Source organism: Anopheles merus, chromosome 3R, assembly GCF_017562075.2.
Source record: "Anopheles merus strain MAF chromosome 3R, AmerM5.1, whole genome shotgun sequence".
Lineage (NCBI taxonomy): Eukaryota > Metazoa > Arthropoda > Insecta > Diptera > Culicidae > Anopheles > Anopheles merus.
In genome coordinates, this window is record NC_054084.1 from 10091613 (window position 1) to 10649252 (window position 557640).

Sequence of the window (557640 nt, forward strand, 5' to 3'; positions counted from 1 at the left end):
TTTTTTTTAAATTGTTGCATTATTTGCACTTCGCTCAGTGTAGCGCATAGCTCGCGCAATTTCCAACTGTCTTCCGCAGCAAAGCAGCAGACGCACGCGGCCATGCGGGTACGAGATTGAAGCATCCTCTCAGCATATGCTGCACCACACACCGCTTCGGCCACGCTTCGGGTCGGTCTGTCGGCGGCCGTACGGTGGTGCTCTGGCCCTCAAAGCAGCGGCCGCCGCGTTCGAACGAACGAGCGAACGAACGAGCGCAACCATTCCGTTTCCAACCTCTCGTCCGGGAAGTTGTGTTGTGTGTGCTGCGTTGCTCCCGGAGCCTCTGGAGGTCGGTTCCCGTCGAAACGGTTTCGTACCGGCACGGCTTCCGATAGACAGAGAAGTGCGTATATACATAATACAAACAATTTCCCACAAAACCAAAACGAAACGAAATAAGGGGAAATAAAAACGGAAAAACGATTGCTTTACAGTGCTTGCGCTGATATCGTGAGTGTGGTACGGACTGTTGTGTGCTTATCTGGGATGGAGTAAATTCGAATCGGTTAGTTGGATTATTATCGTTTAATTGCGTACCATCGTCACCATAGCAACAGGCGGTTGCTGCTGCGAGGTGTAGGCGAAAAAAGCGGAGCAGTGCTATTTTGTAGTGTTTTTGCTGCGAGTTCATTGCTTTTGTGAGTCCCCCGGTTTTTCGGTGTGTCTTTGAGTGAGTTGCGAAAAAAGAAAAAGAAAAACAAAGCCATCATTTCTGTACCAACCAGCAAGAAAAGCGGTGAAATACGCATGCAAGAAAAAACGTTTAATAATTCGACTGGTGCAATTTCGACGTCATCGTGCTCGGCCGAAGAGTGTGTTTATATATGAGTGTGTGTGTGCGTACATAGGCTTCTCGCACTGTTTACTTTGATCGCAACAATTGTCGCTCATTATTGGCCTTCTCGGGGGGGGGGGGGGGGGGGGGGGGTGCGTGCAAAATTTCACTGCCAGTGCCACCCTCCGCTCCCGCTTTCAACCCGCTTTCCTTTGCTCCCAGGACGGGCGGGACCGAAAAACGGTTGGCTAATGTCTTTTTTTTTGGGAAATGCGTTTTCCTACGGATTGGCAAAATTGCTGCTTTTCTCTTCCAACCATCACCCTCTTCGAATACAGAGCAACCGAAATGTGCATGTGCAGATTGAACAAGCAGAAAAAAACGCACATGCAAACAAAATCCAATTGATGTCGAGCGAAGAAAAAGTGAAAGAAAAGTGTTGGCATGCTGAATGGAAAATGGTTGTGTGTAGGCGAGCGTCATCTTCACCGGTGCTCCGGGTGTTTGATTTTTTTGCCTTCATTCGATCCAAGTGATCATCGATTTCGCGTCGGCGAAAAGTAATGGAGCCATTTTCCTGCTCATTGCGCACGCCGTGATTGCGCCCGGGCGGCCGGAAAAGTGGGTGCAATATTGACCAAAAATAGTGCCATATAAAAAAGTTTGTGTGTGTTTGTGTGTGCAGTAGTAGTACGAGTCAAGCAATCAAAGAAGATGAAAACAAAAACGCATAACAACATTGATGAAATACGTTTGAAATTACGCGCGTAATAAAGGGTTACACGCAGTGGCATTTGTTGAGTGTTTTGTAAATTTATTTCTTTTTTTTTTTTTCAAAGTGTAGTTTGTCTTTGAGTGTAAATAATAATTGCATTTTTGGTCGTTTTTTGTTGATTTCCCGCTTTCCTCCCACAGAGTGCAATCATCATCATCATCATCATCAATATCCTCAACTTGATCTTTGTGAATGTTAAACGATCGAAAACGGAGTGAAAAGTGATTTTGCCAATTTTGTGTGCTTGTCTATGTGTGTGTGTGTGTTTGTGTTTGTAAAACAGTGAATATTCGAGGTCGTCTTCCATTACCAAAAAAAAAAAAAAAAGAATAATTACCCACCCCAAGTTACGTCGGAAGTGAGTTTGCCAAGATTTTGCCAAGATTTTCCACTCGCTGCAGAAAAAAAGAGAAGAAAAAAAGTGAAACGCATTTTTTCGCGTCCGGTGTGTCATTGCACAGCAACAAAAAGTTCTTTCCCTTCTGCGACCCCTCGAGCTCTCTCTCTCTCTCTCTCTGGAGGTGATTAATTGAGCAGAGTGTTTTTGGAGGCAACGTGTAAAAAAGGTAAGGCTTCATTTGGCACATTAAACGCTATTTAACGGATCGGACCTTAGAGACGATACGTTTGGGTTGGATTGGAGATCGAGTTGGGAAGGAATGTGAATGTGGGAAGGTTTCTTTTTGCTTTTGAAGACTGATTTCTGGACCATTTTCCCTGGTTCCATGATGCTCTTTAAGGCTTTGGATTGTAATTTCAAAGTTTGTTACATTTGCGGGCCAATGTCCTAATGGCTTTCCACAGGTAACAGCTAAAAGGAGTCCTCTCTGGCAACACTTTAGAGATTGGACCCGTTTGGAAACTGCGGGTCCAGACGCGTACGTACTTTTTCTTAATCCTGGCTTTTGTTTTTGCTTGGGTACCTTTTGGGCTCGTTATTTATGGGATGGGATTGGTTTATTTCATCCTCATTTCACATCCTCCCACACTAGACACGCAGGGAGGCCTAGGCAGACGGCTAGGGGCATGGGAGAATTTTCCTCTTCCTTTTGGTTCGGTTGCATCTTCCTGCAATAGCTGCGTATGGTCCTCCCGGGTGCCTGAGGTACCTGCGGTGACCTTTTTTGGTCGTATGTCCAGCCATGGGAGTATTGGCTGTGGATTTCCCCGTTCGCTGCATCCATTGAACAACCATGTGGTGGCAAGATGTCAACCGATGTTTTTTTCCTCTTTCCTCTTCTGTACCCAGGACTCATAGAAGGATTTCAAAGGCAAAACTGCATCATCATTAGGATCGCTTTTCGGGTAAATTTTGGAAGTGCCCGTGCTGACTTGTGATTTTTGTTTGGAATTCGCTACGATTCTGATTTTGTAAGAGGACCTCGACACATTGTTGTCTGCAAAGCTTTGAAGTAGTTTTTGGAGTTTTATAAAGATATATCCTCTCAAGATGGCACCAATTGGTAGTATTTCTATTCGTAAATTTGTATTTTTAACTAATTCTACTTCTAAACTACCTAATCTTCATAAATTCATAAATTGATTACACAACAACGTGTAATCTTCCTAACCTAACTTCTAATCTTCATAAATTGATTACACAACAACGTTCATTAATAGATAAGAGTCGTGGTCCTACCTGCTGGTCCTATACGCCAACCACTAGGATCCATTGTACATTCAATTAAAAGCAATTACATTTAACATCTGTTTTAATCTCTGCTGCAAAAGCCACACAACAAACACACACACACACCTGCCAGGCACGTAATGAATGTCCGTTTATCAAAATGCAGCGATCACGCATGCCCGCTTGAATGCGCCGGTAGGCCACGTGCTAGGACGTTGTCCATCGAGGCAGGTAAGACAAAAAAAGGGGTTTGGTATTACAATTACCGGATTGCTCTCTACCGTCTGGTCTCGTTTTTATGTTTTATCATTTTCAATCACCCAATTGAACGTTTCCCGACCCGCCTGCAGTGCAGTGGCGTCGCCAAACGACGCCAAACTTTCCATGAATTGCATAATTTTGTATGGGTGCCCGCTCCACCTCAACCCCGCTGCTTAGAGCTTAGAGTTTTCTGCTTCCCCTGAGGCCACGCAGCTAGATTAACGCGACAGCGGCAGCGAAAACCCCGTACTCGCACGCACGCACGTACCAATGTCAACCGGGCGAGCGGGCGCAGCGCGATGTTTTTGTCCATGGCAACACCCTATCCAGATAGCAGTGCCCCTTGCTGGGCACAATCACGTCCCCTTGGTTTTTCCCTCCCCTTGTAACCGCGGAAAACCGGATCCACGTGCGTGTGTGTGTGTGTGTGTTTGTCGAACACACCTGAAGCCCTCTCGTGGTCGTCGTCGGTCCGTCCGTTTGCATGGTCGTCCTTTTTAAAGGTACAATTACTCAACGGTTGAGCTGGATGTTAAAAATAGGGTTTCTTGCAGACGAAAAAAACACACACACCGTTCTAATGCACTATAAATAAAGCGAGAGAGAGAGAGGGACAAAAATGGCAAGGATTGATCGATTTTCATTCGCACACATGTGAGAGGGGTTGTGCTATGTTTGTGTGTGTGAATATTGTATGGTTAAAAGCACGTGGCGCCCAGCAGGAAAACTCGCAGCTCGGAAGGAAATCATTGCAATTGTAAATCGTGTACTTTAGTGCAGTAACGGAACTGGCGTTTTTCTTCTCCCTCTCTCCCTCTCTCTCTCTCTCTCTCTCTCTCTCTCTCTCTCTCTCTCTCTCTCTCTCTTGGGGAAGATTCTCATCCACAGCGAAAATTGCAATTCAAAACGTATACAGTCAGACAGACGCCAGAGGGACGAGAGCGGTTATTAGCGAGCATATGTAACTTTTTCAAGCGAACAAGAGGATTTCTGCAACCCCTTTTCTGCCCAAGGACTCGTTCGTGTCGAGGGTTTGCGGACTGTGCGGACGAGAAACACATGTTGTTGGCTGAATGTTTTGGCCTGCTCCGTGCTTCCGTCTCGAATGCAACTGTGAATGATGATTGAAGTTGGTTCGCTTTCTTTCCCATGTGCCATCCATGCGTTCCGTGCTCGATCGTGGTGGTCCGGTGTTGCTTTCCCGCCCCAAGACCCGGCATCAGATCGTCGGAGGTTTCGGAGTTGAGAATATTGCATTTGCATGGCAAAGAGCATTCGCCGACGAAAAACGAACCAAATCGACCGGCAAATACACACCACCACCACCATCTGGGATGCAATTCTCAGGTTGGAAGAAAGTGCCCCGTTGCTGCATCCCGTGCCCATGCGACCTTGCGGTGAAAATTGCATTGCGCCCTATCTTTCGAGGGTGTCGGTTTGGTCCAACAAAAAAAGAGAGATACCCACAAGATCATCCTCTCCGCCTTGAAAGCAACATGCTCGAGGCATTTTAAGAAGAGTGCAACAAACGAAACAAAAAAAAAAAACAGCGCACATATAACAAATGTCTTTCGAGATGTTACACCGTGAAAGTGAAGTGGTGCAATTGCAACCAGAGAGAGGGAGAGAGAGAGAGAGGGAAACGAATGAATAGAGTGGGAAGGATGAAACGCATCATTTGCGAACGCGTGACGGTCCTCCTTTGCAGACTCTGTCGGGGTCGTTTTGTATGCTGCTCTTTGGCAGATTCGCCGCGTAATTACCATTTGAATGAGACGGATAAAAGCTGTACAAGAGTGATCGGTTACGGGTAATTGTAGGGGTTTTGGCGTGTTGCATTTTTTCGGTTTAGGATGTAGCGTGGATTTCCTGTGCAATGAATTTGAATGCACTTTTTTTTTTGGGCAGGAAAAAGGTACAATTGAACGATGGTGCCCGTCCGATGCAGGAAGTGTGATGGAAGGTTTAGTGTTTTTTTCTGACCTTAACAATTTCACTGACAAATCACACTCTTTGCTGGAGATCTTCTTCACAAAAAAGGGATATAGTTTGGAGAAATTGTTTTAATACACCGACTCTCAGCCAATGGAGCTTTATCTTTAATTTAATGAGATTTATTGCAACATGCCGTGAGGCTTGGACACTTTTATTGTCGTGTCAAAGGCTCCGGAAGTCGCCACCATCTGTCCAGCCGCAGTTTGTCGCAGTAACGCCACAGCCCGTGGGTTTAACGACCGGCGACAAAATCATCTCATTGCCTTTCGGCACGGCACCAACCACCACCACGGTGGACATCATTTAATGACGATGGAGAGTGAAAACGTGCAATGAAACATGCGCTTTCCCCCCTACCTAATACCACCTCCTTCTCATCACTCTGCGTACGCCAGTGGAAAGTGAAAACTTTTGCACCTCATCCTCACCGTCTCCGTTCCGTCACAAGCAGTGCAAACCCGATGCTCTTTCGTTGCTTTCATCTTCACGCACATATGAATCAACGGACGCCTGCCGGCCCAGACGCCTTGCCTTCCGATGCGGAGAGGAAAGAATGTCGCCAATGACACTGTCCGTGCGTATGGAATGGCGGATACCCTATACAATCACAAACCTAACAAAACAGCTACTTGGTTTTTGGTTTTGCGCAAAACAAACGCCGCACAAAAACACGCATAATGTCGCATAGAGCAAAGGCAACGCGGTGAGAAGCACGAGAGGAAGGGAATATTAAAACCCTCCCCTCTGAGCGTTTTGTCCCCTCTCCCACGTCTTGTCTTCTTCCGCAGCCTAACAGACGACATCGACCGAAATCCTGTTTCGGTTGGCACAAAAGTATCACGCGGCCACACGACTTCGGAACCATTTTTCGGGTAGACAAATGCCCAAAAGCTGGTTATGGGATTTTATCTCTGTGTGGAGAAGTGTTGAGACACTTCGCGTCTTTTGCTCAACTCGCGATCGTGTGTGTGTGTGTGAGAGTGTGTCTCAACGCGCGCATATTTTTGTAACTGTTTTGCTTGTCCAATTTATGATAAGAAAGTTGTTCCCCATCTGTTTTTTTTTCTGCGGGAAGAGACCACAACACTACGTCCCTCGCACATGCAAAATAGCTCCGGATCTGTCTTCTGCGGTTCCGGCTCATGCTCTTTTAGCTTCAAATTTGTTGCCCAAATAGTGCAAAAACATCCGAAACATCCTGCTTGCGTAAAGCAACCTTTCGATTGGCTTTCGGCTTTGGGCCTTTTTTGCATTAAAACTACTCTCGCCTGCATCGAAACCGATTCTGCGGAATATTTAGATTAATTCCTCTTAAGGCTGCGGTGGGGCGCGATCTTTAAAGCTCATTATTCTACCGTAACACAAACAAAAAAACACGATGACCTTGGTAAATGGATTAGCAAAAAAACGAGCCACAACTAATCGTCAAAATCCTTCAAACAAGCGCTGGTTAACAGAAATACCGATATCAAACTGGAACTGGTGGATTCTGGGTGGTTGCGGTTGATGCCGAAGCAAAAATAGAGCTCCACAAGATGTTTATCTTGCGTGGCGACGATCTCGTGCCAACTTCCAGGAAGGTTTGGCGGAAACACGATCACAGAGGAGTGAAAGTTGAATTTAAGTTTGATGTTTTGAGCTTTTCGATACAACACAAAACACGAGCCAAAGAGTTTTGCATTGTTTTTTTTTTTGCTCTATGAACTCCAGCATTTTTATTTGTTTATTTTTATACTATATCACTGTTATCAATTCCATTATACATCCAACGAATTCATTGTTCTTGTCTGATTTTGACATTTCTTCTTTAAAAAAAAGTATTTCAAGCTCTCGAGCGACCGTGACAGGACTCGAACCTGCAATCTTCGGATCCGAAGTCCGACGCCTTCTCCATTAGGCCACACGGTCGTTGTTGGGTGCCGAGCGCTCGCAAGCAAACAGGTTTGCTTGCGTTCGCGCTCGCCTCGACGATAAGATTGTTAGAAACCCTCCACAGCGCGCTCCACTGCTCTTCTCTTGTCTGTTATGTCGTTTTGGACTTCGAATGCGTCTTCGTCGTCGTTCTACTATCCCTCCCTTCCTGCCTGCTGTGCCGCATTTAACGGAACAGCCAGCGCGACAACGGCCAAGTGCCAAGGCGAGAACGTGATGTTGACGGTAGCAAGTAGCGAACAGATTAGAGAGCAAAACGGTCAAAACTTGTTACAAATGTGTACGGCTCTTTGCCCGTGCCCGCTGGTAGGAGAAGAAAAAAACATGTGGCCTTAACAATCCACACAGAAAAATAAGGCACTGGCAATGTTTACCGAAGAAATTATGTCGGAAACACACGCGGAAGTGGGTGTTTTGGGTTTTTGGACTGGGGTTTGCAGGGGGCCTAACGTACCGCCACTTGACATGACCGACCTTCATTTTGATGGTGGTGGTGCTGGTAGTTGGTAACGGGGTGGCGTCTACCTTTTTTTCCACAAGTCTAACACCAAACCAGGTTCTAAATTCCTCTCAAGAGTGAAAAGTTAAAAAACATACATCGAAATCCTCGCCGCTTTTTCTGAACGAACGCATCACGCGTACGTGAATGTTTATGTTGGTTTATGTTGGGCTCCGCTTCTTCATCCACCCGTCTCTCGCTGCAGTGATTCTGTTTGCCTGTTCGCATGTTTTGCGCTCCATCATGGCCACCGAGAGGCACCTGCCCGCAACTGGGTAAGGCCTGCCGCCAAGGCCTCTTCAGAGATTGAACCCGAAGCGCCTGGAGAAGATCGTACAACCAGTAGGCTCGAAGAAGCTTCCTAAAAACGCCTCTACCCGAGCGCTGCTTGAACGATCGTGGAAGGTGGTTCAGATTGGTTTGGAAATGGCTGGTGCTTTTTCTTTTGAAGTTTTCTCCTCGTTTCCCTCAAACCGCGCGATCAATTGCTCTGGCCTCTGGGTTGGATCGTAGAGTAGCCTTTTTAAAAAGGCTCTCTTAAGGCGATGGAATGCCAAAGGAAAACAAGTGCCTGCCTACACTTGATCGGGCTCGATCACTTGGCATTTTTCGGGGGGCCCTTCTCAGCCTCGAGAACTCTTTGCGCCCCGGGTGTTTGTGTTTGTGCTGCGTTGTCGGTGTTGGAGGCGGTGAAAGGCTTCAAGGGTAAAGGGGTTCCCGTAAAGATAGGATAGTACGTTAACCAGCGTACCAGCTGGCCCTCGGGTGAAGCAGTGAAAAAACAGGGACGAGGCTCACTTTAAAAATCTCGAAACAACACAAATAATGTCAACAATCTTGCGCTGGCGCTGGCATCAAGCAGGGCATCAGCCATGGAGCAGGGAAACGATGAAAAGATTTCCCTACAAACTACCAACACACAACACGCTCCAGTGTTCGACATACGAGATCGATCTCGGCTCTGACCGGTGCCGAAACCAGACTCGAATTACCAAACAGCCCTCACAGTGACAAACCCAGTCCACGAGGACGCGTCTACAGGCAAAACAAAAAGAATCTCTGTTCAGTGCCGTTGGCTTTGTGTGTCTGTGTGTCTGGGCTGCGGTGACAACAAACCAAACCAAGCCACTGGGAGCTCAAGAAAAGCCGCTCCGAGACGTCGACAAACGGGTAACGGTGGGTCCCCTTGTCACCGTCGGCTGTGTTCTCTCTGCTCTGTTCAATATTCAATTACCAATTTCCGAGCCGCTTGCTTTCGTTGTTCGGCACGAGATCTAATCATCTTGCCTTTGGGGAGGGTTTCTCGTGTTTGAACGGCCAGCGCCCGCTAAACATGACAGAGCAACCGGAGGGGGAGCCTCGGCTGTGGGAGGCTGCTGACGAAACCTGAGGGATCCTCCGGTTTTTTTGTTTTTATTTTCTCGCCACCATTTTGTCAGGCGTACCTCTGTCACTGTCACGTGATTTGACTGTACAAACAGTGCGCCGACGATGGGGGTCTTCCTCCGTGTATGTTGCGTGTTCGAGGTTGCAGTCATCTTCGCCGACAGACACACACACACGCAGAGTCCGTACCTTGAGGAGTTCCCGAAAAGTGCATAAGAATAGGGACAAAGAGAGATCGGGAAGAGAGATCACAACTTAGGCAATCTTCTGAGGACAGACTTTTGGAGCTTAGTTTAAGGTTTGTTGACATCGTTGGTGCATTCGGTGGAGTTCTCGAGTTCCAGTGCACGTTCTGATGTCTCCGGCAGATACGTACACAGGTGCATTGAGGAGTTGTTTGTCGATTTCAAAGAATTTTGGCGAGACATTGATCTCTGGAGTTCGAAGACATCGTAGAGCGCTGACCTAAGAATTGATGATGTTGGTTGAAGTTTCCAATCAACTTATAGGAACATCAATTTCCAAAAGTCTGCTCAGACGTTCGCCTTCTCCTAGCAAAAGCAGGAAATGATTATACATTTATAAAGAATTCATGATTAAAGCTCGTATCTGTAGCATCCTTTCGCTGTATTCAAACCACAGCACTCGCGCGATATTCACGCTCTAGCAAAAGAATGGCAATGGAAACTGTATACGCGCACCACCGACCACACTATCTCCGTTTTGGAACTCTCCCCGCTATGGTGGCTCGTGGTATCGTTTCCCGTCGAGAACAACGAACACCAAACAAAGGAAGGATTGCGATGTATTTCCGCAGCCTTCATTAGTGAAGCAATTCCTCCCGGGGACTATGGGTAAACGAGGATAAAGCGAAATATATGTGTATCAAACCATCCAGACACAGCAGCGTTCTGATGCTGCGCTTTCGTTTCTCCTGGTACTGAGGAATGGTTTATACTGCGCGCTGCTAGAGCAATTTATTTACAACTTCCGGGATTTAAGTGGACCTACAGATCGGCATCGCCCTACCAGAGCGATGTTCCTGCACGTACGGAGCCTGCTGTACGAGAAGAAAGATAGCCTGTCTGTGGTACGTCTGTTCTCTGGGTGGGAATACATGCGCGAACGGAAGCCGAGGATCAGACGCTTTGATCTCGGGATCGGTTCCTTGTTTCGAGCGAGCACATGCTCCTTCTGGACGCCGTGGACCTGGGCCTGGTGCTTGTCGAGCAATTAATAACGGTCAGTTTATAATCATTACTCTCTACAGTATTCTGGACGAAAGTTCAATTGTTGGTCAGCTCACCCTATCCCGCATATTCCACACGAGGTGTTTGGTAGTGCAGTAGAAATATGACGGTCATCGTGCCCATCGTTTGGCCGGTTCTGCCTTTGTAAACCGCAGAATCACATAAAATCCCAATGCACAACCCAATCAAGACACGAGGAATGATTACGTTAAATTTCACACCAGCATACAAAGTGGCTCCAACAACGATCATAAAGAGCTGCACCACGGTTGCCCTCATTGGCATAGAGAGTTGCTGATGCTTTCGATTTTCTGGTTCGCTTCTATCTTAGACTCATCATCGAAAACGATTAAAGGAAAATCGATATAGGCTCTAGAACTCTCGCTTCCAATTTCACCAGCCAGGGGAAGATTGAAAGGCGGTATACGGCTGAGATACACTGGTGAGCTGCGGTTCTTGCAGACATCGATCGGTGCGACTTAATTAGGGCCTTAATCCGTATGATTTAACGAGAGCGCGGGATCGCGCGCCTGGGAAACGAAACCTGCTCTGCCGGCGCACGAAAGCGCAAGTTCACTTTCCTCCACCGACGACGACCCGAAAAGCGAAAAGGTTCTAGTTTGTGTTGTTTCATTACGCCTGTACGCCGTTTACCTGCTTTTATGTTCCAGCGGCGCTGCATGCAGGGCATTGTGGTGCCCTCGGACGACCCTTAATGATGCTTTCGAATGCTGCGATGCTTCTGCTGCTTCTGGTTCTGGGCTCCGTTCGGTTCCACAATATCTCAGGGCCCCCATTTTCCAATTTCATTCGTTCCTCCTTTCTTTCTTTCTGCTGCTTTCGTATTGTTTGCGTAGCTTCTTTTTTTCGGGTCTCGGTGCTTCTCCCGGCTGCTTCTGCATGCTGCATTCGATTTACGCCGCTCTGCCGTGGAGTTCAAGTGGAAACCGACTGAGGTTGATTATGAGTTACGACCTTGGGAATCATTATCGTATACATGCATACACACGCGCACACACACACACACACTTGATCGAGCGTAAGGGCAAGGGTTCACAGGTGTTTCTTCTGCCGCAGTCGTCGGTTCATCTCAATCGTGGCCCGGCTTATTGCTTATGTTGTGTGCATGGTTTGCTCATCGGACGATCTCTTTTTCGTTCCGTTTCGTGACCTTATCTTCCACACTCAGCAACGATTACTGCTCACTGCGCGCATCGGTGGAAGCTCATGTTAGGAATTAAAGAAACGATCGCGAAGTACTTTTGTGGCTGTTGAGTTATTGCTGTTGAAGAGAAGGAAAAAAACGAACCCTTTTATGTAGCCAACTATCGCGATATGGTTCGATGAGCGCGATACTTGTATCATCTAGTTTAGATTGAGCGATAATCAAAGCATAAGTGAATCTTAATGGTGAGAAAAAGAAAAGATACTAAGAGCGTTTGTCTATTATTAAGCTCTTTACAGATATCGTTTGTAAACACTTCAATCCGGTTCGAAGGACCAAAACAAAGTAAAACGTGTAATGGTGAACTGAGATGATTTTCGGGCTTGCTTTTAGTTACAATTTTGCATTAAAGCATCCTGGTTCTGCACTGCTGGTCAGTCGTTTGCTTTATCTCAATGTTAATATTTCATTTCACAGGATCTCGCGGAGTTGGACCGTGGTTAACCTGGAAGATGACGGCCCGCCGGCTGAAAAATGTCTAATTTATTCACAGAATCCACCATTGCGTCACATTCCCATCACCGCACAGGCACGTAATCCCGTTAGTGTACATGTTGAAATCCACGGATGAACAACACAAGCCTGAGGGGGAAATATTTTGGCTCCAAAAATACCATTAAGCAGCTACCATGAGTCATGAGTGTCCCTTCGTTTCGTTCAGTTTGGAGGTTTTTTTTACATTTATTCTGAGGCGTGTGCCTGCGTTTCTGCCGTTCCATTTTCTGCTATTTGCAAATACTTTTACCACTCGCGGACACTCCCTTGCTCATTATGCTGGGAGTGTATAGCCAGCGCGTCCGGTTTGCGTTCCTTTCGACCTTGACTGCTCATGTCACCAAAACCCGCGTTCGCTGTTCGCTCGCTTAACGACGCGCAAGTCTTTCGTCTCGATGGTTTCAGCGAGCTGCTGCAGGGCCGCGCTTGTGAAGACGTATTTCTTCTTGGTTTTTTTTTTTATTTGCTTGCTCACCACCGACCAAACGATGGGGTTTCTCTTATCGTCACTGGCAAATGATTGCCTCGTTCGTCCTATTCCCGCCATTGCCACTCTTGCGCTCGCGTTTGCCATATTTTCTCAAACGTTTTAAAATCACAGCATAGCTATCATGATTGTGGTCAGTCCAAGTGTGTGTGTGTGTGTTTGAGTATTTTCTTCTTCTTCTTTTTTCGCAACCATACAACAACCGGTTTGCCATTGCCTCGACCTGGACCACAGTCACCCCGCAGCCTCGGGTTTGTTGTTACCTTCTCTCCCCCTGTTTTGGTGCTTTAAAGTGCCTCCGGATAGTAACGGCACGATCACCTCCGGGTGGATGGAACGTGGCAGGTTTTTTTTTCGTTGTTGCTGCTGTTGTTGCGCTAGCCGTGCCTCAACGATGAACCACGCAGCCTAACGCAGGTGCCAGTAGATCTTCCCCGTTCGCTGCTGCAATCAACCCTCTCTGGGCAAGCAACAACACTCCGTAGGGCTGGTGCCTGCTGGACGGGCGTAAAAATATCAATGTTTTATTGCTGTTGGCTACTGGCTGGTGGCTAGATAAAGCGGCAGGCAGATGATCGGTAGCTCTCGCCGGCACTCTGTAGGGCTGAACGGGTAGGACATCGATTGCATTCTGCCTCGCTGTACTGCCCCGTTGCTCAACAATGATGACGCTTGATGTCGCTTTTGTGTCGACGAACACACGGCACACGATCGCGGTTCGTCGCTTGGTACTGCGCTGATGTCTTTCGTTGGCGATCCGACGAACAATCCGAGCGGGTTTGAGTGATTCGATTCGGACGCGCGCCGTGTTGCCGTACGGATCAAGCGAAAGCAACGTGATAATCCAAACTCGATGGGGAGAAGGCGGCGTGTGAGTGAAGCAGGGGAGGATGGATTCGGTGCGAGATGCGAGAAGTCTGCGTCAATTTTATGCTTCAACGCGCGCGAACGCGAATGTCCGTTTGTGTATGTGTGCTTTTTTTTTTATCTACGTACGTTTGTCGAACATTGTGCGAGCTTGTTCGGCCGTTTCTCTTGCCGGCCGCGAGATCAAGCTCGCAGGTTGTATTTTTAGCAGTTTGTTTTCTTTTTGTTTTGCTTCACGACTGATGCTATCAGCACTCTGTGCAGAAGATGAAACCCCCTTCGGTATATTGCTCCGTTGCTACCAGGCGTTTGGTTGGGTTCGAATCGGTTAGTTCACCCTTGCGCACCCGGCTCAAGGACGTTCGCCTGTCGGTGGACCGCAGAGCGCTGGCAGAACGTAATGGAATTCCAGCGGAAAGCAAGTCTCTCCCATGTCAACGTGCCGAGCCGAGCCGGGCCCGACAACTGGCAATATTATTGACATCGCCAAGGATCTTTCCTTGCACGCCTTGCCACCGCCGTGTTCCTCCCTGCCTTTTTCGGCGAGCTAATGACGTTAAGCGATTTGTCATAGAGGAGCGCTCGCCCCGGAGTGGCAATCGCGAAACGTTTAGACCGTGTGCGTAAGGTGCTGAAAGCGATTACTTGAGTCGATCGTCACGAAAAAGGAGTCCTGTGTTTGTCGTGTCTGACGACGACAGGTTGGGCGATCGTTCCGTTGGCGATCGCTGATGTATCGCTACAATGTATGTCCCGTACAACTTTGTAGGCTGGTAAACTCTCGTCTATTCCGGAAAATTATTCCCTCGACAACTACAAAAACAATAGCAACATGTCATGTAGTGTCACCCATCCTCGGGAATCTCGAGACGTTCGACACAGGCTCTGGCGATGAACATGTCAGACCAGGCTGCGAGTTGATGGAGATAAACGATATTTGCCTTTACGATTTGTGGTCGTGATCTAGAAATGGATAATGACAACAAAAAACTTTATCAAACGCGATCACTATAAGTCCTGCTGGATGTGAGCCAGCGTTGACTATTAGTGCTTCTTTCCTGCATCATCTTTGTGTCAGCCAGGGGAAAACAAGTTCGTACCACATTCTTATGCGCTTGATGCTACCATGTTGTACCAGTGCTATGGTGCTGTCCCGTCCGCTTATTACATAACTATTCAAGGGTTTCTTTCCTGAACTGTGCAGTGAGTTATTCCCAGTTACCCGGCTACACGCGCTGCTCTGCTGTCTCATGCCCCTACTGCCTTTTCCACTGAGCTCTCATAAATTCTCTGCGTACGTGCAACAATGATGAAACTGCTACTGCTGCTGCTGATACGACTTGCTGCGGTGACGATCAGCAACTAAGATGACGACACTATTATGCTGCGCAGTGATTGCAGCCCGCTCCACCGTACAAGGTTCGTGCGATCTTGCGCCTGTGCAGCTTTCTGGGGTACGTGCGTTGTGTGTGTGTGTGTGTGTATCGTATATCGTCGTTACCTTGGCCCTGTACCGTCACCGCAAGATCTTCTAGGTCTTTATCGATCTCGATCGAATTGTGCGGCATCGGAGGAGCGGGTTCTGGTTTTTAACGGCCGAGACTGCCACGTACCACGTTCTAATGCAATGTAACAGCGTGTTTTTGTGTTGCTGTGGTGATCCTCTGCTTCACGCAGGAATGAAGCGTTTCTACACACACACACACACACACACTTACATCAGACGCACCAGGAATCGATCGAATCTGAACCGATCGCTGACAGCAACGGTACTCTCGGGCGGTTTTGTTTGGAAGCAAAAGGGACCCTCGTCCTCCCCGTCTCCCGCCGAGCAAACTGATCCCGATATCACGACGAAATAGAACGGGTAACCTACGCAATGGCACACTACTCGCGCTCACGCGGAGACTGGTGACAAGCAGATTCCATCGGTCGCCACGAACGAGTTTGAATCCGGAGGCCCGAGCTAACCGCAAGCTCAAACCTCGAGCCGACCCCGTTTCACAAACTTGATGTCTGGCCGTCGAATAATATTATGCGTCGGTTTTGCGGCGTTTGTGCCTTAGAACACGATCCATCGGCGGGCGGGCATTAGAACCGCTTCCCTTTGGAGGTTCGGGAAAGTGCTGCAAATGGAATTAAATTTCCCGTCCCCTAGCGTAGCTCATTTACCATTTCCGAAAAGAAACGCAGTGGAGCAGAGCATCCCAACAACGCCCACTGGCCACGAGATGGGTTGTGGCTGTCTAAACTTAGTCGTCCTTAAATGTCCCACCCCGAAACCGCAACCAACCGTTGCGTGGCTTGATTTATTTCTTCTGATCGATGCGTCCCTAGGCCCTAGCGGTCCTACGCTTCTACGCTAACGCTGTGTCTACTGTGGCGGGTCTAAATTTATGTCAACCACGTTTGAAGCTGAATATCTCATGCACCGTAAGCGTTCAGATATGCTCTCGCGGTGAAGTAATTGGTTGTGGCTCGGATCGTTACCGGATCTCGGCCCGTCCCTTTCGGGGAGGATGAGTTCAGGAAGTTTTCTCCATTTCCAGAACCTTTTGTGAGGAGGTCTTTCGATAAGGCTGGCCAACCGACTGTTCAGCTACGGGTGGTAGGTTGTCGTATTCCGTTTTTTTTGTTGAGAATGTTTCTATCGCTGCACTTGATTTATGGGAAGTAGCGAGCTCTTTATCACTTTTTATCAACAAAAAGGGTCTGACACACAAGATGAATAGAGTGTTGGTCGAGTCGGAGGTCATAACTCTAAAGGGTTTTTTGTTTGAGTAATTTGATACTATTTAGCTCAAATGTTCTTAAATCTTAATGTCTAAAAATTAGCATCTCAATGATATAAAGCTTCATGTAGCCGACTCTTCTGCAGACTCTTCCTACCAACTACCAGATGCATCGACAGCCTCCCACTTTCCCACTCGCAGCCAGTTGATCTTGTTTTAATGTTGTTTCATACGAACAGACATCATTTATCTCTGGCCCAGCCATCTTTCTAATGCATTTCTTGTTTTCACTCTTCTCGTTTGCAGGTCAGTCAGTCAGTCAGTCGTACCCGGCTCCTTCCATGCACCGAAGTGCTTCACCCGGCGGACACAACGCCCCGATTGACTTTCTCCGGCGCGAGCAATTTGGGCGTACTGGATTGTAGATCATACACGCCACACTGCCATAGACGCTGGTAGATTGTGTGATGTCTGGGCGAGAAAATTTCGGTATGACCTCGAAACCGGCAAAGCCCCCGCAGGAAAACTCATCCAATTTTTGTGCTTTTGGCTGGGGGTTTTGGTCTGGGAAATGAAACGATCGTCGAGCTAAAGACGACTCCAGCGATGGGGCGGTGAAATTGCATCATTAATTCATGCCTGATAGGGTTTGTGCACTCCAGAGAAGGACCTAATTCGATGAGAGTCTATCCACAGACCCCTAACATACATTGGAAGTTGCAAAAACACAAACCACATCTTGAAAGAATCGTTTCGAGGCGTGGAAGAAAACGTCTCTCACACCGCAAAAGGGAAATAAAACCCATGTTGACAAGAGATCTTCAGATTGTTCGAGTCAACTTCAATGCTTTTCACCGGTATTGTGTAGCCGGTGTGTAGACAGTTGGCAGTTACCAGGAAATGGAAAAATCGGAAAAGTAACCATTCAGACCCAGAAGTGTTTCGTACCTGGGTGGATCGTTTTCAATCCGATCTCGAAATGTAGGTTGAGTTGGTGTTGGTAGCTGTTTGGTAGGGTTCCTTTTCCAAGAGGAACTTCCAAAATGCTCACTTTTTTCCTTCAATGCACTTGAACGGCGTGTGATTTCCCATTTACTTTAACAGCACTTGAAGCAGCTGCTGCACTACGCCCCACCAAAGGTTTGTCCCAATTTCCGGGACAGTGCGCGCAAAAAAAAAAAACCGACAGACTGTTCAATCCGCCCATAGCCAATCGGAAGAGTCGGTGGAGTTGATGCTTTTTAGACGAAACAATTTATGCAATCAGTGTGCGCAGTTTTTTCCCGCCTCTCGGTGGCTTGTGGTTTCTTGTTTTTGTGGCCCCCTTTCCACCGATCCGGTGTTACGACGGGTAGAGATGTTAATAATTACTAAGCAGTTAATTTGAATGCAGTTTCATCTGTTAGCTATCGTGTTTCCTTTCTTGTCTCTCGTAACTATTAATGTTTAATTGCCCTTTTTCTGCTGTGTGCGGTGACAGTTTTCTACTTGGGCAGATTAATTATCGTCTCAATTGGAGCTGTTTTTCACCTAATTTACAGTGCGGCTAATGATGTTCGACGGTTTGTTATCTGCTTGCATAACCTGACGAGGTTTGTTGTGTATTTTTTGTTCAGTTTTGTACCTTATAATCGTGATCGTGGACCTGTAAAAAAGTGCAACGTGTGCAGCATTACGTTACGGAGCAAACAGCAACATCAGCGGAAACTATCTTTCTTGACATGTAACACCGTTTGACCCGTTTCTAACTTCCCAAACAAAAAAAATCCCTTAGCTAAGCGCAAGTTAAATGTGCTTTTCTGGAGATTTCTTTTTCTTTTAAGGAAAAAACAACATTTGTTAAATGACTGTTGGATTAATTTCCGCCGCACATTAGATGTGCTTGCGCGATCAATCTGTTGGCTGTAGATCTTTGTCACAGTTCTGGGTGATCGTCGTGACTTGTCATGCCGTAACACACGTTTCCTTTTTTGTTTTTGTTGTGGTTGAATATCTCCACTGAGGAAATTGACCATCAAAACAATTGCTTAAAATGCGCCATGTCTTTAGCATGAAATAATAATTGCAACCAAAAGCGTCTCTAGAATGATGTCATCCCACAGCAGCCACGTTTCACTCACATTAATCCGTGCGTACCCAAAACACTTAATTAGCACCGGAAAACGAGCGGAAAATTGAAAACTCTGCACCGTGACACATGTTGTGCAAAACATTGGCGACATTCTCCCTCCCCTCGGTGGCTGGAAAGTCGGCCAAACTTTTGCTGCCTGCCATTACCGAGTCAGCTTTTTTTTTGGGACAAATTGGCTAAATTGGGCGGCAGAGTGTTAATCCGTGAAGGTCTTTCTTGCTGCCTCGTCGCGGTGCTTTTTCGGGGGAAAGTATGCTATGCAATTGATGTACGGTAATTATATTATTTTGTAATTTAACATCACAGTGTAGCAGATTGCCCACTACTTGTAGCCTTGCGGTGACAAATTCCCTTATTTTCTTCTATTTTGTTTTGGTTTGTTTTCGTGTTTTGGAAATTTTTGGAATTTAAAAAGAAATAACTTCATGCTGGCACCAGTATGAGACGAATATTGATTCTGATTGTTAACATCAGTTATCTACCTAGCTACGCCACAAAATCAGCTCAAATGAAGCATAATTATAGCCGAGATGGTTCTTTTCTCCCCTCCATATTTCCCTATTCGGTCCCTTTTTTGACCCAAACCCTGATTTCGCTGTTTGCCGAGGGTCCGTTACTTCCGGCCGGATGATTCAGGAGGGCCCGTGTTTCGAGCCGGATCGAGCCGCATATGCAGCTAAATTTAAAACACATCCTTTCCATCTTCCGGGGTGCTTCCGATTGCGACACACACACGCACACACACAAAACAGTAATGCTTTCTTGCCCATGAGGGAAGGTTTAACTGTCGTTTACCTAAAAATAAACAAATAAATACCGGTGAGTGTGTGTCTGGGTCTCGGTTTCCCGATCGACCTTTTTTCTCATTCCTCCTGTGTCGTTCAATATCCGGTTCGATGAGCATTTGCTCAATCAATGCCCCTCGGTCGGAATGCATGAGGTAGATATAGGAAGATAGGGAGAAAAAACGGATTCTCTACAGACCGTTGACATACCTGGAACAACACTGTCAGCCAACAAGTAAGGTTTGATCACACTTTATTGCGTGCCCGTTGCACAATACGGGTAGGTGTGAGGATGATGTGTAGTTAATTTTGGCACTACCGTAAGGTAATAGGAAATTTGTTCCTATTCAGAGAGTTTGTCTCTGAGAATGTTCTTCTCCGACGCTGCGTGGGAAATGTTACGATCGCGCTGGTCTCCTACCCTGTCGGCACGCGTTTGAACCTTCCCCGACAGAATGTGAGGAATTTTAAAGTGAATTAATCCTATCAACGGAAAATCGAGCACCATACGGGTGAGATTATTGTCCACATGGTGTGAGACCGCCACAGGTTTGGAGGTATTTTTTCAATAATCCAACTAAAAATGTAATTTCAACTTTGTGTCCAAATGACGATCCACAACAACCAAACGGCTCCGATACGATTTCAACTTTCTAATGCAGCTGCACAAAAGGGTCTTTGCTGCTGCTGCTGCTGCTGCTCAGGAGTCGGGTGGGTCGTCAATTATTTTGGAATTAAAAGATCATTAAACAGCTTCCACCGCACGAAAACACGACCGATGTTCTTTGTTTTCGGGGGCTTTTTTCACGTTTTTATTCCTCAAACCCTGCCTGCCACATGGTTGGATGTTTTATAATAATCATAATTGATTGAATTAATTCATAATTATATTCTGGGATGATATTTTTTGCCATGTTAATGATACACAAAGTGAATGTTTTGGTGCTTTTCGTGTTTTTTTACGGACCATCGTGTTGCTTAAAACAATTTCAACGGTTTTTCGCGGGTATTTTTCGTCCATTCTCAACATTAAGAAAAGCCAAATTTGTTTTTTTGCCAAAGCCTTTGTTTGTAGAAAAACATTTCATCATACATAAGTTTAACTGCCTCAAACTTTTATTCTCTGTTCTGGTCTATGAGCTTTACGAGTTTTAGCCTAAACAAACGGACCTTAAATATGCCATTTTATTACGCACAATAAACTGGAAAAAACAAGAGATTGAGATAGCTTTTAATGTTTGCCCTTTTTACCTTACGTAATGAGCTCATTTCTACCTCATCTGTACCATCTTGCATATATTTTTTTATTTCGCTCCCCGTCGTGATCGCGACGTGTCTTTAGCTGCCACTATCTACATGCATTAACTCCCAAGCACAACATGGAACTGCACTGCAAATGGAACCTCAATACCTTAGCCACGAGCGGATTAATAATATTATTTCTTTAAACCCCTACTCATATCTGTACTTGTTGTAGCTTGTAATGAGTCTCCTCATCTTCTTCTGCAGCTCACCTTTTTGCGTGCGTGTAATAAGATGAGCCCCAGTTTCCTTTCCCGCATTACCGATATTATTGTTCGCATGAAAAGATTATTAGTACCGCTCATCAAAATCCGCACTGTAATACGACCCTTTCGACACCTTTTCATCACCACCACACAACACGCTCGAACGGGAATGGGGGATTTTCCACGTCCAGGTCCACGTTTGCATCTGCATCTCCCAGCAAGCGCGGCCGCAGTGGATGAAATAATGATGCAATGAAGCACATGATTGACCGTAATAATGATTGCTGCTGCTGCTGCTGCTGCTTCCAACGCCAGAGATCAACCGCGTCCATCTGTGTATATATGTGCAGCCCCCATATGTGTGTGTTGGTGTCTACATATGCAGCAGAGGCGTTTGCAGGAAAATCACATTTGCCGCGTGCTTGATACGCTAGATTACGGACAATTTCGCTTCCGTACTTCGATCCGCAGCACACAAAAAAACCCACTCTAGGGGGAGTGTTTCTGCAGAAGAAAAGAGGGAAAACAGGGAGAAAGAAGCACACAAAATTGAATCCATCGATCGATTGGATGGTACACCGTCGCTGAAGAACGTTGGAGAAGTCGGAGGAAAACTCCGGGAGTTGATTTAAGCTCTGGAGGGTTCGGTTGGCGCTCGCCCCATGAAGCTGCAGTGGCCTGGAACATGCGGTTTTCCACACCGTTGGTGTGGTTGGGATTTTTGTTTTGCTCACGGAGCTAACGGAGGGTTTGTTTCGTTGCAGTTTCATTTGCCACGGGCGCGCTAGTCAGAAGCTGTCGTGTTTCTTACGGTTAATTGATCGAAGCGATGAGATTTTAATTAGCATTTGTTTGTGTGTTTTTTTTACCATCGTTTAAACGTCTTAAGATCTTGACAGCAAGTTTCATGTAATATCTGAGAATTGAAAATGTGTTTTTGTACACGTTAAGGATGCACTACATTTCAAGGAAATTGTACTCCAAACAGGGCATTATTCTTCACCAGGTCTATTTGCTTTCCAATACCCACAAACGTGTCTATCTATTTTTTCTGATTTTTCTTACTATTTCAACCTCCCACCGCTCGAACCGTGTACCGTTAATCAACCCAACTATCCAGGGTGTAAACAGATTATGAGGTGTGTGCAAATGGACAAACATTCACCGCACCGCGCATAAGAAGACTCGCAGATAGCACATTCTTGCGCCCGAGCACTTCGACTACGAATTGCTCGTGTAGGCGTCCCGGTGACCCGGCACAAACAGACAAATCGCTGTTCGTTAGCACACGCTCATCTGTGCATAGCATGCATGCACCTTCACAAATCACTGATAAGAACGCCAAACCCCTTTCCTAAAAAATAAACCTACAATCCACAGAACCAGAGCAAACAGTTCTAGGGCAGACAAACAGTTGTCGTGCGTGCCGGGGTACTTGTAGGTGAGGTTTAGAGAGCGCTAGGAAATGGTCTCCAATTTGAGGGTTTTTTGAGCTGCAATGCGTTACACCATTTCCTCTTTTCCATCCGCCTGGGTGTGCGTTGGATGCATATTCTATCTGCACGTTGTTACAATTAATTTAGACCCGCTGCTGCGGGGACGGCATATCCCTTGACACAGCTGCTGCTGCGTATGCTGCCATAATCGCTTCTGCCTCCACGTCGCTCTTTCTCTGTAGCGGCATTTCACCACCTTCTCGCCTCGCCTATTCGACTGTAAAGCAAAGGCATTATCGCTGCACTGCACACTGTTGCCAGCCAATAATGAGCCATGTGCGGAACGGTAATGATTCAGCATAGGGGTTGTAATGACCAAGGCGTGAAGCGAAAAGAGCCGCCGAGTTGGCCGGCAGAGTCTCGGCCAAGAAAATCAACCGGCGATGCTGGGGATTGGTCTCCGGGCGTCATATCACACCCGGTGCAAACCGCTGTGGCACTCCTGAGGGGAAACGATCAGTAAATTATCATATTAACAAGAGCCGTACATTGCAGCGAACGATACGCCGTAGAGCGTGTGTGTGTTTGCTAATGGCTGCTACACTGCTTTCCTGGTTGAAGTTGTTGGAGAACGGTTTGTTGTACGCCTTTTGGGTCCAAGATTCTAGGCCATACGCCCATACGATCGTACGGGCCCCGTAGGTTGGGGAGTTTGGAATGCACTCACCAAGACTTCCTGCTGAGGGGTAGTGTGGTACAGATTTGGAGCATCGCTTTCGCCCGCCGACTAACGCCCTCTTGTGGTGAAAATTTTTTATTTGTTCATACACACCATAAACCCTGCTCTGGAAGACATGGAAATAAGGCGGAAAAAGGCAAACTCCCAGCGGTCACAAAACAAATGAGTACGGCACCGGAGGTGCTCTTTTAATAAGAATTCAACTCCAATGCCCAAGTGTGAGCAGGCGGGATTCCTTCGACCGAGCTCGTCGTCTCAAGGGGAAAATCTGTGCCCGGAACCAAGGGTCCCTTTTCAATGTAGGCTATTTATTTTTCGCCCTTTACACATCGTAGCGTGTAGGAGCAATTGATAGTATTCGTTCAGTCATTCGTTAGCACGATAGCGCGGCAATAGTAGGCGCGAGAACCTCCAGAACTCCTGAATGCTCCAGAAGAGACCGCTCCCTACAACAAAGCACGCTTTTATCTTGCATTCTATCACGGCTGGATGTCGGTTCGCGTATCGGGAGAGTTCCGCTTTGGATGGTTTATCGGGGCACATAAGTTCTTCCTGCTGCGTGAAGGCTTCCCTTGTTCGCAGAGCTTTGATTAGACATCGGAAAGAGCATTTAATAATGGCATGGCAGTTGGCGGACCTGTGTGTACTTTTAATCCACACACTTCAGTGAAGGGATCCGGGTTTCAATTTTCCAGCAAAAAATAGCGCAAACCCCAGCCCTATATAATCATCACCTACTCTGACACGATTAATCATCATCATCATCGTGCACTTTGGCGAGCGCTGCATTGTTGTGCAGAAGAAGCAACGAAAGATCCCGTTTCTTTCCTTTTTTTTGCAGGCCGGATATGAGCGCTCGATCGACATACAGCATACGTGCTGGTCGATAATCGCTGTCCAGGCAAAAATTTATATTCCACGTACGGGTTGGCAAGATGAAAGCATGTTCCCTTTTTGCATGGTGAAGGTGTCCAACCTGCTCCGCTCTGACACGTTCCACGGTTGCACCTTTTGCACCGCTGCATCCACTCACTCCCGGTCGTCGTCTTCGTCGTCGTCATCATCGTCGTCCCGGCTGAGCCGTTGTTAATTGAACATTATTGATTTGCATCGCTCGCCCGGATCGGTTGGACGCGTCACATCGCGCACGGTTCTGTTCAGCCGTAACTAATGGCCTACCCCGGAGCCTCCGGAATCGTGTAGCGAGAAGCTGATTCACCATCGTCATCCTCTATCTGACTGGCCTTGGCCGTGAATAGATTATTTTACACGTCTCCCTGCCCTTTTTTATTATTATTATTCTTCCCATCGTTCCATCCGTTCCATACGTACACGTTAGTCGACGAAAAGGCTCCCTTCGTGATCGGGAAAGAACATCGCACTATTTTTAGCTACCAAGTGAGAACTTCTCTGCTAGAGCCTCCAAGCGTGCTATTTAACATATTTCGTCTACGGAGAGATGATGGCAGATGGATGCATACCGAATCGCTGCATCCAATTCGATCGTTGCCCGGCGGATTCCACCGAGCTGCCCATCATCGTGGGATTACGATTGGAGTTCAGAATTTTTTAGCAGCGTCATCTCGCTTCAAACTATCTCTTGGGAGCCTCGATGCCAAAGTTGAGCAGGGGAACGAAATCGCTCCATGCTTTCGAGAAGCGAAACATTCTTACGCCTCCATGAAGCATTTAACGTTTTGTGAAGGCTGTTTTTTCCTAAGCATAATGATTGTTTCCCATATTCTTAGCATCACCAACTAGGCACTAACTAAGAGTTCACAAGTTGATTTGCAGCAACCTTCCCAGCCTCCCCAGGTTGTGCGAACACGGATGGAAAGGTGTCGCTTTTGGGGTTTGGGCTGGTGTTTTGGTGTCACCGTCACCCCACGAAAAAAACGGTGATCTGTACACGCCCGTTACACGCACTGTGGCGCGGTGGGAGCCACGCCGAGTTGTCATTTATGTGCGACTAAATGGATTAATGTATCTAGCGGCCTTCCAACCGGCCACTACTTCCTGGGTCGAGATAATTTCGGGCAGAACCAGCCACATACCTCTTTACTGTCGCATTATACTGCTGCACGAGCGCGGGTAACGAGCGAGTCCGACATCAAGATCTTGTGCTGGGGAGGGGGGACTTTGTGTCGCGGCCTAGTTGCGGTTTTTAGTCGGAAGTGTTATCAAGCACGCGTCTGGCACCGGCGGGGCGTCATCTTTATTGTTCGTCAACGGCTAGCAGTACTGGTTTGTAAAATTATGACCCTCTTTTTTGCGGAAAACCATGGGTTAATTAGATTCCTAGATGTTCTAGTTTATGGCTTACCAAGCTGCCGGTCCGTGCTGCAGTTCCCTTAAGTATCGTGTGGTGTGGAAGCGGTCCAGGTGATCGATCGAGCTCTGCCCACCTGAGCGATATCTTGGACAACGACAACCACCATGATAAAGCAGGTGACATTCCCCTCATTCCGGGGGCTTAAAGACTCACCTGTACCGTTGCCGGCCTCTCCTCATTTGCATACCAGCAGGGATGAAAGTCAATCTTGAAGAAAGTATCCACTTCAAGACCACTCAAGAAATGGATAGATTTGTTTATCGAAAACAGTTCGAAGAGATATATTCATGGTGCCGATGGTTTGTTTTCCTCGAACACAAAAACTCCCTTCTTTGAGGCCTCTTGTACAGGAACGGTGCTTCTGACAGGCATCGAGTGGGTTTTCAATCGGCCGTTACAGTTATTGATGTGTTGTGGGTTTAAATTTCATCGGAAAACTGCTTTACATAGGATTCATGTTAGGGGGCTGGAGATGAGCTTACCCGCGCGGGTGAGATTGATTTTGATGACGTTTACACTTCACACTAGATGCTGTAACGGGTTTGATTTAAATATAAATACTTCATTAGCACAACAAGTGGGCCCTTTCGCTCACCGTGTGTCTGTGTGTGTGTCGGTCAGCAGCTGCATCTCTTCCAATCGGAAGAGAGCTAATAAGCTCCTTAAGGTACAACATCACGAACGAGCGTTGGAATGACGTTTTGGGGGTAGGAATAAATTATAATCGGTAAATTGTTTTCTAATCCTCCCAAAAATAGGCAATCGTTTTGTTTTCCCAATATCCAAACATGCAGCATTTACATAATAATATAATGCTTTTCGTAAGACAGGGGTTAAAGCGAGATACCCAAACGGATGTGGCAGTAAACTATTCTATCGAAATAATCAAGCCAAATCACAAACTTCCTGTTTCTGAACATCTCCAACTCCAATTCCGAACATCGGTGCGGTGAATCCTCCAATTTTGATCAATTATTTATGTTGCTTGTTTGCTTGTTTTGATTGCCGTTGACCTCGCGTGCTGGACGGCCTAGACGGCCCTTCTTCTAGGCAATTAGTTCCACCTCACTAGGGGAAAATGATGAATGCATTGACAAAGGTCCTCTCCATAATTCCAGTCTGCAGACGTGCAGCAGGTGAAGTCACACCACACCACCATTCTGGAAATAATAAATACGAAATTATGATTGCCACAGCTCGATCGATCAATTATGGATGCAAAGGTTGACCAGGGTCCAGGGTTTTGATCGATCGCGGACACACAGCCATCGGATTCGATTTGGTCCGAATCGATCGTTATCGTGTATCTGATTTGGGGTGGGCGGACGGAGGGCTTTTATTGATAGACGAAATCAATGTCATCGGTGACGTGTACGGGGTGCAGTACACAGTAACAGTAAACTCCACGCTATCGACAGTTGGCACATCGTTGGAATGCATTCCGTTTATTGATGAGCTTTCGAACGGAGAATGGCGTGAATGTGTGTGTGTGTGTGTGCGTGTTAGATAAGTGCGAAGAGTTTGCTAAGCGGAAAGCCAAAACGGCAACTCATCGGCAAGGCGTACCTCAAAGTCAGTGTCTGGACCGATTTGGAGCAATTCACTAGTGTAACCACTAGCGCTAGTAAAAGAAAAACAATCTAAAGGTTGGAAAACGCAGCAAGGGGGTAAAACGCTCATAAGTGTAAAATGTAATAGCCGTTGAGTGTAAACCGATTGAGCAGAAACAGTTAGCTATCGACGGTGTTGGTCGTGATAGCGGGCCCGCGAAATTGTTCTCGCGGTTAGTACCAGCCGTTACCGTTTTAGCGTTCGTCGGCGGATGTAGGAAAACGCGCACACGCTTTCAATCAACAGCGCAGTGCGATAAAACCCGCAAACCACACACTTTAAGTGCACGATTAATAGCTTCGCGAGAAATAACCGCAAATGGAAGAAAAACAGGCTCTAAAATCGAGAAAATCTAACTAACTAACTGCATTATTCTGTACGCTAAAGTGTCTCATTCTGGTCCACCATAAAGGGGGCGGGGAGTATTACCACAGGGGAGCAAACAATGGAGGTGGCGAGATTTGACGCACCCCGACCGTAACAACAACCCAGGTGCCAGGTAGCTCTGGCTGCTCCCAAAATGCGCCCGTTAATTCGTTAATATGTGCTGTTTTTCTTTTCTTCACCTGCGTGATTTCTTTCAACAGCCCTGTCCGATAACCATCTGTGGTCGGTTTTTGGGAAACATTTAAGGGGTACAGTTATCTCTCCGCATCGCCCTGCTATGATCGATTGGTTTGCGATCGATCGGATTGCTTTGATAGGTGAGAGGCTTCAGAGATATACACACTACAACGCAGAGAGACGGGAAAAAACATGCCACACAAAACATGGCCACCGAGAGAACGGGGCTCTAATTGATTGCAGGCCCCATTGTGGGTAAGATGAATCGTGAGAAGAGACCGTGGCCACCGTAACAGATCAAAAAGTGACGGATTGCAATCGATTGTTTGGTGTGCTGGTTGGTATAGGTGTGTTTTGAAAATAGGTTGCGTCACGAGTGCACTAGTCTTGAGAGTTTTTGTTTGCAAAATACCTTGATGAAGTCTAAGAACACTCTTTTTCTGCGTTAGAGACTGCAGGCTGTCGCTGTAGGAAATAATTGTTTAATTCCTCCTGCTGTGTGGGATGGATTTATCCGATCGATGGTGACGATTCTATCTGTCCTTCTAGTTCTCGATCACGAATGCAAATCCCCATGGTGCTGGTGTGGTCTAAAAATGGTCTCATGCTCTTAGTGATGATGTACGATTTGACGCGTAATGAACTGCCAGGGGGGGTTTGATACGTTGGTGGTTCCAAATATCCCAATGGCGCCGACATTCACACTCCGATTGGCCGTCCAAGGAGCTGGAGAGATGAAATGTGTGATTTACGCGAGTGGGAATGGAGATTTAATCCGGTAGCAGGCTCTTACGACTTCATTTGCCCACCTTAAAGACTTCCATTTTTGTTGCCACAATTAAACGCCTGTCGCTACCACTGTTCACCTTGACACGAGGAATTAATTTGTACAGGGATTTACATTTTTAAGAAAACCGTTTACAGGCCTAGACAGCTTCTTTTTGCTATTTCAGATCACAGCTAGAAGATAACTGTCAGCTCGGCTACATTTTGTGCTGGAGGACGAAACGAAACGATCAATCTGGTGTGAAATTCGAAACACTTTGTTCGTGTCAAAAGGTCGTTTACTTACAAGGTGCTAACAAGATCGTCTACCCAGTGTCAGTTGTAGAATGATCGCTTCCTAGCAGCACATCTTCAGACGGTGCCATTTGCCGAAATGTAAAACAGTGCGCCACAAACCACTTCCGTACTCGATCTCGCGGCCTTCGAGATGATCCACTTCAATGGCACACGCTTGATCGCATTTCGGATGCCACTTTACTCCACTTTCGAAATTCGAACCCAATCATGGTCAAGGTGTGTTGCTGCCTTGGCGGCGGTGGTGGTGGTCCACAAATGCACAACACAACCACTAGGCAAACAGAAGAAATAAAAAAAAACGCTAACAACTGGCCAATGAACTGACGCGCGGGTGCTGGTGGGCGCCTTTACCCAACCATATCCGTTCGATATCTACTGAATACCGATGCGGGCGCGGGTTTATAGTGGCACCTTCTCGTAACTCAGTCAAGTTCAGCAACGATCATGCGCATCATCGCACACAGCGCCATAAAGAGCGCCTCCTCCCCCTGAAAGAATGGATCGGGGTGAGCTAGTTTTCGCCCAACTCACCCATCGTGGTTTGTTTGATTTGTTTGTTTAGGTACGATCAACTGATCTTCTCGATACTGGGCTGATCGCCCCATCCCAGCACCCCGATGTGTAGTGCACGCGGGTGTCGAATGAATTGGGTTAGGTTTAATGCTTAGTTAGTTTGGTTTCCGTTTCGTTTTCCGAAGTTGCGCTTCCGATTTGCTTCCAGCTGGATCTTGCACCTCCATTAGGTACGCAATGCATGAGAAGCAATCTATCTTTACCGCACGGGGAAATGAAGTTTGTTGTGTTGGGCGAAAGTTGAACGAATTGTGTGTAATTCACTGACACATTTGTTTGTCTATTGTGTGTACATTTCCCTCCTTCTGGGAAGTATGATGTTCTGTGTAGCGAATGAAGCGAGCGCGTTCGGTGATCGATCGGTAGCATTAATCCTGGTCACGGCACCAGACATTATTCGCTTCAATAACGACGTTCTCAAGCCATCAGCAAACAGCGCTTGATTCTCGATAATTAGTTAAGTACCTTCGAACGTACATGGTCGGCTTAAGGTCTCATCGGTTAGGCCACTTTCCAATAAACTCCCTCCCAGTCAGGTGCTACTGCTCACGCTGGGAGAAAACGTGTCTTTCACACCAATGATTCCCCGACTTGCGACTAATTTCAACGCACGCACTCACCTTCGTACAATGTTAGCTCATTGGCAGCTAAGTGGTCACCGTGAAGTTTGCTATGTATCTATTCTTTCACCCGAGCACTCACAACTTCCGCTCTTTCACCCGACACAGGAGAAGCGTTTGCTGGCGCGCATCATCTTTACTCCCCTCCGTTACCCACGACCTTACACTTGTCCGCATATCCGCATTTTGACGCCGTTCACATCCGCAATTGTACGCCCGATTGTACGCTAATGGAGAGCACTACAAGATGCACACACCGACTGTTGCGGCGCACGCTGCGAAAGTGGTAGTCTGTCATTGAGGCTCGGTCTCTTGCCGAGCGTACCCCTGCGAGTGGAAGCTCGCTCGCTCAATGGAGAAGAGCTGTGGTGCTCCGAAAACCAATTAATCTTTACCGTGATTGAGCTGGCGGTCGGATGCGGTCGTTTGGTGCGTGTTTTTGGGAGATTGAAGCGCAGTAGACGACGAACCCTTGCCCACTTAATGGTGCGCAATCTGCCTACGGATGACCCTCATTACGGGGATCCGTATGCATGGAAGTGTCCGCCGGAGAGCGGATGTGTTAATTGGACAGCCATAACCATTTGCTGGGCCAGTCTTATTTCATCCCCTCCGGTCCTATTCCTCTGAAAATAAAAGATGAGATTTGCCTCCGCGCGCAGGGAGTCCTTGATTGAAGTTTTCTCCTGAAAAGTAACGAAGGTTGCGTTTGTGTGTTCAAATGTCTGCTCATTTGGTTCATGTGTAATGTTGCTTAACTACACGTACCGTTGAGTTTTCAGAAATCATTACATGGCACAGGCACGTCGTGTTCTAGAATGCATGAAAAACGGTACCACTGCGTATGATCTGAAGCTAGACGATCTTTCCTTACCTGTCATTGTGGGCAGGGCCACTTGACTATTTTGAGCGGTGGTTCTTGTTAATGGACCCGCAGGCCACCGGCACTCCAGTGTCCAGATAAGCCCTAGATTGCGCAATCGACGCTCTTCCTCCGCGCTCCGAAAGAAAGCACACTCAATTCGGGCAATTAAGGAAGTGGACATAACTGTCCACTGGTCGTTTGTTTCCCCCCCCCCCCCCCCCGTTTTTCCGCCTTGTGTGACACGGCACGATGCAGGAAGCCCGCGCTACGTCGGTAGAAATTATGAGCCCCAAAATAATAATTATTCGCTATTACCTGGCACCGGAGAAATGGATGTCCCAGAGGCAGCGTCAACGCAAAACGTTTTATTTTTATTGCTAACGGTGGCTGGGGGTTTTTTTTCTCTCTTGTTGGGGTCTTGCTTTGGGCCTCATCATAGTTCTGTCAATGGTTTTTTGGGGGGAAATTTATTTGATTAAAGTCTACGTGTGCCCTTTTTTGTCTGTTGGAAGCAATCTGAGGTTTAAACATGACGTTCAAAGCAAGGTTCATCTCTATTTCTGGGTTTTTTTGTGGTTTGCCTGCTTGGCTACTCTAATGCGACGGGTGATGATTATTTCCGCCCGGTACCCTTCCCGTTACTTGGCTTAGGAGATTGATAATGATGGAGCGCTGGTGGTCGCGTTAAGTGGCATTTGTCCTCCGCGAAAGTTGCTGCAGTGATGTGACGATGTTCAGTATCTGCAAGACATTGCAGCAAGACGTGTTTCGTCCGCGCATCACCATCATCATCAGTGTTATGTGTAATGTGGTAAAAAATGACAAACATGAGTCTCATTGTCGTCCACTACTTTCGCTGGTTGCTTAGTCGCTACGTACTTAATGACTTAATCGATCGGGAGGGGTTTAATTGTGCGGTTTTTCGAGATGAGTTTTCGTTTCACACAGAATAGAAATTGTGTTACAAGATATGTACAACATCATTCAACTTTAGTACAAGGAAAATTCCACATGCCTTCACACGAACAGACATCATCTCTCTGACTTCCCCTGGCTAGCGTCTGCGGTATGTCAAACCATTTTATCGACCATCCCCCATGTTCCTAGTGCAAACGTTACACTTCACCGAGACAATCGAAAGTGACAGAGCTTTGTGCCTCGTAAACCAACCGCGCGCCATACAATCTTGCAACTGCGTACGATTTAGAGGCTATCAAATGGACGACTTCAAACGACACGAAGCGTACCCAACAATGTTTCATCGATTGATGATGTCCACGGCAAGACGCGGGCCGACTTATCGACGCTGCCATCCCCATCACGGGCTGCCACGGGGTTGGACGTAAACATGTCGTTTCTTTTCTGGGTTAATTCCACCGGTGTCCACAGATCAAGTTTCACCTTTTTCCGAGGGCGACACGTATGTGAGCGCTCCGCCAAAACGAAGGCGCCACCGGTAGGAACTTTCGTCTGAAGTCCAAGTGATAGACGTCGGTAACACAAGAAGGCTCTCTTTCTCTCTCTCTCTCTCTCTCTCTCTCTCTCGCTCTCTCTCTCTCGCTCTGTCTCTATTCTTGGAGAGGGCTTTTTCGGAAGCAGAAAAAGTGGATTATTCCTTAATTGGAGCAAGCCTAGTTGGTGACCTACTGTTGCTGGTTTTGCCGATTTTGTTGGTGGGTTGGTGGCAGTTTCAGCGCTTCTATGGGTCGCCCTTTTCGAGAGTAGCATAAGGTCGGCCAGCGTAGGATGTTCAGAGTTTTGCTGCACAGACGATTCTATTCTGTCCCCTTCTGTGGCTTGAACGTGACTGCATCCGTGGGTGCATAGGGCATAATCAAACAAGTTTGCGATGACGTGATGGCTGGCAGGCTTGATAGCTGACAGAGAGGTGATGTCAGAAGGTGGATATTTTAAGGAGTTTCATAACGTTCGCCGATATAATGACTTCCAAGATCACTCAATTCTTTCAACAGGATGAATGAATTCTTCTTTCCATCCTCGAAGAGACACCTCCAACGCACCGTGCAGAGGTACACATTCAATATTGACTTATTTGAATAACTGCTCGCAAAGTATATTGACAAGCCCTCTCTTTTGTCACGATTTGTATTTGAAATTGCAATAGAGAGGGGAAGAGAAAGAAAATACTAATATACTGCCGACCAATCATTAAGCCCATAAATATACATTCCACGATGCACGATGCTGCCATCTTCGCAAGAATCGCACATTGTTGCAATAACACAAATCATCGCCCCTCGACGATCTTCCCACAATCATTACTGTCCGCCAGTGGTGCTTCGCATCTTCCTTCCTTTTGCAGCACCAGCAGCGGCAGCAGCAGCAGCACTGCGTTTAATCACACCTTTCACCCAACCCGATCATTATCGTCTTGTTGTGCGTAAAGTTTTCACTTTCCGGAATCTACCACATCACTCCCGGCCCCCCGGTTGCGAATTGCCCATCCCCATTCCTCCCCCAACCCAACGGTTGTGTTCCGCAAATCAGCAGCACGGTCGGTGACGGAATTGGTTGATCGCCCAAATATCAGTCGCCCGAATGCCGCCACCCATTTTTCATAACCCATAAATTACCGGTACATAATTTCATCAAACTGAGCGCTCTTCACGGTGGGTGGGAGTGGGCAGGGAGGGGAGTTATTTATTCGTCATTTTGTGCAGCCAGGCTGTAGAAGGTGCGCAGTAAGGAGGTGGTGCTTACATTCCAACGAGCGTTTTGCGCGACGAAGCCAATCTCATGCAGGTTTATTGTTTTTTTTTCTTCTTCGCTTTTCTTTGCTTTTGCGATTCCCTCCGGTCGCTGTTGTTAACCCGATGATGTATGATTTTCTTCGCAGCGGCGGGTTCGTTGTTTTTGCTGTCGCTGAAGTCATCACGGCCCGGCGCTATATCGTCATTCAAGCGCGCGGTGTAGAGATGTCTCATTAGACCAGGCGACGGGACAGCATGCCGCATGCATGCCGAAAACCTGAAAGGCCCTAATGTCGAAGGCATCAGCATCATCTTTGTCTCATCTTTATTCAGGGCAGGAGAGGAGAGGGGGGGAAAAACGCACACACGAGCAGCAACAACCACCGCGTTCCTTCATAGTTAATGAATATCCCAACAGTCTCTTGCGCGCTCGGCCTCTCTCTCTCTCTAGAGACACACTACGCAAACAGTGTCGATGTGTGTTTGCCTTCTTCCCTTTTTATTAGCTACCACCTGGAGGAGTGCGAAAGGGTCGAACCCCGGTGCATGCCCGTGCTGTTTGCCTGTCGACGGCATTGATGAACACATTAGAAATGATTATGAAGTTATTCAAACGCGACCTGCACCGTGTGGACGTGTCGTGAATTGTGACGGGACGTCTGACGTCCGGCGGCACTTTGCAACTGGGTGGTGATGGGCCGTGGGTTTGTTTGTGCCGGGTTGAGTTGTTTTTCCCTTCGGCTGTGTTTACTTCCAATCCCAGGGAGTGTGTGTGTGTGTGTGTAGTGTCTTCCATTGAAATATTGTGAAAATATTTTGCAAGCAATGCGACGATTGAAGTGACCCAAGAGGGAGAGCTTGAGGATTTGGAAGGAAAGGGGACAAGATCAACGAAAGCATTGCCTTTTATGCCTCCCTGCTTGCCGTTTGCTCTCTGCCTGCTCGCCATGTCGACTTCCGATTGAAAAGCAATCACTCAAGGGAAAAAAGGTTCGAGACCACTTTCGCTTGAGCGGTTCGAGTCGCTGGCCGCTCCTCCTTAAGTGATATTACCGTGGGTTGCTTCATATTTACATAATCTCTACTAGCTCCAGAAGCATGATTGATCGAACCCGTGCCGTCGCACCGGAAGCAATATCTATTTGGTAGCCGCCCCGCGTGTTTGCTTTTGCGTGTTGCGTGAGCTTAAGATGAAGCCTGTTACACTCTGCCCACTGGAAAGGACCGGGAGGACCCGTTTAGCAATCAACGACACCGGACCACACCCGGTCAACGAGCTTATCGGAGAGCGAAATTATGATTTTCTTTACTCGCGCTGGCCACAACCACCTAGTCAGTGTAAGTTTGTTGCCGAGAGACCAGTCACGGTAGAAGGCACCCGGCTCGGCCAGTTCACCACAGCTAGGGCGGCTTTTTATTCTTTGAAGACCACCGGCGATGCTTGAAGAGTGACGTTTCATTACCGCTTCCGTGATCCAGCGCACCTGTTTATGCGGCCCCGGCCATCGGCGTCGTTCTCGCCACTAACGTTACATTTGCACAAAATTGCAAATGAAGGCGAGAAGAGCCGCCCCGACGCCGCCCTTTTAATCGTGCGGCAGGTCCGCCTCGAAACCGCGCCACCGCAGCTCGTGATGCTTTGCTGAAAACTTTGTTGTTCCCATTTGCTAATGTTTGTCGAACGTCGTCGGCGGCGGCGGCATTGTTAAAAGCAGATGCCCATTACATACCTTCGCTGCCCGCCTAGGCCGGTCTGCGATCACATTCTCCGTATCGGTTGCTGTACTGCGAAACTATGCTAAACGTGCACGATGCCGCGGGAGAACCATCTTCGCTGGAGTCACTTAAAAACAATAGAAACATCCCGGTGTTGGTGATGGTGAATGAACAAAAAAAAAAAGCTCTCACCATTTTGCCTGCACCATTTAATTCACCAACAACACCCGTCGGTGGTTCGATTTCCGCCCAACGCCAAACACCGGTGGCCAATATTTATGCTTATGTTTGGAGCTGGAGCTGTTTGCACTGGCTTGAGGCAACTCTATTCGGAGGGAAATTTTACCTACGCCCCATACGAAGTTTCAATTCCCATTGTTTGCTCACACGGAAGTACGCCGAACGGGTCTGTGTGTGCGAGGGTTCGTCGCTTGCCGATCGCACAAATCTTTCGTACCGATCGCGCTACATTTTTGCTGCCAGTGGGATCGTTTCGCGCTGCCGTCATCACTTTCGTTGAAGAAGACCCGGCGAAAGCGAGACATGAGACGCCGATCGTCACCACTAAGTGGACCGATCATGGCTAATGAAGAGGTGATTCCGAACGATTCCTCCTCAACGCTTTGCATCGCACGCTGCGAGACGGCCTGATGGCAGATGGCGTCACAGCCATCTCCGTGTGCCAAATTGTGCTTCGCTGGCGTACTTTTATTTTTAGGTCGGGATTTGTACCTGATTGATGCTGAGCGCAGCTGGCCCGCTGACGGTTAGAAAGTGAGCTTTGCTGTGTGAATTGTGTTGCGGTTTACTCCATACCTAAAAGGAGTGTGCCTTTTTTTGGGTCCACTTCATAAAGCTATCGTTTAAATAGGCTAAACACATTTACCTCTGCTCGCTCTGTGCTAATCAATCCGAAGCAAAGGTGAACGGTATTCGAGCACCTCTCGAGGAGAAGGTGGCTTTTACATAACGTCCAGAATCGATTTTACTGGCCAACCAGCGCGGTCAGCAATCGCTTTAACCTTAACCGGCTATCAATTGCAGTTGTAAGCGATGCATTTTACGACCGATGCCAGCGCGAGCACGATAGGAACATAAAGTTTCGCATCGAATCACATGCCGACAACTTACGGCAGTTGGATGAACCGCCTGCCGAGCTCCAAATTCCAACATGGGCTAATCTGCCGCCGCACACGAATTTCTGGGTCCTCGCGTATGCCCTACTGCCCCGTAGCCCCTGTGCGTTCCCATCGTTAATCATCCGATCCGAACGGCCGCGGCGGTGGTGAAGAACGTGGCCTCCGACCTGCTTAAGCGGCGTGTCGTTGTTCGGAGCAGCATCAGCAGCTTACGCAACGAAACCGTTCAAACGAAAGCGAAACACTAACCGCGGTGGTCAAGCTCGATTTGATTACGCCGTTGGCGTGCAAAGGGGGAGCAGCAGCCCAGGTTAGGAAACTGTGCACTCGCAGCCGCTGTAACGGATCTGCCAGCCGAACTGGTTCTGGCTTCCCTTTTACAGCGAGCGCTGCCTAAGCAAGCGTATGTGTAGGGCGAAACGTAACGCGTAAGTTCCTCTGGAACACTGGCTCGTTGCCAACTTGAGCCACTAAACCGGGCGTCTAATGAAAAGCGAATTCGTCTAGGTTGGCTGGTGACAGTGCGGCACGCAAAACAACACACTCACTGCGACCTGCAAAAGCCCTCGTTCGAGCATGTTTCTTGTAAGTGCAGCGCGTGCAAGAAAAACCTGGGCCACATGATTGCGCATAATGGGCAGTTTGTTTATCTGCGCGCGAGGTTGCTGCGGCGTGTCGCGTGCACTGTTGGCGGACCCGTGGTGGTTGCAGCATCAGGCGGTGGTTCATCTTCTCCAGCCTCCATCAACTTGTCACCGGCAAATTGTTGTACTAATTTAGTGTGCGTTTTTTTTTTTCTTTTCTCGCTTTAGGACACTGCAGTGATTGCATCACCGAACGCCGAACGAGGGACGAGTGACACCCAGCCGGAGCAGTCCGTGGTGAAGGCAAACAGCACCGCGCAGCGCATGTATGGAGCGACGCTTTTCGTGCGGATCCGGATAGTATGAATGTAAGTGGTAGTGTTTTGGAGCGATATTTTATTATTTTACTTCTAGCAGCGACTTCTAAGCGACTAACCTCGGAGCAGTCATCCATCTAAATCCTAAAATGCATTAAAAGAACCTCATGCAACTCACGTGCATCGCCTAAAATGGCCCCGTCAGCTTTGAAGTGACACCGCACGAGCATGACAGCTTAAACCACCCACCTACCCCATTACCCAGCGGGAAAGGGCTAGCTCGGCTGTCTGCCCGACAGGATAATTGAAATGTTTAGTAACAACAGAGATAGCGCTTTAATGGAAGGTGGCCGCGCACCGACGCCTACACCTTTGGCTTTGGCAAAAACGGCACCCTTCCCTGGCGGTCTTACGGCCGAAGTTGCAGGTAGCTGCAAGCAAGATACAAACGGGTCAAAGGCTCAAAATCCTTCATTAGACAGCTCCGTTTTCCTTGTTTTATAGTGTCTGCCGGTGGTCGAAGTTCGTCTCGGGCTCACCGGGGTGAGATAATCGGATCCTCGGGGCTCATGTCTAGGGTCTACCGGTGCGAGCGGCAAATAAATTGTCCATTAGGAAGTTACTTATCGGAATTGGAGGTACATTATCGAGGCGGACGGGCGTACAGTTTTCTTCCCTTTCAGATCACGTTCCCGTCTGCGACGTGCCCGACGATGTGTTAGAATTCCTCGAAGCGATAATGTACCCTCGAAACGAATATCCCTCAAAAGATATCCCTTGGGTTCTTGAGCGATCATTGGAATGTAGCACGAACGCACACTGATTGATCTTTTACTGTCTCAATTGTGTTCTACACATTTTCCACTCGTTGGAAACGGTTTTAAATACCACCGGGCGAAATATCTTGTCCGTAGAACATAACATCTGAGGCACGTTTTGTGCTGATGGCGAGAAGTGGTAAGTTTTCCGAAACACAAGGCGATTAATATTCATGCGAACAAACATAAGCCCTGCCAGCGGGCTTGTTTACAACACCACCGCAACCCCGACAATGCCGCACGATGTTTAACATACATTCCTCGATCATGCTTGCACACCACCACCCTGGCTAACTCCCAAAAGCACCCCACACTGGCACTGGCAAACACACACACACACACACAAAAGAGTGTATGTTTGTCTATTTAAGTTTGTCCCGTTTCGAAACACGCTGCACCGCACCAGAAAGGGGGTGGTAGAATGCTTGTGTCACCTTCCCCCGCGCTACGTACCGTCAGATGGTACGGTGCAGGCATGCACTCGGCTTTACGGTTGGAATTTAATCGCATTTTTTTCGAATGACAATATCTCAGCCCTAGCGCTGTGGTGAACAGTCTGTTTCCTTTTTCTGTAAGCCTTTGGGAAGAGGGCCTATAGAGCGAAAGACATTTCGGGTCCCGGCGTTCATTCTATGGCCTTTATGTTCTGATCTCATCAGGTGTCCGACCGGCCTGAACCGGTCTGCCTTGTGAAGGTGAACATTCGATGTCGATTAATAAAGGAACCAAGAATGCAATGCGCGGTCTGCAGTGTGCTGCTGCTACACGTGTGCGGTTCGAGCCACAAAAAATCAATCAATTTACCGTTCAGCGAGGAGAGCATTAGAACGTGTTGAAAGAGTTCAACTGTTCAGTATTCGAAAAAATGAATCAAAATTGAATTGATAATAAACAAAAAATCAATAAAAAAATTAATGATCTTTCCCCTTTTATACCGTTAAATGGGGTAGACATGAAGCATTTTCCTCATTTCAAACCGTCGTTATGGTTATGAAATGTGTGAGAATCTTTCCCTTCTTGTTCTGTTCTCGCTGTGCAAGAAATTGATCGTAAAGATTTGCTGCCTTTTTTACTACATGGATCAATAAAAGAATACTACCACTTCAATAGTAAAACAAAAACCTCTCAAAACAACAATGGAATACTATCATAACCGTGCACGTTTATCGCTTGTTAATGCATTATGCTTTGCATAATTATCAAACACCACCTTCTTCCACTTTCTTTCTCCACCATCTACACGTGCGCAAGACATGACAAGACAAGTGTCTACCCGGGACGCGTGCACCAACCGCGTGCTCGCTGCTTCGGTTGGAAATAATTTGGCATTTAATTTTTCATGAGCTCATGAATGATTCAACCTCCGATGGGGGGGTAGTACTCACTCCCACCGCACCGAGAGGTTTGCGCTTTTGCGTGAGTTTAATTTCTTTTTGCTCCTAAACGCTCATCGTTTAAAAGGCAGACTGATAGGGTGTGAGGGTGGTGATAGTCACATCATTTTTTAGGTGCTTTTTAAGGGTGGAGTTTACATCCCTTTAAACATCGCCCAATTAGGTTGCGAAAGGCAATGAACATTTATGTTATTTTTCTCTTAGTCTTACAGTACACTTTGAAGTAACGCACAAAACGATGTCACATTCGGGTGGATCGTTCAACACGCACTCTGTCTGTCATCGGTGTCTTCATGTTGTTTTTTTCGCAGTTTTCATTTTGGCTTCGTACCGTCATGCGACACTGCCCAACTGACCAAGTTTCCCACCGTTTACGTGCTCGGGCGAGTGTAACGCCCGGTGTAATGGGGCACCGAACGCCAAGGCAGTACCAGCGGCAAGAGAGAGAAAAAATCGGGGCCCACCAAAAAAGACAGTAAGGCCTTGGTGATGATTAAAAATGAAAAAAAAAATGATGGTGGACACGATGTGTGCGCATAAATCGTTTACTGCCTTGCGCTCATTGCGGCGACGCGGTCAGGTTCACAGAGCCACCGCTGTACATGCTTCCAGTAAAGCACACGCAAGTTAAAGGTCACCTGGGGGGACAATATATTTTGCAACCGCCCTAGGGCCCCCTTGTGATGAGCTGTGAGCTGGACTGTGATAAACATCTAATGTTGTTCTGTGTTTTTTTTTTTCTGGAGCAGATTGATTTGTTGCAACGCTGTACTTGTGGTGCAATTTATTCTTGTGAAATATTGACTACCTTCTGTGGGAAAGTTCGACCCATAAGAAATAAACATAGTAAACGGCTCCATACGACACTGTAGCGGGACTCATATTTGTGCTTCCAGCGACCAACGAAACCCGTAAAAACAAAAACCGGATGCTTTTAATGTGATGCTCCGAACATGATCCTACCTTAGCTGGGGAGAACTCGGAAGAGGATCCTCTCGCCGGTGCAACAACAGATGACAACCGTGGCTCAAGCAACAGACAGGCAAACAAAAAAACAAAAGTGAAATCAAAACAGATCCAATTTGAGGCGCACAAATAAAAAAATGGCCAAGTGGTGCAATTTTCTGCTTGTAAAAAAATATGATTCAACATCCTTTTCCTTGAAGTTCCCATGCTTTCGAGAGATTGGACATTGAGACAGGCCTGTATTTTTTTTATTGAAATCCTCATACAAGGATGCTTCCACGAGATTTTCTTGCCTGCTGACTTCAGCGGGGAAGCCAGATTGCTCTTTTTTTTGCTGTGTGTTCTGCACAGTGAAGCTGCCACCATTCACATATCGCACCATCTGGACCGGATGGAGGGTAGCCTGTTCGGGGATGTAAACCATGGCGACGGCCACTTTTGCGTCGACCCGTTTCGCAAACCGACGGAAGCGTAATAAGATGTGGATAATTAATAAAAGAAGCCAAACGGCCCAAAACGGTTGCTGGCCCGTTTTTGTGCTTCTCCTTTTTTTTTTTTGCGATTTAAACGGTTATGGATTGCTTATGGATCTGCCGCGCAAAGGGTGGTGTTTGCACCGTTTTCTTATGATTGAAATTGCACGCTCGGTTGGGCGGTGCTTCTGTTCCAGTTTTCCAGCACTCACCCAAACAAAACCATCCCATCGCGGGGTTTTATTTTTTTGTAGGACGGATTCTTCTCGCAAGAGAAACCCGCTCCCGCAAGCAAATAAAATAATAGACACTGGTTGGTGCAAACACAACCAAAACACACTAAAAAAACCGCTCGGAGGAAGTTTGCAAAACCGTTCCCTAAAAGCTCATAACGCACCCATTGCTTGCATGCGAGAGAGAGAGAGAGAGAGAGAGAGAGAGAGAGAGAGAGAGAGAGAGAGAGAGAGAGAGGGTAAACAGACCGGGTCTGTAGTGAAGAAAACAAAAAAAAAGACAGCAAAGACCCAAAAGTGCTTTGTTCCGCAAAACGAGAGTGAAATACAAGGGTGAGAAAACGGAAGCACTAATGGAGCACGTTAAGAGGGAGAGCACAACGTAAAAAAAAGACCGAAGAAAGGCTTTGGATTAAACCAACCGTGCAGAATTGGATCGTGCTTTTGTTGGTGAGTGTGCGATCAGTTTCCATCTTCAAAAGGGTTAGGGTAATTAGATCTCGTCTGGTAGGATAAGAAACGAGCCAGAGTGGACATAAAGGCTTAAGAAGTGGACCGAATGCGCCACGAACAGGATGACACATGTTGCTACACGATCTGTTGAGTGAGTCAGGTGTTTGGTTTCTTTGTTGGAGTTGCAAAATAGCTTTGACGTCAAATTACCAATAGATGAAATTTGTTCTTATTTAGCGTCGGACTTGAGGTCGACTCATATCTTCATGTATTTCTTGCTTTTTAAGGGTTTTTTATCTTAAAATTGCCAACGAGGCTCCAATGTTTGAAGTTCGCTCATGATGAAGTTCTTCAATATTGATTTCAAACAAATGTCCCGACCTCTTTTGGATGAAGTTGATTGAATAAAATTAATCAATTCTTGCAGGGAGTCTGAAATAGGTCATTGATTGTTAATTCTTCTATTTTCAAGTTCGACTGTAAGCACCCCGGTGTTGCCCAATTTTACATTCTATTACAACCCTCTGTGCCCTTGAGCACACCTAGGCCTGACTACACCCAGACCTAGCCTTAAAAGAGGTCTGGTCTTCGCTATTGATGCCCACAAAAGCATCACAAACCTCCATTACCTTTGGCCACAAGTGTAATGACAAAGCTAATATTGCGTTTCTCTCCCTCCCTGTGACACCAGTTTCAGCGCGCGTTTCGCACGCGGTTCTCTCCCTAAGCCTTCCTATTCGAGGCTATGAGCTACTTCGGCACCGAATACCATCGCCCCATGCATCCCAGCTTGCGGTCTGCCCGGCGAGGATGTTCCCCTAGAATGGGGTCGTTTTGGTACCAACTGAAACATTCCTTTTCCCCCCTGTGGGGACAAGTAATTGGATAGCAATTTGCCTCCATTTTCTAGCACAAGCATTGAGGAACTAGAAAAATTACACAAAAAAAGAAGATCTTAAAACTTCCTCCTTTCCAAGACTATTGCTGGTGCTAGTGATGTGATTACTTTTCTAATCTTTCAGTCTCATCTTCAATTTTCTCATTCGGCTTCATCGTACACACCATTTGAAGGGTGCATTGGAAGGCTTTTGTGTTGCTTCTCTTTGCTTCTTTGATTTCTTCAAAAAATGATCGCCCGCGTATTGAACAAAACCGTTTAATGGGTGCTTACGGCGATCATGAGCAGAACAGCCGAGCTCTTCCAAATTTCGTCGTGAAAGGCGCGCATCCAACCAACCCAAGCTTACCCGGGGCCAACAAATATGTAAACTATTACAACGCCGCCACCGCCGCCGCACTTATGATTGATGCATTTATGCTTCGGGTGAGGCTGCTGCTGCTGCTGCTGCCGTGCATGGAAATTCCACTGCCCATTGCCAGACGCAATAATTACCCTGGTACAAATCATGTGGAGATAAATCGTTCACAGTGGCCACTGTAGTGTGTGTGTGTGTGTGGATGTGTTTGAGAGTGCGTGGAGGGAAAGGTCAGCTACAATTATGGTGTGCATGGTGGGACGAAGATGCCACAACCAGCCGTCCCGAAACGAGGCGCGCATATGGTGTGAGCGGACTCAGATGCTTCGCGTGGCATTTCGTCAGCTTCTGCAGTTACTAAATCTGTTTTACTGCCTCCGATGCCCTTAGGTGCTCGATGGTCGATGGCCTTAATCGTACTTGGGCAGTCAATCCACGCCGAGTGGACATCGTTCAGCGGGGCAGCAGATAATCCTACAGTTAACAGGTTGAAGTTACCCTCGAGATGATACTTTGTTGTGTGGGCCAACTTTATTTGTGGGTTGCTTAGGGTAAGGTTTATCGGTATTTAGAAGCTCATAATCGCTAGCTAGACTAGACCACAGTAAAAAGACGCATTTTATTGAAGAATATGGCAGGTTTATAGGTCCGTTTGAATAACTCTATCAGCGTCAATGTCAAAGCAAGAATAAAATACTTCAACGTCTCTAATCCACTCTCAAGGATAATCTATTACACAATCAATGTACAACAACAGTGTTTTGTGTAAAATGTAGCCTCTCGTTACGACACCCCGGGCACAGTGCCAAAACAATTGAAACAGTCGTTCCTTTTCCCCCTCCGCCTTAATTGTTTTTTAATTCACTGCAACGCATGACGGAACACCGAACATCGCTCATTTTGATGAAAGGAAAAACGAGTGAACATAATACATTCATTAGACGCTTCACAATTTTCACGGGAACTTTATCATTGACCGTAACGACACGGCACACCGTCGCGAAGACGCACCTTTACTTTCATCGTTTTCTCCCGCTTGTTGTCTAATTCAATTTATGGGTGTTAATTGCGATGCTATTTTCCATCCTCGCACCAACCGTTTCAGTCGGTTGCGTATCAAGTGGGATCAAACACCACCAGCGCTGCGGAGATCATTATCAGCCAGACGCGTTTAGTGACGCTTTTCAGCCCTCTTCTTCCTTCACATGGATCTATTCTCAACGGTGGCCTGTGAATAACTACGTCAAAGCCGACCTAGAAGCTCGATTGGAATGTTCCACCATCAAGGGGGCATCGGGTAGCGCACGGCTCACGAAAACGTGCATCCCACGATCCGCTGCAAGCACGATGCAACACAGCCTGATGAGGACCAATTTTCAAATTACCAAACCGCACGCGCACCTTTCCTAATTCCCCGTTCAACCCAACATCAGACGCTGCCCATCAGATGTTGAGATGTGAGAACGGATCGTCGAGATTCATCGTCGAGCTGTTTCACCGGAGGCTGCCGAACACCGGTAGCAGTAACGACCTGGCTCTGGAGCTGTGTGTTCGGCTTTGCCGAAAGAATTCAACCGAAACCCACGGCTGGACGGCACTGGAAGGCATTTTGCTAAAACAATTATTGGCGCCCGCATCCAATCACGCTTTGGTCTCTTCTTTTACACGCTTCAAACACCTCGACAACGATGAAACATTGTCTACGACAGGTTCCTATGTGATGGTTCTCACCGTATAAGGAAATTCGCTGCTACAATGTTCTCTCGATCGTGTTGTAATATTCGAGCTTGCCTTTTCTTCTCGCGGAAAGACTGTTAAGGAAATTAACAGCTTTTATGTCCAAGAAGAATAAGCTTCCCAAAAACTGCTGGAACTGTTTTGTTCCCCAGTCTTTCTTAATAGCTTCATAATTGAAATATCAATTTGGAAGTAGCCACCGACAGTTTCGCTCAAACTAACTGCTTAACTTGACTTTCAGTTTTCCCATCAACTGCTTGAATTGGTTGAAAAAAATGCCCCAAAGAACCCATCTGCGTACAATTTTGCTTGATAAAGCGGGGACAACCAAATTGTTTGGCAATTTATGGTTGCTTAATCGAGACAGCAGGCTCCCGTTCTGCTCGATCGCTTATTCGCCAATTATCACTCCCAAACTGCCTGGTCACTATCTCTCTCTCTCTACCCCCATGGTCTCCCCAGACAGCAAGGGCCACCATCTGCATCGAGCTTCTTATTTCGGAGCACGGCCGATTAGCGCGGCCACAGTTCATCTGGCAGACGGCAGTCGACTCCCGTGCGATAAGCAAAAAGGCAATTAGACTCCGCGAATTATTGCAAACGATCGGCGGACAATTCTACTGTATTGCTACTGAATTGCTTGGCGTCGAATGCCGCATCGTCGCCGACATCTTCGAACTTTCCCCCAATTGGAAGTCAATTAACTTTACCACCATTAACCCTTCTTGCGATTACTGGGCTGGCCTTATCAGTGCTTGCTAAAGATCTGCCACTGAAGCTCTAATGGAGATCGCTTTACCGAATGGCGACACGATCAAGCTGAAGCGATCGTAAAATTGCAATGTTCATTACCGGCTGCTAATGGCCGGCTAGAGAACGGGGAGCGAGTGAGCGGACTCATGTACAATGCCAGTCAGGCCCATAAACACAAGCCGATGCCAATGAAGAAAATCTAGCTTTCCAAGCGTGTTCAAACGCCAACGAGATCCGATCGGTCGTTTCAATTTCCAATATGCCTCCCTCCCGTGGAGCCAATGGAGCGTAGAGATCTCGCCCAGAAATCCTTGGAATGTCTGGGAGGCGTGTGCTTTTTTTCTTTCTTTTTTTCTGCTGTCCATTTAATAAACTCCCCGTGGAGACTGCTGCTGCTGCTGCTGCTCGGTTGGCCATCTGGACCCCTGTCCGTTGGCCAGCTGGGGCAACCCCGGGGGCAAGGTGATTTCCAAAATCTGCAAACCAGCAATCGGTTCAGTGAACTTCTGGCACAGACGGTTGCACAACTTTGTGTGGCGTGCGCAACTTTGGCACGATAACTTCTCGTCGTTTCACGTCGCTTTGCATCTCTTGTCGTTGGTCAGTTTCTGTTTGCAGTGAAGTTGCTGCACAAAAGCGATTCAATCGCATAATGCCTGCCAATCTAAGCTATGATTGGGAGCGTTGGACCAACCTCTACCCACGGAGTTGGTGGGGGAACTTGCCAGGCTGTATTGCAACTTTGAAAATGGAACAGCAAGTATTGGTACTGTCTGGAGCGTTTTTTTTTTTTTACTTTTGTACCTTAATGTGTCTATCAGTGTTGTCAAACTCCTTTGTACTGCACCATACTTTTCTTTCCCAAAGCCGTTGACTTCTCTGACTTCTCCTACATAGAAACGTCCACGTACTTCAAACGATTAAAATGTTCCCTTCATCGTACGGAGTGTGTTGTGCTGCTGCTGCAGGGCTGATTGTAAATAATATCGCTTTCCACCCAGGCATTAGGCGGTGAAAGGCATTTACTTGAGGGACTTGCATCTATCTGCACCTCGCCACGGACCCAGGCAGCCGAAGGGACCTTATCCCGCAAAGGTGTTCCGTATCCCACGTGTCGGTGTCAAGTAAAGTTTACTTGTTTTCTCTTTCACCTTCTATGGGCCCGGGCTTGAACTGTACGGCAACTGGTAAAACGTGTTAAAATGTACCGCCAGCGTGCATTGTCCTTTCCGGATATGTTAAAAAGGTGGTCCATTGCTCCTGCCTCACTAAGGCCCTCCTCCATTATGCAATCTGTCCGTTATCCAACGGTAAGTCATCGAAGGAGAGAAAGAAAACAAACGTATCACACAAAGCAACCAGCTCGGAAACGTGTGTCAATCATCTTTTGGGCCGTTTTTTGTTAGAAAACATCCCACGGAATGTAGCAACAACTCCCCTAACAAATAGTGCATACAAATTGAAGCGTGTTTTTACTTTGAAAGATGGTTTATGTTCGTCCAAAAGACAACAAAACCCACGTGTGGTGGTTAGTTTTTATTGTCTTAATCTCATCCACTGCAGCAAAACTTTAAACATTCTCCACTATCGCTTCGCTGCCGGGCAATCGTTTCACTTTTAACGCAACTGACCGGTTGGAATGTGCCGAAAAGTACACAAAGTCAGTCCGCACAAGCCCCCCTAGGCTAAGGGTAAGCAAGTGAAAGATAAACCACGGCGTTGGGGAGAGGTTAGAGGCTAGAGAAAGCCATTGATGGTAACCCCATGGAAAAAAATGCCATCCAAAACAGTCCCTGTGATACGAGGGAGAGAGAGAAGGTGCGCCTTGTCTGTGGTCTCAAAGGTCTCAGGCACGAGTTTATCACTGTGCTGGTCGGAAAATGAAAGCTAACATTGCACGGGTCAACATTTTTCCTTGTTGATTTATCGTTCGTTTCGCTGCCGTTTGCCAGTATTGCGGTAAAGGCACGTTTTGGGCGGAAATGATTTAGCACGGGCTAATTAATTAATTGCTTAATAAGGCAACAGCCATTCCTTGCCGCTTCACGGAGAGTGGAGAGCCGGGTTGGGAGGCGGGGACCGTAAGCGTTGGTTTGATTTTGCAACAGACCCGTTAAACTGGAACGGTTAGATATTCAAGCAATTTTGCAATTTCACTGCTAATTGATGTGTTGGTGTTTGCAGGATGGTTGATAAATATTTTGAAGTTCTTTACACCTTGAAAGCCTATTTTCCTATTACACCCGCAGACTATCGATCTTGATTCACTTAACCAGATCCTAAATTATTACCCTTCTTAATGCCCTTCTTTCCCTCAAGCTCATCTTCAATTAGCCCACAACAACGATCGCGGCACGATTTATGGCGCTAGCGATATCGCCCCTAATGTGCAAACGCTTTTACTTTGCTAATAAGCAAAAAGGCTCAGCCCCTTTTTATCGCCCGGATGCATCTCGAATGCGCTTACGGGCGCTTCCTCCGCGACAGCTAAAAGGGGGCTTGCAGCCAGCTGCAAAGCGGATTACCTCGCCGAGCACCTCAGAACGATCGATCGATTACCATCCATCAATGCCCGCCCTACGCAATGTGGCACGCGTGTGGACCGGGCTGGCGCTCGCGGGCCGCCTTAGTCAAATCTGTTCAAAGCAAAGTGCATCTTCCACCAACGCGATCCAAGCTTTCCGGTTTCGTCACTCAGCCTCGCGGCAAGAGCAGGCTTCAGGTCACGTTCTAACGTGCCTAAACAAGTTTGCTGGCTTGAAAGGAGACGCTTACAGCGCGCCCAAGAAGTGTTTTCGAACAACCGTACGAGCCGTTAAGATCGCTTCTGATGTTTCGAGCTGCGTAATCCGAGTCATTTCCGGTGGATTTCTAACGTTCGAAGCCTCCTCGTACGGTGCTTGTTGATTCCTCCCAAAAAGCGCCTGCGTTGAAGATATTCGATGCTGTCTTCCTCTGCTAAATGAGGCTCAACGGCAATCAAATAAATTTTTAAAGCACGAAGGAAACATCCTGTGTGTGTGTGTGTGTGTGTGTGTGTGTGTGTGTGTGTGTGTGTGTGTGTGTGTGTGTGTGTGTGTGTGTGTGTGTGTGTGTTGCGAAAAACTTGTTCTGGCGCGTGTTAAACATTTACCTCGCCCGGCGCTCCGTTGACAGGCTCACTCGATCATCCTCAGCCTTTTTGCGGCTTGTCAACCGATGCAGCGCGGTCAACTACCGCGCCTCGCGATGAAGCCTTAATCCGTTTATTTTGGTGTCTCAGGTGTCGGACAATCCTCTTCGAACACAACACTCTCCGGACGGTGAAAGAACCCCACGGCCAAACCCTTTGCGCTTAATGCTGCTTTTAGCGCGCCGAGCCGAGCGGTGGTACAAGTGTCTACAGTATCTCCACTTGTGTATCAGTATACTGCCGATAGTTGGTGTAGCGATTATTTATGGGTACTATTTCAGCGGTTGATTAATAAACCGCATTACTTTATGGGTGTCTTTCCGTTGTTCTGCTTAACACTCTCATCCAGCTTTCGGTCACGGTCGATGGTGAATCATGCAAAAACAAAAGCAAATGTACACCCGCCATGTCCACGTTGCGGTGGATTCTTCATTAACATTCTTGCACCAGATCCCGGACGGTAGATAAAATGGCTGTTCTTTTGCGGCATTTCCCCAAGGGGCCGCGCGTTTTGCGCGTGGGCGACAGTGTGAAAGGACATTGCAACCACCACGGTGCAATAAATCTCGGCACCGTGGTGGCAAACAAACCCATTAGACCCCGAATACCTTCCCTTTGGAGCGTGGTGAAGGTCCAGGATGATCAGAATAATTGAAGCCACAGTTCGACGCCTGTCAGCAGCGAGAGATCGATGTGGTCAAGGCGTCCAGACACCGTCCGACGATCGCTCATCTTCCCGTACGCTGGTTAGCCAGATTGTTGGGTACGATATAAAACCGAAACGGTTTAATTGGCACGTACGGGAAGTGCTTTTCGGGTTGTTTTATGCTTTATCTTGATCGTGTTGGTGTAAGTTCAGAAAAAAAGACTTAAAAACACGAGTCAATATAGAGTAGAAAAGAGCCAATATAGAAAGTCAATGCAGTTGCACATTTTCGTTGAGGTTCTAGAGCTTTATATATTGTATGACATGTCTTTTAGGTCCATTTTACACAAGAACCATCGCGAATTCTTCAAGCCCATTTCAATACATTCCCGATCGTCTCAAACCTCTTTAGACGACCTTACAGAAACACGTATACGAAGATCCCAGCGATATCTTGCACCCGCCGTAGCCTTAACGACCTCTCATTAATTAACCTAAAGCCGTTACCGTACCATCTCAAGCTAATTGTACTAAATGGTGCAACTGCGTTTCGCACACCTTCCCGTCTAAATCCCCCGCCTCGTCATCCCGTTCTCCGAAATGACAGTTGCAACAATAAATCACCACCTGCTGCAACTTGATCAACCCCTTTGCTGACACTGATGACTGACCCGCCGCCCCGTCCAACGCGCACTAATTGCGCACCGTAAAGTGCGGCGCGCGATGTTTTATTACTGCACTGCGCCACCGCCAATTGCGTACCGAACGGCTAGAAATCCTCACCTACCAGCACCATTATGTTGACATTCGAGCTGGAACTGTAGAATTCCCGTGATGATTTCCCCCGTTTGTTGCACTGCTGTTGCAGAGACATAAATCCAACCCAAACGGATGGGCTCTCCCGGGTTCTTCGTTGCTGCAATGTCTCCGGTGCGCTCAGGTGCGCATCGTAGTTCACCGCGCCACGCCGCTTTTTGCGTTGGCTACTTCGATGTTTGGTCTTTGTTCTTTCTCATAACAGGAGCTCAAATGTGTACAAACATTCAGAATTGCTTAGTACGACACATTTTGCCTGCTTGTTGATGCGATTTGGCTTGAATGCGTCACACATTGGGGCGGTTGAGTTTGGAGCAACAAGAATAGCAGAAAGTCCATGCCCCGTGGAGTACGCGCGTGCGCTCTTTGGACATTGGAGCAACACAATTACTGGACGGATTCACCCTCAGGGCATTTCAAAGAGCTCCCCGCTCGAAGGATGCGTGTTTGCCTGTGTTCCGCGTGCCATTACCAGGTGCAGCTACCTGTTGAAGAGGGACAAGCAGGCAAGAAAGGATTTCTCCAGCAGCGCGCTCTGCGCAATGCAATGCCCATAGGATGCAAGTTATGTCGCAGTGTAATGATCCCTTAAAGATACACTTTTTATTGTGCCTATAAAGATGAATTCAATTAAGCTCGAGCGGGCAAAACGGCGAAACATTTTCATTTCCATCCTTCTGCTTCTCCTTGCACCCTTTTTTGTTTCTTCTAAACGTTCGTTTTCTTTCTCTTCCCTCTTCTTGTGCAGAGTTTATCGACCGGCCGCCGCCGCAACGCAAACGACAAACACTTAACCCCCCCCGGACCCGATGCGATAATTGGCCCGGCACCACGATGAGATGGTTTAAACGATCGACCGAGTCGCCGAAACTGCTCAGCCTGTCCCCGCTGCGACACTCCGAGTCCGGGAATGTGTACGGCGGTAATGAACCACCGTACGTCGGGCTGGCTGCACACGATCACGCCCGGACAACGATCCGGCGGCGCAGTGCGGGCGATGGCGGTGGACTGTTTGGGATGAATCCGGCCGGTGGTGGTGGTGGTGGTGGTGATGGTGAAGGACACGAGGAGCCACTGTCAGTGCCGGCGGGCCTGTCCAACTCTCCGTCCAGCTCGTCCACTACGTCCGGTTCGTCCAGTTCGAGCGTATCCTCACCGTCGTCCACCTCCAACTCGTCCAGCTCGTGCACCACGAGCAGTTCGCCGTTTTCCTACACCAGTGACAGCAAGGGTAGCAGCGTCAGCAGTACCGGTACGCACAAGATCCTACAGTCCGGAACCGCCACCATACCCAGGAAGTCCCGCATAGGTAAGTCTCCCGCTAACCTTTTAACCCTGCAAAAATCCTGCCCGGAAAGTGAGATTCAAACAGGAAGTGAACCATTTCGGAGGTGCCCAAAAAATCAGCCAGTTTGGTTCGTTGACAGCTTAACGATCGGAAACGGATCGCGTTTGCACTGGAGATCACACCGAAGTTGCGCTTTGAAGCGTGCTGCCCGTTTCGCACGCAAATGCTCGGGAATGCCTACAGGGTTTCGGGCAAGAGTGCACAGTGAATGGGTTGAAATCGTTCCAAAGCGTCCGGACCATCATTCAACAGCTGTGTTTGGTTTTGGGGATGTTCGTGTGCGGATTAAGAGCACGCCATCTCGGATCTCGGTGTCTTCTAAGCACACACGCCGTGCGCTGGATTGAGGAAGAACGCAATCTGGGTCTGCGTCCGGCGTCCGCGATCGTTTCGAAATTGGTTTCTTCCAGGGCAAGATCATTCCACTCACTTGAGGGGCTTTGTTTTTTGCTCAATTTAGCGCACTTTCAAACTTCTTCCGTGCAATTCGAACGCCTCGGGAGACTTTGTTATTTTGCACTCCGTTCGGTTTCTTTTTCTCAGGTTCTTGTTTTCATTAAACAACCGATGCTGCCCCCGTACAAACCCTAAAAATAGACCTGGCGGACCTTTCTGCTGGTCGCTAATTGTTACGTTATGCCGTGGTGCGGCTTATCGCCGTGTGGTCGCTCCCGTACAATTGCCCCGTTGCTCCCTGAAGAATGGCACCCATGATCATCCTAATGACCTCCCGCTGTGGATCGCCCGCGGCGGGAGTGTAGTAGCATCTGTAAAACGCCCCAGCCCCAGCAACATATTTCATCGTTAATCTTCTGCACAAGCGCGTGTGTCCACGTGTGACACATGACTTGGGTGCTGGATTCGCTTCCGAAACCGATGAACTTGTTCACTTAATTGCCTGCGCCTTGGCGATATTGATATGTGGCGTGTTGTGAGCGCGCGTTTGCCCGTGTATTGCCGTAGGAAGATCATCGGCGTTTTGTTGCAGAGAGAGGGAGAGAGAGGGGAACTCCAACTCCCGTGTGGGCTGCTTCGGAAGATGTTCTGCATAGTGATTTGGGCGAACGAGCCCAGAACGAGATATACCTCCCACGATTCGTTACCGTTGTCTAGGTGTGTCATCTCGATCGTTGTGCTGCGGTGTCGAATAAAAATCACATAAAATACTCATATTTATAATGAACCTGCGCAGCAAAGTGCTGGCTTCTTGAAGAACGCCAGTTATGAGTTATGAGACACCCCATTGAATGTTGACGCAATAGGGAAAGCTCGAACATCGCGTGGATGAGTGCGTGTTCCCTTTCGGTAGGGGCATCTCGATCAATATTGAAGATAATTGGTTTCCCGAAAAGTGTGCTCCAAATTAGTACCAGGTCACAGAATGTGTGAAATAGAGAAATCAAACTCCACACTTCCACGCTCCAAAGAAAAAGTGGAACAGGAACTGCAGCGAATCGGAGCACGGGCGGGAAGAATGATGAACTTCATAAATCACACCATGATGTGAATGCACCGACCGGGATCTTGGAACCCGAGGTGTGCTGTACTTGCAGGTGAAACTACACCGTACACCGTACGGGACAGAAAAAAGCCCCCCAAGCGCTGGTCATTGTCATTGTCATGCAAGATTGGACCCCGTTTTGGGTTTCACGGAGTGTGCATATTTTACCACCCAAACACGCACACATGGAAGGCAAGTGGTAGTACAGAAAGGAAAGGTACAAATGGTGGGGGAGAAAGAGAAGCGAATTCAAAACAAAGCCACCAACAATCGCCCTAGTTAATGGGTGTTTTTGTTTGCTTCTGTTCGGTGCGGTGACATGTCCCACCGGTCAGTGGGCCACATGTTTTTCGAGAAGAGCAGGCTACAGAGCAGAAAGTTGGTGTACGAATTTTTGGAGTGATTTTTTTGCGGTTTTCTGGGGTGTTTGAAGAGATGTTCTGAAATTGTGGACATCATTCAGTTGTGGATATAAAAGTGTCTTGAGAACAAGTGGGACACTCAGAGCACCCTGCAGACATGGCTGGAATTCCAGGAACAACTTCAATATTGCAACGAACATGAACACGGTAACACAAATGTTGCAGGTTTTTTTTCAAGACATGCAATTAATCCCATCTGTCATGTTGCACGCTTCCACAGTCCAGCACTCCGAGCAGTTCCGCAATGTCCGATTGATTTATTCCTCCAAAACCTGAACTGGATTTCTTTGGGGGACTATTAATATACATCCAGACTGCAACGGTACGGCTTTTCACCCTAAGCCGTCTGATGATGGTGATGATGATGATGTAATCCCATTCCGATGCTGCAACCAATAAGTCTTTGATAGGCGGCCCTTACTCAAGCACCTTCCGATAAGCTCATCCGAAATGCGGTGGAAATGGAAATGAGTTATTTAGTAATCGGTGGATGAATGGACGCCTTAAATTAAGGTTTTTTTTGTTCATGTTTCCCTCCCAATTTGGGGAAATGGTTTTGGAAATCTGTATCAGCAGGGAACACTTGACCCCACTTTGAGGATAGAGGCTGGCCGCAAATTATAGACCTTTTCTCTGTGGTGAGCAGAAGTGCACTGAAAATGGTTTAACCTTATTAATTCAATTTGCTCACCCACCCAATACAGTGCTGCAAACCTGTTGGGGGTGTGTGTGTGTATAGCACGATTCCACGACCGCCCATTAACCTACTGAACCGTGTCCGCTTGGATTGGAACAGCGAGCACAAGCCCAGACCAGCGTTTGCTCCAGCAATTCGACAGGAAAGTGTAAAATACTTCCTCCCCAAGTAGCTTCTACCTTCCACCCCAATCCAGAGACTGTGATAAGTGATTTTCATCCCGGCTGTAAGGAAGTACTTACCTTCCCTCTAACGCCCGTGATCTTTGCTCTCTTCCCTCCCGCCAGCTCGCTCACCAGCTGTGTGATCTCAATCCCGCTGAATGCACTCGGCGAAATTGATCGGTTGACCCCGCGCCAACAACGAAGAGGGGTGAAATCTTGCAACTTTGCGTGGAAAATTGGTTCCAATTCGAACGTTTTGCCAGATTTTTCCGACTCTTGTAACTTGAAACTATTGCTGCTGTAGTAATTGAAATTGCAGGAGGAACACGTACAAACCATCCAAACCCATCCGGCACGGTTCGGTGTCCATGTACACGGACGGACGTGCCTCACTGATTGGCACAGTCCAAGAAATCCGTTTGTTTTCCAAAAAACCCTCCCAACCAACGAAGGGTGTGGGCGCTGTAAAGCAACGGAAACGGAATGTTCGGTTCCTGTTGGAAGCATTCCCGAAGGGGACCATGGGTCGCTTTCTAGAAGGGCCCCGTTTTGAAAGAAAATAAGCCGCAGCGAATGTTTCTGTTGTAGGCAAAAGGGGTAAAAGGAAGTACTGCCGCCCCGAACTGGGTCAGACATAGGTCGTAATGACCCGATCAAACCGAGCCGAGATTTTGTGTAACTACTCTTTCCCTCTGTGGGTATGTAGGAGGAACGAGGCTGGTACATTCTTGTGCCACCGATTCGACTCGGAAGTACTCCTCCGGGTGAAGCGCGAGGAGAAAGAACGATCGCGTAATGATGATGATGACCGACCCTTAGATGTGTGTCCACAGCTCCAGGTAGGCACGTGTGGGGCTTGCTCCAAGTTCCGTTGCAGTTCCGTTGCAGCGGTCGTTTTGTTTTGCAGGTTAACATCCCGCTCCGGCCATGAAAGGGTTGTAACACGATAAGTGCTTTAATTAGAGAAGTCTAGGCACTAGGTAGCGGCCCGGTTGGTGTACCTCGATGTATAGCGCTCGATGAGCTTGACCCCATGGTTCATCTATTAATTCACCACCGGAGCTTGAATTGATCCGTTAACGAGCGATAATTGTGCGGTTAGGTGCGCGGTATCCAAAACTAATTCCATCCACGGTTCGTTTCTTAACCCGAGAGTGCAAGATCTCAATTCAGTTGTTAGGTTTTAGGTGTACAATTATGTTTCTCTCACAGCAAAAAAAAGACCCCATATTTCACACAGAACCGTCAAATTAGACAAGAGCGAAGTCCAAACGTTCAAGAACTGATCGTTACGCCGGTTCGCAAGCAAATCATCTCGGCGCTTTATTTCGCGATCGTTTTGTTCGGTTGCGCAAAAACTTGCGCCTGCCTCCTAAACCCATCGCGCACGGACGCCACGTTTGGGATGTTGAACGCGCTCATAATCCGTTGCTTCGTTTGCCTAATCGTACGTACGGCGTCGTACGTAAAAGGGTAATCATAATCATTAGTGCAGCAGCAAGACAGACCACCGCGAGCAAGGATGCACCGGCGTGATGAATTCCTGCACGTTTGCGGCTTGTTTGCCGGTGTCCAGTCACCTTGGCGCTGGAGGTGGCCGTACCCGGATCGTGCCGCTCATGTGCAGAATGCAAATTGGGTGGGAAGGAAGCTACAATTATGGTTGGCCGTTCGCTTGCCGCTGTGGTAGTGGGATGGCTAAAAAAGACGCTGCTTAATGCCATATGGCGATTAGTGTCCGCATGGATTGCAAAACATTGAAGTGATGCGGCGATTCCATACAAGAACGCGATCTCAATCAATCGGAGACATGGTATGGCTTCTATTCCAGTTCAGCTACATAAAAGCACATTTCCTGCAGCATAAGTGCAGCGACGCTACGATGGCGCCTCTTTGCTTGAGCCGGATGCTACTGGAATAAATATAAATATCCCCAGCAGTTGACATACCACACGATCGTAGCAGCAGTGCAGTTTCCCAGAACAGCCGCGGTGCAGTGGAATAAAAATAAAAACCCACCGCTTCATTTCCTGTCGTAATTCGTTTGCGTTTCCACACTACGCAGATGCTAATAACTCACGTGCTCGTCGCACGTCGATGACAGCGTCAGACTCGAGACGATCGCGTAAACCTACTTTACTGACGAGGATCGCAAGTTCTTGCTAAGACATTCTTTCCAGTGCTGTTGCTGCAAGACACATACGACGACAAGAGTAAAGGCCGATCGTTTGCGATCGTTATTTTATTAGAGACCGAGCGATTAGAGTTGATCTCATGGATTTTCCGGTTCGCCAGAGCTGGATGCGATGGACCTAAGGCATACAATGTTTTGATGTGCGATTTCAAGAGATGCTTCAATGACCGTACCCTGCCCGGGTGACACGATCGCGCATCTGTTGGGTATGCGCTGGACCGGTCCGGTAATTACGGCGATCGTTTCTAGCCGCTCGAAATATCAATTGCATTGCTCGACTGGTGATGACAGTTGTGGTGACTGCACCTGTTCTAGATCTGGTCGTGATCGTGGCGGCGGGAATAGGACGAGTGGTGCAAAAATCTGGTAATAATTTCTCTAATTGGAGCAATTTTGTTTCAGTAATCGGTTCGGATGTAGCTGGAATATCTGGAAGAATCCCGGTTTTGTTGTGGAATATCCAGGAGAGAGGTACTGATGGTGCAATGGTGGTTTTGTTCTTCAATTATAACTGTAGAAACTGCTGGAGGACGCTCTTTGAGGACATATCACACTAATTGCTTGACTTTACGCCATTATACCTCTACGAGGGCACAAGAAGACTTGTTCAATAGAGATCGAGAAGACTATGACACCTGGGATCATCTGGGTCTCAAGAAATCTTCATCATCCTGTTCTTCAGGTGTATCTTATCGACATGAATACGCTCTCTTATATGACACATCTGTTGCAGAGAAGCAGCAATAGCATTGTGTTATTATACTCCTTTCAATCTTATAATGCCCCTTTAAACTCATGCTCGATTTGGAGGTGTCCATATATTTAAAACATTAAAGCCACTCATATTCCCCCTCACCAAAACGACGTATAAAACCCGCTCAGACGGGCACATATTAACGCTTGATGGACAATAAAGCAAGGCAATAAATTATTTCATTCCTTCCGTCCGCAAACAAAAAGCACACGTTTGTTTGACGACCACGATGTTTGTACATTTCGCGTCATGCTTAGAAATGGTTCGGAAAAGACTTACCATGTCCACCTACACGCCGCTTACAACGGAAAGGAAAGAAAAACATAAATCCTACCCATTTGCAGCGAAATGCGATTCTTCGAGCTCTTTTACATGACAAAGCAGCACCTGGAGTGTTTGGAGGGATTTGTCTAGAATAACCAGTTGAATAATGTCCACTCCATGTCGGGGGTTTCGTGCTGACGAGATCCATCCACCTGTGTAACCTGTGTCGCATGTACAGTGGCTCAAGCTACTAAAACCTGACGGCCATTAATTAATCTTCACGACCAATAGCTTCACCCCGACAAGTGTCCGCAACGGAACGGGTTGGAACGATTCCCGGTGAGACAAATTTCGTGCCAAATCACACACACACAGACTTTTTGCTAATGTGTGCTCATTTGCCATTAATCATAACGCCTCGCCGTTGGTCGTGTACCGATCCCACCAGTGTCACTGACCGCGGGAAGACACCGTGCGCGCACGTGAATTAAATGTGTTACAAACTAGACGTGCGCTTCGGGCTCAAAATAGATCAAACCCGCCTGGCGGTGCGCAATCTTTATTCGTCATGCTTCCACTGCACATTGGACACGGAGCATATCCCCTCCCCCAAGTAAGCATACTAAACTGAGTGTACTGACTAATCACAACGCTCCAGTGAGATTTCGGCGAATTTGGTGCGGGATTCCCGTCCTCGATATCACGACACGGTTATCCCGGTTTCTTCGACTCTTTATCTCTCTTGCTCTCTCCCGAGCATCGCCATTACATAATGCGAGACACGATGACCTCTAAAAAATTCAGGCACAGATCGCCACAGCAGCAGCAGCAGCAGCCCAGCAGCAAAGGCATGCAAACACGGCCGAAAGTCGCACGATCGCACGAGATGCGCAAAAAGGGGAACGATGACGCTCGATGATCATCATGGTGATGCGAAAACAAGTTTTTATGCTGCGCCGGCGGGTCAATTTCTTCGGTGTAGGTCGGTCGGAGGCTGTTGAGGGTTCGGCCTGTTTTTTGTTGCTCCTTTTGTTGATCGTGTTTTTATGCTCCTTGCGTCACGTTTCACATTATCGCATCGCCTTAATCAGAGGGCGGCCAAAAAGGCGGCATGGCCGCGCGCATGTTCGGTGTGTTTTTCCCCTCTTCGCAAAATGGTTTTATTTCTTATTTTGTCTGATCATCAGGGAATGAAATAAGGGCTCGAAGGGAATTGGTTCCCGGTAGTATGGAAAGTGAAGGGTTCGGTTTTGAATGATTATGTTTTGTTGCTCAACAATATCTTGAACATTTTTATAAATTAAAATCCTCAAGAAAATGCTATAATAATTTAGAACACGATTTTATTTTATTCAAATGATAGAAAGTTTGAATATACAATTAAGTGACTCATCGTGTCTTTTTGCCCTTGCGAGAACCCCTGCACATCATGCTCTCTATCCCCGAGAAGCACGAAGTCAATTTCAATCATAATATTGCAAAAATATCGTTAGATTGCAGTTTCATCTCGATTCATCTTCGGCCTGTCCGGCGGGAAGTTGATTTTCCTTTCAATTGCAAATACCAACCGCACAGCACGGAACCTGTTTCATCAGCCCCTGTATCGCCCGGCATTACATCTGGCGGCTAGAGAGGGTTTCTCGTGTTAAGGAAGGAAGAAGCGAAAAAAAAACGCTGGCCACATGTCGGGCGTGGCATTTACTTTCGCTTTTAAATGTTAACCGCCAAGACAGGGCAAGACATTCGTGGTACGTCTGGTACGCTGAAGATGGTAAGCGGCCGTTGTGTCGTTCAAAAAGGGAGCACGAAGAATCGCCACAAGAATCGACCGCAGTCGAGTGACATAAAAATGAAATCGATATGCCCTCGAAGCAACTCCCACAGAGCACACAGCCACACGCAAAGAAGCTACGATGCTGGTGCAGTGAATCGAAGTGATCGAATTGTCTGTACTCCCCACGATCGATTAATCGGGCAGCCAGTACGTGATCTCGAGCGTGGGCGTCCTAGTACGTCCTTCCCCGAAGGCAATCTCCTGCCCGACCCGCGGCTGGAGGCAGCACGCGACGACGCATAGGTTCGTCGCTTGAGCCTCTCAATCCAACTACCCCGTTTATTGCACCTGGCTGCAGGGCAGTGGTTCCGATCTTCCCACCCCTTTTCTTCCCAAGCCATTTCAACAAAAAACTCAACACAACAACTTTTGATTTTATTTTGTTCACCGTCGTGTGTGACGCGATCGAGCCATTTCCCTTTCACCAAGCGGGGCTGATCGTGGTACGACCCACCCAACTGTGGCAGTGGCGGTGGCCTGCAATTGTGTAGGGATTTATACGGCTGCCGCCTTCTCCATTTCCTTTCTATCGCTGTTTATTGATTTAGATGGAAGCTCGAAGACCACCACCAGCCCCCCCCCAGGACACGCGATATTGCGAATGGGAGAGATAATTAATTTATTAAATGAATTGGCCCATGTTTCTTTTCTTTTCTTTTCTGTGCGGCCATTTTACTACCACCCACCCAGGCGTTGAAGTGGGGCTTTTCGGCATGACCTTGCATCTTTTTTAGCGACCAGTTCTGTTTTTTTTTTGGTCCTCTGTACGATTATGGCGCAGATTTGTTGTGATCTGTTTTATAACATAGCGAGTCACCGTTGTCGATGGGGATTGCAGTTGTTTGTGGCGAATTCGCGGTTCGCTGCCTGTGTACAACACGATGTTCCGTGTGAGCGAGGCGAAATTCACAAGGGGAGTACATTAATATTTATAATATTTTCACTTTCACCCAAACTTCGTAACACACTTGTGAGCGTGTGTGTTTGTTTGGTGGAATTTTTGCACATTTTTTCCAGTTCCAGTCAAAAGAAAGTGATCGATCTGAGGGCAGTTTCCGCTCAGTTTGTGGCACAGTGAAGCGTTGTTTGAGCATCAATTTCGATGAAGATGAAGATCAAAGCAAAAATATAACTCATTAACGCGTATTAGCGACACTATCATCAAAAGAAGCCATTAAAAAGAGTCTTTTTTGTCACTATCACTCTCACAATCATAGAAACATTACAGCCACAAAATCGAATGACCTTCTTGACCCGAATTTCCGGACGACACGCTCTCATTTCCAAAGTTTCTGGACCATCTGGACAGCACAGCACACACAAAAAAGGGCTCTTATCTCACGACCCAACACGTGCGCACCACCAGTTGCGCATCCGAGGAGGCCGTTTTGACAGAACTCTTTCTATGCCACTGCGCCAACATGTTCCCCGCCTCTGTGCTTGGTGTCAGCCATACAGTCTACACCGAGCACCGAGAAAGCCATATGTGTGTGTGTGTGTGTGTGCGTAATAAAGTGGTCACGTTCCACGTTCTTAACTGCCGTCCATTTCTGTTTGATTTCTAACGACACTCTAATCGGAAACGGTGTCACCCACGTGGGGCATGGCCGCTCAGTTCCATGGCTCTCTGCTACAGCAAACAGCAACGAACGAATCAACAAACGGCAGACAGGCAGCAGAAGAAGAAGAAAAAATCGCACGCCCTACAGTTGCGCACCTGTACTTGCACTTCACACTTGTTTGCCGGTGGCAAACGCGTCGATCAGATGGAGACTGGGGCCTGGCTTTCGAAACTTGCTGCGAACGATCGGTGTTTGTCAGTCAACTTGCAAAGTAGGCAAAATGTGTGTAAAAGTCACTGTCATTTCATTTCGTTTTTTTTTTTGGTCTTGTCGTCATATACCCTCCAGAGAGCGGCCTTAGCGCAAGCGAGAAGTGCGCAAGCGAACACGCGAGCCTGCAGCAGCTGTTAATTGATCGAGCCATGGATATTTATGTTAATTTATTGTTGTCGTTGACTCTCCAACCGTGGGCCTTTTTTTGCCTCTTTTCGGTCTTACCTGTCTGTGCGATGACTGTGGAATAGTAAACTACCTTCCACCTACCTTGGTTCCCTCCATGCGGGTCATGCGCGGGGAACTTCACGGTATTGACATGACGTTGCAGATCGATAGATCACCACCAAACAGGGGGCCCCGTGAAGAGACAAATATGATCACATTTACCTTTACCACTCGATGGGGAGAATATTAAACATGGCACCAGGAATGTGTTGTCTATTGCATCCGCTTCCTTTCGCACAATGGCTCCCATGTCAACGCGAGAGGATGACTCCCGCGTTTACGTCATTTTGAGGGGTTCGTCGCCGCGCAGCTGATTTGAGACACCCCACCCAGGGCAAGATCAATGTTTGGGGCCTCGGCCTGCGCTCTCTTTGCAGGCGAGTCACTTTCTCTGTCCCTCTCTCTCGCTCTCGTTCTCTTTTGCTTGCCCCGTCTCTCTCTCTCAGTGGCATTGGTTCTCTTTGCATTTTGCGGGCATTATCGCTCTATCGCGCTTTCTGTGTGTATGTGGAGCTCGAGGGAGGCCGCTGAGCAGGCCCGGTGGACAACGCCAGTTCAGTCTCTGTGCCATACGCACTCAGGGTGGTGTTTTTAGTGCAGCGCGCATGTCTGTGTAACGATCGTGAGTTTTTGTGTGAGGACCCCTCATCCGCTGGGAAGGATAACATAGCGAGGTAACGAAGGTGAGGAGTTGGAAAATGTGTCCCAAAAGGAGAAGATCCGACGTGGGTCCATAAATGTGTTTAGTAAGAACCTTCAACCGACCTCTCTCCCCTCAAACAACACTCGCCAAAGCCATGTATCGGGCATTTTTGACAAAACTTCCACGAAGGATGTGAAGACACCGTTCGGGTCGTCATCGCGACAGACGAGTCGTCCCATCGCGTGGCCGGCATGCAAACACCGAACTTCCTCCAGCCGATGTCTTCGTATGCACTTTTGCGAGCAACAGACATGAGTCCGTTTGGACAAACAATAAAACCCGAGCGGCGAAGAGGGCCTGCGAGCGTGTTCTGTTGCAAAGCCATATCCAGCTAATGGTCTTGGTCTTGGTACACATTTATGACTATTAATGTTTCACCTTTAGCCGGGACCGTGTGTTGTTCTTGGACCAGCGAATGATGGTGGTCGTGTTGGAGTAACGTTGCTGCAGTTTTAAGAACAAACTGTTCCAAGCAAGACTGAGCTGTTTTTTTGGTGCATTCTTCATTCTGAGAGCGTTTCTGAAGTCTTCGACGACTCGCTTCAATGCAAAAGTGTGAGGCTGTGTGTGATTTTTAGTGCTTCGAAGCTTTGCCCTTCTTAACACGAGAGGCATAATTTATTGTTCACGTTCGTTTTTTTGGTGAGATTTTCTCTTCTGCTCTTCTGCGCGAGTTGAGCCATTTCACTCCCGACAGTGGACCCGTTCGGACACTGGTTCACAGAAGTCTCCTTTCGAATTTCCTCTTTCTCCGAGCAGGCTTCGAAGCTTCCCGGCCACTATCGCGCAATTCCCTTGATGATTAATTAACCGCAAAAGTAAACACATACTTACCGCGTTCTCTTTCTCTCTTTGTTTCTCGTTTTGGCTCTTTAAACGCTGGTGCTTTTGCAAACAACGCCGCAGATCTATCACCCGTCAACTGGACCAAGCGCACCGGATCGTCCGGCATCAACTGCTACAGCATCGAGGAAGGGCGGGTTATCGAGCGACCGAAAGGTCGTTACGTTTCACCGGTACGCATCAAAAACAAGCAGCAAGCGATCGCGAACGCAGCAACAACTGGCAGCAGTGCAGTGCAAGCTACCACCAACTCCACCACTGCCGCTGGCAATTCACTATCGTCTGCCACCACGACCACACCCGTGACGCGGCGCATACTGCAACGAGCCGATAAGGGTGCGGATGTGTCCGTCAACGGCGGTATCGCATCGTCCGGCGGTGGTTCGTCGCTGTACAAGCAGCTAAGCCGCTCGATTGGCAATATTGTCGATACGATCGAGAGTCGCAGCCCGTCCCTGAGCCAGCGGTCGATACCGTACCGGGAGAAGAAGAATCCGCTCGGCAGCACCCGGCTGTCCTGCTATCAACCGATCAGTCTTGAAACGCGATCGACCGGGGAGAAAGAGGAAGACCAGGAGCAACCACCGCCCAATCGGAGGAAGTATGGTGGTGCCACGGCGGTCGACAGTGCAACACTGCGAGTGCAAAAAGTGCGCCATCCGCTCTACAAATCGGTGGACGATCTGATCTTTCTCGGCTCGACCGGTGACGTTATTGTGCCCGCAAGCAAACCGGCCGAACCGTCGCCAGCAGCAAGTCCACAGCAGCAAAGCACGCTGCATCGGCTAGCGGCGTCTGATACGAGGCGCAACCAACATCAGCTGCAGCGCGCTATCACGGTGGATGTGGAGAGCGAAAAAACCGCAACCGCAACCACCGATCGGCGCTTATCATTCCCTCAAGGCACGGAACGCGGAATAGTGGACCGTGACGCACTGCTCCCAGCGGCCAGCACAGCTAGCGAAGTACCAAAGAACGAAGGCGACGCCACGATGATGGATCCGGCCGATCACGACGAGACGTACGGGTTCGCCCAGATGCGCACCACGCTTGGACCGATCGAGACGGCCTACCGGTTACGGCTGGAAGCGTTTAAGCACGAGCCGGGGAATGGGGTTGATGCGGTGCCGGCACCATCATCCGCCGGGTCGTCCACGTTCAAGACGCCAAAGAGGAAGGACAACTTTACCAACAAAATTCGGGCAATGTCCGATCGTACCCAGAAGCTGTTCTCGCGCATCTACTCCACAAATAGTGCTGCTGGTGGTGGTGGTGGTACTACGAGCGGACAGAAGGGATACCATCTGTCGACTAGCAAGTCGCTGAAGAAGTCGACCGGGAAGTTGTCGGAGGCGAGCAGGAGGAGTGTGAGCTACGGTGCGTTGCCCGGGCTGGCGGATTTCCAGCAGGGTGTGGCCAAAGAGCGAGACGATACGTACGAAGATGTTGCAAAGGAGCCGGATGTTGTTCCTCAGGACAAACCACAACAGCACCAGATGGATGATCTCGATGCGGATCTTCTTGTGGGTGGTGGAACGGTCATTGCGATCAGTGGAAGTACTGGACACACGGACGCGGAGGATGGAGATTCGGGCATTCTGGTGAACGAATCTGGCGCCTCGTCCATACTCGAAACGGACGACGTGTTCCATGAACAACAGTTGATTGGTGGACCAAGAATTCCGAGCATACCTACTAAGGTACATCATCATGGCGGAGTGGCAGAGGCGACTGAGTTTAAGCTGGTCACGATCAGGTTGGACGAACCCCCGAGTGAGCTGGTGGATGTGCCGGGAGGTGAGGATGGCAGTGGACTCGGTATCATTATCGCACCGATTGCGACCACCGAGGGTGAGGTCAGCAATCGGTACAAGGTGGCCCACGTACTGCCCGGAGGACTTGTTTGCAGGTAAGGCGCCAGTTCGATCGATCTTCCAAAACTATTCGGAAGTAGAAAAACCGGTTCGGATAGGTGCACACTAAGAGCACATATTGGACATGTTGAACTCTAATCGTTTTAATATATCTCTCTCTCCTCTGCTTTTCGGGTCCCTCAGGGAAGGTTCGATAAAGCCGAACGATGAAATTGTCAACATCCTCGGGAAGCGACTGCGCGGTCTGTCGATGCGTGAGGTGCAGGAGTTGCTCAACAGTTGCGCCCGCCGTGGTACTGGCCGCACCAGCATCGATCTTGTCATTTGTCGCAGTAGGGCAAACGGCACCGATCATCACCAAGACGACGACGATCATCATCAACAGCAGCAGCATCAGCAGCAGCAAAGGCCACCGTCGGTAAATCGACGGCTGTTCCGCAATAGCCGCAAGATATCGCTCGACTCGTACCTGGAAGACGAACGACCGGATCACAGTGGAAGCGAGACGGGATCCGAGCAGGATACGACCAACTACACGTCGATTGCTATCAAGTGAGTGGAGTTGTCTAAATCTTTTGAATGGAATTTACTAAACATTTGCCTTCTTTTTCCCAGAATCGATGGTAACAAGTACAACACGCTCGGAACGCCCCGACGATCGAAGCAACCACTCTCAATGGTTTACAAACAGCAGCAGCAGCAGCAACACCAACAACAGTCACCACAATCTCAGCCTCCTTCGATAGGCACCATCGTTGCCTGCGACGGTATCCCCAGCACGGAGGTGGACTCTCAGCCACCCTCCCTCGACTGCGCCAAGCGTCGTTCGTTCACCAAAAATGTCACCACAACGCAACCCTCCAACACGTCCTCGAAAGTCGTGCGTCGCTCGCTTGTAGGCAAACAGTCCAACAGTTCCGCCCAAGCCTCGCCCCAGCTGGTGACGGCCGCCCGCAGCACCATGAACCTGTGCGACGACGAAAAGCTGGAACTGCACGCGTCCACCTCGGACGATGCGGAAACGAGCAGCGGGACGAGTTCGCTCGAGCTGGACAAATCGACCGCAAGCAACTTCTGCACACTGCCCCGGCGGCCCAAGTCGTCCGCCCTTTGCTCGTTCCACACGGTAACGTTCGAGAAGGGACCGGGCAAGAAGTCGCTCGGCTTTACGATCGTCGGCGGACGGGATAGTCCCCGCGGTGCGCTCGGGATCTTCATCAAGAGCATCCTGCCGACGGGCCAGGCGGCGGAAGATGGACGGTTGCGAGCGGGCGATGAGGTGCTGGCCGTGAATGGGCAGGTGTGTCACGATCTTACCCATCTCGAGGCGGTGAAGCTGTTCAAGAGCATCAAGACGGGCGAGATCGTGCTGCAGCTCTGTCGGCGCAACAAGTCCGCCCATCGGTCGATGGACATCGATGCGAATGCGTGTTGAGGGGGAGGATGGTGGGGATTTGTGTTTTTTTTTTCTCGTAGCAAGACTAATTAGCTGGTAAAGCAAGTAAGCGTGTGCGTGTGTGTAAAGGAAGGGATTAAGATCCTTCGTAGTAGGTTGGGTTAGGACAGATCAGGGTTCTACTTAGTAGACAGTGGAAATAGTTAATAGCGCTGGGTGTAAATATCGAGAGCACTGGTTCCACTCTCCAGAATCGCTTGAACGTTCACTGGAGTGTGTTGAGTAAGTGCTGTAGTAAGTTGTGTCGTAAGTAAAGATGTCTATATGTATGTGGTATTGCATATTATTAAAAACTATAAACAGAAATATCCTAATTAATCGTGTCGTTCTCCTATCCATAGAGAATCAATTGGATTATCAATGAAGATGCTCCAAGGATGATGATCTTGAAGATAATAATTCAAAAAAACCCGAAATTACTTTGTGAAGAACCTAAGATATGCAAGTAACTTCAAAAGATACAATGCACTGAAGAATTCGCTTGATGTTGTCCGAACTAAACGTGAATATGACAGGGAAGTTGATAGAAAGTTGAAGGTTTCAGGTAAGTATACTTACGGTAAAGCTTAAAGATATCACGAGGAGTTGACTAAAAAGACATAAAGATGACCCGTAGAATCAAAACCTCGGAACAGTCACTCAACTCCCTTTCTTTCTACTCTTTCACCACCATGAACTCCTCCAACACACACTCCATTCCTTAAGATCTAGAGTATTATGTTTATTGTTTGTTGCTTGCTGTTTCCATGTTTTGTTGCTTTTAAAATTCCCACAAAATGTTCATCGCCTTCGCCCTTGGACTGGAGTATGGACATTGCTCTGATCTACCCTCGTATTCGATTCTCTCTGCCTTGTTGTATGAAAGCAATAGCCAGCAATTGAGCCACTAAGAATAAATGTCGCATTCAGTGTTTGCATTGCATTGAATGGAGATGAGAGTTGTTGTGCACCTGCACGTAGGCGCATTGCAATATGCGTGGTAGTTATTATTGTTATAGTTAAGATGCGTGGTAATACAGTAGCAGGTTAAGCAGTCGGGAGGGTTTGTTTACGCGCGTGGAAAGGGGCCTGTGAAAGGTGAAGATGTCTGTGTATGTGTGTCTAGTTGGGTTTGGTTTGGTATCTTCTGCTTTAGTAGTAAGTTATAAATCATTTCACTGTTCTACCATCTTTGAGGAACATTCTTCTAAATTCAGTATCAATTCGATCCGGTGTGCCACCACCATCGCACCGTAGCTTTGAGACTGGTTTTGCCAGGTCCCCGGCACGTGCTACGCAAGTACTAAGAAGTTCTTTTCAACCAACGCTTTCTCCCCTGGCAGGAGGACGTGTCGTGTCTATTAGGAATGTATGTGTTCCATTCTCACTCAATCGCCTTCGCTTCGCCCTCTCTCGCCTCTATTCGCGCACTCCTCCACCACTTCAGTTCTTGATGTCACTGATCCGCCGGGACAGTGATCCAGCACCAGTGCCTGCGCCGTGTGCCTTCCTGCCCATCGTGGAGCTGAGCATTGTTGGGTACAGGTTCAGCGGGGCCATGTTGGGATTTTCGATGCGCGTCGGCGATGAGACCAGCGTGGCGGTACGGTTGGCAGCACTTCCTGCACGGTTCAGCGAACCCAGCACCTCCTGCGGTTCCTGATATCCCGAGTCCATATCGTCAAAGTGTGCGTACGATTCCATCAGCGGTGTCGGATCTTCATAATCGTAATCGACAAAGCCCGAGTTTTCGAACGAGTTCTTGCTCTTCACGATAGTGCCGTGGGTCGAGGGGATGTACTGCTCGTGCTTGCGCCCATAGTCAATCACTTCGTAATGGTCCTCCGGATTGCCGCCGTACGATTCCGTGATGAAGTGTTGCGTGCCGTGCGGTGTAAGGGCCGCCCAAAGGGTACGATTGTCCGGATGGGCGGGCTGCTGATGGTGGTGATGATGCAGATGGTTGGTTGGATAGAGAATCGTTCCACCGGGCATAAATACGGCCGCCTTGGCGGTGGACGGCTCATGACCCAGGGCGTGCAGTGGAGGTTGCTTCAGGTTGGTATCGTGATAGGAGTAGCTGAACGAGCTGCAGCGGAAGCAGAATCGACTGCAAAAGAAATGGGAAATATGGGTCATTATGAGGAAACGACCAATTTAAGGCTATGATTACATACTCGCGACATTTGAGCACTACCATGGCTAGAAGAGCGCCCAGCAGGATGACTCCAACACAGGACGAAATTAGTACCAACATCCAGGTATCGTCCATTCCTGCAACAACAAAAAAATACATTTTCAAACATGACCTTTCAACTCCTTCTCCAATCGTGGCCTACCGTTCCCGGGCAGCTCGACAAACTCCATCCCGGACTGTTCGTTCGCCTTCAGGGACGGTTCGCAGATGAAAGCAGCACTGCACAGTAGGCTGTTGTTGCTGTTGCCGTTCGGTTTGCTGGCGGCCAGTGCGTTTTTCGGCAGCAGAAACGAAGACAGCGGTGGCGGTGGCATCGACAGTATCATATCGGGCGGTGGCCCCAACTCGAGGCAATCCCCAAGGCAACTCATCCTGTGTTCCTCCTTGTGTTCCTTGTGCTGCGTCCTACTTTCACCTATTCCAACGTTACTGGGTGCTTCTGCAACGCATGAAACACACAAAGTATCACTTTTAGTATTTGAAAACACTATTTTGTTGTTTTTCAGTTGAAAAAAAAACACGAAACTTGTTGGATTATTATTGGAGTTCGCGAAAAACTCACTGCTTACCCTAGAAAGAAAATAGGCTTCTACGCGTTCGACGCGTTACTGGCACGACTATACTGGAATTTCTTTCGGTGGTCGAATTTTCAAGCAGCTCCGTTTGTAGTATTGGTGATGTTGGTGTGAAATAGGGAATCTTTTCCCTCGGCAGAAGGACGACAAAACGGCACCGCTTACACTGTGTGTGTGCGATGGAAAATTGGCGCACGCGCACCCCACACAAATCATAGGACAGAGCGTTGGAAAGGTGTTGATGGGTGTATGTTTTTATTGATTTCTGAATTATATGTTTGCACTGGCGCGCGGTACCCTCTTCGGTACAAGCGGGTGGTAGTGGGAAAGGGAAGCGATGAGTCAAAATAAACACAGAGTGTGTTTTCGTTCCGCTTCCGCTGGGACAAAATAAGGCGGCACGAGGAATGGAGGACCGGAAAGGGAAGAAATGAAATGAAAAAAAGGACTAAACAGGAAACGGGGTAGAAAAAGGGAGTAGTTGTACACCCTTCCGGAAACCGTGTTCGTCCTGTTTTTTTGCCCCGTTGCTAAGGAGCTCTATAGCATGCTGAGGTAGAAACGCAGCTTGTTTGCAACGGACGGGGGAAATGCGCAGAACACAAATAAGGACATTCTTTACACCTGTGTGTGTGCGCGCGTGTGTCTAGGTGGGTTCGGTTCGCTGGCAATCAGAAGCAGTGAAAGCGAAAATCCATGCTAATATGCTCATGGGACGGCGAAAAGCGCAATCCCGGCGGACACGGTCTAGTGGGAAGCTGACGAGCGCATTGAATGGGGGAAGAAAAATGCGCTAACAAAGAGCACAATGACCGGAGCACAAACGTTGTCTAATTGTGGCGTTTTTGGTGGGTTTTGTAGGGATTCGTGGAATGGCTTTTTAATTACGGAAGCGTTCACGAGGAATGCTACAGAAATGGCGGATTTGATTCTTCCCTTTAGTATTCCACATACATTTTTGAAATTTGTGGAAATAAGTCTACTTCTTCTTGAAATTTACGATAGTCCTTGTTTTGCGAAAATGCTCCGTGCAAGAATGGCAAAAGTCGACGAGTCTACCATTCGAATCTCCAATTGCCTTGAAGGTTATGTCTAATAGATTGCTTTTGTTCTCTTTGTAAGGATCTTCACTTATGTTTTATTCATATTTACAAAGCAACAAGTAAAATTCTGGAGTAGAATCAGATGAGGACGCTCTTGTAAGATAGTGAAGCCTCATATTCCTTTATAAGACTACGAACAAATCATAGAGGACCTAAAAACTGAGGTCTTCTAATGGACTTGTAACCTAGAAATTAAAAGTACACCTCATGAAATCCTATCACATCTCAATTCAAATTACTCTACTCGGGATTTGGAGCCCTAAGAATATCAGGATATAACACACTTTAAATAAATTGGGCAAGTTCCTGACAAAACCAGAATCCAAATATTGGGTATATGCACTTAACCGGGAACGGAGATAATCTCCAAAAGAAACTATACTACGCAGGTTGACAACAACGTAAACCACCGAATTCTCATCTCATCTCAGTTCATTGTACTGTATGTGTTATCTGCCGAAAAAAAGAAGAAATCCCTCCAAAGCTAACAAAGACAACACACCCGGAAGGTAAATATTGATTACCAAGCGTCATCAAGAACGCATCCCCGCCAGATAATCCTGCACGATAAAAATTCGTGGACAATGGTTAAGATTGACGATGACGCTTTGCCTCCAAAAACACAATACTTTACTGGAATGGGAAACTCTGGCTTTATTAAATTTATTTTACCTTATCATTTAAAGAGCTTATTTATAGTACTATTTACAACAACGAACTCAATAAGTGAGCTCCTGTATGAGTTTCGTGTTTGGCTGCGTCCTACACCCTATGCGTGGTTTACGCCTCAGCATCCAAGTAGACGTGGAATCTATCTATGTGGCTACCGTTCGCGCTATCTCTCCCTCTCTTTCTACACCTATTACAACACGATCAGCTGCTTGGTCTTAGGAACTAGATCCATCCTCAAACAGTGGCTGACATCTAATTCTCTAAAAAGGCGTTCTCCCGTTCCTTTGTGTTTGATACGCTTCGGGATCCTTCGGGAGGTGGGAGACAAATGATAACAGAAAGCCGTTCACGACGTGTGCATCATGCCTTGTATCCACAGCGTGTCTCAAATGGCGGAGAGGATTAGGCCTTTGTGTTGGGCATCAACACGATCTTCGCGCCCTGCTGACACGATAGAAACCTTCGCTGGACAACTCTCAGATTGGTAAAGAAAAAAGTAACGGCAGTTCTACTTATCTTCCCTTCCTCCAACTCCAATAGACCCTCCCTTCATGGAGCCTTGCCTGCTAAGTTAACACCGGACTGATATCCCACTGACGCTCACTCAGTAGCCACTTCCCGTATACACATACACGAGAGCATGATGGAGTCGTCGGATTTCGGGGGAAAGAGAGAGCGCGGGATCTTAAATCGCGATCAAGTGCTCAACGCATCAGCCCGGCGCAACACGGTTCGCGCTATCGCTGACATCTTTTAAAATAGCTCATTCACGCGTGGCACGGCCGCAGTCGGTTCCGCGCTAGTCCCCCGGGAAGGTTGCAGCAGCCGCGTGCGTTCACGGTGTGCCGACATGGTGCGTGTGTGTACATGGACCACTTTCTCCCACTGAAGGCGTCGGTTGCTCCAAGGTGCGCGTGTCGTAGTGCCGCTAAAAATACCTAATCGAGCGTAATTGAAGTATACGCCGGCTTCAACTTCCGTGTTTTGTGACGTGTTTGCGATCGTTAGGGCAGTGTGTGTGTGTATGCAAAGCTTCGTATGATTGCAGTGCATTCCCTGTTGCTAATTCGGAACGTAAACTCCAGTAAACGATGGATCCAACCGTTTCCTCCACAATGGAAGAAGCTACCGAAGCACCATTGGAGCAGCGACTGCTCTTCACTCCGATCGATTATGTCATCTTTTGCTCGATGCTGGGCATGTCGGCACTGATCGGTGTGTACTATGGATTCTTCGCTAAGCAGAAGCAAAACAACACGGCCGAGTATCTGCTGGGCAGCAAGCAGATGAAGGTGTTCCCGGTGGCCATGTCGCTAACGGCGACGTAAGTTGAATGTCCCCGCGTAGTGGGAAGTAACGGAATGGATTCGCTCTCAACCCTTGTTCGCACGACCATTTTTCAGCCACATCTCGGCCATCACGATGCTCGGTGTACCGGCGGAGATGTACAAGTACGGGATACAGTATTGGGCCTGCTCCATATCGGGGCTCATTGTGACGATCTTCATGGTGTACGTGTTTCTGCCGGTTTTTCACGAACTCCAGACCGTCTCCTGCTACAGCTACATCGAGCAGCGGTTCGATAAGCGCACCCGCACCTTAGCTAGTGGATTGTTCATGTTCTACTGCTTGCTCAACACGCCCGTTATCATCTACGCACCCGCCATTGCCTTCAGTCAAGGTAATCTTGGGGTGCAAGATCCCACGCGACATCACGTCACTCACGTTTCTCGCTTCATCTTCCCGCAGTCACCGGTATCAATGTGCACATTATCACGCCCATCATTTGCTGTATCTGCATATTCTACACAACATTCGGCGGCATACGGTATGGTAGATGGGATTCGAGATAAACAATTCGCCCTTGACCTCACAATGATGATGGGTTGTATAATCCATTTTTTTCCAGTGCGGTCATCTGGACGGATACGTTGCAATTTGGCGCGATGCTGTGTGCGCTGTTTGTTGTGATGACCCTAGGGACGTTGCAGCTTGGTGGAGTGGTGAACGTGTTCCGGTTAGCGGAAGCCGGAGGTCGTTTGATTTGGTTTAAGTGAGTTGAAGAAATGTTTTCTTGAATGCCCGGAGGACCTATTATTTTCTGCCTTTCCAATTCCACAGTATGGATCCTGATCCGTATCTTCGTACCTCGTTCTGGCTAGTCTCGGTCGGACTAACGTCCATGTGGATATCGAACATTGGAGTTACGCCTGAATGTATTCAACGCTTCCTAACCATTCCGGATATGTCCAGTGCCAAGAAGTAAGGCTTTATGCCTCTCCAAACACCTGTTTCACTGTTAACCTATCTCTTTCCTCGTGAATTCTGAATTTCAGGGCCGTTTGGATATTCGGCGTAGGTCACATTCTCGTGAAGCTTTTCTCCGTCTACAATGGGCTGCTAATCTTCGGCAAGTACCACGACTGTGACCCCATCCACGAGGGCACGGTGCAGAAGTACGATCAGATCTTTGCCTACTACGTGCTGGACGTTGCGAGGCACATCCCTGGGCTGCCGGGTCTGTTCGTGGTCGGCATCTTTTCCGCTGCCCTTTCGTCCATGTCCACCAGCATGAACACACTGTCGGGCACACTGTTCGAGGACTTTATACGGCCCCGGTTTGCGCTGAAGGACAAAACGGCCAGCACGGTAGTGAAGGTGATGGTGATGACGATCGGTGTGATCTGTCTGCTGCTGGTGTTTGTCGTCGAGCAGCTCGGTAGTATCTTCAGCTTGGCTATTTCTGTGTCGGGTGTTACCTCGGGTACGATGCTCGGTATCTTCTTTCTGGGGATGTTCTCGCCGCACATCAATGGAAAGGGTGCTTTCTGGGGCGCGATCGTATCGTTGATATCGCTCAGTGTGATTGCCGTCGGAGCGCAGCTGGAGATTCTGGGCGGGCATCTCAAGTACGAGAGCTTACCCTTCCGGTACGATGGTTGCAGTGACTTCAATGTAACAGGGTATATATTGCAATCAACGCACTCTTTAGACGTATTCTAACGTTCGCCTTTGGGGGGCGGGGCGCTTATGTCTTACAGCACGGAAAGCAGCACCTTCTACCGGGATGCAGCCGGCCACGACAACTCCGAAGTGCCGTGGGTCTTCCGGATCGGCTTCATGTACTACTCCCTGCTCGGCACGATCATCGTCATCGTCGTCGGAATTGTGGTGAGCTACGCAACCGGCGGCCAGAAGGAACGGGTGCCCCTGAACCTACTCACGCCCTGGGTTCGGCCACTGTACCGCTCACTCGACTACACGCCCGAAAAGGGCGAATACAAGCTTACGCGCAGCTGCGAGATGACCGAAATAGAGAAAATCGCCAAATGAGCTTTTTCGGTGTGTGTGTTCCTTCCGTTTCCCCTTCCCCTCTTCTATCCGATCGCTGGCCGGACGTAAACCCTGTTAGGCATCCGGCTCCCGATGTGCCGCAACCGTTCTTCGCGCAAGTTTTTCGCCAACAGTGTCGCCACCTGGTCGGCACTGTCCAAGTCCTGCTTTAGCGTTTCACTGTAACACTCGTGCAGCCAGTGGACGGCTTTGGCCACGTTCGCACTAAACACACCGAACACATCGCGGGTGTGTTGATACCGGGCCGGATTAACCATATCGGTGAGGAGGTAGATGAGTGCGTGCCGCACGGCGGACTGCTGCCGGATCGTAATGTACGGTATCTCCACCGATGGTAGTGCGGCCTGGGCGGCCTCCAGTGCCATCAGTGCACCGTGACACGTGGACCTTGCGTCCAGCGCAAGCTCGATCGTTTCTGCCGCACTTTTCGACGGCCGTAGCAGCTCCCAGTAGTCCACGACCTGGTGCAGCCCTTTGGCGGCAGCTCGGAGCAATCCGCCGGCAATGCGCCACTGCTCGACGGCACCACCGAGCCGGTCGCGTACATCCCGTGCGGCATCCAGCTCCGAATCGAGCGTCTGTTCGTTCACTGTACCGTACGCACCGCTGTAAACGGTCGACAGGAGCAGATCCTGTTCGGCGTACAGTCGCTTCAAGCGTTCAAAGTCCTTGCGGAGCGTTAGCGCACGCTTGCGCGCGTGTACAATCATCTCCTCGCGGAAGTGGTCCGCCTCCTGGTCCATGGCGGTGCGGGACAGTCGCGCCACAAACTCTTCCTGCTGGGCCGCTTTGAACTGGTTCGACACGATGTCTAGCTTGAGAATGATCTGAAAATTGACAAGCAAAAGAAGGTGTTCGTTAGCCACGCAAAGCCTACTGTTTGGGGGGTGAGATTCCATCAACGTACTTCACGAACCTTAACCAGCTCGGCACGGGCACTCTCGGCTTGCTGATCCTTTTCAGCCGTTATCGGTCGCCTAAATATACCACCATTCGGGACGGTTCCATTACCAAGCATCACCTCGTTCGGTAAGGGTGGAGGTGGTGGCTGTGGTGGCGGTATTGTAACTCCCTGCTCGACTCCACCCCTCTTGGCACTGTTTAGCAGCTCAACCCAAGCCTCCGCCGTCATCAGCCGTGGACCAGGCGTCGTACTTTCGAGCGCGCAAATTTCCTCGTCCAACCGACGGTACGCTTCGACGAACGATTCGGACTGCTTCGGCAGGAACGCTGGTGGCTGGTGGAGGCCGTACCCCCCGTCGGTATCCATTACCGGGGTCGGCGGATGCCCCGCTGGCACCGATTCCTCAAGCACAACGGACGATGAACATCCCATGCCGGTGTGCATCACTGTACGCGAACCTGCTAGTCGCCTTCGAATGTTGGCCAAGAACGCCCGAGGAAGGACCATCCGGCCAGCGTACTAGTTGTGCAGCAGGTGTGCGCCTCGTTTCGCTTCCAATTATCGACTGATGGTCGGTGTGGGTCGTCCTTGGGTATTCCCGCCTTGCTTGTGCAATCACGTTCACATTCACCCGAAATGTCCGCGAGTGAGTGATGTGAGGCAGCACGGCGAGTGTCAGCACGCTACGACCACTACGGTTGCTCTTTAAGCTCGACACCTTCCAGGGTATGTGCCTGCGTGCGTGCTTATCTAACTCGTTTCATCGCACACCACAATCGCTCCAAACGACATATTCATCGTATTAACAATAACGTTATCCCCGCATGACATCGCACAAATCGAGCCGCCGCACGATACACAACGATTCGAAAGCGATTTTATGCCGGCCCGTTGCGTCCCGAAACAGTACCCCCCTTCGGGGATGATTAATTTCGGATTCAGTAAACGGTCGTGAACGTTCCTAACCCCAACGGCGAAGGAAAGGGCACACACAGACAATGGTGATGAACGAATAATGGGGGGGGGGGGCTTTTTCTACCCCGAAAGGACCTCCGACGCCAGCTGTTGAAAGAGGTGTCTGCTGTTTGCGGCATCGATAGTACACGATTACTACCATTTGTGTGTGTGTCTGTGTTGTCCCCTTTTGTACCGAGAGTGAAAGGTCCTGGTCCGATTATTTCATCACCCCGGCCTGGGCGCGTTACTGTCAAAAGCGAAGGTCATTGGCGGGAAACAAAGCGGTTTCACTCATTCATAAGGGCTCGTGAATTATTACAACAAACCCCTCCGAGGGCGCTGCGCTCTATATCACAATGTAGCAGAGCATGGATAAAGGGAAGCAAAAGCAGGTACACGACCTCAATTCGCACTTTTTCATGCTCATAAGACCTCTTATCATTCTCTTTATTAAACTATCGGCCGGATACCTTGTATCCCGCGAGAGTGTGTTTTTGTGTTCCTATCAAGTTCTAGCCGACTGTTCTAGCACGATAGGGAGAGCGAACTGCTGCATTCTTTCGCTTTCCTCAAAACGCAAGCCTTATAATGCGTACGTTTAGCCTTGTTTTGTTTTTGCCTAATTAAACTGTGTTTTGCACTATATTTACAGTGGAAAGGGCGGCTAATAGTGTCCTGCTGCTGCTGCTGCCTGTTGTTATTGAGGATAAGTAAGGACATGGGCGGGCACGTACATCGGTACGTCCTTTTAACTACGTTCCCAGCGTGTAATATCATTTTAACTGTGAGAATACTTAAGGAAAAAGTGGCACAAAACCACGTGAGGAGAATTGTTGGTTGTACGGAAGCCATATTGCTACGGTAGAAACGAACGAATACTCTTTTACTTCTCCTATGCTGTGTCTCCAATTGCCAGTGGATTCATTTCCTTTTCATTTTAAATAATATTTCACCTAGTGTGAGCATCAAACTACTGCTCCACTGCAGCTAGTTTGGGACATAAGGGTACTTTAAATAAGTAAATAATTCACAAAAATGTCTTAACCGTAACGGATCGGGGAGCCCCCTAGGGTATTGCAATATCCACCTGTGCACAATAATTTTTGTGTTGTTTGCCTAGTGTAAGCGTGCTAGTACGATAAAACAGTAAAAAATAAACAATACCAACAATGAACGGAAAGCTAAACAATAAAACCTCACACTGATCAGCCTTATTTCCCAACGCCCCCATTCCCGGGCGCTATTTGGCGGATCCGCGGCAAACGATCACAACAGCCGGCTGCAGCTTGGCTCCGTCCACAGCTGGAAGATCCGCTTCCGCTCGTTCGCCAGCTGCGTAAGATCACAGGAATGACTAAGACAGCGCAGGGTGCCCAGATACGCTTGTTTTAGCAGCTGCAGCCGCCGGACGATGCGGTCCCGCTCGCAGGCATTGTCCGTTGCCCGGCGCCAGTCGAGCAAGCTTAACCGGATGCCGTCGGACAGTTCGCGCTTGAGCATTACCAGACAACCGGTGCGCGAGGCTGCGTTCTAAAAAAAGAGGAAGAAATTGAATTTGAGCATAAATTGCAATCAAAATCATACCACCGTTACTTACCACATCGGAACAGAGCAAAAAGTTGGCATGCAAACGTTCCGCCGGCGTGAGGTTAGACAGGATGAAGCCGATCAGGTTCGGTACGTTGATTTGCAACGTTTCGGGGAAGATACGACTGTCCGCTTTTCTGTAAGATAAATGAAGCACACACAAACATTTGAACGCTTGTTCAACCCCTCGGCGGGTTTATCTCGAGCGCTTATCGCGCTTACCTTCCACGCGGAAAGATGATAAGCGACGGGAAGACATCCATCGTGTACTCCCAGGGCAGATCGTTCAGCTCGCCATCGATGCGCACGAACCACAGGCCCGGCTGATGGCGCAGCATGTGCGACACGGTGAGCAGATGGTGCGCTTGGATGTAGCAAAAGGCACACTGGGCGGAGTAGAAGCTAACCACGACGGTACGGTTCGATTCGAGCACCGTGCGCTGGAAGTTGCTCGAGGTAATCTCCCGCACCCGGCGGTAAGTGGGCGCAGCAGTGTGGGCTCGCTCGGGGGGTGGCGATGTGGGAGTAGGCTCTGGCTTGGATCCGGCCTTTGTCTGCTTGTTCGTCGCTTCCACGGTTTGTTTTCGCTGCTTTGACTCCGCTTCCGCCTTAGCTCTAGCTTCGGCTAGCGCTTTCCTATGCATTTCAAGATAGCCCCGCTCCTGCTCCACGTACCTGTCCGCGTTGAACGCGTGCGTGTGCGCGTAGGTCGTCGCTTTCGAGCGCAAAAATCGCTGCACCGATCGGTTGTAGTAGTCGTGCACGAATTTCGACAGTGTGTGCAGATTGATCGGATCCCGCAGCGCGTACGCCGACTCGTCGGTATGGTCCACGATGAACGCCACGGTACGGTTCGGTTCGTTCAGCACATCCACACCCAACCGCTCGCCGAACGCGTGGTACAGATTGCTGTCCATGCTGAGGAAGGTGAGCGTTTTGTTGCTCTTGCAGGACAGTCCACCGATCGCGGCGTAGTAATCCATCGATTCATTCTGTCTTTCCGGCTCGGTGAAGAACACGTTCGTCTTTTCCGCTTCGGCCAGCTGCAACAGCTCACACTGACGGCGTACGCGTTGTCGGGTAAGCAGCTTCGGACCACGGTAATCATGCTCGGCATCGATCATGGACGTTGCACTCGATTGCTCCTGGTCGTAGCCCGATTCCGCTTCATTGTGTCTTCGTCCGGTACATGCATCACGTGATTGCCACATAAGGCTAGGTTTGCGGGGCCCTTCCGGTCCGAATGCACCACACTCTTCGTGCTTGGCGCAGTCCATCGCAGGCGCTATGTCACAGTACTCCCCTGCAGACGATGGTTTTCCCCCACCGACCGGCTTACCGTCGACAAACTTTGACGTATTGAGCACGTTCACAAACGATACCGAGACGGTCGATTTGAAACCATCTTTGCACCGATTGCGACGGTTCCCGGGTGACGATTCGTCATCGTCCTCATCGTCCTGGGATGGATGACGGCCGAGTACACGCGCACAGTGCTCCCGTTTCTGCTCGTACCGTGCCACATTGGCGGCACGCTGTTCGGCAATGTACTCGCGCGCCATTTCCAGTATCCAGGCGTCCCCGGGACAGTTGTAGTACTGCATGCTGAGCTGGCGCAGCATCATGTACGCATCGCAACTGTCCTCGTAGAGCGGGCGGGGGGTGAAAAGGATAAGTGCCGGCCCTTGGCGAAAGTATGGGTCGAGGGTGAATGATTTTATGTTGCCGGGCGGGGATACCCACAGCGAGACCACGTGCAGTTGCTTTTGGATCCAGGCGTTTAGGTCTTGTGGTGTCCACCGGGGGCTATTTCCTTCGTATTCCTTTAAATTCAAAAAAGAAGAAATAATTCAAAAAACTGCTCTTTCAGACCTTTTTACAGCTAAAAAAGCGCTTACAATAGTTTCATTCCAAAGGTACAGGCGGATTGAGGGGACCATCTCTACGCCAAACATTTGGGCAGATTCGCCCGTAACGACCCCGAACGATACCTCCTGGAACGGATCCTTCTCGAGCCATTTCAGTGAGGCTTGGTAGTACCGCTGGTAGATTTTGCTATCCAGACCGACGTCTAAAAATGCAACCACCACCGCCTAAAAGTAAATAAAGGATTAAAGCAAGTTCCAGCTACTCCCCGCACGTCATACTCACATCCTTCCCGGTCATATGATCCATCAGATCACCCGGACTGGCGAACCGGTGCAGCGGCAGCATGAGCGACTGTACGAACCGCGACAGGGCGGCCGTCGTCCACGCCTCATGATACTGCACGGCCAGCCCGCTCGGCTGATACGCCATCAGTACCGGCCACGACTGTACCTTGGTGTACCGCTGGCGACACTCTCCACCCGGCTGCCAGCAGTTTATGGCGGCAAAGTGTGCCTCGCGGTAGTACAGCTGTGCCACCTGCTCGTACGCATGGCGCGCGTACTGACTCTCCGCACACCACGGCGCGTAGTACAGTACGAGCGAAAGTTCCGACACGGAAACGCGCGTCTGGGTCGTACCGAGCGCCCCGGTCGGCCAATCGCTCACCAGCGAACCCTTCGCAAAGAACGGCACCGCCGGCGGTGCTTTCGACACCTTGGGCGGACTGTTCTGGATCGTCGCGTACGTCGTCAGTATCAGGGCCAGTATGCAGAGCGCCTCGCGCCCGTAAATGATTATCATGCTGATGCGATTGTACCGGCGAGTCTTCTCGTCCACGGTTGTGTGTCCACCGCTCAACTGTCCGCCGTTATCACTCGGTTGTTCGAACTTCGGATCCGTCGCCGTTGCTGCCACGTTACCATTGCCCGCCGCTGGTGGCCGATCCGTCACTACGCTTGCGGCCGTTGTTCCGCTGCCCGCCGGGTTGTCATCGTGGGGCTGTTGTCGTTCCGGGGAAGCAGACGGTCCACTGGCTGCTCCACGCTGGCGGGGCTGTGCTTTGCGACCCGCCGAAGGAAACTGCTGACGTCGCAGCTGGCTGGCGCTGTGCTGATGATGATGGTTGTGTTGTGTCGGGTTGTTTGCCACAGCTAGCGATAACGTGCTTGATGGAGGGGGCGAAGAAGACGACGTCGCAAACGGTGCCGGTGGTGGTGGTGGTGGTGGCAGTGGAGGACGTCGTCGCGCTGCTTCTTGAAAGTTGCTGCTGCTGCAATCTTCTGCTGACGGGTGGTCTGATGTTAGCGCATTCATAGGGAAGTGCTTTCATTCGCCTTGGTCGCTGATGTCGGAGCCCGTTCAGGTAGAGCCAGTACCACGTCATTACCCGCTGTCTGGAGCGTTGTGTGTGTGTCTGTGTGTGTGTGTCCGCGCTCGGTTCCACTTGGCTCAAAACATTCTATGCTGGTTTATTTGCTGCTGGCAGCATCACACACGGCCGTGGAACTAACGCACCTGCCTCGACGATATCCTTGCTGCTGGATCACGATTATCGATGTACGCTACACGGGCTGGCTTATTTCACTGGTCATGGTAGCATACGGTTTTTGCTAGGCTAGAAAATCCAATTATCCAGTTCTGTGTTCCCCTTTTTCTTCTCCGTAATCCAATTTGGCGAAACAAAATAAGAACAACACGCAGAGGCACGCACACAGCTGCACGTGCGGTGACAGACGTCTCGTGCGAAATTTGACAGTTCTCTTCGGGTACGTTGCGTGAGGATAAAAAAACCTTTTTTTTTTGTTGGATATGTAATTTATCATTTTATCACAAATAATTTCATTCCATCAGTAATCAAGAAACTGAAAAGCTTGTCAAAAAAACATTATTAATTCACTCTTTTTTTATTTCATCTTCACAAAATGCACCTTCAATATGGCGCCTCAAACCCAACGATCCAACCTCTTTTACACTGACATTTGCATTGTTTACATTCCTCATTCGAGGAAAAACAATAACCAGAGGCGGCTTTTTGCGGAAAATTACCCCCAGCATTTACGATGGAAGTGGAAACAACGAAACCCTGCTTCAAAAGCAAAGATCTCTCCGAGGTTAATCCCATGGGAAAGAAGCGACAGTGGAAATCGCTGAAGCAAATTTTGGCCCACGAGAAAACCCTACCGTGGAAGGAGTCGGACATTACCTGTGAGCGAGAAAAATCAGTTCATATCCTGCAATTTCGTTTTTATTATACTTTATTTCGCGTTTTTTAGATTCATCAGTAAACGCTCCACCTTCGCTAAAGCCGGCGAAAAAGTATTCCGACATTTCCGGCCTGATTGCACCGTACACGGATCCACACTCGAAGCTGCGGTACCACAACGTGGAGGAGTACCAAACCATCCGCACCTTTCCGATGGACCTTACCGCCGGCTACTTGGCGCTGCGTGGTGCTACGAGTATTGTGTAATAGCGCTAGGGAACAGTCTTTATTAAGTATTAAATCTTCCTTTATTTTCGAAGATCCGGATTCGACAATCTTACAAACCTAACAGTCACCGATCATGATCCTTATTCACTTAAGCTTAAACCGGGAACAGGCGTGTAAAAGTAGAGAAAAACGGTCCACCCCCAATATCACAACCGGGTTTCACAAAATGTATCACTCTTAAATCAGAGCGCTCGGGCGTAGCACAAGCTCTCCACCACCGTACACAGAACGCGGAAAATGGAAAGCATCGTCCTATTTTTTCTCGATTCCTTGCCCCGTTGTCTGGGACCCAGGGAACAGTCGCTTACATCGCTACAAACTAGTCTATCATATATACGTGTAGGGTGGGGAAGGAAAGTAGCGGACAATTAACCATCCATTCACCTAGTAGCATAGTCTTATCAGGTCCATCAGGGTGTTTTTAGAAGCAAACAGCAGTTGGTCACATCACTGTGTCACACCAGCTCTCCCCAAAAACGTCCCTACAGACTATGTTCGTACAGCAGGTAGCTCTTCAGCTCGCTCGGTATGAACAGGGGCGGCACAAACTCGCCCAGATTCCGCCCGAACAGTCGGCGGTAGTGGGCACGGATCTGAGACTTGAGCTTCCGTGGGACTGAGGCACGCTCCACCAGGAGATCGCGCTGCTCGTCGGTGAGCTGCTGGTTGCGGCGGATCATGCACGGGTCGAACTCTTCCGCTGCGTCCAGTATGATGCGGAAGGCGGCCGACTCGTGGTGCAGGTTGGAAAGGCAGTTGAGCAAACCGTCCGGATCGCGGTACTGGGTCTTCAGAATTACCTGTACGAGGAGGATAAGGCGTTAGGGAAGAGACCTAGCGAACCTGAGCCTTGTCCTCACTTACCCTTGCACCGTATCGTAGCAGCAAATGCAGTTCTTGCGGCGTCACGTGCTCATTGCTGGCAAGCAGCTCGGCCAACGGTGGGCGCAGTATCGCATTGGTGGCCACATCTCCGACGACGCGAATGTTGGGATCAGCACCGTAAAACAAGAGCATCTGGTGAGTAGAAACAAAACAGAACATTATTACCTTCAAATCTAACACTTTTAAACCACCATTTTAGCGCACCTTCATGATCTCTACTCTGTTGGGAATATTGTCGGCGCAGGCCACATGCAGCGGAGACCCAATCACCGGGCTGCTACGGTTCACATTCGCACCATGCTCGAGCAGTATTCTCACCAGCACCGGATCACCCCGCAGGACGGCCAGATCGAGCGGGCTTGGCCGGTCCGGCTCGGGCAGTGGGGCCGGAATGTCCACCCGGGCGCCCTGTTTGAGCAGCATCGTGACGAGCGATGCATTACCTGGAAAAGTGACGAATATTGAACAGAATGAGACATCATTAGAATGTGATGATCGTGGAAGAATTGAAGCAACAAGATCGTCCTGTGTCCATGAGCCAAAAAAGAGGTAAAGCGAATGACCGAAAATAAAAGTAAAAGTGGACCCAAAAAGCAGATTTCGATCTTGAGTAGGAAGTCCGTCAATCGGTCCCAATGAAAGATAGAAAGACATACCACCGAAAAGATCTAATCCTAGCCATCCCCAAAAGACGTAAGTTTAACCAACGCATTCGAAAGAAAAGAACCATTATTAAGAAAACCATCATCGAGCAGAAAATGCCTCAAACCTACCTGATAGAACGGCATAATGCAGCACGGTTCTGTAATCATTTCTAGCATCAGTCATCGCATTCACGTCCGCACCGTAGTGCAGCAGCAGCAGCACCGAATCAATGTTACCATTCGTCCGGACCGCGCGCATCAGTGGCGTAATGCCCGACCGGTCGCGGGCCTCCGTACTGGCGCCGTACGTAAGCAGCAGCTCCAGGCTTTCCACATCGGTGGCGAGATTGATTTCCGAGCCGAAGAAGTACCGCTTGTTCGGATCGGCACCACGATCGAGCAGCAGCCGGGCCACCTCGTAGTGTTTGTTGCGCAGCGCCAGCCGCAGCGGCTCGTCGCAAAGCGTGGTGCGCGGGTACGGATCGTTGGTGGGCTCGCGGTAGTCTACCTTGCAGCCGGCATCGAGCAGCGTTTTGGCGAGCTGTAAGTAGCTGCGTGATAGTAAAAAAGGATTTAAATTAATATAGCTTTATTACTTTTTTTTAGGGTTTTTTCAATCGTCCCCTGCTTACCCATGCTCTGCCGCCAGATGGAGCGCACTGTAGCCGACCTCGTCGATCGCGTTTATGTCGGCACCACGCACGATCAGCAGATTGACCGCTGCCTCGTTGTTCTGCCAGACGGCGTAGTGTAGCGGCCGCAGACCTTGCGTCACCTGCTCGTTGACCTTCGCACCGCAGGCGAGCAATATGCGCAGCTCGTCCATGGACACCATCCGGATGATGGCGTCGGCCAGGGCCCGCTGTAGCGGGTTAGCGGCACACTCCGCCGGCATCGCGATAATGCGTCCTAATAATCCCGAATGAGAGGAAAATAGTTCAATAATTTAGTAAGTTTGTTTGAGCGTACTGCGAATTATGAATTATGAAAATTTGCATTTTTAAACTGAAATCCGCTTTTTTTCCCTTTTGTTTATTGTTTTCACAGTACCGGCATGATCGTTTCGCATACGCCGCTCGCTTGGCAAAAAAAAACCCTTGCTCTCATTCGCTCGTATGACGTGTAAAGAGGATTTTCGTAATTTACAAAAATAAACCATCCCCTTGCTTTGCCGACTACCACTGCCACTGCCAGCCGACCGCTGATCGTCAAAAGGGCGCACTGTTCACCTTTTACCTCATCGTGTGTCTGTGTACTCACACACACACAGAATACCACACTCACGCACACGATCGTGACAATAATTTGCCACAGATCGTTTAAGCCGGATACGGGTTAATTTCGTAATAGACCGACAGAACGGCCCCCTACTTTTCAACCCGATCCCAGCAATCCAGCGCAGAGGGGGCCCGACATCTCGATCAACCCGGAAATGCTTACCTCGCCCGTTCATCGTGTGGAAGGGTGTCCTGGGGGAGTTGAGCTAGCGCCAACAGTAAGATCGAAGATCGGGAAAAATAGAACAAACTGTGTTTGTAGCTGCAGCAGTCCCGGGAAGCGGAGGGCGCTTGAGGGAGAACAGCACGTGCACGGTTGTAGTTAATTAGCCAAAACGGCCGGATGCCGTTGTATTGGAAACAAAGAAGCACTGGTTGAATGATGGGAGTTGAGGAAAATTGCGCGTTAGGACGAATTAAAGTGATGTGACCAAGAGAATTGACGAATTTGCCTTCCGTTCTTGCACCGCACGCAAACGGAACTGAATGCTGCGTTCAAAACGGTAATAGAAAGTGAGTCGTGTGTGTGTGTCCAAAAAGAGGAAAATGAGATCCCGAAGAGAGCAGACGCGAGTTTTCCTTCGCTTGAGCGGCACTCACGAGTGGCACTCAGCGCTATTCTCTCTCACGCGATCGTTTACATGCACACGCAAATAAGGAAGAGGAGAAAAGACTGCGTGGGCAAACCTAAACAAACCGAGCACAGCCCGTTTGTCGGAGGGTGGAAAAAATTTGGAAAATCGCAAGCATCAGCTGTTTAAAAAAAAAACCGGCACGATCGGCACACCGACGAAGAAAACTGTCATGCACACTGCAACGCTGGTGCAATGTGCATAATATTTCACGTTGTTGTATAAACAGTGCCACTTTGCTCATTGTTTGTGCGCATTTTTGTACCCTCCACCGCATTGAAGAAGATCGATTGTCACCCGTGATGGGATAACGAGAGCATCTGGCTGAGGGACACTAATCCGCATGTCCTTTGTACTGGCACCATTCGTGCAAGCGGTACACCGTCTCGTAGTATCCAAAAGCAATTTGCTCCAAAAACGAGTCCGTCCGTCCCACCCTATAGAGATGCGAAATTGCGCATCGGTTAAGCCGGTTACCCTCATTTACGCTTGCATGAGCTGGCTGGCGGCGCGTGACGGATCATTCTCGGCAGTTTCTTTCCTGGTTTGGAATTTGGAGCTCGCTGCATGGGTGCATGCGTCTCGTGCACACCAGCGCAAGCAGCAAGTTCAATGGCATTAGTCAAAAATAGCATAAAAAGACATGCCGCCCGTCTGGTAGGAACGGGTAGTCCGACCGACTGTCAATCAATCAAGAGGGCAGTACCAGGAAGCATGCTGATGGAGCTGTTGAAGCAGTCGCCGGTGAAGATCACTTTGCTGAAGATTGAACTAAAACACTTACTTTTGTAACGTTTGCTTTGTAGAGTTCAAATTCAAATTGTTTTCGGTTGCTGTTTGCGTTGTCACCAAGCTTCACTTCCGCGCCTGCGGACCGAATTCTTGCCTCAATGTTCGCAGCAATGCGTTCTCTTGAAAGTCTTGAGGGTACACTGTTTCCAAAATGTTTCTCGAGCCACTAAGGTTCACCACGCTGCACTGCACTGTTCGAACAGGTATGTGAACTTCTTCTAGCACTTTTGCCTTCACTGCTTCAAGTTGAAATCCTTCCCCTTCTTGCCTTTACAGCCGTAGGAAGGATCCGATTCTAGTGTTTTGTATTGTATAAGCTTCTCTGCCCTTCCTGCTTGGAAGTCGATCGTCGACTGAAGATCGCGTACGGGCTAGCCTGCCTGGTATATGTCGTCTCAGCGGGAAATCCCTTCCTGTCTACCATAAAGAGCGTACACACTGAAGGCGTAATTAATAAGCAAACAAAAACAACGCGGTTATAATTCTGTGTGAGTATGTGTGTGTATGTCTTGTGGTGATCTTTCTCGCTCTCACTCTCTTTGCAGCATCTTCCGGAAAGGCGCAACACACGCTTACCATTTCGCGCACCGCAGCTCTAGCTGTGTGCGTAGTTGTGCATTGGCGCGTGATTCGAGTGCCAAATTGGCGTTGGGTTTTGCACCCGTATAAAGGAAAACGCGGTGTGGCGTGGTGTTGGTGATGTTTAACGCGGTTTTCCATTGTTGTCTGTTCCGTCGCCTTGCGGCAAGCGGCAACAAAACACAATGTCGCATCAAGCGTGAGAGAACGGTGGCACGGCAGCACCACAGTACATTGTACCCGTTGGCTGTGAAGGTCCCACAGAAACATGCATTTTAACAAATGTGATTACTACCATTATCACTGAGAGGGAACAAATGGGAGCACGAAGGTTAACGCGTGGAACAAGGCACGACTCACGTTGACTCAGATCGGGATGAAATACGTTATTAAGTATTTTAAATTATTTTCCTTTAATTTCCACAATCAGTTTGTTCGTACAAAAACCGACACTCACACACTTGCATCGTAATAGGTAATTCAGAGGAAATTAACACGCTGTAAACAGGCCAAACACAGCGTCATTACTACTGCGTAACTGTTCCACTTCTGCAAATTGATCTCAGTAGAGCGTTTGACCGATAAATCACCACTTCTAGAAACGGATCGCGCACCCATTCAGCGCGTGTGATTGTTGCGGTTTAATTAAAAACTATCGCATCACCACCAAAAGGCGGTACGATAAAGGATGCGCACGTGTCATGCTGGTCGAGGGAACAAAGGTTCATGGAGACGCCCAGTACTTCACGTGAACTTGAACTGTTGCATGTGAGTTCTAATCCGTTGAACTGACCGTTCATCATAAAGACGGTACATTTTTTTTTAAACAAGAGCTCCCCTTTATACAAAAAAGTGTGGCCTTGAACTCTTGTGCTGGATAGCATCGATGCTTGTATGACACGCCGACGACTTCCGAAACAATGCGCCACCGCTACCGCATGGGTACCTTCACCCGTCAGTCGAGTCGCCGGGGGCTGGCCAATACCCTTCCTGTTTCGCGAGGATGGCACACACAAAGGTAACCCCTTCCCCTCCCCCGATATATCATCCGCTTGTAAGCGTTATTTTTGTTTTGCTTTGCGTCGTGTGTTTTTTCTTCTCGATACAGCGCAACACACGTGACGCGACGGAGAACGCGCAAAACAAACAAAACGCACCAGAGAATAAGAACGGCGCGCGAATAAGTTTACACATACATACGTGTGTACACACCGGAAAGCCGGAACGCAAAAAGTAAGTTGCAAAAAACAACAAATCCCGCTCACAAACGCAAAAGCCTAGATACACTTTGGCTCGAGAGTGATTCGATGGCGAAAACATGTTTTCTGCTCACTTTTGGCGTGTGCGCCTTCCCCGATACGTGGTGCAATATTGCGCACCTTTGCGCGTGTTCGGACGCTGTTTGTTTGTTACCCATATTTCCCGTTGGGCAAAGTAGGCCGGACTTGTCTGTCGAAAGCGTGGAACGGGAAACGCTTCCGGGGTGTTGCGCGTCGAGAAATATGTGTGCGCGGCTCTTGCTGCAGGTAATGGATTTTGGACGTTTTTGGGGCTGACAGGAACATTTAAGCAGCGGATTTAATTGCGCCAAGTTATGGTGCTCAGACTGATTTATTATGAAACTTTATCGAGAGATGAGTTGTACATTAGATTCACTAGAATACGAACACACACACACACGCCGTTTCTACCGGTCAGTGCCATCCTGCTCTGCGGCGTAACATCGTTTTAGCAGCGTGTTGGCATATTCGAGTTGTTCCTAAAAATAGAAAACAGAAAACGCATTATTATCATGTTTTTGGGGGCAAAACTCTATTTATAAACTCCTCCCTTCGATCTTCCTTACCTGACATTCCTCCTTGCCGCCGTTCAGCTTAACAATCGTCTCCAGCTTCTGCTTCATGTTGCCCTCCCGGCACCTCCGGACGCCCTCCGCACACTCCGTCAGCACGTTCAGCGTGGACAGGGCCGTTTCTAGCTTTGCATCATAGTCCCGCGAAGGTTTCACTGCCGCCATCACCCGCTCTACCGCGTTCAGCTTGATGAACTCGTCCCGAACGGCGGCAAACTCCGTGCACAGGTTCGCCATCAGGAAGGACGCTTTAATGCGCAGCTTCTCGTTGTCCGTCTGTATGCAGCCCAGTATGCATTCGAGCCCACCGATATCGATGAACGCCGCCAGGCAGGGTTCGTGGTGCCGCACCATACACGAGATCGCGTGCATGGCCTGCTGTGCAACGGTGGGTTCGTCCGAAAGCAGCTCCGTTAGCTTCGCCAGTATGTTCTGCTCGAGCAGGTGCTGCTGGCAGAAGGGATTGTTTTGGGCCAGCTCCCCAACAAGCTGTAACGTGCCGCTGCGCACATCCGCGCTGGGTGATTCCAGTCCCGGCTTTATGATGACGAACCCTCCCACCTTGTAGAAATCGTTCGCTGTGTCGATATCCTGCACGTAGTCAATCACGGTGTCGATTGCTTCGGCCTTTGCATCGTCGTTGGAGCCACTGTCGAGCAGAACCTTCATCGCTTTCTCGAGCTGCTGCACAACGTCGACGGTGAGGGACTTGAGGGCTTCCTCCAGAAACCGGCGCCGCTCTTCGTCCATCGGCTGCAGGTGAGCGGGATGTGGTGCATCTTCACTTTTCGTCGCTTCCATGGCGAACTTTAGCAAGCCCTGTGGAACCAGGTTTTTGTGTGTTAAATTGTGTTTGCAATGATTGAGGAAAGTGTTCATCACGTACCTGCATATTGCGAGGCTGTCTCGGTTGGTCGGGATTATCTCCACTAGCCATTTTAACACTTTATTTCACAGACTTTTCTTTGCAACTCTTTGAACTGTTTAGCAAATACGCAAAAACGCACGAGATGTTGTTTTCCCGAAGTTTTTTTGGTCTCGAAACGGTTTCGACGGTAGCTGTCACAACATTCGAGACAATTCGAGAATGTGCCGTGAAATGTTTCAACACGCTGAAATAATTCATTTCAGGTTGAATTTAATTACTTTTTGGCTTATTTACTGGAACTAAAACGTAAATTGTAGCTGCTTTTATTCTAATGCTATTCAATTTGAATGTTTGTAAAATTGTGTGAGTTTGTTGTAGTATTTTCTCACAGTTTTCATGAAAAATTCATCTTGTTGTCGGACATAATCAACTGTCGGATGGCTGAAATTCGACACTATCCGAGCTGTCAATTTTGACATCGTTCTAGAAACACAAACAAAACACCGGAAAATAGACGCGAAACGCAGTACGTGCTGGGATAGTGCGGTTTTTCGTGAAATAATCCGTTTTATTTAGATTAAATCCCAAACACAACAATGGCATACGATGCAGCACACGATGATGGACCAGGATTCGTCGGAATTCGGTTCTGCCAGGAATGGTAAGCATCGTAATCGGCGAACTTTCATCCACACCAAGCACCATGCTCACGCACCGGCCACGATGTTTACCTCGTTCCAGCAACAACATGCTGTACCCGAAGGAGGACAAGGAAAACAAAATTCTGCTCTACGCCTGCCGTAACTGTGATTACAAGCAGGAGGCGGACTCGAACTGTATCTACGTGAACAAAATTATGCACGAAATCGAGTAAGTTAGATGAGTGGGATAGTGTTGTCTATTGGGCCCTTCTTCACATAACACTCCTGCCTGCTTTTTCTTTCAGCGAGCTAACGCACATTGTACCGGACGTGATATCGGATCCCACGCTACCGCGCACGGAGGAACACGCCTGCCCGAAATGCTCCCACCGTGAGGCCGTCTTCTTCCAGGCCCAGACACGCCGTGCTGAGGAGGAAATGAGACTGTACTACGTGTGTACCAACTCATCCTGCTGCCATCGGTGGACGGAATGAATCGTATGGATGTTCCGTAATGGCAAGTTGCTTGTGCAAGTATTACTGATGGAATAAATATTGTGTTCTCTTCTGTAAATGAATATTCATTTACAATTTTCACACCTTTTTTAAGCATAATTTAATCCAGCTTGGTAGAGATGGTAGTGTAAATAAGTTACCTCCGAACAGCAGCAGTAGCAGTTTTGTGTACGCTAATTAAACATGCATCGCCTTATCTCGCCCATCGGTACAATCGTGGGCACAAGCATCTGCTCCCACGAACTAGAAAAGAGAAAGGCACAACACCTAACTGCTCCTTATCTTGGAGACAGTCATCGTGGTGCAGGGCTTTAAAGATTAAAGAATCCGTTCGTGGAATGGAATGAGAGAAAATGGAACCTGTATGATAGTGCCCACACAATCCAGACACAGGCAGTGTGAAAAGTGCGAAAGGTACACACACACACACTTACATTTGCATAAAGCCGTACGAGGTGAGTATGGGCGGACAGATACACGACGGGATCCAGTTTTGTTCGGATGCTCTTGTAGATGGAAAGGCTCGTGTTACTAACGATAACTGTAAATGGTCCATTTTCACCCACTCTTCTGCCCACCCAACTTACCAGCAATTGTTTTTTTTTTCTCTCCATTTAGATCACGCGAATGCATTGAGAGAAAACGAGATTGAAAAACACATTTAGATGTTTAGATTACTTTTATTGAATATTGTGATTCATGCAATTGCCTCCACTCATGGTGCAAACAGAATAGTGTAGAAAAAAGGACACAGCAAAGCCCGCTGACGGTCGTTTTCCGTATGGTTATTGATCACGCAAACGCAGTTACAGCCACACACCACGAGACCTTTTTAAATGGTGCACCGCGTGTGCATAATAATTTTCACATAATGGCCGTCCAAACGGTCCGTACGCATATGTGTGTATGTGTGTGTGTGTGTGTGTGTGTGGTTCACTTTGTCACACCCATTAACGTTAAAGGGCTCCGAAGGGACATGGTCCGAAGGGCTCATAATTATTGTTCGCAATTAAATATGCAGCGGAAGGCCGTCAACGGCAAAAGAGTAAGCATGGTTAGTGACAGCAAACGAGCAATCAATACTCTAAACCACCTTCGATATTGATAAGACAATAATACATGCCGCACGATCGCTTCCAACTGGCGCCTAATGTCCCACGATCGCGTCCCACTTCCCACCCTTCCCGCGATGCAACCCCGCTACACGCAGCCCAATCAAACCGTTTAATTACATTATTTATATCACTTTTATTCATCGTCTTTTCTTTCATTCTTTCTTTCCGCTCCGGGGTGTCATGGGTCCAGTCATTTATTGCCCCTCCCCCCCTCCCCTCTGCCCTTGTTTGCGAAATAAAAGAGTGACACCACGGCACACCCCCTGGCACACACAGGGAATGAGTTTAATGAACTTAACTGCGAGCGCACACAAAACATTTGAAAATTGCATTCGGTTCGGTTTGTTTTGGGCATATAAACTCAACCCGGCGTTCCGTTCGGGGTGGTCGTGTGTTGTGGCCGTTGTACGTTCTTCTTTTGCCCCCTTTTTGGTTCCCTTTTGGGACAGGAGAAGTGTGTAATTCTCACCCTGTTTTTTTTTAACGCACCAACACGCCTCGCCACACACACATACCGCTGTTTGTGTTAACTAATTCGAACGCGAACTGCACATTTTTGGGTGCAATAATACGGAAAAGACAATGCAAAAATACAGTGTAATGAATAATAGGGGAAAGGCCGAGATCGTGAGGATCGGGCAGGGAGAAATAAAAGAAAGAAAAAAGGGAACGACCCAACATGGAAAGGTATAAAGAATGGTGGAAAAATGAGTTCAAAATTAAATAATTAATAACGATCATTTATTTCCAGTCGTGTTGCGATCGCTCTTTTTAAGTGCTTTAGAGTCTGACCTTACTAGTTGAAAGCCTTACTGGTTTAATATATGATAGGTTATTAGTAGGTTTCAATAAGGATAAGCTCCGAACTGAACCTTTCATCAACCTCTGGAGAGTATTTTTTTAAAAGCATTTCTTATCTTCATCCACATAAACGGATTATTTGAACACTCTTTTGACTGCTTCACCTTTACGACTGCATTTCTATAAATCGATTCGCAATTAACGCACGTTTCCACATCACTTCCTCCTTCCTATCAACCTCCATCGCCCACACATCATGCCCGGGACCAACGCCCCCTGTGCACGTGCGACCATAAACCAATCCAACGGTGCATTGGCTTCTTTCCCTACCAATTCCTCCTGGCCCGCGTAAAGCTGAGCAACAAGCGGCGATCGTTGCGGTTTTTTGTCGTTCCTTGCCCCAATCCTCCTCACGGCTTCCTTCCTTTTTGGGATTAGAAAAGCGGAACATGTTTTGCAGAAAACCCGTTCCTACACAAACGCACAAACCCTGCGGCCGCGGGCTGCTGCCGCCAGCCAAAGTGAATGTTCTAAACTAGCTGTGCTCGTAAAAAAAACGGGAAAAGCCAGCATAAAAAGTCGAACAGCAGCAACCGATTGTGTGCAGCCTTTTATTACTTGTTCGATAAATCCGCTTAGTGGCAGAGTAATTTAAGTTTCGCCATTCCTTCGCTCGATGGAGAGCTGCTGAAGAGCTGCTGTGGGATATTATTATTATTATTATTTTGTTCTGCTTCTAAACTCACGCTTTACGATCGGTCGTTTAATTTGATTGCCGGACCCGTTCACCAATTCCTATCGACGGGATAGGATTCTTTGCCATGTAATCCCGGATGGATGTCGCATTTGTCTATCCGAATGATTTACAAGCCACTGGTAGAGGTCTTCCCATCCCATCCCAGGCGGGTTTCGAGGACAATCACCTTCAGCAGCATCCGTGTGGGAAAATGTTGTTATGCATATGCCGCACTTGGGGATGGAAAGGGGCAGTCGTGTCCTTCGGATGATCGATGCAAAATCCCATTGTGAAACGGTCATTGGCTTGCGCGGTAAGGCTCGGTACGCATACGCACCGGGGCGGAAGCGTGTTGGGTTTGTTCGTACCAAAGGGCCGTTCCACGCTGGCAGCCTCCACACGACGACGACGACGACGACGACGACGTACGGCCCAGTAGGGGTGTCCTTTTGATCTTTCCCGTTCGTTAGAGGATCATCAACGAGTCGTCCTCGCCGTGTTTGTCCCCCTTTCGCTCACACTGTTAGTAGGCTGGGTGCTTTGCTTCTCTTTTGCTCGTTTTTTTTCACTGCATCCTTTGGAATCTTCAGCACGGGATGGGCAGGGTTTCCATCATTTTTGCATCACTTTCCGTGTCCTTTTGCCAGAATGAGTAATTCAGAGAATACTTTTAAGCATATTGAGCAGCATTGCAATTTATCAATATTTTTTTAATATCAAAAATACATATTTTTTGTAATCTTTAATACGTTGTCAACTAATCCATGGACCCATCCATTAAAATCCTCGTATTAAAACGTCAAAAAATCACAAGCAAACCCTGTCAAAGAAGGAAGAAGAGAGCCCTTTATCAGCCCTTTCATTCCAATGCGACGGCTGAAAGGTATAATCCTCCACCGGCGCTCCACGATCGTCCGCAAAACCGATGGGGGGCCACAAATCATGCACAGACACGTGAAGAGAGAGAGAGAAGGTTCAAATTGTTTCGAGCGTGCAGCAGCAGCAACAGCAGGAACTTTTGCACAGTTCCCGCTATGATGCACACACTCTCTTCGGTCGCCGATGCAACGCCGTCCTGGTGCTGGGCGAAAAAAGCACGGATTTCATGGGAAAAAGATGCACCCCACCAACCGTCGATCGGATGGTTGCATTGTGCGCGCGATCGTCGTGGAAGAACGGGTGGCGGTGGCGGCGGCGACGGCAAAAGGATCCGAAAGAATTAAGCCAAAACTCAGGAAGAAAGCAACGAAGAAGCCGCTTCCGTGTGTGCATCCCTGCATACATCCGCGGACGGGACGTCGACGACGACGACGACGACGACGATGATGCGTGTACGGACTTGCACAACACAAAGAAGATCCCTTCCTTGCCACGGTTCTGGCTGGTCCACCGTCCCGTCCACCATCATCCCAACAAGGTAGGCGCTGAAATGAGAAAGAAAAGGGAGCGAGAGAGAGAGAGAGAGATAGAAGCGGGAGAGAATGCAATAAAATCAAGTTGCATAGAACATAAACCGTCTCCGAGAGCATTAATGCGAGAGAGAGAGAGAGAGAGAGAGAGAGAGAGAGAGAGAGAGAGAGAGAGAGAGAGAGAGAGAGCGATGCAGCAACAGCGATTTTAATCCCAGCATCCCTGGACCGGCGGGCATGGAAAAGGTCATTCAACTGCTCTCGCCAATGTGTTTGTGTGCAAAAGCGTGTGTAAGGGAGAGAGAGAGAGAGCGAGAGAGGGAGTGAAGGGGAGAAGTTTGCACACAATCCTACCAACACATACACACGGAGACCGAACACCGAACACCACAGGGAAAACTCACGCGTCACGTGTATAAAACGCGCGCACGCACATTGTAACCAACCTCCACAGCCTCCCTCATGTAGCCCCTTCGTTTCTCCACTTCGTTCGATGCATCTCTATGTGTGTGTGTGTGTTTGCTCCGTTGCATAGAAATGTGCATTCTATCAATCGCGATCTCCTTTTCCCGCTGGCCGCTGTTTTGTCTCTGTTGCGCGAACGACCCCGGCAAAAATGGGGGGGGGGGGGGAGCTTTTGGGTTGGAGCAAGCAAGGTTTCGGTTTTATTGGCGACTTTTCAGTGTTTTATGTTTTTAATGCGAGGGCGCTTCCGACAAAACACACCATTTGATCTGCCCCAAATTGATGCTTGTATTGTGCATGCGCTTTGATAGGTGTAAGGATGTTCGTAAAAGGGTTATAAATATGACGTGGAATCCTTTCCAAATTAGTATTCTTTTTTTTTAATGTAAACCACATTATTGTCGCTATTAATGATGGGTTCATGATACACAAATACCCCTTGGAAGGTTTCAGCAAACTGTGTTATTACCGTTACCCTGCTATAGACGAAGCCGTTCTTAGTGTGGGAGGAGAAACAACAACCATCCTCCTCTTCTCGGCTGAACGGGAAACGATCCTAGTCGCGCGTTGTAGAGGCCAACACATTTACCATACGGCCATCAAACTCGAAGCAATTACGTGATGTTCGAGGTTCAATATAAACCGCAAAGATCTATGACATGATCATAAAAAACCAATGACTGGCAATATCGTGATATAACTGTTTGAATGGCATTTCCACTGCAATTCTGTACAGGCGATCGTGTTCTTTTGACCTAATCTGGGTGGAATATTTATAGCTTTCAACGGCACAGCACTTGGATTTAAGTAATACGGGGGGGAGGGGGGGGAGAGTTCAATTTGCCGTTGTAAATCGTTCGAAAGCCGTAGAGAAGCTACATCCCAAAGTAACTCTAGCCAAAGATTGCCTCTAAATTAATGGAATGGATGAACCGATCAATCAACAAAAGTACCATGTTATCTTGGTACAATTACAATTGGCAGTTATTACTTAAGAAGACATAACGTTGTTAAAACTATTGTCAAAACGATCAACATTACATTACAATTCGCAGACCGAGCGATCCGAATGAACAGTCTTATTTAAAAAGCAATTCTTCTCATAAAGCCATTTTTCCTACCAAGCTCATTGGAAATTCAATTTGTCGGTAACTTTTAGATCAAGTAGGGTACAACAACAATGCACTATTTATCCCAACTCGACGCCAGCTAAACAAAAGAACGGCTGCTGCAAAACGGCCCTGCTCCGTCGTACTCAAAGATACAGAACAATTAGAAGCCGTCTATTGCGAGTCAACCGTCCCGAGACACATCATTGTTGCAAACAGCAGCAGCAGCCTCATCCGGGATCTAGAGGCTCAAAGATGCAAAATATTTGCACTCATCGTAGCTTCTTGAAAACCGGGGGACCTTGACCCGTGCCTGAGGAAACCGGTGTGAGCAACACGCACCACAAATGCGGGAATGCCTGCAAAGCTGTCCACAAGGGGGACAGAGATTAGGAATTAGGGTGAAAGGATATGGGTTAGCGTTTTATTAGATGATCTCAGGATCGGACTTTTCGCTACATACACACACACACACACAAGCACACATCGCACAAAACCTCATTACTTACATCCGGTGCATGGTGTGTGGCGTTCCTCTTCACAGTGAAAAGTGGACAGAAAATTTTGAAGCATTTTCCTTCCCTTCGTGCCGATTCGACTCCTTATTTATCATAACCAGTTTTGTGACCCGACCGTCCGGCGCAAGAGGGGGTTCCAGAACAGCAATTGCACTCTGCTGTGTGCGGTGGCAGGGCGCAGAATGCATTTAAGAACGGGACACCGGGAAGGACGCTGCTTATTTCGGCGCTGCTCACGAATGTGTCGGGGAGGGTCTTTATGCCATCTTTGGGATCGTCCGGTTGCAGCCTGCCTGAAACCGGCCACATCTTCCATAATAAATTCGCACACACGTCTAATCCTGCAGCGCAAAAAGGCCGCTGGCGATGATGATGATGAGTGCACTCATCTTTTTTGTTAGGTTCGATCATTGTCCTGCATCAGCTGCATTTTAATTATGTGTCTAGCGATTAGAGATCGCTGTCCTGGTGGGAAAAGGGTGCACTTGGAACAAGATTTCGATGCGGGTCGGCTCTGGTTCCAGCGTGACCTTTCTAAACACTGGCGCATCTGCGCGCAAGTACAGACCATCGTTCCCAAGGTTATTACGCGCGCATGTTTAATGCGCAAAACTACAACAAAAAGAGGCGACCGGTTGCAATTTGTGGGTCTTATCTAACTGCGAATATCTAAACCCGTAGCCTCTTTCAATATAGTTCCTACCAGCACCAAGGTCGAGCACCGGGAGACCCGCTCTTTTTAGTTAAAGTTCCCCAGAGCCTGTCGAAACTGTCTTTGACCTCCATGCAGTTTTGTGTTTGGGTGTATGTGTGTGTGTGTGTGTGTGTGTGTGTCTATGTGCACCGCGTGCAAGCCAGTTCGGGGTCACTTTCGGATGACATTCACTGCAACACACGCGCACACGGCACTTTCGTTTTCGTGTTGCTGAAATTTCAAATTTAACGGGTATCAAAGAAGGCCAAGATGATGGCCAAACAGTGTGAGCGTGCAAAAGAAAGAGAGAGAGATAGAGATAGCTCCAATCTCCACGCACTCTTTGCTCTTATTGCACAGATACGCAGCTTCTTGCGTGTATGTCTGTGTATTCTTGCGTGCACTTATTTTTAGCCGCACGCAGAATGCAGTTGCATGCATTTTTCGAGATCGGATCGGACGAGACACTCAAGTGCCAAAGTGGGGAGAAGAAAACGCGAATCAAAGAGGCGTGAAAGGGTTGCTGGGATGGGAAGACATAAGCTGAAGAAATAATATAAATATCACAATTTTAAATAAGGAAATGAGGCAAACATTCTTGATCGTTAATACTCCAAAAAAGATCTTCAAGGACTTGTTCATAATTACAAATATGAAAAGCTCCTTAGCTTAGTCTTATGCCCACTAACCCTGCATTAAATCCTTCACCAATGGGCCAACCGCGTTGCAATTGCATCCCACGGCAACAGCATCCAATTGGGGCCCGACCTGTGGGGCCACAGCACCAAACATACCCGCCGCTGGCTGCAAAAACCGGCTTTACCCTGACCCTTCCCCCCGCCCCGCCTCCCGTTTTGCTGCATTCTTCACCAGTCAACGTGTCCTCAACGCACGGTATTCTTATCCTAAATTCTTCCCTTTTTCGTTGTCCCTTTTTTTCGGTTGATTCCCCGAGACGGTTGAACATGGCCGGGCTGTGGGAGCTTGGAGCATCCCAGCCATCGCCTACAGCGGTAGTGCGCTTTCCCTCTGGAGGAGGTCAACCGCTGGTGGCTGGTGTCTGGCTGGGCTTTGAGACAAGCCCCAGCAACTTACCACGGTGGGTAGGCATCTTTCTGACCGAGGACGCGATGATAGAATAGGGCACTGCCTCCCGTTTTTTTCAGCGAGCTTCAGCGGCTCGCGAGAAGAATCGAGGCTTTTTGGTGGTTTGAGGATCGTGGGCCACACCGACGATCATGTCGCGTTCGGTTGCCCTTTTATGATGTCTTTGGTGGCCCATTGTTTTAATGTACAAATGGGCACAGAAAAACGAGTTTTGTCGTGTTGGGGGGGTTGTTTTGAGTTTAAATTTTACATTTTTAATAAGATATTCATAATTCCAGGAGCGGTTCAGTAGCACGAAAAGGAATTATACACGAACACTTAATATCTATCGTTTGTTTAAAAAAAAACCCAATTTAAAATGAAATTAAAACCGAAAATCAATTCAGCCAGCGACAGGGCAAAACTTGCCTCCTGGGGGGATCTGATCTGATTGATTCATTGATTGTTCGATTGTAAGTAGGAGAATTGCATTGCCTAAAAGGGTCGCCTCGCCAAAAAAAAAAACATGTTTCGTAACGAGCTCGTACATGTCCGCGTTTTTTCCCATCCTGCCTCGACCGCACCGGATGCATCATCTACTCCCTCTCTCTCCTGGCTGACCAAGATCGTATCCTTATACACACCAACGCGGCAAACGAAATGATTCGACAATCGAAAAGGGGGTGGGAGAGTTCAGTTCCATTCACCTTTCACCAGACTGATCGGTGAGTGGGAAAAGGAACATCAAGAAGGAACAGTGGTAGGTAGGATTAAACAAGGATCGCCAGAAACATTTAAACTTACAAAATATACACTGCTGCGAAGCCCTTTTCTCCATCTCCTCACTTACAACACATCCACAAACACACATAAACACTCACGCATATTCACTGCACACTGTACGAAAATACCGTTGCATCTCAACCGCTAATACCGGAGATCAAAACTTGTGAAACTTTGCAACGATAGTCACAAGTTAGGGTCTCAGGGAATCAGCAGATACAAAAAAACGAAACAATAATAATAATGGTCTACTCTAAACGGAAAAGAACTAAACTATGATGCGGGGAGGATGATGTGAGGGAAGAAGGAGGAGGTGGTATGTGGTGGATGATGCTTTTGAGGATGAATCGATGAGAGGATGTAGGAACATAACAAAACGACATTAAGGTGTATGTTTGTTTTTTTTCGAGAGATAACTGAGACTTAAAACACTTTGGCATCGATGATACTGGACTGATCTTCTTGAATTACACACTGAACAGAATTGAAATATGAATGAAAAACTATAAAATATTGTTGAATCTCAAGTGAGTGATCGTTGGAAAGAACTCAACCATCTCAAGAGTAGTTCTGTCAAGCCGTAGAACGATCGCCGCTCAGTAAATCAGTAGACGGCGATCTCCGCCAACGAAGGTTGATTGTAGATCCTTTTTTTCTCATTTGCCTCCATTTTGTGGTTGCCGACTCACTCTACCCACGAGGTAAGTTAGCGGATTGTATAGTCGAGTATTGGAACCACGGTACTATACAACCAACTACCTCAACACGGGAGTAGGCACACTAATTACAGCTTACTTTGATGCCGTCTGCTTCGGTAGCTGATACTAATAATGATTGCTCAATGATAATGCTGCTCCTCATGCAGTTGCTCAATCGATAAAGTATGACAAAACATCTATTGATATCAATTAATATCTGACTTTGGGGCTTAAATGCGTTGCCACCGCACCAAACGGGGTCCTCTTCTCCGTGCTAATGGTGGAGAGAGCAGGAGTTTGGAGGAGTGCAATTGATATAAATAACTAACCCGCCCAATGGAAAGGCGTTTGCATGTTCTGCACGATCGCAAAATTGTTATTTATATTAATCGAATGCTCCAGGGACACGGGCGAGGTAATCCTGTTTGGAGTAGGACCATATTTGACCCCGTTCGTGCACATCAACCATCAGGCACCGCCGTAATTTCCGTCGTGTGCACATGCAAGCATCAATCTTAAGGCACGTAATACTGAGGCATTGGAGGTTTCTTTTGCCGGTCTAATACTGCTTTCGGAAACGCAAAAGAATCCGTTTTATAATATAAACACAAAAAGAGACATTCTGTATTTATTTTAACTAAATTTTAAATAAAAATAAAAGCAAAAATGTAAAAAATGAACATACTACAGCACAAAAATGTATAAATTTTTAGCTACAAAATAATCTTAAATAATGAACTTTTACAGTTTTGCTATTTAATCTTGTTAAGTTTACTACTAAAATATTCGTCCTTTGCATTTCAAATTCAACCCAAAACGGTCATTTTGTAGGCTTCGCATTACAGTGTACTTACCCGTTCTGTGTATAAACCTTGTGCTCTTTGTGTGGAGCTGTTTTGTGATAGGTAAATTATCAATCGTTGACAGTTAATCGGCCTACTGGGGTATGTGTGTGTGTCACTGTGTGAATGTTTGTGGTTTTTGACAAAACGTTGGAGCCTCTTTTGTACTCCTTCCAGTGGCCCTGTGCACTGGTGCTTGCAAATGCGTCAGAGAGGAAACAAACCGAAAGCTGTCTAATTAGATCAGTTACAATAAATTAGAAATAAAAACTTTATGAAAAGTATGACGGATAGATACTTGAAAGCGTAAAATTACTACTCAAAAAGATGATACAAGATAACAAAAATGAAAACTCCTGTTTATCTCATTCTATGAGATAGAATTTATCTAAATCTATATCCATACTCGTGCCAAGTTTGAGCAATAAATTAAACCCTTACGACACTCTGCGGCTCATTGGTGCTTTGTTCTGGGCTTAGAGCTTAGCAGGGCTTTAGGTGCCTTGTGCTCGAGCGATGATTAATGCAACATAATCTACCAACACAGATTACATTCGAATCTACCTTTTACAGACACAATAGATAATGGAAAAGCGATATCAGAAAATAATAAGAAGCTTATCGTTTTTCAAAGAAAAAAAAAACACAACTTCACAAAATAAAAAATGGACATTAAAATTGGTAAATAACACAAAGTGATAGTAATTCATGATATGGCTAATAACTATTTCAGCGTGAACTTTTCCACAAGAGTTTTTTTTTTATTTACTACAAATAAAATTAAAAACTTAGTATAAAATTACGATGTAGGTAATGACAACAGTACAAACTATAAGGTATCAAGTAACATCATAAATAATGTATTTAAAAATAATAATAAAAAAAAACTAGACTACACTAAAATATCATACATAAAAGAAAACTAAATCTTCTTTACACAACCAACTCCTCTACTCTACGGCTCCATTCTCACCCAAACGTTTGCTTCCTCTCTCTCGCTCTCTCCACCTCTCTTGACGCTTTTGCCAGATTGCCAGAGCTTTTTGTAAAGAATCGTTATTTTTTATCAATCGATTTTATCTCATCCTGCTTGCCTGGACCATCCGGCAGCAAACAAAGAACGACAGCTGACCACCCTAAGCTTCTTTCACCAACAAAGTTGGGCCAGTGCGGATTTTGAGATGAATTTTGTGTAATGCTGCCCGAACTCGCACTCCCCCCCCCCTCCACCCAACAGCCCCACCCGATGGGGCCTCCGCTGCAACCACATTTGCTCCCGTTTGTTTTTTTGTTCTTCTTCTTGTTACACTATGTTCGAATGGGATACACTCTATAAGTAATAATAATGAATAAGAAAACTGCCAATTGGTTTCGAAATTTTATTTGAATATAACCAGATTTTTTGTTTGTTTGCTTTTTTTGTGTGTGTGTGCTCTTTTTATTGTGCTAAATTTTTCAGTTTTATGTTAAATTTTGCTTATCTTTTGTTAATAGTTTTGTATGTACTTTTTTGTTGTTTTTTTTTCGTATTTTATTTTGTTATTTTACACCCACAGAATCATCAGCTCGTACAAGACACACAGAAACACATACACCTGAGATTAAGGGATATGTGAGCATAGGAACGATAATTCCTTTGTCACGGTTGTAGTTGGAAACCTATCTCAAACCATCGCAATGTAACTTTATGCTGTACGAGCTGTGATTTTGGGTGTATTTTTTCTCTTATTTTTGAGGAACTTAACACACTTCCGCCAATGTTGAATAAAAACGAACGGAAAAGGACAACGTTGATGGTGCCTGCGGGCATAAGAACGAAGTTAGTACACGTAACAGGGAAACAGGGGATGAAGAAAGAACTAGAGGGATTGGAAAATTGGGATAATAAATAAAGGGAAACACTGTAGAAGAGCAGGAGACTTTTTGTATCACAATGTGTGCAACGTTGGGCGAACCATTACTTTTACCAACTTCAACATCACCAAACTCTGTGTTGTGTGTGTGTGAGTGTTTTTTAATCACTTACTAGCACGTTTCTAAAACACGACCACAGCTAAACAATTAAACACTTGTACACTTAATCAAAAGAAAAGGAAATGAAAAAAAAGAGTGTTAAATAACAGAAAGAAAGACACACTACTGAAAATTGCCCGTTGGAGTTTCTTTGTGTGGTGTTGTTCGGTGCGACGATCAAGGCTTTTGAGGTGGAACTGGAGTGAAGTGGAGTGGCAGCAGCAAAACCAGTCCAGTCGTTTCCGGAAACTGCATATGCTGCTCTAGCGCGGCTTCTCCGGGTTTGGTTCCGGGTTTGGTTTGCTCCAATGCTCCGTGAACTGCTGCCATTACTACCTCTAACATTGTACTACGGCTGCTTAGGAACCCGAAAGCTCCGGGCAGGGTCCAAAAGCACTACACACACGGACACACGAGCACAAAGCCACACAGACACAAATGAACACACAGACACACACACATATACCAATATGGGGGATGTTATGGGGACGAAAACGAAGGATACACGAACAAGGGACTCTCTCTCTCTTTCTCTTTTTCATTTCTCTCCCTATCGCATACTCTATTTGGAGCTCTGGAGCTGGGTTTTGGGAGTGTTCTGGGAGCTCTTCTGCTGCGCTTGCTAGGATGCTCCCAACATACGCGAAGAAAGGATACTCTTTGTGTGTGAAAAAGGACCACTCTCTCTATAACACTCTCTCTTTCGGTCTCTATCTATCTCTTGCTCATTTACCAGTACCCAACACACTACAAACGCACCGACACGAACACTGGTGCTCTTCGTATTGGGTTCTCTTGGATATTTTCTCCCCTCCCCTCGCTGCCCCTCTATTTTGCATCCCTACGTTCGATAGTCTGCTGAAAGAAAATTGTCTTCGCATACGAAAGCTAATTCAAAAATACTCAGAATAAGCGAAGATTGCGGCAACGTTCCCAACCAAACCTAAGCCTTAAGGCTTCTCTTCCTGAACTCCGTAGAAATTCCTCACACTGTTCTACCTGTTCTACCTCTTCTGCTGCAAATGCATTTCCCCAGACCTCTCCCCTACCATCTTCCTTTGCCTCTCGCGATCAAGACTTGTCCAACAATCAATGTTCCAACCGATGAATGGCCAACCGTCGACAGAATCCCATATATCCGTTCTTGTGTCCAGTTGTACAGTGCAGCACAAGTTCGGATCTACGGGTTTCCACAGACGGGGCAGAATTGTGCGACATCTCGCGGAAGCAGAGCATCGCGAGTCGCGAGATTTCCAATCTTAAACACTACACAAATGGACAAACTCAGACGCACAAACATACACAAACACACACACACTAGGAATGACTCCAGGAATGACCAAACACTGAGCGAAGAAGGGCGGACGAATGCATCGTACAATGGAAATGCAACAGCAGACTTTGGGACGCGTTTTCTTGTGAGGGTTCTTACCGCCTAGCTCGACGGATCGCAACTAAACACTACCGAACCACCGATCCGCTAACTGCTAAATAGTTGAGATTTTGCATACTTTCTACCCCCCGCCCCGGGACAGCCGAAGAAGACGGCGCACGCGGAGGAAGGAAGGTTGTTTGTGCGTCCCGGGGTGGTGTCCTGTTCGCTGGCCTGTGTTGGCTACTGTACTGCTGTTCATTCTCGTCGCTTGTCCATTAGCCTGGCTGGCTGGCTGGCTGGCTTTGTTTTTCCCGACCCCTTGCAATCCGCTGCCTGCTGCTCTGCCTGAACGCGGCCGACCAATGGTGGCGATGGTGCAAATTTTCCACAACCAATTCCTTCGGTCGCTGTGAGGGTTTTTCGTTGTTGCAAAGACCCGGTTTTGGTGTAGTACCACGGGGGTCCGTGCGTCCCCTGTCCGGATATTGGATAATATTGTGGTGCGTTTCTTTGCACCAAACTGTCGACTGTCGGTGTCTCTTCCTCTCTCGTCCTACTGAGAGACAGAGAGAGAGAGAGAAAGAGAGAGCACGAGAACGAGAACGAGCGATTTATCCGGAGTGTGTAAGATGATTTTTTACGCCCCAAGACGATGGTCCTGTGGAAGAAGCAAAAAGGAAAACGGAAGAAGCGTTAGTGTGGAAGCGAACCAGAAACGACACAAAGACACACACACACAGGGTCGAAACTAGCGCAATTGGATCAAACAAACTGACAAACTAATCACTTAGAATATGCTACCAAACAGTCCAGATCCATCAACAATCGTACCAGCTGATTCGAAAACCCCAAGGAGAACAGATAGTCCTAACCGTTGGGAGTCGCCCCAATTTTGTCTTCCCCAAATGGACTCAATGATTTATTGTTTTTCCTTCCCTTGACGATGACAGGGAGGGACTACACATTTCAATCTCGGTTTTATTTTTTGTGGTGGTGGTGACTTGGTGTTGTAGAACTGTCATGACCTCAGTACCAAGGGTTCTCCTTTGCAAGGCATCAAAAGACGAGAGAGAGACAAGGACGAGATTGAAATACTGAGAACACTGCCAAAAGTTAACGGTCGATAAAATCGTGTCCATGTTCAACACAACATAGTGTGTTGCAGGATCTTTGTTGTTTCTTATCTTAAACTCAATTTCTCGCGAAGAAGTCGCGAAATAAACCCCTCCAGCAGTGTTGTAACCGAAGTTAGTAGACATCACACCAATGGTAAGGACATTTGGTGTGGTGTGGTTCCACGAACGGGAGCTGTCAAATTTTTGCAACTCGTGCATCGTTGGACGTATGCGCTGACAGGCTCTGCACATGCTCACACGCGATTGGGGCAGAGTATTTGTGGGCCCCTCTTCCACCAACACCCCAACCGAAGGGTAACATTTTCTTCCTATCAACAGTGGAACTGATCCTGCACAATAATCGAATCCTGTTTTCGTGACAGTGAGAGAAAGAAGAAAGCAAGAGAGAGAGAGAGCCTTGTGAGCTCAAGAGCAACTTGATGTGTCTTCACGGAACTGTTCCCTTTTTTATTTGCTATTGCTGGACTTTCCGGAACTGGCACCACAACTCCCCCCGCCACACTCCGTCGTTTTTCTTTATGCTCCAACAGGAACGAAAGAACAAAAAAGAAAACAGATCCCAAACCAACACGATCGAATCTTCTCTCCTACGAGCGGGACCTCTGTGGAGTGGAGTTGTTTTTAGAACAAAGAACCGAGCCTGCCACCCAGAATCTGTGCACTGTGTGAGTGCGAGAGTGGCCGCGGGAGGGTTGTGCACTGTGAATGAACTTGTACGCAAAAGGTACAAAATGCTCTCACGACTCACTGCTGGAACGCGAATTTTCCCACGGTTTTCTTCTTCCTGTGCGAGTCGCAAAAATGTTGGCGTAGTTGGCAAGGTTTTTCCGAAGATTCCGGGGAGTTCCTGCCACACGTTTAACTTGCTTTGGGAGCAGTTTTAGAACAGCCAGATGGGATTTCATCGTCCAGAATTATCACACAGTTTGTCTGATTTCAAGAATCACACTATAAAGCAATGTTCTTTGCACACAAAACTGTTGCAAGGAGGAATTCTTTAGGTTTTACTAGTATAATGTCTTATTCTTTACACACTCTACTATGACTCACTAGATGATTGATTTTCTACACCGAGCTGTTAGGCTAACGAAAGCAGTCGTCTGTTTCTTCAATTTCCCTTATTGTTTTGGCTGCGGGATGAAAAATCATCCCTCCCAAACTGGAGTAACATACTGAACGGTATGTGCGAGAGTGTGTGGGAACAGTTTTTTCCTCTACGAATCCTTTTTGCCCGAGCTATCAATCAAACCCCACACAGGCTCTCTCGCTCTGCAGTTTCCACTAGTTTTCTCCCAGAATTCTATTATGGTGCAGTTGTGTCGCTCGGTCGCTACACAGAAAGGACACCCTGAAGGCTTCCTTCGTCCAGGAGAGCTCAGAGAATTAAATCTTTCTCTCACTCTCTTTCTCTCTTTTACGACGTGGAATATTGGAACAGTTTTTCTTTGTTATCGAACACAAAGAGAGAGAGAGAGAGAGAGAGAGAGAGAGAGAGAGAAAAGAAGCAACAACAAACAAAAACAAAAACCCTATTGCAAATTTTGTTGGCTTTTGGTTGAGCAATTACGTCCTTTTGGACAAACATTGGATTAGAAAAAAAAAACACTCTAAGCTCGAATGTTTTGACAAAGTCGTTCGTGTACATGACCATGCAAACCATTCCAAAGAATAGACTCCACACCCTCTCTATCTCTCTGTGCTTCTCTCTTCATCACGAACACCAAGAGCGTGTCTACTAATCGCTCCAGAGGATTCTCGTTAGCCGCAATCTCCGCAGCACACACACAAACACACACACACAAAACTCCTTGTGTCCTAGTACCCAGTGTGCCTGGCCAGCGTGTGTGTGTGTGTGTGTGCGTGTTTTCTGCTGGGGACAATGATGACGTTCACGATGCGCCTGCGTACTACTGCCGGACCACTCTCCCAACACCACAACGGCTCGCTGGGACGGGCGCAGGGAAGTGAAGCAAGGATTTTCCCATCAGCACCAGCAGCAGAAAATTCCATCAGTTACACCAATATTCCAGGGCGAACGATCAATACGCGGATGAAGTTGGTCGATTGAAGTCCAACAAAGAGACGATCGTAGCGTTTTGAACCTTGGAGCAGGACACTTTTTCGTTGAGCGGAGACTTTGGGGGGGACCTTGGACTTAACCAGTACCCAGACACACACACACACAGCCACACACTCACAAAGGCACACTCGGTTCAATAGCTCTGCTGGCTCGTACGACTTTGTGAAAATGAATCCCGGGATGATGAAGCAGTCGTTTTCTGCACCAAACATGCCCGGAATAGCAGAACGAAACCAGACGGATGACTTCTGACCGACAGCACCAACAACTCGAGCAAGAGAAGAATGAAGAAAAAAAAAAACAACAGTCTGTACCCGTACCCTGGGAGCGTGTGTCACGCACGGTGCCGTTCCGTTCGGGCCAACCACGGAAGAGAAACTGACTCCACGAGTTTTGGGACCCGTTCCGCCAGGAGTTGGTCCTTTTCGCTGGTTCTGGCGTGTGAGCATCACCTCACACAGACACACACACACACATGTACACAGATCCATCAACAGCGGACAATGTGTTTAGCTGAGATGGAAGAAGGTTTTCCCACTGTGGGGGGAAAAGGGAAAACGACTACACCGAGCCTGTCGGCCCTGGCGTGTGATGGAGCACACATTCTGAGCGAGAAACTCCAAACGCTCCTGAAATTCACACGGGCGCGCGCGAGAAGAGAGGTGGTTCTTGGTTCGGCGTGCTGTGTGAAACGTTGATGACAAAACACGAAGCACACACACACACACACAGACAGTGGAGGGGACAACGCACGGGAAAAATGCACCCTGGGAGAGCGCTCGACTTGTACACACACACACACACACACGTACAATGGAGTGCAAAAAATGGAGAAGAAAAAAGCGTATTTCCCTTGCGTTGCGTGTTTGTGTGTGTGTGTGTGTCGAAACGACTCCGTGGGAAAACTCATGGAAAACACGTGAGCAGATCATGGGGCCGCCGTGCTAGTATCCTAAAAAGAGACAGTAGGAGCAGGGAGGGGGAGGGAAGAAAGCGGGGGGAGTAAGGTGTGGTGCCATACGGAGAACACACGATTTTGGGACAGATTTAGAAGAGACGGTTGTGCAAAAGAAGGAAAAAGGCAGCCAACAAAGCAGGAATCTCCGAACTCCGAGCTTCTTCGTGCGTGTTGACGTACGGACAGGGGCATAGCTGGAGCAGCAGTAGTAGGTTTACAGTCGGGGTGAGAAAAATGTTTTAGTTTCGATTGCATTTACACGCACGATTTGGTATTTTGGAGAGAGAGATAGAGAGAGAGCGAGAGCGAAGCAGTTTTTCCTCTTCCTTTTGTGTCACGCTCTTACGCGGTCTGAGGCGATCATGTGATCGTGTGCAAACCATTTTCGTGTTAGAACACATTTTTCTCATTGATAAACGATACTCCCTTGTTTGATAAATGATGACCTATCGCTCACCAGTAGCTACATCACATCATCTTCGGGTGATTGAAAGCACAAGGAAGCATCATATGACATGGTATCACGGCAGACCGGGCCGAAATATTGAACAAGTTCGCGCAAGAAAAGACACCAGAAAATCGATGGCAATTGGTCACGAGACTGGGTGGCAGCAGAAGCATCCATCCGATGAAGTGTCACACCCCAACTCTAACCAGTGAAAGATGATGATAGATTCAAGTTGAAATGGGGGGGGAAACATTAAGTTTTCCAACCAGTGGTAGTAGTGAGTGGTAGTAGTAGTAGTAGTAGTAACAGCACGTACCCGTCGTCATCATCGTAGGGCCAACGAGGCGGGTCGAGTTTGCTACGTCATTAGCGAAGATTAAATTTGCCACTGAAGTCAACAGTTTGACTTTGTCCTTGTCGTATTGGCAATGGCAAACAAGCAGCACAGGAAGAGGAGAAAGATCAATATTTACCCCCTTTTGCGATTGCTTCAATTAAACCGATTGGAAAGTAGGAAAAGAAACATCAGCAAACAGGAAAATGGATTTCAATTAAATTTGCTTGCAAAGCTTAACTTCTTTTCGCGTTGCTTTTCTGTTTAATTTCCTTTGTATATGTCCTTAGGAGATTCTTGGATAAGAAAATAATGTAAAAAATCCAGATGCAGTTACATAATGAAGGATACTCGGATAGGGTTTGAAAAATATTAAATCATTAATTTGAAAAGGACAAATTTTAACCATGTTCTACACCAGCAATGAATAATGTTGGATCACGTGACGAGCACTCCCTTCTCTTTGACTATTTCTTCTGAACCGAAAAGACTGTTTGCGTCTCTCATTCTCTGTTTCTCTTATTTATGTGGAAGAAATATACTCCGCCAAATGAAACTATGTTTAAAGAAATGAAGCTTTCACAGTCCTCAATGATACACCTTTACTGCAAAACGTAAATACAAAATGATATAATGACATGAAAAAATAGTTTGCTTACAACATGCTTCAATCTTCCTCTCCCCATCATCATCATCATCATCATCACATTATGCAATTTTGGCTTATCAACAAAGGGAGAGCAGTTCATCTAGAGCATGAAACTTCACAAAATCATCCCAAAGCAACATTCTAGCAGAGCAATAGCAGCACATCCTTAAAAAAGGACACTCTCTCGCTTTTCTACCAGCGATAGAATATGTGTGTATGTGTGTGCGATAATTGTGGGAAAATTTGCAAAATCGAGCAGATCTAGAACACGAACAGTGCAGCTCTCCCACCGCTCACAGAGCAAGTAACGTAGACCATCGCACGTACGCCACTCCAGGAGAGCGCACGGAGCGTGTTTCTCGTCGACTTTATGACCGTTACTGAACCCTCCGGGCCGACGAACACCTTTACCAAGCGAGAGCCCCTCCCCCTTCCTCCCTTGTCTCCGCTAGGATAAACGGTACGGTTGTTCTTGAGAAGTTACTTCCTCCCAGGGATTCCCAGGACTCATCGACTCAGCGGCTGAGAGCAGCGGCCGTTAAGTTGACGGGTTTTTTTTTTGCAAAAGGAGTCCTGGAGTTGCATGCTCCTTCCTCCGCTGATACCCCGCGATAAAGGATGCTGGTAGAAAAAAACGACTACTGCCCTACTTTACGCGGTGAGAGCTGCGCATGAGCATCGCACACCGGCGGCCGAAAACGTTACTTGCAGCACATCGCCCGCAAAACCAGAAGAGAAAGGAAACTGGTGCTAGCTGTTTGATGATACACGTATTCTTGGTGGGTTGGTTTGTTAGCTGGTGCTTGCTGTATCTTGGGGTAGTGTGCGCGTTGATGCTGCACGTACACCGATGTATCCTTAACGAGAGAGAGAGATTCAGTGTCATCCCGAGCAATCATGGGAGAGTGCAATGGACCTATAGAAATACGAAAGCTCACCCGGCAAAGAGCTACAGAGAGGAATCGTAGTAGTAGTATTATTATTATTATTATTGATACTGTTCACAACTACTACACTACGAACGCGCACGCAGGCAGTAAATGATAGGTTACTTTTCACTATGGTCTGTTTCTGGACGACAACATATTTGCTGAAAAATGGAGACAGATAAATCTTTTATTTGAATAAGGAGCCTCAATGTATGCAATATGTATAGCAAAGCGCCCCTAAAGGTATGCAAGCTGTATTCCAAAATTATCTTTTTACTGAATAATAATGCTGGCGAAATAAGTTCTCAATCAGAAAATTTGGAGAAAGATCCACTCCAGACTTGATTCCATGACCTATGGTGTTGCAGGCTGCATCCTTTAACACGACACCATGAGAGTCACCTCTTACTACGCCGTTAAAATCTCATGTGCTTCTGCATTTTCTGCTATACCATTCCTATACACGATGCTAATTTCTTGATATTCCAATCGTTAGTTGTCCGGAGTGAGGATTCAACAAAATATTGAAGAGAAAACTAGGAATGACTACATTTTAAAAGTTGTATTTAAAAGCAAATTAAATGTACAAATGATCCAACGTAATTAGTATGCTTATCATACCACGCACGTAAATGTACGAAGGATATGACGACCTTTACCATCGTTTGTTGGGCTCTTTCGCGAACGAATTCAACAGGGCAGGCAAACCACCACCACCATATCATTAAAAGACATCGGTGTACACAATCGCCATATGCACACCTCGTTCATTGGCAAACCACACGTGATGGCCGCACGGAAAGAACGAACACCACTTGAAAGACGGGCAACATCCATCCAACTGTGACACAACGACGCTGCGCTAGTGGTTCTGCAGCCGGCTCCAGTACAAAACGAATTAAAGGGCAATTATTTTGAATTAGACCAGCCAGTCAGTGTTTCTCCAGCCTGGCGGTCGACTGCGAGCACAGCACAAACAAAACCACTCGGTTCGTTGTTTAAATGCGGGCGAGGCGAGGGGTTGATGATACATTGCAAGCTGGTGGACTGGGATGCACCAGCCACAGTCACAGTGCATGGAACACCTACACCTCCCGCACACACACACACACACACACAAAGGGTGGTGGATGCCAAGTGTCGGGTTATTTATGTTGATGCTACCTATCACCCTGCGGGGAATTCTATTCCTCCATTCCGCGTCAAGCCACAACGCCGAGGGACGGCACCTGGGCGAAACGGGAAAGCGAAAAAGTTACCTCGTTTAATTTATGATATGTCATTTTAGGAACTATATATTACAACTACTTCCGATGGGCTAATGAATTGTACGTGACACGCTGAAGTGGATGGGTAGAGAAAGCTATTTCATGTGATTGCACATTCTTGCGCGTTTAATTGAAACTCTCTCACTCTGTCTGTCTCTCTCTGTGGTCAGGATAGCTGGCGCCTTGATGTGCAGGTGATGTACCATCGCACGATTGGCCCGTGCAAACAGGCGATCCCGCGTGTTCGATCGAGCTGCTTTCGCAACACGAGTGTAACGAGGACGTGGAAGGCAAATTCTTCCAACACGTCGCAAGCATCAGGGAAGAAGCGCAGAAGGGCAAATAGCATAGAACCCGATGCGAGGTACAATAAATGATTGTCACGATCGCAGGCGAAATGAGAGTCGTGACTCGGGACGACTTCACGTTTTTTTTAATGTGCAGTGGAGGAGAAATGCGATACGGTAAGGAATGGAGAGCTTCTCTACTCGTTCGCTTGCCTCTGCCTGATGACATTCCTGAACACATCTGCCATTTTCATCACTGTCCATTGCTTATTTATTTAAGCAGTGTTGTTTTTTTTTTCTTCTTTTCTTCTGCAATAGCTCCACCAATCCATGAAACCCACAGCAGCGTGATAGATCTCCCCTACTAGGGCTGCGCTGTTGAGGGGATCTTCTGCCCGGACCAATTCCCCGGGACAGCACGCCCTTCTAGTGGCACGTATTTTCATGTCTTTCCGATCGTTGATTCTAGCATTCTCTTTTAATCTTCCGCACCCAGGGTTGATCGCTGATCCTTTTACCTTTTGCTCGGTGCTGTACACGGGGCAACGTGGATAGTTCCGCGAGCTAGCGAAACAAATGGATTTCTCTAGTCGAACGTCAGCTGGACGCGTAAGGGCAAACACCCGTCCCTTTTCGCAGGGCAAAGCGCAGAAGAGTACGACAACGATCGTTTAACCCTTTGCATTTGCCTAGGATGTCCATTTACACGAGGCGTCTTGGATTTCGATACCCCTGCCATCTGCAAAAGACGTTGAACAGCATTGAAAGCATTTTCATGTTTGCGATCCTCATTAGCGAGACACAGGCACAGTGTGCGCGGCTCGTGATCTAGGTAATGATTCGCGGTTCGATCGCATTCGGAGCGAATGGAGTGTTGAAGTGGATTAAATTGCAAAAGGAAAAACACAAACGAAATGATTGTTTGTACTGTAGCATTACTGAACAGCTCCAGGGTTGCTGGTACTAATTACAAATTACGGCTTTCCAATTGTTGTTTGTTTGAATGTTTTCCACCCAACAGTTTGCCTCCTTTCTGTGTTCTAAAAGACCCAAAAGTATAAAAAAGTCTGAAGAGAGCCACAGCCAAGTAGTGGGGATGGATGATGATAATTCAGAACTAATATCATTCTACTAATTAAAATTATATTCCATATTCGGAATAAAGAGATGAAAACACTTGATGATGGTTCATTAGAGTTTTGAACTTACTACGAGACAACAGGATAATGATATGATAGAGCGCGTTATCAATCAGGCTATAACGTCAACATGATCTATTTAAGATCTAAACGTATATAAACAATACTCGTCGCTGAAATAAACCAACAAAGGTGATTTGCTTCCGAAGATTACCATAGTACAAATTACAGTGATGTTTGCTCTTTTCGTGACAAGATAGAAATTAGAGATATCAATTACGTGTTACACACACGTTACACACGTTTCTGTCATCAAAGCAAACGAATATGGAAAAGAAGCTTATAGCATACTCTTACGGAGCAGTTTACGAGCCGTTAGTTTAAGGTGTATTCTATGCATGCTTAACATGAAGTTTATGTCGACACATACAACATACACAGACACGATAAGCTCATGTAAATTCCCTCTTTTTATGTGAAGCACAACAAAATACAATCAACTCCATCCAAAATTTCCCAAAGACATTCCCCACCATTACCGGAAGCAATTCCACCTTCCTGAGACGGGCACGTTCAACCCGGAACACACACACACATACATCCACACAAAGCACGTTCTTGGCCACAAAGGCTCACAAGATCTCTAACCTCATAATGCCAGTATTGAGAGAATCCTTTCGGACGTTTGGACAGTTCCTAAACCATTTCTCGGGTCCAAAAACCCCACCCCAGAAAGGAAACAAAAAACCCATATCAGGAAGCGCTTGTAATCGACATCACAAAAACATGTTGCCATCGTCCGGGCGTAATAGAACGAGCTGGGGCGGGAGGAAGCGTGATGACGAGGCGATCATCCGAAAAGGCACACCACACCATATACACACCCGTGCATAACCTCCCCAAACAAAACACTTAATAAAAAAAAATACATGCAGGAATCCCATCATTTCGACCACGTAACACGACCCCAAATACACCACACCACCATCACACCCATTGCCGCCGCTAGGAACGGTTTGCCCCATGCACTGGTCGGTGCACCATCACCACGCGATGGCGAAAAGGGAGGATCGGAAACCGGGACTGAGAGTGCAAGTAATCGGGGAGAAGAGGAGGAGGGGGGAGGGGGGGTGAGATGCACCACGTCTCGTCGTCCCAACACGATGCGTCCTCGCCAGCTCTCTCACTCACTCGCGCTCACTCTCTACCTCTCTTTCTCACTCTCTATTGCCGTTTTTATTATGTATTTATATTTCGCAAAGTTTGTTGACCTCTTGCTGACTGGCTGGCTGGCTGGCTGGCTGGCTGGGTCGGATTGGCTTTAGGTTGTGTGTTCGGTTCAGTTCTCGTTCTCGCTTCTCGTTCTCACACACACACACCCCGTCGGCGGACGGACACAGTCGACGGCGGCGGCGACGGCCTTTCCGTAGGTCGGCGACGACGACGACGATGATGATGGTAATGGGAGGACACGCGCAGAACAAAGCCCCAGGAACGAAACGAGGGAAGGGGTACGTCTGGGATAGTCGACCGGGGTGGCGGGAAGGTTCGTTGCTTGTGTGTATATACGTATGTTGGATGAGGTTTGTGTCTGCTGCTGCCTTTGCCATCGCGTTCCTGTGTTTTGGGTGAACATTGCCAACATTTGCCAACCTCTCGCCCCACGAAAAGATGGGCAACACAAATCGAGAGCAAGCACCAGCCGACGAGACGCGCGCGCGTTAGAGAAAAAGGCTGTGTGCGCAAACAACAAAAACAAACGGATGTCATCGAGCTTTTTGTGGTGTTCGTTAGAGCGAGCGAGAGTTTTTCGGGTTTTTTTTTTGCTTTTGCTGGGGCAAGATCCGCAAGAACTGCACGGAGCTGCATAACACGTCCCAGGCAATAGGGAGGGGGGGGGGGGTTGGAAGGGAAAGGTGGGCCTGATAATGTGTGACTCTCTCGCTCTCCACCAGCACCACCACTAAATTGCACTTCTTTTGACTCGAAGGCAAGAATGCTATCAATGTCTCCGCTTTGCCTCATTCTAACGCCCCTCTGCTGTGTGTTGGTTTTGCGTCCGTTCTTTATCAGCAAAGATGACGAGGTTTAGGCGGCGGGGAGCTGGCGGACTGGTACGCGATCATCATCAACTCGAAGATCTTGTTTGGCGCGCATTTTAACCTCCACTGCACGAGAGAGAGAGAGAGAGAGAGAGAGTCTGCACGCTCTGTGGTGGGCAAGCAGGCGACGTCGCACGGGTGTTCGCTAAATCATCTTCGCTCTGATTCATAAAACGCTCGTATCATGTGCAAAATGTATGTCCGTTTGAGCACAGCTGGGCGAGAGATTCACAGTTTGGTGTTTCGCAGTTTTTATTGTCACCCTAATCGAGGGGCAGGCAGCAGCAGGGTGCAGAGGAGCACGTGGTTTTGGTAGCTTATGGTGGAACGATTTCGAGGTTCCTTTCTTGTGGTGCAGCAGAGACGATTCTGAGATGATTTATTGGACATTGTTTTTTAATAGTGCTTGGTCCAATGCACGTTAAAATTAAGACGCGTGTTTCGTTCTTTTAACATAAATCAATGATGAATATAGCATATTCTCTTCTCTCCCAAAACATCAAATGCTCAATCTGTTTCATTGAAAAGCTAAATTCAATAAAGAATTGCGCGAAAAACATGGCAATCAATATGAGTTTAATTTGCCCAATAAATCAGTGCACATTATGATTTAGATGTTACCGTACGTGTGTCTCTTTAAACCCCGACACAAAAAGGATCATAAATATATACACACACAAACATGCAAACAAACGCAAATCGGTCCTAACAACAAGCCCGGCCGGGTGAAGCGCGAGCGAGCGCATCGGTATAGTCCGCAAAAGATTGTGGCTTAAGCAAATAAATTTATTTAGCGTTTTGCCATTTCTCATCCAGTCCAGAGCCTCGGGACGGCGGTGGAACGCGATGCACGATGCAACGGAGGGGGCGAGAGGGAAAGAGCTTTGTAGCATATTTCATACCGGAACGGACGGGAGAGCTCCCTTTTTTCTGCTTGCTTGTTTGCTTGGTTGCTTCATTTTATCCCATGCTCGCCAAACGATTCGTTTCATATCATCTCCGGTCGGTGTGTTCCTAGTCCATTCCTCTTCTCCGGTTTCTATCGGTTTGCCGTGCGAAAGCTGCCCAGCGAACGACGGTGCAGCCCGGGCATATGAAAATTTAGCGCCGGAAAACTCCCAACTATACAATGTTTTCGGGGGGATTGTCCACAAACTTTTGTCCACCTCGGTGCGGTGCTTTTCATTCTCCCCGAAAAAAAAAAACAAAACACACAGCACCTCGTCCGTTTTGAGTCAAATACACACGCGAGAGTCGCCTTTTGACGCTAGGATTTATTAATTTTTCCGTGTCGTGTTGCAGAAATGCGCTAATTGGCGTACGGAAAGAGGAGCCACAGCGAATGGGAATGACAAAAAAAATTATAAAACAGGAGCAGAAAAAAATACATACTCATACACACACACACACACACACACCACACACACACACACACACACACCACACACACCACACACACACACACACACACACACACACACACACACACACACACACACACACACACACACACACACACACACACCACACACACACACACACACACACACCACACACACACACACACACACACACACACACACACACACACACACACACCACACACACACACACACACACACACACACACACACACACACACACACACACACACACACACACCACACACACACACACCACACACACACACACACACACACACACACACCACACACCACACACACACACACACACACACACACACACACCACACACACACCACACACACACACACACACACACACACACACACACACACACACACACACACACACACACACACACACACACACACACACACACACACACACACACACACGCATGGGAGAAAGTTTTCCACCAATTTTTCCATATCAAGAGTGGACCGAGAAGGGACCGGAAATTGTTGGCTTGATTGCTGTGCAAATTAATGACAGCATGCTTGAGCGGGAAGTTAAATTATTATTTTTTAACTGTCGGGACGGGGAATTAAAAAGGAGTTTTATAAAATGGAATGCACAGCACACATACATCGATCGATGATTGGAATGATGAAATTAAAAGGTCGTGCTCAGAGCAGAAAAGTTTTGTAAATGGTTAAGAGAAATCAATTTATATTTAAAACAAGTATAGCCAAGAATCCCACAAGTGGGTTGGCAGGCCTAGACCGGCATCGGTTGTTGAGCCAAAGAAGAAATAGCCAAGAATCAATCATAAACCTGTCTTGTACAAAACACACCTCTTACCGATTGCTCTTTAAGAGCGAATTGACATGAGTAGAGTAATTTGTAAATATAAGCTACAACACGACAATTTCTTCCATTACTGCGAATGAGTTTCTCGCTTTGATCAAACTTTCTCTAGAATTTTGCTCAATTTCAGAAAGTTTTGCCAATTTTACTCCACAATGCGCTGGAAGCATTCCTTTGTACAGCAATATACATCACAGGGATGTCAAAAGGAGTAGCTTTTTAATCACATTTACATGACCGTTCTTAATCTGAATGCGATTCAAACTCGCCTCGGACTATTTACATGCCACCATTCGTGGTTACACGAAACTTTAACGTTTCGTCCATGTACCTTTCCTATTTTCCCAACATTCATTTCCGCTTTTCAGCACAATGTTCTATGTTTTGAAAGACTTACTTTCTCGTCTAGGTGTAAGTTTCCCGATCGAAGAAACGAATCCTGTGCCAACCGTCTGCTTACTTTCAAAAGTTTCCACACTAGAATTGGAGGAAAAGCTCGATGAATATTTCTCCTCCATCATCGATTCGTCTACCCGGAAGGCATCGAGGCACAGACACGCACGCTAGAGAGTTTGGGGCTCGAGACAGTTAGTTTGCCAGCAATTTTCCCGTTGGGACAACTTTCTTATTCGGCTCTCATCCTTCGTTTTCGGTGTGAAAAGTTCACCCACCGTGTCTGTACACACTTGAAAGCGTCAAAATTTTCTAACGTTCTTTTGTCTTTCGCATTATGTGTTTTAAGCCATTTTTCAGCCTCTCCACAACTAGTTCCATTTCTCTTCACGTTCAAGTATTCCAACTCTTCTGTGTGTGTGTGTGTGAATCTACGACAGTCTGCACCATAACTGGTGGGTTGTTGGGGACAAGATCTCTTTCTTTCTGCTCGCCTTTCTGTTTTGGGTTGTAAAAAAGCAAGTTCCTCTACCGACCGGCCGGCCGGCCGGCTGCTGCTGCTGCTTTTGCTGCGATGAATCTGTTCCTTCCGTTGCACGCGAGTGTGTAGAGTTCCTTGCAGCCCATACCGTTCCCCTGTACCGTTTTGGGGGGGGGGGTGCAAAACTCGTCTCTTTTGCGAAAGCGTCGTTTGGTTCCGCATTGTCACCCCCCTTTCGCTCACCCCTTTCCGACGTTACGACTCACCAACCTCCCCAACGCCACGGATTCGGACAATCAACCCTTGCCGTGCTTGCCCCAACCACGGTTACATCCAATCCACCACACACACACACACACACACACACAAAGCGATGTCTGACAGTTTCGCAGCAGTCGCGCTCTCTCCTTTTCGTGTTTTCCAGTACGGATGAATGGGTTCCCGTCGTGTCATCGACCTTTGCTCGACTTCGTGGGTCACTACCACTATACAGAGACGGGCACACCAGCAGCAGCAGCACACCGTGAGCCAATATTACTACGCAACGGTGTGCTGTATACACACAACTACCAATATGGCAATATGTACCACGCCATTCTCTCTTTGCAACACACTCACCAGCTCTACACACACAGACAACTCTACACAGCCATATGCTCATTACCGCCACCGCTATACTCGTCCTCCTTGTTTGTTTCCACCCCCACAATTGGGTTTAAATGGAACAGGAAAAGAGAAAAGGAGATCGAGGGGGTTAGATCGTTTGAATGGAAATATCGCACACCTCATGGGCCGAACCACAACAACAACCATGGGATATATTATTGGTGAAATGGGCAAAGTCGGCATATGGTTGCGATTTTACTTTGCGAAACAAACACAAAACAATGCAGAAATGGCCTTTTTATGTGTTTTTTTTTCAGTTCCCGTATTCCTTGTTCTTTTTTATGTGTGTTGATTTCTGAAGTGAACGAAGAAATACTAAACACTTCGTTTCATGATTCGATACCTGTCCGGGGTTGTTTGAGACAGCGCGTCTATCCATTTGACTATCCGAGAGCCATCTCGATAATGCCGTTGGAAGTTCGTTTTATTTTTTTAATTCTTCGGCAGTACCTGTCCTTTGTCTGAAGCAACCTTCTCTTTCTCTCTTTTTCTGTTTCATCATAAAAACCAAATTCATCTTCCCTCCCATCTCATAATTATCTCGAAAAATCCAACAGCGAAAGAGACGGGACTCCTCCTCTTCGTTTTGCAGTAGAATGTAAATCTGAATTAATTTTGTAAAAATTGAATCCATTCCATTCAAATGTCACTTTTCCTGTCAGTGCACACTGCACCCATTACTCTTTAGTTCTTTTTCCACCATTTCAACTGTTTTCCTTTCGACATTTGACATTTTATTGACTACTGCTTCATCTGCCCTTTGCCTTCTCCCACACTGCTGGCCGCAACGGAACGATCAAAAAAAGGTCAATCCCTTTTACCGAACGAACGGTGTGCGGTAAGAAGTGAAACGTTCTCTCCATTATATTTCCTTAAATCCAATTAGCCCCAGGTTGAAGCTCTTTGCGGGCACACCAACCAAGAAAACAGGGGATAGCAGGAAATAGGTCGAGAATAATAATCTATGCCACAGACATACACACACACACACACACTTTCTGTCCTGAATGTCCTGTCGTAGCAATTCTGACAGGCCTACACAGGAAAAAGACAGGAAACAGGCGAGCGAAAAATTACAACCAGAGAGGGAGCCACACAGTTTATTGATGTGCAAAATGTACGCAATGTACATCTCATTAAATGTTGACATGCGATAACGCACTGCTGCTTTGCCCTTTGTCCTGGCGCTGCGTGGAAAGGGATAATACTGCAGTGAGGCACGTGTACACACCACACTACCAGCAAGAAGATGACACGCATCGTACCGTTTTCACAAAGGGTTTGCACCCTTTGCAGTGTGGGTTGTTCCTTAGAAGTAAAAAGCTGCCCCTTCCCCAGTGGGTAGGCAAAATAATCGAACAAACGCATAATTTCTGACCATTCGTCGTTTCCTACTGTGCTGAGAAGAAACTGCCACTGCACACTGTGTGTCTGTGTGTACAATTTCACTGAAGCGTCTGATCGGGAGGCTTGAACGGATGGATGCATGAACTGTTGACTCGGAAGTTCTGCTACCGCGCGCTACCCATCGCTCCCCACTCTGTTGTTTATTTTGACTGTGCACTTGCAGAAGAATGCATTTCCCACTGCCTACTACCACCTTTTTGAAACAGAGAGCTTCGCACCGGATGGAAGATGGGGGGAATGTGTGACTTATAGGCCGTGTATGCCGCCGCCGCAGCACCATGAGGTCGGCCGCTTTGTGCGTATTGGAGGGTTGGGGTTGAGGGAGCACAACACACGCACACACAAAAGGGAGGAAACACACAAACGATCGTTTAGTGTTTTGCCAGACCATCAAAGCTACCGTAAAATTGATACAAACGGTGTGCTACATGCTGCAGATTGTGTGCGGCGGTGTAGCAGGCAGGCACCCAGGCAGGGTTGATTGAAAATTCTCAATGGACCGACACGCACATCGTACACGGGGGGGAAGAGTGTAGGGCCTACGTACACGCACGCATGGTTGCAACGAATGATGGTTGTTGATTTTTCGAAAAGGCAAGCATTTTGTTGGTTGATAAACATGGAGTCGAATGAATTTGCCCCTGTGGGCAGGAGTGGTGATGGGACACACATGCTGGGAAGGTGGGCGTGTTGTTAACTTATTGGAAGGACGATGAAGAAGTCACAAGCTTGAGATTAGTTTGCTTCAACGCAAACTATATCAGTTTCTCTCAACATGTTTGTGGTTCTATATCAAGATGTATTGACTGTTGTCCAAAGTTGTTTGATCGCTCCCATGCTTCATTGAGATTGTATTTAAGGAAGAACATAATATTCTCCAAATACCACAGGAAACCCTGTTAACTGTCTGTAAAAGAGTATAAAAAGGGGTTTTAAAAGAGAACAATTTAAGTTTAAACTACTATGCAAATAATCAAAATAAGCAAAATTTCATACTTTTACAGAAATCATGCAAAAAAATTAGAACCATCAGCAAAAATCATTTGAATTATTTAATAAAAAAAAGAGCAAATTTTGATGTTTAACATGACCTTTTTGCGTACAATTTACTGAACCGGATATTAACAACCGTTTGGAAGGATCTCTTTTTGGCAATCAAAATTGATATCAGGAAATGAAACCAACCACCAACCTTGAAGGCAATTGCATTGCACAAGCTTGTATTGTTAAACAAACACGCCGTGGATTCAATTTTATTTTAAAACAAATACATTCAAAATAAGAAAACGCCACAACGCGTTTCCTCCGGGAGCGTTTAATCAATTTTTCGCTTTGTTTTCGTTGGTCTGTACTTCGCCAAAAGTAAACTATTACATTGAATTTCGAACGTTTGGTGTATCTTCTAGTGATGGGAAAAATGGAGTTTTTGTCGGAATTGATTCCGGCTAGCTCCGCAGTTTTTTGGAATCGGTTCCAGATAGTAGGTCCGGAATCAGTTTTCGGTATCGATTCCGGAATCGATTCCAGAATCGGAATCAACTCCGGAATTGATTCCGGAATTTGAATCGGTTCCAGAATCGACTCCGGAATCGGAATCGGTTCTGGAATCGAAATCGGTTCTGGAATCGGAATTGGCTCCTAAATTAGAATCGGCTTCCAAAAGGAGTCAGTTTTGGCATAGCCATAAAGATAGGCGTTTGGGTCCAATCATACTACGTATTGATAACAGCAAACAAAATCAAAATTTACTTGTAAACGATCCATTCTCATGGAGATTCCCGGACTGATTTCTCTTCTGAGACTACTTTTTTCAATTCAAGAACTAATCCCATTCCGGAGCTAATTCTAATTCTGGAGTCAATTCTGATTCCTTTATGGGGGCAAGTTGCGATTCCCATATCAATTCCGATTCGGGAATCGGATCCGGCGTCAACTCCGGAACCGACTCTGGAATCAACTCCGGAATTGCCTCCGGAATCAACTCCGAAATCAACTCTGGAATCAGTTCCGGAATCGGCTCCGGAATCGACTCCGGAGTCGGAATCGATTCGAGCATTGGAATCGGCTCCGGAATCAACTCCGGAATCATTTCCGGAATCGACTCCGGAGTTGGAATCGATTCCAGCATTGGAATCGGCTCCGGAATTGATTCCTAACAGGGAATCGGAATCGGGTAGGTCCGATTCCGAGCTCCCACCACTAGTATCTTCCACGCGCACTCACAATAAAAAGCGTCTCAATACGCAGCACATGCGAAAAAAGAGCAACCTTACCGGAAACAATTGCACTAACTACATGCGTGTGTTTAGGTTTTTGCATTTCAACCCTTGCGCTCTATGCTCTCTCCGCTTGCTTCACAGCCATTTCTCTGCTGTTGCTGTTTGATTTGGGGAAAGGAAAAAAACCCATCAACCTTCGTTTTATCCTTCTACTACTCTCTATTCAAAGGTTAGAGATTTGATTCAATTGCGTGTGTGTGTGCATTTGCATTCGTGTTTCTTTTTTTTTGCGAGAGAGAGGATTAGATTTTCCGCCCAGTTTTCTCTTCTTCTTCCCCATTTTTTTCTATCAGTTACCAATTGGTGTCTGATCCGGTTTTGCATAAATCTGCGCACCGGATCGGTCCGGTTTCGGTGCGTCCAGGGTGTGTCTGGTGGACCTGGTTCTCCAGTCGGGCGGGGAAGCAAACGTGTGTGTGTGCTGCTCCTGCACCCGTGCACTGCCTTTTCGGCGGAAGCGAGCATCGGCCCACGTTGGAATGCAAACGGTTGGATGCAGCAGCACCGCACGCATATCATCAAAGTGGTGGACAAAGGCAAAATGCAAAGACCTCCGGCACAAAAGAATCAGCCCGTCTGGCCCGTGGAACGGAGAGAATGTGTGTGTGTGTGTGCACACGTACGGTACTACACGGCAATACGCACATAGTGTGACCGCACCGTCAGCATCATCAGCATCATCATCATCATCATTGCCGTCTGCCGGGTTTCGGGTTTGGGTCAGCCAGAGTTGCTCGGTTCGCCCTGGCGTGGAACTGGTTTTTGTCATTATTCCTTCGGAGGAATGCACGATAAAACCACCTCGCCCGATGGCTACGTTGCGGTGCGGTGCAACAGCCATGCGAGACTGGCGCGAGCAACGGCAGCATCATCCCATTTCCAGATGATACAGGAAAGAAGGAACAAAAACCAAATGCATAAAACGCGAACACAACGGGTCGTGCGGGGTATGAGCCCTGTTGTTTATAAGAACCACATTGCTTCGACCTTTACTGCATGTCAATCGCATGCATATTTACCATCCAGTAACTAAGCAACGTCAAAATGTTGATGAGCTTGTAAAATGAATCAGTGAAATAATTTTAACTACATTAACCTCCTTTTTGTCGAGAGTTTATTTACGACCGCAAGGCTGAATCCATTTCCCGTATGCGCACTGCAATACCGTAAACCAATTTTCCCACACGCAACGCATCCAGCACACACAATCACTTGAGAAAGGCACAGACAGAGAGAGAAAGAGAGAAGCCGTAAATAATACACTCTGACCAAGGGCGGAAATAACTCGTCCACTCTGTCTCGCTGTTAATGCTCCACCAAAAACGTTGCATTTCGCACGCGCGTCTGTATGTGTCTGTTTCTACAACTGCACATGTGACTAGCAAGCTAGTCTTCTTCCTACACAAAACAACCCCCCAGGCTACTTCTCCCTTATCTTCGCCACCCCTCCCGGAGCGTCACATAAATATACGAAACGTCCGACACGACAGTAAGGAGAGTGAGACACCGAAGCGCACGATTCGTTTTTCCCGGGGACGGTAAACCGTTCTCATACCACCGGGTTTTTTTTTTCGCAGCAGACGCAACGATATGACGGGATGCAACCACCCACCCACCTACACACATACATCGGACATGGTTTTGTGTGGGATAGAGTGGGCAAGACAACCACCCCCTCTCCACCTTCACCGCTTTTCCAGCGCGCAATGAAGCGGACGGGAAAAATTACCATAGGTCAGGAATTCGTAACCGTCCGCCAGCAGCGAGCGTTGGTTTTTCGGCTGGTAGAAGAAGGTGAGGTTTTCCGCGTGGCCCCCCTGTGCGGAGTGTGGTGTTGGTGCTGGGTGGAGCACGAGTAGGGGACGGAGGACGAGATTAACGATTCGTTTTCGACTTCTACTTCGGCGGTGGTTGTGTCTTGCGAGGAAGTTGCGAGTGCACCGCGCGCTTTTTCTACCCCTTCCGGAATGTACACTTGCGCACTGCTGCTGCTGCTGCTACTACTACTAATACTACTGGCAGAAGGTTGAACAAAGTCGTTTTGTGGTGGCATTGAGCAGTTGTTTTCTTGAGCTGGATGCTTCCCACCATACAGTACAGTAAAGGAAAATGATTTCAATCCATTCATTTACGGTTTCAAAAGAAGCGCGCAAGAAGTTAGTCGATTGTATCAATTTGGTTGCATCTGGTTTTTAATTTACTTTACCTCTACTTATTCTGTTGTTGATAGTTTTGGTATTTACCTGAAATGAGAATGAAAACAAAATCAATATTACTGACAAGTACTGATGAAAATAGGAAACAACTTTTAAAAGAGGCACACTTTCAAATTACGAAAAACCCATTCCACACGACCGGCAATCGAATTGGAGTACATATTGGGTCTTCGCTTTGCCATCGTGTGCCAAAAAAACTCTTCGCTCTGCCATCGTGTGACTGTGACCGGCAATGGCACGATTAGTAATTACACAAACTCTATCCCAATGCTCCACAACCACCCGCCGCCCCACCAAACGGGTGTTGGCCCCTCTTATCCTTTTCTTTTTTATTTCCAATCACATCAAGTAGACTTCCGCAGTGAGGTGATTGCTTTTTGCATTTGCTGTACCACCGCCGTTTGCCGTGTGCAACAGCCGAGCCCCAGCCGTTGTACGTCTTCTTGCGCCCTTTATTAATCTGATTCTGTCAATCAGCGTGCTAATTGCTGGAACGGGCGCCATATCGATCAAACGGTAATTGGGGAGGGGAGGTGTTGTACACAGGGCAATGTGAGGTTTGCCTCGCTGCAACGGACAAACGGACAAACATTCTTTGCCAAATGCAAAATCATCTTCAGGGATAACCCTTTTTCAAGTTGATGTGATTTATTCGAGTAGTTTTCAAAAAGAAAGATCGAATTTTATCATGAGTTTGGTATTTCTAACGTAATACTATATAAATTAATTCGTTTCAAAGAATCCACAGCTTGCAGCATTAAGAATATTACTTGATATTAACGACTCCAAACGATCCAAGCGACATAGATCTGTGCGTAAATGCTTGGGTAACCCAAAGCAGGCTGGATACGTTGTTCCCGCTCAGAGCGCGCTCGTGCAAACGTAACAAAAAAAGGTTTTTTCAATCATCAACCAAGCTCCTGTCGGGAGAACAATAGAGCTTCTCATGAACTTTTAGTCATAATGTTATCAACTTTTACCAAATTTCATGATTAAAATGTAATTTTAACAAAGTTCATTTTACCGCAGCAAAGCGTACGAAATGACACACTGCAACCTGAAACTTTTGTCTCGACAACTCCCACTAGCTCCCGTGTTTTCAATTTACACGCTCGGTTAAACTAGAACTACACGATGTGTGGTGGTGGTGTGTTACACATTCCCCCTGGTGTGTTACATTTAACACATCTCAATGCCACACAAAAACACCCACTATTAGTGCACTCACCGTGCGTCCCGAAAGCCACACAGAGACAGTAGTGTAGAGTGTAAAAGTCAAAGTGCAATATTTCAAACGATGATGCAAAATTCTACACTTCCTGCCTACCCACAGCACTCCACCAATCGACACAAGGCGACACAGAAGGACAACGGCGACTTCCAGCCATGGTAACCGCTTTTTTGCTTCTTCCTCTGCAGGCATACCCACACACACACGTCCAATGTGCTGCATGTGCTCGTCGTAGCACAAAGGTTACCCACTTCGGGTTCGGCGGCAGTCTTGTCCGCATCGTGACCGATTGGCCGCAGACCTCATTTTCAATCAACGCCTTCCGCAGGAAGCATATGGCAAGGAGCAAAGCGGTGGTGGTTACCACTTTTGCACGTTGTCTCTAATTGAATTTTCACCTGCTTCACTGCGGTTCATAATTTCTAAATTCTTGGCCTTTCCCACACCCTGAGGTTCTTACCCCTGGCAAGCTGCTCTGGAGCGTGTGCTTTGTCTATACGCCATACCCGGAAGAAAACGGGGTTAAGTCGTGAATGTTAGAGCATGAAAGGGTGCGGACAGCCTGCTGGCAAGAAAGTTTGTGCCATTTGGCTACGACAGCCACGACAAAGTCTGGTTGACTTATGCAGCACACCGTTGCGCACAGGACAAGACAAATGTCTTCCATCTTCGAGACGAGCGAACATTAACACTAGACAACTCCACCAGCAACCTTTATTCGCCATCAATAAATCTTCAATCGTTAGACAAGCTCCACACTAAACCCGACGAGGAGGGGGCTTATGGAGTACGTGCAGCGGTAGTTCTTAGTAGCAAAACCACATGGCTACGGATGTCTGGCAGGTAGTGGATGTCATCCATTGACGTATCGTAGTAGTAGACGACGACACTACGCTGAGTGATGCTTTGCGTTGCATCCATCAAATATACACAAACACCACACATACATGCTATCATCACCCACTCACACACACACGCGCGTGGACGAGTATGAACATGACAGGAACACACCGTTTCCTGGAACGGATCCTGATCCGGTGTGTCATAGACTGCACTAAGCGCTAGGCCTGCAATCTCCCACACCACCACAGACCGATGTGCAGCTGTGTGCAGCACATTCGGGTCAATATATTAAATTTGCATAGTGATGAGATAAAATTCCATTTTCCCTGATCAGACGGCAGTTCCAGAAAGGGGAAGAAGGAGCACGCCGATGAGAAAAACAGGACCACCTCCGACACTCGACGTGCTCGCCTGCAAAATTGGATCGCAATCGGATTCGTTCGGGACGGTTAAGCTCATGTTTTGGTCAGTTCATTGCACCCTCCCTCCGGCCAGGACGCGCACGCACACACACTGCAGGAGGTTGTTTACCTCCTCCTTGCCCCACCGTTCGGCCAAAGTTTATCGGAAAAACACTATCAAATTCGTATTTCGGGTTGAACAGGATTGCCCAGACCGTTTGCCCCGATAGCAGCGGCAGCAGCAGCCACATCACCACCAGCAATCGATATGTCTTTTTCATGGAAGGGAAGTGATTTGCTTGTTCGCCTTTTTTCCGTGCAGCTTGGTTCGATAAGCATAAGTGGGATAATTTGGTTTTGAAGTGGGCGCCCCATAATTAAAACAAATGGCATTAAACAGATTCAATAGAGTATATGCGCTGCGGGGCACAAATGCGCAACACCACGCTAGCTCCAGTGGATGATGAAGCTAAAAATATTGGCGATGACGCTAGAGGCAGAAGGGTTATAAATTTGTCCACGGCGATTCATTTCCCTTTGCTAGCTAGAGCACTGTCGATGCACTTCCCACACCCAGCGAGCAATTGCGGGTCAAAAATAGATGCCTGTAATAAAGTGAATAGGAAATTCTTGCTAGATGATCGGATTTTTAACACAACGATTGATGGCAAATGCTCTAGTAAATAACCATTTGTACAGTCAATGTAACGATCCAATCGAACTTGAATGATTTAACCTATGGTACCAGTTAAACCTTCATTTGGACAGTAAATAATGACAATCAAAATGAGTATAATGTCAACATTGGAAGTGAAAAATTGATAATTATAAAGAACAATATTAACAATCAAAGATGGAAGAATTACTCGCGTTTCCCAATAACGACTAATTCATAGCTTTACCAGACATTCGAATAAAACCGTACAGTATTTGCCACAATCAACCACTAACCCCTTAATCCATAGCTCCTCTACCGCCCTGATTTCGCATGATCGGTTTCAAGTTTCAACCGCAATGTACGACTGCCTAGTTGCGTTTAGAAATTTTGCACTTTGATGTTTGAAGTGTCATACTCGAAAGCACCGTCGTCCGCATCGTGCCACGCCACTCAAACCCTCCATCAACTCTGCTGGGACCTATTGCATTCTCTGTACGCACAAAATGCGTCCCACCGACCTTCTCGGATACCTCTCCAACTACAGTTTTACGCACTCGTCATCCAAAAAAGGTGCACCTTTGTCGGGAGCTGTGCTGGGGAGTACACCGAGTGGTTGGTTGGTTGTTCGATTGATCGCCTGCAGTGTGACCGGTTTTGTATGTTGTAGCGCTCGCCGCAGTTTCTGTCACCTTTTGCATAGGTGAACATGTTGTTCTGTTCGTACCCTTTATAGTCCTTTCACCTTTCCAGGGTGGCCACATATCGAGCACAACGCATGGCAGCGTGCAATTGCGCATACATACGGGGTGTGTGGAACGCAATGGTGTTTCGCGTTCCGTATGGCGATACGGCCACCATCAACAGGGAGGGAATTTCTAGCATGAATACCGCCCCGGCCAACATTTAGCAGTGGTAAAAGTGGTTCAATTCTTCGCCACAGTACTGAGAAAATTCAATAAAGCCACCTTTGTGTGTGAGTTTGCCGAAGAAGAAGTATATTGCCGCTTGGTTTGAGGAATCCTCCTCTATCTGGAACACACGCAATACACATGCAACACCACAACAATAACAAAAAAAAACAACAGACTTACACACTGATAGTCTCGTGTACCTATTTTGCATATTCACTTACACTCGAGGGCAAAACAAAGCGCACAAACTATAATTAATGTTCCGGCAGCCCTTCTCTGTGTCTCCCTCGATCTCACTGTGCAACGATTATTTAACAGCGCATATCGTCTCCCCTTCATATGCTGCTTATACTACTAACCGTGTCTATTTCTTACACACTGGAGCAATGCAAATGCATCGGTTTCCCCCCAACGATGTGTCCACATTACAGGATCTCACACATTAACCAATTTATTGAGTGCATACGTTTGGTCATCAGTTATCCCTCTCTACGTACGGCTGGGTGATGTGTCTTCACACTTCCGCGAATGTGGAAACGCCTCTCTGGAGGGAATGAGATGTTTCTTGTGTCGCGATCACTTCCCATTGTGAGGAGTTGTAATTGAATTTGCGCGTAGTGTAAGTAATCGCTTGTAACGCTTTAATTTGCATACTATGAACAAGGGGACGCATCATTAACTTTACCAGCAATAAAATACGCGTAACACATTTTCTAGCGGGACAGCAAATTAGCAAACAAGATGGCAAAAACATGACGTCCGGGGGTGAAAATAAAAACATTCGGAGAACATCTTACTTTCGTTTGTTGTGACATGAACCACGAGCGAGCCAAGTAAGAGTCGTTAACATTCACACTAGGCCGTCGTCGGATAGTGCCCCCTTATTCTACGGACACTGGCAAATTAACTGCGAAGGACAACGAGTTCTCTCGCGTTCCGGCGTAATGAGAATTGATTGATACGACTTGCAAACGTGTAGCATTGCATAGGAAAATCCCAATCCAAGCAAACGCAGAGAAGCGAGAGACACACTTTAGTTGTCAACACTAGTTGTCAACTCTAATTCACCTGTCCAACAGTGTGTGTATTTTTGTTGCCGTACAAGGGACTAAATGAGATTAGTATTGGCAAATGTCAGTTGTCTGAGATCTTCAAACTCAGAAACAAAGCAAGACTCAACATGTTGGGATTTGCAATTAGAAACTCACAAAAGAATTTCTACACTCCAAGCATCATAGTATCTGATTCCCACAAATCCTTCCATTTTATGTACTGTGTGACCTAGTTCCGGGAGAAGAACTCACCAGGAAGTTAGGAAAATCCATACACCGTACACTGGAGCTGTTTATAGTTCTCGCGTGAGGTCATGCTAGATACAACCACTATCGATTAATGCTTTGTGTTTGTACGAACCCAACTTTTGAAGCGAATCTGCCAACCGGATGATCCCACCAGATGGGGCTGCTCGACAAAGGCGTTCCGTTTTGCTTCCCCAAACGCCAACAAACAGAAGAAAAAAACCTCCAACCGATCTGGCAACACTGCTTGCTCCACATAGCTCCCTACCGCTTGGGTCCGAGGTTTGCTTTGTGAAAGGTTTTGAGAGGGAAGTATACCACCCAATAGAGCTAAAAAAACAAAAGCACACGACACACCAGCGACGTTTTTCTACGTTCAGTGCGCATGCGCACGGATCGCGCGAAACAAGGTGGATTGGTGGTCTGTTTGGAACCGTTTCCTAGGGAGCCACACGGCAAAACGGACTCCCACCCAAAAGGCGTTAGTTTCGTAGATAATGCTCCTCAGCCCTGCCCAGCCCAGCGCTTTCTCGCTTTGTACAATTCACAAATGAAATCATTTCGGGAAAAGAGCGCTACCCAACAAACGCACGACGATGTACACTAGAGCCATCGATCAAGTTTGTGGAACAAAGTTTTCAGAGTTATACTAAAAGATAGAGGGAGAGGGAGAGCGAGCAAAGCACCGCCATCATCATCCCGTCCCTTTGGCTTCCGGATCGTGGTGCCTCTTTGGGTGGCGTTTGGAAGTCGCTTCCTTTGTCTGTTTCTGTGTTCCGTGCCAAGCGAACCGCCCCGCATTCTGTCTTGGGGCCACGGCGCCTTGTCGTAAGACCTTGTCGTGCGAAGGCCAACGTCAGCGGGTACTGAGAGAAAGCAAGTCATGGGAGGGTGGTGGTGTCGGAGGAGGCTAATCAGGTTCACGGTTTGGCGCCAACCCCGCCAACCAGGCGACAGTCTCGAATGCATGCACTCCTTCTCTACTGCCTTACTTCGGAGGGTAGGGCACCATGCACTACTGGAAAATAATATAACATTGCTCACCACCCTTCACTCTCCATCCAGTGCTGCCAATTGCTTCAGAATGGATTGCAAGTTGATTGTGGAGCAATTCGAAGTTTAGAAAGCGCCTCGCTTAAGTTGGCCAACGGCCACGAAATGGCGTACAGCACAGCAATAACGTTGGGGGAAGGACATTAGTTAGACGACCATGGAATAAGCGTGCAGCGAAGATAGGACCACGTGTCGGCTTATCGGGGAGTGTACGAAGCGCACTGAGCTAGATTACGCGTTTTAGCTAGCCGGGGCAAATTGCTAAGATACGCGAGACGCACTTACTCACCGTGCAACACTTTGAAACACTATTTTCAACAACAGAGCAATAAAGTCCAAACCAAGCAAACACCCATCCACTGCATCAATTCCTTTGTCCTGAGTCATCAGTCCCGTACGTTTCTAAAATTAGGTCCTTACATTGGGTTGGCCCCTTGCTACACAGCAGTGTTGTGCTGCAATAATATGTGCTGCATACGAATATTGCTGACACTAGAGCGAAGGCAACTGCACTAGAACTAGTGCACCAGTGTATGTGTTCGATAATATGCGTTGCCTATGGTTCTATTTATACGAGTCTCTCACGCGGTTGACGGTTTTCGCTAGTCTCAGCAGCAAAGACGCGGTTCGCGAGCAACAAACCCATTTTGACAGGCAGCGTCTTTAAATGTTTTGCTAATAATTGTATTACAGCCAACTATCTTTTCAACCTCCGGTCGAACAACGATCGAGAAGATCGAGGAAAGGTTTTGGAGAAGGGAGGAAGAGGAGAGGTGGATGTTGCTGATGACATCAACTTCAGCAAACGCAACGCGCATCGTGTGTATGCACCAGCTCGCAACAGCCGCGTACACAGCAAGTGCATTTAGATGGAGTAGTAGTGATAGTGCCGATTGCTGGCAGAAGATATGACTTACCCACTAGTTTGTTTGTGTTAGTGGAGAGAGGAAATGGATGGCCTCCATCAGCAAACCCCGCAAAACCCCATCCACCACACACATGCATCGAGTCGTCGCTATTATTTGCATTACGAACTATTAGTAGACGGTTGCATCATTCATCTTCCTCGCCGCCGTTAGAGCTGAAGGTGTGCGTTTGTCTATGAGTGTGTGTAGTACGGGAACCCTCTTTAGGGTACATACATTCATTTTCTGCACTCTACCACTTCCACAATAGATGACGTGGAACTGGAGCTAACTATGGGTGACTATCGAGATGTGTTGGAAGATCTTTTGATGTTCTTGATGTTTAGGACCGAAACAAAAACAACCAGAGAAAGATTTTCTCCAGTGATATCTTCATGAAAGATGTGTAAGATTGGCGACTTGTCAAGAGTTCTTCACTTGATGTATTCATGCATCTGATCGTACATCAATAATTTCCGTATAATCGATCGATGTCTTTTCCCACCCCATTGTGATAATAAAACTTCAACATAGTCTTCCGACTACCATTTCAAAATTGCTGCATTCATCAATGATGGACCTCAGCCATTACCAATCCCACCCGGACTCCCAATGGTTGACGTCGAGTACAGTACATCCATCAATCATCCAGCAGGTCTCTAGCTCTTTCTAGCCCAAAAACACTCACAGACACACACGAATACGTCATCCGTCCACTAGGTTTCGTCGCTTAACTTCCGCCATATTGATCTATTCTTCCATGACCTCCTCTCTACCTCCCCCAAAAACCAGAACGCGATGACATACTTGCGGTGGAAGGGAGAGCGAGAGCGAACCAAAGCTCGATTTCGGCTAGAATAAACACAACATCAACAACATGTTCCCTTTCCTCCCCCTCCCCCCCCTGCCTGCTCTCTTCTGTGCCGCTCGCACGCACGCACACGGTTCCCGCGAAGAAACCACGCCTACCACGTTCCAAAACTCGCGAACTTGCCCTTTTTCTATTCGGCCCCCTTTTTGCTGCTTCTTTCGTTTCGTGTCGTTTGCTTTTGTTTGTCGGACCGCAACGCGCCACAACGGGCGCGTTTCTTCCGACCTTCGAGAAAAGACGGGGAATCGCTTCTCTAGGCAAAAGACGAGCGACTTGCGCTGCACACAGCACGCTTCCGCGGGGTCCTTTGTTCTCGGGGGCTTCTTCCTTGCCGAATGATCATAAAAACAGGCACCCAGTCGGTCGGTTGCCATCGAAAAAACAGTGCAAGAAAGAAGATGAGATTTCTTACTGCCAGTCGCCAGTTGGGAAAGGTTAAACCTCTTCAGGGTAGGATAGAAAGCATTGGGATTATAAAGCGACTGTTTTTGGAGAACTGAGATGGTTGTGTTATTTCTGCCAGAAACACAAAGTGCGGCGTTAGTTGTGGGGCTTCACTTGTCAAAAGTTCTATGATTATTATATAATGAATAGTGTAAAAAAGCAGATGCTCAACTGCTGTACTTCTCTGGCGGAAAACTGGCAAACGATAGTGAAAAATTCGATTTTCTCCTTCTCGTTTGGCCTCAATAATCCCATAAGAACCTTGAGGGCCTGTCAAGCTAACAAGAAAGAAAACTAGCTCTAGAAAAACGAAAAGCGTTGCGAGTCGGTCCCGTCCAGACGGTAATCGAACTAAGCCCTCCGTTGCAGAAGCCAGCAGTCGTATAAATAGACCATCGGGCTAGACCGAGGATTGATCGAATATGGTCTAATATATACAAACAAAGGAAGGAAATGTATGGCATACAATAGCTAAATTAAATGGATTTAAGAGCTTTTAAAAAGGCAAGATGAAAATATAAATACCACCCCCCACATCAATGACCTAAAATGCAACGTTAAATGCAGCCTCAAGAACAATGTAATCCATGATCGGCTTTCCCGTCTAATGCACCCATTATTTCCAGTAAACGTTTGCTCTGCGAAAGTCTTCACCCCCGGGGAAGAATGTTCCATGATTTCTACAATACGAAAATTGAAACTAAAACCCTCGATTCGATTCTCCAGCCTCGCTTGGAAAACGGTAGAAGCGAGTGGGCGGCCAACCATTGGATGCTGTCGGATTGCTGTGCAACAAGACAAGTAATTGTAGCCGTAGGCTAAACGTCATTTATCTCGCTCGCTTTGCACAAGGCTCGCCCGAAACGCTTAATGCATCCGGACGATACACCGACGAACGTTGGTTGGATGGGAGCAATCGAGGACAGAGTGGCAGAGTGGGTTTGGTGCATCTGCTAAAATAATGAAATGAAGCTCGCTCCAATGGAAGAAGCGAACATGACTGACTGGCCCGGAGGATACGTCTAATTCTGGTTCGAAATCTAGGCAACACGCTCGCGCTCACACAGCACACTGTATGTAAACCTTCACAATAGCCTAGAAATAGATTAGTGTGACAGTCGGAGAATGGTTGCGGTTGCTGTCCGTCTCGTTGTAATGGACCGACTGGGTGGCTTGTACAGCGCACATTAGTTTGTTCAGCTATAAATTACAGACACTACAAACAGCGACTCCCCACACAACTCCATCGATCGGCTTTCCCTCTTGCTCCCTCTCCTCATCACTTCTGGCCCCATTGGTTGACAGTTTAATGAAGTAGCACCGGAGACTAGCCCCCCTTCACGAAGAAGATCTTGTTCCACCAATTGATATCCGGTTGATTCGATTAGAAAGGTGAGTCGCTTTGGTGGTGGTTTGGCGCGCAACCCAAGGTAGCTATACTCTCACATGTGCAAAACAGTACTAGTCAAACCGGTCGCTGTCGTCGATGGAACCATCGCAAGAGGTAAAAGGCTCTCCCCGCCCCAGGGCCCTTGAGATGTACCTTAGCGAGCCCGCAAGAAACCTTAACTATATGCTCCCGTTTAGTGCCACTAAAACGTGTACTTATTTTTCGCAGCAGATTTAACCGCTGCTCGATCGATCGGGTGCGTTGTGAAAGATAGTAATTTGAATCCTTGGCTCAACGTGTTACCTTACGCACAGTCACTTAGAGAGAGAGACGCCCTGAGTGAAGGGAAGCGACTCTGCTAGACGGCGAACCTTGTCAATGACGATCAAATCAAAGGGCACACTAATCGATCGTCAATGCCGGTTAATGTGGTGTGGAAGCGCTTGTCTGTGAGTGTGTGTGTGTGTGTGGGTTTCCAATGGAGTAATCATGCCATACTGAGGCAACTTTTTGCATAAACAAGGCCAATTGATAACGTTTATTAGAGCATTATTAGCTGGAATTATGTGTCCGCAAGGATTGCCGGACGCCATATGAGGAGTTGTTTGGCTTTCGCGTTTGCAAATGGCGTTCGAGTTGGGTTGATTTAATTAATTACTGGCCCGGCCAGCATACATACCCGCAGCAGAGCGCTTGCGATTAATATTATGCTGGTTCGAGGCGGGCGCAAATGTCTTAATAAATTATCAAAACTAATATGCAAAATAGCAAATGGTAGCAATTGTGGTACGGCAAATGGTTAGCTGCTTATTGCTGTTAATTTGGATTGCTAGAAAAAAAACGGAAGAAACGGTAGCATTTCCTAACAGAGCAATGTTTGCACACATAACATCGCCCTCTTTTCTTCACCCGCCGAAACTCGATACCGTTTGGAAGCCACTTTTAATTGCCGCACTCCGCCGTACGTCTGCCTCCAACAAAGCATTATCTTGCACCCCAAACAACGCGCGAATCAGCGAATTTTTCCGTCATTCGATGCTCATTTTTCCCGTTAGCTGGCCCGGTTATTGGTGGCGACTTGTGGTGGGTGTTGTCGGCCCGTGGACACAACAAAAAAATACCGTTTCGCTTCCTACCTGAATGATGTACGGCGCTGTCCAGAATTTATTGCGCAAAAGAAAAGAGCGCAAAGCAAAATAAGCGCAAAGGGAACGGAGCACACTTGTTTTGTTGCTGTTTAGCGAAATAGTTTATAAAAAAGAAAGAACAAACTGTCTTTCGATTGTTGCAATCAACACACCCCCCAGCAAAGCGCAAAGGTTGCAGTTGTTGCGGATGGTGCTGGTGAGAACCGAATGAGGTAAAACGGTAAGAGGAAATAAAATAACAATTTTCTACTTTTGTTATTTTGTTGATTTAAAGCTTTTTCCGGCATAAACCGAGACCCTGCTCTTCGGCTACTAATGTATTGAGAAACAGTTTATTTTAGCTTTTAGTTTTTCCTAGCCACAACAATCCAAACTGGCACAACCGAACTTTACTTACAGGGTTTTCCAGGAGTTCTCATAGCTGTGGGACACTTTATAAACACTTTCTTTCGTGAAATGAACTTAATGTAATGGGAATTGGACTCTCTAGCACTCAAAATCCAATAGGAATTTCCAAGGAGCTTGTCCAAAAAGGGTGCCATAGATTTCAATTTCCAACGTATGAAGTTCACTTCCAATGGGAAAGAGTCTAGGAAGTGTCCCACAACTGTGATAACTCCTGAAGAACTCTGTAATAAGCACAATTTTTCTTCATTTCAAATGTGTTTTCTGTCCAATTACAAAACGTTCCAGTCAAAAGATTTAACTCAGACTTTGCAAAACTGAGACGATTCAACTGAAAACAATCTTGAGAAAGTTCCAGTGAAAACTAAAAAAAAAACTATCTTAATCTTGCCGGTGGAAATCGTTTGCGGAAACTTGTTAAATGGAAAACGGATTAGTCACTCGCTTCCGTAACGGAAAGCGCCACCGGAAGGGGAAAAAAGTTATTCCCGGCTTAACGGAAGCTTTCGCAAGAGCAGTGCAAGCAATGGGTTATTAAGAAAGTTTGCTAACCCGTTTGAAAGCTCTGTTGGATGTCAGATTAAAAGTGCTATTTTATATCACACGATTACAATGTAGTTTTCATTAATAATTTAACACAATCAATGCAACTAAAAATGGCGTCTAGAAAGGTAAAAAAAAATCAATCCGCCCGAAACGGAAATAGCGAAAAACGGAAACTGCAAAAGCATACAATCTGCGTGAATCTGCTCCATCGGAAGGTTGAGAAAAAAAAGTGAAATGGCGGATAGTAAATCAAAAGCCGCCTAAAACATGCGCAGCCCCCCACCTCCACCCCGTTCGCCTTGTGAAAGAAAGGAGCAAAGAGAAAGATACAGATAACGGACGCGCTGCTTGGTGGAGATCTGCCGAGAAGTGGTGGAAAGCAAAACATAAAAACTAACGCGTAGGGGGTGGGGGGGGGAGGGGGATACGGAAAGAAAGAAACGAAGGAAAGAAAAGAGGATAAATTTGAAGAAAGTGTTTCGGTGGGGGAGGGAACGATAGTTGGAATGGAGGAACGTACAACAGTGTGCAAGTAAAAGGAGAGAAGAGGAACACACAAACCCCGTGGTTGGCAGCCAAACGGAGAAAGCTCGGCTTTTTTTCGGGATGGGACATTCGCCATTTGTCTGTGTTCAAATCCCGTTATACAATGCAGAGAGAGAGAGAGAGAGCGAGAGGGACGATGGTGGGAAAAATGGCTTCCTATCTCGTGCGGGCAGAAAAGATCACAACGGCGTGCAGTAGAAAGGTGAAATCAATCGAAGGTGGAGGGAGGGGGTTCAATCAAACAAATGATGGTATAATTAGAGGAACGGCATAAAACCAGTAATGAAGGCGGCTTACCTTTGTCTCTACTCCTTCCGACGGCATACGCTTCGTGCTAAATTTGCCAAAGCCAAAACACTGTGGGAGTTTGGCACCATCTTTCTTTGCCATTTTGAGGAACAGTTTTTCACACACACACTTACACACACATCAAACTATTAGTTTTTTTTAATAATTGGTGAATGTTTGCAAAGCTTACGTTTTTAAATATTTTTTCATAATAATGGAGCAAACTTAAACAAACAAACTTCAGCAAAACCCACTCAAAACGAACCAAAAAAAAAAAAGAAAACGTTTGCCGATATTTGTGTCGCTTGGTCGCAATTTTGGCACGGCCTGTTTTGTGGAGCAGCAACTGTCACTAAGGTAATTAACCGTTTTAGAAGGAAGGGGAAAAAAAATACTCGGCGAAATTCGATATTTTTAATGCTCCTTAGCCTTAGCTCCAAACACCGAACACCAAAGAAGCCGAAATAAACAACAAAAAATAAAAATAAAAATAAATTCCCTTGTATGTCTCACTTGCGATTTGCACACAAACACACACTCACACACACATACACACAGACAGCAGCACTTGGAGCAGGAAGAGAGCGTAACAAAAATGACGACGGCCCGCCGGCAAGGGACGATACTGGCGCGTTCCAGAAATTCCCGGTAATTTCCTTTCCGAACAGGACACCGAACATTGGAAATAGGTTGGGGGGGGAGGAGAAGGAGGACATCCAAAGAGAGAGAGAGGGAGGGGAAGATTGTAATTTGCCATGTGTGTTGGAACTATTTAACAAAACGTTTTAGTTCAAGAAAAAAGAACCAAACCGACCAAGAGCTATTTTCGGGGCAAATAGAAACAAAAACGGCACAACCTAAAATTGGCAGAAAACCATGGCTGGAATCTAACGTACCGAGAGAGAGAGAGAGACACACACACTACACACACTCAAAGAAGAAGGGGAACCAGAAGAGTTTGCTTACTTTCAAAATTCCACTAAATTTAGCAACCAGCAGCACCATCGACAAGGGGTAAAAGGCTCATTTGCTGTGCACAAGAAGCCAAGGCAGCAGATTCTTGCAGTGATGTGATTGAGTTTAATCTGTCACTCGTCACCTCGAAAAGCGATCACACACGCAGTAGTAGTGGGCCCTGCTCCTTCCCCTTGCGCGGTTTGACAGCTCTTACTGGGGATTTAATGACAGCTTGACAGTACCAGCACGATCTTACGGGGAATGGAATCCGTTCGCGCGAAAGGGGGGAAAGAATTGGAGTGAAAAATAGCTCGCGAATGGGATTGCCAAAGGTCCCCCCGGGGGCCCAAAGAAAAAGAAAAGATCCTTAGTGTCTTTTCTTGAGGTAAGACTACACACATCACACACAAACGAACAAAAAAAAACGGCTAACAAAAACACAACTCTAACGCAGCAAGAGTCACACGTTTTTTTTAGAGCAAACCAGAGCAAGAATTCCCTCCCAAAGCACTAATGAGAACACACAGCCACGCACGCACACCGTAGAAGGAATGTCAATTGATGGAATTGTCGGAATGGGACGGGCGTAATGGAGGCCGGTGCGACTCCCTTTTGAGCCGTGTCACGAAAAAGGGGGGGGGGGGGGGGGGGGAAATGTGCCATGTGCAAAATGCAACGCAACGAAAACAAATGCAAAACCCCCCTCGGATCGGTGTGAAGATGTGGTCCAACGGTAGCGCGAGCAAGAGGGATGGGAAGGTTAGAAGATACAAAAAGAAAAACACAGTGAACCACGATAGAACTAACAAAAAAAAAAGGAACGGTCGTGAACGCGCGCGCCGCTAACGCGCTGGGCTCAGATTCGCGCCGACGATGACGTTTTCTTCTCGCTGTGACCCGCACACGCACGCACGCACGACGACGACCGCGACGACGACCACGGGACGCGCGACTACGGCGAACGAACTACGGCTTTTGGCGATGACACACGACCACGACGACCACGACGACGACGAGCGCCCGCAAAAGACGACGAGCGCTGCGCCTGCTGTGTGTATTGCCCGTGCGATGGTGCGGTTGCGACTTTTACCCCGGGAAACGCAAACTGCACCGCAGCAAACGACGGCGAGTCGCACCCGCGAACCTGCATGCTCGTGTGTGTGTGTGTGTGTGTTGGTTGGTGTGTCCGTTCCCTGTTTTTTTGTTTGAGTCGCTTGTTTGAGGGGCCCCCGTGTTGTCCATCGTTCGGTCGGTCGGTCGGTCCGTCGTTTTGTCCCCCTTTTTTGCACAGCGACTTGTGTCTGGCCTGGTCAAACGCACTCACACACACACACACACACACAGACATTCCCTGGCGGGATGCCTCCTTCTCATCGGTTCCCCTTCCCACTGCCAATCCGGGCACGATCGATTGCTGATTCTTATTGCACCAATACTACCACACACACACATCGCAACGAAAAGTGCACCAAAACAGGGGCTGGAGTGTGCATGTTTTGTGTGGGAACAGGGCAATGAGCGGGGGGTCTTTTCCCCCCTCTCCCCCTGTACTTGCCGTTTTGCATCGGCTTGGCCAACCGTTTTTACGGGACGTTTTTTTTATGGTGCATGTGTGTGTGCACGTTTTGCGTTCGTTTGAAATGCACTTTTTTGCATCGCGCGCACTTGCGCTGAGCTTCCTATCTCTTTTTAGCCCGTTTTTGTGTGCTTGTGTGTGTATGTGACTTTTCAAACACGACGTGCAGCACAAACTCGCGCATTCGTTGGTGTGCACACCGATGCAATTGCAAGTTGCAGTTGTGTTGTGCGCTTCGTGCTGTCCCTCGTTGGCGATCTCACTCTTTCCTTCCTTTCAATCGTTCTTTCCCATCTCTCTTTCTCTCTCTTTCGGGCAAATGGGAAGCAAAATATGAATCCCCCCCCCCCCCCCCCCCCCCCCCGATCACAGGAGGAGTGAAGAAGGGAGGGGTGTGCATCCGATTTCCGGATGACATGCGCTGCAGCTCGTCGCCCAGCGGTCCCAGCGCGCTGTTGCGAGTGTATTGGTGCTGTTGCAGTTGCACTATTGCTCTCTCTCTCTCCTCTTTGTGCAACCCGTTGCACAAGTCCAGGCTACCCCTTTCGCTCGCTTCAACACCCCCCTTTTATGGTCCCGTTTGTGGAATCGCGGAGCGGAGGGGAAAGGGAATTTTGTGCAACGCGCCGCACATCAAGGCTGGTCAAGATCTCGTACGTTTTGTACGCGTCACAAGCCATAGCTACTTCCTCCCTCCCTTGTCGACATCCCTTTGCAACCCCCCGTTGATGCGTGCGACCGTGTGTGTGTGTTTGCGGTCGTTAGAATGCAAATTTTCGCATTTCTGTGGCACCATCGTCGGGGACGGTCTTATCAAGTTCCCGTTTGTGTGCTCAGACACACACATACACACACAAAGATCGGTTGCAATGGAAGCAAAAGTTGTGCCGGGCTGTTTGCTCGATTGTGCAGTCTTTCGCCCGTTTGTGTGGGTATGTGTTTGTTCGATGCAGTTCGGTTTATCTCGCTGTCCCCGTCGCTCTCTCTCTCTCTCTCTCTCTCTCTCTCTCTCTCTCTCTCTCTCTGTGGTGTCGGTTTTAAGGGGTTGCAATGGAGGGCATGGGTCTTTGGGGTTCCTTGGACGGGGCAAAACTGCACTCACTCTCACACAGACACACACACACACACACACACATGCAACACACCTTCGGGTTTGAAAAGAGAAGCTAACGCGTTTCTATCTCTTTCGTGGCCGATGCACTACTGCGGGCGTAGCTTTTTGCATGTTGACTCTTCCGGAATGCTCCTCCACCGCTTTGCACCCACACACACACACACACACACACGGTCCGACATTCGGCACACACTGGATTGCAGCGAACTCTCCGATGGTTCCGAAAATGTTTTTTTTGTTTTCTTTGATCGGAAGAATAAACGCAACAAAACGGTAGAAGATTTTTAGATTGATGCATTAATTCGTTATTTGTACTCATATTTTATTATCCTTCGCTCGGCGACTATTTTCAGTAATTTACCTTTTTTTTGCAAGATTGTTGTGGCATTAATTGCTATAGCTTTGTGTTTATAAGGTAAAACACAATTTAAATCCATCGTTCCAATGCATCTTTTCAAGAAGTTATAACAGTTGACAGCACAAAGAACTATATTCATGTTCGTACTGGCTGTTCACTAAATTATAAAGCTTTCCGTACACTTGTATTGCTCAAAATTTGCACACTTTGTACAAAATATAATAGTAATAATCGATTCTTGAATTCCTTTCCTAATTAACCCTTTCACAACCATAAGATTTCCAATACTAACTATGCCAAATACCATGGTGAATGTAAAACAAGAAAATATCATCAAATTGACATTTTTTTTCTTTCTTTTCAACATATATTTGCCACCTTGAACTTATTTTATCGGAAAACGACTGTTTTGTACAGTGGAAAAATATTTTCCCTAGTCGTGCAAGGGTTATTGGATCGGCTAACAGCGTTACACCCACCCGTTACACCGCACTGTGTGGTTCCTTCCGACGCACCCTAGATGTCGCTGTACGGTGGTGTGGTTTGTGTCTCGACTAAGCGATGTTATTCGCCTTTCAGAACACAAGTCGGTAAGTCACCATAAATTTTTATCTGTTTTAAATGATGTCTCCTTCCTTTGTTGAGTTAAAAAAAAGACACATTACAAAACCATGCTTTGTATATCAACTCATTGCTTTTATTACAAAAGAGAAAAATAAAACACATATATTTCACTGAGCCGGAGCCGGAGCACCAAAACACGGTACGCTCTGAGCATCATTTCTCCTTCCTTCGCAGATCCACAACGTTCGATAAATATTACATGCGGCTGGTGAGATTTAAAATCATACCACACAAAACACGTTAAGCACAACTTAAGGCTTAAACCACGGCGCTGCCAACTTGCCAAAAAGGCTCCCTCCTCTGGGCTGTTTTAGCAATTAAATACTCCACACAACATACTGCCGGCTTCGGAGTGCAGCACGGCCTGGCCGACGGCCGGCGTAATAAATGCGGTTCGATACATCCTCGGTACTCCTGCGCGGCAAAAGGGCAGTGTTTGGTGTACGGCATCCCCGTGCGTCGTCAATTCCCTTCGCTTATTGCTGTGCGCAGCGTTCCTTCGACTTGCGCTTCTTGCCATCGGGCGCGTTCGTTCGGCGCGTACCCTGTATCGGCATGTACGGTGGCGGCACTGGACTAGAGGACCCGGGGTCGGAGAATTCAAGTATGTCTGAGGCGGAAAGGCAAAAAGAAATGAAGATCTGTGGCATTAGTTTCAAGTGAGAACAATTCATTTGCTTCAACTACTACCTGGTTGCGATGCGTTTGCGGCGGAAGACGAAGTCCCGGTGGAGGTTGGAGAGTGTCCCATGCCACCGGCACCACTGCCAAAGGTGGGATCAATCTTTGCAGCGATGTTCTCGTCCAGGTATTGATTCCTGAAGTGTAATAAATGAATATTAGTATCTAAAGCATTCTAAAACGCTCACTTCAGTCGTCCTTCACTACCTTGACCCAGGCGATGACACGTGCCGCCCACCGTTGGCCGGATGCATCGAACCTCTCGGTGGCGTACGCTGCGACTGGGGCAGCTCCATGGGCGGATGATCTTCCTGCGAAACGGGCAGCACATAGATTTCATCGTCCTTGCGCCCATTCTCAATTAACCGCTGTACGTTCGCGGACAGCTTCAGGTTCGGTCCACCACGCTGCTGCTGCTGCTGCTGTAACAACTGTTGCTGCTGAAACAGTAGCTGCTGTTGCTGCTTCTGCTGCTTAATCATGTCGACCGGGTTGGAGTAGTTTTCATCACTGATTGGCCCTGCGAACTGGTTTGCCTGCTGCGCCCCGTTACCGATACTGCCAGAGCCCGAGCCGTGCGATGAAATGCTTCCCTGCTGGCGATGGTTGTGCAGTGGATGGTCCGTCGTCGGTACTGGCACCGGTGCACCGTAATATCCTCTCGCACCGGCGGCAGAGCCGGTCGGGGAGATCAGCTTTGGTGGCCTTTGATGTTGCTGCTGCTGCTGCAGCATATCGATCGGGTTGGAGTAGGAAGCGTCAACGATCGCATCCGGATCGGCGTTTGGGTCAGCAGCAGCAACAATTTCTCCAACTGCACCCGGGTCATCCTCCGATACGGTGCCATCCGCTCGTTGCTCCTGCTTTTGTTGCTGCAGCCGTTGCTCCTTCTTTAGTCGGGCCTTCTCGCGGGCTCGCTTTGCCTTGGCCCGTTCCCGCTCCTGCAGCATTTTGGCGAGCTCCTTGTCTTGCGCCTCCATCGCCACCTTACGATCGATGAATTCCTGATCGACGGTGCCGCCTTCCTCCTCTTGCAGCTTGCGGGCCAGTTCCTAGGGGGGATACAGGGGAAAGAAAATTAGTATTTTATCAAACATTTTTGATGACAAATGCTGTAAAGTCATGCTGACATAATACTTGATTCATTGCACCTTACAACTCACTTAACCAGATGATTGTAAGTTATCTATTGGATTAAATTAATGCAATAAATAGCCGTACCACGTTATATAGATAAAACTCTGACCTTATCTCATCTGTTTCGATCCGAGCGTTTGTTATTAAACACTGATAAGCACGATAAGCGACGAGCGGTAACCATCCTTCCCAAACGAGTCTGCCTCTAGTCATGAGTATACGAATCCGACATGTTATTCCAGAGTGCAGACTCGCTCGGGACGGACAGTTGATGAGTTACATTACATTGTTTCACCTGCCTGATCGATTTTACGTTCATTATTGACCATCAAACAACCTACCGCATCGCGCAGCTCCTGCTCGAGCCGCATATCGATCTCCTGTATCTCGTCCGGCGCCAGCCCAAGCTCCTGCAGCGTCCGGATCCGATCCGTCTTGTCGTAGCTGCTCGCTTTCGAGTGGCTCGGCGAAGCGTGCGACGAATGAGGTTGGTTCTGGTAGATCGCATGATGGTGGTTGTGGTGGTTGTGATGCGAATGGCCCGTCTTCGGCGTCGCTCCACCGTTCGCGTACCGGCCGCTCGGTCCCGCCTCAACCGGCAGCCCCAGCTGATTGAGTGGCGTCGCCGTAAACGTCCCGCTCGTGCCTGCCAGCGCCTCGTCGATATCGTCGTCATCGTACAGATTGTAGTTGATGGGGTTGGCGGACGTTCGCTGCAGCGGTGGAGCTTCGTTTCGTCGCCCGTACCCCTCGGGAGCGACATGACGACTTGAGGACACTGCCGGCGCCACGTACTTTTCCGGTGACATTTTGTTAAAGTTTGTATTGTTCTGATAGTCGGCCTCCGTTGTCGAAGGGGCGATATTATTATTATTAGTATTATTACCCCCGTACCGCACTGCACCACCAGCTCTACTGCCTGCAGGGGCGGAAATGTTGTTCACCGTCGGTGGCAGTGGATACTGGTAGGAAAAGTCATCGTTCGACAGCGGCACATCGTACGGCCGGATGCTGTCGACCAGATCGGCCGCTTGCTGCTGTAACGAGCGACCCGGCTGCTGCCGGTACGGTGGCGCATGTTGAGGTTGCTTCTTCTCCGGCGTGTGCGAGTGCAGGTTTATGTTGGCGTACTGTCCCCCACTGACCGGTTCCTCGTCGTCCGAGTACTGGTTGAAGTTTGCGGCTGCTGCTGCTGCTGGCGGCGGTGGAGGCGGAAACACTTCCAGCCGCTCCTGATACCCGGTGGCGGCATGGTGAGGCGGACTTAGCGGTACGGCCCGGCCATTCTGAAACACGGGCTGCGGTGGCGGACGTTTCGGGGCGTTCAGGTCCAACGAGGCGTAATGCAGACCCGGCGGCTCGTTGCTTTGCTGCGCTGCGGACGGCGGTGGAGAATGCGCCATAAAGTGGGAGCTTCCCGGGTGCTCCTGGTTGCCGTTCGTGGCCGGTCCGGGCTTTGGCTTTGGATGCGCACGGGGTGGAAGCGGGAATGCGTTTTGCTCCTGCGCGGTCTGTGGCTGCCTGTCGGAACTTCCCGCCGCTCCGGGCGGATGTCTACGATCCGCCAGCACGGCTTGCTCTTGCAGCTTGCGGGCCAACAGTTCGCCTCGTTGCAGCTCCATCTGACGCTTCAGTTGCGCCTCCCGGTTGAGCTGGTCCGCAATATCGCGTGCCACCTTTGCGTCCATCTCCTCTCTATTTGAGCAAAAGCGAATAAAATGAGGAAATTAGTGATAAAATATAGCACGAAAGCCTGAACACACTTACTGCTCGTTTATCATCTGATGGTACAGTGCTGCCTGCCGCTCCGCATCCTCCTTCTCCCGGATTTGCTCGGACAGGGCGGTGGGGAAGTCCTGCCGCACGATTTGGTTGCGCTGTTTGTTACCCTTGTAGTGTTCGTTAACTGGAATGGACCGGGGGAAATAATTCAATTACACTACTAAAACTATCATTTTCACACACACGCACACAAAGCTACTTACTCTCTTGGTTCTGCAGCTGGTATGCTAAGGCACCATCCTCCCGCACGAGCCATTCTTTGCAAACTTTGCGTAGCAGCGATGAAAAGAAAGAGAAAAGCGAAAAGAAAAAAATAAGGTCAGTTGTGCAGTTGTACACTAAAATTTACACTACCAGCAACACAACACAACATTATAAACTAATAGGCAAGTGATTTCCCCTGCCCCAGCAGTGATTTTGCTTCCCACCACCGAACACCCGTGTGACATTGCGCGTGAAGGCACCGTCGGTGAATAACAAAGCGCCACTAATTTGTTTTACAAATTGCAACCCGTTTTGTATTTGGAGCGAGCTGACTGCTCTTTCCGTCTGGGAGAGGAGAGAGAGAGAGAGAGAGAATCCGTCTGACTATTATATGGAGTCGGTCAACGGTCACGGGGGAGAGAGAGAGAGAGATTCCGTGATGCACTTTCCAGAGGATGGCGGGGTTCGTCGTCTGCCACCTATTCCGCCGTGTAAGGATACTTAATCGCGTGAAAATTACGCAAAGAAGACGACGCGAAAGTGTGGATTGTTATAAATTATGTCACGGAAAAAGAGGCTGGCCTTCTGGGCCTAAAATTGGCCTGCAGTAACAACATACCCCCAATCCAAGGTGGAGGAGAGCAAGCTGATAACCTTGACCTTGTACTGAAGATGATCACCCCGAGAGCATCACCCATTGTCACACAGAGAGAGAGAGAGAAAGAGAGAGAGATAGAGAGAGAGAGAGAGAGAGAGAGAGAGAGAGAGAGAGAGAGAGAGAGAGAGCGAGATCCTTTTTGCCCGGGTTGCACAAATTCACCCCAGACGCAGTTTAATGAATGCATCTGCGCGGCTCTGGATGGCCTTGAAGAGGACATCGCACGCTATACAAGGAGATGGCTGGCGAGCCTCCCCGAAATTAGCAGACAGCGCTAAAAGAAGAAAACAAAAACAAGCTGCACATAAATCAAGATGGATTTATTCTTCTCCAGTATCTCGCGCTTTTCGTTGTGGAGCGTTCCGATTACTGCCGGCGATGCGATTCTAAGCCGTGTATAAAAGGCACACGAAATCGAATGGTAGCATCTCATTTCCGAATCCGATTCCGGTGAAGATAGTGCCTTGTTGTGCCCGTGCCTGATCGTTAAGATCCAAAAGATCCTACCGCCACCGCCGCCCTCATCATCATGCAGAGCCTTCAGATTGTGTTCGTGGTGCTGCTGGCCGCTGTCTCTACGATGGTACTGAAGAGTGATAAGCTATTAAGAGTGCTGCAGGTCTATAATATCCCTGCTGTTTTCTATCACCCTTTCTAGGCTTTCTTCACCGAGGAGCAGCACGAGATAGCCAAATCGCTGGCGGAACAGTGCCGTGCCGAGCTGGGCGGTGAGCTGCCGGAGGACTTTGCCACCAAGATGCGGCTGGGCGACCTAACGCTGGACAGTGAAACGGCCAAGGTAAGCATCGTCTGTTTGCACAAAAGGTTTTGCAGGAGTTTTGTGACCCCCGACCGTCGTGGTGCTCTCCTTCTCGTCTTTCCAGTGCACCATCCAGTGTATGTTCGCGAAGGTGGGCTTCACGCTGGAGAGTGGCGCGGCTAACCGGGACGTGCTGATCGCCAAACTGTCCAAGGGCAATCCCACCGCCAAGGCGGAAGCGTTCGCTGACGTGTGCGAGAACAACGAGGGCGAGACGGCGTGCGATAAAGCGTTCAGCCTGTACCAGTGCTACCACAAGAACAAGTCGATCTTTGACTAAGATTCGCGTCACTGCATCAACATCACATTCGCATGCCGAGAGACACACACCCGCACCCACACACACATCATTCGTTCGACTGTTTGTTGAGTAAATAAAACAAGTTGAAGACGTGCAAAGGAATGCAGTTGAAATGATTATTCCAGTGTTTGGTGGGCGTCAGGAAGGAAGAACTTCTGCACGACTAAAAGCCTGATAAAGTTGCTATTGGTTCAATTAATGGATTTTGCTAGCCTGAAAGCCCAAACGTCCGGCGTAAGATTTATGGATGACACGCCAAGCCATAATATTGCGTCATGTACTTATTATATACTTGTTTGGTAAGAATCTGTCGGGATAGGACCAGCTCATAAATCAGTTCCAGCAACGAGTTCCACACTCGAACGTTCGTTGCCGTCTTGTCGTCGTTTGCAAGCAGCTATACATCATAACATGTTTCGCGTACGCATCTTCAAAGTATTCACACAGTCCATCACAGTCCGATTGCTTATCAGCCAGCTGTATCCGGTTTAGGCATTTCTTTTTTTGACAAGAACATCTAAACTGGCTGCATGTGAATTCATCGCTGGAAGCTTTCAAACCTCTTCAAACCAGTTGAAACGGTTGGGAAGAAATCTAAACTCACCCCCGGCATTGATTGTCCAAGATTCCAGTTACCGCGCGCACGCCAGCTTCCAACGAACGCACAAGGCAATGTGATTTTTACTTTCTAACACATCCAATATGGTCGTTTTGTGCCCACACACGACTTGCTCGCGGATGCCCACGCGAATGCAACAGGTTAAACGTGTCGTTGTCCCGTGTATCTTTGTTATGGTGTAACCGGGTGGTGCCTGCCCGAGACTGGGCTAAACAGGCTCTCCTCCGAAAAGGATATGGCGAGCTCCGAGCAGATGAGCTTTTGGGCCCCGAGAGAGCGAGAGAATTGAACTCGAAGCACGCGCACACGCACATTGTGCACGGTTTGCAAAGCCCCGGTTAGGAAGGAACGGGTTTACCCTGTTTGCGGGAAATGAAAGTCTTTTTTTGCACCGCCTCGCGTGGAAGTAACGGGAAATGGAGTTCGTATGTTGCAGCACGGTGGTTTAAGGGCAGGTTGAACAGTTACTTTTTAGTTTCAATTGCGTATTGTTGTTTTTTTAAAGCTCATTTTTGAGGGTTTTCCATAAAGAATACTCCATCTTACAGGGTTTTTTCCAGGAGTTCTCATAGCTGTGAGACACTTTATTGACTCCTTCTTACGTGAAATGAACTTAATGTAATGGGAATTGGACTCTACAGCTCTGAAGCTCTAAGGTGGGCTTCACGCTGGAGAGTGGCGCGGCAAACCGGGACGTGCTGATCGCCAAACTGTCCAAGGGCAATCCCACCGCCAAGGCGGAAGCGTTCGCTGACGTGTGCGAGAACAACGAGGGCGAGACGGCGTGCGATAAAGCGTTCAGCCTGTACCAGTGCTACCACAAGAACAAGTCGATATTTGACTAAGATTCGCGTCACTGCATCAACATCACATTCGCATGCCGAGAGACACACCTGCACCCACACACACACATCATTCGTTAGACTGTTTGTTGAGTAAATAAAACAAGTTGAAGATGCACAAAGGAATGCAGTTGAAATGATTATTCCAGTGTTTGGTGGGCGTAAGGAAGGAAGAACTTCTGCACGACTAAAAGTCTGATAAAGTTGGTATTGCTTCAATTAATGGATTTTGCTAACCTGAGAACCCAAACGTCAGGCGTGAGATTTATGGATGACACGCCAAGCCGTAATATTGCGTCATGTACTTATTATATACTTGTTTGGCAAGAATCTGTCGGGAAAGGACCAGCTTATAAATCAGTTCCAGCAACGAGTTCCACACTCGAACGTTCGTTGCCGTCTTGTCGTCGTTTGCAAGCAGCTATACATCATAACATGTTTCGCGTACGCATCTTCAAAGTATTCACACAGTCCATCACAGCCCGATTGCTTATCAGCCAGCTGTATCCGGTTTAGGCATTTCTTTTTTTTGACAAGAACATCTAAACTGGCTGCATGTGAATTCATCGCTGGAAGCTTTCAAACCTCTTCAAACCAGTTGAAACGGTTGGGAAGAAATCTAAACTCACCCCCGGCATTGATTGTCCAAGATTCCAGTTCCCGCGCGCACGCCAGCTTCCAACGAACGCACAAGGCAATGTGATTTTTACTTTCTAACACATCCAATATGGTCGTTTTGTGCCCACACACGACTTGCTCGCGGATGCCCACGCGAATGCAACAGGTTAAACGTGTCGTTGTCCCGTGTATCTTTGTTATGGTGTAACCGGGTGGTGCCTGCCGGAGACTGGGCTAAACAGGCTCTCCTCCGAAAAGGATATGGCGAGCTCCGAGCAGATGAGCTTTAGGGCCCCGAGAGAGCGAGAGAATTGAACTCGAAGCACGCGCACACGCACATTGTGCACGGTTTGCAAAGCCCCGGGTTAGGAAGGAACGGGTTTACCCTGTTTGCGGGAAATGAAAGTCTTTTTTTGCACCGCCTCGCGTGGAAGTAACGGGAAATGGAGTTCGTATGTTGCGGCACGGTGGTTTAAGGGCAGGTTGAACAGTTACTTTTTAGTTTCAATTGCGTTTTGTTGTTTTTTTAAAGCTCATTTTTGGGGGTTTTCCATAAAGAATACTCCATCTTACAGGGTTTTTTCCAGGAGTTCTCATAGCTGTGAGACACTTTATTGACTCCTTCTTACGTGAAATGAACTTAATGTAATGGGCACACTTGTTGGACAAATCCAATAGGAATTTCCAGTCTGTCCAAAAAGGATGCCATAGAGCCCAATTTCCATCATATGAAGTTCAATTCCCATAGGAAAGAGTCAAGGAAGTATCCTACAACTATGAAAACTCCTAGAAAACCCTGTATTGCGATGAATTGAAAGTAACGTTAAGATAACGGTTATGAGGCAATAACGTAATGCGAATTGCATATTTGCAGGCAAAAATTTAACCTGTGTGAGAACAACGCCTTAAGTTATGCAATTTGCAGTACAAATCAGTGTTATTATAGTTGAAATATTAGAGCTTTTTTAGATTTGTTTGAACAACTCTGGTAAAAATATAAAAAAATACCAATTGCAGCACAGACTGTGTACCGTATTCTGTAATTCTCTCCTGCACGTCCGTTACATTCCATTTAAATTTCTTTCATTCTCAATCGTACTTGCTCTCTCTCTCTCTCTCTCTCTCCCTTGCTTGCTCTTACGTATGTCTTTCCCCTATTTGCACGTCTCTCCCTCTCTCTCCTTTAAAATCCGTGCAGCATTCCACCACCAACCGTAACCGTATTTCCAGCGCATTTTCCAGCACAACGCTTAGATGGCAACGGTGTTTGTCCCCTGCCTTGCCACGCTTCCCCACCACTCCTCTCAAAGCAGCGGTCAATGCACTCGCACAACCGGTCCACGCGTACGCCGTAGCAGCAGCAGCAGTGGCGGGACTGCGGGAATTTTCACAAAAATATGAAAATGGAACTATGAAAGCATATTTAGCGGGCAAATTGTTTTTCCACCCTTCCAAAACGATTCACTGTGGAACTGTATTGGAAAAGCGAAACAAAGCGAAGAAAATTCCAACCACCACCGCCGCCAAGATAAGATTACTCCATGCGAACTGTAATGACAGGTAAACGTTGTTCAACGTAAATCGGTAAAAAAAGGAAGGCAAAAGAGAGGGCGTTTTCCCCTGGCTGAAGATGATGATTGATAGATGAGGAGAGCATTTGAATGTTTGGTGGCAGCGATGTTCACCACCACCTGACAGCCCAGAAAGGGGGGGGGGGGGGTTCAATGCACCGTGGCAATGACGAGAGTAAAAGTAAATGCCAATGGGTCGGGAGAAAGTGTAACGCCACCGCGTAGCGGAAATGTGGTGGATAATTATTATCAAACTCCCTCGCGTCCGTTTTTGCCTCTTTTTCCCCGCTATTCCCCTTAAACAGACTCGCGACTTGCGAATTAAAAATAAGAGCAGAGGGTAAAAGATTACGAGTGCAAGCAAACAGGGAGAGGAAGAAGTTGAAATTGTTTCCTCCTTGCCTTTTCCAATACGATACACAAATGAAACGGCAATTCCCTCAGCACGACCACACAAAGGTCTCTTATGCTAAGTGGAGAAAACGGTTTTTTTTTGTTCGGAGCGCAATTTTCCGCAAACAAAGAAGGAAACCCGGCACGCACGTTCCACCAAATCTTCCCAAAAAAACCGAACCATCTCTAAATGGTACGTTGCCCTCCGGGCGGCCTCCCCGGCCAAATCATCTTTTCGCTTCCAAAGAAAATCATATTTTTCCTCCTCATCGGAGGTTACAAAGAAAAGCGACAGCACGGTTTCCGTTCACGAGGGCCGGGCGCGAGCGAAGGTAGATTACAACAACGCGACGGGCCCCCAAAATAAATGCCTCCCCTTTTGTATTCCCGTCGTTCCTTTCTCACCGTGCTTGTGCTGCTGCGGTTCGTCGATCTTCACACGATCAGATCTCAAAACAAGCTGCCGCCCTTCTAGGTCTCCGTACACACCGCCCTCTTCGCGATGATGATGATGATGATGAACGACCGTACCCGACATGATGAACGGGGCATCGTAGGGCCATACGCATTGGAGTTGAACCATTACGCAGGGCTAAAAATATTACTTCCTAATGCCGCAGCAACTACAGTGCGTCTGGAGAATGACTTCTGTGTGCGCTTGTGACCTGCGCATTCGCTTGGAATCGAAAGTCGCTGGCACATTCCACCAGTGGCGACAAACCTTTCGCCGCCCGAGAGCCGGTTGAGCGTGTGAGAGCACCGGGAAATTGGTACGAGGGGTTCATTGCCATTGGTAATGGTGCATGATTGAGAGAATGCTCTATCTCTGGTTTTGTCTTTAAGCATGTGAAATGAAATGAGATTAAATTACAATTTCAACTTGTTACAACTATCTCGGAAAGGGCACAAAAGCCCCCAAAAAAAAGAGCAAAACAATATGTTTTACATCATTTGTCCCCTCTGTTGTTGGGCCATACACATCTTGCCTGTCACCACACTGAGTTAATTATAACTGGAACCCTCGAAAACCAGGGGCAGGCGCTAACGATCGTTTTAAGCCTCGAATTTGTACACTCACAGCAGCCCTTAAACCCTAGCCATCCATCATGACCGGGAATATTGCTTCCTCTTCAATGACGGTTGCCGATGGAAGGAAGGCACATAAAAGGGCGGTTTAAAATAAATCCATCTCTCTCTTCTTTGCTGCCTTTTTGCCCCGTCGTCGAGAGGGCACACACGTGATGCACGTGCAAGGCATGTTTTTCAACTTCAACCTCATCCAGCGGGCCCTGCCGTTTTTACCTTTTAAATCTCGCTCTACCATCACGTTCCACCTTTCCAGCTGACCAAACATGGACCGTGTTGTGCTGCGTGTGCTGTTATTACATGCTGAGAAAACGGGCCGCCCTTTGAGCTGTTATTGACGGGCGTTCTTATCAATGTGGTCTATGCATTTCAAACAAACACGCCACGCAATCGCGGACACATGGTTTTCTCTCTCTCTTTCTCTCGATCGACATATACCAGTACAATATCCCTCTATTCGAGTTGCCAAACACTATCGCTTCCACCAAAAGTCTCATGGTTTTTCTACATAGCACCGGCCCGAGCAATCGGTGGGAAGCCGTGGTCGAAACAATCGCTCCAAATGCAAAGCTTTGCTCCAATGTTGCTCCAATTCCAATCCGCGTTGGCACTCCCTCCAGCGAGCCGGCCACACAAATTGTGTCCAATTAAAAAGGTTTGCTACGGGTACGAAATTGAATTAAAAATCAGCAGCAGCGCGGCCAATGTGGGAATGAGAAGCAGCTTGGCGCACTTGTCACCACTTGGCGCTGGTGCAGATGATTCATGGGACTGATCCACCGTCCACGGATCTTCGTCGTCGAATCTTCCACAGGTCGTCTACTGTGGTGACCCTCTCCTTTGCGCGGCTGTTGTTGTGGTGAAAGTCATTCGCTCTTCTTATTGGCACAAGCCAACGATTCGCATCAGGAAGCAAAGAGTGACATCAATTATCGCTCGTCGTCTCGTCGTAACGCTTAATTGGGGCACTTCTTTTCCGAAATCCAACGATAGACGGTTTCGTTCCCGGTGCAGCGCCTTCCAATACGGACTCTTGTTGGAGGATTTTGATACCGATTCAGTAGGATTCTAATCAACATTCGAAGCAATATCGGATATCGGAAGCTCACACTTCTTCCAGTTGGAATTTGATAAGAACGAACCCATCCAACTCCCTTCAACGGGCGGTTGCACTGGCCGTCTCAGAACGGGTGGCGAAGAAAAAAAAACATGAAAAAGGTGCAATGAAACAAGAATCGCGTGTGCAATGGGGTGAAGAAGAAAAAGAAAAGCACCACTTACCCTCCGTTACGCGGCCACTCTTCGGGAACGTATCCGTCACCTTCAGGTCGGTCGGCATTTCGGTGAGCGAAAAATGGGCCATCGCTATCGGTCAAGCCGCGGACTGATGGGTGTGTGTGTGTATATGATTGTGTTCTACTTATGCCGGTGCCGGTTTGTCGGTGCACAAACTTGTTGCGTTTTTTCCTGTTTTTTTGACAGCTGTGCCACCACAGAAGGCTGTTCTTGCGTTTTCCTTTTTCAGATGTACCGTCGCGTGTTAAGGGGCTGATAAGCTGGCTATAACAGGGTTCGAACCCATCCGCCCATCACCGTCAGCGCTTTTCATTTTCCTCCAAAAGCGGGCAGGTTTTGGGGGGCAGACAAATGCACCCGCGGACGGGATGAAACCACACACACACGCACAGGCAAAGGGTAAGGTTTCGAATGCTAAACGCAGGCAGCAAGCAGGAAAAGAAGCAAGAGAAGAAAGAGAAGAAGCACATTAAACATGCGGCACACAACATCGGACTGTGTAAGAATTGGACATTCGGCGGGCGCCCCTGTTTACACACAGATACACACACACCACCAACTAACACAATGCAGCTGGGGACAGACAGGGGAGCAGCTGGCCCCGAGGAAATCGAGAACCGAGAATGACACACCTTCGGCACAAAGTGTTTGCTGAGGGTCTGGTGCTGCTGCTGCTTCTGGCCTCGTTGTAAAATCGACCGTTTCCGGCGGCCGTGGTAATTGGCGACACCGAACTATAAACAGCACGCCCCAAGCTCAGCTCCGAAAAACAACAAACTCTGTCTAACACGGCTGTGGCGGATTGTTCTGTACCACCACTCGGGTAAATCATGCGATTGCACACTATTTCACCTCGAAAGTGGCAAAAACAAACTGATGTTTGATTCAGCTCGATGCACAATGTTGCCGTTCACACACAGCAACACACAGCGACACACCCGCGGCACGGAACACATCCAACCTCAATTCCAGTGACAGCCGCGTGAGCAGCGATAGAAAAAAAAAACACAACACAGCAGGCTGCAGCAACAACAAAAAAAAAAACAATAATCTTCCGGAGTGAAAGTGGGCACCGTTTTTTGATTGTTTTGGTTTGACACACAATGAACGCGTTCTCCGAAGCACAATGGAGAGTTTTCGGGATAAGTTACACACTATATCGCACTGTTGTATTATAGCCAAATTACATTGGCTCAATTAACCCCTCTGTGATGAAGGGCGCTACCCAAAACAAACCCGCACACGGCCGAACGGCGACGCTACGCGCACTGGTCCACACACGCACACACGTCCGGCTGGGACGGGCGTTTGCGAGAGAATACTCGCTCTCGGCGTGTCTGCCGGCCCTTCGTTCGCTGGAAAGAGCAAACCGGGAACGAGAGAGCGAGAGAGGATATCGTTTACGCTCCGCGCGATTAGGGCAAATGTACACAAGGTACAGTGACTAACATAAAAAAAGAATAGGGTTGCTTTTGATGCAACAATTCTGGCATGGTGTAAATAATTTTAATATTTATAACATTTTTGTGTAATAATATTCAAGTAGATTCAAAATGTTTAACTGACAAAATCGAAAATTTGTAAAAGTTATAATATCTTAAAATACTACTACTACATTGGTACTACCTAAGAAACTACAGAATACATAATTCATGCATTTAAAATGTTTAAAATATTCAAAGTGAATTGATATATCTAGTGGGCAATTTGACTTCTGAAAACGAAAAGAGGATGAAAACCTGAGTTAACAGCTAGTTCCATAACAAACTGGATGCTTTGAAGATGTTTCTATACACTAAGTCATAATTCTATCCTAAATCTGCACAATTTTTAACGATATTTGAGAACAATCGATGGTCTGTTGAACCGAACTAAAGGATAGAGTCAAAAGATCCTCACTTTAAAAAAAAAACATATTGAGTTCTGTTGGTTGGTTGGTACGACTTCTTGCATGCTGGCTGAAGCATATGTGTCAGATTTGGCGGAGGATCTGTTTTTTTTTTAATCCTGTAACCTTCAAATCTTGTTGTAATGCAAGAACTGGACACCACGTCAGTTTTGTGGCATCTTTCTTCGTGCCACGTCTAAGTAAATCCACATACCATTTCTGCGAGGTATCGCTTCAACCGCATGGCATACTAGATTTTATTATATGGAACATACTGTCAAATTGTGTATCGTTTTATTGATTAGGTAGAACACTATAAGTACACCTGATATATACACTAACTTTGCAAACATTGAAACAAACAAAAAACGAACATTTTTCTGTACGTCACTGTGCAGCAGTAGTTGAGAGATGATGTAGGTGCTTATACACGAGTGCGATATTTTGATGCAGTAATCATTAGCTTTAAATTGCTCTTTCGACTTTCTGCCAGGCATTATGTAAAATTGAGTTTTAATATTAAACCCGAGTTTTTATTATTATTTTGTTTAAAAGTCCTGCTACTACGACTATGGAAACTCAATCAATTTTGAACTTTAAAAGCCAAAAATATTGTTCACATGATTACACATTTACTATCCAAAAACCTTCGCTAATATTAATTTCCAATATAGTGAAATGGTAGAAATCATTAAAAGTATCCAGACCGAACAGTTTTTTTTAAATGCTACCATTCATCGTAAATATCTTTTGCTAGCAAATTTAATATTGAAATAAATGCTGCTAATGTATTACAATTCCATACTAAAACGCGTCTGTTTGCTGTTCTGTACAACTGCCCCATACAAGCCGGCTCTGACCGCACTGGGCAGATGATACAAAAAGGCTCTGGAATAATTATTGACTTCCTGCAAATGACCTCGACTCCTTCCTTTCGGCGCGAAGCGATCGTGCCAGCCGCCCAGCAGTGGTAATGATAATAAAAAAAAGCAACACACTCATCCAACCCAGCACTACTCATCTCCTTCCGCCCGGACCAATTATCCTCCCGTTGATCCACGTTCTTATGCTTGGTGCGTATCCTCACCATCACGGAAAAGTCGATTTCAATTCCCCGTCTCTGTGTGCTATGTGCGGTGTGGCAGGTGGCAACCAACAAAGGCCAGAACGCGTTTGCTGTTTGGTAAACATTTCGTGACAGTGTTACACCGTAGTGCCAGAGTGTGTTGTCGCAGTCTATAATCAACAGCCGGTAAAGGCAAAGAATAAGGGAGAACAACAACGTACCTCACGAAGCATGAGTAACCGCCGCTGCTATGTTACAATTCTCCCGCGTAACGCAAATAAGGCATGCAAACCGCTACATTCCTCACGTTTCGGAGCCCTTCACCTTAACCTTCTTCTGCGCTGCGAGGCGGATTAGCTGATCATAGCGTAGCGACGATCACGCTACGATCGGGAATGCTAGCAACACACAAACACGGACGCAAACGGCAACGTCCAGTCCCTTTACCCTTACGCTAAAAGCGGAGGAAAAAGTGAAACGGTTTCTCTTTGTGTGGTGATCGGTGACGATCGGTCCCACCACCCGACCTCCAACTATTATGTAGCCATCTCTTGCTCCCCATGCGCGGCACTCCAGCTCCCAACGGCGGCAGGTCAGCTTCTTGGACACAAGGGAAAGGTCACATTCTTCTCGAGACTCACACACACACACACACACACACACACACACACACACACACACAAACACTGTGAAGCAGTGCGGGCATGTTCGGTTCTACTCGAGATCTTGATCTGCTATTACCTATTTAACGACAACTTTACGGCCCTCGCCGGTTACTACACCTGAGTGATCTTTTCCCATCCTCTCATCCGCGAAGCCACATCTCGTTGGAATGTTGTTGTTTTTTTTCTTCTGCTCTTTCTATACTTGTTACAACCCCTCCAAGTATGTGTATGTGTGTTTGTGGGGTTTTTGTTTTTTTTTGTTACCTGTTTTAATAGTTCCGCCGTGAGGTGGAGGGTTCGTTGCTTGCCGTAGCGGTGAGCTTTTTCTTCACCGCGCGCACCGGAGAAGGTTTTTTTTCTCTCTCTCTGTGTTTCGCTGAGAGTGTTTTTTCTTTCCTTTCACGACGTGTCCCCCTTTCCCCTTCTTTTTTGGCCACGGAAGGTAACGGAATTTCTTTCACCCTGGAGCTGCTGCTACTTGGTGTATCTCTCACTTAACCTTCGGTTTTCTTGTAGATTGTGCACGAAATTTGATCCATTTTTGGCTGTTTCGGCAGCACCTAGAGTACGATCGAATGTCACCCGTTTCGCTGCTTAGAGTTAATGGTAATTCTATTCGGGACCATGCTTTTTTTTACACACTTTTAAGCACAATCATGCTAGTTCGCTTACACATCACCACTTTGCACCGAACCCGACCCGAAGAGCAATTAAAATCACACAAAACAAAGTTCGAGACGCAATTGAGCTGTTCTGCTTATTGCACGCACAGACAGTAAAGTTGAAATCACAACACAAAATTCCACAAATTGTTGCACTTTTGCTGTAAAATTGGTTTTACACAATACACACACTCTCTTTCCCACGACGGGTCGGATGCTCGGACCGCAGCTCGGTGACGCAGCACTGCCTTCGTCGAGGGATGAAAACAAACTTATGCGGCCTGTCTTAATGGCCAGGGCGGAACTCAGCAGTTGCTGTTTCGTTGAATGGTTGGAAAGCTTTCGAGAGCCTGTTGTTGGTGTAAGAGTGTCTATGTGTTAGTGTGTGTGATCAAAGTGGTTTGCCATAATTTATCGTCGCTTTGCAGCGCTGGCGGGCTTTCGAATAAAGCTCTTGGAATTATTTTATATATGATTTGAAGGTTAGAAATTAATTTAAAGGCAATTATAATTATTATTATTATTATTATTTTCAGATTTTTTTAAAATTTCAATTGTGTTTTGATCGTGTTTTTAATCAATTAAATCTGGTTCATTATGCTGTTGCCATAAAAATCACTGTTCTCTCCCGTCTCTCGGTACAGCATCATGCTGCAGCGCACCCCTTGTGATAAAAGCTTCATTTTTTGTACATGATGGCACACCTGTACGCTCAAACCAGTACTCACACACACAAAGATAACCACACACTGAAACACCCGCATCAAAGAAGCAAAGAAAAAAACAATGATACACGATCACATACGAGCACAACGGTACGTGATTGTGTAGGGGTGTCTGTGTGCATTCCATCACATTGCCTGTTAGACAGACAGATAGACACAGCCAGTGTACAGCCTCAGCCAAGCAACAAACAAGCCCAGTGCCCGTAAGCCTTCACCACTGCTACGGCTGCTGCTGGTAGTGTATCATAATCTTGGTGCGATCTTGGATCTTCTTACGCGTCGCAACGTGCGCGAATGAGTCATCGACGACCGCATCGCATCAGTTTTTTCGGTGATCGCCATCATTCGCCCGTTTGATTTCACCTGAAGCCTTAGCCATTGGTCCAGGAAGTGTTTGCAGTGATCCGTTGTGAAGTGACAGTGTCCGTGTACAGTTCGTGTGTGCGTGTGTGTGCTCAGTCAAGGAAAAGCAATGAGATCCGGTTGCTCAAGCCCGAGAGAAATGCTGCTGCTGCTTGCACTGACCGCCCTCGGGACCATTCCGGCCACCCTGGGGTGTGATTCTGCCTGCGATCGGTACCAGTACTGTGACGAGAGCAACAATAGCTGCCGCAACTGCAGCGTGCTGTGCGCGAAAGACGAGTACAGCTGCTTCCACAAGTGCCAAAGTACGCCCTTTTCTTCCACCCAAATGCCCTTTAAAAAGTGTAGCAAATTCTAATAAGAAATTCCCTTTTCCCCGTTTTCAGATTACCTGTTCAAGTGTAAGTAGTTGTGCGGGCGCACGGGATGACGCATGTTGACGCTGTGTTGGTGCGCACAGTGTGTTGTTTGCATTGTTTCGTTTGTGCGCGCTCCCTTCCCCGCTCTGTTTAACTTTCTCACCCCGCCTCACCTGTGCTCTTTACAGCTCTCCGAGAACGTACCACCGCCCTGGAATCGGTCGTTGGCATCTACAACACGGTGGCCTGTATAGTGCTCGCGCTGGCCTGCGTCACAATCGTGCTGCTGAGCTACCGGTACCGGGGCAAAATACGCGAGTTTTGCCGCCTGCCACAGCTGAACAAGAAGGAACAGGGTCCGGTAGGGTACACGCACGAGAACCCGAACACCAAAAGCCCCAAAGCGGTGCCGAAGAATGGGGCGAACGCGGCCAAACCACCGGCCTCCACCACCGTCAGCATCTATCCGGAAACGGAGGCGGACAATTCGGTGCAGACGGGGACGACCTCGATCAGCCACCGGTATCCGGCGGAAGATTCCACGGAAAGCTACTCGTACGATAATGCTGCCTGCAACGTGACGCCCACCAGCCAGAACCCGATGCCGAAGTATTGAGGCCCTGTTGGGAGCGCATCCTTCCAAGGGATCGTGGCTACGCTTTCATTTAAATCTTCCAAGTTTCCTTTTCCTTATGCAGTTCCGACCGGTGGAACTACTCTAGTCTAGCTTTGCGTATCTTCAAATGCAACGTGTACTTCAACGTGTTTGCTTCCTTTGTTTTTCTAAAAGATTTGTACTGAAAAGAAGATATTTTCAGTAGGAGTTCGTTAAAGGCCATGCCTCTGATCAGATATTACGCTGTAAGTTAGCCGCTAGTTAAGATAGGTGGAAAGATTCCTTCTATTAGAATACGTTTAGATCTTCAACGCAAGCACACACTACACGTGCCTGAATATGAACAAGTTACTTAAAATGGTCGATTTATGTAGACGTTTATGCGCTAGTTTAAGTATTTCTACTTACACAGACAGACCACGAACGCTCAGTTTTCGAATGGTCAATTCACTCACCAAGAAGAAAATGGGACCTTTTTTCTCAGTATCAGTATTTGAAAACATCACAATTTTATGTTTTTTAGAATTTATTTTCATTCACTCTGTTCTATCGTTTCATCTTGTCACACGCTTGTCCATGGAAATCGTTTGCCTTCTGGTTTTTTTTAAAGAGAAAATCCGTCCTATATTGTAATTGATGCTAAGGCATTCTCGGTTTAGCCTACTTAGACTAGTACACTAAGTGATGAGTGACTTTGTATGTATGTGTGTATGTACCGCGAGAAATTGCATTAAAGTATGTGTGTGTGTGTGTACGCATGTCTCACAGCTTCGATGCGCATAGCTGCTCGAGCCAAGAAATCGCTTTTTTCATTTATGTTTAAATTTTTTGCTAAAAATAGAGAGAGAGAGAAACCCCGATTCTGCACGATGAGTGTGACAATTAAGGACACTTTTTTTATAATTTAACTACAATGATAGTATTTATGAGGGGGACCACCCTTTTATCGTACGATTGCAGTCTGCCGAAAATCGTAATCTTCGCGCGTTTTTGGTTTTTGGTGAGTATTCTTTGGTAATATTTACAGTTTTTGCAGGGAAATAGCATCCCTCACACACTACTAATCGGTTTGTTTGTTTGATTTTTACTCTCTCTCTCTCTTTCCTCTGCCAGGGGATCCTCCCACTAGACCCAATACTGGTTGCGGCGGAGTAGTGGATTCGCCTTAGCCAACTGTGGCGTTGAAAGGATTTGTTGCTGCTGTTGTTGCTGCTGCTGCTGCTGTTGCATGTGCTGCTGTTGATGCGGTGGTAGCAACTGTTGGTGTTGCTGCAGCAGCAGATGCTGCTGCGGTTGCGAGATCGTGGAGTAGTTTACGTCCGGCCCAACGTCACAGGACGAGCTCCACTCGTCGTTCTCGTCGCCGTACCCGTACCGGTACCCGTGGCCACCGATGCTGGGCAACAGCTCGCCGTGCATATCCATCATATCGTCCGTTTCGGAGTCGAGCTGCAGCGTGTTGTCGAGCCCACCCATCGGTATGACCTTGCAGTGTGGGATGCTGCTGATGATCGGTAGCGGGGTGGAGGAGTTTGTCACGGGCAGTGATTCATTCTCCGACGGTGTGTACATCCGATTGTTTAGCGTCATAAAGTCGGGCGGTCGCGGGAGAGACGGTGGATTGTCCTTGTCCAGATCGTTGCTCTTGTGCGATGCCTTTGAGCGACAGCGGAGCAGAAGTACGGTGATGAGGATCAACACGATCGCAGCGACGGCAATGCAAACGGCAATCAAATAGTCCAGCGGGATTACAGACTCCGTGGTGACGATGTTGACGTCATTGTCGCTGTCGTGCGATCCGGACGGTGAGTAAATTTCGATCGGTACCGTCCCCTGACCCGGCTGGGCCGTCTTGGTCGACAGCACGTACTCGAAGTTATCATTGATGGACTGAAAGTCCTGATTGAACTTTCGCGCCGAATAGTAGATCACGCCACTCTTCAGCTCCTTGTACGTGAAGGAGCTAATCTCCTTATCACTCTGCTGCTCTGCATAATCCAGCCCCGTGCTGCGCACAATCTTCTTCAACCACCCGTACTTGGGCCGTCGCGTGATCGTTATCTTCGGATTGTAGCGATTCAGCTTCAGCTGGGCCGGATTGTCGAAGATAAACGTCGAGCTGAGCCGTACCCGATCGCCCGGCGTGATCGTGATCGGGTTGATGATGATGAACGGCTGCACGATCATGCTAACCTCCACCAGACACGCCGAGGTCGTGTCCGGTATGAACGCATCCAGCTGGAACGTATCGTTCGACCGGCTCATGTCCGTCTGCATGTACCCGATCTTGCCGTCCTCTAGCTGCCGCTGGCTAAACTTCAGAATTGGCTTATTGTTCGCAATGATAATGCCTCCCAGCGGGTTCTTCGTAATGTTGTACATGATTCGGTTCTTTTGCACGTTCGTCTCAACGGACACGTGACGGGATTCCAGCACACCCAGGTTCGAACCCTGCTGCACCAGTATCGGCTGGCTGTTGAACCCGGGCAGTATCGTGATCGGTAGTATTTTGATGTTAAATATTTCGTACGCCGGCTTAAACTTGCCATCCGACACCTTGAAGTAGAACGTCGTCGACTGCGGATTGCCCGAATGCGTGTAGATGATGCGGTTCTCGTTAATGTCCGCCTGCGTAAACTGATTGCCGTACGTGATGATGTCCTGCGGATAGCCCTCGTCCGATATCTTCAGCAGCACGCCCAGGTTCGGCCCACTGATCACATCGTACACGATGTCGCGCGGATCCGTATCAGCGTCCTCCGTAAGCAGGTGGGTCGAGGTGATCGTTTCATTTTCACCCTCGATCACGGCAATGTGTGGAGAGGGCGTGAGCAGATGGAATGGCTGATCGTTGACGGGATTGATCGTCACTGGAATGGTGATGTTGCAGAGGAACAGATGACCCGGCACGAGAAACACGGCCAGCGCGATCCGGTCCTCGACCGTGTCCGAGTGGTCGTGCTTGTAGATCACCTTGTTGGTGTAGAAATCGTTCAGCGAGAACCGGTTCACCTCCGGGCTTTCGTCCTCCAGCTCGACCAGCCCGTGGGCGGGCGGATGGACTTCGATGTAGAGCTCGGGGGCGCCGATGCCGGCCCTTGTTTCCAGGTACTCCAGTACCTTGGAAAGATCCAGCTTGATTGGTGCTGATTCGCCCTCCTCGATGGTGATCCTCGGAACAGGCAGGAAGCGCAACAGACCACCGGACGACACCGAAACGTCAATGTTGAAGATCTGATCGACTAAACTGTTCGACAGCGGTGCTGTCACGTCAAAGTAGAAGGAATCGTTTGTCTTCAGCTCCACCATCGGGTGCGTATGCTCGTAGAAGATACGTCCATTCTCCACATCGTACTGCGTGAACTCGGTGATCTCGTTCGAGTAGCCAAACTCCACCTGCTCGAACAGCAACCGGCCCATCTGTGGTGGAACCGTCATAACATACCGGACGTCCCGATCATCATCCGAACATTTGTAGTACAGCTGGTCGGGGAGAATCTGCTTGCGGGTAAGCGGAAACACATGCAGTACCTCATTCCGTATCGCTTCCAGTGCGACCGGGTTCGTGACGATGTGGAGCACATTTTCTGTGGTGTTGTGGACACCGTCACTGACGTAGAACACGACCTTCCCGTTCTGGTTGCTGCTGTCGTGGATGAAGTACACCACGTTGCTGTTGATGTCCTGCTGCGTGAAGGAGTGCGTCTTTTTGTTGTAGCTGTCCTTGAACGCAACGTACCCGCCGGACATTTGCTGCACGAAGAAGGTCAGATTTTCCGGTGGAGTGTCGTAGTCTTGGGCCACTGGGAAGAAGATAAACAGATCGCAGGTTAGATAGTGTTTACGGTTGATATTGAACACTTCATACTTAGATCATTGCTGCCAATCATCGATTTTCCACCGATCCACATATGCAGCCCGGTGTTGGTGACCAGCTGCGGTATCTCGTCGTTCACGGGCAGTATCTTTATCGACAAGATAAACGGTACGCTCTCCTTGTTCCGGCTCAACGCCACTAACCGGATCGTATCGGACGAGTTCTCGCTACCATTGTGCACGTACGTGATCATACCCGCTTCCAGCTGTTTCTGGGTAAAGCGATTCACTTTGGAAGATTTTCCCGCCCGTATGCTCCCGTGCAGTGGATGGTCCAGTATCTTGTACTCCAAGATCTTGCCCATGTAGTACTCTGAGTAGGGTACCATATCTCCAGGCTCTAGTAGTACCGTTTTTCCTACAAAGCATATGAGAAGGTGTCAAAAAATGTCTCCCAAAAACATTGGATCTTCATCCAAGATTACCTTCTTCCACAACGATCTCGTTGGTTTGGATGTACAAGTGCTCCGGAATGATGACAATCTTCATCATCAAATCACGCAACCACGTAATCCCATTCGTAACATCGAACGTAAAGTAATCGGACGACTGATTCACACCAGCCTGTATGTAGAACATCTTCTCTGCATTGATCGTTGACTGATCAAACACCTTCGAGTTGTACTCGTCGTCGGAGGTGATCGATTGTATCTCGAGATAGCCGTGTTGGGGCTGTGTCGTTACCAGATACGTTATATCGCCTGGTGAGATGTTTGGATGTACAATCTGGAGGTGAACAAACGATTATATTAATATGAAATACTTGTTCTCTTGAAGAATCCTGAACAAAATGTTACCTCAAGTACATCGCGCGATATGATCACACTGGTCGACTCCTCAACAAACAGTGTTTGGTTGCGCCGAATGCGTAGCTGCTCCCAGTAAGCCGGTGGATAGATCCGGATCATCACCTCGCCCTCCGTCCACACACCTTTCGTCCCCACCCGATACTTGATCCTGTCCATGGATGCCACATCCCGGTTCCAGTACACGATCCTATCCGCCAGTACGTCCGCATGGGAGAAGTTGTACGCGGTCGAAGCATTGTTAAGCCGATGCAGCTGCCCTGTATCAAACTTTGGCACAAACATCTTCAGCAGCCCATTGTTTGGTCCATCCATTACCCTGTATTCGATATCTTGTGGCTTCGCATTTAAGTTAGTGTCGATGTTAAGATCACTGCTCGTGAGCAGTACCGCTCGACCTTCCTGCACGATCGAGGCATTGCTTTCGCGAACGCGCAGAAATGGATCCGAAGCTTCGATCTCCAACGAACCGGGTACTTCGTACAGTCCGTCCGTTACAATGAACGAAACCTTTCCATTATCCGTCCCATTGTGCATGAACAGCATCCGTCCATGATCAAGATCGTCTTGCGTGAACAACTCCGAAGGTTTGCCACTTTTGTACAGCTCCCCGTTCGTACAGGCAACCGCCCGATACTCGATATCGTTTGCTCGCGTCTCAATGTCCGGATCGTCGTACTTCAAGTCCCCGGCAGTGAGCAACTTCGTCTCATCGCGCACTATATGGAACACCTTATCAAACACCCGGTACGGCCCATTATCGTTCTGCAGCGTGATCTCCACCTGTATCTCACACACATACTGAAAGTCCGTCTCATCATCCGAAAGGATCAGTAACCGAAAGCTATCCCTCGTAGACTCCGAATCATCGTGGCAGTAGTGAATGTCCCCCAGGAACAGATCCTGCAACGTGAACGTTCCAATATCTTTCGCTTCAAACGTGCGTGGATTTATCAAACATATCTTGCCATGCTTCGGGTGATGCGTCAGGTTAAACGAAAGGAAGTTAAACTTGTTAAAGTACACCTCAAAGTGGGTTCGCGACAGTGCCGTCTTGTTGCCCTCGTGTACGTACAGCTTCTCGCGCTTCTGGTACACGATCTGTTTGGCCAGATAGTCGGGCGGGGTGTAGATAAAGTCCATCTTCCCCTGCACATCTTCACACTCCGGCACCGATACGACGAACTCGAACGTATCGACGAAGCTACCGTACGACGACCGGTAGGTACGATATTTGATAAGATTCTTATCGATCTCGTGCTGGGTGAAGGAGTGCCCCGGGCGAGCCGTTTGGGGATGTCCCTCGACGTAAATTACGCCGAATTTCGGTGCCGTTACGACGGTGTAGATGACGTTACGGGAAAGCGTTACGATTGGAGTCGTTTGGTGGAAGAGAAAATCCGCCCGGATCGTGTTTTCTTTCGTGTTGATGTGCATGTTGGACTGTCGCACGATGCCGATGCGTAGTTTGGTGAAGGATATTCGAAAATCGTACGTAGGGGTTGTGACTGGACCGAGAGATACCGTGAACTGGAACGAAAGAAGAGACAGGTTAGACAAGATCATGTTGAAGATACCTCCTTACCTTAAATTCGTCATGTTGAGGGAAGTCTGTGATGTGTAGGTATCGTATCTGTCCCAACGCCACCTGGCTGCTGGTGAAGGAGTCAACATTTACCCACGAAGAGTCCACCGTTCGGAGCTTCTGTAAGTTTCCGTACAGCGGCGACTGCACAACATCGAACCTGGAAAGGATCCAGCGGTTAGAACACATCTCCTGGTATCACATCCTCTTCTACTCACTTCATGTCAACATTCTCTTCCTCAGCATTCGGTACGAACGAAAGATTGTACGGTGTGATCGTGGCAGCTGACTTGTGTATCAACACCAACCCCGTGTTGTTGATCATCCTCAGCTGCAGTGGCAGTACAGAGACACGCACCGAACTCGCTGGGCTTGTTTCCATCCCATCCGACACCTGCACCGTCAGATCGAAGTGTGAGTCTTCCGATCCTTTCGAGTTGATCACGTACGTCACACTGCCCGCATTAATATCCGACTGAGAGAACGTTGTCACTGCCTTCCCGTTCACTTCCACCCGTCCCTGTTGAGCTTCTGAGTTGGGACTCATGAGGATGGTGTAGATGAGCGTGTCGGGAGCACTGTCTGGATCGTCCGCATTCAACACATCCGTACCGATCGCCTTGGGGATACCTTGCGTGATACGGATATGCCTGTTCGGTGGCAACTGCAACACTGGAGGATCATTCACCGGCGTTACATTCACGTGCAGTACAAACCGATGCTTCCCAGAGACGTCCGGCAGCTTGGACTCCCTCGAAAACGACATCAGCTGCATATCGATCGTCATGTGATCGGTCGGATGTTCATCCCCATTGTGCGTGTACTTCACCTTGTCCGTGCTGAGGTCAATATGCGAGAAAAACTTAGTCTGCGTAACGGTCCTGTTGCTCTCCGCGCCATAGGAAGAGATCGTCACCCGCCCATGCTTCGGTGGCTGCACGATGTGAAACACTATCGAAGCCTCCTTAACGCCCATCTCCGGATAATCGAACAGCACGTTGATAAACTCGCGCGACAGAAACGCAATCCCTCCCTCCATCACCTCCATCGGGTTGATCTCCAACAGCTCCAACTCTACGCGGGACATTGAGCGCGTAAAGATCTTGTACCGCTCCCCATAGTCCGCCTTGATGCAGTACGCCTGGTCGCAGTAGCAGATGAAGTCCTCGATGCCCTGGTGCTGGCACTGCGAGCTGATAATGCACGGTTGCTTCTCGATGCACGGATACTTCCACACGCAGTCCACCGTCACGTGGTGCGTCACCTTGAAGTGCGGGAAGCCGACCTCCTCATCGTCCAGGATGACGTTGCGCATGCAGCCCTTGAAGCTGGATTCGGTTTCGCGGATCAGCTTGAGCGACGCTTTCCGGTGCCGCTCCGCATCGAGACCACCGATGTAGAAGTCTTCCTCCAGCTCGATCACCTGGCTGCTGCCGTTCGCGAACGTTGCACTGTTGCTCGTCTCATCGACCATAATCTAAACAGAGCAAAGACCGGACAGAAACAGGTGAAATTTGACCACCGGAAGACCACCGAATACAGATCCGAAACGCTACTCACATCGACCAACATCGGGCTGTAGGTAATCGAAACGTTATGCCACTTGCCATCGGAAACGTTCCGATCCGGTATCAGCTCGACGGCGTTCGATCCTTTGCCGACCAGCAGCCGCAGCTTGCTCTGCACGATCTCCAGCATCATGTAGTCGTGCTTGGTCGAGCGTGGAATGTTACTGAGCAGCGTCCCAAACGGTTCGATCGTACGAAACTCGAAGCTCCACCGATCGCCCGACCGTGAGGTCGGTTTGTGCAGCACGCTGTAGCTGTCGTCGTCCAGGAAGCTGATCGGTACGTCCCGATCGGCATCGAACTCGGGCGAGCAGATCCACGACACATCGTGGGCGGTCGGATGCCCAGTACCTTCCCGTGCGCGTTTAAACACGTTAATGTTGTTGTAAAATACCTGCAATATAGGGAAGAAGTTGTTGAGGTAGTGTCCCAAAGAAAGATGCCCCAAAACACTTACATCTGCGATACAACCACGAAAGCTTGGCAGTGCGCTCAGGTACGGCTCGTTGTAGTCACCCTTCCCACCGAGCGTCACGCCCATATGTACGTTCAGCTCCATCACCTTCGGGGGGAGCGTTTTCGTCGCAAAGTACTCGTCGATTTGGAGCGTCAGATTGGCGGCGTAGCGCGAAATTGAAATGTCATGCCACTGCAGATCGTTGATCTTTAGCGTTCCCGGTGACCAGAGCTAGACATAGGGGAAGGGAAGATTTAGATCAAACGATACACCACAACCAGACGCCACAACACACTTACATCCGTCTGAGAGTCATTTATCTTGAAGCTGAACCTAATTTTACCGCCATCTATCGTGAGCAGCGCATAGTCGGTGCGGCCGGCCGTTACCAGCATCAGCGCATTGTCCTGCCGCGTGCGGAACCGTAACCGTATGTTGGTGGACATCTTTGACTCCTGCATCGGGATTGTGATGTGGCTGGCGCCATAGAACGATACTGCCAGACGGTGCGCCGGTCGTTTCCGAAGGTGATGAGAGTTTTAGTGGAATGAGATGCAGAACAACAACACACCAAAAGACAAGAAAGTGCAAAGAAAGCGTATGATTAATTGAGCGAAATGCGAAGAGAATGGGAATGATCGGAGCAGAAGGGGATTTAACATCGAACGCACGTGACTTTCTTCACCGTGTACCATTCAAATGGAAGGTGTGAAAAGTCGATCGCGGGGCGTTTAACAGCTTCCACCGTCGAATATATATTTCATCGCTTTCATCGGAGCAAGATGGGAGCAATGTTGGGTAAGCTGTGAGGTTTGAGACGTCAAATTTGATCGAGCAAACAGCAGACAGCATCAACAGTTTGAGCTAGGTCAGGGTGGCAACGAACCTACGGGGACGTGACATGTAGCAGCATTGATCACGATTCAAAGTACACGCTCGTTTCACACAAATCACGCATGGGACAATGCCTCAAGAACAACATCCATTGTATTGGGCGCAAACATGGACCCTTAGAGCATGTCTATTTTAGAATCTTCAACAATAATACGGTGATCCTCACATTCCCCCAAACTAAACACAACGTCCAATCCCCTCGGGCGAGTTGCGTCACGATCGGGATCATCGGGCACGGAGTATCTGGCGCTGAGTTGGGATTCGGCCCAACTATTAGAAACCGTCTAACATGACACGCATCATGTGTGCGTTCCATTTTCTGCACCCCATCCGCCCCCATCTGGAACACAACGCAGCTCAACAGTTTTGAAACAATTGAGCACGTTTAGAGTGCGTTCCCCATCACACACTGGATGGAATAGAGTGCGGCCTTGAATTCTACGGGGTCCTGCTGTTGCCATCCATTAGAGTGTTCCACGCCACGGCTCGGTACAATGTTTATAGATTCCCTCTGTTAGGGCTGGCGCAGTGCTGGCTTTTGTTTGTTTGGCCGGGCGCCTCTCGGTACTGTTACTGCTGCGCGCGTACGCCGGTATTGTCAATATTCGTCAATCGATATGTACTGCTGACGGACGAACTGTCTGTTCGAAATGCTTTCCTGCACTTCATTTTTCCCAAGCATATTAAATTGGTTTACGTATGCTATTAGTGCTAGATGAGAGTGCTTTCGTATTTCAGCGGGTGTAGAAAGATGGTTTAATATTTTCGTACCCGATCTCCCTGAAGTGGAGTCGTGGAGTGATGGGTTTATGTCTTTATATCGCGAGGGGCTTTGGGATGTCTTTGGAGGGAAATGGGGAGTTATTTCATGCGCTTAATGATAAGCATATGATATTGGATCGTTGCTTATGAAGGATCATGCTATCCAGAGATGCTGAATGGTAAAATGATACACATCAATATATCTCTTTTTTCTATAGAAGTTTTCCTCTCAAGTGAAACTAATGCACCGGAATAACTTCAATGCCTTATTCGTTTGCTTTTCCCCTTCAATCAAGGGCACAGTAAAGGAATGAAATTAAATGCGTAGCTCTTGATTAAGTTATTCAAAAGCTATAAACAGAATCTATGTACATCATGGATCGTCTTTTTCCAGGACTAAGATCTTGGTCATGTTGGTACCTTGATCGTAAATGGATTTTACTTTGTATGGTCCTTAATAAGACACATTTGTATTTTACATGCTCTTCAAAAATTCCCTAAAAAACAAATCTAATATTAATCTGTTATATTTACAGTCTGTTCCCGAGATACGCGTCTGTTCCCGAGTATTAGTTTGTGCGTTCCCGACGAATCCGCGTAACTCGAATATCAGTGTAAGTCGAATTTTGCGGTTTTCGGCCAAAATACAATTGATAATTCGGCAATTTTTATTTAATTGAGTACTTTTATACACTTTACAGGATTTTCCACGATTTTTTTATCGTTTCTCATAGATTTTTGGTTCGCTCCCATAATTTATTGCTATTTTCCGATTGGATATCAATACAATTGGACCAAAAAATTCTGGGAAACGGCCAAAAAATCGTGGGAACGCACCAAACAAATCTGGAAACTCACCAAAAATTGATGGAAACCAACCAATCAATCGTGGGAAACCCTGTATCACTTATTTGATACGATTCGTGCCGATAATTCTGATAAATTTGGCTTTTAAGTGGTTTAAATGTATTAACAAAAATGCAATTTATACTACATTGTACTATTCTTGAAGCAAATTATATTGATTTGACGTTTGATCTGTCGAATTTAGAAAACCGCCTATCTCCGAATCCGCGTAAGTCGAGAATCGCGTAACTCGGGAACTGACTGTATTTGATGTTTCTTCGATAACTTTAGAGCATCAAATTTGATGACTTGTAAGTTTCTTTATGTAAGTTTCTCAATATAATATATTCCCTGGATATGTGTTTAACAACGTTCCGAAGGCTGTTAAAAATAAACGATATCGATTACGTCTAACTAGCTTCACTACACCCTAATTGGTAGAGTGTATGTTTGCGGCACCTATCAGGCGGAGGAGAGAAAAAGAAACCATCTGTCGCGTTTAAACCGCTCCCCTCCGTCTTATTCCCTTTCCTAAACCACGCCACCTTTCGACCATATGACATCTTTATTCATTAATCTTCATGATCGTCAACTTTTCCGATCGCTCTGTTTAAGGGGGAATAGAGCTCGCAACAGTGTGCCGCACGTGCTGCACGTTTAGCTGTGATTCCGAACGCAAGATTGTGCGTTTCCTATGATTACGGCGGCTTTCCTTCAATATTTTCTCCCATCTCCCCGTATCAGTACTTACCCTTGACGGCATCGATGAGCGTTAGGCTTAGAATTGAGATAAATATCCACATCCGTATCCGGCGCTGTAGCTGATCCATGGCCGCCGGGTAACAAGCCCGTATTGCCGGCACACTGGCTTTACCGAGGGATAATTAACTTGAGCCTTGGCTCCACACTCACACACACACACCACCTAACACGCTCTAACTGTGTGTATTTTGTGTGAAACACTGTGTGTATGTATGTATGTATGTTTGGAGCATAAATTATGCCTTCTTATGCGATCACCACCATTCGTTTCACACATTTGCATTCCTTTTCGATCACAACACACTTCACCGTCGCCATATTTCGTCTGTCGTCCCGCATTGCACTATTTCACTACAGCAACATAGCTGCATTATTCGTTGTTTTTTTCTTCTGTTTCTTCCACCAAAACACACGCGGCACGGCACCACAATAGGCACTTTCTCACCCTCTCGGCGCCCTCCTCACCGGTGAGGTCTTTCACAACAGCTACCGCTAGAATCAAATGCGAATGAAATTTTAAAACGTCTTAATCACTTAACACAACCACACAGCGAGAAGGCGATGCTGTGTGGTTTTGTTTTGATGTGTTTGGCTCTCTGTAGCGATGTCAGCTAATGCGACATCGCGATGCTGCTGCGAGATGGGCGCTGCATTCCGATCGTGGTTCATCCCAAAGCGCCATAGCGAGCAGGGGGACAGGGTACAGGGGACGGGAAGGGACGGGGACACTAATTCATTCCAGTAATCACGCGTTGTCGCATCGCGGTCAAAACAAATTTGCGCCCGAATTCGTGGGGCCCATCAATCGGGTAATCCCGGCCCGATCAACGCTTGAAAACGCAAACAAACAAACGCACGGTAATGCCCTGCGCGCCACCACCAACGCCGATGAGGGAGGGTGGCGTTGAAAAATGTGTTTCTCACCACATTTCCCTGTACCGGCAGCAGCATCGCGTGACGATTGGTGTTACATTTCACAAGGGCAGAAGGCGTGGAAAGTGAAGATGCGTATGAGAGGATGCGCTCGTGGATGGATCAGTTTGTTTCGATGCTTCGATGTTTTATGAAAATAATCCAAAAACCTAAAATCATTTGATTTATTATAAACCACAAAAAACAAAATTCCACTCTTAAAAACCGACTTTTGTACCAAATGTAACGCCATTGCATACTTGCAGGAGTAAAATATCCCATAAAGTACCTTTTACGTATTCCCCGTCCTAGTCACTTTTCATTTGCTTCTTCTCCGCTCAGATAGCTCAGAAGAACCAAGCCAATGCACTTTACCGATGCCAATGTTCCACCTGCCCACCCTCCCAGACACGACGTACCATCATCATCGCTCTATCCCCCGGGATCCTCTTTGTTCCGTCCCAAAGCACTCCCTCCCCCATCCCCTCCCGGCCCTTGCTGCCACTTCTCGAGGGGCGTTAAAACCCCAACGGTCCACGACGGTCCTCTTAATTTAGCCTCATCACAGCTAAAAGCGAAGCGCATCAAAGCAAAACGCACTTGCAACCGGCGTCGATAGCTGTGTGAGTGGCTGTGTACACTTGGCGGATCGTCGCACAGTTTTTCCAACCCCTCTCGAAACGAACGAAGGTAAACAAACCTGGTACCATCAATCGCTGCGTCTAGTGATCGCACTGTGTCACATGACAAGCAACTTAACATCTACGGGACAATTGTGTGTGTGTGTGTGAGTGAGGCGGGCACAATTATGTTGCTTTTAATTATTAAACCAGTATGATCACTTCTTGTGCAGGTTAATGTTATAAGAACTAAAAGAGCTCATCAAAGCGCTTTCTTTTATTGCAAAATTGTGTCTAGTTTGGCTTATTACTGCAACATCAAACGGGAATGCACCGTCTTTGAAGTTCCCCCTTGCTCCGTAGAGGCGTCGCCCTTTCTCGGAAGATTAAGATTTCGATTTGGAACCGTAACACGATTGCCCATTTCGAATGGAAAATCCACTTACAAACACACACAGACACACAGACTCGGGTTCTATATTTACCCAACTATCCCACGTTAATTAGCTAGTTTATGGGTGCTCCTATACCTACTAAAGAAAACTCCCTTCCCTCATAAGAGCAGAAGGAAGTCTGTCACTCTCGGCTCAGATTGAGGACAGAGCCGTCAGAGCCAGACTCACGCAGAAAGAAGGCAACACAAAAAGAAGGAGTCAGACATTTGTCTGACATTGTTGCTTTAAGACAGTTTTGGAGATTTTATTGGAAAGGACTTAAAGACCGAAAGGAAAAGGGGGTGAAAAATTAATGACCTACAGTTATGGATAAAGGCGGCGTTACAGAACGATGGACGGAGGAAAAATGTAAACTACACATTGCTCAACAATGTCTTCATCTTCGGCACGACAAAACATACTCATCACACAAACCGTCAATCGCTTACGGCCATTAAGAATGAAAACGCGAGGAAATGCACTGCAGGACCAAACCCCCCCGCACATACAGCTAGCTTCCATAAATTTTCCAACCTTCCAGCCTGTATAGGCCCATCTTTAATTCCTATTCTTGTCCCGAGAGCCATAAATTGCCTGTGGGCCGCTCGGTGATGATGACAATAATATGGTGTTTGTTGAAGGTGTTGGGTGTCCGCGGGTTCGCGATCGGAAGCTATTTTCCTCGCAGTCAGTCCGCAGTCATTCTTTTAAGGCGTGCTTCAGTTAATTAGCCATAAATTACGCGTGAGGGCGGGCAGGATTAAATGCCCCCGGGCGAGAGTGGAGAGAATGTGGAGAAAATGACTAACGGCTTAGGTGTAGAGCGCGATGGAGGGATGTAGAATTCTATTTTCTAATCTGAAATACGGAAGCAGGAAGATGTCTAGAGGCTAGTAGATGTCTAGTAGAAACAGCTTGTAAACTGATCCCAACAAGCAGTTGAGCAGTACAGACCTGAAGATGTCAATGTCCTCGAGAAGGTACTTTATAGTAGCGAGGAGACGTCTTTGAGGAAGCATCTTCTGCCCACTGGTTGAGCTCTGAGCAGGCCAACTCAACTGACCACTTAGACACACTTAAAGATCGCACACAAACGGACCCCACACTCCCAATACGGGTAGAACGTGTGAAATTGCAATCAATTTCCGGCTAGCTTCACCACCCCATTTAGTAACGTACGCAACAAGCGGCCAGAAGAGCGTGGCCACTTTAACCGAAGCACAGTGTGTGCACGCTTGCAACTGTCGTAATGCTCACGTGGGCGAAGTGGGTAAAGTAATTAATCCACTTTTAAAGAGGGTCGGCGTTGGCATCGCCAACTTGGATCCGACCGTCTATCGGGTAAGGTCGATCAAATAAATTTCATCGAATCTGAACGATCTACAGCAACGGAGGAGCGTGTCTGGGCGTTGCGGTAGCAATGCAATGCGCGTACACCTCGTTACGCATGACCGGTAAAGTTGAGTGCGTTCTTTGTTTTTATATAAATACATCTACCCTGCTCGTGCCCCTTTTTGTCAGTATTAAAACGGGAAAATAAAACCTCAATCCTAGAGGGGAAAAATGGATCCGAAGACACGGCGCGTCTTGAATGCCCATGCCCGTGACGTTTTGGAGCATTCAAACTTCTTGCCGTATTTCATTTTTTGACGCTTCCGACGATTTTTTTTTGGCATTCTTGGGCAGAGTCGAAGAATAAGTGCAAAGGCAAACCCCAAGAAGAAGATAACAAAACAACAAAACTGCCAAAATAATTCGTCCAAGAATACGCGCGTGTGTGTGTGTTTAGTTTTGCATCTCCCAACTTCGTAAACCTTTGACTTCCTCAAGCAACATTCCGATCGTTCGTGGGACTTTGAAGACGCACCCTGAACCGTGCTTTACGGTTACGGTTTGACGATTGACAAGACATACCGTTTCCTGCGTGACGTTCGTCCGTATACTAGACTCCCTCAAGGGAGTGAAACGAGAGACAAAAAAGGTTGGAGCATCATACTGCAGCGAACCAGATCGTCTCACACTGACGACCTCTGCCGACTGCCCCCAAGAAGAGGGTTTCATCTGCATCTCGCAATATGCCACATTTCATAATGCCACGGCAGTAGAAGATCGCCCAAAAGCGACATGCGAATTTTAATAACCAGCAGCACCGCAGGAACGCAAGAATATAACGAATCGTCTTGCCCTTGCATCCGGTTCCTTGCGTGCGTCTTCTTACGATTGAAAGCGAAAGAGGGCGGCAGAATTTTGCGATAATGATCGTAACTTCCAGGATCACCAAACAGTGCACAGAGTATCTTCACGCCGCTGGTAATGTGCTGAGTGATGGCGCGGCTTGGATGTCCACGATGGTGGCGTTGGCGGTATGCTGCTGCTGCTGTCATGGCACGGTATAGGCCCTTCGTCATACGCGCCGCTATAAATACACGCTGCCAGGCCGGGATCGTCAAACACGATCGTGTCGATCGCACACTCGCGCGGCACTGGAACGGCAGCGTAAGAAGCAAATTCACCAGCATTTCCTAAACTCTGCTTGAGCTTCGTTACGGTGCTTGCTGGCGGGTGTATAAAATATTACACACACTCTCTGCCTGACGTTTTGAGAAGCACACACGTGAATGCGTGACGTACCCTGCTGCTGTCGCGCAAACGATCGTGATTGTCAACCGTGAATCATCCGGCACGGTTGCTGCACGGTGGTGACTCACGTCATGGCACGCTTCACTGCAGCAAGACGCGCGACGATCAAGGGGAACCGTTCTGTTTTCTTATTAGTTTTTTTAGGGAAAGAAGTTTGTCACGTTCACCGTACTGAGACCGAATTGCCCCGAAAAACCACACACACACACATGGCAAGAAGATCGGGAGTCGCATGTCCCCACATCTCATCACACTATCCCAAAACGATCGCGAACGAGATCATCTCGTTTTAATTCGCCAAAGAAACCTACACTTTTTTACGGTTGTTTTTCACTTTAATTAATTTTCTCTTTTTCACAACACTTGTTTCACAATTAATTATCACCGTATATGAAGGTTTTCCACGAATTGCACGTTCTTCCCCCGGGGATTTTCTCGCTTCCTGCTACGCGATCTGCAAAGAGCCGACCGTATGTCACGCCGCCCGAAACACAACTGCGATCGCACACAAATCTTCGCCACTGTCGCCATCGTCGTCCTCTCTCTCAAACACACACACACCCCAAAACGGGAACACCGGAGTAGGGAGGGGGAAAATCCCTCTTCCCGCCGCCAGCAGGCTGCGTGATTCGGGTTTTCTCGTGCGGCGGTGACAAAAATAAATTCCCGTAAAGCACCCCGCATACACACACACACACACACACACACACACACACACGGGCGTACCATTTTCCTACACCGCTGTTTTCCACTTAATTTTGAAGCACCCAAACCAATCCTTACTGCGCTACACACCCACCCTCTCTCACCCACTCCCTGGTTTGTTTCTACACACGCGAGACGCAAAACGCGTGGTCGCGTCGTCGCCGTGCGCGTTAATTCTAAACCAATGGGGGGGGGGGAGGGGTTTCACTTGAGTTTTCACCATTTCCCGTCGCCTCCTCCGTGCGTTGATTTTGGATCCGTCAGCCTTTTCCCGACGCTGTCTGCAAACGCGACGGGACCGGGGCGAGTGCTGTGCCGAAAACTGTCTGTTTATATTTTCTTTACTGGCGTGCGCGCGCTCACCCACCCTGCTGGGGTGATGCGTATGCGTAAGAGGATGGCGCACATTTTTTAGATTTTTTTGCTATGTATATTCCTGTTGCTGCCATTCGTTTGCGGGAGTTGCTTTTCCGTTCAATGTTGCTCAATTCATAAAAATCGGTGAAACACAGACACACACACACAGCCGCCTTCGCCCTGTACGCGCACAAACGATCGATCCTCCCGGAAGCCGACGGAGCGCGTGTAAAATGCACGAAAAGAAAAACACGTTTTTCTGGAAATTCCTTTACAAACACGGAACTACTACACGATTCTTTCTAAACGTCACTAGGTTTTTATATACCTTTTTCCCCTTGTTTTTGATTCCACCAGCGACACGATGTCCCTCGCGCAAAAACTCACCGTCACGCAGCCAGATGGCATCCGTTTCGTTTGAAAGATGCGTTACGAGTGAGGACCTGGGCCACTCCCGCGAGCCGTTACGCGAGATCCGACGGGCCCGGCGAGTCTCGTGTGCGGGTCTCCCATTTTCGCCGGCCGTTCAGTGCTGGTGCTCCCGAGAGAGGAAAACACGACGACCGAGCGCCCGAGAGATCTCGCAGCGAACGACAGAGAGAGAAAGAGAGAGAGAGAAGGAAGAAAATTTCAGCTTCTGGTCGGTGGAAAAGCCGGACCGGCTCGTCACAAGACGAATTGACTTATCGCACCGCCTAATTGGTGGAATTCCGATAATCCCAAATTGCTGCTGAGTGGCCTCAAGTCCCCCTTGAAAGTGAGCGTTCTATCAACAATCGTGGTTGGAGTAATTAAAGTCGGATGAAGATGCATTATGAACTGCTATTTTGTTTTTTTTTTCCTTTTTGCCGCTTGCTGTGATGATGATTAACGACCCTCGTTTTCGAAGATTTCATTCCCATTGGTTGCCTTGGTAACGTCGGCGCACGCAGGATTTGTCACGGCGCTGCAAACACCTGTACCTGTCAAACTGAATTTCGTGCAACATCCGGCTGAAGCTGAATAAATAAGAAAATGCTACCGGGTGTAGGTTTGCGGCTATGAGCCCTGCTGTACACACATCGGTACATAAACTCAAACCGAAACCAACACACACACAAGTAAGTACCGATCGATAGCTTTTCTTTATCGCTCTCCCTTCTCGGTGTGATGAATGAGCCAGTGTGACTTACAGTGCTGTACGGGTTTTAACGACCCCTTTCTCACAGGCCAGCCAGCCAGGCGAAAGCCGACCTGCCTTCAATCATCTGTTGCTCTCTTTGGACGACGATTCGGAGATGGTGAGACGCGCGACTGTGGCTACGAGAGTGCCCTTGCGCACCAACACCAGCACACGGACAGAGGAGCGAGTGCTGTGAATGCTGTACGAGACGAAGATGGCAAAACCGACCATTACACAGTGCTGTGGCCTGTGGCGTGTCCACAATCCACCGAAGCCCTTCGATCGTCTTCGGCAGTCGTGTACGGTGGTTGTGTTCGCCTTTTGCTCTAGAATGGTATAAGATTTAATGGATCTGCTCTTCGCGAATTTCACTTTCTAATGTTGTGTTTTCTCCCATTTTTTCAGCGGCACTTCAGCTTGTTGTTAATTGCAGTGTTGGGTGTGATCTGCTTCCTACCGCAAAGTGGCAATGGAGCAAAGATACTGCTCGTTTCGGCCTTCCCCGGCATGAGCCACTGGCTGATGTTCGAGCACATCATACACGAGCTGCTGCGGCGAGGTCACGAACTGACGGCCATCTCTAGCTATCGGTTGCGAACGGACGGTGCCAACTATACCGACCGCTACCACGAGGTACTGATCGAGCCGATATACGACTTCGAAGCGAACGGGCTGCCGATGGAAGTGTTTTACAAATCGCAATCGTTCGGTGATCCATTCTTCAAGATGTCGATACTGTGGAAGCTGGGGCTGGAAACGGCGGAGCATGCGTTCGAGAGTGCGAATGTGCGGACGTTCCTGCAACGGGAGGGTCTCACGTTTGATCTGCTAATAGCGGAGCAGTTTGTGCAGGAAGCGTTTCTGATGTTTGCGCACAAGTACCGGGTGCCGATCGTCACTATCAGTAGGTATTCCTGGGCAGGGGGTGAAAGAGTCATCGCGTCTCTTTCAGTTTGATCTTGACTACCTGTGAACTCTTTTCCAGATACGTTAGGGCATGCGGACTATATCGATCGTGCGTTCGGGTTGCTAACGCCGTGGTCTTTCGTACCACACTTTATGGTACAGTACGATGATCAGATGACGATGGCCGAGAGAGCGTACAACGTGTTCCTGTCCGCGTGGGATGCATACAATCGGAAGTTTTACTACCTTCCCGAGCAGCGGAAGCTGGCAGAGAAGTATTTTGGAGCGGAAAATGCAACCTCCAGCCTGCCCAGTATAGAAGATCTCGAACGGAACGTTAGTGTGGTGCTTGTGAACAATCACATCATCTCATCCCGTCCAAGACCACGGATCAACGGGATGATCGATATTGCTGGGGTTCACATCAGGAAAGCGAAACCACTCCCACCAGTCTTGAAGGTACTCCCAGATCCTTAATATTGATGTCTTGAGGTATATTATTAAATAAAAACATCTCTTTCACAGAACTTCCTGGATGCAGCACCCGGTGGCGTCATCTACATCAACTTCGGTACCTTCCTGCGAAGCTCGGGCATGCCCCCGGAAACCCTAGCCGTCTTCCTGGCCCTGTTTCGTAGCCTCCCGCAGTACAGCTTCCTGTGGAAATGGGAAGCAGACACAATCCCCAACCTACCGCCCAACGTTCTCCTCCAGCGCTGGATCCCCCAGAACGACGTCCTGGCTCATCCGCACGTGAAGCTCTTTGTATCACACGGTGGCATCTTCGGCACGCAAGAATCCATCTACTGGGGCCGCCCAATACTGTTCGTCCCGTTCTATGGCGATCAGCACAGCAATGCGCTAAAGTTTGAGCGTGCCGGCATTGGCCTAACGCTCCAAATAATCAACGTTACGGTGGAGGACTTTCGGGCGAAGATAGAGCGCATCGTGCAGGAGCCTACGTTCCAGCAGAGTGTCAACCGGCTGTCGGCAATCTTTCGCGATAATCCAACCGATCCGCTTGAGGAGGCCGCGTTCTGGGTCGAGTATGTCGTGCGCCATCGGGGAGCTGCTCATCTGAAGTCAGCCGCAGTACAGATGCCCTGGTATCGGTATCTGCTGCTGGACATCTTGTCATTGACCTTGCTGGTAGTTTTCAGTGCGTGGTGGTTGATTAGGAAGCTAGCGAAGAAGGGTTGGTCGTTGATAAACCATCGCAGGGTAGAGAAAGTCAAAGTCAAGTGATGTTACAGTGTTTGTAGAGATAAGGAGCCGGCGCGCGCACACACAGATGCATGTGGTTAGGGTCGGTTTGTTTATCGGATTTTGGGTTTAAGCATGAGTCAGTTACAAATAAAAGTTTCGGATGCAGTGTGTGTGTGTGTATGTTTAAAGAAAACACAAACACAAATAACTTCATCTTTCAAGTGCGTTTATCAAACATAGTCCTCCTTCTCTCCCCCTTCTGACAGATACAAAGTGTACCATTTATCAGTAAACAGGCCGGTGCGAACGCGCGCGCTCTGTTTCTCAAGATAAATGACACCCCGCTCTTTGTCTCTCACTCTCTCATTTTGTACCTCTCTCGCTCCTTCTCTCTCTCTCTCTCTCTCTCTCTCTCTCTCATACACACATTTTCTCTCACTCTCAGTAATGCGCAGGCTACTGCGGTAGAACACACTGCGCAGGCAGCTGCATCCATCCCGGGGCCATTCGGCAGACACAGAAGCCAGTAACGGCACGGCACACGGCCGAGCAGGATCGGAAAAATCTCATCGAAAACACAGTGCACCGACGGTTACCGTTTCCCCCACCCACCCGTTCCTCTGCGCTCTATACGCCGTGACACGTGGAGCAAGAAGCGTCGTCGTCGTCGTCGCCTACTGTTTGATTCTATTTATTGCGGACGGGGTCCATCAGATTTTAACGACCAAAATTAGTGGTTTGTAGTGGGACAAGATCACATCAACGAAGCGTGAAGACCCCCCGTTATTATAGCCAGTGCGACAGCGTGATAAAAGTGCATCCAGTGTATGTGTGTGCAATGCAGCGCACAGCGAGTGTGGCCGGGACATTGCATAACGGATAAAAAATAGGTGCCTCTGCCACCCAAAATCCACTCCACCCAGGTCCAACGCTGTGGCTGTTGTGGCCCTTTTCCCCCGGGGAAACACGTGGAGAGCAAGCCGGGGCTACAATTTAACGACCCGCTTACACACCTGCAAAAACGTGCTCGGCCGGCAGCTCGGCTCGGGAGCAAATCGATCATAAAACAAAATGGTAAGCAATTTCCTCCCGGGCGGCTGCAACGAATCGACGACGACGTCGCGTCACTAATAAGCAACGAACCAAGCGCCTTCCCAAAGGGGTTGACATTAAATTGACCTACGAGTGTGATGTAGGGGTTTGGTGAGACATGAGGCGAACAGCAATCAAGCCACTATCGGAACCGCCGCACCGCACGATGATAAGAGGCTATACAATTTATCAATGCGTTCCCCCATGACCTCCTAGTCGAATTTTCGAACAACGGACACAGACGCTGCCACAGACCAAGCTGGGTGTCCCCAGCTGCACCGCCGGTGTATATATGGGTGTTTTTGGCATGTGTGTGAAGCATTTTAAATTTCCACTATAAATAGGACGCGCCCTGAGAGAGAAGCACGGGCGTGCCGCCCCGTTCCAAGTGCCAAGTTCATGCGCCCGCCAGAAGACGCTGGCGGCCGTGTTAGTGGTGGTGGAAGTGGTGGTGGCGGTTCAGGGCGTCCGCTGGTAAACATTAAGAATATTTTTAGTACACCGCCGTATTATCGCCTTTTTATATTTGCCCCAAGAAGAGAGGGGGCAAAAAGGGTTGCTCTTGTTTTTGATTATGATGCCGGTAAAGGGTGTTTGTTGTTGTTTTTGTTCTCCGCGAATTCTTTTCGGATTGCGATTGGCACACGTTTGCACACACCAACACTTAAACCTGTTCACTAAAACAAATAAACAAAATACGGTTGCAGCGTGTGCCGGTTGTCGATCTTTGTGCAGAACAGAGTGAGCAGAAATGTTGGTTAAACCTGATTAAAAATAGTTTTTCCCCAACAATATGAGCAAAGAAGACCACCAAGAAACTGGTGAATTCCAGTGGACCATTGAGGAGGGGATGGGAGTGTGTGTGAGAAACGTTCCCGCCACGGTTTGTTTTTGGCACAATTCATTTCACGGAGTAAACAACATGACAAAAACGCTGACCCCAAAACCCATCCTCAACTCCTCCACGAACCTCTCCACGAACGAACGGGCGTCTTCTTTGGAGGACTGGCGGTGTACGGTCGCGGGTGTGCTAGAACTAATTGCCAATGGAAGTATTGATGCTGTGGAATGGAGGTTCACTCTAGCGGTTTTGAGGTTTACTGCTCTGTCTTGAGGTTGTACTGGGGGGTTTTTTTCCGGCAAACTGCCAAGCTTTTATGCATTTTGGCATGCATCGGGCATGCAGAACGCGGCAAGAACGGGCAAGCGTAAAAGATTGTCAATCAAATTGTTCTGTTACTTTTTTTTCGTAATATTGCTGATGAAAGCAGTTTGAAAATCTATTTTTCTGAAGTTGTCATAACACGATCGTTACCTGATCTGCTGCAACTGAGCGACAGCTGATTAATTTCCTTTTTTTCCCATGCATACATCAGCAAACCACCCGGTTCCGGTTGTACGGTTTTGTTTTTCCTATTGCAATACCTCCGCTCGATTGTGCCATTGCAAACAGAAACTGAGTTACGATCGAGCTGATTTATGTATTCCCATGGGTCTAACACGATCACGTACTTCCTTCTCACTAGTGATGGGCCCCTAATTCCATTTTTTTCAGGGAACGGAGCGAATTGCATTATTTTTAAACGGGAATGGAATGAATCTAACTGATTTTGTGGACCTACTTCAATATTAGTGGAATGACCATAAGGAAATGTTTATCACACTTCTGCTCAAAGAATAAGGAACAAACAAAAACCAAATATTGGACAAAACTGCTAGAAAACTATACTAAAAAGAGAAGGTTTTGATGCTACAAGTTTATCCCGTACAACTTCTAAGAGTCCGAATGGCCTTGCTGTTTAGTCTTCGCTTCTACTCTATAATACAGTCTATAGATGTCCAAGTATTCTCATCTGTTGTCCAAAGGAAGCTTACAATACCTCGAGAGGGATCGTTACCCATCCCATGAACAGCCACATGTGGATGCCAAAAACCTCATTTTTAGTTTGATTCTACGTTCGATCGTTCGATTCAAGGAACGGGACGAACCTAGCAGATTTGGAACGAAATTCCCATCACTATCTGCTTCCTCTTCTTTCCTCCCTTTTGCAGCATTTCCGCGCACTGTCGTACATAATCGGTTGTGCTGTTGCATTTACCGTCCTCGGTCCACCGGCTGTCGAATGTGGCAAGATACTGTTCCTCGTCCCATTCCCAGCACCATCCCACTGGCTGTGGATAGAGCACTTCGTGAAGGAGCTACTGTCCCGGGGGCACGAGGTAACGGCGATCACTAACTTCCCTGCGAAGGAAGCGCACCGCAACTACACGGAAATACTGATCGATCCACCGTACGATATACCTTACTACTGTAAGTTGGCAGCATATGAGAAACATCATACACCACAAACACTCACCAATCTGTGACATCTTTGCTTTTAGTTCCCGTGTCGGATATCTACGATTCGAAGTACAACAGTGATCTTAACAACCTATTCCTCTACTGGAGGGTAGGCATCTCGACGACACAGTACGCGCTGGAGAACGAGAATGTGCAGCAGTTCATCGAGCAGGACGATACGGACTTTGATGTGATCATCTCGGAGCAGTTCTATCAGGAAGCGTTCCTCATGTTTGCCCACAAGTACCGGGCGCCGATCGTGACACTCTGTAAGAATTGGATGATATACGTTTTTAGAGCTCCCAATATCCTTCCCCTTTTTTCGATATTGTAGGTACCCTTGGGCATGCAAATCACATCGATCAAGCGATGGGACTCGTTACACCGTGGTCATTCGTTCCACACCCAGTACTGCTGCTGTCCGACGATATGACATTCTCCGAGCGCTGCTACAACTTTCTGATCTCACTGGCCGATCTGGTGGTACGGCAGCTTTACTACATCCCCCAGCAGAACAGGCTCGCTCAGGCACACTTTGCCAAGATTGAAGGTAAGTGCCCAGTAATTCTGCATAATTTCTTGCTACTAAAGATCATCTCTTCAACCTCTTGGACAGGTCCCGAGCTGATGCCTTCGATTCGAGATCTCGAAAAGTCCATCTCTGTGATACTGGTCAACAGCCACCTGTCGACGTCACCTCCGCGGCCCACCATCCCCGGCCTGGTGAATGTGGCCGGCGCACACATCAAGCCGGCAAAGGAGCTACCCGACGACATCCGGAAGTTCCTGGACGGTGCCAAAGAGGGCGTCATCTTCTTCAGCCTCGGCTCGTACATGAGGAGTGCCGACATGCCCAAGGACAAGATGAAAGCGTTCCTGGAGGTGTTCCGCAATCTCAAGCAGCGCGTACTGTGGAAGTACGAAAACGAGGACGTTGCCCGGCTGCCGAAAAACGTAATGGTGCGCAAGTGGCTACCCCAAAGCGACATCCTAGCCCACCCGAAGGTGGTACTGTTCATCACGCACGGCGGTATGTTTGGCAGCCAGGAGGGCATCTATCGCGGAGTGCCCATGCTGTACATACCGTTCTACGGGGATCAGCATCGCAATGCGCTCAAGGCGGAGCAGGCAGGTTACGCACTGACGCTCAACTTCCCCGAGGTGAACGTCATCACGCTCGGGTCGCGCATTAACGAGCTGCTCACGAACCCCACGTTCATGAAGCAGGCAAAACGGGCGTCGGAACTGTTCCGGGACAATCTCGTGCCGCCGATGCAGGAAGCGATGCACTGGATCGAGTACGTGATGCGGCACAAGGGCGCCAAGCATCTGAAGACGCGCGCGATCGACCTGTCCTGGACGCAGTACCTGATGGTGGATGTGGTCGGGTTCTTTGCGCTCGTGGTTCTGCTCGCGGCGGTCGTGTTTTACAAAGTGCTGGGGCTGTTCCTGACACCACCGAAGCCGAAATCGAAACCAAAGACACGGGACATGATGCTCGGGATGAGGAAGCCGAAGTTAAACTAAGATTTCATGCTGAAAGCCGTTTTATAGGTCGAAATAAAACCAACGCAGCTACTATTTACTCTCGAAGTGTGTGTGTGTGTGTGTGTGTGTGGTTGTGTGTGGCCATGCTCCTCCAGGAAATCATTCTTCACCTCGGTAACCTTCCTTCTGTGCTCCCTCGTGGTGCTGGTAGTAGCTTGGTTTGTTCTCCCACTTGTACTTAGCCATCAGCTCGAACAGCAGCACCTCTAGCATGCCGTTGCTTCCGCTAGCCAGATCGCCCATCATCTCCTCATCCAAGTAGATGTTCAACCGGCTAAAAACCTTCCGGTTAAGCGTCTGCCAGTTGTCTAGCTTGTTGCGGGTGGCGTAACATTTCGTATAGTTGTGCAAATCGACCAGCTTCGGGTAGAGATGCTTCAGAATTTCCGCTACCAGAACTGCACGTAAAATGGCGATTAGAATAAACCGAATCGCCGAACAGCCCCAGGAGTACCACCCCTATACCTCCATCCGTAAGGTCCCGGTTAATGTTTTTAATATCCTTCGAGAGATTGAACTGCTTCACCCACTGGTACACATCGATCAGCTCTTGTGTTGACAACTGTATCGATTTCCTTCGAGACGGCATTTTGAAACGCGTTTTTCTTGCAAAATGGTGAAATTTTTTTTCTATGTACACAATTTTATGCCGTTTCGACGGCAGACTAAAGAGAGTATGACCTACTACGATGAGTGTGTTGATGAGATAGAACGGTCTGTTCGAACAAGAGCGCCCCCTAGTGTGTGACGTCACAGACCTTGAGACAGGCTAATTAGATGCATCAAAACAAACGGCGTTATGAAATAGAATAGCAGATAGAAATCGTGCGAACCGATTGGTTCAAAGCTTCATCTCAAGCTACGTCATACCTCATTCATGCCCCTTACCTTTTCTCTAGTGAGGCTTAATCAAGATGCAAAATAAAATAAAAACATCCGACAACACGCATTCAACAAACAAGAAATCAGGTAGGTGCTACTAAACATCGCGGCGCCCAAAAACGTGATTCATTTCTTGAATGATCGTGTGCGCGGTGTGGATTTCCCCTGGAAGCGTCCTCGGCGTCCAACGGCCGTTACGTTGTATATCAATTGTTTCATCTCGCTTGAGGAAAGAAGGTTACTGCGATTAAGCGACCGTTGTTGCCGTTCGCAACGCTTTAATTTGTAACCGACAGTCGCACTGGCCGGTTCGATTCGAGAGTGTAGCAGCGATGGCGCCGTCTTCAAGAACACGTTGCTTTTGGGCATTAACGTTGGTGATGCTGATTAGCAGAATAGGTGAGAATAGTTTTAGATAGAAAAGGTTTACCTTTATCTAACGATTTTTGGTACGGTTTAAAGCACACGGATCACTGCTGCCTGTAAGCTCTGGAGTAGACAAGACTCTGGATGAAATCTTCATGCCCAACGAACGGGAATCAATCGATGGTAAGGTGTTAATGCTGTCTATTTGCGTACCCATAAGACAATGAAACACTCTTCACTCTTCTAGACTGTCATCTGCGGTACTACAAATTCGGCATGGGACCACTTCCGCTGCCTGCCTTCGGAAGGCCAGCCTACCTGCGAGAGTTTGCCCATATGGCGGCGGTCGGTTGGACGGGGGAGAATGGCAAGATTGACTGGAACTGTGGTGGCTCATTGATTTGGGAGAACTACGTCCTAACGGTGGCTCATTGTACCGCAGACGATAAGTATGTTGATTGCTGCTCTCACCACAGAAACAACAACGAGCAGGAAACATGTTTCATTCACACCTTAACGTTGTCCATTTGTCCTTAGTAACGCCGCTCCCGATGTGGTTCGCCTTGGTGATATCAACTTGGACGACGACTCGGACGACAAGTATGCGCAGCAGCTGAAGATTGTCGAAATTATACGCCACCCGGAGCACCGGTTTAGCTCGCGGTATCACGATTTGGCACTGTTACGTCTGGAGAGGAACGTTACGTAAGTATAGTATCTGCTCACAAAGGCATTTCGGCATTTATGCTAATAATTGTTCCAGCCTGCACGACACGGTGGCTCCTGGGTGTCTGTGGAACGATGAGGAGATTCCCTTCCCCTCGATGGAAGCTACCGGCTGGGGATCAACCGGCTTTGGTAAGTTGTACTACCGCTGGTGGTCGTACCGCGCAAACTGTTATCTCTAATCGGATTAACCTCCCGCGGCCCCCAGGTCAAGCGAAAACTCCAATACTGCTCAAGGTGTCGCTCAGCCTTGTCCCAAAGTCCACCTGCGATCAGCAATACCGGAAGGGTGATCGGGGTTTGCGGCAGGGTTTGCAGGACTATCAACTCTGCGCAGGAGACATCAAAATGGACACCTGTCCGGTAGGTGATTAGGATTGGGAATTAGGGTGGGCCTAAAGCCAACATTAGTAACCATGGGTTGATTTTGTAGGGAGATTCCGGTGGTCCGCTGCAGATGAAGCTGCTTGCCAATGCGAAGATGACGCCGTTCATTATTGCCGTCACATCGTTCGGCAGTGTTTGCGGACAGTCGACGCCCGGGGTGTACATGAAGGTGTCGCCCTACATTCCCTGGATACGTTCGGAGCTGGCAAAGCGGGGAGAACTGATAAGGGGTAGGATCACTCCGAAAAGCTTGGATCCGCTTCTAGCACTCATTCTTCTCGTTTAAACTCTTTCTAGAGTGGAGCTTTAAGCCGTATGCTTGCGCATTACGGTACGTACACCTGCGAGAGTACGAGGATGACGTAGTGATGGGCAAAAGTGATACGTTTGAGTCACTCGATTCTTCCAAGGCACACATGAACATCATCTCATCGGTACAGACGGTCAAACTCCACTACCCAGCGGGTACAAATGGACCGGACAACTGTTACGGTGTAATCATCGATGAGGACACCGTTGTAACGCTTGCCCACTGTGCCGCTGTCCAAAGGTAGTTTGCCATTTTGTTTGGGGCAATCAGGAAAAAGTTATGATATTTCTTGTTGCTTTCCAGAATGACTGCATCTCATATAGCCGATCAGAACGGCACGCGAAACGAGGTGGTTAAGGTGCACCGCCATCCCCAGTACAGACCGAACTCGTACGACAACAATATTGCTCTGCTGAAGCTAAAGAATCGGTACGAGTTTTCGCGTGACTTCGTTCCTGCGTGCATCTGGAGCGAGTTCAAGCTACCCGATCCAAGGTTTTACGTCACCGGGCAGGGTCGGATGGATTTGAACAAATTCAGCTACGGTGGCTCACCTATTACCGAGTTTCGTGAGTACCTTGTATGACTTGCCATGTCTTAGATATTCAATTATTAAGCTGCTTTACATCCATCCTTCCACCCTCTAGAGCCACAGATCGTTCAACTAGCCCCTAGGGCAGACCTTCAACTGTCCAACTGTTCCTTCCCGGACGAATACCAAAAGGGGCTAGCCAATGGGCTCACCCAAGAGCATCTGTGCTTCGGCAACAAACCGTTCCTGGTGCCAGAATCCTGCCAGATGCAAATCGGTGCCCCACTGTGGCGTCGCGTTTGGCGCATGGAGCGCCACTTTGAGCACATCTACGCGCTGAACCTGTTCGGCAAGGATTGTGGCTTTGGACGGTCGGCGGTTGCGACCCGGTTGGGCCACCATCACGAGTGGATGCGTTCGGTCCTGCTGCCAAACTACAAAGAGCGAGACGATTCGGTACTGTTCATCAACAGTGATCTGCATCAGTACGATCACTGTAAGGCGCCCGATGGCAGTGAGGGACTTTGTACGCCGGTGCAACGCTGCCCGAAGATTGCGTACGATGCGCAGGTAAAGCGTAACGTACGGCTCTGCAGGGATGGTTCGCTCGTCTGCTGCCCGTACGAGTACGTGCGCAATGAAACGCGCCCGAGTGCGGGCGCACGTGAGTTGGATGAGTGCGAGACCAGGTACAGAGCGTTCCACAGCGAGTATCAGCGGTGGCAGCAGGATCGGATCGGTACTTACTATCACATGGTAAATATTGGAGTTGCAAACCTCTTACCTCTTAGCAAAGAAAGATTTTAAATGCATTTTAATCGTTTGCGGGGGGAGGCAGGTTTACGTCGGATGGGAAAAAGGACGGCAAACGGAATGGAACTGTCCCGGTACGCTGGTCAGCCGCAGCCTGGTGGTACTGTCCGCTTACTGTCTGTCCGGTTCCGGCACACTGCCAACGGTGGTGAACGTTGGCGCAGGGAATCCGAACGACACCTGGAACAATCCTGTGATCGCACGTATCCGCGAGGTCATCGTTCATCCGAACTATAATGCCACCTCGCTGCTGAATGACATTGGGCTGGTGCGATTGGACAAGGAGATCGTACCAACGGCAATGAAGTATCCGATTTGCCTGTACCAGAATGAAACACACACACCGTTCCTGCTTTACCGGATGGTGATAGGTAAGCGACGAACCTTTGAGGCTCTCGTTTTCAGGGTGGATGATCAATGACTCATTCAATCTGCATCATTTTATACAGATAATGGAGAATCACAGCTCGTGTCGAGCTATCCCAAGTACAACAGCGACTGCAAGGAGTATCTGGGAGTGCACGGAGTCCGCCAGCTGTCCTCCGCCGAGCTGTGCGTGGACGTCGACTCGGACGATCCTCGCTCGCTGACGGGTGATCCGCTCGTCTGGTACAAACGACGGGCGGCGGACAACTCCTCCACCCAGTACTTGGTCGGGCTAATAAGCTACGGCAACTCGCAGCAGCAGCTGTTTGTGCATACGCGCATCTCAGCGTACGTCGGCTGGATCAAAAGTGTGGCCTAAAAATAGATGTGACAAAGCGTGCTTAAGAGTTCAATCGACAATCGTCCTGCAATGTTGCATAATCTTTGGAGTTGCAGCAGCCGATCGTTCAACAAAAAACCTCTGCTCAGGCTCTAAACTCTTCATCATGGTATAGTGTGATTAAATTAACTTTGTATTAATTTAAGTAATGCGTGTGCGGGAGGCGATCGTCACAACGCCTCCGATTTTTAAATTTTAGAAATCTTAAGTCATGAGTCATGAGTTCGGTCATGAACTCTATTTTCTGAATTAAAGCAAACGAACATAAACACGCGAAGCGATTAACGGAGAGCATATGTAGAACCATCTCCTACGAATACATAGAATCAAGAAAGAATATAAGAACACTTCATTGCTGCGAAAATCAACAAGTTCACCCGTGTCCACGATCGACATCATTTGAAGGTTCCGCTTCGCAGTTTTGTTCGCGTTTACGGGTTGCTTATCAGGAAAAGGCAAGCTTTCTTTCTATTTTCTGGCTTCTTCTCTATTCTACGTTAGGGTGAGATTGTTCTACGAGATGTAGAACATACATAAGAGTATAAACCATAACTCTCTGCCCCCTCCTTAACCGAAAGTCAGCTGAAAGTTGAACCTATTGAGTCAATTAAACGCGATAAGAGAGCGTTCCGTGCTAGCATCGCACCCATGCTTGCGCCACATAACCGATCGATAGTTTAGCTGCTGCTCTGGAGGCAGCGGCAGGTCAAACCATGTGGCTGCGAATCACTTTTGCCGGCTGTTTGTTCCTGCTCGGCGGACTGCTGTCCAGTGCCGATGGGTACAGGATACTGTTTCTTGCCCCCTTTCCCGGCCCGAGCCATTGGCTCATGCTGAAGCACTTTATACGCGAGCTGACCGATCGGCAGCACGAGGTAACGTGCATTACGAGCTTCCCGTACGGTGAACCGCTGCCGAACTACGATGAAGTGCTGATCGATCCACCGTACCCGATACGGGAGACATGTAAGTAAGGCAGTTGAAAAAAGTGGCCAGAAAAATAATGCCCAAATGTCACTTTCTTTCTCTTATCCTCCCTCATACAGTCCCAGTGGAGGGTTTGTTCGACGCAAGCCAAACGTCGGACTTTGACAAGCTAAACATGTACTGGGACCTGGGCCTCAACACCAGCCAGTACGGGCTGCAGTCGGCGAACGTGCGCCAGTTCATTGCGCGTACCGATCTCACGTTCGATCTCGTCGTCGCCGAGCAGTTTTTCCAAGAAAGTTGGCTCATGTTTGCGAACAAGTACAGTGCACCGATCGTAACCATCAGCACGTACGGCTATTCGGACTTTTTCGACCAGATCATGGGCCTGCGGACACCGTGGTCGTTCGTACCGCACATGGTACTGTCCTACACCGACAGCATGACCATCGACGAGCGGGCGTACAACTTTGCGCTCTCGCTGTACGATCGCTTTTGGCGCTACTGGTGGTACCTTGGGTGTCAAGACAGGATAGCGTGGGAGGCGTTTGGCATCAACTACCTCGGGACGCGCGCATCCGATCTGGAACAGTCCATCTCGGTCATACTGGTCAACAGCCATCCGGTGTTGAGCAACCCGCGGCCCACCATGCGCGGACTGGTGGACATCGGCGGTGCGCACATCCGGCCGCCGGCACCACTACCCCACGAGCTGGCCGAGTTTATGGATGGGGCGCGCCACGGCGTCATTTACTTTTCGCTCGGTGCGTACATGCAAAGTGCGCTGATGCCGGTGGCCAAGCGTACCGCGATACTGCGCGCGTTCGGTGCGCTCGAGCAGCGGGTGGTGTGGAAGTTCGAGGACGATCGTATACCGCCCGGGGACATACCGCCGAACGTGATGGTACGCCGGTGGGCACCGCAGAACGATATTTTGGCCCACCCGAACACGGTACTGTTCATCTCGCACGGTGGCCAGTTCGGCACGTTCGAGGCGATGCATCACGGCGTCCCGGTACTCTTTGTGCCGTTCTTTGGCGATCAGCACCGCAACGCGGACCGTGCCGTTAGGGAGGGCATGGCGCAGAAGATGAGCTTTGAGAACATTAGCGAGCATACGTTCGGGCCGATGGTAAGGCGTATGGTTGAGCGGGAAAGCTATCGGGCGAGGGCGAAGGAAATAGCGCACCTCTTCAGGGACCGGCTGGTGGAACCGATGGAGGATGCACTGTACTGGATTGAGTACGTGGCGCGGCACAAGGGTGCACCGAGGTTAAAATCGAAAGCGATACACTTGAGCTGGTGTGAGTACTATTCGCTCGATCTTGTGCTCTGGCCGGTGCTGCTTATACTATTCTTGCGCTGGATGTACATGACACCAAACTCCACGCGTAAATTGTACTATAAACTGCGATGCATTGTTCGGTTCCCGCACACACTGCGCTATAAGTATCGTGCCTTTCTCCGGTACTGCCGTCAAGTGACCGAAAACCTGCTCTGGATCAAGCAAGCACCCAACCAACGGAATCGCCGTCGAGTGTACTATCGCCAAGATTAAATTGAATACACTCCGCGCATAATCGTTCTCGATAACTGTACTCTCTCTCTCTTTAGTGTGTTTCTTTTGCTACAAATAAAGGTAAAAATCTAAACCAGCCCTAGTACCAGTACGTTTTGTGCGGTACGCGCGTCTCCTCGATGCCCTGCCGCTCCATAATGTCCATCTCGAAGGTGCGCAGGGCGGGCTGGAACGAGATCTCCTTCACCACGTCCGCCGGTGTGTCCTTCTCCCGCTCGATGTACGTGCCCTTCGTCTTGTAGTCGTGCGTTTCCTCGTTCGCCTTCGGTATCGGAATGATGCGCCCCGTTCTGGTCGACACCCGCACCTTCTCGCCGTCCTCCGTGTAGCGCCACTCGATCGCCGTCGCCTGCAGATCGGACGGATCGACCAGCTGCACCTGGCTGGTGACGAGCAGCGGGCTCTCCGATTTGATCATTATGCCCGGATACTCCTTCTCGTCCGCCACCTTGCGCAGATGGCAGTTGAGCCCGCTGACGATCACCCAGTTCCGCTCCTGGATCACCTGGCTGACGATGCCCTGCTTGCCCTTGTCCTTGCCGACCAGCACCTCCACCCGGTCGCCCCGGTAGAAGCTCCAGTTGGCGATCGGTTCGATGAACACCTTCTTCCGGATCGTGCCCGGCATGTTCTGCTGCCGGAACTGGCCCGTCCAGGGGCGGTTCGTGGTGAAGCGGAACTTTCGCCGCTCGACCGTACGGGGCAGGTACTGTGGTTTGCCTCGGGGCGTTTTCCAGTACACCTGGCAAGTGAATTGGTAATGAGTGGTTGCTGTTCCGTGGTGATGGACCGGACCGGACGAACGCGGTCTACACACACACACTTACCTGTTCCATCGAACGCTTCACGTACGAATCGGGAAAGTTGGAGAACTTTTTCGACATATCGCCCACCTTCTGGAGCAACGTTGTTAATCGCATTTTGGCGCTTTATATCTTCACTTCGCCAAAAGTTCACAAATTATTTGCTTTTGTTCTCGAACTCGCTCCAGTCGGCGGAAAATGTTGTTATGAAATCGCAGGCCGACAGGGAGCACGGCAGCACATTGTTATGACAGCTCGCACGCAGCGCACACGTTCCTGAAGGGATGCAGGCTGACAGCAGCTGTCAAAAGCGCACCAGCAGCAGCAAAAAAAAGAAGATAAAAAGAAAAACAGCCAAAACACACGCAAAGTGAAATGACTCGTCGTCGGTCGTCGGACAAACGTTCTTTCGTTATTATTATTTAACCCGCTGCCGAGCTCAGATACTTCTCAGGTTACTTCCCGCGGGACCTTCACCGGAGCGGCATGAAGCGGACGAGTGTGTGCTGTTGAGTGCGCGAAGTTGAGAGTGTCCGAGTGTTGTTTTCATCCCTCGTCCAAGAACCTTCTCCTCCTCCACGTAAAACACGGAAAACAGCATCCTTTCCTCCCGTGTGTGTGTGTGTGGTGCTTTTGCTGTTGTGCGCATTTACACCGTATCTTCCGCGATCGAATCTCACGTTTCGTTTCTAATCGTGTGAAGTCGATTAAACACAGCCACAGCCACGTTTTCATAATCTTGCGGTATTGCACAGCGTGAAGCTGGGTGGATATCTAAGCCTCATCATGGACAACAATATCGAAGGGGAGGAGGTGGAGTTCCGCAAACACGCCAAGTACTTTATACGATTTCTACACACCCTGCCGGGACGATTGGCGTCGCACGATTCCACTCGGTAAGAAAGGCTCGAAAGTCGTTAAGCGCTCTTTCTTGTTGTTACTAATCAACTTCCCTTCCGTTTCACAGAGTAACCATAGCCTTCTTTGCTGTCAGCGGGCTGGACGTGCTGGACTCGCTGCACATGCTGACCGACACCTTCCAGCAGGACATTTGCAACTGGATCTACAAGCTGCAGGTGGTGCCGAAGCCGGGCGAACGGGGGTACGGTGGCATCCAGGGGTCCAGCACGTTCGATGTGATCGGTACGCCCGACTCCTGCGGGCTGCAGCTCTACCGGTGGGGCCATCTCGCCATCACGTACACCGGTATTGCCGTGCTGGTGGCGCTCGGGGACGATCTGTCGCGCCTCAATCGGCGGGCCATCATCGAGGGTGTGGCAGCGGTCCAGCGGGACGACGGTAGCTTCAGTGCGACGATCGAGGGCAGCGAACAGGATATGCGGTTCGTGTACTGTGCGGCGGCGATCTGTGCCATGCTGAACGATTGGGGCCGTGTCGATCGCAAAAAGATGGCCGACTACATCCTCAAAAGCATCGTACGTATTGGAAAGAGGGCCCCCTTTTCATACGATTTTATGCTAAATTTCCTTTTTTTGTTTCTTCCAGCGCTACGATTACGGCATTAGCCAGCACTACGAGATGGAATCGCACGGCGGCACCACGTTCTGTGCGATCGCGGCCCTGGAGCTGAGCGGCCAGCTGCACCTCCTTTCGGCCGACACGCGGGACAAGATCATCCGGTGGCTGGTGTTTCGCCAGCAGGACGGGTTCCAGGGCCGGCCGAACAAACCGGTCGACACGTGCTACTCGTTCTGGATAGCGGCCACGCTCAAGATACTGCACGCGTTCGAGCTGACCAGCTTCCAGGACAACCGGGACTACGTGCTGTCGACGCAGGACCCGACGGTCGGCGGGTTTTCCAAGTGGCCCCAGGCCTACACCGACCCGTTCCACTCGTACTTTGGGCTGTGCGGGCTGAGCTTCCTGAACGAGCCGGGCCTGCAGGAGGTGATGCCGAGCTTAAACATATCGATGCGTGCCTACCGACGGTTGCAGGAGCTCCAGCGCAACTGGGCGCTGCTGGAGGAGGGACTGGCGGCCGGCAATGGGGAGGTTACCGTGCACATAGAGTAGGAGGAGCGGTGGTAGTGGAAAGGGCGCACTCAGATATCCACACACACACACACACAAAAGGGGAACATAGAGCGCACAGAGAGCTGTTTGTTAAAATTTGTTTTGTTTTTTGGGATAGTTTTCGTTGTTTTAGATGCAATTTTTAAAAGAAAATAATAGATAAAAAAACGGGATAGAGATATTTATTTTTCGCGCTTTTGCAATTTCCTCCCGTAGGCATAAGGTTTAGGACGCATCATCAACATATTCCGTCGGTGCCGAACATATGCCCCAACGTCGCCAAAACGTTCATAAAATTCAGTAGATAAGTTATTTGCTTTTATCAAAAGACACACAATTTTATGCCTCACCAGAGTCCGTTGCGATCAGTTGCGAGAGGTTAGCGAGCGAAATGGGAACATAACCACAACCCCCAAAAGGCACAACTACTACTATTTAAGTTAATAATAATAATACTTCGTCCGCTTCGAACACCGTTTCGAATGTACTAATAGAGAGAGATTGTGTATGTGGCGTGTAGAAACACTGCGGGGGGATTTGGGGATACATAAACACGAATCAAACAAACAGTAGAGAACAGTAGTGATTAAGGCAGATAGTGCTGTAAGGAAGAAGGGGAAGAAAAATAAAAGCGAAATATTTTAGTGACACAAACAGACTTTTTCTTCGCACCCAGGTCTCCGATCCACCGGATGGGGCCATATAAAACCGCCTTTTGCCCTGGGGTACGCGCCCGCGCGGCCGTAAACACAAGCGCGCTTAGATTGCTCACGTATGCAGCACGCGGTGCGGTAGAATCGCGCGATGTAATTTAGTTTGCTCAGCGGCAGCCGGTTAATTGGCCCTTGGATATTTACACACGAACACAGCACAAGGGCCCCATTTTTATATCTGCGCAGCCAGCAGCCGGAGACTAACGGCCTCCTCAGAATGAGTGTCTTTTATTGTGCGGTGGTATAACGGAGGCAAACACTTTGGGTATGGAAGAAGCGCAGTGTCACTATGGAAATTACACTTTTATCATGGACTACTGCTGCTGCTTCGCCCAACAAACGTTCAATTGGTTGGAGATTATCGGTCACGTAATGTGAATGTTACTAGACTGCCCCTCACCCACACTTATTAAAATAAATCAGTTTTTAACATTAATATTTAAAAAACTCCGATTTTACATGTCCTTCAGTTGCTTCTATTTATTTCCATCTTTTTCTGTATCCATTTCCTCTTCGTTTAATTGGCTGTTTTCGTACAATACAGCTCCCGCACGGGACCTTCTCTCAGCTGATCTGTGGTGTTCCAATACATGATGTACCCTCTCTCTCTCTCTCTCTCTCTCGCTCCTCTTATTTAGCGATGGCGCGCTTCTTAATTTAGCTGGCAAAAAAAAAATACTTTTGTGGTAAGAAAATGGCTCACACACACACACTCTTCTTCCTTGCTATTGTTTTGTTGTGATGGCGTGTGGTATGTGTGTGTGTGTGTGGAGGTCGCTCAATTGACGAGAGAGGTCCGTGTATGGTTGGTGGTTTGTAAAAAGGTAAACGACGACGCTCTAAGGCACCTTAACAATTTGTATCGTCCCGTTCCTACTCCTTTGCTTTTCTCCTCTTCCTTCTCACTACACAAAATAGCTGCAGCTTTTCTTCTACTTTCCATTGCATTTTCTTTTCATTTTCAAATTATTACGTTTGAAAATAATTTTTAGCTGTTTTTCTGTAGCAAAAATTGTTTCTTCAAAATTGTGTTATCGTTCCTTTTCTCCTTTTGCGTTAAAAATGGGTTTGCGCGTACCTTTTTTTTTAACGATTTTTGCTTCGTTTTACTACATCGAACTACTTTTGCTTTACCTCTGGCTCTCTACTTAAAACAAAACGGTATATTTTATATAAAAAAAAGGTTCATACGCGCACAAGAAGTGAAAAATATGTATAAAAAAATAAGTAAATTAATATAAAAAAAGAACACGAATTGATACGTTGACCAGAATCAAAATGGACGGCCTTCTTTTGCTTTGCTTTTTTTTACGAGAGGAGAGAGAGATATATGGAAAACGAAAGTTCCATCATCTCTCCTCTTTCGCAATTTCTTAAGTTGTGAGCTTAAATTTATTCTATGTAAACGGAAACTATTAGCGCGTTAGAGTTCCTTCTACAAAAACGAAAAAAAAAACGATTAGACACATAAGTCAAGGGGGGAAAAAGACGGAGCTGCTAAAACAGCGAAATTCTTACTTTCATGTTCACAAAAAAGCTTACGTTGCTAGTCTTTGTAAAAAAAAGAATTGCTTGTTCTGTCCACATTTTCTTAGGGCAGATAGTAAAATTTTTGTTTCTGTTTCTCTACACACGGTGTTGTATAAGCTGTGTTTCAGGCAAGTTTGGATTATCCTGTTTTTTTTCCTATTTCAAAACAAAATCTGTGTCCTTTGGATGGCTACCGGACGGTGATGATGGATGGTGCTGTTGTTAAGTGTGTCTATTAACCCCTAAATTCTAGCTTAAAAAGAAAACGTTTAACTACTCTACTAGCAAAAAAAAACGGACGCAACAATTATTGATATAAGGAGATTCTCGCTCATTCGATATTCAGTGATTGTTTTTTGCTTGAATGGAATCAATTCCTCTCCCTCTCTCTCTCTACGGCGGAAGCGTAGGGAGGAATCCAAAAAAGGGGAAAGGTTTGTTGTTTGTATATTTACACAGTTTGCGCTTCTTCGATCGCGATTTTAATCGTTGAGGAAAATCCACCCATTTGGATTGACTATTCGGTAGTGGCGGGCCACGAGCACGATGCCGGTCAGCAGCATCAGCACGATCGAGCCCGGGAAGCGGACGGCAATGTTGTAGATCGAACAGTACGGGCACTGCGAGCTGCCGCACACTTCGCAGATGTTCAGCAGGTAGGTCTGCAGCGAATCAAAGATGGTCTCATTGAAGCGTTCTGGAATGAGATAAACGGTTAGATAAAAGGGAGATCATTTGCTGTTACCAAGGGGTGCGATCGCTCTTTTACCTGGTGCGTAGTAATCGTACACACGGATCGGTAGGTAGCGTGACATGTTGGCTACCGGCATCCATCGTTCCAGCGTAAAGTTCACACAAACATAATCGTTATCCAGCTACAAAGGGATAACAATAATTAATATAGATTCTTTCCGTAAGAATAAACGATCAAAACACTTACATAGTCGAAGTAGAAGAGCACCTTTCGCTCCTGGAAGCGAGCCCGCTGCAGATTGCGCACCCGCTGGCTGAGGATGTACGAGTCGAGCTTCTGCTGCTGTATCATGTAGCCCGTCGGTACGGCCACATCCAGTACCGCCATACCCGAGCGGATCGATTCCTGCGTGTTGATCCATCTGGAGGGGAAAAACAAACAAAAGAAAAACAATTGTTATTAACACACGTTCGCCTTACTCGCCGCCTACTGCGCGCTCTCTTACCGTTGACAGATGACGTAGCTGATGTGCGACTGATTCCTGCCGTGGAAGATCGTGCGCGTGGTCAGATCGAAGGCCGGCACGGGCGGTTGCGTCTGGAACTTGTACGTATCGACCGAGTACTGGACGTGCATCTGGAGGATGGCATAGCCGACACCGGTTGCCTCCACTCGCACCGTACCCCAAGCATTAGGGACCTGTTACAGTCATTATAAAAAAAATCATTAATTGTTTAATCATCATCCTCCGCCGAATTCTCCACCACTTACATCCAAAAACTGCTGCTGAGCCAAGCTCTTGCGCGTAATGTACAGCTGCTTCGTTTCGCCGGGCAGGGACGTTGCCTCCACCTTGATGGCGAGCTGCGTCACGTTCGAAACGCGATTGCGCGTACTGTACTCGGTCAGCGCCTTCATCGCCATGCCCGTATCCTGACTCGAGGCCCAGCCACCGTCGGTCAGGCGCTGGGCGTTCAACCATGCCACGATCGGATCGACGTGTATCTCTTGCCGCGACACGTACGTCAGCAGCGCGTAAGCCGTTGTTTGGATGTTGAGCGAATCGTACTTGTACGGCAGGCGGGGTAGGGAGAAGTAGCGCTGATTTTCCAGCTTGGTCGGTGGCAGTGGCACTTCCTCTTCGCCCCAGTAGTTAAATTCACCTGTTTTTAAAGACAAAATGATGTTAGAACCACTTGAACTTGAACGGAACACAGCAACCGAATGCTTACCGATTGATCGCATCTTTGCAGAAAGCATCGTAAAAGCGGCCTCCGCCTTCGGTGCCTTCGCTATCATCAGTGCGTACGCGACGATCGCTATTTCGTACGTCGAACCGGACTCCTTTATCGTGGCTAAATTCCGCTGCAAGTACTGTAACGCTCTTTGCTGTGATAACGCTACCCTTGCCGCAAGTCTCTGTACAAAAAATCGAAAAAAAAAATAAATAACCCATCCAATAAAATGATTTTTCATTTCTACTCACCCCAGCTGGTAAGTTAACGGTCGTTAGCGTTATGAGCACGTGGGCCGTTAGCGTTACATTCTTCTCGCGCACCACATCGTTGCGCGAAAAGAACGCGGAACTGTTCGCCTTCCGGTCGGGCAGCCACGTTTCCTCCCAGAACGAGCCATCCTCCTTCTGGTGGCGCAACAGCCAATGCATGTTCTTCTGTATCATGTACGGATCGATGAAGATAAAGTTCTCGTACTCGTACAACCCGGCCATCTCGCCAAACACCTGCGCACAGTACGCGGTCAGCCAGACGGACGGTGCGGACTGGTTCCAGTCGGCACGGAACAGCGAGAAGCCACCGTCCTCCATCAGGTAGCTGAGCTGCCGCTGGTACAGTATGTTCATAAAGTGGAACGCTTGCTTTTCCGTCCGTTTGTCGCGCAGCGTACTCGCGCGCATGTACTTGATGGTGTAGAAGTTGGCGGCAAAGCTGAACATGTTCTGTTCCGCCGCATCCATCGGCAGCTCCAGCAGCGACGTGGTGTTGATGGGCATGGTGGGAAAGATGGCGCCGACCACATCGCCGACGACGGAGATGCGCGCCCGATTCGAACCGAACACATAGTACCGGTCGATCTCGTACGGGATGATGGGCGTTTCCGTGACGTTCACGTGCATGAACTGCACCAGATAGGCACGGTTGCGCAGATCGAGCAGGATGGACTGGTGGCGGTACTGTGGCAGCCCGTCCGCCTCCACCGTTATCTTGCGGCTGATCTGATGCGCACCGAGCAGCGTGGAGGCGTGGATCGTTACCTCGATCTCACCCAACCGCGTCGGCACGATCGGCAGATACACGTTGGTCGAGTCCTGCGCGTTCAGGTAGATGTAGAACTGATGCTCGCCGAACGAGGTGCGCGGATTGTACGACCGCACTATACCGTCCTCCTCCACGTGCACGAACTGATAGTCGGGCGAGCTGTGCAGCACCACCGTCGCCTCGATGTCCACCGTCTGGTAGTTGAACACCGCCACCCTTATGCCCACCTGCTCACCCTGATGGCAGGCGGTCGGCATCTCCACATTGATGAAGAACGGCTGAATGCCCACGTACTCGATCGGTTTGCGTATCATGCCGTACCCGCGCGTCCCACTAATCCCGAACGCCGAAACCGACCACAGCGCTGGCACCTGCGGCACGTCCAGATTGAAGATGTAACGCCCATGCGGCCCGATGTTCACGTCCTTCCACAGCCAAACGTTCTGATAGTGGCGCAGGATCCGGTTGAACCGGAACTTGCGGAACTCAACCAGCAGTGTCTCGTTGCGCGTACTACACCCCGCCTCATCCGTCCCATCCTCACAATCCATGTACCCGTCGCACCGCTTGTCCGTCCGATAGCAGCGCCCATTCAAACACTCACTGTAGTTCAGCGCCGCATCACAAATCGTCGGTCGCATCGGCACCACCCCATCCGTGAACACAACCAGCCCCGCATAATCGAACGTCCTGTTCGCATCGATCCCGAACGTGGACGCCGGATAGTACACCAGCTCATCCGGATCACCGTCGTGCGACATCCACGTCTTCTTGAACGTCCCGTTCGTGTGCTCATCGAACGACAGCATCTTCTGGATGACGGTCGCGTACGTCAGCTCATTGCCCGCCTGCATCGTGTAGAACGCATTGTCGATCGCGGACAGCCCCACGTACGAGCCCGGCTCGCCGTAGATCGCCACCTCCACCTTCTCGCCCGTCCGCGCCTTCCGGTTGTTAATGAACACCGTAAAATTGTTGCGCGAAATGCCATTCACCGGGAAGGTCAAACTGTCCGTCAGCAGCTTCCCGTACCGCCCGATGTGCCACACCACGATCGTAGCGGCCGGTGCCATCTCCGCGCTCAGCGTGATCGCCATCGTCTTGACGCCGCCCTTCATGTTTTCGTGCCCCGTCACCAGGATGATGCCCTTCGACATGACCAGGTAATTGAAGTCCTTGATGTAGAAGTTGCTCTGCACGTGCAGCGTGATGTACTCGCCCACCTTCGCGTCCGTCGTGCTCGTGTGCACCTTGATGTTGTGGTTGTTGGGCGAAAAGTGGGACAGGAGCAGCAGCTCGGTCGAGGCTCGCTCGCCCGACGGGTCGATGTAGTTCGCCACCAGCCGCATCGATTGGATTTCGTTCAAGAATTCGTTCGTTTGCTTCGTGTTCTCCAGGTTCAGATCGTGCCGGATGTCGAGCTTCAGCTCCCACACGCCCGCCTTCTGCGACATGTGCAGGACGCGGCTGTCGAAGGAATTGCGCCCGCCGGAGGCGCGACTATCGATCGTGCCGGACACCTCCATGCGCCCCGCATTGAACTCATCCAGCGGGAGGGGCGATCCGTCGTGGTACTCCGCGATCAGGAACACGGTAAACGGCATCGATGGTTTGAAGACCTAAAAATGAAGGCGAAAAAGCAAATAAGTAAAGATTTTCTCACTAAATCATCGACAAAAATTGCCCGCCCTAACCTGTGGTGAATCTCCCAGGAAAGCGATACGAATCGATGAGTTGTACACGCGCGTCAGCGAGTAGCCCTCCACAATCTCGTTGTAGTACCGCTCGCCAACCCGCGCCGTAAACAGGATCTCCATCCCGGACAGGTTCGGCACCAGCTGGGCGAGCTCGGCCATCGGGAAGCGGAAGTTGTACGTGCCGTTAAAGAAGCGCAGATACGGCAAACTGTCCCGGTACGTGTTGGTCCACGAGTCCCACTGCGAGTCGCTCTCGACCGGCTTCTTGATCCAGAACGGCCACTCTTCGTCAAAGTTCAGATGGCGCTCGATCACGTACGAGTCCTGGAAGTTGTTCGACGAGTAGCGCCCATCGTACCCCTGCCCAACGCCATCGTATCCGCCCTGATCGCGTCCCCCGATCTGACTGCTAAAGCTGTTCTGCGGGTTGTACTGGTTCAGCAGATCCGGGTTCGTCTTCTGCAGATAATAAGGCACGTTCTGGTTCAGGTTCGTCAGCCGCCCCAGATTGCCGACGCGATTCATCTGATTGATCGCTTCCGGATTGAAGAACCCGATCGGTCGAATCGTTGCCTTCAGCGTCAAATTGCCCTTCACCGGCGTGCCGTTCGTAAAGTTCGCCATAATGCGCCCGTAAATGTACCGCTCCGTGTTGAAGAAGAAGGCCGGCATCGTCACGTTCACCTCGAACCGCGTCTGGTAGTACTCCTCCACGTTGAACCGGGCCTCCTCGATCTGGCCCTGCGCCTCAATACGTATCTTCCACTCGCCAAACACCGGCTGATCCGACAGCTGGTACTGCAGGCTGACCGAGCCCTGGTTCGACTGGCGCGACAGCCACCGCCGCATAATGTGCCCGGCCGGATCGAGCATGTACACGTTCATCTCCCTGTCGAAGCCCTTCAGCTCGGTCGTGATCGGGATCGCCCGGAACCGCACCGTTTCGCCCTGCATGTACACCGGCTTGTCCGTCTGCACGAAGATCGTCATCGAGCGCTGGGAGAAGATCAGCTTCGTCTCGTTCGCAAACACGTACCCGCCAAAGTTCTTGTCGTACGAACCCTCCACCCGCAGCTTGTACTCGCCCACCACGCTGGTCGGTGGCACCCGCATCAGCATCGTTTCCGGCACACCGACCGTGATCGGTTTCGTCTCGCTGCTCAGCTCGACGCCGTCGCGCGAAATACTGGTGCGCACCGTAAGCGGCAGATGCGACTCCAGCACCGACACCGCCACCTTGTACACCTGCCCCGGGCGTACCATTTTCGACGCAACGATAAAGTACGTAATGCCCTGGGAGAACGAGTTGCCGGCGGCGTAGTCGTTGTTCGAGAAAGGATTGCGGTTCGAAGTGCGCGTGCGGAACGGTGGTGTCGTTTGGCGGTTGAAGTAATCGCGCGGTGTCGTCGACTGCAGCACCACATTTCGGTTGTCCTGCCCGAACCGATTGCTGTCGATGCTGTTCGAGTCTTGGCTGTTGCCATTTACAGCATTGTTGCCGTAGTAGTCACGCTGATAGTTCGTGCCGGAAGACTGCGACGGAGGAAGTCCTTGGTTGGTGCGTGTGTTCGGATCGTACTGGCTGCTTGGATACTGTGGGTTGTACTGCTGTCGGCCACCAAACGGGTCCTGCGGGTTGTAGCGATTTACATCGTTCGACTGTGGTTGGGATTGTTGCGCTTGCACGAGAAGGTTCGCTTGGGACGCGATGAACAAGCAAAGAAGCAGCAGCATCGGGGTTGTCCTTGCATCCGACCCGCAGGTGGTCGGATGCTTACTAGCCTTCATGGCGTTGGATATGTGTTTTACACAGCCAGATCGTTGTTGTGTTCTTTAAAGAAATAGAGAAACAGAAAATAGGTTAGCAAAGGCAGCGGAGAAATGAGCATCGCACGTCGATTATGTGCAACAGATGTCGAAGTGTATATTAAAATGGTCTCTCTTTGAACCGGCCACAGACAGAGAAAACGGGGTTTGTGTTGTAGTCGTTAAAAAGGGGGTGAGATTTACGACAAATCGTGTCCCTCGCAGGGGACAAGAGACTTCACACATCAAAGTAATGCACATCCCTCCTTCTCTAGGTGTCCATCTCTCCACAGTACGGCTGCTTGGAGAGATTATGCCATAAAATTAATATCATTTAAGATCGGTTAATGACGATCACACATGTTGCCTTTTTCTAGTTCAACATGGTATGCACACATAGACATAGGTTTCAAAGCGGACCCGCCAATAGATGACCAATAGCGAAATAGAAGAGGGAGTGTGGACCTAGCCGGTCAGAGATGTATCATTACATGCTTCTGTTGTGCATCGATATAGGGGGAAGTTGCGGAGGTCAAAAGACATTACAGAGTTTGAAGTTCATTTCAGAAATGGGATTTAGAAGGCGTTAGACAAAACACATGGGACTTGACGCTGTATGGTGCAATTCTTACATGAAGATCAATGTTGTACTTCGAAAGAAACATAAAAGAATAATCATTTGTCATTTTTAATCAATTCCTTATGTGTGTATCTTAACTGTCCAACCACTCCATTAATCATAATCTGATTACTCGACCATTTTGGAGTAAAACATCTTAACCAAAATGTGCACGAAACATTCTCACGAACCAAAACGAGACCCCCCTTTACAATGATGATCATCATTGGAGAATGTATGTAAATGAAGCTCTGACTAGTAGCTCCTCTCTGGTAAGCTGATTCTCCACTTTAAATGTGGATTTGCCACTAATAAAAACAAACTCTTTCAACTCTTTCTCGTTTGCCGGCTACTAAAAGTGAGTGTGTTTTATGCTACTGCGGTCGTTGCCACACACTTTGCCTCATTAATCACTGGGCGCGTCCGCGCGAATGAGGCGCGGCGCACACACAAAAAAATGACTGCCAAGATTGCCAACCAGGCTAAAATAACGAGAAGATACTGATGATTCTGACGCATTATCTTCATCGAGTAAAACATAATATAAGATCGTTTATCATGGCGCCAAACAGGAACCATCCGCGGTCCATATTCGCTCTGGGCCGTGGCGTCTACTGTCTCGGAAGACGACAACGAGATGAGGATGGAATGGAAGTTTTACACCGATATAAAGAGAGTCATTTCACCAAAAAAAAAAACCACTTGAGTACAGTTCTGATGTAGTTGAAACGATGTTAAGACGACGAGAAAATGATTCGTGTGTAAATGAACACTTTGATTTAAATGGGACATTACTTTGGAACACCACCCGGGAGAACAAACACATTGCAATGATGTCAACCGTATCAAACTGTACGATCAAAACGGTTAAACTTTAATAGAATTCCTCTCTTTCTCCAATACACAAACGCCCTCTGTAACCTCCATCACTGTTGGTGCACGAAATGGAATGCCGGCCGGCGAAAAAATCGATAACAATCCAACACCACACCACATCGCATTACACACTCTGAAGGTCACATACAATCAAATGGAAAACGAAGGGATATAAAGGGATTATAAAGGTTAAGAGAAGATGCTTTCATGCAGTGACTGATGATACTGCCGCTGTCCCGTATCGGGAAAGAGTAATCACAGCCATTGTACCATGATAAAAAAAGGGTATTTGACACTTGATTTCACGGTATTTTGGTCGCTGGCGGAAATTTGTCTTCGTTTAGGCATACGGGAAAGTAGGATTAGTATTATTTGCCCTAGAAAGACACTCAGAAATTGATATCATTGGGTTTATAACGATATCTACACGAGAATGCGTTCAAAACGCCTAAAAGTATGCAATTCTCACAACAAAAAGCTCTTTTTAAGAAGTTTTTTTGTATTTTCATCATCAAAATAGCTTCAAAAATTATTAATTCGTTCCATTTTTTGCTATAGACCTCTAACCACTGCTCTAATGACTTCAGGTCCGCCAATCGATTCAACAGCCCGTGACCGTGAACTACCTACTATTTCATTTTTTCGAGGGCATGCATGCAAACACAATGAATGAATAATACCAAACACACGCACACACCGCATGATTTTGTTATCCCGTGCATTAGGTGTGTATCTCCAAAGTTCGGCTCACAAAGGAACATTGTCCAATGCAACACACAAACATTTAAATGGAGCAGCAGCAGCAGCGAGACACCACTGTGTGGTGGCGTGGTGTGGTCCCTGACTGCGACGGCTACACCACGTGTACATGCAGTAGCAGGGTCGTGCGCGACCGGCGTTTTGTCATTTCTATTCTACGCGTATCATGTTACGCGCAGCCGGCAACGGCCGACCGCAAAATTAGCCACCGGAAGCGGGTATCAATGATTGAATGTGCAGAAGAAAGAAGGCTCGCGTGTGTGCATTGGATGACGTTCTTGACATTGAATGGGGTTAGAGTTTTTGTGTGCACAAAACGTGGTTGATGGTTTCGTGATCGATGATGTGTGTGTATTTTGTGCGATTAATTTTAAACTAATTTGACCAGAATTTGTTCTTTACTACAGACACAGGAGACAGTCTATTAACCATTCAAGATGTTAGAAAAAAAAGTATTTAAGGTGGTCTCACTTGTGAAGGTTTTCCCTCCCTTTTCTCCTATTGCAATATGACCATCGTTTTGCGGTTACGTGTGTTGTGGCGTAACATAATCCTTCGCCTGTCTGCCTCACTCAAGTACTTTGCCCTGGGGGTGCGACGCGGCTTGTGTCTTATCCCCAATGTCCAGACATTTCAAAACCAAGAAAGAAAGCGCAAGAGAAAACAACACCCCACAGTGGAAGAATTCAACACACGCGAGCAGCGAAAGATTAGTTACGGAAAATATTCAAACCAAATTTGAAAACATTCTACTTGAAATCGATCAACCAGCGAACGGAAGGAGGGGCGAGGCAGCGATCCACATCTGCCTGTACGTGCCCGGCGCATACGCGCGTCCGATCGTATAGACAGATGTGGAGAGTAAGAGTTTCATTCTGTAAGAAGAAACATAATCACTTCGAAAAAAGGCAAAGTGGTAGAAACACTTTCCCTCACTTGTGTGAGCCTCTGACACACAACCAACCGCTCTTGACACTGTCCAGAAGCAGCGCTCCAGCAACCATTCTGATGTGTTCGAACGATACTTTGATTGCAGTAAACACGCGCAACAGAGACAAGAGCACGTGCCCATCGTTGTCGGTTGTTCTGACGAATATTTTGAAAGAAGATGTTTGTACTAAAGAAGGAGTTCATGATGTTGTACTAGAGTTAAAATTATACTCTTCAGAATTGATAAAATATGTTAGAATAATGCATTCTTTGGTCCAAGATCTAGAAAAAACCGAAGAACACAGCGCTGGCAGCTGCAGCGTCAAAGAGTTGAGTAATTTCTCACCGAGCAGATGTGCGTTTACCGCAATCGTTTCTCACTTCGCTGGTGGCAAGATATTAGTCAAAACACGAGGAACAAGACGAGCCCATGAAGAAACCTGACGACCTACCACGCGCGCGCTCCATAACATCAACACATCTGGAGGGAAAAAGACTGAGTCGATACCCAGTCGATGTGTCGATACCCAAACCCAACCCATCACACCATTCGCTCCGGAATAGCCGTCGTATTGTTGCAATAAATTATATTGCTTTTCTGCGTGAAATATTTCAAACATCCCACTGGATGCATTTCTAGAAGAATGCACCACATTGCACGCACCACACGTACGATGGGGCTCGTGCCTCCAGAACACTGGACACGAAATAACCTACATCCGATAGAGGATGTTGTATACATTCCCCAAGAACGCAACAACACAAGGGAAACATGATCATCATTTCCCCGATCGTGTCGGTATCCCCGCATCATTGGGGCAGTAGTAGAAAACAGCTACAACAACTCCCCTATCCGTAAAGAAGTAGAAAAGGAAGCAAAGGCAGTAACAATCCTGCACTTATCCACAAAACTCTCGCAATATCTTTCCTATGATTTTCGAGTGAAAAATGGACAAGAAGAGAACGGTTTGTGATCTTCCGATGACCACAAGATTTGAAGTGAAAATATGTTCATGCATCACAGCGCGGCAAGCAACAAGCGGAAAAGAAGATAGAGCTCTAATGTTCTTCTAAAAATACAAACTGCATACTTCCTCCTTAACACACGCCCGTTTAGGGGGGGAAGAAGATATGGACCGAATGCATGGTACAACACACGCCATCCGGAACACGACAACGACAACGACGACGAGGAGGAACGCAACCGCGGGAGTGGTTTTGAGAGAAAATAATTTACTACGATAACATAAACACAACACAACCGGACCCGACCGACCTACTGCTGCTAACTTAAATGGGCGGGGATGAAATCTACTACAGCAGATTGATCTCTGATGAACCCTTTTTAGTCTTCTGTTCTGTTCGTTTTTCTCTTCTGCCGTCGATCGTTTTTGTATCGGAATGAGGATCGTTTTTGGGTTTTTTTAATACACTCAAATCTGATGTCCATCAACGATGCGCGCTTTTCCTTCATCAAACTCGTGCATAACACCAGGCCTTCAGCTTCTTCTTGGGGCTAGTAGTAAGGCACGGGGTTTTCATTGCTTACATCTTTTGACGTGATTTGGATCGATATTTATCAACTGACGATGGTGTATATCTCGTAAATAAGCATGATTTTGATCAAAGAGCTGAGGGAAGAAACGAACTTCGGATTGAGTGTGAAATAAATATGTGAACTATTAAGAGACTTCTGTACCGTTTAAAATGTAATCAAATCGTGAGAATAATCCCAAAATCTCAAATATAACTTTTAGAGTAGTTTGGCCATGCGTGTTGCATACTTTCAGGCAAATTAGATTGACTAACGAGTAGGCCTACTTTGGTATTGAGAGAGAATCCCTTTGTTCTAGTTAACGCTTACCAAACCAGCTACTATTTGTCCCCAGCACATTAATTGAGGAATTTCTCTAGAAATTAAAGGTATTTCCATCGCCCTTGCTTGTTTTCCCGGAAGAGTAGCAATAAATCATACCCACACAAAAGTTATTCCCCTATGGCACCACCAACCAAATACAAACAATCGAAAGAGGCACACAAAAGCACTTTTTGTGCCATAAAAATATCGTTCATGACCCACAAAAACAATCCGAAAGGGCAAACGGCGAGAGAGCAATACTGACTCTACTTGACCTGCATATGAAAGCGAAAGAGTCTATATATTGCCGCTTCGGTTCCAATTTTCCAGAACAGATCTTCACCGAGAATTGGGGTAAATTTTGGAGATGCGTCGAGTGGGAGAGAAGACAGAAGAAGGACTGACGGTACCGTGAAAAGTCATCTTGGGATTTCTACAATTGCTATAACTGGAGCACTAGAAGACACACCATCACCTCCGGGATGTACACTCAAATAAATCTTGCCACGTTTTTTGCGTCTCTCTTTCTAACTCGGGTGTGTAAATGGACGAGAGAAAGAACGCGCGTATTTGGTTCAATGTCCTGTACCGATTTATTATGAGGGGGAGAAAGAATCTTCCTTTGATAAAATAGAGAAAAAAACGGCAATGAAGAAAATGATTCTCCGCCCGGTGGAGAGGAAAAGGACCGTGAAAAGTTCAACCCTCAACATCCACACAAACACAAGCAACACAAAAACAACGACAACAGAATTCTGTTTGAAGTTTCTGTTATCTTTATCACCGCCAGGAACGTGACTTTCTTTTCGATTGCTGGAGAAAAGGCGGGTGAATGGGTTTGTTTTTCCCTTACTCATCTCCGTCGGCGTCGTCGGTGGGGTTTAAATGAAAATTTCCACCGCGTGTTTAATTTGCCGGCCGGCTACCGGTTTTATGAACCAGTGCGCAAGCAGTGGGGGGCAGGAATCACCGTAAAATTTAATTAAAACCCTCTGTTTCTACCCAAAACTGGGCTCTATGCAAAGAGAAGACACACGTCGACATAGTTAAGCTTCTGTAATCGGTGTTCTGTCGTAATGTCCTAAAAATCGATTGGAAAGAAACGAAAGACGACGACAGTCACTCAATTAGTTAGAAGGACGAAGGGACGACTTAAAGGAACAGATTTCTGGTCAGAATACCGGAGGAGAGATTTTAATGGAATAATTTATGTTTAATTACAAAAGTTGAGTTAAATACGTGAATGGAGCTGACGTATGTTTCTTGGCAATCTAAGCATGAGGAGCGTTATAAGCATTAAAATTTCAGACAAACTACTTTAACACATGCTTTTCCTTCAATTCTGCGCTCTCCTTTTCGGCACACAAATTGTCTTACTATATACTCACGATTAAACGGTAGCCGGTATATTAACAATCTTCTCCCTTGATTAGAATTAATGGTGCGAAAAATGTGTCTTGCTAAACGAAATTTCCCATCCTCTCACAGCAACACCAAGAGCACAGCTCAGCTTTCGATGGGATTATAAACTTAAGTGAAGAATGGTTTACTTTCCCTACCGGCAACCGGCGGCATCTTAAGTACGTGATGGAGAGCACAGGCGCTTGGGAAATGCTGCCAAAAAGCCGACAAAAAGACGCCCCCCTCCACCAACAAGGAGAATAAGACCAGTTTAAAAAGTCAATTTTCTAACCAAATTTTCAAAAGAACGTACACTTGAGAGAAGCTTTAAGCTATCACAAATTCGATCACAAACTGTGGAAAGCAAGTGTCCGCCAAATGATCGTCCGCTCATTATAATTTAGCAATATTGCCGTGACGCCTTTCCAGCTCCAACGGCGGGGACTCGTTTCGGTCGTCAGCAGTCTTTCATAATTAATGGCGGAAAGCCTGCTGCTGTTGCGAATTTATCCATCCGACAGCCATGCAGTGTGTCTGTGTGTTGGTTTCTCTGAGGGTATGTGTTAGAGCCATGTTTCCCCTGTTTTCCAATTTCTTGCCTTTGACCACAGCCCTTCCACAGTGCCTTCGGGATGATTTTGAAGCGGCCTAAAATGAAGGAAAGTGTAAGGTAGATTAACATTTTCCAGCATGGCAGCACATTTTACCCACAACACCGTATCCAGCAGGGAGTGAAAACTTTCTTCAGCGTGCGTTTTTGGGTGACTTTTCTCTACCATCGATTATTCTCGGGTTAGGTAAAATAGTAGGGTAGTAACAGCACCTCGCACGGTGGTGATTAAATAGCAGACGTCTCCTCCCTAGATCGGTAGTGCTGCCGGCATTTTGTGACGTAAGGAATTTTCATCACAAACCGCTTCGATGCGCCACCCTCGCCCGACTCTCGGGGTTGATGTTGTAGTGTAGCCCAACACCACCTTTTTCCATTTCTATTGCTATTCTTGATAGGCGTTACACAGTTGCAGCAGCAGTTGAGGTTCCCTTTTCCTCGCCTTATCACGCCTCTCTCCCTCCATTCCTCCCATCTAAAGCAAATCTAATCATCACTCACAAATCGTGGAAATTAGATTATAAGCCAGGATGCGTCGAAGGGGAAGAAAATATTGGCAAAAACAGCGAGGGTGCACCACCACCACCACGACCAAAAACAGCATTAGTTCCTTCCCCCTTTTCATGGTTCGGTGGCAGTTTTCGCCCTCAGGACTGCAACAAAATTGCGGTTCGGGTCGTTCTCACTTCACCAGGAACCGTTTCCACACACACACACACTGACAGACAGGGGGGAGAGAATATGGGTTTTGACACACTTTTCGATTATGGAAGAAATTGTGCCCTAAAGACTTGTGTAGTGCTTGTGGGCAATACACAACCAACCAACCAACCAACCAGGCCACAATTCAATGTTGTGTTGTTCAGTGGAAAAAGGATGATTTAAGCACGAGAACGCGTTAAGAGTGCTTGAGAGTTTGCGCAAGCAGAACATAAAACCAGTTCTGACAGAGAACCTAAATTCGATGCATTAGAAAACCAACAGACACACACACACAACAATAACGCCCATTTCCTGTGTGTGTTCGGGAGCATAATGCACGGATGTGAAACATTATAAATTTACACTTGATTTCATATCAAATCACACGCGAAGAGGTTTTGGTCGCAGCTGCGTTTGTTAATTTTCCAATGAGTTTGTTGAAGCGAGTTTGAAGCGTTCCAAAAGCGTGCCAAACGCAACCAAACTCATCGAAGCATGAACGTAAAAACTAATACACCTATTAGCGGGTAGTTGTAGCACAGAAACACAGACACAAGCAAAACGGAGAAAAAAGAAGCGACAATTTTCATAATTATCCTAGCGCTGGATCAAAAACCGTTTACATATATGCTTGGGACGCCGCCGCTCCCATATAGTTAACCGTTTGTAATATGCGCGACACAACATTTACGGGGAGTGGTGTTAGATAAGCGACAAAAACACACACAGTACAGCACAGCACTTGGATGTCGGTTCACAAACTAAAAACATCCATCGGTGGGACGGAAGAATAGGAACGCTAATTACCACCACCACCACGGCGGGACGATATTGTTTGTAACCCTCCTCTCTCTCTTCACTTATCATCATATCGCAGCCCTGAACTATGACGAAGAGAGAAAGAGCGCGTCGGGTCTGTAGCGAGGAAAACGATCATAATGTTTTAAATAATGGATGCTAAATGAACCATGCACGACGACTTCCAATACCAAACTCGTCCCATAATTCATAATGCAGCCCTCTGCTCCTAACGAAATATCGAAAACCATGACCATGTGTGACAGGTTTTTGTTTCATTTGGAACGCTGGGAAAAATGATCGTAAATTTTACAGCACAACCCTATGGAATGCTGAAGATAATCGATTCCTTACAAACGTTGTTTAATATAGGGAGTTTTAAAACACTCTTAAATGAAGTCAGTCCTGTCTATCACCTTAACTTATGGCTTATCAAAGACCAACATTTGATACGTTCTACTGCTACCCATCTGTAAAGTGATCCTCTCCCAAAACCACCATGTGGTTCGTTCTTCTATTCCCTAGCCTGATGCGCAACAACTCCCGCCGCCCGGGAAGGAGGGGAGGAAATAAAATATTTTACGATCAAATCATCGATACCTTCACACTCTCTCCCTTCTCTTGTTTCCAGGGGCAACGTGTGATGACTACATGAACCACCAACTGGTGTGTTTCTCTCTGTGCTGGCTCTCTAGTCTTATAGAACTAACTGCATCCAGCAACGCCAGCAACGAACAAGTGGAAATGCAGAATGCAATGAAATGTGTATACACACCCAGTTGCATGCAGTTGTGCGCGTTTGAGAGAATTTCCCTGTTATAAACCGCGACCAAATTTAATTACTAGTTGAAATTGAAAAACGGCTTTTATGGCTCACGAGGGATAATGAAGAATTTCCCCTTGCTTGCTTCGTTAAAGCGTTGCTGCTAGGTTCGTTAAAACGGTGTTTGAGGTCGTCAGTAGTACAAGCGAGATCTGCGTCCAGTTCTATTTCATTTACCTAAAACGAAAGAAAATGATAAAAATATTATTAGAAAAATTATTATTATTTCTTCAATATAACTATATCTACACAAAGAAGCCTAAAAGTATGCAATCTGTCACACAAAAGTACTTCTTTATCTAACTAGCCCTTGCCTCCCAACAAGAGAGAAATGAATACATTTTGCCTCGTGTTGAAATAAGCATCGTGTGGCTTATGTTGGGCTTGTTCAACAAATGTTTTCCTGTTGTGTTCTTGTTTTTGATGATTGCTTGTTGAACACCGTCAAGGTTATTTGAGACAACGAAACGAAAGAAATGTACTCCGATACCAAAGCCCAAGAAAAGCACCAAAAAGATCATTGCTTAGGGGGCTAGTACCTGAGACACAGCAAAATTGTGGACATAGGAACAAATAAATTTAGGCACTAAGAGATCGAACGATTTGTCTCACAGCACACGCGCCAGTGTCCCTCTTTTGTCTCCTCTCCTTCTCCCAATACCATTCGTGTCCGTCTATCTGTCGTCGTCTTCATTAGTGGTTTCCTCATTGAGATAAATATACACACAATCTCTTCTCAACAGAACGTGTGTACAACACGGGGTACACACACAAGAGGCGCACATTGGCCATTACCCCCCACACCGTCATCACGTCGCTCACGGGTGACAACAGATCTTCTTTCTATTTCCTCCCGCACCCCAAGGATTCTGAGACTTTCCCTCAACAAGAAACCACACAATGTTGGGTTAGTGTGGTGTGTGTTTGTTTTGACGTTTTTTCAATGTTCCTAAAATTACATCTCCAATTTCTTCTTGCCTTTCTCTGCCTACTTCTGTATCGAGAAAGATGCAGCACCAAAATGCATTCGGGAAGTACAGCACGCGACCCAACACAATGCATGAGGACGACGTATTGGGAAATATTTCTTCTCCAAAGTGGACTATATCTCTCAACAAATACACGGTGCGTTGGTTGCGGCAACGTAGAGGGAGAGGAGGAGGTACGGATGATCGCAAAGGAATTTGTTGACAGCATGTACCGAGAAACACGCATATCCTCCCAGGCTCCCTTCTCTATTAGATTCTGGGCCCACTTCTGCCTTTTATCGTTGTCCAGAATTATTCCAGAAGATATGTCGTCGACAGCACACTTCTATACCACATCAATAAGAGCCAACGAACGAACAACACGACAGGCACACGTCGCCACCAAAACGAGAGAACGACATATTAAATTACCATTAAGAAGTATGCATCTTTGGAGAGGTCCAACAATAAGATTTGTGACAATGTGACCGCAAAAGAAGAACGAATAGAGGTATTGGGATCTCTTCCTCTTCTAGTGCTCCAAACCATAACTAAAACACCTTTTGGGCTTTCAAACCTTAGCGAGGAAAGATGTACGAGCTGTGACGACGATATTGGAACCAAAACTATTGGAAACAGAAAAGAGGTAACAACCGGGTAAAGTAACAGCAGCAGCAGCGGTAAATGGGTTCCGTGTCTCGTGACGAAAGAAACACAAACACAGATGACAGATCTGTGTTCTGCGAAGTAATGAGCATAAAATGCATTTTTAAAACGGCAACTCCTCTCTCTCTCTCTCTCTGGGTGACGATAATACTCGTTTGGGTCATTAAATACAAATTTGTTGGGCAATTTGTCAAAAAGGAAACCTCCACGTTGGACGTTGCACGTTTGTTGTGTTCCAAATTTAAAATATGACGTAACGAGAGCACAGTTTAGAGCTAATTTGAGGAATTTGAACTCAGCACATGGCATGGAAAATGCATTTTTAAGCTCTTCTTCTTCTTCTTTTGGCTCAACAACCGTTGTCGGTCAAGGCCTGCCTGTACCACTTGTGGGGTTGGCTTTCAGTGACATTTGGATTACCCCCCCATAGCAGGATAGTCAGTCCCACGTATGGCGGCACGGTCTAGTTGGGGCTTGAACCCATGACGGGCATGTTGTTAAGTCGCACGAGTTGACGACTGTACAATGAGACCGGCTAAATTAAGCCGGGCATTTTTAAGCAGCAAAACATATAAGGCCGAACGTGTCAACCGTTTCCCACGAATTCTTCCCCTTTGAATAGGTTGTGCAAAGAGCTTAACAAGACACACGTGCCACCAAGTGCCCGAAAAACCAAGGAATAGGTCGTTTCTTCAAAGACAATTCCAGCACAATGTACCGGGATTACACATCGTTATGCCAACTCGATTACCGAAACACATCGCATCCTCCCGTCGTTGTTGTTATCGAGTGGCTAATAAATTGTATTCATTACCTGTCCCAATTACTTCCGGTGTGCTGCTCTCATAAAGGGAAGCCGCCACCCATCCGATCAAAGCAAAAGAGACACACACCAGTACACTGCCTGCTCTCTCCACTTGTGTCCTCCTCTTGTCCTATTTGTTCTTGACAGTTTTCTCAACTAAACAACCCAGTACCACCACCACAGTTCTACCTCGTTTGCCGAACCTTCTGCAAACAGTTGTCCTTCCTGTGACGGGAAATTCATCTCTTATCGCACAATTCGGCACGGCCCTGAGTGTGTCAGTGTGTGTAACTGGGGGATGTTTGCCAACGACAAACAACAGAGTAGCAGCAACCGGTTTTTTAGCTTTTTCCCTCCTCGGTAGTCTCGTACGGCAGGCACAGAACGTTATGGAAGAAAAAGCCATCCCCCTTTCCCCTGCAGATGTAACCCCTTTTTCTTTACCAATCATTTCCGGGGACAGGGTGCGTTTGTGGTTGTGTCTGTGTGTGTTTGTGTGTGTTTGTGTGCTTTTTACTTGTACGGAAGGATCAAAACGGCGGCAGGATCAATCCGAAATGCAAACAGAAGACCATAAACCCACTTCTCTCCTTTCCAACCGTTTCACCTCTTTCTAATGTCTGTCACGGTGCACCCCCTGCGCCTGTCAGGTTTGCATGGTACACACCCGGTTGTTGTTTGTCGCTTCTGTCGTGTGTCTTTATCTCAAAAGTGTGATATGGCCACAGCAAAAAGGATAAAGCAAATAAAAGTGCAGTTTTATAGGTAGGCCCCTCTATGTACACGTGTGTTATGAGATTCGGGAATGGCTTCTAACAGCACACTCGTTGACACACTTGAGGGATTTGACGGGTGTCGTAAAGTGATTGGCAACATCTTATCACATGAAGAACGCCAGAATGTATGCAATCTTTGGTAAAATAAATATATAAATCTTAAAAGGAAGCTAATGCGTCACAATGGAATCTTTTGTAATGAGGATTGCATACTTTAAGGCGTTTTATTAACATTTCTTGTGATTGGTGCAGTAGATTCAAGCCAATATTTAAAACAAAATAGGCGCATTTTGTTCATCAAAAATCAACCACTCATACACCAAAGACCAGCTGGAACTTTAAAACGTTAGCACCAACAACGAGATGGATGGAACATTAAAAGACCCTTCCACCGCTGTCAGTGTAACACACACACAGTGTTTAAAAGGTACAAATTCAACGCATGTCACCCTACACCTAGGGGGCAAAAGGGCCAGTAGAGCAAATGCACCTCACCGAAAAACGATCCAAAAGCGATAGAGATAGAGATAGAGAGAGAGAGAGGGACGACGATCACATGCCCATCTCCTCACTGTTCTACACACACCAAGTGAAACTCACACAAACAGCGCACACAATGACACATTCCTGTTTTTCCACGCTACCAATAAATCACTTGAAAACAATTGGATAAAAACATACATTTCAATCGTTTTCCAGCACCACCAAACGCACGTGGTTCTCTTCTTCTCTTTCACCCTTTTCCCCTTTCGTTGCTACACTTCCTCCGTCAGTGCGAGAAAAACACATCGCGATGAGATGGAAAAGTGGATTGCCCGGCTCCGGAAGGATTTTACGATTACTGCACACAGAGACCAGAGAGAAAGAAAAAAGAGCGGAAATCGAAACCATAAGGATCACACCCTCTCTTCCTAACCCTTCTCCTTTCCCCTTCCCAATCCCACCCCTCTCTGTAGATACTGATTTATCGGAAATAGAACTCGAGTTTCCAACCGGTGCAGGCAGCACAGTGGCACTGAAAAAAGGGGCCACAACCACCCCAGTGAATCCAAAAGTACATGTGTGCATGTGTATGTGTGCATACAACCCTCTGAAGTGCATGCACGCGCGCACACACCGTTGGCCGTTCTACTCTCGTTCGTGCAGTAATGTGTGCGACTGTGTCCGCGCAAATGATTCGTTCATTTAAGGGTGAAGAGACAGAAAAAGAAGAAAAAAAAACCCTTTAAAACGGGACGACTACTGCAAGCGGGGTGATCACTGTACCGGATCCGGATCTAATAAGGGTGCACCGACCAGCCACCGGGAGGAGCAAAAAATCGAAAATACACACACACACACACATGAGAGAGCCCACACTACTGGACACTGTACATCCCCCGATCCCGCTCAATACAAACACGCGAAAGTGCGTCCTTCACGTCACTTTCGTTGCAAAAGGTAAAGAGGGATAAGTAGTTGTAATGTGTGCACAGCAATACCCCGCCCGGACATGGAGCAGTTGCCGTTGTGCATATGATGCATGAAGCATTGATAAAAGGTGCACCAACACATACACACACATGCCTCAAGGGACAGAAGGAGAAGGGAACGGACGAGCTGCAGCTGGAAACCGTTGGCAGAATTTTACGGTTACAGGACACGAATGCAACGGCGAAAGGGAAGACGAAAAAGGAATGGAAACTAAATGTGGCGAAAAATATTATTTCTGCACGCACAACAACACAATAGACAACACATGCCCGTACACCCGAAGAGATTCAAGTAATTAGGTGAGAGAAAACAAATAGGAAAGGGAAAGCTACTTGAAACACACACATTAAGGGAAAATACTCGATCATCTTGACGTTGCGATTGGTGCCAAAACGATGATTAGCGTTCATTTGATGTACAATACGTTGTTGAAGAGAGTAACAATCTTTAATTTAAAATGTAACGCAGTCAAGACAAAAACGTTACATTTACGTTACAAACTGAAGATCTTGACGATAAAAAATCTGAATAAAAAAACACCGAATTATGATAATCCCCACAAAAACATATGTTCTTCACAATCTCATTGGTGACACACCTCATCATTGTCCCTTTCCACGTGTACACTCTGCTGCTGTCAAGCGAAGCGGCGGCATATCAAATTACCTCTACCTTCAAGCCGTTATAATGCAGTTATCAATCAAACACATCAGAAAGGCCTAGCAGAAAAAAATGCTCCTTCTGAAGCACACAAACACAGGCACGCACAGGATACGAAATAAGAGAAATGAAATGGAATAAATTTAAAGCAAATGACAAGAACGAAGACTACAAAAAAAGCAACAGCACCAAGCGCCAGCTGGAACGAAACAGAACCCCCGGAACATCTGGGCGAGAGGATCCTTCCTGCGCACGCACACAAACGGATCAAGTTAAGCGAATTTTTATTCCTTTATTTTTTCTATTCCTTCGTGGTCCACGTGGTGAAGGGAATAAGGGAAGCACATGTGCCGGACACGTGCGAGTTTTGGTGGTGGTGTGTGAAAATCAAATCCACCTCACAGATTCATCATGAGCGTAATCATTGCACTGCAAAGCATGTTGGGGGAGAGACAGACGACAACAACGAATTGATTATGAGGAAATCATTCGCATCAGCAGCTGCTTCCGGCTTTGCTCTTATCCCTTCTTTTCTTCTGCTGCCTATTCAACGAATTAAAAACAGTTTCAGATTGTAGGACGCGTGCCTACAGCTTCATCCCAAGCAGATCCTCCTCCTTCTCTCTATGAGCGGCGTCTGTTAAAAATGGCGCAAAAATCCTTCTGCAGACACGTGCTCCACCTCCATTCTCGAAAACCACCAGACCAGTGCACCGAAAATCAAGAGCACATTTTTCTTGACCCAAATAACAGAGCCCTACTAGCCGTGCACCCTGGGTTTCAGGTTTTCCGACCAAACACAGTAACTGCTTTGCCCGTGGGATTAACGGCATAAAGTCAACCGTCGATAAACCGTCATATCCTCTCTCTCTCTCTCTGCGCGGCAAACTAAACAGAGCTTTGTGTGTCGACGTTTTTTTGTCGGTGGTTCTTTTCCTCTCAATGTTGCCCAATAATCGTTACTTCCTGCTTTAGTTTTCCCTTCTTGCTGTGCCCATACCCTCTCCCTGCCTATGTAAACCGGCACTGACTGACTGCCACACATAATGCGATTCCGATAATCTCCGTTCGGTACAATCAAGCATGCAGCAGCGCAGCAGAGTGCAGCATTCTTTCGATTCGCCGTTTTTTGTATATGTTTTTTGTGTGTTTTTTGATCTGAAGGGATGAACAATTGCGTCAACGGGCAACAAGCAACAAGGGAAGCTGCTGTTCTTTATTGCAAGAGATTAAAGGCATTAGAGTGTTTTTGTTTATTTGCCAATGTGCGCTTAGCGCGGGTAATCTCTTATTGAGACCTGTCGAATAGACAAACGACTTTTTTTGGCGATCTGAGGAATAGATTTTTCGATATTTTCTGACAACAGATTTTTTTTCATTTAAACAGGGTTAAACGTAACATTGAAATTCAAAAATCAAAACAGTAATAACAAGAGCACAATACTCGGAAGATCTCCTTTCAAGTGGTTGTGTGCCGTGGAAGTAGAAAGAGGAAATAGTAATGAATAACAAGCAGCAAGCGATAGCATATCCCCCTCTCACTAACCAAACACAGTTACTCATTAACCATAACTCAAAAAAAGGAATTCCTGACCGCTGCGAGAAAATGGTAAACGAAAACACAATAATTTCCCGCTAACCCTTCCCCCGCTTAGAGAAAGAATAAGTAAACAGTGTGTGTGCGATCGTAATAATGTAGGGAGAAATTGAATCCTTTTGAAGTCATTCTTTGATCTAGGCAAGGGTGCGTATGTATGTTTATCACCTTTTTTTATGATCACTCACATGATCGTTCTCAATGCACTTGGCACGTACGTTCAACAACAATAAACGGTGCAAGCAGCAGCATAAAAAGTGCTTCCCCACACACAAAAAAGCATGCCCCTACTCATTAAAAGAACCCCAAAAACTCAACACTGTGTGTGTTTTAAAAATAATAAATATTACTACTAAGCTAAAAGGCTTTTAAAAACGCAATCGTGTGCTAATGGTAGTGTTTTATGACTAATCCCTCATATACCGCACAAGCTATTCCAACTGACACACATGAGCACGGTAATGCCCTCTAAGGAAGCCCGATTCAATTACGACACCCTCTCTATCTCTCTCTCTCTATCCAAAAAAACACATAAAAAGCAATAAAAGTTTCAAATCACCTTGCGCCATTACGCTCCGTTTTCCGTATTAGGGGAAAGTAGTGCAAGTGTACAAGACAGTTTCTCCCCTTTTTATGCTTTCCAATTTAAATAATGATTAAAATATCAAATGACCATGTAGGTTTGGGCAGTGTCTTATGTTTTGCATAAAAACAATTCACCAATAGACCGACCAACGAATGCAAACAAAAGGGTTAATTTCCCCTCATTTTGTGGTCTAGTAATGTTTCAGAGTAAGCTCCAATATGGTGGTGCTCTAATTAGTCACCTCAGAACAAGCGTTTCTTGCTTAACACCGCCGAAACAAAGCAGTAAAAGTAGTGTTTTGAGATACAAATTGCATAACTTTAGGCGTTTTTTTGACACTGTCCTTGCACTAGTAGCATGGAAGTGTGGTTAATGAAATTACATTGTACACTGGGGTCTTGTTGACACCTTGTTATTCCTCTCTGCAGTCTGGACGACTTGCACCTGACGCCTTTCTGTCCATAAAATTAAAAAAGAACCAACCCGTCTAATTCCACATCCCTTTGTTTTATTTGAGGTTCTACCAACACCACCATGCAGCTCAAATTGAGTAATTGTGCCCGTTCACAGACCGGTGAGTTTATTGCATATATATATCCCACACTTAATTTGGTAAAAAGCTGCACGCTCCCCTGTGTGACTGACTACGGACATTCGTAATTTCGCTTCATCATTAAGCTAAAATTCGGTGTCTGGAGTGACAATACAAAAAAACAAGCTTCATATGCAAACACACAATTGGCCAAAATAGGGACATTCATTCTAAAACAGGGCATTGAACGGGGGAGAGTACACAGGCATGTTCTTATATGCGCGTCACCCTTTAACTAACCAACAGCGAGACAAAAACAATGTTCGCTGGTGTGGTGTTTGTGTGGAGCCACTAAGCACAAAGAGTAAATGCAAAAGATAACCGTCAACTGCAGGTCCTTTACCTCTCTCTTCGAACTTCGAACAGCACAGTCCCAGACAGAGCCTCGTGCATCTGGCAATGACGGCGCAGAATGTCCGCGGGGTCGTTGCAACACACAGAGCAAATAAAATGGCCAGTAGTGGCGCGGGTGTAACACAACAGACCAACAAAAAAAATACACTCTCGATCCCCCACTGAGACACGTAACATTATTAGCTGGAAATAATTCCTGAAAGTGGCGCGTTCATCTATATGTCTCGCGTCCAAAGCTACTTGCCGTGACGGAGCCGCCTTCAATTGCATAAAACGATCAGTCACGTTCCATTCCAACGGGGGCTAGACGACTACATAGACTTCAGACATCTAAATAGTACACTTTCGCTTAAATTCTTCGTATGACGACTCCCCCCAGGTTTATGGGGGAGAGGCCATTGGCCATTGCCAATCGATTTTTACCGTATTCTTGGTGGTGTAGTATGAAATGAGTGAGTGACGGTGGCGGCTTAGCTAATCCCCTTATAATTCTTTGGCTTCTGGCTATCCTCCACTCATTTCCCTGCCGTCTTGTCTAAGGATCAGTCTTCCGGAAGTTAGAACCTTCCCCAACCTCCTCTGTACACAAACACTCTTGGAATCGGCCAATTACCCAACCTAGAGCGGCGTCGTCGTCGTCACCGTCTATACTCGTCAATGTCTCAATCGCCGCCGTGAGCCGTGACTATGGCGTTCTGCCCTTTTGTCTTGTCTTGGAATATTGTACGGTGGATTAACCCCACGGGGGCGTTGTCAGAAGCTTGCCGATATGGAGTGAGTCTTATCCATCTTTTTTTTGAGTTTGTCGGTACTTTTTACCCCTCTAATGCTCGAGCACTCTAAAACACGGGACCTTATGTGCAAACAAAATATAAATGTATTTCATATCTCGATTGCCCATACGGAACAGAAGAATAGAGCAGATCAATAACACGCATGACAGATTGCACCACCATGCCCCCCATACTCTTTTTACACACAGTCAATTGAAAATTCTCTCCACATGTGGTCGTCTCTAGAGATGCACCAAAATCCGCCCCTTTTTGGGTATAATGACAGAGGAGGTTCGCGTCTCCTGCTCACAAACGTACGCACGGCGGGGTAGGCATGTGTTTTATTGGAGCGGCGGGGCGGTACACACACGACGATGATACGCTCTAGTTTCTCTCTTCCTCCAATAAAACTGCAATCATTCAAAAGCTATGACACATTGAAGAACTTTATATATTGGGAATAATAGGACACCTTTTAAAATATGCGTCAGAAGGTAGTTTATACCCAAAAAAAGGCCTTATTTTATTAGCTTCTTTCTCCGAAGGGATAATCCAGAAAGATACGACACACCAAAACCCTAATGACGGCGTCAGTGAAGCAGAAGAGTAACCTACATGCGCTCTGCAGTTCCTCCTGATCGTCTGCAGTTGCATCGTATTTCACCTTCTGCCGTTCGTCGTCTGAAGGGATTCGAAATACATGAAGAAGCATAACACGCCTCACCGCCTCAGCTTTATTTTGGAAGCTCGTTCGTCTCTAATGGTTATAGTAATTAGACTGGTGTAATTGTACACCGCCGCCTACAGCCTACAAAGTTGTCAACTGCTCGTCTTTCTTCGAAGGTAAAAAAGGTACAAAAACGTATGTACCAAAGGAGTTTTTGTTTTTTTGGGTATTTAAATTTGTCTAGAGTAAAAGCCATTCAGGGAGAATATCGGTGGCTCCTGCTGGATTAGTGTGTGTCCACACGTGAGACAATACGTAGTAGAATTAATTTGCATTAGAGCTTTAGGATAATTGAGAAAAAAGAACAATTTTCAAGGAAAATAAGCTTATCTTTAGTATTATTAGATTACCCCCCTATTCGAAATAAGTCTATTATTAAATTATATAATTGACCATGCATATTATATTAAATTTATTAGAAAAAAACAATGCCCACATCGCCAATTGACCGCCACGCCACATCGTTTACCAAAAACATTCACTTCCGTTGCAGCAAAAGCTAAGGGACAAGAAGGCTAGACAACTTCTTGCGTGTAAAAAGCGCATTCAAATCGACAACCCACCCCTCCTCCACAGCGGATAGCACAAAAACACATAAGTAGGATGTAAGAAAAAAAAACGGTCCGAGGTTTCGGGGCACTCTTATCGCTTCATTATATCCACGCTTGAAACAGAACGAACCGCTGCTACCGGCATGTCCCTTTTTCCTACTCGATTGTAGAATAGTTGCCGCCCCTGTCTGTTGGTTGTTTGTCCACCCGTTGTCCATTCGAGAGGTTATTTGATTAAAACCTAATTCAAGACAGCAACCAAGATCAAAAATTTTGATAAATAATTTAGTCAAAGCTACCCTCGGACGACGAGTAAGACAGCATTGCATTATGGTTTTTTATGGAGTGAAAAATGACGAGAATACACAGAGCTGGGGGAAGCAGAACCACACCGGAAAAGGCAGGAAGGCGATAAATAATAGCCTACGATCATACAACACACACACACACACACTTCCTTCGTTTACCAAAAATTGCCCCTGCAAGACGGTGGCAAAAAGGCTGACGTGCATATATCAAAGGACAGAGGTAAGAGAATTATGATGTGTCTCGTGATTCACATGAATGTCCTTTTTGCTTCTTAAGTGAGGCGACGGCGGCCGCCAACGGTTTCCTTTAATGTGATTGTCCCACCAGGGCGGCTGTCGGCGATCAACAGACAGAAGAAGTTCCTGCTTACACACGGGATGATATTTACATGACATGGTGTAGAGTATGTCACCCGGAAAAAGACCCTGGCTAATGAGAGACAGGAGAAGAGGAGACCCTCTTTCTTCCTATCGCATAATTCAACCACAATAATTCGATGTAATCTATTCAATTCCCAAATCACAAACCACAACTATTCTGCACGGAGCGGAAAAGAGGGACACACCAAGAGAATAAATGATGGGAAGAAGCACACAATGCCCGTTACAAACCCAGGGACTATTGTAATTATTATGCGCGAATCTTGAACCGTTTGTCCCTGGCATGCCATTTTCATGAAAGGGAATGGTCACACAACGACTCCCCCCCCCCCGTGTTGTACGTGAAAATGGCAGAACAAACATATTACTGTAGCTCGATCGTGCGCGTGTGGCGGCACTTTTGTGTCCACATTAAAAACCATTGCGTTTGCATTTTTCCTTTAATGTCCTTCTCCTCTTCTCCTCTGATACACAAATTAATGTATTGACTGAGTGCAGAGAGAGCGCGTGCAGCCGACCAAAGGATATGTGGAGAGGCAAAACGAAAGCGAATTGTCATCATACTTCCGGCTCGGGGAGATTTCTGATATAACGAATAAATTGTCTGCACACACCAGCACACGATGGGGGAAAAGGAAAGGGAAAACATTAAGGATCTAATCAGTTGGGAAACAGACGGACCAGACACGGCCGCTCGGCTGCTTTCGTGGGGTAGCAAGCAGGCAGGACGAATTGCTCAAAAGCGTTCACGTGGTTGAAGAGAGCCGGTGGTCAAGGGTACACACAGACAAGCACAAGGACTAACGACAAACTGCTGCTGCTGCTGCTGCCGGCTGGACATGCATGCGACGGCAAACGATTAAAAGGAAGGGATATCAGTAACGGATGGCGGCTTCGGCTCCGGGCTAATTGATTTTGTGTTGCGCCGAAAGCCAATCGGAATATGTACCCATTTTTTTCATGCAAACCACAAACCTTATTATAGCTAATTTCAAGAAGAATGTGTGTAAAAAAGGTGACACAAAAATACAATCAAGATGTGTGAGGAGATTAGCGTTAATTTATAGGTTGGTTTGCTGGGGATATAAACCGATAATTTGTAGCCGTATAAAAAATCTCTTTTTAGGCATTTATTCCAACCTTCACAGTTCACAGTAAGTTGCAGAACTGGTGGATGAAAACATAAATCATCTCCTGCTTTTGTCACCAATCGATTCCTGTTTAGCATAATTCGGTGTGCGTGCGCGCGCTTGTGCTTTAACGTTACAGTAAGTTCAGTAAGAGAGCAAGAGGTAAGTGCTAATTTAGTATTCACGTTTCTTATTTTTGTGACCCCTTTTTACGGTCTTTCCCAATGAAAGTGAAAACGAACCACTCTACCTGCTCGTTAAGCCCTTTCGTTTCCTAATACACTTTTAATGTCTCAAACAACTTTTTTCATAAAGATGAATAGGAAGAATAAATATTGATTAAAAATCAATCACTCTCCTGTCAGCATTTTGCTGCCTATGTCTGAAGCAAAATACTATTCAATTATTCTTCTCTCTTTATTGACATTTAGAAATTTAATTTCATACAAAAATTAATACAATGTTGAGTTCAAATTGGGCAAATTGTATTTTACTCGTCATTAACATTCAACCTACACGGAAAAAAAACCGGACGTCAGAGGTAAACATGCTGTCAAAAATGCCGGTTACCATGGTACCGGCCCGGTTGTAAACAAGTAAGCCGGCAATAGCAGAACCAGCACACAACCAACCACCCCGGCCACACTGTTGGGCCGTTTTTCCACGTGAGGATTTTGTATCGACCACGCTATCTAAAGGTTAGGTTCGTTTCTTATCGTTTTAGCTACACGAAAAAATGCTTACTCTCACTCGTTTGCATGAAAAAGGTGGAATCTCTACTATTCTCCTATTACCAGTAACTTGGCCTCTTACTTGAAATGAAAATGGTTGAAAGACCAAGAAAATTATTAAACCACGCAAACACGGGACATCATCCTAGGGACATGAAAAGTTTTCCATGCAGGTGTGTTGATGTCTCGTTCGATGGGGAATTGTTAGGATTTTTAATTTAAAAAATATTTGCCTCTATTTGAGTAACATTTTGTAAACATTCTCCAGCGATTAGAGGGTCGAGGGGAAGATGAGGACAGTTGCAAACAGCTTTCGCGCTACGCTACAATTAAATTCCTAATCGAGGGGAAAAACAAACATCATTTCCACAATGGTTTTCCGCTCTCTAGCCGGCTTATGCGGCAGTGTAGGTTATCTCCTTTCGTGGAGAAGAGAGCCAGCTTAGCTTATTTTAAAAATATAATTTGACTTTTCTGGAAGATGGAGAAGATGGCAAAAGAAAACATAAGTTGAAGGCATACCGGCATACATGTTTGTGTTATTATCATCAATAATAGTAGGACAACAATGTTGCTGTAAACAAAATAATTATATTATACGTAATTATGTGATGCAGATATTTAGATTAAATGTAAATTAGACATTTATTCTAATACGATATGATAAACATCCAATATTAAAAAAAACACACACACACAATTTTGCATACCCCGCGACTCACAACACCACAGTCAAGGGAGTTTTGCGAGATGAGAGATGACTCAAAGGGGCGTGTGTGAGACGACGAATTATTATTGTTTGCCCGATCGCTGATAGAATGTGATACCAACACCCCCAACCAACCCATCGCCACCACCTACAGCAGCATAAATAACCCGGTCAAACTCCCTCCAGTGTCTGATGTATAGGTGACGCTTTACGCATAGCTCTGCGTACAACTTTAAGCACGGCCAGACGTGCGTGTGTGCGTGTGCGCAAAGCGTGGATGCGCGAACACCTTTATGCGCCCTGAGAAGGCTGTGTGTGTATGCGTGTGGTGTAGCACGATCGCGATCTCTCTTCTACACCCCTTGCGGTGGTTGGAAGAAGCACATTTTTCAACAGGGGATGATGATTCATGCACTCTCTCGATGGAGTTGGATTGCTTTTAAAAAGCTTTAGAGAAAATTTTTTGTATATTGTACAATAGAAGTTAAAAAGTATTTTCCTTTGTGAGATCATTAGAGACACAAAACCTTGTGTGTCAAAACATGGTATTTTTCCGTGCGCAACGCACACCACCATAAAGACACAAGAGATCCACGCCCTTTCGGTTGCTGCTCGACGGTGCGGCATGTTTTTCTTCTTCCCACTTTTTTGGACTGATCTTCAACACATCGCCATCAACAGGTGTGTTTGTGTGTGTTCGTGTGCGACCTGACGAACATGAGTCAAAAAGAATGACAATCGAACGAGCAGGAGAGTCTTGGCTTGGCTGAGATGAAAAGTCAAAATTCAAAAAGTCAACGACAACAAACTTGTATGAAAGAGCTAAAAAGGGAGGGTTCGTTGCTTTTCGCCCGCTTGTACAGGTGGAGTTCTTTGATAAGCTACCTGCTTCTTCCATTCGGGCGGGCGGGGCAGGTGTTGTTTGGTTGATGCGAATCGCATTTCGTGGTAATGGGGTTTCGTACTCTACTCTATTTTCCAGTTAAAAGCATATTAAATTGTGTTACCCTGCAATAAGCAACCTGTTGTTCAAAAGTAAGTATTCCCCGCTAAACGTTGCTGGCAGCATTAACGCACGCACACAGCCACGGACGCATACCGATATGCTTACATTCTTCTTTGCTTACCTGTTTCACAGTTGCTTCAAACGTTCGCGCCCACCCTGAGCAGGCCACCGTTCGAGAGGAGCGGGGGTACACCGTTCCGCGAACTTGCACCAACACACTGACAGACAAGCTTCCACGACGACGACGACGCGATCGCCACGAGATCCGCGGCAACACCCAACTTTTCTCGAACTAGCTGTTTGCTGCTGAAAAATGCTTGATTTTACACGGAATTCGTACTAAAAACCACTTCTCACTTTCTACAACACAGCATCATTGGTGATTACGAGGAAATATGGATTGCTTTGATCACTCGCGCACACAGAACACAGCCTTTTGCACGATGGGGATACACACCAAAGAACACACAATATTGCTTCTTGCTCTGTGAAGGGGGGGGAAGAAAAACAATTGAACACTTGTATGTGATTAGCTAAACGAATATATGGGACAGTGAAGTGCAGCAGCACACGCTGCTCTCGCGGGGAGGCGGCCTTAATACAATTATCCAAACGGTCAAAAGATCACGCGTCGCGGTCACTTGTTGTTTCTTCTTTTTTCGGGGCGTCGTCTCCCCGCGTACACACTGTAGGGCTACGCACTGCTCCACACCAATACACACACACACACACAGACGGATGAGAGCCAACACCGCCCTGTTTTATGTAAAATGTGACTTTCTTCAGGGAAATAAACACATTTTAGCACACCCGGGCACGGGAAACGTGGGCAAAACTGTAGATCATCCACCGAGAACAATGTGGTGCAATAATTAGCCACACGCTCTAACGCACACACACACACACTTCTTCTACTGTGGTTTTGCCGTTCCAGAGAAACTGTTTCAAAAACGAACAAACTTACACATAAAACTAATGCACCGACTAAAAAACCGGTTCCAGATCCGGTACGCGCACACAGAGACACACGATCCTTAGCAAGGATTATCACACGTCCTCGTAGGAAAGGACGACGATGCACCCCGAATGACGCGAGCCCACAGACGTACGTCCGCACCGCTCGATGGATGGATTTCGAATAATGAGCAAGCGAGCCGTTACGAAGAGAGGCACGCCTCGACAGACAGTGCGAGAGCGTTGACGTTTGATGCGAGAGAGAGATAGAGAGCAAGAGCAAAGACAGGGGTGAGCAACCTATCGTCGGTCGTTTTATGTGAAACGAATGGGAAGAGTGTTTATATAAATTTTAAAACGTTGTCGAACTGTGCTTGTACTCTTATATTTATTCAGTTGAAAGCATTTTAAACTATTCACTCCAAGTGGAATATTCTCATGAGTAAGACTGTAAAAAAACTGGAAATCAGTATGCAGATTGAAGACTGTTCTCTCTCATTTTGTCTCAGTGTGTAAGTACAATTTAAGGGACGCCGGAGCAATATGACGTTTACCGAAATTAATCAAATTTCTTATGGAATAATTTTAAGAGTTGCGTTGAATTGTACATTTCTGAATTGTACATCTGGAATCTGTATCAAATCTTACCTTTACGACAGAAAACTTACATTTATTCATCATGCTTATGTCATCATATGCTCATATCGCTCGGCAAATGCTGGCACGTTAGGGAAAAATAAGAAAACAAACCCACTGTACGATTTATTTGTTCGCTAATTTTAGTACTTTACTTAGAAATAGTTTAACATTGCCGATATTCACGATGTTATTCAAAAAGATGCCACACCAGAAAAGGGCGTGCATATATTTGTGTGTGTGTGTATTTATGTTGCTTTTGCGTTTCACGTGTTGAACCGTTTCGGGGTTGTATTTTTACCTTCGTTCTCTCGTTTTTGTGTTATTTGTATTTTTGTTTGTTTGTCAATTTAATCATCTACCGATAGTTTAAACTCGAATGGCCCTACGTTGAACAAGGTTAATTTTGATTACTTTGTTTCTGTTAAAACGTATGTATTGTGTGCTGACGTTACGGTAGTGGGTTGCTGCATTGCGTTCATCTGAGTTGCAGATCAACACTTAAGTACTATTCAAACGATCCTCAAATGCCAGAGTCAGAGGTTACTGCAATAAGTATGTAACAAAAATTGTTTCCATATCCTGTTTCAAATTGATTTGATGGCGGTAGAAGAAAAATTAAACACAAAACGAGGTTTACATTACTATTTTTTCGGTTCAAAGCTGGCTATGGGCTCTATAATTACAATGTTTTTTGTGTTGCTTCTATTACACTCTGGCCTTTTTCTTTTATTTGCTTGCTACACGCTATCTACTTACAAAGAAATTGTGGTCTTTATTCAGATAATTTGTTAGAAAACGAATGCAGTTGAAGTTGCAGGTTGGAGCGTGGCGGTTCCTCCTTTTTTGTTTCATTAAAAATTGTGTGATTTTCTCCTTTTATGTTGCATCATTCTAGACTCGTTTACTTCAATCTATCGCTTGTTTCGCTCTGTTTTAGACCATGGATGCAAAATGGTTTTAGTTTTTCAACAATGTTTTTTTTTTTTAATTTTAATTGGTTTTTTTTTATATTTTACAAACGATAAAACTGGTCCATCGTTTATGCCACGGTTATTTCTATTAGGGCATAGAAAATGGTTTATCTTAATAGCACTCGCTGTATCCAATTAGAAGGACTAACATAAATTATCTTTTGAAACAGTTCAAAAATCAAGATGCTAATTGAAACTCATGTTGATAGGATTAAATAAATCAACAAGTGAAGATACACACTCAAAACACACATTATGTGACAATAATACAAGGAAAAGTGACAATTGTTTGTCCACAAAAAATAAAACAATAAGACTTCAAGTTTCGTGAGTGTGTGTGTACGATTTACTTAGTAAAAGTAAACTCTTATAAAGACAGGCGGAAAATATTTATAAACCGTGTAATTTTACTCCGAACCACAAACTAAGTTGATGTGCCGTAATCAAAGCCTTCCTCTACTTGCAGCACACTGCGCTAATGATGGAACCGGAAAGGTTAAGAAACCCAGGACATGGTTGGAGTTGGTCGTTGCAGGTCGCCAGGGACTTGCTCGAAATGTTTGCTTTTCTGTTTACTGGTAATCACTTAGCTTATGTACAGTTTCTGTGGAGTAGGCAACGTTTGCGGTGGCGAGGAGCATCACTTCTTTAGCTTCTCCCTGCAAAGATATGAAGTGATAAAAGAAAAGAAAAGAAAAGAAAAGAAAAGAAGAGAAAAAAGACAAAACAAAAAGGTCGTAATAAATTCATAAAAGTATGGAAAATTAAATACAAAAATTAAACAAATAAAACACAACATAAACAAAAGAAATGAATAAGAAACGAGAAGAGAACAATGAAATATGATGAAAGAGCACAAAAGTAATGTTTTGTTGCCATGTGTAACATTTACAATCAAAGCAGCTATGTTGAATGTCACTCACACATACACAATCACACTCACACACACAACCACACACAGTGACGTACATCAAGGATTGAGAGTTAGTACAGGCAACACACGATACACAGCATGATCTTATTTTAAATCAACTGGTTTTTGTTTTATTGGTCAAACATTATACATAATAACAATATCTGGTAGTTTTCTTCTTCTTCTTCTGCCTCTTCATCCCTTTACTTGCTTCTTTGCTTGCTGGCTTGAACCGTTCACCATCGCTTCCCCGTTACCCTTCCGCAATGACCTTCATTACCCTCTTTTCCATGTACCACTGTGTGATTTTCCACTATTTTGCATCTTTTTTGTTTGCATCCTTTTGTTGTTCTTTGTTGTTTGCTTGTTTGTTTCATTTTGTTTTGTTATTTCTTTAAGTTTGTTATTTCATTGTTTTCTTTTCCACGTGTTTTCAGAATGTATGTGTTTGCGTGTGTGTGTGTGTGAGAGTGTTTGATGCCATTATTCCGTGTTGTTAATTGTTAATGTTTCCTACAATTGCTGTTTGCTTTAAATTTAGTTACCTTTTCATTTTCTTTTATATTTTAGCTATTCGTACCGTTTTTTTCTTCTTCTTCACCGTACGTGCAGCAAACGGTGCTCTACCATCTTGTTTGGTATGTGGTTGTGTGTGTGTGTTTATTTCTTGCTTCTTATTTTTGTTTCTAAATTTTAGTTTTGTTCTTCTTTGTTGTTTTATGTTTTTTCTTCTTCTTTTTTTCGCATTTACACTCTTTAACACACACACATGCACATTTCGCATCATTTGCTCATTCACACACACACACTCAAATTTGTTTTCGGCATACAATATTTTCTTGTTTGTTTATTTGCATTCCTTACACGCTGTAAATCGTTCGCACACTACGTTCGCGGATGATGGTTTGCTTCATGTTGTTTTTTTTCTTTTGTTTTCAGTTTTCGGTTGCTTGCTGTTGTATAACTTTTACATTTTAATGCCTAATGTTTTTTTGTCTTCTTTTACTTTGTTTTGTTTGTTTTTGGTGTGTGCTTATGCGCTGTAGAGAGCAGCAGTTGTGACGAAGGTTTCAAGAAGGATGGTGGGTAATTTAATGGCAATTCATCTTATGAGAGAGTGTTGTTTCGTGATTTACAAATCGGTATTACAATTCTACCCGGTCATCACAAATATTTCCAAACCCACGCGCACGCACCAATCAATCCGTTTACGGTTTTGCTTTAATGGCTGAGTGGGTTTTTTTTTTGCTTCGTTAATTTATTGGCTTGAACCTGTACCTAGATGACAGTAGCAAACACAACTCGAACGAAATTAAAACCAAAACGAAATATGTCTACTGCAAACGTAAACCGTATACACCTCTACAAAGAGAACGCCTGAACTCGATCATTTTCAATAATTTTAAATCTGTTTTGTGGTTTATTTCTTCCTCTCGTCCTAACCATACGCTCATCATAGTTTTGGTTTCTAGTTTGTTTGTTTGTTTGTTAAATAGCTTAAGTGGTAATCAACAATGAGGTTAGTGAATAAATAAATAGTGCAATACATTCGCACACATCAACCCCGCGGTACAACGTTGTCGGGCGCTGTCGGGTGACGGGATTAAAGCATCAGAGGTCTATCTTTATAATTAGAATAATAACGCGCTTAGATTGGAGGCAACACAAACTACGAGCCTGCTGCTGTGCATGTGTGTACAAGGACGACCTCCATGTTGCAACAAGTAAACATACGACTAATAATTCAACGCACTACCGGGAAACGCAATATCGGTTTTTGGTAACGAGCAGCGCAGTGCAGTGCAGTGTGTGTGTGCTTTATCCGAGTTTTGTTTCTCCTTCCCAAACCAATATACACACACACACACCCAACGAAACATATGCTTATGAGTTTGAAACGTGTTTTCAAAAGGAAAATTCTTCCCCCGTGATGGTGCAGATCGAACATGAACATGTACGGAGACACGCGAGCAATCGATCACTCGATCGAACAATCGACGAAAAAAATCAACCAAATAACACACACACCGCTCAGTCCCAGTGGGTTGAGAGGGGGGAGGGAGGTTCGGTAAAAGTAGTATCGTGTGTGATAAGAAAAGTATTGCAAAATCAATACTTTATCAATTGGCTGTCAACGGCCTGGTTCCTGTTCTTGTTCTCCTGTATTGGTTGTATCTGTTTTGCATCATCATGTCGGTTTTGTTTTAAAAGGAACATTGGGGTATTTTTTGGTTACTTTCCGTTTTTCTTCTTTTTCTCATATGTTGTTTTCACATTCTTATACATATTTCGTTCGCTTCGTTCTTGTTTAGAATGCAATTTATCCGAGCTTTGTTTCTTTTTCTTTGCCTTAAGTGTAGTCTTTTCAAAAGTCGCGATTTGCTTACGGGGAGGTGTTGTAGTAGTAATACGTTGTTAGCCTTTAATACACGATTAGTCTGTGTGTTTGTGTGTGTGTGTGTGTGTGTGTGTGTGCTAAATTGGGAAATTGTTTATAGCTGATTTGCACCACATTTTCCTTGGTGTTTGACCACATTAAGAGTATGATGATGGTGGTGGTGGTGGTGAGGGTGAAGGAGGGAGAGAAAGAGTCAAAAGGAGAGCTGAAAATGCATTTCTTTTCAACTTTTCAACAATGGTGCACACAAATGTAGTGGAATAACTTTCTTTTTTTTTAAAGGTTATTGTTTCCGTGATGTGCATGAAAAACGTGATATCAAAATTGTCTGAATGTGGTGAAGTAAGGTTTCGTTCTTCAAAACGCGCATGTTTTCCCCCCTCTTACACCGTGCGGTGTATGTTTGCAATTTTTGTTCTTTTCAATGTTATTTTTTCTCCTTGTTTGATGCATCAAACATATCTACAGAAGAACAGAAATTAATCTGGTTCGTTTAGTAGTGATCGACAAGGTCCTACTACTACACACCCACAAGAACGCACACACACACGCACGTTGTGCATAGAATGAATAAATAAGGAACACTGAGAATCCGTACCGAGTGAAACGACGTTGAAATAGTTATGATTTGCAATTATTTCTTTTTATATATCGCATTTTGAACACACGGCTTTATTGCACACTAAGAGATGCGACGAAACGGATCAACAACGATCATCAATCAAAAAGGAAGCCTGAAAACTAAAAACGCGATCGTACACGGTGTTGTGGTTGTTGAGAATGTTTGCTTCTAACTCTCGTTTAGCTTCGTTTGTGGCTTTTTGTGGGGTTTAAAAACGTTTATGTGCTATTTTTAGTTGATCGTTAATGTGAACCATCTGACTCGATTGATTTTGTTTTCTTATCTGACTGTACTGTATGAGTGTTTGACTGTTTTATGTGTGTCCTTTCTGTGGGTTTTTGTTTTCACTGTTCCATTCTCTCAAACCTTTTTGTATTTAGTTCAATATGACTGGCGCGCTTCCATTTCACCGTCGCCCGCTGACCGGTCGGCCGATTTTGTTCTTTGCCTGTTCTCTGTTCTGTTTTCCGGTTTAATGCATAATAATGCGTATTTTGCAAGTATTTTATTTAAGATATCTACAGTTCTGTGATCGTACGTTGCGCATATTTCACACAATTTGGTGATATATTTTCCTCTTCTTCTTTGTTTTCCCTTCGCCATCGCTTCCGATACAATAAAATGGGGCCAAAGGGAGAAACTGGCTGGGACGAATTAATTTTGCTCGCTTAATGCATAACTCAACAGATCACAGATTGAGTGATCTCAACAGGAAAACGGTTGCTGAAAGTTCGACTGCCATAGTAGACTAATCTAGGACAATAGGATTAGAATTATTAAAAAAAGAGAACCTTAGCGCTCGTCCAACGCAGAATCCAATGATCCTCTCGCGCAGGAAAGATGGCAAACGGAAACGAAACGTAACGCGTAAAATTTCAATACACACTTTTATCCCATCAACTACTATTATTGCAATACGAAAGGCTATGAACACGAAGTCTTCATTAGCTTCTTGGGTTTACTTGTTCTTCTTCCATTTTTGATAATTGCGCTAAACTTGTTTAGCGGGGAGGTTGGCTTAAACCCCTTCGTCACTTGAACAAGTCGAAACGCTTTCTTCACCGCTCTTTCTCGCGCTCGTGCAACTCTTCTTTGTTGTGCTAACTTTCATGCTTTAAACGTTAGCTTGCAGCTATATTGGATTGCATATTTATATATGTATATATCATTTCGCGTCTCATTTTCCAGCTCCAATCTCTACACTGAAGGTAAAAGAAAATTTGTGGGCGTTTTGTTTTTTTCTTTTCAATTTTTCTCCACCATAGTCCTCATCTGTTTACATCCTCCGCTTCTTTCGTCCTATAATAATGACTCGTGTGGTTTCGCGTGTTTTTATTTTTCTACTTACAGCGGCGGTACGCGAGATGCAATTTGCGTGTTTTGCTTCGTAATTTTTAGCATTTTTACTCTAGGGGTTGTCTCTCTTTTTCTCTCTGCTCTTAGCAATTAAGTGTGTTTCTGTGAAGTGTACATTACAAATTTAATCTTCTTCAAACTTACTCATTCGATAAGGCGGCGACACTAGTAAACAAATTCTTGCCGATCTTTTTTTTTTAACACTCCCACCATTCCACACACCCGATTTGCTTGTGGGAAAGGAGAGGATGCGGCAGGAGAAGGAGAGTTGGTGTGGAATCGTTGGATTGCCGTTTTTGTTGGAGGGGTTGCTTTTGGTTGATCGCTAATTAGTTACTAAAAGCTAATTCAATGCCTTTTAAAGCACAAAGGAATAATGGAAACAAAATTCAACCACAGCGCACAATGATTTGGTAGGAACAACACAATAGACTAGATATTTAAATCAATACGATGAAAAACGAAACACTTTTCAGATCAATCTTAGTGAGATTTCTTAATTCTGCTTGAAGTATTCATTACCTTTATGCTTTGTCTAATTTTTTTTTTCGAATAGTTATCTTTCTTTAGAAAAATAAATTCACTTTTATCGATTGCAGTTGCACTTGTCTCATTGTACGCTGTCGTACAAGTGTGCCTCAAGGTTTATACAGTTACAGTGTCTTATTTTGTTTTGCCCCGATTGTTACTGCACTTAAGCATTGAATTTTGTGTCTTTCGTTTAATAATTCGTGGTGTTCGTGTTCATGTTTCGAGTGAAAAGAGGTTGTGAGAATATTGCCTTTTTTCTTAATAAGGAAACTACATCATTTTTGCACTAAACTACTATTCTACTATACGGTGCACTACCTGCGCTACGGAAACGAGGAAAGATAAAAATCCCTTGTGTGTGTTATTTTTACATAGCTAACAGGTAAACCAATAACGCACATTGAGAGGAAAAATAAGTAAGTGTAAGTATGTCTGGCTGGCTGTGTTCACAGTAAAAAAACGAACCCCGTAAGATAGAGTTAAAGAAAAATACGCTCATTTGCATACACTACTAAAACTCACTAGCGTGTGCCGTTTTTTTTAATGCCATTTCATAATGCTAGAGAGATGTTCTGCGTTTTGCTGCAATATTTTGGGTATTGGCGAGATATTTTAAGTCTGCCCCCTCTCCGGTTTGTCCTTGTCCGTTTACTATTACCGCGTTCCAATTAATATGCCTATTACATTTCTACGGAGTGCTCTTGGGCTTTAGCGTTTATTACTCGAATAGTTTCTCGCTTCTCCTTTTCACCAATCCCCCCTTTTGCCCTTTTTTCTTCTGTATTCTGGTTTTATTTATTATAATTTTCTAAATTATTTGCCCGCGCTTATGCCCGCGTTCTACATTCTCTTCTCGCTGCTTAGTTTTGCTTTTTCCATCGCCACCATCAATATTCCCTTTTATCTGTTACTTTGTTTCTGTTATTTTTTTTTCTTCTTCTGATCTTTTTATCTTACAATATGTACAGTGTGAGTGTGCAAAAGCATGCAGCAACGTTAAACCTCCGCCGGCCCTCCGGTGGCGCGCTATTGCTAATACTCGATGCAAACTAATGAACCTCCAGCGCGCAACGAACGACACTCGGCTGCCATTCATCGGGCGATCGTTCAAATGTTACACGAAACTGGCAAAACCGATTCGTCCCCAAATCGGCTCGGCCAACGGAACAAGGTACAAAATACTTGCGTTATCGATTGATTCATGTGTTTTTAGTGTGATAGTTTGGTTGCTCCTGTGTTACTACTTTCATTGGTTTATCATCAGCACAGTTCCCCCTTTTACATTAGGTATGTATTATTTGCAACCGTTTCTTACCGCTTTTGCACTGAAATACTGGAACCCCTTTGCCGGTACGTGTTCGAGGAGGGGCCCACGAGCTTCGAATTTCATGTTGTTTTCTCTTTTAAAATGCGTTTCACACTACCAGCAGAGCTTAATCGTGTTCTACGTGAATTGTTCTTTTACCTTTATTTTCTTCTTTGTTATTATATAGAAATATAATACACGAATGAGAAAAGATGGAGATGAGTTTACAGAAGAAGAGAGTGTGTGTTTTATGTGCAGGAACGGTGGCGTGAAAAGGGTTGTTGAAATGGTTCGTTTAAATTCGCGCGCCCCTTCTTCTACGATAGCAGTTACGACGACTATAGGAAAAAAGGAAGGAAAGGCCTCTGCTACTAACAGTTGCTAGCTAATTAAATCAAAAGAAGAGAAGATGAAGAAAGGAACATGCAAGAAAGAGAGAGAGTCAGAGAGAGAGAGAGAGAGAGAGAGAGAGAGAGAGAGAGAGAGAGAGAGAGAAAAGTCAAAAGAAAAACACAAATCGTTTTCCCTGTTCACCGACGGATGGAAATTAAAGCATATAGTCTTCTCTCGTCACTAAGTGTTATTAAAGCATGTTCCCATCCATTCTTCGTTATCATTCATTTTTCAATCGCTTTTCTTCAATTATCTAAGTATAGTTGAAATAGTAGTAAAAGTTCCATAGAGTAGTAGTTACAGTTTTTTTTTGTAGAGAGTATTGATAGCAGTAGTAGTGGTAGTAGTAGCAGGTAGCAGCAGCTGCAGCTTCCGAAACGCTACTGCTATGAAGGACAACGGATGTAAAGCTATCGATTTCATCGTTTATGTGTGTGTGTGTTTCTCTCTGTTTCGTGTTCGATCGAGAGAGGCGCAGAGGGTAGAGGGTATTTAGATGGGGCTAAGGGGAAAGGGTACGGTAAGATGAAGAAGTTGAAAGACCCATAATGGAGAGAGATGGTAAATGGTACTTTTTTTTGTTGATTCTTACTCGAATGCTTTGGAGTGCTCAGGAGTTCGTTTTTTTTGTTCTAGGCCTCTGTACTGGACTTTACACAAACGCTGTAAGGGTTTGGCCCTTTTTGCACGTACACACCTATTATATCGATCAAGAGTGCGAGAAAATGGTGAATGGTGGTGTGACGGGTGAAAGCGAAGGATGTGATTCATTTTTTACTGATTTTTTTTAATAAAATAGTGTGTGTGTTTAACGATTTCTCTGCTCGCATCATACCGATTCGGTTTTTTAGAAGTAGAAGAGGGGCGTTTCTTATTATATCTACTATGTTCTACTAGAGCCTGCATCAAATTGTGAACGTTTTCCTTCGCCCCTTCGGTAAAGCACAGTGTTAAGAGCTTGTTTCGGAGTTCTACGGTGTTCGGTATTGTTACCTTTCTCCTTCTCCTCCGTTTTCTCTTCACTCGAGGAGTGCAGCAAATGCGTGGATGAGGTGAAACGTTATGTTCTCAAAACGTGTTTCGTCTACGATTCTCTTTAAACGTGTTTCACTTCCATGATTAACCGATATCTCGGCTTTCCTTTGCTTCTTCGGCGCATAATGTCTCATTGGTGATCGTTCCCGGCATCAACCTTGCAACACTTCCGATTACACAATAAGCCTTATGGTTCTCTGTATTAGCTGTCAGTGGTTTTTAACATCTTCTTCTTCTTCTTCTTCTTCTTCGTTCTCGTTCGTTTTTCTTTTTGGTGTGGTAAGGATAAGTAACGGCTACAAACTCTTCAATCGCATCTCTTTCCCTCTTTCCCTCTCTCTCTCTCTATCTCTCTCTTTCGCGCTTTGTGGTGGGATTCAATATAAACGTTCAATTGTTCATCAAATGTCACTAGGTCGAGAATGTCCTTAATTACACATCGTTCGCATCCGGGGATTCGCTTATCTCACACACTCTTGGCAGCATGGTGATCCAACACATTCCTTCTCGAACACCCCCCACCCCATCACTTACGACGGGAGGTCCTGTGTCGGTGTTGTGTGTTTTTGTATGTGTTGCGACGGGGCTGTCCCTGTCCCCGCTATCGCTTCCAGTTGAACACGCCCCATGCGGTATGGCGCCGCTAGCGATCAACCGATGATGTTGTTTGTTAGATGTCGTGGCTTTTCCTTTATGTTTTTTTATAGTAAGATTCTTCATCATAAATTACACTACGCACTACTACGCATCGTATTAATGTCTAGGGTTTTAACCGTCTGTTGGCACGATGTGCACCTCGTGCAAATGAGCAGCCGCAATATTTACAAAACAACGAGCTGTCAAGGACAGCTCGAATAATTCGTAAAAGAAACTCCAGATGGCGTTGTGAGTTAGATAAGGACGAACAGATATCCCCAAAATGAGACAACTGGCTGAGCTGTTAAATAGGGCCAATAAGGGAAAAGTTCGACAAAGGTCGCTAAGCGAGGTTACTTAGGGTCAAGTAGATCAGCTGGTCTGAAACAAAGCGCCATTGAAGACGGCGCTTAGTTGCAAATTATACAGGAGAAAAGACAGACCAATTTTTGAACTGATCGGCGGAACCCTGAATACGCGAGCGACAGTTACAAAAATTCTGTAGCAGCAACTGAAATAAACATAAAGCTACACCCGTGGCAACACCGTCCTTCGGACAGCTCCGATTGCTGCTGCTTTATAGCTATCGATTTTATTCTTTTGGTTTTTGTTTTTTGTTTTTTTTTTTTTTGTTTGACCCACGCCCCACATAACTGTTACTTGACGTGTGTGCGCGCTTTCTGCTCATCGTATTTTTTTCTTTTTAATTTAGATTTTGAATTCGATTCTATATAGCAGCGCGCGCCCTGAACGTGGCCTGATTCTTTTGCTCCTTTTAATCCCGTTTAATCGCAACGGAATCGTTACCTCCTTTACTCTATTCTCAAAAGTACCGGTATCTATCCGCAGAGTTGGTTTTGTGAGTTGAATGTTTAAAGTAAATACGTGTGTAAGTGTTTTGTTGTTGTTTTGTTCTTATTACTTAAGCTGGTAGAGATGCTGCTTTAGCCTATCGATACGCACACCACTTGTTTTCACTTACTCTTTCTTCACCTTCTCTCCCATTAGCCCTCTATCTCTCTCTATATTTCTCTCTCTCTCTTGCGCTAACAGGCAGCAATCGGTTCCAAACGGAGACCCTTCCATCGCTCTACGCGGTCAACAATTCATTTTTAGGGATCTTTTGTTCTTCTGCTTTTCCTTTCCCGATCAGCTCGATCGTCTTACAGCGCTAGACTTATCATTAGTTGTAATTTCGGGAAGCTTTTCGCCTTCTCCTGCGGGCCCAAACATACGGGACAGTATTTGGTACACGGAAATACATTCACATACACATTGTTACACATAATACACAGAAATAAAGAAAATACACACGGTGAACACACGGTTCAGTTGTTGACGATTGATTATTTTTCCCAAGTTTTTTCCCACCCACACGCACACACGCACAGAGCACAGGATCACCACACAACAAACAGCATTTCATGTTACGATCACAGCCAGGTGTGTTTGTGTGTGTGTGTGCGTGTGTGTTCGTGTTGCGTATTTGTGAATAGAGAAGTTGGTGCGGTGAGCAGTAGACGAAAGAGATTAGACGGGTTTCGATTCGAAAACGATTCAAAACCATTACCGAGAATGCATCACACATCGGGTATTGAGTTATTGAGGAAGAGAGAAGAGAGAAAATGCGTAAGAATTTTCATACGATTATTTAGAAGGCATTTATATTTGGCAAAAAAAAACTAGTAGAATGCTGAAGAGAGAGATGGAGTGGTTCTACTAAAAGCATGCTACTGGGATTTTTTTTTGTTTCAATTATTGAATTAATAATCTTTTTTTACTTTTAAGTGTAGCAAACGGAACTGGAGAGCTGGTGAACAAAGGGGAAAAAGTACAAAAAATGCTCAATATAATGTTTGCTGGCGGCAAAATTATAGCACAGATCGAGCGGAAACGGAAAAAAGTATGCATTCGGCAATCATGCATATGAGAACTGTGTGTGTTTGTTTGCTTTATATTAAGGTGAATGATGATTATGTTAAGGGTGTGCGCGTCAAGTGAACGCAGTGTGGTTGGTATGGGTTTCTTTCCGGATGCAAATGCAGCTAAATATTTCATTATGCAAGCATTGGCACAGGTGCATCATGCTTAGCCCTAACAGTAGTTAATTCGACGCCTAGTAGCTTCGGCTTCTTCTCTTAATGGATGCAAAAATTAATAAAAAAAAATCCATAACGTTCGTGTGGTACTGTTAGAAGAAATTTCTTTTTTTTATTATCTGTGTACTCTCTAATCGATTACTAAATACAGCTTTTAGATCTGCCTCTGTATGTAATTCTTTTCTGGCTACGAAATTCTCTGCTGCGCTTCGCTTTCCGTAAAATACTGAGATTGCTAACAAATTTCAACAACAGTGTGCCTGCAACAATCTTGCAAAACGGTTGCAATGGTCCGGGTAAGGCCTAACTACTCTTGCGCAACGTGTCCAATACTAGCTCCCTTGCTCTCCTTCTCCTATGGTAAATCGATCGCTGATGGTCGGTAAACAAAAACAGATACGCGAAAGCGCGGGTGCGCGCGCGCGCAAACAAATCAACGAATCTACTCTAAAAAAACCCACAAAATATAGTGTATAAGCTTTAAGTTCAGCTGCCTTCCTGTCCCTGCTCTAGTAATGTAATTTGCTGTTCTATGCTGCGGTTTCTGTTGTTAATGGCTAAAGGCTAATTCAGGGAGCGAGAGACACCAGTGTTACGTAGACTCCACAATAGTTTGGGAGCGCGGTAAACGAAATCGTTACGTGGGGAGGAAGGATTAGGATAACTTTTCGTAACGCTAACGCTTGATAATGCGCAAAGTGCGGAACAGGAAGGCGAGGGGTGGTGCGCGCGGGTAGCCTATACAAAGTTAAACGCTAGCGGCGGTGCGCATCGCTTGCTGTGAGGAGAAGGCGCACAACTGTGGCTGCTGTTGTTCGGCGGCTGCGGCGCACGCAACTGTGTGCGAAATGTGTGTGTGTGTTATTTCATAAAGGTTTAATTGTGTCTTTGTTGTCGTTTTTTTATGTGAGACTTTGGCTAACACGTGAGATAATAAAGGTTTTAAAAAGAAATCCGCAATGGGATTGGTAAACAGAACTACTGAAGAACAATTTCGCCACCCACCAACCGGATAGATAACGGTGTATCGGGAGGGGGAGGACGGGCCAAACGGTACCAATTCAAACACACCAACCCTTATTGAAGAAGGATTTGGGATTGAATGGATGACGCTGACGCTCTCACGGGCATTAAAAAAATCATTCGCACACACACACACACACACATGCGCAAAATGCACACGCACGCGCGCACCGAGGCTACAACACCCGTCTTTCGCAAACTTGCTTGTGGCTTTTACTTTCTTTGGCGTAGCTCGGATTCATTACCGTGGTAGCCGTTTTTGTTTCTGCGGGAAAGCGGAAAATAGAAGAATAGAGAAAGAAAGAGAAAAAAAGAAGAAGAAATGTTGCTTCGGTTAGGCAAAAATCGTTTCTTTGGGGAGAGAACGACGGACATCGAAAAAACAATAAAGAAACACGGGCACACAGGCAATTACAGTAAGTTGCAAATTACAACGATTTGCAGGGCGGTGGCAATAGAGGCATTTAGTAGCGAACGACAAAGGGGAAGAGAGAGAGAGAGAGAGGTAGCGTACATTGCTTGTTACACTGATTGGTTTTTGAATTAGTTATTAATTGTATGTTAGTTTTTACATTAACACGCGCGCTATCATCGTTAGTGGCAACGGGTTTTAATCAAAACAAATACATATTCATATGTGTGTGTGTGTGTGTGTACATGGTAATTAGTCTGTTAATATCACACAATCGATTGGTTAGGTATACCGCTATGAGGAGGGTTATATGATTCTATCCCTACTGTACTGTTCATAAGTATCCTTTGAGGTATTCCAACAAGAATCAAACCAGATACTACAACCGTCTTTGCCTATTGCAATTTCTCATTTCTCATTGATTAATTTTCCCACAAAGATGACACGACAAACAACACTAAATTCTGGTTGCTCCGGTAGTTTAGTGTATCGGGTGGGTGGAATAGTGTGAGGTGGTGAGATGTGATTGTGGAATGCAGTTGTTGCTAAACAACACTTTTACTACCTTCAACGTGCTGCATTAACTACAAACATACTTTCCACTAAATGATACAGGTTCAAATTGGTGAAAATAAACACATACAAAGCAACTATCTACGTAAGCGAACATCTAAACGGACGTAAACTGGAACGTAAATATAAAACTAAAATCCAATATAAAGCGCTTGCACACAAACACCAAACAAGCAATCAGTCACACAACATCGAGATTAATCCCTGGCAGTTCTTGTGATGATCCCAGTATCGATCGGCATTCGCTTGTGTGACTGATTGTCGATTGTTTGGCACAACAGAACAGGAAATGGGGGGAGATTTTGCCAGCATAATTAACAACGATGGGGTAAAGGACTACCAGGGAGACACCACAAAACACGCACAAAAAAACCGTGCGGAAAAAAACAAAATCGGGAACGGTTCCGGTAATACTTACTGGTCGGGACTCTGGTCGGTATCACTTTCCTCGATCTCTGTCTTGTTACGTCTTTTTTCGCATATTAAAATAATCGCACACAGTAAAACAACTTCCACAATAATACCCAGGAAAACGTAAAGTGCCGCATATTTTCCTAAAATTACATTCAAAAACAGGGATTAGTTCGCTGTGAAAGCAGGTGATTTGCTTCGTCATTATAGTATTACCTCTTACTCTAACGGTGATCAGAACCTGTGCCGGTTTGCCCGTAAACTCGGTGGCATTGTTTCGTGCCTCGCAGGTGTAGTCGGCGTAGTCGTCTAGCTTTATGCTATCGATGATAAGCTTCGCGTTCTCGACGCCCCTCTCGTCCTCCTCCAGCACGATGTGATCTGTCGACGCGTTGTAAGTATTGTTGCCTTAAAAGAGAGAAAATAATTAATCACAGTGCGTGTGTGTGGGTTGAATAAAATATTTACAATATAATGCTACCACCCCCGCCCAGCCTTTGGCAACAAGATTCCCTTTAAACAGAACAACCAGCCTCGTACGCCTCTCCGTGAGCTTTCTCATCTAAACGCCGGTATGTGTATAACAATAAGCTCTAAATTGAACAAATATTAAAACACTAACAGACAAACCAACCCCGCCCCGGCATCTTTCCTTCACATTCTGCCACAATGGGTGGAGCGAAAGAGTGAGCAAACGTGAGCGTTCCTTCTCGCCCGTCGTTCCGTGCTGATCCTGTGGAATTTCGTCCCGTATTATGTTTCACCTTCAAGCATGGCGCACCGCTCCGCTCGCACCGGTTCAACGGTGGACCGAGCGATAATGGAACGATTGCACACTTGTCTAGCTGCTAGTCACGTAATGCTGGAATCACCACGCGCAACACTGAACACGAGTGAGTGTGTGTGTGTGTGCGGCGGACGACAAGAAGAAGTGGTCCTAGGCAAAAGCGCCCCCGAAGGGCGAAGAGCGATTTACTCGCGAGTCACCGACGAGTGCAACACCACTTCGGCGTGTGCTCGACGACGATGGGGACTTTCGATGCACGCCAGCACGACCCCCTCTCAGGATCGTCTACCCAGTTTGTCGCTCGCACGCCCAAGGCCACAGGAAAGGAAAAAAAGGGAACGCCAACCGGAAAGAGAAACAAAAGTCCATTAGAGAGAGCTTCTCGGGCGGATCGGGTCGCGGAGGTGGATGGTGTTGAGGAGAAAGAAAATTCTCCCCCCTGCTGGACGGAAAAGTTTGTCCAGTGTCTTGCCTCTTGCCACACACACACACACTCGTCCCATGTAAGTGGTTGTGTGCGCTGGGGAGCGCGCGTGGGTGAAAACACTGCCTTTGAACGGAAAAAAGGTATACATAAGCATGTGCGTGTGAACGTGAGTGTGTGTTGAAGTAGTTCAGCGACAGGATACGGGCCAGCTTGGTGTCGGCCAGGGATAATTGTCAGCTGGAAAGAGTCCCGAGACGATTGGGTTCGGGAGCATGGGTTCGATCAATTTGTGCTTTTAGCCCGAACAGGCAGACACACACAGAGGAACACACTGTACGCCTTGCGGGCTTAACCGTAATTTCTCTCGTTTCGCCCATATCGTTGACAGACGTTCATTTAGGAACATCTCTTGGAAAAAGAAGAGACAAAAAATACATCCACCTTGCACCTGGCCGAGAACGGATAAGACGTTTCGTGTTGCTTGCCGGGACCGTTTAAAGAAGCCTTGGAGAAATCAGTAAAGATAGCTGTAATGTAAGCAGCACAACAACAAAAAAGACGCCGCTTGGGTAAGACCCTTTAGTCTCTCTCTCTCTCTCACTGGCAGTGATTATTCTAAGCAGCTCGTGCTTCACTCGGTGCTGCCACCACCGCCGGCCGTGTATATTGCAAGCACCCCGGCGGGGTGGTGACGGCGCCCGGGGTTAAGCAATTTAATTTATGCTTAAAAGATTGCGTGACACCATAAGGTGCTTTGGCTGTTAGTGGAGCTGTCGGTCTTAAATCACGCAAAACGGAAAACTGCTTCCTTCCTCGACACCTGTTTTCTTGCGCTTCCTTCGTGCGGCATAGCTATTGCGCGGAAAGAAGCAGCGATGGAAAGGCCGGGATCTTTGCGCTATGGATTACACCAATTTCGCTGTACGGGGAATAGGTGAAACAATTCCAACTGCACACCAAACATCCAACAAGTGGGGGTCTAGGAATAGTGTGTAAAACGGTTTTTACATCACGCCACACGTCCGAACATGCTCAGCAGCACTCCCTACATCCTCTGGACAGTGTGCTTGTAATAAATATTTACTCGATGCCCGTGTATGCGATCCATTGTTTACACGGCAAAGACTGCCCCCGTTACAAGCACATACGCCAAGGAAGGGAGGCACACACATAGTGTGCAGATGTAGTTAAATTTAACCTTTCCGTCCAATAAACAAAGCTGCACTTTTTGGGGGTTTTTGGAGGTTGATTAACGTTTGCTTTGTGGTTTTGTTCAACGGTTTGCGAAACGGGAGCGTACGACGATGTTTAAAGGTCAGTTTCACGCGAAGGGAAGGCAAGTGTCCGTCATGTCTACAGGCAACATAAATTCGATCGGGATTTTACGACTCGCTGTGTCTTTTTTTTAGTTGGCAACTGTAGCCACGCCGTATGTATGTTCCCGTCAATCATCTTAAGTCGAGTCGTCGCATCCTCTGTCAGCAGCAAGACCGAGCATACACATTCCCACAGTCTGCTGCGACGGTTGAACTACCACCATCGCTAGCAGTCGTAACCAGTTTTGTTTGTTTATTCAATTGATTAATGTTAATCGATGGCTGTCGATTCGATCAACCTCCTGTCCCCGTCCTCATGATTTTCGTTGGTCCGATGTGTCGTCGTGTTTCCCCTCATCTTTAATTTATATCAATTTATGGGCTGTTTTTAATTTCTTCAAAAATAAATCGTTTCCGGTGCTTTGGTTTTGCTGGCGTAGATGGAATGTGATTTTAATGGAGTTGAATTCGGCCACAAAACAAACAATACACTTAAAAGATCATTTTATTTGTGCAAGACGATAGCCTCACCCACCCCCTGCTTCGAGACAGAGCATATCACAAACATATCAAGGCCAAAGCGTACGTACGGGACGACCCGTTAGCAGCATGTCGTTGCCAGCCAAAACGTCCGACCAGAATGCAAATGTGGAACACCACCAAAGGATGCAGCACAACGGTTGGGGGAAAAAAATGGAAAATCACACACACACACACATATACGGGGGAGGTGACATCGACTGCGAGAGGACGGGCCACACCGAGTCGGTATTAAAAATAAATTTTAAATTAAGCTGATAATGCTTAAGAACGGGGTAGGCTATCTATATTGTTCCCCGCTATTAATAGACCCCGGTGGGATATTTTCGTACAGCGGCTAACAGCGGGGCTGACCCCTCGCGGCTTTCTGCCCAAACGCCCGTGTGGAGCACCTAGCTGTGGCCGATATTGTTGCCAAAGCACGATGAGGACGATTTCTTCCCACCTCGTGTACCACCCAGCCAGCCAGCAGTGATCACAACGAAAGGTCCGACGGTATACGTAGCCGTTTAATGTAGCGCCAAGGAGCGCGTTGGACGTCGAGAAACCCCGGGAGGCGAAGAGAAGGGCATTTTTGCTTCTCCCTCTCCAGCATAAAAATAGCGACAATATCATGCTTTCAAGGTGAAACTAAAAGAAGAGTGGGCCGCCGATGGTTCCTGACGGGTTGCTGCTTGCTTTTTTTCTTCAAATGGGAGCAACCCACCCTCGTGCCCACAGTGGTGTGTGTTTTAGAGCAGGCAAGAATATTTTCATTCCAATAATGTGCGCACCGGCCGCCCCCCACTCTCTTCGTAGGACGCTATTGTAAAGTCCCTACTCTGCCTTCTTTTCCAACTGGCATGATATTGGCGCTGACTATTACTGAACTGGAACGTAGAGTGTATTAGAAAATGGTGGAGCAACGCGTACCACCGTCCGGTTTGAATGGCAAAAGTAAAGTGCTCGCCTAATGGGCATTGTGCTTGTCGGCGCTTCTTTGGTTTTTGCTTTGTTGCTATCCTTTACTGTTAAACAAAAGCGCTACTGTTGTTACTGTTCGCCGCATCCATTTACTTACCAACTATCCAGGTGATTTTAGGATCCGTTCCGTAAGCTATACAGTGAAGCGTCAACCGTTCGCCCTCCACTATGTTAGTTTTGCCTATTTCTGTGCTTTCAAATTTAACAACAACATTAGCTGAAATGAAGAAGGGGAAAAAAGCGAATTAGCATAGGATTATTTGTTTACGCATTCCGATTTTCTGATTGCATTCCGATTGTGACACATTATGCTTACCAACTACGTTAAAACTTTTCGATACACCCAATTGTGGTACGCTACACGTGTACTGTCCGGCATCCGTTTCCAGTGCCCGACTGATGACGAACTTTCGTTCGGCCGCCAGTATCTTAAAGCGGTCTTTTAGCGATTCGACCTCACTTACGTTCTTACCGTCTTTTGCCCTATGAAGGAGAGAGAGAGAGAGGTTAAAAACATTGTATTAGAATTTCTCACAAACATAAACGTAGTGAAGCTAAAACTAATGATGAAAAGCATGAAAAAAAAAGTTGATATGATTTATTATAAAAAGCAAATTACCATTTTGAGCTCTGGTTTACGTCAACAAGCCTGGATTTGTTTATCGTTTCTGTGCTTTGCTTTTTTTCCCTTCACTACAAGGCGGACACATCGGAGTGCGTCATCGAGTGGCTCCGCCCTGTGGCACTAAGCCACAGGGGGGTAAGTAGAAGTACTTAAGCTGCTAACGCTCTTCGGCCAGAGCAGAGGCTTCCAAATTAGCATCGAAACTTGCTCCCATCTCCCCAACCCCGAAAGCAGGGGCCAAAGTTTTGTCAATTTTCGTCATGCTAACAGTCCACCTACCACCACCACGAATAAATTGATCGTATATCTCTCGTACCGTTTCGCAAAAAAAAAAAGAAAAACCCATCACGAACAATTACACACCGTGCAGAGCACGAAACTTGACGAAACGCGTGGAGGATGATCGGCGGGGGGAGGATGATGATGCGCCCGGTGATGGTGGCAGTATTTAGGTCAAAAGTTGTTCTTTACAACAACCGGGACGTTTTGGGGGATGTCTCGTGTCGTGGGCGCACTGCCGAAGACACCTTTCGCTTGTCTTTGCGGGCTCTTGAAGGATGGCTTCAGAAAAAGCAAGAAAGGAAGTGGAAGTGTGTGTGTGTGTGTGTGTGTGTGTGTGTGTGTGTGTGTGTGTGTGTGTGTGTGTGTGTGTGTGTGTGTGTGTGTGTGTGTGTGTATGCGAACGCAGCGTAATGTCAGAAGCCCTTCGTGCGAGCAAAAATCATTCATCCCTTAAGGGTGGATGGATGGGTGCAGGTTTCTGCTCGTCCCCCCAACCACAGCCACATGCTAAATAACACGCATACACACACTAACTGACACTGACGTCAGCAGTTTTTGTGTTTCACTCCACAATAGCCAGGCCAGGCCGCCAAGACAGCGGAGGAGTGTTAATGAGATGTTTATTTTACACAGTATTGTGTTTGTGTCGGTGTGTCTTTGAATGGGAGGTTTGTGTTGCTTGGCAGTTTTGAGCAACAAAAAACAGCAAAATAACCAAAAAACAATGTTGCCAGATCGCCCCAAAAAGAGTTTGCAAAACCGCGATGGAGGCGCCCAGTGGATGGTGTGAATTTAAATTTGCCATTTTCCAAAAACACACACACACCGACTTTGCCAATGCATTTTACATTCTCATCAACACGCTAACGCACATGCTTGTTATCTTAAAGAAAATATTAAATATTTAAAGTTAAGGAATAAAAAAATCGCTCCCAAACAACTGGAGGAATGTCATGACACAAACCCACGCCACGGGCCGGCACACACAAAAAGAGACAGTAGCAAGGTCACCCCGACGTCAGTCGCTTTGAAAAGAAAGAGATTTGTGTCAAGAAAAGAGAATCATCCCTTTTGCTTCGTGGCGGGCATTATAGCATGAGCATGAACCTCGTCGTGGGGGAGCGAATCCTTTCGGAATGAAAAATCGATAATTTGACAAAACCGAAATGAATGACACAAGGCACAAGGGGAGTGGTGGTGGTGGTACGAGAATGGAGCCACGGCCAACCGACGGAGAGGAAAAAGGTTGAGAAGAAAAGGGTGGCAGCAACACTCTCCACGGTGCTGTGCGCGCCTCTTGCGATCTTAAACGTTGTGATGTGAAAGAAAAACGCAGAGCTGGATTGATAAATATTAATGGTAGCTGGGGTTCGCTTCTTTTTTGTTTGTTTCTTCTCCTTCTTTCTCCCACAGCGCGCGGATATCAAGTGACCTCGAGTGACGGGGTGCGCGAAGACAAATTATGGAAAAAAGCACCACAATAGAAAAAAGGGGTGGCGCCAGAGTGGTAAGGTAAGTACTTTCGAACGAAAGGATGGAGGGAAAATATATATATCGTACGCCAAAGCGAAGAGAATTATTTTTGTCCCACGGCGACTCGTCAACAAGCGTAAATTAATTGACCCACATAGAGCGAACGCGAATGGAAGCGTTTCGGCTATCTCTGCTGCGACGATCGATTGGATTGGTTTTACTATGTTGGAATGGTTTTAAATGTTTTCTCAAAGCTAATTCATTCGCTTTTCGCAAGGCCCCTCTATTACAATTCTAATTGGAATGTGGATAAACAATTCTATAGTAAAAAAAAACGTGGAAAGCATCATCAATACATCTCACTGTATTAAATAGAAGGATTCATGCAATACACTTACCAACTTAACTCAAAATTTCCTTCCTGTGTAATGTTACAACCGAGCGTCAATGCTTTTGCTATATCGAATATTTTTAAACTAGTGCTGGCTTGGTCGTAGTTAGGCAGCAGTACATCTGGAAAGAGAAAGGGGGGGGGGGGCAAAGTGGGGCGGAAGGATAAAATACGGAAAGTTATTAATCGGTTGCACACATCAAAACGCAGTGCATTGCGCTAGGGGCAGTTACGAGCTATATAATAAGCATTAAACGTTAGAATCGAGGGGAGGTGGGGGGATGGAGTTTGTGCTCGGCTCCCGGATGGCAGGAAGACCAGAAAGGAAGCAGGCTCTACAAGCCTAATGCCACACCGGGAACACATCGAGCAGAGCAGAGGAAATAGAGAAACCGGAAACAGGAAAGCGTGATAACAGAGAGAAAGATAGAGAAAAAGAGAAAGACAGAGAGAGAGAGAGCGAGTATAAAGAACAGTTTTGTGCTACAACAGGCGGAAATGGGTTGTTTAACTGGGTGGAAGGGAAAAAGAACGTTGATAAAGTGAATGAAAAAATGTGAATTTTGAAGAGTAAAAGAAGAAGAAGAAGAAGAAGAAGAAGAAGAAGAAAAGGAAGCAGGAGGGAAAAAACTAACAATATATAAAACAACGGGAACAACGAACGAGAAGGAAGTGAAAGAGAAATGCATCGAGAATGCAACTATATGTGGATAAAGGAAGACTAAAAAAAGGAACAAAATAGATGAATAAAAACAACATAGAAAATCAAACATAATATAAGAATATAAAAAATTGTATTGCCAAGCTGCGTTTCGTACAAAAAATCAACTAAAAGTAAGATAAAACCAACATAGCAACATCGAGTAAGAACATCTTTTCTTATATATTGAGTGAAAACACACTCACTAACTGCTTTTCTGCTTAAAGAGACTAGGGAAAACAATCGAAAAAGCTACGACTAAACACAAGAAACGTTCCACCTTCCGTTCCAACTCTTATACTGTGGGAACGTGAATACGAATTGAATAACATTCTAAACTTCCCTAAAACCCCCCGCCCATCTGTTCCATCTGAAAACCACTTCTCCTCGTGACCCCCCTTTATTCCTCTCCAGGTTCATCGCCCCCCACCGAGTCCCGCCGCCCAGTCCAACGTAAGATAATAATATCTGTTCGGAGGGCGAAATTCTCGCGCGACCGAAATTGAGTCGTCACAATTTGGTACGCTTTCCACGGAACGGACCCTCCCCTCCCCAATCCCTTCATATTATACAAGCGCCCGGCCGGTGTGTCGTCCCCATGCCAAAAAGCATCCCCATTGCTCCCCAGTTCCCCTCCCTAGGTGATGAAGAGGTGGGCGCTCTGAGTGGTAAAAGGTTTTCCTCTCCCTTTTTCACTGTCTTGGCAAGTTATTGGAGGGAGGGAAGTATATTTGGAGCGGCTGGGTAAAGCAAACTCCTAGCGCGCACCTGTTCCATTCCATCTTCGTCGTTATTTGACTGATCTACCACCACCCTCTGCGCGTGTTCTTGGATGAGTTAACCTGTCCTCCTTTCTCACTAGACGATGACACTGCTGCCGATGCTGCTGCCGCCGCTGCCGGCTGCCCTAACACACACTACGAGACATGGGGACGGAGGAGAGTGGCTCGTGGAAAAACGGGTGGACAATAATAAAAACAGCTACTCTCCAAAAACAGGTTAGAGTTTAGTGCACGGCACGAGCAGGAAGGGGGAGAGTAAGGCGGACGTGAATAAAAACGTGATGCAAATAGTGGATGCGAGCGAGAAAAGATACGTGACACACAAGGTATTCGGTGTGTCTGTTGGGCAGTGGGCAGCGGGGAATGTAATGGTTGTTCTACACACACACACAGACACGTCGACCACAAAGCTATCTCCTTCCGGCCATACCCCCTCAGAGGTAACGACGAACGAGCCAGTCAGTGTGTGCGCAGCAGGAGAGAGAGAGAGAGAAGGAAATGAAGCTTGCTGGGAGGAAAAGTGTTGGTGGAAAACCAGAAATGCCATGATTATTTAATGAAAACCGCAGTCATCTGGCTTTTAATTTCATGCGCCGCGCGACGAAAGATCCACCCCAACCACCAACCGTTCCTCTACAATCTCCGTTTCTCCCGCCCCATTGGACGGTCCAGAGCGGCACCAACAACAAGTCAGGGCGGCGGAAAATCTGAGCCCGATGGTACGCGTATACACAGCAGCAGCAGTAGGCGTTGCGCGCACAATATATTAAACGGGCGAGAGAATGACAGAGAGAGAGAGAGACAGCACTGTTGTGTTGGAAGGGGGGAGTGATGGGAGGTCGGTTCATGCCTGTCTGATATTTATAAAATTAATAAATATTTAATTTGCCGTTGTTTACACTCACTAGTCTCCGTCCCCCGTGTGCGTGTGCAGGAGCAATGGGATGATTTGAAGCAACGAGTGTGTGTGAGAGTTTCAGTAGGTAGGTGGGTAGATGCTGAATTTTGGCATGGTTTTTGGCATCGGCCACTAGAAGCGGACGATCGCTGGCAGTTTTGGGAGAGATTGTAGATTAGTTCTGCTGCTGGCGGGAGGAAGCAAGCAGCATGCAGGTCGTGCGCGTTCCGGCTATTTGCAAGGCAACACACACACGCATGCACATTTTCCAACAAGCACACGACGGAGCACAACCTTTTCCAACCGGGAGGAGGAAAAAAAGGTGAGATTTTTATGGTCCCCCCAGTAGAGTAACTTTTATAATCTCATAACGAAAATTTCCTCATTTACTGAAGGTTTCGCCCAATCGTAGCCCAAAACTGCTTGAAGTTCTCTTCCTCCTGGAGGTGAAAAACCAACAAAACAACTGGGGCATTTAATATTGGCCAATTTTGGGCTGCATCATGTGTATACCTTCTGGGGAGAGTAACGCCAGAGTTTTGAAAAGCAAAAACAGCAGCACCACACCACAAAATGAGCAGTTTGTGGAGGAAAAGTGAACGGAATAGCGTTACCTCCTGAGGTTTGCAACAATAACACACACACACACACCCATATACTCCGGGGGTATTCGGTGCAGTGTGGCCAATAAAAACGAACCCTGTTTCATTTATTACCTTCCCACACAGCAGCAGGACGACCCGGGACCGAGATGTGATAGTAAATGGTAAATATTTGCATTCCATCCGGATGGAGACGTCGAGAACGACCAGGTCGCTCTTTTCGCTTTCGTGATGCCGATACATCGTTTATAGTGTTCAATCGAACAGGGTCTGGGGTCTAAACTAGGGATGGGAAAAAATAAGTTTTCATTGGAATCGATTCCGACTAGTTCCGAAGTATTTTGGAATTGATTCCGGATAGTAGGTCGATTCCAGAATGGAATTGAATTGATTCCCGAATTGGCTCTGGAATCGATTCCAGAATCGGAATCGGCTCCGGAATTGGTTCCGGAATCGGAATCGGATATGGATTCGGCTTCGGAATTGGCTTCGGAATTGGCTCCGGATTCGCTCCGGAATTGGTTCCGGAATTTGCTCCGGAATTGGTTCCGGAATCGGAATCGGATTCGAAATCGGAATCAGCTCCAGAATCGGAATCGTATCCGGATTCGGCTCCGGAATCGGCTTCGGAATTGGAATCGGCTCCGAAAACAGATACAACTTGGAAATCGGAGTCAGTTTCGACATCTCCGTAAGAATATGCGTGTGGGTCCAATGATGCTACGTATTGATAATCGCAAAGAATCCAAATTTACCTGTAGATGAACCATTCTAATGGAGATTCTCGGATCAATTCAGCTTCTGAAACTTCTTATTTAAATTCAAGAACTGATTCTCATTCCGAAGCTAATTCCAATTCGGGAGTCCATTCTGATTCCGTTTCCGGAGCATATTGTGATTCTCAGGTCGATTCCGATTCTGATTCCGGAGCCGGTTCCGGATTTGGAGTTGACTCTGGCATTGACACCGGAATCAAAATCCATTCCAGCTACGGAATCGCCTCCAGAATTGAATCCCAACACGGAATCGGAATCAGGTAAGTCCGATTCCGAGCACCCACCACTAGTCTACACACAGGGGATGGTGACAAGTTTACACGGTATCTCGAGGCCATATCGGTTCTGGCATGGTCACCATCCAGCCACCATCGCACAAACCCACCCGCCGATCGGTGAGTGTAGCTTTACAAATCAAACAATTAAACAAGAGCGGATATCGGTGGTACAACGGTGCTGGGTAGACAACTTGCTGCGCGCGCGCTTTTCTGCCCAACGAGTACACATTTACGGTTGTGGGGCGTTGTTGTTTGGCCGTTTCGGAATGTGCATGAGCAAAGGGAAGCAAAGGGCTATTAAGGAGCATCCTGCTACAAAAAAAAAACGACAAAAGCAATTTAATTGGCCAATGTATGAAAGTTTCGCCTAGATGTAGGCAATTCGCAACACAAACAAAGCGCCTAGATGCATGCAAACTGCGTGACAAAACATCTTTATTACGCTTCTAGAGATTTTTTTTCACGTTTTTGCATTGAAAAGTATTATTTAAAGAGAATTCAAATCAAACATGAATTGCTTTAATGTCTGGTTCAGTTTGAAGCAGCCAAAAAATTCCAACAGCCTTACGTCAGACAGTTTTACCCCACAGCTCTGGTTACAAAACTAACGACCACCTTCCCGGGGGGGGGGGTCTCTGTGTACCAAATTACCCGTGCAGCAAACGGAAAGAAACCCCCAACCGCGATCGTAGCGAAGGTAACACGATCGCGCACAGTTTCTTTCTTCGTTGCCACAAAAACACATCAAAGACGACCCACCCCAAAAGCCGGCTTCGCTCGCACGCCTGACTTCGTCTGGCGAGTCTCGGCCGGCCGGTGTTCCGGTCAGCCTACGCCAGATGTGTTCGGTGTGGTACAGAAAAATTGTTTTGCCATGCAAAACGCGAACTATTTACCAGGCGATGATGTGCGGGCGGCGTGTGGATGGTGGCGGATCGGAGGATAACTGCCTGTTTATCTTCCGCCCGATGTTCATCACACATCTTGGGCCGGGAGTTACTTTTTTTTTGTTGGTAACTCCCACACCACACGAATCGCACGATTGTAGTCATCCTAAAACGTAAAGCTAACCTTCGCCAATTCTTTACTTCTGACCATTTTGTTAGGACTGGTTGAGGGTTATTTTTTACCTGCTGTACGGTGCCCCTCTCGATTTGCTTGCACTGTTGCGTACCACAAACAGCGCGTTTACCGTCAAGTGCACTCTACATTCCAACAGCCATTCCCCTATTACTAACCCAGTCATGAGCGATTTTCCACTTCATCGATCACTTTGGCACACCCGTGCGGCGTTTGGCACGACAGCCAGTCTTACGGCGTAATTAAATCGCCGGAAAGGAAATTATTGTGCGCACTTTATGTGCAACAGGACCCGAGCAGTGCACGCAAAGGGCGACCGAACCCCTTTTCTTAAATGAGTTATAATATGCTTTTGAGCGCGCCTTTAAAGTGCGTGCAATATCGCCCTTCCTCTGCGGCCACTCTATAAAAGGGCAGCAGCAGCAGCACAAAACCACACTTTGTGTCCCGATTTGTGCCCGTAGACCGGAAGACGCGTGTTGCACCACGTATATAGAAAGAAAGTTATGGTGCAGCACACACCCCGGCACTAATAATTATGAACCCCACGGGGTGTGTTTTCTTCTCACCCCGTCGTGCAGAGTCGAGCGTGTGTCACACAACGACCGAGTGCTGCCTGCCTGCCCGCTTTCGATGGCGTTCCTGTTCTGTCAAGCGCTGCCTGCCCTGTGTATGTGGTGCCGTGAGATAGCGTTCCAGGGGCTTTGGCGTGCACTGGGCGTGTGTGTGAGTGCTCCCCGTGTTCGCGTGGAGCGTGTGCTGACCTAATTATGCTAATGTTTTGCACACAGGACGCGCACGTAACGTAAGAGCCACCAGGGGGACTCGCGTCCGTGCCTCCAGGATTGCCTGACAGCCAGGCATTGATTTTGCGCTGCTTTTCGATTCAACAGGTACCACACCACGTACGTACCAGGTGTTCGGGGGACACTGAAGAGTTTGGAGTACCTGGGCGCGTGTGTGTGTGTGCCAGTGGGTTTTGTGAAATGACTGATTTTCCCATGAGCGTTATCCTTCGCATTTTGTCGCCTCTTCGTTCCGGGGTGTGTGTGTGTGTGTGTGCACGGGGCGCTTAACAGATACCCGGGGGTTTTTGCATAACCTCTCTTCTTCCCGACTATGTACTCTCTTGCTAGTGAAAGAGATACAGACAAGACAAGCCGTGCCTTTACGGCCGTGTGAAGAGTCCCGGGCAGCAGCAGTAGAAGCAAATACACCAACAGCACACAACGAACCCGGCGGCTGTCGCGTACCGAATCAGGTGTGTCGTGCACAAACGGTTGCCCCAAGGAACTCCCCCCCCCCCCCCCCACGCTGCGTGTCATCGCGGTACGACCTCCGTGTGCGTGCGTTGCGACGACACTATGCTAATGAACACACAAATTGATTCACGGGCCGGAAAATTGTCATTTTCCGGAACCTGATGAATGTCTGTGTGAGTGAGTGAGTGAGTGTGTGTCTGTTGCACCATGAAACAGTACGGCTTGCAGGCCCAAGTCCCTTACACACACACACGCACACACACACCCACACAGATTTATTGCGAAAATTGCTTTATAAAATATTAATATTTAAAGAAGGAGAGCAAAAAAACCCATACACTAGCATAAATAACAGACGGGAAAAAGAAACTGCAAGCCGGCAATGGCGAATATTTCCGACACAGCTTGTTTTACGCGCAAGAAGAAAAGAAAATATTAGGAAGAAAGAAACGGCAACGGAGGTATAGAAGGGAGGGGAAACAAAAACGAGTGAAAATAAAACGCTTTCTCAAAACAAAATCAAACAAACCTGACCGGGAAGGGTAGGGAAAATATAGTTTATTGTTTCGTTAAAATAATTTAAAAAAGCTAAAACTAGACCTAAGTTTGAGCCTTTACATACAACGGCGAGCTTAGCTATTTGTCTGCTAGGTACAAGAATATTCTCAACACGAAAAGTTAAAACCAAAAAGTGTGCTCCATCTTCGGAACCATACTGAAGCTGGGAAAGGCGATAAAAAAGTTCTTAAATCTGCCCGGTAAATTAGCTTGATTAGATGAACATAAATGTAGCGAAAGCAATATCAACATTAACAAAGCCGAACAGAAGACAAACAGAACACGAAAAGATAACATATACAAAACATGACTAATTAAAAGGTAAAAAAATACATGGGAGGAGAGCTGCTGCGCTTTTATCTGCTGATGAAATTAAATGTAAATAGTAAATGGGAACAAAAAAAGCGAACGAAAACGCTGAATTGGTTTCTGAAAGGGATTTATATTCATTCAATTTTGAGGGGAAAAAAGGGAAAAAAATGGAAAGTTGTTTCCATTTCTTCTCCTTCCAGAAATGAAATGATTTCAGCGAGCCGAGAACCGAGACCGAAATGTTTCATACACAAAAAAGACCTCCGTCCGTAGAAAGCAATAACACAAATTAGGATTTTGCTAGCTTGCGGCAGGTGAATGCAAATTAAGCTCGCTTTACAGCTCGGCGGCCCTCGGTTGTTGGCCCCGCACGCGGTTCGTCGCTTGCGCAAGTTGAATGCGAAGTTTCGTGGCTGTTCCGTGAAAAGAACACCCCACAATCGGTCGGGGAAATGTTGCATTTGGGTGAATTTCTTTTTTTTTAAGGATGACGAATGCTATTTGATGCATTAAAAACCAACCACAAACAACATCCAAAAACGACAAGCAATACAGAAAAAGGATGGATTTGGGTGAACTAAATGTGTAACAGTTCCTCTTCTCATGCCCAACACACAAACACACAGGCCAACAGCACCGGGATTAAATACAAACGGGATAGTACTAGTCTATTTGAATAAAAAGACTCATATTTATAGCAGCACGCAGTAATTAGAGTAAAAATTGGGGAATTAAATCAACATGAAAAACACGAACAAGTAAAAACGAGATAAAAATGGAATTACATGATATACAAGATGATTAAAAAACCAAAACCATGGCTTTTCACATGAAGGATTTGTAAGGTGGAAGCTTCTACCAGTTGGATGTAACAAGGAGAGAAGGACAAAGGGTAACACTGACTATAACAGGAAAAATGCAGAAACAAACACTCGAAAAGGAAACGGTTAAAATTCGGTAAACAAAACAGCATGTACTAAAACTAAACATCTGCTCCTGTTCGTTCTCTCTCTCGCTCTCTCTCTCTCTCTCTATAGGCGCATCGATCGACAATAACAGTAACGAACAAATTTTAGCATTAAGCGATTGTTGTCGGGTGAACGAAATATATTGTTTTTTTGGGTTTAATTTGGCACCCCTTTTCGACTTTCCTTTTTCCCTTGGTGGAAAGAGAAAAAAGGTTGGTTTTTTTATTGCGGGGCAAAACTGTAGCAGAAAAAAGAACTTTTCTAGCACTAGCAGTACGCAAAACAATGCGAACGTAACACGATGCAGCGTATACATATATAAAAAAACACAGGCTACACTTTCGTACTAAACGGAAACCATTTTTGTTCGAATTTTTGCAATCTGTTCAATTTCGACTCTTTTTTTTTGGTCCAATGGGTTCGAAAATGGTTGTCGCCCAAAAATTTAGGTGGGAAAAAACGATAACTTTTTGGGGGAGAGAAATTCTTGTATCCTCACCGGCAGCCGCGATGGTGGTCGTCGTGGGCGGAGCCGCCGTTGTGGTGGTGCTCGTAGTGGTAGTAGTTGTGATGGTCGTAGTACTAGCAGTGGTTGTAGTAGTAGAAGTCGTGGCCGTTAAAGTGGTTGCCATCTTTGCTGCGGTCGACGATGACGACGACGAGCTTCCGTGATGTTCGTGATGGTGATGGTGATGGTTGTGGTGCACTGTATTATCCTGCTCCAGTGGTGGAGCGATGCTGGTGAGGAGCATCACACTGCCACCGTCCTTCAAAATGGCGCCCTGCTGTTGGACGACACCAGCTCCGGTCAGCATCGGCCCAACGGTACTGACGGCCAGGGAAAACCCACTCGAGCCGTTGCTCATCATGGCCTCACGGGTTGGCAGTATGGGCAACAGGGCGGACGAAGGCTGCTTGCGGAGCGTCGCCAGCTCCTCCAGGCTGTCCACCAAGATGATCCCGTTGATGTCGCTCTTGTTCTGGATCAACCGGTCGATGTTCTCGTCCTCGAGCGAGATAGCCTTGCTTTCGATAACGATTTCCGTATCGGGTTCAACGAGGTCCTCAGCGTGATCCGCATCGGTACCGGCGGTATCGAGATCTAGGCCTTCGCGCGCCTCCGCCACATCGTCGCCACCAATCATCTCCTCTCGCTCATCTTCATCCTCTTCTCGTGTTTCCACCGGTACGTGTACTCTTCCGGCGCTGGAGTGCTGCTTCTTTGAACCTTTGCCCATCATCGGCGAAGCACCCCGGTGGTCGGTGTTGTGCAGCACCGGAGCGAAATCCCGATCCAAATCTTCCACCTCCGTCTGTTCCAGCAGCTCCTCCGGCAGCAGCCCGTTCTGGTCGATCGTGGTCGTCTTTTGGCTGACGAACCGTTTCGAGTCATCTTTGCCCATCACCGGGCTGGAGTGGGCGGGCTGCTTCTCCCCGGCTAAACCTCCGCTGGCTGTATGGTGTCGATGGCCCTGCCCCGCCTGCTGCCTGTGATGGTGTGGACTGTGCCCGCCTTTCGGGGACTCCCGATCGCGTTCGTGTTCCCGCGGCAGCTCCTCGTCTACGATGGGCGGTCCCGGAGCGAGCGCTACCGCCGTCGTGAAGTGATGATGCTCGATGGGCTGCTGCAGCGGCGCTACGAGCGTCGATTTGACCGTGCTCAACAGCACCTGCATCTCGTCGCGGCCCCTTGAAGGGCCCGGTACGACGGCAGCAGCGCCAGCAGCACCAGCACCATGGCCAAGCAGCGTACCGTTCCGGTACACGTACAGCTGGTGGTAGTTTTTGTACAGCGCGTTGCACTGATACCGGCCCTGGTGCTTCGGCAGGGCGCGCTGGACGCTGATCGATGCTTCGATTTTGTCTCGATTTCCTTCAAAGGGGTTTTGTTGCGTTTTTGGCCAGCCATGATATGCAAGAGAAAAATGCTCGATCAAACGATTTTGGCGACAAGAGTTCGGTTTTAAGCCCTACGCCCGCTGCTAATGTTTGCTGCCGAGTGAATGAGTGTGATGGGAGAGCGACAACTGTGGCGGGTGTGTGCTAGTAGAGTACAAGCGAAGCCGTTTAATTCCGACGCTTTACAGCTCTTTACGTTCAATTGCATACTAATAATACTTCAACCTATACAAAATGAATGAACCTAGACAACGTCTAATTGGACACGCTTTTCCCTCGTCAGATGAAGTGTCTCATGAAATGTCTAGCATGCAATCTACTTCCCTTTTTTTACAGTTCCGCACCTACTTCGGATCGAACCTCTGCAAGCAACGTGTGCGTCTTTTGATCTAAACTTATCCTCTTCCTGTGTGCCTTGTATGCTATTCAACTTCTGGTGTCAAATTATTATTTTAGCACGCACCAAAAAAATCCCCCGAAAAAACTAGCAGCCACGTGGCAGAAACGACAAAAAAAGACAAAACCGTACTCCAAAACGGAAACAACCGATATAGCCCGGGCAGTAATTGATGGTCGCGCGTTTGTGTCGTCTTTTCCCTCGGAACGTGTGTGTGTGTGTGTGTGTGTTTGAAACGACAGCGGCGGAAACGACCAATGTTGGAAGAGACCCGTCAAAGTATTTTTTCCACTTTTCCGCTCTCTCACGCATGTTCACGTGTGTTTGCTATATTTTTGACAGCTAGACATAGCTAGCTTAGAAGCGTTTGTAGAAGCGTTGGTGTGTTCGGAGAATGTTTTTTTTTTGGTCATCTTTTCTAGACATTTTACTGTCGATATCCATCACACACGTTCCGTTGACACACACACCCGGACATAACGGATATGTTCAATTAGCCGATGTTTTTTAAAAGCAATACGGCCGACACCGTCCCTACTGAATACAAAAAAATAGCCGATTTAGAATCTATTTGTGTGTGTGCATTGTGGCAGCTACAGTTTTCCTCTCTCTCTCTATTTCTAGCCAATGGTGCAGGCACGGAATGAAATTTTAAAAGTAAAGCATTTTTTTTTTAATTTTTGTGAGCGATGAAATGGGATGAAGTGAGAAGTACCCTTGTGCCTTTGAATGCATTTTTATAGCTTTACTAATACGCTTATGTTCAACTACAACCCTGGCGATGCTTAGTTTGAGCATTTAATTCCTCGCTTTCTCTTGCTCACTTGCTTCTTACACATATTTATATGCGGCTTACTCGCCAAATGATACATTCTACGATGGGCAACAGTGTTGTCTATATTGCATTGCTGGATGATACGTACGAAAATGTGTGTGTGTGTTCTCGTGTATGTATAACGGCCCCCGGAAACGTATCCCTTTTTACCTGCGATGCCCATCTCACTCTCGATGTAGCTGTGCTCATCCTTGCCGTGGCGGATGTTGCTGTGCTTCCGGATCGGTTCGCCGTCCTTGTGCCACTCGACCGGGTTGGCGATGCTGATGATGCACGAGATCGAGAACGGCTTCCCGACCTCGACCTGCGAGTCACCGTAATAGATCACTTGGTACAGATTGTTCAGATCCCGCTTGTGTGCACCTTTTTGTTTTTTGGTTTTGTTTTTTTTTTGTTTTCGTTCATTTTCGTTCCGTTTTTACCGACCGTATCACGACAGCGCCACAAACCCCCCAGGAACGGAAGCAGCCATTCGGTTAAAGAGGAGGTAAGGTAAGGAGGAGTAGTATAAATAATCACAAGCTTAACAATCAGACACGCTGGTTTACACAGCACACGCGGATAATAACTGTACAGCGGCATATTTGTTTGATTTAAATTAAAAAAAAATGACACCGAAAACAAAACCAAAATGATTTACAGAAAAAAAACAACGGAGAAAACAATAGAGATAAGGCAACCACCATTGTTTGATTTTAACGATAAAAATACACACCAACAAAATAAAAGGGAGGAACCAAAAAAGGGGGTTTGAACGATTCGATTAATTGGTGCAAATAATATGAGCGAAATATATATATTGTTCGTTTTTTTTTTGCATGAAACAACGATACATGAGTTTATGGCACGAAATATGAGATGATTTTCTCTTTTATTTTTATCCTACGTACTACAACCCCTTTTTCAATGAGCACTATATACAGGGTTTTCCAGGAGTTCTCGTAACTGTGCGACAATTTATTGATTTTTTCTTACGCGAAATGAACTTTATGCAATGGGAATTGGACGCTATAGCACCCTTGTTCTGACAAATCCAACAGGATTTTCCAATGAGCCTGTCCAAAAAGGGTGCCATAGAGTCCAATTACCATCATTTGAATTTCACTTCCCATAAGAAAGAGTCACAAACATGAGAACCCCTGGAAAACCCTGTAATAAACTACCCTAGCAGAACTACTCCTCCCCAGTGTACTGTAGCGTAGCGCCTAGCAATGGGAAACGATTTTTTGTTGTGATTTTCTTATGAAAAATGGCAATGAAATAACTCAATTGCACGATCTCGCAATCACACGCAAACCGGCTTTATTAATTCGATTCCTACTAATTACCATTCAACGGCTAGAAGGAGGGAGGACAAGCAGCAGCAAAAGCGCGTTACGGGGGATTGGATTTTGGGATACGTTTCTGTGCCATTGTTGGGGGGGTTTGTACGACACACTGTTTGGAGCGGCTCTTACCCTGCTTTCCCACAAACAACAAACGGCAACACACATTTAAAAGCGTGCAGTGATTCCAGAAAAATGGGATGAAAATTCCACCGGAACAACAACAGCAACAGCACAAACGGTGCTGCTTCCCATACTAGAGCTGCGCCGTCGACGAACATTCTTCTCAACAGAGCACACAAATAAAATGCTTTTCAAAGTAAAAGAGTTATTGCATTTGTACATTGTTACGCCTTACCCACCCCCTTTCGCTTTCTTTTAGCCAGAGTTCTCTAGGAGTCGCTCTCGTTGCGATAAAATGCCACACACACCCCCACATGCGTGTGTGTGTGAGTATGATTGTGTGTGTCAGCTCATTTCATTTAAGTTAGCAAATTATGTAACCGACATAGGCCGGGGTTGAAACATAACAGAATGCCTCACCCCCCTCACCATATATTCCTTTCTTCCGTTCGAAACAGGAGAATATTTTCAGTCCCTTTGTTGCTGTGGTAGCGAATACACAGCATGAATGCCTACACCACCCAACGGCCCGATGTGCCTCTCCAACGGAAAGAACATTCTTCGTCTGCAACGAAAACTTTTATCACACCTGATGCCCCCCCTTTGCCGCCCCTTCTACCAATCGTGCTTTAACCCGTTTTGAGTCGGATGCCCTTTCCTTGTTTCGCTTTTCCCCTTGTGATGAGGCGCTGTGACGGAAAGAGAAGAAGGGCTTGAAAAGTCGTCGAAAAGGGCATCCGTGTGCGACGGGCGATACACAGTTACACACAAATTGCACGCTCCTGTCTGCTTTTCCCACGTAGGCTTCCCTTCTTGCACGGTAGCAACTATTTCGTAACAGTGGGCGGAAAGTTTTAACTAACTCCGAGACGGCGAATGTGGCCAAAGCAATGATAAAGGGTGTTGGCATGACGGGTTGGTGTTCGCGCCGGGAAGTCAGCTCAACGTGCCAGCAGAAAGGATGCTGCTGCGGGACCGTTCTGATTTTGCTAGTCTTGTTTCGAAAACGAAGTCTTGTCGTTTGGGGGAAGGAAAAGCTGCCAGCGAAGCAAAGGGATCGAAAACTCACGCCGACGTAACGGTGTAATAAATGTGAAGCTGTCAGAAACAGTTCCCATTGTCTGTTGTTTACTGGAATGTATTTACGATTGTATGTTTGTGTGTGTGTGTGTGTTGACATGCTCACGAGTCACTAATGTCATGTGGAATGCACCAAAAACCCAGTGACCGCACGGGGAACAATTTTACACCCAGGTGGGGAAAATAAAATCATTTTCCAGCGCTTACCAACCGATGAACACAATGCCATTTCCAACAGTTGTACAGAAACGGCATTTTCCAACAGTTTTAGCGCGAAACGTTTGCTCCTTCTCCTTTCTACACTGTCAAGTGCAAAACCGAAGGACACACAGTGAAGCGCAGGGGCACTGCAAGGCATAACCCCGTGAGTAAGCAGTTCTTCGATTATGGGATAACCCGCAGGATCAAGCACAGTTGGGATGAAAGTTCCGCCGAGCACTGCCGAGCGGAGTGAAAGACCGGGCGGCTCCATCGAAGTGCAAAATCTTTCCATTGTTTCTCCGCCGTCCGCCATGACGGGGTGCAGAAGACCATTTCCCAGATGATGGTTGTGTCGATCGGGTCCCGTAATATGGGGGAGGTGGATGATATCAAAATTCACCTTTAGAACAATCGTTTTCCGACCGCTATTTGTAGCACCGGCCCCGACCTACGGACGGTTGTGCAAAGGAAGCTGTCAGCAATTTTGCCGGATGTTGGAAAATGCGGAGGGAAGGCAGGGAAGGAAAAACAGCAACATCGGTCGCTGGCAAAACTACCATTACTATTCCGACCGAATAGAGCTAAAGGCATAGGCATACGGAGGCTTAGCGGATGGGCAGGCAAAGTTTATCGGGAAAGTTGCTCCTCTGCTTCCTCGGAGTGCGATCCTTCAGCCAGGAGAGCGCTACTGGTGGATTTGATGCTGTCTCCTTTCTCGCTAGTGTGTCAAAGGAATCGGAATTTCGTTCGCTAGTGCTGCAACGAGGCTTTGTGGCAGGGAAACCCACCAACGGTGAATAAATGTGCGAAAATTTTGATTGATTATCTCGTAAGTAATGGAACAACACACCATTCCATTGCGGGAAGTTTCCGGAGAGCGGGGAAAACTTATGCTTACTTGTGCGACGTATGTGTGTGTGTGGACTTGTCTGATCTCTACTGAAGAACGATTTTTGCACAAGCAGCAAGAATTAAGTCTAGCTTCAACAAGGCCGAAGAAGCTCGGCTGAAGTGGATTTATTTATTCAGTTTTGCACGCTTTATGTTGCAACGATTGCGGGGAACGAGGGTAGGGAAAATGAGGGAAAAAACCACAACAACAAGAAAATAAGATCTTCTAAGGCACTTTTCTCTTTTCTCGCCGGACACTTTTCCCGCATACGAAAGTTTAATGGCAGCTTTTTGCTTGAGCAGTTTGAAAAGATTGATTTTTGTGATAGGACACGTTTTGGAGTGGCTCTCTCCCGCTCTCTATCTCCCTCCTTCGTGTGATTGTGTGCAGTGAGGGAGGCACACATTTTCAACAACACCTTAATTTGCTTCGGTGCCTCACGGAAGCGCACCGGAACACGCAAACACGAAGAGACAGAGCCCGGGCGTAGAAAAGTTGCTTAATTTGAATTTTAAATTTTCAATCCATTCATAGAACCGATTTGTGTGTATGTGTTGGCGTTCAGTTTTTGCTGTAGCTGCAGGGAAGGGAAAAAGGAAGCATAAATGGGCAAAATATGTCAGCCCATCTCACATTCCTTCCCTTCCAATCCAGTGGGTACCACTACCATACAAACAGAGAGAAGCTTTGCGACGTGCTAGGGAGCTAATTGTGTTGCCTTTTAAGTTGCTTTCGTCAGCTTGAGTTTGTATTTTAAGATTGATTTTCTTCTTAGTTTCTTCCTGCTTTTCAAAAACGCATATGCAAATAGTTCTAGAGGGTACTTTTTTGATTTTTTTTTCCTGAAAAACATTTTCCGTTAAGATCACTCTCTCCCGAGGCAAGTTGGGAATCTATTTGCAGCCGAGCTTGCAGAAGCCGAGTAGTGTACCATTAGACCACCGAGCCGAACGATTGAAAGGATGTAAATAACGCACAAAAACCACTAGGCTCTTGCTTAGCGGTCTTCGTTAATTTCAACAAAGTTACTTTTTTGCATAAAGTTTATACACTCCATCCATTAATAAAGTATTTAAAATTAACAAAAAAGACTGTGCTCCATAAAAAATCACACACGCGAACAATCATTCAAAATGCTCGTGATTTCGCCGAAGTAATTTGTTTATAAATCGAGCATAATTAAGACAGACTGCACGTCCATCGCTCTCTGCGCGCGCGCGTGTGTGTGTGTGTGTGTGTGTGTGTGTGTGTGTGTGTGTGTGTTAATTTGTGCTGTCGTTTTGAAATCTTTTCGATCGATGCTGGTTTGTTCAACTGGCCCCACTCGCCCCTTTCTTCCGACTTCCCACTTCCTTCCACCACTATCCCGTTTTTCCCGATAATTGTTTTATAAACACTGCATTCGCACAAGCGCCAACAAAATAAATATAGCTCAAGTTTCGATCTCAAACCCCACAAACACCGCCGCAGCGGTGAGAAGGAAGGGTAGATGTGAAAGACGATACGGTTTTCCCCGTCTGGTTTAATTGGCAGATATCTCGGCAGATCGGCCTCGATATTGCATAGCGTTTTTTCATCCCCTTTTTTTCTTCTTAACCCATCATTCGCGCCGATTATTGCCCCGGACCCGAGCTCCCAGTTGGTAGACCACAACACCAGGGGAATTTTGTTATTTTTTGTTGGACTTTTGGGTTCTCCCAATCGAAACACCGCTTCCTTTCGGCGAACCTTCCACCCGCTCCGCCTCACAGCACAACCCGTCCCCCCCCCCCCCCTTGACTATCATCATTCGAACGTGCGAAAAGTCGTTCCGATCGGTTGATTTTAGATAGTGTGTACTGGAGGAAGCCACAACAAACCGCGCGTTCGGTTGCGATCGAGAGAAGGTTTTACACACACATACACAGTGCCTGATACTCTCAAGCACAATTTCAACGCTTAATAGAACCCACCCTCCACTCCTTTCCAGCCAGCCATCGTTAACCTTCTCCTGTGCGGCACCGTTTTTTTCCCTCCGGTAGCGAACGAATCGGTCGGTCGTGCACCAGGCGAATGAAGCTAAATAATCGATCGAAACAAAATGCCAGATGGCCCTGGGGCGATAAATGGTCCGGAGGATTTTCGCGTGTTGCGCGTTGCCCCATCCCCCCTTTTTTCCCGGCGACCACTCTCACCCACGCCCGTACGTTTGCTGTTTTCTTTTCCTGCGTTTAAAGCTAATGTGGAAAACGAGCTAAGGAAAAACCCTGCCCCGAGGCCGCGGCTCCGCGCGCTGATTGCTGACTGTATTTTCCCACAATTTTCTACCCAAACACTTGCAGTAACGCAACCGATGCGAGCAAGGGGAGGGGAAAAAAAGGAAAAGCAAAATATACACACACAGTTCGGTTCGGAATGGTCATTCGATCGTTCTTTATCTTCTCGTAAAGACTTTCCCTCGTTTACTTCTTCCCTTTGCTTCCTTTAATATGTGCTCTCTTTCTATGTGCATATTATTGTGCTTGTGTTCACTACCAGGACACAAAGCAATGGTTTGAGTGAAACGAAAATAAACTCTTTACCACGCGGCGTACAACAAAAAGCGACCGGATCGTTACCCGGGTTACATAATTTTATTTTCAACGACGATCTGCCCTTACCGGTATCCGGTCACTCTGGCCGGTGGAAATATAGCGTTTTTTTTATCGCATTTTTTATCTATTTTGGGGGATTTCAAGTCGTACAGGACGCTTTAATGTGTATGATAAGGATTAGCTCGGGTAAGTGGACACTTTAAATTGCCATCAGGCTTCAGATAAGCGTTGAACAATGTAGATTGCAACTTCTTGCTCCCACCACGGACTGTCGAACAATGGTAACAATTTCATTAAAATTCCAGCATTATGGCATACCAATACAGCCAGCCCACAACAGCACCGAACCGTTCTTCATTACAACACTTCCGTTCTATCGCATCAATCCATGCAATCCGACCCTACTACACGCGCTCGAGAGCATTAAATTCTCATTCAAAGACACACACACTCACACACTTCCGTCACCTTTCACTTCGCCTTGATGAAATCGCTAATGGTGGAAAATCATGTTAACCAACTGTTCCTTCTGATGTTTGGTGGCGAGAGCATCGCAAAATCGATACCATTGCGTGCACGTTGCTTTCACGGTATACTTGTGTCTGTGTACGCGTGTATGTGTGTTTGCTGTTGGTGAGTGCGTGAGCTTCAAGTTAGCAACAAAAGGTTCACCACACCCCGCAACACCAGTGGGCAACACCACCCGATGGGAAAGGATAACACAACGCCTCCTCTCTTCGTCGGTAGCAGGAACACACTCTGTCGATGGATGGATATTGATTGACCTCTGCCTTCAGCAGCAAACGTTCACAGAGGCAGGAGAGAGCAAAGTACAATCGGTTGTTCCTGGGGCGAATTCTGACCCGAACGGTACAACCCCCCTCTCCCTCACTGCAGGAATTCTAGAATGACAAGCGTATCCATTTTCCACTGTTTGTGTGCGTACTGTGGTCTCAAGATCTGAAGAACGCACACGTTGCGGGCGCGGAGGAGGGAGAATGTGTTGTTTAAACTGTACACAATTTAATTATGGTGGTAATTAATTTCAGTTTCCGGTATGTGAAGAACAATGGCGGGGCTACCAGGGCACATGCAGGTACAATGGTGGGGGGGCAGGTTGAAAGAGAGATTGTTTCAATTTGAAACACTGTATCAACGTGCATTGGCATTTTGTTTCAGATGAAGAAGAAAAGATAGTTATGTTATAGAAAATATGTTCTCGTAGAGGGTTGAGCGGATCGAGAATTGATCCACAAACCTATGGTGTACTAGAGAGTACACTTGCTGATTGCTCTATTCGGCCGAGCGAAGATCAGTTGCAAAATAATGCAATAAAAGCTAGAGCTATTGAAACATTTCAGATAAACATCATTTTTGGATGTTAAATCACGAGTATTGTATTTTTAATGATTATTGATTATTGCTAATTGCATGGAACTTGAGACCAATCGTTTCTTTTCCATTTTTATCGTTAATCTAGATTTACCAAAGCTCACAAAAAACGGTTTTAATTCATGTCTCCGATGCAACGGTTCATCACAAAGCACACAATTCCGACACCGTTCTTGAATGCTGTACGAATGTGGCCTACCCGTCCCTCCACATCAAAGACGAGCCAGACAGATGACCGACGACAAACCCCCTGTAGGTCCCGCCTTGACCGACACACCACACCGAACATCATATACACCAACTTATATCACGGTTATAAATATATTCGGCAACTCGTGCGTGTGGCTGTATGTCTATGGCGTGCGCTGAGGACAAAGTCGTCTGTCTTAAGGCAAGCGGGGACACAGAGAACGTCTCCTGCTGTTGTTCAATCGCCACTACACACCGATACGATCCGGTGTCAGCCGCTCTGAAACGGTTGCGGCAGTATATACTTGTGTGAGCCGACAACAGATTATTTGAGGGCAAGAAGATGAAAAATTGGTAAAACGAGATATCTCCACCAGCACCGCCCGAGTCCACCAACCCAGCAGGGAGCAGAGCGGCACACATCAACCGAATCGCTACACCGCGACGTCTTCACACGAAAGCCGTTCAAAGCCGGTTTTGAGAAACTGGGCGAAAGAATCGCATTCTAAGCCGACCAGAAAACCCGCATTTACATGGGGGTTGGTGTGTGGGAGGTGTGCTACTGGGTACACATTAGTGCGCCCACTCCCCCTTCGGTAGGTATTTTCCGCTGTCTGGAAATCCCAAGTTTAACATCATTTGCCTATTCCAATGGTCTCCCCATGGCCAAAATAATAATAATAAAAAACCGCCGTGTGTCGCTCGATATTACGGAATTTTCCCACCGGTTTCCATGTATGCATGTGTGTTAAGTCTTTCTCACTCTCTCTCTCTCGTTCTTTATCTCTCTGTGCACTCTTACAATCCCCCAAATCTCTGTCACATGACAGGTGAGTTTCGTCAGTGATTGCGCGCCAACACGACGACGACGACGACAACATACATCCTGATGTTCTACTGTGAGCGTGTCACGAAAGCGGTCGGGGTTCGTCGTGCAGGTTTTCCCCGCCCTCGATGTGTGCGTGTCTATGACTACACCGCCAGTCAGTCTGGCTGGGGGTTCATTCGCTGTCCGGGGTTGAACAGTCACTCCGTGGTCATTCTACGGTCGTGAGCAGAAATGGTGAGTGCCCGGCGTAGCGTTGGGGGACAGCCTCTCACAGCTGCCGTCTGATCTGTTACATCATCCGGCGGGGGGGACACCAGGCCACAGTATCTCTTCTGTAGTAAGGCCGCACCGCACCAGCTGCTGACAGTAGAGAAGGAGAGAGAGCCGAGTCCTTAAAACCGGTTCATTCCGAATTCGAGCGATGTCACTCTTTCTCACTTTCTCTCTCTCTCGTTTAGTTGTACAAGAAAAACACAACAAAGAGATGGAAGAGCATCCGGCATTAATTGGAAATGCTTTGATAGAAAAGGAAAATAAGGTCTCCCTTTTTAGAGCAAATACACATAAACACACACACACTTCGGTGGAGCATCAAGGGCGCTTGCGCTTCTCTCTTTCAACCCGTGGCTCATTTTCCCACGCTGGTCGCTTTTTCTTCTCATTTCCACACCACCTCTGCTTGTGTGCGGGGGTTTCCGTGCTGGGAATGGCACATTTCACAGACATTCTCGCTCTGTCTCTCGCTCTCTCGGGCTCTGCGTGGTTGTTCGTCCCTGGGGCAATTGTTTGTGTGTGAGCAGTGAACAGCAACAACCAGAGCAACACCAGGCGATAGGGCGCGCGCTTACAATGGCATGCTCTAGATATTTGCTGTGCTCTGTTGTGTGTGGCAGGCGATCTCGTAGTCGTAGTGACACAGAAATGCCCACCCACCCACTAGCCGACCGACCCCGAGCCGAGACACCTAAGCAGCCGCGGTGACGTCATCGATGAGGGATAGGGAGGACCCATTCCTACTGCTGAAGTGAAGTTCGACGCACCAAAAAAAAAAAATGACCCTACCAGAGCGAGCCCCCATTTTCTAGCAACGAGGATGGTGATGATGATAGTAGTAACCCCATTCCGTCAACATTCGTTTAATCGAAAGCTACACTCGCAGGATTGAAGCCGTTAAAAAGCCTCGTGTGGTGCTTCGTCTCGCTGCCCTTTTGTCTCCTTTTGTGGACGAGAGGACTTCCGGAAGTGAGAGGTCGCAATTCTACATATTTTGCCTAGCTACAAGAGATGTGGCGTTGATTGTTCGATTTGGGGATGTACTACCTCCTTCATCATCTTCGTTAAACTCCAAACTGCCACTCTGGTGAATGTCACAAAAGTACAAACAGACCTCGAGGCCTTGAGCGAGTAAAATACCACATTTAAAGCGTGTCGGAGCATGAATGCACCCGTACCTTCTCAAAACCATGTTATTAGCACTTGTACCTCATCCAGGACCTTCATTTTCAGAATTATTCTTGCTTAGATATTCACATTTCTTGTGCCATCGTTTTCTAACGTAAGCAGACACTCCAAACCGGTAATAGCCGGCTATTACGTCATCAGTTCAAACTAGTTCAACCACGCGTCATCAGAACAAAAACACGAGATGGGAGAGGGAGGCATGAAACCTCCCAACCTGCACACGAAACAAGTAGGAAACATTACGAGATTAATAGGTTCCGCGTGTCGGTGCTGGAATGCAGACGCGCAAGAATTCGGGTCAACCAAAGACCCACCAAAAACAACATATTCTCGAAAACACACACACACGATCGCAATCACTCGTCCAACAAGTTTCGCTTGGATGATAAATAATTAGAAATTAAAGAAAGTAAAAAAAAAACATGCTAGACACGCAAGTCCAAGTGTTGCTGGATGTAACAAAGAGACAGCGAGAGACAGAGACGACAGAGGAGTGCTGGCATAACTTTAAAAAATGGAACCTGTCCACGGCGGCATGGGCAGGAGGAGGAAGCCGAGCCCGGACACTTTACAAATGGCTTGCTACAACATGTTCACTCCCAGTGGCCGGGGGAGCAGTACAACAACAGCGGCTGCTGGCTAACGGCAATGTTTTTTAGCAGATGAAAAATAATATCTTCCGCCTGGTGTCAGCTGGCGTGTTGCTGTGCTGGTCATTCGGTACGGCTGCTTTCTGTAGCAATATGAGCCCGCCCGCTCGCAGTTCCACGCAGACCGAATCAACCCATGTCACTATCCAGCCCAGACGAACGGGCGTCGTCACTGGGGGATTGTAGATTGTAAAAAAAAAAATACACTGGTGCATGCTAAACACCCCTCATTGCACCACCAACAGCAGCGCTTTTGTCGACAAAAAAGGATACAAAAAAACGAAAGCCAATTTGCCGTTACGGCCAATACGTATTTGTATTTGTGTAGGTGGCTCTGCAAAAGGTAAATAGTGTGTCCTCCTTTTGCGAATCGCACCAAAAACAAACACCTTTCGGAAGGTCCTTCCCCATGTTGCTGCACCGCGCGGTCCCCAACACCACCCGAGTGACCAGAAAAGCTCCGACCATTTAGGGAGTTGGGCAACGCGGCGGCTGGCAGAGCCACTGGTAAATTGAGCAATTTTGTCCCCCTGTGCCAGTTGTGCCAGCTGCAGCAAATGGAGCACAAATCAATAGCCCCACAATACGCTATAATAATAATATAAGGACACATACGCGCTGCTGCTCGCCACCAAAATGGTGCTGCAAACGATCTTGGTGAAAATGTGCTTTTCCGTCTCCTGCAGCCCACCTCGCATCATTTCCCGATTGGTGGGCGCGCTTGGTTGCAGCTGCTCGTGCTTTGAGTGGAGCGTTGGCTTGGCTGAGAGATCCACGTGGGTTTGCCGTGATCCCGAACCGAATGCGGAAAATTGCATCCGCATGATGCGCGAAAAGCGTACGCCCGAAGGCGCGCTGCAAAGAGACGCAAAAGCAGCGGGGGAAAAATCAAACTACCAGACGGTGCAGAACACAGCGCTGCACCAGCACCAACCACACCATGTTGTGTGTACGTTAATACAACATCGTTGCAATCTTTCAAACCCCAGGAAACGGAAGATTCTTGCAGTCGAAATCATCGTTCCTTTATTTATTCTTTAGTTGGGAAAGGAGTAGCAGCAGCAACGCGGCCACATCACAGCGGTGTTTTATACGAGTACAGCAAGTCGTATTTATTCGCGAGCTTCGGTGGAGTCACTGGTGGTGTGCAAATATGATGATGGAATCAATCGATAGAATTAGATAATTCAATTGCGACGACGACGACGACGACCGTAGCGCGACCGTGTACCGGTGCTATAAATGGATGCTCGAAAATAGGCCGAAAATGTGCCCATCCAAAAACGGTCGAATTGGTTGTGTGTCTGTGTGTTGGTAGGTTCGAAAATGGGACTCAGTGGAAAACAGCGGTGATTAATTAATTTTAAATCAATTCTAAGTGAATATACTGCTTATTCGTTAAGTTTAAATGCTTTCGAGAAAGTGTTTTTAAAATAATCGAAATTGAAATTAAATTGTACATCCAACACATTTTCCTGCTTGCTTTAAGCTTTATACGCCTGAAAGTAGGCAATATGCTGCTTATTAATGGTAAAATGCTACTTTTTAATAATGAAAAATGTATCCATTGATATTTTGAATTATCATAAACAAGACTTTCTACTTTGACCGCACTAAATTCATAGATTTCCTGTGGTTAATCAGAATTTTGACATAAAAGAAAAGAATAAACTACAACCAACAAATTGTGTGAACATCAAAGAAGGGCAACTAAATTCTAGAACCAATACCAATACTTCCACTGGCATTGGTTTAGCCTTGTGCCCGATTTTTACAGGCCATCGCGCTTGTCCCACATTTCCTACCCGCCACTTTCCACCCGATTGCTCGAGCACATCACCAACCGCCACCAAACCTGCGCGGCTAATGTTGCCTGCCTCCTGATTGGATGCACTTTACCCGATGCATTAATGATGATGAGTCCATCACCGGTCCCGGCCCGATGACGCTCGCGCTCGACACTTACACCTCTATCTTCGATCTGTGCGATCCCCTACCCCCTCTTCTCCTTCCTTTCCTCCTCCTCCAGAGCGACACGACATTAGTGATGTTTCAATTTTGTGTTTGCATAATATTTTACACCGATCGTTAAATCGTTACTTTTTTCCGCGGCCCATGGAGAGTTTCATCCGACAAAAAGAGAAGGAACTCCATCGGAGGGAGTAGGATGGGAGTGCTGTCTAGTGCTGATGTATGCTGATGTTTACAAGAATTATGTACATATATTCCCCCCCCCCCCTCTGATGTTTACGCCAAATGCGAGTACACTGCCGTGGTATATGGTCCGTGCGCACGTCTTACGATGCCCCCGCAAAGCTGGACTTGTGGCCGGCAGTAGCGGAGGGACGGATGATCCGGCGGGGCTTGTTGTTTGCTGGTTTTGGAAACCAAAAACCCACCAAACAACATCGCCGGAAGCGCAAAACGAAACGAAATTTGTTGTTTTGGGTGGGATTTTTTCTTCTCTCAAAAGCACGTACACGCACGCACGCCCGTCAAAAAAAGTACCGAAATCTGTTTAAAATCTCACAAAAGGAATAGCTTTTCTCAGGGAGAGGAGATGGCAAGGTAAATCCCACCGGTGGGCATGTACGTGTGTGTGTGGGGCGCACGCGGTAGGACCATTTTAACGCCAGCTTTTGCCCGTGCCGTAATGATAATCACTGCAGGAATTTTTCACTTTTCCCGACGCGCCGCCGGCTCCGCAAGCTCCGGGGCAAGTCAATAAACGTGTCACGTCGGCGCACGCTAACTGACAATTTGATTACCTCCCGCTGCGTGGGGCCGTTGGGGTAAATTTTTCACCCCAAACCTTGAACATTTTCCGGCGTACACACCTGACATAAACATACAACACACACACAAAGTGCTGTACGAGCCGCATGGTTCATCTGCTTAGCATCAACAAGAAGCCCCAAATGGTCTTTTAAGAAAAGGGAAAAAAGCGGTGCGGGGTAAAAGGGAGCAAAGGAGATGGATTTGTGTTTTTTCTACTTTTCTTCTAGGAGCTTCCATGTGTGTAGCAGATTCCATGAAAATTGAACCTTGCCCACGGGAAAATATCGTTTGTGTACTCGACGCCGTCGTCGTCATCGTCGTCATGCTGCAACCACCAGCAGCCTCCCCGTGTGAAGAGGGCTGGGATTTATCTCCCAGTAACCGAAACCCGCGCACAGGTATGGATGGTGGTCTTCACACCTTTCCCCGCCCCACAGCGCCACCACCAGCTCTACAAATTCATACGATTTTCAAGTACACCTCGCAGCGGGATAAATCGATCCGGGTCGAAGATTGAGATGGACACACAGAAACATAGAAACAAAAAACCCGCGCACCTAAAGAAGGTGGTTGTTTGCTATTCATACCACGTGTGTGTGTATGTATGTGTAAGATTTTTGGCTGCATTTTAGCTGCAAAAAAGGAGCTGCAGCAATGACGAGACGAGCATCAGAAAAATAGGACACACACAGGAGACCAGATCGCTCCTCCGGTCCGCCGCAGTGTGCTATTTCTGATGGAAGCTACAAAGCGAATAATTAATCGTACACCACACATACCGTACACCTTGCCCTAGAACCGACGGATATTCCGTTTGGACTCACACATTTTGCCCCGGGATTTGCCAACGTACGTCAACTCCGGTTTGACCAATCCGCCGATGGCGGCAGTACCGGCGCGCACTAACTCTCGTTCGGTCTCTCGCTTGCGCGTAATTTATTCACCAACTCTCGGGTCGGGTGGTCTTGTCGGTGGACCGAGGTACCGAGATGCACGTGGTCCGGTGTGCTCTACTCTGATTAATTGATTCAGCACAAGACTAGCGCAGCCGGGATTAAACGGTAGCGGCAGAGTGTAAGAGCGAGAGAGTGCTAAGCGGAGTAACCTTCGATAAGCCAACTTTACCATTCCTGACGTGCGATTAATAATAAGCGCACCCAACATCCTGCTATCCATGCTGTGCAAACCCCATTCCAACACCCCTTGGATCTACCCGCAAATGACCCAGGGGGGGGGGGGGGGTGGAATGAGGTGACAGCAGCCTGTGACCAGTATTGCAAAGTTTTGCGCATAAACTGTGCAAAAGTCTAAATCCCTTTTTAAAGTGTGGCCCTCGCTCTGTCTCCCGCCGACTGCTCGCTTCCAAATCAGACAACTGACATGACCGAAATTGGCGCAATCGGAAGGCTCGAAACTCTCCAACAGATCAAGTCTTTCGCCAGCAGCGCGCACACACACACACACACCCGCGTCTTACGGTCTTCTTGCGCAGCAGGTCCTGCATCGCAGCACGACGACCAAACTTTGGACGATAATAATGGACGATAAAACCGAGCGCCCTGTGGAAGCAACTTTTCGTGCGACACGGTGTGAGAAATATCCCAAGCTCTACGATGCTTGACAGGGGAAAATGATTTTGGCGACAATCGAGATCGAGAATCGAGACGACAGGGCCGGCAGACACATTGCGGAGCTGTCGTCCTTTCCGGGTCGTCCTGCTCGACGGCCGACGATGGTTCGTAAACGTCAGATTAATGTTCTTAATTATTAATTCACCGAAATGAGGTGCAAAATGGGCGGGCAAGCGAGCGAGCGGCGGACGCCCAAGTTGGCGGCGAGTTTGTGCGCTTTGTAGAATTAGTCGCTTTTTTATGAATTGTTCATTGCAAATCTTTTAACTAAATTATACGGGTACTGGTGAGGAGGTGAGAGGGTTTCTTACTATGGGACAATGCTATGAATGCGGACAATGAGAAGAGCACTTCTAGTGGTCCTTACGAAAAGCTTGCAGTATTACATATTGAGGACCTTTTCTTTGAGTGTATACAATATTCATGAGGGAATAGGACCTGCTAATGATGCAACGGGTCGAGGAATCAAACCGTAACGTTTGTTGGATTGCTTATCAGACATTGTTTTGCTAGATTAATTTGCTAGATTTGGCGAACACTACCGATAGTGATTGGAGGAGATGGAATACTTCAACTGTCAAATTCAACTTGTTAATTGTGGCATTTATAACATCAAGACATAATATTTTGAACTTCAAAAGACATTTTGGAGCTAGATGATGACTTTGAATATCTCTTATGTCTCACTGAACTTTCCTGTGTAAGTATTCTGAAATCTGAGTTCTTAGTCTGAAGTTCTATAGACATCCAAGGTATTAGTGATTATTTCTGATGGTTGTTTTTCTATACTACAGAAACCTGACAACCTTAGTAGACCTTACAATCAATTCCAGTAACAGAAAAAACACAAATGGGAGGTTGTGAAAATCCTGTTATCAGCATCTCCAAAACTTGTCTTATCACTCCTCGCTCAAAGACTGGATACTGCCCCGGCTCCCAGAACAATACCCATCTCTCAATCTTTTCGCTTCAAGTTGTTACAATAACAGCAAGACATCTTGCTGACCTCGCACTTCCACTTTTCGCTCAGAAGCTTCATTTATGGTGAAGATGATATCACGACAGCGCGACATGTCCGACATGACGGGATTAGTGGCATACACAGCCCACTTACAAGCCCCCAACCCAAGTTACACACGTCCCAATCAGCAACGAAACAGTGGTAGCTAACGAGCAGCATCAAGCACATGCACACACAGCGAGTAAGATGATACACATTACAATGTGGGTCAAACACTACATTTACATCTGTAATTCCTCGCACCAGCGCGAATATTCCCTCGAACGCGCCCTTCAACTCTAAACGTTCTGAGAATATGTCCTGCCAACCACAAGAACAGCACACAAAACACAAAAAGAGAGCAACCAAATGTATGTCGTCGACGACTGAAAGTATGATCATAACAAAAACCCGTTTTCGTAGATTGCATACCAACCCAAGGCACCACACAAACACACAATGGAGATGATAGTTTTCGTACCAGCGCAAAAAAAAACATCCACCAAACGCGGCAGGGAAACTATAACTATTGCTGACCAGATAACGCTCGCCGTTCTGGCCAACAGTAATTGTGGAGTAGTGTCATCTTTGCTCGTCACTAAAACTTCCATTCGTTTGCCAGCCCGGACACAAAACCAGAGGCACATTACACAAAAGAATCCGCCGACAGTGATCGCCGGACCCATTATGGCACGGGAAAAAGGAAGCACGGAATTGTTTCGTCGGTCTAAAATATCACGAAGCATCCCAAGTATACCCACAGACACACGTGTGCTCACTTGGTTGTGTGATGTTAATAGTACAGGAGCAGCGGGATGAAAACATTCTGGTCCTGGTTGCTCCAGTTTCATTCTTTTTTTTTCCTACACGGATATGTGTGCCTGTGTTTTGTTTGCAGCAAAAGTTTCAATGTAAGGGTATAGGTGCTCTTTGTGGTTTGTGGGATTTCCGCTGACTTCAAGCTGACCAGGTTCTATTGCACTGGCTCGTAGGCTGCCTGCTGCTGCTGCTTCTGCTAGGAGAGACAGATAAAACGAACCGAGTCTATAAATAGACCAAGCCCTTTCATCCTTTCGGGCTGATATTACTCATCCACCTACTCCTGGGATTGGAGAATATTCAGACAAGTCGAGAAAAATTAAGATACACACTGATAGGGCACACACAGCTGGGGTAGAGCAAGTTATTTCAGGAACAGCAGCATTGACCAACGTTAGCGACAGAATCCATATACCAGTTGAAAGCAGACACTCTTAAAGCCTAACCCAAAGATATTGAGCGGGAGAGCGAGCGCAAACTCACGGGGCGATGCAGGTGCAGAGGACATACCTCATCCCCGGATTCGTTCCAATTTCAAGTGTGTGGCACAGCATAGAATGTGGGAGCAATGTGTTCTTTTTGGAATGTACCACCAATTCCTCCCGAGCATTGCACCGTGGGCGTCTGTGGGTAAAGTTTTCATTTTGTGCTCTCACATTGGGGTATCTGCTTTCATCCAGTCAGAGAGAGACAACACAGCCCAGCCCGACAGTAAATTAGCGCTATATATATAAATGAAAACTATCCCGGCACACCCTAGGGAGTTGGAAAAACCACACACACATCCAGCAGGAACGTTCACTTGAGGAGCAGGTTCGTACGGAACTCGTTTGATGTCTCACCGCAACAACCACCCTCTCTCACTGATGAGCAATGTTCTTTATCAATTCGCACACGAATGTCCAAAGGGGCCCGCAGAGCAGAGGCGAGCGCAAACAAAATTTCGTACAACCCAACTTCACAGTTCTGGATGATGCAGGGGTGATGCATTATTTTTTGGATATCACAGGTATATAACGTACGATTTTGAGCCACTGCCAAAAGCCTTTTCTCTATTCCTCATCGTAAGAGTTTTATCATATGCGAGACATCTTGCTGTCGCACCACAGACGCCGATGCAAAAATCTGGTATTCAACATGCATAGCACACAGGCGGTTGGAATTCGGTATCTGCAAGCCATCTAATCCACCACAAACCCCATGCATGTGTGCATATACACGTAATCCGCTGCTCGGGGGGATGAGGATGGGGAGAGCAAGCTGCTAGGAGAGGTTGGTAGAAATCAGTTGTTAGAAAATCAATTTGTCCTGCCGCACCATCGCACCACCATCAGGCTGCCCTGCCCCTCTGCTGCCTGCTTGTGCTGGCTTATTTCTACCAATCCTGCTGGCTTTTATGTTGGCGTTTTTTGTGTGTGTGTGAGTTTCGATCGATTCGGCCCAAGAGCAGTTGCATACGTCAGACTGGCAATAATTTCGTTGATGCAATGCCAAGAAATGATGCCTTTATAATTGACAGAGCTAGCACAGCTAGAATAAGGGTATAGCACAGCGGGATGCGTGAAGGAAAGATAGACTTTGGAGCCGATTCGTAGGTCGGATCGGAGATGCTCAATCAGTTCTTTCGTGTTTTCTTTTGATATCTTGCCAGCGGGGGCACTGTTGTATCAGCGTATGTCAAACGAGTCTCCAATCCAAGCCCAGGCAGACATTCAAGGCAGGCTATTAGGACTGATCCGAAAAGAGATTTGATTGGATATGTAGATAACGTTTGAATGTGAAACAGATTTAGATTTCGTAGGATATTGAAACTTCCAGGCAATTCTGGTTATTGCTTCTGCCAATTTCTTCATCCCGCTTGCAAGATTTGCACCGCCTGAGGTACGTCTCTTCGAACTAAATCTCTCAAGCTTATACAATCAAATATTGGCTATTAAAGTACTCTCTTAAAGAGCAATCCTACGAGAAAAAAAACCGCAAGTCACTGAACTCTGTTTCGAATCCGTCCGTTAGAAAGCAACGACCATTGGGAACAGGATGCCACCGTTGGTCAGTAATCCGCACCAATGGATGAGGATATCCGTTGAGCAAGATTAATGAGATCGGTTTTTGTTTTCCGGAGTAGCAGCACCAGACCAGTGCCAGCATGACGTTCATTTTCCCCACAGCCAAAAATAACTAGAAACTGTGGGGCATGGGGCATTAGTTTCCGGTGTACTATGCCGACCTCTTGTAACTGTTTTGGCCTGTTGCGCAGCCATGCTGAAGAGGTTTTTGCAAAAGAATGTTCCACAAACGTGCGTTGTGAAGAATGCACCCAGTTTTACAGCTGACTTAGGGAGGGGGGGGGGAGTGTTCCTAACTCTAATGACGGTTTGGGTTCTGTGTGTGGTAACAGGATGGATACACGGTACTGCTTGACTAACCAGTGATGCTGCTGATGATAATGCATTTACAATTCCAATTTTTCATCTCGTTTCTCCGTTATTCCGCAAGTCTTCATGTCTCTACCTCTATGAATCCCATGGTTTTTGGAAAGAGTTCTCCAACTTCACGCCAGCCAGCTCTCCTGGATGTCATCAACGTGGTGGTGGTACGCTTCCGTCTTCACCATCGTGATAATGGAACAACAGATTTGCATTTAGATGCTAAGCTGCAACACACAGAGCACAAGATCGACAGACAGAGAGAGAGAATGGGATTTTGTACGACACGTACACCCTTCTGCTGTTGCTGCTGCTGATGGTCCTTCGCACTAAAGTAGTTTGTCATGTCGTGCGCAGCATCCCGCACACAGTGCACGTAACAGGCGGTGTTGTTGTGTTTTCGTTCTCAAGGGTGCGTGTCGTGTTTGGAAAAGAATCCCTTCGGGGGCGTTCTGGAAATAACCCGCAACCAGATACTTTAATCCTTCCCCTACAAGCACGGTTCATGAGCCAAATGAGATCAAGAAATTCCAGACATAATCACAGTAGTACGCTGTGTACGGCAAGTCATCCGGAACACATTGCACGAATCTCAAGACCCTCCCCGTGCGCTCTCCTTTCTCTTTCACTTGTTCATGCTTGTGTTTTCTTGTTGGGAAGGGCCCGGGGTTGTGCACAATTTATGCGACTGGCGAGACTCGCTACTTGGTTGGCTAAAAATATATGCACGCACCCTGACGCAAACATCAACATCGTCGGTGCAGTCTGTAAAGTGCATACAACAGCACGAAACACACCGCTGTCTTTCGTGTGTTGCCTTGGGCGTGGCGTCCGAAGATCATCGAAATTTTTCCACATTAAATCCATGGATCCAAATCCCCCAGAAAAGACTTTAATGCATCCGAGGCGTGCTTCACCCGTTAAGGCGACATCATAAACGTTCGGAATAATTAATAGCAATCAAAAAAAGAACTTAAAACAGCAGCACCACAAGAAGTTACTAGAATCTTCCCGATAAGACTCTCCTGCTCGTGGCATCTTCTAGACCACCGTCGTCATCGCAGGTCAAGAGCCGTTCTAACTCCACTCTACTCCTTGGCTAAGTGGGCCGCGGCTAGTTGCGCGCCGGGCCACATCTTTACACTATTGTTTAATTTATTCCGGAGCTTCCGACGAAGCACCGACCGCAAGCGAACGCGCCTGGTCGTCTGGTTACTTAAGCATAATTAGCATAAGTATTAATTTCCCCTGAGAACTTTGCAGGTTTCCACCCCAACCGCCATCGTGCGCTACACTTGCCACTCTGTAGCGCTTTTTTCGCTTTTCCAATGGGGTTTTTTTTTCTTGCCAGCTCGCTCCCTCGAACGCTATCATAATTTGCCTCCCGTCACACACACACACACACACACACAAACCATTCGTATGTCTCCCTCCGTCCTTTCCAGGTCCCTCGCAGTGAATTCAATTCCAAGCCCTGCTTGACGGGGGCCCACAGACAAGATACAATATGTTGTTGATGTCGAAGCCAATTTTGGGCCCGGTACGGCACAGGGCGAGTAAGCCGCTTAAAGGGAAGCGAAATGGAGCTGATACTATTTTCGATTACAACGACGAAGACGACGACGTGCACGATACGCTGTGGACGCAATGGGACGAAGACGCTGCGCGCACATCGTTAGGTTGGAGGAAAATGGTTTGCCTCTTCATCATACAGGTGGGGATTTCACAACAACAGCAAAAGGTAAAAGAATCTGATTTACTTTCCAAAACCTTTCTAAACATTTTTAAACAGATTGCTTACATTCGAGCTTTTTCCTTCCATTCAAAACACATCAAAATACTGAACCCATATGCCGAATGTTCTATTTACGCTCGGTACCCAACCAAGTTCGCTACGTTTGCTTTGCCACACATCAGCCCCGAATGAAAACGGTGCAATATTTGCAGTACCGCAAAAAGCGGAGAAAGTCTACAACAAAAAGTGCTGCCAACTGCTGCACAAACCGACCAAGGCATCTGTCCATCCAAAGGCATTCCCGCGAGCACGTGCATTCCGCGTCGCGCCGTGTCCTTGCATCGTTCGATTTTGTGCTTTGCATTATTTAAGGTTTAATTACTGACCACACACAAACCCACATACCGGGTGATTGGAAATTGGAAAGGATGAAAAATAGGCAAAAACCCGGCACGAAAGGTACAGACAAACACATTGACACACGACTGCTCTATACAGTACACTACACACGCGCCTCAACCTCAGGGCTCTAGTAGTAGTAGTAGTTAGCTGGAAGAAGCGACAAAAATCAATTCGACCTAAAAATAACCGTTCGTGCTCCGTGTCCTCCTTGCTGTCCCGCACAACCTGCAGCATATATTTCAAAGGAAAAATCAAAGCGCACACGGTGAACGAATATCGAACGGTGAAATAAAAACTCGGGGCTTTTCGTTTTTCCTCCACCCAGTGGCATGTATCTGTGTGTGTAGCGCTGCAAACGACGCAAAGACGCACACACGACAGGAAGGAGGCACACCCTGGGAAGGAGGTAAGATAATAATAAATGTGTTCCAAAGTGTGTCCGTGTGTGTGTGTGTGTTTAAAACGAAGGGAAAGAAGGTAGATAGTGAATGCCATGCCGGTTTGTGTGTGCGAAAGGATATGTGCTTTCCTTCGTCCATTTTCCTGTTCGGCTTCGCTAATCAATGAGGAAAGCAGGGAAATGTGGCTTCGGTTTACACGCTCCCTCTCATCATCCCCTTGTTGTGCCTTGGGCCCTTTTCCAACGACAGCCCAATCAGGTGAAGCATACATACATCGCCCACAGACGTTCACTGGTGGCCAGTAAGCCCACAGCCTTTACCGGTACAAATATGTTTGCAATGTAAGAGACTTTACTACTCCTTCTTTTCACGCCACTGTCAATTCTTTTCAAACGTGATTTTCCCTTCCAGAAGGGACCAGATGATGGACAGAAGGGACGGGCGGCTTTCCGTCGGCTTTGGTTGGTAGGTCCGCAAAACAAAACGAAGGTCCTATTTCAGTCATCCGAACCCTTCTCGTAACTAAAACATCATCTTTCCCAACCTTTGCGAACTTCTGGCGGCGCTGGCCCTTGGGCCTCTGTATATTGGAGCGGGTTTTCTCTTCGTTTTATGTTTTGCCCCTCTACTTATTCACACACGCAGCCCCGGGGCGCTGCTCCATTTACTAACACGAAAAGGATGGCATTTTTTCGTTCTTTAGCGCGGGTTGTTGGAACCGGCTGTGGAACGAGCGCGAAACATTGCCGATAACGTCGATAATGTTTAATAAAACATAAATCGATATCCGCTGCCGCGCTAAGGCCACACACAGCATGGTTGAGCGCACGCGGAATCGCTGCTAGCCTTCAAAAATATTGCTGCCCATTCCCTCTGCTTCTCCCTCGCTGCAACCTTCGTGGGCGCTTCTGTTCCGGGATTGTGTTTAACGTTTCATTTCCGGTCAAGTTCTATCGCTCGCTGTGTGCCGCTTGGACGAACAGTTGCAGGCAATAAAAAGTGGCCTATCGGTGAAGAGAGCTGCGTCGAACGGGCACCCTGAAACTGTATGTGTGTGTGTGTGTGTGTGACCTGCGCTGCAATCGCGAAATAATTACACCCTTCTGACTGCATCGCAATGCTTTGCTGGTGAACATTTATCAAACTGCCTGCAAGCCAGTGCACACGTTAATGTTGACCTTCTTTGCCTCTACTCTTATAAGTGTTTGCTACTGTCACTACCCCGCAGTCCGTTGGTGGGTCCATTTCGAGTGTCTCGTATGTACGAACAACGGCTTTAAAGTTTCCACACGCACGGCTCTATTATCACCGCCATTCGCGTATCAATCAAAACGGAACGATAAGAGAAAAAACAACATTATCGGGATACACAGGGTGGTTTTGCTATTTGCACAGTCTTGGGCCAATCAATTACTATTCCCCCTGGGCCCCTGGGCCCCTGTGCTGTGCTGCTATATTTGATAAGCGGCTCAGGAGTGTTCGTCATCCATCAATTAGATAATTTGAGGTACAATTGGAATGCCTTACGCGACCAATCAATGCGAGATCATGCATGTGGTAGGGGGGGGGGGGGGAGGGAGACTGCGAGAACAATGCATTTGTGCCGGTGGAAATGAGCACAAAGCAATCAATTATAGATTTGCGACAAATGGGCCGACCAGATATGGACACGTTCATTGTAGCCCCGTTATATAACGCCTTCAAAATTGCGAAAGCAGCACGATGAAATCTTATTACTGTGTTGTTTCGAGCGTAGCAAGAGTGATTTGCGTGGCAAATTGCATACTTTTAGGCGGATTTCGTTAAAACAGCCTAAATGTATGCAATTTGTAGAGCCCAATGTCGCTTTACGTACGAAAAGACATCTGTAACTGCCACCCTATTAAAGCAACGAGCCTTCTTAAGCACCACTTTAACGCCGGCAAAGCGTTCCGTGGGACGAGAATCAATTTAGTAAGAAGCATACTGTCCCCAATCTTCTGAGTGTCACTTCTGACCGTGACCTGAGCATAATTGCAACTTTCGAGCATGATTAGGAGGGACAAAAACTAAAGATGATGGGGACACCGGAGCGCTTAAATGGCAAACACATTTTGTGCCACTAATCCTTGACCTTACACGCAGAGCAAGTCGCAAGTTGCCGTGGGAGGAAGGAAGGCCTCATTTTTAAGGCATTGTTTCACCACCGCCGCTCTCAACTGATGCTCGCTCCTCCTACACTGGGCTCCTTTGGGAAAGATGTGTGTAGGAAGATGTGGCAGTTTGCTGGCGCCCGCACGTTCGCTGACACTGTACGCAACACACGCATGCGTACACGCGCACGGCAGGGATGCTTTCTTGAAGCAGAAAGCGCTAGAGCTCGAGAGAGGTGGCAGTGGAGGCGTACACCGGAAAGGAGCTCTATTTACTTTGCGTCCTTTCTCAGCCACAGCAAGGCGCACAGCATCTTCGCAAGGCGGCTCTCGTGTGGAACCGTGCGGTTAACGGGCTCTCGTGGGATCTGGATAGTATGGTGCCGCTGCTGATGAGGATGACTTTGTATCGTTGAAAGAGCTTCAAATCTTAAGTTTTTGCAGCCTCATTCCATGTCGAATGTTATCTTTAGGGTCTGTTTCTCTCTTTCGAAACAATAAACAAATATTATTTTGTTAACTTTCATGTTCTACAAGCAAATACGAGCCTCAACCGCTCTATATAAGATAAAACAAAATTATCCAACGTACACCAAGAGCAAAAAAATAGATCTCTAAATGTATTCGTTTTCTCCTCAACTCCACCATTGCTTTGCACAAGCAAACCTCCAACTCTAAGACAAACTTTCCACTCTGGTACGTTGTGAAAGTAAGGGAGGAGAGGTGGAAAACGGTTTTGCTCTCTTGCTGTTTTTCGCTCACCAGTGGGAAATGTGTAACAACCCACCGAGGACATTAAAGAGAACATCCATTATAATTGGAAGCCGAATACCGTTGCACTGCCAATACACACACACACCTCGTGCGTGGGCAACTTCAAAGCTAAATGAAACATTTTATCGAAAACACTTTGTGCTTGTGTGCCTTCCCCTCTCTTCCTCCTCTTGGGTGTGCGTTATTGCTTAAGCGCGCTACACAGCGGCATCGATCGACCAGACCAACAACGAGCGCCACTTTGGCGATTAGCTTCGATCCACGATTATTCCACTGGTGGGAAAAGAACTTTTTATACTTTTCTGAGTAGCCAAATGGTGGACGCAGGGGCGGCAGCAGAAAGGGGCCATTGCTTACGGCAGAGATTGTCCGATTGGTCATGTAGTTTTTGGGGGAGGGTGGGAGCTCGAGGGATTGCGACCCCAAGCCTGTGTAGCAGGTTAAACTTTAATCGATCCAACACGAGCCAATGGATTACTTCACCGCTGGGAGAGAGCATCGAAGAAGTTGTTGTTTTATTGCAGCCAAGAAATTGATATTCACCCAGAATTCAGTTATTGGACAACAATTTGGACACAAAACAAACGGCCAAACTGTTGCCGTCTGTTTCTAGTGAATTTATCTCTTTACACCTTTCCAAAAAATAATTGGACAGCAACACATGCCTTTGTGTTATTTTTATCAGCACCCGAACACATCCCCAAGGTGCAGAAAGATGTGCAATTCTGGGGTGTTCGTAAATCGATCCGAGCAGCATGACTTGCGACTAACGCACAGCACGACGCCCGAAACCTAGGCAGCGGCGGCGGCGATAATTCTTCATCCTGCTTCAGTTTTCCATCGCTTTAGCCCCGTGTATAAATCGAATGGAACGCATCGCATGGGATGGCAGGTGCCCGGCAAGGAACTCCATCTCGTCAGACTGAGCCGCACGCGTGTCGAGCGTCTATTGTTGGGGAGTCTATTTTCAGCGCAAACGCGCACACAGTTAACGAGGTCCGACAGCAAACATCCTACCCTAGGACCTAGGCCCGGATGAGGGGCTCCATCCGTTGACCTTGCACCCGCCGATTAGATGATCTACACTGGTGTGCGTCCGGCAGAATTTACGACACCCGCAGCTTCAATGGTCGTCGTCGATGCCCCTACAATCCAAGGGTGCGCAGCAGTACAATGTTTGATGCTTGCGTATCTTTATAACCACGACCATGGGATTTTATCACTGCCTCCAGAGGAATTACCCACCGGTGGTGCTAGCAGCAAACATCCTTCTCGCGCTGTCTTGTTGATAAGCGCTATCGTAGGCACAGCTTGTTGACGCAACCGTTACATCTGCAGTAAACGACACGGCGAACTGCAACAATCAAAATGCGCAGTAACGACAGGTGAACTGGCACCCCTGGAGTTGCCGCTTGAAGAAGTAGCAGCAAAGATCAACCACCGTGTCTCCCGTGGCCACATGATAATCATATTTGCTACCCCCGCGCCAGAGCACACACAATGAATGCGAAAATCTCGGTGCGAATTAAAAGTGCCTGCAGAGTGATGTTTAACAGTGTCATCGCTTTTAATGGGATCAACTGGATGGCACGGCGGCGGCCGAGAGAGGTGCTAAGTGAGTTGTTAAACTCTGCCCACACCCGGGTAGAGCCCGCGGTGGGGAGTTGGAGGGGTTTAATTTGTAAAGCACCGCCACCACACCATACATCACGCGGCGATGGTGGTGGAAATGCGCAAGCAAATGGCATTTACAGGATTGCCTATTAGCACCGAGAGGTCCAGGTCCACCGGGTCCCAACGGAGGATGACACTCTCTGTCAACAAGATATTGGAATTATGATTGCTCTGCGTCCAGAGGCAAATTTATGACCGTTCTTAACGGCAAGCCTATAAAAGTTTCAAGAAGAAGCAGTGTAGTAAAAGGTGCAAAATAGTAAAAAGATACCCATGTGACGGTAAATGTGTGGGGTAGAAGTTCCACATATTGCTAGGAATATCAAGTCATTTTGTTGCTTGAAAACCCTCCTTCAGATCATCAGAATTACTTGTCAAGGTGACTACAGCAAGAGATGGTTGCGGCGGTATTATCGACTCAACACCAGGCACCGAAACGCGCACACACGCACACACACAAACACACTCCACACGGTGTCATTTCTGCATGAGTGCTTCTGGCACCTTAGCTTTCTAATTATTCGCCTTTCGCAATGGCAAAACTGAAACGGCCCAGGCCGTGCGAACGCCCCGACTGGATGACAATACCGCTTATCCGCTTATGCCGAACATGTCAGCCTAACCTAAAATAGCACACCATTACGACCATCACACCACCAGCAGCGGTGTGGTGTGAGTGTGTGCTCTTTGTGCGAAAAGCATGGTGGTGGTGCCTTTTTCTGTAGCTGAAATCAATTTAGTACACCCACACGACGCATGACAGCGGCGATGACGGTTGGCAAAGGCCTGTGCGACGGCCTGAAGACGACAGCAGCACGACGCGATGTCGGCATCGAATTCTGATGAACGATATCCGCACACATTCGATTTCAATTAAGTCACGCCAAATCCATCCATCCAAAGGCCTACACACTCTGGCGTGAATGTTTTACATGTTCAGGTGGTGGGTGAGTGTGTGCTTACCCTCTAATGCGTGTGTGTGTGTGTATGAGGTTGTTGGGAGAGCGTATATTCATTCCACGTCACACAGTTGCGTCAGTGGACAACGCGACGAATCACGCAATGATCGGAATAGTGCACCAAACCAGTTCCGAACCAGGTGACTAACGACGACAACGGGCAGAGTTGTGTGCAATAATGTGCGCGCACGAATGACGTGTTGTTGCCGCGTTGTTGGATGCGTTCGATGTAAATGAATGCGAAAAGTGTCACCCGCACACACACACACGCGCGTTGTCAAGTGACTAAGTATGATTTAATTATTCTGTCTTTTAGGCGGATGATGAGTTTAGAATGATGAAGGCCTCAGAAGTGTAACAATTCCTTCTGCAAAAGAGAATTTGAGAAATGCACACATTCTCATCAAGTCAACCAGGCGAGAGGTGCCAGTCCGACAAGAGATAGACAAACAAACAGGTCACAAAGGTAGGTCTGTGCTACATAACAAAGAATGGTGTGTAAAAATGCACTTCTCCGAAAACTTCTACGGGATCTAGATAAGAGATTTGAACGCAAACCCTTCCATTTCCTACGCCATGGACGTACGCACGGCACCACGGACTCGCTCCCCATCCTAAGCGTATAATCTCCGTTTGTATATTTCTTACTTCTCATGTCTTCGCTCGCACTGTTGCTTTCTTTATACAAATTCCATTAAGGTAAGATAAATAAAATGATTGAAGCACCAATCCATCTGTCTCTGGCCCGCTGTGTAATGGCAATGTCTTGTACCGCGCACAGGCGTTTCCGATGGATTGTACCAGGACCAAGAAGCTTCGTTTCGATTGCTACAAACGGTAACCGTAATTGGGAGAGCACGGAATGTTACGTAATGGAGCAACAAGGTTCCATCCTTCCACCTATCCACAGAGACGCACAGCGTGTGTGTGTGTGTCACAATCCACAGCCACATTGCGAAACCCGCGGAACGTAAAACATCCAACGAAATGGATCGTTGTAAGTGCAAAAGGACACCCTGACACATGCGAAAGAAACCGAACCGGCGCTTATGGAACGAACGGGTTCACCCCTGTTCTTTGCATGGAAAGTCGCGGCAAATCCCTTTTTCGCTGGAACCTATGTATTAGCATCCTCGTTTTTCGCGCTGCGATGATGCCGCAAATGCCTTGCAGCGATCGTACGCGAAGGAAAGGTTACTCGCCGGTTGGGTTTAAAGGACAAAACCCCCACGTAAGCGCAGGGTCGTTCTTGTTTCCCAAAAAAAAAGGAAAAAACAACTCACGTACCTGGTGATCACCAGGGACAGAGAGAACGGGAGATTATTTTAAAGACCCATCAGAAAGTACCGTACGCTGCTTTCAGTACTTCTAAGGGTATGTTTGGTACACACAAGCGAAAAACGGGTTTAGCTGGGGGGGCTTTTGTGTTGATTTTATCCCATCCATTCCCATATCCTAATGGCGACCTCTAGCCACACACACACACACACCTGGGTCACAATTTACACAATACGCCAAAATGTATCACAGGAAAAACCCTCCGCAAAATGTTACTTACAGCAGCATCGAGGTACCTTGGTGTGCCCTTTTGCTAAGCTTTTAAAGAAAATCATGATTTACTGTTACAGGCAACCATGAAATTAAACTACACAAACATCATCATGGTTCTGGTGAAACATTCCCACGGAATACCACCCCAGCCCAGTACCATCAACATGGAACAACAAACAACACGGTAAAAGGAGACGATTGATGTTGAGCACTTTCAGCGAACGAACGGGACAGTACAGGGGAGGGAAGAGTTCTTCAGCGTCGCAGGTCTTTTATGTGCGAGTGTATGGAGGGGAGCGTTTCGCGTGATACTTAAAAAATGCGAGCAAAAATACATTTTCCTTTCATTTATGATCGCGTTAGCGTCAACAAATAGGAATGAGTGTTGGGGATGGGGGATGAGAGATGGGGGGTAAAAATACGTTTAAAAAAACAGCAGATACATCGCTTTAACGATGATGATGTACTTTTGGTGGTGCCGAATGACTTCCCGGTTTTGTGGAACGGTACAACAGGACCAGCAATATAAGGGAGGACAATATTCTAGACACACGCGTCTTGGGACGCCAAGCGAAATATCTTATATAGAGGACGATAAATATTACAGCACACATTTACATTGTTCACGAGCAGCTATTCCCTTCCTCTTATACTGTTTTGGTTTTATGTTCCCCGTTTCTAATGAGCATGAAATAATGCAGGCTTACATTTATGCAGGGAGGAAACGAAAAACCTTTGCTCAAGCAATGATGATATTGTTTAATAATATTTACTTTTTTTTACAGAAAAATCATGTAAAAGGGAAATTTTACGGCAAAACGAAAAGTACGATTATCAGCTAATGGATGCACTGGTTCGTTCGAATGAACTACACACTATCGTGGGGAGAAATAAAAAACAGCCCAAAATGAATTAGCGATGATCGTGATGAATCATCTACTCGAACGAAGGATGAAATAAACTAAAATTAGCAGCTTTTTCGATTTTAATGTTCTTTTCTATGCAATTAATCCACTCTGGAAAGGTCTGAAATTTTTAACCTGAAATTCTTAACAAATGTCGAAAACAAATAAATGAATATAAAGAAAAAATGTCGAAATTAAATAAGGAAAGGTGTAGTGACGTTGTTCAATTAGAGAGGTGGAACCAAAATAGAGAAAAAGAGTCATGTAAAACATTCAAACATAATAATTGAAATTAACACCTAGAAACGTTCAACGTACACCCGGTAAAAGAGAAGGAGTATCAACAACGGTACGTTAAGAAAGATAAAAAAAGGGCGGAGAACAATCGAAAATAACACAAAAACAAAAACAGAACAGTGTAGTAGAGAACACAGTGTGTGATGACAGAAGTTCAAAGAGAAATTAGTGAGTTTGAGAAAGAAATGGTTTCTTTTCCTCTTTCTCGACAAGAAACCGAGTGTGTGGGTGTAAGGGGGAAGGTGGTGTTTGTGTTAAAATAGTTAAAACAACGGTTGAAGGCAGTATTATAGGTATTATAAATAAGGTAGCAATGTTCAAATACCTGAGCTTTGTGCATTTACTAGGGTGACTAAAACTAGCACGACTAGTGCCGAGCAGCGCAAAATCCGTTTGCAATCCATCCTCCTGCTTTCAATTTGCTTCCTGGTTTCCGTCGTTCGGACGTTTGGTTTGCTCGCACGCGGGGGATATGGTGGGGCTGAGGGGGTGGTTAACGCCGTCGTCGTATGCGCGTCCCAATCCGCTTGGCTGCTGCTGCTACTACTACTGCTGCTGGCTGAGGCAGCAGGTCACCGCCGACGCGTCTGGAAGATTGTGATTGTGCAACGGCGATCGTCAGCGGATCGTCGTCGTCGTCGTCTTCGTCGTTCTCGCCGCTTCTGTTCCTTTCGATGGAAAGGATTTGCGATCGTCGTTGGAGTCGTCGTGTGCAATTCAGCGTGCGCAGGAAGCTTCGAGTCCTGCTACCGTCGTCCTCCACGCGATCGTCGTCCTAGCAAGCGTTGGCGCAGGCGAGGCGAACGTACGCCCGGTGCTTCCGTTGTGGTGGCGGGTTGGTCGTGTCAAACGCCCCAAAAATCAAAGCCTCACGCACGTTTCCGCAAACGAAAACAGTTACACCACCACACGCTCTATTCTTTCCTTTTTCCTTCTTCGGTGGTCGTGTAGACACAATACACCCACACACACGCGCGCGCGCACGCTAATTATTAGAACCGCGATAGATATAATGCTCCCGCAGGGCTTTCACTTCATCACCAAGATGCACACTTTTGCTTCGCTCTTGTATATCACTGCAACTAGCCTGGCCTTGCCTGCAAATTTGAAGAGACACAGAATGACGATTGTGTGGGGGGAGAGAAGCTGCACGACGACCAACTAAACCGACGGCCAACACAACAAAAATGCACTCAAAATACACGCACGCACTTCTTCTTTCCTCGGGAAGGCGGGCTGGGCGACCACTTGGGCGACGATCAAAGGGCGACCGCGGGCCAACAATAATGACGCGATGAGGATGATGACGCCGGTTAATGGGGGATATGACGATGGGGACGCCTCTTCTATCGCTCCCTTATGCGGCGCGGTTGGGCGTACAACACTTGCACTCACGCACTTGTTTCCGCTTCACCTACACCTACCAACACCAACACCCACTTATGCTGCACGTGCACACCACACTTACAAACACGTCTTCTCCTTCTCGCAAGGACCACGGACACAGGCACACTTGCACACACACACACAGACACACACATACACAGACACACAATTCAAGGATTCGGCCGCTGTGCCGCCGTGCTGCTGCTGGGTATGCGTGTGTGTTTGTTGTGAGTTGCGTGTAAGTGTGCGCGTGTGTTTCGTATTGCTTCCGGCCGGAAAAAGGGCTCCCGCCGACGAGATTAACGGATTCGGAAACTAAAAAAGAAAAGTGGAAAAATGGAGAATGAATTAGTACGGCTTTAAACAGGTGCGCGCTAAGGGCCGGGGTACGAAAAAAAAAGTTAAAACAAAATGAAAGGAAAACTGTTCCTCGGATTGCTCGTTAGGGTTATTTGCAAGTGATGGACGTTTTTGGGGTGTACACCTGGCGCCTTTTCGGGTACAAAATTGTAGCAAATATCCTGTGTGCTTAAGCTTTCGGCTGTGCCCCCAAGCTTTGAGTGTAGCTTCCACAGTGTCTGATGAATCATGCTCCGGGGGAGGCTAATAGTCCTTTTTTTCTTGCAGCCTCGATTTCAGTTTGATGTTTCACAAAGCCTTCAACTATCAGAGTTCGTTGAAACAGTACTCTCCTCACAAAACACCTTGTTAAACTGTTAGCGTAAGGTTGATTATACGATGTCTGCTCCATGGACTTTAAATTATTATCCCCCTGCTGGTTTCATCGCACTTGGTGGCAAGAAAATAAAGTATTTTCCACCCTTAACTCTGCCCCAAAACACCACAAAACAACACTTCGAGTGACTAAGTGTTGAATAAAAACGGTTGGTAATCATTATTCAAGCAGCAACGAATCCTTCAGAGCTCCTCCAAAAACCGCCCGCCTTGCTCTCATGCTCCAAAAACAGTTCCACGAAAGGACGAAATGGAATAAAATTTCATGTTAACACGAAAGCCACCACGCACGTGTATTGGGGAGAACACGGCATTTTGTGGTTGTTGTTGTTGTTGTTGTGTGGGGTACGCCAGCAGTCCACACACACATTTTGGCTAGGACTTTTTTTTTTTTGTTGGTTCGTTCCATTCTTGCCCATCGCCCACTCCGAAAAACCTGACCAACAACCGGTGAGCTGTTGTGCTGTTGTTCTTGTTGTTATTGTGGGTATTGAAAGAAGGCAAACGAAAAGGGAGCACCTTTGGGCTCTTCTGCTCCTCTCCACACCACTCCCACGAAACTCATCCTGGATGTTTGTGAGCGAAGTTTGTGTAATTAATTAGCCTCTGAAGGTGGCATTTACATAGCCGGAGCGGATATGCCGTTGACGACGGCCAGGCCAGGCAAAGCGACCACCAGTCCGGGACCACCATCGGCCACCGAAAGTAAACCTGGTGGAGTTGTTGCCCGGAGCCGGAGCGGTTTTGAAGGGACCGTTTGGATGCCCGATGATGCGTAAGCCTCCCCCGCGGGGACGTTTTTGGGGAGGTCCACAGAAACACACACACACACCAGGTGATGGTGTAAGCTAGATTACGTGAGCACCAAAAATGTGTGTCCGTGGCAAAATTCGAAATCGAAAGAAAACATTGCGCCGTTTGGTGGTTTCATCTCTCCATATTGGCAAAGGTGGAGAGGGTTTTTTGCAGGCTGTTCCTTTCGACATCCTTTCCAGCAATGTTCTAGGTCCTTTTTCTTCACAGATGTGGAATAATGGTGACAAGATGAAGCGCTGATGATATAAATTTTTCGGTTTTGATTGAATTCACTTATTCACTGTTGATTGTGTTTGTCTTATTTCACACTACACCTTGAGACCTTGGGACGGGGGGACGGAGGGGGGGAGGTGCGAAAAGGGATGTACTTTTTTTCGCTGGAGAAGTAAGGGAGGAAGAACTATCTATAAACACATTTGGCTCTACACACGCACTTGCCCACTCGGTGCCCACGCGTTGTGTAACATCCACACTGTGTGCTGTAAAGGCTTCTTCGATCGGTTTCGATTTCGCTTCCTTTCGCTGCGGGCTACTACTACCACACACACACACAGCTGGTCTTCGAGCAGGGAAGTTGGCAGAGGCTCGGCGACGCTTGCCAGGATTTCGGGTGCCGCGTTACATCAGCAGCCTTGTGCGGTGGAGGAAAACGTAGCTGCAGTATGCTTTTTTTTGTTTCCGCACAGTCAAAAAGGCACTTTGCTAGGTAGAATGGAATTTCGTTCCCTTTGCAACGCGTGTGAAGATCGATGCACTTGCCAGAAACACACACGGTTCTTATGTATGTGTGTGTGTGTCGTTTTTCCAACCAACCCAACACAATAAAAAAGCCACCCGCTCGCAGGAGCCGACAAAACTGCGTGCACAGACAGGGCTGCTCCGTTTTCCGTCACACACTGTACAACTACACAGCGCCGTGACCACTGCTGTCAAAACCGTTGCTGCGGCGCTCAGTGTGTGTGTGAGTGCCTTTATTTTGTGCTGTCAATTGGATGAGCGCGCGCGAGAGAGAGAGAGAGCGTGAAACCGAGTGTGTGCTGTCACGTGAGAGGGTTGTTCGTTCCCAGTGTGTGACGTACACAGCATATCTTTTAAGGGGGCATGACACGATAAAATAGTGGTCGTCGTGATTCACCATCTCCCCCTGCCCAAAACACCGTATTTTAATGCTAATTTGTGTGACAAATTTAAAATTTACGACTGCTTTCTTCCTTCAAGCAGATAAGATATTCCGACAACTGTTCCTGCTGCTGCTCTTGGGAGACAAAAGTTAGCGCAGCAAACGCAGAACGAGAGAGCAGAGAGAGTGAGTTAAAAAAAGAGCACGGTTCATTTTTGGTTTCTTCACGGCAAAGGTGTCCCTGCTCGTGCTGGCCCATTCCCTTCAACCCTTCGCGCACGTACACTTCAGCACACTCGCACACACACACACACTGTACTAGGTGGGGACACATACACACACATGGTGGCGCGCGCGAGCAAAAAGCCCCCAGCCCCCGCCTGCTTGTCATCCCCATCACACACAAGTATCGATTTTGGACACGGATGGCCCCCGCAGAATACTAAAAAAAGGAGGACCCCACTTCTCGGCTCCGTTTTATGAAAGGGAGGAAAAAAATTGCACCAGGCACACATACAAATCCCACACACAAACACACACACGCGCACACAACGCTTCAGAGCGAGGGATGAAGAGCCGATTCACCACAGAAAAAGTTCACTTTCAAGCACAACCTCCCTTGAAGAAGAGTTGCCCCTTGGGAGGACGATTTTTTTGCACTAGAGCTCGAACGAAAAAAACTCGAAGCAAATTTTGCACCCACAAACGGACGAGCATTTTTCACTTTTCTTTTTTTTACCCCTGTTGAGGATACGATGAGGGTTTCCCCTATGCTGGGGCTAAAAATTGCACACCCGAGCAGTATGTGTGTGAGTGTATATGGGCACAGACTTACTACAAACCAGCCGCCACACAGAAGCACACAGCACAGCTCACCACCGCACACGAACAAAACGAAAAACACGCGACAGCGCACTTCCACCGCCAGCGAACGAATGCTCCGAGAGGAAAGCGCGTAGTGAACCAGCACCGTTTTTGTTCTTTGCCACACAGCGACAGCCGAGCACACCGAGAGCACCCGCCAGTACACTACCCACCCCTGATGACACACACACACACGGCGCAGCCAGCCCCCTGTGCCGTCCATGGGCTGCTTCGATCGGGTTTGTGCTGCGGTGGGTGCGGATTTGCGGGGTTGATGTTGACGTGCAGGCTGGGTGGGGGGGTAAAGATAGAAACCCCTGGCTACTACGCGAGACGAATGTGTGTTGGAGGAATAAACACACTAGCGCGCGTACACGTGTGCGTGTGTGTGTATGTGCCCGTGCGGTGCTGGTTGCTATTATTATTGGCTTTTACGGCCACCCTCGGACCATAAACCGCCTCCTTGCCTTCGGCATCCCCCACCGCAACCGTTCCACGGGGATGTTCTGCTACCCCGCTGTTTCTTCACCTCCTCCTCCTCCTTCCTACAACGAGACAACGGGATCGTTAATCACCCAACCACCGACCCGCCGGCCATCCCTGCCTGCCTAATGGCAATGTCATTTGCGGGACCACTTTCCCTTCCTTCCCCGTCTGTTCGCTCGGCATGGCAAGTATGATAAGCCGAATTACGATGTGCCAGTGTGTTATCACTGGGCTGCGTGCGTGCGTGCGTGCGTTCACGTTCTCCTCTTCCTTTTTTCCCCCCAATCCGTGCGCCCCTTCTCACGCCTCATCGTGTTACGTTCGGTGGGCCCTCCGCAATGCAGAGCCTCTCACGGGGTTGTGTGTGGTTCCGCAATATTTGGATAGCCAGCCTCGAGATTAGAACCGCTTCTCGCTGCTGCTGCTGCTGCTGCTGTGTGGATGCTGTATTTCACTGATAATTCCTGCACACAGTCACTCCGCTCCGCATAGCAGCGGCAGCAGCAAATATTGCACCTGGCGACGACCGATTCCAGTTGGATTCCACTAAGACAGGACAGACTCACACGCTTTGACAGTGGCGCAAATACACTTGGGCCCTTGAGCACGGGGTAGTTTTCCGCCTGTTCCGTTGGCAACTCCCGTGCCGGAGGATTATTATTTTGCAGTGGCGGTACACACACGACACATTCCGTTCTTCACATCATTTGCGATTGAGCGTAGCTTTATGGGATAGTTGCAACCACTACGACGACGACGACACCACCATCACACACCGATGCCTGGCCTTGAAGGGTGAGGCGATTGCACGGGCGAATGCAAAGAAAACGGAACACCAGTCCCCCTCCCCCCACCTGGACGATATCGGTAACGGAGTTGAGGGTTGTGTAAGCTTGGCTCGAAATGAAAACTTAAGTAGCGAAACCCTACCAACACTGGCCACACTCGGACAAGCTGTACACGGGTTAAAGGTGCTTCCTCACTTTTACCTTATCAATACGAGCGATGATCGAAAAGTTAAGCTCTGTATTGGGACGGGTACGGCCATCGATTCGCATTGAGTGCTGTCAAGCGCGGTAGCCATGTTTTATTTATCGAGGATTGACAGCAATTGGCAATCGTGCGCCCGTTTGACGAAGAAATCAAATTCATTTCTTTTATGATTTTTTTGACGATTGTGAAGGCGGAAAAAATATTTTAAAAGGAATGCATAAACAAAGAATTAATTTTACCACAGTAAATCACTGGAACATCAAAATGGAGTTTATCCTAAAATGTGATCCTCTTTTAATTAATTTAGATTTTTTTTTAAATTGGTTTCATTTTTCAGCAACAGTTTAAAAAATGTTGGAGTTTCTATTCTACTCCAAAATATTTAAAATCTACGATGGTTTTCGTTCCGTTCTATTATGTCATGCTCTTGTTGAGAGTTTCTTGTATTATTTTTTAACGAAACTTTATCTTGTGAACTGAACGAAAATGTCATGCCCACGGTTCATCGCCCCACTGCCAGTTGTACGGCAAGCACGGATAATGCGTTTGTTGCGAGTTCTTTTGTTAGTTTTGCAAATGATCGGCCACTCGCAGTTGAAAAGCGTTCAACGATAAACGGTCGCCATTTTCCGCAAGCAAAAGTTATCATTGCAATCGTGCCTTATAAGTGGCAATAAAGCGCACAAAATGGAAGACGCGATGGAAGCATTGAAAATAGCTGCAATAGATGCAGACAGAACTGCGTTTGAAGCTACAAATGAAAATAGTGAATGTGGCCAGTCGACAGTAGCAGTGGGTAAGTAAAAATTACAGTAAACAGCGTATGTAATTTTACTCACTTCCGTATGAATCGCCATGGTAACAAAGGGGAAATTTTCCATCTTCTTATTTACGTGTGTAGTGGAACCAGAGATCTTTGTTGATGAAACCGGCGCTATGGATGCTGATGAAACTGATGAATCTTCGGAAGAAGAAGACGATGATGTTAAAGATGAAAAGGTGCAACGAGAGACATTGCAAGAAAACCTTCGTAATTGGGCCCTAAGTAACAAGGCGTCTAACTCCTGCATCGATAGCTTGTTGCGTCTCATGCGAAACAATCGCCTTTTTATCGATGTACCGGATTCAGCAAGCGAGTTACTAGCGACCCCGAGCAGCCAAAGAAATAATTCGCAAAAATAAGCCAAGAACCGCGGCTCCTGGTTGACCGAGTGGATATGTACCGCAGAAAATTGTAGGTACATTACCACTAAGTGTTTCCTCTGCAGTGTGTAACTCCTAATATTTCATTTTAGATGCAGCCAGCTTACAGAATTAATCTGTAAATCATTTGCATTAGCAGGTCTAATGTTGCATTTCTCACAAGGATGCAAGAAGGATATTAAATTCAAATTCGATCTTACACCAAAGCTGGATATAACGAGCGAAAATCGTAGCGTTTGTGAATATAACCTGCCTTACATGGGTCGCAAATACTTGATGAATATGTTTTGTCGTACTTCTGAAGGAAGCTCCCCACTAACGGAGTAGGAACAAAGCTTTTTGTTTAAATGAATTGTATAAATTGAATAAATATCGAGCATAATAATGAAATTACTACAAGGATTGTAATAATACAAAGACATCGCACAACTTTTATGGAACAGTATGAGATTCTGCCAGTACAGAAACTGTTTAAAATATAACTGGGTCATCAACACAAGGGTTAGGGCGGTGGCAACGCTTTTTCGAATGCGATTTTATCGGACGGCCTGTCAAATTTTTATATGGGATATGACAGATAACGTCGGATAACGAAATCGCACGTCCGACGTTATCTGTCCAATCCCATATAAATCTCGTCCGATAAAATCGCATCCGATCCAAGGATAATGTACTTAGAAGGTTGATTTTTATCGCTTTTGCTGGGGGACATCTGTCACTCTCTGCATATAAATTTCATTACCCCGCACCAGCCCTCCCCGATTTTTATACCGGAGCCCCCGGAAGAGATATGTCAAGTCGAGAAATGTCATTTTGCTCTGAACAACTTCACCTTGTCATTTATAACACCTTGATCCGATCAGCGTTGCCACCACCCTTAATCCTTTTCGGCGGATCGGAATTACGTCTCATCCGGAGCCAAAATGCCCACCACTACAAACTTGACGAAACCGAAAAAATACTTCTAAAGTCAGACCTAATTGACCTAAAAAAATGTCCTGAATAACACACACTGTTGTTGATTCACATTCATTTAAATTCGATTTCATTTTAGAATTAATGATTCATTTTGAGCTGATTTGCTTCTTCCCAAACCAGCTAGAATAGTGCTTAAACTTGCAATATAAACGAACTGACATTCTGCACACATGCCCATCTCTACTGAAAACAGCTAAACATTCGGAAGGTATCGAACAATAATATCGAACGATAGAAATAACCAATTCTTTTGTAGCAAAAACCGATCAACAACTGTGAATGTTTCAAATATTGTGATATTTCCGTGACATTTGAAAAGAAAGAATAAATAATCGTAATCAATGTGATACTTGGCATGTTAAAACCTGGAGTTACGTACTAGCTTGACCACCTTGGCGATCGTCGAATCCTTTCGATTGCTCTGCAATAAGCCCACCCGTACGGCTCTGCCCTACAGCTTGCGAAGGTAACCATCTTGCCAAACACTTTGCGTAGAACTTGCTAGCGATCAGATTCGTGTGCGTGTGTGCGACCGAAGAAATCATTGTGAAAGCCATCTCGCTACATCCAGTGTGTTTCGGAACGAGCGTTTTCCATTGTTTTCTGTGTGTTTTCTCTGTGTGTTGAGCGAGGATAGAAGAAGCAGCTGAATAACAAAAGTGATCACCAGCGACAAACACGATCGACATCACATTTCGATCGTAAACATCCAGCAACAAGGCGCCGCGAGAGCACACCCTCGGGGAAACTACCTTCCCCCGCCATTGTTCTGCCACAACCCGGTGTGTGCGTGTGTGTGTGACCCAGTAAAAGCAGCGAAAATGATGGAAAAATACAAGTCCTCTTTAGACAGCTATATGTAGCCTGGTGTCTAGGTGTGCGTGCGTGTGTGTGTGGTTACAATTTTCCAAATCTTTCTGAGCGAGCTGAAAAAGGTACAAGAAAGCGAACAAACAAACTTAATGCACTACCCGTAAGTGGTGCATATTTTCCGTTCGATTACATTCCGAAGGCAACGCGCGATACAACGAAGCGTCAGGAAAAGGGTGTTGTGCAGGGTGTGCAGCAGCAGGGAGCAACACAAAAGCTCGGGAGAATACAAGAAGAAAAAGCAGCAAAAAAACTTGCCTCTGTGTGTGGTGCAGTGCGTCGTGTTTTCGGTGCGTTTGTGTGTGTGTGCGTGTGTTTGTACACAGTGCGTAAGTGCGTACGAGTGTACCTATTTTCGTATGCGTGCGTGAAGAGCCTCCCCCTCTCCGCACTAGCTACTCGAGCTCCGAAACGTGTTTTTTCGTGAAAATGTGCTAGAAGTTGCCCGTACTTCTTGTTTCTTCTGGGGAAAAGTGTGTCACAAGCCACACGAAAGCAAAGATATCCTGTTTTTCAGACGCGCGCGCGTGTATGTGTGTGTGAGAGAGAGAAAGAGAATTATTGACGAAAGCGCTTACATTACCGAAGCCTTTGTTGAAGGTCAGTACAAGGATTTCGACTAAGGAAAAGGTGTAAATTGCCGCGCCGACAAAGTTTGCCGCTACCGTTACGAAAGCGAGGCCTCTACGAATTGACGGTAAAATTGATAATTTGACCATATAAACAAAGAAAGGCGGTGGAAGTGAACAAAACGACAACGACAACAACAACATCCGACCCTTTGCTGAAACAAGAAGAAGCCCCCGTCTGTGTACAAACGAAACGACGAGTTCGTCGTGTGTGAATCGTTTCGTAAACGCGCATCCAAGTGTGCGTGCCAAGCGTGCGTCAGCATCGTCGCACACCACTACAGCGACAACGCTGCTCGGTGACGCAGTGCTCTGCCTAATAACAGTGTGTGTTTTCAAATCTTCTGCTTCTTTCCGCTTTTGTTGCGGAGTGCTGAAAAGCGGTTCCTGCTGACCACTGAAGAAATCCAACGGGAAAAATAAAGGGTTAGAAAAAACCACCGATCCCAACGCGTTTGTCCAATAAACGATTGGCGTTACTACCACTACTACCACAACCGCTACTACGATTACTTGCCAGGTAGCCGGCAAGGGCAAGACACGCTTTCTCCGTACTTAAATGAGCCCGCAACAACCAGTCGCCTTCGTTGCCGCCGTCGTCGTCCCCACCACCAGCAGCCAGCAGCACCGTATTAATAGCAGCAGTCGGAGCCGCCACCCCCAGCAGGTCGCGAGCACGAAACTGTTCAAGAAGAAGCTCTGCGTTCACCCAACGACCATGTTCAGAATCGTGCCGATGATCTGCAACGGCCTGATAAGATCGCCCAAGATGGTCAAATACTCAGCCGCCCCGTGCCGGAGTTGCCCGACGGTGTGCCACCAGCCACTGCTGTACTAAGAAGCGCGCGCGCGTGTGTGTGTGAGAGTGTGGTGTTACCGCGCCCCCTGATCACTGTTCGTCAGTCGTCCAGTTTGGCCAGTTTTTCAGCGCGCGGCCCCTGTAGCTTTGTAAGCGTACCATAAATAAGGCATCGTTTAACTAATGGTTTGGTGAAACAGTTGTAAGCACTACAGCAACAACGAGATACAGAGAAAGAGAGAGAAAAGCACAAGAACAACCTGTGCCGAACATTGTGGATTATAATAGCAAAACATATCGAAGAAAATATTGTTCAACAACAACACACATACACACTAAGGTAAACCCAATACGAAGCAGCAAACAAATCGAAAAGATCGATTGTGCATCAACGAGAGGAAAATCGTTGTAACTTCCCCCCGCCCCCGCTCGAACAAGTTGGGCATCGTTTTTGTTTTTGCATTGACACACCGGAAAACAGCTCCCCGAAATCAAGATGAAGCTGCTGGAAAGTACCCGGTTCGAGGCGGTCAACAACAAGCTGCACATCCAGACCGGCGACAGCACGATCTACGGCCGGATCGAGTCGTACTCGTGCAAGATGGCGGGCAACGACAAGGCCCTGTACAAGCGGTTCACCTCGGAGCAGGCTCCGACCGATCTGCAGGCCCTGTCGCCGCCGCAAACCCTGCAGGACATGTCGCCCCAGATCCTGCGCAGCAGCCTGTCCGGGGACGAGGGCGTCACGCTGTGCGATACGATTTCGCGCAAGACGCTGTTCTACCTGATCGCGACGCTGAACGCCGCGTTCGAGCCGGACTATGACTTCAGCGATGCTAGGGTAAGAGACAGAGAGAGGGTGCAAATCAAAGCAAGCGACGAAATTCTTTTACTCGAATGGGCAAAAGGGTGGGACTAAATCCCTTCAAAGCGAATAATGCGCCATTACTAATACCACTTTGAGTAGGCCTGGTGTACGTAGTTTACTCGTCGGAAAGGGGAGAAAATGCGCCTTTTCTATTAAACACACTTTTCCCTTTTTTTAAACAGAACAATCCCTTGTTTGACCTTGCGACTGGGTCAGCCGGAGCAATCACACTTAACCCGACACAGAAAAAGGCGAACCAAAAATAAAGCGAAAAATACACTCCCAACTTTCATGTAGCAGATGTAATGCTGCAAAGAAGGAAGAAAATAGCGGGTGAAAACACAGCTCCTTGGTGGTTTGTTTTCAGCTGCGTACACAGAAAAAAATGCTTCTCACCCACTTGCCGCCTCAGCACAACAAACCGAATCTGTCTCCTCGCCGGGCAGGGGAAATCAGCATCTCCTAAACCTCGCCAATCTTTATTAGTAAACAGTACGTTCTTGCGTTTGTGTGGGGCGAACGCGCGCGCGCAAAAATTGCCCTGCTGATGTGGGACTGGGGGTATCCTTGACATAGCGCGAAGCAGGATGGGGGAGTAGAGAGGCGGCCAGAAAGACAACCAGCCGCTGCGGTGTCCGATGGTCATGTTCTGCTATATTTATAGTTGTTTTGCTCTGTGCAGCGAGAAAAGGCCGTGTGTCCGTTGTTATTTGCGTCACGCGCGCGCTTCTCTGGGTCGATACATAATTTTGTTTTGGTTTTTATTTTATCTTTGTGTGTGAAAAGTGTACGTCGTTTAATTTGCTCTAAGAATATTTAGAATCATAACAGTTATTCCCATTAGTATTTGCTCCCAAAGACCAACCGCACGATCGGTGCGATCGTAAATAAGGGTCTCTCGATGGTGGAGAGGTAATTTTTCCGGTCTTGATTGCCTTTTGCCAACCAACAATGCACACACACGGGCACACATCAACAAAACTGGTTATCGACCCTTGAACGTTCTCCTGTTGCCTTCATAAACGGATACCATAAACAGAAGAGTGCTTACGCGTAGCTGCTAACACACGCCTTATGATGCTACCCATCATGGGCTTTCGATGCTTGTGTCGAAGATTCCTCACCGTGCGGGCACTGATGTAATAACCACCCGACCTCCGTCTGGGGTTGTTTTGTTTCAGCTTCAACCGCAGACAGCTGCGGTGTAAAGTGACTGTTGTGGTGCAACGGACGTAAGATGGAGATGGTCACTATCATTTATCTTCAAAGTTAATCGTTGCTCTAGATTCTTATGCAGCATTTCGGTGTAATAATTTAATTCCAACAATTAAATTAGGAGATTGTTTAGCTTTTATATAACAGCATGAATATTGTCTCGCTGTTTCAGTCCCTTTTTATGACACATACGTCTGAGGAAGCACAATCTTCAACGAAGAACTAACTGGCCCCTTCTAACTCATCTTTACAATATCACTTGTAGGTTGTGTAGTACTTCTCACATGTGTGTGCGTGTGTTTTCAATGGAAAACCCATAGCCTCTACGCCATACAGCGTATCGCCATTTGCATAAATTTCCCTACCCTTTCCCGTCTCGTGATCACAATATATGCTCGCTCCATCAGACGATAATAATGACTAACGTTAACCGTTCATTCTCTCCTCTCCCGCTTTACCCAGAGCCATGAGTTCAGCAAGGAACCGTCGCTGCAATGGGTGCTGAACTCGATCGAGGGCAACCTGGGCCCGGTGGCGGGCGAACAGTACAGCAAGATCCGCCACGCCCTCTGGACGACGATCGAGGACGAGATCTCGCTGAAGGACTGCGACATCTACAGCTACAATCCGGACCTGAACTCGGACCCGTTCGGCGAGCCGGGCTGCCTGTGGTCGTTCAACTACTTCTTCTACAACAAGAAGCTGAAGCGCATCGTTTTCTTCCACTGCCGTGCGATCAAGTGAGTATTTGGGCCCGCGCGCGCTTTCCCCCCAGGACGGGTGGGGGGAGGTCAAACACTTTGTCGGGGCGTCACAAACACACCAGCACCCCTCCAATAAACGCGTTTTGTTGATGCGTTTCGGTTTGTTTTCGGCGCTCCGAAAAAAGAGGCAAAGAAGAGGCAACGTGCGTTTGGTTTCGATACGGTCTAGTGCTGCTAGTGATCAGCCCGCGGAAAATGTACAGGCATCGGCTTTGTTTTGTGTTTATTTACGAGCATTTTGCGCCCTCCAATACGTTGACCCCCGTGCGTGATCGAATGAAATATCATCAAACGGTTGCAATTAATTCCTTTTTTTTTGGTGTGGTGTTGCTGCTTGTTATAAACTAATCGCATTTAATATATTTGCGATGCAATCGGATCTAAAAACAACGCTTTTGTGGCTTTCGCCCTATCTATCGGCTGTGTTAATTCCGTACGAGAAATGTCTGCTGCAAATATTATTCACTAGCTGGATGCATATTTAAAATGCCCTCCTCTCAGCAGCCGGGGCCAGCAGAGCTTTCACACACGAAACGTTAAATAGTTCCGCTGGCAGCACCACAAACGGGTTGCAAAAGGTGTTTGCTGTCATGTGTGCCTTACCGTTTGCGCAAATACATATTTCATAAGGGAAAATAAGTGGTACGTCGTATCGTTGTTTTGTTTTGGAGTTTGCAAATCCGCGCGCCAAAAGAGGATGCTTTTCGCAACAAGAAAAGAAGTAAAATATCGGCAACCCGCCGCCGCCGCCGACCTTTACTGAGCGTGTAACGATGTGCGCACTGACGTGCGGAATGCAATTTCAGGTTTGCGTTTTCGTTGAACCTTAAAAAGCAACAATTGCTCGCTCTGGTGTGCGCCTGTCGTCGTCTAATGTGTGTGCTCTGTGTGTTTCGGCAAGCAGATTCCAAAGTATTTTTAGACAAAACATTGATCAAACGCTTGAAACGGTGCGCACTCCGCTTTCTGTGGGTAGAAGAAGGTAGACACTTTTTCATCTCGTCTAACCATTACTCCATTTGAGTTACAGGGTTTTCCAGGGGCTCTCATAGCTGTGGGATCCTTCCTTGACTCTATTTAATGGGAAATGAACTTTATATAGTGAGAATTGGACTCTATGGCACCCTTGGCGGATTCCTATTAGATTTTCCCAACAAGGTAGTTATAGATTCCAATTGCTTTCACATATAGTTTATTTCGTGTAAGAAAGAGTCATGTCCCACAAGTATGAGAATCTCTGAAAACCCCTATATTGCTGAACAGGAAAGATTGCATTGGAAATGCATGTAGTTTGTGGTTTAATGTAGACTCATTACATTAAATACCGCTTTTTATGGTTTAGCACAGTTCGTTAATCTTGCTGTGTGCGTCGCACGTATCAGCAGCCTGTACTGACGATAGATGTGTGTGTACCAAAAACAACAAGCAGAAAATTCGGATAAGGTTAACCAAGCCCCTAGCCTAGCCCATGATCGTGTGCTAGTCGATGACTCAAGCAGAAATGAGCCAAAGTAAGGCGAAAGCCTCCTAATTGTGTAACGATCTCTTGCTCTCTTTTTCCGCGTCCAAACATAGTTAATTTTGTTTTTTTTTTTGCTCAAAATTTAACGACTTTTACTGATGCTACATTATGTTTCCAACACTTTTATTCGCCACTAAACCCACTGCTTTGTTTATGCATTCATAAAACCCACTCCACTCTCCGCCATAAAGCGGCGAGAAGTTCCTTCGTTTATCAAAACAGAACGTGCCAGAATAGTTCCAGCGTTTCGCCGGAGTAGAACGGTCCCACCGGCTCGATGTGCCGATGTAGGCAAAAATGTCTTTCCGCGATCGATTTTCCTACAACCCCGGTTGTGCTATAAATAAATGCACAACACACACACTATTGTACGATGGGTACAAAACGTTTGTTAAGACCAGCCGGCCAGCCAAACGCCAAAAGGGCAGTTATTGCAATAAGGCCATTACCGATGGGGAGCTGGGTGATTTATTTATTGAACACTTTGTTGATTTGTTGATTATCTTTTTTTTTTTGTGTCTAACTGTTGTGTACTAAAATCTGGCTCTTTTTATCTATTTTCTCTCCCCTTTTCAGCTCGGTTTATGTGGACTCTGGATTTTCGAGCGATTTCGCAATGGAAGACGACGAATGTTACTAAATGCCAGGACGATTTGCCGACTCCCTAAGACAACCCTAATGCGAGGGATACGGCTAACCGATCGAAAAGGCGACCTTTTCCCATCCACGCGATCGTTTGACCTTTGATTATAACATTTTCTTACTTCTTTTAACAATAGCTTTATAGCATCATGACGAGACCAAATTGTCGTCTGATATCGTTTTTTCCCCCTTTTTCGTTTTCAATTTGTCAACCACGATGAACATTTAAAATTGTGTGTTTCGAGTACAAGGTGCTTAGTGTTTTTCATAGCGAAACTTAACGATAAAAAAGAGACCACATACAAACGCACACACGTGCACACACACACACATTTTCTTTGAAAGCGCTAAAGCAAATCAGCTTTTTGAACGTTTTGCGCGCATTTGAAAACTTGATCTACATTACTTACTATAATTTACTTATTTTTTCCCCTTATTACATTCTTTTTTTTCATTCAATTCATAGTTTGTTCGTTTGTCTGTGTGTGTGCGTGTGATTTTGTGTTGTGTGCTTTTGCAAAAAAAAAAACATTTTAAAATCATTTCTTTTAAGTTACTGTAGGCATTATTCTTCTTTGTGCGTGTGCTTTAAAGGCACCGATATTTGGGCACTCTCAGCAAGAAGTCATTAACAACCTCTACGTATGAACAATATTTCTTCGATATACATATATATACACACACAATGTAACGCTAGTAATTCACACTACCCGCAATGTGCGAAGTGCATCGCATGCAGCAAAACAACAGCAGCAACATCAGCAGCAACATCAGCAGCAGCACCGAGCTATTATTGCGGAAGTATCATGCTAAGATAGAGAGAAAAGAATTAAACAACAGTTTAAGCAGGAATAATACCAACCAAACCAAGAACCAAGACACGGCACCGTTACGTGAGGGCAGGTGAGAGCTGCGGCGTGAGAACTCGCGTAACGGTGAGTGCGCGATGCTGGCAATGTGTAGCCAACTGGAGCAGCGGGCGAGAGCTTAATAAGATAAATACAGTTTAGTTTAGGTAAGGCGAGAAGGTAGGAGAAGCTAAGAGGGGGCGAGTGGGGGTATGGAATGTTTGCTCCATCACCAGTTCCCCGAGGTTATAGTACCTTCCTCAAGCCCCGTGCTATAAGTACATGTGGTGAATGCGCTAATGCCGCTCACGAAACACATGCTCTCGTGGATTATCAAGAGCCAGAGACAGACAGCGCAAAATGGGGCAAAGGAAGGTTTTATTTGTGCTCATAAAGAGCGGTTAGAAGCGGAACAACACATACAACAACACACCTTCCAAAACAGCTAGCGTTTTCCGGTAGGGAAAAATGTGTTTTAGTAGTGTTTTCGATGGAATAAGACAGACACACGGCGGCGGAGTCATTCTCCCGCACAGTAAAGTGTTTTGTCGAGGGCTCACACAGAGGGTAGCCGTTAGTAAAAGCTTAGTGGTAAGGTAGCTCTGCTCTTCCGCGAAACCTCCAGCCAAGCGTTTGTGTGTGATCGTCCCAAACGGTGGCGATCAACACAACATCGTTCGGTCTGTGTGGTTTCCCAGTTGGTGAGATTGCCCCTGTTTGCTGTTTGCGCACGACGCGTGTGGCGTCTTTTGTCCCCTTTCGCTGAGCTCCGCAAGCTGAGCTTGAGAGGATAAAAAGAAGGAGCGCACAGTGAAGGATACATCCTATTCCAGCACTGCTATCCTCTCCATTTTTATCACCATCACCGCCACGATGCCTCGCCCGCAAACAGGGAGCAGTGTGTAGGTACACTGAGAGGGATAGGGCGGTTCCCGGCGGCAAACAACGACGGGACGGGAAGTGGCGAAACCCCCCCCCCCCCCCCTGCAAACCATCCTTGAGTGCACATCACCGTGTGTGATGGGGGAAATCGTCTCCAAAAAAGGGCATCGGCATTGAAAACATTAAAGGGAGGATATTGATGACCTTTCGTTTTTGGTTTTCGTGCCCGTTCCCATTCTCCCGTCCACCATCGACATTGTGTCCTGGTGTCCGATGGTGGGACCGCACGTGAGAACTATTTCACTGACTGTACCAATTTTGTGATATTAGATTCGTAAGTTTTATTCGTCTTTCGCCCCTCATCAGCTCATCGGGTTCAAATGGCTTTCAATACCATCCACAGCAAAACAGCTCTTTCTTTGGCATATTTTTTTTTTAAATAGAAGGATACATTTCCCTTCGCACTACAAGCGGTAAATCTTATCATACAAAGCAACCGTTTGCAAATTTTAAACGTTCATAGTAATGCGGATATCCTTGCATACAAAAAGGACACAAAACATGATAATCCCTAAGCCGCTCTATTGTAGAGAGACAGGCACGATACATCTCAGCGATGGTTCCCAAGCAAATCCGTTGTCGCTGTCGTCACACTGCACATCTGCAGTCTCGCGCGCTGTACGTACGTACGGGGTCCACACCGTGTTTGGTCCTATCTTATCTATCTAATCACAGCGCAAGATAGATAGGTAGGTAAAAAAAAGCGCGGTCAAACAAATGACAAACATCTTCGTGATTCATCAAATTACAAGCTCTGAAGTACAAACCTCTACACGAAATGTGATAAGTAGCTTTTAGACCACGGGGGGGACATAATAACAACCGAGTCGAGTTACCGGCAAAAGGGCGACAACCACGGCTTGCACGGAAATTGCGGTCGTACGTACAGTGACGTGAGACGTGACAAAGCTAGGCTCCTCTCAGTCCAGTCGATCAGTCCAATTGGAAAGCAAAGATGAGATGAGATGTGGCTGAGCTGTTCCCATTTCCGACCCCATCCCGCACTAGCACTAGCTGGCAAAATGATCTCGTTTAGGGAGGACAGTGTTATTTATCGTAACCTAGCATTATATTAGCAGCAGCAATCGCAGCACTACGGGAGAACAGTGCTAGGGACGGGTTATGGGACGCGTAAGAAGCAGCATTATTACAATCATGGCAGTGGCGCGGCAAGCTATTTGCGGGTTTGTTGGCAACGGAACCGTCTCAGTATCAGTCTGTTTCAGTTGGTAAACATACGAAATCATCAATTTTCTAGACACCACCACTTGTTTTATCTGCTGTTTATCATACACACATCTACCCTGATAAGCAGAGCGTCCGGTGTAGCCAACATTTGAATAATCCTGTCCTTTTCTGCTAGTAGCAAGGATAGAGGGAGCACAATTTTCACGCTAATCACAAGATCAACGCATTCAGCTGTATCTTTTGTGTGAGAAAGCATCCGATACAAACAAGTTTGTTTCGATACCGGCAACCTAAGTCGGTTAAATATGGACTAGAGGGACTAATGAATGTCTCAAGCATACTATTTTTTCCAATTGGAATGAGCTGTTCTGTTAGAAAGTACCGGGTGATCGAGAGGGCGAATATTTAATAAAAGTTATAAACACACACACCTACACATACTATATACAACACAACAACAGTAAAATTAAACTAATGATAAAAAACAGAAACGGTTCCGTAGGTGAACAGCGCAATACACACAGAAATGTCAATGCAGCAGCAACATGTTAATGCAAAAACACATTACTACTTTTTGAACCCTTGCAAACAAACCATCAAAAATCTGCCCTTTTTCGAACAGTTCGATATCTTTGTTAAGGTTTTACTCTCTAGCACTTGCACACTTGAAAGATAGCAATTCAGAAGAGAAGAAAGATATGTTAAAAAGAAATGGCCAAAACAAAACAATAGAAAAGAGAATCCGATACCAGATTAGTAGTGCGCATTTGGAAAGGAAGAGAACGTTTGCAAAGTGCATACCACGTGTGTGTGTTTGTGTGCACCACTTTATCATTATTTTTAATGTATTCTCTTTAGACAAATGCAAGATAGCAGAGAGTAAACACACCCGCGTAAATGGTTAAGGATAATAAAATATGGAGAGAAAACAAAATCGTTTTAAAAATGTAAAACAAAAGCTAACTAAATACGTACGACGATTCGGGAGGAATGAAAGAAATTTGCTGCTTAATTAATCGTTCAGTTACTAATGCTTTCTTAACTCTTCCACTATTCTTCCAGAAAGGCAGAACAACGATGGAGTTCTTCAACTATCTTCAAGATACACAGTACAGTTGAAGCGGGCAGTTTAGTTCATGCGGGTCGTTATAGCAACGGTCACGTTTTTATGACAGTCCCAAACTGCTGAAAAGCCGTTACGTTGACCGCCACAAAATTCTCTTACCTGAAAAAAGCGTACAAAAACAAAAAACGATTCGCAAATTATTAATCTTTTTATTACTTAAAAACAACTCCCCAACCAATGTGTTTACATGACAGCATTTATTTGCTTTCGTATTTTTGTTTTGTTTTGGCCAATAGTTTTTTCTTGCTAAACTGTCTAAATTTCTTTTCAAATAGTTTGGTTTCTCTACATTTTTATTTCGCACTAAGGAGAAAGCGTGTTTATCCCATCTCTCCAGTTGCAAAAAAAAAAACTTCGTAAATAGGTAGTAGTTTAATGCCTGCGTTTATCACCCGCCCGCCCGCAACTGCAAGGATACGGAGACACAAACCTGCTATCATGTCTCCCCTTCTTACCGGGGAGGAGAGGTTGTTTTACACTACTGTTTCCTTTTCCCTCCAGCAGTAGGCTACTACGCATAGATACCGGGGGCAGAAAACACTCTCCCTCCCTGCAAATGGTGTTCGTCGCTTAAGCCTTGTGTAGGGGTAAAGTGCGCTTTAAAAGCATTTATTTTCTCCTGCAAAGTTAACACACGCTATCGTCCTGTCCTCCAAATGGGATTAACAAACAAAAAACTAAGTTTATAGGTGCTTTCTTGTTGTTTCTTTTTTCCTTACTTCTTCTCAGGTCATCAGGTATCGAAAAGGGTTACTGGCAGGTAAGGGAAACGTAGCGGAAGATTCTAGTAGTAGATGAATAGGGTTCCGGATTTTTTTTTTTTGTTTAAACTTTACTCTATTATAATTAGCAACTAGAATATTGCCATCCAGTAGGTGTGTTTGTGTGAAATATGCATAAGACAGGTGTGTAGTGTGTGTGTGGGTGTGGGTACTTACACACACACACAGCTATTGCATTGTTCGTCCCTTCGCCTACCTTTGTTGTACTTCGTTCGTTCGTTCGTTCAGATATATTACGCTCCGTGCTACACGTGAATCTATCATAAGCGCATACAACTTACTACTCTATCTCTTAGATTTGTCCCGAATTAGGTTTTGTTGTTGTTATTGTTTGTTCTAACAAATCCTCACCGGCCGGCTTCCATAGAAAAAGTGTGAAATGTGTGTTTGTACACCGAAACAGAGACAGACAGTCAGACAGTGAGAGAGCAAGAGAGAGTGAGAAACACGAGCAAAAACTTCTCCCCCACCCGCCGTCTGCTCCAAGACACTTTCTTCACAACGCCACATCGCGCGCCACACACGGCTTCTCTCCGTTTCCGGTCGTAGTCGGCTTTGAAAACCTCGAGAAACCAATTCGTTGGTTGGATGCTAAATTCATGTGGTTTTTTTTTAGTAACGCGTTCTAAAGTTTTAGCGGAAGGAGGTAAGGAATTTTCTAATATTTTAATGTACTTAGCTTGTGTGTTTGTGTGGGGTTTTTGCTTTAAATTTGCTTCGTTACGAATGTATTTGTCTTGTCTCTTGGCTCAGGTATCAGAGGGCGTGATGATGCTTCCATTCTATTTAACGTTTCCTTTCTGACACGTCTAACACGGGTTGGGTTCGCTTCCTTTTCTGTAAAAAAGTGGCTTCCACCATTCTACAAATTCTCGGTTCCATTAAGAAAAGTATTTGTAATTTGTCCTCACCTTTTATCTTCACTAAAGCTTCTAAAGCCAACTCACCGAAATGCGATCGAAAAACATTCAAAGCCTACTATAGTGTGTTTACATTATGCTCGAAAAAAAAACAGTCGACGGCGGCATTCGCGGACCCGCGTTCGTTGCTAAGACTATCTCACACGTAAACAGTTTTGACGCAATACACTTCTTCCAGTTGCGCAACGAACAATAGCTATCGCTATGGGAGAGAAAGAGAGGGAGAGTGGGGATTGTGTCCCAACCAGCTACAATTTGCTTCAATTTTCTACAGGTTACTACTAAACAGCTTTTCTTTTTGGGGAACATATTCTTTTTGGTACATATTAGAAGGGTAAGCAAAGCACAGCGGTCACTCATCGATGATCTTTTTGTTTTGTCGCTAAATGGAACGAAACAATGTTTATACAACAGCACCGAGCATTCATTGTTTTTAAGTGCACAGGGTGCGTGCAGGTGTGGAATGGAGTGGGAGGAGTATTGCTTCATGGTATGGCATTTTTTTTAAATTCGCCTAGAAAGCTTCGTTCATTGAACGTTTCCTTCAGTTTGAATGTGTTAAATTCAGTGTTTCGGGAAAAGTCTAGAGGTTTATTGAACTTAAAAGCAGACTAAAATTCGACAGATAATCAAAATGAGAGGGATAAGTAGAAGCTTAATTATGGTCAACTTTACTAACTAACTGCAATCAAAATACTGGCATCGCCACTCGGTTACCCTAACAAAACACTGCGCTGATACAAAAAAGTGATAATACAGGGTTTCCAGGGTTTCTCATAGTTGTGGAACACTTCCTCAAGTCTTTCTTAAGGGTAAGTGAACTTCATATGATGGAAATTGGACTCTATGGCACCCTTTTCGGACAGGTTCCAATGAAATTCTTATTGGATTTTCAACAAGGTTGCTATAGAGTCCAATTCCCTTTACATTAAGTTAATTTCACTCAAGAAAAAATCAATAAAGTATGCCACAGCTAGGAGAACTCCTGGAAAACCCTGTAAAACCAGTGCGTGTGTATTTTTTTTTTTTAAATAATTTATAATTCCTTCGTCTTTTCCATCTATATTCTCCCTTTCCCCTGTTACGCATTGTTTCGTTATCCGCTTCATAGTTTTCACTTTGCAAAAGCCGATAGGAAAGCAGATAACCACGGAACTTAACACTTGTTTATAGTTACTCAAAACCGTTCGGTTCTACCTTTTTTTTTGTTAAATAGTATGCCTTTTTCTTTGCCCTATTACTTTACTTCTCTATTATTGCAAACAGTTTCACAGACTCCTCCAGGCTGTATGAATCAGACGTTATCGGAAAGTTTGATTAGCGCCTTGGGACAAGTGTGTGTTGTGTGTGTGTTTTTTTTCCTCATTTTTCGCATTAATTGTAGCTCATTTTGCCATTTTTCTTCATGATCATCATAAAGAACTATCCTCTATTTCCCGGCCAATTTTTTGTCGCTCTGCGTAGTAAGTTAGCTCCTATCCGTTCCCGCCCGTCTGCCTTACCTCCTGCGCTACTTCTAAAGTACGACGGTGTGTCTGAGGCCACCTTGCCCCCAGCCCCTCCAACACACAGGTTCGATTGCCAATTGTTTTGTTTTTCCTACTTGTATAATGTATATAAATATATATAATATATATATATTTAAGTATACATATATATTATTTCATTTCATTCGTTTATATATGTATAGTTGTATAAGTATATTCTCTCTTAGATTCTTGTTCGTCTGCTTTCCGCCTAATTCGGCTTTTCTTTCTTCTATACTACTCTTCTATCTCCTGTTTCGAGACTTGCGCTTTTCTTTCGCGCTTTGTTAAATTTTCTAAACTTTATTAAAGAACTCTTAACCAGAGGCTTAGCACTAGCAAACGGCCTTTAACACGCAAGCAAGTTGGTTTGTTTCGCTCCCGTTTTCTTCTACCCCAAAATTCTGTGTTGAAGAAAAAGCAGCACGTTAAGGTAAGGTTTGATGGAAATATAGGTTTGTGTACGTGTGTGTGTGTGTTATTCTACCTTCCAAAAACAAAAACCTTTTCTGCAACAATGAAACGGACCTTCGTTCGTCGCCGCACACAAATCTCAATGTGTGTGTGTCCGCTTTCTTCCACTTTTAACTGTAAAATCTTTAAACCAACTTCCGCTTTGGTCCAAATGTCTCTCGCACTGCACTGTCTCGTTCCAGCCTCCGCTGGATGGAAGGGACCTTCCTTATTTCTAAACCTAGACCCATTCTTCAAACACAATGCAACATCATCCAGGTTTGGTGAAGCAAAACGCGTTTCATTTTTTTGCGATAGAAATCTTTACATTGCACACAATCAATGCCTGAAGCAGGACACACTCACACGCGGTGGCTCCTTGGTCTCATTTATCGGTACATCATGACGTCGGTACTTTGGTACATGCACATGTACGCATCGCACAGCAATCGCTTCGCATGCTCAGGTAACATTTTGTCGTTGACCGCCTCCTCGTTCAGCGCCCGCGAGCCTTCCTCCGTCAGCCAGCGGGGCAGATCCGGCACGGGGACCATTTTTGGAATATTATAACCGTTTTGTTCACCTGCAAGATCGTTTGAAAGACACATTAGAGAGGGACTTCAACTCCAGGAAGGGACAGGCTACTAATTACCATTACGATCGGCCATGGAGTCGAAGAAACACCAGGGAGCATCCTGACCGGAGGCGGCCTTCACGAACGCTACGTAGTGGGACGTTTCGATGCACACGACCGCAAATAGCTCCATGTACAGCCGGGGCACCTCGCAGTGCGGTGCCATCGGGATGAAGTCTTGCGGCACCGACAGCGGGACCGGTTTGTGGTTCAGCCGCTTGCTGTGATGGTGCACGCTGTCGATGCAGCTCTTGCAGATGGCCGTACCCTCCAGTCCTTCGCACTGCATCTTGCCGAAGCATTCGCGACACTCGTACTCGGCCAGCTTGCCGCACACCCAACACTGACGGGGAGCTGCAGTCATAGGAAGAGAAGGACAAAAAAGCATTAGCCTCTGGTTCGATTGACAAACGAAACGAAGCGCTACTCACAATCCTCAATGATATCCGTCACGTCCAGCACCTGGGAGGGCAGGATGCGCGGGTACATCTTGAAGTTTTTACCGAACCGTGGCATCTGGATAATCAAACAGGACGGCACCTCCTTCAGCTTGATGTTGGACGCCAGAAAGCTCTGCTCGAACAGCTGCTGTACCGAGGGCAGGTTCAAACGTTCGTCCTTTTCCACAAACAGCTGATAGTAGAACGTGTCTAGTCCGGAACTTAGCTACGGAGGTGAAGGAAGAAACAAAATCAATTACACAATTTCCACTATTTCTCTTTCTTGCTTCTGTTTTACCTTCAAAAACGGATCAGCACGCAGGATCTGCGCTAGCAAGCTGTTCAGGAACTCTTCCGGATCCTTCTCTTCGCTCATTAGCCCCGTGACGGAGCTTAACCGGTCGAGCAGTTGGCGCAGCTTCAGCACACGATCCGCTCGCACAAAGTGATTCTTTCGCAACGGGTTCACGATCTCCTCCAGCAGCACACGCTGCACCTCTTCATACTGAGGATTGTCCTGAAAGGCGTTGGCAAAAGCGTCATTAACACGGAAACTTCAAGAATGATAAATCCAGATTCAACAGTACGCACCTCCGGCTCTTTAGGCCGAAACAGCAACGAATCAAACACGCTGGTGAAGGTGAACATCGCGAACAGGGTTGCATCCAAGTAGCAGGAATTGTGATGCCCCTGTATACCCTTGAACTTGCCGCAGATTTCTTCCAATTCCTCTAGCTTTAGAATTTCTGTGGGCAAAAAAGTGTAGGACAAGAAGGCAAATGAATTTACGCTCTTCTCCTGCAAAGCGTTTCAACCAGTGCTGCAAAATGTTCTTGTCGATGTCTGATGTTTGAAAAATCTGACTGAAACAATATCCATGTCAGTGTTACGTACTCAATTGTGATGATCAGTGGTGATACTCTAAACGATCGGTGTGGCCAATACATGTATCGTGACATTTTTTGCGACCATCGCTTAGTCAGTCAATATGTCATGACTTTTTTTTTTACTGTGATCAGCGCTGCAAAATGACACTGACATAGTCATGACAAATTCCGACATAGTACTAACAAAATCATGTCACCGTCACGAGCTCTACTGTGATACTCAGAGGTGAGAATCAAACAGTTGGTGCGACCATCACATGCTTGGTGACATTTTGTGCCAACAACTCTTTGTCAGTCACTTGGTCGCGACATTTTGGGTCGATGATCATCACGATCATGTCGATGATCATCACGTGACCAAGTGAGTGACCAAGAGTTGGGTGCTAAGTAAAATTTCACCAAGCATGTGATTGATCCACCAACTTGAATTTGAGTCTCACCTCTGATCATCTCAGTTGGGTACGTGAGCTGATTTGTGCTTCGTTTCATTTCGCATTTGGCAGCACTGTTCACACCCAGAAAAAGTCATGATTATAACTGCGCCGTCATTAAGCTCAGCTTATCAGTCAGAGTTCAACCACTCGCATGTCGTTTTCGGCAAGTCATGACGCACTGAGTATCAGCAATGAGCATCAAGCTACCACGGATATGTTCATTGTTTTCGTTGGTGAACACCCGGTGATGCTCATGACATTTTGCTGCACTGGCTTACAACCGCCCAGCACACTTACTCAACGGTGGCACCCTGCCCTTTACCACCGGACAGTCCACCTTGCCGAACATGTTGGTATCGGTTTTGCTGCCACCGCCGGCAGCCGGCGTCATTCGCGAGCTGCACGGCGACATTGGCGGAATGTCCTGGAACCGCCGGTCCCGGCTGCACTGGCTCGTGTGCACAAATATTGCACGATTTGCCGGACATCTGAATAACCTGTCACGTGGAAAAGAGAGGAGGAGGCTCAGTTACAGAACAGATTTATGGATCGAAGAGTATGCAACACTGGAACTAAGTACTTAATTTAAAGTCATCCGCAATGCGGATAGTGCACACACATACACACACACAAATTAGCATCACAAATTACCTCACACCGTTGTGGGTGCCGTTGGTCGTCTCGAGCGTCGGATCGATCGGTTCATCCTCCAGCTCCACGCCGACCATCACCTTCCGATGGTTGCCGCCCCCGATGGTTGGCAGTGGTCCAATCCAGCGTATCACACCGTACAGCAGTGGATCGGTCGCAGTAGCGGGTGGTGCGGTTGCCGTCCCCGGCGGCTCGAATGCACCACCGTCCAGCGTTACCTCCACCATCGAGCCGACGCCGAGCGATGGGTCGTTCGGCAGCTCCTGCAGCGGCGAGGAAGCCGGTCCACCGCTGTCCGATTCGGGCGATATGGAACCGATGCGGGGCACTAAACCGTTGGCGGTCGGGTGGCTCGTGCCGTCCGCTGGGCCGATGCTGCCGTTCGTCGTGATGGCCGCTCCATCGTTCAGCTCTGTGTGATGGAAAACAACGTTAGCAATCGAATGCAACAGCTCGACTAGCAGCGCCGTTAGGTAGCGGAGTATCATTCGGCAACGGTTTGCCCGCTCGGGGGTGATAATTATTTGCTGAGCACTCATCCGGGAGAGGAGAAAAAAAACACGTTCAGGCGAAAACTTTGAAATTTGAAAGCAATAACGATTGTTAACGAGACAGCGCATGCTAGATTAGGGTTAGTAGCAAATGTCATTCTCGGCCTGTTACTAAGGAACGTTCGCTTCCTTGAAACAAACCACGATCGCGTTTTATTTAAATGGGTCAGTACGGAAACGGAAACGCAGCAACAAAACACGCACACATCGTAGAAACACACCACACAAACCTTCCTCTGCATCGCTTGCCAGTGGACGTTCCGTCGCTTCCGGCGGTTCATCTTCCCAATCGAAATGCTCCAACACGGTCAGCGGAATGCCATCGAACGAATCCTTATCGTACGTATCGGGCAGCATCTTGTTGGTTGGCCTTTTTTTTCTTTTTTTTACGAATAATTAACCTAACCAACACAATGCTCCAACTTGTACTTCTCTCTTTAGATCAACAATCGAGTATTGGTATGACACAACCCAGGCCAGCACAGATCAACTGATCGATCGGTTGCAATTCGCAACACAATTACATCGCCACTGCTGGGTGGAGGGCGCAAATCGCACGACCATTCCCGAACTATATTATGCGGCAGTTGGCGGAAGACTCGGCCTTGCCAGCAGAACACGATCTATTTTAGAGTTGCTGAGTCGAGCACGCGAGACGATGAGCACATGCCTGTTCGATGATCGAGTGCGCTTATCACAAAGCGACGGGGAAAGGATGGATGCAGGGCATAAGCTCGCCTCTTTGTCTGCTTTGATCGTGCGACACCGACGTGTATCTGAGCCGTTCTCCAACCTCGCAGGAATGTCTTTCACACCTAAATTAGCCACCAGTACATTGAGGTGTATTAAAGGGACACAAAACCACCGCACAAAAAAAAGGAAAGGAAACATACAACAGAGACCGTATTAAACACAATCAAAGAATTGCACGTGAACCTGCAGTCGGGCGCATGTTTTTGTCTTCGGGCGGTGCTTGATCGCGTGCGTGATCGATTCAGGGTGGAAGGTAAAGGCGCCGGTTTCTTTCGCTCTACTTAAGGCACTATTGTTTAAGCAACTCCACTAGCTCTAATGCAACCTCGCAGCAGTTCGGCTCGAGTGCGGCGCTACTGAATTACCGAAATTATAAGTGGAACACAACGCGGCGACGATCAACAAGGCAGACTGGTGTCGGTACGATGATGATGATGATGGCGAGTTCTATTTTTAAGAAGACATCGTGCCGGCACGACTTCCCCCCTCGTTCAAAACGCCGTTCTGTTTACGGTTGTCGGAAACCGCTTTGCGGCTGCTGCTGCTCCGGTTTGACTGTTTTCCCATTCGGGCCCGATGAATTTTCGCCCCAAAGAAGGTTTGAAAAAAAGTCGAGCACTTTTCCGTTGGCAAAGTCACTTACAAAAAACTCACTGCAAAAAGGGATTTTTTCAACTTAAAAGCTTACAAATACTTACTCGTCATTGTGGCGACATCGACGGTGGCCGGCTTAGCATCGCCCGCCCTGCCGCCCTTGCGCACACCCGACGCAACCGTTTCGCCCTGCTGCTTCGTCATCCCGATGTGTGCCAGCGGATTGAGCGATTTGTTCCGCTCGTACCGTCCGGACGCGCTGCTACCATTGTGGCTGTGGTAGCTGTGGCCACTGTTCGCCGTACTGTTGCTGCTCGTACTGCCACCGCTCGTCGCGTAGCCCACCGCCCCATTGCCGTACGCCCCGAGCGCCATCGATGACGGTGGCGTTTGCGTTTTCTTATCACTGCTGCTGCCGCTTCCGAACAGTATGGCCGCGACCTCGCCCGCCTCCGCCGGCCAGCTGCTACTGCCCAGCAGATCCATCAGCTCCACCTCCCTGTTGTCGGTGGGGCTGAGGACTGGCGGCGGATCGACCACGATCACATCGCTCGCACTCTTGATCGCTTCGTCGATTTCGTTCGAATCGATCACCACCACATCCCGGTCGGGTAGGCTCAGAATGGTGCTCTGCTTGCTGACCGAATGATACCCTCCTCCTCCTCCACCTCCACCCGCACTGTTGACGGACGAGTTGGACCCGGTGGAGCGGGCCACCTTGCCCGCCGCCCGTGCCTTGGAATGTTTCAGCGTGCTCGAGTTCGAGCTGTTCTGCGAACTCCTACCCGAGCTGCGGTACGCATCGCCCCCGTCCGCCAGATGGTGATGGTGGTGATGCTGATGGTGCTGCTGCTGCTGCTGCTGCTGCTGGCCGGCACTGTGCTGATCCACAAAGCGATGATACTCATCGCCGTAGCTTTCCATCGGATGGCTGGTCACGTACCGGCCCGAGCTGCCGGTGCTGCTGCTGCTGTCCTGCTTCGACAGGTTCGGGCTCGAGATGGACGCGGCAATCTTCTTGTGTTGGTGCATCGCCTTCGTCCCGGCCGGATCCATCTGCAGACAGCTGAAGCTATCGTACAGTGTGCCGATGTCGGTCGACTTTCGGTTCGCCGCGCCCGCCTGCCCACTGCTCGTCAGGTCCGGCGTGTACGAACGGGCGTACGGTGGGTATTCGCCGTTGCTCGCGCCGCCGCCCTTTCCGCTCCGTCCGCCCTTGCTCGAGCTGTTGTCGTCGGCCGAGTGTTTACTGCTTCCCGTTCGGCGCGACAACCGATTGTTGAGATCCCGCGCACCGCACACCAGACTGTCGAGCAGGTTGCGCTTGTGGTGGTGCTGCTGCTTGCCGCCGGACGACTCGTGCTCGGGAAACTTGATCCAGTTCGCTGCCACAATCAACGCCAGCCGGGGCTCACAGTTCATATACTCGGACACGAAATCGATGTCGTCCTTTTGGGGTGATTCACCATTGTCTAAATTCTGCGTGTGTGTCGTGTTGCAAAGCGGCACAGGGAATGGAAAATTAAACAATATTAAAAAGATTGGTTTTTTGTATGGTTTTTGGAAATTCTGCTCACAAAAAGAGTAACGTTGCATTAGTAAATTTGGTATTCAGGAAAACCACGTTCGAAAGAACTGCTCAAACGGTAAATCAAGCCAATTCCATGCCAATAATTCAAGCCAATTCACATAACACGCTACTTTGTACGTAGAAAAAACCAAAACTGAACACAAAACTATAGCAAAACTATTTACAACTAGGTCGGTCGCACGCAAAGTAAGGAAGGAAATGAACGCAACGAATTCTTAAAATTTAGATAGGAAAAAAAGAATTGTCTACAAACAGGAGAATTTCACTAATTTGACACACACACTCCGCTCTCAGATCAGCCTGTGTTACCTGTTAAGCCGATGTTAGACAGTTTCGGGGGTAGGTGCACGGGGGGACCGATTTTTAGAATGGATTTTGGACAAATTTTGAACATTTTTTTTGCATCTTTTTGTTGATTTTTGATCGCTCCTAACACAATTTTGCCACACAGCGTTTCAATTGTTTTTTTCCGGGAAACGGGATGATCCTTCCAATTCTGGCGGGTGCAATTAGTTTGAAAACATGATCGTGTGTGCGCATAAAAGAAGGCGGGGCGTGTATTAGGGTTGTGTGTGTATATGTGTTTGGTAGGGAAAGTGTTGCAATTATTAGGTGTAAAAGAAGGGGGTTGTAATTTGTGGTGAACGTGTGATAAAACCAATGCTTTAAACAACATAAAAACGTAAAATGGTAGAAGTATAACGTTTTTACCAGTAGCTCCAGTCCAAAGTAGTAGCCGGGTCCAATTTTCGGCACCGGCCCGACGTACCGTATAATGCAATCGTACGTCACGTGCCGGTTCTTGGCCAGCCACGAAACCATCACAATGTCGCCGACGCGCAGCTGCTTCACCGAGCCGAACAGCTTCGGCCGCTTGGCGAACTCGCACCGCTCCAGCGGATCCAGTATCGCGATCAGGTACGGCCAAATGTCGGACGGGATGCGCTGCAGGTGGGCCGACTGGCACTGCAGTACTCGGTTCTCGTACGGATTGCTAACCGGGGCACTGGCCGCCACCATCCCGCTGCTGCCGCTGCTGTTCGGTGCACCCAGACGGTTGTTGCTCCCGTTCGACGTGCCGTTAAAATCCTTCACCTTGATCAGCGCGATCTTGCTCGACGGCTGCTCGACGATCTGCAGCGTCATGCCGGGCTCGATCTCGACACGATCGTCGATCGCGAGCGGTTCCGTTGGGGGTGGGCCGCCCATCGGTGACCCGGTAGCGGCCGCATCGGACATAAGGCTGCTGCTGCTACTGCCACTACCACCGCCGCCACCCGCTCCACCGAGCGGCACGTTTACCACCTTCGCACGGAACCGCTCCATGCTGATGGCGTATATGTTACCGCCGGCTGACATTTTGCTTTCCTTTGGCTTTCCTTTGCTAAGCTCGACGTGTGGTCGCTTCCTCGCGTGTATCACAGATTACGACTGCTGCCGGAGCGATCGATACGATCATTCCCTTTTCTCGCTTGTGGGGTTGGAGGACTTGGACAAGCTTCTGTTGCGTTTTGTTGCGTGTGGTGTGGATTGAAAGGGGATTGCCGTTGGACGCATTCACACCAGGTCCAGTCGATGCCTTTCGGTATTGCGGTAAGTGACGTTGCTGCTGTATCTCATTGCCGTTGCCATCGAGACGCTCCGTCCGGTGTGTTCCATTCAGCAGCTAACTCTGTTTTCATTTCACAGTGACAAACATTCAGTGTACATTAAGCTTGCAAACAACAGCAAAACGAAAAGGACAACAGGGCAAACAGTAACAACCTAAAAATTAACAAAAAGAAACTATAAATAAAATTATAAAAAAGGTTCAAAACAAAGAGGCACCATAAAAACTGAACCATGGGGTCGAAACGAACATCCAATAAGAAAATCCCCAACTGACCATGACCGCGAAGCAATCAGACAAACACCCTTATCCAGCACATTCTAGCAGGAAACCCGATGCTCAACACTCTAGCACACACACAATCGAGCGGCATGGCCAGACGATAACGACACCGTAGTGACTCATTTCGCACAAGCCGCACTAGAGCCCCGGTGTAGATCGGATCACTTGGATGGATTCCGCGTGGGATTAATTTTTACCACCCAATCGGTTGCTATGTTTCTACAATGTCAAGCAACGGTTTCCGTATGTTGCGCTTTGCTGTGCCATCATACCGTTACCAGAACGCACTAGCGATGTAATTAGTCACGTTGTAGTGTCACGGCAGCGTGTATGGAGGGGTGTAAAGAAAGTAACAGACTTGACTAGACCGCTCGCATTACAGCAGTGTTACAGTGGGTATCGTTCCCAAAATTAATTAGCTCACGGTTTAATCCACAAAGCGGAGGTCCACTGCAACTCGTGGTTTAATGCACTTTGCAATAAAAAAAGGGGATCTTTTGTAAACAAATCTGCTTTGTGATTGAAACGCTTAGCAAATGCAAACACACAAATACACGCCGTGCTATCGGTTCGATTTGGATAAGATTACCTTCCCGTTACGCGTGTATGCCCTTTTTCGCGCAACTGCTTTGCGCGATTGCACGCGCAACCCGTTTTAGGGGCGCATGGGGCAAACTGGTAAACCTTTTTATTTTTTTTTTTCAATTTTTTTCAATTAATCTTACTACAATTAGACATATGCAATACTTTACGTGTACTTCACGTGTACTTTAGTCGATATTGCAGTGGGTGCCCATTTATGCCCCACATACCCCTACACTTGTTATCGTTTGTCCTCAACATCTCGTCACAGCACAAAAAAAAAAAAAAGATACGTTGTCAACAAGCTCCATGTGTTTCTGTGTTGGTGTATGTAGCGAACTGATTCGCCCTTCACACAAGATGACTCACCGCCCCGAAAGGGGAGTGGGTGGGTGGTTTGGGTGGGTTGATTGGCATACACACTGTGACTCGAGGAGGCGTGCTGAGGGCGCACACGGACGCAACCTGACACTGGCTGTGTGACAATGTGCGCCACCTCCCGCGCCGTGCTATATTGCGCCATCATCAGCCGATTGAATGAATGCGCGCGCGGTCATGAAGGTCATTCCGGGGCCAGCACGCGCACACACACACACACACACACACACACACACACACACACACGCGCGCGCGCTCGGCGAAGGGAGAAACAAATCGTTTTCCGCCTTGCTGAATGGGAAAATTGGCGAAAATCGTTCGAGGAAAAGGTTTCGCGATTGGGTGGGAGGCTTTACGAGCAATAGACGGGGCGACGAAAAAAAAACGGAGGTGAAAGACATTATTGCATATTAACACCAAATAATACGGGAAAGGAGCGCGGATTTATGAAAGGAAATAAAAAAGGAAAATAAAAAGAAGCATACAGCACAGAGAGCTGCACGTGGAAACTGTCTTTTCAGCATGCAGGCCTCGTCACACGTTCGAACTTTCTCTTCAATGCACGAGGGGGAGGGTGTTTTTTTGGAAATCCTTCCGTTTCACTTCATGGATGACTCAATCCGCAATTGCTCTTTATACGCGGGGACGGCTATAAATAAAATCATGGGCTTCTTTGTTGTTTTTTTTTTGGTCCATCCACTTTTCCTCTCTTGTACGTGAAGATATGCCGGATTGTCGAGTGCCGCTCTTCCGACGGGAACAACACGTACATATTGCGATTTTCATTTCGTATTTCTCCATCCCCTAAACCTTCTTCTACTGCTCCTTCTCTTCCTCCTTCACTACCACACCAACCATTCAACAAAAACAAAACAAAAACAACAGAGGGCAAAAGCATCTCATCTATGGTATCGATCGCATCACACAGCCAGCACACATGCGGAACAGAGCATGCAATAGAAAAACGGGATTCAACAAAACAATACAGCACGAAAACACACTACACAAAATTTCTGTGGAGGCTGATGCTGATGAGAATTATTGATGGAAGAAGCTAATACATATCTCCGGCATGTGTGGTGGTAAATGGATTGAAATATGGCTAGCTACGATTGTCGTCCAAAATTTGCTGTTTCTCTGTGACCCGACAGAGAGAAAGAGACAGAAAGATAGAGAGAGAGAGAGAGAGAGAGAGAGAGAGAGAGAGAGAGAGAGAGAGAGAAAAAACAAACACACAAGGGCACAGATCACACAACAACACACACTTTCCCTTCCCACTTCAAACGGTAGCCCACTAACTTATTGATTACGACGGTGGTGCAGCAGCAGGTTTGTGTCAGCCTCAAACGAAAGCATTTGGGTGATGTACTCTTTGCGTTCACTGCAAAATTCACGATTGAAGAACCCAGGGTTCACACAACACAAAACAGCACCACACACACACACCGTCGCTTGGTTATCTATTATCGAACCTTTTAGTCTCGAAGCAACTGCGTTCTCCAGGTGCATCCCCCGCCTGTGTGACGGCACACCGAAGGAGAAGCTTTTAGTGAACACACCAACTAAACACACACACACACACGCACGTACACGGAATGAGAAAAGAATCTAAGAACGTACCCCCGGGGACACACGACACTTTCGTTTTCCGCAAAACCTTGCGCTGCCTACACACGCTTTTCGCCACACACTACACTATATTTTCCGCTGGTGCTCCGAGGGAAAAGAAAACATCCCCACAGCACAAGCCCTTTTCCTCCCTATGGCGCGCGCGCGTGTCACCGTCGAACTGCACACTGCGTGTGTGGCTGCTGTATTATGCCTATCCGTGCCCTGACTGACAAGCGAAATGACATTTTACCCCTGTTTTGCTGGGCACTGCTGGCTGTGTGTGTGCGTGTGTGTATGCATATGTGGTTGTGTTGGTGATTGTTTTTCAGCCTGTCTCGCTCGCACCACAGCTGGTGGTGCGAAGTGGTGCGTGTTTTTCGCCCATTCCCGTTGCTTCCAGCGGCTTTAAAAGCAATTCAGTATGGTTCGCACGTAAAAATAATAATTTTTTAGCACATATAAAACTAAGTTTTCTTGCAATCACAATTAGTTTTAACGCTGTAAATCGCACCACTGGTCCCGTACGGTTCCTAGCCTGTTTGTTATTATTATGGCTGTCAAACTGCTTGTTTTATAGTGTGCGTGTGCTGATTTTTTACTTTACACTTGTGCGATCGTGTGTGCATCAATGACCGCGTGTGTGAAATATTTCAAAGATTGTAGTGATGTGCCTTTGCTACGATCCGAACCTACTGAACTTGAGTCGAATCAATCCGATTCATCCACGGAGAGGGGAATACTTTTTAACAATTTCGGACTTTTTATTTCAAACAAATAACGACCGTTTTCTTTTCAAAAAATCTACAAAATTTTCATTTATTTCACACACAACACAGTGTGTGCGCGCACGCTGCAGAAATTCTTCACGCGCGCGCACACTATAGAAAACGTACTGTTTTTTTTACAAATATTTTCGCTACATATATGCATCGATGCGTTTGTTACAATGATTATCACCAATTCTGTTGTTCTTCCCTATCATTCCCTCGTGCGGTACTAAAGACTTTGCTTAAGATTGTATTACATACTAAACAAGACCTAGCGCCTTACCAAAAACCTAATATGAACTTATTAATGTCAACAGAGAGGGAGTAATTGGTACTTTCCATGCGGTTTAGGCTCATGTTTCGTACTTCGTTTACGTACCTAGCTCCCTTTTTGAGTATAGGCGTGTGAGTGAACACGAGCAACATCATTTTGTTTGCTCTTCTGTAATTTTACTACCTTATGGAAGATATTTTAACAATCGGAATAGATCAACGTGTAACCGTCGCAAAACCTAACCAACCTGCACACTACCCGGGGTCGTATTCCTCTATCGTCTCTACCTCTATTGTATACGCTAACTGTTAACGTAACGATTACAAACTAATTAACTATCTTCCTAGCTGATAAAAGGACAGTCAGCAAGAGCCTTCTTGAGTACCGGGAGGAGGTATTCTCTACTATCTTCCATCTGAAAGGGGCTTTAATATTGCAGATTAAATAACAAAGTGTATGCTTCTTCCTTTACCTGCTAATGAAGTACACGCTAGCGTAATAACACTAACATGAAAGTGATTGATTAAACTCTGGATGATGATCATAAGGCCACACGCTTGTTCCTAGCTAATTCTACTGCACCGAACAGTACACATCAATCTTACAATAGCTCTCCCGTTTCTGTATCTCACGCTATTCTTCTCTTGGTCAAATGCTGCAAGTCTTTTGCGCGAAGTTTCGCTACCGCTACTGTTATCGTATTGTATTGCATTATCAACGGGCAAACCTGGAGGACAAACAGTACAAAAGTATCGTATCCCAAAATGCGGTAGAGTAAGTCTTGTTGTGTAGGAAGTAGCGGAAAGCGCACGTGTCAGCAGCTTGAAGGCGTAGTATGTCGTGTGTCACCATATCGCTGGACAAAGTGTGCACCTTCAAACGGCTGTATCGTTGCTTCCGCCGATAGTTTCCACTATTTCAGTCTTACCGAGTGCCAGTGTTGTATATTGGCTAAAATATCTCTTCTACAATATATTCTTGCGGGAAGGATGACGAACGCGGGTGAAATATTTCACCCCATAGCGATGAAACGAATGTATGTTAGTAGGCGCAGAGTATATTGTCTAGCTAATGTATCGTTGTTTGGCTTTTGGTATGTTCCAGTTCTAAATTCCTCCTACACGTAACCTTATTGTCTTAGCACGCTGATAAGGAAACGATTACATATGCTCTCTATTTGTTCTTGATTTAATTTGTGGAAGTGTGGAAACGTAACGCAAATGCAACGCAAAACTTGAAACATACAGCGCCACATTGTGGCCATTCAAAACTCATCCGATTGATTGATTCCACTCAACCTCGATCCTCGTCCCTGGTGTTCCGCTTGGTGTATGGTTTCAAAATTTTGAAATGGATTTAGATCATAAAATTGTACAAATTTGTAAGTGGTCAATATTTGTCCGGTTGGATTTTTAAATTTAAAAAAGAGCTTTTGAGAAAAAAAATACACAACTTTTGAAAATTCTTGCCCAAATTATGAGTCAGCCTCGTTTGCTGCCACATGCCTTCTTCTTCCTACATGGTCTTGTACACAATACAAGAAATGAGGAGAAGAGTTGAGTCCCAGAGGCAAAACAAAAACTTTACTTGCTAACAAATCAAACAAAAAAAAAAAATGGAAAAGAAAAAAAATACCATTCCGATGTGTGTACCAATTGTGCTTTACACAGAAGTCAATTCCCGCGAGGGCTCCGCGTCATGCAGGTGGTCAAAGAAACAGCACCTCGTTATCGATACAAGGAGGTGCGCTGCCGGAGCGATAACAAAACCCGGAACGCAGCAAAATAAACATAAAAATCCAACGACAAACATTACAACACACACGCACGTCGGGTTTTTGTGGGTTTGGGCCACCACATACAAAAAAAACATCAAACAATTTCGACGCGGGGTCGTGTTTGCGTATCGTATGAGGAGGAACCACACAACGCGAGCCGCCCCAAACGGAACACGGAACGTCGCAACGGCAGGTACAATAGTCTTAACCTTACACTTCTTCTTGTCTTAGAGCTCTCTGTGCCAGCAGCACCCTAACGCAGATACCGTTTCTCTCCGCCCCAAGCACGCTTATCAATAAATATGTTTACATTGGGTCAACATTGAAATCTTCACAATTGCCATTAATGCATGCCTCTCATTTCCCTTCCCTGTTTGCTTCCCATTATTTTTCAGTTGTAGTTGTTAACGATCGGTTGACAAATGGAGCGGTTCGGCGGCTGATAGATACCTTTATGTATTCCGTCACCACCGGCCGATCCGGCCTCACCTTCGTTCCCCGGGCCACACCCTTCCGACGGAGATGGTTGTTGCTGCAGTTGATGTTGCTGCTGCTGCTGCTGCTGCTGCTGCTTTTGTCGGTATTTGGTGGAGTACTTGTAGAAGTCGGACATCTCGAACGGTTTCGTCACCTCCTTGTAGGGCATGATCTTGCCCTGCTGCACGACGGTCATGTTTTTCGGCGACTCCATCTGAATGTCGGACGGTGGCGCTGCCGGCCCTTTGCTGCCGGACGACGGTGTCGGCGAAGACGGTCCGGAGAAGCCACTGTCCTCGGCACCGCCCACGACCGGTAGTGCCTGCACGACGGTGGTCGCCGTGGGCGACGTAAGTGTGTGGGACGATGCCTGCGACAGTGTGGGCGAAATGACCAGATCGGGATGGCGGGAGGAGAGCGTGTTGGCGAGATGGCCCGCAGCGTGAGGATAGTAGCCGGAATCGGCATGCACCTGGTACTGCTGCTGACCGCCCGCTCCTCCCGCACGGTGATGCCCGAGGGAAGGCGAATGATGGTCGGACAGCTGCTGCTGCTGCTGCTGCTGCTGGGAGTAGGACTGAGGCAAGAGATCGAGATGCTGCGGGGAAGGAACGGAGGGAGAATGCTGCAGACGGTTGTGCAGCTGCTGCGAATGGTGGTAATGGTGTTGGTTCGGCGGTGGCAATGGTGGCGGTGGCGGATGCTGATGCCGCGAGTGGTACGGTGGAACGGACTGTGGGTCGAGTGGCGTTTGCTGATAAGCGTAGGGGCTGCCGTAGGGTTCACCGGTCGTCGCCGTCGAGGACGTTGCACCGATCGAACCCATCGGGGACTGGGGCGACGGCATCGATTCGTGCTGCTGTTTCGAGGAGGCAAGAAACTGCTGTTGCTTCTGCTGTTCCTCCATCATGAGCCTCTGGTGTTGCTGCTGCTGCTGCTGCAGATGTTTGATCTTTTGTCGCTGCTGCTCGAGCAGTTGCTGCTGGCGCTGCTGATAGTAGCGCATCTGCTGGGGGGAGAGCAGCAATGGCGAGCACGGTCCCGCACCGTACCCGGACACGTTCGTGTTGATGTGCAGCGGTGCCGTCGGTGGATTGCCGCCCACAATCGGCGGCACTGGGTAGGGCGGTGACTGCGGGATGCCACCGTGCGGCGAATGCAGCAACTGGCCGCTACCGATCGACGACGGTGACATTTGGCCGGCCGGCGACGTGGGTACCGGTGGTAGCGCCTTGTGCTTCACCACCGGACTGTCCAGCGACGTTTCACGCCACACCTTTTCGCGCTTTTTGTGCTCGCTCGAGCCGGACGTGACCGAAATGGCATCCGGCTGGACGGTCATCATGTCGGCATCATCCAGCGGCGACGCCTTCCCGATGTACTCCTGGAAGTTGCCGAGGGAGGAAGATTTCACTGCCGGCGTGACGGCGGCACCGAACTGGCCGGCCGGTTTGCTGTTGCCGTTCAGCTTGGTGCTGGTGCGCGACAGTTTCATGCTGCCGCCGGAACTGCCACCCTGCTGCTTCCGATCGAGGCTGGAAAATTGCCGATTATCGACCGAGCACCACACTTTTTCACCATTTTCCAGCGTCATCCAATAGCCACCGAGCCCGGCCGGTACTGCTGACGTGGGCTGTTCCGGTTGGGCGGTGTACTCATACGCTGCGCCACTTTGTCCCGCGCCCGCAGCCATCGTATTGGGACAGTAGTTTTGATCGTTTATCGCGTGACCGTACGCAGCAGACGGTGCCGAGGCTTGCGGTGAGCGTGGATTGTTGTTCATACCGGCACCATTACTACCACCCTGCAGCCTTGAGATCACTTTCGCATCGTAAACAAACGCCTGCCCGTTGCCACCCGCCGTTGGTGAGAGCACGTACCCGGGCGTGCCACTTCCCGCCGCCGGTGGACTATAATTATTCGCCCCAATTTGCTGCTGTATCAGCCGGTTCATCCGTGCCGGGCCCGGACCGATCGAATGATGGTGATGCGGGTGCAGATGGGGATGCGGCTGCTGTGCGCCGCTGCCACCGCTCGCAATGCTGCCGCTTCCGCTGAGCGGGGACACTTTCAAGCTCTGCTCCGTGGCGCCCGAACCGGCCGACATGGTGTCGTAGCTGGTGGCGATGCCGGGAAAGCTGTCCGTGCGGGCCCGGTGCCGCAGCATGCTGAGCTGCGAAATCATGGCGGCCGATGCGGCCGACGTCATGCTCTGCGAACCGGACGGCATGATGCCGCTGTGGATCGAGTAGGGCGATATCTGTTGACTCTGGTGCTGCTGCTGCTGCTGCTGCTGGAGCTGCTGTTGCGAAAGATGGTAGTGACCGGCGGGTATTTGTACCTGCAGCATCTGCTGCTGCTGCTGCTGAAGATGAAGGTGTTGGTGCTGCTGCTGCTGTTGCTGCTGCAGCATCATATGATGTCCCGAGAGACTGCCGGACGCATTAGAGGAGGTGTTTGATTTGATCGAGTTGCGTCGCTCGGACAGATGCATCAACATGCTGCTGCTATTGCTGTTCGATCGGAAACGGTTCACCTGCGCCGTCTTGTGCAGATCGATATCATCCCGTGAGGTTGGCCGGTGTGCTTCACCCGCCTGCTGCTGATCTTTGAGCTGTTGCTGCTGCTGCTGCTGCTGCAACTGTTGCTCCTTTTGCTGCTGGCGCTTCTTCAGCACGCTCAAGTTCTGATTGATCGCTAGCAGCTTCTGCTGCGCCATTTCGAAGTTTTGCTTGTGCGTTCGCCGCACCGACTTGGGCTGGCCGCTATCGTTGGCCAGCCGCAGGGACGCCTCCGAGATCTGCTGCTGTATTTGCTTCTCCAGCAGCAGCTTGTTGATGTCGTCCTCCTTGTTGTTGAGCAGGTTTTCCGGCAGCTTGAAGCTGGTGCCGATTTTGCGCCGCAACGTCGGTGCCGTCCCATTGCCCGTTCCCGCTCCGCCTGTACCACCCGAGCCCGCCGTACCGTTCACACCGTCCGTCGAACCGGACGGTCCGATGCCGCAGCTGAAATCGCTCGGATACATCCCGATCAGCTGCGCCTCCTCGCGCTTGATCTGCTGCAGCTGGCTGTACTTTTCGTTCAGTCGCTTTTCCAGCTCCTGCTTGCGCAGCTTCAGCTGCTCGTATTTTTGGCTAGCCGGGCTTTTGTCCTTCCCCGCGACCGGCGTGCCGGTGGTGGAGGTGTTGATGGTGTTAGTGCCAACCATTGCTTCCTTTCCCGGTGGCTGCTGTTGGGGGCTTCCCAGCAGCGCCCCGGTCGCATGCTTCGCTTCCATCACTACCGTTCCCATGGTTGCGGTCGCAGTACCGTTTGCTTTCGATGTCGAAGCGATCGGTGTGGTGGGTTCGTGTGGTGTGGCAGCAGTGTGCTGATGATGGTGATGGTGCTGATGCTGATGGGTTTGGTTCCCGAAAAAGGGCTGCTGTTTCACTTTCGCATCACCCATCGTTTGCACAAACACACAGGCAGACACACACGCAGACAGGGTTTATCACCGATTAGACCCGGCGGGACCTAATTCGATGATAACCGTCCGCCTAGGGCAGTCACGCTCGTGCTGGAAAAAAAATACAAGTGCCTCGTTGCTACTTTTGACACCGTCTTCTTTTTCTTCTCCGTCGCTCTCTTTGTGGCAGTTGGTTGCGTTGTCTCTGTCCTCCTATCTACCCCTAGGTTCAGGGGCTGTTTTGTTCGCACTCGTTTGTTCGTTCGTTAGCTCGCGCCGCCGTCGATCGTGAATCATTCATTTGCGCATGCAATCCGTCAAACCAAGACAACCTGCGCGACACCCTGTACTGCTCCCTCTCCGCGTCAAACTAACCGCATCGGCGGTCGCGTGAAGGAAGCTTGCGGTAACTGCACTGCTGCTGCTCGTTCGCTCATATCGTTTTCTGTCGTTGCTGAATCATACATTTTTCATTCGAACCTTCCCACCATCATCGTCATCATGGTCGTGGTTTCGTCGAGCAAGGGTCCCGCTCCTCGTCACTGGGTGCTCGACCGTCGATAAGGCACGGATTCCGCCACCAAGCTGGCGCATCGCTTCACAGCATGAACTTCTTCACACGTTCGGTGCCCTAAAATGCAAACATTAAAGAGAAAGAAAAGTCACACACACACACACGCTTCATTACTAGCTATGATGGTCTATGCGTGCAAGGCAGCGATTTTGGGCAGCGCTGCCTGTGCGTGTTTTATCGTGTAAAATATCTACCGTAACATCGGGCATCTTCCGCAGCGCCTGCTGTGTTGCGAACCGTTGCATTTCGTTGCCGTTCTTGTTGCCGCCCCTGTTGCTGCTGTCACTTTCTGTGTGCTGCGCGGGTTTTTTGTGTTTTTTTTTTCTGTACAACGATGAAGGGGGAAATTTCTCCCCGTTTGCCGATGACTCAAACGAGGGGGCGCGTTGTCTTCTTTTCACTTGCGAATCCTTGTGCCCTGCCCCATGGACAACAGTGTAGGCAGAAAAAAAGAGCGATCGCCCTGCACGGTGGCGCCTCCGGGTGTTTGGGGCTGTCACACGAAGAACAAGAAGAAGCAAAAGAAAACGCCCCGCTGGCGATCCACACACACACCCGCGTCCTCCGTTCGCCAAGAGGGGGAGGTATTTAAGTACGGAAATTTATTTGCATTCGCAAGTTTCCCGTTCCGCTTCGCTTTCTTCACCAAGCTATTATAGCTTCTTTTTTTCCACGATCACCCGCGTCTCACTAGATCCGCCAGCGATCGCAGCACACACTCACACAACACTCGTCCCTGGCCACCCCCTCTGCACCAACTGTGTCCCTCCTTCGGACTCCGCAACACCCCAGCGAGGTCAGCACTTTAACTCACTCACGGCGCTCTCAGCTTGGCCGAGCGATGACGATGGGCCACACAGCGCCAAGCAGCAGAAGAAGCCACTTTGTTGTAACAGGAACGAACGCAACACCAAAGAAAGAAAAAAAGGCCAACCACGCACACGGTCACAAACAGAGGAAAGGAGGGCCCGTACTGCACACCTTACACGTGCCACCGAGCGCCAGTAAAATGAGGTTCGAACAGATTAAACGCAAACCGAACGCAACTAAAGTAAATAACAATAAAATGAAAATTAGGACGAGCGGAGGAGCTGCCCCGAAACAATCAACGCGCTGTGGAATTTTTGTACATTAACGTGCCCGTGTGTGTGCGTGTGTATTCCGAGGGTGCGTGTTGTGCTTCACGCACACCAATGCAGCGTAGAGCGCACAGTGGGATTGCGTGCTGGACAGTGACACAAACAAGCATTATGACAGCTCAGCAAAAAAGTGCTGTCAAGCCGTGGCCAAACACAGGATTATGAAGAAAAAAAAACAGTTGAATGTTTAATTGGTATAAATTTCTCTAAAATACGCAAAATTCAAACATGTTAAAATGGAAAAAATGAGAAAATGTTTTTTCAATATTTTTAAACAGTCGTTAATTTGATTTTCGAAATGAAAATTCTCTCTTTCATTCCCAAACCAACTGCTGTGACCGAGGCTTAATCGGTCGTAAACAATCACAGCAGTTCCAAAGTTCAGTTATTTCCCCAACAGTGGCCGGATGGTTTCATTCTGCACGAGTAGAACCGGGGGTCAACGACATGGCGCTGAAGGGATTAAAGGTGATCGAGTTCGTCGGGCTGGCCCCGGGACCGTTCTGTGGCATGCTGCTGGCCGACTTTGGCGCCACCGTTACGCGGATTGACATGGTACCGTGTGTGACTCCGCCACAACACGTACACACAGATCTCATAATAAAGCAACCTCTTCAACCGCTCTCCTTCCACAGAACCCACGTAACTCGCTGGACGTACTGCAGGGCGGCAAACGGTCGCTCGCCCTAAACCTGAAGCAACCGAAAGCGATCAACGTGGTCCGTTCGCTGTGCCGCAGTTCGGACGTGCTGATTGAACCGTTCCGTCCGGGTGTGATGGAAAAGTTCGGTCTCGGACCGACCGTCCTACTATCGGACAATCCACGGCTCGTATACGCGCGGCTGACGGGGTTCGGCCAGACAGGCACCCATGCGGCCCGTGCTGGCCACGACCTGAACTACGTTGCCCTTTCGGGGGTGCTGTCGATGCTGGGAAGGAAAGAGAACAAACCGACCGCACCGATCAATCTGCTTGCGGACTTTGCCGGCGGTGGGCTGATGTGTGCGTTCGGCATTTTGGCGGCGCTCGTCGAGCGGCACCATTCGGGCAAGGGGCAGATAGTGGATCACGCAATGGTAGAAGGGGCGGCGTACGTTGGCAGCTGGCTGTACCGTTCGCAGAGTTTGCCCGTTTGGGGTAAGGCGCGCGGGGAGAACATTCTCGACGGTGGTGCCCATTTCTACGACACGTACGAAACGAAGGACGGTAAATTCGTGTCCGTTGGAGCTATTGAGAAGAAATTTTACCGGTTGCTGCTGGAGGGACTTGGGCTGGATCCGGATTTGCCACAGTTTGAGGAGGAGGAGCAGAGACGGCAACTGTTCGAGACCACGTTCCGGACGAAAACGCGTGACGAATGGATGGAAATCTTCAACGGCAAGGATGCGTGCGTCTTTCCCGTGTTAACGCCGGACGAGGTGGAAACTTATAAGCACAATCGCGAGCGGAACGTGTTCGTCGACTACCGGCAGTCGGAGGGCGATGTGTTGGTGCCTACGCCAGCACCGAAGCTAAGCCGTACGCCGGCCCGTTCCGGTGCGACTGCGGTGGAACGGGGCGAGCTGGAAATGGCAGAAGAAATACTGGGCGAAATCGGCATCGATCGAGAGGAACTGGTTAAATTGTACGAAGACGACATTCTACTGCTTTCCAAAAGACCAAAGATGTGATACAGAGCGAAATGTTAGCTGTGGCCATTTGAACTATTATTTTTGGAAGGATTTTTTGACTAGAGATGTTTAATGAAGGTTTTTTAAAAATTAACAACAACCGCATAACGATCTTCTCATTCAACTTCCAAGCGAGAAACGCTTTACAACGCTCGACTTGTCGATAGAATTTTGTTCAAACAGCTCGCTGCTGCTTTACGCAGGTCAGGATAATCATCTAAAAATCCCTTTTCTATTGTCTCGTGCAGCAAATTCCGTATCGTAACTACATCAAATCGGATGTGCTGCTTCCCGAGTGCGTAACCATCAATCTGCTTCACCTGCCCAACATCCTCGCCAAGGCTGACCAAACGCTTATCACAGACGTACAGTACGATGGCCAAGAAGTCGGCATAATCCATCCCGAAGCTGGCCTTCAGCATCACCTGACAGTGCTCGTCAAAGTTGTCCATATCGCGACAATCGTCTATCTCGCGCCGGACGTCCGCCAGCGCATCGCGAAGATTGCTCCAGATCGTCGCCACGTTGCAGCCATTGAACCAATTATGGTTGACCGAGATGGCATCCTCCACATTCGTCACCTGATGGAACCATCCGGTTGGTACGAATATCGCCTCACCCGCTTCTTGGTCGATCGTGAAGAACGTAACACCGGCATCCCGAAGCGTCTGTTCCGTAACGCTAAAGGGCAGGTTGCGCAAGCTGTTCCGTAGCTTTTGCTCCTCTCCGGGTGGTAGCAAGTACCAGCGCTTGCGGCCAAATATGTTCACCGACCAGCTGTACGATCCGAACACATCCGCGTGGAACGCCGTCCACGTGCCTTTCGGGCCAATGTACACGAACCGGTAGTCGTCAGCCGCTTGCTCGACGAGATATTCGTTCAACCAGTCGGACGCAAACAGGGACGGTGTGCGGTAGAACTCATACCCGGGACATTCGCTCCGGAGGTGCCAATCTTTGAGGTAGTATCGGTTGCGGCACGACTCCGTATCATCGTTCTCCCATGACTGAAGGAAATCGTACAGTGGCAGCTCAAGCTTCTCGTGCGAATTGTAATGCTGCCTTCCACAATCGGCCACCGGGATGGGAACGTTCGCTAGCTTTTGTTTCAGGTACGGTACGTTCAGTTTCGGTGGCACCACCGACCGGTCGATCCAGCGCCGGAAGCACTCCCAGTCGTTTGCAATTCCTTCCACGACAACGGCACGGTTTGGTTGCATAAAGTTCCGGAAAAACTGATCGTACGAAAGGTTGGACAGCTGGATACGCTCGATTTTTGCCGGAAGAACGCTAGGAGTAGCTGCGACGGTCGTGTCGGAACTGATTTCAATCTCTTCCATTCAGATTTGTCGGTTACGAACGAAAAATATGGGATTTGTTTACTAAAAGAGAGCAATGGAAAATAACTGCGCACCTGCTGCGGTGCGAATCACAACAAAGCACAGTGGGAACTTGAAAGGTCATGAGATTTGGTGTCATTCAGCATAAAAAGAGAATTTTTTTAAAATCGACAGTGTAGAAATTACAAATCAGAAAAATCTGAAAAATACAGAAACTGACACTTTTTAATAACAATTTGAAAAGCTCGTGCAAAGTCTTAAAACGAAGAAAAAAGGCAAATGTATGACCCTAACTTAGTTTAATGACTACCACTGTAGAAGTGTCGTTGGCTCCACTGACATTCGAGGCGAACAAATTTGACAACATTGGGGGGAAAACACCAGAAACGAAACAAATTCCTCCAAAACCACCCCTACGCTTACAACGTAACAGCGGGACGGGTATAAAAACTGCACTAGCAGACAAATTCCCAATTCCAATAGGAATCAAAAGTGCAAGATGCTGGTAAGATTCCTTACCAGCGCTCGCGTCCAGTCGTCGTCTTCGTTGTGTGTGCTTTTGTTCCTTGTGTTTTCGTGAAGCAGCAGTAAACGCAGTACTGCGACGTGTGAAGAGTAGAGTTCCGTGTACGTATCCCCGTCCCCGTGCCATTTCCCTTAACGTTATGGAAGCGAAGCAAGATCATTCCGCTGCACCAGTGAAGGAGCTGCTCCAGTGCACCATCGATGGCTGCCAGCAAATTTACCCCTCCGAGGGGTACTGCAGTGTGCACACGAAAAAGCACGACCTCAGCCTGAACCTGCAGATGCCCCAGAAGGGCGCGGGCGGAGGACTGTTTGCGGACCAAACGCCAACCCCGACGCGATTGATCGGCAAGTGCGAGGAGGTCGGGCTGTTCGAGGACCTGCAGAAGGTCAACCCGTTCGACGAGACGTTCCGGCGGGCGGTCGAATCGGGCGCTAGCAGCGTTTCCTCCCTCACCGACGACAAGTCGCCGCCTACCTTTCCACTGATCCCCTTGACAACCGCACCCTTTCTTCGCGCGGTGGAGGGCGAAACCTTACACACGCCACACATTTTCCCGAGTGGGATCGAGCGATCCTCCCTGCTTGAGGGGGCCGCTAACGTGGGGGCAAGTGAGAATGTTACCATCACATCCAAGCAACCGAGGATGAAAGCTAAAGCGAGCAGAGCATCCCCTCGTGGCAAACAGCAGCAAGAGCAATCATCGGCCACCACCACCACTACCAACATCACTACGAGTTCCTTGCCCGCCACCTCCTCGACCGCCATTAGCCAAGCTCCGAAAAAGACCCCGGTAAAGCGTAAAACACCGGCCCCAGTGGTGGACATACTACCGAAACCGGCACCACCCATCGACATCGCATCGATGCCGGTGATTATCATTCCGTCCGATCCGTCGGACCCAACTCTACCCGTCGAAGGGACGGTGCTGGTGAAGGAGAAGCTGAAGGAACATTTGGCGAAGGTGCGCGAAACGGGTCCGGTGCCGAAGGCAAGCGCGCCGGTCAGCAAACGACAAAAGCGCACCGAAGAAAAACCGGCCACGGCCAGCAAAACCGAGGCAAAACCGAACGATGGTACCAGTTCGCCGGGCGAGCAGGAAAATATAAAACAGAAACGATGGAAGGAGGCCGCCAAGCGCTACCGGTAAGAGGGGGTTAATCAAATTCGATTGTTGCTTTATGATACTTATTGCTTTCCCTTTCATTGCAGAGTGCGCGTCAAGAAATCTCAGGATCAGCTGCTGCAGCGTAACATTGATCTGGAGGAGGAAAACCTTCGCCTGCGTACGCAGCTGACCGAGCTGAGAACCGCACACCGGAGCTGTAACGTAACGCGCGCTCAAAATGCAGCGAAACAGGCCCAGCTTACATCACAAGCCGCTGCTACAATCGGCCGGGTTGAAAGTGTGCAGCAGGAAGCGAACGCAATGCTGCTGAACACGGTCGAACAGTCGCAGCAACTGCACCTGTTGCAGCAGCAGCAGCAGCAGCAGCAGGTCCAGCAGCAGGTGCAGCAGCAACTGCAGCTACAGATACAACAACAGCCAGAACCGATGTCCATCCCCCAGCAACGATTGATTACATCGCACATCATCGATAGTAACTCGTTTAACCGTATGCCGATATTTATTGTGATGGGATCGGGAGCCGCACCGCAAACGGTCGTACCTGTCGTGCCGGAATTTGAATCCGGAATTTGTGCCTTAGAGGAAGGGAACGGGTAACAGATCAGGTTGCTAGTGATATTGTATTTTTGTTTCTTCCTTTGCATTTCCTTTCCCTGTTGTGTACGTCCTACCTGGTAGGTTTGTTATGAAAATTAGTAATAATCAATGTGCATAGCTTGCGGGCCCTTCTGTCCTTATTGTGTTAGCTTAGCGTACGATAAGTAACACCTAGTGTTTCCTTCAAAAGACGAACAACAAGTAATTCTTCTAAGGATTAAGGAGTTTCGATACTTCAGCGCTTAATAAATTGCTCAAAAAGTGCAACATACACATGCTGGTAGCCATTCTGTATGATTGAATTATGAACCGAAAGCAAATATGCACCAAACACTAACGTTTATTAACTGCAGCAAACAACAGGCTTCCAATATGCCTCTAATTGACTCTCTTCCTCTCTGGGAGAGTTTGTAAAAAAGAGAGATTTTTAAAACGTGTCACGCATGCGCGATCCCATCGATCCATGCTAGAACACACGTGGAGCAAGAGAATCGGCCGGAAAATGGGTTAGTTGTGAATTTGCTACTGAGCCGTGAAGTTGAGCATGTGCATTCTGCTGTGAACATTACAAAAAATTATACGAAAATCGCACTCCGTACTGTACTAGATAAGAAAGAGAAGTGCTATTTATGTTTAAAAATTAGAAATTTGAACAAACCATACTTACGGCATCGATTGTCGCACGTTTCGCTGCCATCGGAAGCTTGTTACGTCTCACGACACGGAGTTTGAGCCACTATCGCACACACACTTGTAAGGTGAGTGAACATTGATTTATTTATGCGTTCAGCCCCTCGTCCGATAGGTGCATTTGTAAGCAGAAGATACCTGGCGTATGGCCGCAACCGGTTGCTGACCATTACCTCAAGGGAAAGGAATGCTTTTGTATCGGTTTGCCAAACGCCAATCTTCACTTTTCGTCGATCAACAATTGAAAACGACCCCTAGTTGCCTCTGGTTCTAGCCTCTAGGCCACCATTTCTATCTTTCCCACAACAACTTCCATCTTCCCGGGAAAGATGTAAACACAGAGACTCACTGTCCCTCCCCCTACCTGGTGCCATTGGCCGTGTGCACTTTGTATCGATGTTTGGTCCATTTCAATGCCTGCCTTGATCTCTGACGGACGCAAACAACATCGTTTCACACATACCGCACAGGAGGCAATGCAAAACGCCAGCCACTCTTTCGCCACCGGGCGCGCGCTACGCTCGCTTTTATGCGCAACATCCGATATAAACAGTGATCGAGTTTAATGATGTGTTTATAGTAGCGATCACGTTGTTCCAGCGCCATTTGCAACGGTCCCAACGGCTGGCAAATTAAGTTGGCAAAAGAAGTGTGTACACTGGGGTACCGTACGCGCGAGGACAAATGCATAAAGCTCAATGTAAATCCCCTCCCCGGTACAGTCAGCATGCTTACAGGCTTCAGCGCGTGACAGGCGCCACAACGCCCGAAAGGGTCCGATAGTGTCCGATGAAAACAGCAATTTTCTGTTTTAAAACAAGCCGGCCTCCGAAAACCTTGAACCAGTTTTTCTTTTATTCCTGCTCTATGTGTGTGTGTGTGTGTTTTTTTTTTGGTCGGTGGTGTCGTAAAATACCGCCAGCAGAGAAGTGTCACCCAGGAAGAGTTATGAGTTTGGGACGATCGCGTGACGGCGTGTGCTGGTGGAAAAGCCGCATGGGAACGAGTTGAATGCCACAGAATGTGTGAATGTGCTTTAAATGCTTGAACAGTTTCCCTTCACAACGTCACATTCCAGCACAACGAACTGGGTTTCTCGTTACTGCTGTTTCGCAATCACGCATTCTTGAAAGATGGCGGCCACTTCCTAGCCCTTAGTGGCCATTACAAAAAATTCGTTTTATGTTCTCTTTTTGATTGGCATCCAAACACACCCCGCGGTACCCGAAAAAGGAACGAACGGCATGGATGCGACCGTTGCGCTGTTTCGTGTCGACATTCCTGCCGTCGAAGTATTATTTATAGGCACGGGTGTGTACGGTGCCAGGCCGGCCAACAGGCCAACATCATCATCCTCCTCATCATTACCCTCCGCACACTGATTGATGAGATCCAAATGGCCGGAAAATGTATGGAAATGGCATGTACCAGCACGGGCCCGGGAAAGTCACGTACGTGTAGCATGCAGAGGATAGTTTCGCGCCTTTACGAGGCATGAAATGAGCTGTGAACGCTTTGGCACCGTTCGAGTGGGGTTTCGAGGCGCAAAAAAAGAAAAACCCAAACCCGACACAGATTGATTGAAGCTTGTTTCTTCCATTTCTTTCCCTCCGTTTTAGGTTGCACCCGAAAACAAAAACCATGACCGTCGAGCGGATCGACACGTTCTACGATCTGGACACGATCTACAGCACGATCGAGCGGATGCTGCTGCTCATACGCCAGCTGTCCGGGGTGTCCCGGTTGGGCGAGAATGGTCGCTCGCTTTCCTTCGAGCTGCAGTGGAGCAATGCGATCGATGAGCGCAAGTATCAGATCGAGGAGCTGCGCAGCTCCGTCCAGTACCTGTTCGCTCAGTTTCGCAAGATCTACCTGGTCAACAAGGACCTGTACGCGCAGCTAAACAAACGCGGTGGCCGTGTGTTTGAGCTGGACAAACAGATCGAGGCACAGGGGGACAGCAAGTGCTTATACTTTCTAGCCGATGCGATCAAGTACGAGCCGGCCCTGCTCGCGATGCAGCGTGTGCTCGATCGTACGATGCGCGAGATACGCATCTTCCGCAATCAGCGCAACCAGCACAAGCTGGAACTGTGCATCGGTCACATACGGTCCGAAAACTACGACAAGGTGTACGATGAGTACTGCTCGTTTGAGAACGGTCTGCAGCAGCTACCGTCCATCATCGAGGCCGTGTTCGAGCGGGACATGAAGAATCTGCTCAAGGTGCTGCTCTTTCTCACCGGCTACCGCAAGCAGAACAAACCAAACTCGGCCGAAACGTTCGTCGCGGGGTGTGAGTATTTGCTGGCACAGCTGAAACAATCGCACGAACTGCTGGAGCATCCGCTCTGTCTGCTGCTGTACGGGTTTGTGGTGGATTCGCTCCAGGAACAGCCGGAACTGTCGCTAGCGTCACGGCTGAAGGACGTGTTTCGCGAGCGGCTGGAGTGTGTCCGGTCGGAGCTGCTCGATTGCATCCAGCGAACGGTACGGCTCATCCAAACGGCACCTCAGCGGGCCGCTCCGCTGGCGAAGCTGTTTCACCATCTCGCGGAGGAGATCCTGATCGAGCTGCTCAAGCGTGCGTACGAAGGTGAGGTACGCAATTTGCACAACATACTGCAGTTTGTGGCTCATCTGTCGTGCATCGATCACGACATCATCGCGTATCGTGTGTTGTACGCCCAGATGGAACACTACGATCATCTGTTTCAGCCGGAAATATTTCTGCTAGCCTATCGCATCAAGCAGACGGCGCTGGCGGCCGGTTTTCCCACTGCAAGTCTGCGTGGGGATCTGGAGCGACTTAAAACCAGCCTACCGCCCGTGGTGGTAACGATCCTGTGGAGTACGGTCACCATATCGCGGCACGAGTCACGCATTCTCCTGAAATTCAGCGGCATCGGCAAGGACGTTAGCTTTTCGCGCTACATTGCCGACAAGAATCGGGTCGAGTTTGAACCGCTCGAGGACGGTACCTGTTTCCGGCTGAGGGCGTGCACCGTCGGAGGCTATCTGGGCGAGAGCGGCACCGGACGGCCGATGATTGCGGGCAAGTCGGAAAGTCTGTCGAATGCAAAGTTTCGCTGGCGATTGATACCGGTCGAGGGTTGCGAGTACTTTCGGGTGCAGAACTATGCCAGCGGCGCGTTTCTGTACTCACAGATACCGTGCGAGTCCGAGGCGGAATATGATTTCTACAACAGCCAGGAGGTGTTGCAGCTAGCGGGCAGCGAGCGATCGCTTACCGCGCAAAACAGCTACTGGAAGGTGGGAGAATATTCGCGCAGTTCGTCGCGCAGCAGCAGTGGCAGTGGCAGTGCGGGAGAGAACGAGTGTCGTATATTGTAGGAGCACAAAAAGGGGCAACGTACACATCGATTTGGTTTGCCCATAAGCCGGCTAATGACATGGCGAGCCGGTCGGCGGTCCCGGCGGCTAAGTGCTAATGATGCCGCACGGTGCGTGCACCATCACGCGCATTGTACGCAAGGCAGCACAAACCAGATGCAGCTGAGTAAATAGAGTGGAAAGGCGGTGGCGGCCGTTCCATTTGCAGGATGCGATTGTTATTTTTGCTCCCCTTGCTGGCCGGCCTACCCTACCCCTGCAACGTGGTGCTGTAACGCAACGGCCGGAATTATTCCATTGCGGCAGTGAATAAGGACCATAAATAACCCATCCTCATTCATTGAGCATATGGTACGGCGCAAAGAAGGGGTACGGCCGTTTTGTTTTGATTGTAGCACCAGTTAATCGAGACCGGGCGTGAATGAATCAGACACTCGGGGCGTGTACAGTAGACTGTGGCTCGATCTCTAAATATTCCTACGCATATTCCCCGGCCCTGCACGGAGCTATGCTCCGAATGCTCCAAATTTATACCTGATTCCGCAACCGGAAACAACAAAGAACGAAGAAACGAGCCCTTGAAACGTTTTTGTTGTTTTAAACCAACAATTTGGGACAGCGCGTCCCCCGGAACGTGATCCTCTCTGATACGTAGTGCTATATTTTAAGAATGACGAAAGCAAAATTATCCCGCGTGTTTGGCGCAGCGCACGAATGGAGTTGGACCAGAGGGTGGATTAACTTTGGTGGCGCAGCATTGTTTACGTTTCACACTGTAGTGTGTTTGATCTTGTGTGGTGGGTGAAACTGCCGAAAACAATGACGCTGCGCCAGGATTGTCCATTACTCATCTCGCTGGTCGCGGAGAGACGGATAGACTGCCCTGACCCAGTCATGTCGCCGTGATTGTAAGATACGTAATGCATGATAGATGAAAGGAAGATGAAGTGAAAGTGTAGCGCTGTTTGAAGTATTTTTATGATGTAAATAAATATAATTTTATAACTGAACATAACAATATTCAAAAATCAGTTTAATTACTTGATTGAGAAACACCAGGCGTCTCCATGAAGTTGATGTTTTTACGAATATACACGAAAAGTCAACATATTTGCTTGTCTTTTTCTTTGAAATTCAGAAAAGAAATTTTAATTGATTTTGTTGAGTTTGAATGCTGTATTTTTGTTAGTTTTTTCATTAAAAAATAGAAATTTCCTCCACAGTGCGTCGAGGCGTCACCGTCTTTACGCTATCGTCAGCTAGATGGCGCTAGTTACAATTTCAAACTTTCCCCTCAACAAACAGCTTTCTAGCGTTTCCGTTTATTTTTTCGTGGAAATTGACCAGTTCCACTTTGCACCATCTCCCCCACACAACAACCCCTCCGTTTCACCCCCACCCCTTCTTTTGAATTCCCGTAACGTAAACAGAAGGCCCGCCAACGTTTACACTAAAATTGCGCCGGCCGGATTTACGTGCATTTCGATTAAAACTGATTTACGATCACTTACCTGCGGCAGCCTTCGAACGCGGTGCGGACGGTGAGGTGGGAATTATATATTTTGGTTTTCCCTACCGCTGCCTTTTACTCTACCCGTTTGCGTGTATTCACTGCGCCTGGATGAGATTACCGGGCGGACTGATTTATGGCCAAACTGTGCTAGAATCATGTGCACTCGTCAATCACTCCATTCGAAGTAGCGATATTTTTTTCTTTTACAATGTTATTGATGAGTTTTGACGAAAGATGGGCTCATTTGCGGGGTTTCGTTAAACAGTAACAGGATTGCTGGAAGTAGAACGCAGTTTAAAATAATTAAGTAAAGTTTATTATTATTATTTGAATTTGCATGACATTTTTATCGGTTTTAGCCCTCACACATACATAAATAAACAAGGAAAAAGAAGACACACGAGCTGTCACCTTACAATAACAAACCAAAGTGCCACCCCACCTGCCAAGTGTTCTCGTTTGTTTTCATTCTCTAGCAATTGTTTCTCTTTTGCTGAGTATAGTTTGTAATGCAGACTGTCTCTCATTTTCTCTTTTTCGCTCTTCTCAATATATTCTCCTTACATGTTGTGTCTGCAATGCTCCTCAATGATTTGATAACAATATAATTCGATGTTCAATGTTTTTTTTATATTGCTTTTGATGCAGTTTTGCTTTAAATTGTTATTAAACTTCTCCTAATTATTGTACTCGCTCACCTCATGTCCTTAAAATTGTCAAGTTTTCTCCCTAACTGTGCAAAAACGCCTACTGTGCAGGAAAGGGAGATAGTATTGTTGCCACTCTGCATGGCACGAGCGCGAGAGAGAGAGAGGACACATCACACCGAAGCACCAACACAGCGGCAGTGTTGTGAATACTATGACAACAATGTGGCAGAGACAACCAACGCAACATGCGATACATGGCTGATGGTGTCTGACAGTCCGCGTTGCCATCTAGGAGTCGGTTCAAAAGTTGCATTAACCACGCGACAACGTCGCCACGGAGAGCACGCTCGAGAGTGAGAGTGTGTAGTGGCCGAGTAGAGCTGTGCTGAGAGAGAATGCAAAGAATTTAGCACCGTCGAACGGCACGGATCTTTCAATCGCAATCGTACTCGGGGCACAGTAGAAGAAAACGAACGACACTGGGAAGGTGGTCAGTCGTGTGCTACCACGAGTCGGAACGGATTGCCTTGCTAGAATAGAACGGTGCGTGTGTGTGTGTGTGTGCTTTAGCTGAGTTTCCATATCAAGCAAAAATTGGAAAAGTGGTTCTTTTTTGATAAAGCGGTGGCACAACTAGCCCTTTCGGCGAAAGGAAAGCACCAATGGCACGGTGCTAGTCAGTCTGTCTGCACGGCCAAGAGCACCTTCAATCTGTCTGTTTGTGTGTGCATGTATGTACACTTTTACCCTCGTCGTGGGTGATATATATTTTTAGCACCGCAGCTTCGGAAATGGCGTAAAAACGTAAAGCAAGTGGGACATTCATTCACTAGAAGGGCCGACCAGTATCATCATCACCAGATACCGATTCCGGAGTTGCGGTGCCTGCGGGAGTTTGCATGAAAATTCGTCCTTCGTTTCCGGCTTCCTCATTCCGTGCCGCAGCGTACAGCGTGAACCCCGCGATCCAGTCGATTTTGACACTTGACAGTTTGATATTTCAGTGGAGGGCTGGGAGTGTGAAGAAGAAAAAAAGAGAGAGAGAGAGAGTGAGAGAGCATAGACAGTGCTCTGGTTGGCAACGGGAAACCGGTGACAGCAGCTCCTGGCAGCAGTCACGAAAGCTTGCCTCTGTATGCTGTGTGCTGCCGTGAAAAGTGTCCGTCCCTGTTGGAAAACTGTCAATGTCGCATTGCGGATGAGAGCGTCGCTTATGGTACCACCAGACCCCCAAGTCGCGAGTCGGTCGGATTGTTACGCGTGAACTTGCATTTTTGCGTGCTTTTCTTATTGTGTTTTGTTTCATTTGGAAGTTGCCAGGAAATTCGAAGTGCATTAGAATTAGGAAAAATTCTATATTAAGTGTGTTTTTAAAAGGCAAATCATCCTTTTGGTGTGTACATCAGTGAAGCAACTCGAGTAAAAGCAATCTCTATCGCAATCTTCGTGCCTTTACTTCTACCTCCTCTTGAAATAATTGGCTTCATCTCTTCTTTACATAAGTGTACCTCTATTTTTATCATATCGATTACAGTGTCCGATAAAAACAAATGGAATAAGTTTAATTAACAAACCTCTTTGTATACGTGTGTTTGTGTGAGTGAGTGTGCTAAACGGTCCTAAGAAAACCAACTATGTGAACAACTGAGTGAAGAAAATTCGTGCAAAAGTGGCTGAGAAGAGTGTGCACACGAAAAAAAAGGGAAGCAAAAATCAATTATCTGCAGGCAAAACGGGGGAGAACGTCCAATCTATTTGGTAACAGCTGGGGCAAGCAAAAAAAAAACAAAAAGGAAAGGAAAGAAAAGTTGGCACCAGCTGCACCAAACCCTGCTGCAGCAGTAGGGACCAATTTTCGAATCAATAATTGGTCCATCGTGAATCAGTGGCAGTCGGCTGGGCGGACGGCATAATCGGCATTGGAGTTGGCTGTGTTCGGATAGCAAACATGATACGACTGAGTTAGGTTGCGGTCGCACTAGCACCAGACCTCAATGTCGCCATCAGTGAGCGAAAAAGCAGCAGCAGCAGCAGTAGCAGCAGCAGCAGCAGCAGCAGCAGCAGTAGTAGTACCAGCGTCAACAGTATCGTGCCCGCGACGGCACCAACGAAACCACGGAAAGACGGCCACTTCGTAACCTTTTCTTGTGCGCTTCCTACGTTTCTAGCGCACTTCCCTTTTTCGCTCTCCTGTTTTCTCTGACACTTAAGCTACACATACACTCTGACGCCACTGTCAAGCAACGTGTGAGAGTACACAAACCACACACATACAAGTGTCTTCTGTTATCCTTTGCGCTCGCTCGCTCTCCCTCTCTCTCGCTCGCGGCGCTCTCGGCAGTTGCCGCACACTGTTGCATTTCACCGTGCAGCATAATAACGCGCGCTCTGTGCAAAACAAAGCACACAAAAAGAAACAACCACAACTCCGTTCCTATCCTGTCATATGATTCGAGCTTCCGGACACCGGTACAGTAGGCATACCAGCAAAACTACATCAACAATACGCAGCAGCACCAGCGCGACCGAACGTTGTTATTAGGATAGGCGAATTTTTAAATCAAACAAACTGTTAGCGATGGATCGAAAACAGTGGGTTATTATCCCTTTAGGTAGGTTGGATTTGTTTTTCCTTTACATATACTATTTGCACAAACACACACACACACTCACATATTCATGCAAGCTTCATAGTCATCACCACACACGATACTGATAAGAATACACACGTGCGCGGCACGACAGTGCAAGTTGTAGTCACGTTCCAGGAAATGAATTTGTCTGCACGTGCCGTACCGAATGGAGGCGCCTGATCTTCTGTGTAATTTTATTATGAAAACAGTACTATTGCAACGTTTTTGATCTGTTGTATACTTTTTATGTTCTTTTTTTAGCATAGAATTTTTCCCCTCTTTTAATAGACTATTTTTGCAATTTTTAATGCTTTTGGCTACGATTTATACAAAATAACTTAAATTGTAAATTAGCCGTTTATATAAAATTACAATATTTTAAAGTATTTTATTGCTTCAAAGCGCCTCTCATACCGGTACGATTGTTCATGTGGTTCAAGTAATGTTTTCGTTTGCTCTGTTTATTTCTTTTTTTTGACCACCTTAAGTGATTCTGATTTCGTCCGTTTACTTATGTTCCGCGGACAATTGTTTTCCATGTAAGTTATTGTTTGTACAGTCGGTTGGTTTGCCGCATCATAAACGTTATTAGATATGTGTTGAGCTTCTGTCCATTTGTTACCATGTTTTTCCATTGTTTGATGTTTACGTTAAAGTTACCCGTCTTGCGAGCTTTCTGTTGTTGGTTCCATTGGCTTAATTTAGTCGCTTTAGTTTACTTGCTTATTCGTTTGCTGTTTGCTTTCCCACTGACAGTACATTTCTATCTCAATGTGTATCACTTCAAAGTGTACATAAGCGCCCGTTGTTGTGAGATTCCCCGTTTCAACTCACTAACGATGTTTCCAAGTTGTGCATGCATCCATCAATCGTCTGCGAAAATGGGATAACAAAAAAAAAGTCACAAATCACCCATCACTCATCGTTAACTTTTAACAACACATCTCACCACCACCACCACCACCACCACCACCTCGTACCTCTACAACCACTAACAAACGAATGTACTCTTTTCTCCCTTTTTCCTTCCCAAATAAAAAAATAATAAAACAAACGCATGCCCACTACCGCATACCCAAATTGAAAACTCTACTGTACAACGCGTACACGCGTACACAAATCCTTCGCATCCGGTGTCCATCTGGAACTTCATCCCGCATTTTCCAACCAACCTGCCTCACCGGTAACGATCTCACGTCATCGAATTATTCAATATTAATGGTATTGCCTGCCCGGCCTGGGGTTGCCGGTAAATTCCCCACAAAGCAGCACTGGTAGGAGTGTTTTGGTTTTGGATTCCACAGGTTTCCGCCGAGTGTCAAAGTAAGCAGATAAGAACAAGCACTACATATGTATAAAAGACACTTTGTTTTGACATTTTTCTAAATATCTTACACTTTTAAACGATACTATCAAAACCCCCAACGTTAAGTTTTGAGTGCAAATTATTCTGTTGATTGAATTATTTCTGTCTCTTTTATGATTTATTCCACCGTCCTTGGGGGGAGGTCGTCATCAACAGTGCTCACGATAGTAGTAAACAACCGAGCGCGATGGTGTTGCAATTTTCTGCGCAATATTTATGCATTTCCATCAATCATCAACAATTTCTCCCCCCGGGGCGCTTGAGCACATTCTGGTCTGGTGAATGTTGTTCCTTTCCCCATTCGCCCTTTTCCGATACAGCCCATACCCCGTACCACAGTGTTATATTGCTTTCGAGATTGTTTCTTGTTTTTTGTTCCCAATGCCCCAAACCATCCGCTTCCCCCTCCCCTTATGATGGATGAGATGGCCAGCGGGGCCATCATTACCCGCCTGTCACGTTCCATTTTTGCCCTCCTCCTTTCTCCGCTCCGCCTATGGCGGTAATTCAATTTTCATCACCAATCTCAATCGCTCCCCGCAAGGCCTCGGGAAAATTGCTCCGTTCCGGTCCGGTTGGAGTGATTCGTTTTGCCCCCCCCCCCCGTCCCATCCCGTTGTTGATCGCCTTGAATCGGGCCACTCGTTAATCGTTTATTTATCGCATCGATTTTTGTTTATGAAATGACGCTTCTCGGCATCATCATCTCAGCCCGGCAAAGCGTTTACAATCGTGCGAAGCGCCTGCTTCCATTCCGGTTTGCTTTGCTAAGAAACGTTGTTTACAATCAATCTTCTTGCGTGGGTACGCGAACCGAACGATGGAAACGGTGGTCCGTTGTGTGCGGGAGCGTGGAAAATTAAAACAAATCCCCATCGATCTTTCGGTTGGGTGAAATGAATGAAATGTAAGCGGAATTAAGGCGAGAGGCGTGTAATGTATCGCGTCGGAAGTGATCATCACTTGAGCCGACGCTTGAACCGAGCAGCAAACACTCACAAATCGGCCACTGTGCGTGAAGAGTTGTAATATGAATCAGAGGAATTGATATCGTTCTATGAATTGCATTCAAAATTGCTTCTCACCACGATTTGGGGTTTCAAGTGGATTGAGTTCTGTAAAGTGCCGAACTCAAGGGTCGATCTTCAAGTGGTGTTTCGTGCTTGCACTGGGGCACTGTGTAGAACCGGGCAAAGGAAGAGAAACATGATCATCGTTCTGTTTGCGTTGGCAAATGAATATCTATAAATAATAATTTTATATGCTGCTGTTAGATTCATGCGCATCTTCTTTAAGGGTACGAGCGGTTCTAAATTAAGCCCACGATCAATGCAATATGTTCTTGAAGTCTTTTTTGCTGTCTGTTACATTACCCACTAATATGTCATAAACGCTTCTTAACTCTTCAAAATGCTCTTGGTTGGTTTGTTTTTGCATAACAAGGGGAAATCGTACCCAGAAAGTGTAATGTACCCTGCTAACGATTGTTGATGTTCATAACTGTTGCTTAACACCTGGTAGCACTCCCTCCAGCACACGTCTTTGAACTTCCCTTTTTGTACCCTTTTCGTTACTGTTCCCCATTCAGTTCGTTCAACGATTGCTAGTTTGTTCTGTTTTATATGAATAGAGTGTTTAATTTCCTACCCTTCCCTTTATCTGACTCACCTGTGATCTTTAAAACGCGTTCCTTTTCAAACGATTTCTAATACCTTTTTGTCTAATTAAACTCAACCCAATCCAAAAGCACGCTCAATCTACTGCTACGAGTGTGACAGTTGGACGGATGCGCGATGCAAGGACCCGTTCAACTACACCGCCCTGCCCCGCGATCAGCCGCCGCTGATGACCTGCAACGGATGCTGCGTGAAAATGGTGCGCCATTCCAGGACGCGTAAGTAAACAATTTGCCCGCATCGTGCTCAACGTTGCCTGAGACTGGTTTCATGAACGATCGTGTTTTTCTTAGCTCATACTTTTCGTTTATGTGGTCATGATTTTTTTTTTTTGTGTTCAACCATTTAATTGGTATTTAATACATCGCTGTAAAGGTTTATGTTTTTTACTCCATTTGGACAGTGTTACTCCTTTTTTTGTTGTAAATCTGTACAGATTGGCAGCATTTAAAGATGGCTTCGTTGGTGTGTTTTTACCGATAGTCATGTTTCCGTAGCATATGTCCTGTAAAAACACTCCAAAAGTATTCGTAAATCATTTACATCCCCCTTTTGACGTGTTCATCGTTGTCTGCTTGCGTATTTATTTATTTTTTGGATGATTTTGCCAAAGTGTCTTAATGCACACATGATTTATCATTGTCATATAGTCATTAGAATAGTTAATACATGAAATAAATAAACTAAACATTAAGTATAATCAAAACTTTCGAACAAACCCACCGCATCATATTCACGAAGGTATTAATGCGTATATTTCTCTCTTTTTCTCTTTTCCCCTTTCTTTCTCTTATTCTTATCGTATTGTTTCGCCGTATTTGTTACTGCAAAAACATATCTTCTTTGTTTCTGTTTTTCACAACTTCTTCTTTCTTCTTTTCAATTCTGTAAACGAATTTTTTCTCTTCTCTATTTCAACTACTCTATTTTCATATTTTTACTTCCTTCTTCATCTTTTTCTCTACGCTTTTTATAACTTTTGCAATACTTGTTTACTTATCTTATCTAATACTTCTATACTTCTATCTTTATTATACTTCTATCTTCTTACCACCGATGAATGGCTTACACGACACGCCTTCTCACTTTATTCAATCAAACTTTTTGCTAACGCAAACGCCACTGCGCCAACAACCAAAAAAACACCCTCCTTGTCTCAAATGTGCAACACTGCACCAAACACATATGTTCCGGCAATCGCAAAAAAAAAAAACAACAACAAATTGCCACCAATGTCACACAAAACTGATAATAAAACGGAACCACAAAACAAAAACTAACCAATGAACTCAACGCAACACACAATCGTACCGTCGATCGTAACGTCCACCGATGTGCGGATCGTCTGGAACTGTATTTTCCCATTTTTGTTTTTCACTATGAATGTTTCTAATCAACTTTGTGCCATTGGTTTTGCTGTGCGTGGATTGCTCAACAAAATACTAACCACTAATGCAAACGCACACACTCACTACACGAATAACTAAACTACGTGCCCCATGGGCGTCACGTCCCTTTTGGCGCATCTGTTTTTCTTACTTCTTTAACTCTCTATTTCTCTTTTTCCCCCTGTCTCCACTACTGTAAACCCCTTCATCGAACAATTCTCGTTTTCGTGTTGATTTTCTTGAATATTTGTTTTTCCACCCGGCATACTCCATGTTGGAATGGCATCCGATTGTGCCATGGATGGCATACGAATCAAAACGTCACATCGCACTCACGTGTGCATTGTTGGCAAACTAAACCCTTCCCGTCGTTGACCACGTTTGCCAAATGTACACACACAAACACACACTACAATACACCTACTCGTACACAACCACAGCGTACGAGGTCGTGAGGCGGATGTGTACGTCACAGTTGCAGATCAATCTGTTCATGGTAGATCATGTGTGTATGATGGAAAGTTCTGGCAATGGCCATATGTGTTTCTGTGAGGAAGATATGTGTAACTCCAGTCCCTCCAGCTTGCTCACCGCAAACCCGCACCACACCGTGCACGTGTGCATCGGTAGCGTGCTGGCCGTGTACTTGCTACAGCTCCTCCAGCGAGTCTTTCGGTAAAGCGTGTCGAGGTCGGTTATGGTTACTTACTTAGCGAGCAAAAAAAAACGCGACCAGAAAAGAAAACACAAAAGCAAACCAAAACCCCAAACAAACAGCTGCTGTCGCTCGGGGCTTCCCTCGTCTCGTTGTAGTGCTTTGTCCTTTGTCCCGCTGACCCGCTGTTATCATCCTCTCGCTCTCCCCTCAATCCCAATCCTCAACCTCAACCTCAACCAATCCAATTAGATGTTCCGCATCTTGGCCGACTGGCAGCTAGCTGTGCTGTTTGCCCTCGCAACCAATGAAAGACTCGTTCTCTCCCCCCCAAAACGCTCCGTTTTTTATTACAACATACTCCCGCTAAAAGCGCACCACGCTCGCCTCTTTCTTATATCTATATAGTTGTATCTGTTGTATGTTCCTTGCGATCAGTTCGATCTCCGGTTCGACGCCGGTTCGGCTCGGAGGTCCTCGATGCGCCACGCGGGCCCAATCGCCCAAGTACGTCCCAAAGTGCTGTGTATAGACACGTGCCCGTGCGTCAACCCAAGAGTCTCCCGGGCTCCTGGGGCCATCCTTAAGGACCCATACCACTCACTACACATCAATCAAGCCGCACCTCACCCAATCAATCCATCCTTTCGATTCGAATCATTTTGGTAGCCGAAAAGAAAAGAGTGAACCGAACCGAAATGTAAAGAAAATGTGCTCCACTCCAAAAGCTATGCTACACATGCTGGCGCCGCCATTTAGGCACTCCATCTAGGCCTGGCACGTGCTCAATTTGTAGTAGCAATTTTTGTGAAAGTGTACCCCATTTCATGTCCCCAATTTCCACAAGCGGTTTCCACCAACAAAAAAGAAAAACCATTCCATCCTCTTCGCTATCGGTTCATTTAGTCCCATTTTTCTGTTCTCTTTTTGTCTCTTTCTCTCATGTTATAATTTCTCCCCACTGAATCTTAAAAATAGATAGTTTTCTTACTTTGTTTTTCATAAAAAATAGACTGCACCAAACTGGTTTTTTCAAAGAATAGAGCAATGTAATACCTTCTTGGCAGTTTTCGATTGTGAAGAACACTTTGGTTTTTGCTCTTTTAATTTTTGCAATTTTTCACTTCACTTTTTACATTGGATTTGTTTACAAGTTAAACTATTTTGCGTTTTCGTTCGTAATTTTTTTCAGTAGTTAGCGATAGAGTTTGTTCGTTTGTTCATAAATCTATCCATACGGTTGTCTATTTAACACATTCTTCTTCGATGATTAGTAGAGACACTTTTAGCGTTTCTTTCTTCTTCTCGCTAACGCAATCATAATCTCATTGTTATTATCTTAGCTTAGCTATAAAAAGTACATTCTAGAAGCACGGTAATACGAACACAGGGACACGTTTAATACGTTTCATCGTCTTTCTGGTGGCTGGTGAAACCGATCCGACCAACTTAATCCAATATCAATCTTCCTCTCGCTTGACAGGGAAGAACATTAACGGCAGTGAAAGCAACGCTTCATTGGTGTGCTATCGCTAGGGAACCAATTTTCACGCATTTCCCAATCGCTAGCTTAGATAGGAAGATATAGAAGTACATCCAGGTTTATCCAGTCACATGTTTCGATTCCGCACCCTTACCGGCAAGAATATTTTTGATAGATTTTTGATCCTTGTTATAAAATACGACAAGCAGCTGCATTGAATGCAGCTGTGGAGATAGTGTAAACAAACAGATTCCTTGCATGATACATTCTAAAAACAAAAAACAAAAAAACAAGCGCGAAAATTATGCACCGAACAGGAGCGAGGCGTATCATTCTTATTCTAAACTCTTATCTCTAGTCTCAACTTTTTCTCATTTTTTGTATAAGTAAACTACCATATGTTCTTTAAGATTGACGATGAATCTCATGTAAATACCATACACCCTTTCCAACGCGTTTGAAAAGTTACTGCTAGTTACTGCGTTTAGCCCGTTTGATTGAATACCATTGATTACTGAAGAAAAGCAGCTACAGTTACTTACAGTTGGTTTGTTTTTTTTTTCGTTTCAATTTTTGTTTGCAGTAGACGCATGATAGGAATAGTGTTAGAGTTTATTTTTAATAAGTATACTAAATCACTAATCTTTCTTCGTTCACTTTGTTCATTCGTTTGATTAGTTTTATACTTATTCTAACAATGTATTTCTCTGTTTTAACATATTTTTCCGACTCTCTAACCACTAACCAGCTAGATATGTACATTTTTACATTTTTTAACTTTCTTCCTTGTTTTGTTGTTCTCGTTTTACCTTCTTCTACATTAGGCAAGTTAGCAAGCTCATGCGTTTACCTACATTTTGCAGTTTCTCTTTACTAGTATTGGTTTGTAATTGTTTTCCTTTTCCTTTGAAAAGTAGTGGCGCCCTTTTTTATTACTTTCATTTTGACTTTCTTCTTCAACCTTCCTGTCTCTTCTGTCCCATTGACTTACACATTCCCTTTCCATAATAACTATGCCCATGAATTTTTCCTATTTCACCCTGATCATATCACATTTACATGATCATATGAGATCCGATGAAAATTGTACTTTACCTTTTTTCCACCCCACACACACATACACCCTTACTCTCACATTCTTTATCTCCCTTTCTCTCTTTCTTAGATAGCGCATCCCGAGTTAAATCAAGTTTTTTTATACATGCTCTATAACCCGCTATAACCTTTAGAAGAGCTACCTTAGAAGCCTATTAGTTCGTTCGTTGGGAAGGGAGGGCGCAATGGTAGACAGTACGTTTTTTGATACGAAAGCACAGCAATAGTTTTGCAGCGTCCGCCAATGGCAGACACGGATTGTTGTTTGCCACCAAGATTGTGACTAACTTGACTTGAGAATGGGTCAAAGCTCTCAACACAATAAAACTAAAAGAAACACACACACACACACACACACACACACACACACACACACACACACACACACATACACTCATGCTCATTCCCGCTATCCCGGCAATAGAGCAGGACTACTGTAGATGGCAAGGGCGAGATTAGATAGTTACAAATTTATATACACTACTTCTTGGTATACATGTACACACTCCCATACGTAATGGTGCGTTGGAGGCGTAGTTGAAAGCGAAAACACTCGTCAGGAGGTGGGTGATCCCGGTGTGGGTGTAAAGTAAGCAGTAACCATCCCAAACTCCCCATGGCAAACCAACGCAAAAGCAATACGACACGCGGCATACAAGATTCATCCAGTTTGCAACACTAGGCGTCATCTTAGGTTGTTCATTTGTTTTTCCTCTTTTAAAACAATAATTAAAGCGGAAGCTATTTTTGTTTTAACCCTCACTGGACGGCACAACGAGGACTCGATTTGTTTGATTTTTGCGATTCTCAATTGCATACATTTCAGTAGTGTAAATACAAACATTATCACGGAAATATTACACAAATCCATTGGCAAGGGGAAGGATGTTAAAGATCATAGTTTGAAATTCAACGTGCAACATAGTTTTGAAAGCCACTGTGCAGGTACGATCGAGTACCTTTACATTTGTCGTCAATCCATACAGTATGCTTGTCTAAACGGTTTGCCATTGCTTGCAGTGGAATTGAAGCTTATATCCTTCCTGCGATTGACTCTACAGTTGCATATTGATTAACACATCTCATGTTGAGTGTTTTTTGAAGAACTGTTACACAGTTTTCTTATACAAAAAAGAAACACTTTCTTCTAAAACATAATTGTGCACGTTGAAATTTCAATGAACAGCTCGATTAATGTGTTTATTTTCTTTCTTCTGTGTACATTGTATCTTGTAAAAACACACACACACACATACACATATTTGCGTTTGTTCATACTGCACAAAACTCATCCTACAACGCCCCACGCACCCGCTCCCCGTAGAACCCTCAGCTAGATACTCAATTATTTCTGTTTATTTTTCAACGCTCACGTGTAATGATAATCAAACGCAATGGTCCCCAAGACAAACACAACCCAAACACACATAAACACACAAGCAAAGCAGCAATTTAAAGGTAACGTAGGCACAACGGTCTGTCAATCGTTTTGTCGTATTTTCCTCCAGTCTTTTGATTCGAGCAATGATCTGTGCCCATGAGGAGCGTGAACAATGAAACACACGCAAGAAGAAATCAACTGCATGAGCAATAGGAATTCTGTAGCTAAATAATCAAAACTCACATAATACACACTACACACTACTGCACAGCCAACTAACACAAACCACAACGGAGCATGAGCACGATTTTGCCACAAATTGTGTAGGCAAAACGTACCAAACGAAGGCAAACGATCCACGTTCCAGCCAGACCAAAATCGAGTTGAAATAGCTCTCGAATCGTTTGAAAGCGGGAAAACATGCACACGTGTGCGGTCCTCTACTACCCTGTCCTGTCCCACACAGGTAGTGTACTGACTGGAATGGGATGAGAGCATCTTATGAGCTTTTTGATGTGTCTACCGACCAATAATGGAATGGCGCAATGAGTAACACAATAAGTGAATGACGCAGGTGAATCTTGTTAGCATCATCACGCAAACCCTAGAGTAAACGATATATTCATATATTTATATATTTTTCAAATGTATAAGAATTTTCGAAAAATAACATATTCTTACAAACACACACACAAACACACTCAAACACAAACACACAAAATCGGTAGATGAGAGGAAGTTTTTTTGCTACTGTTAATAATGCAGAGCTTTTCCAAGTGTTCCATAACTTTTTACCACAGAAAAAGTTTACCAAACTGCTGGTAATAAAATGTTAGCCAAGAAACTTCAACTGAATTTTCCCGGTACAGCAAAGGTTGTGTTATTTTGCTTCAACAAAATGGATTTCTTGGAAAACGAACCCCCAAGACGTGTAGCGAATTTTTGGTCATGAAATATTCAATATCGCTTCTGAGTGGCCTGCAAAGGAAGAAAAGTACTTTAAAGGTCACATTGTGAGGAGTTCATGCTTTTGGTTTTCGTTCTACAATGTATACTCCTTTACACCAAATTTTAGATTTTGGTTATAGAAAGAATTAAAATACACACTACACCCAACCAAGGATTGGACACACACCTACATGATCGCATCCATAAGCAAACAAATCCACTCTAGATATATGGAAAAAAAGTTATACAATGTGACAGTGGCAAAGGAAAACTTTATCTATTGAATGTAATTTTCTACAACTGTTCAAGCTGTTACCAGACCAAAGAATAAGAAAAAAAGAAGGGTTGGAAATTTAAAACTCATAAACTCTAGTACGTATCATTCATCCATACCCTCGGGAGAAAAATATATTAAATCTGATCTAAAAAAACATTGACCCTGAAAAGAGCAACAACAACAACTAAAACCAACTTTCAAACAATCTATTTCAATGATCTGCGCGCGCGCGCCCATCAATGCGTTTTTCTATGCCCGAAACCATTCAAATGACGTTTAATAGATCGTGTCAGCCGCAGCAGCTAAATCATACATACTGTTTAAAAACAACAAAAAAAGAGATTATGAGAAATCTGTAAACTGAGAGTGAAAGTAGAGTAGATTCGAAATTGATGCTTCTCCTTTTGCGTAGGACGTTTTGTATACATTCACTGCATGTTTATTGCGTAAAGAGCCTCGCTTTTCACTCCGAATGTAATGTGGTTCCATCCAGAATTGAGAGAGCTTTATTGACCAGAGAGAGAGAGAGAGAGAGAGAGAGAGAGAGAGAGAGAGCCAGAGAGCGTACATTCGCGGAAAGCAGAAGCCAACTTCGATCTGTCTACTGTGCGTGATTCGGTTGCGTCTTGAGTGTTCTTGTACCGCTTGGTTCTTGCAGGATAGGAAACCTTGTTAGTGACGTTATTATGCTAGAAAAAAAAAACAAAAAACAAACGACAAATTATGTCTAGCAAAAAAGCAAAAAAAAAAAACATTAAAAAGCAGATGGAGTTTGTGAACCAAAAAAAAAAAGATCGAATCGAAAAAAAACAACTAAAAATACATATACAATTTTTTGAAAGTTTTTTAAGTATCGTTAATTAAGGCAGACAAAAAAATGCGCGAAGCAAGCAAGCAAACCAGGTTGGCCGGAACTGGTCCGCTTTGGTGGCCAGCGTTAGAGCAGCCTTGCGTCCGAGTTAGATTATTTTAGATAAATACACTTTTTTTGGGGGAAGAAAATAGCGTACAATACTGATCGGATTGTCACTCAAACTCCAATTTGAAAAAAAAAAAAACAAATCAATAATCCCATCTGTACAGTTTGTGTGTTTGAGCACGTGTGGAGGGAATAAGCTTACAGCAAATGTACCATACATTAAACAACAACAAGAACAACAAAAATAGCACACATATTAAAAATGTAAACCAAGCAACACCGAACCGAAAACAGCAGACGACAGTTTGTAAAGTGTAATAAGTAATATTTGCGAATTATCTGAACAAAACCCCCAGCCCAAAACAGACAAAACAGCAGATGCAAGCGTGCAAGCGCCGATGTGTACGATGGAATTTAGCGTATGATCAATAATAAATGCAGCATATATAACTTTGGATCACGGCGTCTGTGTGCGCGTTTGTCACCGCATTTAAAACATGCATGAGTTGAAATCGACGGTCGACCTCCAGCTCAAGCATCATCCCCGTTTTGCTCTTGTTTTTGTATCTTTGCATCATAGCGCGCAGCCTGTGGCAGAAAACAAGCAACACAATTCCGAATGCTTCGATCTATTTACTCTTTCCTTCGCTTTCTTGCCATACACATCTCCTGCCTTTGGGGACTGCTATAAACGACGGAACTTAGCTCAACGATGGAGCGAAATCGCCTCCCGCCCTCCCTGAAAAGCTGTTTTGAATTAGCTTCTATTATTTTCGATGCCTGTTCTTCACCGCCCAAAATAACACAACACATACAGACATACAATTTCGTGCTTTTGATACCTTTCGACAAACACGAACACGTTACAGCATTGCTTGCAAAAGATACAACAGAAGATTTCAATTAAAAAACAAACTGCTTTCAAACCTATTGAACAGCTTCGAACCAAACATGGAACAATGCTTTTACATCTATCAAACACACACACACACACACAATCTTTCTCTCACACTCTCTCTACGCCTCAGGGTAATGATAAGGATCCCTGCTTCGATAACAAAGCTTGAAACTTAAACATTGTATCCGAACCAAACAGCACCCAACACACTGACAGTGGTAGCGACAGTGCCTGCAAGCAAGCAAGCAAGCAAACCGAAGAAGGTATAGAATGAACACAAGCCGTACAATAATGTACTGGTTAAAAACTGCAAACCTCAAAAAAGCTGAAATATTGCATGCTTTCCGCGATCATATTGCGAACTGTCTGTTGTGCTCGTGGCTTTGTGCTTCGGCTGGAAGCAAAGCGTGTGCAAAACTGTTACTTTTGTATAGCCGGCTTTGTATCTAGCATGCTGTTTCCCGAAGAAGTTTCGTTGCTTTTCGTCTTTGTCCTAGTTTTTTTTGCTTCGCTTCACTGTGCTTCTGATGTTCTGATTTGTTTATGTACGTACATTCGCTTATTTTGTTACACTTTTTACTGTCTGTTGTGTGCTTTTATCTACTAGAATTATACTACATTTTGTTATTGTCTTACCATTTCTTACCTCTATCTGCTTCATTTGTGTGGTTTTGTTATGCGTATGAGTGTTAAATGTTTTTCAATGTTGAATGTTGTATAGCGTTCCGTGCACGTGATAGGGTATAGTGTATCAACATGCTTATGTTTTATTCCTTCCCCGAGAAGAGTTTCATCGCAATCAACTTTATTAATGTATTTCTTTACGTACTTTATGGATCATTTTCCCTGTTCTCGTCGGTGTGCGATCGAATCAAACGTGTGTCCGCGTAAGCTTAGGTCAATGTTCTATCTTCTTTGTTTCCCCCATTACTTCAATCCCTTCAATCGATTCTGCCTCGTTTTCCCGTGTTGGTGTATTATCTTCATTTTATCCGACCAGTATTTGTATCTCTCTTCCTCTCTAGGGTTTTTTTCCTCTTTTTTTCGTCACCTCTTTTCACCCTATGATTTATTTATCTGTCCGATTCGGCACCCTTTTCTCGCCGAGAGCTCGATGCCAATTATTTAGTTGTACCCTTTCTTTTCTCTTTGTGTCTGTGTGCGTCTTTTTTATTATTCTGTCTTTCGAACCGCTTCCTACCATTTTAACCTTTTTTCTGAAACGACTACTTCTTTACACCCGTTTTTCACGTTCTACCATACAATACCATACACTTACATACGACCTACGTAGCTTCCTTTTCCTCCGAGTTCCAGAGCAAAAAAAAAAAAAAGAAAACCCCACTCTACTCAGCTCCCTTCGGGGTTACGGCACCGCAGAGCGCACATCACTTCTTCACCTTCGGGCTCTACACATGCCTTTTTCTGTGTGTGTGTGTGTCAGCCATAGACTTCAAGAACCCCGCATAATTAATTCGAAGGAAGAATGTGGTTCTTTCCTATGGATTTTATGCTACGCTGGTTTTGTTTTCTTACCTAGGAAAGCCAGCATGTAAGCTTCTGTTTCGTGGTAACATAATATGGTTGATACGAAGAAAGGAAGCAAAAAGAGCTTTTTGCAAAAGAGCAAAAAGCATAATATGGTTGATATGAAGAAATGAAACATTGGAGTCTACATACTTTTGAAGTTTTTAATGATGATATTGTCCAAATTTTGAGGTAATCCAAAAACCGGATGCTGTTTCCCGAAAGCACAGAGCATCACTATCACCATCTAAATGCGTATTGCTGTAACCTTTTCACATTTAAAAAGACTCATTCAATTATCATCTTCTACCGTTCGGTATGTGGTTCTAAACTTATCATTAAAAACTATGTAACAATGCCAATATAAAGAAGGAAACACTTGGCATTTGTATGTAATTTCACCAAGTACTAGGCGGCTCCATGAAGCTTCTTCAGCTACCGGGCGTCTCCATGGAAACTAATTCTTGTGCCACAAGGAACATTTCCTAACGGCCAGCCAGATTTTCATGCAGCGTTCGTCAAGTACGGATATCGATCGTGATTTTGCTGAGCTCGCAAGAACTCGCAGAATTCGCTTCCGTATCGAATCATCCGAACTGGGTCAATTGGTGCGGATAGGATACGTATGCAGGCTAAGCTCGCAGGGTAATTGCACCGGCGTGTCACTTTCTTTTCGCGCTACACTTTGTAACAAAGGCGGATAAGAGTCAGCGGCTCTATTCAACAACTCATTAAGCGTAGCATAAAATACGGACGTACATCCACAGCACTGTTTTCACACTGCAGCACAAGTTGTAAGCGTACCTTTCATGATTTCCGGTAGCGAGCGGCAAGCACCGCTTCGCTTAACACTCGCTGGATTATAGGAAGCGTTTCCACCAGTAAGTACCATCCAAGCACAGGTGTACAATTGTGAAGAGCTCTTCTCGAGCGTCTGAATTGTGACTGCATTGTGTGCCATCAATGATGCTTAGTAAGCAGAAAAGAGCCTGTATTCATGCTTTTCGTTCTGCTCTTCTGTTGAATTCCATGTAGCGAGGCAAGACGTTACTTTGATTTTATAATCGCTTTTGTTTGATTCGAAAGCAACGCAAGGGAAAATTATTTTGTTTTTGTAGCTTCAGCAAACCTGCACCACACTTGAACAAGCTTTAAATAATTCACATATTTCTACCGATGACACGGTAACGCACACGGTTTGCTGAAATGCATTTCCCCCCCTTAGTGGGCCACTTTAAGTCAGTTTTCACCACTTTCTTGCACATCAATGACAGTCAAGGTTAAAGAACCACACACACACACACAGGAAACCGAGCAAAGGAAAAAGGTAAACGAAAATCAATTTCCCCCACGGAAGCTTTCCATTTCCGACCTTCATTACAATCCGTCCGTACGTGTGCCGGTGCTGTTGCTTTGAGTTTTCCTATTTGCTATACGTTAGTGGAAAGTTTCTCGCAACACATAATTGCTTTCCTTATGGTTTCTTCCCTCGTAACTTACCTACTAGCTCTAGCAGAAGAAGTAGATGATGGTGAGCGAATGAGTCTTTGCCGATGTTCTCAGGGAATGGTTTTGCTTCTCTTTTTTTTAAATACAATTCCAACAAGCGAATGAAAATGCAACCGCTATGACTGTGATGTAGGCTAGTACGAGAATTTTAAAACCGACGTGTAACAATGCGGAAAACCCTTTGGGTAGAATGTATGTGAGCAAAATGCTAATATGAGTGGCGAAAAAGAAAGGCAACAAAAAAAGGGGCAAAACCATTCAAGGTTAGCAAAACTAATTGCATTAAAGTATTGGTGAGCGAGTGCTTCTCTGCTGTGGGTCAGCTTCCGGTCAAGCGTTTGGGACAACAAATTACCACAAAATAAACGCGTCAATTCCTTTGGGCAGTCGTGGCCCGCGTAGCGAGCGAGCGCTTGCCTTCGTTGCAACTTTTGCATAACAAACAGCTACAGGGCGAGTCGAATCGAAATCGAACTGAAACGTGGAACATAAAATTAGAACAGAAACACTTCCCATGAGCTGCATAGCATTGATACCGCCTCGGATAAGTCACATATTTTCTTCACAAACCGATGCCAACAGAATCTGCCTTTTTTGGCCCAAGAAGAGCTAACGCAATTTATCGAAAAAGAAAAACGCATCCTTCGTAGTCGCATTCGGTTGGCCGCATTGTGACCGGTTGGCTTCTTACATTTATGTTTATTGTACACAGACAATGTTCAATCTTATTAGATATTACTTACACTACAACATTTACTGTACAACTTATCAAACCAAAGTCCAGTCGGTTCAATCGGCCAAACCGACAACGAAGCACAACGAAGGGATGAAATTCGTTGCGTTCTTCTGTCCGTCGAAAACACACACTACAACACACACATATGAATGCCAATGCCATGATATTTTTTCTCATAGACAAACAGCGTGATCTACCGTGAAGTGAATGCAAGTTTCAGCAACCAGTTAGCCCGCAACTCCCTTTGAAATGTTTAATGTTACACAACACCACACCACACTATCGAATAGCGGATGATCGCGCTTATACCGGGGGAAAACAAAAAAAAACTGAACCAATTGTTAAACGTACGACGTAGACGACATAATGGAATTTGACTGTGGATGATTATTACAGACACCTTTAGTAGCGTGTGTTAGCTCACTACACTCTTCTACACTAGAGCAATGATCAGTGTTTCCCCCTTATAGTGATGATCCCGATTCTCCCCGAAACACTACTCAGTCAATTTTCTTTTTGCTAAAGTCAAATTAAAAAAAATATGGTCAATTTTCATTTTCCCAAAAGTGAGTGTTACACAAATTGAAACAAAAAAAAAAATGTCATACCCAAGCTCTAACCAACTGACTGAGTAGCATCCTTCAGCCGGTTGTTGGAAAGTCGATGTTGAATCGTGTGTATCAGAACAACAAAAAAATATTAAGGGTTTTTTGAGACAAAAAATAAGTAATAAGAAGCTAAACAGAGCTGACTAATATTTTATGGAACCAGTTTTAATTAATTTTAGGCTTCCAGGTGTACCAGCAGGACAGTTGCTTAGGAGCAATTCAACCTTTAAGAAATGCTTAAGACGTTCTATGAAAAGAAAATCTTTAAAAAAAACATCGTAAAAATAGTTTTTAATTTGTTTTGTAAATAATCTCATTTCAACAATAACTTGATTTGTTTCACCAGTAGTAGGTGTTTTACTTTGAATTGCTCATTATAAAAGTAGCGTTTATCATACAGAGAGTTAGTTTCCTTTGTTGGCTGAGAGCGAAACAGCGGGCAGCTGAAGGATAGTTTATCTGGTGTTGATTATTTGATAACGATTGTCGATAGTGGCATTACCCAGTGCCGGTAGAACATTTGTAACAGAAGGCACAGGAGAGGCAGGAGCCAGCTCCCTAGGATATAGAATTAATATAAGCAGCTAAGCTCGAACACACATAATATATCAAATACACCGAGCATGCACCGTGAGTTTGCTCGTACACTCTTGCTTTCTACCTTGCATCATCCCGAGGAATAGTTGGTAGGAGAGTTAGGAGGAGAAATGAATTAAAAAAAGAGACAACAACAGCTAAACCAGTATAAAAAATAATACACAAAAAAACACACACAAAAACATAAATATAAAATTAAAAAACACACATCCACACACTTTTGAATAACTATAAAAGCTACAGCAACATATGAGGTAACATTTTTAACTCGATAAAAAACGCGAATAAGCTGAATTGTACGCTGATAAGGCGGCTGCTTGGTGGCCGTTAGGCAAAATACGAAACCTCACTCTTTCTCAATCTCAAACTTTCGCTCTGTTACCTGCCCTTCAGGGCACGGATGTTTCTACTTTGATATTTTATCTCGCTGACAGAGCTTTCACATTTGCATACACACACACACGTTCACACACGTACACGTACTTTGCAATAAAGGAGTAGCAGAAAAGGATAGTATAATATAGAGCAAAAGGGTATTAGGTAGAATTGTGTGAATGCAACGGATACAATACACACGCACACGCACACATACATACACACAGGACACGTACAATCTGCCATGTTTTGTCGCGCATGATGAAGGTGATCAGGGAGGGATCAGGTAAAGCATAGGAGGATCGCAAACGATCACTCCAACTAGCGAAGGGATAAATAAATCAATCTCGTTTCTTAACCCGTTTTTCCAACGTCCCCCAAAGAAGGAAGCCCGGTGAACCGGTCAACAAACACAAAACCATCTATCAAACAAAATGGTGAAATGGACAACGCGTAAAAATAAAAGTTTCATCGCAGCTCTGAGAACATGTTGACGCGTTTTGGGTGGCGAAAGTTGTCCTGCAGAGACTGGAATTTCGTTGACGCCCCACTAGAGCATTTCTGTTTTTTCTTCAGCTTTATTTATTGTTTTCTTTCTTGTGAACGGCTTGCGTAAAGTTAACGACAAGGTAACCCACCCTACCCTACCTTGTTTACTTCACTTTCTCTAGCGGAACTTTCTCTTGCGCTTTTCAATCTTACAATTCTTCTGGTTACTTCCCTGCTGTGTCTCACTTTCTTTTCTCTTTCTCTCCTGCACTCTCTACCAATGCCAATGTCTGCGATCTTTTGAAATTAGCTGAAAACACACACCACAACTATACACACCACACACACCGAACACACAGACACATATATACACTTGAAGGCAAATAATGAAAATTTTGAATCCAATTTTTGTGCTTGACTGTTTGTTTATCAACTATATTTTTATCGTCTTCTTCTTCTGTTTGTTCTGTTCTGTGTAACGAAACCGTATATATTATCTGTCCTACAGTTTTATAGAAGTATGTCGGTGTCGATGTCGTGTGTCCTCAGTTAGCAAACACATTGATGGCAATTTCCTTTCCTTCAGTACGCATCGTTTAATCCCCCCCCCTCGTCGTTGTCCGATTGTTTCGGTGTCTTTTCTGTTACCGTTTTGTGTCCGATCGAAACACGTACAAACAAAACACACAATCATGCTACACAAACTAGCTTTGTGCAAGACGGCAGCAGTTAGCATTAATTGGTTGAGGTAATTTTGTTCTTTCGACTTAACTATCACTTCACAAACAAAACTTCTTAAAAAGTTGTGCTGCTCAAACAATGTTTGAAAGGTAAAAACATACAATGAACCGGCTTAAAATAACATAAATTAAATACCTTCGAGTGAGGAAAGAAAGCTGCTTAATGGCATCGCTTCGGTTGTAATTTTTCAAATGAGGCAATTTATCGATCCAATTCTTATAACTTTAATCAGATCTACCACCACAAACAACTACACTTTTCGCTGTCTTGTTCATCACATCTTCTCAGTCAGCAAAACAAAACATCACTTTTCTAAATATCTCTTCGAGAATGCTTTATGACAAAACTCAACTCTTTTCTTCTTCTCACAAATCGCATACAGACAGACCGATCCTTACAATTGCACAACACTGCATACCCTAAACTGTAATGTGTTTTGTGTTGCGTGCGGAAGCAACTTTCCTTCCTTTTTTGTTTAATTTCAATTACTGAAAGCATCAATATTTCAGCAAATTTTAAAACGAGACAAACCACAACGACTGTTACACTTTAACCACACACAAATCGTAAGCGCGGTGGGTGTGTTTTTTGCGTGCTGAGCGAAATGAATGCAATTACAACGAAACGGAAAATTTTCAACTGTTTGCTTAAAACTTAAAGGCTCTTTTACCTTGCAGCAATTTCAATTCCTTCGACTACGCTGTGCAAACGAAACTTTCTACTTTTTTAATAAGCTTTGCCGTTTTTTTCGATCATACTTCTACTGCCGACACCAGAATGCTATCATTTTCGCGCTACCAAACAATCTACTTCTTTTGATGATTGAAAGTGATTGCCAGCATTTATTTCACGCTCTTCTGTGCTCAAACCTTCCTCTAGCAAACTGCAAACAAGAAGACAGAAACAAGGCATTTACTTTGAGTTGCCTTATTCCTTAATATGGTTACTTTCGGTGATGTTACGTTCGACGCATCTCCCATTTACCCAAGTTGATGCCATTGCTGGTGGTGAATTGTTTTATTTTTGTTCACTCCTTATTATTTCGTGAACGGCACTAACTCTATTTCTAGCAGCATTTCCTGATACTTGATGCCATCCCATCCGGACTGATCATACCAAAGGGTGAAGACGCGATGGCTGCACAGGCATACAAAGGAGACAGTACATCCCAGGCTTCCAGTTCGACCATAGAGGTGGAATTTCGATTGTAATAAAGAATCCTTAAATATTGAATGTTGGTGTCTGCTTTGGACTTTAACATTGTAAACATCCGAAAATTAAATTATTTCTATAAGAGCAGCGATTTTTAATCATGGAATAGGTTTCAGAAAATCAGACCAGAAATCACCACTGGCGACAAAGAACACAGATTCACTAAACGTTCATGTATATGCAATGTTTGCTTACGGTTTAGACTCGACCGTCAGCAGTCTAATCGACGGTCATGTTTGCCGGATTGGTGGTGTTTAGCTGCGAAACGTCCAGGCTTGCATCCGAAACGTTCATATGGTACGATGACCCCATAACGTCCAGATCGTCTTCGTCTTCGTACATTTTCTTCATGCGTTGTTTGTAGCTGAAAGCAAATTGCCAAATAAATATCTCAAAGCACACAAAAATGATACTCCACTTACATCTGACTGTCGGGGTTGTTCTCCTGGTTGCGACATTTTTCCAGCTTCTTCTCCAGAAACCGTACCCGGTCCTTCGGCGGCAGTTCGATCGTGCGCACCATCGAGCGAACCCTCCGGACGGCTTCAATCAACACCGGCAGCTTGTCCTTGGCCGACCCAAACAACGATTCCGTAACGTAGCTGTCTAGATTCTCCTGCTCTTTGCTGGCGGCGTGCAGAACGGCTGCCAAAGCTATCTGTGACGGTGCGTACATCAGGGGCGCATCGGTGAGAAACGTTTTGTCGATGAAATCTTCTATCCCGGGCCGCAAACGATCGGGATTGCTCATGTTACATCGGGTCTGAAATGAATTGTGGGATGCTGGCGTAAAAGATGCAAACAACGAATGCTTGTAAATAAAGAACCTACCTTAATATCGATTAGAAATCCTTCTATAGGTCTCATCGGATTGTGTATCGTGAGGTAGTAGTTAAGCTCCTGCATCAGCAACAGCTCGTTCGACAGAATAATGTCCATGGCCTTGACCCGATCGCCTTTAATGTTGGCCACAAACTGTGCGATGGAAACGTTGAACTCTTCTACCTTGCAGGCCAAATAAACGCATGTTGCCCTAGAAGATAGACACAAGCAATTCATCTCCACTTCTCGCTTATGATTGATAGGTGTGTGTAAGCAGCTTACAAAATTTCCTTCGGATGATAGTCCATTGACGAGTTGTTCAGATAAAACCGCTTAAAGTAGTGGAATGCTGTCCCCACGACGTATTTGGGCATCGGTGGCTCGAACCGTTTGCAGAACTCTTTCAACTGTAACTCATACTGTTTCAGCAATAATCGCTCCTCATCCGCAGACAGGAAGTGCGCCTGCCTCTGTTCTTCCTACAAACATTAAAAATCACGTCCGATTTTGAGATCAAACCTGCCAGATTCGGAGAACCACGCACGAAACATTGCCATACTCACCGTCATGCTGGCCCCATGCTTGGCAATAAAGCGAACGTTTTGTTTCACACGCAGCTCGGCCAGCTCCTGCTCGGTTTTGAAAGTCCAGAACTTTTTCTGCGAGCTAAGGGAATACATTTTACCGCGCGTTTGTGGCTGCTGCGAGAGGGTTTCGTGACCAGATCTGCCGCTTGCCAAACCAAAACAACGTTTTACACAGCGGCGAGCATGTCATGTTTTGTTTTCAATCCGCTGTCAACGTACATTTAAATGCTTTTGCTTGATGAAAATGTCGCTGCATGATATTTTCTTTCAATTGGCTCATTCTGACGCAGCATCTACACGTGCTTTACAAAATGCTGATGAGGATTAAATTTTCATACTTCTTCTACAAAAAGGGATAATTATTGTTTCTGTGATTAAATAAATCGTTTATTTGGCATATAATTATATTTGCAGATAGAAAAACGAATGTACTCGATGGCCTTCAGCTCATTCCACATCGTTACCAGCCACTTACCTTTCTGTAGCCACCTTGGGAAACCATATGCAATATGTCAAATGTGTCAAAGTGTCAACAAAGAGGAAAACTAGTTTATCACAACCACCAGCAGGGAAAAACCAAAAAAAGGACCAGAAAACAGACGGAAACGCTGGATTCGTTGTTTCAAGCCCGCCCATCTGCTCACTTTTCTCGGTTGGTTCGGTGGACTGCGGCAACACTACATCCACGTGCCTGCGACCGTATGGTGGTTCTGCAATGTGTGACCCCCTTGCAGTGCCTTCGGCGGGCAGGATAATACAGGACACCCATCGCAGGCTTTGGATCGTGCAACATTCGTAGAGCTGTCGTCGGGGCCACAACGGTGATTAGGAAAATGCAAACATAAAGTGGTGTGTTTTTAGTGGTGTAGCACTGATCCGGCAGAGATTCGGACACCTTTAGACACGGGAAATAGGCCACAGTTGTAACAAAAAAAAAAGCTCCTCTAATGTGAACACCATCTCAAGACGACCTACCCCCTTCTGGTGACCTCCTCTGCAGTCAGGCCTTATTCGAGCCGAAAACAGCGTCTTGCGCGTATCTCGTCCTTGTCAGTAACCTCGCCGCACGCATTCGACAATGTCCGGAATGTATGGTCACAGCCGTGAAGCGGTTCGGGTGAAAGTGAAGGTAATTAAAAGAGCGAAGCGAGAACCGAAAAAAATCCATCCATCCATGGTCACCGTTCGCTTAAATAATGTGTGTCTCTCTTCTACAGAAATGTGAGAAAAACGTTCCTTCGGAAACGAGGAAGTTCAGCGTCGATCCGCAGATTACCAACCTCGAGGTGCTGTACTCGCTGCTGGCCAAAGCGTTCGATTTGAAAACCGATTTCGGCATCAGCTACAAGGTGATCGAAGCGAACGGGCAGGAAAGCTATCTCGTCGTACTGTCCGACTGGGATCTGGAGGCCGCCTTCCTGCGGGCCCATAATCAGTCGATTGCCAGTAAAAGCGAACCGTGCCTGAACCTTCGCGTCGACATTAAACCTTTCTCCGAGGCTTCGGAATGGGACGGCAATAGTACGGGCGGGGGTCCGAGCATACCGCGCGAGCTCGTCTCCCTGCAGCAGTCGATCGGTGCTGGCCACAAGTACGTGCAGAACAAGCTGCCCGGCTTGATCATGAACCAGATGGAGAAAACGTTCTCCATGGTACAGCGAGCGTTCAATCTGGTCGAGGATCCGTTGCTAACGCAACCGATCAGACCACCGCTGTCGGATGCCGAGTTTCGCAAGCTACAAGATTCGGTAGGTCAAATATTGGCCCCCGAACAGTTGCGCAAGGTGATCTATCTCGGTGGAATCGACCCCAGCCTGAGACGTGTCGTGTGGAAACACATACTGAACGTGTACCCCGACGGCATGACCGGCAGGGAGCGGATGGAGTACATGAAAAGGAAGTCAGGTATGTGCAATGTGCATCGGGGTGGTTTTTGGTGCGAGGTCAAACATCGCTTCATTCATTTTATTGTTTACCTTTCGGAACCATTCACCTGCAAAAATGCTTCGTTTTTGAAACGTGAATAATGCATGTCGGTTGCTGAAGCGCGTTGATTGAAATTAGTAGCACATCATTTGGTATGCGACAGTTGATTGTTCTGTAACCTTTCCGTTTTCGCTCTTTTTGTCATTCAATTTAGCGGAATATTATCGATTGCGTGACGTGTGGCGCAGCACGATGCAGCGCGGCAACATTATCGGTGAGTTGGCGTACGTTACCAGCATGGTGCGGAAGGACGTCCTTCGCACCGATCGTCTGCATCCATTCTACGCTGGCAGTGACGACAATCAAAACATTGCCGCCCTGTTCAATGTGCTCACGACGTACGCGCTGAACCATCCGGCAGTCAGCTACTGCCAGGGCATGTCGGACATTGCCTCGCCGCTGCTCGTAACGATGGGCGACGAGGCGCAGGCTTACATCTGCTTCTGCGCCATCATGGAGCGGTTGAGCTGTAACTTTATGCTGGACGGGATCGCGATGACGCTCAAGTTTGCCCACCTGTCCGAGGCGCTGCAGTACTATGATCCGGACTTTTTCGCCTACCTGAAGCACCACCAGGCGGACGATTTGTTGTTCTGCTACCGCTGGCTGCTGCTGGAGATGAAGCGCGAGTTTGCGTTCGACGATGCGCTGCGCATGCTGGAGGTGCTGTGGAGCTCGCTGCCACCGATGGCACCGAAGGGCGAGCTGGCACTGTACGAGCGGGAGTACGAGCCGCCGGCACCGTCGGACGAGAGCGTCCATCCACCGCCCAGCCAAAGCCCGTCGGTGATGTTGCGAACGCCGCGCGAAAACCCCTACACGAAGGTGTGCGCCCTCCGGCGGCAAAGTTCGGCACTTTCGCTCAGCTCCTCCTGCTGCACCTCGACGAACCCGCTCGCCAATCCGTCGAGCCGGTACGATCGGTACGGTGGCGTTGGTGTTGGGGGGCGTTTGGATGCGTCGCGCCGGCTCAACCTTAGCCTGGACGAGAACATTACGCGCGAAAACATTTACTCCACCAAGGTGGGACACGTGCAGAAGGTTCACCAGAGCCTGGACGAGGCGAAGATTGCGCTGGTGAAGCAGAGGAAAATCGTCCGCAGCGTCGGGGACGATGATAACATCCAGGAGGGATTCGAAATGGCCCACTCGCTGGACCAGGGTGAGGACGATAATGCGACCGACGTGGAGGACAGTGTGTTCCATTCGCCGCAGCATCAGCTAAAAGCGAACAGCAGCGAAACGAATCCCTTCATCGATGGGTCAATGGAAAGCGTGTCGGCGCCAGAACCGCCGGCGGAAGAGTTGGAACGTCCCGCGGCCGAAGTGGTGACAGAATTCAAACCAGAATCCACAACACCCGGCACGAACAGCAGCAGTGCGGCTAGCAGTGTGCGAAACTCGCCAGTGATAGGACGCAGCCGGAGCCTTTTCTCAACGTCGGCCGCAACGGGCAAAATGATCGCCCGCCAATTAAGCAATCAAAAGAAACACTTCACGGCTGCGGGCGGCGGTGGTGGCGGTGGAACGGGAGGTGTGGGTCATTTTCACGACCTGAAGGAAAAGCTTGCGGCAAGTCGGAAAGGCATCTTTGCCTCGCTGGACAAAGCGCACAGCATCGAGGGCGGTGGCGAGGGAGCCCCGGGTCGAGCCGGGAGCAATCAGGTGGAAAAATCTAAACCGAAGCTGGTGAAAAATTTCAACGAGTTCCTTAACTTTGCCGCCATGAACAAGAGCCGCATCAGCGATCGGTTGGTGACGAAAAAGATGCTCACGAACGCGAGCGTCGTGGGAAGCAATGCAAACAACAGCTGCTCGCTGGACTCAACGACCAGCAGCTACACGACGACGACGACCGGTGGCGGTGTGACGAGCGAAGTGTCCCGGGACGATTCGACCGAAACGATCGAGTACAACGAGCTGAAACCGAAGCCCGTTATCAAGCTGACCAAATCGTCGTTCGATGATTCCGACTCGTCCGCGACGAGTGTCGGCGTGGGGATGGACTCGATGGCCACAACGACGGCGCTTTCACGCTCCAGCGACAATAGCAGCTTTATTGTGGACGATAGCTCTGCCTCCGTGTCGCCGATTCACATCCGGCGGGAGGAACAGGAGCAACCGGCAGCAAACGAGGACGTGGGGACGGAGCACGCGAGCCTCACGCCGGCGGTTCATCGGCCGGTAGAGTTGTTTGTGGCGAGCGCTGGCACCGTAGCTGTTGCGCCGGTCGGGGACGGTAGCAGTCCGGACGATTCGCAGGAATACTTCCCAATGACCACGTCCATGACGCGAGAGTTGCGCATGGAGCTGGAAAACCTCGATCGGCATGTGTTCGGTACGGATTTCCACAGCAAGCAGCAGCGCTTCTACACGCTTAACAGTTGCCTCGATCTGGAAACGCCGCCCGAAAGCGGCGACTCCATGGTGCCGTATTCCGACAGCCAACGGATGTTTCCACTTGGCGTGGCGGCTGCAACCGCCTCCACTACCATCGCGTACAGCAAGCTCGACAATAATGGCAGCCTGCCGCGAACGCTAGCCGCAACGATGGAAATTGAATCAATTGACGAAATCTGTGATCGATCTCCGCTCGAGCAGACGGGTGGGGAGGAAACGCGAGAAGACCGTGAGGTCGTGCGGTACCGGGAAAAGCCGGGCCGTCGGCGTACGGGGACGGGCGGTGCGACGGGCAGTGTGGTGAGCGAAAATCGCGACAGCAAACGAATCAGCACGTCCAGCGCAAACGTCAGCAGCGATGTGTTTGTATGGGAAAACCCGCTGCACCAGGAGTGTGGTGATGATGGCGAACCGGTAAGCCCGGTATCGGGCGGTATGATTACCGGGGAGGTGACGCAGATACAGCAGCGCACCGCTACCACCCCAGACGAACATCCGGAGCTGGAGTACGATGGGGAAATTATCGAAGAAACAACGCTGGGAAAGAAATCCGTCACGCCGATACGGTTGGTGCGGAAAAATGGCGACCGGTCCGTGCCCGGCTCGGCCCGAAACTCAATGATTCTGCCCGACTCTTCGGACTCTTCGGACGACTCGCCGCTCTCACGATCGCCGGCAGCCGTTAAGTTTAAATTCCACCCCAACAATCCCTTCTTCGATGCGGCCTCAAGCGCAATCGATAATCGTCCGACGGCGCTGCTGCACCGACCTGTGGACGACGGTGACGGAGAGCTGCTGGAAGAGGGCACCGAAGCATCCGTTGTAACTGGTATGCCTAGCGCTAGCGATATCGCCTCCAATCGGGAAGATATCGTATCGAGGCAAACGCTAGCTTCACCGACAATGATCACCTCCCTTCCGCTGGAACCGAGCCCGCTCGATGTGAACTTTGGTGAGGCTGGTGGTAGTAGTGCTGGTGGCCCCATTCTTGCAGCAACAACCGCCAGCGCCGGTATCATTCCCAGCAGCACGCTCCCAAGCATGAAGGTGGCAGGTGTACTTCCACCACCGCAAGAGTTCGGCGGAGGCAATCCGTTCCTGATGTTCCTTTGCCTAACGATATTGCTGCAGCATCGCGACTACATCATGAAGACGGGCATGGACTACAACGAGATGGCGATGCACTTCGACAAGATGGTGCGCAAGCACAACGTGACGCGTGTGCTTAATCAAGCCCGCCAGATGTACGCCGAGTATCGACGGATGTACCAGCAGCAGCTAATGGCGAGCAGCAGCAGCAGCAGCAGTGCCGGCAAGGGCTCCGCCGGTCTTTCGATGTCGATGATGGCAAACAGCTACCACGGGAGCCTGGGCGGTGGTAGCGTTACGGATGCACTGGCACGGAAAGCATCCGCACCGGAGGTTAGCTCGGCCCGAAGAAACACTGGCGGTGATTTAACGCTCGTCACGTAATTCGCGTGCATGGAGGGTAAGATGGTTTACATATTTCGATTTTAAAACCATTTCGTTTTTCGTGTGTGTTCCTTTTATACATATATACCTCTCTGGGTTTGGTAGTGGTAGAGGAAGAGGAAATGTTTTACAAGACTTGTTACAGTGAGATTTCAGTTAAGAATAGGCTAACCGAACGAAGCATAGCATCGGATGAGTTCAGAACTATCACCATTAGACGGTAGATAGTTGACTGAATTTGCTAGCGAATAGTCACCGAATGATGTTCCACGTGTACAGGGATGCTGGCATTTACACACATATATATTATTTTAGTCTTTTTTTTATCGAACTTATTATCTCTCTTTACCCCTACTAGAAGGAGTATTTTGTTTGTTCAATTTGTCTAAGTGCTTGGTTTTATTTTCCCCAAAGGTTATGGGATAAGGCAATAGAATGCGTTCAATTCTACGCGGGAAGAGTGGATGGAGATCGTGATATTTTAATTAGAGATACACTTAATGCAACAACAAGCAAACAAAGAACACTATCGTAAACGATTCTATAAGTATATTTGAACCGTTTTCAGCCGTTTTAGTTAGAAGAGGGTAAAATAAGCGAACCTAATCCCGGAAAACCTTAAATGGAAGCGCGGATGGTTCCTAAAAACGGCTTAAAATCTCCAATACAAACTCAAGCGTACACGGGAGGCAGCTTAAAAAGGGGGAAAAGGCGAACACATTATTAGCCAGTTAATCAAACAGTTCAATAATAATAATATGCCCGGTATTTATAGATTACAACCAAACAACCAAGCACCGTTCTTCAACTGCCTGTACGCTTCTACTACTACCATTACTACTACTACTACACTCGCTATATCCACCGAACACTTCCACTGGTACTTGCAGTAGGGAAGTCATTACCTATACCAAAAAAGGACAAGTTAAAGTTTGAGCAACTGATAGCATGATTGCACGCCCAGCAACTGCATTCGCGCATAGAGCTATTTACAAAGAAGGTACAGAAGGACAGAGTAGTAACGGCCGAAGATATTAGACACCTCTCCCGAGCAGAAAAAGCCTATATTACAACACGAAAGCCTGTAGATATAGATAGAACTCGATCCAATTATAATAGCAAAGTGTAGCGTCCCTTGTCTCATCCTCCAATCCCTATCCCTCCCCCTTGGCAACAGCCAGCACTATTTGTGCAATGGAAATGCCTCCAATAAGATGTGGGGAAAAGGGACAAGGATACATATTGGTGCAGACACCTGTTTAGTGTGTATAGCGTTTATTGCGGCGTTATCCTTTTTCCTCTCGATGTGTTCTGTTCTAGGTATTATTGGAGTACTGTGCTCCGGTGCTTTTATTACTGCAACAATGCAGCCTTAAGCCTAGCGCCATTACAGGATTTTTCAGGGGTGTTCTGATAGCTGTGGGATACTTGTTTGACTCTTTCTTATAGGAAATGGGAACTTTATATGATGTGAATTGGACTCTATGTCCAGACTCATTGGAAAATCCTGTTGGATTTGTCCATTTCGTTCATTTCGTGGAAGAAAGAGTCATGAAAGTATCCCACAAGTATGAGAACTCCTGAAAACCCCGTTAACTTCACTGCAGCTAGAAGGCAAACAATGCTCACAAATCCTCCCCCAAAATGTGTGTGTGTGCTCTCTGTAGTGGCATGTGTATGTGTGTATCGTTTAACAGGATCCTTCTTTTGTGACCGTGTGTGATAGAACCGTGCGAACGGCGGGCTAGGTAGTGGCGAGGATAGAAAACCCCACATTCCACCAATTGTTGTTGGCTAGTATTTGTTGGAAATAGTATAACAAAAAACAATCAATTACATGTGTGAGTGTGTGCAGGCCCACGACAGGTGGCTCTTGGGCGGGCAAATACGGAAAGGATATACAGAAAACCAATTGTAACACCACATTTTAGTCGAGTCGGTTAGAGAAAGCAGGAGGGCATCGAGGGCGAGTTTGTGGTGCCACACTATCGTTTTAGCTCTTTCCTATTTAATCCCTTTTTTATTGAAAACAAAAACTCATTCCACAGACACGCGGCGATCACGATCTTTCGAAAGCATAACCATACATTTATTCAAGCTGTTGTGGTACCCGATTTAACGACTTGCACAAAAATCGTCCCGTTTTATCCACTTTCACTGGCCTATCGCAGCGATCGTTCGGGAGAAAGTTCTTCAGCTAAACAAACAAAAAAATAAGAAAAATGAACTGCTAAGTATTGAAAACTAATTTACTGTGTCTAGAAATCAAGTACCGTATCGCGCTCAAAGTAGCATTTATACAGCCACGAAGCGCATGTAAAGGCGCCGAGCGGAGTTCGATTCGCTTCTGAATCGGACTAACCCGGCCGCTAATACCGTGGTATAACATAAGTCTTAATAAGCTTGTACACGTTATGGCAAATGAAGAAGAAGACGCGCAAACGATGTCTTACTGATTTCGGAGGAACTGATCTGATCGACAGTTAAAATCCTTTTTTTTTGTTTTCGTTACATTCAATAACAGAAGCATTCCACTCTCTATCACTCTCTTTTACGGTCGGAGAAGAAGAGACTAGGGATGAACCAGGTAATAAAACGTAATTAAAAAGTATTAACGAAACTTTCGGCTGGATCGGTGTCCCGATCGCACCACACACACACATACATACGAGTCCAGGCATCTATTTCTCTCACACAATACCGTACTGCACATGAAGAATTGCAATAATAAAAGAAAAAGAAACATAATACTAGTGAAGAAATTACCAATATTTCACCCATATCACCCATGAAAGAACACTTTTAGAATTTCTTTCCAAACCCATGTTTTGTGGTACCAACAAAACAATAGAAATATACGACATTAGTTTCTGTTATATTGATCGTCGATCGTCATGCCAACGTGCACATACACACATACACACATACCGCGTCACCACTTTACGCCGATCACTAGTTACCTACTACAGGAGTTTCTATGTTACTAGTGATGTTTGAATCCATAGCTCAACCTAATCAATCATTTTATCAGTAATTACACTGTTTTAGGTGGTGGTGATCGTACAGTTTTTTTTTTCTTCTTTTCGTTCGTGACGTGGTGCTGTTGCAAGCTGACTGGCTGGCTGGTGGTACCAAACACTACCAACTATGTATAACTAACTACTCAGCCAATGTTAAACCGCCATTCCGCTAAACTTTCCATTGCAATGTTATTCGCACTACCGATAAGGGGCTGTAGAAAGAACTAGTTGTGAGTGTTTTTTTTTTGTGTTTTTAGAAATTTTGCTACATAATATTCGAAATACATGAACGATATACATCGTTCTGCGCACTGCGTGTTTTTTTGTTGTTGAAATTTTACTCTTTACTGTGCAAATATGCTAATTTAATTCGTTTCTCTCTCACTTGCCAAAAAGTAATGGCATTCTTTTTTAATTCCTCTTGTTTTTTGCATGTTGTCTAAATTGTCTCATTTTTTAGAAGTGTTTCAATAACATTGTGATTTATTTGCACATTATCTTTTAAACAGTATAACTCAGCGGATATTAAAATTTGCTGCATTTGCATAAGAGACAGGTATAGTTTTCGGCTGTAACTGCTGCCTGCATGCTGCACCGAAAGGAAGATTACACAGAAGAGCTATACACTGGGTCGTTAGAGTTGGAATATCATTATTGTTTTGTTTTGCATTGAATTCTTCCGCCAAAAAACGCACTGCTGCTGCTGCTTGTGATGTGATGCACAATTTCACTATTTTCATATGTTTGGTTGATTTGTTCGCCTTTTTTTTTGTTTGTACTCAAAATACGATAATGCTTTCAATAGTGATGGTTGGGGAATTTAAGTAGAATGTTAAAAAGGAATTCAATTTGTCTACCTTATCCTTTAAATCTGTCTGAATTTTCCTTCATTTTTTCATAAACCCCTGGGCCGGGTGAGTGAGTGTGATGATGGTAAGATACACACACACGCACACACATATTAAGTTGTGCACATCATTATCATTGCATATCGACTTCTCATAATGGACCGCACTCGTTTGCATCGTGCCCTGTTCCCTATGAATTATAGATTTCTCCCTTCCAAACGCCACAATAAGGTTTTGGTTAATTATTAACAATCATGTGTTGAAGGGGTTATGTTCCACCGATACGTATATATTTGCGCCTATGGATTAGAGATTGCTCTGTGGCTTACATTGCACAGAATCCTGTTACATGGAACATTAAAGTTCTGTTTTTTTGGGAAATATAGGACCAACAAAAAAGGAACAAAAATAAAAGTAAAACAAAAACCAGCTAAAACTGCGGGGAAACATAAATAAAACTCCCTTTTGCTTACTATATTTGCGTACAATAAAATACATTTCTTACCGATCAACTAAATTGGGTATACTTAATCCTTTCATCACTTAAAAATCGGCTCTCCGCCGTGCCTGGGGGTTAGTAGTAGAGTACCTACACACGCGAAGCGGTTCGTTTCGTTCCTGCTGCCGCTCGTTTGATCTTCACAATCAGTCAACTATTAACAACAAATTAACTTAACAAAAATTGCAGGGAAAGGTTAAAGATATTCTGTTTCGAATGTTGCAGAGCCTAGCATTGCAGCGTAGATGTGTATGGAATAGTAACAAACAAAAAATTCCCGTAGGCCTATCAAACTCGATCTCACAAATGACTGAAACTGGAAGCGGGGTTTCTGGGTTTGCTTTAGAGTTTGCTTCGAACTATAGAAAAAAAATCGTTTGGCGCAATTTCGCATGAAGGATCCCAATTATATGCTTGCTTGAAGAAAAACACACATACAGACACTTTGCCCTAAAACGAAACGCAACTTGTAGTTTCGTTTCGAACGGTAGTTTCCTCCTTCACTCACTTCCCGCTCTGTGAAACGGGGTAAAAATCGTTGCCACACACACGCACCCGCGCCAACCCGACTGCAATGGAACTCCCGATGTGCCTCCTAGCAGGAGCAATTTTCCTTGTTCGTCTGTGCATCGTTGCTGAGCGTGGTTCGGCCGGGTTGGGCCGGCTTATGCTGCACGCCCGTTTCGGACGAGTTCAGATCGAGCCGCCCATCCTTGATGCTTTGGTAGATCTTTCGGGCCGTTTCTAGAAATGCTTCCTCCACGTTTTGGCCACTGCATGAGACACGTGTATAAGGGATTAATTGGTCAACTGCGCACCGTACGCGAACTGTGTACGCCGTGAAATGCGCACACACACTTACGTCATTGCGCTCGCTTCCGCAAACAGCAGGCCATGCTCGTCGGCAAAATTTTTCGCCTCCTCGTACGTCACCTCGCGGGTACTTTCGAGGTCCGATTTGTTGCCGATGAGAAATATCACAGTGCTGGGATTCGTTAGATTGCGCGTATCGGTCAGCCAGCTGGACAGGTGATTGTAGGTTGACCTGAAACGATTGAGCAAATTGTGTCTCGTAGTGCTAATTTTTGTTTTATAGACAATGCCCGAACAAGACTAACCGTCGCGTAATGTCATAAACCATCAGTGCACCGGCAGCACCACGGTAGTACGATCGTGTCACCGCCCGGAACCGCTCCTGTCCGGCCGTGTCCCATATTTGCAGCTTAATTTTTTGCTTATCAACCTCGATGATGCGCGTCCCGAACTCGACACCGATCGTGTGCGGACAGCTGGCCATAACTGTGGGTGCAGTGTAATGCAAAATGGCGATATTAGTTCTCGCATCACAGGGGCGCACTGTTTCACCTCTTTCACATACGTACACTTCTTCTCTGTGAACTGATGCAGCAGGCAGCTTTTGCCGACTCCCATATCACCGATTATGATGTACTTGAAGATATACGAATAATTATACGGTCCGGCCGACATGATGAATACTGGAAAAGAGGGAAGAGAGGAAGGGGAAAGGTATTATACATCTATTTCAAAATAATTGGAAAATTTCAAACAATTTCATTAATTAATTTACTTTTCTCGTAGGTTTGATCGAAACCATCGTAAAGCTTTCGTGATACATTACTGATGAAGCTCATATTGAGAGGACTTTTTGAGCCAATTGTGAGTATGTTTTACTTAACAGTTTGCTAAAGTTAGTGCAACTGGTGCGTGGTAAGGCGACAGAAACCAAGCTAACGTTTCAACCGGTGGGAATATTCTGAGCCGCGGCCGGTTCGGTTACGAGCAAGTACTGCGTACTGTGCTCCCTCCCTTCTCATTCATAGTTTTACCTTTCTGTTTCTATACAGAACGGAAAATTGTTCCACCACACACATCCGGTGCCGTGGCGAATTTGCATTCTACTGATAAGGCTCCCCTTTGTTGTGTGTGGTACATGCCAGCCAGTGCTAAATAGTGTGTGCTGCTTATGAAAATGGGCACAAATGAAACACGGCGCAAAGCCACACCAGGACCACGGTTTGGGCGCACTTTCTTCTATCGGCTAATTCAGTTTTGTCTGGGACGGCGCTCAATATTGCAGACCATCATTCCGATGGATGAGTCAATAGTTGAAGGCAGAAGGCGTCGTGGGTCGTTGCAGCATGTGATATATATTGTTTATCATTCTTTCTGAACGCCATTCAAATCTCACATACTTTTGGCTTGCTTTGTTTGGCTACGCACTCTACGATGAGTAAGAGGATGGCGATATTTTCAATACGCACACACAGAAACAGAATATGATAACGCATAACGCATAACGCAACAAAAAAGGCATTTCAGCACAATTTTCTAATGACCAAACAATTGTGGCGATAATGATAACACCACCACCACCACCACCTCCCTCATTCCCGGAAGAGAGTGGCAGAGGGTGGTGTGCCTTTGTGTGTGTGTGTGTGTGTGTGTGTGTGTGTGTGTGTGTGTGTGTGTGTGTGTGTGTGTGTGTGTGGTGTGTGTGTGTGTGTGTGTGTGTGTGTGTGTGTGTGTGTGTGTGTGTGTGTGTGTGTGTGTGTGTGTGTGTGTGTGTGTGTGTATCATCCACCAATACGTACGCGGTAGTTAATTGCAGCTTTCTACTGGGCAGTAGAAGTATTTTTCTGTGCGAAAATATTCACACTGTTTGTTGTTTTTCTTGCTCCTCCTTTTTCTCTGCCCTCCTCCACCCTTCACATTTTCCTTTGCACAAAACTGCACACAGTGACTTTCTTCAAGGCCACAGGCGAAACAACAACAACAAATAACGATTTTATCGACATGAGTAATTCAATCAGGAAAATGCTTCCTGCTGAGGCGAATGGAGCCCAGGCCCCTCGGTGTGTTATGACGACCAAGTACATAGTCCGCACTGCCGCCTCATCTTCCAAGACCTACTTTGTTTCAACGCTCACTTTTCCCTCCTTCCTTCTCGTCCAACTGCATGGAGGGGAGGTGGGGGTCTACTTACTCCTGTGATTTCAGCAGCCGTTTTTCACTTGATCAACATCCAATTTTCTGGCGAGGAATGGAAGGTTCCGCTGAGCCAATGGTTCCAGCGGGTTGAATAGATCTATTGCTTCGCCTGGTTCTTGCTGCAAACGGCACCACAAACAGGCACAACACAGCTGTACGTGTTTATTCGCTGCCTCCAAGAGAAACTCTCAATCACAGAAAAAGGCGTAATTACTCCTCCGTGTCAATGCATCCGCATCGGTGTGCAAAGGTGCTGACGGTTCGACGGATCGATCGAACTTTGCTAGTTTTGCTCCCGTTCCGATTGGCCGACTGGTGCGGGAAACTGGGAACAGGCGGCCAGCGATGTGCGTCACGGTATTTAGCAGGGATTTGCACTGTTTTGTCGCCCGCTTTTGTCCTTCCACCATACGTTTGCAAAATTTACAACATATTCCAACACTGTATTGATGGTGTTTAGGGGGAGGGCAAGTCGATTGCCAAGGTAGGTAGAGCAACAGCTAATGATTTGACAAGCGCTGTCAAAATGGTGCAAGAGAGATTGCAGGGTTGGTGTCGATTCGGGTGAGAGAAATCGAAATGTATAAATTTCATATGAATTGCTGTATTTTCTGTTCGAATAAGGACAATGAAGCAAGTAATGAAAAATTTATGGAAAAAATTAAGGTTGTAGCAATTAAGTGAAATATGTAATTGTTGGAATGGTCCGTCTTCAAATTTCAACATTCAATTATTCCTTATTTTATGAATCGTACCTTCATCTAGCAACCTTGGCCAATTTTAAAAGGCGATCGCGTTCAAACGCCTGTTTCTGTCAAAGTTGTTGTGAACGCTCCAGCAGGAAAACCGCCTAATCGTTTTGCTAGCAAAATCGAAAGCTTGTTTTGTTAATAATCTCAATTGTTCTGCAAATAAGTGTTATCCGACGCCATGGAATCCACACACAACAGTGCTAAAATATACTTACTTCAAGAGGATCGCGAGAAAAGCTTTAAACATTGGCCATTTTCCGGTGATAAACAATGCAGCATACAGAAGGTAAACATTCACGATGCCGATATGTACTGGTGGCTACAATCGCTTTGCTTCGATACGAAGAAACCACCCAAAATGATTATCGTTTGCTAAACTGGGTACGATTTTGCAGATGGCTGAGGCAGGCTTCTATTGGCACGGGACGGAGACAGAGATAGACATAGCGGCTTGCTTCGTGTGTGGCAAAGAGCTGGACGGTTGGGAAGAGTCGGACGATCCGTGGAGCGAACACCGGAAGCATGCACCACAGTGTCCGTTTGTGAAATTTGGCCGTCCAGAGACGCATCTAACGGTAATGGACGGAATGCGCTATTGGTGATGATGAAGAGAAGATAAAACTAACGGATATTACTTTTGCCCTCAACTTGCAGTGCGATGAATTTGTCACTATTATGATGGCCACGGTGAAGACGCGATATGTCAACAACTACACCAACCTCAAGACCAACGGCAAGATGCTGATAGAGAAGAAGCGGAAGGAAATGGAGAAACTGTTACGCACCAACTAGTATTAAGCTGCATATTAGAGAAATACATCGAACCATGTAAAACAACCATCCTGCTTAATAACACGCGTCTCACCAGCCGTACGGAGGAGTTTTGTGAGAAAAAACTATTTTGGAGCACCATCGTACCGGTACTATGAACCGGTACGATGGTGCTCCAAAACCGACGATTTTGAACTATGATAGAAGTGATATGGGTTTTATTGTTCATATAGACTGGGGTATTGGAGTATTAAGATGCATTTTTGATCAATTACCAGCATAAATGTGCATTCGGGTAGGACGGGCGGATATTCTTCATGCTAAATTTGTTTCAGCCATAGCGCACGAACAATTAACACTTCATGTACAATACTGTATACACTTTTTAGACTCTGCATATGCTCATCATGGAGTGTCTTAGTTTAGAAAGGATTCCATTTTCCATCAAGTTATGAGACGGAAGTTGGTTTGGTGCCCCCAAGTACACCAATGTATTAATTTAATAAAATACAAAATAGTCACAAACACATAGTTGCATAGATTTCAGCATATATTATAGTTGAATAGTATATCTTTATTACTTTTCTTGCTTAAAATCACATTACAGCTATTTGCGATCACATCATCATCATTGACATCATTTTCACATCCATTTTTGTTATTTTTTTTAATTATATTTTCCTAGCTTCCCTTTTTTGTATCTCAAACGTTAAAATCCTCAAATTGTATCTCAAACGAGGATCCCGACCATCTTCCAAGCTCTACACCGGCCGCACATAAAATAAGTCCCAAACCCTGTGCAATCCCAAACGGCTCCTAGAAATGACATCTTTTAGACCAAAATCTGTGCACGAGTGTGACGAACGACGAACGTGTGCCCTAGGATTCTAAAAATAATACTGCGCAGGTTTGATGAAATTAAAAAAAAAAACGACGATTTTCCGACCACCATCCACTCCGCCGCACGGGGGCACGTTCACGTACGAAATGCTCTCTCCCTCTGCCGCTGCCCTCTGGGCACAGCAGCGCACCGATCTCGTGTCACGCAGGCGCATGCGTTGAGAGGCGCACGATCAGAGTCCATTGCTCGCAGTGTGCGCGCTCGGGAGCTGAAGATATTTTTACATCCTCCTCGATACGGCTCAGTGGCGGCCTAACTGCTCGTCCTTCTCGTCCAACGCAATCTTGCTTGCTGCTGCTGCTGCAACGTTTCGCGCGGCCGGTCAGAAAAGCGAGATGATGCGTACCGCCTTAACGACGGCTGAAATCACGAAGCCACAGCAGCGGTGTAGTGAAGGCCTGTCTCGCAGGCGGCATTATATGCTATAAATAGCAGGATCTTCGCTAGAATGCAGCTGTGTACGTGCTGCGGCTGCTTTTTACGCTGAAAGAATAGTTATTTCACCGTTGGCAACCAATGATTGCGTGTTAGGATTAAATAGAGGTTGAATATTGGCTGCAAATAATCGGTTTTATATTTTTGTAACGTCTGCTCTCCTGCTGAACTAGCCCAATCGCTCCATACTTCTTTACATTCCATAGGGTTTTTGAAACATACTATTGAATGCAAGGAAGCATGGAACTTTCGCAGCTTTGCTTCTTGTACCAAACGCTCAGCATGCGGCGTTGGTGATCGCGCACACGCGTTACGTCACTGAGTCAGGCCTGACACTAAAGGATCCGTACTTTTGGAGGGAGATCAGGGGACACATTCAAGGGAAAAGTGTTAGAAGAAGAATCACATTAAACACACACATTTTAGACGACACACGCGCGAGCTCCAGCGAAAACCCCGACCATTCCTTTACTTGCTCTCTGTCGCGAACTTAGTTCAAACACGAAAAAAGATGCCGAGTTCTGGTTTGCCAACGATCTTTGGAATATTTTGCCGCATGCACTCCGTATGGCGATCACGTGTTTATCATTCTGCGCATAGGGAGAGCTGCTGCTGCACAAACTCTGAACCGCTTTCTTCTGGTACGCTTTACGCACATATTCTTATTGTATTGAGAGGATCATAAAATGAACCAAAAATGTACAAAAACAACAAACTTCACATATGGTACGGGTGGTGGTGTACCAACCAAATGTGGTATGTTAAGGGCCGTTACCCTCAATGAGACTTCGCTGCTGCAGTTTAACCAGGAGGCTGGGGGTTGGAAGAAACAGAAAATGCATCCGGTTGTTTTTTTCGCAACAATCTGACAAACGATGGTGACATGGTTGTACAAAAAAGAAATACAAAACTCTAAAAATGCATCTTACTTAAGGTCCTTTTTCGCGTTGGATTTATCGTGCGAGAAGAGGTTGGAACCAGGTTGGTTGTTACCAGGCAAGGGTTTCTGTCTTCAATGGCTGCCACCCGGTGTTATATAAATTCTTCAACACCCCAGCTCATCCGTGCACATGGTCTATTAACCTCAAAAATGTTCAATCTTCATTTTGAAACGGTTTATGGTGCAAATTCAGTTGCAACAGAATGTATTTTTTCCTCGTCTGAAAACAAAACGAACGGCTTCTTACCCAGCAGGAAACACTGCACAGTTTCACACAGTTTCACATCGGTTACTTCGATCTGACTACCTCTACACTCGGTTAGCGAGGGGGGGCTGATTTTCACACTTGTGGCCAACGCTGCCAAACTCCTCAATTTTCACACTAAAAGGTCCTAGTTGGCAATGATTTGTCTGGCCCTACGCACGGGGAGGGGTTTACAATTTACATCCAATCAAGGCAAATTTCACGCACGCGAAACCATTTCCAAGAATTCAAGTACAGATCACCGGCAAACCGGGCACACCGGAGTGAGGACACAACCGCGCGATGCGAACAGTTCGGCAACTGAACGCAGAATGCACTGGATGCATTAACTATTGCTCCCAAGATGAAGCGCGCCCGGCTCAGCGCGCTCGGGAGGGGGGCCCTCTCCTGAGGACGAAGATCTATAAATGGCCACCACCCGTGTTAAGCCATCTCGCTGCAATGTGCTTGTGTGTGTGTGTGAGTAAACGAAAAGGATTTCTTGCCCTTCCTTCGCTTCGTTCTTCGTTCCTCTGTACCTTGTTCTACAGAGGCCACCAGCAGCAGCACTACCACCACCAGCAAAGCAAACCGTCCTGCGCACATGGCTCACTTTGCTCACTACAGCATCTTCATTCGTTCGTTCCATTTCCTGACCGTTCCGTTTTGGACCCACTGTTGCTTTTTGCACTTAGGAACCTACGGAACGCACTGGGAGGTTCTGAGCCGTCTCCCTTCTTTTTTGCCTCATGTGTTTGCCTCTATAGGAGGGAGTTTCGTCCACTGGTTGGTTGGTATTAAATAAGCCAACAAGTTTATTTTTTCCTTTTTTTCGATCGTTTTTTTAGTTTTGAAAAATACCCCACACTAGAAGAGAGAGGCGCGCAGACGCGCACCGTGTCTACACACGAAGGGGGGCCGTCTCATGCACACCGACCAACTTTGCCCGAACTCGAAGCTTCGCCGTTCCAAAATTTACAAACACAACTGCTGCATGTAAATGGTGAGGTATGAAGAAGCTGAAGGAAAATGGTTTTCTTTCCCCCTTTTTTTCAAAACCATCTCTCGACACGGGAGGCAAAGTCTGTGTCGTTCGATGTATATTTATGAACACCATATTTTGCCAATTCAAACACGCGTGCGGAGCGAGACGAGGAGCGGTGGTGGGGTGTGGACACAACTGTGGTTCAGCAGAATCTAGCCAGCCATCTCATCGTATCGATTGGAAAATCGACAACCGGTGAAGGTGGTTGAGCGAGCAGTTTTTCCAACGCTCTATTCTTGTGGATGCCGATCCCCATGATCGTAGTTACTCATACAGATGGAAGTGATGGGTTGCGCCCGTTGTACCGATCGTTTTAGATTGGTGATCACTGTTACATAACCCCCCCTCCCCGGCTGTGCGTGTGTGTTTGTATGCGAGAGTTTTCCTCGTGTTTTCCTTTCCTCGATCGAAGTAGGCGATGAAGTCGTTGCATAATTCCAACGTTTTTAAGTTGGTGGAGGCTGCAAATGAAGTTCTTTAAATGGTCGAAAAAAGGACGAACCCAAAAAATGAGCGATAAACCAAAGTCAGCAAATTGGTGTTGTTTGAAACCATCAGTTTGCCATGTGCGTTCGTTTGTTTCTTTTCCAACAATCGAATCGGAAGACTTACCAGGCTCACCGGGTGATCGCATGTGAGTCCCATGTGAGTGATCGTCCTTTTTTGTTACTTTTCCTTTTTTTTAATTCTCAACTTAAGCAACCAAGGAAGCGCTGTTTCCTTTGCGCACTGGAAATTGTAAACCTTCCAGATGTTTACGCCGTCCAGGATACGCATATCCTTGCGCCGTCGGGCACTTCAGCGCGACCGTCCAAATGTGAAGGATGCACGGGCGATGGCGTCGCTTGGGTAGCTGAAATTTATGGCGCATGCACACAGAACAACAACAGCAAAAATGCAAAACAGCATTGTTCGCGCTTGTGCCGTCGCAACAAGAAACTCCGGGAGTTTGCTGATTGTAATTAGTTTGTAAAATATCGCCATCCCGTCGGTAGAGAGAGAGAGAGAGAGAGGATTATCTCTTCTTCGAGGTTGTATGCGGAAAGCCTTGCATACTATTAACACTGTTTTTTTTTCCATTTTGATAATAAAAATGGATATTCTAATTTGTTGGACTAATTAACACGGAATGTCTGTCCACCATCCAGCTAAATATGTTCGCTGAGTATGCGTTTTCATCGATGGACAATTTAGGGAATTCTACGGAACAGCAGATGTTTTCCAAAAGAAAGAAAAAAACATAATCCCTTCCCTCCATCTATCTCATTCTCTAGCTATAGCTGATCGTGGTGCGGTCAAAACCGGGTCCCGAACTACTAAATTTAAATCCATAACACACACCAAAAAACTCCTTTTCCCGTAATACACGGGGGCGACCTCATGACGAGACACGTCATGTATGCGCGTCATACGAAGAACTAAGATGGTGGCCACCATGGATGATGGATGCATGGAGAGCATCTTCGGCAAGGGAATAGGGAATTACGTGGTAGCGCCACGGTTCCCGTTTTTTTTTTTTGGGCAATTATCCTGCTCTCTCTTTCTCCCTCTCTCTCTCTCTCTCTCTCGCTCTGTAATTCTGTGTATGACCACCCGCTGGAGCTACAGGGGAGATAATCCACTCGCTTTGGTGTGGGGGGTTTTTCGGTGGGGCCAGTGGGCTCTATTTTTAAAACGAATCTTCCAATCGAATGTCCCGGGGGCCTGCTGGAATGTCGGTATTTGCGGCTTCCAATCTGTAGCAGAGTGATGTAGTAAAGAACGGTGGCGCTCATAACAGAGCGAGGTCGCTGAGAGATCAGAATGGATAGACAGGGGGCAAATCACAACGTCCCCTTTTAGTCACTATCTAATTTAGATCATCCTGCGGAGGTGGGATGCGGTGCTACAACAATCGGTGATCTGGTTTGGTCTGATGAGTGTTTTCTGTTGCCCGCGAGTACTTCAAACTATTTTATAAGCGCGCGTAGCATAAATTAAACAATATCGAAAAAAAGCCATCAAGCAAACTGCTCCATTCTTAGCACAATCAAAGTAAGCCCCGCTGCGCCTACACACAACGCTGACGACGGGCCGCAGAAAGCATCCATCTACGCCTGCCAACCGCTCATACATGCGCAGGAGGACGGAAACGGTTTGCGCATGGCACTCGGACGCGGATTCATCATCACCATCGATAGGGTAGAGCGGCACCACTACCAACCAACAGGAGCTTCCCGGGCGCGTCGTACTCTACACGGCGCTACACACAACGCCGTCGCACAACGGCGCACAGGTCATTGAGATCTATCTAGTGTACGGTTTCCGGCCTAAATTGCGTGCGCGCGCGCTCCCCTGTGTGTGTGTGTGTGTCTGTGTGAATGGGGCTAGACCGGACACACGGTGTTTTATTTATAAAAATATCTACTTTTGCTTTTCACCACTCCCAAAAAGCTGACTTTTTCGAACATTCAGGAGGTGGAAGGGGGAAAACGAGGCGCCTCCGTTGAGGGTTTTTTTTTAAATGATTTTAACTCTATTTTTTTAAAATAGCACGCACACACTCACACTTTTTTTTTTGCTGTTGCTTTTCCTGAAACCCCATTTTGCGCAGATTGCGTACACTCCCGTGGATGCGATGGAGTTGGAGGAGGTTTTTTCTTGTGTTGTAAAATACACAATCACACGGCTTACAGTCGAAAAGTTGAGGATAAAAAACGAGATTCACGTACGGCCTACTATGTTCAGCATGCGGACATTGCGTATAGGCGGGATGCGATGAAGAGCGAAGGCTGGCAAGAATGAAACACACAAGCATTGGTGCAGGTCTTGTGCAATCATCATCGGATGCGGTGGGAAAGAAGGAAACTGCACCAAAGCGGTATCTGCTGCAGTGCAGTGGCTGACCGTGGATTGGCCTGCTCACACACAGCAAATGGAAGCCAAATTTGGGCCCACAAGATCCGAAAGAATTGGTAGTTGGAAATGGAATTTTGTGTCAATTTTAGATAGTTTTAGATAGATTTGTAGATAATTATGTGTCATAATACTAAACAGCGTCATTTTAGTATCTAATTTTCTTTACTTTCCATGATCATCATCATTTGCGCATAGAAGTATCTATCAGTTTGAAATGTGTGTTGCCCTGTGCATCATTTGAACGCTTTGCAATATTTTCATCACGGTACACAAATTTAGGACACCGACCGTGGGCATCGTGAACCCGCTCTCTCTCTCTCTTTCTGTTTCTCTACACCCACGTTATCCGCGTGCTTGACATGGCCGCCTGGTCAGAATCCGGCCCAGAAGATGTGCACCGTGGCAAGCGAGAACATGGGGAAAAACATCCAATTTTAACTTATTTTTAAAACACCATCGCCTTACCACATCGAATGAAGTGCAAATTGAATTAATGAATGTTTTATCACACCACAACAATGCAGAGCCGTGGGGTTTGACTAATGTTTTGTTGATAACTGCAACACCTATGTGCGGAAAGCTGATCTATAAAGTACGTATGTTGAAAGATCAAACCAGAGCACAGTAGGCGGGTTAAAAAGTGCCCGCTTGTGTGATCCAGATATTGGCGTAAGTTGTCTAATTTGTCGAGAGCAAGGACTAGGTTCAATGGAGCTTTGAATTAAATCTGAATTAAATTTTACCAATTGATTCCAGTTGTTTGACAAAATTGGCGTAAGGTAGCTAGTAAGATCAGGAAGGAGTTTCAACACATGACATGGCAGTTGAACAGATCTATTTTCCTGCCCCAATAGCTTAATTAATATTTTATAAAAGCCTTTTGTTGAAACGTTTAACATTTACCACTGTATTTTGTAAAAGACCACACTTATGACCGCTTGATTATAGTGATAGTCATCCTTCATCTTTGATTAGCTTAGCTACTCTTACCAATAAACTAATAATGACTTGACACTCCAACACCATACAACGGAAGCACCTGTCGCAAATGAACGAACCGCTTCGTTGCTTCGTGCTATACATGGTACAATTTGTGCAACTTACAACCGTTGGGCCACACCGCGTGTGCGATTAGTGTAGCATTTTATCGATACCAAAGTGCTTTCACTGGTTAATGAGCTATTTAAAGTACTGAAAGGTCCATCAATTTTGAACATTTGAGCTTGTCACAGCCAGCTACGATACGCGATACACCTAGGGCTTTCTATTTGAACTGGAGTGAGTAGAGCTGAAGAAACGCTACATGCGCCTATCGTTTGCTCTCGCTCACGCGCACGTACGCACGATGCAATCGGTTATTTGTAGCTGGAACTGAAAAACTGCACTTGCTCAACATGCATCAAAACCGAGATTACACGGTGCAGCCGTGATGCATCCCTGCATAACCTCTTCTTCTTCTTCTTGGCTTCTCTGCAGTGGAATGCAAACGATCATCCGCTTTGGTCTTCTCGGGGCGTGTGGTAAAGTGGTATAGCGCCTAATGGTGAGGTCGCGTCCTATTCCATACGATTGGATGGAATCTATTTTCAGCTTGTTCGTCTACCCACACGGAAAACACATCCACCACACACACGCACACACACGACAAGGAGATTATTTCCATACCTTGGCGGGCGGCTCAGATCGTTTCTTGAGGATAGTGTTGTAGGATAAATCAATTTTCTCTTCGCCGTTACTCGTCCCGGTAACTCCTACTAAGGGCGTTGTGCATTCTGTGCTTGTATTCGTCAATCTATACATACATCCCCTAGGAATTGGTTATAATGCATCTGATGCTGTACCACTTGTACGTTTGTGTATGGGGGAGTTGGGTTGGATGTGTGGTATGTGTAGCTCATTAAATAGTGATCATGTGGAGGGGAGAGTTTTACTACGATGAAGGTGAAAATTGACGTTGCCTTCAAAAACAGTTCGTGTTTTTGAGTGTGTTTAATTGTGAGATTTATTTCGATGGATGTTATTTATTTATTTAATACTCAACGCTACAAGATTGTTCGTCGGTTGTAATAAAACAATAGTCGATTATTATTCAAAATTATACTAAAGAGCTCAGGGACGGTCCCGTGGTACAGTCGTCAACTCGAACCACTCAATAACATGCCCGTCATGGGTTCAAGCCCAGAATGGACCGTCCCCCCGTAGCAAGGATTGTGACTATCCGGCTACGTGGTAATGAATTAAGTTACGAAAGCCTGTATAAGGCCGGCCGGCATGTCCGCGTAGGACGTTACGCCAAATAGAAGACTTAAGAGCTTTATAGTAAAGTCCCATAGATCTATAAGTACTCTATTCCACTCTAGCCAATTATAGGTTCTTTTCTTTGGGTACTTTCCTCGTGACAAACACTTGCCAAAAAGCTTCTCAAACATGGATGTGCTGGGAAGGGTCCATTTTCAGCTGTCTATTATCCATTAACAGTTAGAAGACGGACTAAGCCATTATTAATAATCTGTCCCTTGTTGGCAATTAAAAGCAACCTATTGCATCGTAGCATTATGGTGTTACAATAAAACGTATGGCTGGCACGTGCTCAACTGTAAACAATGCACCCCCCCCCCCCCCCTCCCCCTAACGTCTTTTAGGTTTGTTAATGTATTTGAATCAATTTGAATACTGCAATATAGAGTTTTATCCAATCCAAGCAGGAAATAGTCACTCTATGACGTAGTATTCGATTATTTTCCTACTTTATAGCCAGCACTACTTTCTGTTATTCCTATTTCGCTTATAGCTTCACGTTTCGTATAACGAATTTCCAATAGGTTGACAGAATCCAATTTCAAATTCAAATTTTCATGAAAACACACCGAAAGCTTTCAAACCGTCATGACAGCTTGAAATATTACACCATACGAGAAGAATAGAGTGACATTCCTACCCACCGACACGCAGAACGTCAATGGTGACGGATTGAAATCTGCTTTTTTCCCTTTTGCTATTTTTCAAAACAAAACATCATCACCGCTAGCACGAGAAGTCTGCATCTCGGTGAATATTCCATAATATTCCGCTCCAGCAAACAGAATCACCTCTCATTCTCGCCATGATGACGTCCAAAGTTTTGGTGAACAAATTTTCCTCCTCCATCCGACACGTGTATGTCGTCAATTTCGGTAAGTTTCATCGCTAGTCCTGGATAAATCTCATCTTTGCGCAGCATCCCCCGCTGCGTACATATTTCACCACGCTTGCAATCGTACGGTATTTTCTAAATACCGCAATGCGTATGGTTTGCCCCACTACAACATCAGCTATTCCTACTGTCCTATGGTCTCTTCCCATCATAGTTCCCTCGCTGTCTTTCTCGACGAACAAACCACCGTCGGACAAACCGGTCAGTCCGCGGATGGAGGAGTTCCAGAAGAAGCTGCGCGAAAAAACACCCATCGGCAAGCTGGACGAGATCGTTGGCAAGCATCCGTACCAGGAGAAGGAACCGCTCGAGCCGTGGCCAAACAACACGAACCCAAACACGGGCGAAATCGGTGGACCGAAGGGACCGGAACCGACCCGGTACGGGGATTGGGAGCGCAAGGGGCGTGTTACAGATTTTTAGGAATTCAAAACAGAACAGATTACACATGCACACACACAGAGTGGGCATGTATAACTTATTTTACTACTTTATAGTACGGTTGGATGTTAGCATTTAGCAAAGTTTGCATCACGTTCAAGAGATGATAGAATAGGGTCAGCAAGATGTTAGTAGCGATTCTCTTCAAACTACACAACACGTGTTATGTCATCGTTGTTAGTATAGGTGGGTAAACTCAAATCAGCATGTCTTGTTGCACATCAATAAAGAAGGATATATTTTTCGGAAGTCGTCAGCAGTAGTAAAATCATTTACTGTTTTTACCATGCTTTACCTTATTGGGCGCCCTGTTCTCCCATCACACGCTGGATCATTTTCTCGCTAAGCTCCCACAGGCTTTGCTGCAGCTGCTCGTTCCTGGATGCACCGGACGGGTCACAGACGTAGCAGTTGTTGAAGTACAGTGCAGTCAAGCCGGTCAGCTCGTACGCTGTTGCACAGTAAACAGTAGTACTGGCCGCTTGTTGCTAAAACAAAATGGTGCAAAATTATTGAAAATTGATTATCGATAAACGGTTGAGATGGAAATCATTACTTACCAGCGATTTTGTAAACGGACGAACCAGCCCAAATAGAAAGCGATAGAACCACCAGTTTCGAGACAGGGCCGACGAAACCATATTTCCCGGATGGAGCACAAACACCGCGATGCCTCTGGATTTCCAGCGCTGAAATGAAAAAAAAAGGTTGTTTTTTAATAAGAGCAAATCTTTTTGAATGATTCCCACCAAATTTTAATCCCCATTTCACAGAATATTATTTTTACTTTCGTGCGAATTTCACCCGTAGACATTCCAATCAACCGTTAAAGATGGCGACTACACACCGGCTCGATCCACCCGTCCGCTCGTGCGCACCGCGATCCAACCTGATGACAGCTGCCACACGCAAACTTGACAGCAGTGGATCCATTTTGCAATCCTTTTGAAATCTGCACCACGTTACACGGTGTGGTGCAGTACAGGAGCCTCAAAATCTCTACAATCGGTGAACTCTACATTGCGTGCGTCCCGGTTTGCGGAACAGTCCACCAGCGATCGCTAGTTTGAACCTCATCACAACAGAAAAACGACGAACAGAAAGCGACACAAAAGCCTCCACCATCTGTCCCAAGAACCGAGAGAGTGAGAGAGAAAGAGACAGTGCCGCAGTCGTCGTGTGCTCCAGAGCTCTGTTCGTGTGCTGTTTTCTGTGCAAGGTAATAGAAATAAATCTCACCATCGGTGCGTGCGTGCGTGTGCCCATGCGAGTGTGTGTGTGTGCGCTCGGGTTCACATGCGTGCGTGAGAGACACCGTGGCTCACAAAAAGAAATACTAAGAGCAAAGGGAAGAGAGAGAAGAAGGGTTGCTGTGTGCTGTGCGCAGGCAACTATGTGTGGTGTGTAGGGGCCGCAGGAGCGCGAGAGGAGCTGTCTCGTTGTCCCCCACCCGGAACGTCGACGGGTGACGGATTTATTCGGACGGGGTGAACCACTATCGCCCGTCATTTTGGGGCCGTCTCGTCATCAGCCAACCAGCTCTCCGCAGCAGGCAACCTTCCCTCACGCGGAGCGCTGTGAGAGAAAGAGAGAGCGAGAGAGAGAACCGTTTCGAGGGGAGCTCTGTTCTTCTGGCTGCTAGATTAGTGAGATTGCGTATTTTAAGGTAATACGCCACCGCACACACCATGAGGGCGGTTCTTGTACTTGTCCCGTGGTCAATGAGATTATTCATAGAGCGCGAATGAAATTGTGAAAAGCAAGCGATGCCTTGCGCCTGGTCATCGCTACGCACACTGCTCCGTTCTCACCTGTGTCTGAAACCGGAAAGAGAGCGTAATGTAACCCCCTCGCTCTGCCCTCCTCTAAGCTCCACCAGCACCGTACCGACGTGTCGACGAGGCACCGATGGGGTGTAAAGTCCATCGTGGATGGAATTTTTTGTAACAGAGAGAAGACAATTTCCAAAGCAAAATTGCAACTGCTTTCCTCCTACTGCTTGTGCTTAACCAGTAGCCAAGCAGGCAATGGAATTTGTTATCTCTTTTCTTCTTGTCTTGTTTCCTTCATAAATCAGTGGTTTCAGTGTTAGGAAGTACTTTAAAAAAAAAATCCCACACAATTTCGATATCAAACATCTTTTAATGTTAGGAAATGATTGAAAAAGTGTGACAAATTCCGGTAGTGCCTCCAGTAGCGAAAATTGGATAGAAAACGCTACCCTAAACTGTCACTGCACAGGGAACGGTGAAGCAGGGCGGGAAAGAGAGAGATAGAAACAGAGAGGGATAACGGGTTGGTTGCTGGAGGAGCAGCAGCAGCAACAGCAATAGCAGCTGTCATTTTAACCACGCACGTGTGCGTAATTTCCTCCCCTATTTTGCCATTGACGAGCGGGGGCCGCCGCCTTTCATTGTATGAAAGGGCCCGCTGGTAGGTGAGATTGTTTTTGTTCAGCTCTGGCAGGGGCCGGAGACAAAAGAACAGACGGAAACGACTAGGCGAGGAGCCGATAAAGCAGGGCGCAAAAACAACGAACACCGCGTGCGCAATCATTGGTGGGGTTCTTCTTCTTCTTCTTCTTGCAAAGGATATTAGACAGACGAGAGTCTTGTCAGTGTGTCTTGGGCTTGCTACTACTACGCAACGAACTCTAACAGACCCCTCAAAAACGGTCCCCGCGTGAATACACTAGGTGAGTGATTGTCGTCGGCCCGTGCTACTACAGCGAGACACAGACAGCGAGAAGAAGAAAAAAAAATCAGAAAAGAAACCTCTCCGCGTGTGTGCGCTGCTATGGTGTTGGAATGGAATGCCGTCAGCAGCAGCAGCAGCAGCGGTCGGTGTGTTGGTGATGGTAGAGCCGTGTGTCGTGTTGCTCAAAAGAAAAGTGAATCTTCTCGGTGCTGGTGGTGCCTCCGTGTAGCGAAACCGTGTGTAATCTATAAAAAAGTGTGCGTATTCTTACACGTTTTTCGTGCATGTGTGTGTGTGTGTGTGTGCTTCTGTGTTTGTGTGTAATTTACAGTCACGTCGGATCGAAACCCGTATGGGAAAGGTCCCAAAAACACACACACTCTCTCTCTCTCTCTAACACAAAAGGGAGCCCAAGGATTACAAACGGCGATTCCCGTAGTCCAGCCAGTGTGTGCTACGTGTCACAATTGTTTGTGAGTGTTTCTGTGTGTGCGTGTGCGTGATTCGTTTCCCACTGTACAATGCCTACTGCAGGATTTTGACACGATACGAAGTCGATCCGAACAGTGAGCGCGCGTGTTAACAGAAATCCCGCGTGCCCTTTACACCCAATGGGGGTTGCTTTGATGTGTCCGTACGGGAGACGTTATGTGTGCGTGTGTGTGTGTGTCTATGTGTGTGCGCGCGTATGGCTGTATCTGCCGTCTTGCTCACATGTGCTTTGGAATTTTTGCTCCGTTCTAGGTCATTCACGACGGGTCTCGGTGCGAAACTCTGCGGCCTCTAGCAGACGCACGGCAAAAAAAAACAACGTCACACACACAGCGACAAGGAGGCATTCGCCACCTTGTGGGAGACGACGTGGTGATACAGACGAAAAATCGCACCAAAATTCGCAAACGCAACAACACACGTACACACTGAAACGCACAGAAGCACACAACGTTTCCGCGAATCCGCACACACTCAAACATGCAATGCAGCGATATCATCCATCCCCGCATGGGATTCGGTGCTGGTGTGCGTGTGTGTGTGATGCATCCGTCGTGTGTCATAAGGCTGCACAGCGCTCCCCATTTTTGACTGCCTTCGATGACATTGCACTACTTTTGCAAGTGCAATTATGACCCAAAACTTAAGACGAAATATCATAGCCTGCTTCTACGTCTAAGAAAGTTGATGCGTCATTTACCGCAAGAGAGTTGGTGCACGTAACAGAGGGGACGGGCGCGGTGGGCGAGGAAAACCGTGCACGTGTCGTTGTCTCCCCTCCGTGTGCACGATGCTGGCGGCGATGTGTGTAGTTCGCCTTTTTTGGGGAAGCGCATAGAAATTGCATAAGCATTGTGTGTGCACGTGGGTGTGTGCGTATGTGTGTGTCACCTCATGACCGCGCGGGCGGGGTGGTGTTGAGAACGGAGAAGCGGGGTTTTGGGTTAAGCAAGAGAGTCTTTTTGTTTCGTGTATGGGAGAGAGAGAGAGAGCGCCATGAACGGAATCATGAATGAAACATGCCAACGTAGCGGATTTTTTTTCTATCTCCTCTTCCTGCTCTGTGTGTTCGAGTATTGTCCGTCCGTTTTCGAGGGAAAAGCATCCTGAGAAAGGATGCTTCCCTCTAACAAAAGGAGCAAATTGGCCCCCGCATTGTTTGTGCTTGTCGCGCGCCCCACACCAGCCCGAGTTTCACCATCGTGTGTAATTGAACGGGCATTGTCTCTGGGCGGGTCTTATAATTCCTGAATTCGCCCGTTCCATTCATTTGCTTTGTTGATTTTTGTCGTCGGGTTTTGAAGAAACTTCCGGAAAAAAACGCAAACGGGATGTCTGTGTCTGCCTTTTTGCTTCGGGCAGCTAGTTTTCACACAACACACACGTTCGCGGGAAGACATTCAATTGATAACGGGAATGTCTCTGCTAGACACCACCACCGCCCCAGGGCACACGAGCCACAAATGATACGAATGTGAGGCTGTGTGTGTGTGTGTTTAGTGTGGCAGCTTTGCATCCGTAAACATCGCCCATTGGAGGAAAGGACCCTGGGCACACACACACTGTCTTGGAGGGGGCCACGGGCGGACTAGCGGGGGACGACCTTTACTAGGGCGAAAAACAAGAACATCTCTCTCTCTCTCTCTTTCTCTCTATCTGTCTGTCTCTCAATAATTGTCCTCCTTTATGTGCCCGTTCTTGTTCGAGCCGATCAAATGCACCCCCTTTCTAGATGGTAAATGCATTCTGCAGTTACAACAAAGACAGTCCGAGCAACCGAGAGACTGCTGCGAGAAAGGGGCAAAAAACCTTTTCACCTATTTTCTTCGTATAAAATCAAACCACCACCACCAAGACACACGCCGTGTACGTCGTGTTGCATCGTCTCGTGCTTTACCTTTGCCGTATCGATTCGTCCTCTGAAGGTCGTGCTGTAGGGCTAGGGGGTTGTCTGACGTCCCCTTTGTTAAACGATCGCTTCCACTTCCTCGTCTATTGCATTCGCTATTGGTACCACACACTCGTCCAGAGAGGAGGGGTTACACATCTTTGTCGTTTCTTAACGGTCGCAACGACCACGGAAGAAAAGCACAAATTCACCCTCTTTCTTTTGCTTTCTTGCATGCCAATACTGCATGTGTGTGGTGCTTTACTTTGGCATTTCTTTAGACAGCAGCAGCTTTCCAATTCGTGCGCACGTGTGTGTGTGTGTGTGTGTGTGTGTGTGTGTGTGTGTGTGTGTGTGTGTGTGTGTGTGTGTGTGTGTGTGTGTGTGTGTGTGTGTGTGTGTGTGTGTGTGTGTGTGTGTGTGTGTGTGTGTGTGTGTGTGTGTGTGTGTGTGTGTGTGTGTGTGTGTGTGTGTGTGTGTGTGTGTGTGTGTGTGTGTGTGTGTGTGTGTGTGTGTGTGTGTGTGTGTGTGTGTGTGTGTGTGTGTGTCTGTGCGATGATCCAATGGAAAGTGCAATTCCAATTCCGCCGACAAGGAAAGGCTTTCTCTGTTGATCGGAGCAACAACGATGAGGAAGCGATGCAATGAGACTGATTGTTGTCTGTCACTGTTTTATATTTGATTTCAAAGACAATATTACAGCAACAAAAATCAAAATGTCTCTTCAAACAAGCCCTGACTTAATGCCTGAATTCATCCTCCTGCAGGTGACCTCAAATTCCAGCCATGTACACGAGCAGGCCGAAAATTACCCCAACACTCAATCGAATTTTAAAAAGAGAGACTGGCGAAGACCCCACGACTATGGCCTATTGAAAGAGAAAAAATAGAGCAACGTCTACAGTTTTAAGCCGTACGATCATCACCACCACCACCGCACTGCTCTCACCTGAATACCAGGTTTTGCAACGGGTTTAAAAAGATAGCGGATACACTTATGTGTGTGCCTCTCCACCACTCTTTCTGCCCACAAGAAGCAGCAGAAGAAACGGAATTCCAATCCACTTTAGGAGAGCGGGGGGAAATTGCAAACGGGAAAACTTTACACCGACTGACTTGGGCTTAATCCAACAAGAGCATTGCGAAGAGGAAAAATTTATTGCGAAGCGTGGAATGAAGTGGAGAAGTGAAATGCATCACACGCAATCTTACATCCAGCGGCATTGCATTGCCGCCACACAGGCACGCACGTGGACGCATTGGGCCCAACCGTCTTCCGCCCGACCGGCTTTTCAATGAAAGTTGCGCCCCAATGCGGTCTCATGAGAAATCGAACCCGCCAACAACTATGTTGCCCCAAACGAGACTATTGCAGTGAAAACCGAATGATCTTCCATTGCAGTTATTGATACCGCGAGACAAGACAGCGTTCGATCAAGCATGATGTGATCGAGCTACATGATCTTTATTGTGTCACTGTGGCCTGAAAGCTCCCTTCCCTCAGAGAGAAGTAAACTACCATTACACTAGCTGCTGCTGCTGCTGCTCTTGGGACATGCAAAAAAGACATGCACGCGTGCAAACTTCTTCCCACACGCACACACACACACACACACACATACACTCGAAACCTGCGTGCAAAAGAAGCATAAGAAGCCGCCGCCATAAGGTGGTGCAAAAAGCCAACCCAAATGGTGTGTCCCACACCACCTAGCAACAGGCCTGCACTTTTTCACTTGATTTCATTCGATTTTATCCTCCCACTCTGCTCTGCCTCCTCCCCTTCTCCTTGTTGGTTGCACACTTTGTTGCACTGCTGCGTGTGGAATTTTCGTTCAAATTGGGGCGCGCACAGAAAATGGCAAATGGAAAAGAGCGAGACAAGGAGAGAGAAAACCCCAAGCAAAAGAGAGGGGCTTTCACACAATACCACACGCAATTCACCTGGTGGTGGTGGTGGCAAAGCTATAGGTCGCTTTGGAGTCCGGTTTCCATTCCACCTCTCCCGAAATTGGTCCACAAACCTCTTTTTTTGTGTAGCACACACACCTCACTTCGTCGTCTCCATAACGACCTTGACGCGAAATGTGCTAACAGTCGCGTAAAAGGGGTTTTGCTTAAAACTGCACGGTCGGCGGCAGGAGGACAATCTTTTGGGGGTAGAAACACATACTGCATCGCCCACCAGCAGCCAGTGTGTCTTGTTGAAGCAAAACTGCATTGAACGGGGCAAGTGGCAAGCTCTCTGGGTATGACTGTGTGTTAACAGTAATTATCTAATTAAGTCAATGGGGAGATTGGAGGTAAGGAGGGCAAGAGCTGGTTGTTTCAGCATTCAGCGACCCGAGTACCCGAGATTTCACTTTCACCTGTAGCAAAAGCAAAGCAAAAAGACAAAGCAGCCACGCGATCGTGTGCTCGCTCGCGATAGGAATATGCCACATAGACACACGCACTCACACAGGGAGAGAACCGTCTTTGTATTCTCTTTTTGCTGTGATAAAACGACCAATTTAAATTAATGGGGAGATGGGTTGTTATAAAAAAACATCCAAGTTTGTTGCCTTTTTACCTGTATTTCAATTCTGCTCAATTACAGGGTTTTCCCCTGGGGTTCTCATAGTTGCGGAACACTTCCTTGATTTTTTTCTTATTGGAAGTGAATGTCGTATGTTGGAAATTGAACTCTATGGCACGCCTTTTAGCATTGAAAATGCCTATTGGATTTGTCCAACGGTTGCTATCGAGTCCGATTCCCATTACATTAAGTTCATTTCACCGAAGAAAGAGTAAATAAAGTGTCCCACAACTGTGAGAACTCCTGGCAAACCCTGTGATGATAAAAGGGAAAAACAGTAGAAAATGAAGTTACTACCATCAACGCACATTCTCACCCACACATCGTGTGTAAGACGTTTTAAACTGCACACCGCTACGAATGATAAAAATAGAAAAGAAAAGACACTGTCGTCGTCGTTGTCGTCGTCGCTCCCGCTCCCGGTGTTAAACCATCACTGTAAGGCAGGAAGACATAGAAGTATCCTCCCATCATCATCATCATCATCATCAACGGCGAACACCATTGCAATTCAAGCCCCCAGCGATGTTCGCTCTAATCGAAACAAAATCAGTTCTGTTCCAAGAAATATGTCCCAGCCGTTTGGGAAGCTGTGTGATGGCCCCAGAAGACCTCACACAACACCAAAAAAACATTGTTTTTTTCTTACGAGAGTAAGGAACGGCTGCGCACAATAAAATGCGCAACGTCATATTGATAACACACACACACAAGTACGCACGCATGTACGCAAAGCGGCCAGAAGAGCCACAGTCAACTCGTTATCCACCAACAGGTGGTTTATTGGTGAATGTACTGCTACAGATTATGCTAATAATGTTCCTCTCTGTTTTTCTTTTTTTTCTCTTCAGACAAACACATCGAAAAGACGAGGCTGGTTCCTTCAATCCACACAAAATACTAATGGTGGTAGTGTGCTAGGTTCAGTACTTTAAGAGAAAACTGTGAAGCAAACATTGTGAAGTGTGACGGTTAAAGCATAGCAGCGCGAACAAAGTACGCGATCACATACACGATCCTCACTGCCAAACTGCATTCGCATTCGCCATATACTTAAAGCGTGAAAAACTCTGTGTTCCTCGTACCCAAATAGAGACTGTCCAATAGTGCGCTATTTACACACACACACACACACACACACTGAGAAAACTTCCACACTGCCAGGGCTTTTGCTCCACACACACAAACAGCGCGCGTGAGCCCCGGGAGGCAGTTTCGTTTCGCTTTCCGGAAACGATTTGTGCAACCTGGAGGAGGGTGTGATCCAGTGTACGGAAGTGAACGAACGGAACACTAGAGGGAGCGGCAGCTTTACCCCCTTTCCAGCATGGCAACCGACAGTGGCGATGTCGCCACGCTGGCCCAATCAGCGGTGGCGGAAAAGCGCCAGGAGGAGGACAACAACAACAAGATCGACCTGGTAGCGGATGCGGTAACGAAGCTGTCCATAAACGGTACCGCACCGGTGGCGGCGGCGGCAAATGGTGAAGCGGAGGAGGAACCGGGCACCACCGAACCGTCGGACAACGCGCTCAACAACAATGATGGAGGTGGCGGCGGCACTGCAGCGACCGGGAACAATAATAACGCCTCGGATCCGGCCACTCCGACCACGCCGACCGGTGGGCTGTCGATTGGCAAGCGCATCCGCCGCACGTCCGAGAAGCTGAACGAGGATGCGGTGAGCGGGGTGCGCAAGAAGTACTCGCTCGATCTGCTGCTGTCGCTGAAGGATTCGGCGATTGGGCGCGAGAAGCCCACCACGATACCGGACGTTTGCAAATCGCTGCTCAAGTCCAGCCCGGGCACGTTCGTGTCCTCCGCACGGCACATGGGCGGTCGAGGTGGCGGCGGCGGCGGCGGTGGTGGTGCTGGCGCCGTCAGCGGACAGGACAACTCGCTGCTGCCATCGTTCATGAAGAGCATGGGCTTCGGTGGCCCGATGCCGTCGTCGGTCGAAGGAAGCGGAATGGATAGCCCGTCGGGCGGTGGCCGGCCGCCCATGAACCGCAACCTGTACCGTGGCCGGCTGTCCGCGAAGGAGATGTCGACCCGCACCGGCGCAATGGCGGGCGGGGACGACACGGACGGGCAGATGATCAAGGTGAACCTGAACATTAGCGAGGAGGTGAAGTTAAAGTCCTCCTCGAACGCGTGGAAACCGTCCTTCATGCAGCCGAAGGTGGCGGCCGACCCGGAAACGGAAAAGACCCAGAAGCTGTCGCGCGAGTTCCGCAGCGCGCTCAACAAGCTGACGCCGGAGAACTTTGGCGTGCTGAAGGAACAGATCAAGGCGCTCACGATCGACACGGAGGAGCGGCTGACCAACTGCATCAAGATCCTGTTCGAGAAGGCCATCATGGAGCCGAACTTTTCCGACACGTACGCGCAGCTGTGCCGGGAGCTCGGTACGGAGATCAAGGTTAGCCCGAGCGGTGCGACCGGGCAGGTCATGAGCCTGAAGCGCGTGCTCATCTCCCAGTGCCAGGCGGAGTTCGATAAGCACCGCACGGACTGCAAGCGCAACACGAAGCTGCAGCAGGAGAACGACAAGCGCACGGAGGCGGGCGAACAGACCGCGGAACAGACCGAGGACATGAAGATGGAGCTGGAGGAGCAGACGAACCGCATCCGGAGGCGAGCGCTCGGCACGATCCGCTTCATCGGTGCGCTGTACAAGCAGGAGCAGCTGAGCGCAAACATTATGCTGAAGTGCATCATGAAGCTGCTGCAGGACGACGTGCTGGACGAGGAGTCGCTCGAGTGTCTGTGCAAGCTGCTGACCACGATCGGCGTGCGCATTGAGGCGACCGCCCAAGACTCGTCCGGCACGCTGCAGGAGTGCTTCAACAAGCTGCAGCGCATCTCGGAGCGCCAGATACTGCTGCCGAACGGGGAGCCGGTGTGCAATCGCATCCGGTTCATGATCATGGACCTGCTCGACCTGCGCAAGGACAAGTGGCGAGGGAGACTGGCCCAGGCGGCGCCGAAAACGCGCGAAGAGATCCAGCGCGAGGTGGAGGCGGAGGAGAACAAGAACTGGCTGCTCAGCTATAAGCTGCCGCGCGGTGGAGGTGGAGGTGGTGGTGGCGGCGGCGGTGGTCGTGGAGGTGGTGGTGGTGGCGGCGGTGGTGGCGGTGGCGGTGGTGGCGGAAGTGCACAGAAGAACAAGCGCATGGTCGATGAGGATGGGTTCATGCTGCCGGCCAACTCGCGCAACAATGCCTGGACCATGCTATCGATCGATCCGAAGAAGATAAACATTTCGGTACGTATAGCGTGATAATGATCCAGACCAGTGCTGCAAAATGTCATGTGCATCACCAACGCTGGTGTTCACTAACGAAAACAATGAACATATCCCTGGTAGCTTGATGCTCATTGCTGATACTCAATGAAAGTGCGTCATGACATGCCGAAAACGACATGCGGCACTTTTTCAGTCACCAAAACTCATGACTGAAACGAAGCTCAAATCAGCTCACATACACAACTGAGATGATCAGAGGTGAGACTCAAACAGTTGGTGGATCAATCACATGCTTGGTGATATTTTGATTTGCACCCAACTCTTGATCACTCACTTGGGTATTCTTTCTCGCTCTGTCTGCTTTGATTGTCTGTCGAGTCGAGGAACCACTAGACACAACATTCGCAACCAAGTGACTGACCAACTGTTTGAGTCTCACCTCTGATCATGACAGTAGAGTTCGTGACGCTGACATGATTTTGTTTCAGTCAGAATTTGTCATGATTATGTCAGCACTGATCACATTTTGTAGAACAGTAAAAAAATCATGACATTGTAACTGACCAAGCGATGGTCGCAAAAATGTCACGAAGCATGTATCTGTCACACCATTGACAGTGATATTTTGCAGCACTAATCCAGACAAGGGTGGGATGAGGTAAATTGGGTTTTTTTAACGTTTTGCTGTTTGTTTCTCCCCTCTCCCACAGGTTCCCAAACCGCAGACTGGTGAAACGCGCCTCGGATCGGCCTCCATGTTCCAGGGCTGGGGTGGAAAAACAAACAACGTGTTCGCGTCCCTCAACATTGACGAGTCGGCTGCCCAACCGCCAAGCTTCTTCGGTGCGTCCGGTCCGATGGGTGGTGGCAGTAGTGGTGGTAGTGGTGGTGGTGGTGGTGGTGGAAGTGGCGGCAGCGGTGGTGGTGGAAGAGGAGGTGGTGGTGGAGGTGGAGGTGGTTCCAAGGGTTCGCAATCCCACAAAAAGGGTGGCGGTGGTGGCGGCGGCGGTGGCAACAACTCCAAAACGCCCCATTACCTCGGCCGAACCAGCAGCCACTTGTGATAGGGCAATCATCAGCAGCAATGATCGATCGACACCGAACAGCAGCACTAACCCCCGGCCATCATCATCCACGTGCAATGAGGTAACAGTGGAAAGAGAGAGAATGGGAGATAAACACACAGCAGCCAAGGAGTGAGGCTGCAAAATTGTGAAGCGCTGGCGCAGAAATGATCGAGAAAATCACGAGAAGAAGCTAAATTTGCTGCGAAAGATGAGGTAGATGATGGAGGTGCGCGAGTGGGGCTGCTCTGTTTTGTTACGCTACTACCACATCCCAATTGCGCTTTATTTTTGACACAATTTCGGTAGGTCCGGCATCGCAGTCAGTTGGTTTTTAACTTACGCCTCAAAACACACGAAACGGTCGAAACGGGGGTCGCGCCTCCTTTTCTCATTGTGACATAGGGAAAGGGGCGAAGATTTGCATGAGGGCACCAGGGTTTACTACAGGGCCTACTACTGAGAGAGATGAGATCAAGATTAGATCTTCTTCTTCGCCTAGGTTTCGTCCCGCAGCAGATATACCATACCTCTTTGTGTCTGGTAGCCTGTTTGTGTGTGTATTTATGTGTGTATGTAACTCTCCTCGTACAGCTGGCTTTTTGGGTAGGCACATTTTATGATGAACGCATTAAAATTCAATGTATCGCTCTACGCACTCAATGGAGGAACAGCAGCAAAACATAATGCAGGGGGCTGGATCACTGTTTAGTAAACCTTTATCTGCACACTTTAACTGTTACTATTGCGAATTCTGTGGTTTCCGTCTCCCTCTATTTCTCCTTTTGAAAGGGTTTATTTTCAGGTTAATTTCCCACTTGTTCTTTTCCTGTAAACCGATCGTGTCAAAGAAATATGGACCGATCTAGGTTTTGAGTATCTAAAGTACGAGGTTGTAACGAAGAAGCAGAAGAAGAAGAAGAAGACACGCAAAAAAACCCGCATTGGTACTATTGCTAACATGATATTGATGATGATGGAAGAGAGCGTGAGGAGGTGAGATAGAGAAATGATTGTGTTTTCCTTCCGCTATTAATTTTTATAACCTTCCATACAAGAAAAAAAAAAGAAAAATCTAGCCACAAATAGGAAAACAGTGGAACGACGCGAGGGAGAATGTGTTTTCACGAAACAAAACAAAAAAATAAGCAGAGATATACTCGATAAAAAAGAAGCCGTACTAATATGTATACATTAGTTGATTAGTTAGGACGCAAAACCGATAAAAAAATTGAGAAGCGAGGCGATATCTTTAAGATCCTCTCTACCATACCCCCTCGACACACACGGTTCTAAGCCAAAACATGCAACAATTGCAGCAGGTGCGGTTGCAGTATGAAACATTTAAAGCAGAAACTGCTTCCATAAGTACAGTGTCCAAACAAAAAAGAAGAAAAAAGCTAACCGTTTAAAAAACAAACTATGGCACAGAACGGCGGATTGGGTAAAGCAGCATTAATATATACATGAATGAGCAAAAAAAAAGAGAAAGCAAAGCAGAAATAGCACCATATATATTAGCAATATAAACCATACATTATATATAAACCATGAGAAAACAAGAAACAACGTGTTTGATGAATATAGGACTAAAAAAAGGAAGAGGAGCAGGGTGCTGCTTCTCGCAGGAAACATGCAACAGTGCAACCTGGTTCTTCCCGTAAACCTCTGTGGCCCAGAATCGAGGGGCGCAGTTCAAAAAATAGCAAGAAGACACAGTTTCAGGTACGATGCATGAAAAAGCATGAACTAATAAAAATATAAATCGTACCTCTTACCAAGCCACATTAAAACAGTGTAAAATGGGGATGTGCGCAAACAACAAACAATAGGGGAATTATAACTCTTCAGTTAATGTAACTTTTTTCTTTTTTTGAATATTTACAATATCAAAACGCGCATTGTGCTTCACTGATCGTGTGTCGTTGGACGACGTTAAGCATTAGTGCGCAGCCTCCTCTCCCGTCAAGAAAAGAGGTCTAACATCTGCCCTCCCCACCCGGAACACATTAGTTAGTACCGCAGCCAGGAGAATGTAACAAACAAATAGACAAACAAATATTGAGCTGAAGGGCAAACAAAAAAAAGCTGGATAAGCAGCAGGAACACACTACTTACTATTACTACTACTTGTAAGCTACATTAGATGATAATTTAGGGTTTTAAAATGAATTTGGAATTGGAGGATGAAGGAAGATTGGAAGTACGTCGGTCGAAACTACGCTCCACTCATATCGCAAACAGCCAGCAACCACGTGGTGTGGCACATGTGGGTTGTCTTTATACATAAACCATCTCTTCCAAGAAGTAACTACAATACGCGCTGCTACTACTGTTATTACTAGCAAACACACACACGCTGCCGTCTGGAATAAAGGTATGCCAGATGGTACCAATTCGGAGGGGAAAAAAACGCATTCGATTGTGCGATTATGCGATATGATGGAATGTGGTGAAGCAGCAGCTTGCAGTTAATAAACATGTTGTACCGTGGCGTACACGTGTCATGTGTGGTACTAGAGTGAATAAAAAAAAACAATACCTCCACAGACTACGTACGCGTGCGTGACCCCGACGCTTGGGGTCCCAAAATGTAGCATTATAAAATATGAAATGGGTTTCTTTAGCTATCAAAAATAGTCTCTAACGGACGGCCGGACGGCACTCATGCTCTGATGATGATGGTGATGATGATGATGATGAGCCGATGTCCCCCACAGGGACGGGCGCGTGCTAGCAGCAGTTATATGGCATATATTATTATGATTAACTATAATCTCCACTTTCCCTTTCCCTTTTGCGCAACAAGCTACGGTTAAATTTGACCTTCCCGCTCCCCTCCTCCTTCCCACCCATACAAACTGTTACTTTCTATCTATTGTTCTTTGTTTTTCGTTCTACTTTTCCCCCCACTTTCTTCGCTCGGTTAATTAGTGTAAGGAAACATGTAAACGGTACGCGGTTACAGTGTAAATAAACGACAGTCGCCTCCATTTGTAATAGCAAGCAATTAAGGCCGGCTTTTCATTGATTTGTTTGTTTGGTAATAATATCACAGCACGCTTCGCACCAACGAATTGTAAGGAAGCCAACCCAAACTTATGTCCACGTAGGCTATCCACAACGATAGAGGACGGCTCTTGCTGGAGAACATGGATTGTGGCACGAAACCCCAAAGAGTCAAAAGAGAACCCCACGCCCTCGATCGATGATTCGCCATTAAGCAACCAGATAAGATAAAAACATCAGCAGATAGCAAACGGAAGAGACGGCACTCACCTTAGCCAGCTCCATCGCGAACAGGACGTTGCACAGCTTGGAGTTGTTGTACGCGATCATGCTCCAGAACTTGTGCTGCGGCGGGCATAGGTCGGTTTCGCTCAGGCCGCCGGCCGGCAGTGTGGCCATGCGGTGCGACTCGGACGACACCACGACGATGCGCGTCGTGTGATCGAACAGCTCGGACAGCAGCGTCGTCAGGTAGTGGTGAGCCAGATGGTTCACCTGGAATGTGCGCTCGAAGCCGTCCTCCGTGATGGAATGGGGCAGGGCGAAGACGCCTGCGTTTAGTATCAGCATATCGATGTGCCTGGAGAGGTGAGCACGCGAGAGGAGAATGTAAGGACAATTTTCTTTGTGATACTTTTCATTTACAAAAAAAAACACTTACTTGTACTCTTTCTTCACCTCTTCCGCCGCTTGGTTGATGGAGCGCAGGCTGGCCAAATCCAGCGGCACAAACTTGCACCGCTGGCCGGCCGCTTCCTTCTCCGCCCGCAGCTTTTCGATCGCGGCCCGGGTCGCCTGCTCATCGCGACAGGCAAAGATAATCTCGCACCCGTGCAGTGCGAGCGAGCGCGCCGTCTCGTACCCGATGCCGGTGTTTGCCCCGGTAATGAGGGCCACCTTGCCGTTCAGATCGCGCCCGTGCAGCACCTGCAGCGCGTTCGTGCCACCGTCGAACCGTTGGCGCAATTCGCTCAACCGCTCCGGCGCTTCCTCGACGGCAAACGCGAGCCTCGGGTCGGTGTACGATTTGCGCTGCGTTTTCTCCTCCACAAATATCACCTTCCGGGTGTCCTCCTCGATGTGGCGCGTCCAGCCGATCGGCAGCTCGCCGGATACGCGCTTCATTTTCCCGGTCCGTGGGTGTGTCCACTGGGTGCTTTTGCTTTGATGGCTAGAAAAGGGATTGGATAGCATACGGTGGTCAGCACTTGGGAGGGGTGGTGGCATTTAAGAGCAAATGTACTTACTTGACGTAGTAAACGAAACCATCGCTAGTGGCACGCTCCTCCCAGGCTGGGGGCAGCTCGTCCTCCGAGTCGGATTCCGGCAACATTGCAGGCATTTTTAGGAGCTTTTAGTAACACACTCGCGAAGGAATGAACTCGAATCGTCGCTCGAGCACAGGACGATAGATGCACACACTTTACTTGACGTACACTGGGCAAGTGGCAGACGAATCAGCTGGCAGAGACAAGCGCCAGTGTCAACAAAACACCGGCAGGCAGGGTTGCTTACCTTTTCTCGTCTGTTTGTGACGTGATGTCGCCAAATATCATGACAAACCATGGCAATATGACATTTCTGTGGCAAAAAATGAGAAAAACTACCATCTTCACTAGAGACAAAGTGCAAAGCAACCCTGTTTGTTGTTAAAAAATGATAAATACTCTAAAAATGCGTTAATTTTTAAACCCTTTCAATGATGCAAGATGTTACATTTTATTTACAGCCTATTTTCCTATATGCTTGTAGCTTCTTTTACTGTTTCTACAGTTTTTTTCGCCTTTTCATGCTCTATTACATTAGCCGGCTCCTCTTTATCCTTCTCTTCCTCTTCCTCTTCTTCTTCCTCTTCCCCTGATTCCTCTTCAGATTCAAAAGTGGGAAAGTCGCGTTCGCCCTGCAGCTCATCCTGTGCAGTTTCCAAGTATTGCTTCTGCACTTCCAGTATTTCCTTACTGTTGGCACAACCAGCATACGCATCGAGAAGCTCCTGGTTGAGCTCGACGAACGAGTGGCCCCAGGAAAATTTGTTCAAATACCAAAGTGCTTCCTGCTTGTAGCCGGTAATATACATCGAGGCTGCGATCGCTTCAACGCAGGACAGCTTGCACGGTTTGCCGTAGTTAACTGCAATAAAACAGAACATTCTATTCAAAATGCCAGCCTCGACGAAGGATTGCTACTAAACTTACTCGGATTGGCCGCCACCAGGAACGGTAACAATCGTGGATTCGGTGAGCGCATCTTATTGAACGGCGTTTCGTCCAGCCTTGCCCACGAACAGTCCACGACTGCAATCCCGGAAGATTTGATAATGTCCTTATCCTGGGGACTGACACAGTTCACCCCGACGGGTGTTAACACTAGGCCGGGAAATCTGTAGAAGAAGAATATTAGATTGATTTCCTTCTTCTTTGCTTCTTTCAGGGACCCCCCGACTACTTACTTTTGTCCTAGCCTTAAGTTTTTGATCAACCCATGCCGGGCCAACTTCCGGCCCGAACACTTTTTCGGATCGCAGTGCTTTAGGTCCCACATGGCGACGGGAAATTTGGGCGGCTTTCCAACATCGAACTTGTTCTTCGGTTCCACTTCCTCCTCGCCCGAACTGTGCCCGGAACCGGATTGATCGCTTTCATCTTCCGATGCGGACGTGGAATCGCTTTCCACCGCTAAGTCTGATAGTTTCTCGGCCAGTGGGCGACTTTCCCGATCGCGATGGTTTTTCCGAAATTGGTTATTCTTGCGTCCTTTACCAGCACCACGAGATTTGTTCATTTTTAGTCTGTGTGGAGTTGCACACCGTGGTCACCGCTGTTCCGTTTGTTTACGTTCTCCGAGCTCCCCAAAAAACACACCGACTTGACTGTCAGAAAACGTAAACATTGGCACACACGTGCAGAACTTATTGGAAAATGAGCTGCCAGAGCCCTTCATCCAATTGGATCGTTCTTTCTTTTTGCTATTGGAATTTTCTGCGTTGAGCTGCCTTTCACATTGTCATCGCATTGAAGAAAAAACTTTAAACATCATTTAAATTCAAACGCGTTACTTTACTACACACATCTCTTGGTGGTCCTAAGCTTACAAAGGTGCTTGCCGCTGAGCCTTCGTCTCGGAACGCTTCCGCTTCATGGCCAACCGTTCCCGGGCAGCTTTCTCGTGCCGGCGGCGCAGTTTTTCCACTGTCTCTTCCGACGGTTCCGCCGAAACCGGCCGCTCGGCCTGGCGTATAAAGGTGCGCAGCTTTTCCAGCGCGTCCGCCGTGTTCATCTGCTGGGAGCGGGTCAGTTCGCTTTTAATTACGAGATATCCATCTTTGGTGATTCGTCCCTTGTGCTGCAAAGTTGTTACGGTGTTAAATGTAGCGCCGATGGATAGTTTCCGGTGCACCAATCCACACTTACCAGCTGGGCTAACCGATTGCGCGTGTTTTCCGGCAGCCAGGTGGCTGTTTCCAAGTGAAATCGCAGATCCACCTTTGTGCTTACGGTGTTCACATTTTGTCCACCCGGGCCACTGCTACGGCTGAACGAGATGGTTAGCTTTTCCAGCGGAATGTATCCATTGAACGTTCCATCGGGCTTTGGCTGAATATAATGGAACCGATCAGTTCGTTTGCTAAAAATTACACCCCATAACACTTACTGCGGGCGGTGGTGGTGTGTACAGTCGGAGGCTGCTGTTCGGGTAGATGGTTTCCAGCGCCAGGTCACTCTTGTAGCTGTACTGTCGGTTGAGCACGTGGAACGATTGCGCACCGGATAGCGTGCGGCGCAGTGCAACCGTGCGAAGAAATGTGCCGACGAGTTTATTCATGGCAAAAGATTCACAAGTTGGTGTGGAACAAATGCAGAGCTGCTCTGTTATGTATTTATTGTTTACGTACGGTTGCCAGCCGGTTTGCGGGTTTTGCGTCAAATGTCAAATCGATGTGTGACAGATGGGCCATGCAGCAAAAATATAAAAAAATGTTCCTGTATTTACATGAACTTTTGTGAAATTTCGTCAAAAGTATTTTAAAACATGGGCAAAATCTTGAGTAAACTCCATTGATGGAGTTGTTTCTAACATTCACAACTATCATATAATAATTTACATTAATTCCAGTTTAAAAACTCATTCACCACATGCCCATGCAGCAACAAAGGTTTCATCAACTTCAATTTGCGCGGCAATCACAATTGTTGTGTATGTTGTTTAGCAATGTTCGTATTCGTTACCGTGTGATCAGTTCTCTGTTTTTGGCCACTTATATTATGTCCTGAAAATGTCCTGCACATCCGAGGAAATTGCCGAAAAGCGTCGAATGGCCATAGAACGGTTGAATGCACGCAAAAAGTGTCTGGAAAGCCAAACCAACAGCAGTGGCGGCGGTAAAGCAGCCACCGAACGAAGCAATGTCCTGCCGGCACAAGCAGCAGCAGCAGGAGCGAACAACAAAACTCCGCTCACTATCAGTACATTTTACGGTGGCAATCAATCATCGTTTGGCAAATCGAGCTCATCGTTCCAGGCTAAGCGTGGCCCACCGGCGCTACCGTACGCCAAACCGGCACAGAAAAACTCGACACCCTCCAAGGTGGCACCGGTCTTCGTTCGGACGGTTACCTGTGCCTGTTCGATCGTGTCCGACACACGGTTCGTCGTCGAAACGAATGGGTTCAACGAGCAGATGATCGACATTTTCAAGCAAATTCCTTCAAAAAGTTACGGTAAAACACAAGTACGAAGAGTCATTATTTCATTCCACTAAACCTTCCACTTCCTTTGCAGAACCAAACTCGAAAAAGTGGACGTTCGAGATGAAGGATTATAGCCTGCTGCAGGAACGCATTGCTACCCTCAACCCGCACGTAGTGCTCGGTGGCATTCCCAAGTTTGTGATGCAAGAGTTTGCCAGTGGTCCGAAGCCAAAACCCAGCAGAATATGTTTGAATGCAATCGAACCATCCCTGGTGGAAAGCTTGCTTGGTTTCCAGAAGGAAGGAGTCGCATTCGCCATCGACAAGGGCGGACGGGCGCTGATTGCCGATGAGATGGGGCTGGGCAAAACGTACCAAGCGATCGCGGTCGCCGATTTCTACCAGCAAGATTGGCCACTGCTCGTCTGCACCACGGCCTCGACGCGCGACAGCTGGGCGCACAAGATCCGCCAGCTGTTGCCGCACATTCCCGTGCACAGTATCGCTGCGCTGAACAGTGGCCAGGATTACATTGGCGAGTGTCGCGTGCTCATCGCGAGCTACTCGATGATGGAACGGTGCGGCGAGAAGCTGCTCGATCGTGGCTTCGGTATGCTGATCTTTGACGAATCGCACACGCTGAAAAACTTTAAAGCGAAATGTACCACCGTCGCGATGGCGCTGGCCAAAAGGGCACGGCGCGTTGTGTTGCTGTCCGGGACGCCGGCCCTATCGCGGCCGGTGGAACTGTTCACCCAACTGCAGATGTTGGATGGGAAGTTTTGTAGCTTCAAGGAGTACAGTACGCGGTACTGTGCCGGCAAGCAGAGCAACTTTGGCTGGGATGCAACGGGGCAGTCGAATTTGGCTGAGCTGAATCTGCTTCTGGCGCGCAAGTTTATGATCCGCCGGACGAAGGACGAGGTCATGTCGGAGCTGACGGAGAAGAACCGGGAGACGGTTGTGCTCGATCCGTCCTATCTGTGGACGAACGAGGAGGTGGAGGGTAATATGAGCTCGTATGCGGCGGATTACAGCACCAGCAAGGGACGGCAGCGGGAGGAAGCGTTGATTAAATACTACAGCGTAACGGCGGAAGCGAAAGCACCCGCCGTATGGTAAGAATTAAAGGTTTTTATCGGCGTTGGACTTTTTAAGTATGCATTTTATTCTTTTGTTTCCCCAATAGTGCCTATCTGAAGGAAGTTGTAAAGGAGAATAAGAAGTTTATCGTGTTTGCACACCATCACGTCATGCTCGATGCCATCGAGAAGAGTTTATCGAAGCAGAAGGTTGACTTTATTCGTATCGATGGCTCAACGCGATCGGATCTACGTGGAGTAAGTTGGAGCGTAGCAAAGAAAAGATACAAAACCCCTCTATTAACCCTCTTTTCAACCTTTCCAGGCATTGGTGGAAAGATTCCAATCGAAAGCAACCTGCCGCGCCGCTGTCCTCTCACTGAAAGCGTGTAATGCGGGCATTACACTTACCGCGGCTCATTTGGTGCTGTTTGCCGAGCTCGATTGGAACCCAAGTGTAGGTGACACCCATTTCCCCGTTTTTTTTCCAAACGTTCTTAATCACCATCTTCCACCTCCAGACCCTAGCACAGGCCGAAAGCCGCGCCCACCGTATCGGCCAAGCGGATAACGTCACCGTGCGCTACCTTCTCGCGAAGAAAACGGCCGACGACATCATCTGGACGATGTTGCAGCGCAAGCAGGAAACGCTCAGCCGCGTTGGCCTGTGCAATGAGGATTTCTCCGACGCATCCAGCGTGCAGGCGCCCTGCAATGCAGGGAATATAGAACCGTTCCTTAACAAATCCCTCTCACCCGGTGGTGGACCGAGAAAAGGCACACTAGATGGGTTTGTGCAGCGTTCTAGCCCCGCTGTCCCGCCGAAGCCACAGCCGACAAGCAGTACAAACACAAAAGAAAACGCCTGCTTCGATAACTTTCTCAGCCCGGACGATGATGATGATGATTTGGCAGGATTGGAATTGTAAGATAAAGAAGGGGGGAAAAAGAAGAGCCGTACAAATTGTTTGTTACAGAAACCATTGCCTGTACGCTTTATTTACTCAATAACGAACGATGTACGGGTTGCGAATAAGCTCGTACTCCGCCATGAAGGTCGCGAACGAATCCTCGTCCAGCGCGCCCTTTGCCCGCTCGTACAGTGACTGCATGTGCTTCGGCTGCCCGTGATCCCGCTCGAACTGCACGTACTGCAGCCATACGGTGGCATCTTGCTTGCCATAGAAAAGTGTCATGTACTCGTAACACTTGCGCCACTCGCTAACTTCGGGCGGCGTTTGGGACGCTTCCAAGCTTGCCATCTTCGTGTGCAGCTCGAGCGGGGTGGTGTAGTTCCTGACCAGCCGCTGGTACTCGCTCCGCACCCTGGCCAGATTATCGCCGGCCGACGCCATCAGGTAGTCGAGGTACAGTGGCTGATAGTGGTTCGAAATTTCCGGCTCCTGATCGATGGCCCGTCGAAACAGCTGCTCCAGTGTGCCCTGCAAAGCGGGCCGCTCGCTGTAGTATTGAAACATTTGCTTCCACAGCACCAGCCGACTGACACGTTCGGGCAATGTGTTGAGGGCTTTGCGGAACGTGTCCTCCAGCTCGTCTGCGCCCACTTCCTGCAGGATTTGATAGCGCAGATAAGCCGACCAAACGTCGACCGAGGCGGGATACTGTTCCAGCCCTTTGTTGATCACTTTCATGACCAGCTCCTCGTTGGGGTTGCTGTTGTGCAGCAGCAGCTTCAAGTACTGCAGCAGCTTATCCTCCTCGAGCAGATCGTCGACGAGCGCCCGCTTGAACGCACCGGCAAGCGCTTTCCGCTTCGCTTTCTCATCGTGCTCCGACTCATCGACGGAGTTCAGCTGCAGCATCGTTTCAATGCAAAGACTGTGCATTTTCTTCGTCGGCAACCGTTCGACAGCTTCCTTATACACGGCGAGACACTTTGCCAGCCGTTCGTGCGGTTTCGTTTGCTCTGCTTCCTTCTTTACGAACGCATCTCCCTCGAGCTCAAGCTTCGCCAGCAGATGCCACATGGCTTCCTGGTCCGTGAGCGTTTCGCGCATTTCCGCTACCGCTTGTCTTGCCAGCGTATTTGACAGCGGGCAGTGCTCTTTCAGCTCCGTTAGCAATTGTTCGTAAAACCGCATATCCTTCTGCTCAAAGTTCCTGTACACCACCTGTGCCGTTTTGAGCGCTTTCTCCAGTTCCAGCTCTTGCGGTTGGTCCAGCGGTGGATCGTTCCCTTTACCCTTCACCACCAGTCCTTGCTTGCTTTCGCGTGCTTTTTCCACCACTTTCTTGCCCTCCTCCAGCTGGATCCCGATGAAGCCAATCGCCAGCTCGCGGCACTCCGGATGGCGCTGCAGACCGCGCAGCGTGTAGTGCTTGGCCCGGGCCGGATTGTTCGCCTGCCGGTACTCCCACTCGATCGCGCACAGCCACGCCTTCGGTTTGTCGCCGTGGTAGCCCAGCATTTGGTCGAGCACGCGCGACCCTTCGGCGAAGAACCGGCGCATCTGGCAGTACTGCAGGAAGTGGGTCCAGACGCGATACTCGGCCGCGAACCGGGCCATCGCCCGCTTGTACAGCACCCGCACCCGCCGGTGGATGCTCTGCTCCAGGCTGGTCCATTCCGCGCTGATGTGTAGCTTTTGGCGGCGCTGCAGCAGCAGATGAAACACGTTGCACTCGTACGCGATGTAGTTGATAAAGTCGGACAAACGCTTCGTGCGCCGCTCGATCTTGAAATCGTGATAGTGGCGCTTGTTTTTGATGCTTTGGATCTCTGCGTCGGTGAACAGGTTCAGGTGCTTCATGCACTCGTACTCGCGGATCGCCTGCTCGCGGCGCAACTCGACTAGCTCGCTCATTGTTGCGTGTGTGGGGGGACTTTATCTTCAAGAAAGAAGAAACACGGTTTTTGGCCACGGGAAAATAAGCAAATTCTGTCGAAACACTTCCCCCGCGCAAGCTGGCCGATCCACGCACGTGCTTGTTTGTGTTGTTTTTGTTGTGTGAAGAACTGTCATTTCTGTTCAGGGTGGAAAGTTGACATTTGTCAGACGGTTGACGGGCTCGCTGTCATGTAGCCGAAGCGATGCTGGAATGCGCGCGTTTTGATCTGTTTTTAAAAAGCTTTCCGCAGCAGCGTCGTGTTTTGCACTCAAATCCTATTTAAATTTTACCTAAACAAGGCAAATACGACCGATCCACAATGTCCGTCACCGAAACCGTGTCCCGAAATCAGGCAACCTCCCAGCAAAAGTGTCTGCAGGTGGCCAACCAGCAAACAAACCCGCTGGCAGAGTTTCCCGAATACTTGTCCTACAAATACACCGACAGCGATGGCAAGGAGCTGCAATTGAAGCTACAGTGTAAGCGCAAGGCCGACATGGACCCGAAGCTGCTCAAGTGGGCCTTCAAGCTGGCGGAACGCAACGTGGGCCCACAGTACCGGGCGTGCAGTTTGGGCTGGCAGCCGAAGATCAAGCAGGCGGATCTGAACAAAGCCTGGGCACGGTATCTGGTTGCGACGGATGTGGCCACCCGCAAGCCGGCCGCGTACACGATGTTCCGTTTCGATCTGGACTACGGCCGTAGCGTGCTGTACTGCTACGAGCTGCAGGTGGAGGCGGACTTCCAGCGCAAAGGGCTGGGCGCATTCATGATGAAAGCGTTGGAGCAGATGGCACGACACTTCTGCATGGAGCGGGTGGTGCTGACGGTGCTGAAGAACAACGAGGACGGGATGCGGTTCTACCGGCGGCTCGGGTACGACGTGGACGAGATGTCGCCGGACAAGGAGGAAGATGCGGCGTATGAAATAATGAGCAAAGCAATGGTTTGAAATTGCACTGAACTGATCTTAATTTTTGAGCATAAGGTGGTGGAAGAAAAAACAAGACGCGAATCAACAAGCAAATACAAGACTGTACGATAGTGGCTATAGAGAAGCTAAATGCAATTGTATTCTCTTTAACATTCATTTCCTGCCAAAGGAACTGTCTCCTCATGGTCACCGCTCGTGACGGGTTCTTTAATCGGATCCAACAACTCCTTCCCGTCCGTCTTCGGATGAAAGCGTTTCATGTGCGTAAGGCAGTTGTGATACCAACGACAGCGTTTCCCACAGTAAGGACACCGGTACGAATGTTTCTGCGCCTCATGCAGCATGGTCTGATGCCTTTTCAGCGTAGCGCGACGACTGAACGATTCCCCGCAGGCCTCGCAACTGAACGGCAACTCGGTTTGCGCGTGCAGCACGGTGTGGCTGTTGAGCGACTGTTTGGTGGAGAACGTTTTGTCGCAAACGTCGCACCGGAACTCTTTAAACCCGAGATGCGATACCATGTGCTGGGCAAGGTGTGCCTTCTTCAGGAATGCTGCCTTGCACACCTCACACTCATGCCGTCGCTGGGGCGTTTTACCCTTCAGATGTTCGGTCCGGCGACTGGGGATTACTTTCTGCACTATCTCACTTTCCTCCTGCTCCGTGTCCAGTGCTGACGATTGCGAACCTTCCTCTTGGGACGCTTCATCACTGTCCTCTGACCCGTCGGGCGCGTCGTTCGCTATGTTCGGTGTGCGCTTCACACACTGGTCAAATATGACCATCTCGCCGTGCAGTCGGGCCCGGTGATCCCTTAACCGACCGGCCGTTTTGAACGCCGACGGACACTTTTTGCAGTGGAACCGGTTTTCCAACTCCGGATCGTCCGCTGGCGGATGCACCTGTTTGACGTGCGCGTCCAGGTTAACCTTCTGTCGGAACTTCATCGTACAGTGCGAGCAGGGAAAGTTTTTCTCGCGCAAATGAATGAGCATGTGTCGCACAAGGCTGGTGTTCTGCGTGAACGAGTGGGAACATTTTTCGCACAGGTACGGCTTATGCTTCGTGTGGACCGATTCGTGCCGACGAAGGCCACTCCTATCGGCAAACATTTTGCCACATTCGGGACATGCAATCGTCAGATGGCTGGGATTTTCATCAGAATCCGAATTTTCATCCTCATCCTCGGTTGCTTTGTTTGCTGGAGTCGCCGGTGGTTCCAGCACTTGGTTGTCGCTCGCACTCGCTGCACAGCCATTTGCCGATGACTGAAACAATGTAGAAGACAGTTTATTGAAGCGCTAAATTAATAGTTTTCTTTACACAATACTTTACCTTCCGCATTTCGATGGAATGTTCATTGAAAACTAATTTTCTTTCTTACGAAATCCAACGCGTCTGCCACCAAAAGTTCCCCGAAATGTTGTTTTTGTTTGAACTGTTTCAAATGTCAGAATCAACTGTCAAATCTAACGGGCATCCGTCAAAATATGTAAACAAACAATTGCTCAAAAATCAATTTCTTCAGGAAAAATCAGATTAGAAATGTGTCTGCAGCAGTAAAATGCAGTGTAGAGTGTGTTTGAAACAGGACACAAGCGATGAGGACGGACAAACGGCGTCACTTTTCCAATCGTACATAAATGGCTTAACAATCGGCGAGTTGCTGAACGATTTGTTCGGTGTACAGGTTCGTTAGCAGCATCGGCTGGAAACGTTATATTGCCAACTGAAATTGCTTTTCATTTGTAGATAGCAGAAGATGATCCGTTTCCACAGAGCATCTGCGCAAGATGCCACATCGAGCTGCAAATGGTGTCGATGTTTCGGGACCGACTGCTAACCTCGGACAGCGCCCTGCGCACATCGGCCCAGCTACACAGCGATGGGACCCTGTGTGCAGAACCGTATGTCGAGGAATCAATCGCATCGTGCACAGCAACGACTAGTACGAGAGAATCGTTGGAACAAGATCCTACCACGATCGATCGGCTAGCGGCCTGTCTATGTAGCGATTGCGGGAAGCAGATCGACGACACGGAACCGACGTATCTGTTTCAGCAGAGCGGCTGTCCTTCGGGTACGAACACGGGTAGAGCGATGTGTCAAGCATGCTACCAGCGATTAAACGACCTGGAATGTAATACTGCTGAGCAAGAAGAACCTTCACTCGTCATCGATCTACTGCCCCTGGAGGCATCGAATCTTCGTTTCTGCTGCGTTACACACTGCTCTCAAAGTTTTACCGACGAACCAGCGCTGATAAAACACGCGCAGGAAATGCACGCAATTAAGCTACGAAAAAATCGTGAAAATCAAGAGCCAGGAAGACCGTTCAAGTGCCACGTGTGCTTTCGAGCGTTTGGGTCGTCGAAGAATTTGCGCGTTCATCAGCTGGTTCGCTCGAACGTGCACATTCGCAATTTCGCGTGCAAGCTGTGCTGCTTTCGGGCCGGCAGCTCAGCAGCACTGACGATCCACGAGCGTACCCACACCGGCGAACGTCCGTTTGCGTGCGAGCTGTGCGAAAAGCGCTTCTACTCGGAGGCAAATCTAAAGTCCCATCAAATCTGCCACCGTGACGAGCAGCCGTTCGAATGTTGCTACTGTGCGAAGCGGTTTGCGCGGAAGCGAAACATGAAGGAGCATCTGCAGCTGTGCCACTCGGAGGAGAAACCGTACCAGTGTGGTGAGTGTAGTGCCCGGTTTAAAACGGGCCAGCACTTACGGTTGCATCAACGGTTGCACACGGGCGAGAAACCGTACGCTTGTAGCTTGTGTTCGAAACGATTCTATCACATTTCCGACCGAAAGCGGCACGAGTTGTCGCACGTGGGAGCGAAACCGTTTAGCTGCGGGGTTTGTGGCGCATCGTATACGCGCAAGCACGCACTGTCGATGCACGAGCGGACGCATACGGGCGAGCAGCCGTTCGGTTGCGCCGACTGTGGGAGACGGTTTACGCAAGCTGTTTTGCTGAAGAGGCATGTAGCGCGTTGTGGTAATGGTGGACATTCTTTGGCGAGCAAGCAGCAGGGCGGTTTGTCTAGTGAAGAGGATCAATCGCAGAAAATAGAAATTAAAACGTAAAAACGCAAACGAAATGTAAGTTTATGTTAAAAGATTAACGGCATTCCCGTGATATTCAAATGCATGTCTTGGAACTGTCATAGCTTTTTCACCGGGCAATCGCAATCAACTGTCAAACGGTGGGTTTGTTTACATCCCATTTGCAACCCAAAAAAAAGGAAAGCGTACAGTCAACAAACTGCAAAACCGAAAGCAAATCGGCCTCGAAATCAAGTTAAAATGTGGAATGAAGATTTGAATGTTTTCACGAAAGACCAAACACCCAAGCAGCCGGCAACAAAGGTAAATCGAGCGAAGTTACCGAAACGGGCGCGGAATTTTAGGTAAGAGACACCTCTGCGCGTCGGTTTAGCCGAGGTGTAGCCGATTATTTTCACTTCGCTCTCGTATCCATTATGCATTTTTCTAGCAAGGAACAGCTTCAGAAAGCTCTGCGCAAGAAAAAGGAATGCAACGACAAGGCACAGCGTGTGGTGGAAACGCTCATCGAGCCGGGACGCACGGAGGATGAGCTGCTCACACTGCTGAAGGACATCAACCAATGCCACATGGAGGACATTGTACAGGAGCGGGCGATTGTGAAGATCTGTGGCTATCCGCTGTGTGACAATGAGCTCAAAAAGTAAGCAAATCCTTCGTTTAATGCAATCTTTTTAAAGGTTCTAAACCGTTACACGCCCCCTTTTCAGCATACCGAAGCAGCAGTACGTCATATCGGTGACCCAGAACAAGGTGTTCGACATTACGGAGAGGAAAAACTTTTGCAGCGGCGACTGCTACAAAGCGTCCAACTACATCAAGCAGCAGATGCTGACGAGCCCGCTTTGGCTGCGGGACCAGGAGGACATTCCAAAATTCCGGCTCATTACCGGGCGGCAGCTGGTGTATCGGGAGACGGATGTGAAAAAGCCGCTACAACCCGACGAATTGTTGTTTGGGGAGTTGAAAATTGTAGAAAGAAGGTACGCACCGGAGCAACAGGAAGCAATACTCAGGGAAGCATCGGAAGAGATGGAGCAGGAAACACCGGATACATCTGAGCAACCGGGAACGGCGGTACAGGATGTTGTTGGGATGGAAGAAGAGTTGGGCAGTGTACTGTCCAAGTTACAGATTTAAGCGAAAGGAAATGTATCCGATTGTGATTTAAGCTTAAAGTTTACAAATAAATTTAAAATGACCTGTGTTTGTATGAAATCCATGTGCGTCCGTTTGTGCGGCCACCTTCAGCGAGTGATGACGTCACTTGTCACAACATTGACGTTTCGAAGGTGTGTGTTGTTCGTTTTTGTGTGAGGTGCTGGAAGGTACTAAATTGGCTACGATACGAATAATCACATAAATAAGTGTAAGTACGTAATATTTTAGTATAATTTATGCGAACTTTAACTGCGGAATGCTTGATGATCCTAAAGGTTGTAAGGTTTGAGTGGGGATCTTGTAACTGTGTCGTATTAGATGATTTTGTTTAGGGGATAGGAACTACATGGTGTTGCTGTAATTCCAAGGCTAGTTATCGCCTTACCTCACTTATCAGGTGTTTTAGCGGCAACATTGCATTTTCAAGGTAACCCAAGACTAGCAGGGCTCCTATACAGTGGGGTTGCCGGTAGGGAAATATTATTCCATAAACACAACCCCCTAAAAATATGATCAAATGACAACACAGGGCCACCTCCAACTTTCTTACCAGTACCCAAGTACCAAGTCCTTGAAGACTGAAGTAAACTAATGGACTAATACTCCCAAAGTTGTTTGGATGATGTATGCCGCAGAGAAGCGTTATTGTCCCAATTTCAAGACTCCCCTATGTATCTTAACGATATCAATTTATTTGTTTTGGTGTCTGCCAATGGCCGGTCGACAACGAATGACTACCATAACCACAACTTGACTCTTAGGCCAATTATTTATCCAGTACACGCTACAGATTCGCCGTAGGATTCGGCAAATGGCCCTACAAATCTAAAAATTTGTACAGAAAATGTAGTTGAGGGATGTTTTTGATCTGATTTTCTTGCAAATCTCAAATTTGGCAGTCGCGTTGGCTCTTCCAAAGACCGGATCTGGTTCGATTGCCATCCAAAATGTCCAAAGAATAACAAAGCCTGGTATCCATGGTACCAAAGAATAGTATGATCAAGGGCGCCGTTTATGCAAAGAAGAAGATATAGGCAGATAACATACAATACGCGCATCTGAAGCGTCGAAAACTGAAATTTGAAGCCAGCAGTCGCAACTGTTTGGACTGCGTTTGGTCTACGAGTGCGAAAGTGATGAAAGTACAAGTGTTCACGCAATGGCAAATCACCGAGGACGCTAAATTGAGTTCAATTATTCCTCATTTAACCATAACCGTCCGGCATCCATTTCGCATCTGCTTCAATGGTCCGCGACGAGCGAGCGAACCGGTTCCGGCCCAGAATCACGCACTGATCAGCTGATGAAAAGGGGAACACACGACAATGGCAAACGGCTTTTTTGTGTGCTTTCCTTGGTTTCTTTTCCTCGGGCTCATGCGAAGGACTTTGGACAGTGTCCGGTCGCGTTGGTCGCTTTCTTTGCGGCTAAAGCCCCAAACCCGCCACACCATCGGTGATCAATCAGCTGTCGATCATGTAGGAACGTTGCTATCCACAGTACACCATGTGTGTACGGGGGGACACATTATTTTTAAACCCATCAGAACATCCTTCGCACGTCGGAAAAAGTGGAACGCACTGGAAGGGAACGCGCAACGAATGCTTCAGAAATCTACTCACACGTCTTCACGACTTTTTAGTATTCTCATTTTCTACCCCATCTCTCTCGTTACAGACGCAATAGCCGGTTAACTACTGCTGAAGCTGTGGGATAAAGCTACCGAACCTCCCACCACCACGAGAATACGCCGGACGGGGTAACGACGCACACATCGTACACAGGCGGGCACACATACCGACGGATCCAGATACAGGGCCTGATCAACGGGGCTGATTGGTGCGACGGCGCGGTGCGGTGCGAGACGGGGACATTTCTACTCATAAAGACGCATAGCTCTCGCGCAACCGCAATTTGCAAATGTACGCGGTTCAGTCGTGCACGTTCCTCTGCCACAGTTTCAGTCACAGTTGAGCATTGTCCGGGTCTTGTCCGTACCAATCGCGGGTGTGTTAGAGAGCCAAGTCGTACGGTAAAAGGGAATTTAGAGAGTTAATTGTTTGGTTAGCGAGTTCAGTTTGTTTTTGGTTTGGTTCAGCGTAAAGCGTACGTGCTTCTTGTTCGGCATTCGGCACCAGTTTGTAGTTCAAGGCCAAGGGTAAAACATCAAACTCTAATCTCCACGGTAACAGGGCAAGGTTGTGCGTGTGTTTATAGATTTTTTGGTTGTAGCAGTAGCGGAGAAGGCACAATGGCGCAGCAAGTGCAGCACGTATTCAAGGCCACACTGGCCAAAACGACGGGCCAAAGGGCGATGTCTACCGGTATCATCGGCGCGTTGGATGGTGGTGAGTAAAAATGATGATGCTTTTCGCTCTCGATATAAATAAGTTCTGTTCGCCCTGCAACGCGTTCGAAACCCCCCGTTAGCAGCACACATAAAAACCGGTTTGCACGGATGCATCGGAAACATATCCGGATTGCATGCAGCGGCAATCGTTGCCTTTATGTTCACGAACACAGTGCGGAAATTGTCCAGTGTATGGTGCATATTTTAATGTTGAAGCAGACAAGGAAATTGCAAAAAAAAAAACAAAGAATTATATTTTCGCATTCTTTGCACAAGTTTACGAGGAATAATTTAAGCGATCTTGCTTTTCCATCAGATTTGTTGGAGGAGTTTTGTTGTAAATTTAAACGTAAAAAAGACGCATAAGATGTCATCCATGTATTGGTTTTATCATTTTAAATTAAAGCAAGTCATAAAAGTGTTTGTTTACTTTCATACACAACGACGAATCATCCTCCTGGAACGTTCCCACTCTCCACCGCAATAATGAACGTTATTTATCGACAAAGCAGTTAATATAAACCCACAACTGGTCTGGGCCGTACACCGTATTTTGCTACGTGACCAATGCATCGCCGTACAATGTTGCAATGCTTCGCATTTCTACTTCTGTACCGGTTTGATCCGGTTACTGTTGTGCTAGAAGAAACACGTCCCCTGCTGGAACGCAAATAGCCCTTCCCTTATGACCATTTTATGCAAATTTTGCATTGTTGATGAAACGATGACGATTGAAGTGTAAATATATACACTAACACCCGGTTTTTAAGTCGTAGTGAAAACTGATCCTACATCCCATTTAAAATAGAATGAAACTTAATTCCCATTTACCATCTGTCTCTTTCTTTCTGTAGGTTCGGCGGCGAAGAAGACCGCAACACAATCGTCCGGTCTGCACATGTCCGTGCAGCGCAGCTATCCGCTGGCGGCCGCACTTCCACTTCCCCCGAACATCGATGCGTCGGAAACGAGACGCTTTTCGCCGTTGCGCTCGCGCGACATTAATGCGACGGCGCTGCTGACGCACCAATCGTACGCACCGAACGCCGGGCTGATCGACGTAACGGTGGACATGAGCAATGGCGGCCAGCAGGGTATGGTCGATCCGCACGTCGAGTCGTACGACTGTACCGGCGCGGTCAGCCTGAACTCGTCAATGCAAAGCAACGTGCCGAGCCCGTTCGGCGGCATGCACAAGTTTACGCATCTGAACATGCCGGGCGGTGCCTGGGCGCAGGAGAGCAAGTTCCTGTCGCACGAGCTGAACTCGTCGCACTACACCAACCTGCGGCAGGAGGTGCGCTCCGACTGGAGCAGCTACGAGGACCGTCCGATCAAGACGGAAGGTACGCAGCAGCAGCTGGTAGCGGGTGGTTTGTTGGCACGCTCGCGCTCATGGCCGGGGGGTGTGCAGTTAGGGTCGGGGGGATCGGTGAATTCGTTTTCCAGCGTTGGTAGTAGTAGTGGTACGTTCGGTACGGGCCGTCGGGCCTTTTCGCTAAGCTCGTCACACCTATTGGCAGTTTCGTTTGCACGCTCTAACAAAGCTTCTGCTAGTGGCAGCGCAGGGGAGCAAAGTTCAGAGGGCAAGGGTGTGGCTAATGAGGAACAGGTTGTCCCCGTCTCGCGCAAAGATCGGCTAAAGAAGGCGATCAAGGAGTACGGCTCCACCGTGCTCGTGTTCCATGTCAGCATTAGTCTGGCGTCGTTGGGCACCTGCTATCTGCTGGTATCGAGGTTTGTACACTCCTACCGAGCTGTTCCGTTCGTCCGACGTTCGCGTAGAAGATGCTTGCTGTTCCTTTTGTTTAACAATGTCCTCCTAATGTCCTTTTTCTCACATTTTAAAAACGAATGTTTTAATGATTATTTTCATCTATTTTACTATTTTTTCTGCTACTCACCGGTACTTTGTCTGCCACCCCATGCAGCGGAATAGATATGGTGTCGCTGTTGGAACGCATGGGCTGGGGCGATTCGGCGCTGGCCAGCAAGGCGGGTGCCGGCGCCGGCACGTTCGTCATCGCTTACGCCATCCACAAGGTGTTTGCGCCGGTGCGCATCAGCATCACGCTCGGTGCGACACCGCTCATCGTGCGCTACCTTCGCCGGAAGGGCATCCTGAAGCCACCAGCATCGTCGGCGCCAGCCGGCAGCTCGTCGTCCCCAGCATCATCGAAGCCGACTGACCAATCTTAGGAATAGGACATTCACCATTAAGCTGTGCTTTGGGCTGTTCGAGAGCGCTTAGCGGAGGCGGAGAGAGTGAGAGTTTGAGAATGGGATAGAGAGTGTATATTTTTCTATTTGAAAAACATTTGCAATCATTCATTCATCATTCATCATGCAATCATTGCAGCATTCAGCAATAATAAAAAAGCTATCATAGCAGTAGGTGCCGTACCAACGAGCAAAGGTGCTGGTTTAATTATACACGAGAGAGAGAGAGCGTTTCTTTTTTCGGAATTATTCAATTGTTGAAATAAGATCCGCACTCAGTTTAACGTTTCATCTTTCATTTGTCTTTCATATCTTGCCTGATACACACATAATGCTCTTAATGTCGCTACATATACCTTACGCTGCTCAGTAGTATGTAGTAGTAACCATAAAAACCTTAATTGTTAAAGTCGATCTTAATCATATTTCCGATGACACCCTTTGTTTTGTAATGCTATTAATTTCCCACATTTTGGTCTTACATTGCTATTGCTGTACTAGAGGTTTTCTCTTGTTTTGTTTTTGTTGTTGTCATCGAAATCTTGCCCTCTCCCGCCAATGTTAACTGGAAAATGTCTGACTAATCGATTTCGAAATAATGCACATACTAAAAGCGAATAAAATAAACTGAATTGTATGGTTTATCCCAACGAGTGTGAAAGCATTTTTAAATCAAACACTCATTACTTTATCTTAAAAGTAAATCATGTACAGTGTGACATTTTCCCCAACATTCCAAAACTTTTCCAAAAAAGGAGAAATAGTAAGAATTTACCTTTCTTGCCCCTCGTTAACATTCAGTTTTGCAGTAACCTGTTTCCTCCTACATCAAAGCCCCAGCAGCCATGTAGGATACGAGATCTTCGTCACTGCTTTTTGTTTGTTGTGTGTGTGTGCGTGTTCGTAAAATGGGCTTCTCCTTCCGCTTAATATCACATATTTGTCGGGGGGAAACAGAAAGCTATATAAATTGCTCATTTTTTCCTTAATCTTTACATCGTCCTTTGTCCCCCTCCACCGCGGTATTGGTTCCAATCTACAGCTGTTCTTTCGTCGAATCGTTTTGTTCCAATCGACGGCTTCCAAACAATCCTGATCGCTAGGTTTGGGATTTACTAAAGGAAAAATACGGCTTGTACTAGGTAGTAGTGTTCTAGCTGACCAGAAGAGGCTCACACAACACAGCACAGTGCCGCGCTGCTAGATTGTTCTCTCTTTGTTTAGTGTGAAAGGGTCCAGGTAACACTAGAAATGAGAACTTTACGATTCCCCATTTACGTCGGTACGCACCAAGGACCAGTTGTTACCAGAAGTGTATGTTTGTGTGCAAAAAGAAAAAAAAAAGCTTGCAGCGATTATACCTCTCAACCGGATCGCTTCGGCTGCAGCATGGTAACTGACTGGGCCGCTTCCGGGAACAGGTTGTAATAGTTGATCAGCGGTACGTAGGCCGCCCCGATCACGCGCCCTGCAAACCACCGCCCGTGCAGTGCGTTGACGGCGAGCACGGCCGTCGCGATGCTGGGACACTTGACGTACACGTTGCCCGAGGGCGACTGCTTGTCCACGTACACGTGCTGCACGCCGCCGTGCTTGTTGCACTCCTCTATCACGTCGTCCTGTATCTCCAGATCCCAGTTCGGGTTGGTTTCGGTCGCCGGGTCGAACATGTTCGACAGCAGAAAGCACTGGGTGGCGATCGGGGGCGACTGCATGATCGGTTGCTGCGGTACGGGCTGCGGGGCAGTGGCGAGCAGTGCGTCGGCTGCCGCCCGCGGCACGGCCAGACCGGCCCCCTCGGCTAGCTTGAACATAAGCTGCAGCCGTCCGGTTGCGCCCAGCTCGATGCCACTGCGGTCCATCTCATCCGTGTCCAGCGAGGCGTGCGTAGTTACGTCCAACCGTTCCGTCACGTTGCCCACCTTCATGGGGCGTCCTGCTAGCTCGAATCCATTCAGCTGTTCCAGTGCTTTTTTAGCATCATCGGCATTGTGGAACTGAAAGCAAAAGGAGAAGAAACATGTTTGATTGTTTAAAGCTGTTAACGGGGGTTTTGTTTTAATCTTATTTTGTACGAATTTCTGACTAACTATCTGTACAATCTCGCAATGTAAACGATCGTATTCCACTTAAAGGGTAAGCAATCTAAAAAGTGCAAGATCAACAGCCTTCGCAAGAAGACTGAATTTGATATTGCATACTCTTCCCCTCGATTGCAAACGATTAATCGCAATCAAGTCAAGGAGTATGCTAAAATATAGAAAATATAAATATAAATTTGACTATCTGCGTGTCAACGACCGGTAATAATTTCTTTTCATGATGTTTAGTGTGTGCTTTACATTTTAATGTATGATTTCACAATGAAAACGATTACATTCCATTGCGGGAAAGGAATCTAATATTTGCAAAATCATCAGCTTTCAGATGAAAACTGAATCTTGATATTGCATACTCTTCCCCTCGATGGCAAACGATCAATCGCAATCAAGTCAAGGAGTATGCTAACAAAATAAAAAAAAAATATATGTCCTTTCATAGTCAGAGCGTTTCTTTCGCTGTTTCAAATGAAGCCTTATTTAGTATGTTTTGTATGATCTCACAATGAAAACGATCACATTCCACTTAAACGGTAAGCAATCTAAAAAGTGCAAGATCTTCAGCATTCTTACGAAAACTGAGTGTGATATTGCATACTCTTCCCCTCGATCGCAAACGATGTCATCGCGATCAAGTCAAGGAGTATGCTGGAATAATTATAGCTATTTCAATTGCAGACTTCATGTACCGCCACTAAAGACTGTGTATGTATGTTCTCGATTAATCTCCGAATGAGTCAACTATAATCAAAGTTGAGTAAACATATGTTCTTGTAAAAATAGAGAACAAGCCATCAATTTCATTTAGCACACTTTGGTCCTTTCATTGCAAACCAACAATCGCAATCAAGTCATTCAGTATGCAGTAAAAGATGCATCTCTCGAAATAAAATTACTACGCAACAAACAGAAGAGAAAGTAAACACTATACTTACTGTGATAAATCCGTAGCCCTTCGAGCGTCCCGTGTCGGCATCCATGATGAGCTGGATGTTATCGATCTTGCCGAACGGTTCGAAGATACCATTCAGCATATCCTCCGTGATGTTGAAATGCAGCGAGCCCACGTACAGACGCATCGGGCCGGACGGGTTCTTGGGCGGTGCAACCGGCGGCTGGCTGGCCATACGGTTCTTTTCCGCCTGCGTGTGCTGCACGCTGATCGGTATGCCGAGCAGCTTCTGGCCGGACAGGCCCAACGCTAGTGCGACCGACTCGGGATCCTTAAACTCAATGTAGGCGATGCCCTTGAAGCGCTTCGTTTTGTTGCACGTGATCAGACGGACGTCGCGCACCTTGCCCACGCTCGAGAAGAACTCCTCCAGGTCGCGCGCATGGATGCGCTGGGACAGCTGCATGCAAAAGACGGTACGCGCATCCCGATCCTCCTGGCTCATCTCTTCCAGCGGCGATCGATCACGGTAGTAGCCGGAGCCACCTCGTCCCCTTCCCCGGTAGGGTTTGGGGGACATCGAGCGACGGCCACGGCCCATGCCCCGGCCACCGTCCCTGGAGCGGCTGCGACGGCGATAGTCTCGTTCGCGAGAGCGGCGTCGATGATCAACGCGATCACGAGATCGACGCTTCTCAACCACTATCTCCCGTCGATGGTGATCGCTCTTGCTACGGTCCTTTTCCTTCGAGCGGTCCTTCGAACGGTCGCGGCGCGCTGGTGAACGAGACTTGCTGCGATCCTTGCTGCGACGGCGCTCCTTGTCGCGGGTACGCCCGGGCGAACCGGAGCGATGCTTTTTGGAGCCCTTTTCACCGTCCCGATCGCGCTCACGGTCTCGCTCACGCTCCCGGTCACGGTCGCGCTCACGATCACGGTCCCGCTCACGTTCTCTTTCGCGTTCGCGCGAACGACTGCGGTGGCTGTTGTAAAATAACAAAAAAATTAGTCAACTTTCTTCTCCCTTTAAGGGTTGACATATCGTTTTGTCATTGATTTGCGACTTACCGTGAGGATTTGCTATGGCCATTTTCCTTTGACTTTTTCTCTCCATTCGTTGTGGCGCCATTTTCTACCGGCGAGGCGGCAGCATCATCCTGGTTTTGGGTGAAGAGCAAGCAGCGTCATCGATGGATGGGTTGATGAAGAAAGCAGAGCACACACGCACACACATACAGGGCACGTCGTAAACCGTACCGAGAAGATAAGGTCGTATTCGAGAAAATGAAAATGATGCATACGCGCAATTTGCATTGAACGGTAGAAGGGTTTAAGTTGATTTTGGGGTGGTGGTTTGAGTTGCAGGACCACGCGCAACAACACCCGCGTGATGATTTTTTTCACGCCGTTCGTGAATAGCGCGAATAGAGATGAAGTGTAAAAAAGAAAACAACAAAAAAGAAAAGGGAAAGAGAAGAGAAAACAACAAAATATTGGATTAATTTAGTGCGTTGCATAGATGTGTCGGGTTCGCGCAAATCCCTCCAGCAGGTGCGGGAAATAGTCGCTCTCTCTCTCTTTATCTCAGTGTTGCAGCAATGAAACGGCGCGTGTCACCGCCGCGCACGCACACCCGAAGTCATATGCAAATATAAGAGAAAAACAAATACAACATGGGAAGCAACAGATTGAAGATACGTTCAAGTCTACGAACAGTGCGTTCTCTTAGACTTAGCCCAACTTAGCACCGTGCATCAAACGTGTGTCTTTTGCGCATCTTCACTTCATTGACACGTGGCTGGGGTTCGGTATTCGGTAAACCTACGCAGAAGAAATGAAACGTAAAAAAGTGGTGTTGGAACTCTCCAGCGTGTATGTTCTCCACAATTTTGGCTAAGTGCACACAGATGTCCGCACACAGTACAGGATCGCTTAACCTTATTAATCTCTTCCTCCGCAGACCAGCCACAGCGCGCGGGGGAGAAGAGACGAGTCGGACGGCTCTGCGAAACGGCGGGCCCATGGTTTAGAGGTTTATGAGCGGACACAGGTGTAATGTTGGTTGAATTCTGCAATTACAACACATTGTATTCTGTTATGGGACACACGAACTTACGTTTCAGCATTGTTTCTAAGTGCATTTGATCGCGCGCTTATAGGCAACGGTTTGCGGGAGGCCTATGGTATAGTTATTGCTTTTAAATGGTAAACTCTCCGAAGGCAGACGTGTGACAGTGCCTTCACACTTGCCCCATCTTTCTGTCTCTCTCTCTCTCTCATACGCCAGAAGACATCCGGGCGGGTGGGGGAGTGTTATCAACGCATTAAGAGCAATTAATCTGCAAAAGGAAAATAATGCCTTTAGCGATTGCTCGCGTAGCAAACAAATTCTATCCAAAGCAAATGCTAAGAGCGTGTGTGTCTTCCATTCCGATAGAATTACCAATGACCGTCACTCATACGCAGCTCGGACCATGTGTCATCCTACCGAATGGCATCAACTCAAAGGGATTGATCAATTTAGCCAGCAGCTACTTCACAGCTGGGAGCGACGTATCTGAATTGTTCGACATCTGCAAAGAATCTGTTCAAATATTTGATAGATCACACACACACACAGGGACACACGATAGCAGCATCGTCGATATCGTCACCAGTAACGATGACGAGCAGCCAGCCATGCATCCCTTCGAGAGGGGATGCTGTCGTATGCGCGCCATTACTAGTATGTACAACTGTTGCCCATCACTAGACCGACGATCATCGAAATAATCACGAACCTAGAAAAAAGTCTACAGATTCTAATTAGGTGGAGAGGGAGAGTGAGAGACAATGGAAGTCTCGGCCAGTCGCTCCTCAATTGGCGCCAACCGGATGCATCAGCGCGGTTGGTTGTCTGGATGCCCGTAATACGCCCTCAAATAGCAACCAGTGGACACCTGTAAAGAGAGCACCGAACGAACTACTTCGATATGTTTTGTCCCCTAACATTTCTGCTGTATAAGAGACTACACGTTGCTTCGTGAAAGATTTTTCGAGCCGATGGTGATCCGCTGTGACGACGGTTATCTATTCAAACTTTGCTTGAAACGGACGATCACCTAGAACGAGCAGAGACTAAGGCCAAGGAGAGGGGCACATGTATGCCACACGCATTTGAACGGTATCCAGAGTATTTGCTACTTGGTTTGTTAATACTACACAAATGTCTATACTTTTGCTTCGATATTTTTGAAATGCAGATGGTAATAAGTACAATAGCCACCTCGGGATGATGTAGCTAGTGCGCCTCAAATCCAAGTCAATCAGGAACTGTGGCCAACAGAAGCAAACTTTGGCACGAGAGAGAACTATGTACGAGAGAAAATAAAACCGCGATTAAATATGCACGACGAAACACTTGCCTCGTCGGTATCGTACGCGCACAACCTGGATGAACTTAAACGGTGTTGTGTTTGTTTGTGATCTGTTCGCGAACGACCATCGGCCATCTAGAACAGAGATGGAGGAAATCTAAGAAGGATTGCTACGCATCGACAACGTTCAAAAGCTACACATTAATATTACGGGACGGAGAAGACTTTCTAGTGTTTTTATCTCTAATGCCTGAGGCGAACACCTTGATTGGAGAATATTTTGCGATCCACTATTCGTGCGAATTTCTTCTTTAGCTTACATACATAAATATAATATTATAATAATAGTTAGTGTGTGCGTACTTTTTTATGATAAGCTTTTGCTTCTTCTGCTTGCTTCTCCTTGTAAGCCCTCTTTAGGGAGGACACTTCCTCTATCGTAAGGAACAAGGGCATTTACTGCCGCATACAATGATATCTTGGTGTGTCAATATCGTGACTGATCTTTAATTGTTTAGAGCTTTGTATTTGTATTTGTGCATTTTTGCCTACTTTGATTCCAACCAGCAGACACAGAGCAGCCTTTACAGAGATCAGCCTAGAAAAATAAAGAGAAAGTTCCACTTTAATCACATTTGGTTCCGTGGGTCACTTGCCTGGCGGTCGTTTGGTGTATTATTTTTTAAATAGTTCTTTTTTATGCTACGGATAGTAAACGGAGCCACGAAAGTACAGTTCAAGGGATGTTTGTGATGCTAAAATAAAGAGCTAACGGATAAGGGAATAGACAATAGTGAAGTAGGGGATTGCGAAGAAAATGGGAACAGTAGAAAACGCAAGAAACGTAGGAAAAGGGGATTATTTTTTGTCTTTTTCGTTGCTCTTGATTGCTTAACGCTCGCAAGAATAAAATGATTTGTGGTTCTTTATCCGTTAATCTCTTGAGATGTTGTGGGTGGGAGGGAAAGAGTAGTTTCGTTGCAGTAATAGTATATTTTGCAGTTTTCGTGTATTAATTGGGTATGTACCTTTGTCTTGGAAGCTGAATACACACACTCTCTGTACCAAACTCATACCGGAACCTGACATTAGTATCGTCTATAAAATGCAGAAACGAGGAAAATTCATGTCATTTACCTTTTATCGAATAGATTGTTTTTGATTTTTTTTTTTGCAGATAATGTGAATTGCTTGGTAATGGTTGTTAATAAACATACATAGTTATACGATTATTGCTCTGGTTTCTGTTTTTCTTCTCTCAGTACAGCACTTACATACTACGGAAGATTATTATGTACACAACAGCACAGTTTTGCCACCTTTTTCGTAGCAATACAAAGAGTCTTACATATTATGCTATTTTACAAGTCCAACTTGAGAAACTCTACTTTGACTGCGTATATTGAACCATGAGATGAAAAGGAAAGCGGTACCCTTGAATGGGACAGGGGCGAGAGTAAACATTGCTAGCGTTAACTTCCGGAACACGGCTGACGAGCCTCCGTGGTCGGTTGTCTCTTTCCTTTGCATCAACATATGCAGCAGGCTGCTTCTAGCCTCGAGCAACATTCACAAACACACACACGCGCGCGCACTTATACATCTCCGCACACGCACGTATCAATCTATTGAAACAGCTTTGCAGCGTGTGTGCGTTCTCGAACTTACAACAAAAAAAAAATCTCTGGCCACACGTGTGGAGCACGATTAGCAAGAAACAGGATTCTAAAGAGAATACAATCACACGCACAGCACAAATGTAAGCTCTGCGGGTGGCACCAACGGCACTTACCTCCTTGTTGTAGGGCGCCTCTAGCAGATTCAGCACCTCATTATTGAGCTCGTCATCCGCCGCCATCTTGTCCGAGATGTGGTGCTCTTTCCGTGTTTCGTGATCGTAAAATGTGGTACTTTTCATTCCGCGTACAACTGTTCGGATGAGTGGATGCACTTTAGCTACTGCAGTTGCTGTCGATGCAGGAGATCACTTTCTTCGCAAATGTGGCTTTTTTAGCGCGATTGTGTGACGAAATGGGGAATAAATCGCACGAAAGAATTTCACAGCTGGCTGTTGTGTTAGACTGTCTGGAATCAAGATGGCGTGCACTGTGCGAAGCAAATCTCGCTTTGACATAACCAGCGGGAACGCTTGTGTTGATACATACGGGTTGACTTCTTCGAAGGGAGCGATACACGTTCCGTTTTAAAAAATGACGGTTACGTTGTTGGTCTGTTGTGTGTGATGAGATTTCATATTGAAAATGCTAATTGATCGTGTAAACATACAGTTTTATTCTTTTACAGAGATTATATTAAATTAAATGCAAAAATTACAGTAGATGAAGCGTGTTTGTAAAGATTTATCTTACATGTCGTGTGAAACAAATTGGTTGTAAAGTAAAGAAAATGTTACTGCAGTCAGTAATTGTACAAACCGCTCATTTGGTGTTAAACAGCGCGCTATTGAAGGTGTTGTCTTTGATTGATTCCAGTTAGGAGTGCGTCGACTGCCAATTATGGCCACACCTTTGGGCAATGGTTCAACAAGCGGCAGCATGGTTGAAACGACGAGCAGTACAGCGACGATTGCCACTTTGTAGTTAGATCTTTTATCCATACGATTGACGCGTAGGTGCTGAGAAACGGGTTTGTTGCTACACTACAATTAAAACATGTGCAAAACAAACCCTAAACAATTAGTTCACTAGCGACAAATGAAACATCACTTCACTGCGTCTTACTTACACGTGAGCAGCTATCTAACAGGATGCGCAACAGGCTACTTTTTCTACAAGTGCGCAACAACTAATAAGCATTTTTTTTTTGGAATTATTAATTCACTTTATGTACACAAAAATGTAAGTTTTTATCAACGATAGCTTAAAATAAATTACCCTTAAGTATCTCCTATTTTGAGGCTAACTGCATTTCATTTTCTCAGAGCGTGTAGGTATCGCGAGCGGGTGTGCGCAGCTCGAAGCGTTGGATTGCGCAGCTCGGAATTCCTCTCTCTCTCTCTCTCTCTCTCTCTCTCTCTCTCTCTCTCTCTCTCTCTCTCTCTCTTTTATTTATTTTTGGTTTCGCGTCTATTATTTCGCTACAGTGGGTAGGAATGTCATTTTAGGTACAAATTTATCTGCCACTACATCTATATCTGTAATTTTAAACAAAAAGCTAAAAAGTAAAACAAAAAAAAGGAAAAAAAAAACTTAGTCATTGTTAACCTCCTTATCAGTATCATAACACAAACGGGCACGATCTTGTAATGCAACCATTGCCTTGTACTGTTACTATAAAACAACAGTAAAGGGTGCATAAAACGGCAACATCTGTATTCCACTAGAGTGTCTGCTTTTTCCATTAGTAACCCCCCCACTCGGCTGACGATCGATAAAGAAAAAGCAGAAAAATACAACCCAGAAGGTTTAATACATAAACCATCGTCCTGATTTGACTTCCCACACACATTCCCGGCACACTTTAACCGGGTGCTTTAAGCGTCCAATTAAATCTATTCAAACGCGCCAGTTCGTGGCAGTCAAAACTGGCAGCAACCGTTTTTGCCGCAGTCCTTACAGCGCTGGGCATGGCTGGGCCAAATAAAAACGGGTAACCGCGACGCCACGTAAGAAACCGCATCGTCAAACCGATTTCCACAAGCATAACAGTGTGTTAGATTAAACAACAAAAAAAGTGAGAGAAAAAAAGGACAACTCCCATGCTATCCCGAACCTTTCCAGGTAACCAGGTTGGTTCCGCAACCAGGAAATAAGGTCACTGAGTCAATAAACTCAGCGGGCGGAGGTACGTCTAGCCGCGGGGGAGAGGGTGTGGGAGCGGGGCTGGAGTTGAGGGTGCAGCGATACGGGCTTAGAACTTCCGCAGTCGTTAGGGCGCGCTCGGCACCGGAGTTTGTAACGAATTCGAACTGCACGCGCTGAGTAACGAACCGAACAGCTGTCGGCTGGAGCTACTGTGCAATGTCAGATAAAGGGCAACCAGGGGGTTTGGGAGAAGCCCTCGGGGGAGGGGTGGTCATTCCCATTCCCGAAGGCGATTTGTAAGCATGCACAGGCAATTACGGAGCTTCAGGTAGGGAGGGGGTGGTATTAGATCGAAATGTTTCACGCGCGTGTTGATGGAGGATTTGTTGTTTAAATTCAGGACTCCGCGTCCCAAACAGGGTTTACGGTTGTTTGTCGACGTTTGGGCCCAGCCAGCACAGCACAGGAAGGAGCGACAGAGAGAGAGAGAGAGAGAGAGAGAGAGAGAAAGAGAGAGAATGAGTCGTTCTTTGCCACCTCCCGCCATTAACCGTTCATTATTTATGCATTAAGGACTTGGTGGTGCCATATCGACGATGTATGAATTGCACACGTGACCACTACTACTACCACTAATACTAATACTACTACTTCTACCCTAAACGGGTAGGTGGGCTTCACTACCCCGAGAGGGGTGGGTAGAAAACTTTTTCGCTAAAAAAGGAAACAAAACATAATACGATGCAGTGCCTCGGTGCCGCGGTGTGGACGACTATTAGTCGCGCCAGGAAGCACAGGGATGCGGAAGTTAGCAACCAAGTTAGCTGGGCAACAAACGGTAGCGCACGCGCTGCGCTGGCTAATCGTTTTAATTGGGTAAATGGTAATCTAGTTTCTCATTTCATTGTACCGAGCTCATCGGTGTCAAATTAACTGACCATCCAGTACGAAAACGAATTAGGCGAGTTAATTAGTGAGCGAAGGAAATATAATAGAAGGAATTAAACAGGCTTTTCACGCTGGTAAGGTGTGTTGGGTTTGGGAATGGGTCGTTTAAACGGGCATAGTGTCAGTCTCACTAAAAAAAACGGACAGTCACATGTATTCACAATGTGTTCTTAGTACAGTCTGATCATAGTGAGGTGGCCTCATCAGACAACAAAAAAAAACCTGCCTTAGAAGGTCAATGTCCCCATATGGCCGCAAGATTTGCAACATTCTATATCCCACTAACGAGAGGGATGGGCAAAATAATCCGGGAAGGCAGCAAATGGAAGTCATTTATCATGTGGACAAAACGCACACATGCTCAGCAGCCAGACGGTTAAACGCCGCTTCCTGTTACCCCTCGGTTCCGACAAATCTGGTAGAAAACTAGAGAAAGCAGTGCAGAAGACGTGTAGCGTGCGGTTAACCACATGGATGACATGGTGGTACTTCCGGTCGTGGTAAGGATTGTGTCGGAAGAATGGGATGTTGAAGACTTGAAAGAGAGAGAGAGAGAAAGAGAGAGAGAGAGAGAGGGGAGAGAGAGCAATACCATGTATTGGTGTAAGAGTATGTGATCTTGCTGTATGATTTATTGCACGATCTCAGGTGGTTGTAGCCGATGGGAAGTTCTCGTATGCGTAGGAAGGAAACAAAAAAAAACTGAAATATAAATATGAAATAAGCCGCTGAAATAATTCATGAGTAATTAAATAATCACAGAACCGTACAAAGTTGCCTTACAGCAGGTTCATGATCCCAGGATCGTTTGACAGATGGCAAAGATGGCAAAGGAAGAGCAAGGTTCCATCTTATAGGCGAACCACACGCAAGGTCACGGCAAGCTTTCTTTTCCCAGGTCTGTTATTGCAACTACGAACACATTGTACAAGCTGAGATGTAACGAACAGGTAAGTTAATTAAGTTCGCGTTAGACCGGCATGGTTTCTGGACGGATACACAGCTCCCCGAGCAAAACCACCAGTCGGTTGTAATGTGCGTAGCTGGGAATGAGCTTTTTCCTTTCTCAGCCTTGTTCCTGCCAGCACTGCCACTAAACCTGTCATCACCGTACCATCTTGTGTGTGTGTGTTTTTTTTTGTTTTATGCCGCTACACTGCAGCTGAGTTTTATCATAATCAGCGTCAACATTAATGTTGCTCACGCCGCGCACACGCCAATGATGCACCAGGCTCCTTACCAACCGGGCACGGAGACGCATGTCGTCACGAACGGTAGGGGTTGCGTGCCAGTCACCAGAAAAGGGGGAAAGATGAGAGGCTCCTCCTACCCGTTCGTCAGCCACCACTACACCCGGTGGGGTTATTTTTGTGTGTGTGTGTGTGTTTCTGTGTCTGTGTGCTGATTATGATTGTTTGTGACAGCTGGCTGGAGGAGATTGAATGCGAAGCGAGCAGCAGATTAGTGTCTGTGTGTGGGCATTCGCATGAGAAGGAAAGGGAATTCAGTGCCCTTCGCTACCTAGATATTATATCCATCTTTTTTAGCATCATCCGTCAAAATGTGCCATACCATCATCACTCACGAACACACACAGCCACAGCCGGGAGAACGTTCCAGTTGGGGTTTTTTTTCTTTTCCCGACATCTCGCAAAACAAGATTTGTTTGCAGAGACTGGACGGTTTACAAAGGCTTTTTTTCTGTGTGTGTGTGTGTGTGCGAGTGAACTTTTGCTTGGGGAAGCCTCAATTTACCGGTACCATTTAGTTCCGTGTTGGGCTCAGGGTCATGAACCTTTTGCTCAAAGAGGGAAAAGTTTCGCGCGTATTAGCGCGGTTACCATTATCATGCTTCGACGCGTACGCCTTCGGTGAGCGATGACAAATGGGTGTCCTTTTTTGCAGTCCACTCGCAAGCTTTTCCCAGTGTCTCTGTACAGAGCCCTGCCGCCCACGAGGGGGAAATATTTGTGGTCCTATCCCCTTGTTGTGACAACCTGACGTGCGTCAGTTGCGTAGCGAATCGGGTTTTTATCAATTTGCTGTGTGGCACATGGTGGTGTACGATCGTTAAAAAGTTCGCTCTGCACAGGGAATCTAATTCAATTAGCGATATTTTTTGTTTGTTTACGTCACCGCGTCTGAATGCCACAAACCCCCCCTCCCCGGGGATCAATACTGTTAAAATATGGATAAATAACATAAGATAGAGCAAATTTCCTGGGACTTACGACACGCGCCTTCCCTCGCTGGTGCACAAAGACGGTATGGTGCCCACTTGTTCCACGCTGCGGTGGGAATTTGTGTACGACACGGCGGTAAAACAAAGGCAGTAATAATAAATTACGTGCTCCATTGCCTTGCACCTTCCCTTCCCTATCCCATCGATCGGTTTGGTGGTGGCGTTGTTGCATAAGCGCCGTTGGTTGCAACATAGTTTGCAACCGTCTAATCAATGATATACCGTGGTGCAAGTAGGCGTTTTCCAATGGCGGGGAACTTCTCGTTTGCACTAACTAAACCGGAATTGATACACAAGTGACAGGAGGTAAGACGAATTGTGTGACGCAGTGGAAGGACTTGGTTGTGCTCTATTGAGTTGATCGAATTCGGGAACGATCGTATCGATTGTCGAAATGATATAAAATGGTGGTATCCTTGGATGTTGCCATATTGTACGCGTAACTGAGCAGGATACTTATGAAATAAAATAGAGTAACCGTTGTATCTAGGCAACTGCAACTATCGTTCCTGTTCGATGGAGTTGGAAAAGGGGCTGTTAGTGTCCCTATTGGGATTTTAAATGATAGAAATGTTGGTAAATTTCAGAGTTATTAGTTACGTTTTATTTTTACACTGCTGTTTTGTGTGGTGTGTTGTGTCATATGACTTAACAACTTTTTTGGTTTAAATTTTCTTCGTTGTATGATATCTATTTCTGATCTTTTTGCATCTTTTTGTTTTTTTTTCATGTTTTTTAATTATTTTCTTTTTCTTCTATTACTTACTTTGGTTGTTGTTTTGTTTTTGTTGCTGTTCATAATGTTTTTGTTTTTCTTAAAGTTAGTCAATTGTTTATTTTAAGCTTACAAAAAAGGTCGTTCAATGGCTGTAGTAGTTCTTCAATAATTGTTTGTGAACCTTAAATTACACACTCGTCTTAACTTAACATCTTCAGTACATATGATCCCTTCAGTATACAACCGATTTGAGCTATGTAGCTGTCTAAAAGAGACATTATCTCTGTTTATCAAAGCTAATGCAAGCTAGAAGTAATGCTTTTTCTTGGATGCTTTCGAAGAAATATACGTCCTTCGTTGAAAGACATTTGCATTGATGAATGAAGGACGAGAGTCCGAATCAATTATTGCGTTGAAGCATGCTTCCCAGAGTGCTAAAGTTAATGCGATAAAAATATCAAAGAACACATCAGCAGCTCTCCGACACACTTACCCCTCCTGCTCCTGCTGCGCCGGTTTCATCCGTTGAGGATCGAATGGATCAATGACGCATCGAAAATGACGCCACTTGTTAGGAAGCTAAAACGCAATACAACAAGAAAAGATGCCATCTGAAATAATACACGGAAAACCGGGCCTGTCCATCGACGGCCAAAGATTTAGGCTTAATGTTTTCAAGCAGAGTGCGATTTTTTTGTCTCCGGCGTACACTCTCACTTTTCCCTCGCTTTCCTTTTGCTCCATTATTTAGATAAGGCAAGCTTCGTAGGATGGAAACGGTAGCGTACGGTGTGGACTGCGTACGCGAGTGTATGCAGCGGATGGTGCGGAAATCAATTTATTTTAATATTTCTCATCAATCATTCGGACAGGGGCCGTTGTTCCGTTTCGGCATGATTATCGTCACCATGTCAGCATAATGCTGACAGGCGTCGAAGCGAAATTTACGAGCAGTTTGCACCAGCAACGAGAGAATCAAAGTAGGGGAAAAAAGTGTGGCTAAAAATGGCACAGCTCAAAAAGAATTTCCGCGTACAAAAAGTACACTTCTGATGTGACTTGCGTCATAATTTGATAGTTTGCGTCTGTGTCTGTAAGCATCACTTGAAAGGGAGTCATTGTGTGTCACTTGATATGGTTGCCTTCCACGGCACATCCACTTGTAATGCAAGTGTCAAGGATGATCCATTAAAATAATATGTTAAAAGCTTGCCCCGTCGATTTCGTGTCGCCGATTGCTGTAATGAACAAGTTCCACCGAATGAATTCGGTAGCAGTTTTGGTAAGATGCCGTACGTGTCCGCTCGGATCGAAAAGGAGCCGAAGGGGAACGAGGGAGCATTTGAAAGGATAAGCAAACACACGTTACACTTCAGCTCAAATTCCTCGTACGATGAAACGCAGACTCCCGTAAGCGCTAGAATTATGTCTCAGTTTAGCGCTCTTTATTGTCTCGCAAAGGCAAAGTTGTGCCCTGCCGACGTACGTTCGGTGTGTCCAGTTCCAGATAAATGCGTCTTACCCCGCTGTGGTCTGCGATGGTGTTCGATTTCGTAGCAAAGTTTTCGATCTATGTCAGAGAAGTTGCCGAGACTGACCGTCTGTCTTGCTATTTTTTTGGGGTAGATGTTGTTGTCTTAGTTGCTGCTGCTGCTGCTGTGTTTTTGCTGCCCTGTTATCTGTGGCCCAAACTTTGGAGACAATTGTGCGCCGTCTTCGTGTGGGAAGCAGTGTACAAAGCGTGTGCGTCGTGTGCGTTTGAAGTTTGCAGAAACAAATAAAGACAGCTTAATCGGGACTGTGTCCGCAGGGTGGAATCTGGCTCAGGGGAGGAGGCGCCCAAATAAGGTTCATTGATCCTGAACATAGTGAACACCCGTGAAGGAGTGTGTCTGGCGTGTTGGTGGTTTGGTGATAGTAAAACGGTCCATTTGTAGCAGACAATTGATGTTTGAAAACGGATCTGCTATTCTGGCCTTTGTGTGAATGAGTGTGAGCGTTTTGTGCGTTGATTGTACAAATGACCAGGCAGCTCCATCCATCCGTGACGTGAAACACTGGGCGTCTCCATCGAAAAATGGAACACGTGGTGGCGCAGTTACTACGCTCTCCGTGTCACTGTGTCAGAAAATTGATTCGAAACGGCACACTGGTAGATCACTACCAAGATGAAGGTTGTCTACGAAAATGGTGCACTTTATGGTGCAGGTTGGTGTAGGTTGTAAACGTTACAGCAAATCAATCCCTTGTCGGTAAAGTAAGGTGACGAGGATTCCAAAGTGTTGGTAGCTTTTTCACTTACGTCAATCCTGCTTCCTTCACACCATAAAGCTATTTTATCGATGCACAATCATTGCGGATGGTATCAATTGCTATGGATGAGCGGGATTTGTGTTTCCTGCCATAAAGATGACGCTCGTTTGTGGTCCAGTGTTACGATGCTGAGCACTCCGAACGCGATCCAGGAAGATGCAAATGTAAATCAATACAATTTCCTTTGCTAGCGTTTTGACAAACCTGTTCTTCCGCATTTGGTTTAAAAGCGCGTTCGTTTCGTCAGGCGCTTCGTGTAAAATATGCAAACCCCAGACTCCGATCATTCTTTGCTGCTAAATTTAATCAACTGAAGAGAGACGATTGCACACCAGCAGATGGGGGGAGAGCTGCATCGTGCTGAAGTTCAATGCGATCGTCATCGTTCGAACGGTTCAAAAGCGGATGCAGAAGTGGTTGCGTTGTTTCCTGTGTCAAGTTTTGTGCCATCTAGTGCCGGTAAAACAAAGCAAAAAAAACCCCTGACACGGTTCTACAATGTTCACTTGAGATTTTTTTTTTACAAAAAAGGGAGAGAAAGAAAAGCACACAAAAAAGGAAGAAAAACAAAAGCTTTTACCTCCGTTTGCTTATCCCCCGGTCGCGTATTTGTGCGAGCTGTGTGATGAGCCGTCTCGGTGTGAACAGTGTGTCGCTGCTACTGCTGTTGACGACGATGACGATGACGATGATGGGTGCATTTTTATACGATGCTGAGGCTGACGTTGTCATTTCGATGTGACTTGTAAGCAAAGAACAAAAAAAAAAACAAAAAACGGATGCAACGGAAAGAAGAATTATGTTGCAACAGCAGCCAATGTCTTCCGTGCCCGGTGTGCTAAAGATATTCCATTATCTTTTGAGCCAGATCGTGGCTTGTTGCAGATCTGCATCGGATAGCGGAGCAGGATGTACCAAAGGCGTCCTACACATACTTTGCCATCCGATAAATCGAACCAAAGGCTGTCGGTGGCTGTGGCTGTATTTTTTACCCGCCTTTATTTCCTTTTTTTGTGTCACTTTGCTTCCTGTCCGTTCGATGGGAAGGATTTTCTAGGAACGTTGTTTGAAATTTTAACGAACCATCTGGAAGCAGCAGCAGCAGTAGCAGCAGGGGTAGCTGAAATGAGGGAGTGCTGTTGGAGGGAGATGAGTAGCAACACGCCACAAAAGAGGGAAGCTCATTGCGATGGAATGAGATTTGTTATTCCGTGTTGGAGCGATTCATATTGACTTAAGAGCTTTCGGGGGTGAAAGAAAGGTGAAACAAAAAAAGTCGGTACATTTTCTACCACAATTGGCGTTTTTCTTTCGGGGTTTTACAGGAATCGAAAAGTCTTTTATTTGCTGGTAAAAGTTCGCTTTCTGAAGTGCATCGTGCAAGTGTTTTTTGTTTTTAAAAGACATGTGACTAAGCCGTCACAAGGCGTAAAGTTTATCGCTCACATCTTGGTTTGGTTGCCCAATCACTTCCCGGAATAGCATGAAGAGGGCTTTAAAACCGGAGAAGTGTAATTTATGTGGCTTTGTCAATCAAATGGTTTTATTGGTGGACACGTTAATTCATTTGGCTTGACAAAAGTTTGCTTTCCACCGAATTTTGCTAACGATTTGTTAATTTAGCAACCGCACAATCCATTGATTCTCGGTACTGCAGGTACAGGCTGCCGCCATTTATCATCGCAGAGCACTGGTTTTGTGTTGTTTTTATAACCGAAAAAACCGCAGCAAACCACTTGACTAACACTTGGAAGCGAGCTGTCCTCGTGTTGTTGTTTCTTCCACAAATTAAGGGGTTCGTTTCCTTCCGTGCAGCATTTCAAGCTAAGGGCTGGCAGTAAAACTAGCGTGAAAACAAAAACGGTTTGACAGTAAAACTTTAACACGAATACTACTGGCATGATGAGGTTGAAGGAGTAAACCATCCATAACGACACGTAATGGACAAGTTGCTTTTGCTGGTCAATCCCGACAAAGCAAAACTAACGAAAATAGTCACGTTTTACTGCTTCACCTTGTTGGGTGTGGGTTGCGCAAATAGGTTAACGTCTTTGCTTGTTAGTGCGGCGTAATTAGTGGTTTCAGCGGCAATGGGCAAAGTACACAGTTTTGCCCGTTTGTTTTTGGCGCTGCAGATTGGTGCATTAAAAGCAAGTAAAGTGCAAAGTGGAAGGGTTCATAAAAATATTGAAAGTTTAAGTAAGAAAATTGGGTACAGCATGAGAAGATGTGTTGGTTCGATTTGGTTATTGAAGTGCAAATTTTAACCTGATTTTTCAGCACACCCTTTGAGCTTAATTTTAATCAATATTTTAAGAGATGCTTCCCCTGGCAACCCCCTTTTATTCCTCTAACTATTTGTTCTGTGTCAGCTTTGCATATTTTTACGCATCACTCCCTGATGGAAGTGGTTTCTCGCTGATCAATGTGCCGTTTGACATTTGACCCCCCATGCAATATGTTCACCTGCCGCGGCCCAACGAGATGAGAGCTTTTGGGCCCCGGACAGTGGAGCGTTACATAATGAAATGCAGCTAGCTGGACGAAACGAGCGAATGGAGTGGCATGAAAAAGAAGGAGAAAAAAACACGCAGTAACTGCGCCATCAAACAAAAAACAGAAACGAGGTCGAGTAGAATAAAGCATGATTTTCTATAGCCATTCCGCTCCGGGAAGGACAAAACCGAGTCTGCAGTGGTACTTCCGAAAACCACACCGTCAACCGACGACGATGACTACGACGAGCGATAAAGCGAATAAAACGCCATGCACACACACACACAGCTAGTGGGAAGAGCATGCGGGAAATTCGATCGTATCAAGAAGGAAAACCGCGGTTCCCCCGGAATGGCACGCAGAGCGCGACAGATAAAGCCAGCTTCGACCGAGCGCATATCGCCCGGAAGCCGTCGCGTATCGTACGCGCGCGGTTGAAGCGTGCAAACTCGAGGCCCAATGATGATGATGATGATGAGGAGGAGCAGTGTGGTCGTGATGAGAAAGAATGGGCATGGTAGAAAGGAAGATGAGGGGGAAAAACCGCGTCTAGGCATAAAATGTAGGTCAATAAGGCATGAAAGTGAGAACGGTTTGTGGAAATTCGTTCGCTGGCTGCGTTTTGTTTGTCTTGCATCAGGGGCGGAGGGGTGGGAGGGGATCGCTTTTCACTGCGATTTGGTGCGCTCTCTGTTATGGTTATGCAAAAAACGGGAAGATAAATAGGACGAAGAGAAGGAAAAAAAGGCCGGTTACCATGGCCACAGTGCCAATTCTTCATTCTCCGAGCAGCGTTACAGACGTGACAAAACTGTGGAATAGCAATAAGCTAACCATTTCCATTCCGGGCTTTGCTTGTATCACTTTGGCTATTCCTAGCTGGAGGTGAACGCGTTTTTTGCACATGAATGCACAATAAATAAACGATTCTGGTCAGCCGGGCCGTGCCGGTCGATCCGTCGGTCATTATCGTTGTGCGTAATAGGCTTTGGGAAATGATGCGTTTGGGAAGTGTTTCTCCACTCTTCTTCCCTCATCAGTGTCACTGGGGGTGTCAGGATGACAACCGTAAGATGTCTGATGGAACAGATGGACAACAAGCGCCTGTTGGACTGGCCTGGGACAGGGAAGGGAACGTGACGAACATCTTCGTCGATGTGTACGGTTTTTGCTTCTCCTCTCAACCCCCGAGAATAACGAGTAGCAAAATTAGACGAATTTGCCCGTTGGAGAAGAAAAATGATTAGCTTAAGCGAGCAAAATAAATTAACCATGATGATGAAAGCAGCGGGGTCGAGGCGATTTCGACAGCGGTTCGTCATTAGTGTAAGCCTGCGCTTAAGCTAAAACGGGAGTCGATTGTGAGTTTGCTGAAGTACGAAACAGGCAGGCTTTGGTCGTATGCCGGTTTGGATTTGCAAAAGCATTGTTAAACGGCTCTCCGGCTGTACGGTGCAAGTGGAGGTTTTATTGCCACTCGAAATCGGTTTCTGCAAACAAAGCGGCGCTTGTGCCTTCATTATGGTTTTTTTTTCTGGTTTGCGATTTGCATTCGTTAAGTGAGGATCTGCACTGTTATCATCTGCCATCTCGCACGCGGTAGCGTTTTAATATTTATGACGCCCGTTCTTTGACGCGCGGAGAGGCAGAGTGCGATAGAGAGAGAGGGGTGATCATAAAATCATCACACTCATCCCATGAAAATCAGCGATGAAAATCAGCGATAATTTTCATAGGATAAATTACAACGGCAAACGGTGCGGCAGAGTACGGCGTGCCTGGCAACGGAATGTGTTTGGCCATCATAGTCGATGATCGTCGCTTCGTCGCTGCGAGATGAGATGCATCGATTAATGTCCCTGCCACCCCAACGGCAGGTGGTGGGTCATTGTGCGTTGCAAACGGGTGTGCGTTGCAGGTCATTGAGCGCGCGGCAAATGCATTTCATTTGCAATGTCATGGGTTGGAGGTGATTGGTTTGCAGATTAAACATTAATCGTATGTAAAGAGTTTCCTTGACGATTATCCGGAAGCGCACGGGGAAATAGGCAGAAGTCAGTGTCTCGATTGAGGCCATTCGCCCCGTGTTAGGGGGAGTTTTATTGCTGGTGGTGTTTATAGTTTATCTGGGTTTGGCGGATTTTCCCGGTGAAGCAAATTGGTAAAGGAGTTTTTTGTTCTTTTAAAGTTTGCATTAAAATAAACGAATAACAATTTGTTGATTTTTCATTTGTTCACTGTAACTTGTTTCTACATACTTTCTTGCACATTATCAATCTTAGTAGCTTATGAGTTTCTGGACAAAATTTAACACCTCTTTCAGTTGAACTCTAACCGTGATGGCTTAAAAAGTGAAGTAACTTTGTTCAAAAGCGAGAGCGATCAACAAACTGCATCCCGTAGCGTTTAAAACGGACTCCGTGGGACAGTTTGTTGACGTCGTATGAATCTGTTTCGGCGTCTGCAACAACTTGCCACTATTAGACAACAATCAGAGCACCGAAAGAAGGCTTGATATCGAATAACCAAGGTTAAGGTTCGTCCTGAGCGAATTGAGCTTCCAAAGGAAGCTGAAAATGAAGATCGAGAGACAAGTGGCTAAATCGCTTCATTAGCTTGTCCGGGAGGCCGATGCAACCCACCAAACAAACAAATAGTACCTGGGAAACATAAATAAACATATCAGGAAGCAGAAATAGGGTCCACAGGCTTCGCAGCATCAAGAAATAACGCCAAAACTCAGTTCGACCATATTAAGCGAATTTCGACTTAATTTCGATATGATATCCTAGTCCGTGAACTGGCCCAACATTCTCCAACTGTGTTCCCACGAAATTTTCTGGACAATCATGATCCAAAAGCTCTACTCTAACAATTTTGTCACGAAAACTTAAGAGGAACTGTTAAAATTCGAGGACGATCTTTAAAAAATGTCTGCGGGCATGTCTTCGTCGGCCGCGTTGAAAATTCCGAATAACTGACGAAAGGCAGCTTGCATTATCGTAGATTTATTTTTGCAAGAAATCTTAAACAATTACCTTTTGAAGGATTTGCATGGAAAGAAATAACCTCACTTAGTTTTGTTTTTCTACAGCCAGCGGAAAAAAGGCAAATATTAATATGCAAACGGTAAATGATATGACATTAAAGAATATTGTCTTGTTGAAGTTGTATACAATTGTTGAAGGATTTCTAATTCATTATCATATCACTTCCATTATGTTTGAACCGTTTTATCTCATTTTCTTTCATGTGCAGGTCAAACTGCTAAAAAAGAACTGGCCTTTGTGCAAAGAGATGCCCATTATCCGATAAGATTACCGGTCCGGTATGCAAAAAAGCAAACTCCCTCTTTTCAAGCAAGCAATTCATCATTCTCTCCAAAAGAAGCAACAAAAAATGAATGAAGACAATGAAAAGCCATCGTTTCAAAAGGGTTTGGAATTGAAGACGGATCGAACCTCCCCGGCAAGGTAAAATGTATGCAGTTTTTAGATAAACCCCACCAAGCCAAGCCTCTGAAGCGATGTCCAGGGCTCCGAACGAGGTTTTAAAGCGCTTTTCCAAATCAATCAATTTCCTGTGTTCTAGTGCTTCAAGGGGTAGAGTGTCGAGTATCTGTCCAGTACCAGGACCAGGTCTCTAGCCCATTTAAATCTTGCAATTCATCTTACCCATTCGGGTGCGGGATCATCAATCAAATAGTTCCTTCAACTCAGCCTCGAGAAGAACCTCAGGGGCAAGAGGAGAGGGTTTGGGGTCCAGTTCGATGGGGTCCCATGTCAAACCTTCACCGGAAACCATTATGTCACGTTTAGCGTATTGAATTAATCAAATCAATCCAACTCGTTACGCACACATTAATCGCAAATGTGCTCACATCGTCCACCACTGGTACCGGTCCACTGGTGAGCGGAGGAAAAATCGGTCCAATGACAGTAGTGAAACAGAGGAACTGATCTTTTAGCAACGAACCAATGGGGGAGGAAGCAGGACACACGAGAATAGGCAACAATAGGCGAAAGGATAATTATCGCACCGCTGGATGCAGGCAAGCTATTTCGCGGTCTGTCAGCACATCGTGCACAGGGCATCGAGCCGGGCGCAGCCTCAAAGCATGGTTGAACCGGGCGTGGGGGAAAAGTTTTGCAGCGCAAAACACCAAAACAACAATTAATCATCGTTGCGCGTTCGTGGAAGGAAAAATCGGTTGCGAACGGCTGGGGACGTTGATAAAAGTTGGCTTATTGTAGGCCAAACTGATGGTAATGGGTTTGGTTTTAATCTGTGTTTGGTCAGATTGTTCATGTATGGTATGCGTGGGATAGGCGCGAGACAGTGTTAAAGATAAGTGCTGTTTTGGGGTGTCGTGGTACAATTATCATTTAAGAGCATCTTTCGAATGAAAGGGGCTATGCATACATATTAAATAATCTGGCATATGTTGAGAATATTCATATACCAGATGTTACTTCTCACTAAATGGTGCTTTAACGGTGGATCTAATAGCATTCTTATTAGATTGGTAAATCCTTTAATTTTATTCAAAATTAATTAATTTACTTAGTTACTTGATTTTTTGCAAAAGATTTGTTATATTATTGGTCATAAATTGTTGAGGCAAAATGCAGAGATCTACCAAGTTAACAATGCAAAATAGTTAAATAAAATATAAAAAATATAAAAGTGGGTTATTTTAAATAAGATTTATATTCAAATTATATATTCTTCTTATTGAGAATTGGCATTTTGCAGAGTTAATGATAAATTGTAGTATGACTTTTGCAGAACATCATCAACCAGTGAGTGAGTGAGCAAGTGCTTAAGTATGTATTTTCTTGTGAAATGGAAAGAAAATGTCCCTATGTTTCGAAAAAGCGATCAGCACACTTCTTTGTTACAAACTGAATAGTAAATGATTCAGTGAAGAGCTGCTAGAATCTCTGCTAGCAATAAATCAAACATAATTTAGCATAAATATTTATGCAGCCTTCGAGCGAAACATGGACACTGTGGGCTTTAGCGTTATGTTCGGCCTTATGAAGAGTGAGGGGGAGCAACAGAGAGTGAGAGAGATGATGCTGGTTGTGAGATTATAATAATGTTGAAAAAAAAAGAGTCGATAGTGTTTTTAATCGCGTCTAAGTAGGTGAACGAAAAAGACGATCAATTTCTCGCCACAGAGGAAAGTGAAAAACTATTAAACCTATCGCCAGACACGTTCTACAACAAAGAGCAGCGATGGAACACCAGTTTCGGTTAAGTGATTTTTCCTCCCACAATGCTAACGATTAAACTGGTCGCAGGCTGGTCGGTGGATGAAATGTATTCTACAGCTTCTTCAACACATACACACCGAAATGGACATCAATCACGGGGCTAAAATTATGATTCAGTCCAGCGCAGCAGCGTTTGCGTAGCGAACGCACCGCGGCGGATGTGACCGATGGAGTGGAAAATGGAAATGGCTTCGCTAAATCGATTCGCTAATCGTTCGGCCATTGATTTGGGGTCTCCTTCACTTCCTCTCCCCCCCAATCCTTCCTCAAACTCTCTCTCACTGAGGGCATGTAATACATTTAGTTCGGCTTGCAAACGATCTAGTGTGTGTGTGTGTGTGCCCTCCGTCTCCGGCCAGTATTGATTGATTCACTCTTCACTGCTCTTAAAAATAGAACTTTTCCAACACTCCGATTGCGATCGGTGGGAGAGCAGTATAAGAACGGGAGGGTGGGATGGCAAAGGTCCGTTGCAATCTGCATCGAAAGCAATTTAAAATCTTACTCGTGGTACCGTACCGGGTGGTGGCCGTGGTTTTTTAACTACCGGCCACGCAAATAGCAAACCGATCCACCGGCCCGGACAGCACATTGTTACTGCCGGGATCTTGGTATTAAGCGGCGGAGAAATTATTGATGAGCCGGAGCCGATGGATTCGATTTTCGCTTACGACAACCGGACGCCATCGACAGCGGCGTGTAACTGTTGATCCTGGCACGGGGCAACAATTGCACCATTGATTGGCCCCGTCGCGCCACTCGCCCCCTTTTTTTGTTGGAGGAGGGAAAGGGCAGTAAAATGGTAGAAAAGAAGGAGCGGAAACACATTCTAAAGCAAATGCGGCCGTCCTGTTTAGCTGCGGTCTGCGCCGCTAATGCCGGGATCCGGCTGGTAAATCATATTCTGGATCGTTACAAAAAGCAGACCTTCGTGTGTGAATGTTTTTGCTAGCTGTTTTTTGTTTCTTCTTTTTTTCTTTCCATTTTTCCAGTACAGAAAAAGATCCGTTTGCGGGTGCAGCGTAAATAAATCAGTAAACTTCATGCACTTCAATGTCGAACAAATGCACAAACACACATACACATATACGATTGGTGACCATGTGAGTGGTGTATTTTTTTAACTTTTTCTGCTTCTTATTCTTGCAAACAAGCACGCAGAAAAATCACGGTCATCTGACGGCTGTACACGGCATACACAATGAAGCGTGCTCTTTCTTTGCGCCGTGTGCGTGCGTACGAGCGTAACTGCGTTGCTGTATCGGAATCGTACGGATGCATTTACGAAGTCATTTGTGTTCGAAAAGGGGTTTGTGTTATTTTTTCCCCCATTTTTTCTGTGCTAACTGATTTGTTTTCTCATACCCTGTACACTGTCCTCTTGCTGGGGTTTGCTCCCTTTTGACGCCATGCGCCACGAAGACTGCACGACCAGGCGTCTCCATCGAGCGTTTTGGTACATTGGGTACGGTTGGTAGTCAATGGTGTCTGTTGGTGTGATAAGCGACGGCTTGTACGATTCGTGGTGAATATGGTTCGGGCCGTGTTCGGGTCGGATAGGTTCGGCTCGGTTGCTTCGGCTCTGGACCACGTGCACTGGCTGTGAACGAGTTTTCCCGCCGGTTTTGACGTTGACTGTGGACGTGATGGTGTTGGTGCTGTGCCCGATGGTGCGGTGGTGTGTGTGCGTGTTTGGTAGCGTTGAATTCCAAACGATTGGCGTTAAAGAGATTTAATTTAAAAAATAAATATGATATGTAATATGATTTTTATATTCATTATCAACGTTTTTGTGTGTTTGTTATATTATTGTGAATACTATGACCCCATACTCACAGTGCCGTGCATCGATTCCATCACACACTACCACTGCCTACTGGCCACCACTACAACAACACGCCTGCTGCGATCGGCTTTTCCCTTACAAAGCTAAACCGAGCCGGACCGCCCAGTCAGGTTTACGCCGCTCGGGAAAACCTCAGTCTCGGAGCAATCGCGTACGAAGCTGGACGTGAAAAACGTGCTGGGCGCTAGTACACCCCGCCTTGGCGTGTGTGTGTGTGTAGACCCACATTTGGACGTGTGGGGAGCAGGGGTTTAAAGCAGGTGCCCGTTTGAACCATACCCGTGTGAACTGGGAGCTGTGCGTGTGTGTGTATTTGGAGAAGCAATCGAGGTAAAAGGAGTGCAATAATTGTTAATTTTTATTTACAAAAAATGAAGCAAAAGTGACAAAAAAGTGAAGTAAGTGCGAGAAGTATATTTGTCCAGGAACAGCCAAAGTGCAGCATTTTTTAAAATGATGTGATGTGAAGGGGAGTTCCTCTCATTCTCATTCCGTTTCGTTACATCTAAAATCCCGTTCGTCAATCTGGGTGGTACAGTGAATAATCAATTCCAACGGTGAGGTTGTGTTGTAAGAAAAAAAAAAGTTAAGAAGCTTATCTATTGTATCGCGACCGACCCGTGTTTGACTTGTGGTTCGTAAGATGTCGACGTAAATTAAGAGATGGTTTTCCAGCGTAGCGTATTTTGCTTCTGCACACATTATGACCTGTTTGTCCGTGTACCATTGGCATTGGGGCGGTGGCAGTAGGGTTTGTAGTAAGCGAACGTGCATGTGCTTGTTGTGTGTTGATTAGTTTTTACAACGGTTTGTTTGTGTCGCTCGTCGTGTCGTTTCGGTGTGTTAAAACAGTTTGAGAATGGTTCTTAAAACAGAGATAGACGAACTTGATGCAAACTGCAACCAAACATTGACCAAGGAATTGACAGCGAACGGAAGAAGATAGAGAAATGTGGCCAGCAATAAATCAGGTTAGTTGGGTGCTGAATGTTGGACCATTTAGTTTGCTGGATTCTTTCACAAGAAACAAGGAGAATAAAAGCAAAAAAAGAGGTTAAGAAAATGGTTCAAGTTCGTAGCGAGTCAAGAATGATAGCTATCGGTGACAACAAAGTCGAACAGGAAGACCAACCTTCTCAAAACCGTTGACAGTGGGTGTTTCCAGGAATGAAGTGTGTTGATCTTCTATTCCCCGTACTCCCCCAAAACCAGCGTAATTGTGCCAAGGTGTACCACTTCACAACTGGGCGTGTACGTGCGTGCGGCTGTGTGGGATGCGATATTCATTTTGGAATCAATTCGCCATCGGGCCAATATATTCCGTGACATTTGATTGAGGTCTAAGGGTAAACATCTTCGGGGTCGACAAGAGGTTGATTGAGCTATTTCGATTGGATGGGAAAGGTGGAAAGTCAGCCTTCCGTCAAGCAGTATGAAGGCATCGTTCGTGCGTGTGTGTGTGTGTGCGTGTGTTGGATCTTCTTCGTCTTTTAATAGCACATGCGAGACCGTTTTCTGCGTACTTACTATAAGCGTAATGATGGATTACGTATTCTAGCAGAGGAAAGGCTGGGAAGAAGAGCGTGTAGCGTGTATGTTAAAAAGGACAAAATAATCCAGAAAACAGATTACTCAGCTATGTTAAAGACACTGTTCGTGGGATTTGAGGTATTGATAACTCTTGCAAATATTACTATAGGGTGTGTTTACAGAGCAGATATAAAAATAGGGAAATTAATGAAGTTTGAGCGACGTTTGCAACCGATGCAATAGATGCAACCGATGAAGAATAGAGGAAACAAATTATTATTATTATTATTTTAAATCATTCTTTACGTATTGCAATACATATACGGAGCATTTAACTACGGTCATGGTGAAAAAAGGTTCTAATATCACGAAAACAATTTGGAAGAAAAGTGAGGGAACTGTTAACAAGTGAGGGAAATAAAGACAAGTTTAATAAATTGTTCAATATTTAAACAGTTATTGAAATAAGCGATGATTACTAAATAATCAAAATAAGAACTTCTATTGTATCATCTAAACTAAGTATATTTTCTCAACGCATTTTAAATAATCTAAAACAGAAAATCTTACTCTGGATTTTGAATAATCGAATTGGAAGAATCGAAAAAAAACTGGATTTCAATTAGAAACTTTTCCACGAAAATCGCAACCAACGCTAATTGCAATACATTTTCTCACCTCACTAAATTGTTTCGGACCTTTTGGGAGGCGATTTCGGAGTAACAACAAAGTAGAAAGTAATGAATAAATAAGCAAATATGATGCTTATCGCATTAAGCAGGTGTGAAACAAGTGGTTGGCATTAATTGTCACGAGGATAAATGGGAGCAAAACACAGCCAGAGAAAAGGAAAACAAACACGCTGAAAAGAAAAAGAAAAAGAAACAACCAAAACATAAACACGCACACACAAACACACACGCAACCCCAGCCCGAGTGCGGGTCGGTAGGGCAAACAAACTGTAACAGAGTAGGCCGATTGAAAGATTTTCCGCGCGACAATTGAACCTCACGCGCGAACGAGATTCGAAGAACGCAACGTACCCCAAAGCCTGTAGTGTGAATGGTGTCTGTGTGCTTCGGTCCTGTTTGGTACGTTCCGTAGTGCGTGTTGTGTGTTCGTGCGGCGGAAACGTTTTCCTCCGAACCGGAAGCGGATACCACCATCACCTGGTAGCCCGTTGCGTTGTGGTGCGTGTGAAAGGTCGTAAGAAATGTGGAAGAGAAAATAAACGGAGATCAAAACCGAGGACACGTGGTCGAAAGATTTGCAGCAGGCCAAGGGGCACCGTTTGCCCCGAAGGTCAACAGCGGTTCGCACAAACTGGGACGCACGACGCACGGTACCGCCAACCAATTAACAGCATCTCTCTCACCAGACCCGACATGGTGATGGTTTTCCTTTTTCGATACGGAGCCGATAATGGGCGTCAATAAGGAAAGCGAAGACACACAGGAAAAAAAGGTATTTACGTATGTGTGTGTGTAGTGTGTTGCACAGTGGGTGGGTCGTTGTTTTATTTTCCCTGTTCGCTTCATGTTTCTTTCCGCCTTCCTGTTATTGTCCATACGCGCGCTCTGGGAGGAACTCGCGTGATTAATATCGCTCCACACACGGGGGGACTGTTCTGCTTTCCATCCTTCCCCTCTTCCCTTTCCCGGTTTGGCACAACTGGGATTTGCTTCGCTGCTATAATCTAGCGCGATAATAAACGCACCAGTTCGTCGATACGTCGACTGATAGGGAGGTCTGACCCCCAACAAATTGCAACTGCTGGTGGTGGGACGGATCGTGCTGGTGCCCGTTTATTGCTAGAGCTCTCTGCTCGGCCGCTCGGCGTATTTTATGAGCACATCTGCCGCTCTCGGCGTGTGTGTGTGCTGGTGTGTGTGGTGCTGGTGTGAGCAATTGGTGGCGGATGTACCGGCTGCCGAGCCGAGAAAAACGGCCCATCCCGTCGCTGTTTGCGCGCCTGTTTCGATGATAATTACTGATAAAATATTAGCTTCCTCGTAATGGTGGTTTACCTTTCCCCTTTCGGAAGGGGTGTGCACATTCCTGCGCACCGACCAGCAGCCATTCGTTGGCCGTGTTGGCCTGTTTGTACAGACGGATTAGTGAGACAGAAGGTGGCACGAATAAGCTCCGTTCACCTTCGGCCCTCGGGACGAAAGGAAAGGGGAAAGGAAGAATGCGGTTCAAGGGTGTGAGGTTCCATTCCTATCTTACTCCCACACATATCCACCCCTTTCTCTCTCTCTCTCTCTCTCTCTCTTTCGTACTCTCCACATCATTCTAACGCATATTTCCACGCTCAACAACCGCCGGCGCACACAAACAACTGGAGCGTACCGAGCGTTTTGTTTGCACAAATGCGCGACGGCATCCATCCGTGGCCCGCACCGCTCTGCTCGATCCCACTGCTGCGGGAATGGATTTGTTTCAAGTGTTTTGCCATTTCGCGGCAAGTGAAATTGTGTCTACCCTTTTCTGCCCACTTCCTATCCCATACAATCCCCCTTTTTAAACTCAAGCACAACGCAGTTCGGAAAAGTGGCATACCTTGGTCCACTTTAAAATTGAGCGATCTTGCTATGTGTGTGTGCTACTACCGTTCTACGTTGTGATGGATTTTTAATAGCAGAAAGAAAAGTTTGTACAGTGAGTCAAAATGGCACTTCCCGCTAGTGAAGCAACAGGATCAAACGGATGTGAAATGTGTGCGAGAGTGGCCGTCTTCCCCCCTCCCCCTTGGCGTGTTTTTCCACTTCATTGCCCGTTATATTCCAGTTGCAGAAACGCGGAAGGTCAGCGGCATACGATCGAGAACGTGAAATAAATCATTCGCTTAATTAATCGACGATAAATTGGCTTGATGCGGGTTTTTTTTCGGAGAGTGCGTTTGGCGTTCGTTTGAAAGGGGGGATGTAATTAATTTTCTACCAACAGTCACATTCCCCAAAAGCACCAAAACACTCCTTGAATTTGGGTGTGGCTGCTTAAAGCACTGCCCGGGGGGGTTTCATGGTTTCATTAGAAAGTATGAAAATAATAAACTTTCCCTTAGCATCCGGTGTGGCCTCGACGTTGTGGATCATTTTCTGCTCCTGTTGTAGCTGCTGCTGCTGCTGCTACATCTGTTACTAGGAAAATGAATTCCTTCTCAAAAGGGGAAGTAGATTAATAAAACGCCACCAAATTTGACGTACACCGTCCGAGGCAGACTGTTGTCCACCAGTGAACGGTGACGGTCGTGGGGAAGCCTTGCGAGCGTAAGATTAAGTTATGATTTGAATCTCTGACTCCGGCTGCAGTGGTTTTCAAGCAGATTGTAGATGTTTTAAATAAATTTATTTGAAAATAAAAAAAAAGATTTAACATAAAATATTTTACTAAAGTATTATTTTAATAAAGCTGTAATTGTAATTAAATGATATGCTAAACTTGATATCATTAAGCCTTTTTTAGTGTTTTTAGAATCAATAATCAAGTGTTCATCAGAACTCATTCAAAATAGTGTCTGGATTAGTTCGCCAGAGGTCGCCATTGGACGTTGGAACCCAAGCATCGAAAAATACACTTCCCAGTCGATTTTAAAGGGCTTGTTCTACCTTAAACTGGTGCAGTTTAAGGAAAGTTTAAGGTGCCAGTTTAAGGGAAATAGCTAGATAACTCGATTTTAAAACTCGAAAATGTCAATTGGGAACCACTCAACTGACATTTGTTCTAAAATTTCAATCATAATCTGCTCGAATGGTTCTCGAAATACCAAAAAAAAATGGGGATTTGTGCATGATAAACCATGATAAACGCATATAATTTTCGTTTGTGTGTGTGTATGACCTTCTTCTGTCGGATGATGATGACGGCTAATTCGTTTTAGATTAATTTGCTTTGATTTTTCACGAAGGCATATTTCGCACGTCGTTATTTTGTAGAAATCCGGTGTTTTTTTTTGGTATAAAAGTATTATACCTCCAGTGATAAGGATTGGAAACGTTATTTCTTAAAGTAGAAAGAAGAAATAAATTTTATACCGCCAATTGTATGTGTTCTATTAATTTTCTTGTCTTTAGTTAGATTTCAATCGTTTCTCAATATCTTATCTTTGATTGTTGCATTGCCTTCCTCTTTTTGCCTCTTTTCTTATTAAATAATTATATTAATTTGCATCAATATTGTTTCATTATTTCTCTTGACATCCCCTGCCCGAGAGTCCTACATTCAAGTGGGCAGTTTCTTCCAAACTATCCCGTGAAATGAAAAAAGGTGAAGAAAAACGCACAAGTGAATCACACGAATAGACCGCGGGACAAGATAAATCATTTCGTCCCCACCCAGACGGGGGAGGCACGTGGGTTTATCAGAACGCGCGAAATTAAAACATCACAGCCTGGACCTGTCTGCTTGGGGCCTGTGTGTGTGTACCGGTGCGAGAGCATCTGGTTTTTGGTGCACATTCATTAGCAAGGGCACACGGGCTCGTCAAGCGGGAAGCGAGTGGGTGGCACTGGGATATGATATGATGGGTTTGCTAATTAATGGGCGATTTCACTTTACCATTTCGCGTCTTTCACGAAAATGTTTGAATGCTTTTCGTGTCTTCGGGAGCCGCACGTGGTTCCGGTGGCAAAAGTTGGTGATTTAGTGAGCCGTTTTGTGAGAAGACGTTATTAAAGCGTCCCTTTCCCTTTTCGTTAATCCAGCAGCACCTTTCCTTTTGATGTAAATTTGTAAGTGGGGAGAACATATTTATACTGCTCGAACCACCGGTACCACCCGGGGTCCGGTGTCCATTAGCAGGGTGATTAACTCACCCCATGTCCCTTTTGGTGCCGCATTTTGCAATTTGTTCAAATTACTTTATCCGATTCGAATCAACTGAACCGGCAAGTGATAATCTCATTTTATTAAAATCACTTCCACCACTAAAATTACGATGAAGGAGTGAGCTCTAAAGATAGAGAAGAAAAGGGCAGCACAGGAGGAGCAGTATAATTTATGTTACAACAGGTAACGGAGAAGGCAGAGAGAGTGGAAGAGTTGCAGGAAAATTGGAAACCACGAGACCTTTACTAAACGGACATGCGTTAACACGCACCAAACCGTCCGCTGTTGCGCAAGTTTGCACCCGCTCTCCCCCCTCGGAAATCTAAAATCCGTAGATAATACTATCAGAAAGCATGAGCCATCCCTTTTTTGTGTATTCCCATTGTAACGCTGCTACCGTATGCTTTTTTCTGGGTCGAGAGATTATGAAAGCTTTCCCAGCTTAGGGTAGGATAGTGCACGTGTGTGTTTGTGTTCAGTTAACCCTTCCTGACAGGGGAATGATAGCGAAAAAGGGGGAACTTGGCAGGTTATTTCGTTGCTCTCTGCCCTGGTTCGCTCCAATGTTCCACCAGGAAAGCAGGTCAATCGTAGTTGATTGCTGTTTACTCCGGCTCGCTAATGACACAAGTTCGGGTAATGGTAATCATAACAACGTGCCGCACCGTACGAGCGTGGTACAACGCCGTGCGAATTGGGTATGGGTTCGTTGTGTTGCCCCACACTCCTCTCCCTGTACTCGTAAGTTTGCCATTATTTTGCCACATTGTAAAAGCGGGTAATTGGTGGTGTGTTGCAAACGGGCTGTGCACCGGGCGGGTGGAAATAGATTACGGCGCGAGAGTTCATTTTTAACATAAAATATCATGACTGCGAGCAGTAGTAGCGGTGCAGCAGCCGACTGTTGACCGTTGGCGTTCGATCGGTATCGGGAAAGTGGGTCATTTTAATACGATCGTAAAGATGATATCGAGCACTGGCAGTGATGGAGGATGAACAAAACAGGCATGAGAATGTTAAGTGAGAGGAAAGGACACTCATTTTACACGCACACACACACAATAACATTGAAAGGGAATCACAGAAGGGGAAAAAAGGAAAGCCAGCGCTATTTTAGTGTATCATAAATAAATCATTAAAGAAAGAGTGTACCATTTTGAACAATTTAATTTCTACATTAAGCAAACATAATTTATCTTTATCAGAGTGTGAAGTGGTTTTTTAAACCCCCGGTTTTTTTTACGACAATTACAAACTGCTTTACTGGGTCGTAAAACTACGGAAAATGGCTCGCTTGCGCTCACATAACGAAAAAGGGTCGTCCTATTTACACGTGGCAACCCTTACTTTCGGGGAAAAATGGGGAATTTTTTTCTGCTGTTGCTCCAGTTAGAATTGTTTACGAAAATTAATGTTCACTGGAAAGTGTCAACATGCCCCGGGGTCTGCCTTCCCCGAGGGACATTGCTGCTGTTGCTGCATCGGGAGTGAAGGGAGGGGTTTCGAAACGGGCAGCGAAGTATAGGATCGAAGATGAAAAATGTTTGTGACAACAATTTTATTGATCGTTTGTTTGTGCTGTTCGCGCGAAGTTTATTTGTTCCACCCTCGAATGGTAAGGGCCGGCTGAAGGGGGAGAGGGAGATACAATATTCCTCGAGAGAGTGGAGAGTGGAAGGATGATAAATTTAGCAAACAGGCATACAGATACTATCACGTAAAAGGTATAAAGCAAGCTCGCTGGTTGGGTAGGGCAGGATTGTAGTTTTTTCTGTTTTTTTCCACAGATTTTTTTGGGAAGAAAACAGGCTATAAAATTGTTAAGGAAGAAGGAGGAGACGCTAAACGATTCAGTTCGCTTTTATGATGGCACGTAAAACATGATCAAACAAAATTCGGGGGCTTTTGATTTCCGGGGAAGAAACGACATTGGCAAATGTATGGATTTAATTGTGGCAAAGTGTTTCGAATGAATGTGAGGTTTAACGGTTGCTGAACAACATTTCTGGGAAGGCAAAAGTAAAGGAACTTTTCGTAGAAGAATGTCTGTTGATGAAGAAATGAATATGGTTTCTAAGTTTTGGTTCTAGGAACGTGTTTTTTTTAAACCAGAAATTAAATTGAGTCCATTCCCTCGGATTATTTAACAAAAAAGCACTTCTATAATTAGGTTTCTTTTTTTTATGTAAAAAAATGCAAATCATGCAATCAATTTACAGTAAATTAAATAAAATAGTATTTAAATACACTCCCATATCCACCCACTGAACAATGCGCGAACGGCTGTCGCGTCCATTTAGATGTAAATTAATTTAAATTCATACCATGGTTGCGCATTACAAACGTCCCCCTGTTAGCCCAGGAAACGGTGTCGAAAGCGAGGGCTACCCGGGGGCTACGTGGAATGTGTGGCACGTGGCGTGTATTTAATAAAACGTGTAATGAATGTGCTGTGGTATTGCGCGAGGGCTACCACACACACACATAAAAACCATGCTGAGAGGAAAAAAAGTCCCATCACCCTATCGCCATCATCTGGAAAAATGGAAGATACAGAGACAAAGGAGATATCGATTTCTAACCCAATCTAGTGGTGGTCCATCCACTTCATGAGCACACACACTGACACATACACACTGACACACACCATGGCTTATACTGCGCGTCGCATGCTGAGATGAGTGCACTTGAACTTTCATTTCCAACCGTTCCGTCCGCATGCGTCCCTGGTCTGGTCCACCCGATGCGGAGCGAGTAGAGTACACACTCCCTGACGTCAGCAACGATGACGACAGCAATAGGCATCAGTATGGGGCGCGCACACGGGCTTGCTGCTAGGAAGGGCACACGGCCCATCACTCTGCACGCTGCAGCAAAACTGGAGCCAAGTTCAGAGCGAAAGGTCGGGCGCACCGAACCGTGGACCCAGTAGGCGGGATGGGTGGACCGAAAGTAGGCCTCCGCCGTGTAACGGGGCATGGTTTGGCCGGCAGCCAAGGTACGGTGGGCCGGCTGCAAGGGAAACAAAACTTTAAAACTGCTGACTTGCAAGCACATATGGGGATGCGTGTGTGTGTGTCTACATGTGTTTGATACGATCGCTCGAAGTTAAACTGTCACGGTTGAGGATCTCTTTCAAATAAAAATTCGAAGTAAAAACACAACAGTGTTGGCAGTGTTGTTGAATTCCAGCAATGTTTTTGCTCGTTTTTCGGGTGTATACACACACACATACACACACGTCGCTAAAGGATAGGAAGAGGCGCCTGCCAACCGGACAGCAGAAGTTTGCAGCCTCTTGCCTGGTGAAATTCCGAAAGAGCTTCACGTCACTTTTGCCATAAGTCATGCAAAATTTATGGCAAAAAATTGTAATCTAGTTCCCTTTTTGGGTGTAACCTCGTGCTGTATGTGCTCTCTCTCTCTCTCTATCTTCCCTGCACTGTTCCCTGGCAATTTTTCTTTAGATACAGGATTAAAAAGTGTGCCAGCGCACGGATGAGCACTTCAACTGAGTGCAGTAAGTTGAGTTAAGATGTTTTAAAGTACGAAGGGAGTCGAGGGTTTTTTTTTGTTCTATGTCAAGCCCCGTTTTTGTGTGTGCCAATTCTCATACCCATGCAGCAAACGGGGCAGGAGAATGTGTAGGTCCGTTACGCTGCAGTTAATCTTTGCACTGTTGGGGGCACTGTTGGGGACAGAACAAAAAAACTCGGCGTGAGAAAAAAGATTGCTTTTAGCCAAAAGCGTGTTTGCAAATGGGAGCTTGTTTTTTTTTTGGTAAAATGTAAAGTAGTGGAGAAAGGGTGGCTTGGTTTAAATGGTGCCCTTTTTTGTGGTGTTGATGTGATTTTTTTTTTTGGTGTTAGTTTCGTAACACAAAAAGAGAGCAAAGCACGTCGGATGCATGGTGTTGGAGCATATTTTCTTTTAAATTATGATTCACTTTGCGATTACTTTTTTGTAGAAAGATTTGTGTTTTTTGGTTTTGTGGTAACGTTTTTGTGTGGTTGAGAGATGCTTTTAAAATAGTAACCACACCAACCACACAGAGGGTAATAATTAATTTTGCACTTGCAATCGAACAAAGTGTGTCTCATAAAGTAAGAATAGCTGGGTCAAATTTGTGGTCAAAAATCAGTATTAAAAAATTTATATGTTTACAAATTTTAGAATAACTTAACTAAAATTGTATATGATCCTTCAGTCCCTTTTTTAAATATCAAACTAATTCCATGATCCTTATTTTAGCTATGTTACGTAGCGCCTGCCTCACGTGTGCTTGTTACGTAAATTGGTTTTCGCATGAAACACTGGAGCACCGGACAGTTTTGAAATGAAAAAAGTTTGTCAAACACTGAACCCTACTCCGAGATATGGAGTGTTCTTTGCACAGGTGCATTACATAAACCGGTTCTGCATACACATTACCGTTTCCGTTCCATCCCGCGGAGCGGAGACGACGAACAGTTCCAGTGTTCACCTTCCCGAAGGTCGTGGGATGAAAGAATGCCGGAAAGTCAAAAATGACACAAAAGAAGCGTGTCTGAAGGGTGAAGGTGTGCTTTCGGCGGGTGATTGTTTTCGGGGGTCCCGGATTTCATTTGATTACGACTACCCTTTTCCGTTATTTTTTGCTACTACCCTGTGTGGCAGCCTGTACGTTGAGCGGCATTTTTTTCAATATGCTCAACGGCTGCAGACGGTTCGTTGTTTTTTTTTTAAATTAGAAAACAATTCATTTTAAGTAGGTTTGTTGGTTTTTCTGTTTCCAAAAACAAAAAAAGCATCATTACTGTGGAAAATTGAACACATTGTGTTAAGTTGATGCACCGAAAATGGCTTTTCAGTTTTGTTTCTCCTCCTTTTTCGGGTTACGGAGCAGAAACCCTGCCTTCGAGATGGTTTCCCTAGCAATGGGACGGCTCCTTTAAGGAGCAGAGAACGTTTGCTTGCTTTATTTGCGATTGATACATTTTCCCCTTTACCCTTCTTTTTCACCGTCCCATAATGTTCTTCCACAAAGCACCTTTTTCCCTGCAGAACGCGATCGTTTCAATCGCGGCTCGTTTGAGCTGTCGTTACAGGGTCTCGTCGCTGCGCAGCAGTCGCTCTACACACGTTCGCGTTACGCGACAGTGAATTTTATTTTAACCGATTTCCATTGAGCCGGAAAACGGAGTGAATCAAGGGAAGGGTAAAGCACACACACACATATACACGGTATGCAACCAACCGGATACATGCTTTTCTTTTGTGGATTTTGTGTTCGTATTTCATTGCTTTCGCGCTGCCGGGAAAAATGGGGAGCGAATTTCGATGACAATTGACTGTGTGATGGAATGTGTGTGTGTGTGGATGTGTGTGTTTGAAGCATGAAGGTGGGTTTGAATGGAAACATTCCCATAACTCGGGCCCGCCTTTGAATCCACATGCTTATGGTTCGGGACACAAGTTTTCTGCCTCTGTGCTTGGGTCACCTTTTTGTGCGCTTCGTTCCCAAGAACCGGGCGGCGCCGTAACTCAATTCGTATTAATATTTATTTTACATACGCGCATGGGTACGCTGCGCCGAGTTCGCTGCGAGAGGCGAGGTTTTGCGTACCTATTCCCATGGCTGCCAACGAAGACAAGCGGAAAGCGTATGGGGACAGCAACCTTACCGGGGGGGGGGGGGGGGGTGTAATCAAACCTTTCCACCCGGAAGCTGTCATGTGAGATGGACGTTTGCCTAACGCTTCCTTTGAAGGACATTTCGAGTTTATTCAGCTCCCCTCAAGGCAGAAGAAGGGGGAAAGGATGGGTGTGGTATGCAAATGTTATTAGAATAGAACTCCTTGCCTTCTCGCTTTCGCTTCGCCGTTGACGTCATTTTACATTGGCTAATTTTTACATGACGCTACAGCAAAAGGTCCTGCTGTAGGTTAAAATAAACGCCATCAAACGGGACGCTGTCTTTTGCGCTTCTTGCCCGGGCTCTTCGCTTAATGAATATTTACTCCCCGTGCGAATGCAACCGCAGGTGTGACGATGATGGAAGTTGGTCTTGTGTTGGTGAACGTTAAAAAAAAAATACCTTCATCGGAGCAAAAATCTCTTTCATTTGACTTTAATGATGCAAATAATGAAGTGAACTGAGAGTGGTTATAAACCACAAAAAAGGGACCACAATGAACGATGGAGCGCAGCAGGGCAAGTTTAATGGGCAAGCTTGGCAGCCGGAAAGCTGCCAATAATTGGCAATTGACGTTTGAGTTGCTGGCGCTGTGCAGCAGAACAATTTTGATTTGACCGCAGGAAAAGGTTTCCCAATTTTTTGTGTGGTGCTTCTTTTGATGCGCTGAATGAGCAAGTAAATTAAACAGAATTGAAGTTTGTTTTATTCGTTTGATGTATACTTGAGAAGTGAGCTTTTGTGTCGTGAGATGTATTAACATGTACAAATCAATCAAAAGCGAACTAATGAATGGTTTTTGTTGAATTAATACATTTCATATTCTCTGTTCATTGCTTCGCTTTAAGAAAAGTTGTCCAAAATATTGATGCGGAAGCTATTCAATTCGACTTTTTCACATTTAGCCTTGTCAGTATTGTGCAGAAGCTTGTCTTGTTTCGCCAAAATCCCTCCGGGGATATGAGCTAAGCAGACGAAATGATTCCCTCTCTTCCTTCTGATTATCTCAACACAGTTGCGCCGCATCCCTCGTCTACTGCCGCTTCAGCATCTCTTGAGACGTACGAATAAACATGCCGAACCTAAACCTCTTACCCTCGAGACAGAGGACGTTCTTTAAGCTCGGTTACAAACCTTACGCTTTCGCAATATTGGATTCAGTAGAATTGCAAAACAGAAGCGCGTCCATCTCTTGCCTATGACATCATCCTAGCATCGTTTATGTACGTGTGTGTGTGCATGGGTATGTTTGTGTTATTTCGGATGAAAATATTCTTCATTTCCGCTTCCGGTGGACTTAGCAAGGCCTCGGGTTCAACCGAAATTTCAAGGTCGGGTGAGCCTTAACTAAAGCTCATCGCTGAAGCTTACAAGCTGCTTGAATCGAACCCATCCAAATCGAAAGGAACGGATACGCAACGGTCCTCTTTAACCGTGCTGAGTGTGAGTTTCCGGTTCATCGTGCTTCAACCCGAGCTGGGAGCGCTCTCGGCGCGTAATGCTCCCGCACGAAATAGGAAAATGTGATTGATATATCATTTTGGCAGTAGCAGGTAGGAGTAAACAACTCGCGAAGAACGCGACCGTGGCGGTATTTACACAAACCTCTCCAGCCCAAGATTGTGTGGTGTGGTGTTTTGGAATGGAATTGAACATTGTGGGAATGCTGGCAGCAGCTTGTGTACGTATGCCGTCCGTGCAGCACTGTTTGATCACGTGTTTCTGTCAAGCTGAGAAGATGATCGGAACGCTTCACCTGTCTCATTAGCATGTGTGAAGCTCGTTAGAGCGGTAAATTACAGAATTAATTAAAACAAAGTGTCTGTGTGTGTGTGTGTTTGTGGTCGTAGCGATTGGAATCGGTCTGGGGGAGCGGGTTCGTTTTTTCGATCGTGATGTATATTTGCCCACTGAAAACAAATCAGTGCTAGAAACGGGGGAGAGGTGAGGGGGGATATTGTGTGTGTTATGTATTTGGTGTCTGTTTCGTGACGAGCAAATGTCAATTTAATTTGGAAAATATCATTAAGGTACAAGGGTTCACGATGAAATGGGTTGTGCAAATTGCAGCAATTTAGGCGTTATGAGCAAATGGCATTTAATGACTCGTTAGAAAGAATGGACAAACGATAGCTAGACTATCATTTACTCAACCTTCTAGTAGTTTTCTCTACAAATGATGCAAACAGTTTAGGAAATTGGTTTCACAAAAACTGTTCAAAATGTAAAACATTCTGTAATGACGTAGTACGCGAAAGGTATGCAATCCACATAACAAAATGATATTAATAAAACAATTAGCTTTCAAAATTGGATTATTTAAAAATTATTTCATTCTTACTGCATTGTAAAAGTAACTAAGTCTCCAACTTGAAGAATTCAATCTTGTTAGGAAAGAAATCTAATTTCGCAACGATTGCATGTAATGACTGCATCTTTTGCCATTCACTCTCAGCACTGCAGGCCATCCGCTCTAGGCAATCATTCCACCATTCTACGTGGGACGGTAAATTTCATTCGATTTCGATCGTGTTTTCATCAATCTCGGCCCAACCACCAATTCCAGGCACGTGTGTTCGGCACCGGCTCGCTGCTTCAACCGTACCGTACAGTCCTGTGGTCGGCGTTTGCTTCCTCTGGCCCGACCAATGGCCAAACCAAACTCCTAATGGAACAGGGTAATCTAGTTTTGCTGAGCTCGTCGACGGAAGCGGCCCAACCGGCAGCCACCGTCTGTTTGTGATGGGATCGATTTGGGTTTCGAGCTGCCAGGCGGGGGTTTCGAACAGCCGGTTCCCCCTCTTACACTGGAAGCTGTCTTCGCCCTATTCAGCTCGTCTGCCCCAAGCAGAGCAAATAACTCTTGTGCCTTGCGCGAAATCGTTGGCATTAGCCGGGCCTGTGGCTTCATTTTTCCTTCGCTCGGTGGATGGATTTATTTCCTCACTCTTCGTTACCGTGCACTTTCACTTTCGCAATCAAACCCAACGGCGCGGGAAGGAGCTGCGCTTGAGGGAAGATAAATGATCACTCATCTCAATAATCGTCAATAATATGTTTCTTTGCTTCTTCTTCTTCTTTGCATTTGTCACCGTTTCCCTTCTGGTGGCGTGTGTAGGCCGTACTGGATAGAAGCCCGGACGAGAGGTTCTATCTTGGCGCACGTGGCGTTGGCGTGTAAGTGTGCCAAATTCGAAATCCGTTCAAGTACATCTCCTTCTCCCTCTTCGAGGCGCATTGGCAGGGGGAAGGATGAATGTTATTTTATCCCTGGTTACGATAGAAAAGAGTTTCGCCTGAACCGTTTCATTCGCAAAACGGTTTCCAGCGTACGGCTGGGGCAAATGGTCTTCGCTTCGCTTCGCTTATTACGCGAAGCCCGGGTTTGCGCGAGTCCGGGAAGCGTAGATTTCGCTCGAAGAAAAATTACTATTTATATCGCGCTGTTGGGAGATGTGGTTTAAGACACGCTCATAAATTGTACGTTGCTTGCGGAAAACATCCGAAACCGGAAAAAAAGGTGCGGAAAAATCAAATACTTATTTTTGCCCTGCTTGTTCGAACTTTAAGTACCCGTACGAGGCCTGGTACATCATTAATGTCAAGTAGGCAGACACGCACACACACAAAACATGGATTCTCACTCGAGCCAACAGGATTTGCTCCATCACTGTCAGCCAACGTGGCGACCCGAGTGCCCGACGAGTGTGTCGATAGAAGTTGATCCCTTTCCGATGAAGCGAAAGTGATCGAATTTAAACGAGCAAACACTTATCTTGCGTCGAGATGTCGTGCCAGCAAGCAGTGGATCAGGGTGGGATTGAGAAGTTGGAGCAATATTCGTTTCGGTGCTCAAACAGCTGGCCCCGATGCATTGAAGAACGCTGGTGCTAATGATGGTTCATATTTTGCAGCATCTGATGCAAATTTCTGGACGCAAACAACTCTTCACAGTAAAAACGTCCAAAATGAGGAGAAGCAAAAAACATTCCACATACACACATACACAGAATAGCAGATGTCACGTAGTTTGTGTATGATAAGCTTTTCGTTGCGGTTGTTTTTTCTCCTCCTCGGTGGGAGTGAGGATCGCCGGGAGTGGTTGATTGCATAAGTGTGCCGGCTCATTCCTTCAGCCTTCCAGGGCAGGCGTTTCTGCACAAACGCTCACTGGTTGGTTGGTGTGCTTTTTTGTTGCTTTTTTTTTCGGTGACCATGGTTTGATTGCCATTCTCACGATTTTTTTGGGGGGTTTTTTGTCTCCCCTCACTTGGCAACTGTCATCATCAACACTACTGTAGCAGTAGCAGCAGCAGCAGCAGCTGAGAGTGACAATGATGAGGGTTATGTTCTGTCCTCGGGCATGTCGGGGTGAGCCCCCGGGAGACTAAATTGTTTGCTCAGTTTGTTAGTGTTGTCGGCGCTCGGCACTATTCATCCCGGGGACGGCTTACGGGCTGAGTTGATGCTGTCAGTAGCAGGACCATTCAGGTCAGGGAGCCTGGACGGATTACATCGGCTGCTGACATGATCGGGACGTGGATTGATAGTGTAGAAAACGAAGGGGAATGGGACGTATTGACGTACTGCGGATGAACATTGTGCTGATTTTAGTTTCAATATCGTAACGAGCCTATTGAAAGCGATTTTATGAAGTGGATCATGGGAAAGTAGCCGTTTCAGTGCTGTCATGTAACGGACGTTGAGATTAGATGAAATTTATACCAAGAAAGGAACCCGCAGAAGGTTCAGTCTTTGTATTGATTAAAATTAAAACGTCGATGTGTTTGTGAGTATTAAATATTTAATAGTAGGTTTAGAACACTTTCATTTGAACAATAGTATAAACCCATTTCGATAAAAGTGTTATAAAACTCAGTCGATAAATTTCGCTTAAGCTAGGTATTCCACCAGCACACGAAAACAGTAAATTGCACTCATCATGAATGTGCACTTAATTAGACCAATCTAGCGAACCGGGCTGACGGATTGGCAGTAATCAACTCCTCTAAATCTCGCCAATGTGTTTAGCCTTACTCCCGCACCTACATGTGAGGTGAGAAATCGATTCGCAAACTTTAATTACATGCAATCAGGACGACCCACTCACTCACTCACTCGCTCACTGCCTCTCCTTGTGCGAGGAGCGTTTGTGTCCCGGCGCCCGCGCTCAAGGTTGAAAAGGTGTTCGTACCGCGTTACTTCAAATTAATTACCGCACCGCATGGAAGCACCGACATGGATGCAGGAAAAGCCGAAAAGTGAGCAACCCACTAAGCAGGATAAAGTTTTACCCCTTTTATGTACATACAGCATCCGGGGCCGCATGGGCCGGGCTTGGTGGGTGAAGCTGCGCTAAGCCCGACACTTTCACGCTGGATGATGAGAATTTACATCGATACGGTTTTCCGGCTACAACGCTACTCTCACTCTTTCTCTCTGTCACACACATACATACATATTTAGGATAACGCGTCTTGCTATCTCGGGCATCTTCTCGGTAGCGACAGGCTGGCAGACAGGCACAGGCACTGGCAAGCATTGCGAGCTTACAAACGACGTTTCAATGACGGCTCGTGCTTGTTCATCTACATTATCGGCTTCTTTCCCGTTGGCCCTTTTTGCTTCGCGGGAAGATGTTGGCTGTTAAAAGTTTTCCATCGATCGCGACAAGCGCGTGTAATTTCCCAACCATCATTACACTGAAATGTCTTTCAACAGAACAGTTACCGAGATTGAAATTCCTGCACAAAAGTTTGTGCAAAGTGCAAAGGGGAATGTAATTCTTCCCACTGGGCACGTGTACTCCTCGTTCAAGACTGTTCATTTCACAAGTACATACGGCAAACACATTACCCCATTGCACGATCGACGGCAAACAGCAAATAGCGCTTGCTTCAGTGCATTCCACGGCGAAGGATGGTTCCGCGCGGGTGCGTTTTTCGGTGCGGGTTGCCAATGCGGGTTGCGATGTGATTGTGTATACGCGTGTGTGTGTTGTTTCTTCTTCCAATTTTGCAACGCAAAGTTTTCCAATTTGCCTGCACCACTGTTTGTCTTCGAGGTGAGATGGCGTGGCGTGTGTTCAGAGGCGTGATTTTGTACGGAAACGTCCTTTTTTGCGCTTGTTTTCTCCCGAACAGTTGTTATTGTTGAATAATGTTATTGAGTACGACACTCAAACAATGCACAAAGTATAACACACATATACTCACGTACAAATTAGAATAAGTTTGTGATGGAAGTTTGATTTGGGCAAGTACGCAACGGTATTGCGACAGTCTTGCATGCGCGCAGTCACACTCCGAGCGACTGATGGAGACGCCTGGTAGCTTTGGGCTTGGTGGAATCGAAAGAATTTATCATCGTGCTGTGGAGAAGCCTAAACGATGAAGAGTGAAAGAGAGATAAAGAGCGAAAATAGCTCATACAAAGAAGAAAAATAGCCTTTGCTCGAGGTGACTGGAGGTGGTAAAACGCTTCGCATAGAAAAGCTAATAAAACGGTTCGACGCGCACATGTTATTCCTCGTTCGTGCTTTCTTCTTTCTCCTTGCTACGTGTCTCTTATCCTCGACCTTAAACAAACTGAAACGTACCATGAAAGTATGGTAAAAACAAAAATACGTACAACGCAAACTTATCACGCTGGTGTTTATCCATGGTGAGGCAGAAGTGTCTCCTTTAAGGCCCATTATTGCCCAAATTCTTAAAAGCTTTCATCCAGAGAAGGTCGGACATCTATGGAATGATGCTTGCTTAAATTGTTTATTCACTGTTCCTTTCTTTTGTTCTTGTTTTTGGGGTCAGTTGACAAAAAGTGGAAAAAATAATCGCCTCATATTGTATTTCCTTATTTGACGCCTCTAATGCTTGTTTGCTTTTGCTTTGTGTTTGCAAACCGTTGGCTAATATTTAATTTCTCACTCCCCTTCTCACAAGCACTCGAACGGTGTGGGCCCTATTGTGGTTTGTTTAGTGTCAAACAATTGAAAAGCAGTCGAGCAGTATTGTGTTACGCTAAGAAGAAGGAATAAAAGCCATTACTGCCGAAAGGGGTTGAGTTGAGAGAGGGAAATAAAAGCCTACACCAAGCCAATGAGACCAATAAAAACGATCATTGTAGCAAAAGTACCAGACTCTTACTTTCTCGGGGCAAGATACGAGGGCACAACTTTGGCATAAAATGGTTCATGGCACGGTGAAATCGTTGTTGAAATGATTGCTTTTAACAGGTTTTGGGCTGTGGAAAGATATTGTCGAATGTCACCGGGAAACTTGAAATTGACCTTAATGGAACGGAGCAATCATGTTCGAATGGGTACTGTTGGTGAGCAGAAGCGTTAAATAAATATGTACGCAGCTTACAAGCATAACCGTGGTTTAATAAAAATATGCCGAACGTGTACAGAACCGTTAAATGGAAGAATAATAAAGGGTGTAAAGGCAGTGGTGTCAAACTGATGGGTTGAGTTGGGAGAATGTTGTATAAAAATTCGTTTATTGATCTTTTTACTTACTTCCAAACTATATAACATCATATTCCACATATGCATATCGAGTCTCTGTGTATTATTCTCCAAATATCATTACATTGTGTTTGACACCGCTGCCGCAAACCAAAGTGCTCACAAAATGTTTGCTAGACACGTGTCCCCTTCTATTCGAACAAATTTGGACGTTCGCTGACAGAAGGGACGCTGAAAACAAGCATAAACAACTTATCCACGCGTCGGACATCAAATAATCGAGACGACAAGAACGGGCGAGACTGAACCAATGTAAATGCATAAAGCTTGTGTGCGAAACGTTTGGCCAGCAACATCTAAATGGGAACGTTAAAAGGGCGGGCGCACACACACAGAGACGTTGGTACACAAGACGTAGGTGTTCGATGGGAGAGAGCGCAATACGCAACGTGCACGGGGCATGCTGTAAGGGTGCGAGCAATTTGTTTACTTTCATCATGGTTATTGTTATTTTTACGGCTATGTTGCGCACGTACGAAGCGGGACGAGGTCTCGTGTGTGATGTGGCGTGTACGTTGAAGCACAAGCGGTGTAACGTAAACATTATCGATGAGCAAAGGAACCGATTGGCAAAGGGTGCGCAATGCTCGGGGTTGAAGCAATGACCTCCAAAAAAAAAAACCGGTTCGAGGTGGATGGAGCACCAACAGAAAATAACGCAAAAATTGCAATCATCTACACGGACGCGTGATGCTGCTGCTGCTGTCAGTGCGTAAGATGAAAGTGAAGCGTGGTGAAGGGTGTGTGTGTGGTGTAAAGCGGTGGTTCAGCAACGAGAAAATTGAAGCTCGTCTACGTGATCGTTGGTAGTGTATGAATTTTCCACCACACATGAGCACGATCAATCGTAGCGTTTGTGTAGAGATTATGGGTGTGCATGTGTGTGTGTGTGTGTGTGTGTGTACCCGTGGGAGTGTACGTCTTCATCATTGGTACGATTTTCCACAAGATTTTCTCTTTTTTTCCCCCTTAGCAATCTCGCTTCCTGAATCACTGTGCGCTGTTTTGGCAGACGATCGACGACCGGTGATGATGGAAATCGATTACGTTCGATCAATCAGCGACGATGCAGGGGGGATGAAGTTGTGGGTTGCAGGGGGGGAAAAGAGGCAAATTAAAATAAACAGTTAAACCACCAACTCAACCACGAAAACAGCGATCTGTCAGGGTGGAAGCAGTTTTATGCCACGGGAAGTTTTAACACGCGGCACCGGAGGGAAGTTGTGAAGATGATGGATCTCGTAAGGTGCAAAAGGTGGAAGTGAAAATAAACTGACTGTTTACTTGCACAGCGGATGGCTGCGGTGGTGATGAAACGTTGATTGGAATATGAAGAAGGTTGTTAACATATTATTACTATTTGAGTGTTATTGTAGGTCAAGTTGTTACATCCAAATAAAAACGGAGCAGTGTTTGATGTTAGAAATGCTCGAAAGATGAGACGTTGAGCTCAATTACAAATATTTTGATTACAGCTAATCAAACCTGTCTGAGGTCAGGCGTTTTTAAGCACGTTTTGTAACATTTGAAGCATACATTTAGGCGTAACTCTTTTAAAACGCTTTATACGTTTAAAAAATTTCAGGACTATTACGGCAATGACTACTAAAAGCTTGAATATTGGTAAAGAAGCACATACATTAATCTTTTATTAACTCCAATAATTTTTAAAATGTTAATTTAAGTGAAAAGCTAACCATCAACATCATTGATAACTCACATAAAATGAACTATTTTCTATTCTGACCCGTTCAGTTGATATTATTGATTTATGACCCAGTATGCTATAAATAACCCAAAGACAATCTTTACATCCCTTTGAGCTTGTCAACAAAGCATACGGATACGAGCCAACCGACTATTCACATGCAATCTCATCCCCGTAACCCAAATGCGAACAATGGTACATCGTATGCTTTCGCCCCTCGCGTATCAAAAGCCACACACACACAGCGAGCATGCAACGAAATCGATCGACACTTTCATTAGCAGCTCATTGTTTCGACCTGGCGGCCACACTTCCCCAAACCATACCCTATTAGACACAATTAAAGTCAACTGTCGTCTATGGGGACCGGTGCCAAGAAAGCCTCTCATACATACACGCTCTCTCGCCTCGCCCAGGCGGTTCGCTGGCGGGTTGACTTCCCGTTCGGCTGGTGTAATTGAACCGTTCGATCCGTCTGGATCGTTTCATTCAGCGCGGGTGTACGATAGGAACGCTTTCTACACATACTGTACATACTTCCCGTGCTCTCGTAAGATAGCACTCCATTGATGAAGGCCCAGGGTCCCTTTCGCTCCCTACAATGGGAGCTGTGTTTCCTTCATTGACGTAGCGGGAACGTGTACGACCGCCGACTGACAGTAAAACCGCAACAGTCAAAACTCTCATGCATGCATTCATTTCGCCCCACGGGCAATGGGGAAAGCAAACCGAGTGTAAGGAAGGGATTAGAACGCACACACACACTCGCACGCTCCTCGGTGGCATTGTCAGGAGATGGGGCTATTGTGGCGTACTCTCGCTTTCAAGGGTTCACTGTCGCTTCGATTGGCCGTAGGCTGTATGGCATGCTGTTTGGCTGCGTTCGCTTCTGGTTCGAGTTCCCAGGAAAAGTGGGAAGCGCAATTGGCTGGTAAAGAAGCTAAGAAGCTGAAGAGGGGAGCACTGGAAACGAACACACATTCTTCCATCCAGCTCTCATTCGTAGCCGTTGGGGGCTTTTAAAAGGAAAAAGCTCTTGCGTCTTTCTGTCGCAGTCGCAAGCATGCTTTCTTCCGTTCCATTCGCAGTCTCACCATGATGATGACAGCTTCCGCTCGACCGCACGTAATAAACGCCACACATAATTGATTCTTTCCATGCCCGTTTGTGTGTGTGTGGTGCGATCTGTCAACTGTCGCTTTGCAAGTGGCACACCCACACCCACATAAAAGCTTGTAAAACGTTCGAAAAACGATGGCATAATGTTAGTGGAGCAACGTATGATAGAGTGTTGTTTCCCTTGGGGCAGTAAAAGCATTCCAGCTACGGTTGAATGCGTATTCCACCCAACGCCCCAGCCAAGGAAAAAGGTGGTTCAGGCCGTTCAGGCCGTTCATTCGGTTTCGGCTAACTTTTCCAATTTAAAACTCTGCCGTACTCCGGTTGTTGGTGTTGTTTGCCGGAATGCTTTATCCGCCCGTGGCCACTGTTGGACCGGTGTGTGGGAACCGGCCGCTTACCACACAATCCACACACACACACCCACCACAGGGAACAGTCACTTGGGGTCGGTGAAGTGAAGCGGAAGTGGCTGCTCTTAGTTTGTGTGGTGGAATATGGTCGTTTTACCTTGGCCGTTCTACCATGTTGGCTTTCTCTTGCGTTACCTGCGTTCGTAGACGCAGACAGCTGGCAAGGGTTCCCAGGTGCTGCTGGGGGGTGGAATGGCCATTTCCTGCCCCGCGTCACCGTCACAGTTGAGAACGGACATTAAAGAAGCTTTTGTCCTAATGTCCCTCCAGCCCGTGCTTTAAAATAACGATACGCCATCGGCTGCTCGCTTATTTACAGCCCGCTGATGGCTTTGTCATTTTGAAAGATCTGCCTGAAAGACGTAGTCACTCATCGTTCCTTTCACGTCCCCACGTAAATGGGCTTTAAAAGCTAAATAAGCATGGATACAATTTTGTCCTAAAATCGGGACGATCTCGCTACAAAATAAGGCCGGATAAGCGACGCGTTAATGGGCAGCGTCCAGCGACTTAAACCGAAAAAATGAAAAATTGGAGAGAAAAAAACATAAAGATGGACGATGGAAAATCGGAGGGATAAAAATTTCATTTCTCTCTTCGTCCACACCAAACACACTCACACACACAATTGGTCCCTTGGGGGGAGATTTTTTTCTCCATTCGCTTCCTCCCTGTTTGTTGCCGAGTGCCTTTACGGTGCCGTTTGCGTGAGCTTTATTGTGGTCAGTGTGAGGGCGAAGGATGAGGGATTTTTTGCCCATCCTCTCAAGTGGTTTGAGGTGAAAAAGTTTACAGCATAACAACAAACAGGCTTAGATGTATCAGCGAAAAAAAAACAAGAAGAAACCTTGCCATCGGTCGGATTTTGTGCCCGTGTTTGCGTCCCATCCCTTCCGTGTTCGATGAGATATTTCGAGCCACCACCCGCGAGGGCTTTTTTCGAGAAATGATAAAGGTGGATGTAAAGCATTACAAAAAAATGAGAGGAAAAAACGAAGAGCTTTCACCGAAAGTACAGAAATCATTCTCGTCCATTGGCCCTACGGGATAGAGCGGATGAGAGCTGGATGGTAATGGATGGAAAGGAAACAATCTCGCTGTGTTGTTGCCTTTTTCCCTCGTTTTTTCTCGTTCAGCCAGGGGCCAGGCGTTTGGTATGTGTGTGTATAATTGGGAGCTACTTTACCATGGGCCTTGACCACTCATTCATCTTTTGTGGGGTCGTTCGGGAGTGGTGAAATGGATTATTGGCCATTTCCTAGCGTGAGAAACAACCGCATTAAAGCACCGGCAAGCAAGCTAGCTGGGCAGGAGGGAAGCTTTTGCCAATTTAATGTTTTTTGAGGTACAGGGAGAGGTTTTGGGAAGTGAAGATCATTACTCTACAGACAGCGAACGCCCTTCTTTTGTACACACATTAATCACATTGCGGGATGTGATTGTCACTGTAAAACTACTCACAAACAGACTCGGAAGTGTTCCATAAAAAAGGCGATCATTTTGTACTCTTTGGAAGTGTTGAAACAATAATTCGCTTTGCAGAACACTACAAACGCAACTTTTACTACACAAGAAAAAAGCTCCCGTTTAGTGGGAAACAGGCAATTGGAGCAAAAGTTTTTCGTGAACGTGAAGCATCCACAGCACAACCAGCAGCAGTTCAAAACCAGTTTGTCCCAATTTGATGGGTCAGTGGAGCGTAAAATAAATTTTTCATACAGTCCACACAGTCCACCGAGTCGATGGGTAAAGGACGGAACAGCTTCCTGGTTCATCTTGGAGCGTATAAATCCAGTACAAAAAAAAAAAGAAATCCACAATCAGTCTTGTTTGTCGTAATGGAAACCTACGGTTAGGGAAAAGTAATATTGGACAGAACTTCCCCATTCCCGCCCAAGGATGGCCACAGGTTGGGTCGTGATGGGCTATGTAAAAGATACTCGTAACATTCCGAACTTTTACTACGGTCCACGGTGCTCTCCAGGTGTTGGGGCAGGTTGAGGTGTGGCTATCGGGGCTATTTGTCTATAAATTAAGCCGAGTAGGTATTTTCCTCGGCTCGGAGTGAGGTTTGAGGTTAGACGGTGAGACAAGGCTCGCAGGTTTGTACGCCTCCGGCCACAAGGATATACGATACCGGGTTCATCATGATCATCTGCTCGTTAGAATCGAAGTGATGCTGGACACTGTGGTCGACCATGGCGGAACCATGCTGGGCGGGGGGGTGGGGGCATGTTGGAATATGTATAAATAGAATAATGTAACAATTTTTCAACCACCTCTGCTACCCAACCCGGACGCTTCTTCAAGCTCTTCAACTTCAATCTGGCCCAACTGTTCAACGCTGGAGGATAGTGTGTTACCTTCACTGATACCGTGCGATTGTGTGATCAGATGCCTACAGCTGGGCCCGGCAAAAGTTCTTCGCAGAGGACAGGGTCTTACTTGTTTTCTCTCACTTACTTCCTCCAGCTGATCCACTGGTGGTGTCCGGGGCTCATAAATTCAAGTGCCGAGGGCAAGGTTTGCCCGTAGCAGGAAGCATTTACGAGGCAATAAATGTTTGTATCTTGGCATCGGTACGTGAAGCTTAATATATTATCAACGGACCTGGTGTTGAAGTAGGCCTGCAGGCCTGTAACAAAACCACGTACCGGTAGCACCGTGGAAGGTGGAAAATTTTATACTGATTGAGAGAGCTTTGGGCGAAAATTCCACCAATAAATGGGCTGCTCCACATGGTCACGGAGCGTGCACACTTCCTGCGAGGTTGACACATTGCAGTGCTTTGTGTGGGGGACTTGAGACAAGTGTTTCTTGGCAGGAGGCTTTGCTTGGGCTCAATGTCATTAGGTTTAGTGATGAGATGCAATAAAAAAAAACAAAACCAACCTTGCAGAGAAAGGAAGATACCGAAGGGGAAAAAAGCCACACGGACACCGTAAAACATCCGGCCAACAATATCCATTCAATTTGCCATTCACTTCCCCACAAGTTGCTCAAGATGCGGAGCTTTCTGTTTGAGGCCAAAAACCACACAGAGTATGATAGCATTTTAATGGGATACGAAACCTCAGGAGGAAACCTGCTTGCCGAGCATCCTTTCACGATTGGTTTGGAGCACACCGAAACCGCATGCTTCTGAGACCATTCTTTGCACTAAACGAGGAGGTCCGAACTGCTGGAAGGATTCATGTTCGCTTGGTTTTGAAGGTATAAAAGCACAATAAAGAGAGGGCGAGTGAAGGCGGAGGTCACAGAATCGGTTCATAAATTTAATTTTGATTACAATATTAATTAACACATTCCAGCGTGGCACGGGTAGATTGTAGCGCCGTTGTACGTCACCAAGTCGTTGCCATCGGTTACCGTGTTTCGATATCGTACCTTCATTTCGTACCCATTAATGGGCACACAAGGCACAAGGCGGCATTCCTATCAAAGCACGACGGGTGGATGATGCTGGGTGGTTCGCTGCACAGCCATAGCGCCACACAGCGGGCGTAAGGCGATGAGGGTGTTAATGATAATTTTCAATTTTCCACCCGAGGGAAGCTTAACTAAGACGAGGCTCTATCCCAACCGTCCGTCCGTCCGTCGGTCCGTCCGTTTGCCACTCGGTGCTTTCCACTCGAACGATGATGTTAACATTTCGGGAAAGGAAAAACTTTAATGAGATCTACGCTGTGCGGCGAAAGTTTCTTGTCCGTGAGTGGTGCTTTGGTAGAGGGAGGGAGAAGTGAAGGACTTTTCTTTCCAGTGCTGTAAAATTCTTTCATTGAAACAAAATGCCATCACCGTTGTGTGTGTGTGGATGTTTGTTGAGGGGGAGGGTAGAAGTTTGGAACGGACTCGTTCGATTACCTTCGCAATGGTTAAAGTTCGCATCGAACTGAATCCCGATAAGTTGATAAGAAGTAATGCGCTGCGATGAATGGCGGTTGCGCTTGGCAGGGCTCCTGGCGTTACGAGCAGGGGTGTGCAACCATCGTTCTATTTTGGGATATTTCTGTGTTATAGGATTATAAAAGGTAAATCGACTGATGTACTTTTTGTGAAATTTGAATTTGAATTAAAATTTGAGTTTGTAATCCGTTTCTATCGATTATGATAGATTTTTAAATTTTCAAAAGTTTTGTTTTAGTTAAGAAACCCATTAAATAACTATCACTTAATACTATTCTTTGTTAGAAGATTAAAGATCTTAAATTTTGGAGAGTTTTTTCACAAAAAATCGTATCTATTAAAAAAAAATCCTTCATGATCTTTACAAAACACCGAGTTGTCTACCCCTGCTTCAGTTGATTATATTTTACACCATTTTATTGCCACAACTCCACCAACTTCAGTGTTGTAAATTGTCTGTCATTATAGAAATGGCAAACTGAAATACGGGAGAAAAATAAAAATCAGCACGAACGAACCTCGGCACCGGTAAGGTGACAGAAAGTTGGGCACGTTCTGTCGCGGGCAGAGTTTTGCCGTGGAAGAAATATTGCAAAGTTGTCATAACTTCCCGCGACGAGTTACTCCGTGGGCACGCCGTAGACAGGAATAAGCTAAATCGGAGGACAAATTGAGAAATCGACTCGTTTGGGGTTGTAAAAATGAGTACGGCAATGGGGAAGAGCACGACCCCCCGATTGAAGACGCCGTAAACATACATAATTTAAACCCATGTCCATTATGAGCTTGGATCCGCTGGAATATACCACAAGGGTAGAAGACACGGAGCGGAACCATTGACGCTCATTTCCCGGTGGCATAATTTTAGTCTTCCGTTGGCGCTGCACGTCCCGGCTTCCGGTCTTATGGGATATGGGTTGCCTTACAAGACCGGCAGTTCGAACCTTATGCAAGGAAATGCCTTCTACGCCCTTAAAGTTTGTGTCTGACTTTCGTAGTCTCTCCAGAGAGTTTGTCGGACTACCACATCCACACCCGGAACTGGCTAACCTGGTGTAGCGGGTACCGTACCGTATGCTTTACAGTCGGGATTGCTTTTACCTGTCCCGAGTGGTGACGGTGGGTGTTGGTGGTGAAAGCACACTACCGACCGTGCTGAATAACAAATTATTTGGATGCTTTGCTGTGCAGGGTTGGAATTTTGGTTTCGCAACTCCCCAGACGATAGACGATCCCACGGTGGAATTATGCATGGCCATTGGGGCGGTTTCGGGAGCTTTTACAGGATTAGTCGTGTAATTAGAAGTAGCAAAGCATCCTTACTGAAGGAGGGGACGGCAGGAGGATTGCCGATGGTCAATGGGTCGGAAGTCCGGAAGACGCCGGTGTGTCCTGGCCAACTACTGAAGGCAGGAAACACTGGAAAGTAGACGTGCAGGTAGAAAGTTTGCTCCTCCGGGAGCGAAGAAGAGAGAGAGAGCGAGCGAGCGAAAGAATGTTTGAAAGAAAATAGTTTGGTTACGGAATCGAAAGCCAGCAAAGTAGGCGACGATGTGCTGCAGGGGGAAAAGGGAAGTACTTTTTATTTGAGTGTGCTAGAATTTCCGGTCGTTCCAAGTAGACTAGGGAGTTCGTGCTTTGCCCTTGATATGGGTAAGCTCACTTTGTTTTAGTGTTTTAGTGTTTTTTCCCTTTTGGCTTCCATGTACAATGCCAATGAGAATGTTAAAGTTTGTGCTTTTAAAAAGGGTCTAACCTACCCGATAAAGATTATGTCATTTTCTAAACCCATGTAAACATTAAATTCGCTTGTACACTGTTGTTCAATTGCCTTGTAAATGTCGGCAAAGGGCAAAGAAACAGTTGCACCATCGACGTTTTCAATGCAACCGACAAATCAATGCCTCCATATTGACACAGATCGGCACAGATCTCTTGCAAGCTGAATGCATCGGTGTGTGTACTCGTGGTACGGAGGATTTGCATCACAAAGCTGAAGCCCCTTCTCCCGGAACCGCCAATCTTCCGCGTTTACATTTACATTCACTGGCGGGAATAATTAACCGGATCGGCACACGGGCGACGCTGGGATGCGGCTCACTTTTATCTCCCATAATGCTCCCATAATGCACAACTGCACGATGATTAATTTATCATCCGTTTTTCCGCTCACTGTCGGGCGCGTTCGCTTTGATGGCAATGTGGTGTGTATGGGGCACGTGTTATGGCCGCCGTGTGTAAGCCGTCGGTTACGGATGTAGTATTTTTAGAAGGTGCCTCCAGTGTTACACAGGTTTGCAATCCGGTTGGGGCGTTATTGAATGGCTGTTGTTTTTATACGACCCGGCACACAACTCTCCTTCCCTTCTCCCCGCCCTATTCGAATAGTTACATCCGTGTGTTCAAAGTGAAATTATTACAACGGCCCGTGTGTTGTGCCCGTGTGATGTGCTCTGTTTTTTGAAGATAGAATAATTTAGTATGGATTTTGTTTTTTTTAAATCTTTTATGAGCTCGTGGTTTTGGTGCAGGCATGTGTATTTTGAGGAAGAAAAACATTTTCGGATATTAAAAATGATGTGATGAAAAATAAACACGAAATGGAGGGTGAAACATCAACCAACCGAGTTGGTCGATTGTCGAGCAAAAGTGTCAAAAGTCAGCTTGAATTATGACAGCTCGTGTTTTCGGCAGTGTAAACTGTCAAGATACAATTCAACCCGGAAGCTGTGGGCTGTGTCAGTGACCCTTGGTGGTGTTGGGCTGGCAGGGTTATCTTGCTTTTTGTAACTTTCTGGAAACACTTTTCGGTAAGTAGTACTGCCCGTGAATGACCCAACCCGAACCGGGCAAAAAAGAAAAGGGAGAACAATTCTCGAGCCATTTTTTGTGAGCCCCCCCCCCCGCTTTATAAAGCAAACGTGCGATAAGTCGGTTGCTGTGGATTCGGAAGAATTTCCGGCAGCAGCTTGTGCAAGTGGCCCCTGCCGGGACCGGGCTAATGATGATGATGGCGGCGGTGGCGGTGGAGCGTTGTTTTAGCTAACGTCACTCACCGGAGCAATTTGTGGCTTTCGCAGATAAACGGCCGCAAGTTGGGTGTCGTCTTGGAAAAAATGATTCGTTTGCTCTCGGTACTTACGGATGGGGAAGGAAGGGATGCGATGAGTGTGAGTGGGTGGGGGGCACCATGCCATAGGAACAAGATAATCTGGTTGTTTTCCAACACGGCGTTAAAGCGCCATCATCATCATCATCGTCTTTCCCATGGTCGTGCGCTGATTGGCCATTAAACTTGGCCCACCCGAAAACTCTCGGAAACCACAAGCGGCTGACGAGTCCTCTGTGTGTGTGTGCTCCAAGTTTGATAAAATTGTTGGCAGGCATCCCTGGGAAGAGCAGAGGCCATACGAAAGCGCTTTAAAGTTTCTGTTAATTATATCGTCGTGCAAAGGCGTGATAAAACTTTGCCGCAAACGTGTACAGTAAGTCATTAAACTTTTGCAACATTTTTGAGGTGGAGGTGTTTGGAGGTGCAATTTTAATAATTTTAATAACATTTGGCCTTCGGGGAGGAGCTTCTAACTAGAATAAATAGCGCAACATTTGATTTGTTTTCCATTTGGTTTATAAGGAATAAAAGAAAGCGTCGTTTTGATGTGTTAATTTGACTGACAGATTGATCCAAATTAAAGCTGTTTTTAGTGACGCGTCCGCTGCACGTAGCTGCTGAAATGTGTGCTGGAAAAAGCACATGAAACTATCATAATAACCGAATCACATACATTGTGAGCTTTTCCCAAGCTTCCTCCCCACAAAAAAGTCAATGTCCGCAGCTACAGCCTTACAGGGTTTCCCACGATTTATTGGTCAGTTCCCATGATTTTTTGGTGCGTTCCCACGATTTTTTGGTCGTATCCCATAGATTTTTGGTTCGTTCCCATAATTTATTGGTATTTTCCGATTGGATATCAATACAATTGGACCAAAAAATTCTGCGAAACGACCGAAAAATCGTGGGAACGCACCAACAAAATATGGGAACCCACCAAAAATTGATGGGAACCGACCAATAAATCGTGGGAAACCCTGTAAAGTAATCGCGAGACTGTACTTTTTTTCCTGGGGAGGGCATTTGTATCAGCTGGCGCTTGCAAACAATATTTCAAACAAATGTTGCACTCTCCAGCAAGAAGCCAGCTGACAAAACGGTCGGGAAATGACAGGGGCATGATGGTCTGTGAGAATGGGCAGTCGTAAAACAAAACAAAAAAAAAAAAAGTTAGCAAAACAAAAGCGAGCGCAGAAATGTAGGAATAACATTCACTCGCAACAAAAGCATCGCTAACGAGCGGCAAAACGGCAGCAAAGTGTTGCCGCTCGATCCTCGCCCCCGGCCCGCCGCGCAACACTTTTTGCACATTATTTAGCCATTGTTGTTTAGGTAGGAGGGCCTGTACGTTTACTGGGGAGGAGGGTAAAGGGGGAGTGAGGGAACGTAGTGCGTACCCCAGGTCCCTATTGTTCTAATTGTTGTTTGTTGTTTACGCTTAGTTTTTTCGCCTCTTTCTCACTCATAATGTGTTTCCCTTTTTCTTTCTTCCATTTCAGCTCATCTTAACACACACTCTGGCGGTCCGGCGGGAATGCTGTTGGTTGGGATTTGGATGGATGCGATGTGCTGGACACTTTAGTGGCATTTGAAACACACACACGCATTCAAACATTCGTTTAGAGAGGATAGAAGTGGTGATGTGATTCGTATCAAAATTGTACCAAAAGCGGGAAATTCGTCTACGCTGCTCTTATCGCTGTGACGAGAAATTCATTATCACGGTGATGAAAAATGAATATCCAACGAACGAGTGTGTGCGTGTGTCCATCCTTATCTTCTACAAGGCGACAACGGAAAGGTGTAGCAAAGAAAGGGACACAAGAAAGTATTCCACAGAAAAAGCAGCATAAAGAGAAGGCAACGTTGAAAATGAGTTTATGATTGAATAATGGGCCAACCAACCGGGGCCGGGGCCAGCGTCTCGGACAGTGTGTGCGGGCTGTTGAAAGTTGAAAGGAATGTTTCTAAATTTTTGACCAAATTGGATTTCCCCGAGTAGCAAACCAGGCGGCAAAGAAACATTTTTGAGGGTTTTTTTTAAAGCAACCAATGGGTAAATGGGACGAGAGAGAGAGAGAGAGAGAGAGAGAGAGAGAGAGAGAGAGAGAGAGAGAGAGAGAGAGAGACAGAGAGAGAGAGAGAAAACAGGATGATCTTTTTGTTTGGGTGTAAGGAATGGAAGCACAAATACAAACCCGACTCCGAAACCTGCAACTGACCTTTGAGCGTCGTCTACATCAAAGAAGAAGTAACGAATTTAAGAGAGCTTTGGGCAATTTCATTGCTTGCGTTGATTAATTTAAGCAAGCGCTTTTGTGAATCTAAGAATTGGGTGAGGTGGGAAGGAAGGAAAAAGCTCGCCATAATAAGGTTTATCAACATCGTTACGGAAATCTTAAAGGCATCAACGAACAGTTGACGTTTTGTAGCTGTTTCCTTTCACCTTTCTAATCAATTGATATGAAACATTGAAGAATTACTATTCTGTGCTCTAAAGCGTTCTACTTGGAATAACATTAGAGATGGTAAACAAATAAGAAAAAAAAAACTTTAAATAATTGGCTGCGATAAAGCTTCTTAATTTGCAACATTTTGTGACAAGCCCAATATTTCCTTTGAAGCCTGTTATTTCAATAACGCCTTTAGATTGCAAGCTGTCATACCAATATTTGTATTCTTTTTTGTCACTGATAACAGTTGCCTTACGACTCTTCGAAAATCGTTAGAAAAAATGAAAAAGCCTAAAAATCACGGTCTCAGAGAATAAAAAAGCTTCGAAATTCAGCCACAGACATGTAGCCCTTAAAATCCGTTTTTTTTCATCTCCCGTGGGGGTAAGAAGATTACCCCAATCAGCTTACGATCACTTGCCGCGGTTTGTGCCCAGCAGTCAGTAAGCCGTTGCTCAAGGTTAAGGTTCGTGTTGGTGAAATAAATTTCACATTGGGCTTCGCTGATGTTGAGCTGACTTGGGTTGCTGATACTGCTTTCCCGCGAATATGCATACTATCCCTTGTTCAAATCGTGTCCTGTGTCTTGTAAGAAGCAAATGAAAGCATATTTGGTTTGGGTCTACCTTTCTAATCCACACGTGCGTTGCACGTCCCGGTGACAGAAGGTTACGCAAAGAACGTCGTCGGGTGAAGCGCAAAAGTCGTCACGCCGTCGCTCGCATATCGTTACAGGTAGACAGACACCGGCCGCACTCGCTGAAAGTGAGATCCGTTTGGACACGTACCAAAAAGTGTGTAGTGTATGTGTGTTTGTGAAGTGTGTTGTACATGTCTTTGTGTGTGTGTGTAAGTACGTGAGGGTTGCTGGATAAATCCGAACCGTGCGAGAAAGGAAAAGAAGGGCGAATAACGGTGCGCTGTCAGCCACTGGACGAGTGGATGCTGTTTTTCGTGTGCTGAAAGCGTTCCACAGCAGGCGGCACTACTGGAGGCGATACGGCGCCAGTCACGGTCCATAGCGGCACGCCGTGGACGTAAGGTTAAGGTAAGTGGCGACGATACTACGGGCGCAAAGCTCCCGTTTGACACCTTTGCCGGGGAAGCGGGGAGTGCGATATGAGTGCTGTTGAGCTGCCGAGCAGAAGCGAAACCACCAACCGACACCGAGTGGGTGGATTTCCAGCAGTAATTCAATTGTTAACAGACGCTCGAGGGATGTCCATCGTGCTTGTCGGAGCACCTGTCGGAGTACCCACACAACACACGGTGCACAGGAACACACTGAATGAACTGAACACATTATTGCAGCTAAGCAGGCGGTGCACACTCCTATACAGGAGCCCATGGATGTGGTGTTTTGTCCCGCAGGACTCGTTGTTGCCCGGTGGGGCATTTCACAGCTTGCCGGGTTGTAGCAGCACTGTTTGTAGTCGAATAATGGGCCACACCGTTCTGCACAAATGGACGATACAGAGACAGTCCCTCTCCAGGAAGGGCACAGGGACCACTACAGAGGCTGCTTCCTTTCCTAGTGATTGAAATTGTACTGCGAGCTGTGTTGGGTACATGGGTAAGCACACACACAAGCTGCATCGGAACACACAGGAAGAGATCAATTGTGACAGGTTGAGAACGCTCCAAGGGAAATGTCAATCCACTTCCATGCGAAGAATAAGCTAGCGGTACACTCGTTCACACCTGCAATGTTTCTTCTTTCTCTCGCCTCCGGGCAGTGTCTTTATGTGCTACTGTGTAGCCCTGCCATATTCGCACCTTCGCAGTGTGAGCCCTGTGGCAATGTTTAAGTGTTTAAACTCGAATAATACCTGCCAGCTTTGGGCAGTGTCCGCACACACTCACATCTGGGGACGCACACACCGTGCAATATATTCGGTAACAACACGTACTAAACAGCCTGAAGCACAGCCCGTATGGTGGAGCTGGGAGCAGCATTGCGTTGCAACATACTGGGGAACTTGAACCTTGCGAATACGGTGCCCGGCTTGAGACGGATGAGAGTTTGCGTAATGAATTGCATTTCGAGCAGCGTAGTACCACTTGCAATGGAGGGGGAGAGTGCACAGTCTCTCGAAAAGATGCTGCTGATGGGTTTGATAATATGAAGCAGCAGCGTATCCTTTTGGTGGTAGCGCTTTTGGAGCTTTTTCGCTCGCTTTCAGTGAAGTGTGCTCGAGTTACGAAGTTCGTTTAGAAAGAGGTCTGTGTGTGGGTGTGTGTGTTTTTGTAGGAGATGGTTTTTGGGGGAAGCTTTATGCTCGACCAACTTCTTCGCTGTGGTCGCTGCTGCAGGTTACGATGTGCGGTGATGTGAGCACAATGTGATGAGTATTAGAACGAGTCAAAAAGGGGCTCAAGTGGCTGGTGCGTTTACAGCAGAGAGACATACATACTCACACACACACACGAACACACATACAGGCGGCACTGTCTCGGGTGCTCTTGATCATGATGGATGAGATGGATTATAATTGAAAATTTGCGCTCGTGTAGTACGAACAGGAAACAGCTTGTACGTGGCTTACTGTTTGGCAGTGAAGGCACCAGACCCGAATGCCATTTTGGAATGGCAAGTGAATGTGTAATTAGTGTTTGGGGTTTGAGCGGGTTAATTTTGCGTGTGTGTGTGATTTTGCGAAAAGGCTAGCATGGCTAGCATTCGGGGGAAGAAGTTAAGCTTTCGGGTGTTTGCTAAGCATTAACATTTAATTGTTCAGTTCTGTATAAATCGATCAGGTGTCTCAGAGAAAATCACTTAATCGTTAATTAATTGAAAACAAGACTAGAACTGCTTTGTCGTGATTTGGCATGCTTAGAAACGATTCTCCTATTACTATATCTATAGCTACAAGTGAAAGTTTGCGCCTAAAGTTATGCAATGAATTAAACAAATGCTGCTTAAGTACTAAATGTGGCAGTCTTATGAGTAATTTCATCGAATCTTTCTCATCAAAACGCTTTCGTATTGAACAAAATTATTAAAGGGGTTAACGACCTAAAGACACAATTAGCTTTGATTTTACAACTTTAATGTTGCATAAATTTAGGCGTAAACATTAAAAAACCGACAAGGAAAAATAGCTACACAATTTGCTCTTATTTAAACTGATATAAATCATTCCAATTTCCCCGTGAATTGAGTTTCATAATTTTCCCATCATAAACATAAATCATTACCAATGAACCAACAAAAAAAGTGCGATGTAAACGAGCACAACGAAATGATCCCTCCAGCTGGCAGCACCCATTAGCAAGATGAAACGTTGGAAAGGGCAAAGCAAAAAAAAAGAAGAGAGGAAACAAAATCGCCGTAGCTTTTATGCGCATTACTCGCGTGTGCTTTGCTCGCGCCAACCGTCTCTGTACGCGACCCAAAACACAATGGATTGAAACGTGATTTGCGCTGCAATGACAAACAAAAAGTCGCGCCCGAATGAAGTCATCTTGTGTGTTGTGGAACACAGCTTGCGATTTTGATACGATTTGGGCGAAAGAGAAAAACAAGGCAAAACCTCATAAACAGCATTCCGCCGAGGGGAGGGAAGGTCTACGTTTGCGACAGTCTGTGACGGCTCTATTTCACATTCCGGGCAGCGCATCGCCAAACTTGTCAGGAATGCTGGTAGAACGTTTCTTGTTTCTCTTTCTCTCTCCGTTTATTCGTACATTCGTTTGATGAAGTGCATGCCCACAATTGTCCGCCCGGTGTCACGCGAGTATGCTGGATGCAGTTTCATCCTACCGAAAAAAAAAAAAAAAAAACAATGCAAGTTAGCAAGTGGCACATCGTGCAGACGATTCAGTTCCTTTTCGCGTCGCCGCGTGGAACAATTTCATTCACGTTTTTCATCTCGCTGGGGGCAAATGGCACAAAATCGAAGACGTGTGTAGACGAGACGCATAAAACATAGCGCGCAGGTTCATGCCGACGGCTGTGATCGACTGGTCGGACCTGACCTATCTCGGTGTCGGTGGAAGGCAGTCATCGAAGCGGTCGAGTGACAGCTGCACAGTTTGAGACAACAAAGAACCGTTGCATTTCCATTCGATGGCTGTGTAATATATCTCGCTCAAGGGGTGTACTGTCAGTCTCACTCCAAGAAGTGAACGATCTAGAGCGAGTTATCATTGTCTCGTGTAATCGTGGCCTTTTTTTACTCGATTCACACACATTATCGTTTGTTATAGAAGGAAAAAAGTAAAAGTCCGTGAATGGAGGAAAGGCGGCAAAATTCAATTAATATTAGCGTCTGGCTTCGAGGATTATCCCACCAGTTTTGGCACCTTCAAATCCATTCGTGTGCAATGAAGATGACTACCGAGAAGGCGAAAGAGAGAGAGAAAGAGTGAGAGAGAGAGAGAGAGAGAGAGAGAGACAGAAATAGAGAGACAGAGAGAGCTTATCGTGTACGGTTGGATGGCTGGCAGTCGAACAGGAACTTTCGCCTTCTCATGCTAAATCGTGTGCTGCGGATTGAGTCGAGATTCGGCAAGAAAATGAAGCGATAAAACATTATGAGAATGGAATTAGATTTTTCCTCCTCCACTGCGGAGTAGGAAGATTGGGCACGGGAATGAGATTTGATTTTGGGTGCCACGTACACTGTGTGGTTTGTTACTGTGTGAATGGTGCAAGAAGCAGTAATGATTTGGTGAACAAGAATTAACTAGCCAAACTAGCGTAGAACTCCGAAAGTCCGAAAGCTGCTGGCTCATCGTCCGCTTATCGAGATGTGGAAAGACCAGGGAAAGACCAGCAGCTTAAGGTGCAGGCGCCAGCAAAGTCATCTTCTGTTCCGATTTGGCAAGAACGCTTCACATGAATGACTCTCATTATGTGGCAATGAATGGACTGCAAACGGGGATGAATTAAATCCAGCGCAGAAGTAGAGCACAATTACCATACCAATGCTTCCCTTTCGTGCCGCTGTCATTACGACAATTAAGATTTACGACGTTAAATACACGCACATGCTTCGGACACATTCCTTTCCCCATGCAAATGCTAACAACCACATTGGCAAAGCCTAATGCTCGGGTGCAAACATGGGACTTGTTTGTGCTTGTGTGTGCGAGCGCTATTTTTAACATCTCCGTCGAAATTATTCTACATTTTCAGGCTTTTGTGTTCGGTCCTCCCAAATCCCTCTCCCCACGCATGCAATCCCAGGGCCATGATGGGACGCGCGGGCATGAAAATTGGAAATAAGATTAATTATCTTGTTTGCGCACTTTTCTGGATTTACGCGTTGGGACTGACTGCTTATTTTTTGCCCTTTTGTTTTAGCCTAACGGAAGCGTCAGGTCGTTGCGAGGGTGTTGTTGCACTTTGAGTCGATATGCGCGTGTGTGTGTTTGGGCGATGGAAAATGATCGTCACGTGTAAGCATTGCGTTACAGCGTACAGCGAGGTTGATTATCAATTCCGGGCCTGATTACACGCCAACGGTGCTGCGTACGATGTCTCGAGGGTATGGTTGGAAGGGGCGATGGGCCTTTTTTGCTCTTTTTTCTGGAAGCGATGGAAGTAAGGTAATAAATTAAGGCGACCCTTAGGCAAGGCTTACTTTCGGACGGCTGATTGATGTGTGAGATCGAACAGGAAAATTTTTTGGATTTTGGTTTTTCTAAGTAATTTCGAAAATTGCGTTCGGAAAAGCAATTTAATTGGAATTGCTTAAATTGAATTGTTTTAAGATACAAGAATCTGAAGGGTAAACACTTCAGTGTTGATGCGAAAGAAGCTACTGGGAAAGTAATTGATGTTTAGAGTAATTGGATTGACGAGGAGTGTGATGAGATTGTATGAATTAAGGTGCTTTGATGGGTGGATTGCATACATTTAGGACATTTTCAATCAGAAGAGAGATTCACTGGAGAAATGTGTTTTTTGTCCTACAAACGGTTTTAATATAGTTGTAAGTTATTTCACATTCTAAGTAACAACGAAATCACTGTGATGAGGACTGTTAAAAATAATGAAGATCAAACACAAAACACAGTTGTAATTAAATGATTGTTTTAGAGACGTTAAGCCTTTCCGATACAATTAGCTTTTCACTGGCTGAGGTATATTTAAGGAGAATACATTCCGTGACAAACTTACCAATAAGAATAACCACCCAAACAAGACCCGGAAAAACCATTCCACAAAGCCTCTAGACAAATTTATAGCCCACTGAAGTTTGGGCCAGAAGCACAAAGCCACTGCCGTAACCATAACAACCATTCCGAGGGCTTTTGGTACCGACGTTCAAGAGCTTACCGCTCGCCGTTTCCGAAGAGGATGTAATTTTGAGGAGGGGGAAATTATTCAAGCACCCTTCGCGTGTCTTCCCGGGCACACACACACACGTACAAAACCATACACCGAATGGGATAGACAAAGGAAGGAATTTTAAAGCTTTGGTAGCACATTTTCGGCAAACGCGTTCGGGCGTAAGCGAACTTTTCCTTCCGCCCCGTACCCCGGCCTCGGCCAACTATACAGATGAGTAAAGACATCTCGCGTGAACTCGCCTGCCCGACTGACAGTGTCCTTTTCGCGCGTACTGGCAAAGTTTACGGTAACGGTCGGTCGATCTTCTGCTCCGTGCGATCCGAGGCTGGCTGGGAAGGATTTTGTTTGCATAAGTAATTAAGCGTCATTGAAAGTGACAGAAAATGAAGGCACTGGAAGCAGAGCTTCAAAGAATCCTTCCGATTCCTCCGAGAGCTCAGCGGTCTGCTTTTTTTTTGGTAGGTGTGTGCGAGTGTGTCTAAAGCACTTTCCAACAGGATGCAAGAAAGAAAAAACGCCCCAAAACGATGCGTTTTTGCGCTGGTTTGCAGAATGTCTGGCCGGGCCATAGGAACGCCGGATGTGTCGTGCTGAAAATTATGTTAAATTTTATCTCCCTTTTTTGTCTGTGACGTGGCAAAAGAATGTGCGAAACGAGAGGCCAAAAAGAAGGGAGGAAAATATGGGTGCCAATGGTTGGTGTAATGTTTTTTTTGGTTATAAATGCAAAAAAAAACACAAACTTTTGCGCTTCAAACATTTCTAGAGGACGGTCGCTTGCAAGTGACCATCTAGTGCTAACCAAACCCGTGTGTGTGTGTCACCCATTCAACCATATCCTCTTGATGAGTGTGGTCGTGAAGAACGTTTAGTTTCAGCGGGAAACGGAACCGAAAAAACAACTTTCGGGAAGAAACTCACCATTTCAGCTCACTTGAAGGGGGCGCAAAAGGGTGTGTGTGTGTGTGTGGAAGGCTTGCCTGGTTGAAGTTTTCCACACCTTACTCGGAAGCGAAGTTTTGATGTGCCTCCCGGGTGTCCTTTTCACACAACCCTTCCGTTCACCCCCCGCTCCCTGGAGGGTTGGCATGGTTGCCGACGAGTGGTTTAACAGTGTGGTGAGATGGCCGCTGCCCAAGACAAATGGCGGTGACAAGTGGTTTGAGGAAGTTTTATCGGCCGGGGCTCGGGCGTGGTGAAAATTGTTGACGTAACAGATTCAAATATTCTACGAACAATTTCCATTTCGCGTTTGATGAGGTCCCTTGCTGCAACAAGGGAGATGATGGTGGTTGTGGTTAAATTTTGCCTGTGTGTTTATCTTATCTTTGTTTGTTTGTTTGTTTGTAGGATGTCCGGGAAATGATGGGTGATTTATTTGACGATATGTTTTAACAAGATCGAGATTATTTAACTTCAAAATTAATTTTGAAGAATCTGCTCAATTCTGGTATCAAAATATCGAACAACTATCATAAAATTATTACAAAATAATGCTACCACCCTCTTCCCAGCACTGTAATTATTCACGAACACGAACGCTACAACCACTTAACTGTCGTACCGCAATTAATTTATTGATCGCGTTTGATTGCTCCTGCCCAACAGCGCTTAAGTATGTCGAAGCCACAATCTCATTCCGCAAATGGAAATTCACCACCAAGAGCGGGGGGAAATCACCCCTTACCGTCCCATTTACAAGCGCGACAAACGTTACTCTAATTGAAATTCCAATCACTTCCGAATTTGCTGCCAACGTGGAGCGAACCGCAGAATCGTGCGAGCGTGAAAAACTGGTGTTGGGTAAAGTTCATTAACCCCACGTTTCGTGTCGTCTTTGCGATAGCACACACACACACGCGTTGAAAAACGTACCCCAAATAGACAGTTCGTTCACTGACACAAGTCACATACGGGCAAAAAGGTTCCACCCAGCATCCAGTGACTAAAGCCCAACGGGCAAATGGTTTCAGTTACTCTGGAGGAGGGGGAGCGAAAGCAGGATGGAGTAAGCTTTGATAAATTGCTTTTCCGACCACGCAAAGCACCCCAATTAAGGTATAAATCATCGTTCAGCGCATCAAATATCATCGAGAAATGGTCGACCAGCAAAAGAAAAGAAAAAAAGGGACGGCAAACTCCCAAGAACATTGAAAGAGAAAACAGTAAATCCTTCTCGAGCAGGGAGTGAACCGCCGAAGTCAGGCATTTTTCTTACACGAAACTTTTTCCAACAGGAATTCCCGTTTTCCTCTGTGAGTGTGTTTTTGTGTCTTTTTTTTGCTTCTCTTTCTTCTCGCACGACAAGTTGTTTTCCTTCTCATTATTAGTTTGTTTCTTTGCCTTGTCCCTTCCGGCGATGTGCTGCTTGGTGCAGTGGTCAGCTCAGTGGGGAAGAGTTTAAGCGCAGGCAGCTCCTGTTACCAACTTTAATTGGGTCGGTGAAGTAGTTCATCTGGATGCGTTGCATTTTTTGCAGCGCTTGGTTTGGAATTATGAGACGCTGCAATCTTTCACATCGTTCTGTGCTAATGCTCCACCGGGAGCCTGGTTGGTGTGTGTTTGTTAGTTGGTAGCTTTTTTTTTTGCATCGCTCCCTCTTGGAGTTGGAGCTACATTGTAATTCAATTCTGTGCTGTTGATTGAGTAATGAAGGCAAGAAATTTAAGATGCCAGAAGTTTTAATAGCTTTTCGTTTGAGCTTGAATTTCATATCAGTTTTAACAGAAATGGAACAGAAAATGGACAGTAAGGCTATTTTTGCTACGCGGTTTGCATAACTCTAGGGGAAATTTAAGCTTTTCTGTCCAACAGAAAACGCCCGAAAGTATGCAAACCGGGTTGCAAAGCATGTTCAATCTCACCGAAACTGGAATTTGAAACGCCCCTGCCCACAACGCATTGTTTTCACACCTTTGCAAACAATCAATCGAAGTAGCCTCGGAGGTATTTTCTCACTGGCCCGTCCGACGGGCGTCAGATTCGAGTTCATTTTCCAGCAAACAATTGATTTGGCTACGGCCGGACATATTTTAATTTGCATGAAGCACAAGCTCCATTCCAGCGTCCGCCCCCCGCCGGCCTGCTAATTGGCTCGTTAGCATATTGAAGCGGATTCGACGAAATCGGCTTTCCTGGAATCTCGCTCTCCACCTGCCATGCTTGAGGATGCTTTTAATGAATTCTCGTCATTTCTTGTGGCACGCGAAAGTAACTTCCACTCAGCGGGCGTCTGAGTACTTACGGGGGAAAAAAAAATCTAAAATACCTTCGAATACCTGACTTGCCTAACCCGCGTGGAGTGAAAGGGAGAAAGCGCGTCGGCGTCAAATCCGCGGAACCAAACCTTTTTCCAAGAACGTTGACTTTATTATTCAACTTACCAGTCAGTTTGAAGGTGCGTCCGATGCCCTATCTTGCCGTTGGCTCGTTGTTGGCAGTGGATCGTTTGCATCATCGCCGCCCTCGGCCGCAATGGGCGTCTTAGGGGTGGCCGGAAACCTACCGGCGATCGTGTGGAAAAGCTTCCAGAACGCATCGGGCAGCGAGTCGGACATTTGGCGCCCCAGCGCCTGCCCCAGATAGTTCAGGAATACCTCACCAATCGTGAGAATGTCCTCGGAAAAGACGGGACGATCCTTGTGCCGGCGGGTGATCTTTCGCAGCGTCGCATCGAACAGCACCGGATCCTTGAAACCGTACTCGATGAGCGCACCGACCGCTTTGAACACGTGTATCGCCTGATCGTAGAGCGATTTGTTGTCCACCAGCGATTGGGCGTTGGGATCGTCCGTGAAATCGAAGTACGCAATGTAGCGCGGATGTTTGTGGAACAGCCTGTGGGGTTTAGGGAGCAAGTGGCGTATTAGCGCGATGGGAAACTGTCAATAAAAAAAAAAAAAAAAAACAGCGGTATTTACTTACAGCAACAGCACATTTCGCCCGTGTACGTCCAAATCCTTGCGAATTAAGCCCCACGCACTGAACAGGGTAATTTTCTCGGAAGACGTCAGTCCAGTTTGATCCATGTTTGTTCACGCTGGTGTTCCCCTGGTGGCAAGTCATCGTCTGCTACAATAATTAGCTGTTTTCTTAGGGCGCGTATTTTGACAGCTCGAGATGGGAAATTACCGTCTACTAGGATGAGTATTGCAAAACACGAACGCGCACAACGTTCGTCGCGAATTCCATCAGCACACACCTTGCCCGTTGATGTGACGGCTCAATTTGTTAGCATTTAATAAGTAGGCACGAGAGTGTCTGTGTGTGTATGTGTGTGGGTGTGTGTGTGGGCTTACCGTGTGGATTACGGGAAGGAACAGCTCGAAGCTGTTTTCGGTAGGCTGGTCACGGTCGATTGTATCGATAGATGCTTTCGCGAGATAACCAATCGATTTGAATTCGAAAGCCTGTGTGAATGTTTCCACGAACCGCGACAGAGAAAGCAACATTTTATTACATTTTATGCATACAGGGAGAGAGAGAGCCACACAAAAAGATGGCCATTTGGTGGACGTGAGTGGGTGAGCTTTTGGGGTAAAATATGTTACCAAAATGCGTGTAGGCACACCCGGTTGTTAATCAATTTCCGATCGAAACACGACACACACACACTCGCGCGGTTGCGATATTATCTTATGGCGGGTAAAAGGTATGCCTTCGAATCTGGTGATGAGTGGGGTCTTCGGGTGCATTACGTGGCCTTGCCACACGTGAAAGAATGTGCCCGAGCTGGGCCTGGGGCAAATACCTTTACCGTAAGTTGCGTGTTGCTTATCGACAAGTGTGCAAGAACCAACTGGCTCAGAAGATCAGAAAATCGACATTACGGTCACGTAAGCGCTCAAAGTGATATTTAGCGTACTTACGTGATCGGACGGGAAGATGCTAGCGAATCCTTCCAGCACGCCACGCGGACGGCACAGGTCCGCTTGTAAGGTAAGGTTTGCCTTTTTCCTTCCTCACACAAGCGGTGGCGAGTCCTGACCATTAGCAAACCAAATTCGCTTAGTGCATTCCACCACTGGGAAGCCCCAGCACAGCACTGTGTAGCAATAAAAGTAAGTTTGCCCAAGCAAACCCCTCCGTTTCGGTGAGCAGGCAGACACACACATTAAGCATCGATTTTCGCCATAATGAAGTAATGAAATTTTGTTTGCGTAGCGCAAAGCGGCGCATCGTTTCGCTTTGGCGTACGTCGTTAAGCGGGCAACGTTCTTTTCTTGTGCTGCGAAACGGAAGAGTTGTAAATAGCAGGGAGAGAGAGAGCGAAAAGAAGTAAAAATGGCACAGCGCAAGATGAAAAATGTGGCAAAGAATGAATGTAATTTGTATTGTGATATGAAATGATTTCTAGCGTAAGTTTACATCTGGAGCTTGTGATAGCGTCGTTCGGTGTAGAATGAGGAGAAGCAAAAAAAAAAAACACACTCCCAGCGTGAAAGTGGTTGCGTTCTCTATTACACATTCTAACGGCCAGCGTGGAAGCGGAAAGAAGCGAGGAGTGCACTGCCGTGGTTGTTGGGCTGTAATGGTAGATCATTTATTACGACCCTCCGCGTCCGTGTGTGTGTGTACTCGCAGTCCTTCTCACTAAAATAAATAAGCCCAAAGTCCCGAGCCATCTCAGCGGCTTTCCGGCGTTGACGCAATTGCTCTTCCCGGCAGCAGGATACGAGTAGGCAAAGGGGTAGGTCGGACGACTACAATCGACTCGTTTGCGTCTTGAAGCTTGAGTTGAGTGTGCGTACGCGTACGAGTTCGTTTTCTTTCCAGTGCGTAAAGCTTCAAGAAGCCGGCACCTAATCGTAAGGAGAAAGTATGTCACAGTCTAATAAGTTTTCCCATTTACGGTCCTTCCTAGCCGGCCAACGTTATTGCACGGGACTGTGTCGGAGCAACTCAATTCGCATGTTTGAAGTAGTCGAATAGAAGAGCCACAACCACAACTACGATGAAGTTACCCTTGTGCGTGTATTATACTGCGTTGTAGATTACGGCGCGCGTGCATTTGGTTTGCGGATTTACTGCGCCAACAGTTTTCTCTGTTTTGTGCTAAGAGCTGTGCTCGTGCTGTGGTGGCTTGAGCGTGGAGATTAGAAGCGGGAGTGGCTTTTGGGCAGCGGTGTCCGCAGGCATATCTTGAGCGCAGACTTCCGGATACTGCGAAAGCTTGCGGGATGAAGATAATCATCAAAACAATGTTTCCCTTTTTTTACTACCGGTAAAGCCAGTGAAGTCAAACACATGTTGTACGAGATTCTTATTGGCTTTTTTAGGGGTTTTTTCCTGTAATATTCTTTAGGGACTCCATAACGGACATTATGGTTTTGGGGAAGCGCTGCGTACGCGGACATCTGGCAGGCGAGAAAAATAGAAACCTCTCTTTTAGTCAGTTTTTTATCGGTCTCATTTCGGGAGCTTTTCCACCGCCATTTGCGGCTAGATAAAGCGATGGTAACTATGGACGCATCAAGCAACCATTGCAACCGCCTGCTGATCACACCTTCGAGACCCATTGGAAAAGATATACGGAGCGCATTCTTTTCCCATCCAAGACAGTTCAGTGACCTTTCAACGGAATCTGTGTGACTGTGGCAAATTGATACTATATCGCTAGCCACTAACCTACAGCTCTGGCTCTACGGTTGTTTGCCAGCAGGTGCTAACTTGTAATTTGCTTGATGGTATGTAAACTCCCTAATCGACCATCTGCGACCATCGTCCTCCTGCTGCGTTTGGGGTGGGAGGGTCAAAAACAATACGAGCAAATAATATTCGATCCCTGGGAACCCTGGGTTTTCCATTTGTCCTAATTGCGAAAAACGATCCTCGAACCAGTTTGTTCAGCGAATGAGAGAGGTGCTTCGGGCTTGGTACTGGAGCATGCTTGCTAAGAGCATGCTTGCTTGATACTGTTGACACTCACAGCAGGACATTCCTCCGAAAGTGCCAGGGCGGCAGCACAGCAGGCCGAAACGATAATTGATGGCTGGCTCAATCGAAATGAAACCAAGGGAATTGGAAGCTAATTCCCGGGATGAAATGTCATCACCCGGTGACAGTGACATGTTCATCAGCGTGATGGAGCTGGAACACGATACGGTTGAGCACGGGAGGAAACGGGAAATGCGTCCGGCCGTCGGGCTAATCAGTGAGAATTGAGGCCGGTGAGGTTTGCCATGGTCGGGTGGTGCTGGGGTGCTGTTGATTGTGTCCCGCCGTGCTAAAAGTGTTGATGATTTAATCCACTGCCGTGAACGATTGGCTTGAATGGTGCTTTGGGGCTTTGTGAGTGACGATCGCCGCTCATTGTTGCTGTTGTGTGAAACAAGTGGCCAATAATGTTAAATAAAGTAACATTTTCTCTTCAGGTCATGTCAGGTTGAGTGAGATGACTAAAATGTATTAAAATTGCTTCATTGGAGTCCACTGATTTGCAAAGATGTGCTATAATATGCCTCGATAATCTTGAAATACTTTAGCAATTCAGAAACTTTAGCGAAACAATAGCAAAAGTTTCACAAAGTTCAAATTGCGCATTATTTCGATCATTAGCTGATCAAATCATTTTCCAAAAGGTACGGCACAAAAAATTGCCTAATTCACAGCTTTTTTGCCCTTGAGAGTGCAATGGATCGAACTAAACCTTCCTTTTCCGTTAAGGATTTAATATCAAATAGCCCGGCAAAAAAGTTAATAAACTTCCAATTTTCTATTTATCTTTGGCCGTGTTTCTAAGACAAGCCTCTGCCCCACAACTCCGCTTCTGTGTAAAACAAATCGACCTTCCGTAGTGTGCAAAACTTTGACAAAAAAACTCACCATTTTACCCCTACCCATGGGGATTGACATTGAAAAGGCTCGCGCCAAACGGATAAGCTATTTAGGTAATTATTTCCCGCCAGTGAAAAGCGCCGGCTGAAGGTCAACAAAAAAAGAAAAATCCGTCCAGCATCCCTAAACGGTACGGCACGGTTCTTTTTTTCTTCTTTCTTCGTGAAAGGTCACCATCGCGATAATGGACGGGATGAGAGTCCTGCGAAAACGTGCCGCTCAGCACTTACTCCGCTAAAGCCATGGCAGCATGGATGATGGAAAACAATCACCGCCAAGCCTTTGCCAGTGGGCCAGGTAGCTGATCTGTGCGCTAGGAAAAAGCTTCACTGGCACGGTGCAAAAGGTCGCGCACAGGTACAGGCTGGCCGGTTGGGGAGTTGGGTAATGTCCAGCGAAAATTAGGTACTTTCGGTTTAATTACTTTCATTCTGTCTTCCGGTGGATGCCCCGGTATGAGGTAGTGCAAATTTGGGTGCCGTTTTTTTTTGTAATTTTAATTTAAGTAAGCTCGTTTAAAAGCACGACCCCCTCCCCCCTTCGGGTGGTGATGCAGCTGGTGATGGAGTGGCAGGCAGGTTGGAATGGGTTTTATGAGTGCAATTTTTATTCCGGATGGTCTTTGCGCGGGCAGCTTGAGTACCCTTTCGATGATGATTTTTTAATTGGAGTGCTTTATTTTGACATTTCGCTGAAGGTTGTATTTGTAAATATTTGTATGCCATAGCTCTGGAGCAGCTTTTGACAGTCGTATTATGTCATGCGGATTGCATAACTCACAATTGATGAACGAAAAACTCAAGATGGAGGCGCCTAGCGCCTGTTAAACCGATTCAAATTCACATTTAAAAAATAAAGCATAAAAAACCATCATTGTCTAGCACACATCAGTGATGACAAGAGAATGAAAAGTAAACTCTACCACCGTACAGTGTGTTTATCTTACCATGGGAAGCAAATCGTTACCCATCCGCCAGGCGCTACCTAACGTATGAGAGAGTGAGACGATGTTTCATCGCTTTGGGAGAACGTTTTTTCTCCACCTACAGCGTTTCGCGCGTTCCGATTTGCTCGCAGGGACAAAGTTAAGTACATACCATTCGTTTGGATGTCGCTACGGTAATTACCGGTACCGGTTAGGTAGCCTCTAAATTGCTCCGTAAAAAAGGGTGCAAGGGGTTGGGAAACAGGGAGACGATGGGACTGTGGACAACTGCAGACGCCATCATCATGCCACTGACAGACGATTACCGCCTTCATGACAGCCATCGGTGTTACCAATTTCAAACACCCTTTACCCTGCAATGACAGCAGCGTTCCTGGCCCTGGGGACTGGCCAAACTTTAGTTGATCTTGTACGGTAGGCAGACAAAAAAGGTACAAAGCCATTAAACTGTGAAACTCTGCTAAGGAGAGAGGGGGAAGAAACACTTCAGATGATGTAGGTGACGCTCTTGATGTAATAAAAAGGAAAAAGTCGTGATCATTTCACTGAACAAAGAGTGCTCAAATTGGTATTGGGAGGTGGGTGACATCGCTGGTTCGAATTTGTCACAGTCGAGTATGTATGGCAGAAGTTTGCTTATTCACTTGTCGTGCTTTCGAAAGCTTGCCAGCAGCGTGGAATGAGAGAGAGCATGCGAGCGTTTCATTTCATTTTCACCATTTATCGCTGTCGTTTAATCTGTCACATGGTAAGCGAACATGGTTCGCGGTGTATGTGTTTGAGTTAGTCTGATTTTTTCGCCCGAAAGTGATTGTTTGTGTGCTAGTGTTGGAGATAGGCGATAGGACAAATTGAGCTTCTCTATTTGGTTGATTTTGGTGAATCGTTTGAATGTAGCTATGTGTGTATTTTTTATTCAACTAAACCGAGCAATTTCATTCTGTGATGGTATTAGTTACATTTCCGCTTTGGTTGATGGACGGCAGCTCCGGAGCTCCGTAAAGTGATTGTCACCGAAAATAGGCCATGAAAACAATCATTGAAAGGAGAGACTTGTTATTTAACTTCTTATTTATTAACAAAAGAACAAAACAAGCAATAACGGCCCAATAGTTTGAAGACTAACACTAAAAAGGAGATCTTTAATAGATACTATGAAGTCATTGATATAATACGGTCGTTTGATTGTATAAAAGCCCACCGAGACCGATGCTGTGATACATTTGTTTTGAAGCCCCGTACCCATAAAAGTATCCAATCATCTATATTCAAATCGTCCTTCCGCCCATCATCAGTCAAAAGTGACAAGTCATTTTTTGAAAGGCTTCATAAAAAATGAATCGCACATATATTTTAATCATTATGACATGTGCACCACCACTCCCCAGCGGACCAAACGAGATCGATACTCGATACCGGTACAAATCAGTCGTCTGCCTTTACCACGATTGACACTACATACCCCACTCGAGAGCGGGGCAGGACAGTGACATCGAGATGAAAATGAAACTCCATTTACATATCGTAACGATGGTACGATTCCGTCCGAACAACGGTACGATCATCAGCATTGCCAGTTGAGCCATCGCAGAGCGTATCCTCTTGAATTGGAATTGGAAAAGTGGACGTCAACCAAACAACAAAAAGCGGGGGCAAAATGTTGAAGAGGAAACGAACTTTCCCACACAAACGCACTCCCGATGCGCAGAGGAACCGCCCGATGAAGTTAAATTTGCTTTTGATCGAGAAAGCTCACATGTTTTCCAAAACTGTTTCGATGACGGTAGGAGAGCAAGCATCCACTCGAACTGGAAAGAGATAAAGTGAGAAAAACAAACACTCGAAAAAAGCCGAATCGATCGGCGGCACTGCTACTACTGCTGGTTGGAAAGATTTTAACGCTTATTGACACACCCAACGGTGCGTGGGAATGGTGGTTTCGATGTTTTTCGCGCTCTTTACAGTGGTTGTTATTGTCGCGTGATGCTGCTGTTTTTTTTTCTTCTCTACAATTCGGGGTGTGCTGCGACCCTTGGCTGTAGCACATACAGCTGTTGCCGTTGACATATGACGAACTATTTGTTGTTGGGTGGTACATTAGCATGTGTCAGGGCCAAGAGGGCTGTGCTTGATTTTGCTAACAGCCATTGAAGGAATTTGACGTTTATGTGTTCATCTGTCATGGAAAAATTGACTTTTGGTTTGGCGGGAGAGCATTACTGGGAGTTGTGATTTGTGAAGTGATTTGTACGTTACAACTGAGGTTAAAAATAAGGAATATATATGTATAAATAAGGAATGGATGAACGTTTTCTACTTGGTTTATCCATTATCCAACTGCATTTTGTTATGTTAGAAAATTGATCTATCTTATTAAGTATTCTTATGGGAATATCAAAATTGGAATTTTAGAGAAGCACATAAAATCCTAAAATGCCAGAGCTGGTCTACTCTTTGTTGCCTATGTTGTGGTTTTCCTTCAGAGAAAAGTTTAAGCTAAACAATCTCATTTTTCTGCATGCATGTTTGGACTTGCTTCAAAATTTCGCACACATACTCACAGTATCGGAAGAACTTTTTGGGTAACGTAGCCAGCGGAAGATAACATGCCGCCCGAAGCCATTCACCAAGAGACGTGATGAGGTCATGAGTTTTATGATTTCCTTTCACTTCGTTTTTTTGGCAACGTTTCACCATCATTCGGTGTGTAAATATTTTATATCTTATCTTCGCTCCCGTTAAAAAGGAATATTTTGATGAGGCATAAAAGTGTTGTAAAGCACTATAACTGGAGGAAAATTGCACACAATTGCCCGGCGACAAAGGTGACAGTTTTAATGATATCTATCCCTGATGCAAGAAGACGTTGGAAGAGATTGTGCGTTCAATAAAATAGCGTTTGGAGGGTCCCCTTTTCCAAGAAGATCCACTACACCAGTAGCCACTATCGTTATATTGGTGCAAAAGAGCACTTCAGCAAACTGCACCTGCCACCAGGAACGGGTAACGAGCAACAACAAGCCACGAGCTGCCAGTGTTCGACCTAATGGACACCGGATTTCGGACAACTAATGGTCAATATTTTCTACCCGAACCATTTCCCAACAGTGCTCCAGTGTTTGGGGTGACGCTTTGGGGGTTTTTTTGTGGGCCGAAGAGCTGTGTAAATAAGCAACTCGAAGCGACCTACTTTCGGTCCGGGCGAAGTTTTCCACATGCGGCGAATAAATTCATTCACGTCTGCTCCTTGTGGGATAGACCCAACCACTTCCCCCAGTATTAATAGCAAGGTGATAATGATGGTGGTTACGATTATGGAACTCCAAACGTGTGTGGTTGGGTGGGTGGAGAAAACGAGGGAGAAGGGGAAGGGGAAAAATCAGAACCATTGAAAATGGGAATTCAGAATCGTACATCGGTCGGTGGAAACGTACAAAAGCGAACAGGAAGTCAGAATCGCTTTTCCGGGTGGTTCACTCATTTGGAAGAAAGCATTCCGCCCCCCAAAACTCGGTGTGTATGCGTTTTCTAACGGTTCTGGGTAGTGTGTATGTGTGTGAATGTGTGTGGAATTCCGTTCCTGGTTTCTTTTTTTTACCTTTTTGGGGACCTTTTTGGTATAATATGATGATGATGATGGGTTTTTGGTGTGACCCATTTGCTTCCCGTATTCGATTGCATTGTCGTTGGCGGACGTCAGGGCGGGTAGTGAGCAAGGTGAAGGTGTGTCACGAATTTTTCACCACATCCAGCCACAACAGCTCGTGACCGTGGCTGGACTTTGGGCGACGCTAGGGGCTACACAACGGCGACAATTGGACGTGCAACTGAAGTTGTGCAGTGTTCCAGTTTTGTGTTTTGTGTTGAAAGGAGCAAACAGGATTGCCGTACGCATAATGATGGCGAGTCATAAAGCCAGCCGCAAACGGTTTGATTGTGTGAAGGTGGTATTAATGCATTCAGCGTGAGAATGTTGAACAATTTCAAGAGGGGAGTAAATTGGGACGGTGCAATTATTGCCCATTTGGGGTAGGCTTTTATGAGAGAGAGAGAGTGGTTGAAAAGGTTAAGTGTGTTTGAACCGATTTGAAGAGGAACTGTAATTGTGAACAATGAAGTTCGCGTAACAGCTTTGAGAAGAAGCCTTGTACGTTGTAGGGGTAAGTTTGTTTGGATTTTGTGAACTTCGAGGTGAAAAAGACGTTCCAAAATGCTTCATTTCTTCATTTTTAGAAGACAAATATCATCCAGTTTTGTTACTTTACTAGATCTTATTAAACTTAGGCATGCTTAATGGTTTTAAATGACCCTTCATTTGTAAGAAACAGCGCCTATTTTGACGAAAATACATAATTTTAAAAGCTTATCTCGCCGCAAGAGCGGCTTGAAGTTACCGCCGTGTTCGAAGCGAAATCAACTGTCGGCTTTTATCGTGCTTTATCTACACACCAACACGGAGAGACAGCTCCATCCAACAGGAAGCATGCCCACAAACGCTATCAAGAGAAGGAAAATTAATGGAAAGCAGTGGAAGCATTAAAAAAATACGGCTCAACCCACTGTCGGTGATGAGCTGAGTTTGCATTTGCCACACGCGGGCTTTAAATTGTTGCGTGCCAAAGCTCTATTTCCCGTGCAGCGGGTGTTCCAATACCAACAAGCGAAGCGATGGTGGCGGAGAAGGCACACAGTGCAAGCACTGGCAAGCACTTACAATCGATGACGAAGAGTAAGCACTTTATTTGGGTGGCCCCGTACCTAGTCCCAGGGAACATGCAACGCGGTAATATTGGAGCGGAAATTTTTGCACAGGATGAGCCACGACCGGCACAACGGATTGTGTCGGGAGTTTCGTTTTGTTGGTGGCATGCAATCGTGCACCCTCACAGAAGTAAGGAACCGCGACCAGCAGCAGCGATAGGATGGGGCTGGCTTATGGCGTGTGGTCGTGCTGTTGCATGTGCGGTCGCTTGGCCCCGGGGCAATTGATGCACCGGAACTGGTGCGGTATTTTCGCACACACGGCATCCGTGGAGTCACGGGTTGGGTGGGACACGGGTTGGTCGTTATTTAAATGCGGCCGTTTTGCATTGTGAAGGCATTTTGCGGCGCAAAGTCTACGACGCTTTGCGGAGGGTTTCGCTGTTTACCATGCAAATGCAAACGGCGTTGCATGGTGGGCCTGTACCCCTGAAAGTGTGCCAAAAAGTCAACGAACTCTTACCGTTGCGGGCATCGATTTGTGCTGTTCAAAGGGGAGGTGAGTGTGTGTGTGTGTGTGTGAGGATTAGATAGAAAGTCATTGTACCGTTGGTTGCGAGTTGGTTGCCGTTAGGCTGCGGGGAAAAGGGAGTTTGTTTTGGGATCGGTGTTTCATTGCATTTCGAACAGAAAAGGCAGGATTTTTCATTACAAAACCGTTGGATCGTTGGCAAAAGATTTGAAGGGCGGGGAAAAACTGATTCCTAATTCTATTCAGTCCTTCAAACGTTCAAGGCGAATGGTTCGCTGATCGGGAAACAACCGAACAAAAGGGGTCCAAAATCCCGTTTTCAATTATGTAGCCAATAATCAATTCGCTGTCGACTCCTCTGATGGTCCCTTTCTGAAGGGCTGGCAGCAAGAATAAAAGTATAGTATAAATAAAATACTATAAAATAAAAAAAGCAAGAATAAAAGTAAAGCTCTCTCGCTGTCACTGATTTGATTGCGATGTTTATTCGCTCCAAGACTGCAAGATCAACCCGTTGGGGAGGAATTATCGTTGGTTCTTTTAATAAGAAATTCAAGCAAATGAATCCTGCCAGTGGCCTTAGTTCTGATAGTCTTTTTTCTCTCTTATTTCTTCTTCTGATTACAGTTCTCTGAATGGATAGATCATCATGATAATGATGCACCGGATGAAGGTAAGAGATGTTTTGATTTTGTTCCGTTGCTTTATTAATGGTGGTTTTGGGCGAAGAGAAGAGCAGTGCGATGGAATGAAACATTCCATGAACTGCTCTCGAACACGTTCACTAGTGAAGAATTGCAGTTCATTACTGGAAATCAAATCCTGTTAATGAATCAACCTCGACATCTTAATCCAGCTCCATCTAGACACTCACTTGTTTCGTGTTTCATTTACGTTTATTATTTCATCATATTCTGTTAATAACAGCGTTTCGAATCGATTACAGTATAACATTAAAAGCATTTTTTTAGATAAATAGAGTTTTGGAATATTTTATTTCAAATTAATTTCTATAAAACTGTTTTTAATCATTTGAATTTCAATTTGATCAATTTGAAAAGGAAAAAGAGTAAAAAGCTTCCTCCCAGTAAATTGCTGGAGCTATCCAATCTTATTTGTTAGATCTTAAATCGTCCAATTTAATGTCCTGTTGTGGTTCCCGCTCCAAGTGTAACGATGGCTACCAGTTTTAACAAGAAACTGGACAAACGATTCAATAAAAATTTCCTCTTTACTATACTTCCTCCAAACACTTTACCAACCCCGCCACGATCGATGGTCCGGGCAAATGCTGGCGTGTTATAAAATACGGGTCATTGCATCCATAACAGATTGCTACCGTGCTCCGTGCGGCAGGCTGGGCTGCTCTCGTCCGACCGTCCGTACTCTATAATTAAATAATAAACAGACGATTAGCGGTGCGATATTGAACCGGTTGCAGCCGTGAAATAAATCATGCTGCACATTGGACGTCGGCGCGAGATAGTGTGGGCACGACCGTGCTGCGTCCGTTTTCCACCGTGAGCGCTTCTGGCGAAAGCGGGTGCAATAAACAGGCAATAAAAATAGTGAATAGCACTGGCCAACAGTAGCCCGCGGGATGAATCTTTGTCCGGAGCGTCTCAAGCGCGCACCGGTACAAACGCTGAATGGGAACGTGTTGGTGTTGGTGTTGGGGAAAGGCAAGAAATATCCTTAACACACATTTTTAGCCCCGAACGTGAACGCCACGCAGCGAATGACGCTGATTATTTATTTTCCATTATCGTTTCCGTTTCGATTGACTTAAAATTGAGCGGCAAAGGGGGGGAAAAAAAGGAAAGAAATGATTGCGTGCGAGGTCGCCCGGGCAAGTCAACGCGCGAACGCACGCAACTCGTTGTGAGTGTTTGTTTCTCGTTGGAAAGCAATGAAATGGAGAAGAGGAAAAAAAAAACTTCGACAAAAAAGAAAAAAACACCCGTTGCAGGAGCCGGAGTCGCCTGGGAAACTGTTCCGAAAGCAATTCGAAAAGCCTGAACCTGTGATGAAAGCGCCCGAAATGTTTGCTGCCGTGGCGCCCGCTGTCTTCGAGATGACAATGGAAAGAAGTTATCTGTTCGCCTGCCACACTGAAGCTGACCAGTGGACAAAAAGCTTGTTAAAAGAATGCTCTCACACAGCAAAGCCACATGATACGAAAAGTTTTTAAGTTCATGGTCATCAAAATGCATACTTTTCAGGGGCGTAGCATAACAAAGCGCCTCAAAGTATGCAACTTGCATTACAATTGTACTTAATGAATTCAATTACCTTGCTTTTCACATTTCCGGCAACAAATTTTGTCCACTGGCAACTGTCCGCGCCCTTTGGTGCGAGGCAATTTAGCACAAATGAAAGCGAACGCAGCCCTGTGGAGACAAAGAAGCGAAGCATCAAATTGGAATTTGATATCCCAGGTCCGAGGACGAATTTATCGTGACTGAGACAGACAGAACCACAGCTTGCGGAAGGAACGACGCTCCGACGTCTTTACCTTCTACTTTGTGCTGGCTTAACCTTCTTTCAGTGGGACCAGAGATGGTCCGACCGCGGCGATGGAGTAGCGTAATCGAATCACGAGAGGATGTTTGTAGTGTCCGGAGCGGCTTCCAATGCTCGGCAAACATGGTGCATGTTCTGTTTGACGGGTCCAGCCCAGTGACAGTGAAGAAGGCACAGGCAATATATCCGTTCGGCAAACGGAGCGTACTTGTATGTACACTTTTACTTTCAAGTGTGTTGTTATTTGCAGCACTCGTCGTAGAGCTTTCGCAATAAGCAGTTACTGCAGAGCATGGGGCTGAGCACGGTGACTTTGAGGAGCTCGTCCGTACCGGCTGGTTCAAATGGTTTGACACACAGATAGCTCGGTGGAGTTGGGATTGATTGAAAATGGTGTTTATTGCAAATGTTGCGCTGGCGCTACGCCTCGTAAGAGCGAGACACCGAGAGATACTGCATGCGTGTTTTCCGTCACTCAGAAGTGGTTTGATGTTGGCGCTCATGCTGGGTGAATCAACGGGACGATTGTAAATGTTTGATTGGCTGTAGCTGACAGCTGAGAAATTGATTTACTACTGATGTGCTAGAGTCGGCATTCAGGAGGCTGAAAAATTGGATTTATGATGCGTGTGTGAGAGATGTTTTATTCGTTTGTAGCCTGTCTTGGCAGGAGAGCATGTAGTGTTGGTACGGAGTAAATGAAGTTATCCTTGTTGAGCTGCAGCCCCGATGTCAATAGCGAGCTTGATTGTAGACGAACTGTAATGGTTCCGATGATTAATAAGGAATGATATTAAAACGATCGTTTTGTGATTTAATCGCTTTAGTTGTTATTCAGCATGAACAGCTATTAAGTGCAGAAGTATGTTCCACAGTGTTAGAGTAATCCATCTCCATTAACCGGGCAGCAGATGCGAAAAATTACTTCTGAATGGGAGTTTCACACCATCACAAAAACCATCCAATAAGAAAGCAAGCAGAGCAATATTGTACTCATATCCCACCACTAGCGAGTACCACCGTGTCGTCCAAACAGTTCAAAAGTTGCTGTCAAACCCGACCGTCAGCAAAAATGCCCTACATCCGCTGTTCACTGTTCACGTCACCGGTGCTGGAAAGTTGCACCACAGAAACTTGAACACGCTGTCAATCATGTCGAGCACGCTTATCGGACGAATGTGTTTTTTTGTTTGCTCTCCTTCTTCGTCTTGCGCACCATTCTTGTGGTTTAGCGAGTATGGCAAACGCTCTAACGAAGCGTGCACGTGATTCGCACCCCCATCGATAAGGGTCATAAATTTGAAATCTATTCGTCCACGCTCTTGTGCCCGCTGCCCGCTGTGCGTTCGGTTCGGTTACAGCAGCCGCTGGATCGATTTATCTCCTCCCCCATCTTTGGTCAATAATTTTGCTTAACACCTATTTGTACGTGCTTTGTTTTCGGTTCCCAGGGCGGCGGCTATGGTCCATTCGTCATTCTTTTTTTCTACGGTTTTTAAGTATGATTTGTTGGCTTTTGGGGTGAAGTTGGTGTTTTTGGATGGAGAAGCCTGGTGGTTTGTGAAAATGTGTTACGCCCAAAGGGCTTGAAGTTTTGAAGGTTTGAGCTTTTGGTTTTGGAAATATATATATTTTTTTAATTTTTCCACTCAAATCTGTCTAGAATTATATGAATGGTAATTCAAAAACTTCATTTCCAAACAAGCGGAACAGTATTGTGTTTTTCCTTGTTTTTCATGATGTTGTGAAAGCTTTCATAAGCTTATTTCTAATTTGACCAGTTTATAAACCATTTCTTCTCTATGTGATCATTCTATAAGATGCGCAAAAAACAAAAAAAAAAAAAAAAACAGGATTACAAGTGACTGATAGCATGAAATGAAAAGGGAATTAAAATGAAGAATCAACCAGTATCACCAGTCAACATCTTCCCTAGTTCGAAACGATACGGAACAATGCACGTGCCTCATACACATTAAAAAAAGACACAAAAGTGCTCCCATCACTCATCGTCAGCGGAGAAACCGTGCCAGCGATCTACTTTGACGTGCGAAATATCATTCCATCATCCTTAATTCACCAACCGCCGTGCCCATCATTTGGTTGTTAAAGCTGCGCTTAGCTTTAACTTCAAGATGACCTCTCACCATTCCTTTTTGCCACCGCCATCCATCATCACATCTCATCCACGCTCTTTCTCTCTCTCTCTCTCTCTCTCTCTTTCTCTCTCTGATTCTTCCATACCAGCTCAAAGAGACGAGCCAGTAAGCGACGAGGAGGAGCGACGGGAGTGATCATACCGTGACCGTGTCGCCCATCTCATTCATCCCTTCTTCGTTCGCCTGTCCTTCTGTACCGTGTGCGTGTGTGTTGTTTTGAGGATGCAATTGCAGTAAAGGATTTGCTCGAGCTCGAGCTTGATTGCACGTTTGGCGTGCGCGTCTCGTGTGTGTATGCGTTTGTCGAAAGATGCGAAAATGATGTTGGATTAAATTATAAATGGTACTTGAAGGTGTTTTTTGTTGTTGCTGTTGTTGCTATATTCCACTATAAATCTTCCCTCTAGTGTTTGCATTCCTTCACTTCTTGGTGTTATGACGTTCGGCGCTGTTAGTTGGATGATTGTGGTTTGCGTTTTTAATCCTTGCATGCAAATGTATGTGTTCGTAAATATTATATTTAGAATTGAATAGTCAAGTGAATGTGATACGTTTTCCATTTTGTACTCGTATTTGTTGGGCTGAATGGAATATAATTGATATGGGTGATGTTTCATTATCTTTTTTTTATTAAAAAATAGTAAAATATGATTCAAAATTGTATTAGCATTACTTAGTCGTAAGAATCCCTTATTAAATCATCAATTGAAGAATTTTGGAAAATAATTGCAATCAATATAACGCTAAAAATCCTCATAAATTCTCATCTTCTTTTCCACACTAGAAAGTTCATTCAAAAGCTAAAAATAGATGCCCTATCTATCTTGCAACGATTATCACGCCTGTAACGACACGTGTTTAGATTGCGACATCGACTTGTTGCTCGCCCGCATTTAGCATCTCCGTTATTATTTCTAATCCCAATGGCGCCCCATTCCTGTCCCCTAACGCGATAGTTGCATGCAGTTGAAAGCGTTGCGAACGAGTCAATTGAATTGTTGAATTGTGTTTCGTGCAACGTAGATCCTTGTAGATACAGATTTGTCACGTACCGGAGAGGGCAGCGACGAAGTACGAATACCGTTCCACGCCGAAACTAAGAACGGCCCAGAACAGAGCACACAAAGAACAGCGTAAAAGCAGCATCGCTGAAAGGGATGAGCTTTCTTTTTGTTACTTTTCTTGCACAATATATTAGTGATGAAATAAAATAACTATTTGTACTGAGTTGTGTACGTGCTGTTCGTGTGTTGGCTGATGGCGATGCTGGCGCTGCGCTTCGTTAAAGCGATCGTTAGCGAGAGGAAATCAGCTCGCTGCTGCGGCGAATAAAAAGAACGACAGCAAAACCGTCACCCTGTTCGCGAATACGTTGCGTCGTGTAATGTCAGCAGCAACTGTAACCACTGCCAATCAATCGCAACCCCCCGATCAGGGCGATGGGTTGTGAGCGTATCTATTGTGTGGTAGAAAATTGATGCACATTCCTGCTATAGGAAGCGATTCTTTTTTTCGCGTTTTTCTCTCTTTTTTTAAAGCTCTTTGAAACGAAATTTCCACTCCGCGAGCACGATAGAGTGAGGTTTGGTAAATCCGATTACACAAAGCGTACAACGATACGCACGGGAGATGAGGTTTCCCCACTCCCCGTATAACTGACTACCGACCTCCGTGGTCCTTGAAGTAATCTCGCTCACAATCGTCCGATGCGACCAGATGCATTCAATAAATGCATCACCAGATGTCATTCGGATCGGGTCGAGCACGCGAACGGGACGCGAATGAAATAGTTTTGCCGATTTTCTCATCTAAGGTGGTGAGGGTACAGCACGCAACACCATAATCATTGACATCACCACCAGTTCCCGTGATGGGTCGATAAACCGATTGGAAACATAAATTGGCAATCAGGCAATCCGGCGTGCGTAGTTTGGGGTGAGCTTTCCGGTTGGTCGACCAAGGAAGGAAGCTGGCCCTGTCGCTGCTGGTATCTCGGGCCGGGTAATTGGACAAGCCTCCGTCACCGCGTGGTGCGTGGTTTCGGTCGATCGATTTGCATGATTAATGTTTAATTCGGAAACGGATCCGAGGGGTGGTGTCCTTTCTGTGTGGCTGATTGATACGTCTAAGCCTGGCCGGTGCCGGTGGCATGTTATTTTGAGGTTGATAAATGGAAACGAGAGGTTCATTGGGGGATGTCTGTTTTTTTGTGGCGGTGGTTCGATTGTTGTTGATGCATCATCTCCTCTCGCATGTGGTGAGCATGAGAGCATTAGAGCAGACTATTGAATGAAAAAAAAATCAAATGGTGGAAGTCAAATAATGTATCTGCTGATCGGGATTACGCACATGATGGATGGAGCTAATAAATTGATTGTTAAACATCCTTTCACAATTGATAGGAAAAAGCTAATTAAAACAGTGGGATTAATTGAAGTTATGAAACAATGGGACCCATATCCAGGGATGAGCAACCTGCAAAATGGCTTGGAAATGAGGCTGAATGAGGCAAAATAATTACTAAGGTGATAAAAATACAGTTCATATTTTATACTCATTGAGCTGTTCATTTGAAGTTTGATGTTCCTCTACTTGCATAAAATAAATTTGCTCTCCCCCTTGGTTAAAAGGTTGCCCACCACTGGATCAGATTATACAAAATATATGATGCGCTGATAATCCGGCAGCATTGCGCTTACACGCGTTCCGCATCCCACTCGGACGGGGGAGGTAGTGCTGAACTGGCTCCATTATGATGACGCTAATCCGCCTCAGCTGACGGTAAAGCTGTCGAACGGAGTTGGTTCACCGGCCACAGCTAACTATCGAGCCGCACAATCCAATTAAAAATGACATTAAACTTTCTCCGATATCGGTATAAATCTTTTAAGACTTTGTACCAACTATTTCCGACCGACTATGGTGGTTGTACTCTTTCTGCTAGTTTCTTCTGTTTTTTTTTTTTGTTTATGAGGACGTGCTACGTGCTTTGTGGCAGGCAGCAGGAAAGGAGTACCCGATGGCATGAGCCGGTAATCTGAAATAAAAGTTGTTGGTGCATGCATCCCTGTTTAGTGTCGTAGTCTGTTTAGTTTCTTTACTGCAGCATCAGCAGTATCTTTTTGATTATCATGTTCAACTTGTTTTGTTTCCTTTTATTTTGTTAGGAAAAGGTCGTTTTTATATTCGACTTCTATTTGTTTATCTATTCTAGTATATGATTGGTAAAGTGGTTACAAATTTTTCAATTTTTATGTTTCGTTTTATTTTTCCAGACTTAAAACTTGGTAATGAGAAGCAAATAAACTCTTAACAAAGCCAAAGCAAGGTAATTTTGATTGAAAAAAATCAATCGTTAAAAGATCGTTGATGAAAACGCCTAAAAGTAGACAATCCGCATAGCAATGTTAACTTGTTATGGCTTTGGTTGAATGTTATTGTTCCTGTTTTAAACTTTCATGTGTCTTTTTTTCCGGTAGATTTCTTTATCGTTCATGTTCTCTGTAAGTCTTCTTCTCTCTATTTGCTGCTCTTTTGGTAACAAGTTAGAAAGTTTTTCTAGTTTTTTTCTAAAAACGTTCAATAACTTTTTCGAATAATCTTGATCTTCTTACTCTAGTAGGACATTGTTTTAATAACATTTTAATCCATATGCTCTATTTACTTCTTGGTAGCTTGTTTCAAATCGTTCTACAAAGCTCGTTTACCTTACCTCTGTCCTTCAAACTAGCAGCAAACAAGCAAAAAACCCATCCCCACACACACAAACAAGCTGTCAATGTGCTGCATGCCTAATCGAATACTTTCCAGCTAGTCGCGTGCAGAAAACACCATCGCAAGCCGTTCGCACCTAACCACCGTCTCTCCTCCTTTCCCTCCGGTATTGCAGAAAGTGGTGAAGAAAATGTGGGGCAAAACGACTCGATGGAAAGTACAACGCTAAAGAGTAAACTATTCATCAAGAATGAAAAATCGGCTGCTCGGCGTACGTCGACCCCGGAATCCATGACCCAGCGGGCGGCGACCCAGCGGGGCAGCGGACCGGCAGCCGGCGGCGATGGTGACTCCACCACCGATCTGACGTCTGCGATGGGGGGCGGCGGACCAAGTGGTGGTGGAGCAGCAGGAGGAGGAGGAGGAGGCATGGCAGCAGCAACAACAACAGCAGCAGCTGCCACCATGTTGACGAACGAGCGTAGAGACACGAAGGTAGACATACCGCTGCCACAGTACATGACGCCGTCGGCGGAGAAATTTGCAGATAAACGAGTTAAGGTAAGCCCTGTAAATAGTGGGAAGGAAACAGACAGGGGTGGTAAATATTGACGGGGCGAAGTTCCCCTTTTTTGCAGTAATGATGCGGGTTGATGCGGAAAAAAACCTTTAAAAGGCTGTGTAAACAACATCAGGTCAGCTGTGCAATAAGGGTGCAGGGTTCGGCAACACAATCACAGGTGTACCTTGTGGCCCCATTTTGTGTACAGGGTTAGTAGAACAAAAAACTCCAACTTAGCCCTCACCTGGAAGTCAAATTTTCTCGCACGGCATTCCAGTGCGCTTGAAAGTTTACCGTCGACAAATCCGCAACGATGGCGTAGAGAGCAGAAACTGTCACTATCCCTTCATTTATAATGCATTCAGGTGTCACGGGGTGGTACCGGGTACGGGCTTACGGATGCCACGGCACGGAGCTGGCATCTCTTATCCTGAGGAGAGCTGACATTGGCTGCTATTCCATCCCGTTCCAGGTTCCGCTTAACGCATCGTTTGTAAGCTGCTGTAGCGAAGGAACCCGACAATGCACCCACAGAACAGAATGCCGCAACGCGCTTGTGATGGCGCACACAGCTGGTCGTGTTCCCGTGGCCCATGGTTCATAATTCCGGTTGCAAAATCCCCTAGTTTCTTATTCGCTTTTGCTCTGTCTCTTTCGCACCATCATCGGTACGGTACACATCATTATAGTTGGATCATTGCAAACATCCATTGCTGCCGGTGGGCGGTGGCCAGATCCGGTGCACAGCACTGCACGGCCACAAGAATTACTAATGAAGATGGGCAACCCCGAGCGGCACCGAACCGGAATGGTGCACACAAAAAAAAAAAGGAGGGAAAATCTTTGCAAAGGAAAATGTCCACAGAAATTTACACAGCTCAAGAATGCATGGCTGCAAGCAGGGCTCATTTATCTCAATTGCAGCTTATCGGTGGGTGAAGAGGTGAAGCATCGTGCTCGTGTTATGATTGTATGATAGGGTATTAGAATCTGTCCACCATCTGGACGGGGGAGATTGTCTTTTTGTGGGAAAAATACCGACCAATACTTTGCTAAACGTCGGATAAGTATTTCTTTTCCATGCAGCAACCAAAATATATTACCTTAAATCCGATGTTTCTCTTGTAAAAAAAAGTTAAACTGCAGTAGTTTTCAGTGTTTACAGCCACCGAACTGATATAAATCTCCTCTTTTTTAACAAACTGTTTTTCCAGCCATTGACAGACACGATTTATTGGCCAATCCCCCGTGTTTCCTCCCCATCTACGCTTGAGTCTGTCCGCAACGAATCAATTAAGCGAAATTGTTTGTGAAAGTAAATATTAAAACCGGACAAACCAATGTGACAACAACTGAGCACACACAAAAAAGGGGTGTTAAAACGATAATGAAATTTCGCGTGAGCAAAGTGGCGCAAAGTGAGCGCAGCAAAACATCATTTCAAATAAACGAATGCGTCATAATTCCCGTGGAAGCTGTTTTTTTACGCACAGTGACAGCGATCAATATCGTATCGTAAAAGACAAACAGAAACAAAAGTTCCCCAGTGTGTGCGTGTGTGTGTGTGTGGAGCTCGAGTGAGAAGTGTTTGTCAGGGAAAATGCTTTCCATTTCGTCGCGTTTTTATGACCATTTAAACGATTGCACTCAGCGACTGTGAGGCTGTGGAGGCTTTTAGGAGGATTTGTTTTGCTGGTGTCTCTTCTGTTTTTTGTGGCATTCACACTGGAGCCGGTTTGAAGGGAGTGTTGCGTGCTTGATTGTGTCTTCAACAATCTTCCAAGGAAATCATTTTACGACCTCCTGTGGAGAGCGTTTTGTGTGTGTGTGTGCGCAGTTTTAGACAATCTGTTTGTTCGTTGGGTGTAGAATTCATCGATAGAGTCGTCGTTTGTTCAACATTTGTCTATTTTCAAAATATTCGTGTCTCTGTCCCTGTTTACCCTGTCGGTAGTAGCTTCGGTGTGTAGCATTGGTTCTCAACAGTTCAGTCCCATTTGACCATTTAGTGGCAATCGTGTCCAACCGACACAGTAGCATCAGCCGGATGCGTATTAACGTTGTTCTGTTTCCTGTTTAACCTCGACTCACAGAGACACAGCATACACGGCATGATGGAGGAGGAGAATGTGGTCCGACCGCATCAGGAGATTGCCGCCCTGTCGCTGGAGGAGAAGAAGTACTTGCTGGCAGTGGAGCGGGGTGATGTCGCCACCACGCGAAGGTAAGATTCCCCCATCCTGTCGTTAATCGATAAATGCTTGAAATCGGCAGATCAATCTTGTCCATGTAAACACGGTGGTGTACATTTCTGTGTGTGTTTTTTTGCTCTCCCTCTTTCTCAGGATCCTAGAGAAGGCGGAAGCGGAATCGCACATCAACATCAACTGTGTCGATCCGCTGGGCCGGTCCGCCCTGCTGATGGCGATCGATAACGAAAATCTCGAGATGGTCGAGCTGCTCATCAATCACCGGGTGGACACGAAGGATGCGCTGCTGCACGCGATATCGGAGGAGTTTGTCGAGGCGGTCGAGGTGCTGCTAGACCACGAGGACAGCTGTCACAAGAGCGGGGATCCTCATGTGAGTAGTGCGCTCTCAGTGAGCTTCAATGCTTTTAGGAGCGCACCAGTGCAACAATGAGAAAATTTCTATTTTTTTTGCCACAGAGCTGGGAAGCACTGCCACCGGATACGGCAACCTTTACCCCGGACATAACGCCCCTCATACTGGCCGCTCACCGTGATAATTATGAGATAATTAAAATTCTGCTCGACCGTGGCGCCACACTGCCCATGCCGCATGACGTACGGTAAGGGGAAACCGTCTGAACAATTAAGCAAAACCCACGAACTAAATCGTCCAATGTTCACCTTCTTTTTCCCGCTTTTCCAGATGCGGCTGCGATGATTGCGTTACCTCCCGGATGGAGGACTCGCTGCGCCACTCGCGGTCACGCATCAACGCGTACCGTGCGCTGGCGAGCCCGTCCCTGGTTGCGCTCTCGTCCAAAGATCCCATCCTGACCGCGTTCGAGCTGAGCTGGGAGCTAAGGAGGCTGAGCTTTCTGGAGCACGAGTTCAAGGTACACCATGCAGTTGTGGGGGTGGGAGTATGTCAGTCAACATTTTCAACGCCTACTTTGTATGCTCCCATTTCCTCCCCACCGTAGAACGAGTACCAGGAACTTCGCCGACAGTGTCAGGACTTTGCGACGGCCCTGCTCGATCACACCCGATCGTCGCACGAGCTGGAGGTACTGCTCAACCATGACCCCACCGGACCGGCGTTCGAGCATGGCGATCGTATGCATCTGAACCGGTTGAAGCTTGCCGTCAAGTTACGCCAGAAGAAGGTACGCGGTTGGAGCAGGCTACTTCCCTTCCGCACTAACTATAAGCTCACTCGCGAATGGACTTTTGGTTGGTGGAAAACTCTCCCGGCAGTTAAATATTCATAGCCGCTAATTAGCATTTGCAGTACATATTTGGGAGGGTGTTGCGGGGTGGTGCAAGGTAGCGTTTTGGTTGCGGTTTGACAGTTTTGCTAATTGGCAAGGAAAACTAGGGAATGGAGCATGGGCACGTTTTAACACAACGACAGCGGTATTTGCATAAAATGGTGTTCGGTGCGAGGCCGGAGCTGGTTGTGGCAATGTTGCAATTGCAGCAACTGGACCACATTGTGCGGGTGTAATTGTTTGTGGTGTGTTTCGGGTGGAGTCCAATGGTTAGTGAGTGGTGTGGAGATGTGTTAAGAGGATCAATAGGTACAATTTTCAACATTTGATTCTCGTTCTCGTTTCGGGGATTGTGGTTCATTGGCATCGAGTGGTTTTATTGAGGTTAAAAGAAATATTAACAAGCTAAAGTAGACTTTAGAGCGATTTTAAACCAAAGTAATCCGATTTCAATAAAAGCACTGATAGCGGGCTCTATTTCATTGACATTGAACCCAACTTACGTTTGAAGCTTTGACCTCATTTTGCCATTCAGGGGTTCCTTTGTAGCCAGCTCAACATCACAAGCCGAAGTCCGTAAAATACATTTCAACATTATTGATGTGTCGCCAGGAGCCTATTCCTTTGTGCGACACACAATTGACAGGTTTGAAATGGGATTTTACGAATTGGCAATGGGATTGAACCTTACAATGTTGAGCTCGAGCAAATTGGCTGCGCATTATTTAATAGCCTTTCAATTGCTCGTTTACCGAGCAAATAGATTGTAGTATTAAAAGCTCGTTTCAACTGGCATTGAACAGCAATGAATTTTGCTCTTGTATGTGATGTTTGACAAGTACGCAGCTTCATGATTTATATATGACCTCAAGGCTTGTATCATTCTTCCAATTGGAGCCTGTGTATTCGATCCAATTGGTCATGTTTTCACCTTGCTTGTGAACTTTCAAAGCTACAACATCAAAGAAATTCTCATAAGAAACCTCGAACGCACACATACACTGTACCTAACCTACGCTAAACACCAGCCAAACCTTGTTAAAATTGTATACGTCCCACATTAGCTTAAAAAGGACATCTTTTACCAGAAAAATAAAATAAACACATGAAACATACCGAACCCTGTACCATACATGTAGAGCACGTTAAATGCCATACTTTCTTGTTGTGGCCATTTTTTCCCCTTCGTTGTGTACAATGTTATGCTGTGTCATCGTACATGGCCCACGCTCACACTAACGACGCCGCATATCCAAACGACAGGGACCAGATTTACGTAAAACCTTCGTAAATCTCAAAAACCCACCCCATTGTGCCATGCCACATTCCTCGTGCATGCATTCCACCATGTCCACCACCCAGGCATGTGTAGAGCTGCATCAAGCGTGGGGGAAACGCCGTCAAACGCTTTTCTAAGCTTTCAAAATTCCATTTTGCTGCTGGCTCACAGAAGCGAACGCCTGATAGTGGCTGTTGTTTTGGAAAAATTAAAATTCAAAACCAAACCAAGCTCCATTTCATGCGACACGTTGTGTTTAAAAGCAGATTGTGCCTTATTTGTTTTTTGTTTGTTTGTGGGAAATTGATTCGAACACGACCAACAACGCAGAACACACATACTCTCAGCCAAAGATGTCGTCAAAATTTTAACCCCAAAATATGTGTCCGTTTCCGGTGTGCTTTCCACCGTTTTCCAGTTCGTTTCCCATCCGAACGTGCAGCAGCTGCTGGCCAGCATCTGGTACGAGGGATTGCCGGGCTTCCGGAGGAAAAACATGGCCCTGCAAGCGCTGGAAATTGTACGAATAGGTAAGTTTAGTGCTAAAACAATCCTTCAGTATGGGGTGGGTGGAAGATTTTAGGAAACTAAGCTAACACACAAAACAGCAAAAAGGAGTGCCGCGGTGTGGCTTACCGTAACCGACGTTCCTTGTTAATTATACTTAGAACTCAGCTTCTTGCCCCGTGTTCTCACTACACACATTCGCCAAGAAATGGTGTACCCCCCGGTGGGTTGCGGCGATTCGACGAATAATAAAGTAATTGACTCATTAGGAACCAAATTCCCACACCCCATACACACCTGCTTTAATGGCAAAATGGAATCAAATCAACCGGTGGCCCCCCCCCCTCGTTAAGCAGCGCTCCCTCTACCCGATCGGGATTGGGAGGAAATATGGTGCACAAGCAACGAACCGTGCCGCATCAAATTAATCGGAAATCATTCCCATCCGGTGCTCGGTGTACGGACACACTTACCTTTCCTGTTCGTTCTCTCGTTTCCATGCAGGCATCATGTTTCCGCTGTTTTCCTTCTCGTACATCATCGCACCACACTCGTCGCTCGGCCAAACGATGCGCAAACCGTTCATCAAGTTCATCTGCCACAGTGCGTCGTATTTCACGTTTTTGTGTAAGTGTTCCATCGAGCTCGGGGGAAGATGTTGTCCAGCAGATAAGCGCTTTAATTTGTCATCCTCTCCTTCTCCGTTCTCCGTGTCAGTTCTTCTTATGCTGGCGTCCCAGCGCATCGAGACGGTAATGGGTGGCGTGTGGGGTGAGCCGGACGTGAGCCAGCAGCATGACGAAGTGCCTACCAAGCGCGGTGCAAGCCCGACCCTGATCGAGTGGCTCATATTGGCCTGGGTCAGCGGTAAGTTGTCGTGGTTGTGGTTGTGGTTGATCGGGGGGGGGGGGGGGGGGGGGGATTAAAAATGAAAAATCTAATTAAAAGTTCGATCAATCGTTAGGAGAGGGTATGGAATCGAAACTGAATTACCTTTCACATCATAGGGGAAAGTGGCCACTTATTACACGTGGCGATTCTTATTCCCATGAATTCTTCACGCAAAGAAGGGCTTACCTATGACTTTATTGCCGATTTTTCTCCTCCCACAGGACTTATCTGGAGCGAGGTGAAGCAGCTGTGGGACGTGGGCTTGCAGGAGTACGTGAACGATATGTGGAATGTGATAGACTTTGTGACCAACTCGCTGTACGTGGCGACGGTGGCCCTTCGAGTGGTGTCCTACTTTGAGGTAAGTTTCTATCTATGTGAAAATGGTAGCAGCAACATTTGTAATTAGGCACCACCACCACCACCGGTGCAACACGGTAGCAAACTTTCCCGGTTGTTGCGAAATGTCACACTTCTTCCTCCTTGCTTGCACCGGTTTCATCAGACGGGACAGACTGGAATTCTGTTTCACCGGAATTCGGCTACCGGAAGTTAATTGGATTTTGCGCAAACTGTTTGCCACTCAACTACTCAACCGAAATGATCAGCAAACCACCTCAGCATGTGGAGCTCCGGGGAGGGTGAAGTATTTGCTGTACCACTTTTCCACCGGGAAGGTCTACACAAGTTCCACGCGGTTCATCGAACTGGCTGCTAGTTGCCATGGTGCTCCAATTGGAAAGTTTCGTTCGTTAGCCGTCTGCGTATAATAATCGCGCCACCTTGTTTGTTTATGTCCCCGAGAAATGCCACTGTCTCTCTCTCTCTCTCTAGCACGCATCATGCATCCTAGCAACCGTAGAAAGGAAGGGATGAGTTTCGCGTGACAGTTGCTAACAGAGTTTACGGTGTGCCCGTGGTGCTACAACCTTGTTTGCAATAGCGAAAAAGTTTCACCAACCGTAACGTTCTACTTCAATCTTTGCAGGTCCAGAAAGAGATGACGTACAACAAGTTTGCGGCGGACCTGCCGCGCGAAAAGTGGGACACCTGGGACCCGATGCTGATATCGGAGGGCCTGTTCTCGGCGGCCAACATCTTCAGCTCGCTCAAGCTGGTGTACATCTTCTCGGTCAATCCGCACCTGGGACCGCTGCAGGTATCGCTCTCCCGCATGGTGATGGACATCATGAAGTTCTTCTTCCTGTACGTGCTGGTGCTGTTTGCGTTCAGCAGCGGTCTCAATCAGCTACTTTGGTAAGACAACAGTGGCTGAAGTTGGAGTTCGCTCCTCGCAAAAGTATATTCGGTGTGTTTGCATTTCATTACAGGTATTATGCGGATCTGGAGAAGAAACGATGCCCGGATGTGTCCAGCTTTTCGGGGCTCAACATTACCGCGACGGATCCGAACGCCTGTATCGTGTGGCGCCGGTTTGCTAAGTATGTGTTGAAGGGGAGTTCCTTGGGCATGAAAGAGACATTTACTAAATGATGTATCGTTGCACTTCACACAGCCTTTTCGAAACGATACAGACACTGTTCTGGGCCGTGTTTGGTTTGGTGGATTTGGAAAACTTCGAGCTGGATGGGATCAAAATCTTTACCCGGTTCTGGGGCATGCTGATGTTCGGCACCTACTCGGTGATCAATATTGTGGTGCTGCTGAACCTACTGATCGCCATGATGAATCACTCATATCAATTGATATCGGTAGGAAGTAGATGGCTGACATCTTTGGTACTTACTTCAAGTAAATGTGTCTTCAACTCCTCAGGAACGAGCTGATGTGGAGTGGAAGTTTGCCCGCTCGAAGCTGTGGATCAGCTACTTCGAGGAGGGCGGTACGTGTCCACCACCGTTCAACATCATCCCGACGCCGAAATCCCTGTTCTACATCTTCCAGTGGGTGAAGCGAAAGTTCTGCGGCCACTCGAAGGCCGTCAAGAAGGAGCACATGAAAACGATTCGAGTAAGTGCAGTTAGCGCACGAGGCACAACCTTCCCCGCGCGATGGTTTGTGTACGGAATTGTTTCGCATCTCAAAATGGAAAGAAAATTGCACCACAAAATCCAACATCGGCAACTAGATTGGCTTGCTTCACGTCCCACCCCACTAGATGGCGCACATCCAGTTTTGTTAATGCGTGGTTTTACCATTTCTTTTTCCCTTCTTTTCCTACCATTTTTCCCTGGGTTTTTAATGCTCTACCGCTCTATCTTCTACGCTTTCTTTGCTCGGGTTTGGGGTATTGTGTGCGTGTGTGTGTGTGGTTTCATTTGTATGTTTGGACATTTGGCGTGTATTTGTGTGTTTGTGTGTGTGTGGTTTGCAATTTTCCTTTTCCCGCTCTTGTTTGTCCTCTCTCTTTCTCTCTCTTTTTGCGGCTATTTGCTCTGGTGGTTTCGATTTGCAACTCGTTTCAGCGGAAGGTAAAGCAGGCGAGCGAACGGGACTTCCGGTACCAGAGCATCATGCGCAACCTGGTGCGCCGGTACGTGACGGTCGAGCAGCGGAAGGCCGAATCGCAGGGCGTCACCGAGGATGACGTGAACGAGATCAAGCAGGACATATCGGCGTTCCGGTGCGAGCTGGTCGAGATACTGAAGAACAGTGGGATGAACACGGCCATCGCGACGGGCCAGGGCAGCGGTGTCGGTGGCAAGAAGAACCGCCAGAAGGAGCGACGGTTGATGAAGGGCTTCAATATTGCGCCACCGCCGGCACCGGACGCGGGCCAGCATTTGACGCCCGTGTCGGAGTTCATTGCGCAGCTGCCGGACCATTCGCCGCACGAGCTGTTTGCGGGCGTGTTTGGGCCCGGGCTGACACCGAAGAAGGCACTGCACCAGGTGAATCCGATGCACCAGTATTCGTCGCAGTCGCAGAGCTCGTTCGGGGAGAACAACAACCCGATCCATCGGCTGGCAAAGCTGGCGCCGAAGTTTAACTCCAAAAGTCGTCCAGGATCGCACAAGAAGCGATGGGGTACGTTGAAGTTCATCAAAACCCTTAAAAAAGGCACCATTTAACGATCCTTTCTCCTTCCTCAGGAACGCTTATTGAAGCGGCCAAACATGGCAGCGTGTCGAAGTTTATCGGGCGCTCCCGATCGGAAGACTCGGTGTGCAATCACGGGCCGGGCCGGGGTGAATCGGCCAGCCACAGCAATAGCCCGGCGTCGGATGAAGCCATCACGGAGTCACCGTCCGACTCGAACCCGAGCCTGGATCGGCCCGACGTCGAGCAGTGTCCGGATCCACACAAGCATCACAATCAGCGCAGCCGGACGGACCGGGGGCACCAGGATCGTCGGCAGCACGGTGGAAGTGATCGTACGCAGCCGCACAGCGGCAGCGGGACGGCCACGGCGAACGGCAAGAACGGGCGGGACGGGAAGGAGCACGCGCATCACTATCACTTGCATTTCGGTGCGCTGGCAGCACTGAAGCGCAAGCGGAAAAAGTTCTCCAACAGCCGCAACTCCAGCCCGGTGCTGGAGCCACCGTGCGAGCTGCCCTCGGTAACGAACGCGATCGCCACGACGGGTAATACAAGCAGTAAGGTACGTTGGAACTCTACGGCTAGCGGGACATTGTTTTAGGGAGCTTTGTTTGCTGGCAGTGGCACGTACCTAACACAGGGTGGCATTCCAATTGAGTAACTTTCATTGCCATTACCAAAGTGATGTCACGCTTCTGCGCGGGGTGTGTCATTCGCGGTTGCATTACAGCACGTACCGCATTACGACAATTCATTCAAACGAATCAAGCTCTGTAGTGCAATGAGCAATATCTCTTGGGTGGACAGCCACTGACACGCTCTTCATTCAACTCCGCAGGTACTGAAACGTGCTTCCAGCGTACCGACGCGCGGCGCAAGCGACGAACCGGAAGCGACCGGCAGCGTACGGCCGGCCCGGCACGAGGCAACGCAAAGCCAGCAGCACTCGATCGAGCAGCAGCTCGAAGGTGCGGCACCGTTAACCCCTTCCACCACGGAGGAGAGCGTCGATCAGCAGCCGGCGGCAGGCGGCGCCGGCCATCAGCTGGCCGTGCACAAGCACCAGAAGATCATCCGCGGTAGGAACAGCTCCAACGAACCGTTGCTACGCTTGCAGGAGCATCGTGATAGCAGTGATGGTGGTGGTAGTGGCGCTGCAGTAGGGGCAGGTGGGGCGTGTGACACGTCCGGCGGACCGGTCAGCGCCGGTCAATCGTCGGCCACGTCCACGCTACGCTCGGTGCCGAAGATTCCGGGCGTAACGCCACTACGGGGGCATTTACACTCCCAGGGCTGGTTATAGGGGAGACGGTACGGCAAAGGGGTGCGACTATTTGTATGTAAATATGGTTGGTCGGCGCTCGAGGCGTTGAGCGCATGCTAACGGAACAATGAGTGTGTAAACTAGTCAAAAGCATCAATTCTAAACGTGGTGGCGAAGAAGTAAGGCGAAATGTTTAAAGACGCAAGACGAGTTTGAGCGACATCTCGGCTGCAACTACTCTGCAGATGGCTGGAGCAACGCGTTTCGTGTGATGGTTGTAAGCAAATTCCTTCTGTTCGAGCGAGAGAGATAAAGTTTTAGGGCCTAAAAAGGAATCGTAACGGGTCGTAACAGAGCCCGATCCTGACTGAATGATCCCATCATCGGACGGTTGCCGTGCGGTCGTGCTATATGCAACACATACACACACACGGTCAACCTTTGGGCGACGATGCTGAGATCATGGACACGATCGGGAGCGGGAAGATGGAGAAACAGTGCAGTGTTGAATGTTGGTGGTAGCTGTAAGGCATATATATAGGTGTATAACGATACCAATACAATACAAAAAGGGACCAGGTCTCTTTGAGGAGGTGCTCGGTGCTGCGAGCACACCACAATCCCGCAGTGCCGCTGGGAGGAGTAACTGTTAAACTATCATTTGTTAAGCTATTGGAACTCGTACAGGAACAACCAAGAGAGGACAGCGGCCAGTATAGCTGTAAGTACCGCTGCTTTCCCCATACCGTTGGACGTGTTGCTACCCAACGACGGAGACTCATATAGCGCACCCCTTGAGACGGGGGGTCATTCTCTTTTAATCCGATAGTCTGTAAGGGACGGTGTCGATGCAACCGCGCGCACCTTAAACTACACACGATACATTTTAGGCACGATAAGAAAGACATACTACAAACCGGTCCGAATATCCAATACAGTGAGTTAAACAGATAGATTACTTATCAGCATAAAGAGTAAAAACCAGTTGATTAGTAGGGTACCGAGGGGTGGGGGAAGGAGTGTATAAGGAGTGACAGGGACACGCAAATCGAGGATCGGCAACAGTGTTTGAGCGCTAACACACATCAGACATCCGAGTAATTGAAATAGCAACACTTAACACAAGAAGTAAAAAGGAGGCCTTATAATATGTAACATGTAAACATGATGTGTATGTGTATCACGTAAACAAAAAGAGAAACAGAACAAAACACGGAACCACTGTAATGATAACGTACGTCTTCTCGCTTTCAAGGACGATTAGACAGTAACAAAAACAACAAAACAAAGCATTGAATTGGGATCGCGATCATTAGAGCAGATGTAGATGGAAACTTCGATCAAAACGTAAAAACTAGTAAGCAACATTAAACAATTTATTAGTTGTAATTGGGAGCGAGAAAACCATGTTCGCGTAGACACTAAGACAAGTATAACTATACGTAGTGAGAGAACGATAGAGAGAAAAAGGGAGAGAGAGAGAGGGAGGTTTGAAACGAATAAAAGATAAAATTATAAAAGAGGGTAGTCGTCGTGCTAAAAGCAAACTAGTAGCTAAACACGACAGATTTAGTAGTGAAAAGGAAAGAAAACTATAAATTACTAGCCGAACCGAATAAAAACAAAACAAACCAACAAATGCCATCGATAGAAATGTTTAATCAAACAAAATAGAAGAAACAAAACCACAAAAAACACCTGTAAAACGACGGGATTGGTGCTCACGGTGGCGAGGAGCGTATGTAGATAAGCGCAGACGATTTAAATTGACAGTTGACCGATCGGTTTGTTGACGAAGGGCAGTGGGAGCTGTGTTTGTTGGTTCGTGTTGTGAAGGTGGAGAAAGGAAAGCTGTTGAATTTTAGGATGGGTGAAAGAAAAAAAACTTGCAGATTGATATGCATAGATAGGGAAAAAGGGCAATCGTTACAACCCTCCGTCACAAACTCCACGCACGGTGCACGGGTACGCCAGAGGGCAGAGTAGGAGTGAATATTGTAATAAATATTTAATTTATTTGACGATCGTTGTGCACAGATGGTGTTTTCGGGGTGCGGTGGAGAAGTTTGAGAAAATTAAACCGTGCGCGACATCGACCGTTACGAGTTGCGCGCTCACCGATCTGCGGTGCACACTGTCATTCATTCAGCGCGCAGCGAAGAGGAGCGCGTAGGAAAATTCATTACAAAAATAGCCCTTATCTCCCGCCGCTTCCCCTTCACACCAATACACACACGGCGAGGTGTCGGGTGAGCGGTTTCATTCAGTTTTCTCTTGCCTCTTGGCTTTGTTTTTATCTTAATTTCATTACATCGCTCACAGTCGCGGTCTCTCAGTCTCCCGCTTGCGCGCGCTCGTGCGCACGTATCTTTTACAAAGGTACGCGACACGCAAAGTTCAGTAGCTGTCCGACCGTCGATTACAAAACACACACACACACCCGGCCGGACCACCCGATCAGACCGTAGTAGGCCGTAGGGAAAGTGTAGGCAAAAGTGCATTCGTTTGGTGGTTGCTTGCTGTATGACGCACACGGTCTGAGCCGTCTCGATGGTGGAACCAGTCTCGTTACCCTTGGTGAGAGGATCTTCTCCGTCGTGTGCTTCTCAAACGGCCGTGTTTCTCACTTTAAAGGATTCATCTTTCATCCCCGCGTACAGGTGGACCATCTCGTTGTGTACGGGTTTCAGTATCTGCTGGTGTGTTTGTTCTTTCTGTCCGAGCTGTCGTACGTGAAGCAGGATGTACCGGTGCAAACATCTAGACGCACGGTGCATAGCATTTTCTCCGCATTCTTAGTGCTCGTCACGCTGGTGGGTGTGGTGGTGGCCGCCTTCCGACTTGTGGATGACTCTGTTGCCGTCTGGCGGGATGGAATAGAGGCCATCTCCTTGGTAAGCGTGTGGATTAGGGGAAAAGACCTTGTAGACCTGTACATTGTTGCATGATTGTACCATAATTCCGATCGGACTGTTGAAGCAGGCGGCAGGTATCACAGATTCGGGTCTTATCAGGGCTCGGACGGACGACGCATGCAAGCTGATGATAACAGCTTCCACTGGTTGCCTATCTCACAGCTATCGCTTCTCCCCGCTTCAGGTGGGCATTCTCTTTCTACAGATTTACTCCATCCGACGCAATGTGGATCACATCTATCTGTTTACCTTCTGGACGCTGCGAACGCTTGCCCTCTCGATGGACGTTGCGTTCGACCGCACAGAGTGGTACGATTTTATGCATCTCATGCTAGCGTTCGCTTGGCTCTGTGCGTGCGGGATTCGATCGTACAGCGGCGGAGGGCATGATTCCAGCACCGGTTCCAACACTCCCCGCAAGCCAAACTTCATCCGTGGGCTCTTTTTCTCCTGGATGGACAGCACGTACCGGGAAGCACATCGTGGAAGTGTGGCCTTCTACCAGGGTACGCTCTTCCAGGGAACGCTGCCGGAAGATCGGAGATGTGAGCAGCTGCTTGAGCTGTACGAGAAAGCAAATGCACGGCGTGGCTATACCGCCGTGGACGATGGCAGTGGACGGATGGAAAGTGAGCGGTGTCGCTTTACCATTGGGAAGCTATTGAGCCCTTTCCGCGGTGAGATCATACTGGCCGGATTGAATCGGTTCGTGCTGATCTCATTGTTCTTTCTCTGCCCTTACCTGCTGAGGTAAGTGTTGGTGTAGTTCTCCGGTACTTGAGGCGTGCGTACCACTCGATGCAGTTTATTTTTATCAATGAACGATTGGACCAGCTAAGAGCTCGAGAGGAGAGATATGTGTGCAGGCAATATTTATTACCCCTCTGAGCGCAGCTTTGCCCCAATGATCCGATGCACTCGATGAGTCATATAACTAATGTGACTTTGTTTTTACACTCTCTCCACGGTGTATAGATTACTACTCGAGGAGAACCAACCCCGGATGTACCAGAAGTGGATCGTAACGGCACTGTTTGATGCATCGACGGTTATCGCTATCCTCAACACGCACTACCAGCACACCACCCAAGACATCGGTCTGCGCATTCGCTCCATCCTGATGGGAGCAATCTATCGGAGCATCCTGCAGGACGGCATCACCTCCAACGCGTCCAGCGATACACTAACCAGCGACACGGCACTGTTTGTTCCCTTCATCCAAAATCTACACATGATGTGGTCCGCACCGTTGATCATCCTCATAACGTTTGTGGCGCTATGGGTAGGCGTCCTCGGACCAATCGGAACCGTAGGCCTCGCGATAATAGTAGCCGTGATCGCAATCACCCGTAAATTGGCGAAAATGATCGCCGCACAGGAGAAACACATCACGGCTCACAGTAACGATCGCGTCCGACTCACAACCGCTTCGATCGAGCAGATGCAACAGATCAAGTCGGATTTGATGGAACAGTTTTTCGAGCAGCGTATTGGCGAGCATCGACGGGCGGAGTTGACCCATATGCGCACCTACATCTTGTACGATGCGCTAAAGTATCTGCTAAGCATTGCCACACCGATGATCGTGGCTTGCGGTACGTTTCTGTTCATGTACGTGGTGGGTAGTGGCACTTTGCTGACCGTACAGTCGATGTTTGTGGCAATCGCTCTGTTCGGTCTTACGCGCTACCCGTTGTCGGAGCTGCCGAACCTGATGGCCAACTGGGGCACGATCAATGTGAAGCTACAGGTCATCAACGAGGTGGTGTGCAGTGGCAAGCAGACCAAATCGAGTGGAAAGATGCCACAAAATGGCACTACAACTGGTGGAGCTTGTAGAGGGAGCTTTGAGAAGATGCAGGAAGTGGTGCACACGTTCGTCGATCAGCTGGAAGACTCGATTGCGGACACGTCAAGAGCTGAATTACTGAGGATAGAGCGTGCAAAGTTTTCCACGGAAAAGAATACAATCCTACGGGGTATTAACTTAACGCTGCGGGAGGGTACCTTTACCGGAGTTAGTGGAACGCACGGTTCTGGGAAAACCTCTCTGCTGCGTGCGATGATTGGTAGACTGCAACGGACGGGAGGCACCAGTACGATCGCGTGGAATCGTGTCGCTTACTGTCCTCAGACACCATGGATACACAGTGGGACCATTCGGAGCAACATCCTGTTTGGGCAGGAGTATGAAAAGTCCCGCTATGAGGAGGTACTTCGTGCTTGCTGTCTGGAGGAAGATCTGAAGACATTCCCAGATTACGACGAGCGTGTTGTGAGTGAAGGAGGACACTCTCTGTCCGGTGGTCAGGCACGACGAGTCTCGCTGGCACGTGCCGTTTACCGACATGCGGATGTGTATCTGCTCGATGATCCACTACGTTCGCTCGATCCGAATGTAGCCCGCAAGGTGTTTGAGGGTGTGTTCCATCGTCAGCATGGATTGCTTGCGGGATGCACGTGTGTGTTTATATCCCATGATCCAGAACATCTGGCAATTGCTGATAAAGTGCTGGTGATGGCTGGTGGTACGATTGAAAAGGTACTAAAGCCAGCCGAAGTAAGTGTGGAGCTGCTTGGTCAACTGAACGGAGCAGAGGACGAACCAGAGCAGGAAGAGAAAGTCCCTAAAGCAGACCAGCAGAACAAAAAACGCGCCAGGAAAGCTCAACCAAAAGGCACTGACCACGGAGAGGGTAATGTTTCGCTCGGGCTTTACGTTACCTTCGCACGGATGCTCAAGCGGCGTTACTGTGTTGGAGCGTTATGTTTCGAGGCTACGGTTACAGCGCTTGATATCGTCATCATCACACTGCTTGCTCAGTGGGCTGCGAGTGACAAACAGACGAGTGGAGCCCTCCTCCACACTACATGGATTTTGTGCGTCTGGGTACTTCTAATATTCCTCAAAACAGCAATCATTCACTGGGCCGGTTTAAGCCTATCGAAACGCGTCCACTTCCAAATGCTGGCCACCATCCTCCGCCAACCGATGGAGTTTTTCGATCGTAATGATTCCGGCGTGATCGTGAATCGCTTCTCGAACGATCTGAAAGTGGTCGATAAAACGATCATCACAAGCGTTCGTTCGGTGCTGAGCGCCTCGTTCAGTGTGCTCGGCACGCTGATGCTGTTCGTGTACAAGCTGCACAGCAAGCTGCTGCTCTTTGTGCTCGCTTTCACAGCGGCCCTCATGTTAGTGTGCGGTCTGAAGCGGTTGCTAAGCTACCATCTGCAGGTAGCGCGAACGTTGAAGCGCTTCGAGGCAAGCTCACGCTCACCGATCATTCTGCAGTACAATGAAACGATCCAGGGCATTGACACGATCAAAGCGTACGAGGCGGAGGATCGCTTGTTGCGACAGTTCCTCGAGAGGGTGGACACGCACCAGAACTACATTTACCACAACCGGTTCGCAAACAGGTGGATCGGTATACGGTTGGAGTTTATCGGAGCGATTGTGATTTACTACGTCGCTCTGCTCACCGTCAGCAATCAATCGATGGTTGGGTTTGCGTTTGTGGGCATCATTGTAAGCTATGTGTTGCGGTTGATTCCTTCGCTGAACTCACTGCTGCTAGCGTTAGGTGCGCTGGAGGAAAACATAATCTCGTTCGAGCGGGTCGCACAATATTTGGACCTGCAGCGCGAAACAAACGATGAAACGGGTGTAGATTATCCAACGAGCGGAACGGACAAGCACCCAGTCCTGGGGCCAATCATCTACCGAGACGTTTCGCTAACGCACGCTGACGGATCTACGGTTCTGCACAACGTAACGCTTACGATAGCGGCTGGAGAAAAGCTGGGCATTGTAGGTCGTACCGGGTCAGGGAAATCCAGCTTCATTGGGACACTGTTCCGGTTCTATCCCAAACACACTACGGGATCTATTTCTATCGCACACGTTGAGCTGGGGCGCATATCACTTCAAAAGCTGCGCGGTGAGCTAACACTTGTTCCCCAAAGTACGAGCCTGTTTTCGGGCGTGGTGCAAAACTTTATCGATCCACGGAATGGACACACGGACGAGGAGCTCATTCGTTGCTTGCGTGATTGTGGGCTGGATAACGTCCACTTGGCGACACCGCTCGAGAGTCTTTCCGTTGGCCAGTGCCAGCTGTTGTGTCTGGTGCGTGGACTGCTGAGGAAGAAACCGATCATCATACTGGACGAAGCGACCTCGGCGCTGGATGAAGCGACGGAAGATCTAATACTGAAGGTGTTGGATAAACAGTTTCAAGGTCGCACTGTGCTGATGATCGCACATCACCTGAACACCGTGCGTAACTGTCATCGCGTACTGTGGTTGCAGGAGGGACGGGTGCGTAAGATTGCGCCACTGCAGGATTATACGGTGGAGGAGCGGGCTGAGCTTGGGTTTCGAGATTAGTGTATCTTTGGGTGTAGCTGAGTTGTGATATGTATTGTTTTCTCAAATATTTTGTTTTAAAATTGGAAGACGTAAAGGAGACAGTGGTATGCTGCCAAAATTGTACTTAATAGGAAGCTTTGAACCAAATCAAGTAACGAACATTTATATTTATATGTACTTATATCGTGAAATATACATTGCCTAGCATAGAATGGGCAGCGAATGTTGACCATCATAACAAGGGGTTTAAAATATATGTAGTATTAGAGCTCTGTGCTCAATTGTATCACATTCACATCATATGTACATAGATTGAATCGATTTTCATTTTGAAGGCCAAATGGATTTTGCGACCAAGAAGTTTTGCGACCAAACATATTGCGACCAAGAAGATTACGATCTACACTTTTGCGATCAATGAGAATGCGACTAAGAAGTTTTCAACACACATTTCTGCGAGCAATATTTTTACGGTCAAAAATTAGTAATGAAGGAAGTAACGTTCATTGTTAGTGAGCAACTAACCATTGACAAGCCATCACTCAATGTCAAGTCGACATGAATCTCGAACACATTACTCAACAGTTTAATGTTACAGTGGTGTCTAACTCCGAACGTTACCGCTTCACACGTGAAGCGTTACGCAAAATTCAAATCGAGCGTTACTGTACCGCTGTAAGCAAACGCGTAAATTCCATCATTCCATGGGCATATCGTTGAACTTGTGCCGTTCACTCAAGATGAATTGGTAATTCGCGTTTCATCGCAGCAATCCATGACATAACCATCGCAAGGGAGGAGAAGAGATGTGTCAAACCCTAATAAGCGTAGCGGTACCTTGCGCATGTGGGAGTGCAACCGAACAACGCGCACACAAAACTTCACCATTCGCGCGGATCAATGGGGGTGCGCAACGGACTTATCTTATCTTGCCGCCCGTGACCATTGGTATAGCACAGCCGATGCCGTCAATATAGTGATGGTTTTGTGCAGGAAGTATGCCGGGAACTTGTTGTCGGCATATGTCGGTTTAATGGAATTGCACAAAATTTTGCAAGTCAGTCGCCGTGGTTCCCGTTTTTCACAAGTCATTGCCATTGGGATGTGTCTAACGATGGGGGTGTCGTCGTTGATCTTGAGGTGCTATCAATTGTTTAGTGCAATTGCGGAACACGTTGCAACAATGGGGATGCTTCGGTGGGATAGGACTGCTTGGTCGTTGGTGTGTGTAATGGATTACTTTGACTTGGAAATTACTAGAAATTTCGCTTTCACTGGAAAAAGAATGGTAATATGGGTCAAATAGGTAAAATATCACCAAATACGTTGATTGTGATATTTGTTGTGTCTTCCTTTGCAATTTTCTCCATCCGCATTATTTGCGAAATGTCTTCATCTCTTCCACTCGCCGTTCCTATTTGCGCACGAAATGTCCCATAAATTTCCAAACAATCAATGCGACACAACAAACCGCTCGTTGATATGTCACCTGATCAAGTGTAAACTATGTTATTCATACCCTAACTGGGATACGGTCTAGTGTGAATCTCGGCCAAAGATCGACCACAGTACGGTGTCTCAATTAAGGTCCAACCTATCACTGACCCCCGGACGGTTAATTGAACTATGCACAACTAGTCTGTTGCTCTTCACACAACATCGGAGAAGTCTAGGTGCAAAGAATTCACCACTAGACTAGTGTCGGTGTTCAATGCCGTCCTTGCAAAGTGTACACCAAAATAATGGTTCGTTCGTTTGGTGATGCGTTTTTGGAGCGTTACTTATTTCCCCCCCACCTCGATGGATATCGTACACGGGTGGCCCTTGTGGGCCGATATGGTTATGATTGGTGCATGACTTGCAGCACTCGTTTTGCAAGAAAAAAAAAACACCAAAGAAAGCAACAAAGGGTCCCCTAATATGTCCCTGATTAGGAGAGGTCCCACACATCAAAGATCTTATCGGGCGCATTTGTCGTAAATCGCATGCCTGCTTATCGGGCGGATCGACTCATCCAATGCTCAGCAGTTTTTACCGTTGGTTGGTAGTATTGGTGTGGAATGCATACACGGAATGTGTGAAGGAGAATGAGCTATTTTTGACAAATAACCTGGTAAATTATTCAAAGATTGAAGTAGAGCTATTGTATGTCTGTTCAATCATCGTTTGAAAGTCCTGTTTTTGAAGTACACCACAAACAAAACAACACATGGTTCGAATATTCTATAACCGCACGCACACTGGCACAAATGCATTCCCCACACTACACTAACCTCATCGATACCTTATCGTGCGGTCCGATACACGAGCGGTGTCAATTATATTTTAACCCCCGTTCCTCGATCAGGTTGAATCAGTTGACTAGAACGCTTGAAAGCGCGAGGAACTAAATTCGGAGAGCTAAACGGGAGCCGAGACATTGTGAAAGTAGAAGATAGTTTTAAGAAAAGAAGTTATCGTGTGTATTATAAGTGTACGGGTTTGGAAGCAACAGTGAATAGAGTATTTTGGGGAAGTGCATCAAACTTAGTGTAAAGTGAATGATCAAACTGCAAGCCCCAGTAACGGTCCGATGACGTTCGAAGAGTTTTGTGGTGGTCCCTTTTGGGTAAGTGGTCATTCTCTACAATTATTGCAGAAGTTACTAGTTCGACGAATGAAACATCAGTGACTCTTTTTATGTGAAAAATTTGGATATTTCGATAAATTTCTGAAATTCGGTACACCCATAAAACATACCTGTACCATTTGGTGTGACATAGCTTCTTTTTTTTTTTGGTCAGTGATAAGATTTTACCATTAATGGGAAGTTCGCAAAATATCGCCCACCCCGTTCTGTGCTGTGAATCATTCCACATGCTTTGCGGCCCGTTATCGATAATGCGTGTCTACCGAGTAGGATTAGTGGACGATGAGTCTTAAAAAATCGATGCTTACTACGCTGACGTAGCTAGCGAGGCACTCTGGTAATTGCATGGGCAACCCTCGTGTTTTTATTTTTCGACAGATATTGTTCCTAGTTGGCCATGAAATGGCTCAAAGACCTCGTGGCAGGGTGGAAGTGGTTGTGTTTTGGGACATTTTTCACACCGATTTTAATTGACGTCCAATAAACAGTACGATTAGATAAGCCTTTGGAGTCAATTTCAAATTGAAGAGTTTAGATGACATTATGATATAATAAAACATTTTTTTCTTTTTTTTTTACACTTAATTACAGGACGATGACCTCACGTGGCGAGAGGAGGATCCGGATCTGACCTTCTGCTTCCAGCGCGTCATCCTACAATGGACACCGTGTTTCTTTCTGTTCGTGTTTTCCATGTACGAGGTACTTCGGATCGTGACCAGCCGGTATCGAGACATACCGTGGAACTGGTTCAACATCACGAAGATGATCTTCACCTTCGCGCTGATGGTGATGTCATGGGTTGACCTCGGCGTGGTCGTCCAAAACCTGGACGAGCCGGAGGTGTTCGATGTACAGATACTGGTGGCAATCTTCAACGCACTTGCTTATGTAAGTAGTGTGGCAGGGTTTAGCGAATCAATAATTGGATAGAATCATTGTTATCAATGTTGCCTCCCCTTCCTTTTCAGATTATGGCAATGGCACTGTATTTCTTCTACCGCAAGTACGGCATTCGTAGCACGGGCACCATGTTTATCTTCTGGTTCCTGAAGGCCTTCTTCGGCATCATCCAGATGCGCACGGAAGCGATGCTGCACGATGTGCGCGGCTCCGGCACGGGCGACTTTGCCGAATTCCAGTTCGTCAGCTACACGATCCAGTACACGTTCGTGTGTTGCGTGTTGCTACTGGAGCTGTTCCCCGACAAGGAACCGCGGTACAGTGAGTGGGCTAAGCTGAAGAACCCAAACCCCGAGCTACGGTCCAGCTTCTTCTCGCGGCTGTTCTACCTGTACTTCGATTCGTACGCGTGGCGTGGATTCCGCAAACCCCTCACCGACGATGACATGTACGATCTCAACCCGGAAGATACGTCGCGCGCGTTAGTGCCACCGTTCGATAAGTACTGGTACGAGAGTGTGGAGAAGGGACGTCGCAAGCAGATCGCAGCGGATAAGAAGGCCGGAAAAACGAACCTGGTGTACAAACCGAACGCGGCAACGAATGGTTCGGTACTGCCAGCGATGGTGAAAGCGTACGGTGGTCCGTTCTGGTTTGCCGGTATGCTGCAGTTTGCCATCTCGGGGCTGCAGTTCGCATCGCCCTACTTGATGCAGGAGATTATGGCCGTGATTGCGCTGGATGGCCCGTTCTGGAAGGGCATGATTATTACGCTTGGCCTGTTCCTAACCTCGCTGCTGATAGCGCTGTTCAACGGGCAGTACTTCCACCGTACCTTCCTCGTTGGGTTCCGCATTCGGACGGGGCTGATCAGTGCGATCTATCGCAAGGCGCTACGAATTTCAAGCTTCGCCAAGAAGGACACAACGGTTGGTGAGATCGTTAACTTGATGGCGGTCGATGCACAGCGTTTCTTTGAGTTGACATCGTATCTGCACGTGTTGTGGTCGGCTCCTTTAATTATTGCACTGTGCATTTATCTGCTGTACGAGCTGCTCGGTCCGGCCGTGTTTGCCGGGTTGGGTGTGATGGTGATTATGATCCCAATTACCGGTTTCATCGCAACGCGTATGCGTGATCTGCAAGTGGAGCAGATGAAGATCAAGGACGAGCGAGTGAAAAAGATGAACGAAATCCTGGGTGGCATTAAGGTGCTGAAGCTTTATGCCTGGGAGCCAAGCTTCCAGGATACGGTAGTGACGGTGCGTAACGAGGAGCTGGATGTGTTGAAGAGTGCCGCCTACTATGGAGCGGGTACTTACTTCGTGTGGACGATGGCACCGTTCCTGGTGACACTGGCCTCCTTTGCCGTGTTCGTAATGATCGACGAGGAGAACGTGCTTGATCCTCAGACGGCATTTGTGGCGCTGGCACTGTTCAACATTCTACGATTCCCATTGGCGATGTTCCCGATGATGATTACGTTCGCCATGCAGGCGTGGGTATCGATCAAGCGTATCGACAAGTTCATGAACAGCGAGGAGCTCGATCCCAACAACGTTACGCACAACAAGAGTGAAAATGCGCTCGAGGTAAAGGATGGAACGTTCTCGTGGGGCGATGATGCACCGACACTGAAGAACATTAATCTGGCGCTGCGTAGAGGAAAGCTGTCGGCTGTGGTTGGTGGTGTCGGTACGGGCAAGAGCTCACTGATATCGGCACTGTTGGGTGAGATGGAGAAGATGAAGGGATCGGTCAATACGGACGGGTCGATCGCGTACGTTCCTCAGCAAGCGTGGATCCAGAATGCGACACTTCGGGATAACATCCTGTTCGGCCGACCGTTCGATCAGGCCAAGTACGATAAAGTGATTGAGTGTTGTGCATTGCGTCCGGATCTGGAGATGCTGCCCGGTGGTGATACGACGGAAATCGGTGAGAAGGGTATTAATCTTTCTGGAGGACAGAAGCAGCGGGTAGCGTTGGCACGAGCAGTGTATGCTGACTCTGAAGTGTACCTGTTTGACGATCCGTTGAGTGCTGTGGACGCCCACGTAGGCAAACACATCTTCGAGAAGGTGATCGGTCCGTCGGGAATGCTGGTTGGTAGATCGCGGCTTCTTGTAACGCACGGTATATCGTTCCTTCCCTTTGTGGAGGAAATATTCGTCATGAAGGATGGAGAAATCTCCGAGAGTGGATCATACCAGTAAGTACTCCTAGATTTGTTCAAATAAATGTGACATCTAACAGGATTTATTCTTTTCTTTAGGGAACTTCTCGACCAGAAGGGCGCATTCGCCGAATTCCTCACGCAGCACATTCAGGAGATGGACGACGAGGATGAGGATGAGTTGAAACTAATCCAGGAGGCACTTAAAGATGGTGAAGCGAAGAAGATTGTACAGCGCGCAATGTCCACACGCTCGCAGCGATCGGGCAGTAGCAATGGTAGCGTGCGCAAGAAGCGTGTAAGCCGTGCCGAATCACGCAACAGCAACAAACCGCGAGCAGTGGAACAAACGGTCGCGCAACAGTCCTCTGCCACCCTGATCGAAAAGGAAGAGTCGGCAACAGGTGCTGTCGGTTACGTAGTGTACATTAAGTACTTCAAAGGCATTGGACTGTGGCTTGGATTTTGGTCGATCTTCTTCAGTGTCATCAATCAGGGAGCATCGATCTACGCGAACATTTGGCTCACCGATTGGTCAGAAGATCCAGAAGCTGCAACAGACCCATCGGTGCGTGATATGTACCTCGGTGTGTACGGTGGTCTGGGAGGAGCACAATCGATCGCACTGTTGATCGCTTCCGTAACGCTGGCACTGGGATGTATTAAGGCGGCCCGTGAACTGCACAACAATCTGCTGGAAAGCTCCATGCACATGCCTATGTCGTTCTTCGACACGACACCACTCGGTCGTATAATGAACCGGTTCTCGAAGGATGTGGACGTGGTGGACAACATTCTTCCACAGTCTATCCGTGCCTGGTTGCTGATGTTCTTCAACGTGATCGGTGTGTTTGTGGTGATCGGTATCTCTACGCCCATCTTCTTGGCAGTCGTTCCCGCCTTCCTGGTGGTATACTATCTGATCCAGAAGTTCTACATTGCCACTTCGCGACAGCTGAAGCGTTTGGAATCGGTGACGCGTAGCCCGATCTATTCACACTTCGGGGAGAGTATTACGGGTCAGAGCACTATTCGGGCCTATGAACAGCAGGATCGGTTTATGAACGAATCGGAACAACGTGTGGACTACAATCAGCTCACATCCTACCCGAGTATCATTGCCAACCGTTGGCTAGCAGTGCGGCTTGAGTTGGTTGGAGCTCTGGTTGTGTTCTTTGCGGCACTGTTCGCCATGGTTGCACGTGATACCATCGGACAGGCAACGGTCGGACTGTCGATCAGTTACGCTCTGCAGATATCGGCCACGCTAAGTTTCCTCGTGCGTATGACGGCTGAAGTGGAGACGAACATTGTTGCTATTGAGCGGTTGGAGGAGTACACGGTGCTTCCACGAGAGGCTGAGTGGCAACTGGGACATGTGGACAAGGCATGGCCAGTGGAAGGAAAGGTTGAGTTCAAGGACTATCAGATTCGGTACCGCGAGGGACTTGATCTGGTCATTCGAGGCATCTCGCTCAACGTTCGAGGAGGCGAGAAGATCGGTATCGTTGGACGTACTGGAGCAGGAAAGTCCAGTCTTACACTTGGTCTCTTCAGGTACGTACCAGTTGGACGAATTAATCTTTTTTTCTTGCGATGAATATTAACAACATAATCACGTGTTATTCCAGAATTGTTGAAGCGGCCGGTGGACAAATCATCATCGACGGACTCGACATCTCCAAAATGGGGCTGCACCAGTTGCGAGGACGACTGACTATCATCCCACAAGATCCAGTGTTGTTCTCCGGTACTCTCCGAGCAAACGTGGATCCTTTCAAGAGCTACAGCGATGATCTGGTATGGAAGGCTCTAGAGTTGTCTCATCTGAAGACGTTTGTCAAAGGGTTGGCAGCAGGATTAGATCATGAGATTGCGGAGAACGGAGAGAACCTCTCGGTCGGTCAAAGACAGCTGATCTGCTTGGCACGTGCTGTGCTACGCAAAACAAAGGTGTTGATTCTGGATGAGGCTACAGCGGCGGTGGATCTGGAAACGGATGACTTGATTCAGGTAAGAAGCTTTCAATTGCCTATCTTTGACGCATAACTCATTCAATAATTCATTCTTTTACACAGAAAACAATCCGTACGGAGTTCGCCGACTGTACGATCCTCACGATCGCTCATCGTTTGAACACGATCCTCGACTCAGATCGCGTGCTGGTGCTCGACAAGGGACTGGTAGCGGAGTGTGACTCACCACAGATCCTGCTCGCGAACCGGGAATCGATCTTCTTCGGCATGGCCAAGAACGCCGGTATTGTAAGCTAGGATCACTGCCAGACTGCATTGATGCCTGGTGAATCTCGAATCGATATCGGCTTGTCTCGTACAACAATAGCATGCATGCATGGATCGTGTCAGTACAGGTCGAGGGATAGTACAGTTTCTTCGCACGTCTCGAACGGGGAACAGGGACCGCTTAGCTAGGATCAGCCGTTTTTCTTGCGTGTAGCCGGCAAAGAGAAACATTGCCCGATTAACAAACCTTTGCCAAAACGAAAATGCTCTGGTGTACCTAGGGGTGACATATTTATTTTATAAACATCTGTTAATTGATTAAATAAAATTGAAATAAACAATACTTTGTTGCTTTTTACTGGTTGTTCAACGAGAGGATGACATTGCAATATGTACGGTGGGTGGTTTATATGGTATCGACCTCACGATAACACGTGTTACCCTTTATCTGCCCGTAGGGTGGCTGATAAGATAGCATTTAATGGCCCGTGTGAACAACTGTTGAGATACTCGTGGTGAGTTTTACGATTTGAGAGGTGTACATCTGATTCTTGGTGACAGTTGGAAACATCTGTTTAATACGTGGAGAATAAATGCGGGCTCAATTGATTGATTTCCGGTATGTCACTGGATGATGCAATGTTTTGTTTTACATACACTGTAACGATAGTCCTTCAAGATTGCGTTTCATCTCGTAAAGTAAACCCGTTTGAAAGAAACCGAGCGCCCCAACCACCCACCCATGACTAAGATCCCGTGAGTTGAAAGATGCGTTTGATAATCTTATCACAACAACAACATAACCTCGTGTAAATATATTCAACCCTGGCACACGACGAAGCCCATGCCAAACGGGGGCTACGGTACGTTCCACGCTTCCCCAGCGCAACACCGGCCGGCCGGGTGTCGTTAGGAAATGGGGCAGGTCTGGGGTCTTATCGGGCGCACGCTTACAGCCATACGTCTGAAGCCAAACGAGCGTGAAAAAAACGGAGCAAAAACTCATACATCACAATCACAATCAGGCCCTGCTCTTGTTGTTGTTGTTGTTCCAGTACGGTTCGCCATTGAGCGTTTTGAAGTACGCCCCGGAGAGTATAAAATGGCACTGCGAAAGGTCGGCAATCTTTTAGTCGTTCGTCGGTAGTGATTGCGCGCGGCAAGTAAGGTCGACGATGACCTTCGAGGACTTTTGTGGTGGTCCCTTCTGGGACGACGAGTTCGTGTGGGATGTGGACAATCCTAACCTGACGTTCTGCTTCCAGCGCGTCATCCTCCAGTGGGTACCGTGTTTGTTTTTGTTCGTGTTCTCGATCTACGATATATTCAAGATTACTGAGAGCAAATACCGGGACATACCATGGAATTGGTACAATCTGTCGAAGATGCTAGTGATATTCTTGCTGATGTGCATGTGCTGGATCGATCTCGGCATGGTGGTTGGGTATCAGGATGAGCAAGGCCTGTACGATGTGCAGATCCTGACGGCCGTGTTCAATGCGTTGGCTTATGTGAGTGTCAAGAGTGGCTTGGGTGTGGGTCGAGAGTTGTAATGTCTGTGCTTTGTGTTTCCCATTTAGATCGACTTACTTGTGTTGCTGTTTTTCATGCGCAAGTACGGTGTGCGTACGTCCGGCACAATGTTCATGTTCTGGTTCTTGCGTATGTTCTTCGGCATCATACAACTGCGCACCGAGGTGATGGAGAACGATAAGCGACCGAACGCGATCGGTTCCGGCGATACGGTAGACTTTTGGGAGTATCAATACGTGAGCTACATCCTCCAGTACTCGCTGATCTGTTTGATGCTCGTGCTGGAGCTGTTCCCCGATAAGGAACCCTCCTTCAGCTACTATCCGAAGGCCGCCAAACCGAACCCTGAACTACGGTCAAGTTTCTTCAGCAAACTATTGTTTCTTCATTTTGATGCGTTCGCATGGAAAGGCTTCCGTAACCCGCTCACGATGAACGACATGTACGACATCAACCCACAAGATTCGGCACGTGAGCTTGTGCCACCGTTCGACAAATATTGGAAGATTAGCGTGGAAAAAGGTCGCAAACAGCAGATGGCATCGGACCGGAAGGCCGGAAAGCCGGACATCGATTACAAACCTCACTCACCCTCGAACGGGTCCATCCTGTACACGATGATTCGCGCTTATGGTGGACCGTTTTGGTTCGCCGGAATGCTACAGCTGGCAATATCGGGCCTCCAGTTCGCATCCCCTTATCTGATGCAGTAAGTACAAAATAACCCGTTCCGCCTCACTCAACAGTCTGCCGTGCGCGTTATCTTATCGATTTGAATTATTTTCCTTTTTTTTTCGATTTTTATAGAGAACTAATGGCAGTTATCGCATTCGATGGGCCACTGTGGAAAGGGTTTTTGTTGACTTTCGGATTATTTGGCGCATCGCTGCTGCTGGGACTGTTCAATGGGCAGTATCTGTTCTACACCTTTCTCAGCGGCTTTCGCATCCGTACCGGGCTGATTAGTGCGATCTATCGGAAGGCGTTGCGAATTTCCAGTGCCGCCAAAAAGGACACCACGGTTGGGGAGATCGTAAATCTGATGGCGGTGGATGCGCAGAAGTTCTTCGAGTTGACGTCCTACCTGCACATCTTGTGGTCGGCTTTGCTGATCATTGGGCTGTGTGTGTTTCTGCTGTATGATATTCTAGGACCGGCTGTGTTTGCTGGACTGGGTGTGATGATACTGATGACGCCGGTCTCTGGTGTGGTGGCAGCCAAGCTCAAGACACATCAGGTAGCGCAAATGAAGCTGAAGGATGAGCGGGTGAAGAAGATGAATGAGATTCTCGGAGGCATTAAGGTGTTGAAGCTGTATGCGTGGGAACCAAGCTTCCAGGATTCCATTTTAAATGTGCGCGATGAAGAAGTGGGCATACTGAAGCGCATGGCTTACTATGGTGCTGGAATCTTTTTCACCTTTACGATCGCGCCCTTCCTGGTGACGCTTGTGTCGTTTGCTGTGTACGTGCTGATCGACGAGAACAATGTGTTGGACCCACAGACAGCGTTCGTATCGTTGGCGCTGTTCAATATAATGAGGTTTCCTCTGGGAATGTTCCCCATGGTGGTTACGTTCTCGATGCAAGCTTGGGTGTCCATCAAGCGTATCGACAAGTTCCTGAATAGTGCTGAACTGGATCCAAACAACGTAACACATAACAAAAGCGATGAAGCACTCACCATCAAGGACGGGACGTTCTCGTGGGGCGATGAGACGCCAACGCTCAAGAACATCAATCTTTCTTTGCGAAAGGGACAGCTGTCTGCAATCGTTGGTACGGTCGGTACGGGCAAGAGCTCGCTTATATCGGCCCTGCTGGGCGAGATGGAGAAGATCAGCGGTCATGTGAATACGGATGGTTCGATCGCGTACGTTCCTCAGCAAGCGTGGATCCAGAATGCAACGCTGCGTGATAATATTTTGTTCGGAAAGGCATTTGATCAACGAAAGTACGATAATGTGATCGATTGTTGTGCCTTGAGACCTGATTTGGAGATGTTGCCCGGTGGAGACTCGACGGAAATTGGTGAGAAGGGCATCAATTTGTCTGGAGGACAGAAACAACGAGTGGCGTTGGCGCGAGCAGTATATGCCGATGCAGAAGTGTACCTGTTTGACGATCCCCTGAGTGCTGTGGACGCTCATGTAGGCAAGCACATCTTCGAGAAGGTGATTGGTCCATCAGGAATGCTTGTGGGAAAGTCACGATTGCTAGTTACCCATGGCATATCATTCCTTCCGTTTGTGGAGAACATATTGGTGCTAAAAGATGGGGAGATCTCGGAGAGTGGAACTTATCAGTAAGTAATTCGAATAGTATTGTTTGTTAATGCAAGTGAAAACATTTTTTCGATCTTTTAGGGAACTTATCGACCAGAAGGGTGCTTTTGCGGAGTTCTTAAGTCAACACATTCAAGAACTTGATGATGAAGACGAAGGTAAGTAGATATGTTCCTTGGGCTTCCTTCGTGTTAATGAGAGTTGGTTGTCCCTTTCAGAAATATCTTTGATACAAGAAACACTCAACGATGGCGTTGTGAACAATGTTATCCAGCGAGCTCTTTCAGTTCGGTCAAACCAATCGAACGGAAGCGACGGAAGCACACGCAAAAAGCCAATCAGTCGTCAGGTGTCAAAGCAAAGCGTCCATAGCAAAACTGTGACCACTGTTCCAGGTAGAGCCAACTTGATCGGCGTGGAAGAGTCAGCAACAGGAGCCGTTACGTGGTTGGTGTACAAGAAGTACATACAATCGATTGGATTTAAGTTTGGCTTTGGTTCGGTGCTGTTCACCGCGATCAATCAAGGCAGTGGTATCTTCTCCAACCTGTGGCTCACCGATTGGTCCGAAGATCCAGATGCCGCAACTGATCCATCGGTTCGGGATAAGTATCTCGGTGTGTACGGTGCCCTGGGAGGAGCACAATCGATCGCACTGTTTGTAGCCGCCCTACTGATCTCACTCGGGTGTCTTAAAGCGGCCAAAGAATCGCACAACAAACTGCTCGAAAGTTGCCTTCGTATGCCGATGTCGTTCTTTGACACAACGCCCTTGGGGCGAATTATTAACCGCTTCTCGAAAGATGTCGACGTGGTTGACAATGTGTTACCGGTGACCATTAGGGCTTGGTTGCTGTTTCTGTTTAATGTGTTCGGCGTTTTCATCGTGATCGGAACGTCCACACCGATCTTTCTCGCCGTTGTGCCGCCGCTGATGGTGATCTACTACTTCGTGCAGCGGTTCTACATCGATACTTCGCGGCAATTAAAGCGATTGGAATCTGTGACGCGTAGTCCGATCTATTCACACTTCGGGGAGAGTATCGGTGGACAGTCGACGATTCGAGCATATGGACAGCAGGATCGGTTTACACAGGAATCAGAGCGACGGGTGGACTACAATCAGCTCGTATCGTATCCGACGATCGTTGCCAATCGATGGCTTGCAGTGCGCCTTGAGTTGATTGGAAGTTGTGTCATCTTGTTTGCGGCCCTGTTTGCCATCCTGGCTCGGGATACTATTGGCCAGGCGACGGTGGGAGTTTCGATTAGCTATGCACTACAGATATCCCATTATCTCAGTTTTCTTGTGCGCATGACTTCAGAAGTGGAGACGAATATCGTAGCTGTTGAACGATTGGAAGAGTACACGGTTCTTCCACGAGAGGCTGAGTGGCAGAAGGGTACTTTGGATAAGGCATGGCCGGCGGAAGGAAAGGTTGAGTTCAAGGACTATCAGATTCGGTACCGCGAGGGACTTGATCTGGTCATTCGAGGCATCTCGCTTAACGTTCGAGGAGGCGAGAAGATCGGTATCGTTGGACGTACCGGAGCAGGAAAGTCCAGTCTTACACTTGGTCTCTTCAGGTTAGTAGTATAATGGATGTATTATGTGGATGATTTGATTAAAACGTTTTACTTTCCATCTAGAATTGTTGAAGCAGCCGGTGGACAAATCATCATCGACGGACTCGACATCTCCAAAATGGGTCTGCACCAGTTGCGAGGACGACTGACCATTATTCCTCAAGATCCGGTGTTGTTCTCCGGTACTCTCCGAGCAAATGTGGATCCTTTCAAGAGCTACAGCGATGATCAAGTGTGGAAGGCTCTTGAACTTTCTCATCTGAAGACGTTTGTGAAGGGATTGTCTGCGGGACTAGATCATGAGATTGCGGAGAACGGAGAGAACCTCTCGGTCGGTCAAAGGCAGCTAATCTGCTTGGCACGTGCAGTGCTACGCAAAACAAAGGTGTTGATTCTGGATGAGGCTACAGCGGCGGTGGATCTGGAAACGGATGACTTGATTCAGGTAAGAAGCCTTCAAGTACCTGTCCTTGACGCACAACTCATTCAAGGATTCATTCTTTTACATAGAAAACAATCCGTACGGAGTTCGCTGACTGTACGATCCTCACGATCGCTCATCGCTTGAACACGATCCTCGACTCAGATCGCGTGCTGGTGCTCGACAAGGGACTGGTAGCGGAGTGTGACTCACCACAGAACCTGCTCGCGAACCGGGAATCGATCTTCTATGGAATGGCGAAGAACGCTGGAATCGTTTCGTAGAATACTTGTAAATGATATTGAATAGTATTATGTAGTTTAATTAGAATACAGATCAAATAAAGTTCAACAAGCTAGTCGTTTGTGACTATAATATTGATCATCATCTTCTTATTCTAGGTGGTTAATTGGACCGGCACATGCTTCCTAGGCTTATTATTACTATGCTTTCAATCCTTTAGAAGTTGAAGCTATAGCGTGCTACCTAATAGACTTACGACCCTTAAGAAGTAACGCAGCTGTTTCAAATCTTGTAAAAATACTCTGTACATTGATGTCGTCCAGCCATTATTCCTTTCATAACCCATATTGCATCATTCAAATGATTCATTACACTGATTCATATCTTGTGTGACTGGCACGTTGAAGATACATTGTCATTCAGTGATATTTTTGTAAGTATATTTCACAACTATTTAGATCCCTTAATCGTTGATTGAATGTTACGGTTTAATACAACAACATTCTTTAAAATATCTACCCACCATTCCATATTACCCACGCTTTAAAATTCTAATGCTACAGGCTATTTAAAGCATCCTTTTGCAGCCATCGCCTCTCGTTACATTAATTAGCTCTATACATAATCAATGCCCTCCACCATGTGGGCCTCCTGATACAGCCTGCGCGTTATTTAACGATCTTATCAGTTCACATTAAAAATTGCAACTCATAATTGATGTATCAAAAGTAGATAGTTCAAATATGCACAATGCGATATGATGATTGGCTATCGTAACAATAAATTCCCACGCGGTAGATAAGGCGAGCTCTTCTGCGCTGCCTGTGGCTGGCTGGTCATGTGATAAGCCCCGACCGACCGAAACAACAGTCACGTTTCATGCGTACAGCTTGAAAGGTTTGTGCCCCCAACAAAGTGTAAAACTTACCGTAACCATTGGTTACAAATATCCAATAATAGTGGCAGCAAGCCATGCACCCAGGCACCGACTGTCGGTCGCTATCGGTGGGAGCTTCCGATCAAACAACTCTGAGCTTGATAGCGCCCCAGGTCGTAATCAGTCAAGTGAAGGTTCTTTTAATAAGTGTGCGCGATAGCTTTATGCTTTCTTCTTCATCTTCTTCCTCGAGTTTAAGGACAAGATTTCACCTGTAACAATTATCACCTGCGGTAAAGCTCACATTATTGGCCAGTTCATCTCGTGATAGACGCGAAAACCTCATCGTGACACAGCCAAAAGTGAACCGCGCGCTTATCGGATTCCCTTATAGGGAGAATTATTGCGAGGCAATATCTGCTATTCGCCAATCGATAGTATTCATCGCCCGATGACTGTGCGCGGTGCACGGCCTGCCGCTGTGTCGCTGCTATCGCTTGCAATTGTACGCACGGCGACGACGACAACGACAATAAAAAACCCACATACATGATAAGGGTAACTAGTGCGAATCCGACGACGGCTGTATAAAACGGTACCGATTACCGGGTGGAGGGTTTCAGTCTCGATGTAACAGTGGAATTGTTCGGTCAACGGATAGTGTGGGATAAAGTATTCGCAAAACGGTGTACAGGTCCACGATGACCTTCGAGGACTTTTGTGGCGGTCCCTTCTGGGACGACGAGTTCGTGTGGGATGTGGACAATCCTAACCTGACGTTCTGCTTCCAGCGCGTCATCCTCCAGTGGGTACCGTGTTTGTTTTTGTTCGTGTTCTCGATCTACGATATATTCAAGATTACTGAGAGCAAATACCGGGACATACCATGGAATTGGTACAATCTGTCGAAGATGCTAGTGATATTTCTGCTGATGTGCATGTGCTGGATCGATCTCGGCATGGTGGTTGGGTATCAGGATGAGCAAGGCCTGTACGATGTGCAGATCCTGACGGCCGTGTTCAATGCGTTGGCTTATGTGAGTGTCAAGAGTGGCTTGGGTGTGGGTCGAGAGTTGTAATGTCTGTGCTTTGTGTTTCCCATTTAGATCGACTTACTTGTGTTGCTGTTCTTCATGCGCAAGTACGGCGTGCGTACGTCCGGCACAATGTTCATGTTCTGGTTCTTGCGTATGTTCTTCGGCATCATACAACTGCGCACCGAGGTGATGGAGAACGATAAGCGACCGAACGCGATCGGTTCCGGCGATACGGTAGACTTTTGGGAGTATCAATACGTGAGCTACATCCTCCAGTACTCGCTGATCTGTTTGATGCTCGTGCTGGAGCTGTTCCCCGATAAGGAACCCTCCTTCAGCTACTATCCCAAATCGAAGAATCCAAACCCAGAGCTGAAATCGAGCTTCTTTGCCAAGCTGCTCTTCCTGTACTTCGATACGTTCGCGTGGAAAGGCTTCCGCAAACCCCTCACCATGGAGGAAATGTACGACATCAACCCGCAGGACACTTCGCGCGAGCTAGTCCCCCCGTTCGACAAGTACTGGGACATGAGCGTGGCCAATGGGCGCAAAAAGCAGATCGCAGCCGACAAGAAGGCAGGCAAAACAAACATCGAGTACAAACCACACTCCGAAACGAATGGATCCTCCCTGTACGCGATGGTGCGAGCGTACGGTGCGCCATTTTGGTTCGCGGGCATGCTACAGCTAGCGATATCCGGACTTCAGTTCGCCTCGCCTTATCTCATGCAGTACGTACCGCTTCGTCACCGCGTTTTTCCGATAACGTGACGTCAATGTAATCGATTGGCTTTTATTGTACCCACTTTATTTTTCTTTTGTTTTGGTAACTCGTTCGCAGAGAAATGATGGCAGTTATTGCACTGGATGGGCCGGTATGGAAGGGCTTGCTGTTGACGTTTACACTGTTTGCTGCGTCGCTACTGCTGGCACTGCTCAATGGGCAGTACTACTACAACACGTTCCTGAGTGGATTCCGCATACGCACCGGGCTGGTGAGTGCAATCTACCGCAAGGCGCTACGAATTTCGAGTGCAGCGAAGAAAGATACCACGGTGGGTGAGATTGTCAACCTGATGGCGGTCGATGCGCAGCGGTTCTTCGAGCTGACCTCGTACATGCACATCCTCTGGTCGGGTGTGTTGATTATTGCGCTGTGCGTGTACCTGCTGTATGACATTCTTGGGGCGGCCGTGTTTGCTGGACTGGGTGTGATGATACTGATCACACCCGTTTCGGGAGTGATTGCAACAAAGATGCGTGACGCGCAGGTAGCGCAGATGAAGATCAAGGACGATCGTGTGAAGAAGATGAACGAGATTCTTGGGGGCATTAAGGTGCTGAAGCTTTACGCCTGGGAGCCAAGCTTCCAAGATAACATTCTCACTGTTCGCAAGGAGGAAATTGGCATCCTGAAGCGCATGGCTTACTATGGTGCTGGAATCTACTTTACGTTTACGATCGCGCCCTTCCTGGTGACGCTTGTGTCATTCGCTGTGTACGTGCTAATGGACGAGGAGAACATCTTGGACCCACAGACAGCGTTCGTATCTCTTGCTCTCTTCAATATCCTCCGCTTCCCGCTGGGAATGCTGCCCATGATGGTGACATTCTCCATGCAAGCCTGGGTATCGGTGAAGCGTATCGACAAGTTCCTAAACAGTGCAGAGCTTGATCCTAGCAATGTTAGTAATAATAAGAGTGACGAAGCCCTGACCATTAAAGACGGAACGTTCTCGTGGGGCGATGAGACGCCAACACTCAAGAACATCAATCTTTCTTTGCGAAAGGGACAGCTTTCAGCGATCGTCGGTACGGTCGGTACGGGCAAGAGCTCGCTTATATCGGCTCTGCTAGGTGAGATGGAGAAGATCAGCGGCCATGTGAATACGGATGGTTCGATCGCGTACGTTCCTCAGCAAGCGTGGATCCAGAATGCGACGCTGCGTGATAATATTTTGTTCGGAAAGGCATTCGATCAACGGAAATACGATAATGTGATCGATTGTTGTGCCTTGAGACCTGATTTGGAGATGTTGCCCGGTGGAGACTCGACGGAAATTGGTGAGAAGGGCATCAATTTGTCTGGAGGACAGAAACAACGAGTGGCGTTGGCGCGAGCAGTGTATGCCGATGCAGAAGTGTATCTGTTTGACGATCCGTTGAGTGCTGTGGACGCTCATGTAGGCAAGCACATCTTCGAGAAGGTGATTGGACCATCAGGAATGCTTGTAGGCAAGTCACGATTGCTAGTTACTCATGGCATTTCCTATCTGCCGTTTGTGGAGAACATATTCGTCGTGAAGGATGGAGAAATCTCGGAGAGTGGATCATACCAGTGAGTATAAGGCGGCCATTGTTTGTAATAAAATCAGTGTTTCCAAAGAACGTATCACTTTTCAGACAACTTCTCGACCAGAAGGGCGCCTTCGCCGAATTCTTGACCCAACACATTCAAGAGCTTGACGAAGCCGACGAAGACGGTAGGTTGATTCGGACCGATGCTTCAAAATTTGGTTTAATCTTGCCTTTTCCTCTACAGAACTTATACAAACTTTCAATCTTACTATCTCCTCACCAGAAATTAAGCTAATCCAAGAAACACTTAAGGATGAAACAGCCCAACGTATCGTGGAGCGATCACTTTCCATCAGATCGGGACGTTCCGGTGGCAGTAACAGTAGCATTCGTAAGAAACGTATCAGCCGACAAGAGTCCAAAGCCAGCGCCAAAAAGGAAGACCCCATCATACAGAACCTGGACAAGGCTACACTGATCGAAAAGGAAGAATCTGCAACGGGTGCTGTGACGTGGGCTGTCTATAAGAAATACGTCACCGCCATCGGATTCCAGTTCGGTTTCTGGTCGGTCGTGTTCAGTGCAATCAATCAAGGCAGTGGCATCTACTCCAGCATGTGGCTTACCGATTGGTCGGAAGATCCGGAAGCAATTACGGACACCTCGGTGCGGGACATGTATCTCGGCGTGTACGGAGCGTTGGGTGGCGTTCAATCGATCGCACTATTCATTGGATCGGTGTTGCTCGCTTTGGGATGTTTGAAAGCAGCCGAAGAGTCGCACAACAAGCTACTCGAAAGCTCCATGCACATGCCTATGTCGTTCTTCGACACGACACCGCTCGGTCGTATTATTAACCGTTTCTCGAAGGATGTGGACGTGGTGGACAACATCTTGCCGGCAACGATTCGTGCCTGGCTGCTGATGTTGTTCAGTGTGATCGGTGTGTTTGTGGTGATCGGTATCTCAACGCCGATCTTTCTTGCCATCGTTCCGCCGCTGATGATCATCTACTATTTCGTGCAGCGATTCTACATTGAAACGTCTCGCCAGCTGAAGCGATTGGAATCTGTGACGCGTAGTCCGATCTATTCACACTTTGGGGAGAGTATTGGTGGACAGTCGACGATTCGTGCCTACGCACAGCAGGAACGGTTCATCAGGGAGTCCGAGCATCGTGTGGATTACAATCAGCTAGTGACTTATCCAACGATTCTAGCCAACCGTTGGTTGGGTGTACGATTGGAAATAATTGGCAGCTTGGTGATCCTGTTTGCGGCTCTGTTTGCCATCCTGGCTCGAGACACTATTGGCCAGGCTACAGTTGGACTGTCGATCAGTTACGCGCTACAGATTTCCAATGTGTTAAGTTTCCTGGTGCGTATGACGGCTGAAGTGGAGACGAACATTGTTGCTATTGAGCGATTGGAGGAGTACACGGTTCTTCCACGAGAGGCTGAGTGGCAGAAGGGTACGGTGGATAAGGCATGGCCAGTGGAAGGAAAGGTCGAGTTCAAGGACTATCAGATCCGGTACCGCGAGGGACTTGATCTGGTCATTCGAGGCATCTCGCTCAACGTTCGAGGAGGAGAGAAGATCGGTATCGTTGGTCGTACCGGAGCAGGAAAGTCCAGTCTTACACTTGGTCTCTTCAGGTATGTATTATATCTAAAAATGAATATTTTATTTAAGGAGTATTTTAACAACAGACATTTGTTTTGTAATTCAGAATTGTTGAAGCGGCCGGTGGACAAATCATCATCGACGGACTCGACATCTCCAAAATGGGACTTCATCAGCTCCGTAGTCGACTGACCATCATCCCACAAGATCCGGTGTTGTTCTCCGGTACTCTCCGAGCAAATGTGGATCCTTTCAAGAGCTACAGCGATGACCAGGTGTGGAAGGCTCTAGAGTTGTCTCATCTGAAGACGTTTGTGAAGGGATTGACTGCCGGACTCGATCATGAGATTGCGGAGAACGGAGAGAACCTCTCGGTCGGCCAGCGACAACTAGTTTGCTTAGCCAGAGCTATCCTGCGCAAGACAAAGGTGTTGATCTTGGACGAGGCTACAGCGGCGGTGGATCTGGAAACGGATGACTTGATTCAGGTAAGAAACAAAAAAGACTTTGCTGCTCTCATAATGCTCATTCAAATGATATTATTTCCACAGAAAACAATCCGTACGGAGTTCGCCGACTGTACGATCCTCACAATCGCTCATCGCTTGAACACGATCCTTGACTCAGATCGAGTGCTGGTGCTCGACAAGGGACTGGTAGCGGAGTGTGACTCACCACAGAACCTGCTCGCAAACCGAGATTCCATATTCCACAGTATGGCAAAGAACGCCGGTATCGTTAGCTAATGATCTTGCTCATGCAGCGATATGATGTGTTCAGCTAGCATAAGTACTCCATTGTTAGGTTTAAGTGTTAGCAATTAAGCGTGTAAGTAAGCGTGCTTCCGCATTATATGATTGCGTTTTAGCGCGTGTGCCAGCGGATTCTAATAAATCATCGAAACGTTAACCTTTACCTAGAATTGTTTATCTTTCCAACGGTTGTGTATTAACACACGTTTGGAAAATTATCGACAACCACCCACAGCTTATAGGGTTGAAACAACTTGCAGGTGATAAGGTTTTGTGTTGTTTATGTACGTTGTGTTGACTGTTGTTGGTGTTGTATCGAAAGTAATATGCAAATCAAATTAGCTACACATAGCGTTACAAATTCTCCGTAATCAATGAAAATAACAATCTGGAATCAAGAAAGGCACAGGAAACGGGCAGTTGAATGGGAAAGTTTTGCAATAATTTGGTAATAATTTCATTATGACGTCTAATGAATGTCATTGATCGTTAGAACAATTTACTAATGTTACTATATAAGCAGTGTAAACTATTCAGAGTTTTGTAATGAGTACAACGAAACTAGATGAATGATTTAGTTAAAGTATAATACTCTATTTTTACATACTTTTGCATGTTCGCCCCAAATAATAAATGAGAAAGATATTTATTTTCGAAGCTCAAAGCTAAAATCACAGCGCCTCAATTCAGCAAACGCTGACAAACGATGTAAGTTGTGGGATGCAATGTTGCGTGCAAGTGATAGCAATATGAAATCGAGCCACTTGCGTTTTCACATTGAAATTATCGCTGTAAAAGAGAAAAAAATATGCAGTTAGCTGTGTTTGTTCAAAATCTGTCTGCTTCATGTCAATATGATAAAACTTTGGCATTATAATGACTGGCAATAGCTTCAAAATGTTTGGTTGAATGCTTGAAAATTGAATGAAATATTTCACACACGTTTAGGCTTGTTACAGTGCGGTGCAAAAGTTTTGCTCATCATGCTCATAATTTTTAATAGAAAATTTAATGATTTTTAATCATATTAATATTGCAAACCTGCGTTCAAGAGAACATCAAAATAAGAGCTCATCAAGCAAGCACATTTGTTTTGATCGATAATGTTGTATTTTATTTATCTTCTGGTTCTTCTCCTTATTTG

The 557640-nt window shown here is 46.8% G+C and overlaps 52 protein-coding genes, 4 long non-coding RNA genes and 1 other non-coding gene across 121 annotated transcripts in view; 30 read left to right on the top strand and 27 right to left on the bottom strand.

Annotated features, from left to right (window-relative positions):
* Nucleotides 1-227: 227 nt before the first annotated feature.
* On the top strand, nt 228-66443 carry LOC121597308 (probable GPI-anchored adhesin-like protein PGA55). 8 transcript variants are annotated; one of them, XR_006005401.1, is made up of 8 exons: nt 228-385; nt 1733-2158; nt 36977-37116; nt 50531-51091; nt 62633-64478; nt 64627-64995; nt 65059-66165; nt 66241-66443. XR_006005401.1 is itself a non-coding variant. In XM_041922968.1 (7 exons), the coding sequence occupies exons 4-7, from the start codon at nt 50617-50619 to the stop codon at nt 65876-65878; spliced, it is 3510 nt and encodes a 1169-aa protein (XP_041778902.1). In that variant the 5' UTR covers nt 228-547; nt 1733-2158; nt 36977-37116; nt 50531-50616; the 3' UTR covers nt 65879-66213. The 8 variants fall into 8 exon arrangements, 7 of the variants coding, with proteins under 7 accessions (XP_041778902.1, XP_041778901.1, XP_041778904.1 ...); XM_041922968.1 differs by lacking the exon at nt 66241-66443 and having other exon boundaries at nt 228-547; nt 65059-66213; XM_041922967.1 differs by lacking the exon at nt 66241-66443 and having other exon boundaries at nt 65059-66213.
* Trnar-ucg lies at nt 7314-7386 on the bottom strand. The gene has a single exon. It is a non-coding gene; the product is annotated as a tRNA-Arg (tRNA).
* Nucleotides 66444-66599: 156 nt separating the features above from the next.
* LOC121597313 lies at nt 66600-69154 on the bottom strand. Its single transcript, XM_041922978.1, has 4 exons — nt 68645-69154; nt 68218-68514; nt 68056-68152; nt 66600-67988 (listed from the first exon to the last, which is right to left on the bottom strand). The coding sequence occupies exons 2-4, from the start codon at nt 68444-68446 to the stop codon at nt 67322-67324; spliced, it is 993 nt and encodes a 330-aa protein (XP_041778912.1). The 5' UTR covers nt 68447-68514; nt 68645-69154; the 3' UTR covers nt 66600-67321.
* A 2024-nt stretch (nt 69155-71178) lies between these two features.
* LOC121597311 (sodium-coupled monocarboxylate transporter 1-like) lies at nt 71179-73759 on the top strand. Its single transcript, XM_041922975.1, has 7 exons — nt 71179-71749; nt 71829-72106; nt 72175-72253; nt 72335-72478; nt 72547-72687; nt 72762-73388; nt 73467-73759. The coding sequence occupies exons 1-7, from the start codon at nt 71517-71519 to the stop codon at nt 73756-73758; spliced, it is 1794 nt and encodes a 597-aa protein (XP_041778909.1). The 5' UTR covers nt 71179-71516; the 3' UTR covers nt 73759.
* On the bottom strand, nt 72573-75296 carry LOC121597317. The gene is made up of 2 exons (XM_041922983.1): nt 74687-75296; nt 72573-74606 (listed from the first exon to the last, which is right to left on the bottom strand). The coding sequence occupies exons 1-2, from the start codon at nt 75125-75127 to the stop codon at nt 73803-73805; spliced, it is 1245 nt and encodes a 414-aa protein (XP_041778917.1). The 5' UTR covers nt 75128-75296; the 3' UTR covers nt 72573-73802.
* Nucleotides 75297-76050: 754 nt separating this feature from the next.
* Nucleotides 76051-80410, bottom strand: LOC121597309 (thioredoxin domain-containing protein 11). Its single transcript, XM_041922974.1, has 5 exons — nt 79379-80410; nt 79126-79320; nt 77450-79050; nt 77238-77364; nt 76051-77170 (listed from the first exon to the last, which is right to left on the bottom strand). The coding sequence occupies exons 1-5, from the start codon at nt 80408-80410 to the stop codon at nt 76907-76909; spliced, it is 3219 nt and encodes a 1072-aa protein (XP_041778908.1). The 3' UTR covers nt 76051-76906.
* A 361-nt stretch (nt 80411-80771) lies between these two features.
* On the top strand, nt 80772-81831 carry LOC121597316 (INO80 complex subunit C). The gene is made up of 3 exons (XM_041922982.1): nt 80772-80862; nt 81119-81301; nt 81370-81831. The coding sequence occupies exons 2-3, from the start codon at nt 81157-81159 to the stop codon at nt 81564-81566; spliced, it is 342 nt and encodes a 113-aa protein (XP_041778916.1). The 5' UTR covers nt 80772-80862; nt 81119-81156; the 3' UTR covers nt 81567-81831.
* On the bottom strand, nt 81589-86220 carry LOC121597312 (putative ankyrin repeat protein RF_0381). 2 transcript variants are annotated; one of them, XM_041922977.1, is made up of 6 exons: nt 85810-86220; nt 83749-84025; nt 83246-83667; nt 82677-82915; nt 82452-82604; nt 81589-82387 (listed from the first exon to the last, which is right to left on the bottom strand). In XM_041922977.1, the coding sequence occupies exons 2-6, from the start codon at nt 84009-84011 to the stop codon at nt 82070-82072; spliced, it is 1395 nt and encodes a 464-aa protein (XP_041778911.1). In that variant the 5' UTR covers nt 84012-84025; nt 85810-86220; the 3' UTR covers nt 81589-82069. The 2 variants fall into 2 exon arrangements, with proteins under 2 accessions (XP_041778911.1, XP_041778910.1); XM_041922976.1 differs by lacking the exon at nt 85810-86220 and adding an exon at nt 84557-84885.
* Nucleotides 86221-87973: 1753 nt separating this feature from the next.
* On the bottom strand, nt 87974-89295 carry LOC121597314 (hsp70-binding protein 1). The gene is made up of 3 exons (XM_041922980.1): nt 89135-89295; nt 88243-89067; nt 87974-88155 (listed from the first exon to the last, which is right to left on the bottom strand). The coding sequence occupies exons 1-3, from the start codon at nt 89183-89185 to the stop codon at nt 88084-88086; spliced, it is 948 nt and encodes a 315-aa protein (XP_041778914.1). The 5' UTR covers nt 89186-89295; the 3' UTR covers nt 87974-88083.
* Nucleotides 89296-89586: 291 nt separating this feature from the next.
* Nucleotides 89587-90354, top strand: LOC121597315 (DNA-directed RNA polymerase II subunit RPB9). Its single transcript, XM_041922981.1, has 3 exons — nt 89587-89777; nt 89858-89986; nt 90063-90354. Exons 1-3 carry the CDS (start codon nt 89713-89715, stop codon nt 90250-90252), a joined length of 384 nt encoding a protein of 127 aa, XP_041778915.1. The 5' UTR covers nt 89587-89712; the 3' UTR covers nt 90253-90354.
* A 52223-nt stretch (nt 90355-142577) lies between these two features.
* On the bottom strand, nt 142578-159097 carry LOC121596086 (atrophin-1). Of its 5 annotated transcripts, none has more exons than XM_041920720.1 (8): nt 158418-159097; nt 154520-154948; nt 146330-146392; nt 146112-146250; nt 144686-146039; nt 143415-144259; nt 143217-143344; nt 142578-143136 (listed from the first exon to the last, which is right to left on the bottom strand). In XM_041920720.1, the coding sequence occupies exons 2-8, from the start codon at nt 154599-154601 to the stop codon at nt 143003-143005; spliced, it is 2745 nt and encodes a 914-aa protein (XP_041776654.1). In that variant the 5' UTR covers nt 154602-154948; nt 158418-159097; the 3' UTR covers nt 142578-143002. The 5 variants fall into 5 exon arrangements, with proteins under 5 accessions (XP_041776654.1, XP_041776653.1, XP_041776655.1 ...); XM_041920719.1 differs by lacking the exon at nt 158418-159097 and adding an exon at nt 155167-155855; XM_041920721.1 differs by lacking the exon at nt 158418-159097 and adding an exon at nt 155771-155852.
* On the top strand, nt 147399-148201 carry LOC121596087 (general odorant-binding protein 56a-like). Its single transcript, XM_041920725.1, has 3 exons — nt 147399-147571; nt 147647-147787; nt 147873-148201. The coding sequence occupies exons 1-3, from the start codon at nt 147518-147520 to the stop codon at nt 148086-148088; spliced, it is 411 nt and encodes a 136-aa protein (XP_041776659.1). The 5' UTR covers nt 147399-147517; the 3' UTR covers nt 148089-148201.
* A 466-nt stretch (nt 159098-159563) lies between the features above and the next one.
* LOC121596095 lies at nt 159564-161258 on the top strand. Its single transcript, XM_041920737.1, has 3 exons — nt 159564-160208; nt 160290-160304; nt 160451-161258. The coding sequence occupies exons 1-3, from the start codon at nt 160013-160015 to the stop codon at nt 160876-160878; spliced, it is 639 nt and encodes a 212-aa protein (XP_041776671.1). The 5' UTR covers nt 159564-160012; the 3' UTR covers nt 160879-161258.
* A 432-nt stretch (nt 161259-161690) lies between these two features.
* On the bottom strand, nt 161691-178864 carry LOC121596088 (chondroitin sulfate proteoglycan 4). 4 transcript variants are annotated; one of them, XM_041920728.1, is made up of 11 exons: nt 178490-178864; nt 172424-172926; nt 169470-169666; nt 169171-169401; nt 168706-169107; nt 167364-168622; nt 167146-167305; nt 165552-167090; nt 165180-165480; nt 164747-165112; nt 161691-164681 (listed from the first exon to the last, which is right to left on the bottom strand). In XM_041920728.1, exons 2-11 carry the CDS (start codon nt 172500-172502, stop codon nt 162004-162006), a joined length of 7212 nt encoding a protein of 2403 aa, XP_041776662.1. In that variant the 5' UTR covers nt 172503-172926; nt 178490-178864; the 3' UTR covers nt 161691-162003. The 4 variants fall into 4 exon arrangements, with proteins under 4 accessions (XP_041776662.1, XP_041776661.1, XP_041776663.1 ...); XM_041920727.1 differs by having other exon boundaries at nt 178431-178864; XM_041920729.1 differs by lacking the exon at nt 178490-178864 and adding an exon at nt 177426-177747.
* A 191-nt stretch (nt 178865-179055) lies between these two features.
* Nucleotides 179056-186394, top strand: LOC121595468. The gene is made up of 9 exons (XM_041919484.1): nt 179056-179202; nt 179311-179598; nt 179670-180168; nt 180250-180629; nt 180696-181406; nt 184521-184779; nt 184851-185078; nt 185144-185359; nt 185426-186394. The coding sequence occupies exons 2-9, from the start codon at nt 179461-179463 to the stop codon at nt 186334-186336; spliced, it is 3342 nt and encodes a 1113-aa protein (XP_041775418.1). The 5' UTR covers nt 179056-179202; nt 179311-179460; the 3' UTR covers nt 186337-186394.
* On the bottom strand, nt 186339-187335 carry LOC121596096 (sperm flagellar protein 1-like). Its single transcript, XM_041920738.1, has 3 exons — nt 187246-187335; nt 186823-187126; nt 186339-186755 (listed from the first exon to the last, which is right to left on the bottom strand). Exons 2-3 carry the CDS (start codon nt 186944-186946, stop codon nt 186457-186459), a joined length of 423 nt encoding a protein of 140 aa, XP_041776672.1. The 5' UTR covers nt 186947-187126; nt 187246-187335; the 3' UTR covers nt 186339-186456.
* A 137-nt stretch (nt 187336-187472) lies between these two features.
* On the top strand, nt 187473-191416 carry LOC121596091. Its single transcript, XM_041920732.1, has 12 exons — nt 187473-187638; nt 187702-187788; nt 187853-188054; nt 188143-188310; nt 188369-188463; nt 188540-188694; nt 188765-188948; nt 189016-189268; nt 189332-189597; nt 189676-190316; nt 190399-190744; nt 190823-191416. The coding sequence occupies exons 1-12, from the start codon at nt 187572-187574 to the stop codon at nt 191116-191118; spliced, it is 2760 nt and encodes a 919-aa protein (XP_041776666.1). The 5' UTR covers nt 187473-187571; the 3' UTR covers nt 191119-191416.
* An 89-nt stretch (nt 191417-191505) lies between these two features.
* On the top strand, nt 191506-193721 carry LOC121596092 (UDP-glucosyltransferase 2-like). Its single transcript, XM_041920733.1, has 2 exons — nt 191506-192105; nt 192186-193721. Exons 1-2 carry the CDS (start codon nt 191853-191855, stop codon nt 193622-193624), a joined length of 1692 nt encoding a protein of 563 aa, XP_041776667.1. The 5' UTR covers nt 191506-191852; the 3' UTR covers nt 193625-193721.
* On the bottom strand, nt 193644-194711 carry LOC121596094 (probable 39S ribosomal protein L24, mitochondrial). Its single transcript, XM_041920736.1, has 2 exons — nt 194473-194711; nt 193644-194387 (listed from the first exon to the last, which is right to left on the bottom strand). The coding sequence occupies exons 1-2, from the start codon at nt 194563-194565 to the stop codon at nt 193725-193727; spliced, it is 756 nt and encodes a 251-aa protein (XP_041776670.1). The 5' UTR covers nt 194566-194711; the 3' UTR covers nt 193644-193724.
* Nucleotides 194712-194797: 86 nt separating this feature from the next.
* Nucleotides 194798-196714, top strand: LOC121596093 (geranylgeranyl transferase type-1 subunit beta). Its single transcript, XM_041920734.1, has 3 exons — nt 194798-195344; nt 195416-195884; nt 195955-196714. The coding sequence occupies exons 1-3, from the start codon at nt 195235-195237 to the stop codon at nt 196480-196482; spliced, it is 1107 nt and encodes a 368-aa protein (XP_041776668.1). The 5' UTR covers nt 194798-195234; the 3' UTR covers nt 196483-196714.
* Nucleotides 196715-198251: 1537 nt separating this feature from the next.
* LOC121596089 (CD109 antigen) lies at nt 198252-230497 on the bottom strand. Of its 2 annotated transcripts, XM_041920731.1 has the most exons (11): nt 230332-230497; nt 229489-229852; nt 214629-214751; nt 203390-205223; nt 200906-203314; nt 200652-200838; nt 200191-200582; nt 199925-200118; nt 199666-199840; nt 199495-199600; nt 198252-199422 (listed from the first exon to the last, which is right to left on the bottom strand). In XM_041920731.1, the coding sequence occupies exons 4-11, from the start codon at nt 205178-205180 to the stop codon at nt 199208-199210; spliced, it is 5469 nt and encodes a 1822-aa protein (XP_041776665.1). In that variant the 5' UTR covers nt 205181-205223; nt 214629-214751; nt 229489-229852; nt 230332-230497; the 3' UTR covers nt 198252-199207. The 2 variants fall into 2 exon arrangements, with proteins under 2 accessions (XP_041776665.1, XP_041776664.1); XM_041920730.1 differs by lacking the exon at nt 214629-214751.
* A 561-nt stretch (nt 230498-231058) lies between these two features.
* LOC121596956 lies at nt 231059-300484 on the bottom strand. 13 transcript variants are annotated; one of them, XM_041922376.1, is made up of 11 exons: nt 298882-299073; nt 295458-295690; nt 294315-295086; nt 263941-264153; nt 261159-262532; nt 252451-252565; nt 249989-250155; nt 249770-249889; nt 245856-246047; nt 245647-245782; nt 243303-244508 (listed from the first exon to the last, which is right to left on the bottom strand). In XM_041922376.1, the coding sequence occupies exons 3-11, from the start codon at nt 294391-294393 to the stop codon at nt 244457-244459; spliced, it is 2448 nt and encodes an 815-aa protein (XP_041778310.1). In that variant the 5' UTR covers nt 294394-295086; nt 295458-295690; nt 298882-299073; the 3' UTR covers nt 243303-244456. The 13 variants fall into 13 exon arrangements, with proteins under 13 accessions (XP_041778315.1, XP_041778314.1, XP_041778310.1 ...); XM_041922377.1 differs by having other exon boundaries at nt 295414-295690; XM_041922369.1 differs by having other exon boundaries at nt 295202-295690.
* Nucleotides 300485-300793: 309 nt separating this feature from the next.
* LOC121596724 lies at nt 300794-301966 on the top strand. Its single transcript, XR_006005308.1, has 3 exons — nt 300794-301185; nt 301291-301623; nt 301685-301966. It is a non-coding gene; the product is annotated as an uncharacterized LOC121596724 (long non-coding RNA).
* A 1024-nt stretch (nt 301967-302990) lies between these two features.
* LOC121597326 (repressor of RNA polymerase III transcription MAF1 homolog) lies at nt 302991-313810 on the top strand. The gene is made up of 3 exons (XM_041923002.1): nt 302991-305709; nt 307414-307691; nt 309814-313810. Exons 1-3 carry the CDS (start codon nt 305365-305367, stop codon nt 309875-309877), a joined length of 687 nt encoding a protein of 228 aa, XP_041778936.1. The 5' UTR covers nt 302991-305364; the 3' UTR covers nt 309878-313810.
* Nucleotides 313811-314206: 396 nt separating this feature from the next.
* LOC121597324 (ubiquitin carboxyl-terminal hydrolase CYLD) lies at nt 314207-328904 on the bottom strand. 6 transcript variants are annotated; one of them, XR_006005402.1, is made up of 11 exons: nt 328350-328904; nt 324911-325963; nt 322713-324087; nt 320711-321122; nt 320357-320556; nt 319330-319484; nt 319037-319255; nt 318730-318964; nt 318317-318652; nt 317699-318247; nt 314207-317615 (listed from the first exon to the last, which is right to left on the bottom strand). XR_006005402.1 is itself a non-coding variant. In XM_041922998.1 (10 exons), exons 2-10 carry the CDS (start codon nt 325556-325558, stop codon nt 318054-318056), a joined length of 3774 nt encoding a protein of 1257 aa, XP_041778932.1. In that variant the 5' UTR covers nt 325559-325963; nt 328671-328904; the 3' UTR covers nt 314207-318053. The 6 variants fall into 6 exon arrangements, 5 of the variants coding, with proteins under 5 accessions (XP_041778932.1, XP_041778933.1, XP_041778931.1 ...); XM_041922998.1 differs by having other exon boundaries at nt 314207-318247; nt 328671-328904; XM_041922999.1 differs by having other exon boundaries at nt 314207-318247; nt 328523-328904.
* A 982-nt stretch (nt 328905-329886) lies between these two features.
* Nucleotides 329887-337137, bottom strand: LOC121596487 (myb-like protein Q). Its single transcript, XM_041921501.1, has 2 exons — nt 336173-337137; nt 329887-336035 (listed from the first exon to the last, which is right to left on the bottom strand). Exon 2 carries the CDS (start codon nt 335402-335404, stop codon nt 331871-331873), a length of 3534 nt encoding a protein of 1177 aa, XP_041777435.1. The 5' UTR covers nt 335405-336035; nt 336173-337137; the 3' UTR covers nt 329887-331870.
* A 311-nt stretch (nt 337138-337448) lies between these two features.
* LOC121596491 (alpha-methylacyl-CoA racemase) lies at nt 337449-338884 on the top strand. The gene is made up of 2 exons (XM_041921506.1): nt 337449-337672; nt 337753-338884. The coding sequence occupies exons 1-2, from the start codon at nt 337565-337567 to the stop codon at nt 338785-338787; spliced, it is 1143 nt and encodes a 380-aa protein (XP_041777440.1). The 5' UTR covers nt 337449-337564; the 3' UTR covers nt 338788-338884.
* On the bottom strand, nt 338827-340261 carry LOC121596490 (2-oxoglutarate and iron-dependent oxygenase JMJD4 homolog). The gene has a single exon (XM_041921505.1). It carries the CDS (start codon nt 340125-340127, stop codon nt 338931-338933), a length of 1197 nt encoding a protein of 398 aa, XP_041777439.1. The 5' UTR covers nt 340128-340261; the 3' UTR covers nt 338827-338930.
* A 112-nt stretch (nt 340262-340373) lies between these two features.
* On the top strand, nt 340374-342648 carry LOC121596489 (cyclic AMP-dependent transcription factor ATF-2). The gene is made up of 2 exons (XM_041921504.1): nt 340374-341799; nt 341866-342648. The coding sequence occupies exons 1-2, from the start codon at nt 340793-340795 to the stop codon at nt 342377-342379; spliced, it is 1521 nt and encodes a 506-aa protein (XP_041777438.1). The 5' UTR covers nt 340374-340792; the 3' UTR covers nt 342380-342648.
* Nucleotides 342649-342699: 51 nt separating this feature from the next.
* LOC121596495 lies at nt 342700-343104 on the bottom strand. Its single transcript, XR_006005286.1, has 2 exons — nt 343047-343104; nt 342700-342932 (listed from the first exon to the last, which is right to left on the bottom strand). It is a non-coding gene; the product is annotated as an uncharacterized LOC121596495 (long non-coding RNA).
* LOC121596488 lies at nt 343049-347482 on the top strand. 2 transcript variants are annotated; one of them, XM_041921503.1, is made up of 2 exons: nt 343049-343137; nt 344689-347480. In XM_041921503.1, the coding sequence occupies exon 2, from the start codon at nt 344711-344713 to the stop codon at nt 346421-346423; it is 1713 nt and encodes a 570-aa protein (XP_041777437.1). In that variant the 5' UTR covers nt 343049-343137; nt 344689-344710; the 3' UTR covers nt 346424-347480. The 2 variants fall into 2 exon arrangements, with proteins under 2 accessions (XP_041777437.1, XP_041777436.1); XM_041921502.1 differs by lacking the exon at nt 343049-343137 and adding an exon at nt 344177-344520 and having other exon boundaries at nt 344689-347482.
* A 355-nt stretch (nt 347483-347837) lies between these two features.
* On the bottom strand, nt 347838-372680 carry LOC121596492 (cyclin-H). 2 transcript variants are annotated; one of them, XM_041921509.1, is made up of 6 exons: nt 372485-372680; nt 372204-372400; nt 371931-372132; nt 371522-371862; nt 371295-371463; nt 347838-348212 (listed from the first exon to the last, which is right to left on the bottom strand). In XM_041921509.1, the coding sequence occupies exons 1-5, from the start codon at nt 372599-372601 to the stop codon at nt 371319-371321; spliced, it is 1002 nt and encodes a 333-aa protein (XP_041777443.1). In that variant the 5' UTR covers nt 372602-372680; the 3' UTR covers nt 347838-348212; nt 371295-371318. The 2 variants fall into 2 exon arrangements, with proteins under 2 accessions (XP_041777443.1, XP_041777441.1); XM_041921507.1 differs by lacking the exon at nt 347838-348212 and having other exon boundaries at nt 369234-371463.
* LOC121596493 (protein quiver) lies at nt 348647-362068 on the top strand. Of its 11 annotated transcripts, XM_041921515.1 has the most exons (6): nt 349325-349802; nt 349900-349979; nt 350121-351198; nt 352489-352542; nt 354333-354479; nt 356090-362068. In XM_041921515.1, exons 3-6 carry the CDS (start codon nt 351165-351167, stop codon nt 356326-356328), a joined length of 474 nt encoding a protein of 157 aa, XP_041777449.1. In that variant the 5' UTR covers nt 349325-349802; nt 349900-349979; nt 350121-351164; the 3' UTR covers nt 356329-362068. The 11 variants fall into 11 exon arrangements, with proteins under 11 accessions (XP_041777454.1, XP_041777448.1, XP_041777452.1 ...); XM_041921520.1 differs by lacking the exons at nt 349325-349802; nt 349900-349979; nt 352489-352542 and adding exons at nt 348647-349129; nt 351708-351758; XM_041921514.1 differs by lacking the exons at nt 349325-349802; nt 349900-349979 and adding an exon at nt 348705-349317.
* A 326-nt stretch (nt 372681-373006) lies between the features above and the next one.
* On the top strand, nt 373007-381616 carry LOC121597029. The gene is made up of 3 exons (XM_041922488.1): nt 373007-373637; nt 373726-374413; nt 374649-381616. The coding sequence occupies exons 1-3, from the start codon at nt 373587-373589 to the stop codon at nt 378365-378367; spliced, it is 4458 nt and encodes a 1485-aa protein (XP_041778422.1). The 5' UTR covers nt 373007-373586; the 3' UTR covers nt 378368-381616.
* Nucleotides 381617-382666: 1050 nt separating this feature from the next.
* On the bottom strand, nt 382667-384486 carry LOC121597033 (ras-related protein Rab-14). Its single transcript, XM_041922494.1, has 5 exons — nt 384323-384486; nt 384117-384230; nt 383853-384033; nt 383597-383779; nt 382667-383507 (listed from the first exon to the last, which is right to left on the bottom strand). Exons 1-5 carry the CDS (start codon nt 384384-384386, stop codon nt 383330-383332), a joined length of 720 nt encoding a protein of 239 aa, XP_041778428.1. The 5' UTR covers nt 384387-384486; the 3' UTR covers nt 382667-383329.
* On the top strand, nt 384184-387332 carry LOC121597034 (baculoviral IAP repeat-containing protein 5). The gene is made up of 5 exons (XM_041922495.1): nt 384184-384261; nt 384334-384411; nt 386509-386781; nt 386891-387070; nt 387150-387332. Exons 3-5 carry the CDS (start codon nt 386674-386676, stop codon nt 387285-387287), a joined length of 426 nt encoding a protein of 141 aa, XP_041778429.1. The 5' UTR covers nt 384184-384261; nt 384334-384411; nt 386509-386673; the 3' UTR covers nt 387288-387332.
* A 582-nt stretch (nt 387333-387914) lies between these two features.
* LOC121597036 lies at nt 387915-390152 on the bottom strand. Its single transcript, XR_006005366.1, has 2 exons — nt 389532-390152; nt 387915-389415 (listed from the first exon to the last, which is right to left on the bottom strand). It is a non-coding gene; the product is annotated as an uncharacterized LOC121597036 (long non-coding RNA).
* A 6453-nt stretch (nt 390153-396605) lies between these two features.
* Nucleotides 396606-397612, top strand: LOC121597035 (succinate dehydrogenase assembly factor 4, mitochondrial). Its single transcript, XM_041922496.1, has 2 exons — nt 396606-396902; nt 397077-397612. Exons 1-2 carry the CDS (start codon nt 396833-396835, stop codon nt 397343-397345), a joined length of 339 nt encoding a protein of 112 aa, XP_041778430.1. The 5' UTR covers nt 396606-396832; the 3' UTR covers nt 397346-397612.
* On the bottom strand, nt 397573-413816 carry LOC121597032 (WW domain-containing oxidoreductase). The gene is made up of 5 exons (XM_041922493.1): nt 413589-413816; nt 413003-413512; nt 412612-412921; nt 397924-398052; nt 397573-397851 (listed from the first exon to the last, which is right to left on the bottom strand). The coding sequence occupies exons 1-5, from the start codon at nt 413681-413683 to the stop codon at nt 397660-397662; spliced, it is 1236 nt and encodes a 411-aa protein (XP_041778427.1). The 5' UTR covers nt 413684-413816; the 3' UTR covers nt 397573-397659.
* On the top strand, nt 398276-412342 carry LOC121597030 (eukaryotic translation initiation factor 4 gamma 3-like). Of its 4 annotated transcripts, none has more exons than XM_041922489.1 (3): nt 398276-398582; nt 405870-408286; nt 408979-412342. In XM_041922489.1, the coding sequence occupies exons 2-3, from the start codon at nt 406346-406348 to the stop codon at nt 409330-409332; spliced, it is 2295 nt and encodes a 764-aa protein (XP_041778423.1). In that variant the 5' UTR covers nt 398276-398582; nt 405870-406345; the 3' UTR covers nt 409333-412342. The 4 variants fall into 4 exon arrangements, with proteins under 4 accessions (XP_041778423.1, XP_041778424.1, XP_041778425.1 ...); XM_041922490.1 differs by lacking the exon at nt 398276-398582 and adding an exon at nt 399605-400058; XM_041922491.1 differs by lacking the exon at nt 398276-398582 and adding an exon at nt 400099-400317.
* A 204-nt stretch (nt 413817-414020) lies between the features above and the next one.
* On the bottom strand, nt 414021-415298 carry LOC121597289 (18S rRNA aminocarboxypropyltransferase). Its single transcript, XM_041922937.1, has 3 exons — nt 414791-415298; nt 414537-414721; nt 414021-414471 (listed from the first exon to the last, which is right to left on the bottom strand). Exons 1-3 carry the CDS (start codon nt 415120-415122, stop codon nt 414080-414082), a joined length of 909 nt encoding a protein of 302 aa, XP_041778871.1. The 5' UTR covers nt 415123-415298; the 3' UTR covers nt 414021-414079.
* Nucleotides 415299-415376: 78 nt separating this feature from the next.
* LOC121597293 (peptidyl-tRNA hydrolase ICT1, mitochondrial) lies at nt 415377-416257 on the bottom strand. The gene is made up of 3 exons (XM_041922940.1): nt 415993-416257; nt 415752-415934; nt 415377-415683 (listed from the first exon to the last, which is right to left on the bottom strand). The coding sequence occupies exons 1-3, from the start codon at nt 416161-416163 to the stop codon at nt 415429-415431; spliced, it is 609 nt and encodes a 202-aa protein (XP_041778874.1). The 5' UTR covers nt 416164-416257; the 3' UTR covers nt 415377-415428.
* Nucleotides 416258-416356: 99 nt separating this feature from the next.
* LOC121597284 (SWI/SNF-related matrix-associated actin-dependent regulator of chromatin subfamily A-like protein 1) lies at nt 416357-419091 on the top strand. Its single transcript, XM_041922930.1, has 5 exons — nt 416357-417059; nt 417121-418147; nt 418219-418369; nt 418437-418568; nt 418633-419091. The coding sequence occupies exons 1-5, from the start codon at nt 416615-416617 to the stop codon at nt 419038-419040; spliced, it is 2163 nt and encodes a 720-aa protein (XP_041778864.1). The 5' UTR covers nt 416357-416614; the 3' UTR covers nt 419041-419091.
* Nucleotides 419068-421092, bottom strand: LOC121597285 (U3 small nucleolar RNA-associated protein 6 homolog). The gene has a single exon (XM_041922931.1). The coding sequence runs from the start codon at nt 420934-420936 to the stop codon at nt 419116-419118; it is 1821 nt and encodes a 606-aa protein (XP_041778865.1). The 5' UTR covers nt 420937-421092; the 3' UTR covers nt 419068-419115.
* Nucleotides 421093-421137: 45 nt separating this feature from the next.
* LOC121597292 (N-alpha-acetyltransferase 40) lies at nt 421138-422013 on the top strand. Its single transcript, XM_041922939.1, has one exon. The coding sequence runs from the start codon at nt 421281-421283 to the stop codon at nt 421911-421913; it is 633 nt and encodes a 210-aa protein (XP_041778873.1). The 5' UTR covers nt 421138-421280; the 3' UTR covers nt 421914-422013.
* LOC121597288 (zinc finger protein 429-like) lies at nt 422011-430453 on the bottom strand. The gene is made up of 3 exons (XM_041922936.1): nt 430380-430453; nt 423231-423364; nt 422011-423163 (listed from the first exon to the last, which is right to left on the bottom strand). Exons 2-3 carry the CDS (start codon nt 423237-423239, stop codon nt 422042-422044), a joined length of 1131 nt encoding a protein of 376 aa, XP_041778870.1. The 5' UTR covers nt 423240-423364; nt 430380-430453; the 3' UTR covers nt 422011-422041.
* On the top strand, nt 423375-425160 carry LOC121597287 (zinc finger protein 33B-like). The gene is made up of 3 exons (XM_041922935.1): nt 423375-423585; nt 423648-425000; nt 425069-425160. The coding sequence occupies exons 1-2, from the start codon at nt 423460-423462 to the stop codon at nt 424983-424985; spliced, it is 1464 nt and encodes a 487-aa protein (XP_041778869.1). The 5' UTR covers nt 423375-423459; the 3' UTR covers nt 424986-425000; nt 425069-425160.
* Nucleotides 425035-426185, top strand: LOC121597291 (putative RNA polymerase II subunit B1 CTD phosphatase Rpap2). Its single transcript, XM_041922938.1, has 3 exons — nt 425035-425308; nt 425395-425607; nt 425675-426185. The coding sequence occupies exons 1-3, from the start codon at nt 425049-425051 to the stop codon at nt 426102-426104; spliced, it is 903 nt and encodes a 300-aa protein (XP_041778872.1). The 5' UTR covers nt 425035-425048; the 3' UTR covers nt 426105-426185.
* Nucleotides 426248-430908, top strand: LOC121597294. The gene is made up of 5 exons (XM_041922942.1): nt 426248-426333; nt 427803-428473; nt 429330-429821; nt 429894-430212; nt 430407-430908. Exons 2-5 carry the CDS (start codon nt 428377-428379, stop codon nt 430672-430674), a joined length of 1176 nt encoding a protein of 391 aa, XP_041778876.1. The 5' UTR covers nt 426248-426333; nt 427803-428376; the 3' UTR covers nt 430675-430908.
* A 315-nt stretch (nt 430909-431223) lies between these two features.
* LOC121597286 (RNA-binding protein 39) lies at nt 431224-439165 on the bottom strand. Of its 3 annotated transcripts, XM_041922933.1 has the most exons (6): nt 438835-439165; nt 438071-438140; nt 437406-437640; nt 434755-434843; nt 433730-434669; nt 431224-432692 (listed from the first exon to the last, which is right to left on the bottom strand). In XM_041922933.1, the coding sequence occupies exons 3-6, from the start codon at nt 437496-437498 to the stop codon at nt 432060-432062; spliced, it is 1755 nt and encodes a 584-aa protein (XP_041778867.1). In that variant the 5' UTR covers nt 437499-437640; nt 438071-438140; nt 438835-439165; the 3' UTR covers nt 431224-432059. The 3 variants fall into 3 exon arrangements, with proteins under 3 accessions (XP_041778867.1, XP_041778868.1, XP_041778866.1); XM_041922934.1 differs by lacking the exon at nt 438071-438140; XM_041922932.1 differs by lacking the exons at nt 437406-437640; nt 438071-438140.
* A 17614-nt stretch (nt 439166-456779) lies between these two features.
* Nucleotides 456780-530621, top strand: LOC121596046 (transient receptor potential-gamma protein). 9 transcript variants are annotated; one of them, XM_041920626.1, is made up of 22 exons: nt 456780-456978; nt 489658-489970; nt 509866-509911; nt 514009-514263; nt 517196-517248; nt 517810-518195; nt 520290-520420; nt 520542-520779; nt 520866-521008; nt 521092-521281; nt 521369-521551; nt 523354-523465; nt 523947-524069; nt 524160-524309; nt 524555-524694; nt 525322-525590; nt 525665-525775; nt 525850-526045; nt 526110-526304; nt 526760-527321; nt 527387-527898; nt 528175-530621. In XM_041920626.1, exons 6-22 carry the CDS (start codon nt 517845-517847, stop codon nt 528637-528639), a joined length of 4071 nt encoding a protein of 1356 aa, XP_041776560.1. In that variant the 5' UTR covers nt 456780-456978; nt 489658-489970; nt 509866-509911; nt 514009-514263; nt 517196-517248; nt 517810-517844; the 3' UTR covers nt 528640-530621. The 9 variants fall into 9 exon arrangements, with proteins under 9 accessions (XP_041776560.1, XP_041776565.1, XP_041776564.1 ...); XM_041920631.1 differs by having other exon boundaries at nt 526763-527321; XM_041920630.1 differs by having other exon boundaries at nt 456780-456908.
* On the bottom strand, nt 492022-499344 carry LOC121596047 (myoglobin-like). Of its 4 annotated transcripts, XR_006005237.1 has the most exons (4): nt 499148-499344; nt 498607-499060; nt 496145-496491; nt 492022-492681 (listed from the first exon to the last, which is right to left on the bottom strand). XR_006005237.1 is itself a non-coding variant. In XM_041920636.1 (3 exons), the coding sequence occupies exons 1-2, from the start codon at nt 499249-499251 to the stop codon at nt 498610-498612; spliced, it is 555 nt and encodes a 184-aa protein (XP_041776570.1). In that variant the 5' UTR covers nt 499252-499343; the 3' UTR covers nt 492022-492681; nt 498607-498609. The 4 variants fall into 4 exon arrangements, 3 of the variants coding, with proteins under 3 accessions (XP_041776570.1, XP_041776572.1, XP_041776571.1); XM_041920636.1 differs by lacking the exon at nt 496145-496491 and having other exon boundaries at nt 499148-499343; XM_041920638.1 differs by lacking the exons at nt 492022-492681; nt 496145-496491 and adding an exon at nt 496806-497858.
* Nucleotides 530622-530917: 296 nt separating the features above from the next.
* Nucleotides 530918-536114, top strand: LOC121597423 (multidrug resistance-associated protein 1-like). 2 transcript variants are annotated; one of them, XM_041923157.1, is made up of 4 exons: nt 530918-531177; nt 531261-531494; nt 531700-532265; nt 532491-536114. In XM_041923157.1, exons 1-4 carry the CDS (start codon nt 531151-531153, stop codon nt 535906-535908), a joined length of 4245 nt encoding a protein of 1414 aa, XP_041779091.1. In that variant the 5' UTR covers nt 530918-531150; the 3' UTR covers nt 535909-536114. The 2 variants fall into 2 exon arrangements, with proteins under 2 accessions (XP_041779091.1, XP_041779092.1); XM_041923158.1 differs by having other exon boundaries at nt 531721-532265.
* A 2118-nt stretch (nt 536115-538232) lies between these two features.
* Nucleotides 538233-543935, top strand: LOC121596023 (multidrug resistance-associated protein 1-like). Its single transcript, XM_041920592.1, has 6 exons — nt 538233-538498; nt 539111-539410; nt 539491-541634; nt 541698-543155; nt 543230-543611; nt 543677-543935. Exons 1-6 carry the CDS (start codon nt 538463-538465, stop codon nt 543869-543871), a joined length of 4515 nt encoding a protein of 1504 aa, XP_041776526.1. The 5' UTR covers nt 538233-538462; the 3' UTR covers nt 543872-543935.
* Nucleotides 543936-544953: 1018 nt separating this feature from the next.
* Nucleotides 544954-550035, top strand: LOC121596022 (multidrug resistance-associated protein 1-like). The gene is made up of 7 exons (XM_041920591.1): nt 544954-545352; nt 545422-546083; nt 546182-547678; nt 547740-547816; nt 547877-549245; nt 549309-549690; nt 549756-550035. The coding sequence occupies exons 1-7, from the start codon at nt 545017-545019 to the stop codon at nt 549948-549950; spliced, it is 4518 nt and encodes a 1505-aa protein (XP_041776525.1). The 5' UTR covers nt 544954-545016; the 3' UTR covers nt 549951-550035.
* An 830-nt stretch (nt 550036-550865) lies between these two features.
* Nucleotides 550866-556659, top strand: LOC121596021 (multidrug resistance-associated protein 1-like). Of its 3 annotated transcripts, none has more exons than XM_041920589.1 (7): nt 550867-551823; nt 551893-552554; nt 552665-554161; nt 554227-554306; nt 554366-555776; nt 555851-556232; nt 556296-556659. In XM_041920589.1, exons 1-7 carry the CDS (start codon nt 551488-551490, stop codon nt 556488-556490), a joined length of 4563 nt encoding a protein of 1520 aa, XP_041776523.1. In that variant the 5' UTR covers nt 550867-551487; the 3' UTR covers nt 556491-556659. The 3 variants fall into 3 exon arrangements, with proteins under 3 accessions (XP_041776522.1, XP_041776523.1, XP_041776524.1); XM_041920590.1 differs by having other exon boundaries at nt 550869-551823; nt 554405-555776; XM_041920588.1 differs by having other exon boundaries at nt 550866-551823; nt 554405-555776; nt 555851-556659.
* Nucleotides 556660-557106: 447 nt separating this feature from the next.
* The window catches only part of LOC121596025, a 14650-nt gene continuing 14116 nt past the window's right edge, over nt 557107-557640 (bottom strand). The window contains exon 3 of the long non-coding RNA XR_006005234.1: nt 557107-557285. This is a non-coding gene — a long non-coding RNA (uncharacterized LOC121596025). The remainder of the gene's footprint in view (nt 557286-557640) is intronic.

Coding starts and splice junctions, on each gene's coding strand:
- LOC121597033 (XM_041922494.1), bottom strand. CDS start 384,386: ATGAGCTTCATCAGTAATGTATCACGAAAGCTTTACGATGGTTTCGAT. Junction 384,231..384,322: donor CGATCAAACCTACGAGAAAA/GTAAATTAATTA, acceptor CCTCTTTTCCAG/TATTCATCATGTCGGCCGGA. Junction 383,780..383,852: donor GTTTATGACATTACGCGACG/GTTAGTCTTGTT, acceptor CAATCGTTTCAG/GTCAACCTACAATCACCTGT.
- LOC121597315 (XM_041922981.1), top strand. CDS start 89,713: ATGGCATACGATGCAGCACACGATGATGGACCAGGATTCGTCGGAATT. Junction 89,778..89,857: donor ATTCGGTTCTGCCAGGAATG/GTAAGCATCGTA, acceptor ACCTCGTTCCAG/CAACAACATGCTGTACCCGA. Junction 89,987..90,062: donor AAAATTATGCACGAAATCGA/GTAAGTTAGATG, acceptor TTTTTCTTTCAG/CGAGCTAACGCACATTGTAC.
- LOC121596493 (XM_041921514.1), top strand. CDS start 351,165: ATGGATCGAAAACAGTGGGTTATTATCCCTTTAG. Junction 352,543..354,332: donor GGTTTCCGCCGAGTGTCAAA/GTAAGCAGATAA, acceptor CCAATCCAAAAG/CACGCTCAATCTACTGCTAC. Junction 354,480..356,089: donor GGTGCGCCATTCCAGGACGC/GTAAGTAAACAA, acceptor ACACAACCACAG/CGTACGAGGTCGTGAGGCGG.
- LOC121597314 (XM_041922980.1), bottom strand. CDS start 89,185: ATGGCTAGTGGAGATAATCCCGACCAACCGAGACAGCCTCGCAATATG. Junction 89,068..89,134: donor GACAGCCTCGCAATATGCAG/GTACGTGATGAA, acceptor CTGGTTCCACAG/GGCTTGCTAAAGTTCGCCAT. Junction 88,156..88,242: donor GCGGCAAGGAGGAATGTCAG/GTAAGGAAGATC, acceptor TTCTATTTTTAG/GAACAACTCGAATATGCCAA.
- LOC121597030 (XM_041922489.1), top strand. CDS start 406,346: ATGGCAACCGACAGTGGCGATGTCGCCACGCTGGCCCAATCAGCGGTG. Junction 408,287..408,978: donor CGAAGAAGATAAACATTTCG/GTACGTATAGCG, acceptor CCTCTCCCACAG/GTTCCCAAACCGCAGACTGG.
- LOC121597317 (XM_041922983.1), bottom strand. CDS start 75,127: ATGCACACCGGCATGGGATGTTCATCGTCCGTTGTGCTTGAGGAATCG. Junction 74,607..74,686: donor AGCTGGTTAAGGTTCGTGAA/GTACGTTGATGG, acceptor GTCAATTTTCAG/ATCATTCTCAAGCTAGACAT.
- LOC121597324 (XM_041922998.1), bottom strand. CDS start 325,558: ATGTCAGCCGGCGGTAACATATACGCCATCAGCATGGAGCGGTTCCGT. Junction 320,557..320,710: donor GGCACCCACAACGGTGTGAG/GTAATTTGTGAT, acceptor TCCACGTGACAG/GTTATTCAGATGTCCGGCAA. Junction 318,653..318,729: donor GACGGATATCATTGAGGATT/GTGAGTAGCGCT, acceptor CTATGACTGCAG/CTCCCCGTCAGTGTTGGGTG.
- LOC121596087 (XM_041920725.1), top strand. CDS start 147,518: ATGCAGAGCCTTCAGATTGTGTTCGTGGTGCTGCTGGCCGCTGTCTCT. Junction 147,572..147,646: donor TGGCCGCTGTCTCTACGATG/GTACTGAAGAGT, acceptor CACCCTTTCTAG/GCTTTCTTCACCGAGGAGCA. Junction 147,788..147,872: donor TGGACAGTGAAACGGCCAAG/GTAAGCATCGTC, acceptor TCGTCTTTCCAG/TGCACCATCCAGTGTATGTT.
- LOC121596492 (XM_041921509.1), bottom strand. CDS start 372,601: ATGTATTCCCTTAGCTCGCAGAAAAAGTTCTGGACTTTCAAAACCGAG. Junction 372,401..372,484: donor AGCATGGGGCCAGCATGACG/GTGAGTATGGCA, acceptor TAATGTTTGTAG/GAAGAACAGAGGCAGGCGCA. Junction 371,464..371,521: donor AACAACCCCGACAGTCAGAT/GTAAGTGGAGTA, acceptor ATTTGCTTTCAG/CTACAAACAACGCATGAAGA.
- LOC121596046 (XM_041920626.1), top strand. CDS start 517,845: ATGGAAAGTACAACGCTAAAGAGTAAACTATTCATCAAGAATGAAAAA. Junction 520,421..520,541: donor GATGTCGCCACCACGCGAAG/GTAAGATTCCCC, acceptor CCTCTTTCTCAG/GATCCTAGAGAAGGCGGAAG. Junction 524,070..524,159: donor GTCGTATTTCACGTTTTTGT/GTAAGTGTTCCA, acceptor TCTCCGTGTCAG/TTCTTCTTATGCTGGCGTCC.
- LOC121596021 (XM_041920588.1), top strand. CDS start 551,488: ATGACCTTCGAGGACTTTTGTGGCGGTCCCTTCTGGGACGACGAGTTC. Junction 551,824..551,892: donor TGTTCAATGCGTTGGCTTAT/GTGAGTGTCAAG, acceptor TTTCCCATTTAG/ATCGACTTACTTGTGTTGCT. Junction 552,555..552,664: donor GCCTCGCCTTATCTCATGCA/GTACGTACCGCT, acceptor ACTCGTTCGCAG/AGAAATGATGGCAGTTATTG.
- LOC121597313 (XM_041922978.1), bottom strand. CDS start 68,446: ATGAGTTGCCTTGGGGATTGCCTCGAGTTGGGGCCACCGCCCGATATG. Junction 68,153..68,217: donor TGTCGAGCTGCCCGGGAACG/GTAGGCCACGAT, acceptor TTGTTGTTGCAG/GAATGGACGATACCTGGATG. Junction 67,989..68,055: donor GTAGTGCTCAAATGTCGCGA/GTATGTAATCAT, acceptor TTTCTTTTGCAG/TCGATTCTGCTTCCGCTGCA.
- LOC121596089 (XM_041920730.1), bottom strand. CDS start 205,180: ATGAAGGCTAGTAAGCATCCGACCACCTGCGGGTCGGATGCAAGGACA. Junction 199,841..199,924: donor AGCTACGTCATCTGTCAACG/GTAAGAGAGCGC, acceptor TTTCCCCTCCAG/ATGGATCAACACGCAGGAAT. Junction 199,423..199,494: donor GTACGATTACTACGCACCAG/GTAAAAGAGCGA, acceptor ATCTCATTCCAG/AACGCTTCAATGAGACCATC.
- LOC121596094 (XM_041920736.1), bottom strand. CDS start 194,565: ATGCGATTAACAACGTTGCTCCAGAAGGTGGGCGATATGTCGAAAAAG. Junction 194,388..194,472: donor TGAAGCGTTCGATGGAACAG/GTAAGTGTGTGT, acceptor TTCACTTGCCAG/GTGTACTGGAAAACGCCCCG.
- LOC121597293 (XM_041922940.1), bottom strand. CDS start 416,163: ATGAATAAACTCGTCGGCACATTTCTTCGCACGGTTGCACTGCGCCGC. Junction 415,935..415,992: donor ACACACCACCACCGCCCGCA/GTAAGTGTTATG, acceptor CATTATATTCAG/CCAAAGCCCGATGGAACGTT. Junction 415,684..415,751: donor GCAATCGGTTAGCCCAGCTG/GTAAGTGTGGAT, acceptor ACAACTTTGCAG/CACAAGGGACGAATCACCAA.
- LOC121596488 (XM_041921502.1), top strand. CDS start 344,477: ATGTATGGAAATGGCATGTACCAGCACGGGCCCGGGAAAGTCAC. Junction 344,521..344,688: donor CACGGGCCCGGGAAAGTCAC/GTACGTGTAGCA, acceptor CCTCCGTTTTAG/GTTGCACCCGAAAACAAAAA.
- LOC121596088 (XM_041920728.1), bottom strand. CDS start 172,502: ATGGATCAGCTACAGCGCCGGATACGGATGTGGATATTTATCTCAATT. Junction 169,402..169,469: donor TAAATGACTCTCAGACGGAT/GTAAGTGTGTTG, acceptor CCCTATGTCTAG/CTCTGGTCACCGGGAACGCT. Junction 168,623..168,705: donor ACAGCCCGATGTTGGTCGAT/GTGAGTAGCGTT, acceptor TGCTCTGTTTAG/ATTATGGTCGATGAGACGAG.
- LOC121597285 (XM_041922931.1), bottom strand. CDS start 420,936: ATGAGCGAGCTAGTCGAGTTGCGCCGCGAGCAGGCGATCCGCGAGTAC.
- LOC121597294 (XM_041922942.1), top strand. CDS start 428,377: ATGGCGCAGCAAGTGCAGCACGTATTCAAGGCCACACTGGCCAAAACG. Junction 428,474..429,329: donor CATCGGCGCGTTGGATGGTG/GTGAGTAAAAAT, acceptor TTCTTTCTGTAG/GTTCGGCGGCGAAGAAGACC. Junction 430,213..430,406: donor TGCTATCTGCTGGTATCGAG/GTTTGTACACTC, acceptor CACCCCATGCAG/CGGAATAGATATGGTGTCGC.
- LOC121597284 (XM_041922930.1), top strand. CDS start 416,615: ATGTCCTGCACATCCGAGGAAATTGCCGAAAAGCGTCGAATGGCCATA. Junction 418,148..418,218: donor GCGAAAGCACCCGCCGTATG/GTAAGAATTAAA, acceptor TTTCCCCAATAG/TGCCTATCTGAAGGAAGTTG. Junction 418,370..418,436: donor CGCGATCGGATCTACGTGGA/GTAAGTTGGAGC, acceptor CAACCTTTCCAG/GCATTGGTGGAAAGATTCCA.
- LOC121597029 (XM_041922488.1), top strand. CDS start 373,587: ATGTCCGGAATGTATGGTCACAGCCGTGAAGCGGTTCGGGTGAAAGTG. Junction 373,638..373,725: donor CGGTTCGGGTGAAAGTGAAG/GTAATTAAAAGA, acceptor TCTCTTCTACAG/AAATGTGAGAAAAACGTTCC. Junction 374,414..374,648: donor GTACATGAAAAGGAAGTCAG/GTATGTGCAATG, acceptor CATTCAATTTAG/CGGAATATTATCGATTGCGT.
- LOC121596093 (XM_041920734.1), top strand. CDS start 195,235: ATGGACAACAATATCGAAGGGGAGGAGGTGGAGTTCCGCAAACACGCC. Junction 195,345..195,415: donor GCGTCGCACGATTCCACTCG/GTAAGAAAGGCT, acceptor TCCGTTTCACAG/AGTAACCATAGCCTTCTTTG. Junction 195,885..195,954: donor ACTACATCCTCAAAAGCATC/GTACGTATTGGA, acceptor TGTTTCTTCCAG/CGCTACGATTACGGCATTAG.
- LOC121596956 (XM_041922371.1), bottom strand. CDS start 294,393: ATGGATTGCAAACGGATTTTGCGCTGCTCGGCACTAGTCGTGCTAGTT. Junction 250,156..252,450: donor GGAAATTTTGAGTTAAGTTG/GTAAGTGTATTG, acceptor TCTCCTTCATAG/GGCAAAAGACGGTAAGAACG. Junction 246,048..249,769: donor TAAAATCACCTGGATAGTTG/GTAAGTAAATGG, acceptor CTCTCTTTTAAG/GCAACAATACTTACAACGCG.
- LOC121597309 (XM_041922974.1), bottom strand. CDS start 80,410: ATGAATGCGCTAACATCAGACCACCCGTCAGCAGAAGATTGCAGCAGC. Junction 77,365..77,449: donor ATCATCTTTCCGCGTGGAAG/GTAAGCGCGATA, acceptor TTTATCTTACAG/AAAAGCGGACAGTCGTATCT. Junction 77,171..77,237: donor TTTTGCTCTGTTCCGATGTG/GTAAGTAACGGT, acceptor CTCTTTTTTTAG/AACGCAGCCTCGCGCACCGG.
- LOC121597292 (XM_041922939.1), top strand. CDS start 421,281: ATGTCCGTCACCGAAACCGTGTCCCGAAATCAGGCAACCTCCCAGCAA.
- LOC121597423 (XM_041923157.1), top strand. CDS start 531,151: ATGGTGGAACCAGTCTCGTTACCCTTG. Junction 531,178..531,260: donor AACCAGTCTCGTTACCCTTG/GTGAGAGGATCT, acceptor CCCCGCGTACAG/GTGGACCATCTCGTTGTGTA. Junction 531,495..531,699: donor GAATAGAGGCCATCTCCTTG/GTAAGCGTGTGG, acceptor TCCCCGCTTCAG/GTGGGCATTCTCTTTCTACA.
- LOC121596096 (XM_041920738.1), bottom strand. CDS start 186,946: ATGCCGTCTCGAAGGAAATCGATACAGTTGTCAACACAAGAGCTGATC. Junction 186,756..186,822: donor CCGGGACCTTACGGATGGAG/GTATAGGGGTGG, acceptor TTTTACGTGCAG/TTCTGGTAGCGGAAATTCTG.
- LOC121597035 (XM_041922496.1), top strand. CDS start 396,833: ATGATGACGTCCAAAGTTTTGGTGAACAAATTTTCCTCCTCCATCCGA. Junction 396,903..397,076: donor CGTGTATGTCGTCAATTTCG/GTAAGTTTCATC, acceptor TTCCCATCATAG/TTCCCTCGCTGTCTTTCTCG.
- LOC121597311 (XM_041922975.1), top strand. CDS start 71,517: ATGGATCCAACCGTTTCCTCCACAATGGAAGAAGCTACCGAAGCACCA. Junction 71,750..71,828: donor GCCATGTCGCTAACGGCGAC/GTAAGTTGAATG, acceptor ACCATTTTTCAG/CCACATCTCGGCCATCACGA. Junction 72,688..72,761: donor GATATGTCCAGTGCCAAGAA/GTAAGGCTTTAT, acceptor TCTGAATTTCAG/GGCCGTTTGGATATTCGGCG.
- LOC121597287 (XM_041922935.1), top strand. CDS start 423,460: ATGCAGTGTAGAGTGTGTTTGAAACAGGACACAAGCGATGAGGACGGA. Junction 423,586..423,647: donor ACGATTTGTTCGGTGTACAG/GTTCGTTAGCAG, acceptor TTTCATTTGTAG/ATAGCAGAAGATGATCCGTT.
- LOC121597286 (XM_041922932.1), bottom strand. CDS start 438,960: ATGAAAAGTACCACATTTTACGATCACGAAACACGGAAAGAGCACCAC. Junction 434,670..434,754: donor GGCCATAGCAAATCCTCACG/GTAAGTCGCAAA, acceptor ATTTTACAACAG/CCACCGCAGTCGTTCGCGCG. Junction 432,693..433,729: donor AGGGCTACGGATTTATCACA/GTAAGTATAGTG, acceptor TTTTGCTTTCAG/TTCCACAATGCCGATGATGC.
- LOC121597316 (XM_041922982.1), top strand. CDS start 81,157: ATGGAAGTGGAAACAACGAAACCCTGCTTCAAAAGCAAAGATCTCTCC. Junction 81,302..81,369: donor GAAGGAGTCGGACATTACCT/GTGAGCGAGAAA, acceptor CGCGTTTTTTAG/ATTCATCAGTAAACGCTCCA.
- LOC121596091 (XM_041920732.1), top strand. CDS start 187,572: ATGGCGCCGTCTTCAAGAACACGTTGCTTTTGGGCATTAACGTTGGTG. Junction 188,311..188,368: donor CGTCTGGAGAGGAACGTTAC/GTAAGTATAGTA, acceptor TAATTGTTCCAG/CCTGCACGACACGGTGGCTC. Junction 190,317..190,398: donor TCGGTACTTACTATCACATG/GTAAATATTGGA, acceptor GGGGGGAGGCAG/GTTTACGTCGGATGGGAAAA.
- LOC121596095 (XM_041920737.1), top strand. CDS start 160,013: ATGAGATCCGGTTGCTCAAGCCCGAGAGAAATGCTGCTGCTGCTTGCA.
- LOC121597291 (XM_041922938.1), top strand. CDS start 425,049: ATGTCTTGGAACTGTCATAGCTTTTTCACCGGGCAATCGCAATCAACT. Junction 425,309..425,394: donor AAACGGGCGCGGAATTTTAG/GTAAGAGACACC, acceptor GCATTTTTCTAG/CAAGGAACAGCTTCAGAAAG. Junction 425,608..425,674: donor TGTGACAATGAGCTCAAAAA/GTAAGCAAATCC, acceptor CCCCCTTTTCAG/CATACCGAAGCAGCAGTACG.
- LOC121595468 (XM_041919484.1), top strand. CDS start 179,461: ATGCTGTACGAGACGAAGATGGCAAAACCGACCATTACACAGTGCTGT. Junction 185,079..185,143: donor GGCGCCGATCGTGACACTCT/GTAAGAATTGGA, acceptor TCGATATTGTAG/GTACCCTTGGGCATGCAAAT. Junction 185,360..185,425: donor ACACTTTGCCAAGATTGAAG/GTAAGTGCCCAG, acceptor CCTCTTGGACAG/GTCCCGAGCTGATGCCTTCG.
- LOC121597032 (XM_041922493.1), bottom strand. CDS start 413,683: ATGCCTGCAATGTTGCCGGAATCCGACTCGGAGGACGAGCTGCCCCCA. Junction 398,053..412,611: donor TCGCGATGGAGCTGGCTAAG/GTGAGTGCCGTC, acceptor TTTTCATTTCAG/CGCTGGAAATCCAGAGGCAT. Junction 397,852..397,923: donor GTCCGTTTACAAAATCGCTG/GTAAGTAATGAT, acceptor ATTTTGTTTTAG/CAACAAGCGGCCAGTACTAC.
- LOC121597289 (XM_041922937.1), bottom strand. CDS start 415,122: ATGAACAAATCTCGTGGTGCTGGTAAAGGACGCAAGAATAACCAATTT. Junction 414,722..414,790: donor AACTTAAGGCTAGGACAAAA/GTAAGTAGTCGG, acceptor CTTCTTCTACAG/ATTTCCCGGCCTAGTGTTAA. Junction 414,472..414,536: donor CCTGGTGGCGGCCAATCCGA/GTAAGTTTAGTA, acceptor GTTTTATTGCAG/TTAACTACGGCAAACCGTGC.
- LOC121596047 (XM_041920636.1), bottom strand. CDS start 499,251: ATGGATCAAACTGGACTGACGTCTTCCGAGAAAATTACCCTGTTCAGT. Junction 499,061..499,147: donor GGGCGAAATGTGCTGTTGCT/GTAAGTAAATAC, acceptor TAAACCCCACAG/GCTGTTCCACAAACATCCGC.
- LOC121596489 (XM_041921504.1), top strand. CDS start 340,793: ATGGAAGCGAAGCAAGATCATTCCGCTGCACCAGTGAAGGAGCTGCTC. Junction 341,800..341,865: donor GAGGCCGCCAAGCGCTACCG/GTAAGAGGGGGT, acceptor CTTTCATTGCAG/AGTGCGCGTCAAGAAATCTC.
- LOC121596022 (XM_041920591.1), top strand. CDS start 545,017: ATGACCTTCGAGGACTTTTGTGGTGGTCCCTTCTGGGACGACGAGTTC. Junction 547,679..547,739: donor TCGGAGAGTGGAACTTATCA/GTAAGTAATTCG, acceptor TCGATCTTTTAG/GGAACTTATCGACCAGAAGG. Junction 547,817..547,876: donor ACTTGATGATGAAGACGAAG/GTAAGTAGATAT, acceptor TGTCCCTTTCAG/AAATATCTTTGATACAAGAA.
- LOC121597312 (XM_041922976.1), bottom strand. Junction 83,668..83,748: donor CATCTGGCGGCAGAGCATGG/GTAAGCAGGGGA, acceptor ACTATCACGCAG/CTACTTACAGCTCGCCAAAA. Junction 82,388..82,451: donor TGCTACGATACGGTGCAAGG/GTAAGTGAGGAC, acceptor CTCCTCGTACAG/GTAATTCTGAAGACCCAGTA.
- LOC121597034 (XM_041922495.1), top strand. CDS start 386,674: ATGGAATCCACACACAACAGTGCTAAAATATACTTACTTCAAGAGGAT. Junction 386,782..386,890: donor AACAATGCAGCATACAGAAG/GTAAACATTCAC, acceptor ACGATTTTGCAG/ATGGCTGAGGCAGGCTTCTA. Junction 387,071..387,149: donor GTCCAGAGACGCATCTAACG/GTAATGGACGGA, acceptor CTCAACTTGCAG/TGCGATGAATTTGTCACTAT.
- LOC121596487 (XM_041921501.1), bottom strand. CDS start 335,404: ATGGGTGATGCGAAAGTGAAACAGCAGCCCTTTTTCGGGAACCAAACC.
- LOC121596491 (XM_041921506.1), top strand. CDS start 337,565: ATGGCGCTGAAGGGATTAAAGGTGATCGAGTTCGTCGGGCTGGCCCCG. Junction 337,673..337,752: donor CCGTTACGCGGATTGACATG/GTACCGTGTGTG, acceptor CTCCTTCCACAG/AACCCACGTAACTCGCTGGA.
- LOC121596023 (XM_041920592.1), top strand. CDS start 538,463: ATGACGTTCGAAGAGTTTTGTGGTGGTCCCTTTTGG. Junction 538,499..539,110: donor TTTGTGGTGGTCCCTTTTGG/GTAAGTGGTCAT, acceptor ACTTAATTACAG/GACGATGACCTCACGTGGCG. Junction 541,635..541,697: donor TCCGAGAGTGGATCATACCA/GTAAGTACTCCT, acceptor TCTTTTCTTTAG/GGAACTTCTCGACCAGAAGG.
- LOC121597308 (XM_041922968.1), top strand. CDS start 50,617: ATGAGATGGTTTAAACGATCGACCGAGTCGCCGAAACTGCTCAGCCTG. Junction 51,092..62,632: donor ACCCAGGAAGTCCCGCATAG/GTAAGTCTCCCG, acceptor ACAACGCCGCAG/ATCTATCACCCGTCAACTGG. Junction 64,479..64,626: donor CCCGGAGGACTTGTTTGCAG/GTAAGGCGCCAG, acceptor CGGGTCCCTCAG/GGAAGGTTCGATAAAGCCGA.
- LOC121596092 (XM_041920733.1), top strand. CDS start 191,853: ATGTGGCTGCGAATCACTTTTGCCGGCTGTTTGTTCCTGCTCGGCGGA. Junction 192,106..192,185: donor GTACCCGATACGGGAGACAT/GTAAGTAAGGCA, acceptor TCCCTCATACAG/TCCCAGTGGAGGGTTTGTTC.
- LOC121597326 (XM_041923002.1), top strand. CDS start 305,365: ATGAAGCTGCTGGAAAGTACCCGGTTCGAGGCGGTCAACAACAAGCTG. Junction 305,710..307,413: donor ATGACTTCAGCGATGCTAGG/GTAAGAGACAGA, acceptor CGCTTTACCCAG/AGCCATGAGTTCAGCAAGGA. Junction 307,692..309,813: donor TTCCACTGCCGTGCGATCAA/GTGAGTATTTGG, acceptor TCCCCTTTTCAG/CTCGGTTTATGTGGACTCTG.
- LOC121596086 (XM_041920720.1), bottom strand. CDS start 154,601: ATGGCCCATTTTTCGCTCACCGAAATGCCGACCGACCTGAAGGTGACG. Junction 146,040..146,111: donor CATCAGATGATAAACGAGCA/GTAAGTGTGTTC, acceptor TTGCTCAAATAG/AGAGGAGATGGACGCAAAGG. Junction 144,260..144,685: donor AGCAGGAGCTGCGCGATGCG/GTAGGTTGTTTG, acceptor TATCCCCCCTAG/GAACTGGCCCGCAAGCTGCA.
- LOC121596490 (XM_041921505.1), bottom strand. CDS start 340,127: ATGGAAGAGATTGAAATCAGTTCCGACACGACCGTCGCAGCTACTCCT.